The sequence below is a fragment of the Dermacentor albipictus genome, chromosome 1 (assembly GCF_038994185.2).
Source record: "Dermacentor albipictus isolate Rhodes 1998 colony chromosome 1, USDA_Dalb.pri_finalv2, whole genome shotgun sequence".
Lineage (NCBI taxonomy): Eukaryota > Metazoa > Arthropoda > Arachnida > Ixodida > Ixodidae > Dermacentor > Dermacentor albipictus.
In genome coordinates this window covers 490,279,640-490,791,715 of record NC_091821.1, presented here as the reverse complement: position 1 = coordinate 490,791,715, position 512,076 = coordinate 490,279,640, and the positions used below count along the sequence as shown (strand labels likewise).

At 47.3% G+C, this 512,076-nt stretch overlaps 4 protein-coding genes, 2 non-coding genes and 2 pseudogenes across 11 annotated transcripts; 5 read left to right on the top strand and 3 right to left on the bottom strand.

Moving 5' to 3' along the window:
• The first annotated feature begins 44,760 nt into the window (after positions 1 to 44,760).
• Nipped-A (Transcription-associated protein Nipped-A) lies at positions 44,761 to 458,221 on the top strand. Of its 6 annotated transcripts, none has more exons than XM_065445517.1 (65): positions 44,761 to 45,033; positions 52,532 to 52,579; positions 53,461 to 53,563; positions 57,477 to 57,526; positions 59,265 to 59,375; positions 60,947 to 61,051; positions 67,411 to 67,494; positions 90,619 to 90,813; positions 92,068 to 92,103; positions 104,932 to 105,098; positions 107,506 to 107,602; positions 117,500 to 117,638; positions 124,341 to 124,419; positions 124,666 to 124,870; positions 127,585 to 127,676; positions 131,405 to 131,501; positions 134,299 to 134,401; positions 136,796 to 137,040; positions 138,641 to 138,694; positions 139,093 to 139,131; positions 140,878 to 140,974; positions 145,908 to 146,002; positions 147,276 to 147,441; positions 165,047 to 165,213; positions 171,147 to 171,437; positions 181,890 to 182,041; positions 182,608 to 182,708; positions 186,633 to 186,832; positions 195,576 to 195,868; positions 200,764 to 201,409; positions 210,608 to 210,946; positions 215,693 to 215,740; positions 228,850 to 228,918; positions 235,008 to 235,367; positions 244,475 to 244,890; positions 266,497 to 266,650; positions 278,076 to 278,486; positions 289,810 to 289,932; positions 298,476 to 298,622; positions 300,255 to 300,527; positions 303,192 to 303,542; positions 313,873 to 314,166; positions 316,447 to 316,710; positions 320,731 to 320,991; positions 327,580 to 327,723; positions 328,239 to 328,609; positions 338,138 to 338,273; positions 343,630 to 343,821; positions 348,604 to 348,810; positions 352,413 to 352,582; positions 362,656 to 362,767; positions 377,337 to 377,651; positions 379,214 to 379,460; positions 386,763 to 386,855; positions 403,730 to 403,863; positions 405,205 to 405,512; positions 417,590 to 417,679; positions 417,923 to 418,016; positions 426,144 to 426,251; positions 428,140 to 428,364; positions 433,000 to 433,215; positions 438,998 to 439,139; positions 447,605 to 447,801; positions 450,894 to 451,002; positions 457,492 to 458,221. In XM_065445517.1, exons 2-65 carry the CDS (start codon positions 52,574 to 52,576, stop codon positions 457,599 to 457,601), a joined length of 11,445 nt encoding a protein of 3,814 aa, XP_065301589.1. In that variant the 5' UTR covers positions 44,761 to 45,033; positions 52,532 to 52,573; the 3' UTR covers positions 457,602 to 458,221. The 6 variants fall into 6 exon arrangements, with proteins under 6 accessions (XP_065301589.1, XP_065301564.1, XP_065301554.1 ...); XM_065445492.1 differs by having other exon boundaries at positions 107,506 to 107,665; positions 134,299 to 134,386; XM_065445482.1 differs by having other exon boundaries at positions 107,506 to 107,665.
• Positions 171,985 to 174,600, top strand: LOC135912889 (uncharacterized). The gene has a single exon (XM_065445468.2). The coding sequence runs from the start codon at positions 171,997 to 171,999 to the stop codon at positions 173,977 to 173,979; it is 1,983 nt and encodes a 660-aa protein (XP_065301540.1). The 5' UTR covers positions 171,985 to 171,996; the 3' UTR covers positions 173,980 to 174,600.
• TRNAS-UGA (transfer RNA serine (anticodon UGA)) lies at positions 207,223 to 207,295 on the bottom strand. Its single transcript has one exon. It is a non-coding gene; the product is annotated as a tRNA-Ser (tRNA).
• TRNAS-UGA (transfer RNA serine (anticodon UGA)) lies at positions 207,920 to 207,992 on the top strand. Its single transcript has one exon. It is a non-coding gene; the product is annotated as a tRNA-Ser (tRNA).
• Positions 330,495 to 333,942, top strand: LOC139055011 (piggyBac transposable element-derived protein 4-like). The gene is made up of 2 exons (XM_070532719.1): positions 330,495 to 330,566; positions 331,943 to 333,942. The coding sequence occupies exons 1-2, from the start codon at positions 330,495 to 330,497 to the stop codon at positions 333,572 to 333,574; spliced, it is 1,704 nt and encodes a 567-aa protein (XP_070388820.1). The 3' UTR covers positions 333,575 to 333,942.
• On the bottom strand, positions 411,900 to 413,891 carry LOC139059818 (uncharacterized; annotated as a pseudogene).
• LOC139055010 (tigger transposable element-derived protein 4-like) lies at positions 452,527 to 456,966 on the bottom strand (annotated as a pseudogene).
• A 32,468-nt stretch (positions 458,222 to 490,689) lies between the features above and the next one.
• Positions 490,690 to 511,313, top strand: LOC135912352 (uncharacterized). The gene is made up of 4 exons (XM_065444786.1): positions 490,690 to 491,133; positions 494,872 to 495,152; positions 497,820 to 497,939; positions 510,876 to 511,313. Exons 1-4 carry the CDS (start codon positions 490,842 to 490,844, stop codon positions 511,065 to 511,067), a joined length of 885 nt encoding a protein of 294 aa, XP_065300858.1. The 5' UTR covers positions 490,690 to 490,841; the 3' UTR covers positions 511,068 to 511,313.
• The last annotated feature ends 763 nt before the right edge of the window (positions 511,314 to 512,076 follow it).

Here is a 512,076-nt window from a genome sequence, read left to right as displayed (position 1 = left end):
GTCCACAGGCAGGCAGTCCACACTGGGATACCTTTCAGGGTATACAGCATGAAGAACCACGAGGTTAGGATACGCAACGCGCGTATTGCCATAAATTTTTAAAGCCTGTCGCTATAGTGACACGAAAAATTCAAGCGGCACTAAGTCATCCAAGCGTGGATGAATGCGAAAGCATTACAATCACCGCGCGATGCTTAAACATGCCACGACGCAAGGTCATGGGTTCGACTCCCACCAAAAGTAGTGGGTTTGAGTGCCTTAATTCGCCTTATTTACATCGAAAGTTGAGGGTTACAATCCCGCAAAAGGTTGTGGGCTTGAGTGCTTTAATTACCTTTATTTTAACTTGTGGGGGCTGCACTCTGCGTGCGGCTAGGGCTGAAAGCGAGCTCCTCACCTAGCCCCACGCAGTCGCTCCGTGGTACTCCCCTACCCGCAGCGCGGGAATCGCGGACACGTCGGGTGCGAACGAACAAGGAAACCAGTGGCGTCAACTATAACAACGTTTATTGCTACAAGGAAATAAAAACACTGGCTGAGGGAAGTCCTCTCTATAATAAGTAATAAATAGGCTTGCCTCGTTGCCTGGGATAATCAGTGCAAACGAGGTCACTCACCTGTTGCGGCAGGTGATCCAGTCCGGCAGCTTAGGAGTCGGGTGGCCGAGAGCGAGTCTCCCTTGGTGGCGCGTTTTTATGCCCTTTAACCGTTTGCGAGGGGATGTCCACCTCGGCCGCCGGATACGTCCCCTTTTCCCACGAGCCAGGTGAGGGGGGAAGGGACGCGCGCGTCACGAGAGCAACGGAGAACGGGAGGGCGCGTAGTGCCTCTCTCGGAACGACGCGAGTACGCGTGAGGAAATGGAAGCGGGTGATCCCCACAAAGCGTGCTTAACGACCTTCGCCTTAACACCAACAGCCGAGGTCTCGTAGCCTTCCTCTACCATCGTGTGGTCACGCCGCCAACAGCTGATTTTCCGCCTCATGAGCCATTTAATGCTTTCGCATTAAAAGTCGCTGAATTTATCTTATATTTTCCTGTCAAGCTGTTCCAAAGATGAGTGATGTGCAGGTAACAAAGGCACTATTAGATCACTGTATTATATGCTAGCATGATGTAAATCACTTACTGAAAGGTTTCACATTTTTCTAGGGTCCGTATGAGTGAGGAATAAAGAGTGAATTCAACAGCACTGTGTAGTGGGTTATCTTTTGCTTACGTAACAGCGGCGTTTACCCTCATATTGCTAGGTTTCAAATGCACTTCTATTCAAAAGTACACAAGCAATACGATCTTCCTAGCCCGCAAGGGCACTTGGTCCACATTAGTTCACAAAGGCACTTGCCCTCTGCTGCAGGTTGCTTGCACTGACCGTTGTAGATGCTTCTAGTGCAGGATAAAGTACCGTTATCAAAATATTTCTTATTTTAATCACCCAAATCATTACATCGCTGCCGACCACATCGTCCCGCAGGGGCGTTCACAAGAAGCACCATCGACGTCACCACTCGCTTGGTTAAACTACTCGACTGGTTAAAAACAATGTTCCAGATAACAACCGCACTGCAGCACAAACATGATAAATTAACATTTAGTTTTAATTTTCTGTGCTGTGCATTTTGTATTAACGCAAATAGACACGGTTATTAAGAAAAGGTCATCATAACTAGAAAACATGTTAGGTACTATGGCTATTTCGCCTGTAGCCTCTGAGCAAGGCTCCGAGCTGTTCGCACAAAAGCTTCTCTTCTGGCTCGTGGACAGGCTTCTTGCCTGGTTGCCTCGGTTGGCACCTGCAATACCTTTGCATTATATTAAACCTGTAGAGCCAAGCTAAACCTTTTGCTTGGCTACCCTACCCACCTATTATTACTATTTCTCTCACCATCGCACTGGTATTTTCACTACTGTTTGATATTACGGTTTCCTTGTAATACATTGTTGGAATACGCCAACTGTGTACACAGTGGGTGGGCTAGGCGGTGTGAATATGGTACGATGACAGTGCGCATTCGAGATATTATTGCGCTGGGCTAGCAATCTCAAATAATGCAGCACCAAAATTCTGTGCACATTACCTCGCAGGACCCAAATGCAAATATATATTATTTGTTCACTACTGTATAGGAACCCAGCCGCTTATATCTATACGCTTTCCTGAAATCAGTTTTATTAGTGATATGACGTGGTCTAAATTTCACGAGAAATTTGTAAATGTCCACCATTAGAACGAGAAAGTCAGGAACTCAAAGCAATACGATGCACTCAAATTGGTTTCATCGCGATTTTTAAAAACCACATGCATTTTATGCGCACACTGAACCCTGTGAAGGAAACTGATGGATCATTAATGTCTCAGAGCCAGCGCGTCATACGGCCAATTTCGGCCGCTCACATACATGTAGCTTTTCAATGATGAATTGTGTTCCACAATTTATAAATCACTAAAATATCGCCAATTGTTCCCTCACGTTGACAAAAGCACGTCGCCGATCGGCTAAAATGAGGACAGACAAGAAAGTCGCTATATCTAGCCACTAAAATGGCAACTCTCAGCACGTTTCGGGTTGGCTCGTTTGGCTTGATTCGTGTTGCGCAATGCTTCCTGCCAAGTTCTTTCCTTCCTCCATGATTGCTGCTGTAGGGAGCGTTGACCGAGATGGTGGCGCGACCAGTGACTAGCTGCGGCAGCGCGCGCGCTGTAAAATGAAGGCGCTCTTTCCAAGATCAGAAATATGCAAAAGATGGCCCCTATTGCTTGCTAAAATAGAAAAAAAATCATTGTAATCACTACGGTTGCTGAAAAATTACTGAATGCGAGACGATGTACGCTTGGTTTTATTTTAAGCGAGAAGCATGACTGCGGTTTGCGGCCGCATGCAACTCAACCTTTTGTTGAAATGATTAGGGAAGGGTGTAGTGGTAGCGGCATCGTGTGGGCTAATTAACAGCGTTTATGCTTTAGCATTGACTTAAAATGCTTCGTTGGAAACATTAAAATTGAAAAACAGACGTTTCGATAGACGGAAAAATAGACGAAATAGACAGTCTGTACCCACGGAGTGAGGATCGGAACTTATAAAGCTGCAGTGTACAGATTCAGGCGAGAAAGGTTCATTGCTTGAAGAACTGTCACGAGGACCGTCAAGAAACACCATAACGCAAAAATGGTGAACAATTGTGTTATCTGCTGTAGTTATTGTAAACGCCGTGCTTCTCGATAAGAGAATATTACAGCAGCTAACAGCAGTTTGGTGGTTATTGGTCATTCCGTGCGGGTATTACGCTCGCATGTCATCGCCAGCCACAGCTCTATTATTTACAGTACTATAATGTACGGCTACCCGATTCGGTTGCACACCTTGGCATTTGGTTCATCTGCAGACGAAGTGCTCGCTATAGTTTACGTTCAGATTGGTAGAATTGCGTCATACGAAGGCTTCATCAACAAAAGTATAGTGAGTCTGGCACTGTATGGCATGGTCACCAATCAGGGGTGCAATATGTCAGAACAGGTGACATAACTGCGGTGACAGCGCCAAAATAAGTTACACTACTTCATTAGCTGTCGCCGCGTCGACGCTATGTAATGTGCATCCTACAAGCATTGCGATGCGCACATCCAATTTGTTAGTCCTTATCAAGGTAATCTGCGATGGTATATGCTTCTAAAAATGTTTGCTTAAAGTCTTATAAATAGCTGTATACATTCATGGTTACTGCATTTGTGGTGCCTAATCACTAGAGGCAGCAGTTAAGGTATAAACCTAGAGGGCTCGCCAAAAAGATAGGGGGAGGGATCTTTTCATTGTTTTTAATTTCTATGTTTTAAAAATAAATCTTTTTCTCGTCATTTCACAGTACACAAATAGCCTCGAGCGGCCAGACGGGCAGCAATCTTGCGTACATTTCCGGGCTTGTTTCACGCACGGAAAAACACATTTACATAGCTCGTATTGCACTACAGAAAGCTGTATAGAGAGTTTTTCATGCCGCTGTATAATTTTCTCATTTACACTTTTTATGTAACTCTAATATTTCAGAGATCGACTAATTAACTAAGAAAAATTATCTATTTAGGCGGAATGAAAAAATAGCTGGCATATCTGCAAGTGATGGCAAACATTACCTTTGCTCTGACCAGCTACGTGGCATTTGCATAGGTTTAAACTACCAGGCGGAATTCTCTACCAGGTGGAATGCTCAAGGCAGACTACATCAGGCAGACAGCTCCACCAGGAAGACTCCACCAGCCGGACCACTGCACCAGGCAGACTCCATCCGGTGGACAGCCCGGCAGACTCTACCAGGTGGACAGCTCCAGGCACAATCTACCAGGCAGACAGCTCCAGGCTTTCTCAAACAGGTCGAAAGTTCCAAGCAGGCTCAACCAGGTGCACAGCTCCAGGCCAACTCTACCAGGCAGACAGCTGCTGGCAGACTCCACCAGCGGAACGCTCCAGACAGGCAGGTGAACAGCTCCAGGTGGACAGTACCCGACGGACACCACCAAGCGGACACCTCCAGTCTGGCAGGAGGTCCAGGCGGACAGATCCAATATGGCAGGATGTGCAGGCAGTATGCTCCAGGCCGATAGCAAGTCCAGGCCAATACCGACAGGCCGACGGCCGGACCAGGCAGACAGCTCTTGGCCGACAACCCACCCAGGCAGACAGCTCCAGGCTGACAGCAGTCCAGGTAGACAGCTCTAGTACGCTATCAGTCCTGGTAGACAGCTCGAGGCTGACAGCAGGTCCATGCAGAAAGCTTCAGGACCACTCTACCAGGCGGACAGGTCCCGGAGGACTCCATCAGGCAGACAGGGCCAGGCAAGACGGTGAACAGCTCCAGTACCAGGTAGACAGCACCAGTCGGACACCACCAGCCGACACCTCCATTCCGGCAGCAAGTCAAGGCGGACAGCTCCAGAAGGGTAGACTGTGCAGGCAGACAGCTCCAGGCCGACAGCAGATCCAGACAGACAGCTCCATACTGACAGTAGGGCCAGGCAGACAGCTCCAGACAGACTCCACCAGGTTGACAGCTCATGGCCGACTCCACCAGGTGAACAGCTCCAGGCAGACAGCTCACGGCAGACTCAACCAGGCAAACAACTACAGGCTAACAGTCCAGGATGACAGCTGGAGGTGGAAATCTTCAAGCGGACAGCTGCAGCCAGAAAGCTCTAGGTGGACTCCACCTAGCGTACAACAGTAGCCGGGCAGGCCTAGCATGACAGCAGGTCTAGATAAACATCAGATCATGGCAGGCAGCAGGTCACGCCGACCGCAGTATGCAGACAGTTCCAGGAAAACAGCTCCAGGCAGACTCCACCAGGTGCACATCAACAGGTGAACACCTCCACTACGGCAGCAGGACCGGATTGACAACCCAGGTCAGCAGCAGGTGCAAGCTGACAGCTCGATGCCGACAGCAGGTCAAGGCCGACAGTTCCATGCCGAAAGCAGGTCAGGCAGACAGCTCGAGGCTGGCAGAAGCCCCAGGCAGATAGCTCCAGGCCGACAGCAGGCCCAAGTCGACAGCTCATCAGACAGCAGACCCCGGCCGACAGCAGGTGCAGGTAGATAGCAGGCCCACACAGACGGTAGGTCAAGGCCAACAGCTCGATGCCTACAGCCCATCCAGGCAGGAAGCTCCAGATCCCGGCCAACAGCAGCAAGCGGACTCCCCCAGGTGGACCGGTCCAGCAGATAGCTACAAGTAGACTCTACCAGGTGGAATACTCCAGGTAGACTAAACAGGCAGATTGCACCAGGTGAACAGCTCCAACAGGTAAACTCCAGCAGCCGGACAGCTCCACCAGGCAGTCCACCAGGTCGACAGCTGCAGGCAGACTCTACGAGCCCGACAGTTCCAAGCTTTCTGGAACAGCTAGAAAGCACCAAGCAGACTGAATCAGGCAGACAGCACCAGGCCACCTCTACCAGGTGGTCTCTTACTGGGAGACTCTACCTGGGGAATGCTCTAGGCCGACAGGTGAACAGCTACACCTCCAGGTGGACATCACTTGACGGACACCAACAGGCGGACACTTCTGACAGCACATCCAGGCAGACAGCTTCAGGCTGACAGCAATCCACGTAGACAGCTCTAGGCCGACATCAGCCCTGGTAGAGGCCGACAGCAGTACCAGGCGGAAAGCTCCTGGACCGCTCTACCAGGCGGACAGGTCCTGGAAGACTCCATCAGGCAGACAGGGCTAGGAAATAAGGTGAACAGATCCAGCACCAGACGGACACCACCAGCTGACAACTCCATTCCGGCAGCTGGTCAAGACGGGCAGCTCCAGTATGGCAGCATGTGCAGGTGCTGAAGGATGACATCAGGTCTAGGCCGATACCTAGAGGCTGACAGCGTATCCAGGCGGACAGCTCCATGACGACGCCAGCTCCAGGCAGACAGCTCCAGGCCAACAGCAGGACCAGGCCTTCAAATTCAGGCAGACAGCTCTAGGCCGACAGCAGGTCCAGGTTGACTGCTCCAGGCTGACACAGTCCAAGTAGACAGCTCCATGCCACCATCACGACCAGGCAGACAGGTTCAGGCCGACTCCACAAGGCAGGCAGGTGAACAGATTCAGCTCCAGGTAGACAGCACCAGACGGACACCACCAGCGGACACATCCAGTCTGGCAGCAGGTCAAGGCGGAATGCTCCATGATGGCAGCATGTGCAGGAAGAAAGCTCTAGGCCAGAAGCAGGTCGAGGCCTATAGGCTGAAAGCAGGACCAGGCAAGCAGCTCTAGGCTCACAGCAAAACCAGGCCTTCACATCCAGTGACAGCAGGTCAAGGCTGACAGCTACAGCCGACAGCAGATCCAGGCTAACAATTGCAGGCCGAGAACAGGTCCAAGTAGAGAGCTCCAGTCCAATAGTAGGAGGCCGACATCTCCAGGTGTACAGCTCCAGGAAGACGCCAGGAGTAGACAGTCCAGGTGTACACAACCAGGCGGGCACAGCCAGGCAGACTCCACCAGGCAGCGAGCTCCAGGGAGACAGTCAAACAGACAGCTCCTGGCAGACAGCTCCAGGCAGACTCTACCAGGCGGATAGCTTCAGGCTGACAGCAGGAGGCGGACATCTTCAGGCGGACAGATTCAGGCGGACAGCATCGAGCAGACAAAAAGAGACGGGCAAGTCAAGGCTGACAGCAGGCCCAGGCCAACAGCAGGTGCTGGCCAGCAGCAGGCCAAGACCGACAAAAGGAACCAGACACCTCTAGGCAGAAAGCTCCAGGCAGATAGTTCCAGGGAGACTCCAACAAGCAGACAGCAGGATGTCGGAAGCGGGACCGGGCAGGTTCAGGCAGACATCAGATTCAAAGCAACATCAGGTGTAGGCCGACAGCAGGTCATGGCCGATAGCAGGAGGAAGACAGCACCAAGCAGAGATCTCCATCTCCAGGATATCAGCAGGAAGCGGACATCTCCAGCGTTCATTTCGAGGTTGAACGTTACAGGAAGACAGCTCTCGGCCGACAACAAGTCCAAGCAGACAGTGCAAAGCCGACAGTAGGCCGAGGCAAGCAACTTAAGGCCGACAGAAGATTCAAGCAGACAGCTCCAGGTAGACTCCAACAGGCAGACTCAACTAGGTGGACAGCTCCAGGCAGACTCCAAAGGCACACAGCTCTAGGCAGACTCTACGAAGTAGACAGTTGCAGGCCGGTAGGTGGACTGCTCCAGCTCCAAGTAGACGGCACCAGACAGACAGTAAAAGACGGATAGCACCAGGTGGACGCCTCTAGGCCAACAGCAGGACCAGTTAGACAACTCCATGCTAACAGCAGATGCAGGCAAGCAGCCCCTGGCCGATAGCAGGTCTAGGCACACAGCTCCAGCTACAGGCCGGCAGCAGGAGGTGGGCAGCTCCAGACAGACTCCACCAAGTGGACAGCTGGAGGTGGGCAGGACTGTCCGAGCCAGTACAGGACGATATGAGGTGCATGCCGACAGCACGACCAGGCGGACAGTAGAAGGCAGACCGCTACAGGCAGACAACTCAAGGCAAAAAACTGCAACTCCAGGTCAACATTAGAAGATAGACATTTCCAGGTGGACAGCTACAGGTGGAGAGCTACAGCAGACTTAACCAGGCAGTTCTCCACCCGGCAGACCAGCAGATGGACAGCTCCAGGATGTCTCAACCAGGGAAATAGCTCCAGGCAGACTCAACCAGGTAGACATCTCCAGGCAGACTCCATCAGAAGGACAGCTCTTGGTACACTCCATCAGGCGGACCATTCTAGGCAGGCAGATGAAAAGTTCCCACTCCAGCTGGCCAGCACGAGACGGACAAAGCCATGCCGACACCTCCAGTCTGCCAGAAGGTCCAGGCGAACAGCAGAAGGTGGACATTTGCAGGAGGACAGCTACAGGTGGAGAGCTGCAGGCAGACTTCACCAGGCACTTTTCCACCCAGCAGACTCCTCCGGATGGACAGCTCCAGGCAGACTCCCGCAAGCGGACAGCTCTATGCTGTCTCAACCAGGCAAATAGCTCGAGGCAGACTACCAGACGGACTGCTCCTGGCAGACTCCAGCAGGTGGAGTGCTCCAGGCAGGCACGTGAAAAATTCCAGCTCCTGCTAGATAGCACGAGACGGACGCCACCATATGGACACTTCCAGTCTGGCAACAGATCAACGCCGGTAGCTCCAGGCTGACAGCAGGTCCAGGGAGATTGCTACAGTCCGACAGTCTAGGTAGACAGCTCCAGGCCAACAGTAGGGCCATGGACAGCTACAAGCCGACGGCAGGTCTAGCAGATATCTCCCGGCTGGCAGCAGATCCAGGTCGACATGAGATCCAAACAGGCAGCTCTAGGCAGACAGCAGATCCAGGCTGACAGCTGCAGACTGAGAGCAGGTCGCGGTAGAAACTCCAGCTCCAGGCCCACAGCAGGAGGCAGTCATCATCAGGTGGACATCTCCAGTCAGACTCCACCAGGCATACTCCACCAGGCAGGGAGCTCCAGGGAGACTGTCAGGCAGACTAGGTAAGCAGCTACAGGAAAGCCCACCAGCAGAAAGCTCTAGGCAGAACACTCCAGGCTGACAGCAGGAGGTGGAAATCTCCAGGCCGACAGCAGGTCCAGACAGACAGCTCCATGCCGACATCAGCTCCAGGCAAACTCCAGGCCAACAGCAGGTCCAGGTAGACAGCTCCAGACCGATAGGAGGTTCAGGCTGATACCTGATACCAACGTGCGCAATCTTGTCATATTAGCAGGTGCGCTAAATGACATCCTAAGGAGGAAAGGGACTGGACTGGCCCAGCGCTTGGCGAAGGGGTTGGACGACTTGCGCGAGCTATCCCCTCAGGTGCTGATCGTGGTGTGCACGGTGCCGGAGGTGCCTGTACGTGAGTCACGTACAAAGAGCCGTAGTGGCTGCTAATGAAGCAATATGAAAAATGAGCCGAGAGACAGACTTCAAGGGTGTCGAAGTAAACAGGGAAGTAACAAGGTGTCTTGGTTTTAAACGAGACAGGATCCACTTGATTTGCAGGCTGGCACGAAAAGTGAACTGGAGATTTGGTGGTCGCGCTGTCGCTTTTTTAGGGGGCCAGTGGGCGCTCAGGAGGCCAGAGTAGATATTAATGAAGAAGGTCCCCTAGGGTAACCTCAAAAGAGCATCGCCGTCGATAACAGAAAAAGGAGGAAAGCTATACGAGAGCTCGCCATGCAATAGGCTACATAAACATACAGTGCGGCAAAAGAAATGAACAGTGGACTGAGATTCAGGAGCAGTTACATAGAGAATAGGGGTGTCTGCAGTTACATAAAAGCACCTTAGAGACTCAGAAGAGCCGCCAGTTATTGAGAATTATGTTTGGGAAGTGTGCAACAGAACTAAGTCAGAAAGAAAGGGAGGGGGAGTCGGAATGCTCATCCATCAGGGAGCCAAATGGAAAAGAGTAAATTCAAAATGTCAAGAGCATCTTTTTATCAGGTACAATGAGTGGGCAAAAAACTTGGCTGGGCGTTACGTATTTGTGGACGGGAAATAATTGCACAGATAAGAATAAAGAGTTAGTGGAATGCGTAAGCGCTGATATTAAAGGTTTCGGGAATGGTGCTGAAATTGTCCTATTAGGAGAGATGAATGCCCACGTACAGGATTTAGATGGCTATACCGACAACAGGAAGTCAATGCTAGACCTTTGTGAGCAACATAACCTCATTGTCATGCATGAACTCGTTGTCGTGAATACAAGGCCTACGTGTGAAGGGCAGATCACGTGGGAAGTGGGAAACCGGCAATCGACCATTTTATTTATTTATTTATTTATTTATTTATTTATTTATTTATTTATTTATTTATTTATTTATTTATTTATTTATACATACTGCAGCCTCGGTGAGGCCTTTGCAGGAGTGGATAGTGAAAAAAAGGAAAGCAAGAAAACGAGATACAGGCACAAAAGAAATATGAATATCAAGTATAAGTAACTGCTTTCGAAAATTCTTGCATAGGTAAAGAGCGGATGCTTCCAGGCAGTGAATTCCAGAGTTCAATGGCCAATGGAAAGAAGCTGTGCTTGAACATCTCCGTTCGGCAAAAGAAAGGGATAAGGTTAAGATTATGAGAACTCCTAGTGATAGAAGGTGGACTAAAGTTCAAATAATTATTTAGTGTATCAAGGCGCTCAGAATGAATCAGCGTGTGTGAAAATTTCATGCATTCTAAGTGGCGGCGAGATGGAAGAACTGTAAGACCTGTAGCTGTATGATGGGAAGAAGGGGAAAAATCTCGGCTATAGTTGCGAAAAATGAAGCGCACTGATTTCTTTTGGACTGATTCTAACTTTTTCATATCGGATTTCTTATGAGGATTCCATATGATGCAGCCATATTCAAGAATGGGGCGGATAAGTGTTTTGCACGTCATCAGTTTGGTATCCTTTGGAGCCTTACGCAATGAACAATAAAGGTAACCGAGACGTCTAAAAGCTTTGTTACATATGATGTCAGTGTGTTTCGACCATGACATGTCATGGGAGAAATGAAGACCAAGGTATTTAAATTCGGTTACTCTTTTTAAATCTTGACCGTGGAAAGTGTGCGTGAAAAGTGATGGAGATGGGCGTCTGGAGAAGGACATGGAAACAGTTTTAGAGAAATTAATGTTCATTTGCCATTCCTTGCACCACCTAGAAAATTTTGCAAAGGAGTCATTAAGTATATCATGATCCATTGGTGAGTTAATACTATGATAGAGGACGCAATCATCAGCGTAAAGACGAATACTAACAGACACGCAATGCGGCAAGTCATTAATATTTAATAAGAAAAGAAGCGGGCCTAAAACGGAACCTTGTGGGACGCCGGATGACACACTGACAGGAGAGGAAATAGAGCCGTTAAATTGCACAGACTGAGGACGCTGGGTTAGGAGGCTATGTATCCAACCAACCAGAGACGGTGTTATTTAGAATGGAGTTAAGCTTGTAGAGGAGTTTTGGGTGTGGGGCGGTGTCGAAAGCTTTGGATAAGTCAACAAAACGACGGAAACCATGTTCGTAATTGGATAGGATATTGTGGCTTTCAAGAAATTCCGCGATGAGCTTAAAAATTATATGTTCGAGTAACTTGCATGAGTGGGCAGTTAATGAAACGGGTCTGTAGTTCTGCAGAAGTTCAGCGTTACCGGATTTGTATATCAGAACGACCGTAGCAAGCTTCCAGGATTGGGGAACAGTGGAGGTGGATAATGATTTGCGGAAGATAATGGAGAGGTATCTGCTTGTCCAAAGGGAGTAGCGAACGAGGAAGGAATTGGGTATGTCATCTGGGCCGCAGCTCTTTTTAGTATCGAAATGGAGGATCATGTTCAGAACACCTGAACTAGAGACGACCATTGATTACTGTCTTATGACAGAAGGAATTCATGATAAGGTAAGAGAAATAGTCGTTGATGAGGAAGGGCATAGCAGTATAGGGAGTGACCATAAACGCATCATTTTGAAAATTCAATATGTAGTTGGGAAAGAGTGCAAGGAGCGCAAAATGGCCAGTCCAAATTAGAACGCTGAACAAATAGCAAATATAGTCACTGTAGTCGAGGAAGAACTTGGCAAATGGCCAAGTAAAGAGTGGGAATATGGTGAGCTTCTAAGTGTAATAACGACAAAAATGCAGAAAGAGAAACAACATGCTCGTTCTAAAGGAAGAACGAAACCAAAAAGCTGGAGGAACAGGGATTGCCGAACGACAAAAAGCATCTCGAGAGCACAAGCAAGCAAAGAAGGCGCAGTTGCTGCAGGATGAAGTAACCAGTAAATGGGAAATATACCAGGGGGAAATGTCTATGGTTCAAATACTGGTGCAAGCAAAATCAAAAAGTGAAAGTGAATGTTGGTTGTCAGAAATACGTGAGAAAAAGAAGGCCACACCTAGAATATTTTGGAACCACATAAAACTATTAGGAAGGAAGTCGCCAACAATACAACAACATATCCTAGACGAAGATGAAAACAGACTGGAAGGCGAAGCGGTAATAAATTACAGCCGAAAAATAACAGCCGAATCTTTCCAAGCCAATGACGAGGTTGTATTTGAAGAAAAGAAGAGCATGAAAGAGACCCAAGTGGAAAAGGAGCTGGTGCAGACAAAGTTAAAACTTTATACGTTACGTAAGTAATGTAATGCTTAAGGTGGTGTTTGCTCACAACTGTTCACGCGTCCTTTAAATGGGGCAGCGCATGTTATTTATTTATTTATTTATTTATCTATTTATTTATTTATTTATTTATTTATTTATTTATTTATTTATTTATTTATTTATTTATTTATTTATTTATTCAATACTGTCAATCCCGTCAGGGATCGTAACAGTAAATGGGAAAAATCGTGTTCAGCGCTAGTGCGCTATCCCTGACTTCATGTGATTTACTTTTATCGTGGGGTTTAGGACAACTATCGCGTAGTGCTGTGAACATAACGGCGATTTAAGTGACATCACATGGTCTGCCAGAATTCCACGAACTAAAATGCAGAGTAGATGTTGAATATTATTGGTACTAAGGGCTCGATAGATAAACACAGTGATGTGGAGCTTGATACTGTGCCCTGCGATGTTCAGCTGCACCTCTGCTCGTTTTTCGCGCTCTTAGTTTTAGCAATGGGACGCAGGGTTCTGGGCAAAGTTGGGACGAATGAATGTGTATATACGTCTGGGATACCTTCACCGCAACACATTTGTGTAATGCGATGAAGCAAACAGTGTATTGCGGTGACGGGGTGTATGGCAGCTTTAGTTCCAGCTTTGATGTCCCCGTTACCCTGAAGATACTGCTTCGCCCGCTTTATTATGATCTCAGGTGCTCTCGAACTCTCAGTTTGCCGTTATTTTTATTTTCACATGCTGAATGGTCCCACCGCGATACATATATATAGTGAAGTGACACTTACTAAAGTTGCCAAATGCTTTGACAGTGTCAGACCTAACAGCTTTAGAATGACATGGCCAATACAACAGCACACACCTTCACTTTAACAATTTTATTAGGACTGTCAAACTAATCTCACAGCACAGCAAAACAACGTAAACACCTCAAGAGTTGATTAGCAAGTAATACTGGAAAGTACAAGGCTGGTGGCCAAGGGTGTGGTGAAGTGCTTTAAACACTCAATGGACACACCTTAAGTGCTTAAAAATTTGTAGCATATTGATGCAGGTTGATCAGACTTACTGCGATATTGGTTGTTTTACGATGAAAATAACAGTACTGCATAAGAGGACTTGTGTGCAGCTTGGTTATGCAACCACATGGGTGCCAGAAATACCCAAACAAGGTGCTTGCTTACGCATGCTGCTTGCGTCCACTAATCTAAAGCTCTCTGAAGTCAGCAGTATAAAGAGAGGCTGTAAAAATAGGGCTTTGAACTTCACAACCCCAATTTTGTTTCTTCTATGCTCATACAACCTGAACACTACGCTGTCGTAACAGCATCTGCCTAGGTCATTGTCACATTTTGCGACAGAAGCAGTGATCACTCACAGTTGCTTGCCCTAATATTACTCCATGAATTATTTCAAGAGCTCATTTGTTAAGCATGAAGCGTCATGCCCAACTAGACAATTAACCACGCAATAAGACCCTAGAAGTAGCTAAAAAATCGGCAGCATTCTGAAGTCAGCTTGATTTGCAGCTCCTAAAATTGGCTATTATTGAATTAGGGGAAGGAAAGAATAGCTTCAATAAACATGCCTCATCAGTGTGTGCTGCAGGCTAAGCAAGTGAAAGGAAGCCGTTTTGGCTTTGGTCAACCTCTGTCCCAAAACCATGCACCGCAGCCGAGGCGACTTCACTTGGCTTTGACATCTTGAAATTCACTTTCCCGAGCACAGAACACTCAGTCGAGGTGAGCTCCATGCACATCACCCACATTGGGGATGCAAAGACTGTGAATGCAAAGGCAGCCAAGAGGATGCCACCTTGACGAAGCAGACACCACAGACCCACAGACCTCAAATGAACAAATGACACCAATTATCCCAACTGCTACACCTTCCATTAAAACCAGAAGGGCAGTACACTTACCTAGCATGGGCAACTAGGGCCTTCATCCAGTGTCAGTGCGACTGTGCCCCAAGAGGCAGCGACCATTATCCAGTATAACACGATGTAGGGGTGACAATGCGCCACATTCAGAAAATCAGGGTTTCAGGCTGGGACAATTTCTGTAATGCACTGGAGTCTGCAGAATGTGAAGGTGTTTAAGAATCGCTAGCAACACGCATCCTTTACACACTGCAAAGAGCGGCATGCGAACTGGAGCTTACTGGGGCAACATCCAGCTCTGACAAGCACCTGCTGCAGCTTTGGGGTAAGCATGCCAAGCTGCATACTGCATACTTTAATTGTAGCTGCACGCGACAAACCCTGATCAATGTTCTGCACATGACTGAGCAGGCAAAATGTCATGCTAAGAAACTTGCCAGAGACTAGGGGATCGACCACTGCATGCCATTTGAACGTATAGGTCTCAGTAAGCTGTCACACATTCTCGTCTATAACAGCATGAACCAAATACTGTAATACTATTGAAAACACGCTGCTCGATCTTCAGTGCACATCTAAGAAATTTGTGGAACAAGCTGCAGATGCTTTCCACAGTGAGTTGCATCAGAGTGAGTGACCATCACCCGAGTTGTACGCACCTTAATGACCACTTGCCAAGGAAGGAATGGAAAGCTTCTATATACGATGGCAGAACCTGTTGTTGCTCTCGAGCATGTCAACACTTGAAGTGCACGTGGCAAAGATGGAGTCATTTTGCAGATGTTGAGGAATCTTGCCGAAACGAGGAAGCAAGCACTATTGCTTGTAATCAATGAAATCTGGAATATTGGAATTCCCCACAGAGTGGAAACACTTGGTCATGATGTCACTACCAAAACCAGGCAAGAAACTTGACACCATAGCCAACCTTTGAGCAGTCGCACTCACATTGACAGTGTGCAAATTGACTGAAGGAATGTGCCTCGCGAGGATGAACCGCCATCTGGAAAAGACAAGACTATTTCCACCTGTGCCAGACTGGTTTCCGGCCTAAGGTTGACATGTGCGACAATAGCCCCTTTTTGCATCCAAGCATCGCCAATACCAGCCGCTTCGGAGGAAAGATATATGGGTTCTTAGTCACAGTCGAACCAAGAAAGATGTTGAGCACAGTCTGCAACGAGGAGGTACTGGGGGACTTTCGTGAAGCCTGTCCAGGCATTAGAGTTGCCAGTGTTGCCAAAGCCTCTTATGCAACCAAATGTTTGAAATATAAAGTTACAGTAAACAGCCAAAGACTTTTACCAACTGCACAGGTGGAAATGCAGGTAAAACCCGGGCCAGTACACTCAGTTGCAGAAGTGATTCGCTGATGAGGTAAGAGGATGACTTGACAGTTGGTGATAAGGTGTGCCGAAATAGCAGTATGTATATATACTGTTGGGCCGAAACAGATGAATTTTCTCCAAAGCAATATCAAAACCCCAATTTCTTTTCGGGATGCCGCTCATGTGCTTTAGGTAAATGTGGACAGGGCTATATAAAGCGGCGTAGGCAAAATGATACAACTAGACATAGCTGTTAAGCATAATATTTTTTCTGGGCTAAATTCTTGCTCCTTGAACTCAAACGAGATCATTAACTGTAGCACCAAAGTAGTGGACCACTACCACAACAAAGGCATGTAGCGTGCCCATCTCAATTCTTGTGCTTATGCCAGTTACTTCTACATACACCAACAGCTGCTATGGGCTAACGCCTCTGGTTCTGATGTCAACTGGTGTTGTCACTCAAATTCTCAAAGTTATGGCTAGAATATCGCAGATAAAGTTCTCATTGTGCTGCATGGATTCAAACATATGATCAAAAGATTGGCAGTCCCCAATTCTACATTTCCGCCACTCTGCTGAAGGTACAGTCATGGTGAACGCTGATTCTGGAGAGTGCGATCTAGCCAACAGGTGCCATGATTGGCTAACACCTGTTTAATGTCAGCGTATTGGATATACAGCTGGCGTCCACGCCTTCAAATTCTTACTCATCACTTTCCCACTTATAAAGGCAGCCCTATGCTAAATGTTCTTCTTACATGTAATGACAGGGATTGGGTGCATCTGCTTCGTTAATCTTCTTCTAGTGCTTGGCTTCTCAGATTTACTGGATGGGGCTGGTTGAAGGGGGACAGCGCGAGACCTAGCAATGGGTAGCTCAAATATAGATTTGAGAAAACCAAACGAATTCATCAGTAAGAAGCTGAAGGGCTCTTTTGGTCCAAACGAATTCAGCAGTAAGAAGCTAAAGGGTTGTTTTGGTGGAGACCAGTGACCACGTCTGGATATGAAAGAGGAGGAAGAAAAGTCCAGTCTTTCCACTTCAACACTGGGAGGCACAACTCACACAAATAAATACGACTCGTACTTATTTTACTTGTTTAAAGGAGATTACTGACTTGCACTGGCAAGTGTTCACTTCAACAAACACCGCTTGAAGCAAGCTTCCTGCGCATATTTCATCATCTATTGCATCACTGTTTCGCATTACGAGTGAAACTGCAATTTTCTTTATGTCAGAACTTGCCAAATTTTGTGTTTTGCAGTATGATGTTAGCAGTGCTATTAAGGCACTTAAATACTCATTAATAGTAGTAGAGAAAAAAATAAAAGTAAGAAAGCAGCGGCTTTTTGTGCATAGACTATGCCTACACCTGGTGTTTTCATGGTCATCTGTTCCCTATCTGCTAAGCCATTCTAAACAAGAAAAGGTCATACCCAATTATTGTACAAAGTCAGACAACTAAGCTAGAGGTATCCTTGGTAAGCAAGGTTTATTTATTTGGCGACATTTTCTGTGGTCCTGCTATTGGGCTTTCTTTCTTTCGTTTTCAGCTGTACAGATTCATGAAAAAGTGACAAGACAGTTTGACAATTTTAATAATTGAAAGACTTAGCGAAACATTTTGGGTTGTTTTTTCTTGCTTTCAGACTCTGCACATTGCCTTTTAAGGCACGTTTTCAGTGTTTTTTATGGGGAGGGCATGTTAACATCTTTTACACCATCTCAAGTACGTGGTGCTATAGTGTGTTCTTGGATGGAGCATTGCCCTTTCATTCTGTACAATGTTTTTCTGTGTCATAGGCCGTTTTACATTTGAGCATTTGAGTGTAGCATTTTGCAAAGTTTTGCCTCTGTCACTAAGGCTTGCTACCCACTGCTGGTGACATGTGACACGTGACTTTTGTTCACTATAAGGAAGTCTGTCACTTATCCTGTGCACTGGTTGTCTTTGTCTTCTTGAATTGCAATGTGTTGCCTATGATAGTTCTTCAGTTGCACCTCAGATTAGGAATATGGCTATTATAGTTGACATCATTTAACCATATTGCACACAATGTGGATGATATGTACTTGCAACAGATGCCCACCATAAATATAATAAATAGAAGTCAATAATTCAAGAATAGTGCCTTTGCATGGTGCTGGAGCCATGAACTGTAGTTATAAAGTACCAGCGCTGCAAGTAGCACTGCTTGTGCAGAATATAGTTCCACTCTACTACTTTCAAACATCATTGTTTTTATCTACATTTGTATAGCTCCAGTTCCTATGAACACACCTGGTGGAAGAGCGGCTTGCACCTGCAATTTGGCCCAATGAATAGCCAAATTTCTGCCCGTTTTCATGTTATTTTTCATGTTATTGGCATATTAGTAAAGGCAGTCGTTCTTATACTAGCCTGTTTGCCCAGTGTAGAAGTCAGTGCGGGTGTCAGGATCTTATACAGATTTTCAGCTTTGCAGGGGACACAGCATCTGGCACAATTTGTCACAGGCCATGTCTTCGGGGCAAGTTGAGTTTACTCACTTGCAAAGGGAGAACCAAGCTTGTTGGATATGAAGTAAACCGCCTGTACACTCAGTGGCATTCATATTGTGTGACATATGCGGTTATAGTAACCCTTGCTTTATGCACTTGTCCGGCAGCAGTATTGCTTTTGAAACACTCAGGATAGCTTTCTGCAAGATGGACACGAATAGCACTGAAAACCCAGATGTTAATCGTCGCACTTATCATGCGAAGCTTCATATAGTATGACGAGGGCATAAATAAATTAGGGTGTTCCTCAAGGCCTTGTAGCACATGTCATGAGTTTGGAGCAGCATGGATGGATGGATGGATGGTTGGAAAACTTTATTTGGTCCTGCACGTAGTGATAATCAACCACTAAGCGGGCCGCTCGCACGTCGGGACCGGAAGGCCAAGCCTCACGGCCACGTCGTGAGCCTGCTGGACAGCCCAGAACTGTTCATCTAAATCCGGGCTGCGAAGTGCAGCCTCCCACCTGGACACATCTTTGATCGCCGAGTCTTCAATTCTTTCGCAAGACCAGAGCATGTGTTCGAGCGTGGCTAAAGCACCACAATCTTGGCAATAAAGCTTTGTATACGTCTCCGGATAAAACATGTTCAGTCTCCGTGGGCAAGGATAAGTACCAGTCTGTAGTAAGCGTAACGTAAGTACCTGAGCCCTGTTTAGTTTAGGATGCGGCAAACCGTAAACCCTGTGATTAAGAAGGTAATACTTCGTAATTTCATTGTATGTGGAAGGGAAGTCTCTGTTCTCGGGGAGTACCACCACGCCGTGGCGCGGGGCAGAGCGAAGGGTAAGATCTCGCGCTGCCTCATGAGCGGACTCATTGAGATTCGGAGGGGCTCCCTCAATCATCCCAAGGTGAGCAGGGAACCAACATAAGTAGTGTTGAGAGATCTCACATGTCGGCAAAATTTTAAATACAACCTTAGCCACCGAGCCCTTCTCGAAGGCCCTAACGGCCGACTTTGAATCGCTATATACAAAAGGCCTGTGCCTGTGAACCAGGGCGAGCGCAATAGCCGCTTGCTCCGTGACCTCTGGCCTATCACTTCGAACGGTAGCAGCGTTAACGACACTGCCCTCATTGTCCACGACAACTATGGTAAACACCTTCCTCTCCTCGTTAAAAGAAGCATCGGCGAAGCCAACCTTCTGATTCTCATCATGAATGAGTCTCAGCAGGCAAGCCCCCTGGCCTTTCATCTACCCACATTTCACTCCGGATGCATGTTCCTGGGAACAGGCTTGACGCGATACCGATTACGGACCTTCAAGTGAATACCGACATGAAGCTGCGAAATCTTCTCCTGAGGAACACCAAACTCTCTCAGAATCTGCCGACCCGTGCTAGTCGTAGAGAGACGCACGATCTGCGTCCTCTTCTGAGCCTCAGCTATCCCATCCAAGGTATTATGAATTCTCAGCTGGAGAAGTCGGTCGGTGCTAGTGCACATTGGCACTCCCAACACTTTCTTCGTGATCTTCCTAACCTGCGTGTCAAGCTTTTCCTTCTCCGATGGTTTCCACTTGTGCATGTCCGCCACATAAGTAAAGTGACACTATACAAATGCGTGCACAAGTCTAGTCAGACTATTCTTGAACCCCGTCTGCCTGTTAGCCACCCTCTTCACTAGGCGTACCGCATTTTCTGTCTTGGCAGTGATCTTCTGGATCGTCAGCGCGTTGGCGCCGTTCGACTCAATCATCATCCCCAGAACCCTGATCTTATCTACCCTAGGTATGAGATCGCCATTTCTTGTACGAAGCTGAATGCTCAGCTGGTCCACGGAGATTCATCCCCTTGGCTTGCGTTCCTTTCTATTGGGTCTGTACAGCAATAGCTCCGACTTTGAGGGGGAGCACCTTAACCCCATCGGGTCCAAATAATTCTCAATTACGTCTACTGCCTCCTGCAGAACACTTTCGATATAGCCGTCGCTACCACCGGGACACCATAGGTCACGTCATCTGCATACATGGTGTGCTTAATCCCCTCAATCTCTAAGAGCTTCTTGATCAATCCGACCATGGCCAGATTGAACAATGTGGACGAGATGACGGCCCCCTGAGGAGTGCCCCTGTCACCAAGATTTAACGTCTTTGACTCCAGCTCCGCAACCCTCAAGGTAGCCTTCCTGCCTGACAGGAAGGACCTGACATAGTCATGAAAGCGCGCGCCGAGTCCAAGATCTGAAATGGACTTAAGAATATAAGAGTGCCGAACGTTGTCAAAAGCCTACTCCAGGTCGAGCCCTAGGATGGCCTTAACGCCCCTTCCATCTCCATCAATGACATGATGCTTGATGTGCTTCATTGTGTCTTGAGTCGACAGCCCGGCCCGAAAACCAATCATAGTGTGGGGGTAGACCTGGTTCTCCTCAAGGTACCTTGTAAGCTGATTAAGCACCGCATGCTCGGCTACCTTACCTACACACGAAGTGAGCGAAATAGGCCTTAAGTTATCAATGCTCGGGAATTTGCCAGCCTTGGGAATCAGCACCGTGAGAGCTGTCTTCTACTGCTCCGGAACCACCCCATCTCTCCACATAGCATTAACCTCCCCGGTAAGGTACTTGATTGACCTATCATCCAGATTCTTCAAAAGCTTGTTCGAAATCCCGTCCGGTCCGGGAGCCGACTTGCTGTTAAGGTTATGCAGAACCTTGCTTACCTCTTCCACAGAAAAGTCCTCATCTAGAGAAAAGTTGTCCTCTCCCGTGTAGGCCTGCTCCGTCAGAAGAGCATCCGGGTCCGCAACAGGAAGGTATTTGTTGGCCATCTTTTTAACCAGCTCTTCCTCCGAGGCAGACCCCACTGCTTCGTGTACAGCTCTAGCAAGGACGTGCCCCTGACTAACTCTCGTATTGGAGTCGTTCAGCAAATGTTTAAGCAAGCCCCACGACCTCCCGTTGCGCACCTGCTCGTCCACCGAGTTGCATACCTCATCCCACTGTTGCCTAGAGAAAAGCTTACAGTGCTCCTCAATCAGCTTATTCAGCTCGGAAATCTTTTTACGCAGCCTGCGATTAAGCCGCTGCCCCTTCCACCTAGCCAGCATAGACCGCTTGGCTTCAATCAGATGGGCCAGCCTGCTACCAACACTATCCACCTCCAAATCCGTAGTGATCTCCTTCGTAGCCTCCTTTACATCCTCCCTCACCTGGGTGACCCAATCCTCCAGGGATGGCCGGCACAGGCCTTCGAATTCCTTCCCCTTTTCTCCTCTCTCCTCCCGGATCATCCGAAACTTACCCCAGTCTATAAACGTTAACGCCCTAGGGCGCCTACCCTCAACCTCAAAAACGACTTTCTTAATATAATGATCACTACCTAGGTCTTCAGCAAGATTGCACCAACTAGGCTTGGCCGCGTTCTTTACAAAGCAGAGGTCAGGGGTAGTATCCCTACACGTCGACGTCCCTATACGTGTCGGAAAGGCAGGGTCAGTGACCAGCCTAAGGTCAAACTTCGCAGCGTTCTGCCAAAGGTCTCTCCCTTTAACTGTGTGATGCTTGTAACCCCACACGTGATACGGAGCATTAAAATTCCCAGCCACGATCAGCGGATGGTCCCCGGCAAGCTTAGAAGCCTTCTGCAGAAGCAGCTTGAATCTCTGCACCCTGTCTCTCGGGGCATTATACACGTTCAGAATAAACACGCTTTTCTTTTTCACCCGGTTAGGAATCACCTCAATCATGACATATTTCAGGGAACTTAAAGGTATCTTAAGATCACGGATCACATGCGTCCGTTTGCTATCCAACAGAATGCAGGTCCCCCGAACTTTGGATCCGCCGAAGACGGTTCGGTAGCCCGTCAGAGAAACTTCTTCCGTCAGTGTCTCCTGCAGTAGAATAGCCTGCGGCCTACCCTTACACGCACGAATATACTGCTGTAGAGGCGCCCGTTTACGAGCATACCCCCTACAGTTCCATTGCCACACACAGAAAGCCTAATTTTGTCGCGCCATGTTGAAGCAGTTGCTGCGAGCCATCTTGCTGAACCTGAGACTTCCCTGTCGAAGAACCAGCCGACTGAGATCCCGACCTAAGAAGGGTAGGCGCACTCAGACTGGATTTGTTTTCGAACACCTCTATTCTACATTGCAGCTCCTTGAACCTACCATCGATCGAGCTGAGCGACTCTGTGAGACGTGTATTCAGTGGCGCCATACCATCGTTGACCTGCTTAACAGTATCTACAACACTCGACAGCATGTCCTTCACCTCAGATCTCAGCTTCCTCGACGCGGGCTCCGCCTCATGAGTCATCGCCTTCCTCTTTGAGGGGCGCGACCCACTAGCCTCACCTACATCAGCAAAATCCATGCTCTCTATGGGCACAGGCATTGCCCTCTCGGCCGGTGCAGGTCCTGCCACAGCCTTGGGCCAAGATTTTTGCCCTAAGGAACCTCACCATTTCTCTCAACTCAGCGTTTTCCTGTTCTAGCCTCCTAAATCTCGCCTCATTCTTGCTTTGCACTGGCCTTACCAAACTGGGCATCTCCGTTCGAGCACTTGTGCGCTCCGCCCAGGTATAGTACCACTGACCGCTCCACTGGGGCCCTTGCCTTGTAGACTCTGCAACACACCACTCTTGCGCACATCCTGTTCCGCAGTCCCATTGGGGCCACACGCAGTCTCAGTTCCCAGCTTTCCGTCCAGTCCTAAGCGCACCTTCGACGCCGATCCATTGACCGGCCACCGGAGCAGCTGCGAGATGCTCTACCTGGTCTCCTTGATGTTGAACGTGGACGCCTACGATCTTGTCCTTGCCCAGTCTCCAGCGTCTTCCCCAATGTCGGGAACTGGCTTTTGTTGTACCTGAAGCCTCCCTTCTCTTCATCCTTCGCCTTGATATGCGCCATAGCCCGCTCAAAACGACGGCGCCAGACCACATATGGGGTACGGAACCGCTGCTGGCACTCCTTGTCAGCCGTGATATGCTCTCCCCCACACAGTTCACACTTGGGGGTACACCGGTGGGCCTCACCTGGATTGGTTGAACCGCAGCCCCTGCAAACCACTTCATCCGGCGAGGGGCAGACGTCAGCGCTATGCCCCAGCTTTCCACAAGCATAACAAACATCAATCTGATTGCGGTAAAGCGTGCGCCTAACCAGCGCGTTACCATAACGAACGTAGTTGGGCACTTTGTATCCATCGAAGGCGATGATGACCGTACCCGTCCCCTTGATGCGTTTTGCCGCCAGGGCCAGGGGATTACGCGGGTTAACAATCTTGCGACTTAGCGCTTCGCTGAGAGGAACATTTCTTATGATTCCCTTGCACGTTTCATGCGGCGCCGCACAATACCCCGCAGCTTCATGCATGTGCCTAGCAGTGCATAAATCCTTGATCCTCACGTGCTTCGGAGCATTTTCTTCTTCCGGCGTGCTAACCACCACAATATTCTGCTGATAATTGGGGCAGATCGTGTCCGCTTCTCGCTTTACCTCGTCAATGCAAGCCACGGAGCAAGAAATATAGGAGTGGAAACTCCGCTGTTTGCGGCGACCAGAAAAGGTCACAAGCCCGCGGATATATTTTCATGCTGGCGGCACCTGGCGGCATGGGAAGAAATTACCGCTGTTTCGGTTGCCAGGGCAACCGGTCGAGTGTTGCTCCCGTTCGGCCGCGCGCGCCTGACTTCTACTGAGGGCACTCTCGCGCGCTTTTTTACCGCTTGTAGCCCGAAAAGCAACTGCTGCTACGCTTCAGCCATTTGAGCACAGTAAAAAATAAAACGCGTTTTCCATGACAGCTATAAGATGATACGTAGCTTATGGTTGTAGCCAGGGCTATCTTGCTCCGTGGCGGGCGGTTTTCGGTTTTTTGCGCTTGCGAAACTGATGGCTATCTCGTTCCTAATCGCTCAAAGGGCGACCGCTTCTTTCTCGCTCTAGTGCTCACAGGGGTGCGCTTAGGAAGGATGCCGCCGTGCATGTGTTTCCGTTCCTTTTCTTTTTTATAAGACTCGCGAAAACTAGTTGCCCTAGCTGCTTGGCGATAAGAGGAAGATTAGCGGAAGTTTGCCACACGTGTTGCTTTTTTTGATGGGCACACAACAAAACAGTTTTCTTGAGTGCGCGCACCTACGCAGTTCGGTTACGGCGTGCCCGCTGAAGCAAACACCCGTGTCGTCTGCTTGTCGTCTGCTTTGAGCGGGTGCCGCCGGAGTGAGCGCCGGGCGCTGCTTTTTTTTTTCCGCTGCTGCTTCTACGACGCGCCGCATGGTGCCGCCACTGCATAGGGTAGCGTCGGCGCATGCAACAATTGTGACTTTATCTGGTCGCCCGCGCTCGCTCGCGCTGACGGGAGTTTCACCTCCTATATGTCTTACTCCGTGATGCAAGCAGCAGCCGTGATTGCATCCGCCACCGCGGCCGCACCAATTTTAGCTATATTCAGACTTCCCCTAATCCTGACGATAATCTTGATATCATTTTTCGGCAGCGGATCATCGGTATTTTGGTATCATTTCGGTATCATCCTTCGCGGATTTTACCGCGAAGGATGATACCCTTCTTGACGTTAGCAGGCGAGTTTGGACTCACTTTGCCATTCTTGGGTCCCGGCCCACCGTTAGGGCTAACAGCGTTGTCGCCATATGATGGCCTTGGCTTGGTCGTAGAATTCCTCTGGGTGTTAATTTTCCAGCCAGAATTCTCCGAAACGTCTTCTGGAGCAATATGTTCGTCTTCCACAGCGTATTCCACCATGACAAAAGCGTCAGGCGGCCAGGGAGCCGGCGCGGCTCGCGAGCACGGCGGGTTCAGCGATAAGGGTTAACACCTCCGGCGGCGTAGTTTAGACGAGAAAGGCCGTAAAATCAAGTACAGTCCACTCACTGAAAAAGGTCCTATATCCCGGTGTAGCGTGAAACTTCGCGGGTCCGTTTAGCACAGAATTAGGCACCAAAGAGAGAAAACGTCCGGTCAAAACTGCCCATATAGCGGGAGCCGACGCGGACACGTCCCACTACTTGTAGTGGGGCAAGGCAAGAAACCTGGAGCAGCATGATGTATAGCAATTTTCTGATCGCATGCTATAGGTTCAGCAGGTGTGACCATGGTTGAAGTGCAGCGCAAGGTGAAGAAAACATATCTTTGAGAAGCACCCTGGTAAAGGAGATGCTGGGAAAACTAGTGGGAAGCCTGTTCAACATGTGGTTGACCCAGTTGCTAGCTTCATCAGGCAAAGTGTGATAAAGAGAAGGAAGTCATCAATGCATCAGAAGGTGTTTTGCATATAGACACTGTGCTAAGGTTCTCTTGTAACACGTCAACAAGTCTTAGTGCTCAGGTTATGCATGACCAACTACATATGCCTTCTGTTCGGACAAAGAACTGCTCATTGTAACTGACGAAGATGGAGTGGACAAAAAAAAAACAGCAGCTCCATTAATCTGGTTTCACAGGTGTCAACAGTGTTTTGTAAGTGTGCATCGCCAGACTCCACAATGCCTTCTTGGGTGACATCAGCAAAGACCAGCTTGAGGCAAGGGGTAATAGACTTCTTTACAAACTAAAAATGCATGCATGCATGAAGAGCACTTTGCGTCCAAAAAGATGGCACTTCCACAGGGGCGCTGGAGAAGGAACAGATTATTGACAGTGGGCAAAGACAAGCTCCTCTGCTAATATACACCCAGCATTGATGCCATGTAACGACCTCTGAAACAATCTCTTTCAAAGAGGAAATCATCTTTGTGTATCCATAAAAAAGGCAGACAGACAAAGCCCCTTCAGCAATGATGCCAGCTTGAAAAGGCCCACTTTGCGCATCCTGAATGCTTCCTTCTTAGACTTTGCTGGGTGCAAGCATGCTACTGTCCAAAATGTGTCATTGAGAGCACTGTTGGTTTATTGGCAATACAATTCAGAAGTGATTGCAACAAACCTCCCTTCCTAGTTGGTCTGGAGGCTCACAGTTCTCAGGAAGCGACACCATGAGACAAGCAAGGTGACTGGATGCCTCCAACCCCTTGTTCGTTGATCACACTGTTCTGTTAGTAACAACCATGAAATCTGAAACCAAGAAGCTCAAGTTCGGCACTCGCATTGTTACTGTGGAGGATCCAAAATAAAAAGCACAAAAACAGAAAACTCAAGGGAAAGGATAGAGCACCATTTAACACTTAGTATTGCTGCAGCCCACCCCCTTTTATTTTGTCTGGTCATGCTACATTTTTTTTCTACAGATAGGCATGAACTTCTCCTGTGCACAGCTTACTGCAGAGAGCATATTTGATGTTGCCAATCGGTGTCCGATTTTTATATATACTGTGCTAGCTCAAAGAGGCTCGAAACGCTGCAATGGAAGCTTGTAGTAGAAAAGGTGCCTGGAAGAAAAAAAAGCTGTGCTGCAACCACCTTGGCAACATCTTGTCCCCTTAATAAAAGTTGTGCTTCCATATCAACTTCAGCCCTCCAGTTGAGAGTAAAGTACCAGAGCACTTATGAACAACGAATCAATTCTCAAAGAGCATGTGCAGTCAAGCCAGAAGCATGGGCAGGAATCCGCATTGTGCTCCTGCATTGAAGGCGAATAATGCGTTACAAAATGGCGAATGTGCTTTTGTAAGCTTTCCTGCAATACGAATTTGTAATGTGCAAAGAATTGTCAATGAAGCTTACCAAGAGTACAGATGCACTTGCAAATTATATCACAATTGAAAATAATGAGCACAGTGTTAACCTATGTGCCCTTTCCGCTCTTAGTATGCTTTACTGCACGATGCTTATTTCCACCCCTGTATTGCGGTGTAGCAAGCTACAAAAGAAACGTTGCATAATTGGGCTTTTTAAGATTACTTTTTTCGCAATATGCGTATGTTTCGCGGTGAAGCCTAAGCGGTGTACTGCGGTGAAGCATAGTAAAAGTAGAAAGGGGCCACTGTCACTGGACATAATAAGAGTTCTTTAATTATACACTCGCACACCCGCCGCCTCTCAGGTCACCTGAGTCGACATACTATGCTGGGTGATAGCGGCCCCCTCCCACTTTTAGTATGGTTCACCACGTAACTAAAATGTACTGCGGTGAAGCAGTACATTTGTAGTAAGTGAATAAACAAATGATTTTTACAACAGTAAAGAAATAAACGCGCACCATGCATCAGTCTACCACATGGAAGAGCGTCGCAACAAAAAGTAGCTGACTCACACAGGCTGTGTAGCCCACTTATCAGTCGTAAAGGGTATCATGGGTAATTCAAAATTAAAGACACACAGAAATATGTTTATATGTTTACGTTCGTACTACTTGCGTAATAAAACTGCCAGAACTTCCACAATAGAAAGTAATTTACAACACACAAACGCAAAGAACACAGACATATGCCTCGTTTTCAACTCGGTTGTCATGCAAATGACATATAGCATGTAAAAACGTGAACATGCTGTGTGTTAGCATCGTGAACTTCATACTAGGCAAGGAGCGCACCCCAGTCCCGCAATAGCCGCTAATGAGACCAAAACGGGAGCACATATCTGTCTACGCGCCAATGGAGCCCCTAAGCCACTCTGCTCCTCCACCACCCCCCGCTTCACCACTCGTTTCAAGCACAGCACACACATTCAGTTCTGAACAGTGGGCGGTCGACGCAGTCGCAGTTGCATGACTTGTACCGAGCAGCACATCCCTCGATGTCCGTTAAGCAAAGTCGGACACGGCGACGCCACATCGCGGTTCGCAGAACTTCGCTGCCGAGGCGCTAGGCCACTTCGACATTTCAATTGTCAAGAAAGCACTGGTCGCACAATGCAGATTCTGTACTGCCAGAGCTCACCGAGGCGAAAGCCGCACTGCCGCACAACCACTACCCGCGGCTTTCCGCCAAGTAACACAGAACCTACAACCAACATACAAGCAACGTTGAACAACGCGCGGTCCGCGCGGGCCGGGGAACAATCACGCTGAGAACGAACACACGATGGATGGATGGATGGATGGATGGATGATTGAGGCTCAACCCTTTGAATCGGGCGGCGGCGGTGCGCGCCACCTAGCCTTGAATGGTACTATATGCATGCATACCTATGTATTTACTCCTTTACTTTTGCGTTGATATTATCCACCAATCAGATAGCCTCCGTTTAGTTATTTATACCTGTTCAAAGTCTATTTTACTTTCACTGTCTTTAAAACCCAAAGCCTTGAATAGTTCCCCGTTACAATCAACTGCAGGGTGAAGTTGTTTACAAGCAAGTATCAGGATGGTATCAGGTGTTCAGCCGTTTCCTCCTCCTCTCCACACGCCCCGCACAACAAATCTTTCTCCTGGTATCTGGCTCGGCACATTTTAGTCCGCAGTACACCTGTCCTGGCCTCAAACAAAAATGAGCTTCCCTTAGAGTTATCGTAAATATTTTCTTTGACTATTTCTTGCTTAAACGTCCTGTATGTCTCTAATGCTGATTTGGTTTGCATCTCTGTTTTCCACATACCCCTCTCTGTCTCCTTAACCTTTTTCTTGACGGATAATTCCTTACCTGTCCCCCCACTGCTGCCCAAGTATTTCCTTGTCAAATTTGTAGTTCGCTTCCTGCACCTTGTGTCACGGAGTAAGACATTTAGAAGGTTAAACTCCCGTCAGCGCGAGCGAGCGAGGGCGATCAGATAAGGTCACAATTGTTGTATGCGCCGATGGGGCCGCTTACAGTGGCGGCGCAATGCGGCGCGTCGTAGAAGCCGCAGCGAAAAAAAAAAACGCAGCGTCCGGGCAGGCGGCTCCTGTACGCTTTCAACGGCGGTAATTTCTTTCCAGGCCGCCAGCACGATAACGGCTTCGCGGGCTTGTGACCTTTTCTGGTCGCCGCAAGCAGCGGAGTTTCCACTCCTAAATGTGTCTTGCTCCGTGCCTTGTGTCAACATTCCTCGTGTGTGTGTGTGTATATATATATATATATATATATATATGTGTGTGTGTGTGTGTGTGTGTGTGTGTGTGTGTGTGTGTGTGTGTGTGTGTGTGTGTGTGTGTGTGTGTGTGTGTGTTGTTACGTGTAGCTTACGTTCGAGTCTATTTACAATATATTTACACGTAGACAATCGGTGGCAATGATGGCGACGCAATATCAAGCGGTGGCCACGTCGTCATCCTTCTCCTCAGTGCAGCCACACTGTGGCGGCTGTTCCGTAGCATCACCCCTGGCAGTAGAAGCGCCGTCCCGGTGCTTAATCTACACATCCGCGGCGAAAGGTGTGTGATATGGCTTTAGTCTCGCCACGTGAACGATGTCACTTGCAGCCGACGATGACCCTGAGAGACTGGCGGGGATGACTTCATACGTAACATCGGTCACTTGTCGCACCACACGGTATGGGCCAGTGTAGCGCGACAGCAGCTTTTCGGAAAGGCCCACACGTCGAATGGGGGACCAGACAAGCACCAGAGAACCAGGAGTAAATTGTACGTCGCGATGGTGGCAATCATAGAGGCGTCTCTGATGCTCCTGCGAGGCCTCGAGACGGGTGCGGGCGAGCTGGCGCGCGTGGTCGGCGTGTGCAATCGCGTCGCGGGCGTATTAGGAGGTTGAACGTGTGGCCGAGGGCAACAAAGGGTCCAAGGGCGACGCTGGTTCTCGGCCATATAGGAGATAGAATGGTGAATAGCCGGCGGTGTCGTGACGCGATGAATTATACGCGAACGTCACATATGGTAAGCGAAGATCCCAGTCGTGGTGGTCGGTCGCGACGTACTTGGATAGCATGTCGGTGATGGTCCGGTTGAGGCGCTCCGTGAGGCCGTTGGTCTGTGGGTGGTAGGACGTGCTGAACTTGTGCTTAGTCGAGCAGGAGCGGAGGATGTCCTCGACGACTGCCGACAGAAAGCTGCGGCCACGGTCTGTGAGTAATTGGCGCGGGGCACCGTGCACTAAAATGATGTCATAGAGCAGAAAGTCAGCAACGTCAGTAGCACAACTTGTCGGGAGGGCTCTGGTGATTGCGTACCGCGTGGCATAATCAGTAGCGACGGCGATCCATTTATTTCCGGAGCCCGAGAGAGGAAACGGTCCAAGAAGGTCTAGACCAACACGGAAAAAGGGTTCCGGTGGGATGTCGATCGGCTGAAGACATCCAGCTGGAGGTGTGGAGGGCTTCTTCCGGCGCTGACAGGGCTCACAAGCGGCAACGTAGCGCCGCACGGAGCGGGCGAGGCCCGGGCCAAAAGAATCGACGGCGTACACGGTCGTATGTGCGCGAGACGCCCAAGTGTCCAGCCACGGGAGCGTCGTGAAGTTGTTGGAGGACAGTCGAACGCAGGTGTTATGGAATTACGAGCAGAAGGTCATGGTCGTGTGGATCGAGATTGCGGCGGTATAGTGTTCCTTCCTTAAGGAGAAACATCCGGAGAGAGGCGTCGCCAGGCGTTGACTCCAGATGGTCGATGAGGGCCCGTAATGAAGGATCGCGGCGTTGCTCATTGCCGATTTCGAGCAACTGGGACACAGAGAAAACGCAAGTGATGGTGTCCGCATCAGCCGCGTCGTCGACGGGGTAGCGGGACAAGCAATCGGCATCCTGGTGCAAGCGTCCCGTCTTGCATACCACGAAGAAGGTATATTCTTGCAGGCGTAACGCCCAGCGAGCGAGTCGTCCCGTGGGGTCCTTGAGAGAGGATAGCCAGCAGAGCGCGTGGTGATCAGTGATGACACAGAAGGGGCGTCCGTACAAGTACGGACGAAACTTGGCAATAGCCCACACAAGAGCGAGGCACTCGCGCTCTGTGATTGAATAATTGCGCTCGGCGGGTGATAGAAGTCGGCTGGCATAGGCTATAACGCGATCATGTCCACGCTGGTGTTGTGCTAATACTGCTCCTATGCCGTGACCACTGGCATCAGTTCGAACTTCCGTTGAAGCAGACGGGTCAAAATGGGCCAGAATTGGAGGCGTGGTAAGGAGAGTAGTGAGCTGCGAAAAAGATGCGGCATGGTTAGGTTCCCAAGAAAATAGAGCGTCTTTCTTCAAGAGGTCGGTAAGGGGACGGGCGATGGTCGCAAAATCCTTTACAAAGCGTCGGAAATATGAGCACCGCCCTACGAAACTACGAACGTCCTTGGTAGACTTCGGAACAGGAAAGTTTGTAACGGCGCGATTTTTGTCCGGTTGAGGTCGCGCGCCTCTGGCGTCCACGAGGTGTCCAAGGATGGCGATTTGGCGGCTAGCGAAGTGACATTTAGACCAGTTCAACTGGAGACCGGTGCGGCGCAGCACGTCAAGAATCGCTGTAAGGCGGTCTAGATGCGTGTCAAATGTGGGTGAATAAACGATGACGTCATCCAGATAGCACAAACAGGTGGACCACTTGAACCCCTGAAGCAAAGAGTCCATCATTCGTTCGAAGGTGGCGGGCGCGTTACAGAGACCGAAAGGCATCACCTTGAACTGATAAAGGCCGTCAGGGGTAACAAATGCAGTCTTCTCTCTGTCCATGTCGTCGACGGATATCTGCCAGTATCCCGACCGTAAGTCGATAGAAGAAAAATAAGTGGCACCGTACAGGCAGTCTAGAGCGTCATCAATACGTGGCAAAGGGTACACGTCCTTTTTTGTGATTTTGTTCAGGTGGCGATAATCTACACAAAAACGCCACGTTCTATCCTTCTTTTTGACAAGTACGACGGGAGAAGCCCAGGGACTACAGGAAGGTTCGATAATGTCCTTTGCAAGCATCTTTTTGACTTCCTGTTGGATAACAGCTCGTTCTGACGCAGGAACACGATATGGACGTCGGTGAATAGCGTTCGCATCGCCAGTGTTTATGCGATGGGTCACGACGGACGTTTGACCTAAGGGTCGATTGTCAAAGTCAAAAATGTCGCGATAGCCTTCAAGAACGCGGCAAAGGGCTGCAGCTTGAGCAGGTGTAAGGTCAGAGGAGACCATCTTCTTAATGTCGACGTCAGTACTGTGCGATGACGTCACGGTATGGGCTGAGCTGTAACGATCTTCCACTGTGAATGGCTCGACCTCATCATCCTGCAAAGCGCGAATTATAGCCAAGGAGATCCCCTGAGGCAGAACTTGCGCGGTTAGCGCGAAATTGACGAGTGGAAGGCAGGTGCGGTTGCCAGTAATTTTCAGCACAGTGTGCGGCACGATAACACCATGTGTAAGCATAACGGCCGGAATTGGTGCGGCCACGTAATTGCCGTCAGGTACAGCTGGTGAGGACAAGTCTACGTGTGTCATAGAGTGAGGTGGTAGGCGAATAAAATCTATGCAGCTCAAATGGCTGGGAGGCGGGTCCACAGGGTCGGCAAAAAGAGGCAAGTCAAGGCGAAGTGAGCCGGCCGAACAGTCAATGAGGGCAGAACGATGGGCAAGAAAATCCGGACCGAGAATGAGTTCGTCAGGGCAATGCTCGAAGACGGTGAAGAGAACGACGGTGTGTCTCTCAGCAATGGTGAGTCGGGCAGAGCACATGCCAACAATAGCGATAGTCCCTCCGTCGGCGACTTGTACAAAGCGGTTCGGGGCAGGCGTCAGAACTTTCTTGAGCCGACGGCGAAGAGCAGCACTCATAATGTACACATGCGCCCCCGTGTCAATCAACGCGCACACAGGAACATTGTCGACGAGAACGTCCAAAATATTCTTGTTCGTCGGTAAGGTGAAGCGAGGATTTTGAGCCAATGTCGTCTTTGCAGCTTCACCTCCAGAAGCTGCGCTGTCTAGTTTTCCGGTCGGGGGTGCGGCGAGTAGGTCGGAGAAGGAGCACGGCGGGGGGGGGGGGGGGGGGGGGAGTGGGATTGACGACGACCCCGCACCTCCACCAAATTAATGTTACGTGTAGCTGACGTACGAGTCTATTTACAATATATTTACACGTAGACAAACGGTAGCAATGATGGCGACGCTATATCAAGCGGTGGCCACGTCGTCTTCCTTCTCCTCAGTGCAGCCACACTGTGGCGGCTGTTCCGTAGCATCATATATATATATATATATATATATATATATATATATATATATATATATATATATATATATATATATATATATATATATATATATATAGTGAAAGCTCGTTAATTCGAACTTCAATAATTCGAATTCATGGATAATTCGAACTGAACGATTTGGTCCGGCCAAGCTCCACAGAAGTCTATGTATAAAAAAGTCCGTTAATTCGAACGCGAGAAGGTTCCCTCACGGATAATTCGAACTACGCTCGCCTGGCACACGGCCAGAGAAACGCGCCTACTGCCTACAAACAAGGCTGTATTGCCTCCGAAACGGAGAAAACGGTGAGAGAAGGCAAAATCGGAAAAAAATCTAACCGACTCGGGGTCAGCCAGAAGGCAGCGGCGGCTGCCGCCTCTCCGTTCTACGTAACCTCCGAGACTTCTTGCCCATTGCCAATCTCAGAGTCTTTGCAAATCTTGTACAGCTGCTAATGTGCGGAGATGGCACGGCAAGCTCCAAAACACAGCGAATCAAGTACGTCGCAGCTGCGCTTGGAATCAAGAACCAACGAATCAGGGCCTTCGCCACCTTCACATGTTCAGCGCCTTTGTCTCGGCAGTCTTCATCGGTTGTGCACCTCTGTTTTCAGCTTAGGAGGTATCGGCCGTCGTGATTCATTGTGATGGTGTTAAGCCTCGGCTAACGTTCGTTTCGGTGGACATCGGTGGTGTGGCACAGTCGAACCCAGAGCTTCGACTTGAAGATGGCGTGTGCCACTTTTTGACACGCCAAATTTCTGACATGCCCTACTGCTTCCAAATCGCAGTGTACTGTTGCCCTCCTTCACTTTCGTTAGTTCGAACTTTCGTTAATTCGAACTGAAGCGGCTTCCCCTTGCGTTCGAATTAACGAGCTTTTACTGTATATATATATATATATATATATATATATATATATATATATATATATATATATATATATATATATATATATATATATATATATATATATATATATATACACACACCTGAAAACCTTCCTAGCCCACCGCATTTCCCGCCTTTTTCTCAATCACTCTAAAAATGCTACCTTGCTGCTAGCCTCTCTGCCCTCGAAAGAAGACCACCCCAGATCCCCCTGCACCCCAAGGTTTGGTGTCTTGCCATGTGCTCCCAGAGCGACCCTACACACACCACGTGCCTAGTTTCCAACTGTTGCCGGGTCTGTGCTCTCATACAGAGAACTGCACTGGCAAAAGTCAGGCCTGGAACCATTACCTCCTTCCATATCCCTCGTACTACCTCGTACATATATATTGTAGTTCCACAGTGCCCTACTCTTCATAATCGCTGCATTCTCTATACCTTTAGTCGTTACATATTTTTCGTACTCTGTCAGATACTCAATGCCATATATTATTTATTCACACCTCAAGGTACTTGTATTTATCGACTATCTCCAGCGTGGCCTCCTGTATCTTATGCTCGTCGCAAATGTTATCATTAAAAATCATGACTGCTGATTTTTCTTTGCTAAACTTCAAGCCTAATCTGTCTCCTTCTGTACCACATATGTCCATCAATCCCTGCAGATCTTCTGTATTGTCAGCCATTAATACAATATCATCCGCGTGCAGTCCTGGTAGTGACTGTTCAATCAATTTTCCTTGTTTGAAAAATGATAGGTTGTAGCCCTGTCCGCTTTGCTGTATTTTGGCCTCTAAACCTTGTAGGTACAGCATGAACACCAGAGGTGATAATGGGCACCCCTGCTACAGTGTACTAGTACACTGTACCCCTGCCTATTGCCATAAAGTTAGCATAGTCAGTATAGTAACTCTAGGCCTATTGCGCTGGATGGATGGATGGATGGATGGATGGATGGATGGATGGATGGATGGATGGATGGATGGATGGATGGATGGATGGATGGATGGATGGATGGATGGATGGATGGATGGATGGATGGATGGATGGATGGATGGATGGATGGATGTTATGAGCGACCCCTTTGGAACGGGGCAATGGGTTGCGCCACCAAGCTCTTGCTATTATACTGGCTAATGTCCTACCTAGGTTAAACAATGAAAAAAAAACACTATGAACTACCAACCCCAAATTTTCTGATCCCCTATTGCGATCTGTGCTTTTGTACGTCTCCGTCTTTTGTCGTTTCCCTACTTTTCTTCCACCAATCCTCCAATCGCCTCTTACTAATTCCTATTACGGACATGTTTGCTTTACCACTGCACCCGCTGAACCCAGGGGCTTCAAGGAGGCCAGTGGTGCCTAAATCGACCGCTGGGTAGACGTCTTCGCATTGTAATAAAATATGCTCCATCGTTTCCCTAGCTTTACCACAGCAAGCACATGCTTCTTCTTCCTTCTTATATCTCGCTTTATAGGTGCGTGTTCTAAGGCCTCCCGATCTCGCTTCGAAAAGTAATGAGCTTCCCTTTGAGTTGTCATAAATGGTTTCTTTCCTGATTTCGTTTTTTCCTCTTAAGTAGTTACTCATGGCAGGTTTCTTTTTCATTGCCGCCACCCATGAGATTATTTCAGCCTCTCTGACTTTCCGCTTGACATTCTTTGTTGCTGTGTGTTGCCCACCATACAGACCGCATACTTGCTGGTAAGCTTCCTAGTTCTTTTCCTCCACTGTGAATCAATGTTTTCCCTGTACAGATACCTGAACACTCTCCCAGCCCATTTACTTTTTTCCATATTCCTCAGCCGTTCTTCATGCTCAATTTTACTGCGAGCTTCCCTCGCTTCATTAAAATAAATTAAATACTAGTCCAGCCCATATCACCCTGCACAGCTTCATTTGTAGTCTTCCCGTGAGCGCCCAATGCGAGGCTACCCAGTCACCTTTGGTTCCCTTCGAGTCTTGATTGTACTCCTGATTTCACTTCACTTCTTCACTTCACTTTATTACCTTAAAAACCCCATTAGAGGGGTATTACATAAGGGGTGGTTAATAAAATAAACATTAGAAACAGGCGTTCATCTTGAGATATGGGTGACAACAGCTTCAGTAAAGGCAGATGGGCTTGTAATGGCTGCGATGGCGTGTGGAAGGCCGTTCCAGTCCCTTGATGCTCGAATAAAAAATGATGCTTGAAAAGTGGTCGTGCGGGCACGTGCGCGTGCAACTTGAAGCGGATGACCGGTGCGATGAGATATGTATGAAGGGGGCGTGATGTACGGTGGGTGATTTAGGGAGCTGAAAAAAAAATGAGCGGAAGAGAGAGAGGGTGGCAACCTGTCGACGGACAGAAAGCGTTTCCAAGCCTGATTGCGCTTTCATCGATGAAATGCTGATATCGTATGAATATGAAATCAAACAACTGCATTTCCAAAATTAAGCCGTGGAACAAATACATCTTTCCACATACCTCGGAGGACCTCGTACCTATTGTATCCCCATAGCGCTCTGTGCTTCATTATGGCTGCATTTCTCTTCTCCTTTACTGTTATGGTTTTTTTCCTGTGTTTCCATATATCTACCTTCGTTTATCCATATACCAAGGTATTTATATTCTGTTACCCGAGGTATTTCTTGGCCCTGTATCTCCACTGCCTGTTCACTGTTTTCATTGCATACAATAACACCTGATTTTATAACACTAAATTTCAAACCTAAATTGTTGCCTTCCTGTCCACAGATATTAGCCAGACGCTGCAAATCACTTTGCTTATTAACTAGCAACACAATGTCGTCCGCATATAATAAACCTGGGAGTTGCTGCTGTACTACTGTACCCGCCTGTTTGCATGACAGATTAAACCCGATATTACTTCCTTCTAGCGCCCTCTCCATCCTCACCATGTACAACATAAACCAGAGTTTCCTACGAAAATGACTAGAGGGAACTCTGGCGCTGCAGTCGTTGTCCTACCATGGGAATGATGGGAAGTACATGGATTTGTCTGATTTTCGTGCTTGTGGATTCAGACCTTCTTGTGGCTTTGTATATTACGCTATATAAATCTTATTGTCGTATATTTCAGCACAATCTATATTCTTCGAAGTGCAGAAGACGCCAGAAACGCGTACAATTGCTATCAATTGCAACAATTCAGCTTGTCCAGGTGGCCAAATCGAAACGCGCCAAGCGTCTCAAGGCACTGGCATGCCCGCGATAATTTCATCAGGGCGTTTCATTCGCTTGTCGATACATGCATCCGTGGCTTAATGGTTTCAATATCAGGCTTCTGTGCTAGAGTCCTTGTGTTCGAATCCTGCCGTCGAGAAATTTTAATGACGTTTATTTAAATATTTATTACGCAATACACTGTTGAAAATGACGAGTTTACAAACTCACAAAGCCGTTTGAAGCCAAAAGGACGAAATTTAGGCAAATCCATGTACTTCCCGTAATTCCCATGCTGGGACAACCGCTGCCATTGCAGCTCCCGTAGACACTATAGCATGATGAAGTTGTCTCAGGATCTCACGCCCTGCTTCAGTGGTGGTGAGTCTATGGTATTGCGATGATAGATGGGCTTCGGTTAATTCTTGAAGGTTATTTAGTGTGGCGGTGGCCATCACCCTTTGTGTGGATGCTTTAATTGGAACACCAAGAGCGACTTTGTGTATCTTGCGAATCAAGCAATTCACAGTATCCTCTTCCTGTCTAGAGAGTGAGAGATACGGTAGTGCGAAGGTGATTTTGCTTAAGACAAAAGCCTTGATTAGTTGAATTAGCTCCTTCTCTCGAAGCCCTCCGTGTTTGTTGGAGATCCTCCCTATCAGGCGGAGCGTATTATCTACTGTTGTTTGTATTGTTTGCAAGGTATGCTGATTTGCTCGGTTGCATTGGAGGTGTAATCCTAGGACCCTTATCCTGTCTACTTGGGGTATATAGGGTGCCCTTCAATCGTGAGTTGGATATTCAGGGGTGAAGTCCTGAAGCGTCTTGTGGGGCCTAGAAGGAGAAGCTGTGATTTGGTGGGGGAGCACCTGAGATTCAACTCGTGACCCACTTGTTCGACTTGATCAATTGCGGCTTGGAGGGTGTCTTGGATGTGCCCGTCAGAACCTCCGGTCATCCACAGCGTAATATCATCCGCGTACAGTGGAATCGGAGGTCAGGAATCTTCTTGAGAGTGAAAGCTAAAGGTCGCATAGCCAAATTGAAGAGGAGGGGGGAAAGTACTGCCCCTTGGGGCGTGCCAGTACTTCCTAAACTTACTTGGCCAGATTGTTCGCTGCCTAATTGTAGCGTCGCAGTACGGTTCGTGAGGAAGCTACGTATATAGCGGTAGATTCGCTCCCCGCAGTTTATAGTGCTAAGTTCGCGTAGTATGGCCAAGTGGGACACGTTGTTGAAGGCGCCCATGAGGTCGAGGCCGAGCAACGCTTGTGTGTCACGTGCGTCGATCGGTTCGATAATGTCTTCTTTGAGCCTTAACATGACATCCTGAGAAGAAAGAGATTTGCGAAAGCCAGTGATTTCCGAAGGGAACAAGTGATTATGCTCGATGTATTTGGAGAGGCGTAGGTGGATTACGTGCTCAGATCTTCCCTATGCATGAAGTCAGAGAAACTGGACGGAAGTTATCAATGTGAATTGGCTTATTCGGCTTTGGAATGAAGATCACTTTCGCTGCTTTCCATTGTTGGGGTATCTCTCCCTCTTCGAGACTGTGGTTGTAATACTCGGTGAGTTTGCTTATGGATTGCTCATCGAGGTTGCGAAGCGTTTTATTAGTCACAGAGTCTGGGCCTGGTGCCGTGGTGGTTCGCACTTGGTTGAGGGCATGTCGAACCTCCGCTTCTGTGATGGGGCTGCAAAGTTCCTGATTGGGTTCACCAGCATAGTCGGGCATGGGTATTTGCGTAGGAGGGGGCATATGTTTGGAAGCCAGGTTGCTGAACATGGTCGGCAGGTCGGCTGCATGTTCATGCAGCAGTTTATTCATCTGGTGGTTGTTGTGCGTCCTAGACGTGGTGGGGTCGAGCAGGTGCCGGAGCAATTGCCAGGTCTTTTTAGTGCTGAGAGTACCATGCACTCCTTCGCAAACCTGAGTTCATCGCTGTGCCGCCAATTTGATAGCATATTGTCGGATCTGAGAGTCTAATTTGGCGATTCGGATTCGGAGTTTACGATTGTAACGTGCTGTTTTTAAGTAAAGCTTAAAGTAAAGTAAAGTATTTTTAAGTAAAGTAAAAGTATTTTAAGTAAAGTAAAGTAAAAGTATTTTAGTAAAGTAAAAGTATTTAAGTAAAGTAAAGTAAAAGTATTTTAGTAAAGTAAAAGTATTTAAGTAAAAGTATTTAAAGTAAAGTATTTTTAAAAGTATTTAAAAGTAAAATAAAAAAAATACTTACTTTAAATACTTTTTAAAAGTATTTAAAGTAAGTATTTTAAGTAAAGTAAAGTATAAAAGTAAAAGTATTTAAAGTAAAGTATTTTTAAGTAAAGCTTGCTTCGCTTCCCACATGTGTAGTAGCTTGGAGTCAATTGTGGCCAAGGGTGTGTCTAGCGGGAGAGTGGTGGTATGGGCCTCTACGTCTGCTTGCAAGGCGTTCGCCCATTGCTCGATGTCGGTAATGGTTTCTTCGTTAGTGTTGCAGCGAGATTTTCTAAATTCCGTCCAATTCGTAAGCCTTAGTGGTTTCGTGGCTAACGGTCTGTGCTTAAAATCTACACGGAGTTCGAGGATGTAGTGGTCGCTTCCCAAGTTGTTTTGGAGGTTTTGCCACGTCGCCTGAGTGATGCGGTGAGTTAGGGTGAGGTCAGCGGATGTATCCCTACTGACGCTATTTCCTAGCCGGGTAGGAAGAGTGAAGTGATTGTAGATGGTGAAACCTTGATTTTGTATGTGCTGCCATAGAGGTCTTCCCTTAGGAGTGGATGTGGAGTGGCCCCACATTTGATGGGGGGCATTGAAATTGCCCGTTACGACTAGCGGCTGTTTATTGGCGTTAGCTTTGGCCTGGGCAAGTATGTTCTCAAAGCGGTGGTGTCAAGCATTGGGAGGGCTATAAACATTCAACACGCATAGGGTGGGTTGTGTGCGGCTTTGAGGTAGAATTTTGATGAAATCGTGGGGGATTTCAGTACTGCTGAATGTGTCCCGTTTAACAGAAAGATGTCGCCTTGCAAGTATGGCAGTGTTGGTCTATGTGAGGGTCTTGAAACGTATTGTATCCAGGTAGTGTGACTTTCCCGTGTGTTTCCTGCAAGGCTATAATGTCAGGGAGCTCGTTAAGACTCTGTAGAAATAGTGTTAGAGATGCGCGCTTGTTGCGGAACCCCCTGCAGTTCCACTGCCAGATGACTAGACTACGGGCTGGCTTCACCATTAGTGTCATTTTGAAGGACGGGAATTCGTGACGTCGCGGAGCGTCTTCCCCAGCTGTCGATTAGCTCTTGAAACCGGCAAAACTGTGCAGATGCCTCGCAAATAAATGCATCAAGCTTGCTCTGTAGTCGATTTTCAAGGGCAACAAGTTTGTTTTCCAGAATGTCCATGCGGTCAGTGAGGACAAATATGGCGTTTTCAACGGTGTTCTCGGTGTCTGTTATTTCGGCATTCTTCCTCTTTGCGGGTGGGGGCTGCGCGTGTGATGAAGGCAGCATTAGAGTTGCGGCTTCCGTCGTAGCAGTGGATGCCGGTGTGTCCATGTGTTCTGTCGGAGGACGTGTGAGTGTGGGCGCAAGCGTTTGTGGGAGTGGTTTGGAAGTAGCAGCAGGAGTGTCAGTGATATCGATGGGGGGGGGGGGGGGGAGGGTGGAGCATTGCTTTGAGCTGCTTGATTTCGTTTTTAAGCATTTCGTTCTGATTTAGCAAGCATTTGATGATAGAGCTATCAGCATATTGTGAGGAGCTGCTATTGTGGGAGACTACTCCTGCCCAGCTCACCTTTTTATGGTTGATGGGCGTTGTCTCCTCGTTGCGTGGGGTCAGCGGAGGCCAAGCTTGCTTCGATGATGGGAGCTGCGCCGTTGCTGCAGTGTTCTTGCGGCCAGAGCTGCTCTGCGGCGTCTCTTGTCCAGTGCGTTGATTGGGGGCCTGTACAGCGTTCCTGGCCGGAAGTGTCAGTTTAGACTCTGGAGGTGCCGGGGGCGGTGTCCGTGGTTTGTAACGAAGTTTGCACTCTGAGGAACCAGTCCCGTGTGTTCCGTTGCAGGTGATGCAAGTGTGAGTACAGCTGTGGTCCTGAGGAGGATCTGGCGTGCCGCATTTTGGGCAGAGACATATGGTCACATTGGGGCAGACGTCTTGGCGATGACCAAGCTGCCGGCACTTAGTACACGCCTCCACTTTTTGTCGATATGGTCGGCAGCGGAGGTCTGTGCGGAGGTAGTCAATGTAGAAGGGGACCTTTGAGCCTTCGAAAGTGACCAGGATGGAGTCTGTAGAGCCCATTCTTCGAGCAGCTAGGATGTTGATTGCTGGATTGGACTCTCGAAGGTTAGCCAACACGTTCCCTTCTACCAGGGAGGCCGGCAGCTTGATGATACCCCTACACGAATTGTTAGGGTCTGCCACGTGCGTGGAGACTTCATAGCTCTTGCCCATGATGGTGAGGGTGGCGATCTTCAAATAGCGTTCAGCCCTGTCCATGCAGGGAGTGCTTATGATGATTGTGTTGTTAATCTCGTTGGCCCGGAGTCGATCAAGCGACGCTGCAGCCGTGGAGACCAGTGGACTTGATGACGATGTCGCGGAGAGAGACTGGATGTATGTTGGCGCAGTTGACTCCACCGTGTACACGAAGAATTATTTTGTATTCTGCGGCTGGAAGTGGAGGAGGACGAGGCAGAATGTGGCTTACTTGCGGTGGAGTTTTGAGGGTGCTGGGCGAGGTTGGCGAAGGCTTCTTGGTGTCGGAGTAAATAAATTTCTCACGCCAATCGAGGATCTCTTCCGGAGTCATGTCGACGCTGTCGACGACGCCGTCCTGACTCATGGCTGCTGCAGCTGCTACCGCCGACGCACGCTGCCGGCGTTGCACGGCAGGGGCGCGGGGGTTTGGATGTTTCGAATAACTGGCGATGAGCTGAAGATGACAGGTCCAATTTCCGCTGAAGAGGTGTCGTTCGACAGCGGGTCACTTGCAGCACCAGTGATCCAAAAATCACAAGAGTCGAGGCAAGAATTTGGACATAACACACGACAAAAGACGGAGCCGATGCATTATGCAACCACAGCGTTCGGAAGCTGCGTCGATTATCCTTTTGTAGGAAACTCATAAACAGCAGCGAGGATAAAAGGCACCTCTGCCTCAGTCCCTTGTTGATATGAACTTTCTCCTCGCTCCTCATCCCTTCCCATTCAACGCAAACGCTATTTTCTAGGTAAATCTCTCTCAGAAGCTGTAGACAATCGTTACCTAAGCCATCCCCTTCCAGAATATTCCACAAAATGTTGCGGTCTACGTTGTCGTAGGCTCCTGTAATGTCTAAAAAGGCCTCTGCTTTCTGCTTTTGATATTTCAATACACTGAGTAAGAACAAACAAGTTATCATCCAAACGCCTACCTATTCTGAAGCCATTCAGCAGCTCTCCCAAAATGCCATTATTCTCTGCCCATGCTTGAAGCTTTAATTTGATTGCCTGCATTGCTAACCTGTATATTACCGATGTAATAGTCAACGGTCTATAGACCTCAGACTCTGCCCAGGCGGCGCTGCGGAAAAACCCGTCACCAGCGCCCCCATCGCAGCCTTGGCACGAACTGAGTAGTGCAAGGAGAGCTGTCCGCAAGCGAAGATGCATAGGCCATAATGGACCCTTCTCTTTCGTTTGTGTTGAGGCACGGTTTCCTGAAAATCAAGGACCTGGAAAGCTTCTTCCGCCCATCCACGCTACGGAAAGGAAGCGCAGCAGGGCTAAGTACGTGTACAATATAAAATAAAGTCTCAAGTGTTATTTCGGCGTGTTGCAACTCGCAAGTAGAGAGAGCATCAGGTTTGTCTATAGGCATATCAGCATAAAAATCTAAGCATTTCAAATTGGTTCATATTGAATGTCTAGAACACAAGACTTAAGTATCTCCTATATTTTTATGTATTTTATAGTAATGTTTTGTCTCGCTATTATTTACAGAGTAACTCCTTTCATAGCCTTTTCCAGGGTAGCGAACAGAGAACGTTTTCCAAGGCAGCAAACAGCGTGCGATCATAACGAAAGTAAGCTTCCTACAGTGCCTACGCGCTGCATCTTTCTTTCTCGCAGGAGCTACAGCATCGCTCAGTACCTTAATTTGAACTTTTCGTAGACGCTTCGAGCAACAAACGCGCACAAATAAATGTAAATAAACGCGAAATATTTTTCTTTACACAGGTGCGTTACTTCGCAATTACACATCCAGTGCTGCTACAGCAACTTTATTGCTCACATTTGAAAAACGCAGTAGAACAGGCTCAGCACATTGCGAAGCGTGCTTGTTGTATCGGCGCAGAACATCCAAAGTACCGAAAGTAGAAATGAGCTCGCGATACAAGGATGCTCTAGAACAGGATTTTGAATTCATAAACGAACCAGAATGTTTGGTTAAGCTGACCTGCCAAATCTCTCCATTCCACTGGCTGAGTCAAGTGGAGGAGGACGTCTGTTAAAAGGTGGAGATGTCGATAGCTCATAAGCAGGATATGGTTCGCAGCGTTGTTTTTTGTATTACCAGCGAAGTGGTGGCTACAGATTCTTGGGTTTTCGCTTGGTTACCATGGTCCTCCGTCAGGGCTACGCAACATAATTACAGAAGAACAAAATTGTCGCACTTTTCTCATGCGAGCCGCTTTGTTGTGGGGAATGCAAGTAATCCGATTACCTAACAGGTTGAACGGCCCGTATCCAGCGCTCTCGCCTTTCCCCTTCATACGATCGCAATGGAAATCGGTAAAACTGATTGTTGTTATTCCGTCCTTCACGTTCATTGCAATTTACAACACAACAGTAGCGTCGATTGCGGCGTTTTTTCGTAGCGCGCGGAGCTATCCCGGTTGCCGTCGTTTCCGCCACCAGTCTGAAGGGTGAGCCAGCAAGCGCTTTATGGCTGTTCGGCGGCCCGTCCGACTATCGTAGAAATCCATAGCTCTCTCTCTGGGTGTTAAATGCGCAAAACACTCGCAATATGGACCAAAATCTAGTTAAATCGTTGTTTCGCAGTCGCTAGCTGCATAGGCAACTTAGCAAGAGAGTCGGGCTTCGCACTACTAAATTACTGCCTCTTCGCACCGGCAGGTGACGCTAATATGTTTGCAAAACTCCGGAACGAGTGTATTCATAGAGTTTCTAAATAAATGTATACTAATACTATATGTATACTAATATGGAACTCTATGAGTGTATTTTTTCCCCGGCGTTACCTGGCGCTTTTTGGTTGAGCAGCGCCATCTGGCGTCTATTTAAGTAAGTTCCATGCGCTGCCGCTGCTTATTTTCGTACCACTGCGGAAGATACAATTTCTCTTCTGTAATGTTGATTCTTCATTCTATGGTGCAGGTGTGAATCCATGGCGGAGGTTGTGTGGTGTCGTTTGTTTGTTAGTGCATGCATGACATAGATGAGTTAGGTGCGTTTTGTATGAATGTTTTCTCCTTACTACTTCGCTTTGGTTTTATTGTAAACTACCGTGAACGCGAGGCTTCCTAGAAGGAAGCTGACGATACCGCTGCAGCCAACGTTCTGCAGCGTGCTTTGCCATGTGAAAGACTCCCGAGAGTAGCACGCTTCCCGGCAACAGAAAATCGGAGCCCGAGGTACGCATCGTCGTTTTTCCATTAATTACTTTGATTGTGAAAGTTATCTTTGCACTGACTTCTTTGAGACTTTTCTCATGCGTCGGTAGTTTGGTCTCGGGGTGCAGTTGTCGGCTTTTTTTGTTGTTTGATTTCCGACCGTTCCCACTACAGATGTATGTACAAAAGCCGCTTTCGTGCTGTCTTTGCAGTCTCGTGAAAGTTAGTTCCTGTTTAACCTAAACAATGGCGTAGTTTTCGAGATTTGCTCTCTGATCTCGTCGGTATTCGTTGGTTGTGAAACGAACATGAATACGTGTGCTGACAAGTGCAGAACATTGAAGAAAGAAGAAAAACGGGCCCAACGTTGACTCGGCCGTTGCTGGCAATGGCCGGTTGGCCTTTTGCTTTTTTGGGATGGGATCTACATCTGATTGAGATGATTTTTCCAGGACTAATAAGACAAAATGTGATCTGAGCGCTGACGAAACCTGATTTGGAATCAAGCGTTGGCATGACTGTCACAGGAGCAGGTGGAACCGGTAAAAACTTGACAAAATCCGCCCGCCTAGGTGGCGAAACGGGCGGTAAAACAAGGCGGTGGGCCCGATCGGTCCGGGACCGATTTTTTCGCCATGGCGAAGGTGACCGTTTCACCGGAAGCTGCACTAGCACTTAAACATTCGGTCGCAAAATTTAACATATTTTGTTGTTCATTGACCATTTTTAGGAAAAATAACTAGCTAAAAGTATCAAAACTATGTTTCTGCCTCTTCTATGGTAGACGAATGTACGCGCAGTTGCGCGAAATGAGAGCATTTAATAACTGATGGGTCAACGAATGAACATACCACTTGAAATGGTGATGAACTGCGCCACAATGTGCACACACATACGCAGACTAGATCGATGTGGGCAAAAGCAGCAGTGGTTTTTGCTGCAGTGGTGAAACAAGCATAACATTTTGGACATGTGCAGAAAAAGTTATCCGGCCACGTTGGCCTTTCTGCCCACTTTCGATTTCCCAAGTTTGAACGTAGCTACCTAAATGAAATTCATACCGAATGTCATTGCAGTCTTGTTTTCCCTGTCTACACGAGTACACAAAATGGTGTTTGCAATTGATGTTTATCGGCACCTTGTGCACGCAGGCACTCGGCAATCTACATGTATACTTTCAGGTTGCGCTTCGCCCTGCGCAAATCGCTAATGTAGTCTTCCTACACTTCCAGCAGTGCACAGGTCGCACATGCCTCGTCGTCAGTTCAGTGCGCTTTTCGCTTCTCATTTTCTGCTGGCTAAGCTGCAGAGTTGGCTTCCGTGTTGGTGGATAAGTTTCAGCATGGCACCACCTTGAAAACAGTATGCAGAAATGGAAAAAAACAGACGAGCGTTTGTATACACGGCCAACAATAAGTGCTAGCATCCAGTCGGAGACTGGAAACAAGAATATATAGCTGCACAAACTACTTCAACTATCGTGCTGTACTTCATAAAATTATTAAAAAGTTTATAAAAGCAATTATGATAACCTTTGCTCTGATTACATTTCGTTTTAACTAATCGATTTCGTCATTTTTGCCAACCCCTGTTGTCTAGGTTACACACGCTAGCATGAGTTCTGAAAACTCGTTCAATGGGCGAATGCTATTAGCTGTGAATGTCATTCACTATGCCAGTGTAGAAGCAACAAAAATGGCATTAAGGCATAATCTCATTCGCTGCGAACAACATTACACGTGCCATGTGACAGGGGTATTAATTTACGGAAATTGAACTGTTAGGTTTGATGTCCCAAACAGCACAGTATGCCTCAGTGGAAGTCTCGGGATGAATTTTGACAACCTGGAGTTCCTTAACGTTCACTGAAAGAGCAGTACACGAGTGCTTTTTGCATTCCTCCTCCATCTGAATGTGTCCGCTGTGGTAATTTTACGTAATCTCTGCACTAATTGAGCATTGGCATGAACTTGCAGTATCGGGGCCATGCGAGCAAAAATGCATCATGCGTCCAGAAATAACATGTTGAGTTGGAGTGGCCAAGACATCCGATAACCCGTCGCGGTGGCATGATGACCTTCCTTTGCTAAGCACAAGATAACGGTCACATTCTGCTGAGGTCTGAGTGCAAAAAGACACAATAGCACCATACTTTGGATGCATTCTTAAAAACCCTAGGTGGTCTAAATTTATCCAAAACCCTTAACCACCTCTGTACAGCTACTCCAGTGTTCAATGTTAAGATACAGGTTTGCTTAGCTGTGAAGTTGGAAATAATGAATTAAGAATGACATTAAAAATACTTGATAATTCATACTGTTTATGTTGAGTTCAGGAGAAAATGACATTAAAGTGCCAGTTTAGATCTCTTCGAGATTAGCTTCAGCATTTCAGATGTCCTACATCACTGCTGTCTGCTTTGGTGGTGTGGTGTTGGAACTGGGCACCTTAAAGGGGCCATGACACTGTCGATTGTTCTGGGCTTATCTTTGCAACTGAGAGTAGAGTGCCCAGTATGGTTACACACACACACAAAAAGGGCTCTCAGTGCACATTTTAACCTGAAATTTCAATTCCGAATTGCTGCCTTTCAACCTCTTCTTTTGATGGCAACCACCATTTTGTCAAGACAACACAGGGGTGAGTCTGCAGTTCCTGACGTCACACAAATGTCAGGAACTGAGGGCCTACCTCTGTTTCGTCTGCTTTGAAGCAGTTTGAGACCACATTGGATGTCTTTCTCCGCATGCCCTAACACCCACAGGCGTAGCAACAGCATCGCCTCTGAATTGTGCCCACAATTCCTTCACTTGCGCGATAAAGAGCAGTAGCAAGCCAGAAAGATGTACTGCGGTGCACATGCAAAAGTGAAATGACGCGTGCCGCTACAACTTATTTCCATCTCTTCAATAATTTCTGGTGTTTGCAGTACATAAAAGCATGGCCTCCGAGACTGGTTTTTGTTCCCCAAGAGAGTCGTTTCCGAGGGTGCCCATTCATTTCGTCACCACTCAGTGTTGCCACACTGCTTTACGGCTCAACAGTGACATTAAAAATTCAAATAAAAATTTTCTACTACACCGAATGCACTCAAACATTGCCAGTTTGCTGTGGGACGCGTACAGTTTAACATGCAATGCATAATTTATGCGAAATATTTGGTGTCATGGCCCCTTTAAGCCTTGCAGAAGCAAAGCTGATAATGCAGACAACCTTTGAGCGCTTGTTTTGTAAAAACAATTTGACACTTTGCAAAAGAGCTTTTACTCAGATTACTTGCCACCACAGTGCGTTGTCCGGGGTTCTATTTGCCAAACCCAGATTACTTGGTACTTGTAATGTGTGGTTCGTCTTTGGCTTGTTGCGACTGAGGCTTGGACAAAACATCAGTAAAAAGATAGATGATCAAGCCTGTGGGGAGGTTAAGCCAAAACATTTATTTGCAAGAAAACTCTCACAGCTGTGCACATAAAAAGCCATACACTAGTTGCCAGATAAAACTCTTGCAAGCTGCAGAGTAGCTCCAAATGTTCTTTCATCAAGATGATAGCTTGAGGGAAGAAAGCCTGTGGCAGTTCCAACCATGTCACTCAGTCTAGTTTATACAGGTACACGGCTGTTATGCAGTGCAAAACAGATGGACATGCGAAATTCATAAGCCACTAGTGCCAACTCCCAAGCAATATTAATCTGAGAGAAACACTTGCATATAAAATAATGGAATGCATATCCCCTGGGGGTGCTTCTTAATTCTTTCAATTGAAAATTTAGTTTAAGGGGGGACACGGCTCTTTGCGGCGAAAAAATCGCGAAAAAAATCGATTTTTTGAAAACGAAATTTTCGATATCTACAACTAATATTCCTTTAATTCACAAAGTTTCGAATCTAAGGGAAGAGTATTTCGTCCGCAATATCAATTTATAACATCACTGTGAGCTGAATTCCGCGCAAAAACAGCCCTTTTTATCGCGGCGCGTAGCTGTTTTTCTACGCGCGCGATCGCAGCCATCTTGGTCTCGTTGGAAAGAGAAGCTTTCCTTCTTTAATTTCCCGCCAAAAGTGACTCCGTCGGTACGCCAGTGACGTTGAAATCCGGGGAGAAAGAAAAGCCCGAACGCGCTATCCGATTCGTTGACTAGCGCACGTGACCAAAAACGCGTGCTGTGGTTGGCTGCGCGAGGTTCCCATCGTCTGCTCCACTCCGCAGGCGACGCGACTGCGCGTCTCGTAGGTTTGTTGGCATATGCCCAACGATGTCCGATCCACCGGGAAAGTTCGCCACGAGGCACAAGTTCGGCAAAATGAAGAAGCGATCAGCTTATAACTTTCAAAAGCGCCCCATTCCTTCTGAAAGCACCGAGAGTAGCTCGCCGCCAACCGCAAATGATGCCGAAACCGCGGACGATGCCGAAGTAGGCCTAGCCAGCTCACAAATGAGTGAAATCGTTACGGACAGCGCCCGCGTTCGGCGTGACACTGCAATGTTGCAGAGGGAGATGAATGCTCAAAAAAACTTCGAGTTCTTGCGTCAACGCCAGCAACAATGCGGGTGTTGGATTTGCTCGCTCGCGCCGACGGCGTTGCAGCCGCGCCAGTCGACGCCGAGGCAGGCTTCGCTACCCTCAGTAGGACTCCGTGAACGGACTGATGTCAAGTGCAAGGTGTGCGGCGGCAGCGTCGCAGTTGGCAAAAGCGAACGGTAATCTGGCCTCGCCGTAAAGATCGTTATCACGTGCGCGTGTTGCGGCGATATCGCGTCGGCATGGAGCTCGACCCGCGTGAACGACAACCTTGCCGCGCGCGCGATGCAAGCCACCGGGAATCGGCGAACGGCGCTAAACGATGTTTTTGCCGCATTTGCCGCATTTGGGTGGCCGTGGTCAGAGCGACTACATTCCTGGTGGCTTTTAGCCACTTCCACTGCAAAATAATGCAAAATTATTTTTGTACTTTTGATTATAAGTGAATGTAATCCTTTTTTTTCTCGTTTTCTCAAAACACCGACTTTTCACTTGTACACAATGTAGGGTCAGATTTTGGAATTTATGCTTTATAAATTTTCAATTCCGCTTTAGATCAGACAGTAGGGTAGCCACAAATCGAACAGTAAAGATTGAATTGCTATAAAATTACTAATATTTGATATATCAATAGTATTCCTACCATTATGTTCCTTATGTTTTCTAGTACCCAGGCATGTGCCAATACGAATTTCGTAGCGCATTTATTCCCCTATTGTTTCTGCAAATTATTAACAATGAATTTCATTTATCTTCAGAACTAAATGGCCTATTGGAAAAATTACATATTTGAAATCAGCACAAAAGTCTTAACAAGAATGGAAAGCTTCATGAATGAATATTGATGGAAAACATCATGAACATTATTTAAATTAGTGTCCCCCCTTAAAGAAGCGAAAGTTTTTCTTGCCTGGTTAGACCCCTGTATCATCCTTGATCAATTTAGTATTCAAGCATTTGCCGTAATCACCATGAACATGTCCTGAAATGTTTTTTCTCGTTTTCTCAAAACGACATTTTTTATGGTAGTGTAGTTTTGGAGTGACAATATCTCTGGTTCTACTCATCTTATTGCAATAATTCTTTTTTCGTCAGAAAGGTGGACAAATTGGGAGTGCAGTAGGCTTAAAATGTGCACAAATATCATTACAGAAATTTTGACAAAGTAATAATTTCTCCAGGGTTTCACTAATGCCTTCTGCTTACAAAAGTTTGACATGCTGTAACTTCGGCATAAATCAGTTTAGAACATTCATTCTTGTAGCACTGCAAGCTCTGATCATTCAACATCATTTTGATGTGCCAGCCTCCTTCATTAACAGCCAGCATTGTAGAGAGAACTTGCCTCCAAATTAGTCCATACAAAAAAACATGAATTGCTTATATTTTGAAAAGTACTTGTTGCATGGGAAAACCAATTGAATATTTGAAATCAGCATGTCAAAATACATAAGTGATGGAAGTTTTATCAAATTGTGGCCACAAATAAAAAATGAAAATTTAAGTGGGGTGTCCCCCCTTAATTACGTTTCTTGCATCTTGAGAATCATGAAAAACAATACGGCTGCAATACAGGTTACAAATTTTGTATTCAATGAATTTTGTCAAGTTTACAGGATGTGCACTCTGTGCAATAACTCTCTACAGGAACCTCTGTTATTAGAACATTGTGTTTGTTTGTCATGCTTGGAAAACCACGTAAAAAATATATGTCTGATGTAAACTGTCGTCAAAAAGCAATGAAAGAAATTAGTCTACTACACGACAACACATTGACATTCAGAGAAAACAGTCAGCGTCTACCTTCCAACTTGTTTTACTGAGGGTGACGTCACAGTTCCCGCAGTCCTAGCCAGCAGCATCCAGCTGTGTCTTATTTCAGTGTTAACTTCGACAGTCTTTAAGGTGACAGCAGCTTTAGTAGCGAAACCGCTAAACATGCTGCTGTTGCAGTAATGGGTTGAGTGCTGGAGGAATTTCCAAAGCCTGTGAGCTCTTTTATATTGTTACCTTGGGCAAGCATAATCATGTGATTGTAAAAGCTGCAGAAATGTGGCATGGCTATGTAATGAGCATGCTGTAGGTGTGTCGTTGGTACCGTTTGTGGAAAAAGAGCAATGGTTAATTCAAGGTGCATGTGTGAATGCTTTCACCTTGTTCTCGTTTTGCTCATCATCTTGAATTTCCATATCCTGCCTTCCCCGTGTTTTGGATAAAGTTGGATAATGCTGCAAAATCTACTAGCCTCTATACAAGCCTTGTAAAGCCTCGTTAGCTCACCACTCTGACCTGTTACATGCTTTGAGCTTGGGCCCACAATCTGAAGACCTCACTTCTGCACCGAGTGCACTGGTGTAGCTTTCATTAAACACGGCTTTCCTCTCTAGCTGTCGGTGCTCCCTTCCTTTTCTCTGTTTCCTCCTCACTTCAAGGCACCAATGCAAAGCATGAAGTGTTGTCATCTATAGCTTTTTTTTTTTGTGACATGTGCATGTGCACCAAAGCCAACTATTTGTTGTTGTTTTCTAGCCACCAGCTGTCCAACACACTGTACGCGCACACCTTACCGATCAGTGTATGACACCGGGGTTAGCACACTGGTGCATTTTGTTTGTTCGTTGGCTTTCGTACATGAAACTTCAACTTTCTTTGAAGTTCTTGCTTTCATGGAAAGCAGACGCTGAGGCGTGCGGAGAGCCCTTTATTTAAATGTAGAGAGGTTTGCCCGTGTAAGAGTATTCTCCTTCATGATAGTCTACATACAGGGAGGTGATTCTAGACTTGCGTCACAGTGTGATCCAGAAATACATGTACCCTCTTTATTTCCATTATATCAGCAACATGTGCTATCAGAAAGGTGTCCTTGGAGATCGCTTTATTTTTGTCGTATATGGGCTTGAAGTCATGTGACAAATTGTGAAAAGTAAGACGTTTAGTTTTCTATTTGCTGCTTCAGGTGCTGTCAACACAGTGAGTAATGTCTGAATTGCATTTTCAGAGTAACTGAAGTCAGTGGCACAGAGCTTTCAAAGGAGGAAAAATGAACGTAAGTGTGGCTCGCTCATACACCATTTCTTTCACACATGCAACTAAAAGTTTTTTTATTGCCAGTGACGTGTTGTTTACTTAGGAGACATCCATGTTGACTTCTTTTGATACTATTGTGTTGTGGTAGCTCATTGATGTATTGGGGAGTGCTTTTCGAGAGTTACAGATGTTCTTAATGCTCCTCCTACAATCTTTTCATCCCTATAAGTTGTGCATTTCCTGTTCACTTCTGACTACCATATCACAGTTTTATGAATACGTCTAGCGGAATAATGCTTCTGCAGAATTCGTGGACTGCAAAAATGTCAAATTGCTTTGTGAAGAGTTGCCCCCCACAATAATGCCTTAAAGGTGCTGCCGGGCTCCCTGAATAAAGTATAAAAAGAAAGAAATGCAGTAGAGGTGCTTCATTTTTGTCATAATATGTTTTCAGGTCTATTACCTGTTTACTGATACAAGTGCTACTAAGCAGTTTAACTGCAGTGTGTGCATGTATGTCATGTTTCTTATGCTTCTTATTATTGTTTATCACCTTTCATGGTATTGTGTGTTTGTGCGAGCTGAGGTATATGTACAGTGCAGAATATAACTTAGGTTGTGTGCATATCTGTAACAGGATTTGAGGCCTCATCAGGCAATTCAGCCTTTAGCCTCGAGCTCCTCTTGGACACTTTCTGAGGGACGAAATAAGTTCAATGGAATGTATTTGTGTTCGCTTAACTAGTAATTCAGACATCTGCTCTGCTAAAATGTATTCGCGTCTCCATTTTGCTTGTTTACCCTTCTTTGCTCATTTGTTCATAAATTGCGCTTAATCCTTCTAGTTCTTGTATTGTCAGTCTTCTGATGATGCAGCGCAACCTATTTGTTTCATCGCAGGAGGGCCCTCCCTCATCGGGCAAGATGGCTCTAACGCTAGACCCACTGACGCAAATCAATACATACCGGTCCTTTGTTTCTATGCTCGAAGACCCAGCTGCAAGTGAGTCGTGGGGCTGCATCTGTTTGTTTTGCTTTAAGTGGAGTTGGGCATATTGTGAAGAAGTGGTATCTATTTATGACTGTAAATTTATTAACTACAGTGGAATCTCGATGATACGAATCTCACGGGGTCACGGAAAATATTCGTATTAGCCGAAATTCGTATCATCCAAACAATTAAATCTAGCTAAATTAAAGAGTGAGAGGTGAATTCACTCAGGCACACTTACGTAAAAAGCATTTATTTCTTGAAGGAAAAGTCTCCAATGTCCTTCTGCTTCTTTTTCTTTGTCAAGTCAATTAGCAGACTTTGTTCAAATCCATAAAAACGCGTACACGTGTCGTCGCTGATTTTATCCGCGGCCATAGCACGCCTCAGAACTTCGAGCGCATGCAGCGTTTCAGCTGCCGGTGGTGGTCCTTCGCCGTCGCCCACGTCAAAGTCAAGAACGCGGCTAGAAGCACAGCAGCCACTCCGTCCGATGGCACGCGGAAAAGGAGGAAAAGCACAAAAGCAACAAAAGTGCCACCGCTTCAAACTCTTCGCGTCCAGTCACGGCCTCCGCGCTGTCCGGCGCCACGTCCGCGCTTCCGCACCAAAAGAGGGAGAAATCGCGTAACTGCGCGCTGTTCTCTTTCGTCGGTGGGGCACGCGGTCGCGTCCGTCCGTGCGCTGGAATGGTGCCAGCTGTGGCCTCTTCTCCGCGCAGCGGCGCAACCTCCTCCCCTACTTAGCAACCGGCGCGCAGGACGAGGGCGCAGCTGCGCATAGCAACTGTGACGTCACACAGTAGCGGTAGAGCGAGCACGCGGGCGTCGGCAGTGGCAGCTGCGCCGCCGCTCCTTCGTCAGACGTCTCGTTGCAGTCGAGTGAGACCCGTAGCTCCGAAGCGGCCCAGTGATTGCGCGCCAAGCGGTTCTGGAAGCGGCAGCGGACGCCGGATTCCCCCAACATCAAACGCCAGAACAAGGAGCGAATGCGCGTGCGACGAATGAACATGTAACCAAATGCGAAAGCAAGGGAGGCAGAACGGAAACGCCAACAGCGACTGATTAGATCGCCGGATACTAAAGGCAGGGAAGCAGAACGCAAGCGGCAGCAGCGACAGGCGATATCGCCGAACACCAAAGCGAATGAATTGGAGCGCAGACGGCAGCAGCGTCTGGCCTTCGCCAAGCCCACTTTTAAATTTCCAAAGTGTCTTCGGTAATACTCGTATCAACCGATGCGGATCGTAAATTGATTCGTAACAACCGTTCTCTAGCACATTGGAAAGTAATGGGGCTCGACCGAGACCACAGAAAAATTCGTATCATCCAGAAATTCGTATTAGCCGTGATCGTATCATCGAGATTCCACTGTACAAGCTGTTTTATGATTGTAGTCTTGGCATGTTATTAATGTACCTCTTTTTTTCAAGCTTGAAAATGACAAGGTTTGTAAGAATGGAGGTTTCACCCCTTGCTATACATAGAACAAACCTCTGTTGTGTTATTACACAATGCAGAAAATAGAACTTGATATACTGTGCACATTACATGACTAAAATTTAGTGCCCTGCATGCACTCTATTAATTTTTCCAATATATATTGTTTTAGTATTCCTGCTCCATTAGTGCACTTACCTAAAGTCTAGCCACGCCACTCTAAAGGATAACTGACGCAATTTGTGCCAGCGGGTGAAAGGAATTGCCTACCATTGTCGGCCAACAGAAAGCGTCAGCCGACTATTTGTGTGCCCTTTTGGCTAGCTCATGCTGGTTGTGTCGGGCAGAAGTGCTCCACCATCTTTTGTCAAACTATCCACCTGTGTCAAAACAGAATGTCTAGTGAAGCCACTAAATTTAGCAAGGATGTGCACATTTCATGGCAACCACACAGCCATAGATAGCTGTGCATTGTCTAGTGTTTAGCCCTTGACACCAATCCTGTGCAATCCGTTGCAGAGGCATTGTCGTTGGAGTAGAGTTGCTTGATGGCACATTACAACTTGTCTGCTCGGAATAGAGGAAAATAATTGTTTTTGTGCCATTGAAAATACTACACATGCTTATAAGTGTTTCTTGAACTGGTGCTCTTTTTATGGTGCAGTCGGCAACAAAAGTCATGCTCTCAGCTAAGTTTTATGGTCTGCTACACTTCTAGCTCATAAGTTTAGTTATTGCGATACGCTATATTTTTGCACTTGCTTGCTCCTGTCTGTGTCGATTAATGGGTAACAGTGTGTGTGTTACATAAGTATCAAAATCACTTTCGCACGAGCACCATGCCCGATCACTGTGATGACATTGCAGCCCGACAACAAATGACGTGCTTACTTTCGCTGAGCTTCCCGACCACAAATCTCCAGCAGCAGCCGTGATTGTTGCTGAAATTTGGATTACGGCTGCCCAGCTTTCTGCTTGACAGCACCGTACCAAACCAAAATTTTGCTGCTGGAAAATGCAAGTCAAGAGTAGAAAATTTTGGTTTTTGTCAACTTTAGCGGCCAAATGGCGATCATAAAATGCTGGTGAGAATGAGACAGGACAAACTCTTCATTTGCAGCAACAGTGTTCACAATAGGACTTGAGCACATCAAGTCCAAATAAACCATCATTCAGTGTCCAATATACCGGTCACTGCTGTGCTTTGGCTCTATGGGGCCCATGGCATGGCTGCAAAAAAAGCTAGAATAAGAAGCACATGCAAAATATTGGCGTCTGAAAAATCATTCAGTGACTCTAGTCTTAGCATTTTAGTTGTGGCTGCAAATCCGAAAGCCAGGGAACATTTTTGTTTCCTCTTTTCTAAAATATCTGCTTTTTCTCTGCAAGTTATGTGGAAACTGGCAAGCATGCAATGACTTTACATTTATCCTGAGATAGGTTAATATGTAGCTAACATAAAGGTTTGTGAAGACAAAGAGCATGCCTACTGTATTATGGAGCTCTACAAACTTGCTCCCCCCACAGCTTCTCCAAAACTACCTTTGGTCACTCCCATCACTGTGGGCTTATTGTGTACAAATGTGGGACACTGTCGTGACAGGCAGACATTACTTAGTGGGACACTACCGATTATTTCATGAGTTTGGTTTGTTAAAAAAACTTGTACCCATATTTCCTACAACTCATGTTGCTGGTTTTTATGCCCATTTAGGCACAAATTTCTTCGAAAATACTGACTAGGAAAAAGTCCATCCACACTTCCTTTGCCTCCGATGATGTATTAAGTTACAACAGTCACGAGTAAGATGCTTGTTATGCCTAGTACAACAAGTGCTATCTGAGCCATGTGATGACTTTGGCTTGGCTCGGCCAGCCATCGTCGCCTACAATGGACTTGTGACACCTGCATGCAAAACACTTGGCGCATTGTTTATTCCTGGTGCAAATTCTCTTCTCAGTGCACACAAGAGGCCGTTGTTTAAAAATAAGTGTTTTTTTAGCATGCCAGAGAAAGATGTTAGCTCACAGAATATTTGGTTCTAACATGAGGAGCAGTCACGAAATGAAATGCGTAAATTTAGTGCTGACTAGTACGTATACTTGCCTTTCTAGTGCTCATACTTTCTTTTGTCTGCAGTTTGTGTGGTGTAATTTTGGCTCGTACACTTAGGTCAGAGTCCACATCACCAGATTTGTAGCAGCATGATATGATACTCTGAAGTAGTTGCACATATGGAGTATTCTACTCAGTTTTTCTGTTGCATTTCATTCCATGAACTCTGTACATATGCAAGCTATGGTGCATGTCTCACCTTGCTGGAGTTTGTTACGTGGCTTTGTATGCACTTCAGATAGATAGGTGAACTCTGACGGGAAAGCAGCATTGCCTTCTATCGAACTGGGTTTGTAACATGAAAATGTGCTTTATGTGCATCATTTGCTTGTGAAAACTCTGTGTACACTGTTGTCCGTATTTGTTGCAGAGGATGAGAGCAAGCTCAAGGCAGTTCAAGAGCTGAGTGAAGAGTTGGAGGTGAGTTGGACATTAAGCTGTGCCTGGTTGTTTTTGGCAACAACTCATGAGGTCCTGGCACCCTTTGCCCATGATCTTGATGCTCTGTGGTCATTCCTGGCCCTTGCACCATTAAACAACTGTATCAACATTATTGTCATCAATGATTTGATGAGATCTGAGATTTCGTCAAGACTTCTTGTCAGCTGTGATTGTTTTTCTAATGGCTTCCAAGCGCTATAGAATTTTTCCACTTGCTAGTGCAGTACTTTTGGCTGCATGTAATCAGTGAGCAATAGAGTAACTGTGCTTTTCACTGAGTAAAATTCGGTGGTGTATTTCAAATAAAGTTTATTAACACTGTGCCTGTGTCTGCCTAAACATGTCCCTTCGCAGAAATTGCAAAATGAACCAACTTATCTAACCCAAGCTTCCTCAGAGAGAGAGAGAGAGTCTATCTCCACACAAGAATGTGTGCTCTAGTGGCCTGGCCTTGATCTTGAGATAAAGGGTTTGGCAATCTGATCCTGGCTTTAGAACAGGCATTTGTTTGTTGCAGTTGTCCTTGGTAGCAAGTGCAGTTATTGCAACTTTTCCAGAATTCATTGATGGGGCCAGACTGGCTTTTTATGAAAATTTGTGCTGTCACACTTGGAAGACTCCCATGTAACCTATGTTAATGCTAGAGACTGACATTTGCCAGCCATTCAAAATTTACTAGAAATTTGGATACTGATCCTAAGGGGCCCCTCACCAGGTTCTGCTATCTTGAGCTGACAAGCGCAGTGCGTAAATGTGCCCTAATGATTATCTGTGCAAAGTATGACTCTGCTGTCCATTGCAAAAGCAGCTGAAGTTTCAAACCAAATGCTTTGCACCCTTCTCCTTGTGGGCACCAAGCTCCCAGCCGGAGAGTTTGTAAGTTGCACAATTGCATCTGCATAATCCATAGTGCTGTGACGGCACTCATAGTTGCCTACCGTAGCAACAGAGATGTACTTCCATTTTGTCTTGTTCCCAGGCCCATATCATGCGTGCAGAGATTTCATTTTCTACTGTTTTTGAGCGTGCGATCTTGCTCTTTGATCCACTCGCACCTAGCTCAGTGCTCATGTGTCACTGACTTATAATGCTAGTCTGGTGCCAGTGGTACAGCGATGCGGTATATCGCGATCAGGATTCATGAGCCGGGCCAGCTTCTCCAGACATGCATGCACTGAGGGATCCATTTCACAGAAGGCGCCAAACAACGCAGTTGCTCTCATGCACAGAGCAAAACGGCAAAACTGCAACAGCTCGCACTCGAGACAGTCACTAGAAGTGTGCCGTATAGCAAGAACGCAAAAAAACAACAACAACAACAAAGAAGGCGGGGACTGTGGTGTGCACTGTGGCGATCCTCCAGTTCCGGCATGGGAAAACATATGGAAGGGACTTTGCTTGTGCAAGCTAGATAGGAGCAAGTGGTGAGAGTGTCTATCTTGGCAGTGAAGCTCGCTTACCGAGGTCATGGGTTTATGACTCCTCAAACATTTCTATCTCTGCTAATAGCAAACCAATTTGTAAAATTCTTGCAGTGAAACACAACCTAGAGAGCACGTAACAATTTCCAGTGTATAACCAAAATTTGCTATGTGGCCTTTTAATATCTAACATTGGTGAGCATGGGACACAAGACAGGCACAACATTCTCTAGCTCACGTGACAGGCAGTGTCAGCATGGTCTCAGAACCAGCTCCTTTCTTTTTTTTTTGCACAGACCATCGTCACATCGGTGCACTACCCGACGTTCCTGGACCATGCCATGCGCGTGTTTCTGCGCATTCTCCAGGAGGGCAAGCCGCAGTTCATTGCTGAGCACAACATGCAAGTGAGTCTGACGGCCGTTGCCTTTGCCTTCCTCGGAGAAAAGACTGCTTGGTCAAGGAATATTTGCCAACTATCCTGAATTTCCTGCAAAGTTTAGGAATTGGGCCTTGTGATACAATTTTAGGAGTATTTTATTAAACTTTATGAAAAATAAATTACGTCCATGAAATAGCTGAGCTGGTCAGTCTCCAACCATTCTCCTGAAATTCTTCTGATTTTGAAAGGACACAAGAGGGGTACCTGTTTTGAACAAGTTCATACAAGATCTTGAAAAAGGCAGAATAGCCATCCGCATTGTTGCCAAAGAAGTGGCCATGTTCTAAAAACCGTGTGTTGCTTATCAGTTTGTGTTGTTCCAAGTTTGCTGCTACTTATGTTATGCATCTAAAGGTAAATCATCGTTAATAAAGTGCATATGTATCCCACCTAAGGTGTGCGCTCAAAACAAACTTCAAAAAATACGTGCTATGGCCCCTATTCCTCCTCTTGGTATAGTGTCTGGGGGATTTTAACGAATTTTAATGTTTACAGGTTGGCAGATATGAAAGCATTTTAAATGTTGGTATGTTTACCCACATTTGAACATCTGCTCGGAAGTGGTGCTAAGTTTCTGTAGAATATGTTGTCCAGCGACGAAGCAGTGATGGTTCTGTGAAGGCTTTTAGCTTTGTCACTCGACAACCTGCCCCGTGGTAATTTGCCGTGACTTGCATAGAACACTGCTCTTGGGCGCATTTACTCAAAGGAAAATTTACTCAAGAAATTTGGATAGAATTCTGTGCGCAAGCAATGTTAGGGCTTTGTCTGCAACTGGCTGCTTGGTATGTTGCATGTGTCCAACAGTGTTGCTGAGATTTAAATATTTTTTAATTCTCTCTTTTTTTTCTTTTTGGGTGCATTGCAGTGTTTGCTCATTTTTTGTAGTTAGCGATTAGCTCTCCTTAGCCATCAATAGCCTCAGGTGATGTTACCAAGAGCTGATTATTGCCATTTCTCTATCATTTTTGTGCCGTCTTTTCATATTAGAGAGTTTTAGCAGAGCGTTTACAGTCTGCTTCGCTCAAACCGGCATATCATAACAATTTGCACACAGCCGCACAGCAGAACGCTACTGGGTACACTGATGCGCGTGCACGCAACGCACATAGCGGCAGCCGAACGCAGAACACTGCCTGCGTGCCACTCCGAACCCGATTTAGCAGAGCGTAAGGGTGCGTCTGGTTGTTTTCGTAATCGTTTTACAGCCAAGCTGAGAGCAGGTCACTGGCGTCTCTGGATGACGTGCTTGTTCAGTAAGCGAAATCAATCCTCTCTAAGCAGCCACTGGTGCGCATGAAATGTGTGCGGAGCGGAGCATAAGCAAACACTCTGCTAAAACTGTCTATTTTAAGCCTGTACTCTTAGGCCCTCTAATCTGCATGGTTTTCAGGATGCAGCTGGGACTATATGTGGGATTCATCTGTGCTATCTTGCTGCAACAGAGCCCCCCCTAAAACATAAGCCACGTGTTTTGTTCTATAGTGAGTGAGGGAGTCTGATTGGCCCTGTGGTTATCATCTTTGTGTCTTGCAGCAACTGCGCAAGTTAATCCTGGAGATAATCCATCGCATTCCAACCAATGACCATTTGCGTCCCTATGTCAAGCAGATCCTCAACCTCATGTTTGAGCTGCTGAAGGTGAGCCTGCCTTCTTTTGACCGAAGTTGGGTGATTGCATAGCCGCCAGTTGTTACGATTTTCTCATAAAATGCCCGGATTTTAGAACTTTTGAACAGTTTGTTTTACAGTTGCTAATAGTTTTACAATGTCTTATTTACGTCCAGCTTAGGGCAGAATTGAAAAAATACAAGAGCAGTCAAATGCACTTGTAACAATGGCGGTTTTAACAATGCTTGGCCATAGCAGTAAGCAGCCACAGCTCCATAAACTTTTGTATGAGTCCTGTAGCGAAATAAACCGTTTCCTAACATGTTGCCTTGTTGCATTATTGCTTAGAACAAGTATGTACTGGGTGCCTGTGCTGAAAGGAATACGAATGCGAAATCCTAGAAAAGAGAGGGAAAAAGAAACGCAAGCCACTGCTACCCGCTTGCGTGCCATGCAAACTGCACGCCGCTCTCCCACCTCCGTTTCACCTCTCCAAAGAACGAGTTGACAGCGTCGACTTATGTTCCTGAAGACCTTTTGTTATGGCATGCACAGTCTGTCATGCCTTGTAGCGCCCGGGCCTTATGGTGTGATGAGAACAAGAGCTGCAGAGGAGTTCCCGTGCATGCGCCTTGTCTAAAGGTGCCCGGTTGAGCTCTTGTGATGGTCTGTTAGCTGATAAGATCTGACCGTGGGTCCCGAGGTGCTGCTTTTTCATACAGGTAGTGCCAGAATGACATGGTGCATTAGTGTGCACGTTTGAGATTCTTGAACAGCTCTGGTATTGCTGAAAGGTGCAGGTGCGCTGGTTACTGGAATGAGCAATGGCTGACAAAATGAAAATTGATAATTCTTGCATTGGAACACAGGAGAATGGCATTATGAGCGAGAGAGCTAATAGGGAGGTAGCCGTTACTCTAGGCTAAATTGACAGGAAGAAATGGAATTAAAGTGAACTCTCTATAAGATGAACTTGGTTAAGCTGAGTTCTTGTATTTCACAAACAACATGGGAATGTTTCTTTGGTTTTTCATAGACTCAATACAAAAAAAATCTGCTTAAGGGGTAAGTGGGTATTCTAACCTTGATTAAGACCCCCCTTACCAAATTTAATGAAACTGCACAGCCTTGTTCAGTTTCTTAAGCTGATTCCAAATATGCAATTGTTTTTAAAATGTGCCAATTAGTTCTAAAGCTAAGTAAAATTAATTAGCATTGTTTCTGGGAACAATGAAGCTAAAACTGCTCATCAAAGTATTGCTTTAGGCACATAGCTGGATACTAGGAACCATAAGCTTCACAATGGCAGAAATAGTTTTTTGGTATAACCATTATTAACAATTATACAGCACATCAAAGCTTTCTGTTCAAAATGGGCTCGAAGTGGCTGCTTAATGTACGGACAATAAAAAAATATTGAAACTGAGATACAATAATCTGGTCCTACCATTGTGTGCATTATTCATGTAGCTCAGTACTGCAACAAAAATAATAATTATAAGTGCCCCAATTACTGCGAAATGGCTCCTGGAAGGATGCAAATATTCAAAAATTAATGTTTTGAGAAAATACAAAAAGAATGGACAAACTCATTTTTTATTCAAATATAACAAAAACTATTGATATATCCACAATCTAAATGGTCAGCAGCCACCAGGGATGTAATCTGTCTCCCTACAGCTACCCAAATGGCGTTTTTTGAAGGCTTGTCGCAGATTTCGTGCAGATGCACGCTTGCAGGCTCATGCTGCTGCTTGCTGGTTATCTTTCTCGGCCATTCTCATTCTGTTCGGTAGCCCCGTGTTCATATCAAGCTCCTGGAGTGTGGCAGATGGTGCTGTTTCTTTCCTCGAATTAAATCTCATTACTGCCTCAGCCACAGAAGTTTCAGGAGCAAAAAGCGAGGCATGCTGTTCGTTAGGTGTTATGCTGCGCTGGCACCTTTGAAGCATTTTTTCTTCTGAGAGGTGCTCATACAGTGGTAGAAGGGCTTGACAAACATGGACAGGCAAATTATATCAGTGCTATGGGATGGGCTTATTTCTTGCTTGTGCAGCATTCTGATGGCACCACGAGTCTGGACCAGATGGGCAAAGACTGGCTTGAAACCTTGTCGTTTGATGTGATGTGGTGATATGTTTCCATCACTGCCTTCTGCATAGCCTTCCCATCCCCTTTGTTGGATTTTAATTCCAATCCATAGAAGACATTCAGTTTGGTGATCAGGTCACCTGTCAATTTTCCTTTTCCACCAAGTGTTTCAGAAGCAGAGCGCTTTTGTTCGCCAACGAGAGTGCACAAAGCAGTCCCCATTCTTTTTTGGACTTGATTCACGCAATCTTCCTTCTCGACTGGCACAAAGCCATACACTTTGGCTTGTCTGAGAGCAAAAAATGCACGACTATCACCATCTGAGAGGACTGTGGTGTACCTGTTTGTGCAGCTGAAGTGACCTCTGGAACAGTGTAAGCGCCGCTTCTACTTCTATATCCCCTGCTTTTTTTTCTGTATTTTTTGGTACATATGGCTTGCATTCCAATCTTGGTAGTCCGGGCTGCGCGCACACCCAGCGCAGAAGTTGCTCAGGACAACGTAGTCGAGCACAAGTCCGGAGAACAGTTCCACAACCGTGCCGCCTCCGATCTATGACGAATGGCCGCGCGTCATCCACGAGCCATCGTAGGATACCGCTATATTCCCTGAGTTCACAAGTTTCAAGTCATTATACAATGACTTCGCTGATAGGGCACACGCACCCATCAGCTTTTGGGCAGCAGGTGACGACGCCGGCGCCAGCTTCTGCTTGAGATAGCCTTGCCACGTTTTGGTATAAACACCTCGATGCAAAATAATCATTGCAGCAAAAATGTCGTTCATCGCTCCAGTGCTAACCATCGTACGAGCAGCGAGAATGTTCACTATGAAGGGGTTGATCGTTGTGCTGTTGTTCATGTGAGGCAAGCTCCGCTCGGAAACAACACTGCCGCAGTTTTCAAAAATGGCGAGAAGCTTGACGGCAAGACTGTATTCTCGCTCCTCTGAGTCAAAAGTGACGGAGCCGCCACAGAGGCTGCACTTTAGACGCGAGACCAAAGCGCTTATCGCTTCTGCACTGATAACATAAAAGCGCGACTCCATCTCCGCCGGCATGTCCGCACCGTTCTTGACGCTCATACACATGTCCAATTTCCGCTTTGTTGCTGAAGTTCCCGCCAGTTGTTGGAGGTTTTCCCCTGCTTTCTTCTGCTGTTGGAGCAATTCTGTTTGCTGCACCATCTTTGTGTCAGGCCGAACGCTGCTCCTGTGATCACTATTGGCCGGCGATGTCGTTAGGCCTTGCTCGCTCTCGCCAGATCCGTTGCATCCCGCCTCGCAGTCATCGCTTGAAAACGCCGGTGGGTGGTTGTCGCTGTGTTTTTCGGCAGGGTCGGAGCACTTTTTGAAGTTGTAGCGCACTCGCTGTCTTTTCTTGCCACACTTGTTTCGAGTGGCAAACTTCTGCAAAGCTACGAGCCATCGGCCCACCCAGACTGAGCCCCCAAAGCAGATCGCATATCACATCCCCCTCCCCTCTTTGGTGCCATGCACGCAATGGAAAACGGAGCACTCTCCCCCTTACCTCCTGTGCACACACGAGATTGAGCTGCCATCGTTAGCTCACCATTGCACGCTTTCACTCGCACCCACAGCATATAGCGCGTAAGGACGGTGTTATCACGAGAAGAACCTGGTGCATTCGTATCGCAAACAAAAAATTTAGCAACTGCCAGAGGAGGTCGACCCAGTGCTCCTCCACTTTCCTTCCTCCTCTGTGATGCTTCGCCTCGTTTCTCTTTCCCCACTTCGCCTAACGTCGCCTAGACTTTCCTCTAGGTTGTGTTGGTTTGCTGCACGCTCAGCATGCTCCTTCATACTTTCTCTAGCTCAGAGCCTGTACCGATGACCTGTGAGGTGGCAGGTGCTTTAACTCCCTAGGGAACTTTTTCCATCAGCACGAAGGCATAGAAGGATTTTTAAGGTCATTAGGTGAGATGGCATCATTTGTGGCTGCTCGCCAATTTGCACAGAAGCTTCAAACATCCATCACGGACTGAATGAAACCAAGCAAGAGTACCACTTGAAAACAGTTTTCTGTTAAGTTTAGCTAAATAAATGCTTTTTATGTCATTCCCCCCCGTTTTAAGTCTACTTCATTTACTGTGTTGAAGTAAGGTATTTGGATGCACCTGGTCGTGTTGCCAAATAATCTTCTGATAAGAGAAATTTCTGTTAAGACGAACAAATTTTCATGCTCCCTTCGAGTTCATATGTAGGTGGATTGTGTAATGTGTGAGCAGATAACTAGTGTGTGGGTCTCTGGGGCGATAGAATGGGTGCCAAGGGAGGAAGGTAAACATAGTCGTTGACGGCAGAGCGTTAGGATAAGGTTGGGTCAGCTGATGCAAAACAAAAGTAAATGGGGATCGCTAAGCTTTTGCCCTGCAGTGGTCATAAGTAATGCAACAACAATGATGATCATCATGGTACAATTCAACCTCAATACAACGAAGTCAGTAAGATTAGCACTCCGTTATACAGTAAAACCTCATTATACCGCACCTGCCTAAACAGTATTTTTGTTTTAAAAGTACAGTAAAACCGTGATTATTCTAATTTCTCGGGACCGCGAAAAAGCTTCGTAAAATGCGGGCATTATAAAATCCGAACATAAATTATGCCTATAAAAATACTACTTATTTCGCACGACGAATCTACGAGAAACTTCAATGTAAACTACTAGCATACTCTGCAGGACTTGAAAATCCGAAATTACCAAACTAGTAAATGCGATAAGAATTAATGCTGCAGTACAGGTACCAATCATGCTTTATTCAAACAAACCCTTACGGCACTCCACTGCCGTGATTCCCGCCAGCCAGCTGGAACATTAAAAAATGTCGGTAAGTTTCTTTTGGACCTTGTTTGATCCGTGAACCAAGAGCTTTCACTCGAGTTGGGCAATGTCCAAAAGGAGGTCCTCTGCGGTGTCGCGTGAACAGATGAAGTTCCACATGTTGTCTATGTGCCGTAGCACCTCGGCGAACGTGGTAGGTGAAGGCGTGGCATCTGTGGCATCGTCGTTGACCTCGTCCGATGTCGCAGCAGTGTCGGCACTAGGCAAAGCCTCCTCGATGGCGTCATCCAGTGACATCTCGCTGCAGATCGCAACGTTGTCGTCAGCTTTGACGTACTCGGCGAAGGTCGTGGTGAGGTTTAAACTCTCAAAATCACCGTCGGCGAAGCCTGCATCGGCCTCGAGCGGCATCCAGGTTGTTGCGTCCCCAGCAGAGGAGGCAGTCTCTTGCTTAAAGCCACAGTGCTTGAACGAGTTAGCGATTGTGCTTCGCGACACTGCGTTTCGCGAACTGGCAATAAAATGCATGTCTTCGAGCACAGTGATCTTTTTTTCCGACTCACTGCGCTCCGTAGCCGCCAGCCGACACTGCACTAACCGCTTTCGGTACCCTCGCTTGATTCACTTGATGCCGGCATCCAGTGGCTGCAGCCGGCTTGTGCTGTTGGGCGGAAGAAAAACAACCTTTATGTTCTTCAGGCTGGACGTATCGGGTGGGTGGCACGGTGCGTTGTCCATGAAAAGCAATATTTTCCTCGCCTTAGCACCCATTTTGTTATCCAGCTGCTGCAAGAAATTTCTGAAGAGCGAAGACGTCATCCACACCTTTTTGTTGAAGTTGTTGAAATGCCAGTGTAGTTGCTCCATATTGAAATCAGCCGGCTGACAGGTTGATTCAGCAGGCATGCTTTCCTGACCAGTTTTCATAAGGTGCTTGTGTCCATATGTTCGGAACCTCTGTTTTTAAGGAATGAACAAAGAAAAATTAAAGCAAGGTCTTTCGTATCTGTGTTTCACACTACTGTTGGGAAATGTCTCGAGGAAATTGGCAATGCTGCTCCAGCATGTACAACAGAAGGCACTCCTTGCAAACCTCATAGGACGAGAACCATTACTCACAGTGGTAATACTGATGTTGTATCCTCGGAAAATGTTAGGCGTAATGTTAAATGATGGGAAGATGGCATTGTGGATTACAAAAAGAAGTAGCCAACATTCTAGTTCACATGAAGAGATAAAGTAGAGCTCGGCAGGCCACGTAATGGGTAGGGCAGATAACCGGAAGATTATTAGTTACAGAACGGGTGTCAAGGGAAAGGAAGCACAATCAAGGGTAGCAAGGAATTAGGTGGTGGGATAAAACTAGAAAATTTGCAGGGATAAGTTGGAACCAGCTAGCGCAAGACAGGGGTAATGCGAAATCGCTGGGAGAGGCCTTTGTCCTGCAGTGCGCATAAATATAGGCTGATAGTGATGATCCTTGCATTGCTCGCAGGTGGAGAATGAAGAGAACGTCCTGGTGTGCCTGCGAATTATCATTGAGCTGCACAAGCAGTTTCGGCCGCAGTTCAACCCAGAGGTGAGCTCAATTTCATTGCTGCGCTACAGAATTCTTGAGACAACTTGAAACTGGGGAGCTAGTCGAGTGAAGAGTTGCTAAAATTGGACACATGGTCACTGTGAGTGTCCAGCGTAGTTGTCTTCTGTAGTAAGTCTAACTGTACTGTGTCCTGCATGCCCATGGTAAATCGAAGTTTAGGATGCGTACAGTGCAGTGTATATTATAAATGTCTGTCATGGTGGGTCGTTTGTTTGCTAGTGGGGTAGACCTAGGGTTCTGTGTTTTCAGAGTTCATTATTGGCCTAACTTGGAGGGTGTTCTTTTTTTTTGGAGTAAATTATTTCTGCAGAAATCGTGCCAGAAAATTGCTGACTTTTTCAGCCTTCTTTCAGCCTCCCATACTCTAGAATAGTTTGATTGCAAAAAAAAAAAAAGAAACATGGGATATACCAATTGTTTTTTCTTATGCACTATAGTAAAAAAAAAAAAAAAAATTGACTGTTTCGTATTCAGGCCTCTGCCACATTTGTGGATAGCATACACAGCGATCCAAAAAGTCGAGGACGTCAGAATTGTAGGCGTTCTGATGCAATATTGAAATCGGGGGTGCAAGTCAGCATTAGCTAGCACAACAACAGCAGTAATTGGCGATCGCAACTTATTACATGCTTACTAACTGTTGAGCTGGACACCTGAGGGCACATGTACTTGTGAAATTGAAGCTGGAAAGTAGTCTAGTGATGTCTGCCATAATCTGGCTGAAAAATGCCCCAGCTTTTGATTTAAGGTCGTCACAAACTATGAGGAGAATACTTTTGGGAAACCGAAATAGAGCTCCAATGTATTTTGTAGCACAATAAGCTCGCATTTCTCATAAGTGGTGCTAGACTTACGATTTGTCATAAGCAGGCTTGACTTCATTCGGTACACATAATTCCTCTACTTCAATTGCACAATTATATGTGCCCTAAAATAAAGAATTAACAAGGTAATAAGCACATTTAACCTTATTTACAAAATAATCGCTGAATTTTTTCTTGCTAATACCCACCTAGTCACATAGCCTATCTGCAAAGAACAGGGGCCTTGATATGAGTTTTTGTTGTTTTATCTCGAAATGTTCTGCATAGGAAAGAACGCCTGGTATGTAACTGAAGGAAACATTTTTAACAGAAAGAATTGGGCGTTTTGGCTGTGTGTGTCTATCTATCTACACTCTTAAACAAATGTACACCCTTTGAGACTTATCTTGTCACAACCATAATCGTCATCTGTCTTGTCCTCATTTCCTTTCTTTAACACTGCAAGCCCGGTACTCACGAACGATATGCACGGGACATGACAGAGGTCTGACAGAGCATTCTTGACAGGAAAGTAGCGAGCGCAGCGTTTTCAAGACAGGAAACGCAAGCAAGACAGATGACGATTATTGTTGTGTGGCTACGTAAGCCCTAAAGGGTGTACATTTGTTTAAGAGCGTAGGCTCCTATGTCTGTGATACTGTCGTTGTTGTTTCTTTAGCTGTATATTTATCAAAATAGGAATAGGGCAGTGTGACGTGCATGCATACATAACATGAATCAAATGTTATGACATCAATGACATAACATATTTGTCATGATATGTATGTCATGAAATTAGTGGTTCGAATGACATGATGTCATGGTCGTTTCCTTTACTCAATCAATGGCCCATTATATATCGAGATATGAATGAAATGCATGCATGACCTGACATGAATGACAGATTTCATGATGTGTCATGTGCATCATGACATGGATGACAAGACATGCAAGCATATGTCATACCATGACATCAATGCCATCACATGTTTGTCCTGGCATGTATGTCATGACATCAATGGTATGACTGGCATGATGCTGTGGTGGTCATTTCTTTGACACAATATATATCTGCATATGAATAACATGACATGTGTGCAGGACCTGACATTTAAGTGATGGCATAAATGTCATCACTTAAATGACATGCATGTCATAATGTGAATGCCATAAATGACATGACGATAATAGACAAGACAGACATGCATGAGCATGCCATTCAATGTCATTCTTGTCAGGTCATGTACGCATGTCTTGCCATACATATCCAGCTAAAGAAATGACCACGATGCTGTCACATGTCATCCATGACAATCACGTCATGAGATGCATGTTATGTCGTTCATGACAGTGCTTGCAGTCTTGTCATGTCCTTTCATTCGTATCGTGGATATTATGATATGTAACTTGTTAGAAAATGATGCTGACACGAATGGCAATCATGTCATCACATGAATATCATAAATGAGATTACTATAATGGATTGAATGGCATGGCAATCATTTCCTTTAACAGGATATACCTAGATATGCGTGTCATGACATGCATCTGGGACATTAATAACGTCATGCCATGTACGTCATAAAACGATTGGCAGGAACGCCATGGTCTGTATGTCAAGCTATGACATGATTCTCATGAGTACCATGACATACACACATGCATGCACACACAGCATGACATTACCACGACAAGAACTTGACAAGACAAGGCCCAGTGGACCAGCGCGACTACTAACTTGGGCTGATGACTATGTGTTCGTGATGCCGTGATGGTTACCACATCATCATTCTGGTTTCATCATCCAACTGTAGCCTCTGATTCTCAAGTGGCATCTGTGCTCAAGCAAGGTGGTACGTGAAAGAAGATCCCAGCATCTCGGCAGCAGAGCACCAAGGGGTGGCTACATCCTTTCAAACAACTATTCAAAAGCAAGTTTCCCACAAGTGTTGATTTCCGAGTGTCGATTTGGCACTGCCTCGTTCCTCCTGAAGCTCATATCAGACTTGGGCCCTTATTGTCGTTACCAGGCCGCTTAAAGGTACAGACAACCGTCCAGGACATGAATCGAGATAACCCTGCTGATGGAAAAATTGCCTATCATAGTGGCTAAAATGAGCCATATTTTTTTCATTAAACATAGGTTTATATGTTTAATTCTTTTTTAAAAGTCTTGAAAAACTCCCTTTGACGCTCCACGCAGCAAAAACGCCAAGATACATAAAAAGCCTATCACGTGACCTTGTATTAGTGTGCGCAGTTCCTGGTCTTTTTGTCAGTATTGAAATGTGGTGCACTTTCTTCTGTTGTAAGGTTTTTCTAACCTACAATGTGCAGATAGGCCTTCGTTTGTGACGAGTAGAAAAGTGGCGCTGCCTTCGCCTTCGCTTTTGATGAGTTGGCTTGGCTCATCTATCAACAGAATAACGATGACGGGGGCAAGCGAGCCATGACGTAGGCGTGTACTTGGGGTAAAACGCCGTACAAATATAAGGAAAATCTACAAAGCACTGCAAACTTATTGTACCAGGTTTTTATTTTCAAAAGTAGTTGAAATGGTAGAAATTTAGATGGTTAGGCACAGGTACATTCACTGCTGTGAAAGCAGAACAATGAGCGGTTTTCACAATTTGCGAGGTGGGCTATCGACATCGCTCTCACTTCTCCGTGTTGCTGGAGGAAGGACTCGTACTTTTTCAGAGGCTGCTCAGATTGAAAAATTCTGCTTACAAAATATCCACATGCTTTTGAAAGTAACCACAGCAGCTGTAAACACTACCAAGAGTCAGCTTTGCATTGCACCATAAAAAGCTGGGTCCTTAAAAATCAGTTGTCAGTCCCTTTAATCAAACAACGCCTGCTGTTTCCTGGTGCACATACTGTCAAAGTATGAGAATGCTGCATCGAATTTCACAATGGCAGCGTCAATGCTGTTACGATCAACCAGCAGAAGGAACCTTCCAGCCTCTCCTGTTTTACTGTGACGAATTGTTTCATGAGGTTCATGATACGTCACCTTGGACAGACCAGCAGCAGCACCAAGGCGAGACACATTTGACGGCTGCGGGGTTGATGGATGGCACTTTGTTGCAGACTACAACGCTGAGACCAAGGAAATCCTATGAAAGTGTGTTATACACCGCTTCGTTACAGTCACTGCTGGGCCATACCAGGAGCCAAGATGTGCAAATGGAGTCAAACAAGGCACCTCTGTCCGCGCAATTCCCTTCTTTCTCTGGGACAGTAAACAGTCTGTACCCGGGGGTATTTCTCCAATGACGTTCTGTGAAGAAAGGTGCTGGAGTGATTGTGCATACTCTTGCCCTAAAAACGACTACGAGTGCTCTGTGCTCCAGCTGGAGTGTGCTCTCATGTGTGCTCACCAGAAAAATGTAGCCTTCAGACATGTAGCTCTGCACGAAAACGATGTACTATGCTCCGTGCTGTGGCCAGTACGAGTATCCCTTGTTCTATGTAAATAAGTTTGCCATTCAAACGTAAATAAACCCCCTGTTCCGTTCCTCATCCTCTTGGCCTTGTACTCATCACTAGAGAAGCAACCCTTGTCAAGAAAACTCGGATGATGGCGTAGGCCCTCTTAGCCATTGTGTGACACACCGTCAGCTTAGGCTAAAAAGCGATCCTCTGTCTGACGCCAGACTCTGAGGCCATGACCCCTGGCTCCTACGACGTGGCTCGGCCACGGCAAGCAGCTGCACAACGCCACTCGTTCGAATGGCTGTAAAAGGACATTGGTTTTAGGCTGTGCCACAGTATCGCAGTCAAGTCACCCGTTTGTGTCCTCCAAGTGATACCACGTGCTGTTGTCAGTTAGCATTTAGTTTCTGCGTTCCTTACTAAGCCTGCACCTCCATGCCGATTGTTCACATTAATTTCACAGTCCGCAAAAATCAAGCACTCGTTGTTACTGTCGTTGTCTTGCTGCTGTCGTCACACCCACATGCACACTGGCATTACCAGAACTGGAAATGAGCTCGTCTACGCCATGCTGATGCTGCTGCCTGGGCACAAGAACAGGCTTGTGCAGCTGAGTGCAAGCAGCAAGTGCGTACTCAGGACTTAGCAGCCTACGAAGCCGTCCTTTAATGAACCGTCGGCATTAACCCAGTGATAAACACCGGGCCTGCACGTTTTAGCTTCGCTGGTTAACCATCTGTACCGAGTGCTTGGGCAGTGATTTTTTTAGTCAACATTTACAATAGCAGAAGGGTTCATCTTCATAACAAGTTATTGTAATTTTACGCTCGTTGCAACGAATCCGCATACAACATACTTTCGTATATAACAGACTATAGGCAGGTTGCGAACGTAGTTCCCACGCCTACAAGGGCGCCCCTCGCGGCGGCGAGCGCGGAACCGGCAGGATATGACCGGCCCGCTTGCATTCGGAAAGCCTGTCTGCGCACTGTTTCGCGCGTAGCTGTTTCCTTTTCTGAGCAATGGCCAAGTGCAACACGAGCTATTGCGTAGTGGGCTGCAACAGCACGTAACAGCACGTACACCAACTCACGAGGAACAAAGTTTTACAGGTTTCCAAGCCGACCGTATGAAGCAGAACGGCGTCAACAGTGGATAGCGCTGGTCTGACGGCATAAGCTGTTTTATGTTCCGGCGCTATGCAAAGCGTGTTAACGCTGAATTCTTTGCTTTTACAGTAATGATGGCAGCAACAGGACACCTGCAGTGCGTGCCAGAATATGCAGCAAACAAAGTAGTTTGTTCCCACAATGTACCGCAGTAAAGCAGTGGAACTCTTTCCCAATCCTCTCCCATTCAAAGAGCGCTAGGGCTTGCTGAGAGATTTGAGGAGGGGTTGCAGCTGTTTGAGCTGGCATACACCCTTCTGCGCCCAGCATATCAACTAAGGGGCAGTTGAGATCACCAAAATTTTTGACGGCGTGGTTTATTGGAAGCTCCTTTGCACGCACTGGAAAATTGCAACATAAAAGTATCGCACTTCCAGTAACTTAGGCGAAAATATTTTCCCAGAGTAGTCTAACATAACCGGTAAGTTCCTCCCCTTTTTTTGTGTTTGGGGAGAGCAACGTTAGAATACCTCGGGTAGGTCTTACGAGTCGGTCGTACGCCCCACGTTCTTAGATAAGATGTTTTGGATTCATATTTGCTGTCCTGTATGTACAGCGAAACTACCACGGCGTCCTTGCACTTCCCTACGATGTCAGCACGGCAATCGCAGCTCCCCGCTAGGATTGGTCTGCTGTCGCCGATATTCAAGAATCGATGTTGTCTATAATTTCATGCGTCCACACCGTAGATAAAGAAGTAACTTACACTGAGCTTCACGCATCTCACTGGTGCATTATTTTTCGTTTGTGGAATACACCTAGCAGTCACCTTCCGATCAGCACGAGTTCACGTCGTAGACGTGCCCACCTTCAGATAGACGACTTTCTTTCTCTAAATTCTTTTCACGAAAAAAGCTGTGGAGGTCTTGTAATTCTCGAAACCCGGTTAAAATTATTATCGACACGCTGTTTCGCGCCATCGCTACCGTTTGACAGGGCGCCAAACACACAGCGCGGGCTGCTGACGCCGTGAGTAATCCTACCGCATTCGCGCAACTATTCGTCAGATGGCGCTAGGGGTCGGAAAGACAGGGAGCCCCCTAGCACTTGCAACGTACCCATTCTTAGTTAGCCAAGTCTGCATATATTGTCAATGCAACAAACTCGGCTTTTAATAGACCTGGCTATAATGGACTATCGGCTACAACCAAAAAATTTTTGGTGAAATTTTGCTTAGATGGTGCAAATGCAATGTATCTTGCGACGGCGATGCGTGTGTGTGGCAGTACACTGCACATGACTATTTCCAACCACTTGCGGAGCTTGCGAAAATGCAATATTTCTTAAGGAACAAATACACTAGTGGCAAGCTTTCTGCAATGGTGCGCCACGTAACGCCCCACCAGCAGAGTGTTGTAGTGTTGACCATGCAAGTGGACCATTGCTACACATCAACCTGGGGTCAATGCCGAGAAAGTGCTGAGGTTACTGCTAGGCTTAGCCAGATTCCAAGCACAGCTGTGGCACACAGCACTTCAAAAACAACCGCCGACGATCATAAAATGCACCATTTTAGGAATGCTTTGTTTCTCATTGCAGCAATTTGCACACAAAAGAAGATGCGCTGTTATTCGCAGTTTCCAAACCGCGAGGCACGGGATGCAGTCGAGCCGTTTCGCATGCAGTACAGTGGCAGCCAAACGAGGGCTCCAAGTGGAACTTGCTTCATACTGCGGCTCTTGTTTGTGCTACACATTTGACAGTGGTCGTTGCTTGTCGCGAAAGATAAAATGAAGACATCTGTTTATACTACATGCCACTGTATTGTGTCCAGATTAAACTGTAGACAATGTTTGTGTCATCAGCGGCGACATATTTAGGTTGGGCAGCCGACATGGCAGCACTGGCCAGGCGGCTCTCAGCTGGCCGTTAGTTAGTCTTGCCACTCTGCAGGTCTGTATATGCCCTAGTACTGAAAAACTGCCATTTGTCAGCGACCACTGTCTGGAAAACAGCGGACAGGAAGACAACCGTGTTGCATGGTTGTACGGTCACCGTGTAAACCTGTTTACTGCAGACATTTATTTAAATTGTTTTATCATTTTTGCGATCATTTATGTATTAGACTGTAGTATATGCGAAGTATTGCCATTTCACAACGTACTGCGACCCTAGTTTTGGTAGAATGTACTTTGGACATAATGGTCTTTTTTCGCTGGATATTCACGGTCTGTTATATTTGGTCATTGCGGCATGCTCTTTCAATTTACAGAATGAACACAGAATGCCCTTTTAATGACCGCAGTGGATGCAGTAAAAGCCAGTAAACTGAGCGTAGTGCGTAAAAGGATGGCCAGTCTTCAGAAAACTAAGGGCTGAATGGTTTCTTAACAATATATGCCCGATATTACCTTGCCAGCAAGGTTGTGTTAGGCTCCAGTGGCAAAATAACAGTATAGACTGCTCATACGTGTTGCAACACTGCTGGAGATTCTGGCTTCATGTTTTGGTTCACAATCTCAACACAGACAGTACCAGAATGACTTGCCAGTGTACTGCGAGTTGTGAGGGATGCTTTCCTGCACACTTCGGCTTTGCCTTTATGCAACAGCAGCACAGTAGGTACTCTCGGAAGTTGATGGCTTCACTACACTTCTCCTTGTTGACAATGTCAAGCTTGCAGTGGCTAAAGGTTCTTGGACCCGTCGTTCCATTGACCTTGCGGTGCCTGTGGGCACCTGGCAGGGAGATAGTACACAGCATGCAAAGACGCATAGTCAGCTTCGAGTTCCTGAATTATTAAAAACAATTTCTTCAAATTTTTTTAGGCATCAGCTTAACTACGTAGCAGGCTGCATGAGGAGACGCAAGCATGTACATGTAGTCTGCCTAATGGATTGGTTTTCTACCATTCATTTCTTTATTTTTACCATATGGACTCCAAGACATTTGAGCGCGACACTAATGCTGCATGCCTTGGAGGTGCAGTCACAAGATCACAATAGAGGACCCCAAAATTTGGAGTCTTAAGTAAATTCAAATAAATGTTTTTATTCAGACATGCTTTTTTACATTTCATCAGATTCCTCTGAAAACGCAGAACCCTTACTGATATCCTAAGCTTTGTGTAAATGAGTGATGCATGTTTTGTGAGCTTTCTGTTGGGTTCATTCAGTACACCAGGTTTAGTATCAGACTGAGTTGCATTTCTTTGTTTGTTTGGAGGAAATAACGCGACACGTCTTACCATTGAGAGATCTGTATCGGTGCTATGTTTATTGCAGGTGCGCGAAGGGGTAAGGAACGATGCTGTACCTGAAACAGGTGCAGCTTTCATTTTTCAATAGCACTGTTGTGTTTTGTGTGTACAGCCAACAATCATTTTGTGTGCGACAGCCTGCAAATGCCACTTTAAAGGGGCACTGCAACATGGTAAGCAAACGCTCGCGTTTTGTATGCATTGTTGTGATAAACATGCGAGCCAGATATTATGCAAGGTCCAATTTCGTATAAAAGATAGCTCCTGTTCTCTTCCGCGGTTTTCGAGGCTGTTTCCATTTCGAGGCTGCTTCCATTTCGCTGTGGTCCATAACATATGACAGCCACTAGGCAATTGTTCATGAACATAAGTTAATTACGGGTGAAAGGTTGTGCATACATGCACACTGCTGCTAAATCTAGAAAACGGGCAAGTGGCTGTTGGTAATTTGACTCGCACGTTCAGTCACCACTCCTGTGTCATTGCCCAGCATGTTTGTCAGGCGCTAACCTTGAACAGTTACCATAATTGAACAACAGAAAAAGTCACACTAAGAAAGAAGCAATAAGCAGTGCATTGCTTTTGGCACCGCCTCAGACAAGAGGAAACATTGTGTTTAGAAGGAATGTAGAAGGCGCTCATGGCACTGCCATTCATATGAGGTCCTTTTCAAAAATTTCTTTGGGAATAGTGTTCATTGAAGGGCATCATACACACTCGGGTGTGTTCTGTTTTTTTTTTCCAGTAAAGGTGTTGCAGGGCCCCTCTGACTCGATAATTTTTTACTTTTTCTAATGCCCAGTATGAAGGACTAGGGAAATCCATGCAGTGTAGGGCACAATGAGCGAACAGCCCTGCGTCCTTGCAGTGCCAGCAAATCAGCAATTCCTCTACACATAGCAGCACTTGTTTCACTACAGTATCACCCACTGTATCCTGCTGTATTTTCTACATTAACCCCTGTATTCAGAAAGGCAACATAAGTTGAAGCCCGTGCTTGACTTGATCCAAGTGACGCCTATCGTGAACGTGCCGAAAGAAATGCAGTGAGCGTCTTTGGGCACGTTAACGCCAGGCGTCATCTAAATCAAGTCAAGCATGGGCTTCGACTTAAGTTGCATTTCTGAATACTGGGGTAAGTGTAGGAAGTTCTTGAATTTTTGTTGCATGAACTACAGCACCCTCTCTCCTTTGCCATTGCTCAGCTTTATGATATCAAAAAGCATTCAGTCAAAGTGACTAGGCTCTTGCTTAGTTCGCTGCCTTGGCATTAATCCAATTTGAGCTATTTTTGCATGTCCTTGCAAGTTCAAGTCGGCTGTTGTATGTGAAGGTATTGTGGCATGTAGTGTTGGGTATGTGTGCTAGTGTATGTATGTGTTGTCTATGTGCAGTGCGCAGTACCCCTGTTTGTGAGATGGATGTTCACTGTCTTGCACAACTTTGTCTGTATAGCTGTAGTTGCTTGTTTGAGCTTGAGCCCTGTAGTTTATTCTAGATGGCTGCATGCTGCTGCAGCTGTCACCCTATAACAGTGTGGACCACTTATAGCGTAAGTCGCCAGAGTAGCGCACAGCCTTATTGGGACCAAAACATCTATTTTCAAACTCTCTGCACATGCAAAACAGGTAGACCAAATGGCCAAATGATCAATCTCCAAAACATGTAAAATGGACGTTGCACCACTTTCAGTATTCACCTGCAGTGACCATTAATGTGACCATGAGGACTTTTGCTAAGTCATAGTTTGCACACACTGCAGCCGTGGTACAGTTGTGGGCTGATTTCTTGAATGGTTGATTTTTCTTGTGTATTTGATTATGTGGACTTTCCTGTGGCACTGACACCTAGACCACATTATTATTGTATAGCAACAATAGAAATATCAGTCGTTGAATGGTGTTTCACTTGCTTGTTCGAACATGGCTATACATTAAATTATCGTTCTCTGGTAGTGCAGGCATGTGCATTATTTAATGCAATGCAACTCTCGTTAATTCGAACGTATTTGGCTGCACATCGGTTTATTTGGACAACTCTTGGAGCTCGGTGATGCAAAGTGCCACAAATGTGCGACGTAAAGGAGCAAAAACGGCGCTAGCTTCCAACAGAAACATAGCGTCAGAGTCCGCGTCACCATAGTCATCAGCAGAAATCCAATGTGAATGGCAACAATGCTGAAATGCTTCTTGTTCATTTGTGCCTATTACATCTTGAATCAGTGTGCGTGTCAGCCGCGTGCCTTCATAACTGCATAGTCGCCTTCCATTATCGCGTCAATAGCGACTGCGGTTTTGTTCTCAGCGGTAGTGGCACACAGTAGTTCCATATTGACATGCTGCAAAGCTGTCGAGGATAAAGAGCACCTGCTGCATCGCGATGGAAGGGCGATCGGTTCGCAACCAGTTCACTGGTAAAAGAAAAAAAGACTGAAATGTGCACGGTAGTGAAAAGCGTGTCTCAAATAAAGGCATGCGCCACGGCTGCACTGTCAAGGAAGTTGCTAGGCCTTTGCCGCTGTTCGAGCCAATCAGTCATGAGATGATGAGATTTGCAGGCTCTTCATTACTTTTGTGCAAAATAGAAAAGGGATTTGCTCATTCACTCAGTAAATAAAAGCATGTTGACATAGTAAGCACTTGTTAATTGTTTTCTTGATGCCCTTGGTAATTCGACATTCAGTTAATTCGAACATTATTTTTTGTACCGTGAAATCTGAATATACGAGGTGGTACTGTAAATGCATTGCGACAAACATGGCAGCCGTGAACAGCATTTCCACCATTCAGGTTTTTGAGGGGATTTTTCATCCTGTAGTGTGCTGTTCCAACACAACAAAAACTTTGTGACTGGGATACCAAGCTGTATCTGTTAGTTGCTGACTACTAATAAAGTGGTTGCGGTTAGGTCTAGGGGAGTAGTCAACCTTGCCAAGAAAAAAAAAATTGCCACTGGCTAGTACGGTCGCATACGGCGAGCTGCAACAGGAAGCTTTCCACTAACGTGTTTGCACCAGTAGTCACCATGTGCGATAGGTCCTGAGATCAGACACAAAAGCTTGACTGTTAGAGGCACCATATGCAATCAGCCATCGGCTATACGAGGAGTGTAACTGACGGCCTAGCACATTGCGGAAGCACTTGGTAAGCTTGTTTGTATGCCCTGCTGGTTGCAACAGTGGAAGCTTGTAAAAAAGAAGCAACAAGTTTGAAACTGAGTTTGCATGATGCAGCTTAATGCACGAGCATCACGTATTGGCCTCGCATCGGATGATGTTTGCACCTTGTGGCTTCGTCACACCGCATAACACACATTGGGCTGGACAACAGGTGAACACGAAATGCTACTTGGCTTCACCTATCATGAAATTTTATGTAGGTAGAGTTTTACTTCAGTGCAACACAGGAAATGTCTGTAGCAGTTTTTCATATCATTTGCATTGTAAAAAACAGCAGGATTATTTTTTCTTGAAACTCCTTTTTTTTTTTACTGTCCAGTTAACTTCGACAGTTTCACATTCCTGTCTGTGCCCGAAAAATTGGTCGGTGACTGTGCGCACTCAGCCATTTTGCATAGGCTACGATAACCTGTAGCAGGTCGTATGTCACTGTAGTGTCAAAGTGCCTAGAGTGCCTTGTTGACTAATATGCTCACTGCCAACCTTGTTAGCAGGCTTTATCGGGGGCTACATTGTAACCTTTATTCTGTTTCGTGTAGCTGCACACTCTAAGCAGCAGTCACGTGTATGCATGTAGTTCCATGAGAGGCCAACCAGCAATCGTAAAAGGTCGCTGAAAGGCACGCAGAAGAGGTCAGGAACGATCTGGTTTGGCAGAATACGTGGTTACGTTATAAGTGGTCAACACTTCATATTAATGTCTCAATGCCGTTTCATAGCAGTGCTTCTCCTGCTTCACTCACTGTATTTGAGGTTCCTTTGGACGGCACTTGCAGGTATGGCCGCATGCATTTTGCATGTTTGGCACTTGGCAGCATGGGATTGTCTAGCATGTTTTGTTTTTAAGGAATTCCATTGTTGTGCAAAAAAATCAAAGAAATACTATAAGCAAAGAGGAAACAAAGATTGTCACTGAGAGGCTTGCCACATTTGATAAATATATAACCTGTCCATGCTACATAACAATGCTAGGGCTGCGATTCTTCGTGGTCGAGAGAACATAAAGTTATGTGGTGGTTACATTATAAATGAATTATAATGCAGCCCAAGCCATGTGCATAATGCAGAATGTTTTAGTGATAGCACTGCATGGTGCACAATTGCATCACACTACCGCATGCCCAAGTGTGCACGATTTTGATTGCATTTGTGGAGCTTTATATAGGTCAACTCTTTGCAGTTTTACCACTTCTCCTAGGTTTTGTTTTGATTTCCTCAAGTTTGAGTGTCCCCTTCATTGCATGTGCACTTTTAACGAAGTCGGTGGGGGGGGGGGGTGAGAAATAACTTTGTTGTTTCTTGGCAGAAAGGGCTGAAATTTGGCACTCACACTGCACCTTGAAATAGAGACAAGTTTAAAATTTTGTGAGAATATCTTCATGAGTATTTGTCAAGCAGTGCAGATTTATTAGGATGCACCAGGGGCGCGATCGGAGATTGTTATTCGAAACGCGCATTCAGTTTGTGTTCAGTTTCGCCTTCAGCAATTGGCTTAGGCCACGCCGAGTGATGACTGAGCGTGCGTTTTGAACAGCAATCTCTGATCACGCCCCAGGGCTGTAATACTTGGCATCATAGCTGTCAGGCATCCTCTTGCACCTTTGCCTCGTCATTTGGTGGGCTTTGAAAATTTGTTCTTGACCTTGCTGGTCCATCAAGTTGAACTTCCATTGAATTGTGGACACTGCACGGAGGGAGTTGTGGATGCTGCGTGCTTACGCTTCTGCCGTCACCGCTGACACGAAACGGAGCTCGAAGTGTGTCTAAATGGTGCGATGTTCGGGCAACAATTCGTCCATTGAATCTTCAGTTATCCTCAGAATCTTCGACAAATCTTTGGTGAAACTTTGGCAAACTTCTTGCAAAGGTTTGTCATCATACTGGCCAGTGAATTTTCATCAAGGCCTTGGCCACTTTTAGGCCTAACCAGCACTGCATCATTGGCTATTGGTGACCAAAGGGATGGTGATTCACAGTGGGCATAGAGGTCTAGGAAAGCCAAAAAAACCACCTCACAAGTGAACATGGGAGTATGGGGGTAAACTTGAATAGCACAAACTTCCTTCATGCCAACAATTTTTCCTGCATAATGCTTGTAGATCATGTCTGAAAAATCTAGCAAGTGTCTGAAACTTCTGACAGCGTTGTACATTGGAGTACCTAATAGAAGAGGTGGTAGTGCTGCAAGGATGCTCGAATAATCAAACAGCTCTGAAAATTAGGCAGGCAACTGTAAACATATTAATGCTTTTTTACTTGTTTTTACTATGAGTTACCTCGTTGACAATTCAACTTGCTCACTGAAACTGTTTGTAATACAAGTTTTCAAATGTATATTTCTTCATTCTGCATACTGTACAAGTTCTGAATACTGATATTTGAACGGAAAGTAATTCTGATTAACATAATATTTGGTTGAGTTATTGAAAAGTATGGAATATTTGCACAAGGCTACATGTAAGACATTGATGGTTGACTTTTCTGCAAAGCTCATTTCCCTGACAGCGGAGCTTGCTGCATTCTGAAGCCGACGTTCATGCATGTGCATGTTGCTTGAGCTAACCTGCACCAAGCTTGGAAAAAATGCATGCGAGTGCTACATGAATGTAACAAGCATGGTAGTGTGTGTTGTCCTTTTGAGCTGCTGTGAAAATTTAGTAAGCGTAAGGTGGTGAAGTAACAAAGATTGATTAACTGACTCGTTGGCTATTGACTTGAGTGATAATTTGTAGACTGTATTGAGAAACATCACATTGATTTGCTTCCAAGAGAATTGTCATGTGTTGCATTTTTTTTTAGGCTGCAAAAAAACATAGGCGAAATCTGGAAAAAGTGTTTGTGACTAGGTCCTTGGGTCCAGCGATGTTAATGTCTACAAACAACCTTTGAATGATTTCTGCTGCTTGCTGACAGCATGTATACAAAGGCCATTGCACAAGACAACAGTCTTGGTCTCCAGTTTTTTTCAATATAACATATCTCTTGAAGGGATCCAGAAATTGCACAAAAAGTGTAGCAACACCTGCCGCTGTGTCAGTGTCTTTGCTTTTGACAAACTATTTAAAAGCAAGGAAGTCGTGGTTGCAGATAGCATTGGCTTTTGAAAGGGCAGTCACAGCAGCCATCTTGTAAACATCGTCTTCACTTGTAGCCTATTCATAATAAGGTCAGTCTTCGTGCAATCCGTATTGTTCACTTGGTGATTGTTTTGTGGTACTGATGTCGTTGTGCGCCCAGCTATAGTCAGTGGAAAGTCAAGAATGTGGGAATCCAATCCAGCAACAATGAGTATGCCACACTCGTGCACCACTGCCGGGACACACAAAAGCATGAAGTACTGGATACGAAGGCAGCTCAAAGCACAGGCAGGTCATTTGAATAGGGCATTAGGAGAGGCGTCTCACTGGCCTCCCGTGGAAAACACCTCCATGCCAGCCGAACATTGTTTTTAAATTGATGCTTTTAAATCTAGCTACTCTGCCTTCGTTAATTAGTGACTAGGCTTATTGCAAAAGTAGTAATGAGTTGCTCAGGAGACCACTGAACAATATTGAGTGAGTTGCATTTGCATTCTGCACTTTTTGCCAAAGCTACTGAAACCAATTTTTGTGTCCAGAGAATGCAAATACAAAAATTAAGAATGCATGATGAAGACTATTTGCTCCAACTGCAAAAAAATGCAAATTTGGATAGGAATAGAACTGCAGAAAGGCGCTTGAGCAGTGCCTAGGGCAGGAACAAAATAGCATAGGTCGGCATACTCGCTCATGAGTACACTGACTCACACCGCACTCATTTCTTGGGCGTGAGATTGAGTATTGGTGAGTGACTGAGGTGAATGGGAGTGAGTGTCCAGCGGTATCCCATTGGCATTCTGTAAAGTAAATCCCGCGATGTGAACGGATTTCAAATAAGACCTATTAAGTTTATGCTTGATCTCTTGCTCCCAGTACTTATATTTTTAACCTATCGCTGTCAACTGGAATTTTTCCTAGAAAAATGCAACACGCGAAAGTTACAGTCCTATTTAAATCCGGTGACAAAAATAAGCTGTCAAATTACAGGCCAGTATCAGTACTGCCTGTCCTATCCAAGGGACTAGAAAAAGTTATTTGTAAAAGACTAAAGTCATTTTGTGATAAACATTCCATCATATCAAATAAACAATTTGGGTTCCGTGTGGGAATGTCAACTGAATTGGCTCTGCTAACCCAAAAAGAGTTCATTTTAAATGGTTTTGAACATAAAGAACTAACGCTAGGAATTTTCGTAGACTACTCTAAAGCATTTGATAGGCTAAATCATAAGACTTTGCTTACTAAACTAGAACATTATGGGTTTCGGGGCATTTCTCTCAAACTCTTACAATCGTATCTTAATCACAGAAAACAACTAGTTTCGATTTCATCAGAAGATTCACGTCTCCGGAAAATTACACAGGGCGTTCCCCAAGGAAGTATACTAGGGCCAGTATTGTTTAATATATATGTTAACGACATTGTCAACATTTCTAATGACGCTAACTTCATCATTTATGCAGACGACACCAGCCTATTCTTTCAGTCTCCCAATATCGGCGATCTCTCGTTGTTGGCAAATACCACACTAGAACAATTGGCCGAATGGAGCAAGGTTAACGCTCTCAAATTAAATACAACAAAAACAAAAGCTGTTATTTTTGCACCTCCACAAAAACATCTGAGTGAAGACATACTGTTGCAGGTTGGCTCTGAAATAATTGAAGTTGTTCCTAACGTTAAAACTTTGGGTGTTATATTTAATCAAAAACTAACGTGGAATGAACATGTGGAACTTATTGCATCCCGTTTAGCCAAAGCTTGCGGCGTGCTTTGTAGACTCCGTGAGACGATACCATCTAAAGTTAAGCTGATCCTTTATAACGCACTATTCTCATCTCATTTAATGTATTGCCAACTTGTGTGGGGTGCCACGTCAAAAGAAAATATCAATAAATTATTACTACTCCAAAAAAAGGCTGTTCGTCATATTGCAAACGCGCCATTCGACGCACATACATCTGAATTATTTTCAAAGTATAACATCATTTGTCTAGTAAGTTTATGTAACGTTAACCTTGCCATAAAATACCAGAGCTACCTTAAGTATAATAACGAAGCGTTCTTGCGGTTGTGCAACATAATAGAACCAATAGATATATCGTATAACATTAGGGAAAGAAAGAGATGGCAGCTAGCACTCTCCCGTACTAATTATGGATCAAATCGGCTATCCAGTCGCGTCCCATCCTTATTAAATAAACTTCATGAAAACGGTATAGAGATAACTGACACTAGTAGGAAAACATTACGAGACTTCCTAATTCAAACTGAGTAATTATTATTATTTTTTTAACGTTACTTTGGCTAGGGGAAGTCACTACTTGCCTCCTTTAAGTTAGGTAGTTTTTCATTTTGATGGCATTTTCGCATATAGGATGTAACCTTCAAGAAATTTACGCACATCTTCATTTGCTATCTATGTTTCTGCATGTCAAGAAAACGTTCTGTGATGAATTTTACAGCAGTTGAAAATAATTGTGTATTTCTGTTATATACTGTATATTCATATATGTCATTTGTACTGTATCATCTTGTATCACTGATTGTACATTTCGCCTCACACGTTTTTCACTTATACATTTGTGCATTGCACACACTAATGTGAACAAACATTATTCTGTCCCCGTTGTCATGGATAGGGGCAAGAACCTTGTCAAGCTGCAAAAAAGCAGCTTTTAGTTCTTGTCCTAGTGTTCATTTTTTGTAAATGAATGAATGCTAAATAAAGATTGATTGATTGATTGATTGATTGACACGGTCCTTGCTGTTGTGTTTTCCTAGCTGCTACATCGCGTGTTTGCGGTCTCAGCTTAAAGCTCATCGAATCCTATGTATTATGTTCTCGTGTAATAGGGCGTCATTGTGTAATGGTACCACTTCTTACATTGCGTTTGAACACTGCAGTCACAAAAATTTAGCGGTGCAGAGGCAGATTTGCTTTTGCACATTGCTGTGAAAACGACGTGTGTATAACCATGGTTAAGCCTGTGAAGCCCCGCCCATGGCCCCGCCCCAAAAGGCCAGTAGTACGCCATCATTAGTTCCAATAACTGTAGCTTGGCATAATTTCAATTCTTGATTGTTTCCTGAAGTCAGGTGTGCAACATGTGCAGTATATTGTGGTGAAGCATAACAAGAGTCAAAAGGGGCTAATGTCATGGAACATAATATGTGTCCGTTGATTATACACGCACTCATGCACCATCTCCGTTCAGAGTCTGAGCACTGAGACATCTAATAACTGCATTGGTAGCCATTCAGAACTGTTTCTGACATTGTTGTGGCAATTTGGGGGCCTTCGTCACTGTTATGTTTTCCTAGCCGTTGTTACATCTTTTTTACCCACTCCCTTAAAAAAACGCATCAGCGGGGTTCTACTGTCTATATGAATGAGTGCCGATGAGTCGGAGTTGACGTGAATATAGGCTGTACTGGTCCGGTAAAGTGTGAATGCAAGTAAGCATTGTTGAGCACTAGTGGGCAAGTGAGTGAGTACATGGCCTGCTGAGATATTCGTGGATGAGTATCCACTTACATATTCTGCCAACGTATGCAAGATAGTGTCTAGAGCGTGAGGTGGGTCCAGTTCTTTGGCAGGGTAGTGTGACATCTTTACTGGCTTTTGGTCAGCAAATATGTACCCTTTAATATCAACAATGGAGTTAATTATATCAGCAATGACAATTGCAATATGTAACTGCACAAATCTCTTTATAAGAGGCCACCAATTAAGATTCAAATGCCAACTGCTCAAACTTCAGAAATTTGATGCATATTACAAAACACATTTCAAATGTCTATAGCTATATACGAAATAAACCATTTTCGCTTGTGTATTCTGTTGCTTTGTGTGTGCGTGTGTGCGTGTGTGTTGTGTGTGTGCGTGCGTGCATGTATGTGTGCATACTGCAGCGCTGTCTTGTGCACTAGCCATTCTTTTACTTCTGCATGCATGATGCATGAGGTGTGTTCTCGAAGTGCCATTGCCAGCTTTTTCTTTAAATAGTGGCATAATAGAATCACTGTTTCAGCAAAACAGATTCCTGTTAGCACATTGACTATGACACATAGTTTACTTTAGGGGGCAGTTTCTTTTCCCAGTTATGCTGTTTCATGTAAGAAATTTGAAATTATATGCTTATTCCTTTATAGGGATGTACGAGGCCTTTCAAACACGTTTAAATCAAGTAGCAAGATTATTTAATGTAAATTTAGAGTAAGTTAACAGTGCTGAAATTTTCAAGACATATCAGTGCTTAAGAAAAGGATATGAGGTGCTATGAAGTGTGCATATAATGTCTTCTTTTTCTATAATTCCTTGTGTACTTCTGTGCATTTAATATCTTTTCACATTTTAAGTATAGTCAATATCATTTATAGCCATATCAGTACTTGTAGTAAACTAAATCCAGATAACTAGGTGTGTGCGAAATATGTATTTGCATGAGTCTAATGCGCACCTTTCTAGAATAAAAAAATGCATTCACATTTGCATGCATGTTACAATAGTAATTAATTCTACTCAAAATTAAAAATGAAACTCATTCTTACTAAAAAAAAAAAATTTTACTCGCCTAACCCTGGATCTGCAAATCGAAAGCTTGGTTTAGCCTGGTTAAGTCTTGATTTCGCTTGGTTAACCTTTGATTTAACTGTAATTATTATACTTACATATGCAATTATTATTAAGCCAGGTATGACGGCTGTGCCTCGGTCGATGGCTAGACACGACTGTGATTAGGCTAGGGTAGAAATGCATCATTCGACGGTGCGATGCCTGTTGTGCCACAGAGAAAGCACAAGTGCTAGACATGCAAAAAGACGGTGCGAACATGCACAGGGTCTAAGCACAAATGGAGAAGACGTGAACGGGGTCGCTACATTGATCGCGACGGTGCGACGCCTGTTGCATTCCGGATCCTCCAGTGAAGCAGCTTGCCAGGCAGTATCCTTGGAGGGTCAGACGCCGCTTGGCGACAACGGCTCAAAGCCTCCCACTCCTGCGCAACACTCGCAGAAGACGGCCTGGCCTCGCTATCATCCATGGTCAAACTCGTACTGACTAGGCGATCGTGGCGCTCCTCTTAGCCAGGCGAGCGACGACTCATGTGGTCAGACAGCAGCTAGTGCTACGGCAGCGCCGGAGCTCAGTGCGGCGAGTCATGTGATGCGTTGCCAAGGGTATGGCGCAGCTGTGCTCAAATGAAGGCCAAATTCACGGCAACAGTGAAACTCGACTCGACATGGTCAGTTAAGCTTTCGCTTTAAAAAAAATCTCGATGCAAGATAGCTGTAGCCAGACTGCCATCGAATGGACGTTCTTTTTTTATACCTTGGTTTGCAGTCACCATTTTCCAGTTTGCTGCACGGATGGCATTTTTAATGCATTAGGTGGAACTGAAGGTTGCTTTCTGTGGTCGGTAGACAGTGAAAATGAGGTGTCATTGCACTCCGATAGGATCTAGCCACTAAGGTTCAGTTGTGTTTGTGTCTATGTGCCCTTGTATAAATTTTCGTTAAATTGTTTCAACACGGTATGCGTCGACTTAGGTTTTGTTGCTTGATGTGCACAGTAGGACCGGCACCAAATTAACTTTCTGGATATTTGGGCAGTAATACAACTGCGCGTTACAATCGACGGTGCGGTAGAATCATGCAAATACAGTAAACTTTATCTGTATGAATAGGATTAGGAGTTTGCAAATAGTAATTTTTGAGGCTGAATGTATATTGAATACTTTACAGATACTTTTCAAATAAGAAACAGCTGTTCTCAGCATTAATATAACACTATGTCAATACCCTAGTATTCACAATACTAGAAAGTTTGTCAACATTGCATGTTACGTGCTGCATTTACCTCTATGACTGATTTAACAGAGCAAATAAAGAACACGTGCACACGACAGAAACCTCTCTGCTACATTTTCCCAGTTTTATGCACCTGAAACAGTCTCCTTAATGCTACCAAAAGGGTCATGCTATAGATTTTCTGGCTACTAAGCTGGTATTTCTTTGGCCCTCTGTAATACATATGAGAGGAGTTTTACTGTAATAAGGTGGTAGCTTTCAACAACTCTCACAACCTTAAGGGTGGAGTTGGGTGCTTGACCAAAAGCTTTTAAAAAATCTTCTGTCCTTCAAGTTATGGTGTTGAAAGCTTGTGGATATATGTAATCTTGTCTGCTATTTCAAATATGAAATCCATTTTTATCTCGTATGGTTCTAATATTATGCAAGCTTCCTTTACTTTCTGAAAAAAATTATCAAAAAGAAATCAATTCTTCGGATTTTGCTGAACAAAGTATCTATGGCTTCTGAATTATTAAAAGAATCACCGCCCAAGTACTCCGTACAGATGATTAACCAGCGAAGCTGAAACGTCCAGCCCTGGTGTTTACCACTGGGTTAATCCCAAAGATTCATTAAATGACGGCTTGGTAGGCTGCTGGATCCTCGGTGCGAAGTTGCTGCTTGCGCTCGGCTGCAGCATATGTATGACGCATGGCCTACTCATTTCGGAGTCTGAGAGAAACTGCTGTGCGTGTGCTCAGCTGCGACAGAGAGCAACGATGTCACTACTGGAGCAGCTAGTGCAACACCACCTAGACAGCACAAGGCCTTTTCACTCCAATCCGGGACGTCATGTTACCTGGCCCGACTACCGTAGAATGTAATGGGCAGGCTCCAGGGTAGGCAACAGTGATTTTGATGTCACCACTTTCATAACGCCAGCCTTGTCAATGGAAATTTTGGGCCAGGTAGCTTGACATCATGGATTGAAGTAAACAGGCCTTGTGCTATCTAGGTGGGGTTGGCTTATTGCACCTCTCTATCTCTCTCTCTTTCCATGCAAGCACATGGGATTGCGTTGGAGGAGTTATCGGCGCACAGGCGACTGACGGATGGACAGATGAATCAGCTAGCCATATACAGCTTCGCTGTAAAAGGTCCAATGAGACTGATCTTACATCTGTCATAAAACAAAAGCTGCAAGAATCTGAAGTTGACACTACGGGGAGAGTTTCTGGAAGCCACTCCAAAGTCTTGCAACTCTTGTTCTGGGGTCGGCAGAGCAGTAAGGCTAATGTTATTTTTTTTAATGATACAAGCGTCATTGATACCTTGTTTAGCAAAATCTGAATTTCTTTAATGAAATCCAGAAATTTAAGTAAAGAAAAGCTAGTGTAAGATTAGAACTGAACGAGACAAACAAAAATGGACCTCGCATTTCGAATGAGCACTTAAAATTCTATATGTACTTTCGACAAGTTTTCAGCATCATAACTCAAAGAACAGGGATGCTCATTGATTTTGCTAAAAGCTTGATTACTGGAATTTTTGTGCCAAAGCCCATTGGCCGGCCATGTCAGCGTGCTATCACGGATGAGTCCCGAGACATTTTGGAAGAGTCCTGGAGTCTTTTTAAGAAGGCTTTGGGAAACCTTTTGTGCCTCAGAGACGGTTGATTTATTCTCCGTGCAAATTATTGCTGGAACCTGGACCCATACCCATCCACATCTGGCCCCAACTTTTTTTCACAACGTAGGCAGAACTGAGGAGAGATTTGATGGATTGATAGAAAAGTTTTAATGTTGCCAAGCAGCACAGGGGCTGAGGCATATCACAATGTGTGGCTCCTTATTAGTATTTACTACCTGTAGTTGTGTTTAATGTGCACACAAAGCTTAGTACATAAATATTGTATTCTGCCATCACTGTAATGCGGCTGCCACAGTTTGGAACTGAACCCATGACCTTGTGCCCTGCAAAGTACCTTGGCCACCTCTGGCGGGTGCCCAACGTGCCCTGAAAATACACTTTGCTAGCTGGTAGTTCTATTTGGTTCCATTCCAGCCAGCATCACAGTGCACAACTATGTCAGTGCTGGCAATGCAGTCTAAGCTATAGCGGAGTGTATTTATGCATACATCATAGGTAATAGTGGGATAGCAGATGTCAGCTTAAAAAGTGAGCTCAAGCAATGTTGAAGAGGTGCTCCTGACAGAAAAGGAGCTTGTGTCATTATTAGGATCAACTCAGTGTTGTTGCAATGTGGGGGAAGGCAAAGATAGACTTCTGAAAACTACAGGATATGATTGACACTATTTTCAACTAGCCACGCACAGTGAGAGGTTGTGTAGTCTGGGGTGAGAAGGCCACGTACACATTTTCAGGCCCATGAGCATTCTTGCCAGTGACTTTTCGCTGCATGCATGTGCATTGCCCACCTTAGATCCAGCAATTCCTGGAGTTTGTAAAGACCATCTACCGGGAGCTGCCGAACCACCTGAACGCCATCTTTGAGCCGCGGCCGCCGCTGAAGTTCAAGGACCTGAGTGAGCTGAACCTGGACGCTGTGCTGCAGGAGACGTTCACCCTCACCAATGTGCAGCTGGAGAAGAAGGGGCCCGACGGAAGCTGTGCCTCGGTATGTGCAGCTTGTTTCTTTTGCATTCAGGTCTTTCTCTGATGAGTAGCATATGGTGCGTTGGCTTTCCAAAATGTTGTAACGGAAAGCTGTGAAGAAGATATGTGTGGCATAATTGCCACTGGTGTGGCAAAGAATGGCATTGGCCAACACTCCTAGAGTGAGGCTCCACTTACGCGCGTACCCAAATACCCAAGAAAATGGAGGTGGGACAACCTCCGCTGTGGCTTAGTAGGTTAAACACTTAACGCATCATGTGGAGGTTGTGGCTTAGGCTCTAACTGGTGGCAATTAGACTTTTTTACACACCTTATTTCCTCTCTCTTCAGTGAGGGTATGAAGACAAACACAAATTTAGCCTCCTTTCCTGCAACTACATATCAAAGTTCGTACAACTAAAGTTTATTCCCCTTGTGTTTTCCTTGGTTTTTGTGTCAGTTAGCTTTGCATAGCTTGAATATTGCACCCCTCAGTTGCCCTTATTCGTTGCAACCACTGTTTCTTTTGTGACTTAGTGTGGGTGTTAGTAGTGTCACTAGTCATAACCATGCCTGTCATGGGCATTAGCACTTATTCTGATAGTAGTATTGTCAGTATGGGCTATTTGTTATTAGGTGTAACAGAATATTTAGCGTGGAGAATAAGCCTAGTTCTGCATTCCTATGAATCCACAATTTGCTGTAAATACCACAGCAGTAAGTACAGAAGTGTCAAACTGTCCAGGGAGTAAAAAAAATGAAAGCCCAGTAATAGTAGATAGTACGTTAAATAACACCCACTCTTGTACAGTTTATGTGCTTACTTGAAAGAAGAAATGAGTGGGCGTGGAAATTGGTGTGTTCAGGGATGACTAAAAGGTGCTGTGTGGTTTAAGCCATTAGTCACATATTTTTTCTTTTTTCACTTGGTTTATCACGTGGAATGAAGTCATAATGGAGTTTAATATAAGCATGCAGGCCCATTTCATGGGGATACTGCAACAATGACTTGTAAAATGTGTCATATTTATTTTTTGCAAGTTTAGTCTTCTCTGTATAAAATAAGTAATGAATTGATATCTGCCATGGCTATGTGACATCACTACCTTATTTGGTATGTTATACCAGCCTGCTGCAATAGCTCTAGGCAGCTATCTTTGTTGAGTACTTTATGTGATGTAGAAACACAAGCCATCGTAGTGTCATGCAATGTTGGTGGTGGGACTTGCAAACATGTCTTAGCCTAGGCACTTATTCCTTGTTAATTGCCTATCAGATGCAGTGGAGTTTGCGGGTGACCAGCTACCAAATGGTGAGCGGGCCTGATTGCAGGCATGTTCTCAGGGGATGTGCCGAGATACGTGTTCCACCTTTAAAGGGAAACACTTAATCAGACCCTGCTGGTAGATGGCGCTTTTGAAGCTCGCTGTTTCTTTGGCAGAAAGAGATGAGGGTAATAATGGAAAGAATAAGACATTGAACTTGTATCAAGCTGTTATAACAGCTTCAACACTCATTATCTTCCCATTTAGCCTTATTTTGGGTCGCAAGAGTCCTAGAAGTTGATAAGATCTAGCTTTTGTTTATTTCTCAAAGTTGTGTAGTATATTTCGCTGTCCTTTTTTTTTTGCTTTTATGAAATTAATGAGTGGTTATTTGGCTTTGGCTGGATATTGCCACAATCAGTGAGGTTGCGGGGAACCACTAGCGAGGGATTTTAGCAGTGGCATTGATGCATGTCTCTTGCTGTTACATTGTTGTTTTATGTAGAACACCTCAGCTTACGGGCACAGCAACTTGATTGCTGTACCTGAAGTTTTATCGACTGATTTTGTGATTTTCTTTTAGGGTTCATGAAAGTATTGCACTGTTCTCATTCATAGAGCAAATTTTATTACTGAGCCAAGTGTTAAGCGACTGAATCTCGTACACTGTCGCCTTGGGGCAACAGGCTTCGGAAGCTGTTCAGCAGGCATTACAAAATGGTGCCGATGAATGCCATTGGTGGCAAAGGTCCAACACTGGGAAGGCTACCTTCTGCTGGCTTGCTTAAGCAACACAGCGTTTCTTTAATGTTGCTGTAGGTTTTGTAGACACTAGCGATATGAAATCAGGCATCTGGATGTGTCTATTGAGTAACAATACTCTCTATGTGGTATTTTTGCCTTTGTGTTTCAAAGCGGGTAATTCGTCATTGAAATCTGGCATTGCAGTGGTGCTAACAGGTAAAACCAGGCCCAAAGACGCAATCAATTTATACAGTTGACTTCCATTAAGTTGATCTTGCAGGGACTGATAAAATTTATTGAGTTATTCGGTCAGTCAAATTGAAAAGTACGCATAAAAAACACTGAAACATACTGCTGCTTTGATTGGCACTCTTGCCTGTTCCTAACACACCCATGGGTCTAATGTGCACTCAGTTTTTATGGGTTCAAAGTAGAATAGTAACATAAAAATGGCATCATAGCTCATAGCGACAATAATGTAAGAATAACAGTAGGCTTCTAACAAAGTAGGAATGTAATTCATGCATTACATTAGGAATGTATTCATGCAATTTGATATTCTGTTTCTGATATTCTGCATTTATAGAACTCTGCCATGATGGAAGATGGGATGGTGGCCCATGCCTAGACTTTGCTAGTTTTCCTACGATGCATGCATTTCTCAGGAACGCTGAGAACACCTGATGTGACTTTGTTGCCAATAGCATGCCAAGTAACTTATGTTTTGAATGAGTGTTTGTAGTTGAAGACTAAAAGCACTGTATCGTCATTGCCCATACTATGCGAGAACTTCTTTTGTTACTATCTTGTGACGACAGTGGTGAGGATGCTGTCCCTGACGGTAGGCTATTGCAAATGCGATTGTAGCTTTGTAAATGATTCCATTGTGCAGGCAGTTTTCGAACCTGTGTTCTGGAAAAATAAGGAAAGAAAAGGAGCTTGTCAGAAATGCATCAATATGGTAATCATTCATTGTAACCTGCCATTTTTCGCTTAAATTTTCCGAAGGAAGGACAAAAATAGGTGTTTTCATTTGGATATAACATAGTATTTCTGATGCATTCACTGTTTTCTAGTGCCATCAAGACAGACGCTACAGCCATCGGGGTCACCACTAGGGTCATCATTTTGGCCCAACTTGTAAAATTTGAGTTATGTGGTGAAGACTAATTTCAGGATCAGAATAATGATTTTCGGCCTTTAGAAATGTATGGGCACCGACTGGGACACGGTTGGGAGTGAATTAACCGAAACATCTAGTCACCCGGAGTTGAAGCAATGAAGGCTTAATGTGTAAATCAGAAGATTTTGTGTATGCAGGACAATGGTAATAATGCCAGATTTGGTGCTGTATATATAGACGATAACATTCTACGCTTCGTAAACTGAACACAAAAAACGTGTCTCGTGGCAAAGCACCTTGAGGCTGTTAACAAGAAGTCAACCGTGCACCCTTTAGACAAAGTGATGGAGTCTGCATTGTCATTCATCAGCAGAAAAAAAAAAAAAACAGGGATGCCAGAAAGCTTCGTGTTTATTTGTCTTTGTTGCCCTTATTCCTGCGTTTGCCACTGTGCATGACACTGCATTGCATGACACTGCATAGTTGCCATCCCTGATCGCGTCGATAGCAACAATGGTTCCATCCGCAGCGGTTGTGGCAAGCAGTAGTTTAGTTTTGACTGAGAGCGTGTTGGCCGCGCGCCTTCAAAACTGTGTAGTCTGCATTCGTGACCGCGGTGTCGAGAGTGACCATGGTTTCATCTGCAGTGAATGTGGCAAACAGTAGTTTTGTTTTGACTCTGTGCATGTTGGCAGCATGCCTTCAGAATTTCGTGGCCGCCATCCATCTGTGATTGCATCTACAGCGACCACAGTTTCATTCGCAGCAGTTGTGGCGAGTGATAGTTTCGTTTTGACTTAGTGCAATGTATAGGCAATACCGCAGCCTGCATGCATACTGCCATCAAATCCACTGGCTGCATCCTGATAGATGGACAATCTGTTGCTGGCCAGCTCACCCGCAAAAAAATAATTGGAATGTAAAGGTACATTTTGCTTGTTTCATATTTTCCTTATAGTCAGAGGCTTGCTACGTTCTTGTGGCTAAAAAATTGAGTGCACATTCAATTTATACTTTGTTTGAGAGTGCTAGTATAATTTCTTTGTTAATTTTCTACTTTGAACGCACAAAAAGTGGGTGTGCGTTCTATTCAAGGACATGTTAGAATCTGGCAAATGCTGCCAACCGAATCAGCGGTGTGTTTTGATGTTTTTTTCAGACTCTTGTTTGATCTATCTAGTTTTTCAGGGTCAAGTTCACGGAAGTCGACTGTGCCAGCTCTTAATTTGTGTTCTTTAATCTTTTTTTTGGTCACCCACAATTTTTTACATGCAGGGTAGCCTACGTTTGTAATTAATTCATTACTTTGAGGATTGTCCATGCTTTTAACACTTTTCAGTTATCCCCTTGCCGTGCAACAGGCCAAATGCATGACGGACGCATTTGCAATCCTATTTTCACCTGTGCCATTGGACGTCTTTATAAACGGCACATGACCAAATCGGATGTAATTAATTACTGGGGTTTCATTCATCGTTCCTCATTTCAGCTAACTCTCCCCATGCAGTTTTTTCATGCAGTAAGGATCGTACAAATCAGCAACCAGCCAGGATGGGTTAATTACTTAAACTGTGTGTGTACGTCAACCGAAGGCTGGTAATCCGGGTCAGTTCTAGCAGCTCATAATTCAGCCAAAAGCTTAAGCTGCAGAGGCGGGAAGCCTGAATAATGTGTAATGCATATCAACATGAAAACATTTTGGTCGCAAGAGCACGCAGAATTAGAATAATGTGTCGTGTAGGAGCCCTTGCGTATTAGTTCTGGGCTCAATATAGCCACATTTAATCCGTTAATATATTAAGTCGTGTCCCAGAGCACTTAGTTTAGAGCCATAGTTTGTTTACGGTTGAGGTGCTTAGTAAAACACTGGAAAAAGCACTGTGCAACTGTGCTGGTTTATGTCATTAAGGGAGAGCGAAAAGTCAAAATCGATTCAAAGACTAAATTCACTACAAGTACAGGCAGGATACCTGCAGCGCTCTTTGTGTTTCCCAGCAGACATGCCTGCAAGACATTGTAAGCGAGTGCACTTTAATGTAGTTCGCTTGTTCATGAAGAGCGAACATGGGCTAGCAAAATAAGTGGCTGCTCACTCACCTCCCTCACTCGCCAATATTTTTGCAGACTCACTTAGGCCGATCTGCACTCGCACTCGTTGCTACTTACATTCCTACTCGCACCCTCTCATATTCACAAACCCTCACTTGTGTTCGTAGTCACCTTCATTCACACTTACCGGCTCTGACTTTCATTCGTACTCACGACCACTCACACGCTTCATCAAATACTAACCCTGTCTCCCACGTCCGTGAAATGATTGTCGATAGAACATGAGTAACTGTACTCGTGAGTGAGTATGCCAAACTATGATTGTAAATAATGCACAAAGCAAAAGCACCTTGCATAGCTACATATCACTACTGGCGGGGTGGGGTTGGTGGGTACATTGAAATTTTGAATATGAGGTCTATGCCTACTACCCACAAGTTTGGCGTACCTGGGGACTGACTATCTTGTAACCACTGTCAGAAAAGAAAGGGTCGGTTAAGGGACATGTAGATGTATGAACATGAACATGAAAATGGTATCAAATGATACCTCTCCACGCTAAGAACATGTTGTGATAGTCAGTAACTATGAGTATATGATGTAATAGTTCTGCGGAAACCCGCAAAGTGGAGAGAAGTAATTAATAAAAGGAAAATCAGCGATCCACCCGTTCGTAGCAAATGCTACAAAGGAAACCCATATGGGTTCCTCGAAAGAACCTTGCAGTTGAAGAAAAATTTGTCCGGGTCCGGGATTCAAACCCAGGACCACCGCCTTTCCAGGGCAGCCACTCTACCATCTGAGCTAACCAGGTGGCTAGCAGATAGCAGGGTGAAAGAAGTCGAATTTGTCAACAACTGCTAGCTGCCTGGTAAGCTCGGATGGTAGATTGACTGCCCTGGAAAAGCGGCAAGCCCTGGTTCGAGTCCCGGACCAGGATGAATTTTTGTTCAACTCCGAGGCTTTTCTTTCGAGGAACCCGTATGGGCTTCCTTTGTAGCAGTTGCTACGAACGGGTGGATGTCTGATTTTCTCTTCATTAACTAAGTACAGTTGAACCCGACTATATCGAACCCATTTACATCGAATTATTCTATATATTGAACAATTTCTGGACACGGTATATTTATAGTGAGTATATATAGCAAAAATTATGCTTACATTGAACAAAAATAGCAGCGACTCCCGATATATCGAACGTCAAGCGGTGGAAAGTGCCCCCAAAAGTTGGCTTTCCCTTGCAGTGGTGGGGAAATCCCACGGTGTGGCTCTATTCAACAGCTCTCTCTACTGTGATTTCACTCCCTTGGGTGAGCTGTCGACAGCCCCCTGCAAGAAATGGTCCTGGCCCGCCTGCAGTGCTTGCTCTGACAGCCAATCAGAGGCTCTTGTGCCCTCGTCATGCAAGATGGCGAAAGTGAGAGATGTCTTGCTGCTTCTCTGGGCCTTCTGCCACAGTGTTGCCAGGATGAAGCAGCAGAATTCGCCTTTCGTCGTGAAGCTTGAATTCATAAATCGGGTCGAATGTGGTGAGAAGTCGGATGTCTCCGCAGCATGCAAGATTCCGAGGTGCACTCTCAGCACTATCTTGAAGAATAAAGGGAAATTAGGGCTAAAGCGGACAAACTCGCGACCCGGTGGCCGTGGCGCTCGACGCGTATGCACGGCCGTGTACAAGTGGTTTATTCAAAATTGCTTCAGACTTGCCGGCTTCCGCGTGCTCGGTGATGACTGTAAGTTCTGATGAATGCAACGAAGCCATTGCGATGCCAAATTTCTGGAAGCTGTTGACGAATCAACAGTGGACGAGTTTGTGAGTGCAGATGATGGTGTCGCAACCACGGGGGTGCCCGAAAACAACGACTACATTGCCGACATCGTACCGAGCACAAGTGAAAGTGGGTACAATGAGGAAAGCAACGACGGTCCTTTGCTCGTATCCTTCGAAGTGATTGGTGCACTCGCACTAGTCAGGTGCTTCTGTGTGAATGCGGAAGGTTGTGACCTCAGCTGCTCTGACTCTTTAGACAATGTGGAGAAGTGCGTGCGTCACATGCAGCGAAATTGCCCAAGCAGAAGAAAATGCAGGACTATTTCATGCAAAACCAAGTTAGTTTCACAATAAAATGATTTTATAAATGGTAAGTGCTTTTATGACATCATGTTACCTAGCAGGCTTATATCAAATTACGCTCTATATCGAAATGATACGCGTTTATATGCGAGTTCGATATGGCCGGGTTCGACTGTATATGTTCAAAAAGAAATGTTAACGATAAATACTCATAGAGCATGATATTTTACTAGTAGTGCTATATGCCAAGTATGCACTAATTTAAACATGCTTGGGTTATCCTGGATGTTCCTACATGCTCCATACTCTTGCCGTGCACATGAAGTTTGCACGCTTTTTGCAGAAAAGATCTTTGTTGACTTCACACAAGTTTGTCATATCAGGGATGTGGTCATCTTGTACCCACTTCCAGTAGAAAAAGAAAGCGTCAGCCAAGTGTCGACGCTAAAGTAGATAAGGCCAATGTAATTGCACGGGAAATACAATATGAATAAGATACAAAATGAGTGACGGATGAACACGAAAAAGACAGAATACAGAGATATAATTAACATTTAATAATTGAATTACTTGAACCACCATGTACGTCGACCTTGTCTAATATAGAGTCGACACTTGGTTGACCCTTTCTTTTTTATATTCAAGGAGCGTAAGCATGACCTTAGGCTTAAGAGCGTAAAGTTAATAAAGATGTGCTCTTGAAAATGAAAAAATCTATGGCTTGTGTGATTTGCTTGTTAATTCTGTGTTGATAATACAGTGAACTCTTGTTAAAACGAACTCGGTTAAGCTGAATTCTCACATATAACAAGCAACATGGGATTGTTTGTTTTGTTTTCCAAAGGGCTCAATGCAAAAAAACCTGCTTAAGACGAACCACCTTAGATGTACTCTTCGGTTAAGATGAACATTCGGAGTGACTGCTACCGATCCTGGAGGCTAAGATGCCTCGATGCGCCTCGGCTGGGGGTGCGCGCATCAAGACACTTCGTGAATGTGGGTGACGCGCAAGCGTATGAGTGCTATAGCGCACACGACGCTATTGACCCTCAGTGCACCTATACACCTGTACTATCCACATCGCAGATCGTGCTCAAGACGGGGCCTGCGTGGCTGCGCCAACTCAGCAGCCGCCGGAGTAAAACGCCCACTTGTAAAAATTCGCTTATTAACTAAATTAACAAACATGGCTTCAGCGCACACAGGCAAACATGAACACATCACACTCGATTACCGCAGACTCGCTGTAAAAATGATGGCGTGAAGAATCGGGGCAGCAGCAGCGAGCGAAGTGACCTTTGTGCTGTCTTTCGCTTCAACGCAAGCTAAGCAGCAAGAACACAGCACAGGCAAAACTATGAGCCATCGGCCCACCTAGACTGCCCCATAAGCGGATTGCTCTCAAGATAAAGCCCATGCAACCACGTGCGGCCAAAGTACAATGCTCCCCTCCCTCAGTCCCATGCACACGACAGAAGATGGTGCGCATCCCCCCCCCTTTCCTCCCTTCCTCATGCGAGACTGAGCGGCCGAAATTCGCTCATTGTCGCACGCTTTTACTGGCACGCACACTGTATGGCACGCGAGGGCGATGTTATCACGAGACGGAGCTGGTACGTTTGTATCGTAAACAAAACCTGTAGCAACTGCTAGAGGTTTTGTCCATGATGCTTTGCCTTGTTTCTCCTTTTTCTGTTACATTTTCTGTAAATTCAGATAAATAAATGCTTTTTAGGTCATTTACCGTTTCGAATTAAGATATTTGGATGCCAATTAGTCTTCTGCTAAGGCGAACAAATTTTCATGGTCCCTTCGAGTTTATCTTAAAGGGAGTCTACTGTATTGCAAATACAGAATCTGACAGAGACAAGTGCAAGTGCTTTGGTTTGTCTGCACAGTCAATGCTATGTCGTGTCCATGCATTGTGCTATTTTTATTTCAGCATTGTGCCTCTGCGCAAAATCCTTTTGCATCATCACTCAGATATTGCAATCAGTTTTGGTGGTACAATGAATCCTTGATACAACCAAGTCTGTAAAATAAGAACTTTGTTTTACAGTGCAGTCCACTTACATGGTGACACCACATATAGCTCTTAAGTGGACTCTCTTTAAACAGAACTTCAAGGGACTGGGAAATTGGTTTTGTTTATCGGGAGTTCTATTTACTGAGAGTCAAAGCTGAATAAAATTCCATGAATACAGAACCAACCAACCATGAGGATGGTGTTCAGTTTAAGAGGCAGTTCCATTTAAACAATTTCTGTTTATTGAGATTCCACTGTAAATCGGTTGTAACGATAAGCTGACTTGAAAGTGTCAAGTTATACATTAGGGCTATGAGAAGAAAGCCCATATATGATGATGCGTTATTCACCGCATATTGGGTATAACAATGAAAATTTTGCCTTCTGGACAGCATATTTAAGCAGAATAATTGCAAAATTTGCATTCCTAAGTTCCCCTTAAATGAACGATGCCAAGACGGGGCGATACATTTGCCTACGCACATTCATATCTGCTACCACAAACTGCCCAGCACGTTCTGCCCACATGCCACAAGATGGCGCTAGCTGCCTTGCGTCGCCCACGATGGAGCTACGCATTAGGAGAGGAAAAAAGAAAAGTGTGAAGCGAAGCAGAGCCGGTCCTTTGCCCCTCCCAGCGATCACGGAAGCAGCAGCGGACAACCCAGTTGATAGAAGACGGCGCCGACAAAGCGCAATGTTGTATCGCTTGAGACGAAGCTGCAAGTTTTGCAAAGCCCAAAGTGTGAGCTCACACCGGAGTGCCACGATCATGACGGCTGCAACTAAGGGCCATGCAGATCAACGGAAAAGGTGGGCTCAGTTCGCCTGGGCGAAACCCCTGGAATCAACACGGTGGAAGCCACTGACATTACCAAGCTCTGGAAGCATGTCGCTACTGACGAAGAAGAAGGTTGTGCTTCGATGGAGAAGTTTATGACTGCAGATAGTGCTGTCCTGTTATGTGAAGAGATATCCGATGGGGGGATCATTGTCGTGACAGACGGCGGCATTGTGGTTGTGTGACGGGGGCGACGAGATTGACAATGACCCCTCTTTGACACCGACCCTGATGTTCACGCGAAGTGTGAATTGTCGTCAATTGAGTCTTTCATTGATTTCGTGCACGCCTAATTATTGCTGCTAGTGTTTGCGCAGCATCTGGACACCATGGTTGGGAACCTGAAACTCTCGCGAAAGCAAGTGTGGATTTCTGACCATTTCAACACGCCTAACATGTGATATGCTGTTCAGAGGTACCGTATTTACTTGAATCTAATGTGCACTTTTTTTTTTTCGATAAAACGAATAAAAAAATTGCGTGCATGTTAGAATCAAGTACGACCCTAAATCTGCATTACCATACCGCCATCGCCACTTCAATATTGCTGCCTCATACGCGCTTCGAGCCTAGCTCCATGTGCCATAGTATGTGTGCACTGGCTTAGGTTAGTGCACCGTCCATCTTCCCGTTTCCTGCGTTTGCTCCATCAGCATCGAAGGGCCGACTGCAAAGACATGCAGAATTCATCACGATGCCGCAATTAAAAGGAAAGCGATCACATGTGCGGAGATGGACAGAAATCGGGTCGCATCATGGGCGTTCTTGAAAGTGATCTGCAGCGGAGATGAGAGTCTACGCATCTAGCTGGACCGTGCTGTGTTCTCGTCACGCGTCAAAGCGAGAGGCTGCACAAAGGTCAATTCCCTCGCTCCTGCTACCGCACTTCTTCACTCCAGCATTTAAAGAGTTTCCACAGTCATTGAGAGAGACGTGTTCATGCTTGTGTGCGCATGACACCATGCTTGTTAATTTAGTTAGTAGGTGAATGTTTAAAAGCTTATATGACTGATGAAACTACTGTCCTTACTTTCCGTATAGTTGTCTACTAATTTGCTATTGTAATCGATGCTACGCCTTTCGTGCGAAACTGTCACTTTATTTATTTATCGCAACTTTAGTGAATTGGGAGTAAGTCTTTGTTTTTTCCAAATGAGAGAAAGTTGTATTTCTGTATGAAAGAATGAGGTGCGCTGTACTGTAAAGGCCTTTTCTTTCTTTAGGTCACGGCAAACAGGTGCACGTTACATGTAAATTGCGGGCGTTTTTTTTTTCTCCCTTTTTTTTTGGTCATGAAAAGTGGGTGCACGTTACAATCGAGGGCACGTTAGAATTGAGTAAATACAGTATAAATCAACGTTTTATTTTTCACAGGCTACTTTATACGTCTATTTTTCACTCAAGTGGCAAATTTAGTTTCGGAGCTACAAAGGTATGTTTGGCAGCTTTTTGTTTTACGACCGTCCAGATAAAGTAATGATAGGTTAAACAGTTGGATATTTCGTTCTTGTTATCATTATAAGTAAACTGCACTGTATCGTAATTTCGCTATATCAAAATCTGCTTTTTATACAAATAAGTACAGTCACTGTTTCTTACACGAAAGGGGCTGTGAAATTTTATGAATTTTAGGCAATCGGAAGCAACAATCTTCAATGACAAAAATAATTCATTTTGTTAAATTTGAGAGTCGGCGACTAAACATACGGTTTCATGTCGTGTCGACGATACCTTCACATAGGTGGTACGAAGCATAGCCCGAGCAGCTTCCACGTCCACTCTGCTGCTGCGGCTGATAGTGTCGCCCACAGTGCGATGAGGAGTGAACATTTCATCTGCCTCTGGCTTCAATGGTCTCTGAAACTCGAGATTACCTGACCTCCTGCACTAAATGCATGGGAAGACAGTGCACTAGCAGGCACAGCCGTCTCGACTTGCCCCAGCTTTGCACCCGCCGCAGATTACCACTTAAATAAAGTGCACTTTCCCTGTATGCGCCCAGCTACACTGACGGCCATGCACGGCCAGGCTATAGAAGGAAGACATGCACTCGAGCGCACGCATCAAGCCACCATCCTTCTTGGTTCTCCTTTGCCCTTTCCCTCACACCCACAGCATACATACAGCTTGTGCAGTGCGTTAGGATCTTATTGCCAGTGGCGTAGCAACAGGGGGGGCCGGGGGGCCGTGGGCTGTGGGTGCAAGGGGCCAGAAGAGGGGGGGGGGAGGGGAGGTGTCATATACGTCTGATGAAACCCCTCTTTCCTCCGGCTTGATTGGGCGCAAATGGCAAAGAATGCTCCGGTATCCAGTAGCCCGAGTTCATGTACCCAATGTGTTGTGACGCAGAATTGTCGGCTGCAACTCTTCAACACCCCATGAAATAATTGCATGAATGTTCGGGCTAAAAAATTTAATTCGCAAAATGGTCGTTAAACTACTCACCTTAGCGGAATGTTTCATGTGGGGTGCGCTTGTGCCGTGCGTTTATGCTGGGAGCAGGCGTCGCTAAACATAGTCAGGCGTTGTAAGGCGTTGAGGCTCTTGGGTCCCTCTTCCATTCAGAAGGCGCAGCGAAGACGATCAAAGACGGCAGTAAGAGGGCATTCAACGAGCGCGCCTGGCGCTCACGCCAAGAATAGACGCGAAACGTGCTCTATTCTGTTCCCAATCTTGTCGTGGTACCGCAGCTCGGATAATCACTTTTGTCCATATAGCAGCAAATAAAAACAAGACTTTATTGATCAGAATGAAGAGAACTCGTAATTGTCATAGCATTGGTGCTCGCGCAGCAGGTGGCGTTTTCTAATTGGGTGGGGAGATCAGCGTCTCTGACACACAATTTAATTTTCGTTTTCGTTCAGGGCTGCCCACTGCCAAAATACTGCGTGCCATAGTACCTACGACGATTTTTGCGAAGTTGTTGTTGGGCAACATATGAATGTCGGGCTTAAATTTTGCAAATGCAATATTGCCGCTAAAATTGGTAATTAAAACTTTATAAAGAAATTTTTTGTTACTTGTGACGTGAGCCATATTTTCCACGATGCCGCATTTGTATTGGCTGCCAAGCCTTACAGTCTGACAGAAGATGTGCACATGCGCTTATCACAAGTTATCACTGCAGCACCCTGTGTTATTTGGCGCAGAAAAAACAGCGTGTATACCGGCTGCATTCGCGATCTCTGGGAAAGAAAGCGAAGAAGAGGGGGACCCGGGGGACGTACGCGGTATCCAAGGCGGCTGTACTGGTGCTGAAACCAGGAAATTATCGATATCCTCGCCTTCCTCGACTACACCTGGGGGGGGGGGGGGGGGGACTGAAGACCTAGCTACGCCACTGCTTATTGCACTTTTACTTTATACGGTCTGTAACAGCCAGAGGTTCTTGCGGCTCTACTTCAGTGGCCACTCTCTGCTGCACAGTGTGCAATTTGAGAGGTACGCTCACAAGCAGCCACATGTAATTCAACAATTTGACCGTCTGCATTCACGCTAGTTTCCATCTATTGTCTCAATGTTCCTTTGCGGCGTCATTGAAATTTCGTTATGGAAATCATGTATAAACAAGTGTCATTGTATTGATATTGAGATTCGAAATACATGCTGTTCTATGGACAAAAAGTTATAAAAAGTTAAGTGTTTCGTTATATCTAGGTTTAACTGTACCGACATGACATTGCCTTTGACGCTTTACTGTAGTTATGTGCATCTCCCTTGTTTTGTTGTTGTGTTGTTATTGTTACCTGGAATTGGTTAATAACACTGATGAGAAGGGTATATCTACCTGCAAGTTTTCTGATGATAAGTGTTGCTGCTGCTGCTGGCTTAGCCAGTTGTTGTGCACAAGAACCAAATAATTGCTCACATTGCCCACCTCCAGCTTGGCCAAGGTAATGCTGCTTAGACGAGTGTGTGAGCTTTGTCTTTGCCTGCGCATTTACCAAAGGTCCCCTGTAAGCTGGCAGGTTGGAGGCATTACGCAATGTTTGCTCCCTGCCTGTGGCCGTGTGTGCAGTACAACGTGATCCCGCGGGCGGTGCTGTCCCTGAAGGTGCTGGCGGAACTGCCCATCATCGTGGTGCTCATGTACCAGCTCTACAAGCAGAGCGTGCACGACGATGTGGCCGAGTTCATTCCGCTCATCCTCAACACCATCACCCTGCAGCCCCTGCCCCAGCACAGGTGTGGCTTCGTCTTGCCTGCTATTGGGAAGTGGCAGTCACACGTTTGGCCGTGCACGATGCTTTGTGGCATAACCCAAGTTGTCAAGATTGACGCTAGCTGGTCTGCCACTGGTTTCGGAGCAGCTCTGCTTGACTGAAAACATTGCAGAGGAAATGGGGACGCATTAAAGGGGTGGAGACACTAAATTTTGAGGCTATAAAAAGTCTGTTGTAGGCTGCTTCTGTATGCGAGGACACCCACAACGAAGTATTGGACGCTGCAAACATTTCAAAATAATTTTAATTCAGCTCCAAAAAGTCATTAAAAGCTCCTTCTCGTGGTTGAGACCCATCGCCAGCGCAGCTGTTATGACGTCACAGCGGAGGAACGAAAATATTGACATCATAGCACACTAGCACAAAAACTTGACGTATGATGAGTAGCGATGAAATGCCGATTATGGAGCCTGCTGAACCGAGCGACCAAGCATAGCCTCCACTATGACCGAGCTACAGGCATTTAGAAATTCTTTCTTAATGCAAAGAAGGGGTAAGGCGTTTAGACACGGACACAAGAGGAGAGAAGTGGACAACACGAACGCCGCACGGTGGCCTGCGAACGGCAAACGGCGTGCGGCGAGTTGCCGTGCCGGTAACGTGGACGGGCCTTGAGTGTAACACCAGCCGGCCGGCTCCGAAAGGGTCCAGGATATGCGATGTTCGTGTTGTCCACTTCTCTTGTGTGCGTGTCTGAACGTCCTACCCTTTCTTTGCATTATGAATCCTTACCAACCTAGCTCAGATTTCTGTCATTCTAAAAATCCTTTCTCTATGCTACAGGCTTCTAGAACACTGCAGCTGACCTAACCCTGGCCCCTGGCTAACCGAGACATGCACAGCGCTGTAGTGGAGAGCAGCTGACGTAGCATTTGCGAGTCGCATAGTTTGGCAGCTCTCAACGGTCTCTCGTTCGCTTGGCGTTTCTCAACGTGTAAAGACCCGTCCACGTTACCGGCACGGCAACTCGCCGCATGCCGTTTGCCGTTCGCGGGCCGCAGTGCGACAGCCACTTTGCTCGCGAACGGCGAGATTTCCTTGCCGTAGAGAGGCTGGGACGAAGATCCATTTGTCCGGCAACCGTACGAAGCGGCCAATCAGCGACTGAGGAGTCAGAGGAGTGGTCACTCTGGCACCGACGGCAGCCTCACCGCCACAGATCGTTCGGTGGCGCCGATATCGTTGCTAGGCCTTTTCCGGTTCACTTCAAAGCTAAAGCTGATGGTGCTTAAAAATAAATCAACGACTCTCACAAGCTGCAATATTTTCTTACCGTTGTTGTCGCTCTTCGCAATAATTATGATAATCTCGATATGCACTTCGAGTCGCCAATTGTTTACCTCTGCTGGCACAGCACGCATATGTGTGAGCAGACGACGCAGCATAGTTTTACGTCACTATTTTTTGTGACCTACGTGACCAAGCCTTGTTGCGTTTCCTCTCCTACGACGTCATAGTATCACTCGGAGCCCAGAAACCGAAACCGAAATCGCATGTTATAATAATGCTATTATTAAATTATTTATTGGGTATACATGAATCCTGCGGTGTGTATCGTGCTTCCTGAAGCAGTACACAACACTTGAATCGAAGAACACATGAAAAAAAATTTTCATGTCTCCACCCCTTTAAGGATAGTTGCCGACAAGAACACTATTGAGCATAATAACTTAGAGGTGTAGATTTCTTCACCTTGACTGAAGATGTAAACGACTTCACCGTGGCATGATTATGTTATTGAAGCATCATTATCATATGTAATGAGAAAGCTTTGTTCATGTATAAGAATGCAGCTACATGTGTGACACAGTCTGCTGTAACTACCGTGATGTTATAATTCTGCTAAATGGTGTTTAGTGGCATAGCTGTTTGATTTCATACTGCAAATTGTTATTCTTTCTATGCGAAATTTGTATGCTAGTTAACAGGAAAATTTTCCCAATAAAGCTTTATTAAGTGTCAAGTGCCGTTTTGGTGAGTCGCAACTTGGAAGCTAAATTTTTAAGCAGCTCAGGAAATGGTGCAGTGTTGTGTTCTTTGAGTTTTCACACCTGTCTAAATGTTATTTTTATGCAACACATTATCTAAATGCGTAAATTCTATTTGTGTTGTAACAGGTGGTGAACACACTGTGTGTGCCCTCAGCAAGCCTTTGCTGCTTTTCCAGCGACCCGAGTTTTTTTTTTTTTACACTATAACTTGAATGTGTAAGGGATGCAAACCTTGCACTTAAATAGGATTAAGAGACCTGTCCTATCTGCCGTACATTGCATGCTCTTGTTTGTGCCTGTGCAGAATAGGACCTCACACCAGCTGCATTTGTTGTAAGTAGTTTGGGTGTGAAGGGTTGACTCCTCTCATGATCGCAGGATGAATCCAGCCTTCAACCGTGAGGTGTTTGTGGACTTCATGGCCGCCCAGATCAAGACGCTCTCGTTCCTGGCGTACATTGTAAAGATCTACCAGGTGGGAATACCTGGGATGGAACCCCCAAAGATGACTCTGCACGAAATCTTCAGCATTGGCGAGGCACGTACAGAAATGAGGCACGAGTAAGGTGCAAGGCCATCGACAGTTCCATCTGTTCCTGAAGCGCAGTAACGCCGCAAGGTGAAGTCGCAGTCAGTGAAACAGGTCAGAGAGAGAGAAAGGAAGCAGCCATGCAAGCAAGTGGGGGTGGGGGGTCTACAGTACTTCTTCTTTCATCATTCATTTGATCTGCGACTGCCATTTCACCTGTTCTGTTGAGAAAAGCAGCTGCTGGGCTTGCCACACATATCGAGCCTGCCTTGCAAGCATTACAGTAGGCGGCTTAGGCCAGAAAAAGACGGAAAAGCTTGGCTTTCAAGTAAAGCAGGTTTGCTGCCAGTAATTGGAACACCAATTTTCCTGAGATCTCCCCATGGCCCCTTCTGTTATAGTGTGCCTCCATGTGCAAACACACTGGTTTTCCATTCGTTTGGGACAGGAACAATTCTACAAATAAACAAATTTTGGCACTTGTGGCACTTGGGCATCAGTGGTAGTTTTTTGTCCTGCAACATGGTGCCTTAAGTTTTTCAGTGATGCACGCATTCGGCTCAAATAAGGACCTCGTTATTTTCGGGAAGTGACGGGACTTTGTTCAGGATACAAATGTGAATTTAGGTGTGGCGTGTGTCATTGCAGACAGAAGTTTGAGACCATGAGAACAGGGAAAAATTTTGATTAGATCATCCAGCGTGGCTGTGTAATCTGGAATGAATACACCCACTGGCATTTTTCAAACATGAACATATGCATTGTGTGGCACACAGCTTAAGGCTGCATGACTAAGCTTGGAATAAATATTTTTGTTTCAGTCATGGTTTCCAAATTCTAGCTTGTGGTTGCACACATTGAGGGGGTTCTTGAATGCCTCCTTTCCCCCCTTTTTTAGAAGTGCTTGTATCCTTGTTGCGTACATGCATTAAAGAATGGAAAGCATCCATTCATAGCTGAAGGGTCGGGAGAGCTGTGGCTGGCAGCGCCAATGTGTGGCAAGCTCAGGTGCTCGCCGAGTATCAATCACATGCTCTTGCTTTTGCATGCTTTGTGTTGCATGTTAATCAAACCACGAGTGTGCCAGTCGCATGCATTTTCCTGTGTAGCGCAAAGCCGCTAGAGATGCATGGTACATTGTTGATTGCCTTGGGCTTTGGTGCATGTGGAATGTTTATGTACTATCACATGCTGCATCTCGAAGGCCAACTGCAACAAAACTTTGTACTGTGCAAGAAGCCTTGTTTCGGATAGCATAGATATAGGGCAGGCCTCAGTGTAGAATTTTTTGTTTGCACTTCAAGATGATGTGTCAAGAGAAGGTTTCAAGAAGAGATAGTTTTAATACCGAAACTAAAATTGAAACCTGGAACGTTGGTAATCAGCAGGGTGGCTGGGCATTGCCTCTGAAATAGGGTGACATCGTTGGTGGGCTGAAAAATCTCAGAGGTATGTTTTAGAATAAGCATTTTACAATGACCACTAGGTGAATTAATTGTTGGGCTAGTTGGTCTTGTATAGCTGAACAAGTAAATTAGCGCTGTGAGAGATGCAGACACAAGAGAGGGAGACAAAGACACGCACTTGTCTTTGTGTTCCTTTCTTGTGTCTGTCTCTTTTATAGCACTAATTTACCTGTGCAGCACCACCAGGTGCTCGTGTAATCTTATAAGTTGCCAATTACCGTATTTACTCTAATGTAACGTAATTGCAATTGTAACATAATGTTCAAGAAATTAATTTGGAAACAAGTTCTCTTCAATCGTCGTCCTGAGTAGGAAGAAGAGCTTTCCTTGAACAGTATTCTGAAGTGATCATTTGGGAGATAATTACACTATCATAAAATTTCAAACAGCTCCGCACCTAGCGTGTCCGTGACAGTGTTTTTGGCGCAGCGCCAAGCTTGCTATTTCGGCACAGTGTCTCGCAAGAGTGAAACTATCTCTGAAAGGGATCGCCCAAGAATATGTGCTTCTTGTTGCTGTCCATCTGCCAGATCAAGTCATCTTTTGGGCCGTCATGCTCGTTTGAGATTGAGCACTTCTTAAAAAACAGCACAACCATTTCATTCAGGAGGCCGTATCAGGGCCACTATCTTGCATGCATTTGAAAAGCTGATGTTTGGTTTCGCCTCAGGTGATTGGCCTAGGCCGCAATATCGGCACGGCCTGGACAATCGTGTGAGACGAAACCGATCGTCGGGTATTCGACTGTGTACAAGATAGCGGTGCAGGCCTTGTTGAGGTCCGCGAAAGGCCTTGCATTTAAAGAGGGCTTGCTGCTGGCCCTGCCATTGCTGACTCGACGTTGAGCTGCGGCAGAGTTTCCCAGCTCCTGGTCGATGAAAATTGTTTGTCTCTAGAAGGGGACGTCATACCGAATACACTATGTTGCCATAACGTCACAAATTAATGAAGTCAAAGCGTGAAAGCCGCAGCGTTCTGTAGCACCATAACTGTACGACCACTCATAAGCATAGCGAAAATGGCGTCAATTCGCTTGTGACAACAAACAAGTTTTGACTTGGGTTTTGTCTATAGATTGGATTGATATGTAAAGATAGAGGTTGCCAACATAACGGTAAAACCCACGAGATTTCGAATATCTTTTTAAAAATGGTCTAGTTTGCCATCATTTGAACGTAATGCGAAGGTTGACTTCAAGCAATGAAAATTGTGTAAATAAAAACCCGTTACAACCCATTACAATTGAGCAAATAAGGTAATTAGTACAAATTAAAAAAAAAGAACACTAGCCCTGCGGCTATGCCAAGGTTGTTTCGGAGGTCTATACTGTTCAAAGCCAAAGTGACATTGCGTTGCAGTTAGCCTTTGTGTGACCCACTGTCTTGTGCTTCTTTACTTACATGGCTGCATTTGTCCACTGCACAATATCAGTGCACCCACAAAGGGCAGAATTTGTTATTTTCCTGAAGCTTATACTTTTTTTGCTTGTATAGCACGCTGCTCTCTCTGCCAATTTTACACTCTCTTTTCACTGCACTGTTGTGGGGTCTCCCGCTCAAGGTCTTCTGTCGCTGTGGGGTAAAAATGTGTAGCCTGCTTTAGCACTGTCGGTCGTGGTACTTTCGGTCGTCTTTGTCGTCAATGTGCTATAAAAGCTTTGCCAACTGCTTCTTTACCTTCTGTCGAGCACACGCCTTCACTTACCATTCTTTTTCTCCACTCCACAATACCAGCAAGGCATCCAATTCTTATCCTCTCCTTTTCGTCTGTTGAATGCTAGTGTATCCTTTAAATATTTTCCTGACTTTCCTTGTGAACTAAATGCTACACTTATATATCCCATCACTTTCCATAAACAAGGAGCTATGTGCACATACGTGGCTCGATATTATATTCCCATTTGTCGTTTTTATTGAGTGGCACATTTGAAAATGAGTCATCTGGATTTAATTTTTACATTACCGGGCTAGCCCTAGAGACCGCATGGAAGACCATGTGCAGAAAATGGTCAAATCTTTTTTTGCTGCTGTAGATGAAGAAAAAAGCAAAAACAGAACCAGCATTATCTTGAACAATATTTAAGTTTCGATTCTAAAATTTATGCTTCTTCAGTACTGCGTTTTTCAGTGTATAATTTCCATCTTTATATGTCGGTGAATCAAAAAGTCTTTGCCCCTATTTTTTGTTAGCCAAATTACGGCTATAAATGCGAAGTAGACATTTCTGCTACCAGCGGGGGACCTTTCTTGGACCGGCTCGGCCTTACCTGCCGGTAGTTCGAGGCACAGTGCTGCTGTCAGTTGTTGAAGATAGTTGTACTTCACACTTCCACGGCTTATGAGCAACGAAGTGAGATTCGTTTTCTCTGTAGCAAGGGATGAATGCTCATTGAAATCCACAGGGAAATACAGTCCATGTGGGCGGGGGGGAATGGTGTCTCATTTGAGAATTGTGAGATGGTGGTGTTGCGAGTTCGCAAAAGGCCGTCAAGAGTTGCATGACAATGAGCATGCGGAAACTCGCGTGCGTAGCTGACTGACGACATTTCTCGCATGGATCCAATGGTGAAAGCAGATCGGCACGTGCACCTGAAGGGCATTTTCTGGGATCTTGGCATTTCATATGGGAGTGTGTACGACATCGTTCATGGGTCCTCAGGGTACTGGAAGACCAGCTCATGTCGGTGGGTGCCTAAGCAGTTAGAATGTGATGAAAGGCATGCGAATCATTGCTTCACTGAATCATCTGCAACAGTATGCCGAAGAGGGTGAAAGCTTCCCGAACTACAATGTTACTGGCTATGAAATTTGGATACTTCATTTCACGCCGGAATTGAAGCAGCAGAGCCTGTTGTAGAAACATCCGTGTTTGCCTGTGACACAAAAATTCCGTTCTGTGTTATCTGCTGGGAAAGTGATGTTAATGGTTTTGTGGGATCGCCGAGGACCACTCCTGCTGGATTTCATGCCACAAGGTGCAACGTCAATGCCGACAGTTATTGTTCCACACTGTCACGTCTGGTGGCTGCCATTGGGCGAAAACGCCGAGGGATTTCCAATGTGGACAACGTGGTTATCCTCCATGACAATGCGAAGCTGCATGTGGCAATCAGAACCGCCTATAAGCTCCGGTAATTTCACCGGGAGAGTCTGGACCACCTACCTTATAGTCTGGACTTCGCCCCTAGTGATTTCCACGTGTTTGGTCCGCCGAAGAAGATGCTGGCAATACAGTGATTCACGTGCAACGGTGAAGCCAAGACGGCAGTGCGACGGTGGTTCCACAGTCAGCCAGACTAATTCTACTGCAGAGGCATTTCAAATTTAGTGCTGCAATGGGACAAATGTCTGATCTGCCCTGGGTGCTATGTAGAAAAATAGTGTAAGGTACGTAGAAAAGTACTATGTATATATTTGTAGTTACCTGTACGTACCTTGTTTTGGCTAAGAAAAGATAGCCACAAAGACTTTCTGATGTGCCCTTTCCTGTTGTAAACAGGCATTACACAAAGGCTATTCATAAAGGTTGCACTTAAACAAAATGTGTTCCTCTTCACATCACTGCATGATAAAGCATGACTATGAACACTTGTATTGCAATTGCACAATGCATAACATTCATAAGGCAATGTACAGTTCCAATGGCCTGCCTTGGTTCACCTAGGCAGGGAGGTGTAAGTGTAAACCTTGCCTGTGCACAATGTGCTGTACTAACTCACTTTCCATAATGGTGAGCTCAGTTTCCCTAACATCTTTTACCTACTGCAATTTCGATCAGAGGAAGAAAAAGAATAAATGCACATGGAAAACACATTATTGTCTTTCTTAGTTGGAGGTAGTGAAGGCTACAGTGCACCATACAAAAGTTTATAGCCACTTCAGGTGGCAGCATTGCTAATCTTCATATCTTCAGTTTATTGTTCAGTTATATTGACTATTATTTTTATTCATAGGAAATATACTTGAGCAATGCTCCCATTTTGAACCATGTATTGAGCAGTTCACCTCTGTGGTTATGTCCACATGTGAGCTTTTGCCATTCCCACCAGTACGCATGCGCACACAAACTTTGTACAGTCGACTACCGATAATTCGAAGCCGCTTAATTGGAATTTTCGGTTAATTAGAAGTGAAGTGCTGGTCCCGTCAGTTTTGCATGTAATCCTATAGAAGAAATCGCTCGATAATTCGAAGTCCTCATCCAGCAATATTGTTTAATTGGAAGTTAATTTTCAGCTGGGATCCTCGAGGTGACCGTCATTCTTTGGTAGAATGGGCAATTTTTCAAGTGTTGCAACAGTTTCGTGCTCCGCGTTGGTGTCATCGCCACCGCAGCCGCCCGCAATGCCATCCTTCTTGGAGCGGCACGATTATTCATTGCTACGGCTGCCCTGGCCTCGGCGATCAACTCCGGCGGGAGGCGAAGTGGCTCCCGCCGGAGGCCACGTGCAGCTGCCGCTGCGTGTGGCCGGAGCTGATCGTGGAGGCCACGCGGGTGCCATAGGTGCACGCAGCGCTGCATACTGGCAGTGGCGAGATTGTGTGAGATTAGTCTTGCAGCGTGCGCATTGTATGTCGAGGCGTGTGTTGGTCGAGTGTCCTTGTGCGGGAAGCTCGTAGGCTAAGTTGTTCCACGGGTGATTCGGAATTGACTGTACCTAGTCGTGCAGTTTATAGCCATGGAAAAAACCGTGGCTCTTATCGCACGATCGACCTGGCAACGAAAGTCGAGGTTTCGAAGGAAGTTGAGAAGGGAGGCGCCGCCAAACAAGACATAGCGCGGAAGTACGGGATCAAGCCGAACATGCTCTCAAACTACATCAAGAACAAGCGCACAATAATGGATGCATTTGAGAACAACAAGTTCAAGACTTCTCGGAAGCGAATGCGCACTGGCGCTTACCCAGAGTTGGAAAAGGCTCTGCTGGTTTGGATTAGGGAGGCCAGGAGCAACAAACTTCCTCTCAGCGGAGACATCATTGCGATGAAAGCCCGAACGGTTGCAGCAATGTTGGGGATCGATGACTTCGTTTCGTCAGATGGATGGCTGACGCGCTTTAAAGATCACCATGACCTGGTTTTCAAGAGCGTGTGTGGTGAAAAGGCGTCCGTTAACCAGGAAACATGCGCCACGTGGAAGGACGGAAAGCTGCGTGAATATCTCGCCGAATACAGACCGGAAGACATCTTCATTGCAGATGAGACTGCACTCTTCTATTGGCTTCTACCAGAGAAGACCCTGACATTCAAGGACGACGACTGTGCTGGGGGCAAACGCAGCAAGGAGAGAGTGTCGGTGCTGATCGCGGCAAACATGACTGGCACGGAACGATGTTGGTTACTTGTGATCGGGAAAGCCGCGAAGCCGAGATGTTTTAAAGGCGTGAAGACGCTGCCTGTGTACTATGAGGCGAACAAAAAGGTGTGGATGACGGCCGAAGTCTTCAAGAGCTGGATAAGCAAATTGGACCGCAAGTTTGCTGCTTCGAACCGCAAGGTGTTGTTCCTTGTCGATCACTGCAGTGCTCACGTGAATGTGCCAGCCTTGAGTGCAATACGCCTCGCAATTTTGCCTGCAAATACAACGGCTGTTTTGCAGCCAATGGACCAAGGCATCATCAAGAATGTTAAAAGTCCTGTACAGGCAGCACCTTCTCGAGCGCATGATTTTGTGTATGGATAGCTCCACAAAGTACGAGGTGAGCCTGCTTAGTGCCATCCACATGTTGGCGCGAGCATGGGATCGTGTGAAGCAAGAAACAATCGCAAACTGCTTCAGGGCTTGCGGTTTTGTGGCAGCTTCTTCGGAGGATGCCTCTGAAATTTCAGCGGAGGAAGCGTCAACAAGCGAGCTTGATGGCACTGATTTTGGTGATGCTCTCGGGGACGTCAATTTTGAAGATTACGTCGCCGTAGACAAGGCGGTTGAAACGTGCGGTGCGCTGACGGATAGCGAAATTGTAGAGATTATTCGGCCCCAGGAAGCGACCCAGGAAAGCGACGATGACGTTGAAGGCGAGCCGCAACCTAAGGCTGTTGATGTAGCTGCGGGCCTTGCTCTCGCGGAGTGCTTCTTTGCCACTGAAGGTAACGCGGAAGAATCGTTCCGCCACATCTACAGCCTACAGAACTTGCTTTCAGCAGCGCGATTCGGCAAGAAGAAGCAAAGCAAGATGACCAACTATTTTTCTTAGAGAAAATACTCGATTTCGCCACTAATAAAGGGCTGTTTTTTGTGTTTTGTGCTTAATAGAAAGTTCGTTTAATTCAAAGTTTTTTGTGGTCCCCGTGAACTTCGTATTAACGGGAGTTGACTATGCATTTGCAGTAGTTATGATGGCTGATCGCCTGTGATACCGAACTCCGCTTCAAGCACGCTTCCCTTAGTTCAGTCTGCGAGTGTGATCTCGTACCCGACCTCCATTTTAATTGTCGATAGGTACAAACATATCGAGGGCGAGCTTCCCGCAATGACGTACTCCCCAACACCACTGCCAGCTAGGCCTAACCAGCTCTGCCTCGGCGGGAATTGGTGACCAAAGTTGTGGTTTGGTGCCGAGTCAATGAAACACTTCACAGTGGCACTTGAAATGTGGAGGAACCACCTCAACAATGAATGTTGAGGGCACAGATGGATTGTGGAACGCCCCAATGACGGCAACCTGGCTTGCGGCCACCACGTTTTTGACATCGCGCACTTGGATCGGTAAAAAAAATTGAATGATGCACTGTATGAGGCGTGCAGTTTCAGTTGTCATTCTACATCGGTTCTGCGGAGTTGGAGGCAGTGCTGCAGGAAAGTCCGAATAATCGAGCTGGTCTGAAATAATTAGGTGTCTGAAAAATTTGTCGGTGACTTGCCTTCCGCTGTAGCTTTTTTTTTTCTTTTGCAGTGTTCATTTTATCAGCTTCATGCGAAGACCACAGGTCATCGGATGTTCTCCTTTCACCTTTCATAAATTTAACATGCCAGCATCCTGGTCACATGCTAGTATTTTGGGATATGTGTGGCTGCTTGGCCTACGTGTTTTTCACGTGTGCAGCCTTTGAAAAATGTTTAGGTTATAGTGCAGTACCGTTTATAGTGCAGATATTCGCGACTCTGGTGGCTTTGTTTATAAGCGGTCTCCGCTGTATGTTTAACTTGCACTATTTTAAGTCGGCTATAAAGTACGTCATTGCAGTTACAACTCGGCATAGAGCACACATGCATGCCTTCTTCCTCCCTCTTTCCTTACTACTCTTTCCTCTTGCTGGAGAATGGGTGAAAGGAACATTATCGGAAAAATGCAAATCCCACCCCACTTTGTTAGTGCTGGTCTCTGGTGGGCGGAAAGGTGGTTAGCAAGGTTTGGTTCTGATATTCCCACTGTCTGGGAACAGGCATCACACGATGTGATAGTAAAATACGTGGCCTCGCATAAGACAGCAGTGCTGAAGAGAGAGTAATGCTTACAATTTGTGCTTCTTATTCTGTGCCCCTTTTTGGTGGTCTCTCGTGTGGACACAGTGTTTTATTTCTTTGTGGAAGAGCTTGGTGAGTCTTTAATCTTGTTGAATATATCTGCTTGTGCACTGGCGCCATTTTTTTGTATCTGGTATTTTGGAAGCTGTGTAAGCAGGGGCAAACCTGAGCACTTGTTCTCCCATGATGAAGACCGTGTGAGCAGTTAAACTCCAACAGCATGTTTAAATGAGGAAGATATTATAGTTTATTTCTGACAACCGTATATAGTTGTAACAGGGAGGAAGGGGTCAGACTGTGGGCACCATTTCGCTTGTTGCAAAGGCCTTGTTGAATGCATGCAATGCATAAGGGCCTCCTTACATTTAAGCTGGGATGTAAGAATTTGCATAAAAGATATGTGGTCTTCAATGGAGCATCAATCGGCAAATGAAATAATTTATGAAATCACAAATTTTGATAACTTGAACCTTATACATAAGAGTATGTGTGTATTAAAACTGTTCTGTCCGTGATTAGTTCGGGTTTCGGTCAACCACTGAAAAGCAGCGCTAGAAGACATAACAAGATAGGAACGAGCACGCCGACACAGCTGTGTGGTCCCCTACTATCTTGTCTCGTCTATCAATCTTGTCCTTCCAGCCAATGTTTGCTCTTTAGAAAACCACTTGGGAATTCGGTGTTGCAAGTATACTTGTAGGTAAGCAGGGCAGGTTCCTTTTCTCTGGAAAAGGGCTCCTCTGGGCAACAGACCTCTTGGCCTTCGACTGAATACAGCTTTTTGCAACATTGAAGATGAGCTTGCATCAATGCTGGTGGATGGCATTGCATCGGAATTCAAAACCAAATGGGCTGCGCAGAAGGGAGCAGTCTCTTGGTAATGCGGCGCTGATGTGCAGTTGGTCCCTTGCAGGAGACTGTGGGTGTGCATTGCAGCCAGTTGGCGCAAGGCATGCTGGGACTGCTGATGCTGTGCCCCCAGGAGGTGGCACACCTGCGCAAGGAACTGCTCATCGCCGCCCGCCACATCCTGGCTACCGACCTGCGCAACAGCTGAGTGCCCTCTCTCTGCTTGCAAGCTGGGATTTTTAACTTTTTCCAGGCATCGGTTCTCGTTTCAAAAAAAAAAGGGGGGGGGGGGGAGTTTGTGAAACTGCACTACCGGAACTGCTTTGCCAGTTGCGTCATTTCGTGCCACACATTTCTCACGCAGTCCTGCCGCGCAGTTTGCGAACTGTGTTACACGTAATTGGTTGTGCCACGATGCATCAATATTAAGAGCCGGCACCGAAGTGTAACCACTGGGTGGCCAATCCTGTCGAGAGTTGCTGTACAAAAACTTACTAGCCGGGGAAAGAGACATAGCACATTTATTCGGAAGGCTGAAAATGATGCACTATGTTTGCATGAATGTGGTGTGAACTGAGAAGTTTAGCGACCTGACAACTGAAGCAATAGAGAGTTTTAGAAACTGCACACCCAAGTGTCTTAGTGTCCCCAAAACCATGCGCCCTGCTTGCGTTCTTTCGCACACCCGGAGGTTTGCGTACCCTAACCTTGGGTGGGCAGAATTAAAAAATGCCTTACTGTTACAATAACAAGTGATGCATAATGCAATTGTAGCCATGGACTTGGAATAAGGCCTCTCAGCTGAGTGCAATCACCAAATGTGTTACCATGACATGTGGTTGTGTGCGATCACCAGCACATGCGGGGACGCCCGTGCAGGCATTCTTTGTGGTAATCATCACAGTAAAGGATCACCCATTACACTGCGCTAAGACATATTAACAGGGCTGCATTGCATGGCACATACAGTAAATCCTTGGTGATGTGATCACAGCTGGTACGAATTTCAGGTTGATACGAGAGAGGGAGGTTTAATGATATGAAATGCAGAGAGGTCGGCCTGAGGTACATTCCTCTAGCCAGCTACTCTGCGTTGGAAGAAGGGAAAAGGGAAAGAAAGCAGATTGATACAAATTTGTATACAATTCCCCAGCCGAAGTGTCCCGAATACTATGAGCCACATTTCAGGTGTTCCGAATGTTCACATGCACCGGTACGGGTGATACGAACGAGCAAACAGTGACCACCAGCAGTAAAGTGGTGAGGAGGCCACGAGTTGGCAAAGACGGTGAAGAGGCTGCTCCAAGACAGACTTCCTTTTTCTCTACTGCGGATTGTACCATGCCTTTTGTGCCAACTTAAAATAAAAAAAACGATGATTGCGATACTCCCGAATGCAAAATTTGAGCACAGCTCTATATTTCATTCCGTGATATTCTATTGGCTGGCGTGGACAATCTGTCTCTTGTGGCACGTTGCAAATGGAGAAGTGTGCCACAACTGCCTCGCTAATCTGGAAATTGCAAGAGGCAGCGTGTGGATGACGCATGGGCGCCATTCGCAGCAGTTGCTGCAGACGGGCCTCTCGGACTATGCGCGCTACTCTGGTGCCATCTCATAGCCATTGTTGCAGCACTACGCTTTTCTTCTCGCGCTTTTGCCATACCCGCCTCCTTCGCTTTCCACCTCATGGCTCCACTGCACCCTTCCAGCCCCCACTGCTGTCCATGTTTGCTCCTTCATCCTTCACCGTGCTCGTTTGCTCTGTTACACCGATGCCAACACTCGCTGCAGGAGCGGGCGCCTAAGAGCTGCACTCTGAAAAAGAAAGAGAGAGAGAGAAAAAAAAGTTGAAGAATGTAGGCGGCGCCCACTGTAGGTGGAACCAATAAGGGGCACTAGCAGTCAGACCACTTCCCTGTTTGGAGCTCATGGGAAGCCAGCAGAAGGCAGGCCGTCCGAGTTGTGTGCTTGCCCGTTCTCGTAGCCGCAGATGTCGCAGTTGCCTTGCATGCTGTTTGCATCAGTTCGCGCCTCGATGCTCCCCGCTTCTCACACCGTGTTCGAATTGTTGCCCTTTGCAATTGTATCAACCTGAAGTGATACGTGCGCAAGCATAGGTCACCATGTCTAGGAAGCGAAAACGATAAGCTTGGCATCGAAGGTTCCACCGTCGACTTTGTCATAACGGACGACGTTCTTGTGACCTTTGGCACACCTGCCAGGTCTCCCGAATTATTTGTAAAGCTTACATATTTGGGTTCGTTGAATGATTTTTCTAATATTGCGCCAAGTATTACGAAAAATAAACTCTGTTCGTGGAAAGGTTCCACTTGTCAAATCCGAAACTCCTATTGGAAGTCTTTAAATGGTTAAGGGCGAACGTGGCAATAAAAAAATTTTTTTTTATTTATGGGAATAAATTGACGAAATTTGGCATATAGGTATGATTTGTTATGCTGATATCATAACTGAAATCAGTTTTGAGCTATCTACTATAGTTCCTGAGTTAGAACACTTGACATCCTCTAATGCTCATGCCCCAAATTAATTAATTAATTACACATAAGTTTGTCAAGATTTTCATACCAGCATGTTCAAAAAAGCCCATTATGTGCAATAAAGCTATTAGTTTATTTTTTAAATGCCGAAATAAGCACAAAATCTTCTTTTGAACTTTTCTCTGCATGTTGTCTTACTAATGACCTTTGCAAAAAACTTATTATAAATTTTTTAATGAGGTGCAGATGAAAATGGACAGCTTTATTGCACTCATCAATGTTTCACGATCTAAGTGCAAAAGACAGAATGATTCTGTCTTTATTCGTTGTGAAATTGCACTGGGATTACTGAAAGCAACTGCACAAAAAGTGAAGGCTGAGAAAACGGGGCCCAAAGTTTTATTTGCTGGAAACATAAAAATATTTACTTTGGGCACCTAAAACCCGCCTGGAATGTAGTCCTTTGACAGTGAGGACACATTTCCTTTACATTTTGAGATAATTTTTCGCTTCTTTACAGCAGTTTCATGTGCCTTCGTTGCCTTTTTGATACGTCGTGTATCCTTTTTAGCAGCCCACCGCAAATGATGACTCGGGCACCACGTCGTCGGCACACTCTCATTCTTTCAAAAGCTTAAATTTCCTCTTTGTTGCAGAGGTAGATGACAGCGCATTCAAAACATCCGCTCTTGTCACCGCTCGTTTCGCAATCTCTTCATTCGTGAGAACTGGAGCTGAAATCCGCAGCTGAATATTTGACGCGACGTCTGCTCTCGCCGATGTCACATTGCCGTCACGACCACGAGCGGGTGCGCGTTCACCATCGCACGCGGGCGCGTCGTCACCACAGCCCACGGTCGCGTTATCGCCACCGCACCCGGTCGCGTCGTCAACACAGCCCACGGTCACGGCACGCGGTCGCGTCGTCAGCACTGCACGCAGACGCGCTTTCCCGATCACCCGCGTGCGCCGGTCGCACCTAGTCGACGCGGGCAGCGGCATCCGCTTCTGCGGGTAGTTTTCGCCTTCTGTTCCACGCCTTTCATCGTTTTCCGTACGCGTGGGCCGTTCGGAACTTGGCTCCTTTGGGGCTCATCACGGAACACGCACGTTAGGGTAGTTTGGCTGCCACGATGGGCAAACACAATGATAGGAACGCGAAGGCGCTAGTGCGGCAATGCGCGCGAGTGTGTTTCGCGGGCAATTCAAATGAACAACAGCCAATAGGAGCGCTCCATGTTCCCCACGTGACTACTGCGCCCAATCACAATGCCGCTTTTACCTCTTTTTCGCTCGCGTTTGCTGGCGTTATTTTTCAGGGGAGAAATACGGCGCCGCGGCTATCTTGAGCTCCGATCTCTCCTCTTTATGATGATGCCAAAATGGCGGCACTGCGTCATCAGATAGCCGAGCTATCCGCGGTGCGACGGCACCTTCCGAGGCCCGAATTTTTCGCAATTTTCGATAACGGCGCTCTAGGAAAATGCTGTTTTCTCGATTTCTACCGCGTATATTGTTATAATATTTCACCACGAGGTAAAAGAAGGTCCGAGGATTGCGAATAAAAATAAATCGGAAAATCGAAAATTTTGACAATTTTGACCACTTCAATTGCCGCGTCCCCCCTTAAGAATGCAGGAGGAATACTTGCTTTGAGCAATTTTGTACAGACCAGTACCTGAAACGGTTGCTGGAAAAGTCTTTGTAATTTAGCAATGTGTTGCTTGTCACTATTTGCTGTACCAAGTTTGTTGCCGCTTGTGCGCCGAATCTAAAGTTAAATCATATTTATTAAAGTGATTATGTATCCGTTGGAAAGCCAAGCCAGGCAGTAATGAAAAACAAAATGCGTGCTATCCCTCTTCCCTCTTTGGTATGGTCTCGGTGGGAGTTTATATGAGTTTTATAAAGTCCACAGGTTGACAGGTATGCCTGTGGACTGCACACACTTGAAGAAATAGTGAATCAAGTCGTGACATCGCATCCCGAAATTTCAAGCAGCGACATCAATGACAACTACCTCTGCAGGGCCAATGAGCACCATCTGGCGACGGCCGAAACCATGCGTGCCCTCGAAATTCTGAGGCATGCCGCGGCTTCTGAGAGTGCTTGAGAAAACGCATCTACACAGTTCACCTTCCAGAATTCACTGCTAGTTCACCTGGCAAAGAAGAAAACCCACAAGTATATCTGGGACTTCTTCCAGCTAAAATACCATATTTACTCAAATCTAGGCCAACCCCGATTCTAAGCCGACCACCTAAAGTCTGAAGCCAACAAAAATATATATATAACCTCGAATGTAGGCCGACCAAAAAAAGCGAGGACATTTACAAAATGCAAACAGCATTTTTTGAATCTGAACGTGCAGAGCTCATTCAACGTGGTCGTCGCTGCTAGACTGGTCGCTGTGTTCCTTGTCACTGACACCTTCAAACAGTGCACTATCTTCGGCACCGTCAAGCGCATTAGATATGCTGCACTTTTTAAAGGCACGCACGTTCAAAGTACCTGGGATGTCGTCCCACGCTGCAGCTACCCAGCCCGCCAGCTGCGACAGTGATGCATGTTTGATGCGGCCCGTTGCCGTTAGCATATGGTCTTCGTCACTCAACCAGTCCATGTAATATTTCCTCAGACGATCCTTGAAAGGTTTGTTGATGCAGACATCAAGTGGCTGCAACTGACCCATCACACCGCCCGGTACGACAGCAAGGTTCACGGGGACTGTGGAAATGTCTAAATAAACAGGTGTCCAAAAAAAGCAGATTAAGAAAAAAAGAAAAAAATTCTTTATTTCCACGCACTTATTCGGGCTCGGCAGTAGGCTTGAAGAAATTATGAATGCGCTTTTGCACATTGTTTCGTTTACGCGGCGTTTACACGCAATCAGATAAGCCTGAATCTCGGAGAGGGTCATATGGTCACTATAGGCGGCTGAAAGCACAGTCACTGTTTGTACACGCTCTGCATGCGACGGCATGATGCGTGATCTTCCAACTCGGAGTCATCGTGCAGCGGTGCAGCAGAAACCTGACGAATGATCTCGTCGTCATTGAGTTCTGCGCATGTCGGTACAGCAGTGTCAGCACCTGTGAAATTGTCAAATGAGACGGTGTCCGGAATCGCAATGCAACCACTGCACAGGTCTCTGCAGAACATTTTCGGCGTCATTAGGGAGCACATCGGAAGGCGACAAATCCTAGGCTTCCCGGCACCCGCTTGCCGACATTCCCCAGCGCAGTCTGCGCGGGCACTGTCGGCGCTATTAGACACTTGACGCGATGTTTCTGTATGCCGCGTTGGATCATCGCAACCTCGACACAGCACATAAAGCAATCACCACCACGCCGTCACACCAACACCAGTTGCACAAACAAAAAATGTGGCCTACACGCAGCGTCGTGCACGAAGAAAGAAACTAAACAGTTGCTGGATTGTCTTGACATGGCTTACTAAGCTGAGACCGGAACTGCTTTAGCTACGAACCAGGCAGAAACAATGATAAGCGGGGATTTGCAGTAGCGCCAGTTCGTGGGTCAGCAAGGAGGCTCCATTCAAAACAAAAATGGCGTTCAGCAAGTCGACCCATGCACCGGTCAGAGTCGGTGCATGGTGCTCTCGATCGACTTGGCTCAAGGAGTGTCCGAAAAATCGGATGAGAGGTTGCAAGGTGTAACTTTCAGCAGTTGTTATACATTATGGTTTATGGGAGAATGGCGGTGCTGCGAAGCAGACCGAATAATCGAACATGACCGAATTTTTCGAGTCCGAAAAATCAGTTGGCGACTGTAATGCATGTGGTGCCGCACGGACAATTGACAAAGAAACAGCAGTGGCACCGTCATGGCGTTGGATATTGCACCAGTGCACGCGCCATGCTGTTTACACTGTAGATGCTGCACTCCTCCTCCCTGGAGGTGTGCCTTGAAAGTGCTTGATTTTTTTCGTGGCTTCCGAAATCCACGTGCCCAGGTCGTTTGCTCGTTTCGGAGGCCAAAACGTCGTAGTGGTTGGACTGAAGCAGGACGCGCGTTGCCGTGTGCCCAATTTGGTTGTGCTTCCATGCTTTGGTGCATCGCGTGTGCCCTCGTTTTACCGTGACCGGGTTTGAAGCATTCGTTGCAACAGTGCGGCGATTTAAGAAACATTCGTTATATCTGGAAGCATTTTCAATGGGCAGGGTAGGAAAATCGCAAATTTACTGAAATGGGGTCGTTATAACTGATAGGTCGTTATATCTGGGATCGTTATAAGTGGGTTCAACTGTAAATATGTAAGTAAAGAAACAACAATAAAATGGTCTACATAGGGCTAACTTTGGTTGTTTTAGGCATCACTGTTGCCAAGGGTTTGCAGAAGTTTTTTTCAATGGTGTGCTTGTGCTTTACTTTTGCCTTGCAGAGTTTGTTGGCTGCATGGAGCAGCTCTTTGATGAGAACATCCTCATTGGCTCAGGCTGGACAGCGTACGAGTCGCTGCGGTAAGTGCAATGGCCACCAATTTTGATCTTCTTTTTTTGTGCCTTTTCTGGCTTGCCAAAGCTTCTCTCATAGTAAGAGGCTGTTTTGGCATCATAAGCAGGTAATTTACTGACGATGTCTTTTCATCTCTAGGGCCCTTTCAAAGTGATGCACAGTTGATGGGAAATGCTTGTTGGGCAGCTGTATTGTAACTGGCCTGTGAATGCTGACACGAGTCTCAAACGGGCGTCTTGGGTTATGCGCAGGCCCCTGGCGTACAGCACCCTCGCTGACTTGGTGCACCATGTGAGGCAGCACCTGCCACTGAACAACCTGTCTTCGGCAGTGGCTGTGTTCTCGCGAAATGTCCACGACGAGTCCCTGCCAGCCTCCATTCAGACCATGTCTTGCAAGCTGCTTCTGAATCTGGTGGAGTGCATCCGCACCCGGTCGGATCAAGAGAACGGAAATGTATGCAATCTCACCTTCACTTTCTCGCACTGATCCTTAGAAGACCAGAATCGTCATTGCCTGCATCTTTGCAGTAGTGAACAATACAGAATTGTGTGGTTGCGGCAAGCCTTAGTGTGATGCCCTATGTACCTTTTTCCCCCTACTTCTTTATTTGGTGGGCTATGTCATTTGTGCACTGCCATAGAGTGCAGAAATTTTGTGGTGTTATTTCGTTTTTTTTTTTCGTTTTTTTTTCTTGCTCTTCCATCTTTCTAGATTTCCAAGAAATCATAATTTTCTAAATGCATGAAGGCATTATGTTTGTTTCCATGTATATCCTTAGTGAATTGTTGCACAGTTAAACCAAGATATAATGGAGTCTTTAAAATTGGCACTTGCACTTTGTTATAGCGAAACATTGCTGCATCAAAATTCTGCATTTAATGCAGATAGGTACAGTTGCCGATTAATTTTGCTTACACAGAAGGAGCTGAAAATTTTTCCTAATTATCAGGCAATTGGAAAAAACGAATTCGAATGAGAAAAAAAATTCATTTTGTTGAACTAAAGAGTTCGCAACAAAAGACACGCTTTTGCATTCGCTCCGTCCCTGTGGCTGACAGTGTTGTCCATCCTGGGATGGCACTATCGTGAAAAGTGTTGGCAGCGAGGAGTGAATGCTTCGTCTGCCTGTTGCTTGGTGCAGCAAGAGGCAGACTAGGAAGCTCGAGATTACGCAACCTCCAGCACTAAACACGCAGGAGCAGGAAGAAGGAAACGGAAGCGCATGCACGGCGGCATCCTTCCTATGTGCACGCCTCTGAGCGATTAGGAACGATATAACCATCAGTTTTGCAAGCACAAGAAGCCGAAACAACCCGTGGAATAAAACCCGAACCGCCGCCCGCCCGCCCGCGCGCCGATGTGCGAGCAGTAGTATATAGACGCATGGGAGCAAACTAGCTCTAAAACAAACCATGCAACTAAAACCGAAAGAGGGAGGCGCGCGAAAGAAATCCCCTGTATTCTCACATAGTGGCAGCACATGACAGAAAAGAAAAAGTTAGGAAATCGACGCGCTTTTTAAACGTACAGACGGTGTCGTAAATATACGGCATCGACCATTATTGGACTTGTTTGCGGCGCTGTATATTTACGTCATTGATCTTCAAAGGGTTAAGTTCTGTTCTTGAATAGGGCGATTAGTGTGCTACCACTATGAATAAGCCTGGCTAGTTTAAATAACCAATGCAGCAGTCAATTCTGTCAAGATTTTCTGCCTAAAGGTAGTGCAGATGAGCTGCAGCATTACAAGGCAGCGTGTGTGTGTGTGTGTGTGTGTGTGTGTGTGTGTGTGTGTGTGTGTGTGTGTGTGTGTGTGTGTGTGTGTGTGTGTGAGAGAGAGAGAGAGAGAGAGAGAGAGAGAGAGAGAGAGAGAGAGAGAGAGAGAGAGAGAGAGAGAGAGAGAGACTTTTGCTTTTGTGGATCTTGACCAGCTGAACAGGCATTTATATATGGCCTAGTGCCCTAATAAAATTTAATTGAGCGTTAAGAGTTGGCAAGTTTGCACAGGTAACCACTGTTGCTTGAGATATTGTTTTGTTTTACGGTTTTATGTTCTTTTTGTAAAACAACTGCACCAATATTAAGGTGTAAAGCTGTTCTTGGGCACTTTAAGAAAATAAACAAGAAAATAAGAAAAAAATAAATAAGCATTTCAGCAACTAATACCACATTTTGAGATGCAAACCAATGCCATGTTAGAAAGTGCTTTTTCATGCATTTGGCCCTTCTGCATTTTTGGTGACGATAAACAGACTTGAGTAGTATGCTGATTTTTTAAAATCTCGTTATTTTACTTTTTTTTTCACTTAGGCCCCGGGTTTCTGAAGTTAAGAGTGTACTCGTAAACCTTCATTATTTTCTCTTTGGGTTTTTTTATTGTTGAGACTTTCACTTTTGTATCCCGATGTGCCGAGTTCAACTGTGTTCGTTTTTCTTATGCAACATGCAGTTTTTGAGCTATTTCGATTTCCATGTTATTTGGGAGCTCCATGAATTAGTTTGGAGGTGGCCTAACCGCCAAAGTGTAAGTACGAAGAAAAATATTTTTATGCCAAAAGCATTTAGAATATGGTGGGAACTAAATCAAAAATATAATGTTCTAGATCAATTAGTGCCAAAGTTGCATTACCACATACTTTTTTTGGCATAAACCTTCATTCTACTTATGGTAAAGGCGCTTTTCAGTACTGCTAATAATCACAAACAGTTTTGTCTTCTCTTCTCCTACCCCGCCCACGGTTGCTTAGTAGCTATGGTTTTGGGCTGTTAAGCAGAAGGTCGTGGGATCAAATCCTGGCCACGGCAACCGCATTTCGATGGGGGCCTTATGCAACCATGTGTGTACTTAGATTTAGCTGATCAATAAAGAACTCCCGGTGGTCCAAATTATTCCGGAGTTCCCGACTATAGCATGCCTCACAGTGAGATTGTGGTTAATTAACCCAATATAATTAATTAATTTTTCTTTTTCTCCTACAAAAGCTTACTTTTGTAAAACAAGAAAAAAAAGTTTTAATAATGCATAACCAGAGATCTTGCAACACCAAAATTTGAGCAACATTTTTTTTGGTCTATGAGTAGACATTTACTTAACTGAGCTGAGAAAGTGTTGCCGTGTCCCTTTGAATAAACAGAGGCACCTGCCGGGCATTGGGGGCATTTTGCAGGGTCGTGAGCTGCTGATTCGCATGCTGGAGGTGTTTGTGCTCAAGTTCAAGACAATAGCCAAGTGTCAGCTACCTGTGCTCATGCAGAAAAGGTGAGAAGAGGGCCGGCGGCGCTCTGTGCTAGTGCAAGATGTGAGTGAGTGAGAGTGAGTGTGAGTGTGAGTGTGAGTGTGAGTGAGTGAGTGAGAGAGAGAGTGAGTGAGTGAGAGTGAGTGAGTGAGTGTGAGTGAGTGAGTGAGTGAGTGAGTGAGTGAGTGAGTGAGTGAGTGAGTGAGTGAGTGAGTGAGTGAAAACTTTACTGAGCTCTAGTAATTGTGTTGTTCTGTGGCTGGGCCGGAATCGTCAGGGAAGTCTTCCTCCTTGTGTCTTCCCCGGAGGTCCTAACCCGCTGCTTCGTCCATGCTCTATTGCAGTGGTCGGCTGCCCTCAGTCCAGGGCTCCGCTGGCCTCTGCTGTCCGTCGTGCACGCCGCACTAGATCTAGCTGGTCTTAGCAGCGGTCGCTGGACAGCAGTTCCTCCTATTGCTCTGCACTTGGGTGTGATATGATCGGGGCTACATCAGTTTGTTGATGTGCCCATGTTGTGTGGCATAATGTGGGTTTCTCATTGCACCACGGACATTTGTCCTTATATAGTGTGGAGTGCATCTTAATGTGCACGTTGAGGTCAGGGTACAACCCTGTTTTGAGTCATCTCCATGCGAGAGCTTCTTCCCTGCTAAGGGATTTGTGCGGTAGGGGCACAGCTTCCTGCTGCCTCTGTAATTGTATAAAATGGCTGAATGCTCTTGTGTACAGACGAGGGTTCCTTAAGGCTGTTGACGTTGGATCCTGGTAATTAGTGTACTCTCGAGCTATCCTGTCCAACTCTTGGCTCCCTACCACTCCCGTGTGTCCCGGTACCCATATGTCACGCATACGTTAACACCTGGTACGCTTGCTTGAGCGGGCGGAAGGAACACATGAACGCAAGGTACAGCACACACAACATTAATTCAATATGGGCTTTTAACAACAGTAACACACAGTGACGTCCGACCCTTATTGCACACGGAATGCGTCCTCCCTTGCTAAGCTTTACGCTCGCACTACTGCGTTTACTAACGTCTGTGCGGTGATGGTCTATTCGCTGTAGTAGAGGCGCTTACAGTACCGGTTCTGTTCGGTGTGGATATCGGCGTCCTCCGGTCTGTGGTCCGTTGTTGCGATCTGGTCATCTTCAGTCGTCGCTGGTGTCCGGTGTCACCGATGCCCCGGCCGACGTGACGAAGGCACGATCGCTGAGGAGCTGTCGCGCTCCGGCAGAGCGGGGCTCGTGCCGGCTGGCGCTCCCGGTGCGCGCTGGCCCAGCTTAGTTCTCTAGACGGGACGGTGACTGGCTGTAGCCAGCCTCCGCGCGTCAACGTTCAGCGGCGTAAACGCTGATGTGTCCTGGCAGGTAGGTCCGGGCCAGCGGTAGTTCCGGAGACGTCGTACATCTGCTCGCCGAGCCTGGTACTCGGGCGGGACGTCGATGTGTTGCCTAGGAACTGGGGCAGGACCCAGAGAGGCGATCTCCGGCCGTCTTCTCCTGGAACGCTGCGCCCTGGCCACCACATCCTTCCCTGCTCGCGCCCCTTCTCCAAGATGGCGGCTCCACGCGCTCGCTCCACTCCTTCTTCCTCGTCTTCTTTCCTTGTTTACGCTTGTCACTCCTGACACCATACGAGCTTGTGTGTGATTGCTTCGTGTGGTTCTGTGCCTGTTTGTTATTTTGTTTCACAATCTACTGAGCGCAGTATGCGGAGTGCTGGCTGACTGATTCTGCCTTGCAAGTAGTTGCGGCAGGCTGTTTGCGAGTCCGAGAGTATTGTTAGTGACTGTCCGATCTGATAGCCCTCCGCTGCCGCTAGAGCAACGGCCACTTCTTGAGCCTCGACTACCGTGCAGTCTTGTAGCGAAACGCTGGTTTTCTCTCGTAGCGCCGAGTTGACCATCGTTGCTACTGCATTCTTACTTTTCCTTTGTCTAATGTATATGACTGCGCCTGCATACACTGTTGTCTTTTGAGGAGCGTAAGTTTTCTGGAGATATTCGGCCCTTTCTTCCCTGCGAAATTTATGGAGTGCAAAGATGTTTCTTCTGACGGAAAGCGTTCGTATGATCGTGAATTCTGATCCTTTGTAGTGCCGCAATTGATGCTTTCAGGTGAGGCTTGCTGCTCTCTAATTGTGGCCATAGGGGGTCATCAGCAGAACTACAGTAATTTGCGTATGAACGAAGCATGGAAGTAACACCGTATAAACTGGAATATACATCGAGGGGTTTACAGGTCGACCCTTTACACTGAAGTGAAAAAAAAAGAAGAAAAAAAAAGAAGTGTCAAAAAATGTAAAAAATACAAAAAATTGCTGAAACATGTTTATTTTCACAACTGCGTCACTTATCCATCATAAAAGCTGCAGTCCCAATCATCCATACAGTGAAATCTCAATGTACCGTATTTACTTGAATCTAGGCCAGCCCCGATTCTAAGCCGACCCCCGAAAGTCCAAAGCCAGAAAAGAACAAAAAAACACACCTCGAATGTGCGCCGAACAAAAACGTGAGGGCAGCGTTCATAAAATAAAAACAGCATTTATTGTATATGAACATGTCAAGCTCATTCTAGGTTCCTATCTTTCTTATTGCTGTCATCTCCTCGTTGCGACTGGCTCACGCAAAAAGCATCTTCCAGTGCCCCCTCCAATGACGGACATTTTTCTCGTTGGTGCCGAAGTCCCACCCGGCTTGAAGGTTTGGCAATGCATCTGCGGCGAGCACAACTTCTTACATGAAAGCGACACTCTAGTGGCATTGCCTGTTTGGTGCCATTGCAATGATGCCACGGCACACGCCAATACGACACAGGTCAAAATGGCAACGTCGTTCGTGTACTTCAGTTAAGCAAATCATTTTTTTTTATTTCTCGCTGTGGACACTACAGCTGTCTCACTTGAGGCTCACACCTGAACTATTACACAACGCAAGCACAAGAACACAACACCATACGGAAAGCGCAGGCCGTGTGGCATCTTCGTGAGCATGGAGGTTACATTTTTCTGTGTACCAGCAGTGCATAACAGTAGACGCTGGCACCGATTGCAGTTTGTTATGATGCGTGCATCCAGCCTTTTCCTTAGTCTAAGCAGAGCATTGTGAGAGAACTCACAGCCTCATTGCCAGCAATTCAAATGTTTTGATGCCAGCATTTCCTTGAACAGGGCACGTACTGGTCATGTGACGGGTATATGATGGAAGCATAAGGCTACCTGATGCAGTACTTCATGTTGGAAATGCGTCTGACACTCATGTTTCCATGCAGACACAGTTCTTTTATGTTACATCAAGCCACCATGGAAATGTTATAGGATACTTCCAAATTTGAGTCTCGCCAAGGAGCACTACATAATATACTAAGTAAAACTTTCAGAAAATAAGCCACAAAGGAAACCTAGTCTGCGCTAGAGGCTTGATCAGTTCTAATTATCTATGGCAGCCTGCAGTGCATTTTCACGAGATACAACGCCCACCCTGTCCATCTCCACCATGACCCATCCTGCTTTGAAGCTTGGAAGAATCTGTTACTCTTTAGCTTATCATGACTGTTGTCTCAGTCAGGGTCTGTACTGTACCTAGGCACAACAGCCTGACAAAAAGTTCAAATATTGTGTTGCCATGAAAAGTGCAATCGAATGGGTGAATTGGTTTGGACTGGAAGTTGTTAGAATAGTCCTACTTTCCTAGCTCTTGGTAGGCTGTTTGAGCCGGTTCACTCTTATCTTGCTGAACCTGTTTACAGCCGACAGCAGGGCCCGCCGTCGGAGGCGAACAGGGAGGATAGTGCCCGTGCAAGCCTCCAGTTTTCTGCCTCCCTGGCGGACCTCAAGGAGGAGAAGGTAGGCGGGTCTTTCTTCTTTCTCCTTTGCACTGAGATCAAAGGGTACGCTATCACTGAGCTGTTGTCAACACTTTTAATGTTGCATTGCGCAGGATTTACAAGGAATACAGTCGAACCCACTTATAAGGATACTGGTTTTTACAATATATTGAGTATAACAGTGAGAAGCTGCTGCACCGTCGGCATTTGTATGTTTTCTGTGGTGAAATAACCCGCTTACTAGAATGCCCTGATGCTGCATTATCGGTTATAATGATGTAGTCTGGATGCTGGGTGTCCGAGCCGAACGGTAGTGAAATGTGAAATCCTTGAAAAGAAAAAAAAGAAAACGAGAAATTCGAGCTGCTGCACTATGGGCCGCTGTTCCAACAGCCGCCGCATGCTCATTTTCCAGCCATCTCTGTGCAGCTCTCTCCCGTTGCTCTTCCACCCCTCTAAAACGCAAATAGACTGTGCCAACTGCTCCGCAAGCAGATTGCTCGCATGTTGCTCACTGGCTCCTCATTCAGTGCAGTTCTGTGAACAGCTTGATTGCTCGCGTTCGTTTTTGTTGGTTGGGTCGAAGTAGTTCCTGGCCACACGGTTTCTCAACTTTGCTTGACTCGCCGCTGAAACGGAAGATGGCTTATCCACCCGTTGATTATGGGCAATGCACGACGTTGCCGGTGAAAAGAATGCGCACGGCTGTAGATTTGGAAACTAAGTGCTTCTAAGCAATAAAAGGATCGTTGTGAACGTTCTTGTATCAGATAGCGATGGCGACAATGGCAGTGTTGACGCGGTAGGGCAGGCTAACTTAACGTTATCCTCACATGAGGCCCAGCACGGTTCAAAGTCCCTTTAGTGCTTCATTTTCGCGAGGGACCTTCCGTTGCACTACGTGGAGCACTTGGATGCCTACAAAAAGGATGTTGGCAAGCTTCATGCTGAGCATGCAACGCTGACGGACATGGGAGCACCCAGGAAGCAGTTAAACGAGTGAACACAATCAGCAGCCGGGCGGAGGAAGGCGGTGGGGAGGTTTGGTGGCCTCCCTGCCTATATAGTTATCTCGTATCAGCTCTGCCATCCCTTTATTTTGATTCTTTCATGCAACCCGGTCATACAGTTGTTGGTTATAACAATGGAATTTTCGTAGCAGTTGAATATTGTTATAAGTGGGTTCGACTGCACTCATGAATGACATTGTTGTCTGCTGTTGTGTTGATTCCGTGTGCCGGTTGCACTTGGGGCAATAGCATGTTTAGCACCTTGTTGTTCTACTGTGCAGGAGAATCAAACGGGATACTGAAGGAAGGTCCCATGCAATCCACTTCTAACGATATTTATGAAACTTAAAAATATAATCATAACCATTTCGTACCTGAGCCCACATCTGGCCCTTGGTACCATTCTTCTACATCCTTTACAGCACAACACCACAACCGTAAAGGTTTCTGGAGTGTGGAACCTGCAAAATAATGTAGTCATCTCAAAGTTAATGTGCGTGCCCGCTACTAGCAATGAATGCTTCCCTGTGTGACAACCATATTGCCCACCTTACATTCAAGCTCTTAATTGAAGTTGCAGAATGAAATGTTATGGGGAATTTCATGCTTCTAAAACCTTTGTGGTCAGGCAGTTAAACGATAGGAGTGCGTGTATGTGTCTAAGTTGCAGTATAGACATGTAATCACATAGTGAAAACTATGCTGAGAAAGAATTACTAACCTTGATTCTTGATTTTATAAATCAACTATGGAAATTGGTGCACCAGTCACAAATCCAGCAAAGGAAGTCAATAAAATGAAGCTTTATTTTGCAGCATAGTTTCTTGCATCTAGTTGCTTTATTCAAGCAACTTTTTGAGTCTTCTTTTGAGTCTTTTGGGCTAAGTGAAAAAATCATTGACTAATTCTGTGTCTGAATGCGGTGCTGTCTTCAAGCACGCAGGCCTACGTCGTCATTGTTAGCTTGGCAGAATTTCACTTATTCGATCTTGTGGAAGGCAATCACATTGCTGATAGAAAAAGCTACTGAAATATGTTGTCGAGCTGTTAAAATCAGATAGCTGGTCACTGCAAAACTTGCAGTGGTTGTACATCTTCAGCAGAGAAACCAACAGCCATGCATTATGGTCTTAATTCCTCTGGTTGAGGCACTGCATTGTTATTAGCATGGCTGGACTTAATCCTCCGGTGTCTGCAAACTGTGAAGGCAGCTCAGGAGGGGCAGGTGTTGCGGCCATTGTTTATCAGAAGAACCTGCCAGCAGTGGTAGGCGTTATGAGTGGCAGGCGGCCGTCAGAGCTACATTATGTCTCACCTATTCCATGCAGTACAGCGAAGGCTAGGGCTCGTGTCAGCCAATCATTGAAGAGAGCCCAATGCGCATATTGAAAAAGGAGTAGGGCTCACCCATTGTGCACTGCTAATCTTTCTGTCAAGCTTCCATTTGGTCTTGCAAAGAGCAAGAGGCGAACAATGGAGGAATTCAGATTCTGACCTCTACCAAGAAAGCTGTACACCACTGAGTTGGCGAGATAGCATACGGTTCTGATGGCCAAACGTGTTCTAATTGCATGCTGATCTTGCGTGGCTTTCGCAGCCTTTGTCAGCCACACTGCAGGCAAGTCTCACACAGTTGCAGGCTCAAGCCTTGATGTCAACATTGGGCTACTGACGCAAGCAGTAAGCCCACGATGTTCGAGTAGCCTACGGTCATGTCATTTGTCATGGAATTGCCACGCAGGAGGAGAAGTCTGCTCAGTATATTTTTCCCCTTTCCCACCTCCCGTTTTTTTTTAATACGTGCAGAGCAACAGCTACACAGTGGCCGACTGTCGGAGCCTGGTGAAGACGTTGGTGTGCGGGGTCAAGACCATCACCTGGGGCATTGGCACGTGTAAGATGCCCGGTGGTGAGTGCGCACCAGCATTCCCGCTCCCAGGACATGCACCGGCGCTGGGGGAGGGAAGTAGCGTCTGAACCGAGACCCTGGCTGTCTCGTCGTTCACTGCTGCACAGAAGGCGGGGGGCCACTCTTGTAACGACGTTTGAGCCATGTGCCAGAATGATCACTTTTTTATGAGAATATTGTAACAGACACAACATTTCTGATGCCAGTGCACTCGACATCAGTCCTAAGCCACTGTGCTTTTCCTTAGATTTATTTTGTTATGTCTTGTTATGTCTTGCTAGCCAGTCATTGTGCAATTTTTCTTGAAGGTGATTGTTCTAGGATGCGGTCCATGGTCACCCCCCTTCCTCTGTCTGGCACCTGGGTATCTGTCGTCAGTCAAAAAGAAAGTCCTGGGCACCACTCTGCACGGGCAACCATTATGCGACTCGCGGCCGGCCGATTTGTCCCGGCTTGTGTCCCCGTGCTGCGCTGAAAGTGCGTATGGCAAAAAAATTTACAATGGGCCACCCGATGAGCTCATCATTGCCTCCATTAAAGTGGAAACGTTTCTCCCTCTTGGCTTTAGCAATGACTTGCCTTTGCAGCATGCCATAGATTTCTTTGGGCAGTAGGGGGATATCCTGCCGAAACCACGTAAGGAAATTTGTGGCATGCTCTACAAAAAGGCTGTGCAAGGTTTTTATATATTGGCCAGAAGAACAGCTCTGTAATGTGCAACCGAAGTTCTTCAATCTTTCTTTGTCATGAAACTTTGCCGTGACACTGGGGGATCAGTTCGTACACTGTGAAAGGCTGCAGCACAGTGGTGCCTCTGCTTGCAAAAGGGCATCCTTTAGGGTGAAAGTGGCAGTTGCAGCCGCTGCAAGTTCTTATGAGCACTTTGCAATTGTTATTGTTTTTAATGTCGAGTTCTGGTGCCATGTGATGGTGTTCACGCATGCAAGTGACAATGTGATGCACAATCTGTGTGCCAGAGTTCTGCCAGGCTCTGTAGCCATCTTGGCTACAGAGCCGTACCTGAAAGGTCCTCATGGTTTTGTTTTCCAAGCTCTTGAGAGCAGCGCTAGAAATTAAAGTGAGCCACACCGAAAACTGGGGATTTCACCTTCGGCACGTGCACACGTGTGCAAAACACTTCAACACTACAGATGACATTCATGCGGGTGATTTCACGATTAATGGTGACACCATATTGTTGGCATTACAGAGGTCACTGCTCAGGCCTAACACCATTTCATGCATTTTTTATTTCTTCCTAACCATTGAAGGAAGCGGAAGCTGTGATCACTGAAAGTTTGACTGCCACTGAAGAGACGTCGTGAGCTATTGCGTGCGAATAAAGACATCCAGTTGCGGCGACATCGGCTACAAGCCTGTCCATTATGACGGCAACGAGTGCTGTCAATGGCTATGGTGGCATGGTTTCAGCCTTCCCTCAGCTGCTGTGCAGCCACCGAAAGGGCTGAATGCACTCGAACAAGTTGCGATGTGGCAAATCAGAAATGTTTAAAGTTGTTCTTTGGCCTGTATGCTACAGGCCAAGCATTACAACTGCGCCACATAGTTGAAATGTTCACGCGAGGGATGGCATGCAATGTTTGCTTTGGGGCAAGCACGTGCGCTTCCAGCATCCAGCACCCCTCGTTCTGCTAGCATTGTGACAGCAAGTGCTTGCTGTCATCGAGCGAGCTCTGTTCATGCATTTTTAGGCGCATTGCACCATGCTTTAGTTATAAGTAGTAAGCAGATGTTTACTGCAACTTCCACTGTACGTAAAACTGTGAGCTTGACTTCGTTTAACAGTCGAATGCTTTGCGATCTCTGTCAATGGTTCACCTTTCAAACAAGCCTGTGACATTATTTAGTGACTTTGGCTCGTATGTTTTCCTGGATAATATGTTTTTCGTGCGTTTTCTTCAATTATGTATGAACGAGGTTCTGCTGTATCTACAACTTTGGAGCGAAATGAACCTGACACCGCCAATAAAGGCCAACAACCTGCTGTCGTTGCAGAGGCTGGATGCCCTTTCACAAGCAGTGGCGCTCCTAGTGGCTAGTGCCGTCTCTATGTTTAGGTGGAAACTGCCGTCATCTAGAAAAACATTGAAGAATTGTGGTGCAGCTTTAGGGAGTGCCAAAATTTACCGAGTCCTACATTGGTCTCTCACGTCTTGCTTCGCGCTCGGATCGGGCTAACACGTAGCTTTATCTGATTGCGTGGACATTCCTGTGGCACCCTAACTAGGCTTGGCAGGAAATCTGGGAAGCATGCCGAGAAAGCTGCTCTTTGTGCAACCCACTTGTCTTGCTTCAAAGTGCAAGTGGCAGTGGCGGTACGGATGGTGGTGTGGTAGTGCATGTTGGACGTCCTGCCTGTCTGCGGCCACGCAGGGCCGCTGGAGGAGAAGCAGTTCCAGCCTAAGGAGACGCTGGTGTTCATCCGGCTGGTGAAGTACGCCCTGCAGGCGCTGGACGTGTACACGCTGCCACCCGGCACGGGTGTCGTGGCGGGTGGAGCAGTGGGTGGCGCAGCAGGCGCAGGGGCTGCCTCCTCGGCGCATGCCCGCACGGCCGCCCTGCAGTCGGCCGTGCGCTCCAAGGAAGAGAAGGAGGTCCTTGACCACTTTGGGGGTGTGGTGAGTGAGGCTTTTTTGAGGTGTCAGTGCTTTTGTTTTGTTTTATTTTTGTGCTTGTATTTTTTTTCCTTCTTTTTTGCACAAGAGTCAGATGTAGCCAAAGAGTACCATGCAAGTGGTGATGAGTTGTCAATTGAAAAAATGAATTGCGGATCGTAGATTCATCATGGCTGTAAAAAGGGCTAAAGACTAGTCGCTGTAAATTTAATAAAATATAGAAGTATTAGAATAATGACAATGAAAGTGAATGGTGCTACGAACATTAAAGTATTACTGCCTGTAGCACTACTATCTCAACAGGGCCTTTGAACACAAGGGCCCAAATGCACATGCTCTACAAAACTACAGTGAAGCCTTACTACGAACACTACATTGTTGAACTTTAAAAAAAAAAAAAAAATTTCAGAAATCCTTTGCTGACTGCTTATAGTTTCAATGTAAACATATTTCAGTACTGTGAATTTCAAAATATGAAACGTTTCAGAATAACATTAGTTATTTTGTTTCCGTGTCATGTTAATGCCTCAGTACTAGGAATTAATATTCCGAAAATCTAGGGATTCTTAGATTTCCGTGTATCCTTTGTAGCAGTGCAGCAGTGTATCCTTTGTAGCAGTGTAGCAAAAAACACGGCACTAAAAGCAGACGGCACGGCTCGTGGGTTTGGAAAACCTGAGACGGGGCAGGAGGAGAAAAACGGCGGGTGGGGACTTTTTCTACCGACACCCCTGCCTGCCCACTTCCCTATTGCAGAGGTGACGACACATCAAGTTTCGTGAGCGCACACACGACCCAGACAAGTGTTGCCTAGCAACGGAGCTGCATCTCTTTCTTCTTCGCCTTCCTTTTTACGCACACTTCTTCTTTCTTTGGCGCTTCTTTCTGCGACCGTACCAGCGACGCATGGAGAAATGTAACGTCTGTGCCCACGCGAATGCCACTTGTTCGCACTTTCCGGATGGTGTCGTTTACATGCACTTGCATTTTTCACTAGTTCAGGTGTTTGCTTCGATCCAGACAGTTGTGTTCCTGGCAACGAATGTGAAAAATAAAGAAACAAAAAGAAACATTACACTTTATAGGCGACATGGAGTTTTTTCTTTGTTTGTGGCTTTCTCAGTGTCGGCGTCTCTTTCGTGCACACCACTCTCACTGTACGATGGTGCTGTGGTGCCTCCTGGCGGAATCTATGGATAATAGCAACAGCGGGCCGAGAGCCAGCAGCGATGTTTTCTAAAGTAGCTCACACTGTGACAACATGGGAACTGATGGATTGATGGGCAGAATGCTTAATTTTGGGGCTTTCACTATAACGCCCTTTCAGAATGATGAAGAATTTGCTGTGGTCCGGTGAAGTTCGTTATACCGAGATTTCAGTGTACTATAGTGCGATGCGGCAGCCTTTGGTGAGAGGCTATGCTATGGATTTATCAAGTTGATAACAAGTAACCTATCATTTATGATTGGGTCCGTCATAAGAATCCAGTGACTTCAGGTGGCCAACATTAATCCAGAGTTGTCTTCCATGGCATCTCTTTGCAGCCAGTGTACGTTGGCAAGTTGAACCCATCAGTGAATTAATCCTTTTGTCTCTTTGCAGTTCACCATGATGAGCCCTTCCACATTCAGGGAGGTCTTTTCCACCACTATTGAGGTAAGTTGACTTGAGCAGTCACAGTGAGGCAAAGCCAGCCTGTTGCAGGTGTACACTTGGTGACAAATCATGCATAAAAATTTGTATGTGTGTGGCCTTCAAGGCATTTAGTGTAGCTTTGAAGTGTGCTCTTGATAGAAACAAAATGACTAAACACTCTTGGGTAGTGCAGGCACATAATGGGGTATGACCTGCTTGGTGCTAGTGCAAAAGGCAGGCTCTGGTTCTAGCCACACTCAGTCGCTCTGATCTGTGAACATGGCAGGTTTTGATAGAGAACTATTCAATCGAATATTCGACAACATAGAATATTCGCCCATCCCTAGTCTACACTGAATCTGAAGAACTGCTAAAGTGCCAATTGATTGTGTTTACTGATATATCTGGCTCTTTTACAGTATGTTGTCGAGCGACTGAACAAGAACTCGGCCCTCCAGGTCAGTAACAGTTTTGTTGTTGGGTGGTGCTTTATTCAGAATCCCACACAAGCTGTATAATTTGTGCAGTGCAGTAATTTCCGACACATATTTCATGAACTATTTTGATCAGCCAGCGCACCCCTACTCGAATAATTCAACAGATAGGATTGTGGCCTCTGAAAGCCACGACATTGCAGCTGGATGTCTCAGTGCCAGCATGCATATTTATTAGGCTGTGAGAATACTCGTATATCACCGAATCAAATTGAATAACGAATGTTCGAACAATTCAGTTCGCAGATCTAATATCTACTATTCAAGTTTTTAAATATTCAATATACAGTAGAACCTCGTTCATATGTTTTGGTAAAAGTCGCAATAAAAGCTTACTGACTTGGAAAATGTACGATCCGGACTAACTAAAAAAATTTCACAGACTCAATTATTGTTGATATCTACGTAATGTGAAGCGTCGTTGGGGCGTGAGATGCCTACCCACATCGAGCTGGTGGTGCTTCAGCGGCACGAAGCGTATTTTGGTCTTTTCCTATTGGGTGGTGTTTTAAGAGGGCAACGGGAAACCGAACCAAAATCGAGCTGGTGGGCGATGGCGGATGCCGTCGAAGTGAAACGTGATGCCCACATCGCTCCACCTGCAACAGAGAACCGGTGCATTGTATTATGGCCTACTAAAAGCGTGATACGATATGAAACCGATAGGCGAAGATGCTTATCGCAGTAGGTTTGGCGGCGATAGCTGTTAATGCGGAGTGCGACGATGCGTGGAGATTTGTTGGTGCCGGAATAAAAAACTGCGCGCCGTTGTACTCATGTGAGACGGCCGGCTATATGCTGTTCTCGATCGCATGCGCCTCGCGCCTTTTCTTGTTTACGTGGGTTCTAGCAGATGGAAAACATATACAATCTCAGTCTGCAGCAGGGAACGACAGCGTGTTTCGGTTATCGCCTGTTAAAAGCATGCGCTATGCTTTCGACGGCACCACGCACTGTGAAACTTAGGCGAAGATGCTTATCGCAATAGGATTGATGGTGATAGTTGTGAATGCTGCGTGGGATGATCCCGGAGAAGATTTGTTGTTACCAAAATGAGAAACTGAGTGTGCCGGTGTTTTCACATGAGACAGGCAGGCAAGTAGTGTGATGAAGCTGCTGCAGCTGGTAGCTTCGCGGCGGGCAGCTACCATATTTACTCAAATCTAGCCAGTCCCCGGTTCTAAGACGAGTTCCTGAAAGTGCGAAGCCAGAAAAAAATTACCTCGAATGGAGGCCAAACAAAAAAACGAGGACAGTGTTTGCAAAATGAAAACAATGTTTATTAAATAATGAACATTCTGAGCTCATTCTACATCGCTATCTTCCTTATCACTGTCATCTACTCATTGTGGCCGGTGCGTGCAAAAAGGGTCTCCCATTGCCCCCCCTCCAGTGATGGCCATTTTTCTCATTGATGCTGAAGTCCTACCTGGCTTGAACATTTGACGATGCCTCTGCGGTTAGCACAACTTGTTTGAAAGCGGCAACACCGCATTGCCTGTTTGCTGTTCACTGGTGTTGTTCACTGGTGGCGCATCAGTCAATCCACCACCTTCGTATTGACATCTAGACCATTGCTACAGCTTGAAATAGAGTGTTAGAACGGGTAGAGTTGTAGAAAGTTGTTTCGAACCATTACTGTGGCCAAGCGTGAGCATCATTACATCTTGATCATGTGACAGCATTAGGCAGAACGTGTTCTTTGTTCAGATTGTGGCCAACTTTTTCCTGGCGAATCGTGCCACATCTCCCATCTTTGCAACCATCCTGGTGGAGTACCTGTTGGAGCGCATGGAGGAGATGGGAGGTGAGTGCATGGCGGGGATAAGGCTCTTCCTTTTTTTCCCCTTTGTTTATTGTTTGGCTCTGGTTCATTCTTTGCATACATTTACAGCTTCGCTCATGGGTATGTGATACTGTGACCAGTGTCATTGCATATTATGCAAAATTTTTAACAAACCTTTCAATTTGCAAAGCAGTGTTTGCCTTTTCCCTTACTTACTGCATGTTCTTATTCTAGTGTTGCATTATGCAACACTGGAATCTAATGAAGATGTTGCTAGCTCTCTACAGGCACTTTTTGCAGATGTAAAGGTGTATGCCACAATACCACTGAGAGTGGCGAGTATAATCTAAAGAACCTTCGGGAGGAGCAGAAGCAGAAACTTAATAACATCCTTGCAGACCACAACCATATCTTTACCACTCTGCCAGGTTGCACGTCCCTGGTGGTTCACACAATAGACAGGCAGCGACCCACCAGTTAGGTGCAAGCTGTGCCCGGTTAACAGCCAAAAGAGAGAAATTCATGACGGGTGTATCCAAAATTTGCTGGACCAAGACTTCATTTAGCCCTGCTCTGGTTCCTGGGCCAGTGTCCCTGTATTAGTAAAAAAGAAAACTGGAGTATATCGCCTTGCGGTCGACTACAGACCCTTAAATGCAATCACAACTGTGCCAGTATATCCCATACTCCGCACAGACTGGGTACTGGCTCAGCTCGGCCACGCTAGGTAGTTCACGAGCCTCGACCTTGCTCGAGCCTTCTTTCAAGTGTCGGTTGCTCTTGAAGATGTACCGAAGACTGCATTCCTGTGCTATAGAAGAGTGTTTCAATTAAAGCGAATGCCATTTGGGGTAGCAGTTGGGCCAGCAACATTTCACTCTCTCATGGACAAAGTGTTAGAAGGCATAAAACACAACTACTGCATGGCATTTCTTGACGATGTGCTCATTTATTCAGAAACTTTTGAGGTCCGCCTACTACATATAGATAAGGTACTGCGGAGAATTGGCTCTGCAGGTTTGACAATCAATCCCAGCAAAATTGCATGCTGTGAACAGCCATCAAAGTTCCTTGGACATGTAATCTCTCCAGGCAAATGTCAACCTGACCTGGATAAGGTGCGAGCAGTTGCAGAGTTCCCATGCCCTAAAACAGTCAAGGAGCCCCAAATGATTTTTGGCCTTGTGGGATACTACAGACATTTTATCCCCTGGTTTTATGACAAAGCCAGACCCCTGACAGCTCTCCTCAAGAAAGGAGCCCATTGGGTTTGGGGTGCCGACCAACAGACAGCATTTGAGACTCTGAGGCTAATGCTGGCAGGAGAGGTGGCTGCGGTATTGCCTGACCTGAACAGGCCCTTTGTGTTTGAAATAGATGCCAGTGGCACTGGCATATCAGCAGTTTTGTTGCAAGAATTCGAAGGTGAGCTCCGGCCTGTGTCATTTATAAGCAGGACCATCTGTGAGGGTACTAGGCCGACGCCAGGTGGCGTAGAGTTGAAGGCACGACACTGTAGGCAGCGGTGTGTGGCGGGGAGGGAGAACATGGAAGACGTGTGTGCGCGGTCGGCATGCAGGGAGCACGTGGCAACGAACTGAGTGAGTGAAGGAATCTGCGGATCAAGCCACCTGCGCCGAGGATTTCCTGAAATAAGGAACTTACTTGACAGTTTGTATGGTCAGATAACCTGCTTACTGCAATGCCCCCAGGCCTCATTATGAAGTCTGACTCCTGGGTGTTCATGCCGAAAGGTAATGGAATGTGAAAACCTTGAAAAGAAAAAGAAATTTGAGGCCGCTGCACCCTCTCCGCCGCTTCGACAGCAGCTGCGCGCTCAGTCTTCGTCGCACTACCAGCCTTGCGTGCCTCTCTCCTGTCACGCTTCCCCTCCTCCGAATCCGAATGGGCTGCGCCCATAGCTCTATGCCACGCCACCCTCTGAAACACAGATGGACTGCGCCAACTGCGCTGCTGGCACTGCTCCCACATTGCTTGCTAGCCAGCTAGCCCATCTTTCTCTATGGCTATCCCTTCATTCTGTGCAGTTCTGCCGATGGGTCAAGTTGCTTGTGCTTGTCTTTGTTGGTTGCGTCAAAGTCGTTCCTTACCATGTGGTTTCTCAGCTTCGTTTGATTCGCCACCGAAATGGAAGATGGCTGATCTGCCCACTGATCATCGGCAATGCACAATGTTGCCGGTGAAAAAAAAACGCACTGCTATAGATTTGGAAACGAAGTGCTTCTAACCAAAGAGGCGATCGTCACAAACGTGATTACATCGGATAGCAACAGCAACAGTGACGGCAGTGATGAAGTGGTAGGACAGGCTGCCTCAATGTTCATCTCTCAGAAAGCCCTGGGTATGATTCAGTCCCCATGGGCTTTAGTTTTTGTGAGGGAGCTTCCACTGCTCTACGGGGAGCACCTGGATTTCTTGGAGAAGGATGCCAGCAAGCTTCACGTAAAGCATGCAAGGATGACGGACACTAGGTTTTCCCGTGCAAGCTTATGGGAAGTACGTGGCAAGATGCTTGTGGCAATCACACATTATTAAAATGCGAGATCACAATATTTAAAACCTTCTCTCGTTTTTTTAAAAAGCCCCTTTTGGGGCCACCAATGCGATGCCTCGGTGGAGCTTGCATGTCAATTACCGTTTGTGACCCCTCTTTGCAGTTGTTATAACAGTGCCATTCTTGGAATGCCGAAAGCCTTGATTGTTACACGCGATCGGAGCGCACTGGAAGCAGAGGTAAACAGTTAAACGAGTCAACATAATCAGAAGCCGGATGGAGGAAGGTGGTGGGGAGGGGCACTGGCTTCCCCGGCATTATAGTTTTCTGAAACTGCTGTGCCATCCCCCTATTTTGATTTTTTTCATACAACCTGTTTATAACAGTTCTTCGTTATAACAAAGGAATTTTCATGGCACCTGAATATTGTTATAGGTGGGTTCGACTGTATAGCTATATTTAAAAAAAGGGGCTTTTTGCACACATTCTAACTCGAAATTTTGTTTTTAAATCGCTGCTTCTGAGCTCCTCCCAACAACAGTGACCCTTCATTCTGGCATGAACTGTCTGCCTCCATTGTGTTGTCTGTTCTGAAGCAGTTCGATACCACATCAGATGTTTTCATTTGCGCGCTGTAGCACCTGTGTTGGTCAATTGTGCTTGCAATTCCTTCACTTGCACAATAAAAAGCAGCAGCAGACTGCACAAATGCACATTGCTTCTGCTGCTTGCAGCACAAGAACATGGCCTTCGAGATTGGTTTCCGTTACTCTGAGGAGGCTGTTTCCAAGAGTGCGACTTGTTTTGTCACTACCTAGGGTTGCCAGACTGCTGTACGGTTCAAGTGCTATATGTATGAAAAAATGGAAATACAAATATTATACCGCATCGATTGCACCCAAATTTTGCCGAGGGATGCATGCAGTTTAACATGCAATGCAGAATTCAAGCTAAAAAATTTGGTGTTAAGCCCCTTTACGACAAAATTTTTTACTTTAATTTGTCCAGTTTCCAGGGGTCCTACTTAAATGATGGCGCAATGACATTACAAAATTTTGTTATGCTGCCTGGCTACTTACCAAGTCAGAAAAGTGGCAAACTCTTTGCATCATTTGGTGGTTAGATTCTTCACATCCTGGTCAAGGCAGCTGCATTCTGATGGAGGCAGGATCCAAAATGCGTGTGTGCTTTCGTTTGGATGCACATTTTACAAGCCCCAGCGGGAGGGAGGGGGTCACAATTAATTCTCATTCCCCACTACAGCATCTCTCTTTAAAGGGACATCAAAGGTTAATATTAAGTCAACGTGGACTGTTGAAATATCATCCTAGAAACCTCGAAACGCTTGTTTCATGCGAAGAAGATACTTATTTTAAGAGAAAATGCGTTCTGAAGCGTCCGCGTACCTCTGGCGCAGTTCAGATCGTTGCATACTACTACGACGGCAACTGTATGTCATGGCTGTACATATTCGCACATTTTTAGCTTTTCCTTCGTGAAAACCAAATGCCGCACTCACCGCCCCGTCTTCGACCTGCAGTTGTTCTTACGCTTCGGAGAATGCATGCAAGACCGACGGAACAGCACTACGGGGAAGCATTGCTTTGAAAGGGCACTCCATACGACTTCAGTAAGTCGGCGTTGAACTCGTAATCCTCTGGACGAAAGTGCAGCGAGCACACTGCAATTTTTCAGCTCTTTGCCAATGTTCTGTGGCAGAGGTTAACTTAACCACTTCGAACGGAGAGGTTCACTCGTTGGCACAGAGTGATAAGTAACGTTGGATTTGCCGCTGCAACTACCCTTGGCCAAGTTCCGCGGACCATTCGCGCATCCCACGACATCACATGGACGTGGCATTCTCGCTGCTTGTTCCAAATGCAAGTTTCCCGAACCAGCAGAACCAGCGCAACACGATGCGATAACGAAACAAATAGAACTCCAAAGTGCGCATGGCGCAGAGTCGGGCAAAAACAAAACCTTTCGACCACCAATACTGTACTGAAGGGTAACGTCAAAATGTTATTTTTTCTTAAAATTGAACAGAAGTAGACAAGTAGTATTTTCTTCCGTTTTCCGCCTTATAATCTAATGAAATGCTGTTTTTAATACGAGTAGTTGAGTACTAGTGACATAAATTATGATGAGGAGTGCCTTCGTCATCGGGCTAGTACCGGTATGTCGCTGGGGGGTCTCAAATCGTGTCATGCACTTACCTCAATTTCTCGGTTACTAAAGCCCTGTTCGCAATTATATTGACGCCTTAGACGTTCTAGAGCATTGCCTTATCACTTTAAGTTAACTTCATAGTAAACATTAGTGTCCCTTTAATGTCCGAATGTATTGCTTTGGGACATTAAATCTCATTAATCAATCATTTTTTATTCTGGCACACCCTATAGCTGGTGTCTTGATGGTGCATCTGTGTTCTTGTTGCAGCCAACCCAGACAAGTCCAACCTGTACTTGAAGCTGTTCAAGCTGGTCTTTGGCTCGGTGTCCCTCTTTGCTTCAGAGAATGAGCTTATGCTCAAGGTGGGTTTCTGCTGGGCACCCAGCGGTCAAAGGTGTGATCTGTTCAAAGTTAAATATGTACTAAGCCCAAGGGCCTGGGATTGAATCCCAGCTGTGGCGGCCACATTTCCGTGGAAACGAAATGCAAAAGCGCCCGTGCACCGTGCATTGGGTGCACCCTAAAGAATGCCAGCTGGTCGAAATTAATCCAGAGTCCCTTGCTACAGCGTACCTCATAATGAAATCATTGTTTTGAGACATAAAACCGCAGAATTCGTCTTTTTTCAAAGTTAAATACGGGCTAATCAACAGTGATGTAAAGAATGTTGCAACAGCGTAACAACATACAGTTCAGGCCACTTCTAACGTAGCCACTTGTAGTGTGGGATCGGCTTTAACGCGGTATTTTCCGACTCCAATTTACTCTCCCATAAACCTCTTATGTATACTCGTACCGTTTATAGTACAGCTACAGGGAACAAAATATTGGTTATAATGTGGCTGCTGAAAAATCCTGCTGACAAACTAGGTAGCAAGCGCGGTTCCCAACAAGCGAAGCCAGTTGATGGGAGGGCAGAGTGACAAGAGTGATACAGAGGAGGAGGAGGAAACGCGAAGCAAACAAGGAATGTGGAAAATCTGCGGTGGCACAATGCGGGCGTGCAGGGGTGTCTCAGGCCGTAGAGTTTCCTTCAATTACTAGAGGGGACTGTGATGCTAGTATTGTCTATGGGAGCTGCAAGCAGGGCAGTTCAGCCAGCATGGGACTGATGGGTGGTACAGTAAAACCTCTTTAAACCATGCCCACTTAAACAGTGGTATTGTTTTAAAAGCAATAAAGTCAAATCCTCGACTCAGCTGCCATTGAACATAATGCGTTTTGTATCTGCATAAACCGTACCAGCTTATTGCGTACGCACCAGTTAACACATAGCGTTTCCGCGTTTCATCGTCCAATCACAGCGATGAGTCTTCCCCATCGGCTGGCCCGGCAGAATAATAAGCCTCTAAGATCAGAACAACGCTGGTTCTGTGCCGATTCATCAAGAATACCTCCAGAGCACAGACACTTGCATGTTTGCCACGACTGGTCCAGGTGTTCAAGGCCACACTGGGATGGCTCATTGAAGAATGCTTTTACTTAGAGCATAAGCAGATGCTTACCTTTGGCATATTAACTAATGACATTGCTTCCTTTCTTGTGACTTGTACTGGAGCATCACGGGGATTATGTTCTTGTGAAACGAGCACATTTTCTTTTCTTGACCTTCCCGCTGTATGTGCATGGCTGCAGCCGCACCTTCATCGCATTGTGAACCGGTCTATGGAGCTGGCGCTGAGTGCACGGGAGCCGTACAACTACTTCCTCCTTCTGCGGGCCCTCTTCCGCTCCATTGGCGGCGGCAGTCACGACCTCCTCTACCAGGAGTTCCTGCCCCTGCTGCCTTCACTGTTGCAAGGTCAGTGCGCCAGGAAGTGATGCAGCTGTGATCCATGGCGTTTGACGCTGGTGTTCACACACTGAATGTCCTGTAGCCGCTGTCCAGTGTGGCGATTCTGGAGCAGTGGCACTCTGCTGCTGGGCACGAGCAGCCCGTTCTGTTTTTCTGCACTTGCTAGACTGGTTCCAGTGGCACTGTGTGCCCCTATTCATTTCGCACTGGGCAGGCCTTGTGCAGGATGAGTTTACGCTTGTAAGCTAAGTGGTGTAGGCCTTAAGAGGGGAAGTGGGTCTTCTGACCTTCATTAAGACCTTTACCAAATTTAATGAAACTGCACAGTCTTGTTCAGTTTTTTTATGCTGGTTCCAAATATACAATTGCTTTTAAGATATGCCAATTAGTTCTAAAGTTAACTAAAATTAATTAGCATTGTTTCTTGGAACAATTGAACAAAAAAATTACCGACGATTACGTTACTTCCTAATGCGAAATTTGAGCGCAGCAAATAAGCTGTTTCACCTTTTCGATAGATTGAGGCAAAGAAATAGAGCAACACATGTATGCGCTATCACAGAATTTTTTTTTTATTTTTCACACGTATTCCTTTAACAAAGACTCCACTAACAGTTCTTGACAGTCATGAAGGAAGCTTTGTGGTCGGAGAAATAGACTGATATATGTTCGACTTGGTACACCAATGCTTCATTCTCAAAGACGAGATCTATACAAGTGCCTCGCGAGGTTGTCACAGCCGTGGGACGCGTTACGAGTGAGAGGAACGGGATGTTCTCCCGCATAAGTGTTAGGAAATTGCTGTTTGTCTTTATGTCAACATTAAAGTCCCCCACTACTAACATCGGTGTGGATCGATGGACGGTTAATGCGAGTTGCAGGAAGCGCACGACGTCTTTCGTGAGTGCGGTAGCGGACTCACGAAAGCGGTATCAGTCGGTCGCTGCTAGCGCTGGGGGGATGAAAGGGGGGCGGAGCTGGTTACGAGGCCGACGATAACGCCGACGACGACGCGAAACCCAGGAACGGACGCCAAAGAGCCATTTGTGTAGCCAGCCCACCTCCACAGTCTCTCCTCCTCCCTTCCATCATCCTCCCTCGCCCGGAGAGCCGACAGCGCGCATGCGCGGCGGCGGAGCAGATTCGTCGGCGAGCTGGTTGCGAGGCCGACGACGACGCGAAACCCAGGAACGGTCGCCAAAGAGCCATTTGTGTAGCCAGCCCTCCTCGACAGTCTCTCCTCCTCCCTTCCATCATCCTCCCTCGCCCGGAGAGCCGACAGCGCGCATGCGCGGCGGCGGAGCAGCAGATTCGTCGGCGAGCTGGTTACGAGGCCGACGACGACGACAACAACGCCGACGACGACGACAACGCCGACGACGACGACGACGCGAAACCCAGGAACGGACGCCAAAGAGCTGCGCTCTAAAACTACTCACCAAAATCTTGCTTTAGGCACAGAGCTGGATACTAGGAGCCATAAGCTTCACAATGGTAGGAATAGTTTTTTGGTATAAGGATTATTAACAATTGTACAGTACATCAAAGCTTTCTGTTCAAAATGGGTTCAAAGTACAGACAATAAAAAGATAATGAAACTGAGATACAAAAATCTGGTCCTACCATTGTGTGAATTATTTATGTAGCTCAGTACTGCAACAAAAATTACAATTCTAGGTGCCCTGATTACTGCAAAATCACTCCCAGAAGGATGCAAATATTCAAAAATTAATGTTGTGAGAAAATGCAATAAAACGGACAAGATCATTTTTATTCAAATATAACAAAAACTATTGATATATCCACATATCTAAATGGTCAGCAGCTACCAGGGATGTAATCTGTCTCCCTACAGCTACCCAAATGGCGTTTTTTGAAGGCTTGTCGCAAATTTTCTGCAGATGCACGCTTGCAGGCTGATGCTACTGCTTGCTGGTTATCTTTCGTGAGAAAATGTTCCAAAAGCCAGGGGAACTCATGCTTCAAAGTGTTGTTTACACTGGCTTTACTCAACAACAAAGTATAACAAAAACATAGACGTTTCGCCACCTATGCGGGTGGCATCGTCAGTACACAATGGCAACAAATGAGAAATACATCCTATTTATCTATGAAAGTGCCGTAAACATCCGGCAGGGGGCCACGGTTAGAGTTACATGAAGATTGATTACGACGGATGAACCATGATTCTACGAACTTTCTTGGGCCCCATCGGTGTTCCCGTGCTAGTGTGGTTACATTGTTAAAATCAAACATGTGTCCCTTTGATAAACAATGATCAACCAATTCTGTCTTGGCACGTGTAGCATGGGTGGCTTTCGTAGCATCTCTTAGATGTTCCTTGATACGGGTACGACGTCGCCGCCCTGTCTCGCCAATGTAGCTGGCATCACAGTCCGAGCAGTTGACCTTGTAGACGACCCCACTTTGTTCGTCCGGAGGTGTGCGGTCCTTTGGCTTCGGGAACACGTTTGCCAACGTGTACGAGGGTTTAAACACAGTTCGAACACCTAAAGGCCGTAAAGCCCTGCGCACTGCTTCTGATACACCGCGGACATACGGAATGCACACAAAGGAAGCTGGCCTTTCGGCCTTGCTCTCACGAGGTTTTTGCATGCGGCGCTGCGTATCATTGACAAAGTGCTCAGGGTAACTCCGTTTATGCAAAAGAGTGGCCACATTCGTTAATTCTTGCTCCCTCAAAGTTTGCGTTGACGAGAGCGCATCGCAACGAGACAGGAGAGTGCGTACCACGGCATGTTTGTGTTCTATAGGGTGGTGAGAGTCAAAACTCAGCACACTCCCGCTATCGCAAGATTTGCGATATACGGCTGTCTCCACCGAACCTCCTTTGCTCCGTTGTACCAGCACGTCTAGAAAGGCTAGGCTGCCACTATTCTCCGTCTCACATGTAAATTGAATGGCAATGTCTCGTTGCGATGCGCTCTCGTCAACGCAAACTTTGAGGGAGCAAGAATTAACGAATGTGGCCACTCTTTTGCATAAACGGAGTTACCCTGAGCACTTTGTCAATGATACGCAGCGCCGCATGCAAAAACCTCGTGAGAGCAAGGCCGAAAGGCCAGCTTCCTTTGTGTGCATTCCGTATGTCCGCGGTGTATCAGAAGCAGTGCGCAGGGCTTTACGGCCTTTAGGTGTTCGAACTGTGTTTAAACCCTCGTACACGTTGGCAAACGTGTTCCCGAAGCCAAAGGACCGCACACCTCCGGACGAAAAAGTGGGGTCGTCTACAAGGTCAACTGCTCGGACTGTGATGCCAGCTACATTGGCGAGACAGGGCGGCGACGTCGCACCCGTATCAAGGAACATCTAAGAGATGCTACGAAAGCCACCCATGCTACACGTGCCAAGACAGAATTGGTTGATCATTGTTTATCAAAGGGACACATGTTTGATTTTAACAATGTAACCACACTAGCACGGGAACACCGATGGGGCCCAAGAAAGTTCGTAGAATCATGGTTCATCCGTCGTAATCAATCTTCATGTAACTCTAACCGTGGCCCCCTGCCGGATGTTTACGGCACTTTCATAGATAAATAGGATGTATTTCTCATTTGTTGCCATTGTGTACTGACGATGCCACCCGCATAGGTGGCGAAATGTCTATGTTTTTGTTATACTTTGTTGTTGAGTAAAGCCAGTGTAAACAACACTTTGAAGCATGGTTATCTTTCTCGGCCATTCTCATGCTGTTCGGTAGCCCCGGGTTCATATCAAGCTCCTGGAGTGTGGCAGTTGGTGCTGTCTCGTTCCTCAAATTAAGGGGGGATGTGGGGATGAAAACTAACTTTTTTATTTATAAGCCGATTCTGATGAAATTTTGCACAGGTGTTACTACTATCACATAAACAAAACTGTGAAAATATGGCTGCAATATCTCAAGTACTTTTTTGTTTACAAAAATTTCTGTTTACAAAAGCTGTTAATTTTTGCAAAATGCCTGCACACCTGTATATTGATGCTAGGAGTTCAAGCAAACATTGATAGCACTCCTACATGTATTCTCCACACAATGACATTCCTGTAATTTTTTTAACCTAACAGAATGTTTTTATATTCTTATTCTTTGGCAGCTACTCCAGCTGCATGAAAATCTCGACTGTGAAAACAAAAGATAACAAATTATTGAAGCAACTATTTTGAAAACAAGACATGTCATTGTGTGCAGTGATGCACAATGAGCGTAACAAAACAAACGGTGTAAAAATATTCATAATAGTGGCTGAGATATTGGCTTTGCAAGTTGACCTTGGTGGTAGAAAAAAGTTTTGAGAAAAAGGTGTTTGAAGTTTTAGGCCATGTTTATTCGACTAAAAACCACCGGCCTTGTAGTTGCAGGTGTCAGGTTCATCTCTCGGCTTCTTGAATCTTGTATGCTTTCCTTCATGGGCTTTCTGTGCCCTCTTCCTGCGCAAGGCATCTTTTTCGGCAGCAGACCTTGCAGCAGACCTGAATTTAGCTTTCAGGTGCCCCTGAAATGTCTTTTGATGAAGCCCCCTGTACGAAACGTTCATCACAGACCAAAAGTCTGTAAGGGCAGTGGCACCTTTCCCTATGCTCTTGATTGCTTGCATGGACCTCAGGTTCACCTCAAAGGCCCGGCTTCCTTCTTCTCTTGGTGACGACCACTGTGTTTCCGAAGCACCGCAAGCTGAGCAACGTAAAACCATCTTCACGGCAAGGCCAAGCCTGGTTTCCGGCACTACCGCTATCCCCGGCTCGAAGCACTGATGGCACAGTGTTTTGCTGAGAAGCGCATTCACAGCGGCAACTTGCACAAGTAAAAACTCGCTCGAGTCCGTCGCCACCGAGCATGCTCCTCCAGCCGTCAACCTCATCTTCCGTTCGGTTGCCGGCACAGAACCAAGTGACGCGCGAACAGTGGCAGCGGTCATATTCAACTCCTCCGACAAGATGAATTGTGGCTCAAGATGTGACTGTATGGTGCGGCCGTTGCTGATGCACGGTTCGTCTTCACGGCCGGCAGACGCACGCGCTTGGGCCGCACTTTCGTCGTCCATCTCGGTGACGGCGGCGGCACAATCGGGGTACGTCGCGGAGCATTCACAGGACGTCGAAGGCACGAAAGCATCGGGAAAGGTCGTTATCAGTTCGGTATTGCCACCACTGGAACACAAGGCTGTAACAGCCCGCGAACTGCGCGGCAATGCGTCGACAGTCTCTGTTGCAAGCTCGTGCGCGGACGCATCACCGCTAGGCCTACTTATCGTTCGGCTGTTCGCTGGCTTGCGCTTGCGGCTGCCGAAGCGGTGCTTGGTAGCGAATTTCGTCGTCTACGTCCGCCCAGTCATGGTCGAAGCCAGAAAATGAAATAAAAACTCAAATCCGAATAAAGCGATGAAGCGGCGGCGTGCCCCGAGTATCCAACGCGTATACAAAGAGGCAGCGGCCAGCGCGCGAAGAAACGGGAGAAGCAGACGCCGCAGCAGCTCCCTTCCAGATTCGGCCAATGGGGCGCCTCGTAGAACGCACGTGACGAAGCAAGCCAATCGGCGGCCGCGACAAGCAACTCCGCGACCTTCAGACTTTTTGCTTTTTTATGCTTGCCCTTCTCTCTCTCAGGAAATGAAAGAGAGGAGTCAAAAGGCGAAGAGGCGCGCTTTTCAACGGTACCAGCATGGCCGCGCCGCGTACTGCCGTTCCGGAGCTAGGGACGCTCGAAAACCGCGACTTTTCCACCGATTTTCACGAAATTTTCGCTGTATTGCCTTACGTATATATTTATTTATGGTACTTAGCAGTCGTTTTCAGCGGAGATACTTGAAAATATTATAGAAAAGGGGTCTAAGATTCGAAATCTGCAACTTTCTAAAAAGTGGTTTTTTGGTCGTTTTTCCCGAGTTGATCCCCGCGTCCCCCCTTAAATCTCATTACTGCCTCAGCCACAGCAGCTTCAGGAGCAAAAAGCGAGGCATGCTGTTCCTTAGGTGTTATGCTGCGCTGGCACCTTTGAAGCATTTTTTCTTCTGAGAGGTGCTCATACACTCTTAGAAGGGCTTGACAAACATGGACAGGCAAATTATATCGATGCTATGGGATGGGCTCATTTCTTGCTTGTGCAGCATTCTGATGGCACCACAAGTCTGGACCAGATGGGCAAAGACTGTGGCTTGAAACCTTGTCGTTTGACGTGATGGGGTGCCATCACTGCCTTCTGCATAGCCTTCTCATCCCTTTTGTTGGATTTTAATTCCAATCCGTAGAAGACACTTAGTTTGGTGATCAGGTCACCGGTCAATTTTTCTTTTCCACCAAGTGTTTCAGAAGCAGAGGACTTTTGTTTGGCAACGAGAATGCGCAAAGCAGTCCCCATTCTTTTTTGGACTTGATTCATGCAATCTTCCTTCTCGACTGGCACAAAGCCATACACTTTGGCTTTTGTGAGAGCAAAAAATGCACGACTATCGCCATCTGAGAGGACTGTGGTGTACCTGTTTGTACAGCTGAAGTGACCTCTGGAACAGTGTAAGCGCCGCTTCAACTTCTATATCCCCTGCCTTTTTTTCTGTATTTTTTGGCACATATGGCTTGCCTTCCAATCTTGGTAGTCCGGGCTGCGCGCACACCCAGCACAGAAGTTGCTCAGGACAACGTAGTCGAGCACAAGTCCGGAGAACAGTTCGACAACCGTGCCGCCTCCGATCTATGACGAATGGCCGCGCGTCATCCACGAGCCATCGTAGGATACCGCTATATTCCCTGAGTTCACAAGTTTCAAGTCATTACACAATGACTTCGCTGATAGGGCACACGCGCCCATCAGCTTTTGGGCAGCAGGTGACGACGCCGGCGCCAGCTTCTACTCGAGATAGCGTTGCCACGTTTTGTTATAAAGACCTCGATGTGAGATATTCATTGCAGCAAAAACGTCGTTCATTGCTGTTTGTAGATTTCCAGTGCTAATCATCGCACAAGCAGCAAGAATGTTCACTACAAAGGGGTTGACCGTGTTGCTGTTTCTTACGGGTGGCTAGCTTCACTCGGAAACAACATCGTTGCAGTTTTTACAAATGGCGAGAAGCTTGACGGCAAGGCCGTACTCTCGCTCCTCTGAGTCAAAAGTCATGGAGCCGCCACAGAGACTCCACTGTAGACGGGAGACTAAAGCGCTTATTGCTTCTGCACTGATATCATAAAAGCGCGATTCCATCTCCGCCAGCCCGCTCGCACCATCGTTGACGCTCATACACATTTCCAATTTCTGCTTCTCTGCCTCCTTGAAGCTCTTGGGTTCAGCGAGAGCAGGGGGAAAGTAAACATGTCTGCAATGGAGATTAGTAAAAGGTGATTAGACAATTGGTAAAAGTAGGAAAACGACAAAAAACGGACATGCACGAAAGCAAAGTTCACAAGAGGGGAGCTGAAAATTTGGTTATGGGAATTCATCATGTTTTTTTTTTCCTTTTCTTTTATTTTTCTTTTTTAACCTAGATAGAACATTAGGCATGATAATAGCAAGAGCTTGGTGGCGCAACCCATCACTCAGCTCCAAGGGGACACTCATAACGTCCATCCACATACATCCATCTCGGCTGGCACTGCCGTGGAAGCGTTGCACAGTTTGTGCGTATGGCACGTGCGAGGCTGTGATAGTGTTAACATTTGTGGGGATGCGCGACTCTCGCGCGTCCCCTGATGTTTTTCCCGCATAGCGCGTCTCCTGTAATCCGGCTTCGCCACGTGGCCTGCGTGATGCCCACGGTAGTCGATGTGGTTGAAGCGCAGTGCGGGAGAGGGCGCGAGTGTTGCACTGCTAACGCCGCCGACAGGCGGATTTACTTGGGCGCCGGGAGCCAAGGCGCTTCCTCTTTCCCGGCGGGTCGGCGAACCGCGTGGACGTCCCGCGCACGCGCGGCGACCCCATGCTTCTGCGAGACCGCCTCGCGTGGCCGCCTTGGAACGCGCCACCGTTGGCGTGACCGAACACGCGAACGACCAGGCGTTGGGATCCAGCATGGGGCGAACATATTCGCTCGTTTTTCGGTCGCGGTGAGTCGAACTTTTAGATTTGTCGCGCGCCCATCGGCATGTTTTGTGGATAGCAACTCGGCTAGCAGGCATTGATCTATGAAAGGTGCAATAAATGCCCTTGTGATTGTTCGCACTACTGTGTTGTCGTTCCTTTGTCCCAAGAGTAACGGAGGAGAACCCCACACATTACAGTTGTCGATAGTGAAGAGAGGGCTTGGAGCTGGCGTCTCAACAATCTGCTGGCCACGTATGTAGTAGGAGCACATAAACATGTATCAACAAAATGGCTCCAAAGCATGCACTTAGCGTCAAGGACACCCAGGCCCAAAAGAAGCGTCGCGTGGAACAGGAGCGTCTTCGCTACGCAGTGAAACATGGTGCAGCCTGCGAATGTATGTATAGAATGTACACATACAGTGTACCCTTAATTCAATGTTTAACAGTTGTGCCATGTGAGGCAATGCTAATGCTCTATCCTCTCAGACCTCAAGTAAATACGTCTCCCTATGTGTTCTGTAGACTATGTAGACAAACAACAGTGGTGCACGCAAGGTGACGTGTAATGTGAACTGACCACTCTCTTATATGACTAAACGCTGAAGGAATTACACATTCGCCGCCAATACCGCTGCTAGTTATCGTCAATCAAAGCAAACAGCCCAGAAAGGTTTGCTTACATTGATTCCCACAGTGTGTGGAATCCGCATAATTTTATTACTTTGCCTTTTTGGACAGTCTTCCTGCTATATGGTGGACTTTGTAGGCTAAAATATTCTGTATATATGATCAGCATTTTCTTTTGTTTCTTGCTTTTTTCTTACAAAAGGAAAGGCAAGGTCGCATAAGAACTACAGTCGCCGACCGATTTTCCGGACTCCGAAAATTCGGACATGCCCGATTATTCGGTCAGCCTCGCGGCACCGCCGTTCTCCCCATAGACCATAATGTATAACAACTGCCGAAAGTTCGGACACCTTGCAACCTCTCGTCTGATTTTTCGGACACTCCTTGAGCCAACTCGGTCGAGAGCACCATGCACCGACTCTGACCGGTGCATGGTTCCATACATCGTTCGACTTGCTCAACGCCATGTTTGTTTTGAATATAGTGAACTAGAATACTCTCTAGTGGCGCGAGCGGCGAGGCGCAGGCGAGCCGTTTTCTAACTGACGCCATGAGATGGCGCCACCGCAACTTTTCATAGGCACAGGAATTCGCGTAGTTTTGAAAAGGTCGTCTGTCATCTTGCGTTTTTCATCTCATTTACTAATAAGAATCGCTCATTTATTACTTCTTGCTGTTCTCCGCCTGTCAGTTACAGTGACTAGGCTTGTTAATTATTGAAACGCGTCCGAAAACCACGTACCTAAGCAAGGATACAACATTCCTACTGTCGCGTCGTCTGTTAAACTCCGACTTGCAGAGTGATTTTTTGGCGCAAAACACCATCGCAGAATGACAAGCGGTCAGCATGACATACAGAGCAAATTATTTGCGCGACCATTGCTGTGGTTTGAAGATCAAGACCCGAAAGCAATGCCATTTAGTGTGTGTACTCACAGCCATTTATTGTCCACACACTTTCAGAAGTAAACCGTTTAAGCTAAATTTTATGCGGTATTTTGAGCTCATATATGGCTCAGAGAAGTCAATGGTCTTGTAAATATGATCGATTTACCGCTATGATGCGAGTTTTGGTGTTGTTTTTGATGTAGTAATAATTATAAAATTGATGTCACAGCTATGTACACATGAACACCATATGAAGCTTTTATTTACAACTGACTTCAGTGCAGAAATGATCAGAAAAAAATCTTGTTTGCAAAAATCCACAACTTCCCTGCCATTGCCTTGTTCAGCACCTACTCAATTTAAGGTGCTTTGACGCCTGCCGCTTGCTGTCGCTGGCTCGATTAATGCTCTTCGTGAAAAAATGCAGACGAGTAGACGACTTTATGCTGAAGACGCAGAGTCCGTTGCTGCATGTTGCTGCCTGAAGTTTCACCGTCAAGTTCGGTAACACCTGCCTATATTCATCATCCGTCATTGCTCCCTTGCAAACACAAGTTGCTTCGGCATCCTGCAGTACAGTTGCAGCGTCGCCAACAGAGGCAACTGTTTTTTCTGTGCACATCACTCCTTGGTAATAAATGTCAGCACAAACTTTGCCTCCGACAGGCTTGAAAACCACAGCTCGCTCATGCGTAATCACAAGCCTTGCTTGCATTTTCAAAGAAGACGTCGCAAAAATTAACCCGAAACGTTCGTCCTCGAAGCGGCACCAGCTCGTCGAAGGAGCGAGTCCACGGAGCGCCTGAAACGAGAAAGGCGAGGATTCTGTAGCAGCCAGCTCTCCCGGCTCTTGATGTTCGTTGTCAGCGCTGTTCACGTCCTGACACGGCTTCTTGCTTCGTGGTGGAATTGTTTGACAAGCAGATCTTTTCCTTTCAGTCCTCTGTTTAGGGGTTTTAACAGAGAGGTAGGCTGGACACCCAGGCAGCAGCGTCGGAATGGCACCGGGAGCTAACGACGGCTTGCCTCTGGGTATACGCACTTCAACGCCGTCGATTACGTGAACGTAGTTGCGCAATATGAGGTGGGCTTCAAAATGGTGCTCACACACTGCTGATAGTTCCGTGAGGCTCTTGTCGTCCCTTCGCATGTTCCGCTCCCACTTCCCTCGCAACTCGTCGTCTCTTGGTGCGGCAAACAACGATGCTTTAGGCGCGCCCGGGTAGCCGGTGCGGCAGCCTGGCGCAAAACAGTGGGAATCAGTTCTTCTTTTCGCCATAACTTCGTTAAATTCCCTGACACTGATGCTACATAGTTCCTGCTCACTGCTATCCCTACTTAACAGCAAGATACGAACGCCAAAGTAAAATTAACTGCGTGACAGCGCGCGCGCGAAGCGAGCTAAATCACACACCGCATTGCCATGTGCTGCCAACGCGCGCGCCGGAGGCTAGGAAAAGGCGCAGCAGCGCCCCTGGCGGCCGTCAGTGTCAACTCGCTTCAGCCGAGCTGGCCCCAGCAGCCACCGGTCGCGCCACACGGAGCTTCCTTGCTGCCCCACGAAGTGGCGCTACTGGAAATCCCCGCTCATCATCATCGTTTCTCCTGGTTCGATGGAGTGGCCGTACAGCAGTTCTGGCTTCAGCTTAGTAAGCCATGTCAAGACAATCCAGCAGCTGATTTGTTTCGCGCACGACGCTGCGAGCAGGCCACGTTTTTCGTTTGCGCGACTGGTGTCGGCACGGTGGTGTTTGTGTGCTGTGTCGAGGTTTCCGTGATCCAACGCGGTGTACGGAAACATCTCGTCAAGTGTCTGATGGCGCCGACAGTGCCCGCGCAAACTGCGCTGCGGAATGCCGGCAAGCGGGTGCCGGGAGGCCTAAGATTTGTCGCCTTCCGATGTGCTCCCTACCGACGCGGAAAATGTTCTGCCGAGACTTGCGCAGTGGTTGCATTGAGATTCCGGACACCGTCTCATTGACAGTTTCACAGGTGCTGACACTGCTGTACTGGCATGCGCAGAACTCGACGACGGCGAGATCATTCGTCAGGTTTCTGCTGCACCGCCGGACGATGACCGAGCCGGAAGTTGACGCACCATGTGCTACGCTGCCGTCGCATGCGGAGCGTGTACAAGCAGTGACTGTGCTTTCAGTTGCCTATAGTGACTGTACGACCCTCTCCGAGATTCAGGCTTATCTGATTGCGTGTAAACTGAACAGCGTGCAACGGCGCATTCGCGATTTCTTCAAGCCTACTGCCGAGCCCGAATAAGTGCGTGGAAATAAAGGATTTCATTTTTTTTTTTCATAATCTGCTTTTTCGGACACCTGTTTATTCGGACATTTCCGCAGTCCCCGTGAGGTCCGAATAAACGGTCGGCGACTGTATTTCGATGTAAAGCGAGTTGTTTCTTCTAAATAAGATGCATGACTAGTGAGTGTTATTCTGACTGCTTGTGTTGATTACCACACACACTGTCATCGAAGACAGTGCCTTGTTGGAAAAGAGTCCCTTCTTTTCTACAGCATACAAAGCTTTGCTTGCATCGATTCCCACAGTGTGTGGGATCCGGCATTTTTGTTGTTGTTGCTGTTGCTGTTGCAAACATGATGGTGCAGTACAGTGAAATCTCGGTACAACGAACTTCAGGGGACCGTGGGAAAATGTTCGTTATTCTGAAAGGTCGTTATAGTGAAAGCCCAAAAATTAGCCATAACAATAGCATTTCAGTAACGCAAGCGTCCTACCTTTGAAACGGTACCTCCTTGAACTCGTTTCTCACACAATGCACACGTGATCGTCAGACAAGGCACATTTATTTGAAATAGTCCGTGATCGTCTTCTGACGGGTGCAGCACAGACTCTGCAGCACGAACGATTCCAGACCGTCCGCATTCTTATGCACGCCTTCGGCCGCTGTGCCGCTTTTGGCTATAAATATGCGGAGTTTTAACGCGATAGCGTTAAGGAGCTCGTGTCGCAGAAAAGCCGGTGTCGTCGGCGTCGGTGTCGGCGTCGGTGTCGGCGTCGGCGTCAGCGTTTTGCGGCGTTGACCGTGAGCGATAAATCACGGCAGGCACTCCATAAATAAAAAGCAACTTCCAAGATGGTCTGGGTGGGAATCGAACCAGGGTCTCCGGAGTGTGAGACGGAGACGCTACCACTCAGCCACGATTTCGATGCTTCCAAAAGGTACAAACGCGCCTCTAGTGAATGCGGTGTTGCCTTCGAAACGAGCCGTGGAAAGTTATACTGTGGTGTATATAGGTAATTATGAACATGTAACTTACAGAAGTCGCAATTACACGAGTAGCGAAGTGCGTTTCGCTGCATTTCTTCTGCGCCTTCCGCACACGGAGAGCCATCTTGCGGCAAACACAGAAGAGCCCCTCCTCTCCATGTACGGCGCTGCCCCGACAGATGGCGCGCCACGCGCGCATTGGAGCTGTCGCGGTTCGGACTCTCTCCCCTGACAACGCTTCGCCTCGCTCCCTCCGCAGAATCAAGCGTCCTTCCTTTCTTTAGATCACTATCTCTCTATCTCTCTGCCCGTGCCGATCACGGCGTTTGGCTGGCGTGCATCATTTCCCCCTCCGGGATACCGAGTTCTTTGGTTCGCTCCGCTTGCTCAGGCGCACGTTTCGTTGCTGCGCCGAACGCCGCGTTGCTCGACCATATGGCTCGACGCTCACCGCGTCTGATGCGGGGCGCCTCGTAAGTGATGGCTGCCCTGTAGCCCATTGTCTTACACCCATTGGCGGGTCGACGGGAACGCTATCGCGTTCCACTCTTGAAGGCGAAGCTTAAGGGGGGACACGGGTCTTGAAGACGAAAAAATTACGAAAAAGTCGATTTTTCAATTTTGCTATGATCGCGTTCAGCACATCGTTCTGCACCTGCTCACAAAAAATTAGCGCTTAAAAACGCATAGTTTTCCTAAAAAGTAAGCTTTATTATGCGACCGCGCGAGTTTCATTCGCGAAAAACGCCCCAAAGTAGCCAATTTGGCGCCGTTCGTAACTTCGCAACCATTCAGCGGAGCCCGGCCATATTGGTCTCCTTCGAAAGTGCGTCCTTCGGGCTTTCTTTCCCGCCAAGCGCGAGCATTCAAATCTACGCTGCGCAGGGCTGTTGAACAAGAAAGAAATACGAAATCTTGCTGTCTGATTGGTCCGCAGCCGACATGTGACAAAATGGTGGCTTGTCATTGGCTGTTAGCAGTTTCGATGGCGCCTTGGGCGCCTGGCACAAGCAAGGTGTCGCCATCTTGTCATAGACTGTCTATGAACACCGGCCAGCGCTATGCCTAACGACTATCGGAAGTTCCGCACCGTGTACAAGTTCGGCAAAAAACGACGAAAATGTGCTGCGAAGATGAGAGCTGTACCGCTGCCGTCGAAACAACAGGAGAGAGCTCGACATCGACAAAATGCGTGCCGGCAGCCGACGCGGACGCCTTGGATGTTGCCCCGACAGTTGTGATAACGGCCTCGACAGAGAGTTCGACATCGACGGAAGGCGCGCCGGCAGCCGGCGCGGACGCCTTTGATGTTGCCCCGACAGTGGCGATAACGGCCTCAGCAGAGAGTTTGACAACGACGGAAGGCGCGCTGGCAAATGACGCGGACGCCATGGACGTTGTCCCGGGAGTTGCGATAGCGGCCCCGCAGGACGACGGAGCCGTGCGGCCCCAGCGCACAAGGCTTGATTCGACTTTTTTGACGAGTGCAGATTGTGCCGTCCGGGAGCAGCGAGCGCAGCAGAGAATTTCTGAACTCACGTCGGTTTCGGCGACAGAACGAAAAACGAAGTGCCTCGCGAGTGAGTGCAGTGCTGAGAGTTCTCCCACGACGTATACGATTGTCGACATGGACGCTGTGAACATCTTGCTGGAAGTTGCTGTTTGCCGAGTTTGCGGTGGAGCACTGACTATTGAAAGGGACACGCGTGAGTACGGCATAGCCGTGAAACTGAAAGTGTTGTGCAGCAATTGTGGGGAACTTCGTTGGCAGTGGAGCTCGCGACGAATTGCAGGATCGGCGAACTGCAATCCATTCGAAATAAATCTTCTTGCGGCGCGCGCTGTGCGGAGCACGGGAAACGGGCAAAGTGCTCTGAATGATATTTTTTCGGCAATAGGAGTGTCCCACAGAGGTATGCATAACAAGACATACCAGCATTATTTGAAAAGCAAGCTGAACCCAGCAGCAACCAGAGCATGCACAGAGAACTTGGAAAAGTGTGCCGCCGCCGCAAAAGAGCTCTACAAAGAGCTAAATTTTGGAAACCCGGGCAACATTGCCGTTTGTTTTGACGGCACATGGCACACCAGAGGTCACACATCTCGCATTGGGGTGGCCACTGTAGTTGAGCTGTTCTTGGGGTATGTGCTTGATTATGTGGTCCTCTCCAATTTCTGCCTCGGCTGCGAGTGTGGACCAAAACCAGACAGCCCAGGTTATGCTGAATGGAAGGCAAAACATTCTTGCCAAAAAAACACAAGCTGCAAGGCAGGCCAAATGGAAGTTGAGGCAGCGAAGATACTGTTTCAACGTTCACTCACAGTACATGGCCTCAGGTATACCACCATGCTCTGTGATGGGGACAGCAGGTCCTTTAATGCTATTGAAGAAGCCAAAGTTTACGGCTTTATTGCAGTTAAAAAGGAAGACTGCACAAATCATGTGCAGAAGCGCATGGGCACGGCACTTCGTAACCTTGTGCAAAAGCACAAGTCTGATGAACCTGGACAGCGCATTAGTGGCAAAGGACGGCTGACCGGAGACCTGATCACAAAGATCTCCAGCTATTATGGATGGGCGATCAAGTCTTTTGCTGGAGATGTTGAAAAAACGCACAACGCTGTATGGACCACATTCTATCACATTACATCGACGGATGAGCAGCCCAATCACAACTTCTGCCCGCATGGTCCGAACTCGTGGTGCAAGTATAACTCTGCCATGGCAAAAAATGAGCCACCACCAAAAAGCAGGTACAACCTGCCAGAAGTGGTTACCAATGCACTGCGTCCAGTCTTTGAGCGCCTGGCTGATAAAAAACTGCTAGAACGGTGGCAGCGAGGGCAGACGCAGAATGCCAATGAGGCACTGCACTCTGTGATTTGGAGCCTTGCTCCCAAAGACAAAAATTGTTCATTATTTGCAGTTGAGGCAGCAGTTGCAGAGGCAGTGATGCGCTTCAACCTTGGCACCCATGAGGCCAGCTCAAGCATATTGAGAGAGCTGCAATTAAAACAGACCTCTAAAGGTAGTAGGAGGGCCAGTGAAAAGGACTGTCGTCGCATTGCTAGTGCAGAGAGAAAGCGAGCGTCCTCGGCAGCTTTTCAAGCAGCTGCGAAACGGAGTCAGCGAGGAAAGCCCCATCCTGATTATTCCCTTGGAGCCTTTTGAGCCATTCGCTATGCCAATTTCATGCATGCAGTGGAATAAAATGCTTTTTTCACATGGTGATTAGTTTTTTCCACTTTTTTCAATACACATTTTCATGGTAATCAGCAATTTTGCGGGAGGCATAGCTTCTCTCCTAATCATCCGATTTGAATAATCTTTACTTTGTCTAATAGCTAGGCACCCAAGGAGTGCAGCTAGTCTATAATACTATATTTCTGCACCTTGAAACATAATGAAATTTTGAGGAAGCCAAAACAAAAAAAAAGTTCACATTTCAGTTTACAATTTTGAACTTTTGTAACTTTGGATATAATAGAGGTAGAAACATGAAACATATCTGGCTGCACTCCTTGAACATTCAGGGATATGTTCACAACACTTTTAACTTTCTTACTGCAAAACATTTTCTGCAAGTCATCCCGCAATGTGGGAACAGGAAAAATAGTATAAAATATTTTTTCTAATTATGTAGAGAAAAACCAATTGCGTATTTGCATAGAGCACATTAAATTACATATTGCCTAGAAATTTCATTCCTCTAGCAGCAATATTACCATGGGGGTTGCTCAAGACCCAGGTCCCCCCTTAAGCGTCCTCCAATTTTTCGCAAGCAGTCCAACGCATCTGTGGCCGACACGGACTCGTCGCGGTCTTCGGGTGCTGCCGTAACGTGCAGCAAGATTCTTGCTGGTGCTTAAAGATTTTCTCCTTATCTTTGAGAATCGTGGCGATCGTCGACCGCGCCACTCCACGTTCTTTAGCCACGACGGTTTGTTTCTTCCCGTCTTCTATCTCGCGAAAAATCTCTACTCTCTCGCTCAAATAAAACTGCTTTCGCTTCTTCGCCGTGCTTAGAGTTGTTAAGCTCATGGCAACGCGAACGCCGGCACGCACTTCTAACACAATAATATAACCAGAAGAAAAACAAGATGGACAGGCCTGATACGGGTGACAGCACGCGAACAACTGAGAAAACAAGCAAGAAAAACGTGATGCGTCGTCACCTCCGCAACAGGAAAAAAAAAAAAAGGCCCACTTCAGCGTTAATTACTACTTTTTTTTTTCTTCTGCCGCACCGTCTCAGGTTTTACGAGCCCATGCTCCCCGCCTCTCCACTCTCAAAACCTGGTGCGTCGTTGCCTCCTTAACGGAGAAGGAAAAAAAAAAAAAAAGTCTCCGCCCGCATCTTTCTCCTTCCGCGCCATCTCAGGTTTTTGCGGGAAGCAAGTTGCAAGGCGGCCCCATAGAGCGGCCCGCTCTTCGCGCTGCGTCGTCTGCTAGCTTAGAGCTCCGACTGCCGTGACGGATACACGGAAATCTAAGAATCCTCGCATTTCGGGATATGAGTTCGTAGTACTGAGGTGTTGTTAAGATGACACGGAAATTAAATAACGATCGTTATTCTGAAATGTTCGTTATTCTGAAGTTCGTAGTAGTGAAATATTTTTACATTGAAACTATAAGCAGTCGGCACGGGATTTCATAAAAGTTCGTTAATCTGAAATGTTCGTTAATGTGGTGTTCATTGTAACGGGATTTGACTGTAAATGCTTGTTTACTGGCCACCATTCATGCATTGTTGCTGCATTTCTTGGAGGCGAAGGCCACTGCTTGATATGTCCGTGCTTTTCCGAGACAGACCAGTTTTGGAATGTTGGGGCATGCAGGTCTCAATGGCCTGCAGAGTGGCCTGCACAAGCAGCACATGAAGGACCTGTTTGTGGAGCTGTGCCTGACGGTGCCCGTGCGGCTCAGCTCTCTGCTGCCCTACCTGCCCATGCTGATGGACCCACTGGTGTCCGCACTCAACGGCTCCCAGACGCTCATCAGCCAGGTGGGTGCGCAGCCACGACCAGCGTGACCATTGAAATAACACGGACATGAAAAGATACTCGACTGCAGATGGCGGGCGCATTGCTTTTTAAAAGCACTTCCTCAAATATTGAATAAAAACATTCACTTTCAAATCTTATAAGGGAGGGCATTGCAGTTGAAATGGTCTATTTGGTAAAAATTTTCAATTTGCCAGTTTCGTTTTTTTTTTTTTTTGTGATCTTCAGGCCTTCTTTTGCTGTGCAGTGAAATATAACAAAATATGCAGCTGAAATTGAGGAAAGACCACTTTCCTAATGTGCTCTCATTACAAACTGCGTGAAAATCTGGCCTCAGAAAGTGCCATTGCGGCGCAGATCACTTGGCGCTCTGTTCATGCAGCCCTGCCACTTCGGTATCATCGTAAAGAGGAAAGATCAGAGCTCAAGGTAGCCATACCACTGTATTTCTTGACCTAAAAATAAAAAAAGCAAAAGTAAGCAAAAAAAAGGCAAAAGTTGCATGGCAATTTGGCACAGTAATGTGGGGTGCAGTACAGTCGCCGACCGATTTTCCGGACTCCAAAAATTCGGACATGCCCGATTATTCGGTCAGCTTCGCGGCACCGCCATTCCCCATAGACCATAATGTATAACAACTGCCGAAAGTTCGGACACCTTACAACCTCTCGTCTGATTTTTCGGACACTCCTTGAGCCAACTCGGTCGAGAGCACCATGCACCGACTCTGACCGGTGCATGGTTCCATACATCGTTCGACTTGCTGAACGCCATGTTTGTTTTGAACAGAGCTTCCTTGCTGCCCCACGAAGTGGCGCTACTGGAAATCCCCGCTCATCATCATCGTTTCTGCCTGGTTAGAGTGGCTCTGCAGCAGTTCCGGTTTCAGCTTAGTAAGCCATGTCAAGACAATCCAGCAGCTTATTTGTTTCTTCGTGCACGACGCTGCGAGCAGGCCACGTTTTTCATTTGTGCGCTGTGTCGAGGTTTCGGTGATCCAACGCGGTGTACGGAAACATCGCATCAAGTGTCTAATGGCGCCGACAGTGCCCACACAGACTTCGCTGGGGAATGCTGGCTAGCGGGTGCTGGGAGGCCTAAGTCGCCTTCCGATGTGCGCCCCACCTGACGTGGAAAATGTTCTTCCGAGACCTGCGCAGTGGTTGCATTGCGGTTCCGGACACCGTCTCATTTGACAGTTTCATAGGTGCTGACACTGCTGTATTGACATGCGCAGAACTCGACGACGGCAAGATCATTCGTCAGGTTTCTGCTGCAGCGCCGGACGATGACTCAGAGTCGGAAGATTACTCACCATGTGCTACGCTGCCGCCGCACGTGGAGCGTGTACAAGCAGTGACTGTGCTATCAGCCGCTAATAGTGACCGTACGACCCTCTCCGAGATTCAGGCTTATCTGATTGCGCGTAAACGGAACAGCGTGCAACGGCGCATTCACGCTTTCTTCCAAGCCTACTGCCAAGCCCGAATAAGTGCGTGGAAATAAAGGATTTCATTTTTTTTTCTTAATCTGCTTTTTCGGACACCTGTTTATTCGGACATTTTCGCAGTCCCCGTGAGGTCCGAATAAACGGTCGGCGACTGTAGTCACGTGGCATGCAGGGCATGTTCCTATTGCCTGTTGTAAATTTGAATTGCATGCGAACCTCTTTTTTTTTTTTTTTCACGGTTTTTGCACAGTAGCGAGCTGCACGTTCTGTTCTCTCTTATGAATGTGCTTGACGGTTGTGGCAGCATAACGCATGTGTTCTGTGATGAACCCCAAAGTAAGGAAGCTCCGAACAGTTCACCCATACGGAAGACCACGAAAGACATCGAACAAACCGATGAGACTACTTTTTGAAGCAAATGCTGCCAACGTTTTCGACGAGGCGGGACTGGTGCATGGGGATGATAATGACAGCTTGTCGGGTGTGATGCTGACAGTGTGTCCATGTACGTTGCTGATAATGCGACCCTGTGCTGTGGTGACAACACGGCTGTGTGTGGTAGTCGCAACGCGATAGTGTGTGGTGATGCCAGTGGTTACCGTGCTTTGACGTGCAATTGTGACGGTGCTTCCGCGTGTGATGGTGACCACGCTTCTGCATGTGATTGACAGTGTGCTAATGCAGGAACAGATAGGTGTGCCCACGTATTGTCATGAAACAGCAATGTGACATTGGTGAGAGCAAAGGTTCCGGCGTCATATGTTCAGCTGTTGATTTCAACTTCAATTATTACTAATTAACGGGTCGGGTAACGAGAGGAGACAAGAGTGGACATTTTAATGTGATTTCATCTACCTCTGCAACAAAAGGGAAATTCGCGTCTCACGGTGAATTTTGCCAGTTAAGGAACAGCGGGCATGGCCTCGGAAATCGGAGGATAGCGTGCAGCTGCCAGTCTTGGAGGCTATAAAGCGGGCCACCGGAAGCCAAGCCTGCCTAACCTAGTAGAATACATATCCAACATGGCAGCTTTCAAGATCGCATACTTTTTTTTTTATCGGAACGAGCAATTCAGTCTGTAAAAACGAACCTTGGTGCCTAAATTGGTCCGAAAAATCGAACCTTGGTGCCTAAATTGGTCCGTAAAATCGGTCGTGCAGATTCGTTAGCTCTATGGGAACCCGTATGGTGCATTTATTATGTCATGAATATCCTTCAAGTCCGAATTTTTGGTGTCCGATAAGTCCATCGGCGACTGTATATAAGTGCCTGTCTCCAAGACAACAGAGCAAAGCATTGGTTCGGGCTAGTTGGTAGCCTATAGTTTATGCGGTTTTAGTGCAGAATTTACAAAAAACACAAAGGGACACAAATGGGCAGGCACTATCCACCTGTCCCGGTCGTGTCCCTTTGCGGTTTTAGTAAACTCTGCATGAGAACAGTATTAAGTACGCAAAAGAACTCCTGGAAAGATGCCTGCAAGGCTAAAATCGGCACAGCATCAAGTCACTGAACAATGTGATTTGGTCAGTTCAATTGAAAAGCCAGTTTGCCTCACTCCCGAGTGTTGAAAGTGCTGTGGCAGAGGCAATTTGCCGTTTTAATGCCAGCTGTGAAAGAGCACTGCACAGTAGTTAAATGATGTAGAGCGGTCGAACAATCACATTGCAACTGGGATACAGTCCAGGATCGTGTTCACTGCGACACGCTGCTGAAAAAGGATGCACAATGCTTCAAAAAGGCAACTAAGGTGCATGAAACTGCGGCAAAGAAGTGAAATATTGCATCAAAGTACAGTCGCCGACCGTTTATTCGGACCTCACGGGGATTGCGGAAATGTCCGAATAAACAGGTGTCCGAAAAAGCAGATTATGAAAAAAAAAAAATGAAATCCTTTATTTCCACGCACTTATTCGGGCTCAGCAGTAGGCTTGAAGAAATCGCGAATGCGCCGTTGCACGTGTTCCGTTTACGCGCAATCAGATAAGCCTGAATCTCGCACAATCAGATAAGCCTGAATCTCGGAGAAGGTCGTAAGGTCACTATAGGCGGCTGAAAGCACAGTCACTGCTTGTACACGCTCCGCATGTGACGGCAGCGTAGCACATGGTGCGTCAACTTCCGACTCGGTCATCGTCCGGCGGTGCAGCAGAAACCTGACGAATGATCTCGCCGTCGTCGAGTTCTGCACATTTCAGTACAGCAGTGTCAGCACCTGTGAAACTGTCAATGAGACGGTGTCCGGAATCTCAATGCAACCACTGTGCAAGTCTCGGCAGAACATTTTCCGCGTCGGTAGGGAGCACATCGGAAGGCGACAAATCTTAGGCCTCCCGGCACCCGCTAGCCGGCATTCCGCAGCGCAGTCTGCGCGGGCACTGTCGGCGCCATTAGACACTTGACGAGATGTTTCCGTATGCCGCGTTGGATCACCGAAACCTTGACACAGCACACAAAGCAAACACCACCGTGCCGACACCAGTCACACAAACGAATAACGCGGCAAGAAACAAATCAGCTGCTGGATTGTCTTGACGTGGCTTACTAAGCTGAAACCGGAACTGCTGCAGAGCCACTCTATCGAACTAGGCAAAAACGATGATGATGAGCGGGAATTTTCAGTAGCGCCACTTCGTGGGGCAGCAAGGAAGCTCCGTTCAAAACAAAAATGGCGTTCAGCAACTCGAACCACGCACCGGTCAGAGTCGGTGCATGGTGCTCTCGACCGAGTTAGTTCAAGGAGTGTCCGAAAAATCAGACGAGAGGTTGCAAGGTGTCCGAACTTCGGCAGTTGTTATACATTATGGTCTATGGGGAGAATGGCGGTGCCGCAAAGCTGGCCGAGTAATCGGGCATGTCCGAATTTTTGGAGTCCGGAAAATCGGTCGGCGACTGTATAACAAAAATTTGTCCTCACAGGCAGAGGACTACATCCCAGGTGAAGTTTAGGTGCTCAAAGTAAACATTTAGATTAGGCGTGTTCAAATACCGAATAATATATTTTGATTCGAATATCGAATTGAATCAAGAAAAGAAAAATTAATATCGAATCAAATATTGAATCCCAAAAAACTTGAATTCAACCTTTTATGCTTCCCAAATTTTTGCAAGAAACACATTGCTGCACATGTCGGAAGGCTGATCACATTATTTAACAAGAAAGTATTGCTTGCAAGTTTTCTTCCAGAAAACAGGAGACAGAGCTTTCCTATCTTCATGGCAGGTGGTTTCTGTGGGTCAGCGTTAGCTTATTAAAGGCCAGTCTGCGGGACAGACAAAAGCGGGCAAATGCGCATCACGTCACTCGGCACATCTCCGCATTGCCATTGGCACCTATGGAGTTCCCGAATGGGGACGCCCACGGCAAGTTTGTGCGGGTCATTCATGGAAGGGACCAACATTTCGAAAGATACTAGAATATTCGGGACATTGATTATTGGATATTCGATGTGTGAATCAGATTATCTGAATGTTCCCTATTCACTTTGGAATTGAATATTCCAGTCCTCATACACCCCTAATTTAAATGTTTCCAACAAATAACTTATAAGCTCCATTTTCCCAGCTTTGATTTTTTCTGCAGTTGCTGTCAGTCATCCCAGTGCCATTTCAGAATGAATGAAGACAAAATTATTCCGTATTTTTGCACTTGAACCCTGAAACAGTGACAAGTGCTTTAAAGCCATTCATATTTTCTGCACATCATAAAATTGCTAAACCATTTTTTTTTTGCATAAGTCATTTGTTTGACAATATGCATAGGAAAGTTAAACAACCTTTTGTGCTTATTTGGGCATTAAAAGAAAAATATCTAATAGCTTTATAGCACAGACTGGGCCTTTTTAAATGTGCTGATCTGAATATCTTGACTAGCTTATGTCTAATTAATTAATCAACTTGAGGATACCTAACAGAGGCTGTCAAGTGTTGTAACTCAACAACTACAACCGATATCTCAAAACTGATTTCAGTTGTGAGATCGGCCTAACAAATCAGGCCTGCATGTATTTCCATAAATAAAAAAAATTGCTTTCATTGCCACATTCCCCCTTAAACAGCTCATGGTCATTTGCACCAGAGGCAGCTTCCTAAGCCACAGAAGGAAATGGCAAACGAGGGCATAAAACAAATAAAAATCTGAAAAACATTCTTCTGCCCGCTTGATCATTTGGTTCAACCTTGGTTTAGTTATTACTGTGGTCATCTTAGCAGAATGGTGGCGGCAACGCTGGTTTGTCACTCGTGTCCCTCTGCAACAGAATTCACCATAATGTGGCCTGGACTAGGGGCGTGCATCATGTTGCGTGGCTGAGGGGAATAAGGGCGGAAGGAAACGATGTGGACAGGACAGGTGCCATTCCGCTCAGCGACGCAACATGGTGCCCTCAACCAGCCCAGCAGTCCGACAATTCAGAGGCACGCATTTTTGCATTTCGCTCACTGTCCCGAAGCTGGCTCACACAAGCCTCGACCTCCCACGTGCAGGGTCTGCGCACGCTGGAACTGTGCGTGGACAACCTGCAGCCGGACTTCCTGTACGACCACATCCAGCCCGTGCGGGCCGAGCTGATGCAGGCCCTGTGGCGAACGCTGCGCAACCCGACCGACAGCATTGCCCAGGTGGCCTTCCGCGTGCTGGGCAAGTTCGGGGGCGGCAACCGCAAAATGCTCATGGAGCCCCAGCGCCTCGACTACTTGGACCGTGACACGCCGGGGCCCTGTATCACGGTCCACTTCCAGGACCACAAGACACCGATCGTGCTGCCGGTTGACAAGGTACTTGCCTGACCACCGGCTTGCTTCGAGCGTTTGTCACTTTGACGGGCTCACCCTCGTTTTCATTTGTGAACACACAATCTGCTCGCAACACTTCCGTCAGTGATATCGCTTGTTGCTGTACAGTGCACGGTGGCATTCGAGTAAGGTCACTCTTGAGCAATGGTTCAGTAAGCATTCGTTTAAGGGGAGACGCGGGTCGAAAAATCGCGGTTTTCAAAAAAAAAAATCACTTTTTTGTTTTAAGCTGCATTGTCATCTTTGATGTATAAACTTTTATTTCTGTAAATATCAAGCCGAAATTCGCACGAGAAGTCACCAAAAAATGCGTCTAAGTGAGCGGCGGTGTCTCTATAGTCCACCGAAAGTTTAGAAAATCCGCGCCGTTTGCATCGTTCGCACGCAATCGAGCTTCACCGGCGGCCATTTGCAATCATTGGGGCGTGGAGCGTCAACCCTTTCCTCCAAAGTTCAATGGCTGTCAGTCTCGTATGTTCACGGAGAATAACAGAAAAACGAGAAAGAAGACGAGACTGTCGCGCATTTTGAATTGCGCGCCATGCAGCGCGGCCCCGCCATTGGACGGCGGTGCTCCCTTTGTGCAGCAAAGCCGAACCACCGCCACAGCGCGTTCTCGCTAGCCGCACAGTTTCCCGTGTCCTCTCCGAGTTTTCTTGAGATGACAAGCCCGAAAAAGTGCAGTTCCGACGTCCGCAAGTATGGAACTCGGCACAAGTACCGGGGGAAACGGCGTAAGACTGTTAAAAAAACGACAGCCGGAAGCGACGCCCGCAATGCTCCGACGTCGGTTAGGCCTACCGCCGACACCGGTCACCGCGACAGTGGTGAAATCGACGCTGCTGTGGATTTCGTGAGTGCATCGCAGAAAAAGATGGAATTCTTCAAAAGCGAATCAAGGTCGGTCGGCGCCCCTGCTGCTAGCACGGTGTTGTGCGAGATCGGCGCATTGACGGCACTGGTGACAGGTTCGGTATGCCCGACTTGCTGTGAACGGAAACTCGCCGTCCGAGAAGCAGCTGAGAAGCGCAAAGGACTTTCGTCGCACCTGGAGCTACGCTGCGAAAATACCGACTGCCCTGAATCTGTGCTTTCATTCACGCACACGTCGAAGCGGATCGTCTCGGCCGGCGCGTGCGGTGACCCCGGGGTGAACACTCGCTACGACAGCGGGAGCTCGCGCGACGGCTTTGCCGTAAACGTGAAGGCTGTTTTGGCAGCGCGTGCTATAGGAGTTGGATATGACCAGCTTTCGCGATTTTGTGCGATCATCGGCCTTCCAAAACCGCTGCATCACAAGACATTCCATGCTATTTCTAAGAAGCTCCATGGTGCTGCAATGGAAGCTGTTAGCCAAAACTTGGAACTGGCGCGAAAAGTCACGAAAGACGCCGTTGGCGGCGGCGATGTGCCAGTCATGTTTGACGGCACTTGGCAAAAAAGGGGCCATAAAAGCCACAACGGAGTGGGCACAGCTGTTTCCCTGGACACAGGTCTTTGCTTGGACTTTGAAGTCCTTTCAAATTACTGTCTTGCTTGCAGTATCCACAAGGACATGGGTGATGATGATGAGGTATGGCAAGCCTTTCATCGTCCTGTATGTGAAAAAAACACCGAATGTTCATCCCATGCAATGGAACCTGAAGCAGCAGTGCGCATATGGCAGAGGACTTTGTCATACGAGACCCCACTGCGCTTCACAAGCTTCTTGAGTGATGGGGACAGCAAAGCCTTTACTGCCGTCTGTGGGGCTGAGGTGTACGGTGACACTGTCATCGAAAAAGAAGAGTGCACCAACCACGTTGCAAAACGCCTAGGCACTGCTCTGCGAAAAATGACAACGCCACTGCCACGAGGTGAAAAGCTAACGGTCGCAGCCATCCAGAAACTGCAGACATACTACCAAATAGCCATAACAAATAACAAGGGCAGTGTGCGCAGCATGTACACTGCTATATGGGCCTCATATTTTCATTGTTGCTCCAGTGATGGGGCCAGCAGCCACAAATTTTGCCCTGCTGAACCAGATTCCTGGTGCAAACATAGGCGTGCTGAAGCACTGGGGGAGCCTACACCACGCCACACCCCCTTGTTGACAAAAGCTCAGGGCTTGGCAATTATGCCTATATATAAGCGCCTTACTGATGAGAAGCTCCTGGCTCGGTGCCTTCATGGCAAGACGCAAAACGCAGCAGAGTCACTCAACAGCAAGATATGGCTGCTGTGTCCAAAAACAAAATTTGCTTCCCGGACATCTGTGGAGACAGCCACGGCTATTGCCGTGCTGTGGTACAATAAAGGCCATGCGGGCTTTGAAGAAGTCCTACAAGAGATTGGAGTACTTCCCCCAGAAGAGTTGGTCACACATAGCGACCATTCTGATGACATGCGTGTAAAGAAAATGAACTTGAAGCGAACCGCAGAAGCAAGGGCGCACCGTCGTAGCGCAGTGAAAAGGGCTCGCACCGAAGAGACCAACCGTAGGAGCCGGGAAGGGCCAAGCTACAGTGCAGGAGCATTCTAGAAACTTTTGTGTGCTTTCTGTGAAGCTGCTCTTGAGTGTGACAAAGATTAATGCAAAAACAACTGGATTTTGAAGAATAGAAGGTTTTGAAACTTTCAAACCTGTTTTTCTCATTTTCAAATTTTTTGATATTTTCGTGTCTTCCGGGAAGCCTTTTGTACACTTAGAATTGGTGTATACTAATGAAATTTGGCACACATACTCTTGAAGGTATGTAGAATACCGATATCTACTTGAAATTTCAATATCAGTCGTCAGTAATTACAATAGTACGAAGTTATGTCTCAGGGAACTAAAAGAAACAATGGTCGAAGTGTCAAAATTTTTTTCTCCCACTTCCTATAACTGAACACGCTTTTTGACTAGATATCGGTACTCTGTGATCTAGGAAGAGCTAAATAAGCTATAGCACGATACCTTTTGTGAAAGTTTAGTTCATAAAAAAGTGCCCGTAAAGACCCCTATAATTTGCACTTCAGTATAATATAACTCGAGAACTATAGCAGCTACACAAAAACTAATTGCATATTTGAAATCTGCATAAAAAACTCTTCAGTTGGCTGAATTTTGAAGTCTCTGGTACAAATAATAAAAAAAAAGTTGTTTCGAGGAGCCTCTCCCCTTAATCATATGACCAGGGCTTGTACGTAGTGTGAAAAAGTGCGTGGCACTGAAGTCTCTTAGCGCAGTGATTGACTAGGGGCTCAGGACTCTGCGGAATATTTTGGTGATGCTTGGAAATTCTATAGGTAACTATGTTTGTTGAACAAAGTTCTCATTCTGTCCTTACACAATAAATGGTACTTAGTGGAACCTCATTAAATCAAGTTCTAAGGGGTCCAGGAAATGATTAGAATAAACTAGAGTTCGAACAAAAAACAGCCTGGTTCAATATCATGCTTGACAATATGTGCGGTACAGCGCATAATACGATCGCTGATCGATAACTCGGAATCAGCACGAAACACCTCAAAGTTCAACTAAACGAAGTCCGAAATATCAAACTTTCCGGATATTTATTGCACGAGCAGTCAGGAAAGTGGATTAACGCATTGGTGTACGCATGCACATATGCTTGCATGTAATAAACTGGTCAGTCTATTTTGGCTATTGTCATGGCTGTCGCTACAGACAGATGAAACTATGGTATGCAAATGCACCAAATCTATATCTCCTGCAGCCTAAAGACAGACTGTGCTGTTATAGGTCAAAGATAGAGATTCTTCTTCTTTTTTTTTTTTTTGACAACAGTCATTTGGCAGTTCCCTCACTACTCTCTTCACTGTAGAGATTGCGGGTGGAGTTGGCGTCATTTCAAGCTGCTTGATGATCGCGACCAGTAAAAATACACAACACAGCGGAATCCCATTGATACGTTTTGTGCTGCTGAATTTTCTTAACTGCTACAACGACCTGGCAAAGCATAATAGAAAATTGCTTTGTACCCGCCTGCTTTAAGCCTGACACTGAAGTGATGGCCAACTCGACAACAGATGAAGAAGAGCATTTCAGAATGGAGCCACCCTCCACAGAAGTTACTACACATACGACTACATCACCGCTGACACGGATGTAGTTGCTCATGAATTAAATGACGAGTCCATAATTCATGAGGTTTGCCATAATAATGTGTTGTTGGATGGTGAGAGTGACACACAAGGCACACCTGCCCCATTTCGTGCACTGGATGTGATGGAGGCATTTCACCTCATTCATAATTTCATTGGTGCCCGTGATGAAGAAATCGCGATGCGGCTGCTGACCAAGTGCGAGCATGTCACCACTGTGCTGATGTCCAAAGGACGGAGGCAAATTAAGATGACCGACTTTTTTCTGAAATAAATGATGTTTGTGAAGTGTGTAGTCAAATCTGACAGTGTTTTGTGGCAGATTTCGCTACATCGAAATTTCCACTTCAACTAAATTTTTTGCACGTCCCGTCAGTTTCGTTGGAGCGAAGTTTGACTGTATAACCAGGGACTACTCTCTCGGCAGTACGTGTGGCAAGGGCTATCACAGGTGTGTGCTGGTCCCAGTCCTTGTGGTTGGAGCAGTATACTACATGTATAGAGATGCCTGTTGCACTCGAAAAGTTCCTGCCGGGAACTAAGTCCCAGCATAAGTCTGGCACACACTGGAAGCACTGGTTGTGGCCGATCGTAGCCCATGGATCTTGCACATTTGGGATGCGGTAGACTGGGACCAACCTCTTGCCAGGTGGAGTGAACGCACCTGTGTCCTGAGCTTGGCACCTGTCTCCTGTTGCCTTTGCCCCTGGTATTTCAAGTACGCTCACGCTTGAGCCTGTGTCCAGTAGAGCTTAGAACGTAGTCTTCCCGAATCGCACCTCCAGGAGGGGCACCTTCCTGCCGGCTGAAATAGCTACCTGCATCGCAGTCACGTAGGTGCCTGCAGCAACAGCACCTACCGTCTCCTGTTTCCCAGACATATTGATTGGAAATGCCCAATTCTGTTGCTTTCGTAGCGATGGGGCAGGCCGGTACATCGGCGTATGGGGCATGCGCTAGCTAAGTGACCCACACCTCTGCAGCGATGGCAGGTAAATTCCCCGTAGTCACGCTCTTGGTATCCCTCTGATGGTGATGCGAGAGCTGGCTTTATAACATGAGCACGCAGTCTGTGCAGATGGTCTCGACAGTAGGATGGCTGCATCGCTGTGGGATGCAATCGCTGTGGGACGCTGTGGATGCCAGCAGAGATTGAAATTATGCAACAGCCGCAGCCATCAATGCTCTGGGCTGCGTTCCAGGTAGGGCAGTCTCATTCAAAGCTGACTGAAAGGCAAGGTCCCTTGCCACTTGTTTTGTCAGAGGCAGCGTTGGCTTGTACTGCAACCGCCTCCAAGCACACTCCACGAAGCCGTCAGCTGCCTTAGCCAAATCCGCGAGATTGGCAGACTGCTTGCCCTCTACCAATTCTTGGAGTTGCAGGCACATTTCTGCAACAAGCGATCAAACTTTTCTGATTCGTATCAGTAGAAGAGAAATCCGCAATGAAGGCTGCTGTAAGCTCCTCCCACGGCACAAGCGTGGTCACGAAGCACCACCACAACTTCACGCTGCACTCCAGAGCAGCGGGAACGCTGTGGGTAAGCCTTCTGTCGGTGGCAACACCGTTGACCAAATGAAATGTCTCCAGCCGGTCTAAAATATTCTCAGGGGACTGGATGTCGTTAAGTCCATTATATTTAGGGAGCTTATCTCCCGCTGAGCACAGAGCAGTGTCGCCTGACGTTTGAACTCTGCCACTGCAGCTGTCGCAAAAGCTGCTGGCACTGCCTCAGCAGCACTCAGCCTTTATCAAACTGCTGCCTCTATTTGCTCAAGTTGCATGGCGGAGCCGTTGGTCTGCCCCAGCAGATGCTGCAGCCTCTCTTCAGCCATGTTCACCGCCCCCATGTCCATGTCAATGCCGGACGAGCACCCACTTGTTACAAACAACAGGCTGACACGTTCATCAGAAACATTCCCTTTATTACTGTGCTCCACAGCTGTTCCCTCAGGCTGTCCACATGCTGTCCGTTTGAGCACACCACACGCATTTGCATCACCTGCGTGTTCCTTCCTCTGTTGCCTACTGTCGCGAACGCACTCGTGCCACCTGGTCCTGCCCTTGGCGACAATAGTCAACCATATGTGCAGCCTTTCAGAACCGCAACTTGCCTCACCTCATCTGGGGCTCTCGGTCCGCTTACGCTGCCACTCTCTCCTCATGGCGCACTCAACCTTTTAGCAAAAAAATGGGCAAGGGTCTAATATGTGTCGCGCAATGGCGACTGATTTAGACGGCTTTGCAGAACGGTCTTTTAAAGTTCGCGTTGCCACAGTACATTGCTACTATGCTGTAAAGCATACAAACGCCGCAAAGGCAGTTTGTGTTTTGTAACCGATTGCACTTCGCAGGCAGTTTTTGGCCCAATTTTCTTGTAAAAAAGGTGTGGATTAGAATTGGGTAAGTACCGTAATCAGACAATAACGAGCTGTGGTTGTTGCTTGACAGTCTTCCTTGATTGACTGGTCAAGTTCAAACTATCTGGCAAAAGCCAAATTTAGGATCGAAGAAAAGAAAATTTAGGTCCATAGAAATGCATGGGCACCGGCCATGACCTTCAGGTGAGATTGAATTCACTGAAAATTTGAAATAACCAGAGCTGAATTAACGAATTTGTACTGTATTATGTTCTGATTTAATGTGTTGTCATTCTGTGTTGGTCTTCTATATGATGTTGCGTTTGAAGTGAGCCGAGCTGCGCTACCTTAATCATTGCTCGTTTCTTCACAACAGACGTTGTTCGGCGCTTCTCTCAGTTGATCACCGCCCTCGTCGGTACATACAGTTGAAACTCTGGATAACAAAGTCCTGACACAACTAAATTCTCGCTGCACCAAAATATTTTCAGATAGCGGCGACTGTCCATAGGGTCAATGTATTTCATATCTCGTGGCAACGAATTTTCTTTTTTACAGCAATCCCACATTAACAAAATTTTCTGCAAAGGCAGTCCACTTATTATTTACTCGTGCAACACTAACTGGGTCCAAAAAATGCTCATTGGTTGCGCCCTTAAAATTATGTAAACTACCACATTAGCACGATTGCGCCGCTGCCACCATGCTTGTTTACAGAAAAAAAAAAAAAAACGACAGCAGTAGAGCAATTGCACCTGGCAACAGGTGACAGCGATGATGACGATGATGATTGTGGTTTATCCTTTAGAATGAGTGAGTACTACACAGTGTCCCAACTGGAAAATCTAAATAACATAAAAAAACAAAAGGAATCAAAATAAAGTGTAGGTGGCCTCACAGTGGTCCATTTATATCCTGTGTGCCATCATGGCATGGGCTCTTGTGGAGCGGGATACCTACGCAACATGCTTACGGTTGCGCCCATACCTAGGAACATGCTCCCCAATCATAATCGGGGTAGAAGAAGGGCAAGGGCAGCCAACCTTTTTAGGCAAATATACAGTGATGAGTGACAGGTCAGCTTTATGGATGCCGCCTCTTGTGAGGGATGTCGGGCGTTCACCATTGTCAATGTCGATGATCACCGAGGAATAGCCTATGCTTTCTCGGTTCGGACCAGGGTCTCGGAAATTGCTGAACAAATGGCTATTGCACTAGCCCTGCTGGATAGCTCATGGGATGCTATTTATAGCAAATCAAGGTCTGCAGTTAGAGCATTTGAAAAAGGCACCATTTCCAAACAGGCCCTCAGACTTCTTGGGGCCAACGAAATACCGTATTTACTCGTATAATGATCGCACTCGCGTAATGATCGCACCCCTGGATTTTGTCGTCAAAATTCTATTTTTTTTATTTCCCGTGTAATGATCGCACCTCGAACCTGCCGCAGCGATATGTCGTGTGCCAAGCCTAGCTAATAATGATCACGCTTACCATCTGTCGAATGCTAGGCGAACGACTCGTCTGCACGCACCAAACATTCTTAAGTAGATGCCTCATTTCATTACTTTCATCACTTTCCGCACTTCCATGACAAAAAGAGGTACAACCAAACTTGCCTTTATTATGGGTAGGCTTTATAATGGTTGTGGTCAACAAAAACAAAAAAGGCGCCTTTCGATTCTTTTCAACAGTACTCGTGAGCACGCAACAAATCGCGCGCGGCAATGATAGTAGCCACGTTTACACTGATACGTTAAAAGTGTACCCTATTCATACGCCGACGCTTGTAACACAGCAAAGATATTCGCCCACCCTTAGCAGATACGTGCTGTGTTAGGATAGTAGTGAAGACAGATGCCGCAGTTTCTGCAGCACGCCGGCCATGTGTTTCTGTCACTGGCAGCTAAGCGCACCCATCTGTTTCTGTCCCCTCAAAGTGGACATGGCTACGTTATTGCCGCAAACTTGCCGATATTAACGATATTATTCATCACTGATACGGAAGAAACTGTTTCAATGTACGTAATGTACTCACGAGAAGAAAAAAAAAATCGCATTCGGCGTGCTCCGCCGGCCGCCATTCTTGTTTTGGTGTCCCGCACCCGCATCCTGCAGCAAACGCGGGACAAAAAAAACTTTTTTTTTTTGCGGGAAATTTAACCCGCGTAGTGATCGCACCCCTGAATTTGCGTCAATTTTTCTGACAAGAAAGTGCGATCATTATGCGAGTAAATACGGTAATGCACCACTTCATTTATTGGTTTCCCGCACATGAGGTCAGATAGAGGCTGCTCCTCCCAACCTCGAGTCTGCTCTCGGGGCTGCGCGCGAACTTGCTCATCTGACCGTCTGCTTTGTCAGCCTGCCAAGGGGCCACCTCTATCCAAAACGCATAAATTTTTGATGCTACAAAATAAAGCTGCAATTATTGCAGAGGTTGAAAAGGGCAGGAAGAAGATGGAGATCATTGACAAATGTGGAATTTCGTGCTGTTCGCTGTCTACAATTATGAAAAACAAGGCCTCTATTCTCGATGCGCTCGGAGGTGGTGCGATGAGAGTTGTCCAGCCGTGATTGAAAATTCCTTTAAGCACCCCAGCTTCATTGGCACTCAGCAGGCATCATGCGCTGGTCCAGCAGCACTGGAGGAAGATTTGCTCGAAGGTGCAGTCTCTAAACGGTGCTGCTAGCACAGTGCTGCCATAACTGACCAATGCATGGGGGCAAACTTTGTGCCATGGATTGGTATAAGTGGGTTCTACTGTATCTGCTGCACAGTGGCTAGTGATGATAGTGTGCTAAATCTCTGCTCGCGCTGCACTTTACCCCGTAGAGAGGTGGTGCCTGCGCCATGAGCCTAACATATAACAAAAAAAAAAGCTTATTCCTCAGTACACATAATGAAGCATCATACTTTTGCCTTTCGCACGGCTTTCCGAATGGTGGTCCATGAAATGCGAGAAGTTTTGTTCAAAATAATCGCTCCACAGTTCTAGGAGCTCAAACTTGCGGGAGTTCTTTCCCATTCAAATACATGTGACTGCTGGGACCGACTGATCAGTTCGAGTTAGCAGGATTTTACTGTATCCAGTAGAACCTCGTTCACACATTTAAATTTTTTTTAAATGCACGAGAAAAACATTTTCTAACCTGCTAAAACATCCAATCTGATGTTTCGCCATAAATTGGCAGACTGAACTGTAGTTGACATAAAAGTAATGCGATGCGTTGTGCAAATTGTACCAAGACTCGCTGATGCACATTGTAGTATAAGACACCGAGCTGGCGGTGGCCCAAGCGGCCCAGACGCACATTGTTTTTGTCGCTTCAGCAAGATTACTTTAGTGCTCCTGGAATTCGGTTGGGGTCAGCAGCTTCCACTGGCGGGAAGTTCTGATGTGCTCCTGCAAATCAAGACATCGACGCACATCCAGCTGGTGGGACCCATACATCCCAAGATTGGTTGTCATTGCTCTGTTGTGTTGTGTTTTAAGACAGTGACAGGAAACCAGAACGAAATTGAGCTGGTAGGCTACGCTCGAATACAGTGCTGCCAGAGGTAAATATGATGGCTCACTCGTGCCGCCTGTGGGCAGAAAACAACAGGCTTGGGCTATCACCTATTAAAAGCATGCAGTGCACTTCCAATGGCACTATGCCATGTGTGCTGTGACACAGATAGGTGAAGGTGCTTCTGCAATAGGGTTCACTGGAATAGCTGTACATGCAGCGTGCAACGACCCACCAGGAGATTTACTGTAACCGGAATAGGAAATTGAGTGCACGCAGGAAAATCTTAAGAAAAGAAATGAAATCACGGAGGTTCTGTTGTATGCATTGTGTTGTGTTACCATGGGACATATTTTATGTTATGCTATACAGTAATTTATTTTTCTATATTTAGTTGGTTCTTTTAACTGTCAGTTGATTGGTTGGTACCTGTCTACACCATTTGCATGTCTCCCCTTCTGTGTGCAGCTGATTGAGACTGCCTTCAACGCCCTTAAGCAAAGCGGCACGGACTCATTTTACCGGCGCCAGTGCTGGGAGATCATTCGTGGCTTCCTGGTGGCCAACATACAGCTGGATGATGATCGGCATTCCATGCTTCAACTGTTCTCACATCCAAGGTGAGCTAGGCACAGTGCCCACCACAGGAGTGTGCGTGTTCTCGATGAGAAGCGCGTTGCGAATGAAGCTTGCTGTCAGAAATTCACTTATTTTGCTCTGCCTTTACACTTTTCTAATAAAACCGATTTTGGTTGTAAGCAGTTTTTCCAGAAGCACAGTTTGAGAAGCAAGTAATCAATCATCCAGCGTTACTAATTACTTAAAAAATCTGAAAAGAGTTCATGGCTAGGCTTTTAAGGAGTTCACTGTCTATAATACTGAAATATTTTAAAACTTTGAGAAAAAGAAAATGAAACAAGTCTAGTTACAACTTCAAACTTTCGTTACTTTGGAGAGAAGAGATGTATAAACACGATACGATGCTTACTACATGCCTTGAGTATTCAGAAATATATTCACATAACTTTTAGCTTGCTTACTGTAAAACATTAAATGTAAATGTTGAGGGATAAGCAAAATATAAAGCTCAGTGTAAACTCAAAGCAATGGCTAAATATGCCACTGCAGAATGGTTGGCCAGTCACATTTAATGAGCATTGCGCTGTGTTTGCTTGCTTGTTTGCAGCTTTGGCACAGGCGAGATTTCACCAAACCAGACCGTCCCATACAAGTGCCAAGATGTGGAAACACGCAAGGTCCACCAGATGGCTCTGACGGGCATGTTTGGTGGGTCCCTGCCTCCATTTCTGTGTCTTTAGGGGGCACGCAGGTCCTAGGACTGAGAAATCGTGAAAAAGAATTGATTTTTCAATTTTGTCATACTTGTAATTGTTGGGGTTCCTTTCACCCATATCTGAAGTTTTGGGCCTCTAAGATGTGTAGAATTTAAGATTGTCATCTAAGCGAGCAAACACGACATGGTTTCTTGCAAAAACGTGACGAAAGACGCCCATTTGTGGGGCCACTGCATTTTGTAGCCTTCCTCCATTACGCAGCCATTTTGGCTTCGTTTGAAAGAGTGATCCTTCAGCTCTTTTTCCAGCCGGAAATAAGCCTTATGCATCTTGCCATTGCAGACAAAGGCACAAGAAAAAAGTAAAACGAGTAATGCCATCCCATCTTTGGCTGTTTGTCAACACGCGTAAAATGGTTCGGTGTGCGTGAAGTTCAGCCACCTGCATGCCTTCACAGCGTTCGCGGCTTCCACCATTTTGGAAGTGAGTAAAGACTTGTGCGAATGTGCGATATGCTGCCGTACTTGAAGTACCGTACTGTTCACAAATTTGGAAAAAAAGCTCAGGAAATGAGTTAAAAGGCTAGCGGACTGCTTCATTTGACTGACAGTGATACATAGGGCAATGGCGCACTATCAGAAGGTGAATCAATGGACGAGATGGCAGCCAACTCAGTGACGTCGGACTAGTCAGCTATGCCCACTGACGGCTCTGTTCGAAGTGGCGGCCAGGAACGGCAACAAAGAATTGGTGCAATGTTCCTCAGCAAGAATGATAGCAGTTGGCTCCAGCAAAAGGCGAGCGAAAAAATTGCCGGTTTATATGCAAGTCTCTCTCGGCCACTGCGCAGAAGCTGCAGATGCTCGCAACGATGTGCTACGACACGGACCCATCAACTTCAGCCACAATGTGCACAGTCATCGACATCGCTATTGTCAACAAACTGCTTTACAAGGCTATGTGTCAGAAGTCCCGATGTAGTGTTCGAGCCTAGGATGTGACTTTTGCAGCTGTTTGGAAATGTAATGGAGCTCACCATGAGGGGGGGAGGCCGTGGTGGGAACGGCAAAATCCAACTCGTTTGAGATAAACATTCTTGCGGCTCGTGCTGCTCAAAGTGCCGGAAACAGGCAAATAGCGCTCAACGACTTATCTTCTGCTATGGCGATATCCCACAGATATACGAAGGCCATTTGAAGGGATGACTAAACCCAGCTGCAATTGAGGTTTGTGAAAAGGTGTTTTCCTTACAAACTAAACTTTACAAAGAGCTCAGTATTAGAAATGCCGGGAACATTGCAGTTTCCTTCAATGCCATTTATATGACTAGGATCCATCTTTCTCATATTGCTGTGGGTGCAGTAGTAAGAAAGTTGTTTTCAGGATATATGCTAGATCTAAAGGTACTGCCAAACCTCTGCCTTGGCTGCAAGCATGCACCACCAAAGGAGGATTCTGGGTACAGTGCCTGGAAAGCAAACCATGCATGTCAGAAATAATGCTGATAGGAAATCAGACCAGATGGAATGAGAGGCAGCTGTTTCCCTCTTTGAGCGCTCCCTCTCAAGCCATGGTTTGCATTACATCACAATACTTTGTGATGGAGACAGCAGGCAGATCTTTGCCTGCACTCGTAGAGGCCAATGTTTATAGTTACGTAAATGTAGAGAAGGGTAACTGCAATAACCGTGTGCTGCAGAAGCACTGCTCTTTGCAACCTCATCCAGAAGTACAAAACAGAGCGTGGTGAGAGTCTGAGTGGCAGAGGTCGACAGGCAGGTGAACCGGTTACAAAGCTCGCCAATTATTACGGCTGGCCACTAATGTATAATTAATGTGGGCAACATAGATGGTATTCGCAAAGTGCTCGTGGCAACTTACCATCACATATCTTCCAGTGATCAGCACCCAAATTATGTAGCCTGTGCCTAAGTAGTGCCAACTCATGGTGCATACAGAATGCTGCTATTGCTAGAGAAGAACCACTTCTGAATCACCGGAGCTTGCCTGAGCATGTTAGTAAGGCACTCCTACCGGTCTGTGAACAATTTACTGACAAAAAAACTCGTGCAGTGCTGCCGCAGAGGCAAGATACAAAACGCAAACGAGTCCCTGCATACTGTGGTCTGATCCCTCTTGCCGAAGACCAAACATGCCTTTCAATTTGCAGTAGAAATTGCTGTTGTAGCAGCAGTAATGAGGTACAATGCAGGAATGAAACAAGCCTCGTCTCGTATTCTATGGTAATTGCTAATACAGCAAAGCAGCAAGGGCATCCAAAGAATAGAAGAGAGAGAGAGAGTGTTACCATCTCACTAGTGCAGAGCAAAAGCGGGCAGCTTCGGCCACCTTCCTTGATGCAGTAAAGTGACGACACTGAGCGAAATCATGTGCCAATTATTCACCTGGGGCATGTTAATGTGTCAGCTATCAAATAAAGCTATTTTGTTGGTTGGACAACTCTTGAAAACAATGCTTTGCATTTTTTCATGATTTTCTCAGCCAGTGAACAATCTTCTGATGAAGTTTTCTCAGCTTCCACAAGTCCGTCTTCTTTCATTGAGAGCCCTAATGTTTGGCAACTGCCATAAGACTACCAAATAATATAAAATAAAGCTATAGTGAAACCTCGGTACTACAAACACCACAGCAGGCAAGTGCTTCAGGAACCAGTTAATGTGCACAAAGCCTGTAAACTGCAGTTGACGGAACTGCACGAGCTATGTTTGAACAGCGTACTCACTTGCCCTTGCAAGATCTGCTTGGCAAATGCTATCTCATGATGACTATAAGTACAGTAAAGCCTCGTTAAACCATGCCTGCTTATAAGAGCGGTTTCGTTTTAAAAGTAGTGAAGTCAAGTCTCCTACTCGGTGGCCATTGAATACAGTGTGTTTTGTATTCGCATAAACCATACCAGCTTATTGCATACATATCGGTTAACACATAGTGTTTGCACTTTTCTTAGTGCAATCACGGTGGTAGGTCTGCCAGGCAGAAGAATGAGCTTTGGAGATCAGAACGGCCTTCAAGTGTAAACGCAGAGGGCGCTTGGAAGGGTGAACCCACGTTAACCTCAACATCATTTCGGTGCCGGCATGAGGAATATAGGTTTTTACAAGTGTTTTGTGATGTGCCCGCTTGCGTTTTTAGCATAAAATTTCCCACTAAGCTTACTCTGTCTAAATTATCTGAAACGGGGCTTTCTACGCGGCCCCGAGTTCCATTGCAATTGGGCTTTAAGATCAGTACAAAACTACATCAACTTTGAAATTTTCATGAATCTAGCTCAAGTATTAAAGCAAATAATTCGAAAGCCCTCATATTCCCTTAAGAGGAAGCCTTAAATCAGAGCCAATTCCGATTTGATTTTCCTGATCAAGTAAATGTGAAATGCAGAAATGCTCTCTTGAGCCAACTGCAGGACCTATTTGAATTAAATTTGTTGCATTTGCAAGAGAAAGCTAAATTTAATTAAATGGTTTTGGCATATAGAACCCCATAACTTAAATTTAATTAAATTCTGCGGTTTTACATGCTAGACTATGTATCTGATCATGACACACCATAGCGGGGGACTCCAGATTAATTCTGACCCTCTGGGGGTTATTTTTTCAACATGCACCCAATGCACAATGCTCGAGCGCTTTTGCACTTGACCCCCATCGAAATGCGGCTGCTGCGGAAGGGTCCGAACCCGCAGCTGGAGCTCAGAAGTTAAACGCCATAACCACGAAGTTACCACGGCGGATAAGGGAGAAAATCAAATTACACCAACTGTGGGAAATGAAAGTTTTACGCGTGAAAATTGTCGAAAATTGCCCCAAGAATAACAGGCATGCAGCTACCATCCTCTCTCGCCACAGTCCGCCTTGGTGTCCCCTTTTAACACCTGTGGGCATGCGTGTACGTGCAGCGGCAGCGGCAATCAAGGAGCTTCACAGCCAAGTGCTGCCATTCCTGGTGTCACTGGTGCATCACTACACCCTGGTGGCAGTGGCCCAGCAGGCGGGGCCGCTCCGCCAGACCCGGCCGCCCACACAGGGCATGGACCCGTCCGTGCTCGTGGACGCCCTGGCAGCCATAATGGCCCACGAGGAGAAAGAACTTTGCAAGGTTCGTTTTCTCCACATTATGATTAACTAATTTGTCTGTTTCAGATACCCTCAAACATGAAAGCATTAGAGTAGGGAAGAGGTCACAAAATCAAACAACAGTGGCAATAAATACGGCAAGTTATCCACTTGTGAAAGTTTGAGAAAGATGATTGAACGAACAAACAGAACGAGAAAATATTCAAACGGGAGTGAAACATAATAAAGCAATGGCAACAAAAGGCATAACAGAAATGTCGAGAGAGACACACACTTAAGGGGGACATTGCTATTGAAATAATGTTCACAATTTTTTTTAATTAATATAATGAAACTACCAGGCCCATTAAGATTTTTGTGCTGATTTCAAATATTTGACGTAATAGTTCTGCGGAAACCCGTAAAGTGGAGAGAAGTAATTAACAATGGGAAAATCAGACATCCACCCGTTCGTGGCAATTGCTACAAAGGAAACCCGAACGGGTTCCTTGAAAGAAAGGCCTCACAGTTGAAGAAAAATTCATCCTGGTCCGGGACTCAAACCCGAGACCACTACCTTTCTATGGCAGCTGCTCTACATCTGAGCTAACCATGCGGCTAGCAGATGGCTGGGCGAAGTCGAATTTTTCAACAATTCGAAGCAAAGGCGAGAGTTTGATGTAGTAGTTCTGCAGAAACCCACAAGGTGGAGAGAACTTTGGGTTTCCTTTGTAGCAATTGCTACGAACAGGTGGATGTCTGATTTTCCCTTTATTGATTTCAAATATGTAATTAGTTTTGCTGAAGCTCAATTATTTTTATGATAATTAATATTTCACTTCCATTGTTTAAGGACACAATGGAAGATGAATAGAACTCCATAGAACTCCGTGTGTACACGTACCACTTACAGTGCAGCTGCGCTAGGCGAAATATGAGTTATAATGCTGCTTCCGTGGTAAAATTTTCCCAACAAGTGCAGTAACAAGCATGCTCCTCAATGAGGTGCGCTGGCTGATCGGAGAGGAGAGTAACGAGGACAATATGGAAAAGGAGCATGAAACACGAAGCGAACAAATGAAAGAAAGAAGATAATACAGTCAAACCTCGATATTTTTTGGCTTCTAGCGCGAAGTGAAACACGGACACAGAAAGGAGCAGACAGGCTCCTTTCTGTGTCCGTGTTTCACTTCGCGCTAGAAGCCAAAATCATGTTACTGTACCAACTCGCCCAACTGTCTATCCTTGTGCTTAAACCTCGATATATCGAACTCCGTGGGGATCGTGAAATAGTTTGATATAGCCTGAATTTGATATATAAAATCACGTAAAAAATGTGTCAGAAATTTCCGCAAATCAATCAATGAACCAAGGGCGCAATCGGGGATCGTTGTTCGGAGCACGTGTTCAGTTGCGCCACGCGCAATTGGCCTAGGCCGCGTCGACTTTTTCAGCTGCACGAAATCAGGGCAGTCTAGGCCAATCGCTTGCTCCGAACAACGATCCCCAATCAAGCCCCGATCGTGGCCAGTAAATACTCACTTGTAGCTTCACACAAAGTATTTATTTATTTGGCTGAAAGTATAGCAGCAGTGTATCCTGCTTCTTATTAGCAGCCGTGTGCTTGAACATGGGAAGTCCTCAACATAGTCTAAACGATCCACAAGCGATAGCCCGGTGCTCTCTATTGCACCACAACAGCGCCGTAGAAGGGCCAAAGCAGCTACAGCCTCAGTGGAAGTCGGAAGCGGGGCAACATCAGTGCTTGCAGGATCAACCTCGGCAGTGTCTTCGCTTGGCCACTACTTCTGCTGCGATCTCCGCGTCCTTCAATCGAAGCATTTTGAAATACTGTCAATAACTAGTATTAAGTGGCGTCTGCCAAGGTGTCTATGAGTGAGCCCAGTGAGCACGCATTGTTGCGCGACTTTGTGGATGCATACCGTCAGTTCTTGTGAGGCGCGGCAAGCGCAGAGTGCGGAACCAGGAGGCGTTAGTGCGGCAAATGCAATGCGTCGTTGACGTTGTCGAACTAGCCAAGCCGCTGCATGTGCATGCCGCTACGTTCAAATGGCGCCCTCAGCGCGATCGATGTGTATAATGCGCAGCAGTTGCTAACGCCCATCGCGCCACCGCTATCTTCGAGGGTGTTGCGGGAAAGCTCACCGCCTGTCAACAGAATGCACATGGTCTGGGATGATGGAGTTTGATATATCCATTTTACGTCCACCTCTGTTCGAAATAAATAAAAAGTGCATGTGATTTTCCAGGTGATACAGTGAAATCTCGGTACAACGAACTTCAGGGGACCGCGGGAAAATGTTCGTTATTCTGAAAGGTCGTTATAGTGAAAGCCCAAAAATTAGCCATAACAATAGCATTTCAGTAACGCAAGCGTCCTACCTTTGAAACGGTACCTCCTTGAACTCGTTTCTCACACAATGCACACGTGATCGTCAGACAAGGCACATTTATTTGAAATAGTCCGTGATCGTCTTCTGACGGGTGCAGCACAGACTCTGCAGCACGAACGATTCCAGACCGTCCGCATTCTTATGCACGCCTTCGGCCGCTGTGCCGCTTTTGGCTATAAATATGCGGAGTTTTCGCAAGCAGTCCAACGCATCTGTGGCCGACACGGACTCGTCGCGGTCTTCGGGTGCTGCCGTAACGTGCAGCAAGATTCTTGCTTGTGCTTAAAGATTTTCTCCTTATCTTTGAGAATCGTGGCGATCGTCGACCGCGCCACTCCACGTTCTTTAGCCACGACGGTTTGTTTCTTCCCGTCTTCTATCTCGCGAAAAATCTCTACTCTCTCGCTCAAAGAAAACTGCTTTCGCTTCTTCGCCGTGCTTAGAGTTGTTAAGCTCATGGCAACGCGAACGCCGGCACGCACTTCTAACACAATATAACCAGAAGAAAAACAAGATGGACAGGCCTGATACGGGTGACAGCACGCGAACAACTGAGAAAACAAGCAAGAAAAACGTGATGCGTCGTCACCTCCGCAACAGGAAAAAAAAAAAAAGGCCCACTTCAGCGTTAATTACTACTTTTTTTTTTCTTCTGCCGCACCGTCTCAGGTTTTACGAGCCCATGCTCCCCGCCTCTCCACTCTCAAAACCTGGTGCGTCGTTGCCTCCACAACGGAGAAGGAAAAAAAAAAAAGTCTCCGCCCGCATCTTTCTGCTTCCGCGCCATCTCAGGTTTTTGCGGGAAGCAAGTTGCAAGGCGGCCCCATAGAGCGGCCCGCTCTTCGCGCTGCGTCGTCTGCTAGCTTAGAGCTCCGACTGCCGTGACGGATACACGGAAATCTAAGAATCCTCGCATTTCGGGATATGAGTTCGTAGTACTGAGGTGTTGTTAAGATGACACGGAAATTAAATAACGATCGTTATTCTGAAATGTTCGTTATTCTGAAGTTCGTAGTAGTGAAATATTTTTACATTGAAACTATAAGCAGTTGGCACGGGATTTCATAAAAGTTCGTTAATCTGAAATGTTCGTTAATGTGGTGTTCGTTCTAACGGGATTTGACTGTATACCAATATAGGTCGACTCCCTTACATTTATTTTATTTATTTATCACAATACCCACAGCGCCCGTGGGCATTACGGGGGGGGGGGGGGGGAAGGAAACAAAAAACCAATAAATAAAGCAGGCAAAACATAACATATACCCGGAATGCTGTCATACTCGCACATACACACAAAAACACTATCTTACTTCAGTGGGCGTATACAGTTTGAAAATACATCATTTGATAGAATCATTGCGACATCGGATGGTAGCTTGTTCCATTGGCTTATGGTTCTGGGGAAAAATGACATTTTAAACGCTTCAGTTTTGCAGGCTATTTCTTTAACCTTATTTTCATGGTCCAGCCGTTGAGAAACGTAATCAGGCTTGGAAAAATATTTCCCGGGATTTATACCTGTTCGAGAGTAGAATATGTTATGAAAGAGTTTCAGTCTGAGATATTTCCTGCGTTGCTGGAGTAGCTCCCAACTGAGGCTTTCTTTTGCTCTTGAAACACTGAAATTCCTAGTGTAGCTTGAATAAACAAAACAAACGGCTATGCTTTGAATTCTTTTTAAACTGTTGACGTCACGTGCCGTCCATGGATTCCACACAGCACACGCATAATCCAGAACAGATCGGACATTTGATTTATACAATGATACCTTTGTCTCCAGTGGCAACTTTTTTGCATTTCTGCGCAGGAAACCTTGAATGCGGCATGCTTTACTTGTGATATGATCAATGTGACGGCTCCAAGAAAGAACAGGTGTGAAATAAACGCCGAAAATTGAAGCAAAGAAGTCAACATAAAAATTATAAGGCACAAAACTTTGTTTTATTTAGTGGTGCCGCCAGAGTCGTCACCTGCTCATTCGTCTGAGCTGTCTGAACTATCGTCCGAAGACGACTGCTTTTCGCTGGCTGCGTCCCACAACATGTCATCCTCGGTGCCATCCAAGGAGTTGCTAATGCAACACTTCTTGAATGCCCGCACCACCATATCGTCGGGCAGTGAGCGCCAAGCCTGCGACACCCATGTGGCCACAGTGGCGAGAGGCGGCCTCCGCAGCCGGCCGGTTGGAGTCATCGGGTTGTCGCCGGCCATTCACTGATTATATTGTTCGCGGACACGGTCCTTAAAGGGCTTGTTGAGCACGACGTCTAGTGGCTGAAGGGTTGAGGTCATGCCTCCCGGAATGACGGCAAGTTCCGTCCTCCCGTCGCGGAGTGCCTGCTTCACACTTGCTGTCAAGTGCCCGCGAAAGGCATCCAAGACTAGCATGCTCGGACACCGCAGGAGTGCGCTGAGTCGCCGATTCCAGACGGTCTTAATCCAATTGAGCATGAGGGCCTCGTCCATATAGCCCTTTTCATTCACGCGAACAACAACATCCTGCGGGAAAGCCTCTTTCGGCAGCGTCTTCCTCTTGAATATTATGTACGGGGGCAGCTTTCTGCCGTCTGCAGTATACGCGAGTATCACCGTGAAGCGCGAATGCTCGTTCCCCGTAGAAAGAAGCTTGACTTCTTTTGTGCCGTGTTTGCACACTGTGGTGGGCAACGGCATGTCGAACCACACCGGCGTTTCATCAGCGTTGCCGATCTGTCCCAACATGTAGCCATGCTGCTGCCGGAGACAGATAACATAGCGCTGGAATTCGACCAGCTTGTCCTCGTATGCCTCTGGCAGCTTCTGGCAGATTGATGTGCACCATCGAAGAGCAAATCCCTTGCGTCGCATGAAGCGACGAACCCAATAAATGGAGCCCTTGAATTGTTCCTTGGGCAGTCCGGATTCTCGGGCGATCTCAATAGCTTTGATGCGGATGAGTTCCGCTGTCACTGGCAATGATCTGGCACGATGCTCGCGGACGAAATCAGCCGCCTTGTCTTCTAGCTCCGGGTGCACCGCGTGGCGCCCGCGAAAGGACGTCTTCCACGCGTTGCAGGCAGACAGCTTGACTTTCTGCGTTCGCCAGTACCGGATGCTTTTTTCTGACTCGCCGAATTGCCGCTGGGCAGACATGTTCCCATGCATTTCAGCATATTCGATTACTTTCTTCTTAAACGCTGCGGTGAACTGACGTCGAGTACTCACACTCATTTTGCGGGTTGTCGGGAAATTGGCTACGCCAGGAACGATCGCTGCACAAAAGGGAAGATGGCGTTGGTCCAACTGCGTAGGCCGCATCGGTCACCAAGGAGGCGATAACGATGCGGATGCCGAAAGGTCTGCACTCCTACATGTTGCCGGACGACTATTCATGTTGTGCCAAGGGCTGGTATATAAGTCGAGGGGTGACCTTTTAGTAATATTTTTGGGAAAAAACCTCGACCTATATTCCGCACTATATGGTAGATAGTGTTCGATATATGCGATAATTCCATACATCCGTGTTCATTATTTTGAGGTTTCACTGTAATAACAATAAAGTGGCGACAGCACTATGCAGGTGCACGGTGGTTGTCTAGGCGACAGAGAAGCCTTTTGCTTTCGTATCACCAGTGCGCTTTGCACTGAACGTAGCCTCAGTTTCTTGCACCCATCGTGATGCGCATCGTGAAGTGCAGACATCACTCATGCGACGCTGTCAGTTCAAGCAGTGTTCCGAAAATTAATTACGAGCTACTATTAAGCTTTATGTGCACTTCTGAGCTTCTGCCATTCGTACCTGTGTGCGCACATAAAACATGGTAGGCATTAGTAGTACAGTCAAACCTCGTTAATATCTAGTCGGCCAGGAATGACATTTGGGTACACGCTAAATGATGTACAAATTACCTGCTAATGCCAGTTCAGAAGCTACTTACCGGCCGGAAAAGAACTACATCGCGATACTCTCAAGCACATACTCAGACAGGCTTTATTTGTGGGTAGGCAGCAAAAAAATCGTCGGTCTTCACTTGCCACCGTGATGGCCTTGCTGCAACACCTTCAGACTTGGTAAGGCCGCGAGCGAGTTTGTCCACGAGTCACCGCTTCTCTGCGAAAGCTCACATGACGCTCAAAGCACATTCTACGTCATATAATGAAGTGCTGTCATCCACGTCCACATCGTCATTGTCGTCATCACTGTTGCTTGAAGATGGGCAAGGTGCGATGGCGTCAACAGTTTCTCTATCTGAGAATGTAATGGATGTAACAACAGCGACATCTCGATAACATAAACACAACATGCCACAGCAAAGACCTTTGAACCCCATGACAACACTACGACTGCAAACACACTGGCTGAATGAAGAAAAAAAATTCACATAGGAACTTCTCAGGGAGTTGTCTAAGTATGCGTAAGCATTGTACTACTTGCTCATCTCCATGCAACCCGGTGTCATCATTAAGGGGGGACGCGGCCTTCGAAAACCGAAAAATCGCGAAAAAGTCGACTTTTGAAAAACAATATTTTCGGGTTGTGTGTCTCATAAACTACCTGTTCTGTAATTATCAGCACCTAATTCAACCGCAAAGTTAAAAAAAAAAACACTACTTTTGAGGCCACCGCAACCCGCAAAACACGCGTAAATGCCAAAATGAAGTCAAACTTCGCGCATGCGCCATTCCCGGCCCATACGGCCTGCTTGCGCCCGCCATCTTGGTGTCGTTTTGACTGTGAATTTTTTGTCTCTGTTTTGCCACCTTGCAAAGTGGCATCGTCGGCGCGGTTGAGGCGCTATTGGCATTTTCCCGCAATGCGATGCAGAGTGCTGATTGGCAGGAGCAGCGCATTCAAATCCCGCGGGCTAAAGCGTGCCTGCCATTGGCTGCTGCGCGGGCGGCAGCGTCTGCTTCTTCGATACCGCGCCCGCCGCGCTCGCGTCATTGTTGCCCCTTGCTCCGTCCGCCTCAACAGACGCCTTCTTGCGAGTTGCTCATCGCCTTGCGCTATCTTTTAGATTATTTTCTCAGCTTTTTAAAATTTTCGCTAGTTGTTTGCTGCATGCAATGCTGGCAACGAAGCCCAAGACAGTGCAGATGTTTGGTGCGCGGAAGCGCGATATGTGACTTGTACGGGCATCAAACTTCCAAGCTTCGCAGCGAGTGCCGACTGCATAGACGCTTTCAGCGGCAGAACTGTGCTATCGGCTGTTGCCAGTCGAAAATCCGACACATTGATTTTGCCTGGAGCCGCAAGAGCTAATTAGAATCTCCGCAGGAGCTTTCTAATAAAAAACACATGTTCAACCTTCAGGCCTGTTTTCTCTGAATTTATTTTTTCGCTAGTAGTGGTGCTGGGGAAGGTGATATCTCAAGAACTGCTCTTCAGATTTGTATGGCGTTTTTTTTTTTTATTCTGTTCCTGAATGACTTTGCCAGGGGTAACAGGCTTCTTTTTTTTTTTAAGGCTGGTGCAGTTAATTTGTTATAAGCAATTAATTTTTGATGGATGTGGCCATTACTGGCTACATCAAACTCAAAGTTGTGTTAAATGTTTTTGGAAGGGAAATTAAAGAAAAGGGCTTTGTAGCCCCCTCAGATATCCATCAAGGGATCATCACAGTGAATTACAGCTTCCTACGATGTCCTGGCATTTCTCCAGGCTTTTCCTCAGTCATATACATGAACCACCTAGTTAGACCGCAATAACTCTGGAACTAATAAACACATCTTCAAGAAACTTTGCAGTTCCTCATAGTTCGGTGGTGTGAATGTATCCTGAAAGTTTCATACGAATATCTTAAAAAATAAGGAAGCTTGGTCTCCAGGGTATCCTCCCCCCTTAATGTTATGAAACTTGATCCGGCCAGTGCAAACAAACGACAGTGCTGTGGCAACACGAACTAGTGGGGATGGCAGCGCAAGGTTCATTGATAACGCAAGCAAAGTACTGCAGGTAGTGGTGCCCGGTGTGCTGATGACGTTCCGATCATTATAAGCCGTTACCCCTCATTAGCGCCTTATCTGTCTGCGTCTAACAGTTATCAACCGTGATCAAACGTACACCAGTGGTCGACGTTTGATCACAGTGGCATAACAGTGGCATAGCTGCAAATGTACATTTGCAGCTATGCCACTGTTGTTTAATAAACAAGCGAAAGAGAGGCGGCAGATAACACACTCATGTGATTATGCGCAACAGTCGTATTGGTCTGTTTCTTGCTGTTTACGCTTGAATATGTGGTGATAGTACATGTCAGTGACACTTCCTTGTTCAAGTGTGTTTCTGTGTCTGTGTAAAGGTGATAACAGTGCAGCGACTACTTTCGTCTTGTATTGTTACTAACTGGCCTGAAGCACTCACACTTGGTAATGCATTGTTCGGGTCAGGTGGGTCAACTGGCCATGCTGCTCATCACGGAGAACTCGGCAACGGTGCTGACATCGCGGGAGCGGGCCTGCCAGCTGCCACATGTGGAATACCTCTCTGAGCGGCTGTGCGCCCTGTGCTATGACCGGGCTTGGTATGCAAAGTCGGGTGGCTGCTTCGCCATAAAGTGCCTGGTAGAGCGGCTGCCTCTTCGCTGGGTGCTTGGACACCAGTACGTTTTCCTCAAGGCCTTGTTCTTCATCATGATGGACCTGACGGGGGAGGTCTCCAATGGGGCCGTCGACATGGCCAAGTGAGCACTCTTGGGATGAAATGGAAAAAAAAGATGGGGTTGTTGCTGAAAAGCTTGGGAAGTTGGTTGCTGGAATAGTGAAACATACCAACAGCACTAAATGGGATGGAAGAAGAAATGCGAGTAGATACAAGGCATGGCGCTAGACAAATGCAGTGACCGACACGTTCGTTTGTAGTTGGGTCAGTTTTCGGAGATATCACTTTCGACAGACGTAACAGTTGCAGGCAGTAAACAAGTACAGCAGACTTTCATTAATTTGACTTCGGTGAATTCAATCCTGACCAAAAATGGGACGGCTAGCACCCAAGCTGGCGCCCGTGGGTTCATGCAAAGCTTTTATTTCATGTCTTAAAATTGGCCTTCACCGGATAATTTGAACTTGGCTAGTCAGCACGCACATGCCCTTATGATGACCCCTGTAACAACCACCTTACTGGCAGTGTCTGTCTCGGCAGAGCTTAAGGGACAGTGAATGGGTTGAGCATGTCACCCACCATTGTACGAAACGGCTATTTTTGGCATGCCCTAGAAAGATTTTCAAGCAATAACTGTAGCTCACAGTGCCTGATTATGGTATTCTCAGATTCTAATGCGCGCTTGTTTATTTTTCCATGAAAATTGAACTAAAGACCATGTTCGCAACATTCATGTTTTACTGCCTAGTGAAGCTGACTTTCAAAATTAAAGAAAACCTGTCTTTACTGTGCAATTTGTGGGGATCGAGGTTCCTTCCCGCACCTCGTACCCCAGCTCGCGCGTTGTGCTTAGCTCAATTTCCGGGAGCCGCCGCCGTAACGGCAACATGGCGGACACGACACGGCTAGCGCGCCAGAGCCAACTTCTCGCGCAAACCATGCTTCTCTCTTCCCGGCTTGAGTCACCGCACGAGCAAATGTCACCGGGACGCTCCCTGATTGGTCTCCCAAGTGGCGGCTCCCGGGCGCCCTCTCTACTCGAGCTCTCTTTCGCTGAGGGCTTTATCGCCACGGCAGATGCTCACAGGCCCGCAACAAGTTCGCTGCATAGGATCGTTACTCCTGCGACTCCTCGTTCTCGCGCTGGGTTGACCGCTTACTACAGTAGAACCCCGCTGTTACGTTCCTCACTGCTGCGTTTTCCCGGCTGCTACGTTGTTTTCATCTGGTCCCGGCATAGCTGCCATTGGATCCAATGTATAAGGAACCCCGCTGTTACGTAGTAGCTGTGAAAACGTTCCCGCATGATACGTCGCAACTTAGCACCCCGAACCCGCCTGGGCTAAAGTAGGCAACGTGCTCCAACCGCCATTTTGGCTTTTGACGAGTTTTGGCTGGGCTTGGCTGGGCTTGGCTATGGAACTGGCTGCAAGAAGCCACATGCCAGTTCGAGAGGCCGCCACTAAGTGGCCATTCGTGAAAAAATGCTCTCACTATCATCACTGTGATTACGGTCACCGCATGGTTGTTGGACGGGTCGACTCACGGAGGAAGGAAACTCTGGAGAGGCCCTCGTGTCACACTTTGTGAAGCAAAAGTGAAACCGGAAGTTGGCGTTGCTCCGGCTATCGGGCCAGCTCTCCTCTCTTGTTTACATTTCTCCCACGCCGCGCCGCGCGCAATCGGGCTGCTCGGACGCGCGCGCTCTGCAGCAATACTAAACAATCCTTAACAGGTTAGCATGATTACGCCAAAGAGGGCAAAATTTCCCGCAGATATTCCTTCGTCCGTTGCCATAGCCGTGGTGCGGTGACGACGAAGAGCACGAGCCGCGTGATGCCGGGGTGTGGCTAAATCGTAGCTTTGGAGAAGCCGTCGCGGCTCTGGACTTCCTCCGCAGGTATGTCGCACCTCACCACGACGCTGACAGCAATGCGGCCTCCCAGAATATTGAGAAACGTGTGGCGATTTCTAGCGAGCGAAAGAAACGGCAAGCCACCATTCTAAACTTTTTTAAGTCCTAAGCGCACTCTGTGGAAATAAATTGTCTATAGTTGAAACTGCCCTTTTTTTCATTCATTTTCGGAGCTTTCCTCATTGTTGCGTTTTCCCGGCTGTTACGTTTTTTTTCCCCGGTCCGGTGAAAAACGTATGAACGGGGTTCCATTGTAGTTAGCCCTAGCGCAGCGGGTGCGCATACTCGATCGGTCTTGCGGTGAGCCTTTGCCCATAAGCGCCGTGACTGTCGCACTGTGCTGTATCTTGGGTGGGCATCTGCGGGTATCCTGGGTGAATAAACCCACGTTTGTTGGCGATCGGACTCTGGAGCCTTCTCTGGAGTGGAGGAGCGTCGTGTCCTTTCCTGATTGTGGCTCGTACGGTGAGCCTTGTGCAAACCCGTCTCCACAAATTGCATCAGACCCTTGCCCATGTATCTTGCTGAAAGATCAGGTGCATTTTCCCTTTGTTTATTAGCATAATATTATCTCTAGATTAAATTAGGCACGCATTTGATTCAAAGGCATGTGGAAGTCGGGCAAATACTGCCTTATGAATCAGTGGTGTCTTTTGACATTTTTTCTACATCTTCTTTAATTTCACTTGCAGAATAATTCAGTCAGTTTCGTCGGTCCCATCAGGGTCAAATTAATGGAAGTCGATTGTACATGAGAAAGTTCTTTTTTTTTTTTTTTCGCATCGCCTGCAGCAAAAAGAAATGAAAAGCTTTTTGCCGTGTACAGTGTGCAATGAGTTCTATGTCATTAGCTTCTTTTCAGCTTTTACGTGGCTTTGCTTCCTGATTGAGAACAACCTTTATTCAATAAGTTTCTGACTGCTAATCAAGTTTCCTAAGTTTTAAATACTTGAGAGAAACTTCCATTTAGAATGCTTAAGTTGTATTGAAGGCTGTGTCATGTATGTGTACAGCAGAATGCTGTCGATACTGTGCGAATACTTTTGATACTTTACGAAAACCGGAAAATAAACTGTACCATCCAAAAATCTTGTCTAGAGCAAGCTCTAAGAAGTATGAAAGTAGGCACACTCTGTGACAAACTCAATGGCAATGTTTCACGTAGCGTCCAATGATACGGCTCCATATATGTGCAGACACGTTATGCAGAGCAGCATCACTCGATGCCACTCAAACCGCAACCAGCACACTTTTATTTAGCCTCGTTAAAATAGCTCACGAGTTCGCGCTGAACTTAAAAAGCCCCTGAAACAGTTCGGACAAATTTTGTAGGTGCGTAGGGTACAGCTTAAGTAGAACATTCGCACCACAATTTAAGTGAAGCGTTACGTATTAATGGAGCTGCAAGCGATTAGAAGTTACCCTCCTCCCTAGCTATGCTTTTCCTCCTCAACTCGCTCACCGAGCGAACGGCGCTAAGCTCCGCCTTCACTGGTTCAGCGTCACGATGCAACGTCACATCGCTCACTTCCGGTTGTTTAGGAGCACGCCCCCTCCCGCGCGAGACCTCTCCGCTAGCCGCTTGGCCGTCGACCGAGAGCTGTCGAAGCAGCGTGCGTTGCGAGCATTCTGTCGTAGCGCCGAACGTGTCCGGTACTCCGCTCAAAACAGGCAAGCTGGTCATTTCGGCAAATGACTGGAGGCATAAACTCAAGCTGATGAAGGAACTTTAGCGTAGACTTCCTTGAGCGCCCTGATCGGTCTGCACGGTCCAGACACTTGCTGGCGCAGCGCTTAACCAGTCAAACAAAGCGCTAATATTGCTCTAACCAAGTGTAAAGCATTTTAAACATTTATAAATCAACGTGTTGATGATTACACTCCTGCGAAAAATACACACCAGCAGCAAAGAATACACTTCGTTGCTGCTACTGTGTATGGTTGAGCTCTGTGCCACCAGGTGGCTGCACCGTGCAGACCGTTCACATTTGCCCTTCTGCTCATCTCGTGGCTCATCCCGGCACAGTCAAGCGGCCAGACCCTGTCCCCTTGCTCTTGCGTTTGCCCTAATACTGGACTCTCGGTTTGCAGGTCGCTAGGTTTGCAGTCCACAAGGCAACAAAGTCGAATCATAGTGCTCGCGAAAAGACTGAGACCGACTCTGACCGCGGAGCTCTCGTCAAAATGGAGTACGTTGTAACACAAGCAGACGACACTTGCTGTGTGCCGGAAGTGCTGAAGTGTACTAAAATACTATTCTTGTGTATTCTCTTTAAGTTATTTTCTTTTTACAAAAACAAAGTAACTAACATTCCAACTATTACGAGCATCATTTGTTCACCATAAAGTTGGAAAAATTATCGACCACGCGCCCTGGTCAGCCAATCAGATAGCTCGCCCATGTGACGTAATATGGGTTATTTGCATCATATGGGTAGGGGCGGCTTAAAATTCCGCCGAGCAGTGCGCTGCGATCGGTAGCGATGGGTATTTTTAAAACCTTATAATAAATTACACGCTTTACGCAGAGCACTTAGATGCATCAAGTAATGATCAGAAGAACCTACTCTAACGACTCAGTACGTTTGTAGAAAATCGCCAAAATCGTTTCAGGGTCCCTTTAACTTTTTTCAATATCCGTAAAAAAAGTTAGCCTAGAAGTTCAAAAAGAAACTGCTGTTTCCTCAATTAACTGAGCGGGGGGGGGGGGGGAGCATACTGCCATAGCAGCGTTTTAGCGCCGCCAGTACCGCGCGCATTTTTTCTCCAGTGTGGCTGGAGCTTAACACATTGTTTGTGTAGTATACTGGACTATAAATTGATGGGTTATGCAAATACAAGTAAAAGCCCACTTCTGCTTTTGTACTTTCCAACATCGAGGGAAAATGCGGTCGCAATAACCTTATAAAGGTACATTTCTCCTATGGGACATTAGCCGGGAAAAGAAAAAGAAACGTATCATGCCGAAAAACTTGTTATGCAGAATCGTATCGACGAGATTCCATTGTATCATGCTTTAAGGCTGCAAGGATGAGTCGTCACTGCAATGTGTTCGTGCACAGATCCAACCTGGAAAAGATGCTGACGGTGTGCGCTGCACCGCTGCCTGCCGACGCCCCGGACGACCTGCGCGAGGTGCAGCGCAAGTCGCTGCAGGAGGTGACGCTGGAGCTGGTCCGGCAGGTGACCTCGCCCAACACCTGTGTGCGCCAGCAGGCCATCCATTCGCTGGAGGTGCTGGCCCAGCTGACGAACTGCTCGGTGGGGGCCCTCATGGAGCCGCACCGGGAGGTGCTTGCTGACATGGTGCCCCCCAAGAAGCACCTGCTCCGACACCAACCCTTGAACGCACAGATCGGCCTAATGGAGGGAAACACCTACTGCACCAGCCTACAGCCACGGCTGTTTGCCCTTGATGTAAGCGTCACCGAGCACAAGACCTTCTTTTCCGAGCTGGTGAGCTTGTGCGAGGCTGACGACGAGGCGCTACGCAAGCTGCCCTGCTACAAGGGATGCGGCCCTGCGGCGCTGGTGTTGTTGCGAAAAGCGGCACTCAGGGCACTGGCCACGTGCCACTACCTGCCGTGCCGCGAGCGAGTTTTCCATGTCCTCTACCGGGCGCTCAATGCCAAGGACCCTGAACTTCAGGAGGCAGCCTTTCAGTGCATGTCCGACTTCGTGGCTGCCTGCAACATTGACATGGAAATGGTACGAATAATTAGTTTGTCCATTGGTGCTTCATATGTCAGAGCTTGACATGGTGCACCCTAGTGGAGAGCTCGGCATTAGTCGTGGCCATAAGTAGGGTTGTGCGAATAGTGGATTTTGAGTTTGAAGCGAATATAATTTCGAATTGTATATCGAATAGTTGCTGTTCAAAAACTTGGCCGCAAAGTGCCATGCAAGATAATTATTGTATACATGCAATTATGAACTGCTCAAAGCCCAACGTATCATTTTTGATGCGCTGAATTTCAAGCTTGAAAAATCTGATTTAGTGCTGTAAACCCAATGTAAAGCCCATACGTGTACAGTCGCCGACCGATTTTCCGGCCTCCAAAAATTAGGACATGCCCGATTATTCGGTCAGCTTCGCGGCACCCCCATTCTCCCCATAGACCATAATGTATAAGAACTACCGAAAGTTCGGACACCTTGCAACCTCTCGTTGGATTTTTAGGACTCTCCTTGAGCCAACTCGATCGAGGGCATCATGAACCGACCCCGACCGGCGCATAGTTCGACTTGCTGAATGCCATTTTTGTTTTAAACGGAGCCTCCTTGCTGCCCCACGAAGTGGCCCTACTGGAAATCCCTGCCCATCATCATCGTTTCTGCCTGGTTCGATAAAGTGGCCATACAGCAGTTCCGGTTTCAGCTTAGTAAGCCATGTCAAGACAATCCAGCAGCTGATTTGTTTTTTTCGCGCACGATGCTGCGAGCAGGCCACGTTTTTTGTTTGTTCGACTGGTGTCAGCACGGTGGTGTTTGCTTTGTGTGGAGTGTCGAGGTTTCAGTGATCCAACGCGGCGTACGGAAACATTGCGTCAAGTGTCTAATGGCGCCGACAGTGCCCGCGTAGACTGCGCTGGGGAATGCCGGCAAGCGGGTGCTGGGAGGCCCAAGATTTGTCGCCTTCTGATGTGCTCCCTACTGACGCGGAAAATGTTCTGCCGAGACCTGCGCAGTGGTTGCATTGCAATTCCAGGCACTGTCTCATTTGACAGTTTCACAGGTGCTGACACTGCTGTACTGACATGTGCAGAGCTTGACGGCGAGATCATTCGTCAGGTTTCTCTACTGCACTGCCGGACGATGACTCCGAGTCGGATGATGACGCACCATGTGCTACGATGCCGTCACATGTGGAGCGTGTACAAGCAGTGACTGTACTTTCAGCCACCTATAGTGACCGTACGACCCTCTCCGAGATTCAGGCTTATCTGGTTGCGCATAAACGGAACAGCGTGCAACGGCGCATTCACAATTGCTTCAAGCCTACTGCCGAGCCGGAATAAATGCATGGAAATAAAGGATTTCATTTCTTTTTCATCGGCTTTTTCGGACACCTGTTTATTCGGACATTTCCGCAGTCCCCGTGAGGTCCAAATAAACGGTCGGCGACTGTACTAGCCTTTTTCATATGCCACGCGAATCACTAGTCGAGATCACATTGTTAAAGGCGGCGTGGGTGGAAGTTCACCTTCACCGGCAAATATGGTGTACTGTTTCTGATACATTGTGTGACCCAGACACGCAGCTTGCGAGTGAGCTTCAACTGCCGACGAGCTACTGTGTGATAACTGAACATTTGCCGGACGAACCGTCGCCTGAACGTCGCACTATTCAGGTGTGCCTTGAGCCACATTTCATATCGACGGGGATGGTAGAAGCGCAGGCATAGTGCATCCATGACTCCCTTTGCGCGGTGTCCACAGCTGAATGGAAGTGCAGTTTGATGGATCAGCGAGGCCAAGAACAAATTTCCAAAGCTCACCAAATCAAAAGGCAAAGGTGCAAGAAGATTTCTGACAGCAATGATGCTTAATATATTACAAACCTGGTGTGATCTGATAAATCTGCACTGCTTGCAAAACATTGCAACCCATTTCCTCATTTTATTTTATTTTTATCATCGGCCACCTCGCTCGTGGAAAGCATAGCACAACAATCTCTGGATGGATTTTGATCCTGTTTTGCGGTGATCCATAAACTCTGCTGTACATCTAGACGGTCTTGAAAGATTTCTTTATCTTACCATTATTTTGTTGTTTTACAATAACTACATGGCTCTATGCAGTGAAGTCCAGTTACATGCATCTTATGTTGAGCAAAAAAATTATTAGGGCATTTAAAAAAAAATAAACACTGTTTGAAGTACTGTATTTACTCGCATAATGATCGCACTCGCGTAATGATCACACCGCTGAATTTTGTCATCAAAATTTGATTGTTTTTCTTTCTCATATAATGATCGCACCCCAAACTTGTCGCAGCGATATGTCGTGTGCCAAGTCTAGCTAATGATGATTGCACTTACGATCAGTCAAATGCTATGCGAACGTCTCTCGAAGACATATCAAGTGGTCTGCACGCACCAAACATTCTTAAGCAGATGTCCCATTCCATTCGTTTCATCACATTCAACACTTCCATGAAACAAAACAAAAATAAAGCTACAGCCAAACTTACCTTGGCTTTATTATTTGCAGGCTTCATAATCGTTTTGGTCAACAACAAAAAAGGCACCTTTAGGTTCTTCTTGTCTGCACTCGTGGGCACGCAAGAAATTGTGAACGGCAAAAATAGTGGCCACATTTACACTGATTCGTTAGAAGTGTACCCTATTCATATGCTGATGCTTTTAACACAGCTAACATATTCGCCCACCCTTAGCAGAAACATGCTGTATTAGGACAGTAGTGAAGACAAATGCTGCAGTTCTCGCAGCATACCCGCCATGTGTTAAATGTCACTGGCAGCTAAGCTCACCCATCTCTGTTTCTGTCCCCTCAAAGTGGACACGGCTTTTACTGATGCACAAGATACTGTTTCAGTGCCCGTAATGTACTCACGAAAAGAAATAAAGATAGCATCCGGCTTGCTCCACCGGCCGACATTTTTGTTTTGGTGTCCCGCACTGTTACAGCGGAAGCAGCCTGTTGTTGACCTGTTGTGAGCCCGCAGCACAACCCGGAATTTAAAAAAAAAAAAAATTGTTTTCATTGAAAATTTAACTTGTGTAATGATCGCACCCCTGAGTTTGTGTAAATTTTTTTGACACAAAAAATAAAATGTGATCATTATGTGAGTAAATTTGGTAGAATAGAAATTTGGGCAAACAGACAAAGTATTCTTGGTTCACTACAATGTTTCGTCACTGTGCCAGGCTTTCCACGTGCACGGAACATAGATTTTTTTATAAATTGTTATAAAACAAGAACTAATGAAGATACATCCGAATGAAAATTTAGATTTGTCTCTTTATTGCAATATGCAGTGTGTGCCAAATTTGAGAAACGAAGAAGTTACTTCTGATCCTCTCCTCCCCCCTTAATAAGAGTAGACCATACTATGCACCTCAAGTCATAGGGTACCTAAGTTACTGGTAGCTAACAACATTCTTGTTAAAAAATGTGATTGGCCTCCTGAGCATGTGCAGTACTGTTTTTCGCACAAAATATGGAAGTATAAAATATTGTGTTAAATTTTCAGATATTAAATGTTCGATTTGATATTTGGCTTGTTTTTTTCTTTGTTGGATTCAATATTTAATTCGAAATCTACTGTTCAGTATTCACACAACCTTAGTCAAAAGAGTCCATCATTTGCAACGTGGTTGGCACACCGTGCGCAATATTGCCGCCAGATGAATTTTCGGAAGCACTTAAGCTCTTAATGACCCAATCGGGTTCAGTGCCAAATCAACATCTCTTTATGTGGGCTGCCGCAGACAAAAAATAAATGCGGTGTTGCAGTAAATCTTCCTAAAACACTGAGTCAAGTGTTTCTTTCTTCTATTTTCGAAAGCGGCGAAAAACAATTCTGGTTCTGTTGCACGACCCTGTGACGGAACGCAGGCTATACCAAGCAGCCTTCTGAAACTTTGGTGGGGAGCAGCACTGCAGGGCAGACAATGTGTTGACTAATTGAACTTTCCCTGACACACATTGTGGTATGACGATCTACTAGTACTGCTCCTTGAAAATGCTGCATCTGCTGCCACGGGAATACTTGGAAGGAGAGTGTTGTAAACATCTATTGACCCTATTGACATCTAGACTAAGCCAAGATAAGTTGTAGAACTTCTTTGGTATTGTGGGGCAGTCGTGCGGATCCAACGATCACTCAACGCTGTCTCAATTTTTGATTGTCGTGAATTGCCTATCTTTTTATAACTTGGTGAAGGCAATGCAAACAGGGAACACAGAGGCCAATAAAGACTTGGTATCGCTACTTCTCTTAACTTACCCAATAATTCTGACAAGGAAGGGGACATTGCATCACTTCATGAGTTAGTTGAAGCTACAAATCTGATGCTTGTAGAGCAAAGGCTAATCATTACTCTGGCAGAGCACTGGGCTTATGTGAAGGAAAGGAGCGATGACTGCCTCATCCATTATGTGGCGAGGTATATCACGCAGAAATTTTTTACTCGCAACAAATGTGAGGACTGCCGCTCTCTTCTTTTGCAGAACATTAGTGTCAGTAGCATAGTCTCAAAATTCACGAAATTTGTGACAGGGGAGGCTTGCTGTTTCCCTCCAAGTTGCTTTTTAAAGCATTAAAGAAACTTGAGAGAATATTTACAACCTTCTTCAGCCAAGGAGAGTTTTGCAGCGGCAGCATAGTCGATGTCATAATTCTAGGGAAAGCGAAGTTTGCCTATGCCATACACTTCAAATTGCATGCTGATGATTTCGCATCAGCAGTTGTGCGCTTTTATGTTAAAAGTCTTAATCAGTCAAGAGAAGCACAATGGAAAAAGAAATTGCACTTGAAAGTTAGCCACTGTTCTTAGCAGGCTGGTGCAACAATATATATGCTGACACTTCTTTATGTTTTTTACCTAACTGCACAACTTTTCTGGTGCATTCAAAAAGCTAACTTTGTGAATACTATTAAGAAATGAATTAAGGAATTTAATTAGGCATATTAACTCTGCTATAGGTCTCCATTGTTTTGGTTGGAATGTACTCGCACTGTTTTTCGGTGTTTTCACATGCTATGTCAGTTTTTTTTTTCAGAGATCCCTTTTACTTGGCGTCTTTCCTACCTGTTTGATTCCATTCATAGAAATGTAGGATGTCGGTGTGTCTCATAGTCGCACATGAGCCTGACATTCGGGAGCACTTCATAATGTAAATAATAAAAAAAATTTCACGAATAAACTGTATGGGCAAATGGAGCCATTGCGGGGGATTTTCAAAACAGAATGAAAGAATGAGGCACAAATGTTTATCGCGAAAGAGAGTAAATGCCAAGCAGGGAAGGTCTCTGGCTTTCGGCTATGCTATGTTCGTACATATTGTTTTGCCTTCTCTTCTACAACAGTGGCTGAGGAGCCAAGTGCTTGATGTTAGGTTGCGAATGTCTGGCCACTTTTTTTATGAATGCGAACCGCAAAAGAAAATGTGTGCACCTGGAATCCGAGTTGCATCAAATCAATTCGAAGCCCTTTACTGCGGTGCTAATTCCAGCACGAGTGTTGCTTCTAGATATTAAACCCATTAATCAATCGGTTTTCTTTTTCTGTCCGAATAATTTCTGGTGACGTGGTAGCATGGCTCAAAACAGATTTAATGGCTTTACACCATTACTTCGGTCTCTGCAAAACTTTTGCTGTCAGGTTAATAAATCTGTCTAATGGGCATTGAGATGTCCTAGGGTGCACATATATTTCATCTCTTATATCAAATCGTAAAAATCCATCAAGCACTGACACCAAGGACAAAATAGGGGAAATTACTTGTGCTTAATAAAATGAAATAAAGAAACGAAAATTGTATGAAAAAACAACTTGCCGCAGGTGGGAACCGAACCCACAACCTTCGCATGTCACGTGCGGTGCTCTACCAATTAAGCTACCGCGGCGCCGTTTTCCCATCCACTTTCTCGAGTATTTATGTGTCCTAGTAGAAACCTGGGAGTGTTAGCCAGCGCCACCACTCTTAGACCTTGGCGGCGGACGTGGAACGTCCTTTTTGCCGCAGGCGTCACGAGAACGTGATCTTTTTTGGGCGAAGGCAACTGGTCAATAAACCCACATATGCTACCTGAAGGCATCAATGTTGCCGGATTCGAGACCCTCGTTATGTAATCAACGAGAAGAAAGGGGGTTAACTGAGGGGCCCAATTTTTATTATTCGTATCATAAAAAGCCATCAAGCACTGACACCAAGGACAACTTAGGGGAAATTACTTGTGCTTAATAAAATGAAATAAAGAAGCGATAAATAAATGGAAATTAAAGTGGATGAAAAAGCAACTTGCCGCAGGTGGGAACCGAACCCACAACCTTTGCATTTCGCGTCGGGTAGCATTTGTGGGTTTATTGACCAGTTGCCTTCACCCAAAAAAGATAACGTTCTCGTGACGCCTGCGGCAAAAAGGACATTCCACATCTGCCGCCAAGGTCTATGAGTGGTTGTGCCGGCTAAAACTCCCAGGGTTCTACTAGGTCACACAAATACTCGAGAAAATGGATGGGAAAATAGCGCCGCGGTAGCTCAATTGGTAGAGCATCGCACGTGAAATGCGAAGGTTGTGGGTTCGGTTCCAACCTGCGGCAAGTTGCTTTTTCATCCACTTTAATTTCCATTAATTTATCGTTTCTTTATTTCATTTTATTAAGCACAAGTAATTTCCCCTATGTTGTCCTTGGTGTCAGCGCTTGATGGCTTTTTATGATATGAATAATAAAAATCGGACGCCTCGGTTAACCCCCTTCCATCTCTTATATCAAGTGATTTTCAGGCACGCATTTTAACATCCGCCAAGCATTTGCACGTCATTTCGACTGCGGCAGAAAATGATTACAAGAATATTAACGCGCAGCGCAAGCGCTGTGCCATTGGTTCCGTACAGCCCATGTTCCTACAGCGCCATCTTGTGCTAGCTACATGTAGCGCCTCAGCGGCGTGCGCTTCCATGCAGTAGAATCTCGATGATACGAATCTCACGGGGTCACAAAAAATATTCGTATTAGCCGAAATTCGTATCATCCAAATAATTAAATCTAGCTAAATTAAAGAGTGAGAGGTGAATTCACTCAGGCACACGTACGCAAAAAACATTTATTTCTTGAAGGAAAAAGTCTTTGATGTCCTGCTTCTTTTTCTTTGTCAGGTCAATTAGCAGACTTTGTTCAAATCCATAAAAACATGTGCACGTGTCGTCGCTGATTTCATCCGCGGCGTGATGAAATAGCACGCCTCAGAACTTCGAGCGCATGCAGCGTTTCAGCAGCTGGTGGTGGTTTTCGCCGTCGCCCACGTCAAAGACAAGAACGCGGCTAGAAGCACATCATCCACTCCGTCCGATGGCACGCAGAAAAGGAGGAAAAGCAACAAAAGTGCCACCACTTCAAATTCTTCGTGCCCAGTCGCGGCCTCCGTGCTGTCCGGCGCCACGTCCGCGCCTCTGCACGAAAAGAGAAAGGGAGAAATCGCGTAACTGTGCGCTGTTCTCTCTCACTGCCATCGGTGGGGCTCACGGTCGCGTCCGTCCGTGCGCTGGAATGGTGCCAACTGTGGCCTCTCCTCCGCGCAGCGGCGCAACCTCCTCCCCTTTTTAGCAACCTGCGCGCCGGTCGGGGGCGCAGCTGCGCATAGCAACTGTGACGTCACACAGTAGCGGTAGAACGAGCGCGCGGGCGGGCGTCGGCGGTGGCAGCTGCACAAGTTGTTCTTTATTCTATGGCTGCACCGCCGCTCCTTCGTCAGACGTCTCGTCGCAGTCGAGTGAGACCCGTAGTTCCGAAGGGACCCAGTGATTGCGCGCCAAGCGGTTCTGGAAGCGGCAGCGGACGCCGGATTCCCCCAACATCAAACGCCAGAAGAACAAGGAGCGAATGCGCGTGCGACGAATGAACATGTCACCAAATGCGAAAGCAAGGGAGGCAGAACGGAAACGCCAACATCGACTGATTAGATCGCCGGGTACTAAAGGCAGGGAAGCAGAACGCAAGCGGCAGCAGCGACAGACGATATCGCCGAACACCAAAGCGAATTAATTGGAGCGCAGACGGCAGCAGCGACCGGCCATTTCACCGAACAGTAAAGCCAGGGAAGCGGAGCGCAGACAGCAGCAGCGTCTGGCCTTCGCCAAGCACACTTTCAAATTTCCAAAGTGTCTTCGGTAATATTCGTATCAAGCGACGCGGGTCGAAAATTGATTCGTAGCAACCGTTCTCTAGCACGTTGGAAAGTAATGGGGCTCGACCGGGACCACAGAAAAATTCGTATCATCCAGAAATTCGTATTAGCCGTGATCGTATCATCGAGATTCCACTGTAACACACTACCCCTATTCTAGTGTACTGTAAATGGGTCTAGGATGTGTCACAACTACATTTTAACCATTGCTTGTTAGATCAATTGATTTATGCCTCGAGAAATTTAAGTTGAAGTAGAAAGCTGAACGCTGCCCTCGTTTTTACAGCAAAATGCACTGCATGTCTCTTGTGTCTCTGAAGAGAGATTTTTTTAACTCTGCACGCGTGGGCTGTGCGTGCACCTTTGGCCGTGATAGACGTCGCCACCGCCACCACTCGTGGCAGCAGCACTAATGTGCCTTGAGTGTTTGTCTAATTGATATCGCTATAAAACAAAAACATATTCACAAGCAGGGGACACGTGGTAATGCTTCCCTAACCCTTTCAGGCGCTTTGTACACAATTGTGCATGCGAAGATAGTGCATCAATAGCAAACACCATCATTCTTGTTGAAAGCAAAAATATTTAAAATTTGTTGCATTCATCTTGAAACAATTCTGATTGGAATTGAGCTGCAAGCTTGAATAATGCATGCAAAATGTTTTAGTAAAACAAGTTGGAAGGTAGATGTTGTGTGAGTTTGTTGTAAGTAGCAGGTTTCATTATTTCATTGTTTTTTACAATATATTGCACCCGGCATAATTTTCAAGTGGCTGGATAAGCGCTTTTAAAGCCTGCTAGACAAGAAATCGTTGATTTTTGCATATCTGATGGTGCCTTAGTGAATTGTTGCCTGGACTTCGCATTCCGTAAAAATGACAAATCTCACTAAAGAATTAAAAATGTTTAACTATTCTGCTGCTGTATTCTTTCTATGGTTCTGAAAATTCAAGAAAGGTGGTGAAAGTAAGTTTCTAATCCACTGAATGAATTGGTGCCTGAAGGGGCTAACATGTGGACCTGTTTGCAGGTGCACAAGGCGATCCGGTCACTGCTGATGTTGCTGGGCGACTTCAGGCAGCTGTCGCTGAGCGTGATCCAGCGCTTGAGCTACCTCACCCAGCTGTTCCCGCACACGTTCAACGAGAAGCTCTGCGACCAGCTGCTGCAGCACCTGGGCTGCTGGCTCGAGGTGGCTGTGCGCACTCCGCATCGCGGTCCCAACTCCACCGAGGTGCACCAGTGCGCCGCCATCATTGCCATCTTCCACCAGATCCCCGCGGCGGGTCCGGCGTTTGTCAAGCCGCTCGTCACGCTTGTCCTTCGTCATGAGCAGCAGCTCATGGTAGAGGCTAGCAGTCCTTTCCAGGTTAGTGATGCTCGAAGCTTGCATGTTCTGGATGTGTACCTGGGAGCAAAAGTGTATGGACCGAAGGCTATCGGGGGGGAAAAAAATTATGTGCAATTCAGACGCACAAATTGAAATTGACAAGTATGTGGCAAAATTCATTTTCAGGGCAAAGTTTGGACTTCAGTCCTCAATATCAAGTTGCATTAACAGGTGCAGAAGAAATTTACCGTAATTTAGCGCATATAGCCCGCAACAAAATTTCAAAAAATCTAACAGTAAAGTTGGGGATTACAGTCGAACCTGGGTATATTGAACCCGCATATTTTGAATTATTGGCTATATTGAACACACAGATTACCCCCTTGAAAATACTGTGTAAAAGTATAGGACAATTGTGTAGTATATTGAATTCCATTATCGTCGGACATTCGATATATTAAACGCCGCGCTACGCCGCGCCCCTGGAAGGTGCGCTTTTCCCAAAAACATTTATGTCCCGTTCTCGGGGGAAAACATTTCCGCAGAGTCAGTCAGCAGGCTTCTCCTCTGCGCATGCGCGGCCGTCGCCTAGCGACGGAGACTCAGAGCCTTTCCCCCATTCTTGCGCCCCACCGGCGCGAACTCTCTCGCTCCTCCTCTACCGCCGGCATGTGCATTGGGCAAGGCCATTGGAGAATCAAGCGTCCTTCCTTTCTTTAGATCACTATCATCATCATAGGAGCTCAGCGAAGAGAGTGCGCGGCATGGAGACGCTGCGACGTTTCCAAGCCTCGCTTCCTGGGAAGAGGGAGAGAGAGTGAGGGGTCGGCACGGTCGCTCGTGGGCCAGGCAATCTTTTTCCGCGCTCTATTCTTTCTTTACCCTTTGTCGTTCCTTCGCAGCCCCGTTGACTGCCGCTCGAACAGGCTTCGCTTGAACTGCTCCATCTGTGCATCGTGCAATTTGTTGTGCGTACCTGTGTTTCAACGTGCCGTGTGTAGCGTGTATGATTGCGGTCATCTGGTGAGCTATGGCATCCGCGGTCATAAAAAAGACGAAGAATCTGGACTTTGCAAGAAAGCTTGAGGTAATCCAGCATGTCAAGAACGGAGAAAAGAAGTCCTCCATGGCAGACGTATTGGCATTCCGTGGAGTACGTTAAATACGTTGTTAAAAAATGAGCAGGACATCAAGCTTAAAACAGGTGAGAAAAGTCACTCGGGAGTGTGTCGTGTGCGCCCTGCTGCTTTTGACAAAGTGGAGAAGGCACTCTATACGTGATTTCTTGAAATCCGAGCGAAAAATATTCCCGTGGATGGCCCGATGTTAATCGAGAAGGCCAAATGGTTTGCTACGGCTCTTGGCAAAGAGAAGTTTTGCGGTGGCACTGGGTGGCTGCAACGGTTTAAAAACCGCCACGGCATTGTAGGAAAGGCCGTTTCAGGCAAAAGTGGGGCTGTCAGCAGCCAGGAAATGCAGCAGTGGCTTTCTGAGGAGTGACCGAAGATCACTGAAAAGTTTTCGCCTGCAGAAATTTTCAATGCAGACAAAACTGGTCACTTTTGGCAAATGTTGCTGAATAAGACACTTGCTCTTCGTGGAACCTCATGTCACGGCAGTAAAATGAGCAAAGTGCATGCAAGCTACGGCCATTCGTGATCGGGAAGAGCAAGTCACCGCGCTGCTTCAAGAACTGTAAACAGCTTCTTGTCTGCTACGGCTGTAATAGGAAGGCCTGGATGACACGTCAACTTTTTGTTGAATGGCTGCAGGCTTGGGACGCTGAGTTGGGCAACTCGGGCCGCCGAGTTTGCCTTCTGGTAGACAACTGTTCAGCCCATCGAACGACTTGCAAGCTGCAGCACATCGAACTGTAGTTTCTCCCGCCGAACACCATAGCGAGACTGCGGCCCCTCGACCAAGGTATCATAAAGGCATTCAAGGTAGGCTATTGGAAGCAACTTATTCAACGGCTCCTTGTAAACCTCCGCATGGGAACTGATCTCAAGATTGACCTGCTCGGCGTGATCCAGATGATTACCAGCGCTTGGGGCGACGTGAAGCAGGTCACAGCAGCCAACTTTTTCGGCAAGGCAGGCCTTGAAGTGGCCGGAGATGAATGTCCGGAAGCTTTAGATGAGAATAAGTGCTTGGAGGACACGTTTCGTGACTTGTCCAATTTTCCCGACGCCGTCCCATCCGAAGTGACTGTTCATGACTTCATTAACGCTGACAACGAAGTTCAAGCGGTAGCCGACCTCGCTGACGAGGACATTGTGGCTGGAACAGCTGCCGTTCAAGATGGCGATTCCAGCGACGACGAGGGCAGCTGTGTTTTCGAAGAAACGTGTCCATGCACAGCCAGTGAACTAGTGTCTGCGTTCAGCCTGATTCGGCACTGTTGCGGCGAAATGGAAGGCACTGGGCTCTTGCATTTGGACAGTCTTAAGAAGATTGAGACTAGTGTTTTCAACTTCATTTCCCAGAAGAAAAAGCAGCCCAAAATCCCGTGAAATAAAGCGCTTTCATATTGTGTGCACATGCTATGTGATTCGCGGCTGTTCCAATCGGTAAGCCACAATTTTTTTATGATCACGAGTGCTTTTTTGGCCCTTATCTGTGTATTGAATTTTCGCTATATCGAACTATTTTCCGGTCCCCGTCGAATTCGATATATCCGGGTTTGACTGTATATGCAAATTTCGCTATGAAGGGTGGCGTCACGGCAGTGCGGCACACACTGCAGTGAAGCTTCAGCTGAAGGCACGTTTCTGTGTCATTCAAAGTTTCGCTATCCCGTAGGGAACCCCACCTCCTCCCCGCTCCTACGGGTTGAAGCTCCCTTTTCCCCTGTTTCATGGTTGCCCATTCTCCTTCCCTTTACTGGTCACCATTTTGCATTTAGTAGTTATCGAATAGTGCACATGGCACCGGCAAACTCGTATGTCACCCATTCTCGCAGCGCTCCCTCAGTCTGCGCAAAGTGATTTGTGATACAACGGTGAGCCAAATCGCCATTGGGATGTTCTGCTAGGTCGCATTTGCTCCGTCACCATTGCCGGTGCGAGGGCCTCTCTGTCTGCAGTGTCATCCTCGGATGTGCAGGTGCTTGCTGTGAAGTGATCCGATTCACATCAGATATCATGCGACTGATTCATCCATGATAACAACCAGCATGTGAATCCAGCTTTGTTAGCATCGCCGAATAATGGGGAAACGGAGCTGCTGGCTGAAGGTACGACGTGGAGTCGGGCATCTACAAATGGAGACTTTTTTAGCAAATATTTGATCTGTGTTGTATGCAGTTGCTTCAGGGGATTACACTCGGAGATATTTTTTTTTTTCCGGGCTGTTGTAACTGGGGGTGCCAATTATGCAAAGTGGTGGGTTGTGTGCGCAAAAATGCAGTATGTGAATTCAGATGCACAGACTGAAATTGATTATTGCGTCGGAAAGTTTGTTTGCACTACAAAATTTGGACTTGGGTCCTCTATTTCTGATTGCATTCATACACACTGAATAAGATTTCCTTTATTGTGAAATCCCTGGTTCATGCACTTTTGCCCTGGGGAATACATTATGCAAAAACAAAATTTAAAGAGTAAAGTTGACCACAATATTGCACCACGTTGCTCCTTTCATGACGCTCTGTTACATTGATAGATCAATCTGGAAGATAATCAGCCACCTTATATGGCTGTCACACATTGCAAAAGGCTATTCGATAGGGGCGTGCGAATATTGAAATATCACCGAATAACATTCAAATAATTCGGTTCAGGAATCAAATATCTACTATCATATTTTTCGAATATTCAGTATTGTTGTGGGGAAAAGACAACTGCAATATTTACAGGATATTTACAAAAACTGTAGCTGCTGACATGATGGTAGCTAGCTCGTGAAGTTCAAGAGTGTCACCTTCTTCATCAGCCTCTCAGATGACCCCCGGTGGCTGAAGCACATAAGCCGTAGTGGTTAGAAGGCGGTCAAATGATACGGTTTAAGACGTGTGATGTGGGCTCTGTCAGAGCGAGGCTGTGCCACGGTGGGATCCAGAGGGGCAGTTTCGTGCCTGATGTCGGTTACTTGATGCAAGACTCCGTAAGGGCCACAGTAGTGTAAAAGTAACTTCTCTTAGAGACTAACGCGTCGCAGCGGTAACCAAAAGACAACCAAGACACCCTGTGTGTAGTGGGCAACACGATGGCGGGTATCATATAAACACCATTTATGTTCGTGGGAGTCTACAAGTTGACGTTGGGCAATACGGCATACCTCTTGTGCCTTGAGTATAGCTTCATGGGCATACTGAGATGTGAAATTCAGCCTAGCAGGCAGGATGGGGTCAAAAAGTAGCGCAGGATCATGGCCAAACAAGAGGAAGAATGTAGAGAAACCTGCAGTATCGTAGTGAGAAGAATTATAAGCAACAGTAACGAATGATAGTGCAACGTCCCAGTCGCGATGTTCAGCAGAGACATACGTGGAAATCATGTCAGTAAGGGTTTGGTTTACGCACTCACTTAGACCATTAATTTGTCAGTGGTAAGCAGTAGCAAGTTAGCGTTTAGTTGCGCACGAGTCTAGAATGTCATTGACAACCTTAGAAACAAAAGTAGTGGCCTCGGTTGGTGAGGAGCTGTCACGGGGCACCGATGTGAAGGGTAACATTCTTTAATAGGAAATCTGCAGCATTGGTGGCACAGCTTGTCAGAATAGCCCGTGTGATTGCATATCAGATGGCATAGTCTGTTACTACAACAATCCACTTATTTTCCGTAGGAAAAGGACCTAGAAGATCAACACCTACACGGAAGAATGGTTCTGATGGTACGTCAAGTGGTTGAAGGTGGACAGCAGGGAGTGCGTTCGGCTTTTTTCGTTGTTGACAAAGGTCACATGCAGCAATATAATAGCAGACGTCACAAAGAAGACCAGAGCAAGAGAAGCTCCGACGAATGCGGTCATAAGTCCGTGACATGCCAAGGTGACCGGCATTTGGCTTATCATGAAGCTGGACAAGAACAGTCCGACACAGATGAGCAGGGACAAATAAGAATCGGTCAGACCCATCAGGGCGCATGCATGAGCGGTACAATATGCTATATTGAAGTTCAAACATGCAAAGGTCAGGATCAGGCATCGGTGAAGTCGGCCGTTGAATAAGATCATGTAAGGAGGTGTCCTGGCATTGTTCTGCTCCGATATCACAAAAAGCAGTCGGAGAGAGAATATTCACATGTATGGCGGCCACAGAAACATCAGTTGGGTCGACAGGATGGCACAACAAGCAGTCTGCATCTTGATGTAACCGGCCTGTCTTGTATACGGCTGAGTAGCTGTATTCTTGGAAGTGCAGAGCCCAGCGGCCTATGCTCCCAGAAGGTTCTTTTAGGGATGAAAGCCAACAGTGAGCGTGGGGATCAGTGATGAGTGTGATTTGCTGGCGGTATACATAGGGGCGGAATTTACCCACTGCCCAAACGAGAGCCAGAGACTTGCGTTCAGTGATAGAATATTTGCACTCAGCAGGGGACAGAAGGTGGCTGGCATAGGCAATAACACGTTCTTGCACTTGTTGTTTCTGGGACAGGATAGCTCTAATATTATGGCCACTGGCATCGGTACGAACTTCTGTTGGAGCTGACGCATCAAAGTGAGTGAGAACGGGAGGGGAGCAGCCCAGTCAGCTTGGTGAAAGCATAGCTTGCTCAGGGCCCCAAATGAAGGCAGAGTCTTTTTTGAGGAGCTGATTGAGAAGGCGTGTAACGACCAGAAAATTTCGGACAAACCGACGGAAGTAGGAGCAGAGGCCGAAGAAGCTGCGAATGTCTTTGGCACGTGTTGGCATGGGAAAGTCCTTCACTGCCTGTATTTTATCTAGATCAGGGCATACACCAAAAGAATCGACAAGATGTCCGAGCGCAGAAATTTATGATTACTAAAGTAGCATTTGGATGAAGTTAGTTATAGCCCCGCTTGACGGCAAGCAGATAGGATTGTCGGTAGACATGCGAGGTGCATTGCAAAAGTCGGAGAAAAAACAGTTGCATCGTCTAGGTAGCAGAGACAGATGAACCACTTAAAACCGTGTAGGAGGGCATCCATCATTAATTAAAATGTCCTTGGGCATTATGTAAACCCAAAGGCATCACTTTGAAATGATAAATGCCATTGGGAATAATAAAAGCAGTCTTCTCACGGTCCATGCCATCGACAGCAATTTCTCAGTACCTGGAGCAAACATCTATGGACGAAAAATATGGTGCTACAGGGAGGCAATCCAGGACATTGTCAATGCGTGGTAGCAGATGGACATCCCTCTTTCTAATCTTGTTGAGCTGCTGATAATTCACACAAGATCGCCAACTGTTACCCTTCTCTTTAACTAGTAGTACAACAGTGGATGCCTATGGGCTACAAGAAGGTTCAACAATGTTATGAGAAAGCATCTTGTCAACTTTGTGCTGGGTGATGGGTCGCTCAGTAAGTGGGGCGCGGTAGGGTCACCACTGAATCAGGCTTGCATCGCTGGTTTTGTTTCAGTTGACGCAGCACATGGTGCGTCATCTTCCGACTCAGAGTCATCGTCCGGGGGTGCAGCAGAAACCTGAAGAATTATCGTGCCGTCGTCGAGTTCTGCGCATGTCAGTACAGCAGTGTCAGCACCTATGAAACTGTCAGATGAGACGGTGTCCGGAATCGCAATGCAACCACTGCGCAGGTCTCGGCAGAACATTTTCCGCGTCAGTAGGGAGCACATCGGAAGGCGACAAATCTTAGGCCTCCCGGCACCCGCTTGCCGGCATTCCCCAGCGCAGTCTGCGCGGGCACTGTCGGCGCCGTTAGACCCTTGACGCGATGTTTACGTATGCCGCGTTGGATCACCGAAACCTCAACACAGCACACAAAGCAAACACCACCGTGCCGACACCAGTCGCACAAACGAAAAACGCGGCCTGCTCGCAGCGTCTTGTGTGAAGAAACAAATCAGCTGCTGGATTGTCTTGACATGGCTTACTAAGCTGAAACCGAACTGCTGCATAGCCACTCTATCTAAATAGGCAGAAACGATGATGATGAGCGGGGATTTCCAGTAGCACCACTTTGTGGGGCAGCAAGGAAGCTTTGTTCAAAACAAAAATGGCACTCAGCAAGTCGAGCCGTGCACCGGTCAGAGTCGGTGCATGGTGCTCTCGATCGACTTAGCTGAAGCAGAGTCCGAAAAATCAGACGAGAGGTTGCAAGGTGTCCGAACTTTCGGCAGTTGTTATACATTATGGTCTATGGGGAGAGTGGCGGTGCCGCGAAGCTGACCGAATACAGTCGCCGACAGATTTTCCGGACTCCGAAAATTCGGACATGCCCGATTATTCGGTCAGCTTCGCGGCACCGCCATTCTCCCCATAGACCATAATGTATAACAACTGCGGAAAGTTCAGACACCTTGCAACCTCTCATCTGATTTTTCGGACACTCCTTGAGCCAACTCAGTCGAGAGCACCATGCACCGACTCTGACCGGTGCATGGTTCGACTTGCTGAACGCCATTTTTATTTTGAACGGAGCTTCCTTGCTGCCCCACGAAGTGGCGCTACTGGAAATCCTCGCTCATCATCATCGTTTCTGCCTGGTTAGATAGAGTGGCTCTGCAGCAGTTCCGGTTTCAGCTTAATAAGCCATGTCAAGACAATCCAGCAGCTGATTTGTTTCTTCACACAAGACGCTGCGAGCAGGCCGCGTTTTTCGTTTGTGCGACTGGTGTCGGCACGGTGGTGTTTGCTTTGTGTGCTGTGTCGAGGTTTCGGTGATCCAACGCGGCATACGTAAACATCGCGTCAAGGGTCCAGTGCCGGCAAGCGGGTGCCGGGAGGCCTAAGACTTGTCGCCATCCGATGTGCTCCCTACTGACGCGGGAAATGTTTTGCCGAGACCTGCACAGTGGTTGCATTGCGATTCCGGACATCGTCTCATTTGACAGTTTCATAGGTGCTGACACTGCTGTATTGACACGCGCAGAACTTGACGACGGCAAGATCATTCGTCAGGTTTTTGCTGCACCGCCGGACGATGACTCTGAGTCGGAAGATGACGCACCATGTGCTATGCTGCCGTCGCAAGCGGAGCGTGTACAAGCAGTGACTGGGCTTTCAGCCGCCCCGTGCAACCCTCTCCGAGATTCAGGCTTATCTGATTGTGCGTAAACCACGACCAGCTTTAGTAATAAAGCCGGTCGTGGCGTAAACGGAACAGCGTGCAACGGCGCATTCACGATTTCTTCCAAGCCTACTGCCGAGCCCGAATAAGCGCGTGGAAATAAAGGATTTCATTTTTTTTTTCTTAATCTGCTTTTTCGGACACCTGTTTATTCAGACATTTTCGCAGTCCCCGTGAGGTCCAAATAAACGGTCGGCGACTGTAATCGGGCATGTCCGAATTTTTGGAGTCCGGAAGATCGGTCGGTGACTGTACAGCATATCGTGTTTATTCGAATCTAGCCCGATAGCTTCTTCAAATAATCATATACCAAACTCTAGGGTCGGCTTAGATTCGAGGATTTTAAAGATTGTGCCAGTTTGTCATCGAAAATGACAAATATTGTGCATAGCGAGCGTCATCTAGAAAAGTCAGTATTGCAGCCGCTACTAGCCACGCCAGTAGCCAACCAAAGTACACGAGCAACGCCGCCATTTTGACCTGTGTCGTATCGATATTGTGGCTAAAACGATGTTAGGCGTGGCATTATCATAATGGCACCAAACAGGTGATATCACAAATAGAAAGTTGTTCTAGCTGCAGAGGCATCATCAAACATTCAAGCCAGGCGGGACTTCAGCTTTGATGCGAAAAATGTCTGTCGTTGGACGGGGCAACGGGAGATTCCTTTTGCATGTGCTACAACGAGGAGATGATGGCGATAAAAAATAAGTGCGCGATAACAGAGAGGAGCTGTTCACCGAGATAGGGCTGCATTTCGACATGTACGAGCCATGCCACACTGTCTGCATATGTGTAGGCGCGTGGATGCTAGCTTGTGCATGTCCGCAAGAGTACGAGGCTAGCAGCAATGATGACGTAGAGTGGGCTCGGCAGGTTCATATTGTTACGTGTAGCTGAAGCCCAATGCTATATACACTATTTACAGAGATGCTAACGGAAGGCTAAAATGGCGACGCTATATCAAGCGGGCCCATGTCGTCTTCCTCCTCCTCAGTGCAGCCACACTGTGGCGGCTGTTCCGTAGCATCACCCCCGGCAGTAGAAGCACCGTCCCCGTGCTTAATCTACACATCCGTGGTTAAAGGTGTCTGGTATGGCTTTCGTCTCGCCACGTGAACGATGTCACTTGCAGCCGACGATGATGCTGAGAGGTCGGCGGGGATGACTTCATAGGTGACATCGGTGACTTGTTGCACAACACGGTATGGGCCAGTGTAGCGCGACAGCAGCTTTTCAGAAAGGCCCACACGTCCAATGGGTGACCAGAGAAGCACCAGAGAACCCGGAGTAAAGTGCACGTCGCGATGGTGGCAATCATAGAGACATCTCTGATGCTCCTGTGAAGCCTTGAGACGGGTGCGGGCGAGCTGGTGCGCGTGGTCGGCGTGTGCGATCGCGTCGCGGGCATATTCAGTGGCTGAACGTTTGGCCGAGGGCAACAAAGTGTGTAAGGGCAACGCGGGTTCTCGGCCATATAGGAGATAGAATGGTGAATAGCCGACGGTGTCGTGGCGTGATGAACTATACGCGAACGTCACATATGGTAAGTGAAGATCCCAGTCGTGGTGGTCGGTCGTGATGTACTTGAAAAGCATGTCGGTGATGGTCCGGTTGAGGCGCTCCGTGAGGCCGTTGGTCTGTGGGTGGTAGGACGTGCTAAACTTGCGCTTCGTCGAGCAGGAGCGGAGGATGTCTTCGACGACTGCCAACAGAAAGCTGCGGCCACGGTCAGTGAGTAATTGGCGCGGAGCACCGTGCACTAAAATTATGTCATAGAGCAGAAAGTCAGCAACGTCAGTAGCACAACTTGTCGGGAGGGCTCTGGTGATTGCGTACCGCGTGGCATAATCAGTAGCGACGGCGACCCATTTATTTCCGCAGCCAGAGAGAGGAAACGATCCAAGCAGGTCTAAGCCAACACGGAGAAAGGGTTCCGGCGGGATGTCGATCGGCTGGAGGTGTGGAGGGCTTCTTCCGGTGCTGACAGGGCTCACAAACGGCAATGTAGCGCCGCACGGAGCGGACGAGACCCGACCAAAAGAATCGACGTCGTACACGGTCGTATGTGCGCGAGAGGCCCAAGTGTCCAGCCAAGGGAGCATCGTGAAGTTGTTGGAGGACAGTCGAACGCAGGTGCGATGGAATTACGAGTAGAAGGTCAAGGCCATTGCAGATCGAGATTGCGGCGGTATAATGTCCCCTCCTTAAGGAGAAACATCCGGAGAGAGGCGTTGCCAGGCGTTGACTCCAGATGGTCGATGAGGGCTCGTAATGAAGGATCGCGGCATTGCTCGTTGCCGATTTCAAACAACTTGAACACAGAGAAAACGCAAGCCATGGCGTCTGCATCAGTTGATTCGTCGACGGAGTAGCGGGATAAACAATCAGCATCCTTGTCCAAGTGTCGCGTCTTATATACCACAGAGAAGGTATATTCTTGCAGGCATAATGCCCACCGAGCGAGTCGTCCCGCGGGGCCCTGAAGCGAGGATAGCCAGCAGAGCGCGTGGTGATCAGTGACGAAACAGAAGGGGCGTCCATACAAGTATGGACGAAACTTCGCAACAGCCCACACAAGAGCGAGGCACTCGCGCTCTGTGATTTAATTGCGCTCGGCGGGTGATAGAAGTCGGCTGGCATAGGCTATAACGCGATCATGTCCACGCTGGTGTTGTGCTAATACTGCTCCTATGCCGTGACCACTGGCATCAGTTCGAACTTCCGTTGAAGCAGACGGGTCAAAATGGGCCAGAATTGGAGGCGTGGTAAGGAGAGTAGTGAGCTGCGAAAAAGATGCGGCATGGTCAGGTCCCCAAGAAAATAGAGCGTCGTTCTTCAAGAGGTCGGTAAGGGGATGGGCGATGGTCGCAAAATCCTTTACAAAGTGTCGGAAATATGAGCACAGCCCTACGAAACTACGAACGTCCTTGGTAGACTTCGGAACAGGAAAGTTCGTAACGGCGCGAATTTGGTCCGGGTCAGGTCGCACGCCTCTGGCGTCCACAAGATGTCCAGGGACGGTGATTTGGCGGCGAGCGAAGTGACATTTTGACGAGTTCAACTGGAGTCCGGCGCGGCGGAACACATCAAGAATCGCTGAAAGACGGTCTAGATGCGTGTCAAATGTAGGCGAATAAACGATGACGTAGTCCAGATAGCACAAACAGGTGGACCACTTAAACCCCTGAAGCAAAGAGTCCATCATTCGTTCGAAGGTGGCGGGCGCGTTACAGAGGCCGAAAGGCATCGCCTTGAACTGATAAAGGCCGTCAGGGGTAACAAATGCAGTCTTCTCTCGGTCCATGTCGTCGACAGATATCTGCCAGTATCCGGACCGTAAGTTGATAGAAGAAAAATAGGTGGCACCGTACAGGCAGTTTAGAGCGTCATCAATACGTGGCAAAGGGTACACATCCTTTTTTGTGAATTTGTTCAGGTGGCGATGATCTACACAAAAACGCCACGTTCCATCCTTCTTTTTGACAAGTACGACGGGAGAAGCCCAGGGACTAAGGAAGGCTCGATAATGTCCTTTGCAAGCATCTTTTTGACTTCCTGTTGGATAACAGCTCGTTCTGACGCAGAAACACGATATGGATGTCGGTGAATAGGGTTCGTATCGCCAGTGTTTATGCGATGGGTCACGACGGACGTTTGACCTAAGGGTCGATTGTCAAAGTAAAAAATGTCGCGATAGCCTTCAAGAACGCAGCAAAGGGCTTCAGCTTGAGCAGGTGTAAGGTCAGAGGAGACCATCTTCTTAATGTCGACGTCAGTACCGTGCGATGACGTCACGGTATGGGCTGAGCTGTAACGATCTTCCACTGTGAATGGCTCGACCTCATCATCCTGCAAAGCGCAAATTGTAGCCAAGGAGATCCCCTGAGGCAGAATTTGCGCGGTTAGCGCGAAATTGACAAGTGGAAGGCAGGTGCGGTTGCCAGTAATTTTCAGCACAGTGTGCAGTACGATAACACCATGTGTAAGCATAACGGCCGGAATTGGTGCGGCCACGTAATTGCCGTCAGGTACTGCTGGTGAGGACAAGAAGTCTATGTGTGTCACAGAGTGAGGTGGTAGGCGAATAAAATCTATGCAGCTCAGATGGCTTGGAGGCGGGTCCACAGGGTCGGCAAGAAGAGGCAAGTCAAGGTGAAGTGAGCCGGCCGAACAGTCAATGAGGGCAGAATGATGGGCAAGAAACTCCAGACCGAGAATGAGTTCGTGAGGGCAATGCTCGATGACGGTGAAGAGAACGACATTGTGTCTCTCAGCAATGGTGAGTCGGGCAGAACACATGCCAACAGTAGCGACAGTCCCTCCATCGGCGACTTGTACAACTCGGTTCGGGGCAGGCGTCAGAACTTTCTTTAGCCGACGGTGAAGAGCAGCACTCATAATTGACACATGCGCCTTGGTGTCAATCAACGTGCACACAGGAACATTGTCGGCGAGAACGTCCAAAAGATTCTTGTTCGTTGGTAAGGCGAAACGAGGATTTCGTGCCAATGTCGTCAATGCAGCTTCACCTCCTGAAGCTGCGCTGTCTAGTTTTTAGTTTTCCGGTCGGGGGTGCGGCGAGTAGGTCGGAGAATGAGCACGGCGAGACGAGAGCGAGCGAGATTGACGACGGGAGGGAGAAGGCGAGCGGGAGTAGCGGGGTCGTGTCAAAGGCGTCGCAGGGTCAGATAATGGGGCGGGCATAGAAGGGGCAAAGGAAAAGGACACGCTAGAGGGGCGAGGGTGGTAATCACGAGAATGGCGCGTCGGAGAAGTCCAGCGGCTGCGGCAGTGGTGAGCTACATGTCCAATGCGTCGGCAGTTAAAACAGATCGGCTTGTCGTCAACGGTTCGCCATTCGGAGGGGTTGCACTGTCCATAAGAGTAAGAAGGGCGCGCTGGGGCCGGGCGTGGAGAGAGAGGTTCCGAGCATACGGAACGAATGGAGTGCAGGCCGACGTTGGACAACTCTTGACGGACGAAGGCCTGGATCAAGGAGATTGTCATCGGAGAATGATCAGGTGGCGGGAATGAAGGGGCCGCCGGTTGTGCCGCTTCAAGCTCACGACGAATGATGCGGGTCAAGTTGTCACGTCGCGACGGCTGATGGAAGAGGTCCTCACAGGATGACGTAGCAGCTGTGTTGGGAAGTCGCATGATGTGCTGGGATACCCGGCGGCTTTTAGCGTGCTCGAGACGGCGGCACTCCTTGAGGATCGCATCGATGCTGGTGACGTTGGTAAACACCAGTAAATTGAAGGCATCGTCAGCAATGCCTTTGAGGACGTGATTAACCTTATCGTCCTCAGACGTGGTCGTGTCAGCCTTGGCACAAAGGGCCAAGACGTTGAGGATGTACGACACATAGGACTCGGTCAACGTCTGTACACATGTGGAAAGGGCTTTCTTGGCATTGACTTGGCGACCGAACGGATTGCCAAAAAGGTTGCGGAGCTTCTCTTTGAAGAGATCTCAGCTCGAGATCTCCTCTTCGTGAGTCTGGAACCATGCAAGTGGAGCTCCGTCGAGGTAAAAAAGAACATTCGCAAGCATAATAGTCGGATCCCACCTGTGAACTGGTGCTGACACGTTCGTATAAGCGGAGCCAGTCGTCAACATCAGGACTGCTGGCTCCGTTGAAAACACCAGGATCCCGAGGGGGGAAACGGCGACGTAGGTCTGGGCTGCAGGCGGAGACGGTTCTGTAGATGATGTGCCGCCAGCAGGCGCCGAAGTTGCACTGTCGCCGTTGCGGCCGCTGCGAAGCTCAGTGACGGGTACGGCGAACGTCCACCTCCACCAAATTAATGTTACGTGTAGCTGAAGCCCAATGCTATATACACTAGCTACAGAGACGCTAACGGAAGGCTAAAATGGCGACGCTATATCAAGCGGGCCCACGTCGTCTTCCTCCTCCTCAGTGCAGCCACACTGTGTCGGCTGTTCCGTAGCAATCCTAAATAAATACTGTTTTCATTATGTGAACACCAACCTCCCTTTTTTGTTTGGCTTACATTCGAGGTAAGTTTTTAAATTTTTTCCAGGCTTCGGACATTCGGGGGTCAACTTAAAATTGGGGCTGATCTAGATTCGAGTAAGTACAGTACAGTAAAACCTCGTTAAACCGTACCCGCTTAAACAGTAGTTTCATTTTTAAGGTAGTAAAGTCAAATCCCCGACTTAGCGGCCATTGAACATGATGTTTTTTGTATCCGCATAAACCGTATCAGGTTATTGCACTCATTGGTTAAAACGGCCATTTCCCCTTTTCGTTGTGCAAACACAGCGGTGCATGGTCTCCATCGGGCAGCTTGGCAGAACAACAAGCCTCAGAGATCGGAACAATGGCCTCCAAGTGCCATGTGCGTTTGCGCGTGAAGCCATGTAAACATCAACATCATTTCAGCGCCGTACCAGAGAGCGTTGTGGCATTGTGCAAGTGAGGACTCGTGTTATGCCGAAGCTCGTATAAAAAAAGACGCCGGGTGCTCAGCATAGAAGAAAAATTAAACATCGTTCGTGCTGCCGAACGTGACGCGAAGAAGTCGGTGCTGGCACGCGACAGAGATCTGCTGTTGACTACGGTGTGGGGCATTTGGAGTGCGAAGAAGTTGCTCGGCAGCGCTGCTGCGACCGCGAAGAGATGTCGGCTACAAGGTTCGACTTTTCGCCAACGTTGCCTCTGTTGCTGCCGAAGTGCCGACTAGCGACGGTGATGAGGACGACACGGAAAGCGACAGCACGGGCGATTCAGGCCCGACAGTGGCAGAAGGTGCACGTTACGTCAGCCTCATGAGTGCAATTGTTGCAATGAGAACAGTACCCGGCAATGAAAAAGGCGCCCCGAGACATCTGCAGCACTACCGCGCGTGTGTACAGAGAATACGTAACGCCAACGAGGAATCTGCCATGTGAGTGTTTGCTGAGAAGAGGGGGCTGAGTGAAAAGCTGGCACGCAGCTTCAGTAAGTATGAGGCTGCTGTCGTCATGCTAGGCCACCGCGGCATCAAACGAAAATAACACTTTTGCTGCGCGAAGTGAATAAATACTGCATGTTTTTTTTCCCTTTCATCGCACTCTCTCTGTGTTCCCTTTTCGCCAAGTAAGTGGGTGATCTCATGCGAATTTCGGTTAAGCAGTACTACCATTTAGTACGTACTTTTTCTGTGCTTTGGCCATCTACGGTTTAACGAGGTTTCACTGTATATGTAACCAATCCTTTTTGTTCATGTCACTAGCAGGCCAGCCTACTTGCAACTAGAACTGTCATCACTCCTCACTGACATTGCATGCTCTTTCTTCATCGTCGACCCTCAGTGCATCTTCTTCTGTGCCGTCCAGGCTGTTTTAAATTCCAGTCTTTTTGAAGTTTGAAGGTGCGGATGATTATATTGCCGGGAATTTCACTCCATGCTTCCAGAATCCATCTGCAGAGCATGTTGGTGGATGACCTCCTTGCTTTGCCTGCTAGGGTAAGGTTGCAGTTACCCTTGGCCATCCATTACACTTACAGCCGCTGCACGTTGTCCTCGAAAGGTTTATTGATTGACATAGCAAGGGGTTGCAGCACATACACGTCAGGCCGCTCGGCATCACGGCGATGTCTGTGCCCATTTCTTTCATTTGGTGCCAGACACCCTTCTCCAGATGGTTGCGGAAACTGTCGATGATGAGCAGCAGCGGTAGAAAAAGACCCCCCTTTTGCCATTTCCAAACTGTTTTGAACCAGTCCACCATCAGTTCCGCTGACAACCAACCCTTCTCCTGAGCACAGACATGGATGCCAGTCGGACATCTTACGAGCAGAAAAAGATGCTCCGCCAAAATCTGCGGAGTAGAACGGAACTCTGCGTGACGTATTTCCTTTACCACGTTTGTCTGCTGGGAGGCGCCACCAGTCACGACTCGCGAGGAAGCAAAAGCTGCTGCACGCTTGGCGAGATATCCATTCCGCACTTTTGAAAAAACAACAATGTCGCTGAAGAAACAAGTGACTGGTGCAGCGGTGCTGGGAGAAAACAGTGGAAGGAAATGACAACACACAAGGCATCCTGGGTAACTCGGCGATAGAAGTTCCGCTTCCGCCTTGCCCCGGTGGCGCAGGTTGTGTTCCACTTGCAGATTTGGAGGCGTTGCTCTATGCCAGTCGAGTACTCGCTCGCAGATTTCGTCGGCTGCTCCAACTCCGCCATTGGAATTCAACATGAGTACGTCCTGGATGTGCATGAGGTAGGGCTTGGTGCGCATCTGGACATGTGAGCGAGACCTTCTTTGGTGGTGCGCTGACGTCTAACAGGCTTGCCAAACAAATCCTTGAGCTTCTGCTTGCAAATGTCGCAGCTGATAAGTTCCTCCTTGTGGGTCTAAAACCAGACACTAGCTGCTCCCACTTGGTAAAATATCTAATTAGCTAGCATAATGGTCAGCTGCTCAGCTGCTCATGCAGTTGAAGCCAATCTTCAAAATCGGGGTTGTCGGTGCTGAAAATGGCTCCTTGAATGATGGTAGGTGTGGGTGCTCACGTGCCCGAAGCATCCTTGCCTTGAGCTGGCATTGCAGATGTAGCCAAGGAGCGCCCGCTGCATAAATCTCTTTCCCTTAACCCACGACCTTGAGCCCGCTGCTCTTGAGCCCACAAGGAAAAGCATTTGATTCTGTTCAACAAATTCTATTGACAAAAAAAATTTTTTGCCAGCCCTTTGTATTCTAGAACTTTTTGTTATCTTTAGTAAAATTAGACCATACTGTATATCTTGATGTCTATGTACCTAAGTTGCTTATAGCTTGCGACATTCTTGTTATCGGATGCTAAGAGACTTGCGAGCATACGCAGCACCACGTTTTCTTTAAAAAAATTTATGTGCATTAAATTTTTTTGAAAAGTTTTCTGTTATTCGATTCGATATTTGACTTTTTTCTTGGTTCAGTTATATATTTGATTCGAAATCTACTATTTGGTATTTGCACAGCCTTAGTATTCGTTTCAATGCGGATACCAACAATGACGAAGGTGCTGCATTGTCAAGGAACACAGAAAGCAAATGTGACTTGATAGTCCGATCATGATGCGCTTATTATTCAAGTGTACATTGCTCTTGTGCAAGTGTACTCTGTTTTGGAATGATCTACACATTTCATGAAACCTAATAAAGGCGCACATGACAAGGTTGACTATATCCTTTGTTGTGACCATGTCGGCCTTCTCTTCCTTCATTATGAGCAATGCCAAGAACCATCGCAGGGTATGTGATGCACATGGATTCAGGCATGCATAGCACCACCTGTGTGGTGATTCCTCACCTTCTCAGGAGCATATGTGTTGGATTTGAAAAAGGGAAATATGGCTAACAGTCCAAGCTTCATACACTCAGAAATATTTTCTGCCTCTCATTACTGACAGTGTGTGACGATGTAGCACCATCATAGAATGAATGGCAGTGCCGGCACAGTTTTCTATTGTTGATTCATACCTTTCTCATCCTTTGTACCCTTTTTCCCTTTCTCAGTTCTGTGTAGTCAACTGGAGATACTCTCTGGTCAACCGCCCTGTCTTTACTTTTATCTCCCCTCACTCTGCCTTTCACTAACACTATCAACTTTCCAACGAGCCAAGGTTGAAACACAGTGGCACTCTGCTGGCAGTCTTAAGTCATTCGTGAAGCTGCGAGAGGACAATTGAATGTCCTTCCTGTTAACCTGTGCATCTATTGTGATTCCAGGCACCCCTGCGAAAATTCCTCGAGAGGCACCCAGCCACTGCCCTGGAGCTTTTGCTTGCTGAGCCACAAGTGAGTTGTCGCACTCTTTGTGTGAAGCATGTACAGTCACACACTTTCGTGCACCGTCAAACATTATAATAGGAAGTTATTTTTTCGTGATTTTGGGATGTCCCATTTGTTTACGGTAAAATAACCAAAGAGTTGAGGGAACAGTGACCTGCATTTTCTCCGAACAACTTGGAAAGATTTTGTGCTTACCACTTTAACTTGAGCCACGCAGGCTTCGTGGCTATAAGATAATGCTGCTGAGCACAAGGTTGTGGGTTAAATTTCTTGTCATAGAAGCCACATTCCAACAGGGGCAAAATGTGAAATGCACTCTGGGACTTGGATTTATGTGGCACTCAAAACCATACCTGTTCACCATTAATCAGGAGCTCCTCACTTTTATGTCACTCATAAATCAGCGTGCAGTTTTGGGACATTAAAGGGAAGCTGAAGAGTCTGTCGAATTCAATAAGACGCTCATATACGGATGCGAGAACCTTATAAACCAGGTAGGTTAAATTTGTTTTTTTTTTTTTTTTTTTTTTTTTCGATTAGGAGTGACGTAATCGTTGGTTGAAATTGCGCTGTAGCTCTGCCCCCCGTCGACTGAGCGAGTGGAGCGGAGACCGGAAACCGCGGTGTTGTGACGTCAACTCTAGTGTTTCGTTCCTTCGCAGCATCCGTGACCGTGCCTGACCGCGCTTGTTTCTGCGTGCGTGCCATCGTAATCTGCTTCGATCGACCCTGCATTCCTTTGTTGGTGCGTCTGCGTGTATGTAGAGTGGTGGTAGTCAACGTGCGTGGTAGTCAACATGAGTGGTAATCAACGTGAGTGGTAGTCAACAGATGAAGGTCACTACACATACTGCATGAACCGGGAAGCTTTTCACGCGTTTAAACCGTCTTTGTAGATTGCCGGCAGCTATGGACAGCGCACAAAGGCCGACGATCGCATCCCCGCTTACGTTCCACGAGGAGGCATGCAGGAACACAACACTACAGTTGTTTGACCAGAAACGAGCTCACTAGATTGGCGAAAGATCGGCGAGATCACTAGATCGCTTTGCAAAAAACATGCTCACCAAAGAGCATTTCCAATACGAGGAGATCCCAAGACTTTGCTTTCGTTCGCGTCGAAAGCACTTCTCGCACCAGCATCGTTTGCTTCTTCGAGAGGCCGGCTCTTCGCAGTTGGCTCGTACATGTAGGGAGTAACGCCGAACTCCTCAGAAAAACGCAGTCTCTTTAAATTTTCCATTACCGTCTCAGAAAAAACAGCACCAAACTACCTGGCACCGCGCTTCATGTGTAGCGGCAGCGGTCGGTTACTAGAGTTGACGTCACGAGGCGCACTGACCAATCACAGGCGGAAATGAGAAGTGCGAGCTGGGCGTGTCCGCTGCTGCACTTTTCGTCGAAATAAAATATATTTGCGCTTTCTTTCACTCAATTTAGATACGATATTCGAATTCGGAGGGTTGAAAACCATTATGTACAGATGTTCACTCATTTTTTCTGGAAAACCTTTCAGCTTCCCTTTAAGCCCCACAATTTTTAAGTTAACTACAGTAGAACCTTTTTCATATCTTTCGGAAAAAGACATGAAATGTATTAGTTTAAAAGGAAAAAAAAAAGCACTTGATTCTATTCAACAGAAATTCTATTGATAAAAAAATATTGCTATTGATAAAAAAAATATTTTCCAGTCCTTCATATACTAGAACTGAGCTGTAATCAATGCTGGCATTTTAATTTGATTGATGTCTCTTTTTATAAGAGTAGACCGTGCTGTGTATCTTGATATCTATATATTACTGATAGCTTGCTAAGTACTTGTTATGCAATCCTGGGAGGCTTCCAAGCATGTGCAGCACTGTAATGCAGTGATGCAGGCTTGTTGGCAAGACATAACATGTTCAATTTCTGAAATTGTTCTTTGATTCTGGTGTCCCTAGGCCTGATAAGAAGCATCCGCAAAGCAACAACAGAATCGTGGAGTATCTCACTATATTACGTAGAGTGAAAGCTGACACTGCTGCGCTGACGTATGCATTGGAATGCCAGTATATTGTGACTTCGGATTGGCATCGTTCTCAAAGAGCCCAGGGCACCTTAAAGACGTGCCTGGCAAGCACCGTTCCGTCTGTAACAATGATTCATTCTCTACTAAAACAGCACGTAAAAAAGTTGTTTTACCTTTATTATTACATAAAAACAGGTTTAATTATGAGAATTTTCTATTGCATGTACAATTATATGGAACATAAAAAGTAACAGGGGGCCACTAAAGTTGGAGGACAGACCAGAAGATTTTTCTGGCTTTGGAACAGTTTGTTGCATAGAGTTAATATGGTTTGTCATCTGTTTTTGCTTTTCTTCACTTGGTTATGCATTGTAGGTGAGTAAACTTCATTGGAAGATGTAAGATGGGTAAATGAAAACCTTTTGTGAAGATTTTACTTTTAGTATACATTATCTGTGTAGCCATGTCCACGTTTTAGACGAAGCCTCTTACAACACCAGCCAACACAAGCCTCGCAGACACATACACAGTCATTCCTGTGACCGCACAGCGCCTTAGGAAACTCCCATAGATCGTGGTGCCAGATTTCCCTCTAGGTGTTACAGTGAGAAACTCTATGAACAGAATAGTTGCTAATGGATTGTCTTGGCTTGGATAGATTTGTCGCAAGGCAACAGACGGCACCCTGTTGTTGAACGTCTCCCTTATGTCTAAACTAAAAGTCTTGAAGGAACACTCGTAAGGCAATAAACTCTATTGTAAAACTGTATACTGTCTAAAAATGCTGCTTTGACTACTCTTAAAGGGGGCATGGCACGGTCGCTCAACAATTTGTGGTTTCCCATGAAAAATTGTAGCAGATGGTTTATTATGGCTATACATGCATAAAAACTGGGCTGTAAAAGTACATTTCTGTCAAAAATATGAGCTGGAATTCGCTGGCTCTAAGCCCCGCCCTCCGGCACCCACCGCCATATTGCCAAGCCATGTGTGACGTCATGTTCTGCATAGAAACAAGCCATCGTCTGCTACAAAATCGGCCACTGCGCTATGTGAAGTGGGGGCATAGCTGCCGTTTCTTGCCATATGTGCTCCAGATGTCGAATGCCATGTCTCCGACACTGCCAACATCGTGTGATGAAGCAAGTGAGGAATCTTCGAGCAGCACATACAACGATGGTGTAGTGTGCGCTGTGCATTTTGACTTCGACCTCATCGCTACCAGCTCAAGTAACGAAACACGGCCTCCGAGATTCTCGCGCGCCTGCTGGCTTGCGCAAATCTCAGATGCCATAGACAACGATGCCGCAGTAAACGTGGTCAACATAGATGGAAACATCGGTGTTGCACTAATAGCTGCTGATGCCTTTCTGCACTCTTGATATTTCATGCATTTAGCACTGCTTAACCATCCGTTCATGGGAGGCGCTGTCTGGTGCTACTTCGCACAATGCAAATTGTTGTGCACGTAGATTGTTTACTGGCATGCATTTCTCTAGGATCTGTACTTGACTAAACCAGTTCTTTTTTTTTTTCCCCACTGTAGTTGCATGCAGCATATGTAAACAAATGCCCGCGCACATGTGTCCACGGCGCAAGGATTTGGCGGGGCGTACGCTTTGGCTGAACCTTCACTTGAACTTGCTTTATTGCACCCGATATCCATAAAGCAAATAGCAAGGCTAACGTTGTGCCGGTGCGTTGCCTGCCGGATGGGTCGGTGCTCGAACACGGACGGCATCGTGTCTGGCCGCAGCCTCAGCCTTTTCACAGGTAACCCAAATTTGGCAAGCAGGCGCAAATTGTCGTCATAGCTGCCTGACGGGAAGTGTTCTGAGAGCAACACAAAAGTGTCAGATAATCGCCAGTCCTTCCTGCCCACAATAATCTTCCAAGCCTTAAGTTTGACTCGCTCCTTGGGGAACCTGAAGTACGATATTGAGCACTCCTTGCTCCGTTCGCTCTAGCACCCAACAGCGCTACATAGGCGCTGCGGTGGCATTGTTTGAGCTGCTACTAGTGGAACAATTCCAATGGCAAACTGAACAAAGCAGAAGTTTCCCGCATGCGTGCACAGCTGACACACAGATTTTTTGCTGGAATATACAGTATACATGTTTGCTCGGCAGGCATGCAGCCTGTGATGTCACGGCTCGGGAGCATGCCAGTGTTGCCCCACTGTTATACTGTTCGAGTGTAATATAAAAAATTAAATTACAAATTACGTGCTGGCTCAAATGCGCTAAAATTTTGACTATGTGTTCTTGAACACAAAGATTATCTCACACAATACAGATTATGGTAGAAAATTGCGTGTCATACCCCCTTTAACTGGATGGCAAGCCATTCAGCTTTGGAGCTTTGACAACTCGCGCCTAGATGGTGTGGTGAAGTTTTCTGCTTTGCGGCATATCGTTGATTTATGCTATACGGAAACGTTATCAAATGGCGTCCCGCAAAGGTTTAGCGGGTAGAACGCGCTGCGTGGGAATGACGGCAGATACGAATTAGCGTATGCAAACTCCTTGCCCCGTCTCAGTTAAGAGGAACTTAGTAATGCGAATTTGACGATTATTCTTCATGGAAAATGCTGCTCAAAAGGCAGAATTTGGATCGTTATATCCGATATGCGGGGAATAACATATCATTATATACAGTTTTTTTTTTTTTTTATAGCCCTAATGCATAAGTTGATACTCTGAAGTCGACTCATCGTTATAACTGATATATCGTTATATGGGGTATATAAGTGGACTGCACAGTAGTAGAATCATCTTCTATGTGCTTCGCCACCTAACATGGCTGCTTTTGTGTTTTTGAATATTTCGAATCAAATACTAATATATTCGAATTGAATATTCAATATTTAGTTTATTTGCACACTAGTAGTATTGGGTTATTTCCTGATTTCTCGATCCCAAATGTTGGAGCCAGGAAATAGTACATATTGAGTACATATCAACAAGATTCTACTGTACTATTTATTGCCTTGTTTTTATATAACTGTTGTAAGATAAAACAAGAAAGGGGCTGACAGATGGAATAGCACACTGTGGTATAAAGTTTGTAAACAGGGATGAAGTGCCTCAGACAGGCTGGCCAATGTTTCGATAGGAGGACCTATCTTCGTCAAAGGCGGCCTCGTCATCCTCGGCGTGTTAGTTTTAAAGGGTTAGTGCAGTGACGTCACGTGCGGGTGTTGTCGCTGGTGGCTGGTTTTAAAGAGAGAGATTACACGCTCCCAAGCCCCCGTATTTCTTAAAGATTTCATTTTTCTCTTTCTTTTTCTTTCACTCCCCCCCTTTTTTTGTCTGTCTTGGCGCCGCCCTTGCTTTCCCCACCCCCCCTTTCTTTTTCTTTTTTTTTTCCTGTTTTTCTGCTTCTATTTCTTTTCTTTTCTCCCCGCGTGCCCACTCTCACGCTCTTGTCCCCTCGTCTTGAGAATGAAGCTCACAGACGTCGGACGACAGCGCTTGTTTCCTCTTGTAATCTCTCTCTTTAAAACCAGCCGCCAGTGACAACACCCGCACGTGACGTCACTGCACTAACCCTTTAAAACTAACACGCCGAGGATGACGAGGCCGCCTTTGACGAAGATAGGTCCTCCTATCGAAACGTTGGCCAGCCTGTCTGAGGCACTTCATCCCTGTTTACAAACTTTATACCACAGTGTTGTAAGATAAGTTATAGTTGGCCTCGTTTTATAGAAAAGTTGGCACCTTGGCTTGCCCAATTTGCCGAGAAAGAAACTAAGCACCATGAAATGCTCACATTGCTCTCAAAGAAGCAAGCTGATGTGAAGCTGTGGTCTGATTTTGTTGCTGTTGGCAACTGAAAGACCTGTCAGATCAGCCCATTTAGTTGCAGATCGGTGTCTTGTTAAGAAGTGAGCAGGAGAAGAGTAACCCGTATGTTTCATCTCCACTGCTTCCCCTCCCACTTGCTAACATATCCTTATCTCACATTTCTACCTTGACAGCTGATTAGGTAGACTTATGAGGCTCACTTTGGGGCCAGACATAGTTGTGACATGGGGAAGTCAGTCATTCATTGGCTCCTTGTTGCACCTTGATGCTTGTGCCTGCAGGTGCTGGATGAGCAGCTGAACCGCTTCCTCGAACATCTCCTGAGGGATGGCGCTACGTTCCGGGCGGCACTTCAGCGGAACACTGGCTGCATTGATCGGCTTGCACAACTGCTCGATGAGGGAGGTCCCGAGCTGCAGCGGCTTGCCGTGCGCCTTGTAGCCGCTGTGTCGCGCCGTGAGCCCCAGTTTCTGGCTGAGCGGCCTGCGCTGGTGGCACGGCTACGAGCTGTCTGGGTTTCGGACAGCTTCCAGACTGCAGGCTCAGCTGGCCTGGCTCAGTGGCGCGAGCCCAAGTTGCTCTGCCGCTGCCTGCTGGGCGTGGTGCAGCAGCGGCCGCACGAGATCGAGCTCCTCTTCCAGGTGGGTGGCCTGCTGGTTTCTCCTTGATGCACTTGCAGGATGTGTAGTAGCTTTTAGCCTTTCCATGAGGCAGGTACTCGCCAGGGCAGCTTAATGGCTGCTGTGGCATTGTGCTGCTGAGCTTGAAGTCCCGGGATTGATTGTGGCTGTGGTGGCCATATTTTGGTTGTGTACTTATATTTAGGCTAGGCTTGTATACTTAGATTTAGGTGCAAGTTAAGGACCCTCAGCTGGTCAAAACTGATCCGGCCGGAGTCCCCCATTAATGCCATGCCTCATAATCAAATTTTGGTTCTGGTGTATAAAACTGCAGAATTTAAATCCTTTTTCTATGTTTCAACATTTCGTGTCTTGCGTCACATGTATGTGGGGCTTCTGTGGCAGAGCAAGTGTGGTACACAGTTCTTTTACTTAAATTCTGTTTGAGGTGTCCGGTTGGCTTAGAGCCTTAGCGATATCGTGCCCCTATCAGTTGCTCTTTGTTTTAAAAGTGTGTGCCTTCAAGGGCATTAATCTCGAAGGACCACTTTTGGGATACTTTCACGAGATTTCGCTTGACTTTGCGAGATGCATCAACATCTATGAGCATAGCATTATTAGTGTAGGGGCGAGCATAAAAAACAACTAATTGGTGGAGGGCAAGCATCCAATGATGACTTGCCACCGACCGGCCAGTGTCGAGTTTTATCCTAGTACTGCTGCTTAGGATGCTAAGCTTAAGGGGGGACGCGGGTCTTGAAACGGCAAAAAATCACAAAAAAGTCGATTTTCGGAAAAGTGCATTTTCGCTACGTTTATACATTCAAGAATCCCTCCGCGAAATCTAGAAGCTAAATTTAATCGGAAAATAATAAAAAATCGCGCTTAAAGGGGCCAGGGTGAACGCGAAATCGGCAAAATTTGGTCAAAAATGTTCAAACTTCGCGCCGTCACCATTTGCGAACGCGGTGGCCGATGGCCGCCATCTTGCGCTTGTTTTGAAGCTGTTTTCTTTGTGCGCATTTTGCACCAGTTCAAAATGGCGTCGGTGAAGGGAAACCAACGCTATCACGTCATTTCTGGAGGATGTGTCCGTGCCGCCGATTGGCCAAAGCGCGCACACCCCCGCGCGCCTCGCTCCTATTGGTCCGGTGCTCGTCGGCGCGCGCTCGACCGCTCTCGCGTCTCGCTACGTTTGTTTATCTCTGGTTTCATCGCGCCGCTGTCTACGTTTGTTCAGCCGCTTGCTTCGCGACGTTTGATAAGATGCTCATTTCGCTGCCCGGATGGCTGGAAAAGATTGTCGTCTCAACGCTACTGCGCGTCAAGCGGCTGTGCAATGCGCGACGGAAGGCGGCTAGGCCTGTCATACTCGCGGAGTTGCCGGTTGCTGGTCTGCCTGGACATTCTACCGGATCGAGTTCCGAGCTGCAAACTGGCGCGTCTAGCGTCAACACTTCGTCCGCCCACGCCACGCGTGTTGGCACAGATCGTGCAGGCACCGTTTCCTTCACGACTGAAGAAAGTAGCGAGCGCGCAGCGAGCGCCGGAAAACGTCCGGAGCGCCGGACCTTCGAAGTGCTAACTCCAGCAAGAAGCGAGAAGCCTCTTTGAGCGCAAGGAAGCCGGCGAAAAAGCGGCAAAAAGATAGGATGTATCCAGATTATGCCCCTAGTGAATTTCCTTGAGATTTTATTGGTATGTTCTCAATAAAGATGTTGCAGAACGTTTTTCCTTGATTTCTCAAAACAACAATTCCGACAGACTTCCAATTTTGGAGGTAAAATAGCTTCTGTCCTATTTCAGCTATCAACATAATTTTTTTTTGCCAGAAAGATAAATGTATGCAGTAAGCAATATGCACCTTTTCAAAGCAGCACTCTTCTCAAAAAGTTTTTGAAATGGGTCAAATGCTTGACGTGTCAAGATGGCATTTTTTTCTCACAATTTTGATGAGCTCTAACTCTTGCTCAGATTAGCCTAGAACATTGAATAATACCTTATGGCACTCCCTGAACATCCTAGATAGTCTTTATACTCAAATTACTGTGTTAGGGTTTTCTGTTTAGAAGCTAATTTTCCTCCAAACAAAGGACTCAGCTTATACAATGCATTTGGAGTATATCAGAAACTACTTATCCTATGGCAAAATTAATTATATTTTTAGAATCTGCATATTAAAATACACAATGTGTGAAAATTTCGTTGAGATCTGTCCACAAATAAAAAAGTTGTATTTCAAGTGCAGCCTCCCCCCTTAAACAGCACCATTTTGTCAGAGTCAAGTTAGGTTTTATAAAGACTGGCTTTCACGAGAGCTCTTACAGACAATACAGTAAAGTCACATTGATTCGAACTTCAAGGGGGCCTGAAATTTGTTCATGTAAAATGGAGTTCGAACTAAGGAAAGCCCCCTAAATATAGCAGCCGATCAGCTGTGCATTACAGTACATGAAACCAAAACCGTTACCGAGCTCGCATTAAAAAAGTCTTAGCTTTCCTAGCTTTGCATGCCGTTTGCTGTGGGTGCGAGACAAAATGTGTGAAGGTGAGCTGACAAGGATGTTGGCTTGATGTGCACCGTCCTCCCGCATGCCCATTGTTGGAGATGTCATGATGGAGAGCGCGGTGATGACATCAAGCACGTGCTAAGAGAGGAGCAGAGGGAGTAGGTGAGTATGCGGTGACGTGATCAAGCGTGTGCTGGGGACTCCTTCCAGTCCCTTTTTAAGCTGGATGGGAAAGGAGGGCACGCCACTCTGCTTGCTCCAGTTGGGTCTCAGTTCTCGTGCGTCTTTCGTCGTCATTTTCACAGCACGCAACATTACCGTTGCTAGTGATGCACTGAGCCTTCACCATGGGCCTGAGTTTGCCCCAAGAGTGGTCCACGAGAGTAAGAGATGTTGTTTGAAATACAGTTGCCGACCGTTTATTCGGACCTACCTCACGGGGACTGCGGAAATGTCCGAATAAACAGGTGTCCGAAAGAGCAGATTAAGAAAAAAAAAATGAAATCCTTTATTTCCACGCACTGATTTGGGCTTGGCAGTAGGCTTGAAGAAATCGCGAATGCGCCGTTGCACGCTGTTCCGTTTACGCGCAATCAGATAAGCCTGAATCTCGGAGAGGGTCGTAAGGTCACTATAGGCAGCTGAAAGCACAGTCACTGCTTGTACACGCTCCGCATGTGACGGCAGCGTAGCACATGGTGCATCATCTTCCGACTCGGAGTCATCGTCCGGTGGTGCAGCAAAAACCTGACGAATGATTTCGCCGTCGTTGAGTTCTGCGCATGTCAGTACAGCAGTGTCAGCACCTGTGAAACTGTCAAATGAGACGGTGTCCGGAATCGCAATGCAACCACTGTGCAGGTCTCCGCAGAACATTTTCCATGTCATTAGGGAGCACATCGGAAGGCGACACATCTTAGGCCTCCCGGCACCCGCTTGCCGGCATTCTCCAGCACAGTCTGCGCGGGCACTATCAGTGCCATTAGACACTTGACGCTATGTTACCGTATGCTGTGTTGGATCACCGGAACCTCGACACAGCACACAAAGCACCACCATGCCGACACCAATCGCATAAACGAAAACCGTGGCCTACTGGCAGCAGCAGCGTTGTGCGGAAGAAACAAATCAGCTGCTGGTTTGTCTTGACATGGCTTACTAATCTGAAACCGGAACTGCTGTAGAGCTACTCTATCGAACCAGGCAGAAACAATGATGATGAGCGGGAATTAGCAGTAGCGCCACTACGTGGGGCAGCAAGGAGGCTCCGTTCAAAACAAATATGGCGTTCAGCAAGTCGAACCTTGCACCGGTCAGAGTCGGTGCATGGTGCTCTCGATCGACTTAGCTCAAGGAGTGTCCGAAAAATCAGACGAGAGGTTGCAAGGTGTCCGAACTTTCGGCAGTTGTTATACGTTATGGTCTATGGGGAGAATGGCGGTGCCGCGAAGCAGACCGAATAATCGAGCATGTCCGAATTTTCGGAGTCCGGAAAATCAGTCGCCGACTGTACCATATATTTTTACGTATAACCCGCCACCACATATAATCCGTACCCTCAGTTACAACTCAGAAAGACAAAAGAAATTATGCATATAAGCCTCAACAATAACTGCACATTATATTAAAGATCTTTGCAAAAACAGTCTCCATTTGCAGATGCATGACTCATCCACATCGTGTATCTTCGGCCAGTGGCACTAAATGCAATATGGTGACCCATAAGAAAGAAAAGAATCGATGACCACGAAGGAAAGGAGGAGGGTGCTTCAACATGTAGGGGTGGAGAGAGGGTGTAATTTTCTAGGAGATAATGAAGCTTTAAATGGTGGAGAACGTTGCTTGGAGGTGTAGCTTCACGGGAGCGCATGCCATGCTGCTGCTCAAAAATGTGTTAACTGTTGCGTGATATACGGAGTTTGAATTCGCTGGAGTTTTTCTGTTCAAATCCAAAGGACTTTTCCAGGACCAACAGAGCTGTTCAAATTATCCATCAGTTCGAATTAACAGATTTCAAATTATCCGGATTTCACTGTAGAACACTGGAATGACATTGCACAAAAAAGGAAAATTGACACAAGCACTCTTTTTTGCCCATTCTAACCCTTGTGTTCTGACATCCAAATGTATGTATTCCTTAATGAAATTATCTAGCCCAATTGTTTAGACATGCAATTATAATGATATTGAGTTCAAAGTGAATAGTGATTTGGGATGAATATTTTCATATAGAGTAGCTGTTGTGCAGAGGAGTGGCTGCAATCTCGTATGTATAGGAACTATTGCATGTTGGAATTACTTGTTCAGTGGAAGAAAGAGATCATATTTTAGCCCAGTAAAACTCATTAACGAAATGTCAGATACAAAAAGGTTAATTAACAGCAAAGCAGGATGCAACTGCGTTTGTGCATGCGAGAAGTTAATGAGAAAAAACAAATAAAAATGCACAAATTCAAAATGTTGACTACTGCCAGATTAGAGGAAATGTAAGCAAAAATAGGGCCCTACCATTACTTTATTCTGATTAAACAATTAGGCTACACTTATTAGAGGTTTCACTATTTGTACTGTGACCGAAGACTGCTCGTGCACACGTGTGCAAGGAACACATACTTCACCGCAATACAGTGCCCCTTTTCACTTTTGGTATGCTTCACGGAACAGAAGGTGTGCTTTGCCACATAACATAACTGTACTAGGGCAATGCTGAGTATAGGGAACCAGTGATCACACTTCGAAAAAGTCTAATTAAAATATTTTCATAGGTAATGTCGAATAGTACTGCAGCATAGCATGTGGTACATAATCAAATGCTCTTTCCAAGAAGATTCGTTGCAAAACAAAACACTCTTTAGGTAACACATAAAAATTATAGAAAGCTCCATTTTTTGCAGCCAGTTGATTAAAACAACAAAGCTACAAAAACATTAATATCGAAGGAAATTCAGAATATACACTTCAAATATAAATGACACAGGGACAGTGTTTAAAAAAATAAATGCTCAGTGCACTGCCTTTCAGATAAAAAAAAAGAAGAAACTAAGACCAGGAACTGCTACATCGCTCATGGCATGTGGTGAAGCTGTTCCTGGTTCTTTTTTCTAAAGCATAGGTGCACTTCGCACTTTGCCCACAAAACTTTTTTTTTTTTTTAACTTTGCGGTCCTCGTAACACAGTTTGCAGTTTCGTTTTTTCGGCGTCTTCTGGGGATGGTCCAGCGAACCTACTTCACCAGTTCGTTTGGAGTCGTGAACCTTTTTCCAAGACCGATCTCTGTCAGCATAGCTGGGCAGCTGCACAATTATGCATCCAAGCATATCTGTATGCATTTTTGCAGATGGTCTATAACCTCCTGAGACCCGGGATGCATTTGGGTGCACAAATTTTTCCCAAACTTTCAGAATAAATCAGTAGGGTTATGAAGGTGAAAAGTGTTAACTAGTTTTTCAATAGCCCTGATAGTTTCAGCTCAGCGCGATGTCCAATATATTGGACACTGGGATGCTACCCGGTCTTTGTTCACCCAGCGCGCACGTAATGGCGTACCGCAGGTATTGCGCTAAAACTCGTGTGCTAAAATATTTTAATAAGTCGAAAGGCAAAGTAATGAATAAAGTACATAAAAGAGCACTCTTCTGCGCTCAACAAAAATATTTCGTTTGTGCTCATTTCCTGTGGGCAATTTCAAAACACCTCTTTGCCCTTCGTGATGCAGCAGTAGAGCCGACATTTGGTGCAAAATAACGACATTTGGTGCAATAATAATGTCGCAGCCCTGTAGTCTGCAACGGGCAGCGTTTGCAGTGCCTGCCACCATTGAGCAGTGCGTAGGGCTCTTTTCTTTGGTTTCTCCAGGAGACAGTCGAGCCTGCTTTGATGGCGGATGCCACTCGGATTCGTTCTCACTCTCCGTTTCATCCTGCTTCTTCCCTTGAGCAACGACAGTCTCAGCAACAGATTGGCGGAACTGCACATATTTGAGTATTTCCGCTGTTTCTTTAGGGAGCGTATGTCCCGCGTCTACCTCACCCAGCAGTTGTTGAGGGCAATGTCGAAGAGGCAAAAGATGGCTCTGGTTGCCCACTTGTTGACACGTGCTTTAATCATGTAGTAACTTATCATTCAGTCTGCTTTGTCAACACCAACCATGTATACGTTGTACATGCGAACAATATCTGGTAGACGGATATCGATATGTTTTTCCCTTACGAGGCCACCTGCGACAGCTGGTGTCTTGCGGGTCCACGCCATGGATTGAAAAAAGAAAAGTTACCGGCTTAATTCATCCGACACGCGACGCCGGTCCCCTAAAGAAAAAAAGAGACGCGATCTCGTCCACAAGCCGCTAAATGCCAACAGTACTCGCCTGCTGTTCATAACAAGGCCATGGCAAAAGCGCGGTCAAAATAACAGGGTTGAGTCCTAGCGTCCAACGTAATGGACACACGAAATCAAGGGAAGCGTGAAAAAAAGTAAGGGCACGAACAGTTTAAGTTTTGTATTGTGCGCGTACGCTATTGTATTAACTTTAATAGAAAATCAAAGATATGCCCAAAAAGCAGGTAGAAATACCAGAAACGGTGCTTACTTCTCCGGCAGCTGCCGTAAAACGCCGCGCCGCTGAATGCCGCCATTGTGGAACTGTTTTGGCGGGAATTTGAACGATGTATTTTCATCAATGCTGCATAGATGGCGCAAGCAGGTGTCCAATAAGTTGGCCAGCGCGATTTTATGAGGATGGAAGTCTTGTCACAGGAGTACTGTCTCATATCTGAATGTCCAATATATTGGACAAATCCTCATAGCGGGGTCTCAGGAGGATAATCACCTCTGAAGTAAAGAAAGAAATCCCATATCGTTGTAAAGTGTCTTGCACTGCTCCATAGTGCTGGGCCGAGATGTGCTACGGGCCGCCCTCATGGCGTGAATGGAAGTTTTTTTGCTTGCCAATGGCAGCATATCATGACCAAGCAAAATGTGCACCCTGAAGATAATCAGTTGAGCTCCGAGGTCACGAAAAAAGATGGACAGACAAGTGTGCACAAGGAAAGAGACCACTCAAGGCTGTAAACGAAACTCGCCGGTGAACAGCTGCGGATGTCCCAGGCTGACTCAAAACATTGTCGTCAGAGCTTGAATCTGTTTTGCTGTCATCTTTGGAATTGTAACTCGAGTCCTCATTGCCAAATTCAAGTGTGGGTGCTGCATAGTTTCAAGCGGGACATGTTTTTCGTGGCACAGCCACACGGGACAACACTATGGGAGCGACTTTCAATTCGAGTAATTGTCTCTTTTTTTTGTACCTATTACAATCAGTGTGCACTTTCTTATGTTACTTTCTTATGAAGCTGTACGACTTTGATGCATGCCCCCCCCCCCCCCTTATCTAATGCCTTCGGGCCCTTAAGGTTGAATAAATGAAATAAAACTGCGTAGTAACACCGGCAGCGCCCCTTGCCGGGATTTTACTAAGAAGTGAAATCGGAACCCTTTGAACCTGGCTGAAAATACGAGGTCCACATGTTGGACATGCAGCAGATCTTCAGAAATACACTTTGGTGGAATAAATGACTTGGACTGCAAACTAAAGCTTACTAGTGAACAGCTGACATAATTTTTGGGTAATTATCAGCACTCGGCACTGTCAAATGGCAAAGCTGATCATGCAATTTATTATTTCTTGACTTGTTGAGAGTCTTTTGATTACAAAAATTTGATGCTAGTGCGGCGCCATCATAAGCGGCATGCTTTTTTCTGGAGCATGGCAGAGGGTGATAGCCACACTACTTTTCGCTGCAACACAGGCACATTAGTTTGCAAAAAAGGTCAGTCAAAAATCACATCGCCAGAGCAGGGAACCTTAAACTGATTCTGAAAGTGCAATGCCTGTACTAACCACTGGGTGGCCTTAAGTGCATAAGAATAAGAATGGGCTGGGGTTTGTTTGGCAGGCATTCTCAGATCATGAACAGCAGGTTGCCATTATCCCTCAAGAGTAAAGTGTGTAATAGCTGTGTCTTATCAGCACTCACGTACGGGGCAGAAACCTGGAGGCTTGCGAAAAGGGTTCTGCTGAAATTAAGGACAGCATAACAAGCTATGGAAAGAAGAATGATGGGTATAACGTTAAGGGATAAGAAAAGAGCAGATTGGGTGAGGGAACAAACGCGGGTTAATGACATCTTAGTTGAAATCAAGAAAAAGAAAGGGGCATGGGCAGGATATGTAATGAGGAGGTAAAATAACCGATGGTCATTAAGGGTAACGGACTGGATTCCAAGGGGGGAAGGGAAGCGTAGCAGGGGGCGGCAGAAAGTTAGGTGGGTGGATGAGATTAAGAAGTTTGCAGGGACAACATGGACACAATAAGTACATGACTGGGGTAGTTGGAGAAGTATGGGAGAGGCCTTTGCCCCGCAGTGGGCTTAACCAGGCTGGTGATGATGATGATAAAGTGCATAAGAAATGTCATGTCGGAATCGATGATTTGAAGCATAGATCAGCAGCGATTGATTTGAATAAGCATGGTAACGAAGGAGTTGAAGAGTACATGGAGAATGCTAATGAGTACGTAGTGTGACTAACCTACCTATCGGTGTGCTGTTCCCCATACCCAGCTGCTGCGTGCCTTCACGGGGCGCTTCCTACCGGACTTTGGCTTCCTGCGCGACTTCTTGGACACGTGGGCGGCCAAGGGCCAAACGGTGGAGTGGAAGCGGGCAGCCTTCTTCCGCTTTGTCGAGGCCTTCGGGGACCCTGCCTTTCCGCAGCCGCTGTTGGCCAAGGTGCTGCAGCAGCTGCTCATCCCGGCCTTTGCGGCCTCCTTTGAACGTGGCGAAGGGGAGGCCCTCATTGGTGGGCCCCCACAGCCTGAGCGTGACTCACCGGACAATGTCATCTCGGTCTTCATCAATCGTGTCATCGACCCCGAGAACCCGTTTGGCACCTCGGATGCTGTGCGCATCCTCCTGCTTCAGTTCTCTTGCCTCCTGGTGGAGCAGGCCTCTCCGCACATCCACGATGCAGCCAACAAGTGCGTCCGCATTATTCATTATCTCTTGTTTCTGGGTGTGTTCCACCTTCTCTATCCAAGTACAGTGGAATCCTGATAAATGGAAATTGCTTAAGTGGAGCTGCCTCTTAAGAACGGAACACCATCCTCATGGTTTTGTAGTGTAGGTTTATGCCTCAGGAGCAAAAGAGAATGACAGCTGACCCAAATTGACGCCGGAAAAGAACCGCAAGCCCGGGCTTCGCGGGGCACGATCAGGCGCCGTCTTTATCTTCATGCGGGCACGCGCTATCCCAGTTCTAGGCATCGCCAAAGGGATGGCGCTACAATATTCGTACATTTTATTCAGCTTTGTCGCTCAGTAAATGGAACTCCTGTTAAGGGGGGACACCCCACTTAAATTTTCATTTTTTATTTGTGGCCACAATTTGATAAAACTTCCATCACTTATGTATTTTGACATGCTGATTTCAAATATTCAATTGGTTTTCCCATGCAACAAGTACTTTTCAAAATATAAGCAATTCATATTTTTTTGTATGGACTAATTGGGAGGCAAGTTCTCTCTACAATGCTGGCTGTTAATGAAGGAGACTGGCACATCAAAATGATGTTGAATGATCAGAGCTTGCAGTGCTACAAGAATGAATATTATAAACTGATTTATGCTGAAGTTACAGCATGTCAAACTTTTGTAAGCAGAAGGCATTAGTGAAACCCTGGAGAAATTATTACTTTTTCAAAATTTCTGTAATGATATTTGTTCATATTTTAGGCCTACTGCACTCCCAATTTGTCCACCTTTCTGATGAAAAAAGAATTATTGCAATAAGATGAGTAGAACCAGAGATATCGTCACTCCAAAACTACACTACCATCAGAAATGTCGTTTTGAGAAAACGAGAAAAAACATTTCAGGACATGTTCATGGTGATTACGGCAAATGCTTGAATATTAAATTGATCAAGGATGATACAGGGGTCCAACCAGGCAAGAATGAAACTTTTGCTTCTTTAGGGGGGACACTAATTCAAATAATGTTCATGATGTTTTCCATCAATGTTCATGAAACTTTCCATTCTTGTTAAGACTTTTGTGCTGATTTCAAATCTAATTATTTTTCCAATAGGCCATTTAGTTCTGAAGATAAATGAAATTCATTGTTCATAATTTGCAGACACAATAGGGGAAAAAAATGCGCTACGATATTCGTATTGGCACATGCCTGGGTACTAGAAAACATAAGGAATATAATGGTAGGAATACTATTTTGATATATCAAATATTAGTAATTTTATAGCAATTCAATCTTTACTGTTCGAATTGTGGCTACCCTACTGTCTGATCTAAAGCAGAATTGAAAAAATTTAAAGCATAAATTCCAAAATCTGACCCTACATTGTGTACAAGTGAAAAGTCGATGTTTTGAGAAAACGAGAAAAAAGGAATGCATTCACTTTTAATCAAAAGTACAGAAATAATTTTGCATTATTTTACAGTGAAAGTGGCTAAAAGCCACAAGGAATGTAGTCGCTCTAACCACGGCCATCCAAATGCGGCAAAAACATCGTTTAGCGCCGTTCGCCGATTCCCGGTGGCTTGCATCGCGCGCGCGGCAAGGTTGTCGTTCACGCGGGTCAAGCTCCATGCCGACGTGATATCGCCGCAACACGCGCACGTGATAACAATCTTTATGGCGAGGCCAGATTACCGTTCGCTTTTGCCTCCCGCGACGCTGCCGCCGCACACCTTGCACTTGACATCAGTCCGTTCACGGAGTCCTACTGAGGGTAGCGAAGCCTGCCTCGGCGTTGACTGGCGCGGCTGCAACGCCGTCGGCGCGAGCGAGCAAATCCAACACCCGCATTGTTGCTGGCGTTGACGCAAGAACTTTTTTTGAGCATTCATCTCCCTCTGCAACAAATCCGCACGCTGCAACATTGCAGTGTCACGCCGAACGCAGCCGCCGTCCGTAACGATTTCGCTCATTTGTGAGCTGGCTAGGCCTACTTCGGCATCGTCCGCGGTTTCGGCATCATTTGCGGTTGGCGGCGAGCTACTCTCGATGCTTTCAGAAGGAATGGAGCGCTTTTGAAAGTTATAAAGCTGATCGCTTATTCTTTTTGCCGAACTTGTGCCTCGTGGCGAACTTTCCCGGTGGATCGGACATCGTTGGGCATGCGCCAACCAACCTACGAGACGCGCAGTCGCGTCGCCTGCGGAGTGGAGCAGACGATGGGAACCTCGCGCAGCCAACCACAGCACGCGTTTTTGGTCACGTGCGCTAGTCAACGAATCGGATCGCGCGTTCGGGCTTTTTTCCTCCCCGGATTTCGACGTCACTGGCGTACCGACGGAGTCACTTTTGGCGGGAAATTAAAGAAGGAAGGCTCCTCTTTCCAACGAGACCAAGATGGCTGCGATCGCGCGCGTAGAAAAAGAGCTACGCGCCGCGATAAAATGGGCTATTTTTGCGCGGAATTCAGCTCACAGTGATGTTATAAATTGATATTGCGAACGAAATACTCTTCCCCGAGATTCGAAACTTGGTGAATTAAAGGAATATTAGCTGTAGATATCGAAAATTTCGTTTTCAAAAATTCGATTTTTTCGCGATTTTTTCGCCGCAAAGAGCCGTGTCCCCCCTTAAATGGAACCAATTTCCCTAGTTCCTTGAGGTTCCGTGTAAAGAGAGTGCACTGTATAACTAGGATTTGAGGAGGAAATTTGTGAGTGCTGCATCAGTATCAGTAGTTGCACAAGTGGTGAAATACCAATTTGCGTAGAATACTGCGGTACAGTTAAACCTCGATATAACAAACTTCAATAGAGTCAACTTCTGTTAATTCGACCTTGACTGCGCCGACAAAATTGATCAAATTATTCGACTGGTCGAATCAAATGAGATGCAAAGAAAAAAAAAATATCCAAGGACATCTGATCACTTTTTGCGAGTTGTGAATGCTAATGCATCAATTCCCACTTGAATGCCGCTGAGCAGTCTTTCAACTTATGAACTCCTTGCAGGCAAGCGAGTGCATTTTGATCTTCCCTTACCGAGGTGCAGTTAGAACTCGGGTGAGTCCTTGCGTATACAAGGAACGCACCGATAACACAGGCTTGCGAAAGTGAGGGTGACAGGTCGTCGCAACAATGTCGTCTCCTCTCATGCAATGCTGTGGCAGCAGGTGTTCCTTTTCGCCCGTTCTGCTCCGTTGAGGCCTGAGCCAGCAAGCGCGAGCCAGTATGATGTGGCGTTGCAGCTAATGGGAATTTAAGTGCCATTTCGCTGTTACAGGCGCCGGACGTCGGCTTTCTTGCTCAATTAGCCATTTGGCACATTCACATAAAAACACACCGCTGATTAATTTGGTAATATTTGCCAGATTCTAACGCACGCCCTCTTTCTATGTGATCAAAGTAGGCGTGATGCGGAGCTAGTGTCATGTTCAAGTGCGATAAGATCCTATCACTGTGTAGGCTTTAGGTGCAAGTGAAAGCGTGCGAGGGTGGAGCTGAGAGGGGCGGGGGCTTGATATGCACCATCTTCCTGTGTGAGCAAAGAGAAAGGGGAGACATGTTAGCGTGCGTCACAGCCGTAGGTGCGCATGACTGTCAGCGGGGCTGAGATCATGCAGCAGCCTGTGCATCCTGTTTTTGAGGTAATCTGCTGCATGTGCAAAGGCTAGACGAGCAGAAATGGCGTGGCATCGTGTGCTGCCTTCCTGTGCATTTAGTCCTGGAGATTGTGTAATCTCGAATTTTGGAGACGCGATGAAGCGAAAGGCAGACGAAGAATTCACTGCCTTCTGCTGACGCTTTTCATGTTGGCGTCATCCCACTGCAAGGAACACTATCGGCCGCGGGGAGTGGACTGCGCTTCGTAACTCTGACGCTGAAGAATTAGTGATGTTATGTTGTATACGATACCACTGATGTTCTCAGCCGAATAGTTGACTTGTGTTGTTGACAATCTTTTATTACATAAATACTTTTGCTTTCTAGTTGCTCTCCAAAATAAGAAAAAGCTTTCCTATTTGTGTCACTTCCCAGGCAGGCAGTGGCATAAGCTGGGCAGTGGCAGTTGCCCTAAAAAAAAACAAATAAAAAACTCAGTGCCCTTCTACTCTGTGAAGAAAGATGACTAGCGAAGCCCCTTAATGGCGAACTGCACTACACCTCCACCGCGGGTCGGCCCGGTATTGCATTGTCTTCGGGATCGGCACACATATGGGAAGTGCCTGCTTCACTTACCTCGCGGGACAGCCCGGGATTGCACTATTTTCAGGATCAGCCCACTGTTACGAACTTGGTACCGCTGCACCACGATTACGGCTTTGTGGTCCCGTAGCGCTCGTCACCCGTTTCGTGACAGAGCGTTGGTAGCGAAGACTCCGAGCCAGGCGTCGATGAGAATAACGAAAGGGATTTTATACATTATATACAGGTCATTGTACAGGACAAGATCGGATCGGCACTGGGGCCGAGAGCTCACACAAACGCGACTGTTCCCGCACGACGACGTCCGGCGAAAACGCGTGACACATCTCACCCCAGTCGGGAGCGACACTGTCTCCCGGTGGGTCGGCGGATCCTGTTTTTCAGGCAGCGCGTCGCTGCTTTTATAATCCCCGAGGAACCATTGTCACTCAAACGGCCCAATACAAAGTCAGCACACGACGGTCGTCCGAGGGGTCCAACCAGCGACCGCGCTGGCCACCCGGTTCAAAGTTCGCGCGCGCGGAGACCTCCATGCAAAAGGAGGTGCGGCGCCGGGCTGTGATTGTGATTGTGATTCTTTCGACTTATGCAAAGACCACAGATCTGTGGACGTTAAGCGGGGACGGCGCAATGAAATTTTTTTTGGGGGGGAATAAATTAGTTAAATTTGGCATGCAGGTGTGATTTGTTTGCTGATATAACTGAAATTAGTTTTGGGCTATCTATTATTCCATATTTAATCTAGGCCGACCCCGATGCTAAGCCGACCCCCTAAAGTCCGAAGCCAACCAAAAATAAATATATTACCTCGAATGTAGGCCGAACAAGAAAAGCGAGAACAGCGTTCACAAAATGCAAACAGCATTTATTGAATCTGAATGTGCAGAGCTCATTCAACGTTGTTGTCATCGTCACTGTGTTCCTTGTCACGGTCACCTTCAAACAGTGCACTATCTTCAGTACTGTCAAGCACATTAGATATGCTGCACTTTTTAAAGGCGCGCACAATCAAAGTACCTGGGATGTCGTCCCTCGCTGCAGCTACCCAGCCCGCCAGCTGCGATAGCAGGGTGTCCACCAACCGGGAAAGCCGGGAATTCTCAGAGATTGTTAGTAGTCTGGAAAAACTCAGGGAAAACTCAAGGATGTTGTGCCGCTATCAGGGAAAATTAGCTTTAATTTTATTGAAAAGGTTGAAAGTTGCTGTAATGCAGGCTCGAGTAACAGACAGGAATCGTAACGAATCATCTTTGATGCCCCAGCGTCGGCTGGAGGAGTTGCCAGTGTAGAGTCAACGACCGACTTTCCGGATTACCGATAATTTGGACGGCCTTGCGGTACCACCACGTACCCCATAGAGTCAGTGTATCAGAATGTCTGAAATTTCGGACCCAAGAACTCTTTGTCATCCGATTTTCCGGACGTTCTGCGTGACCGCAGGTCGGAAATGGCATTAATCAAAGCCACCACCGCTGCCATTTTGATTACCTCGCCGCCTCGAACCGGCGCTATTGCAAGCAGATCCGCTGGAAGTCGTAGCCACCACTGCGGCAACGCTACACCTAGCTGCTTCGACGTTCGCTATTAAGCTTCTTGCCGTTTGGTGCCGTGTTTCTTCATTTTTCCGCTGTCAGCAAAAATTTTGTCTTCGAAGCTCGAAAGCACGGCGCATTCCATAATGCTGGTTCCTGAAAGTTAGTTTCGCCTCAGTACAGTTGTGTGACATGGTGAAGCTTCAGCAAAAGTATTGCGGTGAAGCTTAACAAGCGTAGAAAGGGGCAATTGTCACAGGACACAGTATGTATTCCTTAATTTTACACGCGTGCACCAGCCCTCTCCTGTCACAGCAGGAGCACCGCTATGCCTAATAAGTGTACTGACAGGCATTCAGAGCTTTTCCAGACGTGTCTGTGTCGATTTGAGCCCTTAAGAGCAGTAAAAGGAATGCATTTATTTTTTCGGACTGCCTTATTTTTCGGAAGTTTTCGCGGCCCCCAAGGGGTCCGAAAAATTGGACGTTGACTGTAAACGGACCAAGAGTATGCGTCAAATGGTCCATAGTGCGAACGCGCGACAAAAGGAGAACAAGAACAGAAAGGACCGACGCATTGAGGAATGAACGGGCAATGAAGTATGCGAGTGCTTCTTTGAAGGAGCCTGAGCTCAAAAAACACTCTTGGCTGACGCCAAGATGCAGGTGTCCCTCATACAAACGAAAATAAATTCTTTAAAGCAATGAAACACAACACTGAGACATCGTGCGCGGCCTGAGAGTATGTCAGGACAGTTGAGGTTGACTTACGAGCTGTTGAGAGAGACTCAATTGTGACAAAATTCGGGCATCATACCACTGAGCTTACTATGAGTTGGTATAAATAGCTCATGTTCGAAAATATTTGCTTCTGTATGCATCTCCTTTTTATTTGTATTTGAGAATGTCTTACTCAATTTGCAATTTCTTTCGAAGACATTTTATTTGCTGTGCATTTTACTAACCCCTCCCTTCTATTCTTTTTTTTAATAACATAAACACTACTTCTTAGTATTCAAATTGCATAAAGTCTATTCTTTTAAAAAAAATTTTCATATGCTTACTAAAGAGTGACAGCATCGGGCAATATGGTTCCAGTCCGTCTTGCCATAAAACATAGTTCTGCATCACTCAGGGAATTTCGCAAAGGCACTCAGGGAAAACCTGAAAAACTCGGGGAATTTGGAAATGTCAACTTGGTAGACACCCTGGATAGCGATGCACGTTTGGTGCGGCCAGTTGTTAGCATGTGGTCTTCGTCAGTCAACCAGTCCGTGTAATGTTTCCACAGACGGTCCTTGAAGGGTTTGTTGATGGCTGCATCAAATGGCTGCAACTGGCCCGTCATGCTGCTTGGTATGACAGCGAGGTCCATGTTCGTTTGGGCGAGCGTAGCCTTCACGTTGGTGGTCAAGTGCCCACAGTAAGAGTCGACGACAAGAAGCACGTTTTTTGTCAAAAGGGCTCCTGGACACCGTCGCCACACAATCTTAACCTACTCTTCCACCATCCCACCTGTCATCCACCCATTCTCATTTGCCCGCACAATGACATTTCTTGGGAAAGTTTCTCGATCAGGCAGTGTCTTCCTTTTAAATATCATATAAGGAGGGAGTTTATGTCCATCAGCTGTGCAGCACAGCATCACAGTTGCGCACTGCTTCTTGTAGCCCACAGAGCGCACCTTCAACTCCTTGGCACCCTTTTCATTCATGATGTACGCCACGGGCATATCAAAATACACAGCCGTCTGGTCGGTGTTGCCGATTTGCCCAAGGTTGTAGCCTGCCGCTTCTCTTTTTCGCAGCATCTAATGCTGAAAAGCTATCAGCTTTTCTTTGAAATCGCTTGGCACCTTTGGGTGATTGAAGTGCGACGTCGTTGGCTGAAGCCGAAGCGCTTCATGAATTTCTGAAGCCAGCTCCGGCTGGCTTTGAAATCATTTGGAGTTAGGCCTCACTCCCTTGAAAGTTCCCTAGCTTTCGTTTGGAGCACTTCTGTTGTCACTGGAAGGGCAGCTGCTCTCTGCGTCGGAACAAAGTCGGCCAAAACTGTCTCCACTTCGAGGTAATGGCCTTTCTTTGGTCCGCTAAAAGCCATTCTCGTTGCGGCGCATGCAAAAAGCTGCTGTCGTTGTCCCCTCCAACGATGAACGTTTTTCTCGTCGGCGCCGAAGTCCTGCCCAGCTTGAAGGTTCCACGATGTCTCTGCGGCTATCACAACTTTTCGCTTTAAAGCGGCACTGTAAGTGGCACCTCCTGCTTGGTGCCATCGTGATAGCACCACACCGCACACCGATACGGCTGACACGACACAGGTCAAAATGGCGACCTCGCTTGTGTAAGGTTCTGTACTGGCACGGCTAGTAGCGGCTGCGATACTGACTTTTCTAGATGGCGCTAGCTATGCACCATATTCAGCAGTTTCAATGAAAAACTGGCGTGTTTTTTAAAATCCTCGAATCAGCCGGTTCTAGAGTCCAGAATATGATTCTTTGAAAAAAAAAAAAAGAACTATAGGCCTAGATTCGAATAAATACAGTAGTTTTCAAGTTACAATTGACAGCCTCTAATGGTCATCCCCAAATTAAATAGTTAATTACACAAACGTTCACCAAGATTGTCTCGTCCGCATGTTCACAAATGCCCATTCTGTGCAGTAAAGCTATTGGTTAATTTTTAAATGCTGAAATGAGCATAAATTTTTTTTTTTTTAACTTTCCTATGGGTATTATTTTATTAACAACTTTTGCAAAAAGCCCATTGTAAATTTTTTTTATGAGACGCAGTTAAAAATGGACAGTCTTACTGCACTCATCACTGTTTCAGGACCTAAGTGCAAAAGACAATGATCTTGTCTTCATTCGTTGTGAAATGGCACTGAAATGACTGAAAGTAACTGCACAAAAAATGAAAGCTGAGAAAACGGAGCTCAAAGTTTCATTTGTTGTAAACATCTAAATCTTTACTTTGAGCACCTAAAATCCGCCTGGAATGTAGTCCTTTGCCTATGAGGACACATTTTCTTTACATATTGATGTAGCTTTTGCATTCTTGCAGCAGTTTCGTGCACAATAGTTGCCTCGTTGATCATTGTGCATCCATCCGTCATGCAGATGCAGATATGACCACATTCAAAACGTCTGCCCTTGTCTCTTATTGCGCAACCTCTTTATTAATGAGAGTTGGAGCTGAAATCCGCAGTTTAATATCTGACATAAAACTTCTGCTCCGTCGATGTTGCGTTGCCGTCACCATCGTGCGCGGTCGCACCATCACCATTGCTCGCAGTTTCACCTTCACCATCGCTCGTGGAGGCGCTGTCACGATAGCTTGTGGACGCACTGTCGCAGTAGCCCATGGTTGCGTCATCAGCACTGCACGTGGGCCCGCTTTCCCAGTCACCCATGTGCGCCGGTTGTGCCTCGAAAGAGGGAGAAAACGAATACAGTCACCGACTGTTTATTCGGACCTCATGGGGATTGCGGAAATGTCCGAATAAACAGGAGTCCAAAAAAGCAGATTAAGAAGAAAAAAAAATGAAATCCTTTATTTCCACGCACTTATTCGTGCTCGGCAGTAGGCTTGAAGAAATCGTGAATGCGCCGTTTCACACTGTTTCTTTTACGCGCCTTCAGATAAGCCTGAATCTCGGAGAGGGTCGTACGACTGAAAGCAGTCACTGCTTGTACACGCTCCGCATGGGACAGCAGCGTAGCACATGGTGCATCATCTTCGACTCAGAGTCATCGTCCGGCGGTGCAGCAGAAACCTGACGAATGATCTCGCCGCTGTCGAGTTCTGCGCATCTCAGTACAGCAGTGTCAGCACCAGTGAAACTGTCAAACGAGACGGTGTACGGAATCGCAACGCAACCACTGCGCAAGTCTCGGCAGAACATTTTCTGCGTCAGTAGGGAGCACATCGGAAGGCGACAAATCTGAGGCCTCCCGGCACCCGCTTGCCGGCATTCCCCAGTGCAGTCTACGCGGGCACTGTCGGCGCCATTAGACACTTGACGCTATGTTTCCGTATGCCGCGTTGGATCATCGGAACCTCAACACAGCACACAAAGCAAACATCACCATGCCGACACCAGTCGCACAAACGAAAAACGTGGCCTACTCGCAGCGTCGTGCGCGAAGAAACAAATCAGCTGCTGGATTGTCTTGACATGGCTTACTAAGCTGAAACCGGAACTGCTGTAGAACCACTCTATCGTACCAGGCAGAAAAGATGATGATGAGTGGGGATTTCCAGTAGCGCCACTTCGTGGGACAGCAAGGAGGCTCCGTTCAAAACAAAAATGGCGTTCTGCAAATGGAACTGTGCGCCGGTGAGAGTTGGTGCATGATGCCCTCGATCGAGTTGGCTCAAGGAGTGTCCGAAAAATTAGACGAGGGGTTGCAAGGTGTCCGAACTTTCGGCAGTTGTTATACATTATGGTCTATGGGGAGAATGGCGGTGCCGCGAAGCTGACCAAATAATCGGGCACATCCGAATTTTTGGAGTGTGGAAAATCGATCGGCGACTGTAGTTTTCTCCCTCTTTTCCGCACCTTTCGTGGTCTTCCGTACACGTGGGCCGTTTGGAACTTGATTCCTTTCGTGCTCATCACAGAAAAGGTGTGTAAGCTGCCACGATCATCATTCGTGTTGATCAGAATGAACAGCAGATGTGCATGAGAGAAATTCGTCAGCAATTCAAATCTACAATAACTAGTAGGAGCGCGCCATGTGCCCCTCGTGACTACTGTGCCCAATCTCAATGCCACATTTGCCTTTTTTCCGCTTGCATTTACTGGTTCATTTTTTGGTGGAGAAATGCGTCGCTCCGGCAATCTTTAGCTCCAATCTCTCCTCTTTACAATGATACCAAGATGCTGGTGCTGCGTGAACGGATAGCCGGGTGAGCGACGGTGCGGCGGGGCCTTTCAAAGGGCAATTTTTTCGCAATTTTTAATGACAGCACTCTAGGAAAGTGCTGTTTTCTTGATTTCTACCGCATACTTTGTTATAATATTTCACCACGAGGTAAATAAACGTCCATAGATAGAGAACAAATCTAAATAAGAAAATAGAAAGTTTTGACAATCTGACCACTTCAATTGCCACATCCCCCCTTAACTTTTCAATGTTTTAAAATTTAAACAGATGCCAACATCTCAGTCACATGCTTCGATTCTTAGATATATGCGGCTGCTTGGCCTACGTGTTTTGCACATGTGCAACCTTTGAAGATCTTATTTTTCTTGTAGTACAGTGCTGTTTATAGTGTCGATAATGGAGACTCTAGTGACTTACGTTATAAGTGGTTGGCATCGTGTAACATAGCTTGAATACAATGAAGTGCCTCTTTTACTGACTTTGTTATATTGAGGTTGAACATATAACGGTTAACCCTTTGACGGTTTTTGCCGTACATGTACGGCAGCGGTTTTCTGTCCCGCAAGGTCTTCGCCGTACGGGTATTCGCGCCATAATGACGATGCACGCTTACTGGGAGGTGCTGCCACCTCTTAGGACTTACAAGAAGCGTTTGAAATTTGTGCTACCTTCTTGGGGAGATAAACAGAACTGACTTCAAGCTTCAGCGCGTCGCGCAGACTGCGGCCATACCCCTTTTGCGGTTTCGGTTTCACCGCGTGATCGCAACGGAGGTGCGCGAAACGTCATTTTTCTCTTTGTCGGCACTCTCTTGCAGATGCTGTGGAAGTTGATTTCTATCTTGATTGGCGCTGCTCTTAGCTTGTTTATAACCGCCGCTCGCGAGGTATTCTCGCTCTCAGCAGCAACGCGCTTTCGCGGTTTCGGTTCCGGCACGCTATCGCAGGGGTGGCGGAAGTTGATTTCTATCTTGATTGGCACTGCTCTTAGCTCGTTTATCACCGCCGCTCATGAGGTGTTCTCGCTCTCTGCGGCTGTGCGGAGACTCGTGTTTCAAGGAGTACCACACTCTAAAATACTATTGAACATATTGCAGTTCTGAGTGATGCCGACACCAAAATACTGTTCCTAATTTTTTTTTACTATTTATTCTCGACTTTATACATCTTGTACATTCAAGGTCCGCAATAAAATAATTTGACCATCCGGGAAAGTTTTCTTCAAAATAATTCGACCCTCAAAGGGTTAAAAAGTATATTATTGATTTCTTGCACAAACACGGTTGACATGCATTGTTTCAACATTGGTGAAATATGCCCGCTCAGTTAAAACTAAAAGGACGCACTTTAGACTGGCACCAGATCAAGCATTTACTGTCAATTTCCTATTTTTCGCGCTCCTTAGGGGCCACAAAACGTCTAAAAAGTTGGGCAGTAAAAAAAATTGATTTAATGCTTTTTTACTGCTCTCAGGGTGTCAAAACGCCCTTGCACGTTTGAAATAGCTCTAAAGGCCGGCCCGTGCACTGTGGGGATGCATGACTCTCATGCCTCCCCTGAGATCTAGTTTTCTCGCATAGCTCGTCTCCTGCAGGGCGGCTTCGCCCGCCGCGTGGCCTGGCGCCCGCGGCAGTCGGAGTGGTTGAAGCGCCGTACGAGAGATGGCGGGAGTGTTGCGCTGCTAATGCCGCTGACAGGCGGGGTTACTCGGCTAGTTGGCATTGATCTATGAACGCCGCAATAAATGCCCTTGTGATTGTTTGCACTACTGTACAGTCGTTCCTTTGTCCCAAGAGCATGGGAGGAGAACCCCACAGCACATTTGAGGTTTACCGGTGCTCGTGCTGGGATAGGAGACGCAGATTCACGCATGTATATTGAAGGAATACATGCCATGCCCCGTGACAATTGCCCCTTCCCAGTGATGGCATACTTCTCCACAATACTTATGCTTCGCCACGTAACATTACTGTATTGAGGCGAAGCTGACTTTCGGGAACCGGCACTATGCAATGCGTCGGTGCTTTCTGAGCTTTGAAGCCATTGGAGAAGATTACAAAATCGGAGTCAGTGCCATTGCGAACAGCACCATATCCTTCTCATGAAAATTACGGCACCGGACAGCAAGAAGCTTGGTAGCAAACGTCAAAGTAGCTAGGCTTAGCGTTGTAGCAGTGGAGGCAATGGCTGCCAATGGATCTGCGTGTGAGGGTACCGGTTTGAGGGGGTGAGATAATCAAAATGGCAGTGGCGGTGGCTTTGATTAATGCCGTTTCAGAAAAATCACAGCGAAGGTTCTTGCATACAAAATTTCAGACATTCTTATACATTGATTCTATGCGGTACATGGTGGTCCCGCGAGAGCGTCTGAAGTATCGGGCATCTGGAAATTCGGTTGTTGACTATATTTGCTGAAAACTAGGTGTGTGCTAATATATAAATACGAATCGAATTGTGAGTAATTTAAAAATTTTATTGGCAAATTGAATCTGTTCTTCTGTAGGTTAAAATATTTAGTACATAACCCACGGTCCAGTGCCTTGCTGCAGTCAGCCTCTGCATGATGTACGCTCACTGTCGTCGTCATTGTTGGTTCATTTTTGGTCAGGTCTCTATAAACAAACAACTGGTGCTGGTTCCCCAATGATGAAATCATCCTTGCGCACAAAGTATGCGGGACATGGTCCTTCATGTGACGAGGCCTCAGGACTTCGTGACTGAGAGGCGTTCTCTCCTTACGGAGTCTGAGGGGAAGCAATGCCAGATATGATACATCACCGCACAAATTATGCAATTTAAGGTTCCTTGTGCAAAATCTCTGCACTTTAATTAATTGGTGATATGCTGGAAATTGGTGTGAAAAAAAATTGGAAAGTTGTAGAGGTCCACTGACCGTATGTGTACTGAAGAGCCATACAATGTGATGACACAGTTGACTTTCGTTTTTTCTGAAGCCCAACCCTGTCAGTGCCTGGAGCTGCCAGACTGTACATACAACTTAGGTGCACAACTTTTTCTAGTCCTACCCGGCCACGGCGGCCGCATTTCGATGGGGGCGAAATGCGAAAACACCCATGTACTTAGATTTAGGTGCACGTTAAAGAACCCCAGGTGGTCGAAATTTCCGGAGTCCTCCACTACGGCGCGCCTCATAATCAGAAAGTGGTTTTGGTACGTAAAATCCCATAATTTTTTTTTTCTAGTCCTACCCCTTTGCAGTTTGTATCGAGAGGTGCAGTAGTTATCATGGTAACAAGGCTACCAGCACATTTAAATCTTGTTATAATGTGTGGGGGTTCCACTCTGCGTGTGTCTAGGGCTAAAGCCAAGTTCCAGATCTAGCCCCACGCAGTTGCTTCGTGGTACTCCCAACTCGTAGCACGGGAATCGCAGCTACGTTGGGTTCGAACGAATGAGGCAACCAGCGGCGTCAACTGTAATAAGGTTTATTGCTACCAGCAATAACGAACACTCGCAGAGGGACGTCCTCTCAGTAATAGTAATAAATAGACTTGCCTCGTTGCCTGGGTGGGTCGGGCAAACGAGGTCACTCACGGGTTGCGGCAGGTGATTTCGTCCAGGCGGTGCAGGTGTCCGGCGTCCCAAGAGGTCCACGTTGAGCAGCCAGATGTTGTGTTCTCACCCGTGCTCTTGGGGCAAAGGAACGACAACACAGTAGGGCACATAATCACAAAGGCATTTATCGCACCTCTCATAGACTAATGCTTGCTAGCCAAGTTGCTATCCCCAAAACATGCTGATGGGCGCGCGACAAATCTAAGAAGTCCGACTCACTGCGACCAGATAACGAGCGAATATGTTTGCCCAATGCTGGATCCCAACGCCTGGTCTTTCGCGCGTATGGTCATGTGAACTGTGGCGCGTTCGAACGAGGCCTCATGAGTCGGTCTCGCAGAAGCATGGATTGGCGCACGCACGGAACGTCCGTGCAGCTTGCCGATCACGAATAAAAAAGGAAGCGCCTTCTCCTTTCCACGCCCAAGTAACCCCACCATGAGGCGGCGTTAGCAGCGCAACACTCACGCCATCTCTCGTACTGCACTTCAACCACACCGACCGCCGCGGACCCCAGGCCACGCGGCGAAGCCGGATTACAGGAGACAGGAGCTATGCTGGAAAACAACGTATCGGGGGACACGTGAGAGTCACGCATCCCTACAAATGAAACAGTATACAGGAAACTGTTAGTTCAACTCCTGTTAATTTGATATTTCGATTAATTAAGTATCAACCAATGGTCCCACCTCACGCTCATGCATCATTATGGGCCCATAGTTTTGTTATTTCGATCCTAAAGCTGCCCTTTGCCAGATAAATCGAATTTGACCAGTCAGCAAGCAGGTGCCTGACCCCTACACATATGCTGCCATTAAAGGGGTTGCTATCTGACCCTGATAACGACCCTTTTAGTGGCAGCATGTGCCTAGGTTGAGCTTAGGGGACAGGAGCATGGCTCAGCACCAACAGGGAGGCGGAGGGGGGAGTACAGGATGAATGAGGAGCTGGTGAGCAACATGCGAGCAATCTGCTTGCGGTGCAGTTGGCATGGTCCATTCGTGTTCCAGAGGATAAAGCGGCGTAGAGCTGTGGGTACAGCCCATTCGTGTTCGGAGGGGTCGAAGGGCGACTGGAGAGAGCCGCACAGAGATGGCTGGAAAATGAGTGTGCAATGGCTGTTGGAGCAGAGGCTCATCGTGCAGCAGCTCGAAAATCTCATTTTCTTTTCAACGATTTCACATTTCACTGCCTTTTGGCTTGGACACTCAGCAGCCAGACTTCATCGTTATAACCGATAATGCCGCATCAGGGCATTGTAGTAAGCGGGTTATTTCACCACGGAAAACATACAAAAGTTGACGGTGCAGCAGCTTCTCATTGTTATAACCGATGCAGTGTTAAAACCGATATAGTGTTAAAACCGGGATCATTATAAGTGAGTTCAACTGTACCCGCGTGCACCCGCCATTTCCTGTCACAGTACGAGCCCTGATATGTCTAGTAAGTGTGCTGGCTGGCCTTCAGAGCTTTTTGGGATATGCCGGTTGTGATTTGAGACCTTAAGGGCAGCAAAAGACATGCATTTATTTTTTTAGAACTGCCCAATTTTTCGGACGTTTTCGCGGCCGAAAGAGAGTCCTGAAAATTGAATGTTGAGTTTACAACTGATCAAGAGGGCAATTAAAGTAATGCGTGAGGCGAACGCATGGCAGAAGGAGGGCGAGAACAGAAAGGACCGAAGCATTCAGGAATGAACGGGAACGGGAGCATGCCGCTGCTTCTTTGAAGGAGCTTGTGCTCAAAAAACCAAGTGTTGACTGATGCCGAGATGCAGGTACCCTTCATCCAAACTAAAATAAACTCTTTCAAGCAGTGAAACGAAACACTGTGGCATCGTGCGTGGGCTGAGAGTATGTGATGTCAGGACAGTTGAGGTTGACTTGCCAGCTGTTGAGAGGTAACACACTTCGGGCCTCATATTGATGAGCTTGCTATCAGTTGATAGAAATAGCTCATATTCGAAAATATTTACTTCTGTATGCATCTACTTTTTATTCGTATTTGAGAATGTTTGGCTCGATTTGCAATTGGTTTTACCATTTCTTTTCCCGAAGATATTATATTAGCTATGCATTTTACTAACCCCTCGCTTTTGTTTTGTTTATGAATAAAATAAACGCTACTCCTTACCATTCAAACTAGATTAAGTAGCTTTCTTCATAATTTTTTATCGTGCTTACTAGAGAGTGACAGCATTCAGGTCGACATGGTACCAGCCCGTCTTGACATAACACAAAGTTCTGTGTCACTAAGGAAATTTTGCAAAGGTACTCGGGGGAAACCTGGTAAATTCAGGGAATTGGGAAATGTCAACTTCGTAGACACCCTGACCGGCCACCATTTCTTTTTTTCTAAAAACCGGGTGCATGTTAGATTTCTTTGTTTACAAGCTGTTATGTCATTTCTGTGTTAGTTTTCTGCTTTGGAAACATAAGACAGTTTTAGCTTAGCGTACACTATATGCTATAGTTTAGCGTACGCTAAGTAGCGCACATTTTGTACAGTTTTAGCTGGCCGGCGAGATCCTCTGATCTCAGAGGCCATATGCCGTCGTTGCGGCTATTTCTTGACTGTAGCGATAGGTCGCGCTGACATCTCGAATGTTTCTTTCAATAGGCTTCGACTAGTTCGAAACGAGAAGCGATCTCGAAAACACCACATGGTTATCCATAATACTCTGTCGTTGAAGCGGCCTGAGACTAAGAGAAAGCCGTTTACACAATCATTTGCTACGAACGAAGTGCATTTTACAAAAGCAACGGCAAATTCAATTCGAAGCGGGCAGCCGGGACTGCTGCCATGTTTCATGCAAACTCCGTAAACCACGCAAAGACACCAACGCTAAATCTGAGAAATAGTATGTGCACGCTATATGCTATGGATCATTTAGCGTTCTGCGCATGCGCAGCGACGACCTGCTATTTTATAGCGTACGCAATGGTATAGCGTGCGCTACACTAAAACTGTCTATAGGAAGTGGGTGCACGTTTGATTCGGAGGTGTGTTAAAATAAGGAAATGCTGCCAAATTAGTCAGCGGTATGTTCTGGTCTTTTTTGTGAATCTTGTTTAATGCGATGAGTTTTTTTAGGTCCCATGGGGGTCAAAATAACAGAAGTCAACTGTGTAAAAAATAATGGATATGGCAAAGTAAAAACGATTCTTCTTGAAATCCCATTAGTGATCTGTGCATTTAAAACCACATTTTAAAGGGAAGCTGAAGCGGTTTTCAATTTCCATGAATTGCTGGGATTGGGAAGAACAGACCTAATAATTTACGGTTCCGAAATTTTTTTCTTCGTTTTGTTAATATAAGGGGAGGAAATCGCTTTCTAAATCACCCCCGCGGACACGCCCCCATCGCTTCCCGGAGCGCCGGGTGAGGAGGTTACCAGAGGAAAGAACCGGCGAGAGTGACGTCACTGGCGGTGACCGAGCTGCCGGACCGGCGTGCTGGCATGCGCTGGCATGATCCGTCCTGCGCTTTACTGAACGACGCTACGAGAGATTTGCCGCCGCCGCCGCCGCTCACGTTTGTTTTGCGATTTTCGTAAACTGTTCTTTCCTTCTGTGCTGCGTGAGTGCCTACAGCCAAGGGCGCCCAACATGCCCTCGTTCTGTGCAGCAATCGGCTGCGCGAACACACGCGGGCGAGACGATGTGGTGTTTCACAGGTTCCCGAAGCACAAGAAGCTTGCAGCGCAGTGCGGTGAGGAGAGATAAGTTCGTGCCGACGAAATCAACTGTGCTGTGCTCGGACCATTTCCGCGATAGCCGGATAGCCTTACGACAAATGCGGAAACGCGTTGTTGCTAGCGTTGCTATACTCCGTTTCATACATCAGGTGCAACGCCGTGGAGGCTTCAGATACTTCTTGCAGTGGCTTCGTTCGCACTTAGAAAAAGTTCGGTGTTTCTTGACCGGATTTTTGAGAAAACGTTTCATATATAAGCTCAGTTCTGAATGAAAAAAAAAAAGAATTTACCCATAGAAACAATCCGTGTACTTATATGGCTGCTAACACGTTCTTTTAAATCAATTTTCTTTTCGGCATTCTTTAATTGCAGCCCGTCGCGGCAGCTTCACGTGCATGCTCGCGCGAGCAAATGCCGCTGGCACGCTGCGAACCATAGACGGAAACGCGCGCAGTAATAAATTTTGGTAACCGGACTTCGTGCGTAGCTTCCACAGCGTTGCACCTGAGGTATAAATTGGAGTATAGGCTTGCCTAGTGACATTCGACGTACGGTTGCAGTTATCATGTTTACCACACGGCAGTGCTAAAACTGCCTAATATCTTTATGTCAACACTAGCATGGAGCGCGCATACCGATTCTTGATCGAGCCACAATCGCAAAGTCGTCGAACCATATTCTGAATATTGCACATATAATCCCCCTGACCATCTCGATCTGGATGTGTATGATAAGCAACTTCCATGACTGTACCTCGCAGCACTGCATGTGCGCGCTTTGAAACGCGGCACTTATGTTCGCGATCGTGTATCAACGCTCAGAAAACCACGGGACTTCAGACAAGCAGCGGCAAGGTGCTTGACATCGCGGAATTGTACCCGTGTTTACAATCTAATGAGAAGTTAGTGCTTCGGCATTCTTCCAGCAGCAAGTTCCCAGTGACACTTTAGCGCATTTTTTCTCCCGTCATTGGAACGTGCAGCTACATGAAAAAAAAAAAGCATACGTAACAGCTAAGATTTCCAGCGCGCGAGAAGGTGTACACATCGCTCTCGCTTTTCGCACACTCAACATCGTCGTTGCCGCCGTTGCCGCCATCGTTTTCCGTATCGGCTGTGGGTTCGAACATGTACGCCGAAAATACGAGCTGTCCGAGACAGCGAGAACGTTATATAATGCTTACAGCCAGAACAGAACAGCGTGCTACGCTCTCAAACGGCGGCGCCGACCGGCGACTGCCGCCACTGACGTCACAGCGGCTCCGACCAATCACGGGCAACAGCGGCGTTCGCGCGATACCCTGAGGCGCTGGTGCGCGTTTTCATGAAAAAACAGCCGCTTGCGCTTGTTTCCGCCCTTTTTGAACGAGATATTCGTGTTCAGGGGACTCAAAACTGTAGAATGCCGCAGAGAACTCATTTTTTTCGAAAAGTGTTTCAGCTTCCCTTTAACAAAGTGAAATTGTCCTCTCAATGGATATGACAAACTACCGTAATTACTCGCACAATAATCGCACTTTCTTTGTAAAAAAAATTCACGCAAATTCAGGGGTGGGATCATTATGCAGGTTAAATTTCCAGCAAAAAGGAAAAAAAATGTTTTTCATCCCGCATTTGCTGCGGAATGACAACAGGTCAACAAGCAGGCGGCTGCCACTGAACATTGTGGGACACCAAAACAAAAATCGCGGCCGGCGGAGCAAGCCAAACGTGCCGAACGCGATTTTTTTTGTTCTCATGAGTGCATTACGCGCGTCAAAACAGATTCTTCCGTATCAGTAATGAATAATATTGTAAATATCAGCAAGATTGCGACAGTAATGTAGCCATGTCCACTTTGAGGGGACAGAAACGGAAATGGGCACGCTTAGCTGCCAGTGACAAACACATGGCGGGCATGCTGCGGAAACTGCGGTGTTTATCTTCACTGCTATCCTAATACAGCATGTTTCTGCTAAGGGTGGGCGAATATCTTAGCTGCGTTACAAGCGTCAGCATATGAATAGGATACACTGCTAACGTATCGGTGTAAACGTGGCCACTATCATTGTCGCTCACGATTTGTTGCGTGCCCACGAGTGCAGATGAGAAAAATCGAAAGGCGCTTTTTTTGTTGTTGTTGTTGACCAAAACCGTTATGAAGCTTACAAATAATAAAACCAAGGTAAGTTTGGTTGTAGCTTCTTTTTTCATGGAAATGTGGAAAGTGATAAAAGGAATGAAATGGAGCATCTGCTTAAGAATATTTGGTGCAGCAGACCACTTGGTATGTCTTCAAGAGTCATTCACGTGGAATTGGACAGATGGTAAGCGCGATCATCATTAGCTAGACTTGGCACACAACATATCGCTGCGACAAGTTCAGGTTGCGATCATTACATGGGAAAGAAAAAACAATCAAATTTTGACGACAAAATTCAGCTGTGCGATCATTATGCGAGTAAATACAATACATTCGTCTCTGAAACAAAAAATGTTGACCATTGCAGACCAAGCATATTGCTTTCTGCCGGGTCCAGCATTCGGTCAGGTGCAGCTGTTCAACATTCTCACGTCAAATATGTCTTCGAGCAACACTGGTGTTTTTCACTACCGTGCATGGCCACCTGCACTGTGGCCACATACAAGCACCTGCTCATTTTTGTACTTGTCTCCCTTGCTGCAGTGCATAGCTGGCGAAGCTAAGCTTACAGGCGCACCCCTTGAGGTAGCCATCTCGGATACCATGCTAGCGATGCCTATGTGTGCCACGTCACACATTGGTGGTGCTGCTTGTGCAGGGTGTGTGGAAAACCCGTGCCTCCAGTTTGCTTTCTCGCCGCAGCGTGTCATGCAGGCCAGCGCAGCTCGGCGTGACCTCCGACTAGCTCCAGAAGTCTTGGAGGTCGCCCAGTAATTGACGCACCATTTTGTGTGCCACGTACTGCTCGAACAGAATAGACTTCGTTAACGTCACAGCGTGCTAGCTGTTCCCTACGTCTATTGTCACCGTTACACTGGTTTCACGAACATTATGAGCGAGCCAAATAGAAAGAGGAAGCAAAAGACCGACACCTTGCAACAGAAGGAGGCTCTTGTGATTGCTCTCGCGTCAGATTTGTGTGTTGAAAATTTGTGTGTTGCACACACCGAACTTTCTTTGTTGCTTTTTTATTAAAATTTCATTGAATACGTGGCCGCATAGTTGTTCAACGGGCTGCGGAGGCGTAGCCTACTTTCCATGTTTAAATTTGTGCACACCATCGGCCGTATACTGCAGTAAAGATCAGTAATCGATGCGACAAAGTAATGGATATAACAAAGTAATTTTAGCTTCAATTCTGCTATAACAAGGTTCAAGTGTACATATAGAAGTACTGTGAGGGGTTAGGGCCTACTACAGAACTAGAACCCCGACAAGAACTGCCTTTATATTTGTGAAAATGCAACAGAAGATAAAAGAGTAGGATGTGTAACTGAGCTGTCAAGCATTGTAAAAAAAGGAAGTCATTTAGAGATTGTAATTGAGCTGGAAAAAAGAACGAGTTGGAATATTTAGCTGTCCCTACTGGGTCAACTCAAGACTTCTACTGAAAAAACGGAACTATCTTGCTAAATTTCACAACACTTCACAACCCTAAATATAAAAAATGTCTGTTGTTCCTTATTTATCCATTTTCAAGTTTCCCCTTGCATTTATATTATTTTATTTTTATTTTTTTAACTACCTGTTTCTGCAGACGGCAGGGCATTAAGCTGCGGCGGCTGATGACCTTTGCTTGGCCCTGTTTGCTGGGCAAGAACTGCGTTGATCCAGCCACCAAGTACCACGGCCACCTGCTGCTAGCCCACATCATTGCCAAGTTTGCCATCCACAAGCGCATTGTGCTGCAGGTAGGCCTCGACACCTCTTTGCACCACGGGTGAGACGACTGAGTGAAAGCAGCCAAGTGGCTTGCGTGGTGACTGCTCTGCTCGGAATGGCACCGCACTTCTGCCACATGTATTGAAGGGACACTTAAGGGGGGACGCGGGTCTTGAAACGGCAAAAAATCACAAAAAAGTGACTTTCGGAAAAGTGCATTTTTCGCTACGTTTATACATTCAAGAATCTCTCCGCGAAATCTAGAAGCTAAATTTAATCGGAAAATAATAAAAAATTGCGCTTAAAGGGGTCAGGGTGAACGCGAAATCAGCAAAATTTGGTCAAAAATGTTCAAACTTCGCGCCGTCACCATTTGCGAACGCGGTGGCCGATGGCCGCCATCTTGCGCTTGTTTTGAAGCTGTTTTCTTTGTGCGCATTTTGCACCAGTTCAAAATGGCGTCGGTGAAGGGAAACCGACGCTATCGCGTCATTTCTGGAGGATGCGTCCGTGCCGCCGATTGGCCAAAGCGCGCACACCCCCGTGCGCCTCGCTCCTATTGGTCCGGTGCTCGTCGGCGCGCGCTCGATTGCTCTCGCGTCTCGCTACGTTTGTTAAATCTCTGGTTTCATCGCGCCGCTGTCTACGTTTGTTCAGCCGCTTGCTTCGCGACGTTTGATAAGATGCTCATTTCGCTGCCCGGATGGCTGGAAAAGATTGTCGTCTCAAGGCTACTACGCGTCAAGCGGCTGTGCAATGCACTACGGAAGGCGGCTAGGCCTGTCATACTCGTGCACTTGCCGGTTGCTGGTCTGCCTGGACATTCTACCGGATCGAGTTCCGAGCTGCAAACTGGCGCTTCTAGCGTCAACACTTCGTCCGCCCATGCGACGAGTATTGGCACAGATCGTGCAGGCACCGTTTCCTTCACGACTGAAGAAAGTAGCGAGCCCGCAGCGAGCGCCGAAAACGTTCGGAGCGCCGGACCTTCGAAGTGCTAACTCCAGCAAGAAGCGAGAAGCCTCTTTGAGCGCAAGGAAGCTGGCCAAAAAACGGCAAAAAGATAGGATGTATCCAGATTAGGCCCCTGGTGAATTTCCTTGAGATTTTATTGGTATGTTCTCAATAAAGATGTTGCAGAATGTTTTTCCTTGATTTCTCAAAACAACAATTCCGACAGACTTCCAATTTTGGAGGTAAAATAGCTTCTGTCCTATTTCAGCTATCAACATAATTTTTTTTTTTGCCAGAAAGATAAATGTATGCAGTAAGCAATATGCACCTTTTCAAAGCAGCACTCTTCTCAAAAAGTTTTTGAAATGGGTCACAGGCTTGACATGTCAAGATGGCATTTTTTTCTCACAACTTTGATGAGCTCTAACTCTTGCTCAGATTAGCCTAGAACATTGAATATTACCTTATGGCACTCCCTGAGCATCCTAGATAGTCTTTATACTCAAATTGCTGTGTTAGGGTTTTCTGTTTAGATGCTAATTTTCCTCCAAACAAAGGACTCAGCTTATACAATGCATTTAGAGTATATCAGAAACTACTTATCCTGTGGCAAAATTAATTTTATTTTTAGAATCTGCATATTAAAATATACAATGTGTGAAAATTTCGTTCAGATCTGTCCACAAATAAAAAAGTTGTATTTCAAGTGTAGCCTCCCCCCTTAACAAGAAATCAGCGTAGGCTGCTAGCTTTCCTTCAAAACTTTTTCTTTTTTTTTTCCAAATATTTTTTCATTTGGGTGGAAAGTGTTGGTTACAAGAGAATACGCAGGCCCACGTTTCCTTGAGGTTCGCACCTGCTCCTCTGCACCGATATGTTGATCTGACATGACGGATTTCAAGGTACAGTCAAACCTGGATATAACAAAGCCCTTCTTGTAGCTAAGGGCTTTCTTGAGGAAGGGTGCAAGTTCTGTATCGCAAAAAAATGGGGAAAGAAATTTATTTAAAAAATTACATTTTAAGTTTCATACATTCTTTCTATCTGATTATGAAATATTTTGCTTGGAAACCATGTAGAAGTTCTTTAAAATGTATCAGCCAGGGTGGCAAGAAATTTCTTGAAATGCATGATAAAACGGCATTTTTCAACATATATTTTCTATATTTTCTGCAATGGCACAACTGAGTGCCGCCATGCTGTTATTGTCAGAAAACATGGTTCTCAAATCAAATTTCTCAAATTTTAGTGCACACAGCTTTTCAGAGTTGGTAGGTATGGTAGAATCTTCTCCCGCTTTCATTTCCCTTGGTTTATCATCATCATCATCGGCCTGTTTTATGTGCACTGAAGGACGAAGGCCTCTCCCTGCGATCTCCAATTACCCCTGTCCTGCATCAACCGACTCCGACTAGTGCCCACGAATATCCTAATTTCATCACTCCACCTTGTCTTCTGCCGTCCTTGACTGCATTTCCCTTCTCTTGGTACCCATCCTGTAACCCTAATGGTCCAACAGTTACCTAACCGCCGCGTTACATGACCTGCCCAGCTCCATTTTTTTCTCTTAATGTGAAATAGAATATTGGCTATACCCGTTTGCTCTCTGATCCAAACCGCTCTCTTTCTTTCTCTTAAAGTTACGCCTAGCAATCTTCGTTCCATCGCTCTTTGCACGGTACTTAACTTGTTTTCAAGCTTGTCAGTCCCCAAGTCTCTGTCCCATATGTCAGCACTAGTAAAATGCACTGATTGTACACCTTCCTTTTCAATGATAATGGTAAGCTTCCAGTCAAGAGCTGACAATGTCTGCCAAATGCGATCCAACCCATTTTTTTTTCTTTTAATGAATTTCCTTCTCATAATCAGTGTTCCTTGTGATTAATTGATCTAGGTAAACATACTCCTTCGCAGACTCTAGAGGCTGAGTGGCGATCCTGAACTCTTGTTTCCTTGTCCGGCTATTGATCATTATCTTTGCCTTCAACATAATAATCTTCAACCCCACTCTTACACTCTCTCTGTTAAGGTCCCCAATCATTTGATGCAACTCGTCTGCATTGTTGCTGAATAGAACAATGTCATCGGCAAACCGAAGGTTGCTGAGATATGAGCCGTCGATCCTTACTCCTAAGCCTTCCCAGTTTAATAGCTTGAATACTTCCAAGCACGCAGTGAATAGCATTGGAGAGGTTGTGTCTCCCTGTCGGACCCCTTTCTTTATAGGCATCTTCCTGCTTTTCTTGTGTAGAATTAAGGTAGCTGTGGAACTTCTGCAGATATTTTCCAAGGTATTTACATAAGCATTCTGTACTCCTTGATTACGTAATGCCTCTATGACTGCTAGTATCTCTACTGAATCAACTGCCTTTTCATAATCTATGAAAGCCATATAGAGAGGCTTATTGTATTCTGCAGATTTCTCGATAACCTGATGAATGACATGAATGTGATCCATTGTAAGGTATCCCTTCATGAAGCCAGCCTGTTCCCTTCTTTGACTAAAGTCCAGTGTTGCCTTTATTCTATTGGAGATTATTTTGGTAAAAATTTTATATAATAGTGGGAGAGGGAGTAAGCCCATGGGCCTATAATTTTTCAGTTCTTTAACGTCTCCCTTTTTGTGGATTAGTATAATGTTTGCATTCTTCCAGTTTTCTGGGACCCTTGCAGTCGATAGATACTTCGTATAGAAAGCTGCCAGTTTTGCAAGCATTATGTCTCCTCCATCTTTGAATAAATCGACTGTTATTCCATCTTCTCCTGCTGCTCTTCCTCGTTTAATGTCTTGCAAGGCCCTTCTGACCTCATCGCTAGTTATAGGAGAAGTTACTGTATCCTGTTCATAACTGTTTCGAATAGAGTTATCCTGAACCCTCTAGGTACTGTACTGGTCAGTACAGAATTCTTCCGCTGCTTTTACTATACCTTCAAGATTGCTGATGATATTACCCTGCTTATCTTTTAGTGCATACATCTTGGTTTGTCCTATGCCAAGTTTCCTTCTCACTGATTTCAGGCTGCGTCCACTTTTTACGGCTTCTTCAGTCTTTCTCACGTTATAATTTCGAATATCACTTACTTTCGCCTTGTTGATCAGTTCTGACAGTTCCACTTATTCTATCTTATCTGTTGGGTTAGAGACTTTCATTCTTTGTCGTTTCTTTATTAGGTCCTATTAGGTTAGTTGGGAGAGCTTGCCTACTGGCTGCCTTGATGACTTGCCTCCCACTTCAATCGCTGCCTCTGAAGCCAGCCTAGTTACGGTTTCATTCATTACCTCTGTCATCTTCATCTCTCTGTTCTAAGGCTGCATATTTGTTTGCAAGTACCAGCCTGAATTAGTCAGCTTTTACCCTTACTGCCTGTAAGTTGACCTGTTTCTTCTTGACCAATTTTGCTCTTTCTCTCTTCAAATGGACGTAAATTGTAGCGCTCGCTAACCTATGGTCACTGCACTTTACCCTACCTATCACTTCTACATCCTTGCACTGTGCTGGGATCAGCAGAAAATATAAAATCAGTTTCATTTCGTGCTTCACCATTAGGGCTTTTCCAGGTCCACTTTATGTTGCTACGCTTCCTGAGAAAAGTTTTCTTTATTCGACGCTGGTTCCTTTCTGCGAATTCTACCAGCATCTCTCCTCTAGCATTCCTAGAATTGACGCCGTAGTTGCCAATTGCTTGGTCACGAGCCTGCTTTTTCCCCACTTTTGCATTGAAGTCGCCCCTTACTACAGTATACTGAGTTTGCACTTTTCTCATTGCTAATTAAACATCTTCATAAAACTGATCTACTTCATCATCATAGTGACTGGATGTTGGAGCGTAGGCTTGTACTACCTTTAATCTATACCTCTTATTAAGTTTAATTACGACTACAGCTACCCTCTCATTAATGCTGTAGAATTTGTCAATGTTGCCCCCTGTGTCCTTATGGATTAGGAATCCTACCCCGTATTGCTTCTTATCTTTGAGACCTACATAGCAGAGGACATGTCCGTTATTCAGCAAAGTATAAACCTCACCAGTTCTAATCTCACTAAGGCCAATGATATCCCAAACAATGTCTGATAGTTCCTAAAAGAGTCCTGCTAAGCTAGCCTCACTCGACAGGGTTCAGCTGTTTAAGGTTGACAGGGTCAGTTTCCATTGGCAGCCTGTCTGGACCCAGAGATTCTTAGCATCCTCTGCTGCGTTACAGGTCTGACGCTCCGCAGCTGTTGGGGACTAAGGGCCATGCTTAATTGTAGGCATCATTCGGGAGGTAGTGGCCGAATAGTGCACCAGGGAGACCAATTCCTGTTATGGTGATGGAGTGGTTGTTGAAGCTTGAATTTGGTTGTACCTGGATTAGTATAGCCTGTTTGATCCGCACCGATGGCACCGGCTGTTGGAATCTCAGCGCGGCCACCAGCTGTTGGAACCTCAGTGCTGACACCCGTTGTTGCAACCGGACCGTTGGCGCCCATTGTTGCAAATGGGTCGCAAGCCCCAAGGGTAGCGTTGGCCTGGCGGCCTGGGGCACACTGGAAGCATCCGAAGGTCCCAGCAAAGCATGAGGCGACTGCTAACAGAACAACTTGTTTATTTTAGCATCGCAAAGAGCGGGCGGTCAGGTCGACCGAAGTAGAGAGACGGGAGAGCACGTTACTCAACAGCAGAAATCGGAGCCTCTCTCCTGGCGTCCGGGGGCAGCTGCTCTTATACTCTCGGAGTTGAGAGCAAGAGGGAAGGTCATGGGACGACACCACGTGACAGCGGCGACGGACGGACTGATAGACACGTTGGGACAAGGAGGTGACGCATCAGCCGGGCCGGCGCCGGACAGACCTCCTCGCTTCACACTGGGGGAGCTCCTCTCCCCGGCTGCCGCGCTTTGACAAGCGTGGGCACACACACACACACGCACACACAAAGACACGTGGCACTGAACATGCCGGGACGCGCTCGGCGGGGCGCGCTCGCGGCCGCTCCGAACGGGCCAAAATGTCCGCCGCTTGGAACGAAGCTCCGGCGTACGTTGCATCCGCGCTGGCTTTACCGCGCGTCGTAGGCGAAACGTAACAGACCGCCCCGCCGGGGGAGGGAGATCCCGATGGTCAGGGGACTGCATCCGCTGTCCGGAGGGATGTCGCTCGATGATGCTCATAACCGAAGTCGGTCGTCCCTCGGCGTTTCTTGAGCGCAGCGCACCGAGAAGGCCTCGTTCTCACGTTCAGGTTCACAGAGGACACTGCAAAGTGACTTCGGGAGAGTTCTCATTTTTCTCTCGTTCCCAGCAAGCGTTAGAACTACGCCGAAACTCAGCCGCTCAGTCAGCAAGCACGGCACAACCCTCACTAAGCCATGCCAGGCTCTTTCCCCTTTTATACTACTGCCTAGTTCCTTACAGTAGTCTAGCAGCACTCAGAACGCGTCCACAAATTGGAAAATTGCACTATAAAGCACATCATCGCTTTGAAACACTACACAAAAGCAATACGTTAAAAATCCTGCCTCAGGAAGAAAAACATCAATAACAAACAATTTTGAGGCGGATTCCCTCGTTAGGGGCTTCGACTTAAGCCATCGGCGTTACCGTTGAGACTCCCCTTTTTGTAACGCACCTCAAAGGAATATTGTTGCAAAGCGAGGCTCCAGCGCAGGAGGCGGCCATTTGTGAAAGAGATAGTCTGCAGCCATTGTAGAGGGCAGTGATCCGTTTCGAAGCATGCGAAGCGGAGATCGCAGCGAGCGACCGTACACCCGCTCAGCTGGCGAAAACCCCGTAGCCGCATGCGGCGCGGTCCGTAATGCAAACATTGCCCCGGGCAGACACAGCTCCCAGTCAGTTTGATGTTCAAAACACAATGCTCTCAACACGCGCTTCATGACGGAGTGGAGCTTCTCAACGGAATTCGACTGGGGGTGGTGCACTGAGCTGTGTAGCAGCTTTACCCCGCACCTTTCGAGAAAGGCCGTCGTCAAAGCGCTAGTAAACACTGTGCCCTGATCTGATTGGATTTCCGCAGGAAAACAAACTCGTGCAAATATGGACAGTAGTGCATTGACTATCTCAACTGAGCTGAGTTCTTTAAGCGGCACTGCTTCAGGGAACTTTGTCGCTGGGCAGATCACAGTCAAAATGTGTCTGTACCCCGTGGCTGTTACCGGCAGAGGTCCCACTGTATCAATAACGAGCCGTCTAAAAGGCTCCGTAATGATAGGTACCAACTTCAACGGCGCCCTCGATTTGTCCCCTGGTTTGCCCACCCGCTGACAGGTGTCGCATGTCTTCACAAAGTGGTCTGCGTCCCGAAAACACCCTGGCCAATAGTACTCTTGCAAGAGACGGTCCTTAGTTTTCTTAACTCCTAGGTGTCCGGACCACGAACCCCCATGCGACAAGCGCAACAGATCCTGACGATAGCACTGAGGCACGATCAGCTGATTGAACTCCACTCCCCTGCGGTCTACATACTTCCGGTACAGGACCCCACCTCTTTCCACAAAGCGAGCATTTTTCTTGGCGATACCTTCCTTGACAATGCAGCGTATGTTTTCTAGGCTGCCATCCTTCTTTTGCTCGGCTATCAAAGCCGACCGGCTGACTTTTAGCAACCTATTAAGTCCGTCTGACGTAGGCGCGATGAGCAAATCTGCAGATAGCTCTTCTAACTTTCCCGCATCGGGAATTTCCTCTCCAGTATCTGGTGCCTTTAATGCTACAGGCTCAATTTTATTCAGTTCGGGCGTGCTCTGAATATCACCTTGCTGCGCCTCTGACCCTTTCTCATCGTTCGACAACGTCGGCCCCGCAACTACCGCCTTTGCAGCGAGCTCCCGAACCTTCGATCTAGTTAAGGCCTGAACGCTAGCCTCACCAAACAAAAGCCCCTTCTCGCGCAGGAGGTGATCGGACCTGTTCGAAAATAGGTACGGGTACTGGGGGGGCAGCATAGATGACACTGCCGCCTCCGTCTCAAGTGCTCCGAAAGGACCTTCAATGAGCACTTTTGCTACGGGCAGACACACGCTGTGAGCTTCCACGGCTTGCTTGATCCATGCGCACTCGCCCGTGAACATATCGGGTTCTACGTAAGAGGGGTGAACCACATCCATCGTAGCTGCGGAATCGCGAAGCACTCGGCACTCTTTCCCGTTCACGAGGAGGTCTCGCATGTAAGGCTCGAGAAGCTTCATGTTCTCGTCAGTGCTGCATAACGACAAAAACACGACTTTTGTTTTTGTTTCTGGACACTGCGCCGAAAAGTGACCCGGCTTCTGGCACGTATAACACACGCGCGCTTGCCTCGTCTCGAACCGCTTTCTGCGTTCGGCTTCGGCTGCCGCCGTCTCCTTACGATCGGTCGGACTGCTTTCACTCGCATTCGCAGTACGTGTGTCCCCCTTTGCTCTCATGGGCGTGAACTTCGGCCTCTCGAACTTAGAGCCAAATTCACCCTTTTGACCGTCCTTAGCTCCGCGAGCCCGACGCGTCACAAACTCTTCGGCTAGCTCAGCGGCTCTAGCCACCGTACTAACGTCTGGCCTATCCAAGACCCAGTACCGCACGTTCTCAGGTAACCGACTATAAAACTGTTCCAGCCCGAAACACTGCAGAACTTTCTCGTGGTCACCAAACGCTTTCTCTTCTTTGAGCCACTCCTGCATGTTTGACATAAGCCTGTAGGCAAACTCTGTATACGACTCACTTTTGCCTTTCTCATTTTCTCGAAACTTCCGACGGAACGCCTCCGCGGACAGCCTGTACTTTTTTAGCAGACTCGATTTCACTTTGTCGAAATCCTCTGCCTCCTCTCTCTCCAAGCGAGCGACTACGTCGGCCGCCTCACCGGGTAACAAAGTGAGCAAGCGCTGTGGCCACGTTTCCCGAGAGAACCCCTGCTTCTCGCACGTTCGCTCAAAGTTAACCAGGAACAAACCAATGTCCTCTCCAAGCTTAAACGGCCGCATCAGGTCAGTCATTTTGAACAATACTCGTTCTCCTGCACCGTGTGCCTGACTTCCATTACGAGCGCGTTCCATCTCCACCTCGAGACGCTTCATTTCCAAAGCGTGTTGACGGTCACGCTCTTCTTTTTCTTTCTCGTTTCGTTCTTTTTGTTCAAGCTCATCTCTCTCTCTCTGTTCTTTACGTTCAAGCTCATCTTTTTGCTCTTTAAGTTCGCGCTCCTGTCTTTTTGCAGTCTCCCTCTCCTCAGTGGTCTCAAGGCATTCCGACAGCTCGTCATCCTCAGCTCCTAACTCAAGAATAACCCTTAGCAGTTCTGGTTTTCTGAGTTTGTCTGAGACATCCAGACCCAACTCTCTTGCAAGCTCCAACAATTTCGGTTTGCGCAACGACTTCAAATCCATGGCTGCTCTGAATGCTGCTTTCTCTACTGCCTACTATTGTCTTGCCGCAACTAACCCAGCAGCAACGACAACCACAATTACCAGCTCTGTTTCTGACACTAACAAAAGCCTGGCAAAACTCAGAAGAAGAAAGTCCCGCACTCACCAAACCTCGCAGCCAAGATTTCAGCGCAGTCGTTCCGCTGCAGGCAACCAGTCATCACACAGGGCTCGTTGCACTGCTTCCGGATGGTCGTTGTGCTGCTCAGCATACAGTCAACCGCATATCTTCGCTGCTGGCCTCCGTTGTCGCGATCTCACCGCTGGCAACCAGATGTTTGATCCGCACCGATGGCACCGGCTGTTGGAATCTCAGCGCGGCCACCAGCTGTTGGAACCTCAGTGCTGACACCCGTTGTTGCAACCGGACCTTTGGCGCCCGTTGTTGCAAATGGGTCGCAAGCCCCAAGGGTAGCGTTGGCCTGGCGGCCTGGGGCACACTGGAAGCATCCGAAGGTCCCAGCAAAGCATGAGGCGACTGCTAACAGAACAACTTGTTTATTTTAGCATCGCAAAGAGCGGGCGGTCAGGTCGACCGAAGTAGAGAGACGGGAGAGCACGTTACTCAACAGCAGAAATCGGAGCCTCTCTCCTGGCGTCCGGGGGCAGCTGCTCTTATACTCTCGGAGTTGAGAGCAAGAGGGAAGGTCATGGGACGACACCACGTGACGGCGGCGACGGACGGACTGATAGACACGTTGGGACAAGGAGGTGACGCATCAGCCGGGCCGGCGCCGGACAGACCTCCTCGCTTCACACTGGGGGAGCTCCTCTCCCCGGCTGCCGCGCTTTGACAAGCGTGGGCACACACACACACACGCACACACAAAGACACGTGGCACTGAACATGCCGGGACGCGCTCGGCGGGGCGCGCTCGCGGCCGCTCCGAACGGGCCAAAATGTCCGCCGCTTGGAACGAAGCTCCGGCGTACGTTGCATCCGCGCTGGCTTTACCGCGCGTCGTAGGCGAAACGTAACAAGCCCCACTTGCTCTCGGTATCTTTTTCCTGTGTCAGGCATCACTCCAAGCCTGCAGATGTTGTGCACTGGAGGAGGTGAATTTCAAGCTCACCATCGTCACATTAAAAAAAGAAAAAGAAAAAGAACCCCTATAGAAGGATTTGAATTTCCAACTATGGCAACCGAGCATTCGACAGAGCTCAGTCAGATTATCCCGCAGGCAGTGCGGCTACCTTATTGCCGACAAGTACAGCCCAGAGGGCCCTATGTGCCTATAAACTTCTTTGATTTATCTGCGATAGATGTGTTTTCCTGATCGCGATGGGTAACTCATAGAACGATTTCTAAACGGTTCTGGCCTTGTAGTTCCGGAATCTCACGCGTGCAGGCGGCCGTGAACTCGGCTAGGCAAACCATACAGGCATACTAATGACCGTTCACCATTGCGACTGCATGCTCATGATCTACAGGAGTACAAACGGAAGCCCACGAAAACGAATTTAAGTGAAAATGTAGAAGAAATAAATGGATGCAAAGTATGACCTTTTCTTTTTTGCTTTTTTTCTTTTACTTGATGAAAATCTGTATTTGAACTTTGCAACTGTTGTCGTTATGTTATTTTTTCTTATTGTTTGCGCGATACTGCAAACCTTCTCCCCACTTCTTTCTCTTCTTTTAGCGCTACGATTTTTTTTTTTTTTTCGGGGGAGGCTCTCACTAGAAAGTCAGCGCGAGGCATGTCGGTGGAGTCAGTTTAAGTCAGTTTAGTATATCTCAAATGCCTGAAAACATGCCTAAATTATCCGCGGTACACTGGTTTCGCCGATCACAGCAGGAACAGTGATATTATTGCAAGTTAAATCGTTGTCTTTTATTACTATAGCGTTTCTTTCTTAATTTTGTAGGTTTTCATATACCGGAGTCTCGGTGTCCAAGCAGGGTAGGCATAAAAATACAAAACCGCAATAAGAAAAGCTTATTGCCGACATGTTAGAAAACAGCCAAACCGACATGCTATAATGTACGGTCAAAATAACTTCAATCGTTAATGGTGCAGCAAAGTCGGCAAAGAAAGAAATAATTTATTTCCGCTCCACTTTCCTCAACCTAATTGACTCTGTGCGGTGGCTGCCGTGCAGGTGTTCCACAGCCTGCTGAAGGCTCACGCCGTGGAGGCTCGTTCGGTGGTGCGCCAGGCCCTGGAGATCCTGACGCCGGCCATGCCCGCCCGCATGGAGGACGGCAACACCATGCTCACCCACTGGACCAAGAAGATCATCGTCGAGGAGGGCCATACCCTGGCCCAGCTGGTGCACATGCTGCAGCTGCTGTACCGCCACTACCGGGTCTACTACCCCGTCCGGCACCACCTGGTGCAGCACATGGTGAGCTCGGTGCAGCGACTCGGCTTCACGCCCAATGCCAACATTGAGCACAAGAAGCTGGCCGTCGATCTGGCCGAGGTGGTGGTCCGCTGGGAGATGCAGCGCCACCGTGAAGAACAGCAGCAGCAACCGCAGCAGACGCCGCCGCCTCAGTCGACCTCCGAGGTGGGTAACGCACACTGCAATTGGCCGGCTGGGACTGGATGTACTTGAGAAAGTTGGTGGAGACATACCAGACAAGGGACGCACGAGTGGCATCTTCCTTCTTTGTCTGTTGCTTTGTGCGGGAAGGGGGGGGGGGTCCACAATTGCAGTATCACCTTATTCTTTAAGCTTATATTCAATTTAGTGTGCCAAGTGCAAATATGTAATCAGCTTTTTTCTAAGTTGAAGTGGAAAAATTTGTGTGTCAGGCTGTGTGTCGATGCACAACGTGAGCTGTGCATCGACACACAGCCTGTCGGTCTCGATCGCTGTCTCACGCACACAGTCCGAATGATTCCTAATTAAATCATCCATCTCTAGGCTACCCAGACTGGCAGAGAGCTGCACCGGTCCCTGAACAATGCAGTTGTTCTCCCGTGAGCTACGGAGCTCGCCATCCCGAGAACTACTCTCAACTGCATCGTCCAGCTCGCACATCACATTGGCACGCAGATCTGACTCGACATGGGTGCTCGCGTCTGTCAAGTCCGTAGTATTCTGTACCTCGCTAATGACCTCGCTACCATGAGATGCGACGCACACGCGCGGTAACTGTGCCAATTTGTTCGCATCTGGCCTAGCTGTCTCTAGACTCCTCTGTCGGCACAGCACCTCGTCGCTCTCACTTGTGGGGTCTGATACGGGATATCTCCACACCGTACTCTTGGGACAAAGGAACGACAACACAGTAGTGCAAACAGTCACAAGGGCATTTATTGCACCTTTCATACATCAATGCCTGCTAGCCGAGTTGCTATCCACAAAACATGCCGATGGGCGCGCGACAAATCTAGAGGTCCGACTTACCGCGACCGGAAGCGAGCGAATATGTTCGCCCCATGCTGGATCCCAACGCCTGGTCGTTCGCGTGTATAGTCACGCGAATCGTGGCGCGTTCGAAGGCGGCCACGCGAGGCGGTCTCGCAGATGCATCGGTCGCCGCGCGCGCGCGGAATGTCCGCGCTGCTTCGGCGACCCGCCGGGGAAGAGCGTTGCTGCACGTGCAGCCCGTTTGCTGTCCCGAAGCCAAGAGAGCGCGCCTCGTCTCTCCCGCCGAGGGTAACCCCGCAGCCGCGCAACACTAGCGCCATCTCTCGGAGTGCGCTTTAACCACATCGACCGCGCTGACGTCACGCAGGCCACGTTGCGAAGCGGGACCACAGGAGACGCGCTATGCGGGAAAAACATCAGGGGAGGCGCGAGGGTCGCGCATTCCCACATCCCCCCAACCTTAAATCACTTCTTATTCCGGCGAAACATGTGACACGGTCTAACATTAACCCGTGCTTCGCGAACAGGGTGGTACATGCAACAGTGATCGCGCTGAGGAAATGTCCACACGCTGTCCATAGCATGCGAGCCGACATTGTCCTTGGGTACACCGCTGGCGTCCGCCGGTCACAGCAGCAGCTTTGCAGCCTCGATGGCACGATCCCAGGCCAGGACTCCGGAGACGACGACGCAGTAGTCGGTACGAGCAAGCGTCGCTCGCGCCGACTTGCCCTGCTGGCGGGAGCCGCAGTAGCTGTCGGTGACCGCCGGCTCTTTTGTCCGCCGCCGAGGGTTGTGAGCTGGATACAGGAGGCCGCCGAAGTCGCCGCGCCGAACTGGCCACAGCATCACCATCGCCCGGGGTGGCTCGATCGTAGTCCGGGGCAGCAGCGCAGACGATGTGCAGGCGACGGCAAACCAGGGGTGACTCCAATCACACTGCGTAAACTCAACACACTCGGCAAACACTAAAGTAGTGCAAGGGAGAGGAAGTCTGCATGCGCATCGCCCACGTGGTACGATGTTCAACTCGGCTAGCAAAAGATCAGGCAGCTATACTCAGATGCTAAGTTCACGTGAACGAAGCTCGCTTTCTTGAGTCGAACGAGTAATTTCAATTCGTGCGAGGCTAACTAGAATGAGGTAAGCAAAGTGCAACACCTCAACGCCACGGTCCACCAGGTTGTGTCACTCCACGTGCGACAGGCAGCTTCGTAAAGCCTTAGGCCTAAAGTGTCGCTACCCTGACAACAACCGGCATCCAAAAACAACACCCACAATGGGCGCAAAACAGGCAGCCGCGAGGAGACGTCAGCTCTGCGAGGTGGTCCTACTCCGCTCGGTGCACACAGCATCCGAGTTGACGGCGCCCACCGTCCCAGACGGTGTCGGAGCGCCCGGTGCCAGGCCGCAATACCAGTCAGCCCGTCGTGGCACCCGTGGCCCGCGGCCACCCGGCTCCCAGAGCCGCGACTTCATCAGAGTCAAAGAGATAGAAGAAGCTATTTACATATTTACATAGGAAATTCGGACCACCCACGAGGCTTCCGTACTCACTCGCTTCAGGCTTGCCACTGCTCCGCGGGCGCTCAGCCTCGCTCTCCCAGGATGCAGACCACGTGGCTCTCGTACCAACGAATGCCATTAAAAAAAACACTTGCGAAAAGGCTTAGTAAGTTGACATGTTCAAACACTACAGCCACCGCCGCCTCGCTCAAGAAAGCACGCCGCTGACGCTAGCGATCAAAATCCACGCTAGGCCTACGCTTCGGTTCAAACAAAGGTCTCGAACGAAGCAACACTTAAAATTATCGTCCGATGCCCCAAGAGCCCCACGTTGGGCGCCAGATGTGGGGTCTGATACGGGATATCTCCACACCGTACTCTTGGGACAAAGGAACGACAACACAGTAGTGCAAACAGTCACAAGGGCATTTATTGCACCTTTCATACATCAATGCCTGCTAGCCGAGTTGCTATCCACAAAACATGCCGATGGGCGCGCGACAAATCTAGAGGTCCGACTTACCGCGACCGGAAGCGAGCGAATATGTTCGCCCCATGCTGGATCCCAACGCCTGGTCGTTCGCGTGTATAGTCACGCGAATCGTGGCGCGTTCGAAGGCGGCCACGCGAGGCGGTCTCGCAGATGCATCGGTCGCCGCGCGCGCGCGGAATGTCCGCGCTGCTTCGGCGACCCGCCGGGGAAGAGCGTTGCTGCACGTGCAGCCCGTTTGCTGTCCCGAAGCCAAGAGAGCGCGCCTCGTCTCTCCCGCCGAGGGTAACCCCGCAGCCGCGCAACACTAGCGCCATCTCTCGGAGTGCGCTTTAACCACATCGACCGCGCTGACGTCACGCAGGCCACGTTGCGAAGCGGGACCACAGGAGACGCGCTATGCGGGAAAAACATCAGGGGAGGCGCGAGGGTCGCGCATTCCCACACACTCTAGCCTTTAACGGCCTCTGCTGCCACTAGGGCATCGTTAGCTGCTAGCACTTCGAGTTCACTTATGAACGTGCTGCTATTCTCACAGGTACTACTACTCTCGGCTTTCCACTGAAATCTGCTGTCGACTTCCTGCCACTTTCGCTGCGTCCAGCCTACAGATTTCTCCAGCCGCCGTTGATTTACCGTATTTACTCGCATAATGATCGCACTTTTTTGTCAGAAAAATTGACGCAAATTCAGGGGTGCGATCATTACGCGGGTTAAATTTCCCGCGAAAAAAAAATTTTTTTTTCGTCCCGCGTTTGCTGCGGGATGCGGGTGCGGGACACCAAAACAAAAATGGCAGCCGGCGGTGCAAGCCGAACGCGCCGAACGTGATTTTTTTTCTTCTCGTGAGTACACTACGTGCATTGAAACAGTTTCTTCCGTATCAGTGATAAATAATATTGTTAATATCGGCAAGTTTGCGGCAATAACGTAGCCATGTCCACTTTGAGGGGACAAAACCGATGGGCACGCTTAGCTGCCAGTGACAGAAACGCATGGCCGGCGTGCTGCGGAAACTGCGGCATCTGTCTTCACTACTATCCTAACACGGCACGTTTCCGCTAAGGGTGGGCAAATATCTTAGCTGTGTTACAAGCGTCGGCGTATAAATAGGGTACACTTTTAACGTATCAGTGTAAACGTGGTACTATTATTGCCGCGTGCGATTTGTTGCGTGCTTGGGAGCGCAGATGAAAAGAATCAAAAGGCGCCTTCTTTGTTTTTGTTGACCACAACCATTATAAAGCCTACCCATAATAAAGGGGAGTTTGGTTGTACCTCTTTTTGTCGTGGAAGTGCGGAAAGTGATGAAAGTAATGAAATGAGGCATCTACTTAAGGATGTTTGGTGCGTGCAGACGAGTCGTTCGCGTAGCATTCGACAGATGGTAAGCGTGACCATTATTAGCTAGACTTGGCACACGACATATCGCTGCGGCAAGTTCGGGGTGCGATCATTACACGGGAAATAAAAAAAATCGAATTTTGACGACAAAATTCCGGGGTGCGATCATTACGCGAGTGCGATCATTATGCGAGTAAATACGGTAGTTCGATTGCCTGCTCTAAACCCTGAATCTCTCCGTTCAATGCATCAATGTACTGCCTCGTTACTTCTGTTAGGCCCTCTTCCTGAAAAATTATTTTCAGTTCCTGCCTAACTTTTTCCTGCTCTTGCTTAAATTCATCCTGTTCTTGCCTAATTGCTTCCTGTTCCCGTTTCTTACATAGAATTCGTTTGCCCATTTGTTCTATGAATTTCAAATCATTCTCACTTTCGAAAATTGTCTTACGAATCTCTGATTCCGTCAAGTCCTCCTCTACATTTACCTCTATCTCCTCACACAACCACAACAGGTCAGCTCTCGTCAAACACATTAGGACCATGGTCGCTACCTTAAGCTTTGGGTCTGCTGTCACACAATGCTTGTTGCGATACCCACGCAAATCAAAATGCAAGTAAAAGATCCCCAGCGAATCAAATCCAAAAACACAGAGAAATTGAAGCCTGGTAAATCTTACAGCCAAAACCAAACGCTTACCCACTGAAGCAGCACCATATCACCAGTCCTTCCCCGCCGTATCCAGTCAGTTGCAAGAGGTGGTCAATCCCTAGTCGCCTCCAACTTTATCAGGATGCCGGTCGGTCACCATGTGCCAACGTCCGTCAGCTGCCGTTGCTGTCTCCGAGTCGTAGGCCGGTTTACGAGCCGTAGGCCGATCTCACCACTGCCATTCAGTTGTAAGGTTTTGGCGCAGTCGTAGTTGTAGGAAGGATCTTGGGACGATAGGGCTAGGCGAGCAGGAATGATTTGCAGTAGTTACATTTTGAACAGGATACAGTGACAGTCTAGCGTGACCCTCATATGGAGCCTGCAAGACTAACCTACAGCAAACAGCTTACGAGCACACAGCTCACTAGTACATTTCTAGCATGTCAAAGAGCACTCAGCTCCCGACGACAAGCACACTCTAGCAGCCGGCAAACGTTGCTTATAAGCACTTGTCCCCCCTAGGTTCCCAGTGGACGGAAACGTTCGTCCAGTCATCGTTCGACCTCACCGTTCGACCTCACCTAGATGACCCGCCCTTTTGGAGGAGAGCTCACAAACAAGGGTTGCACAGGTTTCAGTGCCGCACACACACACACAGGTGAAAAGGGCCGGAGCCGACGTCAGAGGGCTTCGTAGAACTCTGCTTTGTGCCGGGTGGCGCGGCCGAGTACCACATTCCTGAGCTGACCGCGCGCCACGTGGCTGCCGGTCATCTGCAGTTCTCTGAAGTGCGCCTCGTCCGGTTGGATTGGAACACGTGCAGCAGGCTGAAAGCTGGCATGTTGCCACCCCGTACGGCCATTCATAACACTTTCTGCAACATACGCAGCTTTACGTACTTTACTTTGATGTACAGTGGAATCTCGATGATACGAATCTCACGGGGTCATGAAAAATATTTGTATTAGCCGAAATTCGTATCGTCGAAACAATTAAAACTAGCTAAATTAAAAGTCAGAGGTGAACTCACTCAGGCACAAGTACGTAAAAAGCATTTATTTCTTGAAGAAGAAGTCTCTAATGTCCTTCTGCCTCTTTTTCTCTGTCAGGTCACTGAGCAGACTTTGTGGAAATCCATAAAAACGCGTGCACGTGTCGTCGCTCATTTCATCTGCGGCTGTAGCACACCTCTGAACTCCGAGCGCGTGCTGCATTTCAGCCGCCGGTGGTGGACCTTCGGCATCGCCCACATCTAACACAAATAACGCATCCCGAAGCACAGCAGCTACTCCGTCCGATGGCACGTGGAAAAGGAGGAAAAGCACAAAAGCAACAAAAGAACCACCGCTTTAAACTAAACTTCAAACACTTCGCGCCCAGTCGCGGCCTCTGTGCTGTCTGGCACCGCGTCCGCGCCTCCGTACCAAAAGAGAAAGGGAGAAGTTGCGTAACTGCACACTGTTCTCTTTCGCGGGCGTCGAAAAGCTACGGCAGCTGTTCGGCGACCCCATTGGCCACAAGGTTGCCGTGAGAAAGGCTCTTGCATCTTGTGCTCAGACATCTACAGAGCCGTACGTTTCATACATCTTTGACGTCTTGGCTCTGTGCCGCAAAGCTGACGATGCTATGTCTGAATCAGATAAAGTGTCACATGTTCTAAAAGGCATCACCGACGACGCGTTCAATTTGCTTGTTTTTGGCAACGTCTTGACAATCGACGCCATCATTAAGGGGGGACGCAGGTCTTGAAACGGCAAAAAATCACAAAAAAGTCGATTTTCGGAAAAGTGCATATTCGCTACGTTTATACATTCAAGAATCCCTCCGCGAAATCCAGAAGCTAAATCTAATCGGAAAATAATAAAAAATCGAGCTTACAGGGGCCAAGGTGAACGCGAAATCAGCAAGATTTGATCAAAAATGTTCAAACTTCGCGCCGTCGCCATTTGCGAACGCGGTGGCTGATGGCTGCCATCTTGTGCTTGTTTTGAAGCTGTTTTCTTTGTGCGTATTTTGCGCCAGTTCAAAATGGCGTCGGTGAAGGGAAACCGACGCTATCACGTCATTTCTAAAGGTCCGTGCCGCCAATTGGCCAAAGCGCGCACACCTCCGGCGCGCCTTGCTCCTATTGGTCTGGCGCTCTATGGCGCGCGCTCGACCACTCTCACGTTTCGCTGCGTTTGTTTATCTCTGGTTTCATGGCACCGCTGTCTATGTTGTCTAGTTTGTTCAGCCGCTTGCTTCCCGACAACGTTTGATGAGGTGTTCATTTCACTGCCCGGATGGCTGGGAAAGATCGTGGTCTCAAGGCTACTACACGTCAAGTGGCTGTGGAATGCACGACGGAAGGCGGCTAGGCCTGTCATACTCGCGGAGTTGCCGGTTGCTGGTCTGCCTGGACATTCTACCGGATCAAGTTCCGAGCTGCAAACCGGCACGTCTGGCGTCAACACTTCATCCGCCCATGCCATGCGTGTTGGCACAGATCATGCAGGTACTGTTTCCTTCACGACTGAAGAAAGTAGCGAGTGTGCAGCGAGTGCCGGAAAACATGCCTGGCGTTGCAGTCTGCAATGGAACGAAAGTTCAAGCTGCTGGGTGTCGACATGAGAGAGGACGTCAACGACAGTGGAAGTGAATTTGCAATCGTGGATTTATCCGTCGTACAAGAGTTCCTTGGACTCTTGCTGTGTCCCGAGTGCAGCTAGAAAGTGGTGATGCCTTCAAGGACCCCGCCAAGGAGTACGGGCTCTCAGCAATGTTCTGTCGTCACAATGCTGCGAGAGCAAAGGGAGAGCCTGAACCTATGCACCACTACAACTTGCCAGAACATGTGGCAGAAGCAATGCTGCCTGTATATACACGGCAATCTGAAAAAAACCCTGCTCCAGAGATACCAGCGAGGCAAGGCACAGAATTTGAATGAGAGCCTTCACTCAGTGATTTGGAGTGTCTCAAAGGAACAGCCTGCATCTCTCTTTGCCGTGCAAGCTGCTGTTGGGGAAGCTGTCCTACGCTTAAACACTGGGAACCTGCTTGCATCCACTGCAATTCTACGGCAGCTACACATGAATATCCCTGGCCCTGCATCTCAGCGAGCAAAGGAGAAAGACGGCCATCGAAGTGCTAACTCCAGCGAGAAGCGAGAAGGCTCTTTCAGCGCAAGGAAGCTGGCCAAAAAGTGGCATAAAGATAGGATGCATTCAGTTTATGCCCCTGGTGAATTTCCTTGAGATTTTATTGGTACGTTCTCAATAAAGATGTTGCAGAATGTTTTCCCTTGATTTCTCAAAACAATTCTGACAGACTTCCAATTTTGGAGGTAAAATAGCTTCTGTCCTATTTCAGCTATCAACATAATTTTTTTTCTGCCAGAAAGAGAAATGTATGCAGTAAGCAATATGCACCTTTTCAAAGCAGTACTCTTTTCAAAAAGTTTTTGGAGTGGGTCACATGCTTGACATGTCAAGATGGAATTTTTTTCTCACAACTTTGATGAGCTCTAACTCTTGCTCAGATTAGCCTAGAACATTGATTAATACCTTATGGCACTCCCTGGACATTCTAGATAGTCTTTATACTGAAATTACTGTGTTAAGGTTTTCTGTTTAGATGCTAATTTTCCTCCAAACAAAGGACCCAGCTTATACAGTGCTTTTAGAGTATATCAGAAACTACTTATCCTATGGCAAAATTAATTGTATTTTTAAAATCTGCATATTAAGATACACGAAGTGTGAAAAATTTGTTCAGATTTGTCCACAAATAAAAAAGTAGCATTTCAAGTGTACCCTCCCCCCCCCTCCCTTAATGGCTCATGCTCACGTCCATCCGTGCGCTGGAATCGTGCCAACTGTAGCCTCTCCTTCGCACAACGGAGCAACCTCCTCCCCTCCTTAGCAACCCGCACACCAGTGGGGGCCGCCGCTGTGCATAGCAACCATGATGTCACGCAGTAGAGGTAGAATGAGCGCACGCGCGAGGGCTATGCATCGGCGGTAGCAGCTGCATCGCCATTCCTTCGTCAGACGTCTCGTTGCAGTCGAGTGAGACACATGGCTCCGAAGCAGCCCAGTGATTCCGGGCCAAACGGTTCGGGGACACGAAGTGGACGCCGGATTCCCCCAACACCAAATGCCAGAAGAACAAGGAGCGAATGCGCATGCGATGACTGAACATGTCACCAGATGCAAAAGCAAGGGAGGCAGAACGGAAATGCCAACAGCGGCTGATTAGATTGCCGAGTACCAAAGGCAGGGAAGCAGAAGAAAAGCAGCAGCAGCGACAGGCGATGTCGCCAAACACCAAAGTGAATGAATTGGAGCGCAGACGGAAGCAGCGACTGGCTATGTCACCGAACAGCAAAGCCAGGGAAGCGGAGCGCAGAGGACAGCAGCGTCTGGCTTTCGCCTAGCACACTTTAGAATTTCCGGTGTCTTCAGTAATTTTCGTATCAACCGACGCAGGTCGAAAATTTATTCGTAAGAACCATTCTCTAGCACGTTGCAAAGTAATGGGGCTCGGTCGGTACCACAGAAAAATTCGTATTATCGCTTTTCTGCCTGCCCTGGGTTTTGATGTGTGTGATAGGCCCTAACTCGAGCTATACGCCTGCACGGGACATTATACTGTATTTACTCACATAATGATCGCACCCCTGAATTTTGTCATCAAAATTCGACTTTTTTTATTTCCCGTGTAATGATCGCACCCCGAACTTACCGCAGCGATATGTCATGTGCCAAGTCTAGCTAATAATGATTGCGCTTACCATCTGTTGAATGCTACGCGAACGACTCTTCAAGACAAACCAAGTGGTCTGCACGCACCAAAGGTTAATAAGTAGATGCCTCATTTCATTACTTTCATCACTTTCCGCACTTCCGCGACAAAAAGAGGTGCAACCAAACTTTCCTTTATTATGTCTACGCTTTATAATGGTTGTGGTCAACAACAAAAAAAGGTGCCTTTCTATTCTTCTCATTTGTACTCATGGGCACGCAACAAATCGCGAGCGGCAACTATAGTAGCCACGTTTACATTGATACGTTAGAAGTGTACCCTATTCATACGCCAACACTTGTAACACAGCTGAGATATTCGTCCACCCTTAACAGAAACATGCCATATTAGGATAGTAGCGAAGGCAAATGCCGCACTTTCCGCACCATGCCTGCCATGTGTTTCTATGTCACTGGCAGCTAAGCGCGGCCATCTGTTTCTGTCCCCTCAAAGGGGACATGGCTACGTTATTACCGCAAACTTGCCGATATAAACAATATTATTTATTACTGATACGGAAGAAAATGTTTCAATGCACGTAATGTACTTAGAAGAAGAAAAAGAAAGTGTGTTCGGCATGGCGTTCGGCTTGCTCCACTGGCCGCCATCTTTGTTTTGGTGTCCCGCACTACATACTACAACTGCAGCCACCTATTAGTTGACCTGTTGCCATCCCGCAGCAAATGCGGGATAAAAAAACAAAAAAAAATTTTTTTGTTTCGGGAAATTTAACCCCCCGTAATGTTCGCACCCCTGAATTTGTGCCAATTTTTTTTTACAGATAAGTGTGATTGTTATGCGAGTAAATATAGTAGTTTATCTGCTCACAAAATCAATACTTTGATCAGACACTAATAAACCTTGACATGCTAATGAGCAGAACGTTAGAAGAAAGAGACGCACAGAGTGTGCTTGTCAAAACAGGTGCACGCTTCAACATGATGCTTGCGATAATGGCAGATAGCCGGAAGTCTCTGCAAGGATGAGTGGGGCACGATCGGAGATCGCTGTTCGGAGCGCATGATTGGCCTCAGCTGCGGCCACTTCGCATGGCTGACGCATTGGTTCTTTATTCTATGGTTGAACCATGATGCGGAGTGAAGTTACGGTTTGCAAATCACATACTTATTCTTTTACTGCAAAGATAAGTTATCTTATGCATGTTTCAGATCATTACCGTCTAACCTTTCAATTTCTTGCTGTTTTGAAAATGTCTCCATTTAATTTACCCCACATAATGAATGCACCCCCAACTTTGCTTCGATATGTTGGGGAGAAAGTGGGTTCATTAAGCACGTTTATACAGTAATCGCTTGCAGCCGAATAAGGAGACGGCAAGAGAGCAGTGGAGCATAAGAAAGGACAAAGCATTGGAAAGAGCAGTGCAGTGGGGTGTAAGAAAGGAGCCAATTGCAAGTACTGTTTTCTGGATTTCAAGACAGGTACTAGGTGGAAGCACACATAATTTTAAAATGTGGTTCTTGTGGTGGATGTCTCCTGAGAAGTGCTAAACCAAACTGCTTGATCAGTGGCAGCCCTTCGCTAGCTTCTGTCTGAATAATGGAAAGTATAAGATCTAACTTGCAATTAAACGCCAGATTCCCAAGGGGCTGTTGTTTTCAAATGAAAAGTTTTATAAACGTAATACAAGTATTCACTTGGAAAGACTTCAGTGGGAAGGTATATTAGATTGCTTACAGAGAAAGTTGAAGCTACATGTTTGTGTTCCAACTTGTCTGCAGGAGAGTCGACGCCTGCTGGACCAAAGTGGTCGAGCGCGGCAGACGGCACCACGGCCAGACCGTCCCATTGAGAAGCACCATGCCGACGCCCTGGTCAACTTTCTCCTGCGCATGGCGTGCCAGGTGAGTGGTGCAATGCGCCATAGTTGATCATAATTGTACGAGTTAAGTGAACCCTTGTTGCAACAAAATCGCTTCATTCATGATATTGCATTATTCAAAGTTTTCTGTAGTTCCAACTGCAGATCATGCATTTTCGCTTGGATTATTCGAAGTGTAACATTTCTGGGCTTTGCTTACTGTGGGGCAGGAAATCCACAGAAGGCTGCTTGATGCAGCATAGACTGTGACACTTGCTTTCTGTTGTGATAGCAGTTATATGGACACGCCAAGCGCATGTTCGCCGTCGCCATGAGTATAAAGTCTAAGGGCAGTAACACCGTTGCCGTGCATCCTACGCTGTATATGCGAGTGAAGGCATGTGAGGGAGCTGACGATCACGGCTCAATCTCGCCTGCGTGAAAGAGACAAAAGTGGGCAGGAACAGCGCAGTCTCCTGTTGTGCATGAAGCACCCAACTTTGCGAGGCACCAGTGGAGGGTAGAGAGGGGTGGCATTCTATTCCGGCTGCAACTACGCATGGGGCAGCTGCGCGCGGTGACCCAGCTGTATCTTGAGAGTGGCAGGGATCTATGTTGGGGGACAGAGTTTAGGTGCATCGGTGGCTCATAGCTTTGTGCGTGCTGTGTGTTCACTGCTCTCACTTTTCGTTGAAGCGACAGACAGTACGAATGTCAATTCGCTTGCTGCTGCCGCCACATCTCCTCACGCCAGCGTGTTGACAGTGATTTTCCATGGTCATCGAGTCAGATGTGTTCATGTTTGCTTATGCGCGTGTGCCACCATGGTTGTTAAGCTACGTGGTGTGCCCATGTTTACAGATTTCTGCGGCTGATAAAACTACTATTTACTTCGTATCGCTGTCCACTAATTTGCTGTCGCAATCGATGCTTTGCCTTTCGGGCGAAAGTGTGACTTTTTGTTGTTCACCTGGAGCATCAAAGAGCCCGCTGAAGGTCACTCCATGACATGGCAGCTATCCATCATCAATGCCGGCAAATTTATCACACCTAGGCCCGTGCACGAGTGGAAAAAGGATCAGTTGTATGCCTACGTGAAATTTCAATCTATAGAAATTGCCACGCATTCCCATGTGAGGGCAGCAGGGCTTAATTCAGCTGTGAATCTTGTAGGTGTTACTCATAACAAATAAAAACTAAATACAATCAACATCCAATTTTTCGGACTCCTTAAGGACCATGAAAATGGCCAAAAAATTGGGCAGTGTGAAAAAGTGAATACATGCTTTTTATGGCCCTCAAGGGCTGAAATCGCCGTAGCCACATCTGAAATATCTCTGAAGGCTTGCCAGTACTCTTATTAGGCATCTTGGTGCTCATACTGTGACAGGAGATGTTGGGTGCGCACATGCATAATTAAGGAACACATACAGTCAATGACCCATTTTTCGGAAACCCGATTTTTTGGTCATGCCTGATGATTCTAACACCTTCATGGCACTGCCACAAACGCCATAAAGCAATGTTCATGTACGTCTGAAATTTTAGACGTTGAAACCATTCACCGTGTGATCTTTTTTACTTTTAGTCGTGACTACAAGTCTGAAACAGCATTACCGTAAAAACCCGCGTTTAATATGAGCCTGCATACAGTACGAGGTGAAATTTTTGGGGCGTGAAATGGAAAATAAAGTTTTATCCGCGTATAATACAAGTTAGGAAAACTCGAGAAAACCATTTATTTAACTTGCACTCTGCACTTCAATCGCTGTCTTCCTCAGCTACGCTCTCTTCGGATAGTTCCTTGTCGGACATATCTTCCCAGAGGTACTCATCCTCTGTGCCATCGAGCGCGTTCGAGATGCCACACTTCTTGAATGCGTGACGCACAAGGTCCTCTGGTATGCTGGCCCATGTGTCCGCAATCCACTTGCATAGTGAGGCTGACGAAGCCCACTTCAGCCGCCCGGTCGAGGTCACTGCAGGCTCACCTGAGCGCATCCAATCTGCGTAACACCGCTTGTCCGCGTCCTTGAGCGGCTTGTTCATGCAGACATTTAAAGACTTCAGCTGAGACGTCATCCCATCTGGGATTACAATGAGTTCAGTGCCAGATTCGCGCAACAGCCTTTTCACTGAGTCGGCCAAATGGCAACAAAATGCGTCCAGCACAAGGATGGACGAGAATGACAACAGTGTGCCAGCGGCCTACATCAGATGGACTTTATCCAGTCTAGCACAAGCTTCTCTTTCATCCAGCCTTTCTCATGGCATCTCATGACCACATTTTTTAGCAGCTCCTCACCTTTAGGCACTGTCTTGCGCTTGAAGACGACATAGGGCGGGAGCTTGCGCCCGTCTGCCGTGCACGACAACATCACGATAACTCGCGTTTTCTCGTTGCCAGTGGACTGGACATAAACTTGTTTAGAGCCCTTTTCGTGCATGGTGAGGGGTGATGGCATGTCCAGATAGACCGGCGTTTGGTCAGCATTGCCAATTTGCCCTAGCTGGAAGTTCTTGGACTTGCTCAGGGAAATAATGTGGCACTGGAAAGCCACAAGCAGCTAACAATTCTGGTAACTTTTGCAAACTTGAAGTTCGGCGGCGTAAGGAAAATCCAGCATGGCACATGTAGCGATAAATCTAGTGTTTGCTCGCTTTGAAGGTGGAGCTCGGTAGCCCTTTTTCTCTTGCAAGCTCCTTAGCTTTTGCCTGCATAAGCTCCACGCTTACAGCTAGATGCGCAACTCGCTGTTAGCATACAAGCTCTGTTGGGGCGAGTTCGGTTTCCGGGAATGTCCCACTCTTCGGGCTGCGAAAGCTTCTTCACGTTCCGCTGCACGCGAAAAGGGCTTCCTTCTGTCAACGCCACCAGCAAATGCTTGCCTCGTTGACGCCAAACTGCCTCCCGGCCGCACTGTTACCGATGACCTGTGCGGCTAAAATAATGTTTCTCTTTAAAGCAGCCGAGTACTGTTTTCGTGGTCCGGAAACCTTGGTCCTTCAATGCGGAATGAAAAAGATGCACTTTGTGAAGCGAGGTTTGCACGTGTGCTGCCAAGGTGCGCACTCAACAATACAGAAACTATGATATAGTCACCCAGCAATAACGAAACCAAAAGTTCTAGCCCGAATTTCTGACTGAAATGTTTGTTCGTATCCGCATATAGTATAAGAGGAAATTTTAATAATAGTAAAAACGCCTCGTATTATACATGGGTTCCTACGGTAATTAAAGTGACCAGGGTCACAATTTTGATTGTTCGCAGCCTTGAACCAGCACTCTCACATGCCAATTCAGTGGCAGCCATGGTAGTCTCTTTCGACCTGTTGCTGTGCCTGACTGCTTAGATGTTCCCTATCAAGCTTCCAGCTGTTCAGTCCAGTGTTTTTTATTTAAAGGAAGAAATTGCCGTGGCGCTGGCGGCAGTAGAAGGATATAGGACAGGCAGGCCTCTAAACATCTTAACAGACTCGAAGGAAGCGTGCAGAAATTACACGAGGGGCAGGATTAGCATAGCCGCCCTCAGAATTCTTGGCGGAGCCAACTTCGCCGAGAGGAACGTTACGCACAAGTTAATCTGGATTCCGGCCCACGCAGGCATAGAGGGTAACGAAAGGGCAGACAGCCTAGCTCGAGAGACAACGTTCCGAGCAGAGCAGTCGCACGCCCCGGAGTATCACCCACACGCTTGTGAAGGAGGATACACAGAAATCTTAAACTTATACAGAGAGACGAGAGCCAAATATCTCCCACCGCACAAAGCTCTAACGCAGGACGAAGCAACGAGTTGGTGCAGATTGCAGACAAACTCCTTCCCAAATTTATACATCCTAAACAAAATGTTCCCAACACAATACAGAGACACCTGCCCATGGTGCGGGGCCACACCCACACTATATCATGTCACATGGGAATGTAAACAAAATCAATCATTCCACCAACCCAATAACCCGAGTGCGGAGCAATGGGAGAGTCGGCTTACCAGCTGCGAGCTCACGGCCCAAAGGGCCTTAGTGCAGCACGCTAGTGAGGTAGCTAGGCTCAGTGGAGCCCTGGAATAGGGGCCCACCCTTGCCGGAAGAGGCTCCAAGTCGCCGGCGCCCAAGACGATGACCGGTATTGCGAGACGCTAAATCCTTGAAGGAACCAAATAAAGTTTCTCTCTCTCTCTCTTTCTTATTTAAAGGATTCACTGCTGTCAGCAATGGCAACTTCGTCATCCTCGCAGATGGCGTTGACGCTTCGCCACAATATAATAATTATAAGGTCAAGCATACACCTGTATTGGGGTGAAACATGACAAACAGTTCAAAGGGGCCACTTTCATGGGACATAAAATGTGTACCTTAATTATATGTGCACACACCCGCTGTCTTTTGTCACAGTAGAGCACGAACATGCCTAAAATATTGTATAACGCTGGTTCCATAAAGTCAGCTTTGCTGTAGTACAGTGGTATTACACGGTCGAGGAGGAGGAGGAGGAGGAATGAACTTTTATTGTAGAACCAGCACTTTATGATGGCCGGGCCTAAGCCTCCCATGAAGGGACATCGAGGGCTTGCCTCGCCGCCGCTTCGCGGGCGTCCTGGGTCTCCCAGGTTTGGTCGTCGAGGGCGGAGCTCCGCAGAGCCTCATGCACGGTCAAGCATACACAATTTATTATGGTGCAGCGTATCAAGAGTCCAAAGGTCCCACTGTCACGGAACATAACATGTATTCCTTAATTATCCATATCTGCCAATCCTTCCTAATTATTCATGAAGTTGACAAATTTGGGATCGTTTTATGACTTAGCAAATGTTGCGTGTAGTTTTATGCTTCTGCTTACCTGGACCCCTGAAATGCGCATTCTCCGTCTCAAACTACCCCTGCTTGGCACATTTGATGTGACATGCCTTCTAGCAGAATATCTCTTTTAAATAAGATGCGATACGCTCTAAAGTTAATCTGATACACTTTTTTTACATTCATGTCAACGTGGCTAATGCATGTTCAGGAAATATATGAATTTCGTAGTTTACAGGTTAGCAGGTAAGATTACACATGCACACACCCACCATCTCATGTCACACTACAAGCACTGCGATGCTGCGACGAAGCTGGCTTTGTGGAACCAGCATTAAGCTGCGCTTCCTAGACCTTCGCTGGCTATGAAGGAATTGGCAAGAATGACAAAGGTACAATAAGGGCAATAGCTTACAGAGGTGAATTCTGTCAATAAAGAACACAGCACCAAACAGCGGGAAACTTAGTAAGCGAACATTTAAGCAGCTAGGACTAGAATAGAAGATTGGTGCACAAGAGCACCGATTTGAGGCTGCGAGATAATCAAAATGGGGGCGAAGGTGGCTTCGATTAATGCAATTTCAGACCTGCTGTCACAGCAAAAAGTTCAAAAAATTAGACCAAAGAGTTTAGCGTCCTGAATTTCATACATCCTCATACATTGACTCTATAGGGTGGAGGAGCTACAAAAGCCTTCAGATATATCTGGTGTTGACTGTAAGCACCGTATTTACTCACGTAATGTATGCACCATCCACTTTTCCATTGAAAGTATGACTTCTTTTGTTTTCCTCGCATAATGATAGCACCCTGAAATTGCTGCCGGTAAGTAGGAGACCCAATACGATTCTGCATCCAATGTGCTGGAATGGCAGCGGGATCCCGGGTATTTAGCCATGCCATAGGGTCAGATCAGACTCCCAATGAGAGACAAAACTCGGAGACAAAGTATGATTCAGCATCCAACGCATCCAACGCATCCAACGCATGAGAATGGCAGCTAGGTACGAGGCGTTTTGCCGTGCCTTACTGCCGAATCGGACTCCCAACGTGCGACAAAAGCAGGAGACACACGGTGCGACTCGATATCTGACGCATCAGAACGGCAGCTGTGTCTGGGGTGTTTTGCCATGCTGTAGTGCCGGATTGGACTCCCAACGTGCAACAAAAGTAGTAGACACATGGTACGATTTGGCGTCTGATACGCCGTCTGACATGCCGGAATGGCAGCTAGATCCGAGGCTGTATGCCGTGCCATAGTGCCAGATCTGGCGCTTGGTGTACGATAAATGTAAGAGATACACGGTGCGATTAGGTGTGTGACAATGGTGTCCAACCTGCCAGAATAGGGTCTCCTCGATTTGGCTGCACTTTTTGCACTAGTTCAGAAAAGTGTCGTGCCAGTGTGGCGCCAGTTCTTGAAGTGCGAGTGTAGCGCCACACTAGCGCTTTCGGTGCAGCGGTCAAATTGAGGACGAAAGTGCAGGAACGTTCAGGCCTTCGTCTGCTGCGACTGGGCGGCTGTGGCTTTCCTTTTGTTGGTGTGTGCCGCAAGCGTAAACGTGTACGCAATGGCCTTTTTTGTCCTCTGGGAAGAATTTATGTATTAGTACCTGGAATTTAGTTCAACTTCGGTATAATTATTCAGAAAGCATGACCAAGCGCAGTTTCTGAATCATATATGGCACAACGTTTCAAATGACGGACCGATGTGGTTGCGTAAACTTAACGTCAATGTAGCGGTAAGCTCGGGAAAATTAATACAAACGACTGTGACCTGTGGGAAAATCCCGGCCTTCAGTGCACTTAGCAGCAGCTGAACCCGGAAAGCGCCCTTAACAAGATGCTGCGTACACATCCTGAAGAAAACTGGCGTCCGTGCTGCGTTACCAATAACAGGCGCCGTCGATGCCGTCTACCAACACCCGCATGGCCACGGAACTGCATGTGTCGTCTGCTACCGAGAGTCTTGCACTACGTGCACGAGAAAAGAACTTGCGGAGAGTCTAGTGCCAAAGTGTACATGAACTCCTGCAGCACGACGTCAGATCGAGTGCCGAAGTGCAGGTGGCGCTAGCTGCACTGGCAAATCGAGTGCTTGAGTGCTGCACCCCCTGAACTAGTGCAGGAAGTGCAGCCAAATCGAGGAGACCTATAGTAGCCAGGTCCGAGGCGTTTTACCGTGCTGTAGTGCCCGATCGAATGCCAAATAGCTTTATGTTTCTCTTACATTTGTCTCATGCCAGACGTAGAATCTGCCACTATGACACGACAAATGATTCAGATCTGGCTGCCATTCTGGCGTGTCAGATGCCGTAATGGATGCCAAATCGTATCGTATATCTCCTACTCTTTAGAGGTCTCCGTGGAAGCAAAAAAAAAAAGGACCCTAGAAAATTTACCCCACCTAATGAAGGCACCTTCCAACTTTGCACATATTTTCCAGGAAAAATAGTGCATTCTTTATGCAAGTAAATATGGCGTGTATATTCCTCGAAATGCCACTGTAATTGTGGCCGTATGGCAAACCTCAACTCTATATTTTAGCTTCATTTGTTACCTCACTCATTGCTAGCAGTGCCTTTAAAGCTGGCACAGGAGGAGTGGATCACCATAAATGAACAAGCGCAGGTTATCCTTGGAGCATACCTAGACATTCGGCATGCCACCTTAGGGCTCATTCACAGCAGCAACTCGCATACGTTGCAAGACCTAGTTGGTCACTAATAAGCGCAAATGGTCGCTTTGTTTGAAAAGTGACTGTTCTGATTCTTTCAATCGCTGCTTTATTTTTCACTCTCGTGACTGCACTCGCAAGCCTACTGAACCAATTAGCGGTGCAGGAGCAGATTACTCTGTGCGATGGCAGTGTGAGCAAACGTGACTGGCATCAGTCACAAGACATTTTGGTCTGGCAATGGGCTGGCTGCACTTGCTAATGCGAGCATTGGTCGCCTCGAGTTGCTCCTTGCTCATCGGTCGTGGCCGCTCATGCAACCTCTGTCAATCGCCGGTGTGAATGCGTCCTTAGTCCTGGTTCAGTCCCCACACACAAAGTACTGGGCCACATTGGCTGGACAGGGAAGGAAAACAATCTGCTTGCCCTCACTACAGTCACACGACAGAAAAGTGTGAGGATATCCACGCAAGCTTTTAATGCAGTTGTTGGTAGCAGCTGCACGTGCCTGAAGTGCTGTGGTTGCAATGACGACACTTCACTGCGCAACAGCACACGTGAACTGTTTGCAGGGGAAGTGCAGTCATGCTGAGTTAGCTCGCTGCACAGGCTAATGCATGCTCTGTTCTGGTTAAGCATCGCACAGCTAAAAACACATTTTCTGCTGCAGAACATGATGAAAATAAGGTTTCATTAATTTAAAGAATGCCCAAGAAAGTGTTAGGAATTTGTTCCCAGACACAAGTTACATTACAACAGCAATGCATTATGTTTATAAATTTCTCTGACAAGCTGTTGAATGTGCAAACTTTTGATGCTATTGCACACCACTTGGACATGGCGTGCACCACATGGTTGACATTCACACATCGTTGCCAGCACAGCTGGAGTTGATGAGGTGGGCTTCGGAAAGGGGAATATGGTCCGCGCATTGATAATTTCTAACATTTATTACTTTATCCTAAGCATGGGGGACTGCCCTCAGACAGGTTTATGTGGCAAGCTTGCTGCTATTTTTTGAAAGGCCCTTGTAATTGTGTGCAAGGTCTAAGGTGTGATCAGCGTTTGTGAGGGAGATTACCATTTCGTGAGTATTGTGTCGCCCAAATGTGCAGGTGAACGAGTCCTCGACGAACATTGGGTCGCAAGGGGAGGTGCTGTCTCGGCGGTGCGTGGCGCTTCTCAAGACGGCCCTCAAGCCAGACGTGTGGCCCAACTCGGAGCTCAAGCTGGCCTGGTTTGACAAGCTCCTCATGACTGTGGTATGCCATGTGGTGCCTGTTTGTTCCCATTGCGCTGCAAGGGTCGTCTCTTGAGGACCCTCTGTGTGATGCATGCTCACTTCCCAATGAGCATATTACTCTTTCCACGTTTGAGAGGTAGAAATGTACTACATACTTGTTGGGCTATGAAAGTATTCAAGCTTTGCATTGAGATTAGTGACTTGCTCAAAATGGTATTCAGCTTTCAAATGACTTGAGGAAAATGTGGGGATCAATTTATGAAAAATATAAACAAATATCACCCTTTTTGTAAGTTTGAAATTCATAGTGTGTGGGTCCATTTGTTTGCTGTTTACAAATACTTTCACTGAAAACTCTCTCTATCTAATAAATAACATTTTCCATGTACAATTGCTTACAGCAACCTGTTGCTACATAAATGATTGAAAATTAATGTACATGGTGCAATACATACAAAAACTGTGCACATGAAAATGAATGTGTGATTTTTTAAATGAAATGATGTTGCACTGCAGTTTTAATTTCTTGAAAGTTTGGTGCATTTTACAGTCACTGTGGCAGCCTGCATGAAAATGACCATACGAATTTTCTGTGCCAAAGAGACAAAGGCAGCTTGCTCTTGCATTCTAGTTATTCACACAATGAGGTTGCACTAACATCAATCCACTCTTTCCATGTTACATTGTAGCTGTGTAACTGTAACACTGACCTCCACCACCAGGACAGGTGGTGGAGGTCACGAGACACAAGACGAGACACAAGAGTTATGGGTAATACAAACGCTAGGGGACAGGAGAGATGAGCATCACGAGAAACAAATAAGCCTGTTTCACATGCAAGTGAAAATGCTCACGAATCCTGCCGCCGCGCCACAGAAATCGGTTTCGAGCGGCGGCGGTGGCACTAGCGGCGGGAGCGGCAAGGTTCGGGCAAGTTGGAATTTCATCGCAGCGGCAGAGCGGAAGCATCGCTTCCGAACAGTCCGCCTCGACACGTGACCAGTGGAGGACTAGTGCGGGAAAGCCTGCGCATAGGACGATGTTTATTTACTTGCTGCACGTAGTACGAGCAACATGCCAAGAGAGCTTTTAATTGCTAAGTGCTTGTTGTTAATTGCTAAGTGCAGGATATGTATTTATAGAGTAAAAACTTGAGAGGCAGGGACAAAGCAATGTTTATGTTGGTAGTCGCAAACTACCAAAACTGGCTGAAAATCCCGTGTTTTTTGCCAGTAACATTGCTATTCGCAGCGGCGGAAAACGCGCGGCGGCAATGCATGAGAAACGAAACCTCACGAAAAGCTTCGCAGTGCCGAGCCGCTGTTCGCTCCATTCGCTCAATCACTTGCATGTGAAACAGGCTATAGCTGTACTTTTGTACCAGTATTTCTCTCGGGAAAGTTTCCTTGCCGTCTCAATGATTTTCTATTTGCCAAGAATTTACTCCTGGTGGCATGCCTGCCATGATGGCTCATTCGCTGTGGTGTTCTGCTGCTGGGGATAACATGATGGAGTTGGGTTTACACTCCACCCACTCACCAGCACTGCAGGCTCGGTGTCTGTTATTAAACCATTGCGCTGGTTGTTAGGCGGTCGTGTGCTGTTGCTCCTGTTGCTGACCCCGTCCCCCTCCTGGCCCCTCACGGTACAGGAGAGTGCTCAGCCCAACTACGGCAACATCTGCACGGCGCTGGAGCTGTTGGCATTCCTGCTGAGCATTCTGCGACCCGAGGCCATCCTGGCCAGCCTCAAGCCTCTGCAACGTGGCATCGCTGCCTGCATGACATGCCCCAATTCCAAGGTCATCCGAGCCGTGCACGCCCTCCTGTCACGGCTCATGGGCCTGTTCCCCTCGGAGCCAACCACGTCCAGCATGGCCTCGCGGCACGAGGAGCTGGAGTCCCTCTACACATCCATCAGCAAGGTGAGAAGGGGGGGGGGGAGGAGGAGGCATCCAGTTGACGAACTTGCAGTAGGGAATTCTTACAAAGACTAGAGACAAATCCAGCATTGTGTTCATGGGTTAGCAGTGTATCTGTATGTTTTGCTACTCTTCCAACAGGTTTCGTGCTGTTACAGGCAAGCCCAAGCCATAACGCATGGGTTTTAATTAGGCGTGTGCAAATATCAAAATTTTCACAGACGAATTGAACATGAATACTTAGCTTCGAATATCAAATTACGATATGCACGTACATTTATTAGCAAGTTTGGTTATTTCAACATGTTGGAACATTCCAATTACGCTGTCGATGGTACAAAATTAGACCAGTAAGCCGTTATACTAAAGGTTTATGTATTTGACTAATGTTCACTTGAAAAATTGAGTAATTCCCACTAGCTGTCTGTTTTCGCCGTCCTGTGCCTTATACAGTCGACTCCCGTTAATACGAAGTTCACGGGGACTGCAAAAAACTTCAAATTAAATGAACTTCCAATTAAGCACAAAACATAAGAACAGCACTTTATTGGTAGCAAAATCGAGTATTTTCTCTAAGAAAAATAGTCGGTCATCTTGCTCTGCTGCTTCTTGCCGAAGCATGCTGCTGAAAGCAGGTACTGCAGGCTGTAGATGTGGCGGAACGCTTCTTCCGCGTTACCTTCACCAGCAAAAAAGCACTCCACGAGAGCAAGGCTCGCAGCTGCATCAGCAGCCTTAGGTTGCGGCTCGTCTTCAACGTCACCGTTGCTTTCCTGGGTCGCTTCCTGGGGCCAAATAATCTCCACAATATCGTTATCCATTAGTGTACCGCACGTTTCGACCGCCTTGTCTACGGCGACGTAATCTTCAAAATTAACATCCCTGGGAGCATCACCAAAATCTGTGCCGTCAAGCTCACTTGTTGACTGCTTCCTCCGATGAAATTGCAGAGGCATCCTCTGAAGAAGCTGCCACAAAACCGCAAGCCACGCTCTTAAAACCACACACGCTCTTAAAAACCAGGTCATGGCGATCTTTGAGCGCGTCAGCCATCCATCCTGACGAAACTAAGTCATCGATCCTTAACATTGCTGCAAGCGTTCGGGCTTTCATCGCAATGGTGTCTTCGCTGAGAGGAAGTTTGTTGCTCCGGGCCTCTCTAATTAAAACCAGGCTCTGGCAAGCGTCGGTGTGTATTCGCTTCCGAGATGTCTTGAACTTGTCGTTCTCAAATGCATCCATTATTGTGCGCTTGTTGATGTATTTTGAGAGCGTGTTCGACTTGATCCTGTACTACCGTGCTATGTCTTGTTTGGCGGCACCTCCCTTCTCACTTTCCTTCAAAACCTCGACTTTTGTTGCCAGGTCGTGCGTGCGATAAGAGCCACGGTTTGTCATGGCTATCAACTGTGCGCCTATGTACAGTCAATTCCGAAGCGTAGGATCACCCGTGGAACAACCTAGCCAACGAGCTACACGCATAAAGGCCCTTGATCAACACACGCCACAGCACACGCCTCAACATACGCTGCGCACGCTGCAAGCCTAATCTTGCACAATCTCGCCACTGGCAGTATGCAGCGCTGCGTGCACCTATGGCACCTGCGTGGCCTCTGCGATCAGCTCCAGCCACGTGCGGCAGCCGCTTCGCCTCCCGCCAGAGCTGATCGCAGAGGCTATGGCAGCCATAGCTATGAATTATCACACCGCTCCAAGAAGGGCAGTGTTGCCGACGGCTGCGGTGGCAATGACACCAACGCAGAGCACGAAGCTGTTGCAACACTTGAAAAATTGCACATTCTACCAAAGAATGACGGTCACCCTGAAGATCCCGGTTGAAAATTAGCTTCCAATTAAACAATATAACTGGATGAGGACTTCGAATTACAGCCGTTACATTGTGTGCAGTCTCTTTGCTATCACTATCAAGACTTTTTGGCAATACTGTTTTTCTTTTTTTTTTTCTTTTTTGTTCAGGACAAATTTTTGTCTTTTTACATTTGTGCTTTTAGTTTATGGGCGCCATCTGAGAACAGCTGCAAGCACTAAGGATGGTCAGCCGCGGCGTCCCATATTTATGCTACAGCATGATGCAAAGCACACAAATCTCGGACGCCACAAACTACATCGATGCATTTATCTCGGTGCAATCTCCACCTCACACACTGGTGCTCATAACCGCTCTATCATGGCCCGACCTTGTGATTTGTTTATAAGTGCTTACTGACAAGATACTATCAACCAGGATAGTTTGCAAAGTTGTTTTTATCGCTGAAACTTTACAACCTCGAATTAACGAAATTTGCAATTTAACAAATTTTTTTGCTGCAAGTACAACTTAGTTACATCAAGGTTTGACTGTATTTGCACGCCCCTAATTTTGATATATGCTGCCTTTATTGACCTCCCCCCTCCCTCAATGCTACTGTTACCTTTGTCAAATCTAGTTGTCAATTCTTATCATTTCACGTGCCGCAATACGTAGCGCCATGTTTAATAATGCAGTCAGGTACGTCCACGTACACTACAGTCATATATCTTGAGCAAGATGCAGCTAGGTGTCAGTGTTTGCGTTGAGATAATGTGTGTATTTCAGTGCCGGCCAACTAGCAAAACAACTGTTGTGTGGAGCTTCTTTATGCGTACTGTGCACACGTTGGCCCGCAGGTTGTGTACGAGGGCCTGACATCATACGAAAAGTCACCGGCGGCGCCACCGTCTACTCTGTTTGGCTGCCTCATGATCCTGAAGGCAGCTTGCGTCAACCACCCGTGCTACATCGACCGGCTCATCACGCCCTTCATGCACGTGCTGCAGAAGATGGCACGAGAGCACCTGTCGCCAGGCGGCATCGGCGGTGGCGCGGGTGGCCAGGAGTCCAGCTCCATGGGCACAGAGTTGCTCATCCTGAGCCTGGACCTGGTCAAAAACCGCGTCGGCGTCATGGGCCAGGAGATGCGCAAGGCCTTCATTGGGGCCATCTTGGTTGGCCTTATCGAGAAGTCGCCTGATGTCAAGGTGATGACTTGGGGCAACTGCTCATCTCATAAGGGGTCGCTAATGTATTCCACTGAAGCATTTTTTAGACGTATGACTGACTTTGTTTACTTGATGATGTAGTAAATAATGAGGTTTGATTGTAGTCCTTGTTTATTGATAAGCTGTCATGGTGTTGCTAGAAGTGAGTAGTTAAAATTCAAGCCTGTGTTTTAGGTAGATTTTTTGTTTAGCAAGAGCTTGCTTAATGTAAAGTGATTATGTTTGTCGTATTTGAAAATGCTGTTTTCCATGCTGTCTTGCTTGACACTCCTCCTGTGTCCCTGTAAGGCCTTGCCTATCTGAATTTTCCGTCTACGTGTTCTCATCTCCTTAGAGGCGGCACCAACTTATTTGGCTTAGTGCTTGCCAATATAATTGCTTTGCCATGATGCTCACTGGAGAAGCACTTACAGTAAAAACCCGCGTATAGTACGAGGTTTTTTTCCTGTTATTAGCGTCCCAAATTTCCGCCTCGTACTATATGCGGATCCGGACAAAAATTTCAAAGTTCGGCTCGAAGTTTTGGTTTCGTTATTGCTCTGTGGCTACGGCTTGGCTTCGTAATATCTGCATGGCTACGACTTGGCTTTGTTATTGCTGCCTGGCTACGGCTTGCCTTCGCTATTGCAGCGTGGCTACGGCATCGTTTCTTTCTTTGTTGAGTGCAGACCTTGGCAGTTCACGTGTTAACCACGCTTCGCGAAGTGCATCGTTTTTAGTGAAGGAGCACGATGTCGGGGGCACGGAAGCAGTACTCGGCAGCTTTCAAGCGAAATGTGATTTTAGCGGCAGAGGAAATCGGCAACAGTGCGGCCGGGAGGCAGTTTGGCGTCACCGAGGGAAGTATCCGCGGATGGCGACGGCAAAAAGAAGCACTTTTCGAGTGCAGCGGAAAGCGAAGAAGCTTTCGCGGCCCGAAGAATGGGGCATTCCCTGAAATTGAACTCAAACTGACGGAATTCGTCCGAGAACAGCGAGCCGCGCATCTTGCTGTGAGCGTGGAGCTCATGCAGGCAAAAGCCAGGGAGCTTGCGAGAGAAAAAGGCCTAACGAGCTCCACCTTCAAAGCAAGCAAGCATTGGGTTTATCGGTATATGTGCCGTGCAGGATTTTCATTGCGCCGGAGAACTTCAATTTCACAAAAGCTGCCGGAATCATTTGAAGAGTTACTGGTGGCTTTCCAGCGCCGCGTTATTTCGTTGCGCAAGTTGAAGAACTTTCAGCTAGGGCAAATCGGCAAAAGAAGACGCGTGTTACCGTCATGTTGTCATGCACGGCAGACGTTAGCAAGCTCCCGCCCTATGTCGTCTTCAAGCGCAAGACAATGCCGAAAGGTGAGCTGCCGAAAAATGTCATCGTTAAATGCCATGAGAAAGGGTGGATGAATGAGAGTCTTGTGCTCGACTGGATAAAGTCCGTTTGGTGTAGGCGGCCCGGTGCACTGTTGTCGTTCCCGTCCATCCTCGTGCTGGACGCGTTTCGTGGCCATTTGATCGATTCGGTGAAGAAGCTGTTGCGTGATTGTAATACTGAACTCATCGTTATCTCTGGTGGGATGACGTCTCAGCTGCAGCCTCTAGATGTTTGCGTCAACAAGCCTTTCAAGGACGCGGTGAAGCGGTGCTACGCAGAGTGGATGCGGTCAGGTGAACCTGCAGTGACGCCAACTGGGCGGCTGAAGCGGGCATCGCCAGCCACGCTGTGCAAGTGGATCGTGGACGCATGGGCGAGCATCCCAGAAGACCTTGTGCGTCGCGCTTTCAAGAAGTGCGGGATCTCGAACGCGCTCGATGGCACCGAGGACGAGTACCTCTGGGAGGATATGTCAGGCAAGGAATTGTCCGATGAAAGCGCAGCGGAGGACGACAGTGAATGAAGTGCTGAGTCCGATTTCAATAAATGTTTTCCCCGAGTTTCTCTCACTCGTATTATACGCGGGTAAACCTTTTTTTTTCCATTTCTCGTCCCAGAAATTTCACCTCGTATTATATTCGGGTTCGTATTATACGCGGGTTTTTACGGTACATTCACCATAGGAGCCGGAAGGCACAACTGTTATTGTTGGGGGTGCCAATGACTCGTTGTGTAGAAGGAAGCAAAAAAATAAAAGAAAAAAATCACTTCCGTGGCTCAGGACACTGGTGTGTTCTCTGGGGTGGTATTCTAAGTTGTTCACTTTTGAAGGCACAATCACTTTCGTGAGATTTTCCATCAGCATCAGCAGTGCTTCAGCACCTGTGGACTCCCTGGCTGTGTGATAAGACAGCGTGCTTGGCACTGTGCCAGGAACGCTGTTGCCCATAGATGCTTAGGTGTCCCCTGTTTTGTCATGTAAGGTCTCATGAAAGTTATTGTCAGCGAAAGTGGCATCTGCGTGGGAACCTGTGGAGGCTGAGGGCACATGAGTATATAGGGCTGCGGGGAATGAAGCATTGGGCCTTGTCAAGGAAGTGGCTTGCACATACCAGTTACGTGCAACACCTTAGCAAGAGGTTCTGTTTACCTTAAATACCTTACATTTGTACACATGCTTGCCAGTCAACTGCTTGTGATCTGAGCATGTCGAACCCGGATATTAAGAATTGCTGGTTATATCGAACATACAGATTATCCCCTTGAAAATCCTGTGTAAATGTATAGGAAAGTTGCGTTGTATATCGAACTCTAATTTTGCAGGTCATTCTATATATCGAACCCCTCACCGCGCACTGGAAGGTGCTCTTCCCCCAAAGGCGCAGGGATCTCCCGCGCCCATCTACCGTTGTTTGGCACGCAACGCCGCGTGACGTTTGCGAGTCGGGTGCGCAGAGGAAACCGGCTTGGCGACAGCTAGTCTAGAGCAGCGCTGCATGCTGGAAAATGCCCTTTCCCCAAAGCCCCTGGCATCTCCCACGGTCGTTCGGTGCGCGACACCGCCTGACTTTTGCAAGCCACGTGCTTGTAAGAGGAAACCAGCTTGACGATGGCCGGTCTAGAGAAGCGCCGCACCTCGGTAGGTGCCCTTTCCCTAAAGCCCCTGACATCTCCCATGGTCGTTCGGTGGGTGATGACGCCTGACTTTTGCAAGCCACGTGCATCAAAGAACGAGGAACCCGGCTTGATGATGGCCGGTCTAGAGCAGCGCGCCACACCTTGGTAGGTGCTCTTTCCTCGGAACCCCTGGCATCTCTCACGGTCGTTTGGTGCGCAACATCGCCTGACGTTTGCAAGTCATGTGCGTGAAAGAACCAGGGAACCGGTTTGGCGACAGCCGGTCTAGAGCAGCGCCACGCCTTGGTAGGTGCTGTTTCCCCAAAGCCCCTGGCATCTCCCACGGTTGTTCGGCGTGCGACACCGCCTGACGTTTGCAAGCCACATGCGTGTAAGAACGAGAAAACCGGCTTGACAATGGCCGATCTAGAGCAGCGCCGCGCCTTGTTAGGTGCTCTTTCCCCAAAGCCCCTGGCATCTCCCATGGTCGTTTGGCGCACGACGTTGCATGATGTTTGCAAGCTGTTGTAGCTTCGACGGGGCGGCCGGACGAAAGGTTTACGGCACGAGGCCTAAATGGCCGGGGCGCGCAGCGCCGCAAGAAAGAGCCGGACTGCTTCAGTCGGGGACCAGACAAAGAAAGAATGTTTATTTCTGCGGAGGCAACTTACAGCGTTTGGCGCTGAGTGGCGCCCTGACATAAACAACCCAAAACCGAAACCAGAAGTTAACACAGGATACCACATCACCTCTCCCTTGAAAGGAAAAATGCTCTACTCGCTCTCCTCGCAACAAAAGTAAGTCATGAGTCAAAGAACACATGTTAGCACTGTAACACACATAATTAGTGATGACATCTTTACAGAATAGAAAATGACATCTTTGGCTTCCCCATTTAAGAAAAACGCATAACATGAAAACTGAATATGATTTATCGCACTCCAGTTCTGCAGAGTTTCAGTACCCGTCTTCGAAAGACGATGAGATGCAGCCTTGCACACACAGATAACATGGAAAAAAAAAAAATTCACAAAGTACAAAAATAGACAGTACAAACATCTGTGCGCCCCCTGTGGCAGGACTGATGGGTGGCTTATTCGCCCTGAGCCTGACTCAAGACAGTCTCTGTGGCTGTCGGGGATTGGGCATTGTGCGTAAAAGCACTTTACGCTCCATAGTCCCCCCGTAAGAATGCTAACGACATCTAATGTTAAAAACTTTTTGGCATGAAAGACAAATTAGTATGGCGGCTACTACCGTAGTGAAAATGTGCATACATGTTTATGCTGCAAGAAACGTAATGTATCCCCTATACCAGTAGTAACTGGAAGAAAAGGTGGGAGACAATCATCAAGGGAAGGGTAATCACTGGAGTGACTCTTTTCAGTGAATTTTCCAAGAAAATCCTGTAGTGCAGGGCATTTCACAAGTTTGGGTGCATTCCATCGCTTGCCATTTTCAAGCGTGAAAGTATTGCGACCTACCCTACGGTAAATCTTAAATGGACCTGAGTATTTAGGACCGGACTTTCTCGAGTTACGTACTCGGACAAAATCTCCTGGATGAAATTGAGGGCATTTTGATGCACGACGACGGTCCACGTACGTCTTAACACTTTTGGCGTAAGAGCCGAATTCGCATGCAATTACCTCCTTAATAGTCTGGAAGCTATACTCGGTATCCTGATCCCAGACAAACGGTTGTCCTTGCTTCAACAGTTTCCTAAGTGGCTCTACCAATTCAGCGTACTGGGGGATCAGTTTAGCGTAGTATCGTGTGACACCAAGAAATTAATGCAGCGACTTCTTGTCAGTTGGCTGCAGTGCCTCAACAACTGACTGAACTTTGTTTTCCAGCGGCGAAATACCATTTGCAGCGCAGACTTGCTCACGGAGAACCCAAGGTTGAGAACGCAGTTTCGCCAAGACTGGTTGCATTGAAGCTCGAAGATGAACGTCGTGGATCAAGTCCTTTACAAGTCCCGATTGTCCTGAGTACAACTGAGAGAACTCCGAAGGAGCATTATGCGGAAGAGACAGAAACTGAACACTTGGGTCAGCTGGAACTCCTGACACTTGTTGGCATGTAGCGAAATCAAGCTGCGTACGAGCAGGGGACTGTCGATGCTTTCGGTTCCTCGAACGGCAAACTGAAGCGAAATGTCCTACTTTTCCGCACGCACGGCAGGAAACATGCTTGGCTAGACAGCCTGGATCAGATGCGATGTGGTGAGGTGAACCACATTGGTAGCAATGGCCCACAATGTCTCGACTGGCTTCGCGGAGTTCGGGCAGCGCGCCATGTTGGCCCGCCTCCCCAGGTCGCAACTTTCCGCCATGCCGCCGAGCCGAGGGAGAAGGGTGGCGGGAACCGCCATCTTGTGCGCCCGGGCGAGGAAGGCGATGGCTGTCGATGCCATCAGCTTGTCTGTTCAGCGCGTCGAAATGCGCTGAACAGACAAGCTGTTAAAGACTTCAAGTTCTTTGTGAACTGGTTGTACGGTTCGTCCGATTTCCTGGGCCTTCTTGAGCGTGAGGGACGCTCCTTCGTAGAGTAACCTTTCTGTAATTCTTGTTGATGGGACGCCTTGGAGGATTTGGTGTTGAAGGGACTCGTCGTGCCAAGCGCCGAACGCACAAGCAGGCGCTAGCCTTTGTAGCGCGGTGACGAAGTCCTGAAAGGTTTCTCCAGGTAGTTGCTTCCTGTCCCAGAAGATAATGCTGTGCACCAGGGGATTGGTGCATTCTTTGTAGTGCTGGTCGAAGATGCGGAGAATGTCTTCGAACGTAGTACGCGTCTGGTCCGTTTGTGACGCGAGGTCGTAGTAGAGACGCTGCCCCTCGAAGCCTAAGTTTCTCAGTAAAATGGCCTTCTTCCTCTCGTCTTGTAGTGCCTCGCCTCCGGTTGCCTCGAGAAACGTGCAAAAGTACCGTTTCCACGGGAGCCATGGTACCGCAGAAGTACCGGGAAGCGGCAGGAAAGGCGGCATGGGGGGTACGAACGCCATGCGGTGCACCGAAAACAAAGGCGGAGGAATCGCGGTTGACGGAGGAGATGCAGTTGCGGCGTCTTGCATGCCGGAAGCAGGAGGAGGAGCAGAAGTACGGCAAGGGCACGTAGGAAGCAGAGTAATGGTTTACCTCGTTGGCAGTTTGTTGTAGCTTCAACGGGGTGGCCAGACGAAAGGTTTACGGCATGAGGCCTAAATGGCCGGGGCGCGCAGCGCCGTAAGAAAGAGCCGGACTGCTTCAGTTGGGGACCAGACAAAGAAAGAATGTTTATTTCTGCGGAGGCAACTTACAGCGTTTGGCCCTGAGTGGCGCCCTGACGTAAACGACCCAAAACAGAAACCAGAAGTTAACACAGGATACCACACAAGCCACGTGCGTAAAATAACGAGGAAACTGGTTTGCCGACGGCCAGTCTAGAGCAGCGCCGTGCCTTGGTAGGTGCTGTTTCCCCAAAGCACCTGGCACCTCCCACGGTCGTTCGGCGTGCGACACCGCCTGACGTTTGCAAGCCATGTGCGTGTAAGAACGAGGAAACCGGCTTGACGATGGCCAGTATGGAGCAGACGCAGCCAATGGAACCTTAATGGCAGAGACAATGCAGACAATGCTAAAAAGAGAACGGGGGTGTGAGGGAGGCACAGCGCCTGTGCACGGCGCATGCAGCCATTACGGCCATTACTGCCAAGCGCTGCTGAGCTCTCTCTTCACTGTCTCCATCCTTCCCTCATTTCTTTTTCTCCTTCGCAGCAGTACGCATGAGCCGAAAAGCCAGATCAGCATGTTGGTCACCTATTGTTGCGATCGCGGGCGGCGTCTTAAGCCGATTTCTGTATATGAAATTATCGATATATCAAACTATTTCGTGATCGCTTTCGAGTTCGATATATCCGGGTTCAACTGTATCTAAGGGGGGAGGCGACCCTGGAGATGGAACTTTTTTATATTTTAATATATCCGGATGAGACTTTCAGGGTATATTCACACCACCAAACTATGAGGAACAGCAAAGTTTCATGAAAATATGTTTTATTCGTTCCAGAGTTATTGAGGTCTAACAAGGTGGTTCATGTGTATGCCTGGAGAAATGCCAGGACAATGTTGGAAGCTGAAATTCACTGTGATGATCCCTTGATAGATATTCTAGGGGGCTACAAAGCAATTTTCTTTAATTTCCTCTCCAAAAATTTTATATATATACTTTGAATTTGATGTAGCCAGTAATGACCACATTCATCAAAAATAATTGGTTATTATAAATTAACTGCACCAGCTTTCAAAAAAAGAAGCCTGTTACCCCCTGGCAAAGTCATTCAGGAACATAATGAAAAAAAAAAAAACAGCACACAAGTCTAAAGAGCAGTTCTTGAGATATCGCCTTCCCCAGCACCACTACTAGTGGAAAAATCAATTCTGAGAAAACAGGCCTTAAAGTTGAACACATCTGTTTTTTATTACAAACCTCCTGCGGAGCTTCTAATTAGCTCTTGCGGCTCTAGGCACACTCAATGTGTCAGATTTTCGACTGGCGACAGCCGAAAGCACAGTTCCGCCGCGGAAAAGCGTCTACGCAGTCAGCACTCACTGCGGAAGATCGGAAGTTCGATGCTCGTACAAGTCGCATATCGCGCTTCCACGCACAGAACATCTGCACTGTCTTAGGCTTCATTGCCGGCATCGTGTGCAGCAAAGAATTCGTGAAAAAAAAAAAAAAGAAGCAGAGAAAATAATCTAATAGATAGCGCAAGGCGATGAGCAGCTCACAAGCAGGCGTCTGCTGAGGTGGACGGAGCAAGGCGCAACAACGACGCGAGCGTGGCGGGCGCGGCATCGAAGGGAGCAGCCGCCACCGCCGCCTGCGCATCAGCGAATGGCCGGTACGTATTAGTCTGCGGTGATTTGAAAGCGCTGCTTCGGCCAATCAGCGCTCTGCATCGCATCGTGCAGAAATGCCAGTAGCACCTCGACTGTACCGACGATGCCATTTTGTGAGGCGGCAAAACGGAGACAAAGAATTCACGGTCAAAACGACACCAAGATGGCGCGAGCACGCCGCATGGGCCAGGAATGGCGCGCGCATGAAGTTTGACTTCATTCCGGCATTTGCACGTGTTTTGTGGGCTGTGGTGGCTTCAAAAGTTGCGTTCTTTTTTTTTTTTGACTTTGCGGTGGAATTAGGTGCTCATAATTACAGAACAGGTAGTTTATGAGTCATACAACCCAAAAATATGGTTTTTAAATAACCGACTTTTTCGTTATTTTTCGGTTTTCGAGGGCCACAAAGAGAAACACGAGATCAGCTTACAGAACACTTTACAGCAGGTGGGTAAGGCCAGTCTGCATGACAGATGAAAAGACTGCACGTCGCGTGACTCGATCACCATTCCACACGTAGCCAGCGCCGACGGTGAAGGGGAGGCACTCTCCGCACCATTTCATTGTTAGGTTTGACGTAAATACCCATGTGTCAAGGATATTTAAGTCTTCATGGCAAGCTTGCACGACACTCGCTCCCCTACCACTCTCTCTCATCACTCATCCGCTGTCTGCGGAGATGCACGCAACCAGCGACGCCACTTTCGTGCCTGCCATGTAAATCTAAAGCTAGTCTTGTCACTGGTTAGCTATGAAAATTAACCGAGGTGATTCTTCAAATGGCATCGGAAAAGAGAGGCCGCCACACTGTGTGGCAGAGATGGCGGCCATGAGCAGCCTTTTAATACTCGAATATCAAACAATTCGAATATTGAGCACTTGAATAATTCAAATGGTGATTCAGAATATCTACTGTTGGATTTTTTCAAATAACCGATATATTTGACATAGAGACCCGCGCAGTGCCAGATGTATGCACCGTGGAGCCCCTCATGCTCAATTCTTCCAAGTGAGCGTTTCACTTATTTCCAGCATGAAAGGAGCACAGAGTGCACCATAGACAGGCCATTCTCGCTGGTGCAGTAGCAGACTTTGAGTCACTGTGCTTCCAGATGTCAGTCCGCCACGGGGTTTGCGCGCACAGCGCCTGAACGCCGCACTTTGCAGGACGGCATCACGTTGGCCAGGACCTCACCTGCCAGCACTAAGTTAGTCCAAGTCAACCGAACCCGTCAAAATGATAACACGACACGTAACACAACACAGACAGAGGGGACGGCACAAAAGCAGCACATTTTTCATAAAGTGCAAAGACTGGGCCAATTAGCCGCCGATGGGTTTACAATCGTGTTGGATACGCGGCTACGAACTTCATGTCGCTGTAACTGCCCGAGCCACCCAAACGACTATATTAGCGGCAAGCATTCCGCAGCGGCCTGCAGCAAATTTTTGTCACGGTCACACTGCCTTGGCCATTGGGCCTGAGTTGTGCCGAATTGATGCTGACCTGTTCACTGCAGCTGTGCAACAATCAGAAAGCCGACAAACCACCTCGCAGACAAAAGCAAGGGATGGCATATGAACGAGAGAAGGGGGGAGGGATAGCGAGCGTTGTGCTAACTTTCCGTGACCCTCCAGATTTCAGGTTGTCTGACAGGTGGCAAATCAAGTCGAACCTGACAGCACGGACAGTGCCTGCTCTTTACTATCTGTGCCAGCTAGGTGCGGAGCGGTGATTGAGTCACATGATGTGTGGTCATTTCATCTGTTGCACAGATTGGCCTTACGAGATCCTAACTGCCATAAAGTTGGTTTAGCCGTTCTGTATTTTACAAATTGAGGAGAAAAACTTTCTCTGCAATAAATAAAACATTGCCCCAAAACACAGATCCACTATTAAACTAAGAACCTCATTGATATTCAGTACTACAGAATGTCACGAGTTCTAGTTTCAGAGTAAAAAAAAGCACTCTATTCTATTCAACGGAAATTCTGTTGATAAAAGAATGAATATTTTCCATGCGTTCATATGCTAGAACCATACTGTATGTCTCAATTTCTGTGCACCTAAGTTACTGATAGCTTGCTACAATCTTGGTATGCAATGCTTGAAGACTTAGAAGTATGTGCAGCACCATATTTCCTTGCCCAAAACTGGTAAGCATTAAATGTTATGAAGACATTTGTGATATTCGATATTCAATTTGATATTATGTTTTCTTTTTCTTCTTTATTGGATTTGATATTCAATTCGAAGTCCACTATACGGTATTTGCACACCCCTAAATTTGTTGATTACATTTGTTTCTCATTGACTTGTCCCTGATGGAAACTTAATTTAGTTCAACCATCCTCGTGACCGGCCTTGTGAGGCAGACAAGCACTTAGGCTTTGCTTTTGATGGTGTAGACTCCATGTCCTTAGGCAAAATGTAACCATGCGCCTTTGACGTGCAGGTTCTCCGTGCCATCACCAAAATGGTGGAGGACTGGGTGAAGAGCAAATCCCCGTTCGCAGTGAACCAGTCACCGACATTGCGCGAGAAGTCAATCCTGCTCGTGAAGATGATGCAGTTCATGGAGAAGCGCTTCCCCGACGAGCTCGAGCTGAATGGCCAGTTTCTGGAGCTCGTCAATCACGTGTACCGAGACGAGACCCTCAAGGGCACGGAGCTCACTGCCAAGCTGGAGCCAGCTTTCATGGCTGGCCTACGATGTGTCCAGCCGGCAATCCGAGCAAAGTTTTTTGAGGTGCGTCGGGACAGCGTATACGTACAAGAAATTTCACCAACAGAGCAGGGCCCTCCAAATTGTGCATTCTCTGATTAATTCCGTGTTCACAGGTGACGCATGGTGTCATCCTGCCTGGGCATTTAGATCTGGCGTTGCAAGCAGCAATCCAAGGCACAGAGAGATCTGAGAAATCTGACAGCTTTATGAGTACTTCAGCCTGACCGAATTCGTTTTATGGGGCATCTACTGTGTATTTGTGTCGAGCATGTTAGCAAATTAATTTGTTAAGCCATACTTGTCGGATTTGGATTGACTGTACACAGCTTTATGTAATTGACTTCATGTAATTTATCAATATGTAATTGACTTTATGTAAAGTCAGTCATGGGCTTACTAGATTTTTTTATTATTTGTGGTGCTCTAGATGGCACACCAGGGCCACTATTCTCAAGCACACACCTTCACAACATTTTGCACAACTGGGCCCTAGGCACGCTAGTATATACGGCTGACAGAATTCCTGGCTCTCCGCAAAGGTAGCAAGCTGGGTACAGTGCCAGCAATATTGGTGGCTGTGCACGCTAACGCACCTAGTGCCAAGTCACAGGAAATATTGCAAAAGTGATTGTATCCCCATAAGGTGATCACTCGTGAATAACTCCTCTGGTGTTTATGGCCAAAGGTTAAGGGGGGAGGCTACCCTGGAATCCAAACTTTCTTATTTTTTCAAGATATCCAGATGAAACTTTCAGGGTACGTTCACACCACCGAACTATGAGGAACTGCAAAGTTTCATGAAAATTTGTTTATTAGTTCCAGAGTTATTGAGGTCCAACTAGGTGATTCATGTATATGCCTGAAGAAGAGCCTGGAGAAATGCCAGGACATCGTAGGAAGCTGAAATTCGCTGTGATGATCCCTTGATAGATATCCCAGGGGGCTAAAGAGCCCTTTTCTTTAATTTCCCCTCCAAAAAATTTTATGGCAACTTTGAATTTGATGTAGCCAGTAATGACCACATTCATCAAAAAATTAATTGCTTATTGTAAGTTAACTGCACCAGCTTTGAAAAAAAGAAGCCTGTTGCCCCCTGGCAAAGTCATTCAGGAACAAAATAAATAAAAAAAAAGAAACGGCATACAAATCTGAAGAGCGGTTCTTGAGTATCGCCTTCCCCAGCACCACTACTAGCGAAAAAATCCATTCCAAGAAAACAGGCCTTAAAGTTGAACACATGTGTTTTTTTATTAGAAAGCTCCTGCGGAGCTTCTAATGAGCTCTTGCGGCTCCAGGCAAAATCAATGGGTCGGACTTTCGACTGGTGACATCCGATAGCACAGCTCCGCCGCGGAAAGCGTCTACGCAGTCAGCACTCGCTGTGGGAGATCGGAAGTTCGATGCTCGTACAAGATGCATATCGTGCTCAGCGCTCCCGTGCACCGAACATCTGCACTGTCTTGGGGTTTGCCAGCATTGCGTGCAGCAAAGAACGAGCAAAAAAAAAAAAAAAAAAAAATCTGAGCAAATAAAAAAAAAACGCAAGGCGATGAGCAGCGTGCAAGCTCATGTTGAGGCGGTGGAGCAAGGGGCAACAACGACACGAGCGTGGCATCAAAGGGAGCAGCCGCCGCCGCCCCCGCTGCAGCCAATGGCATGCACACTTTAGCCCGCGGGATTTGAGCAGCCGCAGCCGCCCGCGCAGCAGCCAATGGCAAGCGCGCTTTAGCCCGCGAGATTTGAACGCGCTGCTCCGGCCAATCAGCGCTCCGCATCACATCGCGGGAAAACCGCGCCGACTATGCCATTTTGCAAGGCGGCGAAATAGAGACAAAGAATCCGCGGTCAAAACGGCACCAAAATGGAGCGGTCAGGCCGCATGGGCCGGGAATGGCACGTGCGCAACGTTTGACTTCATTTCGGCATTTGCGCGTGTTTTTTGGGCCGCGGTGGCCTCAAAAGAAGCGTTATTTTTTTTACTTTGCGGTTGAATTAGGTGCTGATAATTACGGAACAGGTAGTTTAGGAGGCATGTAACCCAAAAATATGGTTTTTCAAAAATCGACTTTTTCGCAATTTTTTGGTTTTCAAGGGCTGCGTCCCCCCTTAATAGGTGAGTGGTTGGATATAGAGAGGAGCAGTTGTGAAACCATGTATTTCTTGTTGAACAACTCTGTTGCATTCCTAACATTAACAGACCGTGTTTTGTTGGTTGCTGAACCTCGCGGATTGCTATGCCCGAAACCTTCGCCCTGCCAGCTTGAATTCACGGCCCATTCATCCTTCCGGCGCGACTCGCAGGTGTTTGACAGCAGCCTGCGTCGGCGCTTGCACGAGCGGCTACTGTTCATCGTGTGCTCCCAGAACTGGGAGACAATCGGCCCCCACTTCTGGATCAAGCAGTGCATAGAGCTGGTGCTGGGCACGGCCGTCGTGAACACCCCCCTGCGCAGTGCTCAGCCAGCCAGTCTGCTGCCTGCGGCCACGACTGGGCTGCAGTCGCTGGAAGACATTGCCACCACCTGCCCAGCCACTGCTCTCAAGGAAGAGCCGACCGACACTGAGGTGGGGACTGGCGCTTGGAGTCAAACCTCGGTGTAATGAGGTGCTTCAGGTCCAGGGTTGCACTGAAAAACCGCGTGATCCTTTCCACTGTTTAACAGATAGATCTTGCTCTGCACTTTCATCTGAATGGAGTCCATGTACACCGCATGCATGTAATTGCCTTTGTCAGTAGCAAAAGAAAAGAAAGAAAGAAAGGAAAAAAGAGCACCACTTCTTAAAAAATTTCCGTCATCTCGTTTGTGACTGTATCAGAGTGGATTCAATCGTGTTACCGCAAGGACGACAGCAAGCTCTGGTGTGTGTTGTGGGGATGCGCGACTCTCACGCGTCCCCTGATGTGTTGTTTTCCCGCATGGCCTACGTGATGTCCGCGGCGTTTGATGTGGTTGAGGCGCAGTGCGAGAGATGGCGCGAGTGTTGCGCTGCTGGCGCCGCCGAGGTTACTTGGGCAGTGAAAAGGAAGGCTCTTGCGCCTTGGCGGCGGGTCGGTGAGTGCCCCAGACATCCCGCGCGTGCACCGATCCATGCTTCTGTGAGACCGTCTCGCGTGGCATCCTTCGAATGCCCCACCGTTCGCGTGACCGTACGCGCGAACGACCAGGCGTTGGGATCCAGCATGGGGCGAACATATTCGCTCGCTATCCGGTCGCGGTGAGTCGGACTTCCTAGATTTGTCGCGCGCCCATCGGCATGTTTTGTGGATAGCAACTCGGTTAGCAGGCATTGGTCTATGAAAGGTGCAATAAATGCCCTTGTGATTGTTTGCACTACTGTGTTGTCATTCCTTTGTCCCAAGAGTACGGATGAGAACCCCACAGTGAATACAGTGATAAAGTTATGGCTGAGATTGAGAATGATTGATCATAACCCTAAATAAATTTCTATTTTGGTAAGGTAAACTTTGCAGATTACATCTTATATCTTATTGCCAGAATCGGAGGCGTGCTTCTTATTTCAAGCGAAACCAAGTGAGTGTTGGGCTTAAGGAGGGACGCGGCAATTGAAGTGGTCAGAATTTTCAGAATTGTCAGAATTTTCGATTTTCTAATTTATTTATTTATTTATTTATTGCATTCCATGCACCCTATTTACCTCGTGGTGAACTATAATAACAAAATACGGGGTAGAAATCGAGAAAACAGCACTTTCGTAGAGTGCTATCGTCAAAAATTGCTAAGAAATCAGGCTTCGGAAGGCCCCATCGCACTGCGCATCGCCCCGCTATCCGTTAGTGCAGCGCCGGTATCTTAGTATCATCATAAAGAGGAGAGATCGAAGCTCAAGATAGGCCGAGCAACGCATTTCTCCTAGCGAAAAAAAGGCAAATGCGGCATTGCGATTGGGCGTAGCAGTCACGTGGGGCACAGGGCGCGCTCCTGTTGGCTGTTGTAGATTTGAATTGCTGACGAACCTGTTGCGCGTGCATTTGCGCAGCAGCAAGCTGCGCATTCCGATCAAAGTGATTGACGATCATGGCAGCTTACGCACGTTTTCTGCGATGAGCCCCAAAGGAATGAAGTTCCGAACGGCCCACGTGTATGGAAGACCACGCAAACTACTCATAGAAGTGGATGCCACCGAGCTTGTTGACAAGGCACGACCGGCGCATGTGGGTGACTGGGAAAGCGCGCCCGGGTGCGGTGTTGACGCAACCACGGAACACCTACGTGACCGTGAGCGATGATGAAGGCGCGTGCGACGGTGAAGGCGCGTCCGCGAGCGACGGTGAAGGCGTGTCCGCGAGCGACGGTGAAGGCGCGACCTTGAGCGATGTCATGAAGGCGCGATCGCGAACGATGTCGTGAAGGCGCGACCATGAGCGATGGTGAAGGCGCGACCACGTGTGGTCGTGACGGCAACGCGACTTTGGCAGAGCAGAAGTTTTCGCCTCAAATATTCAACTGTGGGTTTCAGCTCCAACTCTCGCTAATAAAGAGGTTGTGCAACGAGAGACATGAGCGTACGTTTTGAATGCACCGTCACCTGCCTCTGCATGACGGATGGATGCACGATGACCAAAAGGCAACTAAGGTGCACAAAACTGCTGCAAGAACGCGAGGCTTATAGCGCGTTAAAAAGACAAGGACGAAGGTGAGACGTGACACACACAGGCGCTAACCAAAAAACGCAAGAACCAAGAACGCAAAAAACTCGATTTTTCATCCCATGAGCCCTCTAAGGCTTTCACCTTAATAAGCTAATGTACATGTGGCCATTACTCAGCCAGCATATTCGTTTAACATCAGTGGCCCATAGTTAGAAGATATTGGTTTCGAAAGACAGAGAGAGCACGGGCTAGCCGCAATGCGGCCATGTTATGCGGCAAAGCATATGACTGCCACGAATGCTCGGGGCAAAAAGAGCCATGCGTTAAAATCGAGTGAATAACGCAATCAGACATTATGAGCTACCGTTATTCCTTGAAAATCATCCTCCAGCAGCATGCCGAAAATAGGCATTTTCAATGGGAAATAATGTTTGTTCAATGCATTCACTGCCCCTAACCCCCTAACCTCCCTATAGCAACCCATTTACTGTCCCCGCCAGTACCGTATTTACTCGCATAATGATCGCACTTTTTTTGTCAGAAAAATTGACGCAAATTCAGGGGTGCGATCATTACGCGGGTTAAATTTACCGCGAAAAAAAAAATTTTTTTTTTCGCCCCGCGTTTGCTGCGGGATGCGAGATTGCGGGTGCGGGACACCAAAACAAAAATGGCGGCCGGCGGAGCAAGCCGAGCGCGCCGAACGCGATTTTTTTTTCTTCTCGTGAGTACATTACGTGTATTGAAACAGTTTCTTCCGTATCAGTGATGAATAATATCGTTAATATCGGCAAGTTTGCGGCAGTAACGTAGCCATGTCCACTTTGAGGGGACAGAAACAGGTGTGCGCGCTTAGCTGCCAGTGACATAGAAATGCATGGGTGACGTGCTGCGGAAACTGCGACATCTGTCTTCACTACTATCCTAATACGGCACGTTTCCGCTAAGGGTGGGCGAATATCTTAGCTGTGTTACAAGCGTCGGCGTATGAATAGGGTGCACTTTTAAATTATCAGAGTAAACGTGGCTACTATCATTGCCGCGCGCGATTTGTTGCGTGCTCACGAGTACAAAAGCAGATGAAAAGAGTCGAAATGCGCCTTTATTGTTTTTGTTGAGATCAACCATTATAAAGCCAACCCATAATAAAGGCAAGTTTGGTTGTACCTCATTTTGTCATAGATGTGCGGAAAGTGACGAAAGTAATGAAATGAGGCATCTACTTAAGAATGTTTGGTGCGTGCAGGCCGCTTGGCTTGTCTTGAAGAGTCGTTCGCGTAGCATTCGACAGATGGTAAGCGCGATCATTATTAGCTAGACTTAGCACACGACATATCGCTGCGGCAAGTTTGGGGTGCGATCATTACGCGGGGAATAAAAAAAATCGAATTTTGACGACAAAATTTAGGGGTGCGATCATTACGCGAGTGCGATCATTATGCGAGTAAATACGGTAATTGGGGTCATTGTAAGTGCTGGGCGTGTGCACGCTGATTGGTCAAGTTTAATTATCTGGCAACGACCAATTTTAGGATCAAAATAACAAAAGTTTGGACCCATAAAAATGTATGAGTGCTGGTCAGGACCATCGGTTGCGATCGAACGAACTGAAAAACCATATAAACCGGAGTCAAATTAATGGAGTTCTACAGTATTTTTGGTTAAGATTGAGCCCTTGGAGCACATTTTCCTCTTCCATCCCGAGTATTGTGCCAAGGGATGCAGTAGTGCAGGCTGCAGTAGTTCTGTGCACCTGAAACACAGAACTAGAGCGTGTTTGCATTTCGCTGTCGTCAAAATGCGGCCACTGAGTGGTGGGTGTAAGCCACGTAATGGTGGGTGTAAAATCCCAGGTAATGAAGTCTTGCAAAACTGCATTCTTCTTGTTTTCATGCTCATGTAGCTGTGGTGTTCCGAGACCAGATTTTTTTCACAGATTGCCACATCACACGTCACGGTTGCTTCCCCTGCAGGAGGAGATTGACATCGAGCTTCCGTCGACGGCTGAGGAGCGTTCTCTGTTGGAAGGGAGCGTTGCCGGCCGTGCACGGCAAAACCTGCAGCAGCTGGTGCAGCGACAGGGCCGCTTCCTGGAAGGCTTACGCGAGCTGCGCCTTGGGGCCTTCCTGAACGCCACTGTGCAGCTGTGCCACCTGGACACGTCGCTCGCCCATCACATGTGGCTGCAGCTGATGCCCCGCCTCTGGAAGGTGCTCAGCGACCGGCAGCAGAGCGTGAGTCCACCACTTCTCTATGACCCGGTTCGACTTGCTGTCTGCTGCTGGAAGGCTGCAGTGTTTAGGACAAGACTTGCAACAAATTAAACATGGCAGAAGAGACCAGGTTGGGATAGGGAAAGACAGTAGGGCTGTGCGAATATTCGAAACTTTCGAATACCGAAGCGAATAATGTCATATTCGATTCGACCTTCAATTCGAATAGGGCTATTCGAAAACATCGAATATTTTCGAAGTCTTTCGAAGTTTAATAATACCGGTACGCGTACATTTTTTGCAAGTTTGTCTTTCTATATCTACCCTGGGTAGAGCATTTTCATGCCACTTTGCTGACGGAGCCACGACCGCTTGAAAGAAACAAGCGTGACCGAGCTTTGAACCTAGCATTCAAATTCACGAACGTAAACAATATTGATAACGATAGCGATGGCTCTTCGGAAGTTTTAAAAAAAGCGTTTACTATTGCATATTTTGGAACTAAATGTAACGTAACTGTAACGTCATCATAATATCCGTAGGTACTTATCTACCTAAAAGTACATATTATACCTTGTGATTGTAAGATATAATATAAATCGACTTAACACCGACAAATAAAAAAAAGTTAGTCTTAGCGGTAGCAAGTATTTGGTGAAGCAACCATGTGCTTTCTATAGCTTCTTTTTTTTAGGCTTGCGTTCTTTATTCTATGCTTGCGCGTGCCAACGTGGTCGCCGGATGTGTACGTCGCTTCGAGTTATCAAGTTCAGTCACGCGTTAGTTGTTCATTTTGCTCGATTGCGCGCGCAGCCGAAGTAGCCAAACCATGAACGAATCGGCGCAGCGGGTGTTCCGGAGTGCCATCTGGGAGTTCTTCGATCGCGGAGCCAGTGACGCGACGTGCCGCACGTGCAAGATGCGCCTTAAGACGCCCACGGGCACTACAACCACCCTCGTCAATCACCTAAAGCGTCAATCTGACCCATTCAAGCAGTTCGAGAAGCTCCGTGCTGCCGAAAGCTCAAAAAAGCTTGCAGGCCCGAAAAAGACGACGGGCACCAACAAGGCGGACGCAAGTGCTGCTAGCTGTAGCTACTTCAAGCCGACGTTGAAAGGCGACAGTCAGCGCACAAAAACGTTAACAACGAAGGTTGCACAGTTCCTGGCCACTGGCTTGCACTCTTATTCGATCGTTGAGGAGCCAGGCTTTTTGTCTTTGATGCACACAGCAGTGCCCGAGTACAAGGTCCCATCGAGGACTACGTTTTCTCGGAGTGTCGTGCCAGAGCTTTACGCCAAAGAAAAAGAAAGGATCAAAAGTGAGCTGCGCCATCACTTCACTGACGGGACCCCATGCTACTCGGTGACGACCGACGGGTGGACGTCTAGGCCCGGGGATAGTTACGTCTCATTTACATGCCATCTCGTTGATAAAGAGTTCCGGCTTCACAATTACCACCTGGCATGCCGGCACATGCCGGAAGGCCATACATCTGACAACCTGAAGCGCATCCTCCTTGACTTGGCAAAGGAGTGGGGACTGCCTCAAGATGTTCCAGTTTTCATTGTGACTGACAATGCCAGAAACTTCCTGGGCGCCGCATCGCGAACGGGATGGACAAGTATACAGTGCTTCGCGCATACGTTACAGCTGTGCATCCAGTGTGCAAAGAAGGACACTCAGAATTTTGAGCAGCTGTGTGTCAAGGCCCGAGCAATTGTAGGGCACTACAAGAGGAGTTCCCAAGCCAGAAGTCGCCTCAAAGAGGTTCAGGTTAGCATGGGCTTAGAGCCCCTTGAAGTAATTCAGGATGTTGCGACGAGATGGAATAGTGAATATGAAATGATGTCACGCCTTTTAAAGCTCCGTGTACCAATTTCCTTGAATCTGTCGGAACAGGACACATTGGAAAACTTGACTTCAAGTGAATGGCATCTGATGGCATCCATCACATCAGTGCTAAAATGTGTTGATGATGCAACAAGAGAGTCTTGCTCCGAAAAGCACCCAACTCTCTCGCAAGTGGTGCCACTAGTGCATTGCATGCAACTTCTGCTCACCCAGCAACAGCAGCGTTGTGGGGAGGAGTCTGCATTTGCAGGAAACCTCCTTCACAGCATGAAGTCCAGGTTTGTCGATATAAAATTGCAGGTGACATATGCCTTGAGCACAGCACTGGACCCCCGATTTAAAGCCGTTTGTTACGACACCACAAGTGAGAAACGGTGGCTAAAAAATCTACTCTGCTCAGCTGTGGAGAAAAGCCTGCCTCAGGGGAGAGACAGCGAAGAGTCCAGTGCACCTGCACAGGCTGTCTCTAGTGATGTGTGGGATGTTTTTGGAGCTTTGGCCTCTACCACCACTTCAAGCACTGGTTCCCAGCGACTTATGGAAGAGGTGGAGGAGTACCTCCATGCACCTGTTCGGCCCCGCTTGGAAAATCCTTTCGTGTGGTGGAAAAATTTCGGCGAAGACAAGTACCCGTCACTGTCCAAGCTAGCTCGGCTATACCTGTCAGTGCCAGCAACCCAAGTGTCAAGTGAGAGGTTGTTCTCGTCAACAGGAAATGTTGTCACCACTAGAAGAGAACACCTTCTCCCCGAGCATGTTGAGCAGTTAGTGTTTATACATAGCAACATGCACTAGGATGAAAGGCTGGGTGAGCAGTGCACAGTGGTCTGAATAAATTGAAAAATGAAAAGGTCTCATGCCTCATGTCTGTTTCTCATTGCCTCACATTTATAATGGTTCAGAAAATATAACTGATAAAACAGCCAGCAGAGATCATTGTCACTCCATCAATTTTTCTGTTGTGTACTAGGAGTCCCAAATATTCGCTTCGATTCGAAAATATTCGCTTCGCTTCGAAATTATTCGAATTCGATGACTATTCGCTTCGTATTCGCTTCGAAGTGAAAAAGCACTATTCGCACATGCCTAAAAGACAGCAATGTGGTAGCTCTGGAATGCAATTTTTTAAGCATGCAGTACTGAATGTGGCACTGCCTCTTCAATAATGGGGGGAGGGGGCAGTGAAATGAACTACTTGGAAAGAGAGCATTAAAGGGACGCTAAAGCCAAATATCAAGTCAAGCTAGAGTGATAGATTAGTGGTCGAGAACATCTAAGGTGTCAATATTAAAGTGAACTGAGCTTTAGTAATCGAGAAATTGAATTAAGTACAGGACGCGATTGGCAGCTCTACTACCAACGAGTACTAACCCAATGATGAAGGCACTCCTTATTATAATTCTGTCACTCTACTCAACCATTCATAATAAAAAGTGACTGTATTGAATTATAAGACAAAAGAAAATGAGTTGTATCTGATATTTAAAAAAAGTACCATATTTATTCGAATCTAGGCTGATAGTTTTTTCCAAATGATCATAAATAAGATCTAGGGTCGGCCTGTATTAGAGGATTTTTTTTAAAAATGCGCCTGTTTGTAACTCATGATAAATATGGTCCATAGCTAGCGCCATCTAGAAAAGTCGGTATCGCAGCTGCTACTAGCTGGGCCAGTATCCAACTGAAGTAGATGAGCGATGTCGTCGCTTTGACCTGTGTCGTGCCAGAGCTGGTTCTATGGTATTGGCGTGCGGCGTGGTGTTATCGCAATGGCACACTATAGTGCCGCTTTCAGCCAAAAAGTTGTGCTGGCCGCAGAGGCATGGTAAGCCAGGTGGGACTTCAGCATCGATGAGAAAAACGTCCATCATTGAAAGGCCCACCGGGAGTCGCTTTTGCATGTGTTGCAATGAGGAGATGACAGCGATAAGGAAGATAAGCGCACAATAATAGAGAGCAGTTGTTAACCGAGATCGTGCCGCGTTTCGACGCGTACGATACCGCACTGCCTGCACATGCATGGGCGCGCAAACGTGAGCGTGCATGCGTCTTCAAGCGTATGTGTGGTCTGGGCTATAGGGACGATGCTAACGGTGGTGACGACGTAGAGTGAGCTAGACATGTTCATATTAAATAAATGCTGTTATCATTTTGTGAACGCTGTCCTCACTTCTTTTGTTCGGCCTACATCCGAGATGAGTTTTCAAATTTTTTCTCGCTTCGAGCAATAGGGGGTCGGCATTAAATCTGGGCTGGCCTAGATTCGAGTAAATATGGTAATTGATTGATGTTACCCCTTCACAACGATGCAGCATGTCAAAAGGTTTCGTTTTGTCCAATCTACACTGCCTACGCTTTTGTGTTTCAGTAGCTTCGTTATTGTATCGTGCTGCCCTGCTTCTGCTGGCTCGTAGAACTCCCACAAACTGAAAGTAGCAGCGAATGCCACGTCCACACCACTTGACCTAGAGCAGCTGCAGCGGCAAATCCAATACTCTGTCTTGGATCGATCTCTCCATGGCTTGGCATTTGCGTGTTACGTAGAAAACCGTAGCGCCATTTGTCGGGCACTGTTTTACTCATTGAAAGTGATGCCGTACGCAATGTCACCACTCCTTGCTCGGGTATGGGATACAGTTAAACCTCGATATAGCGAAGTCAGTAAAATCGGCAATTTGCTTCATTATATCGAAATTTCGTTGTATTGAAATTCGACCTTTCCTGTAAATAAGTACAGTTGCCAATCGATTTTTCTTACACAGAAAAGGGCTGCAGAATTTTCCGAATTATCGGGCAATCAAAAAACAAACATTTGATTGAGAAAACAGTTCATTTTGACAAATTTGGGAGTCGGTGACGAATAATACCGTTTCATACCACGTACGTTACAATATCTTCTCGACCGTACGTATTAAGTGAAGCCAGCCATGCTTTCATGTGCACTCCGCCCCTGCAGCTGATAGCGTCGCACTCATTGGGTCGACGCTATGAGGAAAAGCGCTGGCAGCTTTGTTAACCCCTTGCTCCGACAGATCTCTAAAACTCAAAATTACCTAACCTCCAATACTAAACGTGGGGTAAACAGCTTACGTGGTGCACGCCGTCTCGGCACGCCCACTCTTTGCATACGCTGCAGATTACCTTTAAAGCAGGGTGGGCGGCTGTGTATGCACTCAGACGTGCTTGCAGCTATGCGCAGCTACAGCTGAGACGCGCACCAACTTATCCCCCCGCCCCCTTACAAATTACTGATCGTGTTACCGCAACTCGCTCCCGTGCCCCTCTTTCCCTTTGATCGTGCAGGAAGGTGGCACTCGTGAAGCCACTATCTTTCTTGTCTCACCCTCACACACTTTCACTCACCTCTAAAGCACATAGTGCGCGGGATGCCATCGGATCTTATCGTACTTGAACTTTATACGGAACATGATGTGGCTCCACTTCGGCAGATGCTCTTGTCACGCCCTGCGTGATTCGTGAGGTGTCTACAACCACTTGTAATTCAATCAGTTGACCATCTGCGTCCGTGGAAGTTTCCATTTATTGTCTCAGCATACCTTAGTGGCCACAGTGAAATTTCCTTATATTGAGGTTCTAAATACATGGTGTCCTATGAACAAGAGGTTATGAAAAGTTGAATACTTCATTATATCGAGACTTTCATTATATTTAAGTTCGTTATGTCATGGTTTAACTGTATTTGAATTGCACTAAAGGCATGCGGACTCTTCATACGCAAGTTTCTCGTAAACTAAGTCCTTTCTTGTCTCGAAAAAAGCACTGTGATATTTCTGGAATGGTAGTTCAACAGTCCACGCTGACTTAGTATTTGCCTTTAGTGTCCCTTTAACTATAGTCACTGACTAGTCAAGAATGCAGTACAGACTCCTCTCAAAGAAGTGTGATGAATGTGCCCTTCATCCCTCCACGGTCGCTTACGTGCAGTGCTGGTGTGAAAAAGAGGGGCCAATTCAGCAACAATGAGCATGCCCAAGTGCAGGGATGAAGGAGACAGCTCATGGCAGTAGTGGCGAGGGGAATTAGGAGACGGATCTCACTGACCACGTGTACAAAACACTTTCTCACCAACACCTACTCCTTCTTTTTGTGTGAGTTGCTGGAGATATACAGTTGACCCTTCACAGATCTGGGTATCACTTGCATCTTGCGAATGAAATGCTCCACTCAAGCTGGATGGAGAAGTGTTGTAGCATGGAAGGCGCCCGAACAAAGTGAAGGCAGGGATACAAAGGACATGGAAGGAGATGGCAAAGAGTTGCTTCCATGCGCACTTGTGTCCCCCAAGAAACACTTGCCATTGCATTCCTGCCTTTTTCCTAACTGTGGAGCATTAATATAAGATATGTAAGGAAAATTTGTGCAGTTTCTGGTCCACACGTGCTATGAAATCAAGAATTCGACGGAAACCCGTCAGGTGGGAATATACATGACGACAGTTTAAAGCGGACGCTGACCTCAAAAGCTTATAAAAGAGAAAGACGTTTCGACTCCCGCACGGGAGCCGAAACGTCTTTCCCTTTTATAAACTTTTGTGATCGGTGTCTGCTTTTAACACACGTTCTGTGCCTCCCTCGTTTTCACCACCTGCAGTTGGCATCTGGCATGACAGTAAGGGAGGGTTATCTGTGTTTTGTTACAGGTAACCCTCCCACAGGTAACCCAACCTGTTGTTGACAGGTTGGGTTACGTATGTCATCTTCTGCGTGAACGCTTGTGCTTGCACCCACATGCAGGTGCTGGCCGGAGAGCTGGTGCCATTCCTCTGCAGCGGAAGCCACGTGGTGCAGAAGGACTGCCACCCGAATGCCATTGGCGCCTTCGTCGAGGCTCTGGCTCAGTGCAGTCCGCCAGTGGCCATCAAGCCAGCACTCATCAAGGTGGGTGGCCCCACAGGAAAGCACCCGGCAGCTGCCAGGACTTTTTGCATCGCCCGGCGCATTTATAGCGGGGAACTAAAGCACCATTTAGAAAATCGGTACTGTGCAGGCCATCGGGTTGAAGAAAATTAAAGAGAGCAATGTATTGGGCTAGTTGGTGGCCTTTCATAGTTAATTCTTGCGCCGTCTACTTAATGACGAGGACTTAAACGAGGACGACAACAACGGATGGTTCAATTCACGAAAGTGAAAATTGTCATCTACCCGACTGTAGCACGAAACTACGAAGGAAACCCATATGGTTTTTTCAGAAAGAAAGCTTCACAATTGAAGAGAAATTTATCCTGCTCTGGGGCCCAAACCTTTGGACGATCATTGCCTTTGGCAAAGCCATTGGTCTCGGTGTTTCGTCGCCGGGCCAGAACGAATGTAAAATCACGAACGTAAACTGACTAATAGAAAATCTTGCTGTGTGTCAGCGACGCACATCTTGCAACATTTGCCATGCCACGCAGTACTTGGGCCGCTCGCACAACCTGTGGCACCGTGCCTGCCTGCTGCTGGAGCAGGCAGCTCTGACGGGGCGAGGTGGTAGCGGTGCTTCGTGCAGCAGCGGGGTGCGAGGTGCCACCGAAGAGGCCGGGTCTGCTGCGGAGGACGCTCTGGCCGAGCTGTACTCCTTGCTGCGGGAGGAGGACCTCCTGGGGGGCCTGTGGCAGCGCCGGGCGCGCCACCCCGAGACCCCCCTGGCCCTGGCGCTGGAGCAGCAGGGCTGCTTTGAGCAGGCACAGGCGGCCCTGGAGGCGGCCATGGCCCGCGCGCCCCGGCACGAAGCAGCGGGCATGCTTCAGAGCGAGTGCCGCCTCTGGGAAGAGCACTGGCTCAGGTGGGTCGTCGTCGGCTGTGACATTACTTGGACCTCGGTCTCGTGCCCCGTGATAGTGGATGCAGATTGGATGGAAACCACTACCGAAAGCAGTACTTACACAAAATTATTTGTCTCGTTTTTAAGATTTGCTGTGTAGCCATTGATGCAGTAATCACTCTACGAAGCCTTAATGTCTTAAGAGTGCAACTCATAATTACATTGCTCTGTAATGCAACAAATTCAAAATGTGCAACAAGTGCAAAAAAGCTTTGGACATGAAGCGGGGGGCAGCTTGATAAACTAGTAGTAAATTGTAGGGGTGCGGAAATACCGGATAGTAAAATTCTAATCATATATAGAATCAAATCGGGAAAGGAAGGCCGAATATTGAATATCGATTATCAGAGCATATTTCACAAAATTTAATGCTTACAAATTTTGGGCAAAAAATTAGTGCTGCACATGCTCTGGAGTCTCATAGCATTGCACAACAAGGACACAGCTATCAGTAACTGTGGTGCATAGAAATTATGGTACAGTAAAAGCTCATTAATTTGAATTCCGCGGAGATGCTATAAAAATTCGAATTACACAAAATTAGAACTAATGGAAATCAGAGAAAAAAAAACGCTCAGTTAAGGTGCATATACAGTCAACGACTGATTTTTCGGACCCTCTAGGGAACATAAAACGTCGGAAAATTCAGGCAGTCCAAAAAAATGAATGCATGCAAAAAACCGCACCTTTTTTTCTTTTTTTCTCGGATCTAGAGGTAAAGGGCAAAGTACCAGTCTTCCAAAACCCTGCCAAAGCATCAATGAAGGTGCTATAAAAAGAGGCGTTCAAAAACTCTGTATGCAGCCGACTGCCGGTTTATTATGTACATGTGCATCGTCTGGCAGCCAGTGTTATTGCTGCAGTGGCTTGAAGAACTTGTCGATTGTTGTTTGGACGGCGTTCCGGTTGCATGCGATCATATTCGCCTCGATCTGTGTAAGGGTCATGTCAGCACTGTATACTGATGAAAAAGTCAACAGTGCTCGCGTCAACTCAGTGCTTGTAGGCAGCGCAGGCATTGGCTCCTCATTTTCAACATCGGAGTCTTCTGAATCCCCCACAACCTGACAGACTATTCCCTCGTCAGTCAGTTCTGCGCAGAAGTTGAGCTCATTGTCAGCGTCAACAAACTGTTCAAAAGTTATTTCCGTGGGTACGGTACTGCTTTCCGCGCTTCGATGCTGTCGGCAAGGACGACGAAGACGGAGTGGGGGGCCATCGAAGGCAAGCGAAATCCTCAAGTTGGGAACAGTGGAGTTCGCTGACGAGCATCGAAGCATCTAGGCCTAGCGTCGCAGAGCACACTTGACACAACAGCACAACCACACACCACGCTAGCCAAAACATAGCCTGCACAAACAAATGAAATAGCACCGCTCCAGAAACTCCGCTGGAAGCGGAAGTGCGGCCATTTGCGGCGATGAACATAGCCAGCATGGCCAGACCAAATCGGTGTGTGAGGGCTAGATTCGGCTAGTTGTGGTAAAAGCGGTGATATGCTTCGGCTGCAAGTCGATTTCCTTCGCAAGGGCGCTGCGCGAGGAGCCAAAGGACCTTCCGTCACGTCAAAAAGTCAGGGAAATTGGACGGCGGTGGGTTAGAGCGTCCGAAACTTCAGATGTCCTTATACATTGATTCTATGGGGCTCGTGGCGGTGCCGCGAAGACGTCCGAAATATCAGGCACGTCCGAAAATTTGGCCGTCTAAAAATTCAGTCGTTGACTGTATAGTCTGACGTAGCATGAGTGCGCGTGCGCACACACTACGTCAAGTTGGCGAGAACAACGTCTATAGTTTGAAGCACTGGCGCAGCTAACGTAACCGGACGCGGCCATCGCGGCCTGACATGCCCGCCGTTGTGTGGCTCTTGCTCCATCGGGGTGTTCGTCGCACCGACTGCGCCGACCCAGAATGCACGGTGCGGGGAAAAAAATAAAGGTACCCAGGCCTTTTCACGGATGGTCACAGGCAGCCGTTCAAAGCGGCACGCGGGTTGGAAATCGTTCTGTGCATGCTCCGAAGAGAACAGCCAACGGCGCGCACGTTAAAGTCTACAGGAATGGCATTTCGGCTGGCACAACGCAGGTGCTGTAGCGTGACTGGCCACACACGACGTGCGCTGACACTTGCCACAAGAACAAGAGCTGCTGCGCTCTCGAATGCACACTTGAAACGCATCACAACGTGCTGCGACATTCGTCTCTGTTGTACTTTCGTAGATCCACCAGCTGCACGCTGCCAAGTTCCACCATACGCATAGGTGGCGTCCAAACCTGCATCCCAGCGATGCATTCCTTAGAGTAATAGCCACAAATCTCAAAGGCTATGCTTTTTGGTACTGCGAGCGCCGATAAACGTCCCGGCCGCCGTGTTATAGACATTACCTGGTATCCCTTCTCGGCAGAACACCTCGCAAAGAGCATAGCCTCCAAGATGTAACATGAAAAAAGAAATAAATGTGCCAGAGAGATGAAGCTTCGATTGCTATAGCAAATCAGTAGAGAGCCGTATGAAGTAAGGATAGTACTTTTATCGGCTGTATCAACAGGCAGTGGTGCACTAGCTCCCCGCTTTCCTCCATTGCACGTGCAAGATTGAGCCGCAATCGTAGGCTTGCTCACTTTCACTCGCACATACAAGCGCGTACAGCTATCGGCATTGCTCTCACTTCTCAGCATAGTTGGAGAAGGGACTGTTTCTTTTTTATAGGCTGCTCAGACCGAAAAGTTCTGCTTACAAAATATCCACTTGCTTTTGTAAATAACCAGTACGGGTGTAAGCACTATCAAGGGTGAGCTTTAGATTGCGGCATAAAAACTAAGTCCCTAAAAATATGTTGTTGATTCCTTTAACTCTTTCGGGACCGCGGTCCGGATATCGTGCAAAAATGCACGATCAAATTGCGCGCGCTCTCCAACGCGAAATTTTCGCGGTGGAACCCGTGTCACCATCTAGTGGGGTCGTTTCACATCTCTAGTTTTTGTTTTTGTGTAATTCTCCTCTCTCGCGGCAGGCGGCGACGTAGGAGAGATTTTAATCTTGGGCGCGGCGGCGGCTGAGATTGGGAACCATGGCGTCGACGTCGCGTCAGGTCGCGCAAAGAAAGAAGCGTCTGTCGCGCGATTCAGCCGCTTCAACTGCGGATTTTTCTGATTCAACGAGTAGCGAAGAGTCCGAAGATGAATTCTCAAGCTCTGATTTTAGTTCAGAGAGTGATTCAGCGTCGCAATCACCTGGACTGTCAACTAGTGTCCGAAGGTGAGTATTTAGTTTCGCGTTCTGCTCGCTCTTGAGTATTTACGCGGGATCACTATATGTTCTCATTATTTTTCTGTGTTTGTTAGGGTTTCCACAACCTACGGGAACGACGCCCTGCCCGTGCGGCAGAAGCGTATTCACTTTTCTCCTAAGCGGGAACCTGGTGTGCATCTGACGGAAGATGTGGGTGTGGCACTGCGCAGCACCACAAAGAGATTCCTGACCGCCCTGGACTTTTTTTTCCTTTTTTTCTCGGCCGATGTTATTGAGACTGTTTGCGAGAACACCAATAAATATGCCTACACGAAGATCTTGGAGAAGCCAACGCATGCCCGTCCCGATGGGTCTTGGGAAGAGGTCACTACAAGTGAAATGAGAAAGTTCATTGGCCTCATAATCTACATGGGCATCTTGAAAGCACCGCGAATCAAGCTTTACTGGAATGTGGGAAGCATCTATAGTGGTCTGCTGCCACCACGAATTATGCCGCGGCGTCGCTTCATAGCACTGCTTGCGATGCTACATGTCGCCGACTTGGACGATGTAACTCAGATGTCAAAAGGAAAGCTTCGCTTCGTGTGGTGGCTTCTGCAGCATATGAATAAAGTGTCGGCAAAGCTATTCCAGCCTCATCGAGACCTCTCTGTGGATGAGCGTATGGTGAAGTCGAAAGCAAGATCAGGGATACGGCAGTACATCAAGGACAAAGTGACCAAGTGGGGCTATAAGCTTTGGGTTCTCGCAGACCCGCTCACCGGGTATACAGTGCAGTTTGCTGTTTACACAGGCAAGCGCGAGCAGCCAGGGCCCCACGGGTTGGCTTTTGATGTAGTTTGCCAGCTCTGTGCAGAACACTTTGATCAGGGCTACAAAATTTTTATGGATAATTTTTACACCTCGACACACCTGTTCAGTCACCTCCTCGATCGAAAAACATTGGCTTGCGGGACTACGCGAAAAGACCGCCGCGGATTCCCTGTTGAATTGAAAGACACGCGCTGGGAAAAGAAAGCTCAACGAGGTGAAATTAGATGGTTGCGCGACGAAGAAATTCTGTATCTTCAATGGAAAGATCGACGCGTAGTAAACATGATGAGCACAATGCATACAGCCAACGAGACAGTCACTGCAAAAAGAAGACAAAGAAGTGGAAGTACCTGGACGCAAATTTCTGTCCCAAAGCCTCTGCTAATTCACGAATACAATTCTGGAATGATTGGAGTGGACAAATCTGATCAGATGATTGGCTATTACAATGTACTTATGCGCAGTGTCCGCTGGTGGAAGACTCTCTTCTTCCACTGCATCGACATAGCATGCGTGAATAGTTTCATATTATTCCAAGAATATAGGAAATTACATCCAGACGTCCCTGAGCTGGCCAGAAATGCTTCCTTTGATCATTTAGCGTTCAGGGAGGAACTGGTGCAACAGCTTCTTCATCTTGAAGGAGCCAAGCAAACTCGCGCTCCTCCACCACCACCTGCAAAGGCTCCACTTCACAAGCCCCAAAAAGTGGAGAGACGCAAGAATTGTAAACTTTGCTATCAACAAACCAAGAATGAGGTCAAAACTACTGTTTTCTGCAGTGACTGCAACGCACATTTGTGCTTCAATGCTTCGCGGAACTGCTTCCTCGAGTGGCACAGAGAGGGTGCACAGAAGTGAAGGGTGAACAGTGGTGTGAGAAATCACAAACACAAAAAAATGTACATAAGCCTGTAAAGTTTTTTTGCCTCAAAGTTGTCATAGAGGTATTTTAGCACGTTTTGTATATCCTGGAATTTTTTTAATGCTGCTCTTTTACTTTCATATGCAACAATTTCCAACTTTTTTTTGTTTACTTGAAGAAAAAATTTGCATTTTGAGATTTTTTTTTCTGTTATGTATACCATTTAGTCATTTCAATTTTTTTACAATAAAAGTCCAATCACTTAGCTTCATTTTGATCTATGTGTCAACAAGATAGTGCAAAAATTTCATTGAATAAAAAAATATTTTCTAGCATGTATCAGAATTGCCTTCTTTTGGGCGGTCCCGAAAGAGTTAAATGACAGTCTTGTTAAATTTCTGAGCTGATTTTAAAAATTCAACTATTTCTTTGTGTTAGAATAATTATGGAGATAAATAAAAGTCTATTACTGCTGTTTGTGGAGAAATTAGGTAAAAAATATTTAGAAGTAACCAATAATACTTCATGAGGGGACAGCAGAATATTTTAGAAGTGAAGTGCTGCATGTAGTTTTCAAATCCAACAACAATTGGCAATTTAGCAGCTCATTACAGTTGAGCGTTTACGATATGGCTACTAGGGAACAAGAGCAGCAGCAAACGAAGAAAGCTAGGGGGGGGGGGGGATATCTGCTTGCAGCCCTTCAAGCTTTATGCATTTATCTTCATATGGGAAAAAACGTTACAGCTGTAGCTGTCCTAGATCTTGAGATGGTGTCATCACAACGAAGCAGGCTGAGTGAAAAGTTTGTGTTATTTTGGGATATAATGAAGTATTCGCGTGTTACCAGTTGTAAAGGCTAGTATGCCCCTGGTGCATGTCCCAGTATCTATGCTGCAGTCTGAAGCGTTTGTTATCGCAAAAACAATAAAAAATCGTGTCATTTGTCGATTACCGGTGAGAGAGTGTTCACGAGGAACGGGTTGCACATTTAGCTGTGGCTCACGCGTGGCAAACTCCGCACCGACGCAACATCACCACAGATAGCGCACAAGGTGGCTATCTCTGTGGTGAGACCGCACTCATGTTCACCTTTGCCCGCTGCCACACTGCTACCATGCAACTTTGGCTCTACGCAAGACAGCAGAGCATTCATAGAATCAAGGCTTATGATAACGAAGCGCACCTCCATTGCATCCGAGCCAGCTGTGGCTGCATCGGCGTGAGCGAGAAAATCTGATTTTCACTTGGTAGCCAGTGTCGAAGCAAAGTCTTGTAGTTTTTCTTGAGCCTTCTTCACTTTCACCAAATCATTGGGCTGCAGTAATCGTGCTGAAATGCCGCATGTACGCCGGCTGCTGCCAGGACCACTTGCATCTGCGGAGCCTATTCCGCAGTCACGGGGGGAGCCTTCGTCGGCTCTTGGCACGGGTAGCAAACTATTGCCGGCATCTTCCAAAGCTACGGCGCACTTTGGAAAATTGCTACATTCTTCTCATGCAATGCCAGGAGTCTCTTGAGCATGTGCACCACCGTATTTCTTTGCAAAAAATTTTAAGCAATAAATTTTGTTAAAGATTTTCTGATATTACATATTTGATTGGATATTCAGCTTTTCTTTCTTTGTTTTTTTTTATTTTTTTTTTCTTGATCCGATTCGAAATTTACGTTTCGGTATTTGCACAGGCTTAATATGTTGTGGGAGAGAGGGGGAAGCGCAGGGGCCTAGTCGCCCCGGCAGCAGGAGTGTGGCTGGTGCATCGTCGCAGCAACTCTGCCAAACTGACAACAGCCAGTGCCTGGTGCCACTGGCACATCAATTCCTTGCACTATGCCAAGCCAGCTTTGAGTCAGTCGGGGCCTGCTTGCCTACTGCGCCGGGTATCACGTGGTGGCTCGGTTATTTGTACCATCCAGTGCAGCACAAAAGCTGTTCGCAACATCCGAAATGCAGCACATTGTAAGTTAATGGACTTGGGCCGGGACTTGAGGAATTCATGTCATCCCGAAATTGGTATCAGGCATGATTACACTACAGTCGGCCGATGATTCGGACTCAGCTGGGAACGTTAATAAATCCAAACTATCAAATGTCAAAAAGAAACCAACAAATGTATAAAAAAAATATATTATTTTATTTATGTTTTAAGGCCCCTGTGCAAGGAAGAAGTGGTCGATTCATTGCTGCATGCACTTCCACTTATGTGCAACCAAGTATGCCTGTATTTCTGCCAGTTTTCTGCTGTCTCTGCACGCTGATGCAAGAACTGCAAAGGCTCAAATCGGATTCGCATGTGAAGGCTCCAGAGCACATGGCACATCATCATTTGAGTTAGAGTCACTGGTGGGAGAACTTGCTCAGTTATTTCAACATCATTCAGTTCAGCACACTCCAGTGTCGTTTGCATATTGTCAAGCTGCCACCGACTGCTTATTTCGCCGATCTATTTTTTAAATCTGTCTTAATCAGATCGTACTTTTGGCTAGTAAGGCCCCAGAAAAAGAAATTTTTAATTCATTAACACATCATTATGCATCAAAGTGTGGGCCAATCCCAAAGATACTGCAGTCAAAAAAAAAAAATTTAAGAAGTCCAACGCTCCTGCTTCTCTCCTCATGCGAGTGGTGACTCTGTAGAGTGTTGTCACAGTGACTCTGCCCCATTATCACCCCCAGTTCATTTAGAAAGACATTGTTTTTAATCTTCAACTGGAGACTGAATTGTTTTCGAACTTTTTTTTCTTGTTCTGGAATTCCACTATACTGTGCAGGCAGCTCTTTTGCAGCGCAGAATGTGGGCGGCGTTGCTCCAGCTACGTCGCCATTCAGTCTGCGTGCTTGGAGTGGCCCAGCTGAAACACACCAAAATTTATTGCATGTGACTGCGCCGGAGCAGTAGTGCCACCATGAAAGCACACGAGGTCTATACAGATGCCTTGTGCATATTCACTGCAGTAGCCGAGTAGCTACAGCGTTGTGCTTCTGAGCTCGAGGCCACAAGTCCAATCCCAGCCACAGCGGCGAGATTTCAATTGGGCTGAAATGCATAAATGTGCATGTACTTGTTAGATTTATGTGCACATTAAAGAATTCCAGGTGGTCAAAATTAATCCTGAGCCCCTCACCCTAGCATGCCTCATAATGACGTTATGGCACATAAAACCCCAGACTCTGATTTAATTTTAATTCTGCACCTTGTGCATTTATGCTACGCCATGCAAGCTACATGCTTGTGTCAAATTTTGAAGAAGCCCCTTTGCAGTGTTCAGGTAGGACCTGTTTCCAAGACTATCGAGCATTTCTTCCCAATATCAGTCTGTATTCTCTAGACATTTTGAGGAGTCTGAGACCTGCGACTTCTTTTTGCTGAGGATCACTGGAGGCCGAGACATTTCTTTGCAATTGTGTTTATCCCATAATTTGTACTGCCATAGCACGGCTCAGTCTTGCTATAACAGAGCCGCAACTGACGTTTTCGTTACATCCTGTTGCATCCAATATTTGTTATAAGCATGTGCAGTCGACTCACGTTACAACGGACCCTAACAATCCGACAAAAAATGCCCATTTTAGCCGCAGTTCGTAATATCCGACACACCGCACTTGCAAAGCTTGTGTCATGATGTCTAACTTGATTGCAAAGAGTGAGTGACAAACGTCGAAAGTAAAAAACAAACAAAAGAAAGTCGCAGTTTCGCCCGAAGGGTAAAGCATAGATTGCGATAGAAAATTAAGTAAAATAGGTGCAGGAGCAGCAGCAGCAAGCTAATTGATCTTCGTGCTGTCTCTCGCTTCAACGCAAACTAAATGTCGAAAACACAGCGTATACAAAGCTACTGGCACTGGGCGCACTTTGTCCACATTGCAGATTGCTTTGAAGACGAGGCCCACGCGGGCGCGATTACAGATCATTTCAATATATGGCGCCTGCGCGGGGCAAGCACTTCGTCCATATCGCAGATAGCTTTCAAGATATGGCGGCCGCCCCGTAAGCAGCAGCTGCTGGAATAGAACCCCCTGTCCCCGCCCCCCTCCCCCATGCCTCGCGTGCAAAAGACGGCATGTTTCCGCCTCGCCTTCCTCCCTCGCGTGCGTGATATTGAGCCGCAATTGTCGGCTGACCCCCGCAAGTCCGTTGTCAACCCGTGTCAACACGGCAAAAATATATTTTATGCACCTAATTTTGAAAAAAATTGCTGCTAATTTTGTTAGCTGTACTCGTTAGTCCATTTGAGCACGTTAATTTGTTGCATTAATAAAATCGGTAAAACAAACTAACGCTGAAATATGGTCCATTAAATCTGAAAGTCTGTTGTAACGAGTGTAGACTGTATTTCTTTCGGCCTAATATTGGTGAGAAACATTGTAGATCTACGTTATTATATTCAATAACTTCTTATGTCCATGTTTATTGAGGTTAGACTGTATTGTTCTAATGGGACGTCAGTGCTTCTGCTGAACTTTTTATTGTCTGATTGCACCACGTCCGGAAGCAACCCCTGGGATCACTCACAGTTTCGCACAATGTCTCATTTATTTATCAATTTATTTTCTGGCAGGTGCTGCAAGGAGTTGAACCAGTGGGAACTGCTGCTCGAGTATGGCAGCTCCAAGAGCTGCGCCAACCCGCACCTGGTGCTGGAGAGTGCCTGGCGCGTTCCCAACTGGCCTCTCATGAAGGAGGCCCTCTCCCAGGTGAGCACATAGTGCTTGCCACACGAAACTTGATTCAGGGGCATGGTATAAAAGCTTGTTTGTTCAGTTGTGCAGGTGATATGGTTTTGCCCTCCAGTCTCCGGAATGATAGGCGTTACTGTGTAGCACTGAACACTCATTAAACGGCCCCAAACTACCCATGAAAAGTAAAAAACCAGTGCACGCTTCTTTCCTGGTTTTTCCCGGCCTGTCTTCCGCACATTGTGATTGGGAGTTCCTTTCAGTTCATCCTGCACTTCGGGAACTAGTTCTCGCCGTGAGTTCGGTGTCAGTTTTCACTTGTGCGGAACTGACATAGCACTTAGTGCAAAAACTGTACACTTCCTGACGAGCACAGGGAATGCTGTGAACTTGTCCTGCACGAAGGCTGCGCTGAAGGAGATGAATGGCAACATGCTGCACCTTGTGAACTAGTTCAAAAAGTGCATGCGAATCGAATGGACCAAATGATGTCACCAAGGTAAAAAACTTGATTGGTCCAAATAGGCATACCTGCCAACTCTTCCAAATTTTCCGTAAGATATATGAATTTCAAGCAGTCTTACAATTTAACGAATCTTGCTTGAAATTTTACAGAAAACATTTGCAGAAAAAAAAAAGGGAAAATGTAGTAAAACTACAGCCTCGTACCTTGCGCCACCACGAGAGGGCAATACGTACGTGTGGTATCATCATCAGCAGCTGCAAGGTTGTAGTGACTTCTGTCGTCTACTAGGGGGGTCACGAATCTATATCCAAAGCTCGATAGTGTGATAGCGCCTCTAGCACCTTCGCAAGCCTGTTGCCATGCTGTTGCCTTTGTTCGCGCGACCGCACGGGTTTGGACTTCAGTCAGCTTCAGTCACTGCAGTGTCGGCCTCGCCTTTTGTGTGAGACTCCGGCCTGTAGCGGCTTCGCATTGCGATGGCGGGCTCGAAGCCCCGACACTACTTCCAAGTGCGTTTGAAATCGTACACGGCAGAATTTCCGTTCTTTGTGCCGTCGAAGAAAGGGGAGAAGTTCAGATTCTGTACCACGTGTGCGTTTGATGTGAACATCTCGCATGGCGGCAAGTCTGACATCAAGGTCCACATCGCTTCAAAAAAGCATCGGAGGTATGTGCGAGCCGTGGATAGCCAGCTAAGCCTAGCAAGTTTTGTAAGCAGCGATGACTTCGGTGTGATTCGTGCAGAATGCCTCTTCACGCCGTTTTTAGTTGAACACAGCATTCTGCTGAGGGTCGGCGATCATGCCGGACCACTTTTCCGGAAGATGTTCCCCAAGTGTGAAGAAGCGAAACGCTAGGCCTGTGGACGAACAAAGATGACGCCAATTGTTCGGGAAATGGCTGCCAATGCGGAGACTCCTTTGCTGGATGCCCTAAAATATCAAGTATTTTCGATCGCTGTGGATGGCAGTAACCACAGGGATGTACAGCTTTACGCTATTGTTGCAACATATTTCGTTAAGTGTTGTCGCTAGACGTGGCGGTTTGCAGCTCACAACTCGATCCAGTAGAATGTCCAGGGAGACCAGCAACCGGCAACTCCGCGAGTATGACAGGCCTAGCCGCCTTCCGTCGCGCATTCCACAGCCGCTTGACGCGTAGTAGCCTTGAGACGACAATCTTTTCCAGCCATCCGGGCAGCAAAATGAGCACCTTATCAAACGTCGTCGCAAAGCAAGCGGCTGAAGAAACAGTGGCGTGATGAAACCAGAGATAAACAAACGTAGCGAAACGTGAGAGCGGTCGAGCGCGTGCCCAAGACCACCAGACCAATAGGAGCGAGGCGCACGGGGGGTGTGCGCGCTTTGGCCAATCGGCGGCACGGACGCATGCTCCAGAAATGACGCGATAGCCTCTGTTGCCCTTCACTGATGCCATTTTGAACTGGCACAAAATGGCACAAAGAAAGCAGCTTCAAAACAAGCACAAGATGGTGGCCATCAACCACCGCGCGCTCACAAATGGTGACGGCGCGAAGTTTGAACATTTTTTACCTAATTTTGTTGATTTCGCATTCACCCTGGCCCCTTTAAGCGCGATTTTTTATTATTTTCTGATTAAATTTAGCTTCTAAATTTCGCAGAGGGATTCTTGAATGTATAAACGTAGCGAATACCGTATTTACCCGCGTATAACCCGCCCCTGCGTATAACCCGCACCCCTAACTTTGAACTCGGCGAAAAAAAAAAAAAAAAACGCGTATAACCCGCACGTTTACCTGAAAAAAAAAAAATGAGCGCTAGAAAGATGCAACTCACACTCAGTGATCATTTCGTTTTCAGAACATTTATTCAAACGACCGCCACCACGTCACTGGTTATCCGATTCTTAATCGTCGCCGCTCTCACTACTGCCATCCGAGGCTTCATCGCCACTCTCAAAGACGTAGTCGTCCTCGGAACCATCCAAACTATTACTGATCGCACATTTTTTAAAACTTTTGCGCACCAAATCGGCCGGTATCGCTTTCCACGCATCCACGATCCACTGGCACAGCAATGGAATGTCAGGCCTTCGCACGCGTCCCGTCGGTGTGAGGGCGTAAAGGCCGTCGGCCATCCACTGGGCATACAGCCGCTTCACGTGTGCCTTGAACGGCTTGTTCAGGCACACGTCGAGTGGCTGTAGCATGGACGTCATGCCGCCAGGTATTATGACGAGGTCGGTGCTGGTCTCGGCAAGGCGAGCCTTCACCGCATCAGTGCAGTGGCCTCTGAAGGAATCTAGTACGAGCATCGACCAGCGTGCCAGCAAGGCACCTGGTCTTCGCTCCCAGATTACTCGAAGCCAGTCACCGACTAGGCCACTGTTCATCCACGAATTTTCTTCCGCACGCACAACGATTCCTGGGGGCAGTGGAATGCTAGGTAGCGTCTTGCGTTTAAAAATGACATACGGGCGCAGTTTCGTGCCGTCAGCCAAAGCGCATAGCATGACTGTGCAGCGCAGCTTGGCATTTCCGCCGGTCAGCACGCTGACTGATTTGGAGCCCTTTTTTTCCATGGTCGTGTCCATCGGCATCTCAAAGTACACAGGTGTTTGATCAGCATTTCCCACCTGAGACAGCAAATAGCTGTGCTCCTTCCGAAGTGCGATAACATATCGTTGAAAGTTCAACAACTTTTCCTCGTAGGCTTCAGAAAGCCGCTGGCACATGGTTGTTCGCCGCCGCATAGAAAATCCATGTCTTCGCATGAAGCGCTGAAGCCATCCACGGCTTGCACGAAACTCACGTGGAATGTTCAATTCCCGGGCCAACTTCAGGGCTTCCATTTGCGCCATCTCAGTCGAAACAGCGTGGCCACGACTTCTCTGCTCCTCAATGAACTTCGCAAGCTGCGTCTCGAGGTGGGGGTACGCGCCAGTCTTCGGACCCCGAAACGCTCGCCTGTCCCGGTTCGTTGCTTCGAGACTCTCTTTTTTCTTCCTCCAGTCGCGAATGCACGACTCGTCGACGTCATGCTGTCTTGCAGCAGCTCTGTTGCCGATTTCTTCGGCAGCGGCTATAATCTTCAGCTTCTCTTTTGCTGTGAAACACTGCCGTCGAGTCGCACTCATGATGCCAAAAAAAAGCAGGCAAACAGTGCAAACTGGGGTAAGTACACTAAACAGCGCCTAACGCGAGGCTCAACAATGCTGGCCCGGCTGGCCTTTCGTTGGCCCTTCATCGGCTTGACAAGCGTCGATGACGATGGGGATGGCGGACTACACGGGGAGGCCGCCGCACATTGCGGTGAAGCCGACCCCCCCCCCCCTCCCAAGTAAAAAATTCGCAGATAACCCGCACCCCCACTTTTTAAACGCGTTTTTTCACATTTTGGTGCGGGTTATACGCGAATAAATACGGTATGCACTTTTCCGAAAATCGTCTTTTTTGTGATTTTTTTGCCGTTTCAAGACCCGCGTACCCCCTTAATGATGGCGTCGATTGTCAAGACGTTGCCAAAAACAAGCAAATTGAATGCATCGCCGGTGATGCCTTTTAGAACATGTGACACTTTATCTGATTCAGACATAGCATCGTCAGCTTTGCGGCATAGAGCCAAGACGTCAAAGATGTATGAAATGTACGGCTCTGCAGAAGTCTGAGCACAAGATGCAAGAGCCTTTCTCACGGCAACCTTGCGGCCAATGGGGTCACCGAACAGCTCCCGTAGCTTTTCTTTGAAAATGTCCCAACAGCTAATCTCGTCGTCATGCATCTGGCACCACATGCGTGGGGTGCCACCAAGATAAAAGATGACATTGGCGAGCATAATGGTTAGGTCCCAACTGTTATTAGCGCTGGCATGTTCATATAGCTTGATCCATTCGTCAACGTCCTGTCCCTCCAGGCCAGATAACACACCAGGGTCGCGATATTGGGCAAATGTGACGATTGGAGCCGTTGGACAACCCAAAGCCATTGCAGAGGCAGTCTCATCACCGGGAGGCATAATGACAAGCTCAATGTACCGACCATTTTGGAGTTCCGTGGTGAGGACGGGGATCGCTAACCTCCTCCAGAATGTTACGTGTAGAAAGACACAGACGTAAGAGGCTACTTACAGGCTATCTACACTGGAACCAGACAGCCAGGCCGACATTCACTCGCGCCAAGGGCACAGACCCACTTCGTCGTCGTCGTCGCGGCGGCTTGTCCCTTGAGCATTGCTCGATGATATCGTAATATTATAATGAAGTAGTTACGTGTTACGAGTTGTAACAGTCTGGTATGCTCCTAGTACATGCCATAGCATGTATGCCGCAGTGCGAAATGTTTGTTATTGGGAAAAAAATATTGTGTCATTCGCCGATTACAGCTGCTCCGCATTTGACGCGCAGCAAGATTGTTCACGAGGAATTTGTTGCACATTTGGTCGACGTGGCATCACTGATGATCCCGCACACGATGAATATCTTTAACTGAAAAAAGTGTCAGTTAATGCCGTTTGCCAATTAACGCTGCTCTGCTTTTCCTGCACAGCAAGATTGTTCACACGGAACAGGGTGCACGTTTGGACGTCGCTCATGCAGAGCGAATTCCGCGCTGATGCGTGAGCCTGTTCCATGTAGACACATGTGGTATTTAAGCTCCCTACTTACCTTTGGCTATTTGTCTAAACAATTTGTGCATATTTCTTTTCCTGCAGAAAGCGAATAAAATATGAAAAAACGAATGAAGGAATATTTTTTGCGAGGAGCTGTGCAAACGGGTTCTCAGTTCACACAGAACAGAAGTAATTGAAGTTCTCCGAGAGAGGCTTTTGTACTGTGCTAGACGTCATTCAGTGAATGATTGCTGCAGAAGAAACTTACATGGTGTAAGATTACTTGTGGCCCAATCTGACCAGCCCATGTGACTTGCAGGTGGAGCTTAGCTGCCCAAAGGAGCAGGCGTGGCGGGTAAATCTCTACCGTGGCTACATCGCCATCTGTCACCCCGAGGAGCAGCACCTGTCACTCGTAGAGCGTGTTGTCGAGGTCATCACGGGGCAGTGCATCCGTGAGTGGCGCCGGCTACCCCACGTCGTGTCCCACGTGCACATTCCTTTGCTGCAGGTAAGTTCGTAAAATTGTAAGGGTTGACAGACAATCGGAAGTAACATATCTCAATGAGAAAAAAAATACCATTTTGTTTGAATTAGACATTTGGCAACTAAAGATACGGTACGAAGCAAAGCCTATCATGGTTTCCCGTCCACTCCGCCCCCACAGTGAGAAAATGGTGTGGCCTCAAGTGTGCTGTCTTCCCGCACATTCTAGTGTTAGAGGTTGCCTAATCTTGAGTCTTGGTGATACATTGAAGCGAGAGGCAGACAAAGCATTCACTCCCCATTGCCAGCGCTTTTCACGATAGCATCGTCCCACTGCGGGTGGCACTATCAGTCGCAGGGGTGGAGTGGATGCGAAAGAGTGGCTGGCTTTATTTCCTATATCCGACGTGGAGATGTTGTCAACATGGCATTAAACCATATATTTCGTCACCGACTCCCAAATTTAATAAAATGAATTTTTTTTCTTATTAGAATTTACTTTTTCCAATTGCCCAATTAGCCAGAAAATATTACGGCCCTTTTCGTGTAAAAAAAGTCCATCGGCCACTGTACTTATTTGCATAAGTGGTCTAATTTCAGTATAATGAAATTTCATTATAACGAAACAAATTGCCAATTTTACTGACTTTGTTATATGAATGCCTAACTTTATGTTATCTTTTTTGTTCTTGTAGCTCTAACGCAAGATTTGATACTGTTAAGTTGTATCGTCATTATGACCAAGATATTGTTATACAGTAAAACCTCATTAATTAGCAACTGATTAATTCGAAATTTGGGATAATTGAAGTAGCCGCCGCGGTCCGTACAACATTGCATTGAAAGCGATATGTAATGAATCCCATTACCGTATCTACTCAATTCTAACGCGCCCTCGATTGTAATGCTTACCCGTTTCCCGAGACCTAAAGAAAGAAAAGTTCTTTACAGTACCGTGCACGTCATTCTTTCATACAGAAGTACAACTTTCTCTCATTTGGAAAAAACAGTGATTTGCTCCGATTGCACTAAAGTTGCAATAAATAAAGTAGCAGTTTTGCCCAAAAGGCAAAGCATCGATTACGAAAGCAAATTAGTAGACAACTATACGTAAAGTAAGTGTAGTTTTACCGGCCATATAAACTTTTAAACATTCCCTTACTAACGAAAGTAACAAGCACAGTGTTACGCGCACACAAGCAAACATGAAACTGTCTCACTCAATGAACGTGGAAACTTTTTATCAGACTGCTAGAGGGGAGAAAGTGCAGTAACAGGAGTGAGGGAATTAACCTTTGTGCAGCCTCTTGCTTTGACGCGAACAGGGCAGTGCACCTAGATGCGGGGGTCTCCGTCGCAGCGATCTCCGTCGCAGATCGCTTTCAAGATAGGGGCCACGCGGCCGCGCTGTATGCAGCAGCCGCCGGTGTAGAATAGCTCTCCTGTTTGTGCCAGTCCCGCACGCAAGTTTCGGGGACTCTGAACACCCGTGACGCGGCTTGATTTCCGTCCGTCTCCGCACACGGAATCGTTTGCCTTTTAATTGCTACATCTTGATGAACTCGGCATGTCTTTAGTGTTGGCACTTCCATGCTGATAGAGCAAACCCAGAAAACAGGAAGACAGACTGTGCACTAACCTAAGCCAAAAGAGGCATTGCTTAAGCACAAGTACCACAGCACATGGAGGAAGCTACAGCAGCTAGGCTCGAAGTGCGTATGAGGCGGTCATATTGAAATGCCGATGGTGATATGGTAACGCAGATTTAGGGTCATACAGTGGAATCTCGATGATACGAATCTCACGGGGTCACGAAAAATATTCGTATTAGCCGAAACTCGTATCATCCAAACAATTAAATCTAGCTAAATTAAAGAGTGAGAGGTGAATTCACTCAGGCACACGTACGTAAAAAGCATTTATTTCTTGGAGGAAAAGTCTCCGATGTCCTTCTGCTTCTTTTTCTTTGTCAGGTCAATTAGCAGACTTTGTTCAAATCCATAAAAACGCATGCACGTGTCGTCGCTGATTTCATCCGTGGCCATAGCACGCCTCAGAACTTCGAGCGTATGCAGCGTTTCAGCTGCCGGTGGTGGTCCTTCGCCGTCGCCCACGTCAAAGACAAGAACGCGGCTAGAAGCACAGCATCCACTCCGTCCGATGGCACGCGGAAAAGGAGGAAAAGCAACAAAAGTGCTACCGCTTCAAACTCTCCGCGCCCAGTCACGCCCTCCGCGCTGTCCGGCGCCATGTCCGCGCCTCCGCACCAAAAGAGAGAGGGAGAAATCGCGTAACTGCGCGCTGTTCTCTTTCACGGCCGTCGGTGGGGCTCGCGGTCGCGTCCATCCGTGCGCTGGAATGGTGCCAACTGTGGCCTCTTCTCTGCGCAGCGGCGCAACCTCCTCCCCTCCTTAGCAACCGACCGGCGCGCCGGTCGGGGGCGCAGCTGCGCATAGCAACTGTGACGTCACACAGTAGCGGTAGAACAAGCGTGCGGGCGTCGGCGGTGGCAGCTGCACCGGCACTCCTTCGTCAGACGTCTCGTTGCAGTCGAGTAAGACCCGTAGCTCCGAAGCGGCCCAGTGATTGCGCGCAAAGCGGTTCTAGAAGCGGCAGCGGACGCCCGATTCCCCCAACATAAAACGCCAAAAGAACAAGGAGCGAATGCGCGTGCGACGAATGAACATGTCACCAGATGCGAAAGCAAGGGAGGCAGAACGGAAACGCCAACATCGACTGATTAGATCGCCGGGTACTAAAGGCAGGGAAGCAGAACGCAAGCGGCAGCAGCGACAGGCGATATCGCCGAACACCAAAGCGAATGAATTGGAGCGCCGACGGCAGCAGCGACCGGCCATTTCACCGAACAGTAAAGCCAGGGAAGCGGAGCGCAGAGGACAGCAGCGTCTGGCCTTCGCCAAGCACACTTTCAAATTTCCAAAGTGTCTTCAGTAATATTCGTATCAACTGATGCGGGTCGAAAATTGATTCGTAACAACCGTTCTCTAGCACGTAGGAAAGTAATGGGGCTCAACCGGGACCACAGAAAAATTCGTATCATCCAGAAATTCGTATTAGCCGTGATCGTATCATCGAGATTCCACTGTATTCAATTCTAATGCGCATGCAATTTTTGGACCCGTTTTATCGGGAAAAAAGTTCGCATTAGACAGACGAAAATCAGGCTCCATCACAGGCATTCGGAGTTTTCAAAACTTGCGTGCGGGACTGGCACAAACAGAAGGAGAATATTTTCGCCAGCAAAGCAACAAAAAAGGGTTTCAGTGGACCGAAGCAGGGCTGCTTCGCCGAAATAGAAGAGCTGCTTGCAGAATACATGCAAGAGCAGCAAGCGGCACAGTGGCCTGTGACGACCGACCTGCTCAAAGTATGGGCGATGCAGTTAGCCCTACAAAAAGGGCTAATGTGGAGTGACTTCAAAGCAAGCAGGTGCTGGCTATTAAACTTTATGAAAAGAAAAGGCTTTTCTTTTCAAAGGCAGACAGGGATATGACAAAAATTGCCGGAAGAATACGAAGAGAAATTGCACAGTTTTCAGTGATACATTTTGAAGTTTCACCATAGAAACGGCTACCTCTTCGGACAGGTTGGAAATGCCGAGATGCCTGCCACCACAACCGTCGAAAAGAAGGGGGCGAAGCAAGTGCGCGTCTTGTCTTCCAGCCATGAAAAAACTAGTCACTGCAATGCTCTGTTGCGCTGCGGATGGGCACAAGCTGCCCCCCGTATCTTACCTATGGAAGACGCTCCCGAAAGGAATCGTGTTTCCGAGTGGCGTGATTGTGCGCGCTAATGAAAAAGGCTGGATGATCATGGACTTGGTCGCTTACTGGATTGGTAACATTTGGCGGAAGAGACTCGGCGGCAGTCTGGGTCTGCATGAGATGCTTGTGCTCGACGTGCTCAGGTGCCACCTTGACCAGCGCATCAAGGACAAGCTGGCTGCACGCAACACCGACCTTGTCGTGGTACCTGGTGGCATGACATCGCAGCACGAGCCGCTTGATGTTTGTTTGAACAAGCCAATGAATTTAGATGGAATTCGGGTGCTCTACACCAAATAGCTTCTTAGTGGCTGCCACAAATTCATGCCCGCCAATAAAATGAAGCGTGCCTCGCTGCAGGACTTTGCTGGATGGGTGAAAGATGCATGGTGCACGATCCCGTCTGCCATGGTTAACAAGGCCTTTAAAAAGTGCGGGATATCGAATGCCATAGGCGGCATGGAGGATAAAGTGCTTTGGTCTGTTGATAGCACTAAGAGTGATATCTATCAACCCACGCAACTCATACCAGCGCAGTGAAAATCTTGGCGGCAAGGTACGCCGCTTCCATTTGTGTTTTTATTCATCGCAACTTTAGTGTATTGGGAATAAATCAGTTTTTTCCAAATGAGAGAAAATAGTATTTCTATATGAAAGCACAAGGTTCCGCAATATTGTACTCTTTTATTTATTTATTTATTTATTTGTCATTGAAAACGAGTGCGCGTTACAATCGAGGTTTTCTTTCTTCCTTTTTTTTTGTTTGTTCCCGGAAAGCGGTTGTGCGTTAGAATAGAGGAAATACGGTAAATCTTGTATTCCGACCTCCTTTATTTTGTTTTCATAGCTGCCAATTCTGTAACAACAGAATAGTGCCAGAGTTACTCAAACACACAACAAATCATTAATTACATCTGCCGAATGAATGAAAATAAAAGTTTTGATAGGTTGCCAATATAAAGTGATTTAGTGTTGTTCTTTTGCGCCCCTTTATTAAGACTGCTCTGTGTGCATGTGCTCAGGCGGCCCAGCAGATCATGGAGCTGCAGGAGGCTGCACAGATCCATCAGACCTTGCAGCCCACCGGTTCAGCCGCCGGGCGCAATGCCCCGACCAGCGTGTACGACATGCGGGCTATTGTCAAAACGTGGCGCAACCGCTTGGCCGTGCTGGCCGACGACCTCTCCCACTGGAGTGATATATTCACCTGGCGCCAGCATCACTATCAGGTCTCTTGGCTACTCTTTGTCTCTACACACCTGTTGTTAGCAGTGCCAAGCTGTGCTTGAATGCAAAAATGAAGCTTGAATGCTTGAATGCAAACGTAAAGCAATGCAATGAATGTTATGCTTGAATGCAAGAATGAAGGCTCCACCTCTGCATGTCATGGCACATGCCGATCGAAGACAAAGGAGCTGCTGTAAATTATCTTAGTCATCTGCTGCGGGCGCTTGAGTCCCTACATTGAATGGATGCCCGAGAATGCCAAACCGGAAAACCACTTTGCTAGGTCATATGAGCGCCAAAAATAGCCAGTGTGACTGTTGCTGCCACCTTTACATGTGAAATAACTAACATTTTCAATGAGCTCTTTGAAGTTTACAAGTAGCACATCATCATCGCTATCCTGTGCAACTTGGTCTGTCGCCATCGTGTCATGGCAGTGGCATTTGACACTGCTTTTAATGATGGACTACTGCAAGCGTGTCTTCGTGTTTCTTCGTAATGCACTGGAATTTCCAGACAAATTAGAAAAATAGTCGAGGACACCTTAGCACCTCTTATGAGTCGTGAGTGCAAAAGCATGTTTAAGTTGAACGCTGCTGAGGGGTCCTTCAAGTTATGAACTCCACGCAGGCAAACGAGCGTATTGAGAGGCTTGGTGCGTTTTGATTTGACCTTGTAGAGGTGCACTTGGAAGTGATAGTTTGCATGGGCAAGGAATGTACGATTAACACAGGCTTCTGAGACCGAGGGGGATGTGGCGCAGTGGCGATTCCCTCTCCCTTCACGCAGCACCTGGCGCATTACACAGCAGGTGTACCCTTGTACCCTCTCTGTTCCGTTGAAGTGCAACCGTGACGTTGCGTTGTAGCCAATGGGTCTTTCGGTGCCGTTTCGCTGCTACAGACTGCAGACACCGGGTGCATCAGACGATAACTCTCCTGCCATACAGTTGGTATAGTCCCTGTGCATTTTGGAAAAAACTGAAAAGGAAAACTTTTTGTACAATAAATAAAAGGTTGCTGCAAAACGTAGGTCCATTATTAAACTAAGAAGTGTATTGGTATTCAGTAGAACAGAACATGACTAATTCATTAGTTTCAGAGGAAACAAAGCACCTAATTCTGTTGAAAAAAACAAATTTCCATGTGTTCATATACTAGAACTGTGCTGTAATCAGTGCTGGCATACTAATTTGGTGTTCTATTTAACAAGGGTAGACCGTACTGCATATCTTGATTTCTGTGTACTCAAGTTACAGACAGCTTGCTACATTCTCGTTCTGACCCAAAATTTGTAAGCATTAAATCCTGTGTAAAATTTTCTGATATTCGATATTCAATTCAATATTCTGCTTTTTTTTCTTGATTTAATTTGATATTCAATTTGAAACCTACTATTCGATATTTGCACACTCCTATGTTGAATATTTGTATTCAATTCAAAAGCTAAGTATTCAAAAATTTTTGAATATGCGGTTTGATGTGAATATTCGAAAGATTAAACATATTGGTGGCTTAGACTGTATTTTTTTTTCTATCTAATCTCAGGATGTATCTGATTTCATGCTGAATTCTGAGATCACTTCGTGCTGCCGGCAAAATTGATATTGTTAAGTTTGATCAGCCACTAGACAGCCAGGTGGTGCAAGAAAGCCAGTCTCAGTAGCGAGCAGCATGGGTTCACTTGAAGTGCAGTGAACAAGGATAGGGGCAACTGCACAAAATAGTCAAAGTGCAGTAAGAAGGCTCTTTCCAGGAGTACAGGTTCAATGGTCGGCAGCAGCGTATTAATCCTGAGCTTATTGCTTGACAGCAAATGTGATAAGTGACAGCTGGCACAGAGTCAAATAAATGCCTCCAAGTTTATGAGCATTGATGCTGCATAGTAAGGCACAGGTTGGTGTGAACAGACAGCGAGTAGGAATTACTCAATTTTCCTAGCTAACACCAGTCAGATACAAAAATTTGGAGGACGCTTAAGCTTCCCCTTTAAAAGTGGAGTGCGATAGCATTCAAAGATCTCTCGCTGTTTCTTACGCTTCCCGGCAACTGCAGCGTATGTAACCATAATGTTTACCGGGAATTGCTCGCAGCGAATGCTATGCACAAATGTGAGCCTTCTGGTAGAAACGCGGCCTCTTGCATGGGGTACGATGCAGCAGAGGTAAGCGCTATCTGGAGATGTTGCAAGAAATCGGGTGTGCCGCTCTGTGGCCCCCGAGATACTGGTGCTCTCAAATGGTGGATGCCGTGGCTGGTCTGTGTATGGTAGAAACACTGGAAAAGGGGTTTGTTTGAGCTTTCGCGTAATAGAATTATATTTTCTCATATATTCTGTGAGGGTGCCAAGCCGATGCCAGGTGGCGTAGAGTTGCAGGCACGAGACAGTAGGCAACTGTGTGTGGCGGGCAGGGAGAATATGGAAGGCGTGTGTGCGTGGTCAGCATGCGGGGAGTGTGCAACAACGAACTGAGTGAGTGAAGGAATCGGTGGAGCAAGCTGCGTGCGGTGCAGTGGGACGGAACACAGACTACATGAGTGTGCGTGCATCAAAGATTTCCCGAAATAAAGAATGTACTTGGCAACTCAAATTACAATCCGATGTTATCATGTCTATAGGTTGTGTGTAAGTCGTACTTACAATTTTTTTTACATATTTTTGCTTTAGAAATACAATTAGTTCAGTAACTTTCTTTTGCCCCATGGAGAAACTGGGTATAAGTAGTTAGAAAATTTCTTTGCCAAAACGATGTGGATGCCGGACGCCGGATTTTATTTGACACAGAGCCTTAAACGCTATCGCGTTAAAATGTTCTAGTCTGACAGCTTACTAGTGTAATTTTTATACTGTTGACTATGTAATTGCAATGTTTAAAGCTAAGTACTATTCGATTCGTTTTCTATTTGCATGCCGCTCGTAAGTAAAGTAATCACTCATTGTGACCTGCTGTTTATGCTTTGTAATGGCCGGGCCAAAATTTTATGTTTTGGGCTGAAAACAATATGTCTTCGGCGCATTCGCTGTCCCCTAGCACACTCGAATGAGGTATGGTAGCTGTGGTCATGATTGGGGTGAGGCGTATACGTGCTGGTGAATGAAGCTGAAGTTATTTAGCGAGGGTCAATTTCAGGATCAAAATAACGAATGTTGTGATCTTTAGGATGTATGGACGTTGGCTGGGACCTTCAGTCGGTATCAAATTAACCAAAATATTAACTTTACCAGATGAATAATGAGTCCAAATATAGAGTCAGCTGTTTGTTTTGCACACAGGACCTGATAGTCAAATGTTTATGCTATGAAGCCTACATCTGTGTTGCTAGTGCTATGGATATTTCAAAATAAATTATCTTGTAAGAATTTCCAAAGGCTGAAAATTCGGTCAGCTGTATTACAGACATTCATTAGGTACCAAGTGCCTCCTCATATTGCTCTTACATACAGCCACCAAAGAAAGAAGCTGTTCATTATGTAAGGCTGTTTATTATGTGGCATTGTGTACTGGAATTCAGGGATTGCAAAGGGTCGGCAGGATTGCCTTCAGGAACTACTACCTTTGTACTGGCAGGTTTTTTGACAGTGCTGCTGTCCTTTCGCGTTGCAGGCTATTGTGACCCACTTCGACAATGCTCCTCCACCGTTGGTGCCCGATTCGCATGGCAACCAGCACCAATCCATGCTCGGAGTGCACGCGTCAGCGCAATCCATCATCCACTACGGCAAGGTTGCACGCAAGCATGGCCTCATCAACGTCTGCCTGGACTCGCTCAGCCGGTATGCCATGCACGTTACGCACAGGGTGTGCCAATGCGTTTGCTGACACAAAGTTATGCAAATTGTGGGCGCAAATGCATGTTCGAAGGACCCATTTGTGTATCCAAGAAAACACTGTGATGCCAGTAGCCAAGCATACGTAAACTACGGGTAAGCATGGGAAGCCTCAACCAAGTGGCAGTATTGAAGGTTGGGCAAGTTGGGGTTCATTCATTCTCTGCGTCTTTCATCCTTCATGTCCCATGTTTTCACGTTTCTAGAATGAATGGGCAGCTAGTGTTTTAACGAGGAGATTTCTTTTTTTCACGGCAACACCTGGTTGGGGCGTGCACAGCTTGAGAAGACATGGATGAGGCATTCCTTGTTAGCCCGCTTTTGACTATGGTCGGATACAACTTAAGAAAAAAAGGGAGGCCCCGCCCAGATGACCAAAGCACGACGTCCGATTGCCTCCGTGACTAAAATAATCCCGCTCAAAAAATCATGCTTCTGGAACGCGCAATTCTCTGTATAAATAAAGACTTTTGTATTTTGATGACTGGTTTAGTAGAGCTCTCATGTGCTACAGCACATGCCGGATTGCGACAGAAAAATAACCTCGTGCCTTCCACAATGCTGCCCGTCGTCTGCTCTTTAGCTTCATTGCAAGTGACAAAAGTAGAAAGAGCAGCTCTGCATGGCTTTTGCGCTTGTTTACATGTACACGGCACATTTACTACTCCTGTTCCGAGCTTCAAATGAATCAGTTGCTATTGAACAAGTGCTTATATCAAACAATGCATTTATCGCAACCATTACAAACTCAAGATGCTCGGTGTCAGCGAAAGCACAGTGTTCATGGTGAGGAGGGAGGTCAAAGCTTCGCATATGTCGGGTGGCAAACTGTCGACACTCTCGCGAAAGCGCCCATGAAATGCGGAGGAAAAAAAACACGCAGCACGAAGCATGACACGTTGTGCGCGCCGAGGTCATGTGCACGATTTTTTTCGCCGCAACGAGATACCGACAGTCAAGAAGACCACTAACGAGTTCTCGAGACGTATATAGTGTCATGTCTGTGCCCTGGGATTTGCCTGACGGACGGCCAGTGCTATGGTGTGTCGACCGTGAAGGCAGCATTTATCTCCCCATGTTGCCTGCTTCAGGCACACGACTACGTGCACGGCTCGGGTTTCCTCACGGGTGCATGGCGTCCACGACAGAAGCGGCCACCTGATCACGGACTGCTATTCTGCTCCTCCCCGTGCCGGCAGCAATGCAAACCCCCACCCCTCCTTTGTCCGGCGGCGCAAGCACCACGAACGACTCCCGCTGTGTTTGGGACGGTTTCCAAAGGAGGGCTGTGTTTCTATTGACCCCGTGCCTTGCAGTTGGTTCCCTTTGTCCTATGCAGGCCAGAAAACTTCCCCGGCGCACCATTCAGACCGTACGCCAGATCGGCCCAACGCCGCTGCGCAATTCGAGGAAGCGCCGGCCACCGAGAGCGGCGTTAGGACCACGGAGGCTGCCCAGACCCTTTCTCTCTTGACCTTGTTTTGTCCTTGGGGACTGTCTGGGGAATCTGGGGACTCAGGGGTGTTAGTTAAGCAGCTTGCAGCTGCTCTGTTGGTCTCTCTCCTTATAACGGGGACAACATGTAAACATTGTATAAAGAATTCTTCGCCAAGAAAGCTCTCCTCGACTCTGACTCTGCGTGAAGTGGGGTCCAGACCTCCTGCCGGCCATACATATCTCGGCACATGCAACAATGGATCTCCCATCACTGAAGCGGTGTACTGTGCGTCGTCGCCTGCTTGTCGAGATCTGATTCAAGCACAAGAAGAGGAGCCACAATTCGCTGCTTATTGACCGGGATGACATCGCTGAATGGCGGAATCGCCACCTTCGTGACGTGGAGCGCTACGAGCAGAAGGCCGAAAGATCTTTTTCCTGGACGAGACATGGGTGACGGCGGGACGCACTGGGTCGATCGTGTGGACAGACATCGTGGTGCAGAAGCGCAGACGTCTACACGCTCGAGCAAATGCCCTGTCGACAGGTCTAAAACAACCTTCTGGAAAAGAACAGCGCCTGATTGTGACGCACATCGGCAGCGAGGATGGCTTCATCGACGGCTGCTCATATATATTCCGAGGCCAAAAAACAGGCAATTACCACGAAGAAATGGACGGCAATCACTTCGAGGGATGGCTTAAGGACGTTCTGCAGAAGTTGCCTGCTGGTAGCATCATTATTTTGGACAATGCACCTTACCATTCCCGGCAAGAGATTATGCCAGCGACAGCTTGGAAGAAGGAAAAAATACAGGAGTGGCTCAAAAGCAAAACATCACCTACAGTGAAAAGATGGTTAAAAAGGAACTGCTTGAGTTGGTAGCATCTGTAAAGCCACGCTTTCTGAGCTACATCGTAAACAATGCAGCTGAAAGGGCCGGTTGCATCGTACTCGGGCTCCCGCAGAACCACTGCGAATTTAATTCTATCGAGCTCGTGTGGGCAAAGGTGAAAAATGGCATCGCCGCGGACAACAGAGACTTCAAGCTGCCCATGGTCGAAAACGTTGTGAGGGAAAAAATCAAGCACGTAACGGCGGAAGATTGGAGGAAAAACATCCACCACGTGATAGACTTGGAGGCAAAGTTCAGGCTTGATACGTCTGGTAGTGACCGCATCCAACCCATCATCATCCAAATGGGTGAAGATGACAGTGAAGAAAGTGACTCCAACTGCGAGCTGTCCGGCATTGAGCCACTCAATGAAGCATAACAGCTTCTTGTTAACGAACGAACAGCCCTTGTTAGGGCTGTTCCTTTGTTAGAGAAAAATTATCAGACATCATTAGCTTAGTGAGGCCCAGAAAACTAATTCAGGTAGCTATTAATAGCAGTAGTCGAGGGCACGCTTGAAAAGCACCATTAGCAGTCTGCACGTCAAAGCGCAGTCAAGCCATTGCCACTGTTGGCAGCTTGCATGCAAACACACATTCATGTGGTGGCATTGTTTATATTGGTTGCCTGGCCCAGGCAAGTAATGCGAATAAGAGAACAATTATCAAACATCATTAGTTTAGTGAGGCCCAGGAAACTTATTTGGGTAGCTATTAATAGCAGTAGTCGAGGGCACGCTTGAAAGGCACCATTAGCAGTCTGCATGTCAAAGCACAGTCATGCTGCAGCCATTGTTGTATTTGTTTATCTTACCAGGCAAGTAACGCCAATGTAACCACAATTATTCACCCTGAAAAGCTCTGCTAGCATTGTTTGTACTAAAAAATGCTGAGTGAAGTTGAAGGTGTTTTCTTGAGGCAATTATTTAATTCACAAGCCATTGGCATAGCGATCGACAGCCAGGTTCAGACAATATCAGTTGTGAAGTAATAAATAGTGAAAGTTGCAAAAGCTCTCAGTGCACTGCGTTGCTGGGCTCCATTCACTGAAAAATGTCTTTGCAATGACGAAAGCGTCAGACAGGAAATATCACCCCACTACACAATATTATTCGTGTTGAAAATGTTTACCATCATATGTGATGGGCAGCGAAACCGTCTGTTTACTAAGACTGAATGCACGAAAAATGCAACAGCATAGCAAGGTGTTGTTTCACAATATGGAACCCTTTTATGTGCACTTCTGGCGATCTGCCACATGCACTGATGCATAAACATGAACAGAAGTAAGAGGCAAAGTTACTCTGCAACTCACATGACGCTTTTAAGAAACTGTATCTGTAAACCTTGCTGTTTTTATAGGTGATTGAAATTTGTTTTGTGGAAGTTGGTTAATCACACTGGGGCAACAACACAAGTAGCAAGGACAGAAAACATAGTGGGTAGGCAGATTGAGGAGACGAGGTATACCAGAGAGAAAGGCTTTAATGAGATGGAAGAGGCCAGCTGGTGCTTTGATTGCGATGGGCTAAGGAAAATGTGTAAATAGACTTTGCTGAAAGAAAACTAGCAAAAACAAACGTTAATATAAAATAAGAGGACAGAAATAAGAGTAAGCGCAAACATGCATGGAAGCAGGCACATATTCGCACACAAAGGCGAAAACTAGGAAAATCTCAAATATAAAGAAATGTGGGAAATGAAAAAGATTTGTCAAACGCAAGAAAACATACACACATTTACAAACAGACGCGGGTAGAGGTATATAGGAGCGGGTTCACAAGCTGCTGTGCCTACCTTTTCGTGTTTTTTTTTTAATTGTTCTATTAACACTGTCTTGGGAATTTTTAATTGCAACATATCACGAGAATCGAAAAGCAGTGCAAGGCTATGTTGTGGGAAACCATATTGAGCGCTGGCAACACAACTTATGCGTGACTGTGTCACAGCACGCATTCTAACGCATGCGCGCACGGTGAGCACTGGTGGAAAGCAATCAATCGATGGTGCTACACAACGCTCAAACACCGCCGTTAGACGCTCGTCTATCTCACTGCTGACAACGATAGTTCACGCTTAGTGACGGTGACAAATCTTTGCGTTGGCGGCTTCTTTTGCAAATATTTTCTGTTGAGACACTCGTAGGTTCGTTTCATGCCCGCACGCTTTTCTCATTTCTCCTGAGAATGGTTTTTCTCCACTTCACCCTATCCGACGAGAAACGCAGCAACACAGTACACGAACACAACCGCCGCTGACAGTAGGCACCAGACTTTGGCAAACTTTTCTCGTCGTAACTTCACTCGGGAGCGAAATAAAAAAGACATAAAATACATGAAACAAACAGGCAGGATATGTGTTTGCAGTGGTCGCCGTGGGATCCTGTTTTCAGGCAAAGCGTGGCGCAACGTCAGCGATGCTCGCTGCAGTGTTTTTTCGCCGGATCACGACTTAGAATAAACGCACGCAGCACAAATGCCACATTGTAAGCTCGCAGTAATATTTCCGGCACGATAGACAATCACAAACAGTTTGGGAATTCACTGTGACGAGGTGTTGACGTTGTTAGATATGGCGCCGTTTCCTGAGGCTACTTCGAGTTCCCCAGACCACATCGGATGGCAGCACAGCTAATTGAGGAATGCAGAAGCAGGAAGCGTATTCCAGAGAAGCGGCCGAGCAAACAAGTTTAAGGCAACAAGTTTACGTGCCAACAAGTTCGTGCGCCGCCGGGATTAGCAGGTGGGCATCCGACAATGAAGCAGGTGCAGCCCTCCCCTTCTCCTCGTTCGAAGTGCATTGCCAGTCTGCGAGGCAAGACCGCAGCAAGCCGCCAGGTGTGACACCACGACACGGGCGCCTACCATTGGCTGAAAGTGGCGTCATCGGAGTGGACTCTCCCATTGGTCAAACATGACGTGACTTGCAGTGCTCGAAGGGTTTATAAGAAGCCTTCCAGAGAGACCTGAGATTCTGGGACATGCCCTGATTCCCTGATTCACCTCTCTCGAACTTCTTGTCGCGGGCCGCAGCGTCCGAGTTGCTGCTGGCCCGTAATGTCAGTACGAATGTTACTTGTCGCTCACCTCCCTGTACACATAATGTAGAATAAATCCCTCCCAAGTTTGGGTTTTCATCCGCGAAGCCCGTCCCTCAAACCCCTACATCTGGTTGGCAGCGGTAGGATCGCCTCCGAATGCATCAGCTGGTGGCAGCGCTACGGATGAACCTTCATCAAGAGAGATCCTAAGGAACCGGGAAGAGCGAAGACGAGAGAGCCTTCGTCGAAAGAGGTCCGAAGAAACTGGGAGTAGCGAAGAAGGAGCGAGCCTTCGACCCAGGGAGTCCGGAGGAACCGGCAACAGCGGACAAATGAACCGGATGGCAGGGTGCTGCAACCGTAAGTGAGCGCGTGGTTTTTTTCCTTATGATTCGCCAGACTCAAAGGTTGTGTGTTCAATTTTGATAGTTCTGGGAATCGGGAATTTGTTGCATTGTGTGTTTGCACAAATTAATAAGGAAAACAGTTTTAACCACCTGTCGGGGCAGCTGCCATGGATCTTAGAAGGTTGACGAGGTTAGATTTGTTGTTGGTGTGCGACGATTTGGGAGTTGAGGCGGACGAACGGATGGAGACGCCAGCTATCATAAAGGCGATTAATGATAGTGGCAATGATGACAAAAGCATTGCGCTTGCTTGGGAGGTGATACAGGAGCCACGGGAGCGTGTGCGTCGTGTACGTTTGCGAGAGCGTCGTGAGCTTAGGAGTGAACGTCAGCGTGAAGAACGCGAGAATGAACGGAAGCATAAGCTTCAAGAACTTACTCTTAGGTGTGAGCGTCACGGACGTGAGAATGAACGCGAACGTGAGCGAGAGGAAAAGTATGAGAGAGAGAAGGCAGCACTGATCAAAGAGATACAGCATTGTGATCAGTTATTGGCACAGAGACAACGGATGTCTGAGAATTCTGTAGGTAGTACAGAGCGAAAGTATGCGGAAGCATCGAGCGGATTTTCGCCAGAAGCCGACGAGAAGAGTAGTGCCTGTGAGATTAGCTGCAGATTCATAAGTAAAGGGAAAAGGCTAGCTGCTAACGATGCCTTAGTGGCAACAGAGGCCGTTAAAGGCCGCAAGGAGAGCGACGAGGTGCTGTGCCAACAGATGACTGTGGAGACAGGTAGGCCAGCTGCGAACAAATTGGCACAGTCACCGCGTGTGTGCGTCGCTGGTAATGTTAGCGAGGTTGCTAGCGAAGGAAAGGGTACTGTTGACGCGACAGACGCGGGCACCCATGTCAGGTCAGATATGCGTGCAGAAGTGAAGTGCGAGCTGAGCGATGCAGTTGAGAGTAGTTCTCGGGATGGCGAGCTCCGTAGTCCACGAGAGAACAACTGCATTGTTCAGGGATCGGTGCGGCTCTCCGCCAGTCTAGATAGCCTAGAGCGGGATGGTTTAGTTATTAATCATTCGGACTGTGCGCGTGAGACAGCGATCGATACCGACGGGCTGTGTGCCGATGCACAGCGTGCGCTGGGCAATGTAGCAGAGGGCAGTTCGCAAGAGTGCGAGTTGTCTAACTCGAGTAAAGCCTGCTGCATTGTGCCAGAGTCGGTTGGGCTGTCCGCCAGTCGAGGCAAAGTGAGAGTAGATTTAAATGTAAATCACTCAGACTGTGCGGGTAAGAGGCCGATCCGGGCCGACGAAATGTGTACCGGCCAGCACGAGGCACGAGAAGGCGACATGAAGGCTAGTGCAAAGAGAAAGCGCCGTAAAAAGAAGCGCAGTAAAAACCGAAAGTCGGTAACTAATGAGGCGCCGCCAAAGATGGCAAGAAACCCAAAAGGGCAGGGCGCGAGGAAGAAGGTGCGGTCGTCTAGGACGATGTTGACGCATCCAGAACGGTCGAGCCACAGGTCAAAGGGGGACCGCGAAGCATGTTCTGCGCAGTCGCGGACAAAGGGCACGGGGCAGTTAATCTCCTCGTCGTTCCGTAGTTCTTTTCATAGCTCAGCGTGCAGTTCGAAGAAACGCAAGGTGGCAGGACGAGACCAGGTGGGGAGTAGCGACGCGGTCAATCGAGTTTGTGTTGAAAGCGGGGCGCGAGGACGCAAATTGGCAGGAGACCGTAACGTCTTGGGGGAGCTGATAGTTAGTCAGCCCTTTTGTTGTCTCTCGACAGCCAGAGTAGCTTTCAAGCCGCGACCACCGCGAGGACGGCTCAGAGTATGAGTCAGACATAAGCGTTTGGAAAGGGAGGCGAAGAGCCCTTCCGTAGAAATGGAGTGTCTTGTTTTTTTATTTTTGAGCATCGGAAAATTTCGCGATTTGAGACTAGAGTTTCTTTCAATGTGTAAGGTTTGAGCTTTGTTTATGTTTTGGTTTGAGAAAGCTCCGAGATTTGAAAGATGCGTTTTATGTAAACATGTAGTCTCGCGAGATGTTCATTAATAAGTAGATAGGCTTTTTTTTGTGGGTGTGAGTAACCTGAAGGTCAAGGTTATCGTCGAAAGGCCTATGGTAAAGCGCGTGTGTTATTTAACCTTCTTTCTTTTTAAGCGTTTTTGAATTTTGTAAGGTTAAGCGCGTAGATTTGAGTGAGTGCATGATTTGCACGGAGAAGCGTTCTTAGTTCCATTAGCGCGTGTCCTGTGTGGACGGAAGAAAGCAGACTTTATGACTGGGTTGCTAGTGTGTGTGTGAGGGCAGCCGTGTATTCTGACTTCTTTAGTGAACGTGCGTGGAAAGAGTTATTGAAAGACGCATTAGTTTAAGGGTTCTGCGGAGTGTGTAAGTCCCGCAAGTTTAATTGTTCGTTTACGTCACGTGTCCTGTAGGACTTTCAGGGAAGAAACGTGAGTAAGCGTAAATGAAAAGTTTGCCTACAACGCAAGTACGTGTTTTGTTTAGTGACCACAAGGCTAGTGCGCTTGTGATTACGTACTTGTGAGGTTGACCAGATTGTTCAGTGGCACCAATACGTGCGATAAGTACGCCACTGCGATAGATTGGAAACATGCTGTTCGTGTAGTTAGGCCACTTAAGTTATGTTCGGCTGTTTTCATTTGTTGTTTGCATCGTCAACGACCCTTTTGTTTTGCAACAACAATAGTAGTCTGGTCTTGTCGGCATTCGAGGAGAAATGGATAGCTGTTTGGAAGGGTGGTTGGAACTGCTTTGTCAAAATTGGGGAACTAAAAGATCAGGGTTGATTTTGACTCAGTAATAGCCTGGCGAGTCAGGGGTGAAGAGCCTGCGCTTACACGTGGGGCAGCGCTGTGTTGTTTTGTTTGTTTGACGTCTGTTCTCCAGGGCCAGGATCCCGAGGGTTGTCAAACGAGGCTCGACCCCAGTACCCTGCAGCTTCTTTCAGCGTTCCTCATGGCCAGCGAATTGAGTTCACCGGCCATTCAGAACTACCGGGGCGAGGACGAGCTGTTAGATATGGCGCCGTTTCCTGAGGCTACTTCGAGTTCCCCAGACCACATCGGATGGCAGCACAGCTAATTGAGGAATGCAGAAGCAGGAAGCGTATTCCAGAGAAGCGGCCGAGCAAACAAGTTTAAGGCAACAAGTTTACGTGCCAACAAGTTCGTGCGCCGCTGGGATTAGCAGGTGGGCATCCGACAATGAAGCAGGTGCAGCCCTCCCCTTCTCCTCGTTCGAAGTGCATTGCCAGTCTGCGAGGCAAGACCGCAGCAAGCCGCCAGGTGTGACACCACGACACGGGCGCCTACCATTGGCTGAAAGTGGCGTCATCGGAGTGGACTCTCCCATTGGTCAAACATGACGTGACTTGCAGTGCTCGAAGGGTTTATAAGAAGCCTTCCAGAGAGACCTGAGATTCTGGGACATGCCCTGATTCCCTGATTCACCTCTCTCGAACTTCTTGTCGCGGGCCGCAGCGTCCGAGTTGCTGCTGGCCCGTAATGTCAGTACGAATGTTACTTGTCGCTCACCTCCCTGTACACATAATGTAGAATAAATCCCTCCCAAGTTTGGGTTTTCGTCCCGAAGTCCGTCCTCCAACCCCTACAACGTGACTTGGCCCAGTTCGAAGCCTGGGCGGCCATCTTCTCCGACGGCGGGGTCACTTGCCGTCTGGCTCATGACATCAGTCCAGAGTGCGCGCCCATTGGTGGATGCTTGTTTGCAACCGCCTCGGAGGAGTAAACGCCCCCTTTTTTCTAAAGTAGTATCCGACTATAGTTTAAATGGCCACATTCCTGTGTCTTGCTTAGTAGCCAAGATGGTGAACACACTTTTGCATTGCTTTAGTGAATGTGTCGGCCAACCAAATGCCTTGGCTGTCTTCAGTACCACTGCACTCCGAGCCAAAAGCACCACAGAGGCCTGATCAGAGTGCAACACCAGTGCTTTAATGTGCAGTTAAACCTCCATATAACGAAATATTTACCTTTTCTTAACCTCTTGTCCATAGAACACCGTGCATCTAGAGCTTCAACATTCTTTTGCAACTTCTTGGTGATTTTGTATTCGAAGAATTATTTTAAAACTGTATTTGTAACAAGTACACTGAGGTGTGTAGGATGTCGGTCAGATGTCGCATTGGCCTGGCTTCAACTAGGCAGGCCAGAAGGGTTTCACCAGCCTGTCAGTGGTGTGGTGTATTATGTCGGCCTTTAGGTAAGACTTACGGTAAAAAGATTTTACATGCAACCTTTGCAGGATCCACACGATTCCGAGTGTGCCCATTGTGGACTGCTTCCAGAAGATCCGTCAGCAGGTGAAATGTTACCTGCAGCTGTCACACATCACGGGCAAGAATGAGCTGCAAGAGGCAAGTACCCAGAGTGCATTCAGGCAGTCGTTGCGTGCACAAACCAGCGACAGCATTTAAAAAATCCAAGGACACCATTTATGATTAGTGAATGTGAAACAACTGAACACCGGTGAACATTCTTTTGAGGTATGAACTCCTCACGGGCAAGCAAGCACGTTGAGACGCTTGGCGCGTTTTGATTTGGCCTTGCCGAGGTGCAGTTAGAACGCAGGCAAGGAACGCACGGATAGCCGAGAGCGAGGGTGAGGTGCATCGCAGTAATGCCTTCTCCCCTCAGGCTACACCTGGTACGTTAGTGCAGCAGCAGGTGTTCCCTCTTGCCTGCTCTGCTCCGTCGAGGCACACTCGTGGCATGGCATCGCAGCCAATGGGAATTTAGGCGCGGTTTCACTGCTACAGAGTACAGATGTCAATGGACCATTTAGGCCCTTTTTATTAATAATTGTTTTCACTTATGTGTAATGCAGATTGTTGTGATTTAATATCGTGAGGCAACACTGGGGATATAAGTGGATAGTCCAGGATTAAGTGTGTCTACCTGTGGTTCTCTAGTACACGGGTGCTTGGCACATACCGTATTTACCTGTCTAAAGCATGCCCTTTCTTTTTCAGATCTTTTTTTTTTTTTTTATATAGTGCAGGCCCAACAGGAGGCAGGCTTATGGCTACTCACTGAAGCTTTGAATTGCACTTCAACTTCCGTGCAGAATAAGGCGACTGGCGCCGTACCAGGAACACATTTAATCAATTGTTGCCATGGCTTGCGCTGCTCTCATCAGCGCACTCTGCTTCGGTTACCCTTGTCGTTTCATGAGCTCGCCTCACGAGCACCCTACGAAAGCTCATTGTCCTCCATGTCAAAAACACCATGCATCTGAACAACAGGCAGCAGAGCAAATAGCACGTCGGGTCTATGCTGCTGAATTTGGTGAGATAAGGTGGTGACAAAGATGATGATGCAGTCGTGGGCAAAGCAGTAACTTGTGTCGGCCAGTAGCGGATTCCAGAAATTAAACGACCCACAACATGGCCTCTGAGATTGTGTGGTGCACACTAGCCTGATGGTGGTAGGCTTCTTACATGAGTATGTGCATGTGAAACTTTTCTTTTTAATATATTTTCACGCTTCGAAGTATGGTTTGGGTCTTATACAAGGGCAGGCCTTACACAAGTAAATATTGCATTTTTGCAGCATTTTGTCCTCATCAGAGCACGGCCAGTGTGGCCAGGAATTGAACCGGCGACTTTGTCTGCAGCGGAATACCACGGCGGTCGCTGAGCCACTGCAGCAGGTTGCGATCAGTTGTACCAGTGCAATGCCAAAGGCATTTCTGTGGCCTGCGCTGTGAATTCACTCAACAACGAAAACAGCATCACTCCTGTGCTCTCTTCTCTTACTGTTTGCTTCTTTCTTCCAGTTTAGATGAACAATGCCCATTCGAAGTCATATCTGATAGGGTGCTAATTTAATTTTAAGTACCGTAAAAACCGGACTGTAGGTCGGACCAGAATATGGGTCGATCCCCCAAATAACGAATTCTAAAAATGAAAAAAAAAATATCTTTCAATGGCAAAAGTACCGAAAGACACCCTTACCTTGAAACAAATGCGACTTATGCACAATAGTGACAGTATTTATTTAAATGCTGCTCGCATGTGCACCCGGCCAATCTTTAACAGTATCGCGCGACCATTGACCCACGTGCTTGTCAGCACCTTATAACGGCGCTGAGCAGCGAAACAAACGGGATACGCGCATGTGTACACGTGTGCTTACTTTCGCTATTTCGCCGCTCTGTGCCCTGATGATGAGGTGCTGACAAAGACGCGGGTCAATGGTCGCGCAATACTGTTAAAAATTGGCCGGGTGTACAGTTCACAGAAGGACTCCGAATCAGAGCAACGCCTTTGATCAGAGTCGTCCGAACTAGAGTCGGATGGCGAGTGCTTCTCGCTGCCCAGTCCAGAGGCGTGCGCGATCTCTACCGCTTTCAAACGTATGCATTCGGCAGTCACAGGCAGCGATCTTACACGCAGCTCTCGGACGAACTCCGCAACCTTGTCTTCCAGTTCTGCGGTCCACCCCCGGAATGACGTTTTCTGTTGGTTTGTTGCTTCTGCCTCTGCCAGTACCGAATGCTCTTCTCGGATACTCCAAATTCGTGCTGTGCCGCAAGGTTGCTGTGGGCTTTTGCGCACTCAGTCGCCTTTTTCTTGAAGGCGACGGATAATTGCCATCGGCTTCCGCTCATTTGAACCAAAATGTGAAAAAGCAGCCTTTAACCAATATAACTTTGTGACAATGTAAACCCAAATCGGTGGTGCCACAATGTCGCCACGCCGCGCTACTGCTGATGGCGATGGCGAAGGTGGCGAAGGCGGCTCTTCACTTCATCCGCCCATTGTTGCAAGGCTTCTATAGTTTTTCTGGCAATGTCCGGCATATAACATGATGGTCGACTTTTCGCAATGGCTTTTGAAAAAATGTTTGACTTATATTCCGGTTTTTACGGTACCTCTCAGCCTTGAAGTTTGTCAACTGGTCACTTGATTTGCTGGTAAACTTCAGAATACCCATGCAGAGTGAGTGAAAGTTGGCATTATGGTCTCTTGCTTGCGGGTGCGAGTATCGGACATGTCTTCCAGTCAGTGTCAATATTGATACAGTTAGTCTCTTTAATTGAATCCTCGTTAACTTGGAAAATCAGCCCCGCAGGGGCATCTGCGTCAGCAGGCGTTTGGTTTGTTGCGACACCACGTACCCGAGCACACAAGGGTTGGACCCTCCCGTGTGTAGCCGTGTGCGGCTTAGCCACGTCTGGGGAAAGGAGGATCCTGGGGGTTGAGCTGATGCTGGGTGTTTGGACCTTTGAGGCCCCCCGGCGGAGGCAACACACCTCTTCGGCCTCGGCTTCACATAGACGGCACCTCCAGACTGACCCACCTGGAGGAAATCGGCAGTCGCCTTTTCCTGTCTTCCTCTCCAATCTTCGTCATTCTCTCCCACTTTTCCATCTTTCCTCTCTTCTCTTCACTTCTTATTACTTCTGAATTTCCTGGTGGCAAGGGTTAACCTGGTGTGCTATGATCTACCTTGATTATAACATATGTGATTATAGTAACAATGTACAGTTGTTATGGCAGGGCTTGCCTCACAACAATCTCTGCCTTGTCCCCTCGTTGGGCTCAGTGGTGGGTGACTGGCATAGATACCAAAGAAACAATACATTTCATCGGACCCTTGAAACCCTTCTTACCTGACTGCCCTCTGAAAAGGGGGTGCACCGATGCAACATTTGAATTGTTCTTGTAGAAACGAGACACATTCCCCAAGTAACATGTGATTCACTGTGAAGACACTAAAAAAAAAAGCGACAAACATTTCACCCTTCTTGGTGTCAAAATGCCTCACGGAGGTCATTGGAAGTGGCTACAAAGCCACCAAGTTGGCAAGTGGGGACCTTCTGATTGAAGTGAAAGACAAACTGCAGTACGAGAAACTAACAAACCTGGTGGCATTTAGCGATAAAACCATATCTGTTAGTCCACACCGAACTATGAACAGAGTCTACCGTTTGGTGTCAGACGATGACCTCATGGATCTGACTGATGAAGAACTCCTGAATGTATGGAAAGAAGAAAACTTTTGGCTCTAGTACACTCCAGGATGCAATAGAAACAGGCTACCTCAAGTTGCGTGTAAGACCTTACATTCCAAATCCTCGACGCTGCTACAAGTGTCAGAGGTTTGGCCATGCCTCTCAAAGCTGCTGAGGACGATTAACTTGTGCGAAATGTGCTACAAAAGATTACTCTGCTGACGAATGTACTGCTGAGGCCCATTGCGCGAACTGCGATGGCAGCCACGCTGCATATTCCAGATTTTGCGCAGCCTGGAAGAAAGAAAAGGAGATCATTACTATCAAAGTTAAAGAGAATATCAGTTCCCGGGAAGCACGACAACGACTTTCACCTTCATTTGCAATGAAAACTTTGTTTGCCGAAGTGGTGCAACGGGGGGCAGCACCACGACGGACCCCAGCGGTCGCCCAAGGCACGCGCAGCGTACTGAGGCGATCGCCACCTGCCTCCATGGAAGGAGCAGCTGAGGCTGCCCTGCCCTCCTCGAAATCCACCACACCAGAGGCCTCTTCTAGCGCTGGCAGCAGCCATCGCAGCACAGAGGCTAAGGAGGATCCATCACCCTCCGGGCTGCTGAGGCTACAGCCTTCGGCCCTTGAGGTGAAGCTAACACGACATACACATCGCTCGTTAGAGCAGCTGTCCAGCGCTTCGCAAGAGGCTATGGACACTACTCCAAGCAAGGTGGTGCAGCAACCAGCTAAGGAGCGACGGAATTCTTCGGACCGCTCTTGAAAAGACAAAATCAATATTACAGGGCTGCAAACGGCTCTGTAGACTAAGGCACATTCTTTTTCGTACGCACAGCACCAAATTAACTTCATCATGGACACGCAAATTATGCAGTGGAACGTTAGAAGTCTTCTCAGAAACCTTGATGATATTCAAGAACTCCTCTGCGAACTCACTCCAAAAGTGCTGTGTGTACATGGATGGATACAACTTTCTTGTACGTCTGGCAAGGTTTAACGCGACCCGGGCTCAGGTCTCCCACAGGGGAACGTCAAGGCCCTGCCTCAACGCTGTCTCACGGGCTTGCTGGACTGCCCACATCTGGATTCCGAGGTCTGAGCTGCACAGAGCGGCGGCCCACCTCGACGACAGGGTCTCCGGAGTAACTGCCATCCCTCCTATAACTACACTGCACTCCCACAGCATGTGTTTGAGTGTTGCTGGTCCTTCCTGGCACAATTTGCACGTGTCGTCCTAATGCTTATCTGGGAAGATACGTTTCAGACGGAATGGATTAGGGAAGCTGTTCGTCTGGAGTTGTTGCCAGGCGACGGCCTGCCTGCTGTTCAATTTGGGACTCGGCGGTGGGTATATCCTTTTGGAGTTCAAATATGCACTGGTTATGTCATTGTATCTGGTGAACCTGTCCCGTTCTGCTCGAGAAGCGTTCGCTATCGTGCGAGAGGCGTTGCCCTGTTTGGCGCGGCGGGTCATGTCTCGCGCCATCTGGTGCACCGTCTCGTTTAGGTTCGGGAGCGCGTCGCCTTCCGTGGTGATGTGCACGGGGAACCATATGATCCTCGAGCTCGCGGTTTTGGATCTGCCCGCTTTGGCCAGAATGGACAGGGCTTCCTTGGAAATTTGACCTTCGGCATAATTCTTTACTGCCGTTTGCGAGTCACTTAGTACGACTTCGCATTCCTGTTCTGTGAGGGCCAGCACAATCGCTACTTCCTCCGCTATTTCCGAGTGTTTGGTGCATACGCTGCATGTGGTTCTGATTTCTGACTCTGCGTCTATGGCTACGGCGGTGTATTTTTGGCCATTCGCATATTCGGCACAAGAAACCCATCTTAAGTCCAAACACACTAACTTTCTTCGTCATTGTGTCATTTCTCGTAAAGATCGTGATGATGCCATCGCGTCATCTGGCAGTGTAGCCATTATACTCAACAAAGGCATAGCGTGTCAACATAGACAACTACAAACGACCCTAGAGGCAGTGGTCGTTCGAGTCGTACTTCTAAACAAACTTATTACCATCTGCTCTCTGTCCAACTGCCCATCTGTTCGAGCTCCTCTGTCTGTGCACTTAGAACAGCTGGCCAGTGAAACCGGTATTCAACATCGAGAAACAGTCCTAATGACTCCGACTAACCTTGCACCACCTTGGGAATGGCAGACTATCCAGTGTGATACGTCGCAATAACAAAACATGCGCCTGAGGTGCACATACATTCGCACTTTCTCGAACTCCAGGCGAAGTACTGCTGCGCGGAGTTTTATACAGACGCTTCAAAGTTTACTTATGGTGTAGCTTATGCAGCACTCGCACCTTCATTTTCAATGTCCGGTGCATTAAATCCAAACACCAGCATTTTCACAGCGGAGGCATACGCGATCCTCTCTGCTGTGAAACATATAAAACAAACAGGCATAACAAAGGCTGTCATATTCACAGATTCATTAAGCGTTGTTAGTTGCATATCAAGTCTATGAAAACACAAAAACTCTATCCTTAATGAAGTCTACAACCTTCTATGTTCAGCATACATGTCGAACCAAATGACTGTTCTTTGTTGGGTGCCTGGCCATAAACGCCTAGAGGGCAACGTAGCTGCTGACGAAAGGGCTACAACTGTACTTTCTTGTGATGCAAACATTAACATACCTGTACCCTACACAGACCTTGAGCCATTTTTGCAGCATAAACTACGGAAATATTGGCAACGGCAATGGGACACTCAGGTAGCCAACAAACTGCACCTAACCAAACCAAAAATATGGAACTGGATCTCTGAGAAAACAACAACACACCGGGAAGCACTGCTCTGTAGATTAAGAATTGGGCACACCTATAGCACTCACTCGTATATTCTAACTGGAACTAACCCTTCGACATGCACTAGGTGTGGAAGTAGACTTACAGTCCTTCATGTTCTCGTTCAGTGTCCATTATTAGAAGAGGAGAGAAAAAAGTTCTTCCTTTCCTTATACAGTCGCCGACCGTTTATTCGGACCTCACGGGGACTGCGAAAATGTCCGAATAAACAGGTGTCCAAAAAAGCAGATTAAGAAAAAAAAAATGAAATCCTTTATCTCCACGCACTTATTCGGGCTCGGCAGTAGGCTTGGAAGAAATCGTGAATGCGCCGTTGCACGCTGTTCCGTTTACGCGCAATCAGATAAGCCTGAATCTCGGAGGGGGTCGTACGGTCACTATTAGCGGCGGAAAACTCAGTCACTGCTTGTACACGCTCCGCATGCGACAGCAACGTAGCACATGGTGCGTCATCTTCCGACTCAGTCATCATCCGGCGGTGCAGCAGAAACCTGACGAATGATCTTGCCGTCGTCGAGTTCTGCGCATGTCAATACAGCAGTGTCAGTACCTATGAAACTGTCAAATGAGACGGTGTCCGGAATCGCAATGCAACCACTGCGCAGGTCTCGGCAGAACATTTTGTGCGTCAGTAGGGAGCACATCGGAAGGCGACAAATCTTAGGCCTCCTGGCACCCGCTTGCCGGCATTCCCCAGCGAAGTCTGCGCGGGCACTGTCGGCGCCATTAGACACTTGACGCGATGTTTACGTATGCCGTGTTGGATTACCGAAACCTCGACACAGCACACAAAGCAAACACCACCGTGCGGACACCAGTCGCTCAAACGAAAAACGCCGCCCTCGCCGCCCTCGCAGCCCTCGCAGCGTCTTGCGCTAACAAACAAATCAGCTGCTGGATTGTCTTGACATGGCTTACTTAGCTGAAACCGGAACTGCTGCAGAGCCACTCTATCGAACCAAGCAGAAACGATGATGATGAGCAGGGATTTCCAGTAGCGCCACTTCGTGGGGCAGCAAGGAAGCTCCGTTCAAAACAAAAATGGCGTTCAGCGAGTCGAACCATGCACCGGTCAGAGTCAGTGCATGGTGCTCTCGAACGAGTTGGCTCAAGGAGTGTCCGGAAAATCGGACGAGAGGTTGCAAGGTGTCCGAACTTTCGGCAGTTGTTAAAAATTATGGTCTATGGGGAGAATGGCGGCGCCGCGAAGCTGACCGAATAATCGGGCATGTCCGAATTTTTGGAGTCCGGAAAATCGGTCGGCGACTGTACCGTCATAATATACCTCTGCACCTAGTCTTCTTTTTAGGCAGTGACCCTCTATTTAATTTTAAATCAGTACTCAAGTTTGTTGTGTATAGGGGGCGCTGTCAATTATATCAAGTGTATATAAGCGATTGCCATCAGAATAAAGGCAGTTCCGTGGTTCCCCGTCAATGCATCGTCTTGTCTTATCAGTTGGCGCTTCGCGTCACAACAATCTGGCGCAGTCGGCGAAGCTAGCGAGCTAGCGACGAACTGTTTTCCCTTACCTGGCTCCGTGCTGTTCCAAGGGGCGTCACCTACGAAATGGCAGCGTACGGACTACCGCCATTACCGCCTTTCCTGGAGACTCCTGGGGATGCGACGATTCCATGGGAGCAGTGGTGCGAGGATTTCACAAATTTTCTTGAAGCGACGGGGATGGACGCGCAACCGCCACTACGGAAAAAGGCCATTCTGCTGCAATGTCTTGGGGTCGAGGGACGCCGTGTTTTTCGCACATTGGGCCCAGAGCCGGCACGAACGTCAGACACGACAAAAGCCGGGCCGGAGACAAGCAAACCAGCAGGAAAAGACAGGACGGAGGCAAGTGAAGGGGATAGTTACATGGAGGCGTTGAGCCTATTGGAGCGGCAGTTCTCAAGCACCGTCAACGTACTGGTCGAGCGACGTCGATTCACGTTACGTCGGCAACTGCCGAACGAGCCGATACGAGAGTACGTCAGTGCTCTCCGACAGTTAGCAAAGACGTGCGACTTCGGGCAATTCTTGGAAGCGGCTCTGCGAGACAGGGTTGTTGACGGAGTACGGAGCACTGAGTTGCGACAGAAATTGCTCGTGAAGGGGTCACAACTTACGCTCGCAGATGCAGTGGAAATGCTACAGACGTACGAGCAGGCAGCGGAGGGGGCTGCGATCTATGACCAAGGGTCGTCACAAACGGACATAGTGCAGCATGTATCTCAAGGCAAAAGTCCAGACAGCGACGCGGCAATGACGCCGGTGCGCAAGTGTTACCGGTGCGGCTCTACAAGGCACCTAGATAATTCACAGGAATGCAAAGCACGGGGGAAACGTTGTTCCCAGTGCCACAGAATGGGACATTTTCGAGCGGTCTGTGGCAGGTCGGCAGAGCAGGACGTGCGGACGGTCCGAAACGACGGCGCTAGCGAGGAGGACGTGCTCACTGTACTGGCGGTCAGACAAGGGGAACGAAGGACTTTGGTCGTTGATGTCGTTATTGAGAACGAGCCACTTCAGTTGCTGGTAGATACTGGGTCGTCGGTGTCTATTTTGCCAGACCACGTTTATCGAGCCAAGTTCGCCAACAGCTTTCCTTTGACTGCGGCTTCAGCGACGCTGCGGGATTTTTCACAGAAGAAAATTCCGGTCTTGGGATGGTTCACAGCCAGAGTTGTACGCGGGAACAACTCGGCTTGCCTTCGATTTTACGTTGTTCCCCAAGGCATGGCATTACTAGGACTGGATGGGGTCCACCAGCTACAATTGCACATCATCGGTTCTACACTGGAGTGTTTGCAAATCACGGTCAGCCCCCAGTCGCTTCCTCCTGAATTATGTGAGTTTTCCTTTCTTTTCGCTGATAAGTTGGGATTAGCGAAAAACTTCGTACATTCTGTGAAGCGGCGTACAGATGTAAAACCAGTAGCAGCGAAGGTTCGACGTTTGCCCCTGACGCTGCGAGAGAAGGTAGCGGCTGAACTGGCAAGATTATTGGATGCAGGCATTATAGAAAAGGTCAGTGCTGCGGAATGGGTGTCTCCTATAGTGGTTGTGCAGAAGAAGGATGGAACTATTCGTCTATGCGTCGATTTACGCGAGCCGAACAAAGCAGTAGTCATTGATGGATTCCCTTTGCCGCACACTGAGGAACTGTTGCATGCGCTGAGCGGAGCAGCATGGTTCTCGAAACTGGATCTTACTGCAGCCTACCATCAAGTGGAATTAGCCGAAGATAGTCGCGAATTAACGACGTTTATTACGCACGAAGGCTTATTTAGGTTCCGCAGAGTGTGTTTTGGCCTCGCATCGGCACCAGCCGCGTTTCAGCGAATGATGCAAGAAATCTTGAAAGGCTGCAAGGGCGTGTTGTTTTATATCGACGACATCATAGTCTTTGGAAAGACTAAGAACGAGCACAACCGTAACCTTCGCGAGGTATTGCATCGGATCGCTGAGGCGGGGCTGCAGCTAAACCAGAAATGCTTGTTCGCTGTCAAGGAACTCTCCTTTTTGGGTCATCGTGTGAGTGCAAGTGGTCTTGCCCCACTCAAGTCAAAGGTGGATGCTGTGATTAAAGCACAAACGCCTGCCGATGTAGTCTCGCTGCGGTCTTTCCTTGGGCTCGTAAGCTATTACTCACATTTTCTTCCCAATTATGCAGAGGTGGTGGAGCCGCTGCGACGACTTCTTCGTAAAGGACAGAAGTTCGTGTGGGATCAGAGCACCGAGGAGAGCTTTTGCAGGATCAAGGAGATGCTGTCATCATGCGGGGTGGTGGCTATGTTCAATGAGTCTTTGCCTGTACAAGTGACCACTGACGCCTCGGCATATGGACTGGGAGCTGTGCTCCAGCAGGTAGTCAACGGAGAAGTACGTACAGTGGCATTCGCTTCGAGGACACTAACTCCTACAGAACGCAAGTACTCTACCGGGGAACGAGAGGCGCTGGCATGTTTATGGGCTTGCGAACATTGGCACGTTTATCCGTGGGGCCGCAGGTTTGTCTTACGAACTGATCATCAGGCTTTGGTGACACTGCTGTCCACAAATGGGGTTGGAAGACGCCCACTGCGTATTGAACGCTGGTGTGCTAGACTTTTGAGATACAACTTCACTGTGCAGTACACAAAGGGGAACACCAATGTCGTTGCGGATGCACTTTCTAGGTTACCTTTGACCTCTGCAGAGGACGAACCGGTGGAGGAAGTAGTTGCTGTGGTTTCCAGCATGATCACTAAGAGTGAGTTGCAAGCAGAAACAGCTGATGATTCATTATTAAATGAGGTGGCGCAGCATGTTACGTCCAGATGGCCGGAAAAGGGCTGTTTAGCTGGAAATTTAAGGTCCTTTTTTCGTATAAAAGAAGAGCTGTCGGTGATATACGGGCTACTGTTTCGCGCGGAACGGGTCGTTCCCCCATCGACACTCACTTCCAGGCTGGTCATGATGGCACATGAATCACATCCAGGCATTGTAAGGACCAAACAACGGTTAAGGGAACAGTACTGGTGGCCCGGAATGGACAGGGATGTGGAATCGCTGGTTAGCAATTGTGCTATCTGCAAAGCATCAGATAAATCGGCAAAAACCGTAATGGCCCCATTGGAGCCAGTAAAGTGGCCCGAGAAGCCGTGGGAAAAGCTGGGAATCGACATCGTTGGGCTGATGGAGCGAGCCCCTCCGGAGTGCAGGTTTGCAATCACTATTGTTGATTACCACAGCAAGTGGCCCGAGGTGGCATTTGTGTCCACAATCACTGCACAGGCAGTAGTGAAAGTGCTTTTGGAACTTTTTGCGAGAGAAGGGTACCCGAAAAGCATTGTGACTGACAATGGGCGTCAGTTTATGTCGACATGTTTTGAGCAGTTTTTACGAGATCGGGGAATCCAGCATTGTGTTGCAACATTGTATTACCCGCAATGCAATGGTCAGATTGAGAGGTTCAACCGCGTTCTCAAGGAATATATTCAGGTTGCGGCATTGGAACGAAGACCACTGAAGGAGGCAATCTGGGACTACCTGGGTGTTTACAGGGCCACCCCACATGCAACTACAGGAGCGTCACCAGCTTACCTACTGCATGGAAGAAGACCCAGAACAAGATTGGATGTTGTTGGCTTCCCAGAAAGGGAATTTTTCGAGGAGCCGCGTGCCGCCATGGAAAAGTTGAAACAGCGCGTTAAGGAGCAGCAACAACGAACAAAAAAGTACACCGATGAAAAACGAGGTGCCAGAGCGTCTACCATTGAGCCAGGAGATTTCGTAAAAATAAAGCAAGGCGGACCAAAGACGAAACACAGGTTTTCTTTGCCGATCCAGGTGAAGAGACGAATGGGCACGAATTCGTTTTTGCTGGCAAACGGTACGAAATGGAACGCATCAAAACTAACAGTAATTGGTAAAGTTGGGACAGGACAGGCACTAGCTGACGCGGTTACAGCGCAACGCAGTGCGGCCTCGGGGTTTTCCTGCGACCTGGATCTTCACATAGGGAAGATGGCGGAGCAAAATACCCCTACCGCCGTCGAGAATCAATCTGAAATGGTGCCATCAGAAGACACCCAGGGAAGCGCCAGCCATTCTGACGGTGCACAGCCCACAGTAACGGAGTCTATCCTAGAGGTTCCCGATCAGCAAGACAATTCTCGATCGCAATTGGCCACAACCACAGCACCATCTCGCACCAGGCCGGAACGAACAAGAAGAGTGCCAGCACGATATCTAGACTACGAGCTTACCTGACAGTAAGAACGTCGTTCTTTTAATGTGATGTGAAATGAGTGCGCGAAAGTGGATTGATTTTATTTCCTTTCTTTTTTTTGTTAATGAGGGGGAATGTGTTGTGTATAGGGGGCGCTGTCAATTATATCAAGTGTATATAAGCGATTGCCATCAGAATAAAGGCAGTTCCGTGGTTCCCCGTCAATGCATCGTCTTGTCTTATCAGTTGGCGCTTCGCGTCACAACAAAGTTCTTAGGAGAAACGAATGCCATAGAAATCATTTGGCCAGGCTATTTGTAGTACAGCCTCTGCTTAGAGGCTGTAGCTGCAACAAAGTCACTTACAGAGCACATGCCTCGCCGCGCTTGCGCTGAAGGGCTCTGCAGAGGCACTGGTGCTGCTATAAATTAACACGTTTTGTTTTGTGATCCTTCACAACGTACTTTTACAACGATTAAACTCACTTTTCATTGACATTATTTTAATAGATATATATTTTACACCATTTACAGCGAATATTTTAGGCCAATGTACAGCCACTCGATTTCCGCCATATTCAACGATACTCATTGCCATTCATCACCAAATGTCATCGCGCTCTTTGGCCATTTCTGGCCCTTGCGCCAAAAAACAATACCCATCAATCAACTTGGAAAATCGGATAGTTCAGAGTCGTCTTTCAATCTCGGCAGCTGTATGCATTATTTATTGCAGTGAAACTCTCAATAATTCGAACAGCTCTTGAAGCTCGGCGAGCGCTGCAAATGTGCAATGCAAAAGAGCAGAAATATTGTTAGCACCCACCAAAATGAAGTGGCGGAACCCGCATCGCCATAGTCATCAGTGAAAATTGTATGTGAATAACAGCAACGCCGGATCACTTTGTGACTATTTTGCCTTTAAAACCTTTATTCTTGCATTTACCACCGCACATTGCACTGTGTCGGCCACGTGTCTTCATGACTGTGTAGTCACCATCCATGATTGTGTCGATACCGAACGCAATTTTGTCCGCAGTTGCAGCAAATGGTCGTTTCGTTTTGACTCTGTGTCTGTGTTGGCTGTGGTTTTGTCTGCAGCAGTTGCAGCAAACAGTAGTTTAATTCTGATAAGCTTTCGAGGATGAAGAGCACCGGCTACATCGCGATAGATGGCGACCAGCTCACTGGCAAAAAAAAATGATTGGGACGTGCGCTTGGTAGTAAAAGCTCTGTCCCAGATGAAGACATGTGCCGGGGCCGCGCTGTGAAGGAATTTGCATGGCCTTCGTCGCTGTGAGTGCTAATCAACCACGAGACAATGAAAGAGAGAAAGAACCCTTTAATGAAAGGCAGAGATTTTAGCCGGCGTTTAGGCATCACCGACATGCTACTGCATGGAGGAGAGAATTGGGGAGAGAAAGAGAGAAATAGAGGCGGAAAAAAAAGGCATACGTAAAGAAAAAAAGAGAGAGAAAGTCGGGCACTGAGTTTTGTGACTCATGGGCAATAACTTGCAATGGTGAAGTCCTTCAGTGTATGCACCGCCCTACAATGAGGTGAAAGAATTCACTGCGTGAAAGGTGCATGAGGATGACAGAGTAGAACTAAAGTTTGTCGAGTTGACCAGTGTTATCTAAGTATGTGAATAAAAAGTTCATTGCACGCCTCTGTTGGGTGAGGTGGGCGTAAGACAGTAAATTGACAAAGATATCTGTGTAAGTGAATGCATGCAGTGTTCATAGAATGCATGCTCGTCGGCATACGCTCGATACTCGAACAATATATGCTCCACGGTTTCACTTGAGCTACAGTCGTTGCAGTGTGGACTTTTCACTTGACCAAAGCGGTACCATAAGCTGTTTCCATAGGCAGTGTTCAGGCAAAGACGATGATATAGAGTTTCCAAATGGCGAGGAATGCTGGATGGGAGTCTGGATCTGAGATTTGGGTGAATTGAGTAAAAGAAAGGGTAATGTTGGGTCGGCGAGTTGCAGAGCTGATCTTTTTCTTCTGAAACAAGAAGAAGTGACGAGAATTACGGCTTCCGCACTGCTTTTGTGCAAAATTGAAACAGGATTGCCTCATTCAGTCAGTAAATAAACATGTGTTGGTGTAGTAAAGCATTTGTCTTCGTGATACCTTCGATAATTTCTCATTCAGTTAATTCAGACATTCTTTCAGTTCCATGAAATGTGAATTAACAAGGTTTTACTTTAGGCCTTGATTATTGGGAACGGAAATTTTCAACATTGGAACTGGGGGCCTGTTTGGCTAATCAACACTTCGAAATCTTCACGTTTTAGAAGTTCAAAAGGACAGACATAGATATTCTGTTCATATGTATTGTCTTTTTGTGTCTCATTTATCTTTTATTTTTTTATTTTGTATTAATTTTTCTTGCTGCCCCCTGTTGAATTGCAGGGTCTGGACGTGATTGAGTCAACCAACCTGAAGTACTTTGCGAAAGACATGACGGCCGAGTTCTACGCGCTCAAGGGGCTGTTCTTGACACAAATGGGTCGCTCGGAGGAGGCCAACAAGGCGCTGAGTGCATCCGTCCAGTTGCACGACACCCTAGTCAATGGGTGGGCCATGTGGGGTGACTACTTTGAGGGCCTCTTTGGCCGCGACCGCTGGGACGCCCGGCAGCTGCCCCTGGCTGTGTCAGCGCTGACCTGCTACTTGCATGCCTGCCGCCACCAGAGTGAACCCAAGGGTCGCAAGTACATGGCGAAGGTTTGCTTCATTCTTTGCCAATTCATCCGTGCAAATCTGGGCTGTCATGTGCATTGAACTAACAAGATATAGAAGAAAGCAACTCCCGCCAAAAGTATGGACACAACAGAATCACCCGTACAGGGGATTGCTGATTAGCAATGCAAAGAAAAGCTGTGATAATAGAATCTTGCGTGCATATCTTTGCCAGAAATGCCAACTGTAATGAACATGGATTAACTGTACTACGTCCCATATTTAACATACAATGCTCCGGAACTTATGCAAGTAGAATCACGTACTAGAAGTCAAGGAAATATTTTATCATAGGCTGAGTTTAAGTTATATACTAATGCCACACAGGCAGTGTGACTTGGTCCTAACGTTGGGAGGTGAGAGATCAGAGATACGCGTGCAGGTGCTAAGAATATTGATAACGCAAAAAGGAGGTGAGGCGTGCAGACAGGACACAAGAGTGGAGAAGTAGACAACACGAACGCCTTCTAATCTTTCCCTACATTGCCAAGATTGTAACTGCACGCCAGAGTTAGATGAATGCGCAATGTTGTACAGGCATAAGGATGAAGATACGTGTCTTATGGTAGTGGCATGGCATATCTATAATGGTGGAAGTGCGTGCGTGAGTCAGCCTTCGATTACTTTACAGAAGGAAGAGATTAAGTGCCTTAACAGTTATCTCTCACGTAGACCGGCACATGTACCCGACTGACACGTGGTGATACCATTCCTGAGCTTGCGCAGATGACGTTTGTGTCTTCTTTCTTTTTTCGCCTCAGTGCTCCCTTCAATTGATAGTCGGCGTTCGTGTTGTCCACTTCTCTACACTTGTGTCCTGTCTGCACGCCCCACCTCTTTTTTGCATTACGAATCCTTACCAACTAGCTCAGCTTTCTGTCGTTCTAAGAAAATTGTTCTTGCTGCTTATGTGGTGCTTTTGTGTGTGTCGACACAATAACCTAGGCGAATTTAGCATGCACACTTCTCGACTGGTTGGCGTATAAGAACCTAAAATTTCAAGCAGAGCTGGGACACGAATGTTTGGGGAGTGCATGAAGCGTTTGACCCCTTGATAATTCTATGCTTTTGCTAATTCTTAAAACACTAAACCTGGCCTAACTGACGCCGTCAAGAGTCAGTGTTGTGCATATGCACTTCCACAGATATTGCAAATGTGTGTAGCATGAAACCATATCATTTGTTGCCAACTCCCAAATTTATCAAATTAATTGTTTTCTCATTCAAATTTGCTTTTTTTGACTGCCCGATAATTCAGAAAATTGTGTGGCCCCTTACCATGTAAGAAAAGTCAATTGGCGACTGTACTTATTTGCATAAGAGGCCAAATTTCAATGCAACAAAATTTCAATAAAACAAAGAAAATTGTCAATTTTGCGGACTTCGTTATACTGATGTTTAACTATATTTGCTTGAATGAAAAAGGTGCACATTAAAATCAGAGAGATGCAGTAGTTTTTGTCTCGCATTACGTTGGTGGAAGCAGTCTCTATCAGGTCACCCATTCCCAGTGTGTGTGTGTGTGTGCCTCGTTACCCACACGACAGGTGCTGTGGCTGCTGACGTACGACAACGAGCAGGGTGTCCTGGCCGAGGCTGTGGACAAGTACAACACGGGCGTGCCCCCTCTGCAGTGGCTGCCCTGGGTTCCGCAGCTGCTGACGTGCCTGGTGCGCCCCGAGGGGCGACAGCTGCTGAACCTGCTCGTCCAGGTCGGCCGGGTCTACCCGCAGGCCGTCTACTTCCCCATCCGCACGCTCTACCTGACTCTCAAGATTGAGCAGCGCGAGAGGTGTACGTAGTAATGCCTGGATCACCATCATGCATGTTTCTCATCGGTGGAGAACCTCTCTGATTGACCCCCCCCCAGTACTTAGGCACTCCTAATTTGCAATCATCTTAACATTTGCTTTTTTTTAAATTGGCACAGCTGTGTAAAGCCACATGTGTTTGTAATAGGGGTGTGCTAATATCGAATATTGGAAATATTTTCACAAAATTACACGTTTACAAAGTTTAGCCAAGAAAACACGGTGCTGTACATGCTTGGGAGTCTCCTAGCAATGCATAACAACTATGTAGCAATTTATCAGTCATTATCTACAGTCAAATCTCGATATAACGAATCATGCAGGACCGACGAAAATCATTCGTTTTTCTGAAAGGTTGTTATAGTGAAAGCCCTAAAATTTACTATTCCGCCCATCAAACCATCAGTTCATGAGTTGTCACCATTTGAGCTATCCACGAGAACATCACTGTTGGCTCTCGGCTCGCACTGTTGCTGTCTTCCGTAGATTCTGCTGCCATGCAGCACCGAGGCACTGTATAGTAAGAGTGACGTGCGCACAGTAGATGCTGACACTGAGAAGACTACCGACAAAGTGGAAGCGCCATGTTGCCTCAAAAGCGCAATGTTCCTTGTTCTATGTTTTTTGCATTCCTTTCCATGGACATTGCAACTGCCTCACTCGAGGCGGACACGTGAACCGTTCCAAAGCGCAAGCGCGCGTAATCGACACCGACCGGAAAGTGCAGAGTGCAACCGTGTGGCATCCTCACGAGTATAGAGGTTACATTTCTAAAGTTCTAAAGTTCCTAGTACTGATACATTTTGACGTTGAAACCATAAGAAGTCAGTTGGGGATTTCAGAAAAGTACATAGAAACCCAGATGTACACTGCGATCTACTCTTATTAAAGGAAACACCAAATTAGTATGCCAGCACTAATTAGAGCTCAGTTCTAGTGTGTAAAGGTCTGGAAAATACAGTGGAACCTCGTTCATGTTCATATGTTTTGGAAAAAACGCGAGAAATGATTTACTAAACGGGAAAACCTACAATCCGAAGTAACTGAAAAAATTAGACAAAGTTAAGTATTCTTGACATCTACATAATGCGAAGCGTCACGCGGATCGCTGCGACACAAGTCGCCGACGTCTGCCGAGCTGGTGTTGCTCAGCGGCCCCAGACGCGTTTCGTTGTTTTCCTATTGCATGGTGTATTAAGAGGGCAACGGGAAAACAGAGCGAAATCAAGCTGGTGGGCAACTCCAGATGCCGCCGAAGAGAAACGTGATGCCCGCTTCGCGCTGCCTGCAGCAGGGAACGGCGGCGCATTTGGATTATTGTCTACTGAAAGCGTGCAGTATGCTACCTATGGCACTGCGCACCATGCATTGTAAAACAGATAGGTGAAGATACTTGTCGCAATAAGTTTGGCAGCGATAGCTGTGAATGCGGCATGTGACGACCCGGGCGGCGATTTGCTGGCACTGGAATATATAACTGTGCGTGCCGTCATTCTCACGTGACACGGGCAGCTATACACTGTTCTCGATCGCATGTGCCTCGCACATTTTCTTGTTTACATGGGATCTAGCAGCGGGAAACATATCATATGATCGCAGTTTGGTGACGTACTGAACGTTAGTGCCGGGAAAACATGCATAACGGGAACATATCAACGGGGTTCTACTGTACTTTTTTTTATCTAAAGAGCTTATGTTGCACATAACCAAGAGATTTTTAGAGTGCAGCTTATAGGCGCCCGTTCCTGCGGTGAGCATTGGCGTAACTGACTGAACGAGTACCGCGAAGAATGAAAGTAATGCGGAACGCAGCATGAGATGAAAGAAAAGCGATAGCACCGGGGAAGGGTGCAGTAGAACTATGAGGTGAAAAGTGGAGGAGGAGTGCACAAGCGCCGAGTTGCCGGTGGTTGCGGCATCCGTAGCCGCATGGGCGATCTCATCTGTGCTTCTGAAGAGGTAGTGGGGCGTGAGGTGGGGAGGGCTATGCTCGTCCACAGTGTCAGCTGCCGAGGTCAGCGTGTGACAAGGATCACTGCCCTTGCAAGGGGCGATGGAGAACAACTACAAGTAAGGCTCAATGTGATGCCCCCTTGGGTGTTGTCACTGGTGGGACGACTTGACCGCAACGAAGGGCCACTCTTGTCGTTGATGGATGGCTACAATATGTCGACAGAGCAGCGCCCATTGTTTGTATGGAAACAAAGCACTGCATATGCAGAGGTCTGTGTGAGGTGGTCGTCACAAGCTGTCCACGCACTGCTTCTCGCGATCTCCTGATTAGCGAGGCAGTTGTGCCACACTTCACTCCGCTTCCAATGTGCTCCATGAGACAGGTTATCTGCGCCAGCTACGCTACTCACAGTGTTCTCTTACTAATATAAACCGTGTACCTATATCATCATAATACAATATATTGTTAAGTGTGGAAAGACACACATGAAAGAGGCTATATACACTCACCAACCGTTTATTCGAACCTCACAGGGACTGCGGAAATGTACGAGTAAACAGGTGTCCGAATAAGCACATTAAGAAAAAAAAATCCTTAATTTCCACGCACTTATTCTGGCTCGGCAGTAGGCTTGAAGAAATCATGAATGCACCGTTGCACGCTGTTCCGTTTACACGCAATCAGATAAGCGTGAATCCCGGAGAGGGTCGTACGGTCACTATAGGTGGCTGAAAGCACAGTCACTGCTTGTAGATGCTCTGCATGCGCCGGCAGCGTAGCACATGGTACGTCATCTTCCGATTCATCGTCCGGCAGTGCAGCAGAAACCTGACGAATGATCTCGTCGTCGTCGAGTTCTGCGCATGTCAGTACAGCAGTATCAACAGCTGTGAAACTTGTGGGGATGCGCGACCCTCACGCCTCCCCTGATAGCTTGTTTTCCCGCATAGCCCCGTCTCCGTGCGGCGTCAGCGCGTGGGCCGCGGCGTGGCGTGGTACGGCGTTGGAGTGGTACAAGCGTGATGCGAGAGATGGCGCGAGCGTCGCGCCGCTGCGCGGTTACTTGCGTTCGGGTAAGACAAGGCGCTCTCTCTTGGGTTCGAGGCAGGGAGCGGGACGGGCGTGCCGCACGTGCAGCGCGGCTCTTTCCCGGCGGGTCGACGCACGGCGGGGACGTCTCCCGCATGCACGCCACCCATGCTTCTGCGAGACCGCCTCGCGTGGCCGCCTTCGAACGCGCCACGATTCGCGTGACTATACACGTGAACGACCAGGCGTTGGGATCCAGCATGGAGCGAACATATTCGCTCGCGAGGACGCGGTGAGTCAGACTTCTAGATTTGTCGCGCGCCCATCGGCATGTTTTGTGGATAGCAACTCAGCTAGCAGGCATTGATGTATGAAAGGTGCAATAAATGCCCTTGTGATTGTTTGCACTACTGTGTTGTCGTTCCTTTGTCCCAAGAGTACGGTGTGAGATATCCCACATCAGACCCCACAAACTCAAATGAGACGGTGTCCAAAATCGCAATGCAACCACTGCGCAGGTCTCGGCAGAACATATTCGGTGTCAGTAATGTGGGGATGCGTGACTCTCACGCGTTTCCTGATATCTTGTTTTCCCTCATAGCTCCCGTCTCCTGCAGTGCGGCTTCGCCGCGTGGCCTGGGTCCCGTGGCGGTCAATGTGGTTGAAGTGCAGTGCGAGAGATGGCGCGAGTGTTGCGCTGCTAACGCCGCCTCACGGCAGGGTTACTTGGGGGTGCAAGGGAGAACACGCTTCCTCTTTGGTTCGAGATCGTCAAGCGACGCGGATGTTCTGCGCGTGCACCGATCTATGGTCTGCGAGACTGTCTCGTGAAGCCTCGTTCGAACGCGCCATTGTTCGCGTGACTGTACGCGCGAATGACCAAGCGTTGGGATCCAGCATGAGACGAACATATTCGTTTGCTATCCGGTCGCAGTGAGTCTGACTTCCGTGATTTGTCGCCCGCCAATCGGCATGTTTTGTGGATAGCAATTCGGCTAGCAGGCATTGATCTATGATAGGTACAATGAATGCCCTTGTGATTGTTTGCACTACTCTGTTGTCGTTCCTTTGTCCCAAGAGCATGGGTGTGAGAACTCCACAGTAGGGAGCACATCGGTAGGTGTCAAATCCTAGGCCTCCCAGCACCCGCTTGCCAGCATTCCCCAGCGCTGTCTGCACCATTAGACACTTGACGCGCTGTTTCCGTATGCCACGTTGGATCACCGCAACCTCGACACCGCACACAAAGCAAACATCACCATGCCATCACGCCGACACCAGTTGCACAAACGAAAAATGTAACCTACTCGCGCAGCGTCGTGCGCGAAGAAACAAATCAGCTGCTGGATTGTCTTGACATGGCTTACTAAGCTGAAACCGGAACTGCTGTAGAGCCACTCTATCGGACCGGGCAGAAACGATGATGATGAGCGGGGATTTGCAGTAGCGCCACTTCGTGGGGCAGCAAGGAGGCTCCGTTCAATACAAAAATGTCGTTCAGCAAGTCGAACCATGCAGTGGTCAGAGTCGGTGCATGGTGCTCTCGATCGAATTGGCTCAAGGAGTGTCCGAAAAATCAGATGAGAGGTTGCAAGGTGTCTGAACTTTCGGCAGTTGTTATACATTATGCTCTATGGGGAGAGTGGCAGTGCCGCGAAGCAGACCGAATAATCGAGCATGTCCGAATTTTAGGAGTCCGAAAAATTAGTCGGCGACTGTACAGGCTATTTACACTGGAGCCAGACCGCCAGGCCGACACTCGCTCGCGCCAAGGGCACCGACCCACTTTGTCGTCGTTCTCGCGGCAGCTCGTCCCTTGAGCACTGCTCGATGATATCGTAATACTACCCCCTTGTGGCAAAAGCGCCGTCACGGTGCTGTTAAATATACAAGGCACGTGGAGAGTTGTAGGGCTTGAGTCGGGCAACATGGACAATGTCACTGGTTCTCCCAGCGGAGGACGTAGTGGGCGTGGCTAGAACGATTTCATAAGTGACATCGGTCACTTGGCGGAGCACGCGATGTGGGCCTGTGTAACAGGAAAGCAGTTTTTCACAAAGGCCAACTTTACGCGATGGTGACCAAAGCAACACGAGGGTGCCGGGCACAAAATGGACATCACGGTGACGGAGGTTGTAGCATTGTTTTTGTTTGCCTTGAGAGACTTGTAGACAATGCGCGCAAGTTGGCGAGCATGGTCAGCATGGGCGATAGCATCACGGGCATAAGCGCTAGTTGAAGCTGTAGTGGACGGATGCACAGTGTCCTGTGGTAGCGTCAGTTTACGGCTATACAAGAGGTGAAAAGGCGAAAAGCCAGCAGTTTCGAGACGGGAAGAGTTGTATGCAAAGGTAATGTAAGGCAGAGCCTGGTCCCAGTCATGGTGGTTGTCTGAAACGTATTTGGATAGCATGTCTGTAAGGGTGCGGTTTAAACGCTCAGTGAGGCCGTTCGTTTGAGGGTGGTACGAGAAATGAAAACATGTCTAGAGCTGCGCTCCAATTTCCTATCCAGGTGTACTGTAATTGTCAGTGAATTTTTTTTCTTTGAATCCTATGAACTAGTGACTATCTGTTGTACTAAATATTATGGAGGTTCTCAGTTTAATAGTAGATCTGTGTTTTGCAGCAATCCTTTATTTATTGGATAGAAGGTTTTGCTTTCCAGTTTTTCTCCAAAATATAGAAGGTATATCCTAACTTCACGGCAGACAGATTATCGTAAGGTTAATCTGCACAACTGAGGAAAGCACCGTACATCACGAGACTCAATCACTGTTGCGCACGTAGCCAACTAAGAGCAGGCGCCGTCCACGCCGTTTCGTTGTCAGGCTCGGCATTATTTGCCACCTGTTAAATTCTGAAATTTAGAGCGTCATCATCGCTGTCATTTCTGTCAGACCTGTCAACGCAGACAAACATTAAACAAACAGAGGCAGCCACAGGCGATGCGGTGCCATTCTGCAGATTGCGGCATTTGGGCACAGTGTGCGCGTTCCCACATAAGCTAGCATCAGGAAGTGCTTGCAGTGGCAGTCTGCTACCACGTCAGCTCTTTCACGGTGCACTCTCGGTGCTCCTTTTCACCGAAAACAAAGGGAAGCACTCGCTTGGGCGGCATCGAGCATGAGGGGCTCCGCATTGCATGTGACCTGTGGAGCATTGCATGGTTTTCCACATCGAATATATAATGTATTCAGAAAATTTAATAGTAGATATTTGATTCAGTTTGATTCGGTGATGTTCGAGTATTCACACACTCTTGGTTCGTAAGGCTAATGCTGTGCTGGCCCTCGTCAAGATTATGGCTCTTTTTCCCAAGACACACAATCCAGAAATGCACATGGTGGCTTGAAAAATTCAAGAGGCACTTAGTTATCCCTATGTGGATGAATGCGAATGCATTGTAACCACCACGCGATGCTTAGACATTATGCCACAACACAGTGTCGTGGGTTCGATTCCCACCAAAAGTCGTGGGTTCGAGTGCTTTAAAAAAATTGCTTGCTGTAAATAAAGTACTTACTTACTTAATTAACTCTACTTTAATTAGCTGTCCCTTAAACTCTTCCTTAATTAACTCCAAAGGTCGTCAGTTCGACTTCCTCCAAAGGTCATAGGTTCAAGTGTCCTAACTTCGCTTTAATTAACACCATAGGTTGTGGCTTCAGCTCCCACACTCTTAAGCAATATTCCACCCTTTTGCCACACAACAATAATCGTAACCCGTCTTGTCCACATTTCCTTTCTTTAACGCTGCGAGCCCGGTACTTTCCAGTAACGAACGGCATGTGCGTTATCAGCATGACAGCATTTCTGACAGGAAAGTAGCAGGCACAGCGTTTTCAAGAAAGGAAACACAAGCAAGGCAGATGATGATTATTGTTGTGTGGCAGAGATACACCCCAATGGGTGTAACTTTGTTTAAGAGGGCACCAAAGATCGAGGAATCGATAACTTTGGTCACGCCAACACCGACAGCTATGCCGGATTTCCCATCTCGCGAGCCATATAGCGCTTCTGCATTACTAAACTTAGAACTTGCAAAAAATATTCCAGAAATGTGTTTTAGAAATTTCTGAAGGATATAGACAACGCATACTGCCATATCTAAGTGTCCTGTTACATGTATTAGGAAGACCCTGACCTTACTTCTTTATCATCCTTAAATGACAAACTAGACTCCTGTAGACTCTCTCTTGTTAGTGCTTGTTTCGCTTTGGCCGCAGTGGTGCAGTGTCAGCCTTGTTGTGGCAGTGGTTTTTGCTCCCAGTAAGAGGTCTCACTTTTGTGTGGTGTGCAGATAAGAGCAGCGAAGAGGCACGAGCCCCACCATCCGCCCCAGCCAGCACCACCTTATCTCAACAGCCCACTGAAGCTGCCTCGCCGCAAGCCGGTGAGTTGTCTTCCTTTTTTTTTTCCGTTGTGTGGTTTATATGAATACTAGGGGTGTGCGAATACCAAATAGTATATTTCAAATCAAATATTGAATGTGAGAGAATTTTCCCCAACTTTAGTGACTACAAATTTTGGGCATTAAATTATGATGCATCACATGCTCACGAGTCTCCTAGCATTGCATGAGAAGGATGTTTCAAGCTATCAGTAACTTAGGTAAATAAACTAAATTAGTATGCCACTGATTAGAACATATATTAGAACTGATTACAGTCGCCGACCGATTTTCCGGACTCCGAAAATTCGGACATGCCCGATTATTCGGTCAGCTTCGCGGCACCGCCATTCTCCCCATAGACCATAATGTATAACAACTGCCGAAAGTTCGGACACCTTGCAACCTCTCGTCTGATTTTTCGGACACTCCTTGAGCCAACTCGGTCGAGAGCACTATGCACCGACTCAAACCGGCGCATGGTTCGACTTTCTGAACGCCATTTTTGTTTCGAGCGGAGCTTCCTCGCTGCCCCACGAAGTGGCGCTACTGGAAATCCCCGCTCATCATCATCGTTTCTGCCTAGTTTGATAGAGTGGCTCGGCAGCAGTTCCGGTTTCAGCTTAGTAAGCCATGTCAAGACAATCCAGCAGCTGATTTGTTTCTTCGCGCACGACGCTGCGAGCAGACCGCGTTTTTTCGTTTGTGTGACTGGTGTCGGCACGGTGGTGTTTGCTTTGTGTGCTGTGTCGAGGTTTCGGTGATCCAACGCGGCACACGGAAACATCGCGTCGAGTTTCTAATGGCGCCGACAGTGCCCGTGCAGACTGCGCTGCGGAATGCCGGCAAGCGGGTGCCGGGAGGCCTAAGATTTGTCGCCTTCCGATGTGCTCCCTACCGACGCGGAAAATGTTCTGCCGAGACTTCCGCAGTGGTTGCATTGCGATTCCGGACACCGTCTCATTGACAGTTGCACAGGTGCTGACACTGCTGTACTGACATGCGCAGAACTCGACGACGGCGAGATCATTTGTCAGGTTTCTGCTGCACCGCCGGAGGATGACCGAGTCGGAAGTTGACGCACCATGTGCTTGCTACGCTGCCGTCGCATGCGGAGCGTGTACGAGCAGTGACTGTGTTTTCAGCCGCCTATAGTGACCGTACGACCCTCTCCGAGATTCAGGCTTATCTGATTGTACGTAAACTGAACAGCGTGCAACGGCGCATTCACGATTTCTTCAAGCCTACTGCCGAGCCCGAATAAGTGCGTGGAAATAAAGGATTTCATTTTTTTTTTCTTAATCTGCTTTTTCGGACACCTGTTTATTCGGACATTTCCGCAGTCCCCGTGAGGTCCGAATAAACGGTCGGCGACTGTACAGCTCAGTTCTAATATATGAAGGTCTGGAATATATTTTTTTATATAAATAGAATTTCAGTTGAATAGAATCAAGTGTTTTGTTTTTTACCTCTGAAACTAATGAATTAGGGATTTCCTGTTGTACTGCATGCCAATGAGGTTCTCAGTTTAATAGTGGACCTGTGGCAATGTCTTTTTTTTTTTTCACAGAACACTTTTCTTTCCGGTTTTTAAGATACTGAAAGGCTAAGCGTACTCTACAGCAGTTCGGTTATCGTAAGGTCAAGCTGTCCGACAGGTGAAAGGACCACGCATCACATGACTCGATCATTCCTCAGTGTATAGCCAGTGCCTACGGCAAAGAGCAGGCACCGTCCGCGCTGTTTCATTGTAAAGTATAGCGTCATTTTCCACCTGTCAAAAAAAAAATTTGAAGTCTGAAGGGTCACAGCAAGTCCGTGCTACACTCACTACCCCTCTCCCCCCTCCTCCTCGTTCATCTGCCGTCTCTCGCTTTCGTTTTCAATGTAGTTTGTCAGCTTTCTGAGTGTCGCACAACTGCTACAAATTGACCAGCACCGATTTGACACGAAACCATAACTCTAGATGCCAATGCTGAATGAAGCAGAGCCAATTAGGCCTAATGGCCAGGCCAGTATTGCTATGATAATAATTTGGTGCATACCGATGAATTAATGAAATAACCCATTGCCAATTGCTTGTCGTCAGTATGTTCTTATGGGAGGCTCATCAGTGATCAACAGCAGTAGAAGCGGCATGAAGTTCATCGCTGTGTATCCAACTCGATCTGCTTGTTTATCGGTGGCTAATCAGCCTGAGCTTCGCAATTTGCGAAATACGTGTTGCTTTTGTTGCCATTTCCTCTGTCTGCTTCACCTTATCATTTCGATCAGTCCTGTTGACCTGGATGAACATACCGACAGAGGCAGCCCCAGCCTACGTGGCATCGTTCGGGCGCTGCATGTTTGCGATGTCCACATCGGGTCGACATCGGAGAATGCTCGCGGGGACCAAGTCCGCTACCCTGTCATCCGGAGCGCTCGGCGCTCTGTTTGCACTGAAAACGAAGTGCAACGCTCGGCACATTTTTACTACAATAATAATTTTAGCAATAAGCGTCTTAATTCCTCAGAAACCAGGACTGTCCACAAACTGTCTGCGGCTTCCAGTCTGACTAGCCCTGACAAAAGAGCGCATCACAGTCACGTGATCTAGCTGTCTGGTACTGTTCGAGGTTTCATTCGAAAACACAGTGACCGGAAGTCACTCTCCTGGCTGCCGTCGTCTTCTCTTAGCTCTTCGTAGATAGCCCCCTACCCGGCGAATTCAATGGCGTGGCTGCCAAAGTGGCACAGTTTCAGAAGCCAACTTGCCGACTCAACCATAAAGGTTGCATAGTGGAATCGCAGCCTGAGCGCATAGAACATGTTCGCAAAGAGCCGTTTGCATGGCACTCTTACCCTTTGTGCCCCTTAACCGCTGCATTTAAGGGGGGACGTGGCAATGAAATTTTTTTATTATTTATGGCAATAAATTGACGAAATTTGGCATGCAGGTGTGATTTGTTATGCTGATATCATAACTGAAATCAGTTTTGGGCTATCTATTATAGTTGTTGAGTTAGAACACTTCACATCCTCTAATGGCCATCCCCCAAATTAATTAATTACACATAATTTTGTCAAGATTTTCATACCAGCATGGTCAAAAAAGCCCATTATGTGCAATAAAACTATCGGTATATTTGTGCCAAAATAACCACACAAGCTTATCTTGAACTTTTCTGTGCATATTATCTTACAAACGACCTTTGCAAAAAAACCATTATAAACTTTTTTATGGGCACTCCAGATGAAAATGGACAGCTTCATTGCACTCCTTAATGTTTCACGATCTGAGTGCAAAAGACAGAATGATTCTGTCTTCATTTGTTGTGAAATTGCACTTGGATAAGTGAAAGTAACTGCACAAAAAATGAAAGCTGAGAAAACGGAGCTCAAAGTTTTATTTGAAGGAAACATCAAAATATTTACTTTGAGCACCTAAAACCCGCCTGGAATGTAGTCCTTTGCCAGTGAGGACACATTCTCTTTACATTTTGAGGTAATTTTTCACTTCTTTGCAGCAGTTAATAGTTAACACTCTCTTTTTTTATTTTTAACATTTGAGGATTGTGAAAAGAAATAAATCGGAAAATCGAAAATTTTGTCCATTTTGACCACTTCAATTGCTGCATCCCCCCTTAAGCTAGCTTAGTGCCTGCGAAATTTAAGCAGAACCCCCACACATATAAGCAAAATCACGGTCGTGCCATGTTGCTGTTCACGCAGAAACCACCCACCGATATCCTCAAAGCTTGTGAGGCCGTCTACTAATTAAAGGCCCAATGCTTCTCTAGGACAGAAGTGTGTGTACACTGTCTACTAATCCTGCACATCAAAAATCAAACGCTCGAGCTTGGCAAGAGAAGGGGTCAACATATATGTCAGCTACAATTGGTGAAGCTTCCATTGTATACCACCCCAGCTAGCAGTGTTCAATAGCCACATGCAACCTGATATGCTGCTTTGCACACCAGTTTCACTCACCAGAAAAGCAAAATCTACTTGTTTATTGCTCATATAGCACTGAGCGTGACAGATCTTGCAAAACACATCCAGAAAAGCAAGCAGGTGCGCCTGATCGCTGTGCTTCCCTCTAAAGAACAACACGAAGACTAAACCTGCAGCACTTAGACCATTTGTTAAAAACTCGCATAATGACCCACAAAGCACTGATGTAACAGAAGCACTAGCTGAGCAAACAGTATTCGCCATCTGGAGCAAGCAAAGTATGCAGACAACTTTCACAACGTGGCGTGAAATGCTGTGCACATCTTTTTAAGACAGCCGTCATTTGCTAGCTGCTTGCGCTTGTGCGAGCAGAAATCTGCCAACAGCTCCGACAGTCCACAGACAGTTCACGACTTCAGGTCTGTGGAAAACAAATGCAATTCGGGCAGCTCCCAGACTGATGGGCGGAGCTTCTGAAGCTGTTAGAGAAAATCAAATGTGGGACATTAGTTCCAAGCAGTTTTGGGCTGTCAGGGACCGATAATCGAAGAGGCCCACTGTCACAAAGTGGTGCGCACAACAAATCAAACGACTGCACACATGCACGCACTTCCGCAACTACTCGCTATTACTGTCGCTGGCAACGAGACCTTGCTAAGTCGCTCCACCATGGCCTTAAAGATTACTAGTCCGAGATTGTGCGTGGTGTAGCTTGTGGGGTTCTCATACCCGTGCTCTTGGGACAAAGGAAAGACAACACAGTAGTGCAAACAATCACAAGGGCAATTATTGCACCTTTCATAGATCAATGCCTGCTAGCCAAGTTGCTATCCACAAAACATGCCTGTGGGCGCGCGACAAATCTAGAAGTCCGACTCACCGCGACTGGATAGCGAGTGAATATGTTCGCCCCATGCTGGATCCCAACGCCTGGTCGTTCGCGCGTACTGTCATGCGAACAGTGGCGCATTCCAAGGCGGCCACGCGAGATGGTCTCGCAGAAGCATCGGTCGGCGCACCCGCGGCACGGCACGTCCGTACTGCTTGCTGTCTCGACCCAAAGAGAGAGCGTGTTCTCCCTTGTGCCCAGGTAACCCCGCCGCAGCGCAACACTCACGCCATCTCTCGCACTGTGCTTCAACCACTCCGACCGCCGCGTGCGCGGCGAAGCCGCACGGAGACGGGGGCTATGCGGGAAAACTAGATCTCGGGGGAGGCGTGAGAGTCACGCATCTCCTCAAGCTGGGAGGCTAGGCATGCTCCGTGCTGAATCGGTTGGCCATAGGAGCACTACACTGCAACTGGAGTAGGATGGGCATTTGACAGGAAGTGAATACCGTGTTTACTCGCATGATGATTGCACCTTTGTGCAAAAAAGATTGATGCAAATTCAGGGGTGCGAAGCGGGAGAAATCTTCCATGAAAACAAAAATAATTTTCTTTTTCCATCCTGCATATGCTGCGGGATGACAACAGTTCAACAAACAGGCAGCTGTCACGGTAACAGTGCGAGACACCAAAACAAAAAATCGCGGCTGGCGGAGCAAACCGAACGCGCCAAACATGATTTTTTTTATTCTCTTGAATACATTACATGCATTGAAACAGTTTCTTCCCTAACGGTAATGAATAATAGTGTTAACATCGGCAAGTGTGCGGCAATAACGTAGCCACGTCCACTTTGAGGGGACAGAAACAGATGGATGCACTCAGCTGCCAGTGACACAGAAACGCATGGCGGGCATGCTACGAAAACTGCGGCATTTGTCTTCACTATTATCCTAATATGACCCGTTTCCGCTAAGGGTGGGCAAATATCTTAGCTGTGCTACAAGCGTCGGTATATGAATAGGGTATACTTCTAACATATCAGTGTACAGTCGCCGACCGTTTATTCGGACCTCACGGGGACTGCGGAAATGTCCGAATAAACAGGTGTCCGAAAAAGCAGATTATGAAAAAAAAAATGAAATCCTTTATTTCCACGCACTTATTCGGGCTCGGCAGTAGGCTTGAAGAAATCGCGAATGCGCCGTTGCACGCTGTTCCGTTTACACGCAATCAGATAAGCCTGAATCTCGGAGAGGGTCGTACGGTCACTATAGGCGGCTGAAAGCACAGTCACTGCTTGTACACGCTCCGCATGCGACGGCAGCGTAGCACATGGTGCGTCAACTTCCGACTCGGTCATCGTCCGGCAGTGCAGCAGAAACCTGACGAATGATCTCGCCGTCGTCGAGTTCTGCGCATGTCAGTACAGCAGCGTCAGCACCTGTGAAACTGTTAATGAGACGGTGTCTGGAATCGCAATGCAACCACTGCGCAAGTCTCGGCAGAACATTTTTCGCTTCGGTAGGGAGCACATCGGAAGGCGACAAATCTTAGGCCTCCCGGCACCCGCTTGCCGGCATTCCCCAGCACAGTCTGCGCGGGCACTGTCGGCGCCATTAGACACTTGACGAGATGTTTCCGTATGCTGCGTTGGATCACCGAAACCTCGACACAGCACACAAAGCAAACACCACCATGCCGACACCATTCACACAAGCGAAAAAACGCGGCTGCTGGATTGTCTTGACAATCAGCTGCTGGATTGTCTTGACATGGCTTACTAAGCTGAAACCGGAACTGCTGCAGAGCCACTCTATCGAACCAGGCAGAAACGATGATGATGAGCGGGGATTTCCAGTAGCGCCACTTCGTGGGGCAGCAAGGAAGCTCCGTTCAAAACAAAAATGGCGTTCAGCAAGTCGAACCCTGCACCGGTCAGAGTCGGTGCATGGTGCTCTCGACCGAGTTGGCTCAAGGAGTGTCCGAAAAATCAGACGAGAGGTTGCAAGGTGTCCGAAGTTTCGGCAGTTGTTATACGTTGTGGTCTATAGGGAGAATGGCGGTGCCGCGAAGCTGACCGAATAATCGGGCATGTCCGAATTTTCGGAGTCCGGAAAATCGGTCGGCGACTGTAAATGTGGCTTCTTTCGTTGCCGCTCGCGAGTTGTTGCGTGCCCACGAGTGCAGCAGAGAAGAGTCGAAAGGCATCTTTTTTGTTTTTGTTGGCCACAACGTTCATAAAGCCTACAAATAATAAAGCCAAGACAATGTTGGTTGTAGCTTCTTTTTTTTTTATGGAAGTGTAGAAAGTGATGAAAGGAATGAAATGGGGCATCTGCTTAACTCTTTCGGGACCGGGGAAAAAACAGGCAATTCTGATGGGTGTCAAAAATTATTTTTTATTACGAATAGTCATTGCGCTATATTGCTGCAATGTTTATCAAAATGTAGCTAATTAGATGGTCTTTCATGCATAAAGAAAGGTTAGACTTAAAAGTGATATATTATATTTTTAAAAAAATCTCAAATTCAAGATTTGCTGAAAGAACAACATAAAAAAGTTGGAAAAGTCATGGATATACAAGTGGAAAAACATAATAAAAAAAATTCAAGATATACAAAATGTGCTACAATGCCTCCTTTCTTGCTTGTGAAAATTTGGCACGCGTATCTACAACTGTCTTTTTTTTGTGTGAAATCTAGCTTGCACCAGTGGTCAGCCACTCAGGTCCCACGGTTCGTACCACTCGACGAAGCAGTTCCGGGCAGTCGTAAAACACAAGTGAACTTGGCATGTGCTGCAAAAGACATTAGTTTTGAGCTCGATTTTCTTCTGCTCATAGCACAGCTTGCAGTTTCTGCGTTTTGCCACTTTTTCCGGCTTGTGGAGTGCATGTTTTGCGACGGGTGGTGGAGGCGTGTGTGCTTGCTTGGCACCGTCAAGATTCAGAAGCTGCCGAATGAGCTCTTCTCTAAAAGCTAGGTGGTCAAACCCGGCAGTGCGTGCCAGCTCAGGAATCTCTGGGTGCAATGTGCGGTGAGCTTGGAAGAGTACGAAACTGTTCACACATGCAATATCGATGCAGTGGAAGAACAGAGTCTTCCACCACCGTACGCTTCTCATGAGAACATTATAATATCCAATCATTTGATCCGATTTATCTACGCCTAGCATGCCAGCATTATAATCATGGATCAGCAGAGGCTTTGTTATAGATATCTGAGTCCAGGAGTTTTGCCTTCTTTCCCTTCTTTTTGCGGTGACCGTGTCATTTGCAGTATGAACCGTGCTCATCATGTTGACAACACGCCGGTCTTTCCACTGAAGGTACAGGATGTTCTGATCGCGCAACCATCGAATGTCGCCACGTCGAGCTTTTTTTTCCCACCGTGCATCCTTCAGTTCGGCAGGAAATCCTCGGCGATCCTTGCGTGTGGTTCCGCAAGCCAATGTTTTTCGGCTGAGAAGATGACTGAACAGGCTAGTAGAAGTGTAAAAATTGTCCATAAAGATCCTGTAGCCCTGATCAAGATATCTGTGACACAGCTGGCAAACTACGTCGAAAGCTAAGCCATGGGGCCCTGGCTGCTCACGCTTACCGGTATACACACTAAACTGCACAGTATATCCGGTGCCAGGGTCAGCTAGGACCCATAGCTTGTAGCCCCATTTTGTTACTTTATCTTTGATTGTCAAGGATTGGTGGTGGGGTTAATTCGCACTCTCCGAACCGGAGGGGATGGGGCGACAACAAACCCACCCCGCGTGCGTTTAGTGAGGGTTCGACTGCTGACCGGCGATAAGGTCCACGCCTGATCGACCGTGAACCAGAGGCATGAGACGGGAGGCGACGTCGTACAACACACACACTCAATTTAATGCAATAAAATCATGTCCGAGACATACTCGAAAAACATACAAATTACCAGTAGCGGGGCCTAGTTCGCGGAGAGCGTGCGGGTCACACAGCACACGCCCTGACGCCACTCGCGCGACACTAAGCCCACCACGTGGGAACCACTAACACTCGCGAAATACAAATAAAATACGCGACACCAACGAAAAATACACACGACAATAAATACGGCAAGCACTACACTAACAGAACATATAAGAATCAACACTCGATGGCTAAATAAACGAAAGATTAAACGCGATTGAGAAAATACAGTCCGGCGGAAAGTTTGAGAGCGGCCTGGAACACGAGGCTTATCTGGGGCGTGCTTGCCGAGGTCCCGATCTGAAGAGTGTCGGGCTGCTGCAACCTCGCTGCCGAAGATCCTGACGGACTTGCACCGTCTGTTGCTCGACCGGCGAAGGCTTCGGCCTGGAGATCTCAGCCTGCCGACCACGTCTTCAGCTGTCTCCCGGTGCACGACCCCGTTCCTTCGTCTTCCACGCTGCTCTGCTGCTCGCCGAGCCCCCGCGTCCCTCCGCCGCGCCGAGGTGACCCACGTGATCAACCCGTCGGGCGGGTTCGGGGACAATGGGGAGCGCTCTCCCTCCGCCGTTCAAGCGGCGTTGCTGCTGCTGCGGCAATGTCGGCCATCTTGAGAGGAGCGCGGGCATGCAACTCTGTGACATTGATATACTGTCGGATGCCTGACCGCCCTTTCGATTTCACCATGCGCTCATCCACGGAAAGATCGCGATGTGGCTGGAAAAGATTCGCTGACACTTCGTTCATGTGTTGCAGGAGCCACCACATGTATCGGAGCTTTCCTCTTGAACTTTGAGTGACATCGTCCAAGTCTGCAACTTGCAACATTGCGAGTAGAGCTATGAACCGGCGTCGCCGCATGATCCGTGGTGGGAGCAGACCGCTGTACAGATCTCCTACGTTCCAATACAGCTTCAGCCGAGGAACCTTCACAACGCCCATGTAAATTACGAGTCCGATAAACTTTAGCATTTCACTTGGGGTGACTTCTTCCCAAGATCCACCGGAAAAAGCATGCGTTGGTTTTTCCAAAATGTGAGTCCAAGCATACTTGTTCGTGTTGTCACAAATTGTTTCGATCACATTCATCGAGAAAAACAGAAGAAAGAAGTCCAGAGCAGTCAAGAATTTCTTTGATCCGCTTCTGAGCGCCACGCCCACTTCTGCGTCCAAGTACACGCCAGGTTCCCGTCGCGGCGAAAACTCAATCCGCTTCTGCGCTGGCGGCAGCAGATCATTGCCGTAGCTTGTTGAGACCCTATCAAGTAAAGATAAAATAATGAGAACATATAGCGAGCCCGTTCACCTACTCCAGAAAGAAATGAATGTGGAACTATGCTCACCTTCGGCTACTAGATGAAGTCCGTGGCTCATCATCATCCGAATCGGAGTCCGAAATAAAATCGGAGCTGCCGAAGTCGTCTTCAGACTCTTCGCTGCTCGGTTCATCAAAAAAATCCGTTGCCGAAGCAGCGGAATCGCGCGATTGACGGCGTTCTTTTCGAGCGACCGGACGCGAGCACGACGCCATTTTCCACTGCGTCCGCCGCCGCCGCAATCGAGAAAATTCTCTCTCGCGTATCGCCACCTGCTGGAAATGAAAGAAACTATGCCGAAACCGAGAGTCTAGTTCCTGACGACCTCCTAGATGGAGCTACATGTCCAAGCGCGCGGAAATTTGGACGGGGCAGTGCGCGCAAAACCGTCGATCATATATGATCGATGGCCTATGGGCCGGTCCCGAAAGTGTTAAGAATGTTTGGTGCGCGCAGACTGCTTGGTATGTCTTGAAGAGTCATTCGCGTAGCATTCAACAGCATTCGACAGATGGTAAGCGCAACCATCGTTAGCTAGACTTGGCACATGATATATCGCTGCAGCAAGTTCAGGGTGCTATCATTACACGGGAAAGAAAAAAATTTAATTTTGACGACAGAATTCAGGGGTGGAATCATTATGTGAGTGTCATCATTATGCAAGTAAATATGGTAGTACACGTTAACCGACAGGTACACAATGTACCACTATGGCTTAAGCGGTGAATAAACACATTAAATTAAAGGGTAACCGAGTTGGGGATTCATCTCAACTACGAATAAAGGGCCCCTGAAACAGTTCGGACAAATTTTGTAGACGCACAGAGTACAGCTAAAGTCAATCATTCGCACCACAATTTGTGTGAATTATCTCATATTAAAGGAGCTATGGACGATTACAAGTTACCTTCCTCCACAGCCTGGAATTTTCCCAACTCGTTCGCCGAGTGATCAGGGCTAAGCTCCGCCTTCTTTGGCATTAAATTAAAGGGTAACCGAGTTGGGGATTCATCTCAACTACGATTAAAGGGCCCCTGAAACAGTTCGGACAAATTTTGTAGACGCACGGAGTACAGCTAAAGTCAATCATTCGCACCACAATTTGTGTGAATTATCTCATATTAAAGGAGCTATGGACGATTACAAGTTACCTTCCTCCACAGCCTGGAATTTTCCCAACTCGTTCGCCGAGTGATCAGGGCTAAGCTCCGCCTTCTTTGGCTCTGCATCGAGGGCACGTCGTGTCGTCTACTTCCAGTTCTCGATGAGCGAGCGCCTGAAGCCTCTCCAACCTCTCCGCCAGCTGCTCGGCAGTCGACCCCAAGCAAGAGCTATCGAAGCAGCGTGTGTCGCAAGCATTCTGTCGCAGCGCCGAACGTGTCTGATATTCCGGTAACCACAGGCAAGCTGGGCGTTTTGATGGATGGGTGGAGGCATAAACTTAAGCTGATGAAGGAACTTCGGCGTGACGTACACAAGCGGCCTAATCTGTCTGCATAGTCCAGGAGCTTAGCGAGCCAAACAAATAGCTAATATTGCTCTAGCCAGGAGTAAAACATTTTAAACATTTGCAATAACAACGTGTTAATGATTACGCTCCTGCACAAAATTTACGCCAGCAGCAAAGAGAAATACACTTTGCTACTGCTGCTGTATTTGGTTGAGCTTCGTGCTACCAGGTGGCTGCACCGTGCACTCCATTCACGTTTGTGCTTCTGCTCATCCCACAAAATTGTGCGGTCAAACAACCAGGCCGAGACTCGCGAAACGCTGTTGTGTTAGTGATCTTCTGGCATGAAGTGACGGCCGCAAACACTGAAATCTTGGCGCCGATCAGATAGCGACAGTCCGATGCACTGCAGCCATTCGGCTCGTCTGCTGCCTTGCAGAGGAACACGATGTCGCAGCTTGACATATTGCCAGTCACTACGTTTGCAGCCCACAATGCAACAAAGGCGAATTACGGTGCTCGCGAAAAGACTGAGACCGACACTTACCGCGGAGCTCGTCAACACGGAGCACGTTGTAACCCAAGCAGATGACACTTGCTGTGTGCCGGAAGTGCTTAAGTGTAGTGAGAAATTTTTCGTGTGCATTCTTTTCCTGTTACTTTCTTTTTATAGAAACAAGTTGACTAACACTCCAACTATTACGAACAACATTTGTTTATCATAAAGTTGGAAAAACGATTGATGACATGCCCTGGGCAGCCAACCAGATAGCTCACCTTACTAGCGCATTAGAGCAAGTTACGTCAGATGGGTAGGGGTGGCTGAAAATTTAGCCGAGCAGTGTGCTGTGATCGGCAGCGATATACATTTTTAAAACTTTATAATAAAATACACACTTTACGCGGAGCACTTAGATGCATCAATTAATGATCAGAAAAACCTACTGTAACAACTCAGTACGTTTGTACAATATCGTCAAAATCTTTTATTCAGGGTCCCTTTAATAAGCAACTACATCTTAAGCCGGTACGCTTTAACTAGATTCCACTGTAGTAGATTTAAAACATGATATCCACATTCTCCCATGTTCCCACTAGCATTGATGATGCCTGTACTGTACGTAGAAATCAAGATATCCACACACAGTCGAACCTCGTTATAATGAAGTTGTACTTGCATCGAAGAATTTTCATTAAATTGCAAATTTTGTTAATTCGTGGTTTTAAAGTTTCAGCAGGAAAAATAATTTTGCAATAACCTGGTTCATTCCTGATGGATAGTATGTTGTCAGTAATCTCTTATAAACAAAGCACAAGGAGGTTGGGCCATAATAGCACGGTTATGAGCATCAGTGCCCACTGTGCAGATCACGCCGTGAGCAATGCATCGGCATTGCTCGTGGCACCTGAGAGATTAGCATTTTACGTTGCGCAGCGCCATAAATTTTGAACGTCATGGCTGATCACACTTAGTGCCCACAGCTCTCATCATATGGCACCATCAAATTAAAAACTAAAGTGCAATAAGGTATAAATATTCGTTCTGGAGGCAAAAAAATTTAAAAAGCACGAAATGTCGCAGTTATACCAGAAAGGCAGAGCATTGATGACGATAGCAAAGAACCAACTACACGAAGTAAGGTTCATAGATTTATCAGTGCCCGCACTCGGACAAAGATCACTGGAAGACCTAGAACGCTCGCTATCGCAACTGGAACGAACGCTTCACACCATGCCTCAGAAACTTAAAATTATGCGATTGCCAAAACTAGATACATGGGAACAAAATGCGCACGATGGCACCAAGTATCTCAGTTCACCCTTTGCACTTGTCCAAGATACAGCATGTGGCCCGCATACGGGCCAACATGCGCAGCTACAGCAAGAGTAGAGGAGAGGAGAGGCACGCATAAGGTAGAGAGGATGGATAGGTTGGCATCACCTGTTCCCTTCCTCCCTCTTAACACGTGCTTGACCACGTTACCATGTAACGTGATCTCTGAGAGTTTCCTGTGATTATTAGAAGTGGGTTTTGACCGATTTGTTTCTGCAAGGCCGTGTCAAATCCGCAAACGTTTACTTCTTTTTTTTTGCACACAAATGACGCATGTCATTTGCGCTGTGGAATGGTATTTGATATACTGGATGGAGTGCTGACCTTAAAGGGCCCCTCACCAGGTCTGGCCATTTTTAGCTGACAAGCGCAGAGAAGCTGTTAGATTGGAAAGTGGTTTTCTTGCTTGCAGAATATCCAAGTCTATTCCCACTCATGTATAACTCTGTAAGCACGAATCAAATGCGTTCAGCATGGATTGTGGGCCTACAGTTCAAACAGCGACCAGCCTTGCACGTCACTGCCACGATGGTCTTTCACTTAACTGTTGGTGTGGCATGCGGTGGTTATTCTTAAATCTGTGATGTGCAAATCCGCCCAAGGCTTGGTTGGTGGTCCGATTTGTTTTGGCTGCTCTAAAATGTTTTTTGGCCGCTATTGCATGAGGCTAAGTGAAAGCGAGCAGGCAAGTAAGTGCTTGCGAGATGATAAAAGGGGGAGATTAACCCTTCGAGGGTCGATTCTTTTTTTTTTTTTTTTTTTGCCATATGCGACTGCCTTGGGTCAATTTCTCTTATTGCTGATTCCGATTCTTCTTAGGGATTTAGTATTTTTTTTAATTACCATAATTTTTCTAGGGTGACCATAAAGAGAGAGAAAAATATTTTGCGTTGGTATATATGCACTCTTCATTCATGAATAACAACAATAAAAAAGGAAATGAACTTATCAGAATTAAAAATTTGATGCATATTTATGCACATAGTTCAAGGCTTTGAAAATCTGCACACGAGAATATTTCGCTAGCCTCAAATGTTCCTGCCCTTACACTAATACGTACGTCCATAGCGTAATCGAACTGCGTAGGTGCGCGCACTCAAGAAAACGGTTTGGTTGTGTGCCCGTCAAAAAAAGCAGACAAACTTCCGCTAATCTTCATCTTATCGCCAACCAGCTGGGGCAATTAGTTTTCGCGAGTCTTAAAAAAATAAAAGAAACGGAAATGCGTGGACAGCGGCATCCTCCCTATGTGCACCCCTGTGAGCACTAAATGAGCGAGAAACAAGCAGTCGCCCTTTGAGTGATTAGGAACGAGATAACCATCAGTTTCGCAAGTGCAAAAAGCCGAAACCGCCCGCGAAACAAAATCCAAAAGTCCGCCCGCCCGCGCGCATGTCAATGCGCGAGCAGTAGTATATGGACGCACGGGAGCAAACTAGCGCTAGACAAACCATGCAACGAAAACCGAGAGAGGGAGGCGCGCGAAAAAAATTCCCTGTATCCCCACATAGTGGCAGCACATGACAGAAAAGAAAAAGTTAGGAAATTGCTGCACTGTTTAAGCGTACAGACGGCGCTGTAAATATATGGCATCGACCATTTTCAAACTTGTTCGCGGCACCATATATTTACGTCATTGACCGTCAAAGAGTAAAGTAGGGGAGCGCGACGTGTGTCTCGGCTGGGCTTGATGAAGTGTGATAGCTCGCTGCCAGGTGAAATGCAATGGGAAGCAGCTCTGTTGCATCAGACAACTCGCATGCAGCCTGGAAAAAAAATTATAATCTCCAAGAGCAAAGGCCATTCTTTTCCAGTGGTTTTTGCATAGCCACAGTGCCATGATCTGGTCCAATCCACAACACGGCCTGTGTGTTCACCAAGCTGCGTACATGTGTCAGCAATGTGCGCAAGGGGCCTCCCTACGGCATAGTAATTGCGGTGATGTTTAGCCATTGAGCTCACTGCAGTTCGAAGTGCAGGAGACAAAATGAAAGAAAAGAAAAGAAAATTGTTATATTCGTGCCCCAAACCTGAATACAATAGAACTCATTGATACATTCTTCACTAGGCCCCAGGAAAAAAAAACTTGATAGCCGGGAAGACGTAGCAGTGAGGAAAGCTACAAATTGCCATAGCAACATCAGAAACATGTCTGAATGGCTACCAGTACAGTTATTAGACATCTCTGCACACATGCCGTGAACGGGGACGGTACATGCGTAAGTAAGAGATACGTATAATGTTCAGTAACAGTGGCCCCTTCCCACTGTTAATATGTCTCATTGCTATACTTTGTGCATGCACCTACATATAACATTGCTTTATTGCATCAAAGCGGACTCAAGAGAACCAATTAATATGCAGCCTTGATGGCTCCAAGATAAGCCTAGCCCTGCCCTCGCTTCCCGGTAGGTTTTCACTGGTGCAGACTTCTTCAGATGCTTCACCAACTCTTCTCCAACTGCTCTGTGCACGTTTTCTTCAGATACGCATGTGCATGTTCGGTCACTTATTGCAAACTTTGGTAGCTTGTTGCAACCTATCGGTCACTTGCTGCAGCATACCGGCCCGCAATGTATACATTTTTCGTCTTCATAGCAACATGCAAAAGCTAAATTTTCTCTGCACTGCTAAATTTGCATGACTTACGTTCAAATGCAACTGAGATGCAGGAACATTACAAAACCTCGATTTATCAAAGGGGAACGTAATACATGCGAGTCAATGGTATTCAGGTCGGGACTGCAAACGACATTAGCAGCCAGGAAAATGCAAGAGCGAGGAAGGCATCAGCGGTGTTCCACTGTGTAATGCAAGGTGTGTCCTGAAGACGGAAACATAAAAAAAAAGTTAGCTCACATTATATTCCTGGAAACACAGTAAATGATTCTATGCGCAGTTCAATAAAAAGAAAACAGCTGCTTTTTTTCCTATGCATCCCCTGGCTTCCTTAGCCCATAGCCATGGTAAGCTCTGTGTGGGTTTGGTAGCTAGCAGACCTGGCCTGCTTGGGTACCGAGGCGCTACCAGACATCTGGCGCTACCACTGTGATGGCCGAGAACAAATTGTATCTTTTACCCTTGAACAATACACAACACTGAGAGTGCCACCTGCTATTTCGCGAAATTGACGGATGATGAGGTAGCGACCGCTCACGCTTATTGATTAGCCTCGTACCAAATCCTGGCTGAAATGGCTCCTGGCTTCGTCATAAACATCAATCGCAGAAACTCTAAACTTGCATTTTGATGGAGTATTAATTAAGCTAGTCAACCCACCGTGGTGGCTCAATGGTGTTGCGCTGCTGATTTCTAGGTTGCGGGTTTGATCCCCAACCACATTCTCATGAAGGCAGGGTGCAAAAACACTCGTGTTCCGTGCTTTGACTGCATGCCAAACTCCATTTGGTCAGGATTAACGTGGAGTCCCTCCACTGTGGCATCCCTCATAAAGGACTGTGCAGTTTCGGGACGTTAAACCACACAGTTTAGTTTTTTTGCCTTTAAGCCAATCTGTCATAGGCTGGTTGGTGGCGTTGGAATGGTGCTGAGGAACGGTGATGTATTTGCAGGTGACAGTGCTCAGGCTGACACCGGCGGCCCGATTCGTGCAACGCCCTCCATGTGGCGCTGCTCCAAGATCATGCACCTTCAGCGGGACCTCCACCCCACCGTGCTTTCGTCCCTCGAGGGAATTGTGGACCAGGTGAAAGCAGACTGCACCGTCAAATATTTTGTCAAGAGGATTTCTTGAAAGGGCATTAAAAGGACCTCCTCACCATGTTTGGGCACTCCAAACAGGCAGTGACAATCAAATCTGCAATGTATTACAGCAGTGAATGCGGCAAAAACAGTTGAAACCTTAACGCAAGCTGGGGCACTCTCCTCCTCAGGAAGGAGAATGCAAAGGCATGGCAATAAGGCAGGTGGATCCTCAGCTTTGATAAGGGAAAGGGAAAGAGAACAGTGTTGCTTGAATGCGTTAGTCAATGCAGTGGGAAGGAGTTTGATGCAAGGGGAGAATAGCTCACCTCCTCATGCCAGTGCTTTATATATGGACTACTACTAAGCCCTTTCTAAAAATTCTTGAAGTCGAACACTCCCTTGACGGCTCTTTGCTGCTCCAAGAGAATATCCAAAATTTCCAACAGGTCCTGATGTGGGGCCCTTTAAGCAGGATATGACATTGGAACCAGTTCTCTGCTAGTGATAGGGACAAAACAGAGTGTAGACTAAAGGAAGTTGAATGCAGCCAAAAGCAGCAACTGTAGCAGAGAATTTGATAAAGGGGTGATGTCGGAATATGTTCAGATGTAGTGTGGCTGGAACCAGCATAGGTTGGGAATCTCCATGATCAGTGGAGAATGCTTGTAGAGAGTTTTGCCCTCCGATGTGTACGGTCCAAATCTCAACCTTAGCGACAGATCCCTCAGAGTAATGGAAACCGACCTCTCCAAGGCCACTGTCCACTGCAAACACAAGAAGTGATTGCTGGAGCTGGAGACCCGTCATGGTCGCCGTGTTTTGGACAACACCTTTGGGTTATCCTGGAGAGTGTAGTGATTCTTGGGAACCATTGAAACCCCTTTGACTATCATAATGACATATTCAATGATTTGAAAAACTGTTGTTCAGTTTGCAAAGTTCTTTAATATCATTTTTAGCTATGCTTAGTAATGTTTGAACAACTGGTCCCAAGGTTGGCGTAATATAAACATAGAGCCAATCAAATTCATTGACATGCTTAGCTACTTAGCTGCTCAATAAGCCCTTCTTTACAGACCATTCTTTCTCTCTGTCTAATGAAAAACGAAATAAAAAAATATTTTCCATTGTTGACTACAATTTTTTTGTTTTCAACCTGTCAAACTTCACATTGCTTTAACACTTTAAAATGCCTTTTCAGGGCCTTGAAACCCCTCCCCGATTTTCCTTCCTTTCTTTCTTTTTTTTTTTCTTTTCTGTTTGCACGACAACTGCTAAGTACCTTGGCCTAGTAGTGCTGTTGGATTGGGTTTCTCATGTGTCCCCTTCTTTGTGCGTGCAGATGGTGTGGTTCCGGGAGAACTGGTACGAGGAGGTCCTCAGGCAGCTGCGTCAGGGACTGGCCAAGTGCTACGCAGTGGCCTTTGAGAACCGGGGCGCAGTGGCAGATGCCACCGTGACACCGCACACTCTCAACTTCCTCAAGAAGCTGGTGTCCACCTTCGGAGTGGGCATTGAGAATGTCTCCTCGGTGACGACCACCTTCTCCAGCACCGCGTCCGAGTCGCTGGCTCGCCGGGCGCAGGCCACTGCCCAGGACCCTGTCTTCCAGAAGATGAAGGGACAGTTCACCACGGACTTTGACTTTGGGTGAGTGGTAGCCTGTGGGTCTGTCTCTCGTTATGCAGTCTGCAGCATGGGTGTCCAGGCTGTCGAATTGTTCAGAAACATTTAAGGTATGTTCACATTGGTGATCTACAGAGGTAGCGCAGCCAACCATGACTGGCAACTTATAAAAGCTACTAACAGCAATAGATGTTCACACTGGAAGTGCAGCACACCAGTCATCAGCCGTAAATATATGTCTTCATGACAAGGCTGACAAGCCATGAGCAAGTCTCTATCTTCTATTACACATGTGTTTGCCTTCTCACTGCTTTTCACTTGTGTTTTTCTGAGGCTGTCATCTCATATTTTGATAACAGGCATCTTACAACCACCTAGAAATGTGCACCAGCAATGTCAGCTTTAGCCTCATAATATCTGCTGTTTAAAAAATGGAAACAGAAGAGAGAAAGCAGTAGTAATGTATCACTGTTTGCTTCACGAATCCCCGTGTAAAGTAAGCATCTGCATACCATATTTACTTGTGTGAGGTTCCCACCCTCACCTTAGAGAGTGAAAATTTAGAAAAAACCTTCTATGGAGCATCACGTGCAAATCACTATTCGGTGATATGCACTTGATGCTTAGTAGAACACTTAGGCATGCTGTGATGCTTAGTGATGCTTGGAGGTCATGGAGGAGGCCATGCCTTGGAGGCCATGCCTGCATGCTGGTTTAGTTCCTGCAAGCCGCTACTAGATGGCACTTAAGAGGCGACGCGGGTTTCGCGTCGCGAAAAATGGCCAAAAAATCGACTTTTTGAAAATCACATTTTCAGTTTCTATAACTCTTTTCTATCTGATTCCGAAATATCATCCGTATAAACCATGTAGAAGTGCTCTAAAAAATTTGTTTTATCAGCCAAGATGGTGAAATATTTCGTTCGCGGAAATCAAGAAAGAACAGCGTTTTTCAAGCCACAGTATCTCTGGAACGGTGCAACCGAGCACCGCCATCTTGGTCTCAAAGAGCATTTCTCCGTCTTCAAATTTGCCGCTTCAGCTATCTCCTCCGTACAGAAACAAGCACACAAAAAGCAAATGATTGAGGTCGTGTCGGAGTCTGCAATTGGCCGCGCCCGCCACGTGACTCCAGCGCGGTTCTCCATTGGTCTGGCACTTGCGTGCCTGTCGAGTGGCACCGAAACCAGTGTTCTTGAAGCAAAGAATGCGCATTCCTGGAAAATTGCTCGATCATGGTCCATGCTGCAACCGTCAACTCCATGCTGCAACCGTCATCTCAAGTGCCATAAACAATTCAATGTTGGTGGGACATGGATTTCCTTGTTTTTGCTGCATTTTTCTTACTGAGGTGCACATTACGCACTGCAGTAAGTGTGCAAAAACTGTCGTCGCATGTAGCAGCATGCGTACCGCTTGAAACAGGCGATCATCAAACAAGATGGCAGCCATCACGTTTTTCCGGTGCACGTGATCCGGCGCTTGGTTGTTTCTGTAAAAAAAAATGATGGTGCCCATGCAAATGTAATGTGGTGGTGTTTTACGCAATTTTAGTGCAAAGCAATCACATTCGAGCATATTTTTGAGCCTGCTAGCTCTGCACAAATAGGTAACACGCAGCGTTAACTTTTGAGAAATTTCGTTGATGCAGGATTGTAGTACAGCGACATTTCGTTGTCGAGAGGTACGAAATGCATTGAATCCTATGGGTGTTCATCGGGGATACAAAAATATTTTGTTGTCGGGAGAGCTTATTATCACGGGATTTCGTTTTCACGGGTTTCGACTGTAGTTAAGGATGTTGCTCACAGACTGAATACAGTCTCCGACTGTTTATTCGAACCTCACGGGGACTGCGGAAATGTGCGAATAAACAGGTATCCGAAAAAGCAGATTAAGAAAAAAAGAAGAAATCCTTTATTTCCACGCACTTATTCGGGCTCGGCAGTAGGCTTGAAGAAATTGTGAATGCGCCGTTGCACGCTGTTCCGTTTATGCGTATTCAGATAAGCCTGAATCTCGGAGAGGGTCGTACGCTCACTATAGGTGGCTGAAAGCACAATCACTGCTTGTACACGCTCCGCATGCGGCGGCAGTGTAGCACATGGTGCGTCATCTTCCGACTCAGAGTCATCGTCCGGCGGTGCAGCAGAATCCTGACGAATTATCTCGTCGTCGTTGAGTTCTGCGCATGTCAGTGCAGCAGTGTCAGCACCTATGAAACTGTCAAATGAGACGGTGTCTGGAATCGCAATGCAACCACTGTGCAGGTCTCGGCAGAACATTTTCGGTGTCAGGAGGGAACACATCGGAAGGCGACAAATCCTAGGCCTTCCGACATCCGCTTGCCAGCATTCCCCAGCGAAATCTGCGCAGGCACTGTCAGCGCCATTAGACACTTGACGCGATGTTTACGTATGCCACGTTAGATCACCGCAACCTTGACACAGCACATAAAGCTAACACCACCACTCCATCACGCTAACACCAGTTGACAAACAAAAAACGTGGCCTACTCGCAGCGCCATGCACGAAGAAACAAATCAGCTGCTGGATTGTCTTGACATGGCTTACTAAGCTGAGACCGGAACTGCTGTAGCCACTCTATTGAACCAGGCAGAAATGATGATGATGAACGGGGATTTGCAGCAGTGTTGCTTTGTGAGGCAGCAAGGAGCAGCAAGGAGGCTTGAACGAAGCCTCCTTGGATTTTTGGAGTCCAAAAAATCAGTCGGCGACTGTACTCGAATAGGGAAGAGCACCAGCAGGGACACGACCGCTGATCTCACCATCACTAAAGATACCGTAGGAACAAGCTGGAGGGTCCTAGACGACTTGCTGGTTAGTGATCACTACATTATCGAAATCACAGCACCTTGGCCAAACTACGCCAGCCCTTAGGGAATGCCAAAATTACAAATTGGCCTAAGTTTTGGGAGAGGTAACAATCCGACTTAGATACCAGTTCGCCCTTCCCAGAGCATCAAGGAGTGGGCCCAACGCATCAAAGAACTGTATGATGCCAACACTAAAGTCTACCAAACCAATACCGACACGCTGGCAATCGACAACCATATCATACACTTATGGGTAAGCTTACAAAGGCCTCATAAAAAGATGGCGCAAACAGAGGTTAAATCGCAAGCTTAGACTTTGGATTTCAAACGTCACTAAGCAGGCCAGCAGTTATGCCCTGAAGGTACACACGGACAATCTGCGCACATTCTGTGATTCGCTTAAAGGAACACTAAGCACCAAAAAGACGTGGAACATACTCTGCAGCATCCTTGATCCTTCCAGTACCAAAATAGAAACAAACACAATCCTACAAAAAACTCATTGGCGAGTATCTGGGAACCCAGGATGAACTCATACAGGAACTCCAGCAAACATACACGGGAATCCGGACCGGGCATCCGAAACCATACCCTCAATATACAGGACTTCCGAACGAGAGGCTTGATGCATCCATCACGTATGCGGAGGTATATGCGGCAGCACAGAGCTTCAAGAAAAATACGGGAAAAACACGAGAAAAACAGACGGGATCACCAACGCCATCATGAGAAACCTAAGCGATGAAACCCTTCAAGCCTTTACACAGCAGCTGAATGAAGAAATCTGGACACCAGGTGGTATATTACCTGAGGAATGGACAACCGCTCACATAGGCCTTATACCCATACCGGAAAAACTGCGCAGGCTCGATCGACTACGACCAATCTCGTTCACGTCTTGCCTGGGCAAACTTTTTAAACTAATCATACTCCCTAAAATAGAACAACACATAGAGGAACATGGACTACACCCCAATTGTGTGTACGGATTCCGGAAAGGCATGTCAGCACAGGATGTCTTCCTCCTGCTCGAGGAAGAAGTCCTCAATCCACAGCCGGGCAGCAACAACACACTCCTAGCCCTCGATGTGGAAAAAGCCTTTGATAATACAGTAAAACCTCGTTAATTCAAAGTCATCGGGACCACAAAAAAATCTTCAAATTAAGTGGGTTTTCGAATTAACCGAACACACAAAAAGAATGCAACCCAGGCAAAAAATTTTACTGCAGGCGTGTGCTACCTTTATTTGGTGATTTTTGGATTACTTAAAGTAATCAGACATGCTGGTTTGCCACGTCCTGTAATTCGAGGCTCCAAGGGTCATGTTTTCTAGTTAGCCAACTATGTGCAGCATTTGAGAATTTCCACCGTGGCACTCAACAAAACTCCGGATAACTTTCAGCGATCCGATAACTTCGCCGAGAGCGGGCGCACAGGAAGGCTCGTTAGCATTGTCGTCATCGCCGTCATCGCACATGGTTGCATCAGCGGTAGCTTCACACTCCAAGTCTGAGTAGCATGTTTGTTGATCCTTTTCAAAGTTCAGATACTCGGTGAAACTGACTGCACCGGATTCGCTATCCTCTGCGCAGATTGCATTGATGGGGCCACAATACTCGGCTCCTTCTTCATCAAGTGCACATGAATAGTCAGCATCAGCATCGACGGTGCTTTTCTTCGAGAAGCCAGTGTGTTTGAAACACCGCATGATCAAAGTCAGTTCCACTTGCTTCCCATGCATACACAATAAGACATGTGGCCCCGAGGAAGTCGATGGAGTACCCCTTGTCGTTGTCGTAGCAAACGACCATGCAATTGAGCAGGTGGTGGCAGTAAATCTTCCTCGGGTGCTGAATGACCCCTTGGTCTATTGGCTGCGAGATCGACGTGGTGTTCGGAGGAAGAAATACCATCCTGATAGCTTTCCAGTGTGGGATGTCACCATGTGCCAGGCAATTATCAACAACGAAGAGTACCGTATTTACTCGCATAATGATCGCACTTTTTTTGTCAGAAAAATTGAAGCAAATTCAGGGGTGCGATCATTACGCGGGTTAAATTTCCCGGGAAAAAAAATTTTTTTTTTCGTCCGCGTTTGCTGCGGGGTGCGAGATTGCGGGTGCGGGACACCAAAACAAAAATGGCGGCTAGCGGAGCGAGCCGAACACGCCGAACGCGAATTTTTTTTTCTTCTCGTGAGTACATTACGTGCATTGAAACAGTTTCTTCCGTATTAGTGATGAATAATATCGTTAATATCGGCAAGTTTGCGGCAATAACGTAGCCATGTCCACTTTTAGGGGACAGAAATAGGTGGGCGCGCTTAGCTGCCAGTGACAGAAACACATGACGGGCATGCTGCGGAAACTGCGGCATCTGTCTTCACTACTTTCCGCTAAGGGTGGGCGAATATCTTAGCTGTGTTACAAGCGTCGGCGTATGAATAGGGTACACTTTTAACGTATCAGAGTAAACGTGGCTACTATCATTGCCGCGCGCGATTTGTTGCGTGCTCACGAGTGCAAAAGCAGATGAAAAGAATCGAAATGCGCCTTTATTGTTTTTGTTGACATCAGCCATTATAAAGCCAACCCATAATAAAGGCAAGTTTGGTTGTACCTCATTTTGTCATGGAAGTGCGGAAAGTGATGAAAGTAATGAAATGAGGCATCTACTTACGAATGTTTAGTGCGTGCAGGCCGCTTGGCTTGTCTTGAAGAGTCGTTCGCGTAGCATTCGACAGGTGGTAAGCGCGATCATTATTCGCTAGACTTAGCACACGACATATCGCTGCGGCAAGTTCGGGGTGCGATCATTACGCGGGAAATAAAAAAAATCGAATTTTGACGACAAATTTTAGGGGTGCGATCATTACGCGAGTGCGATCATTATGCGAGTAAATACGGTACATTCCTGCCTTTGGCCGCGAACTTGCGGTCAAGCTGCCGAACGTAATCTTCAGATATTGCGCCTGTGACCCAGGCTTTCTTGTTGTGCCGGTAGGTAAGCTCATTCCTTGGCAGCAGCTGTGCATCTTTAAGGGAGGCTACCCTCGGATACCAACTTTTTTGTTTATTGAAATATCCTAATGAAATTTTCAGGATAGACTCATAGCAATAGCATTAGTAGAACTACAAAATTTCATGCAGTTGTGTTCACTGGTTCCCAAGTTACAGCAATATGTCAGAATGGTGCACATGGTTTTCTCATTCCAAGCCAGGAGAATTTTCGAAAGGTGCTGCAACTGTGAAATTCACTATGATGATTCCCAGATGGGCAAGACAGGGCCCTTTTTTTAAATTTCCTTGCTGAAAAATTTTAGCAGACAACCGAATTTAGCGTTAATGATTAAGATTTTATCAATCAAATTTTGATTAAATATCACAAATCACAGACGCAATATATAAAATAAATGCACTTGTATTGCCCTCATAAATTTATTCAGATACACAATAAAAAACACTTCTGGAAATTTGATGAGCAGCTACAAATATGGCTGGAACAAGCAGCCTCACCAGCCACAAAAGTCATTTCGAGAAAATGAGCTTTGAAAGTTTTGAGCACATATATTGGTCTAAAATGACCCTACAGCGTAACTGGAGATGTCCTTAGGCACTCTCTTCTTCTTCCGCCTTTCCACCTTCTCTTGCAATCGCTTCTTGGCCTTTTTCAAGCACAGAGAATCTTTCTCGGCTGCCCGTTGAATGGCCAGGTGTTAGCCCGACTGATGAACATAGCTCTTGGGTGGCCTTGTGGCAGCCAGCATTATGTCTTAAAACTGCCTCATGCAGCGCTGTCTCCACAGCAATCAGCGATGCACGCTGCTCTTTGGGCATCAGGTTCCACAGCACGGAGTGAAATGATTCTGATGCATTCTGCATCTTTGCTCCCAGGCAGCGCTGCAGAAAAGAAGCCTGTGAGAGGCGCTCATAAACAGGTAGCAGTGCTTCTGCAACATAGCCTGGAAGATTGTACTGATAATTCGGCGATGGCACACCATCACTCTTGCTGGCGTTATGACGACACCACGAGTCTGCACCCTCAGGGCACAAGTCGCAGTGAGGATCCTCGTCCGTCAATGTCACGTGGTGGTATGATGCCATCACTGCACGCTGCATTGCAGCCACATCGTTGGAAATATTCCGTAGGGCCCAGCCACAATGGTCGGTCAACTTGTCAATGAGGGCCTTTGTAAGCCAGCCCCTCCCTCCTAAAGCCTTGTCACTTTTCTGCACAAAGTTGTGCAGGGTTGCCCCATTCTCTTCTGGACGTGGTTCAGGCATTCCTCTTTGAAAATGGGGACCAGTCCATAAACATTTTCTTGCACAAGGGCAGAGAAGATGGCACTATCTCCGTCAGACACGAGCGTCATGTAATGGAGGTTGTGCTTTGGCACCGAATGTGAGAAAACAATGACAGCTGGTTCAACCTCCATCCTCCCAGACTTGAGTGTTTTTCTGGCACACATGATCCTGCCAGCTTGCGTAATATGGGTTTCCAGGCTTTGGTCCTACTTGGCAACCAAGGCACTGGTTCGATAAAACAATGGTGTCCAAGATGAGGCCCGTATGATATTCAATTATTGCACCAACTCCTATATGAGACGTGTGGCCACGCTTGTGCCCTGTTCCATCAAAGTTTACTGTGATATCCCTGCTGAAATATGGATCCATTTCCTTGTAGGTGGTTTTCACAGCAGAAGCAGATTCTGCATAGAACTTGTCTATGCACTGTGTCCGCAGTTCCCTGAATTTCTTCAAGTGCTTCTGAAAAGTCTTATGATGCAGGCCACGATGGGACACGTTCATCGCTGCCCAAAAGTTCTTGAGATCTGTTTGTCCCTTCCCTATCTGTTCCCTATCTGTTTTGTTGCCACAATGGCTCGGATATTCACGTCAAAGGCCATTGAGTCATTCTGACGAGCAGAACTCCACGAGCTTGCAACTACTCCCCAATGTAAACATAGCAGCTCAAGCTTTGTTGCAAGTCCAAGTTGGGTGCCTCCTTGAACCTTCATCCCAGTCGCGAAGCACCGCTGGCACGAGGTCCGGGATAGTAGGTCACCTAGGGCAACCATTTGCACAAGGAGAAATTTTTTGCCTTCACTTGTAGCAGTGGCAGATTCAGGATCGCGCTCCATTGCTTCAAATTTTTGCTCTGTCACTGACTTAGCGCCAAGTCGACGTTGCACAGCAGCGCGTTTTTTATCCACCGCCTCTTTCTCCTCGCATGTCAAGAAATGCGTTTTCAAGTGCACAGAGGACGATGCGATTTCACTGCCCGAGGCAGATGAAAGAGAGGATGTCGAAGCCGCTGTCGATGAGCACGAGACACCAGGCGCACTCGTCACGACAAATTCTTGCGCCAGTGGAGCAGGAGTCACGTTGCTAGAAGCACTGACACAACCACACTCTTGCATAGATGAAGTAGAACCTGCCCCACAGGAACCAGCAGTGCGATCATCTTCGGTGCGCGGGCGAGCGGCGAGCTTCGCCATGTGGGCGAGCTTCATAGAACGCTTCCTTGCGCCGAACACGTGTAGCGTCTTGAGTTTCTTTGGGCGCATCGTGGCCGGCTGCACAACAATCGGCAGGCTAAACTCAACAACGGTCTCATAAAGACGGCTGAAAATCGTCTCCTAAGGACGGTGGAAACTTGGAGAATATGCGAACGGCTGAAAAGATACACGATGGCAAGGGGAACACACAAAGGGCGCCGGCAATGAAGGAGCCGAAGCACACGACGGCCGGACGCATTATGCAGGAGACCACTACATCATCGCACGCAACAGCCAATGGAAGTCGCGGGCTCCCCCACGTCATTGGGGAGCGCATGCTTCGCCCAATCTCTTCTTCGCATCTCAGCCACTGGGAACTTGAAAGCTCTCGCGAGCCCTCCACTCATGAGCGATTTACGCCTCTCCCGCACTGCTACCGTTGCCATAGGTGGCGGGAAAAAAAAGCACAAGAATGCACGAACAAAACAACACCCAAAATGGTGGCGCTCAGTGGAGTGGTAGAGAAGTGGTGTTTGTGCCAAGTTTTGAGTATGTGCTCGCCGCTCGAGGGCTGCCACGGCTCGTTATAAACTTTATTTGAAATAGTTTCGCGATAAATTAGACGTTGATGTTTACAGAAATGGTAGTTTATAAGAAATACTGCCCAAATATGTGGTTTTCCAAAAATCTGCTTTTTCGTGATTTTTCAGTTTTCAAAGGCCACGTCCCCCCTTAACCACAAGTCAACAAATACTGCAGGACTAATGTTTCAACACAACCCAATATGCTCCCCCACACAAAACTCTCAATAAACTCCAGGCAAGGGACTGGCCCCGCCTGCAAACGAACACATACCAGCACTTGTCTCATCTACACGCGATCTCCCCAGACAGATATACGTCCCGGCCTTTCCCTGGTATAGCAACCACACAGCGACACTCGCGCACATAACACACGAATGCACTGACCATCCGGGCGACGCAATTTCGGCACGAGTCCCAGCACACACACTTGCTATGCGGTCTTGGGAGGCGGCCAACTGGCGACCCTCGACTAGGCCCATCGAGCCACGATTGCCAGTGGAGCCCTGTCAGGGGGAACCACCCAGGAATAAACTGCGCAACGATTTCTGTAACAATAAAGTTTCCCCTCCACCAACACCACAGACTGAAGGTGCCACAGCACTTCGAAACTGCTCGTGTCTGATGCCAAGTGCCTGTGCAGCGAGCATTGCTTTTCGCAGAGTTCTCCTGCGAGCCTTTTACTGCACTGTTTTTGGATCACATTCGGTGCGGCAGGTAGCAACAGTGCAATGTGACATGCACGCACAATTAACTGCTGCAAGGTACCTCCTTTCATTCGCTTGGACTCGAGTACAGAAAGCAGTGCCCTTGCACTTGCTTACGGCAGTGCAGGTGTGAGATGGCGCATTTATGGTTGTGGTTGAGCCCTGTGGGGTTCTGATGTGGGATTCTCACACCGTACTCTTGGGACAAAGGAACGACAACACAGTAGTGCAAACAGTCACTAGGGCATTTATTTGCATTTATTGGGCATTTATTGCACCTTTCATAGTTCAATGCCTGCTAGCCAAGTTGCTATCCGCAAAACATGGCGATGGGCGCACGACAAATCTGGAAGTCCGACTCACCGCGACCGGATAACGAGCGGATATGTTCACCCCATGCTGGATCCCAACGCCTGGTCGTTCGCGTGTACGGTCACGCCAACGGTGGCGCATTCCAAGGCGGCCACGCGCGGCATGGCACGTCCGTACCGCTTGACGATCTCGAACCCAAGAGAGCAAGCGCCTTCCTTTCGGCGCCCAAGTAACCTCGCCTGTCGGCGGCGTTAGCACCGCAACACTCGCGCCATCTCTCGCACTGCGCTTCAACCACTCCAACCGCCACGGGCGCCAGGCCATGCGGCGGGCGAAGCCGCCCTGCAGGAGACGAGCATTGCAGGAAAACTAGATCTCAGGGGAGGCGTGAGAGTCACGCATCCCCGCAGCCCAAACAGGTCCGCATTTCTCGATTGCAATTAACTCATTAGCACAAGCTTTGGTAGGGAGCCAGTCGCTGTTGAAAAATCCTATCCCAATTGGGCTTGATCGCGTTCGAGAATTCACCGTGTGACACCCGCAAGAAGGCAAGCTCGCCCTTTCCACAGGTCACACTCATTGCATCACACCTGTTGCTGCCTGTCGCATTTATCTTATATCGTTTCCAGCTTTCCCAACAAGCTCACAAAACTGGTAGCGTCATTAATAAAATTGGACCCTCTCGGTTCAGCAGCACTCACATGGCTAGGTCAGCATGGCGTGCTTGACACTTCGGTCAAGTTTATCGCACTTTTTCACTTCTATTTGAGTTTTGCCTTGGAACAGTTTGGTTTGCGGCTCCGCTTTTTTTGAAGGTGAAAGTCACGCTTCTGCGTTTGTCGTGGAAAAACTCTAGATAACGAAATGAAAAAAGTAGCTCACTAGGAGACGATGCGTGATGCATTCACAATGAAGCTTCGCCAACAAGGTGGCAGCCCTGCATTCACGTCATGTGGTTTCAAAAGCCTGTGAGAGCTCTCAAAAGATGCAACAAAAAGTATTATATTAAATCCTCGTTGATGCGATCCAGTTGCGTACGATTTCCTGGCACCAACGTTTGCAGTCGAGAGCACAAAAAGTTACTTAAGAGAATTACGCTTATTCTTTTTTTTTTACCAGTTCATGCATTCTTAGAAAACAAAATGTTTTGGTACCAACATTGATTACATTGCCAAACTTCAATCATATGACGCGTTTTCTGGCTGCTAAATTCCATGTAAACAAGAAAATGTGCAACGTGCGTGCGATCAAGAGCAGTAGCGGCCCACCGTGGCAGCTTCATCGCAAGTACGTACAGTAGAATTTTGTAAAAAAAAAACACAAGAAAAAAAATTCATTAACCAGGAAAACGTACGATCTGAAGTTACTAAAAGATTTGACAGACTCAACTGTGGTTGACACCTACGTAATGCAAAGCATTGTGTGAGTCATTGCAGCACGAGACGCTGATGTGTGTCAAGTTAGTGGGGCTTCAGGTGCCCAAGACACGTTTTGTAGTTTTCCCATTTGTAGTGTTTTAAGGCGGCGACGGGAAACCGAAAATGAATCGAGCTGGTGGCCAACGCCAAATACCACCAGAGCGGTACCTGACACTCACATCGCACTACCTGCATCAAGGAATCATAATAGGGTTGGTGGAAATAGCTGTGAATGCGGCACGTGACGACCCGAGAGATTTGCTGGTACCGGTACAAGAAACAAAGTGCACGTTGGAACGGGGTGCCATTTTAAAAGATTGAGCTACACGCCGCCGCATTTTGTTCTTTAAATGGACGTTTTTAACATAGGTGTGGGAACACACCGGGAACATAAATGACGCTAAAAAATCTGATTTTCGAACTAAAGTGCTGCCTAATAGTAATGGCTGACACCAGCTTCTGTGCACTTAATTTTTGAGCGTTCTGAAGGCCAAGTCCATATACTACGAACTACTGATATTACCACCACTTTTCATGGAACTGTTGAGTTCGATATAAACGGGTTCAACTGTAAATCATTTAAGCATGGCTAAACGTGTTGTAAGCGTGAAGGAAAACTTGTCAACAACTAGTTGCCATGATTGATTACAATGGAACCCAGTGCCAAGCAGTGATTATGGTAGCTCTCAAGTTGAAAACGTGTAACTGTGGATTTGCAAACTGCTACTGTATACCTCTTCGTGTTGCAGCGTGCCAGGAGCGATGAAGCTGCACAACCTGATCAACAAGCTGAAGAAGTGGATCAAGATCCTGGAAGCCAAGACCAAGCTGTTGCCCAAGTGAGCGAGAACTTCACTCACGTCGTATCATAGTTTCACAGTCAAACGCCTTTATAATGAAGCGCTTGAGGCCTCCAATGTCCTTCATCGTGCAGGTCACTTGACTGTACAGATTGTGCAACATAACGCTCACAATGGTGCAGGCTAAGCACGTCCAGCAAAAGAAAACCTTTGTTTAACATGAATTCATGTGATACTTGGTGCTCTTGTGAACTCGCAACAGCTTTTGTTTGCTCCTCCCAGGTCGATGCTAATCGAGGAGAAGTGCCGCTTCTTGAGCAACTTCTCTCAGCAGACGGCTGATGTGGCTCTACCTGGCGAATTCCTGATGCCAAAGGTAACGGGGCCATCGCCCGCTGCTTGCGAAAACAGAAAGCAAACAAGAACACAGGTAGTAGACATGTGTGTCACGTTTCATTACAGGGCTGTTTGCCCATGCGGACTGACTGTTGCTGTTTTTTTTCGCCGCCTCTTGGGCACATTTTATTTTTTTAGTTCTTATTTTGTGACAAATTTCTTGCCTTGTGTGGCATGGTTTCTTGTTCCCACCCTGCTGGTAGTTTCTTTTATTTCTTTATATTTTGTCACTTTCTTATTGTGAGTGTCTTGTACTGCACTCAGTTATTACACAGTACTGTGAAACCACGTTAAACTGTAGTCCGCCGGAGCTCGGGAAAAGTACGTACTAAATGGTAGTACTGTTTAACCGAAATAGCATGAGATCGCCCACTTACCTGTCGGAAACGGAACTCAGAGAGAGTGCGATGAAAGGGGAAAAAACATGCAGTATTTATTCACTTCGCGCGACATAAGTCCTATTTTCGTTTGATGCCGCAGCGGCCAAGCACGACGACAGCGGCCTCAAACTTACTGAAGCTGCGTGCCAGCTTCTCAGCCAGCCCCCTCCGCTCGGCAAACACTCGCACAGCAGATTCCTCGTTGGCGTTACGTATTCTCCGTGCACGCACGCAGTAGTGCTGCATAAGTCCCGGGGCGCTTTTTTCATTGCCGGCTGCCGGAGTTCGGAAAACTTTTGGTTTGGAATAGTTACGTTATCGCGCCCCTGTTCTCGTTGCGACGATTGCATTCTTGAGGCTGACGTAGCGCGCAGCTTATGCCACTGTCGGGCCTGAATCGCCCGTGCTGTCGCTTTCCGTGTCGTCCTCATCACTGTCGCTAGTCGACACTTCAGCAACAACAGAGGCAACGATGGCGAAAAGTCGAACCTCGTAGCTGACATCTCTTCGCGGTCGCAGCAGCACTGCCGAGCAACTTCGCATTCCAAATGCCACACACTGTAGTCAACAGCAGATCCATTCGCGGGCCAGCGCCAACTTCGTGTCACGTTCGATAGCACGGACGATGCCTAATTTTTCTTCTAACGTGAGCACGCGGCATCTTTTTTATCCGAGCTTCGGCATGTCGCGAGTCCTCGCTTGCACGACGCCACAATGCTCTCTGGCACGGCGTCGAAATGATGTTGATGTTGATGCGGCTTCACGTGCAAACGCACAGGGCGCTTGGAGGCCGTTGTACCGATCTCTGAGGCTTGTTGTTCTGCCGGGCCGCACGATGGAGACTACGCACCGCCGTGTTTGCGCAACGAAAAGTGGAAGCGCTACGTTTTAACCGATACGTACGCAATAAGCCGGTACTGTTTATGCGGATACAAAATACAATATGTTCAATGGCTGCTGAGTCGGGGAATTGACTTTACTACTTTTAAACCGAAGCTACTGTTTAAGCGGGTACGGTTTAATGAGGTTTTACTGTACTACAATGTGTGAAGTGCCTGGTTTTACTGGCAGTCTGGTTGGTACATTTTTTTCTTCATCTCTCATCACCTTTTGCCTTGGGCATACTTCCTGGTTGTAATCTGTAATCTAGGCTTCTGGGCAACTTTTGGGGTGGTAGGTGTACATTTTAAGTATATTTTGTTTGGCTTGAAAGTGGGTGACTTCACTCAGTCTCGCCGTACGTACATACAGTAAAGCCTTCTTAATTCGAAGTTCGCGGTACCGTGAAAAATCTTCAGATTATGTGGATTTTCTACTTGTCTGAAAAGAACAACAAAACAGCACAAAAAGAAGGCAGAACTGCTCGACACAAGCATGTCACATTTTTTTGCTGTGTAGTAGGACTACTAATCACTAATGTAGGATTGCTTGGTACAGCAATTCGCTGCACCAAAGGTTGTGTTCTGTAGCTAGCTAATCGTGCACAGCCTGTCGCAGTCACTGCCGCCACAAAGCTGGGAACGATGTCAGGGACTCAATCACAGTCAAAAGCGGGCACGTGAGTGGGCTCATCATTGTGACTGCGTCGTTATTGTAACGGAGTGACTGCTGTAATTACACCATTGTAAGTTGACTAGAATGTAAGTCGACCCCCCCCCCATATCGCGTGTGACAGGGAAAAGAAAAGAGAAAAAAGAACAGCATACCCGAGGGCGCATTCGATAACGAAAATTGATTAATAGCTGACATGGTCACTGGACTACTCGTCCTCACTTGTGCCATCGTCCTCACTAGTGCTGCCATCATCATCGCTGCTACAGTCCCACAGCGCGGCGGCGTCCAGCGAAATTCCACATTTGGCAAACAACTGCACTATGACATCTTGTAGAATAGCCGCCGATGCCGAAAGCACCCAACTACACACGGCCGACAGGGAGGCTCTTTTGACACGTCCAGTTGGCGCAAGTCCGTGGTCTTCTGCCGCCAGCCACTCAGTGCACTTACGGCAGAGCAGGTCCTTAAAAGGCGAAGATCCGGGCTTGTTTCATGACCATTTCACACGTCACTGGCAGGGACCGATCACGCATTTCAGCAACGTACGCCACAAGCTTGGCTTCCAGCTCCCGAAAGCGTCCCGACTTGGGCCCGAGGTAACCTGTTCAATTACCGTCACAAGTGAAAATTCTGCTTCACTGCTTCGCTGCAATCGCCACTTTCGCACCACCTGTTAAGAAACATCAAACTTGCGGCTCACTGCGCAGTTGTTTGTTTGGTGTAAAAGATGGCAGCCGTCTTGAATGCTTCTGTGAACGAGCGCCGAAACGTTTAGTGAACCCGGAGCACTCCTGATGACTGAAGAAGCATGGAAGTAGCACGGGGCCGGCAGTCAAATCGAACGCATGAAACCAAAGAGCTACAGCAAAAGAGAAACACGGGAGCAGTGTCTGCTCTTCCATGAACTATCGATACTCCCTGCAAGCGCCACCGTTCTGAGGGTGCTGCCACGAATGGAACAGCGGCACTTCCTTCGACTATCGACACCCCCTCCCCCCCTCCCCATGAGTGTTGTGTGCGCTGTAAAACTCTAAGAAATGTTGAAAAACCGTTCCGAAAAGCGAACATACATGCGGGATAGCGAAAACAATAGGTAGGGCCATAGAGCAAACATAAAATTGTAACTACATTGTAGCTCCCCTGATATCTCATTGGTCTCACTTTTTTGGCAGTGCCATGTTTTGGTTTCGGTTCTAAGTCGACCTCCCCACTTCAGATTTTCAAATTAAAAAAAATAGGTCGACTTAGAATCGTGTATATACGGTACGTCTTCCACGTTAGTGTAGGATGTCTGCACGTCTACTTCTATGTTAAAGTAGTCGACGAAGCCCAGTTCATCACTGCCGTCGCCATCCTCGTTCGTACGCTAGTGGAATGATAAGTTAGTATACAGACTCTAGAACAAAAGCTGGCCGAAAGAACTGGCAACCGCAAACGCACCGCCATGCTGCTACGACTCATTTTCGTAGTGCTAAGCATATTCAAAATATCACACAAAAGCAAGCATTTACACGTAGCAGGTATGCATGGACAACATTTAAAATTCATTCCGTGTATTTTTTAGAAAGATCTGATGGCTATTTATAAAATTTGTATGTAAAATTTACCGTGAGAGGATGCATTTGCAGGCGCCTGAACTACCGTATTTACTCGCATAATGATCGCACTCGTGCAATGATTACACCATGAATTTTGTGGTCAAAATTCAATTTCTTTTTTCTTTCCCGCATTAATAATCGCACCCCGAACTTGCCGCAGCGACATGTCATGTGCCTATTCTAGCTGGTAATCCGCTTACCATCTGTCGAATGCTGTCAAATGCTACGCGAACGACTGTTCAACACTTACCCAGTGATCTGCACCACCAAACATTCTTAAGCAGGTGTCCCATTTCATTCCTTTCATCACTTTCCACACTTCCATGAAAAAAAAAACCAACCAAACTTGCCTTGGCTTTATTATTTGTAGGCTTTATAAGGTTTGTGGTCAACAACAACAAAAAAGGCGCCTTTCGATTCTTGTCATCTCCACTTCGTGGGCATACAGCAAATCGCGAGCAGCAACGATAGTGGCCACATTTACCCTGATACGTTAGAAGTGTACCCTATTCATACGCCAACGCTTGTAACACAGCTAAGGTATTCGCCCACCCTTAGCGGAAACATGCCGTATTAGGATAGTAGTGACGACAAGTGCTGCAGTTTTCGCAGCACGCCCACCATGTGTTTCAATGTCACTGGCAGCTGAATGCATCCATCTCTGTTTCTGTCCCCTCAAAGTGGACGGGGCTACGTTACTGTCACAAGCTTGCCAATATATATGTTATTATTCACAACTGATACAGAAGAAACTGTTTCAATGCACGTAATGTACTCGCACGAAGAAAGAAGAGCCCGCTTTTCTCCCCCTCCCCCCCCCCCCCCATATTTTTAAAAGAAAGTGTGATCTATGCGAGTAAATATGGTAACTTGTGCAATGCTAATAGACTCCCAAGCATATGCAGCACCTTGTTTTCTTGCCCAAAATTCGGAAGCACTAGATTTTGTGAAAATTTTTCTGTTGTTCGATATTCAGTTCAATTTTAGGCTTTTTTTACTTGATTTGCTACAATATCTGATTCGACATGTACTACTCGGTATTCACACACCCATATTTCGACTTTGTCTAGGAGCTGTCGTGTTATTCCTATGTTAGTTTTCTACTTTGGACACACACATAGTTTATGCACGTTTGTTTCAGGGGTGTGTCAGCAGGTCAGATACTGCCAAATGAATCAGTGGCTTGTTTAGGTGATCTTTTCTGTATCTTGTTTAATTCAACACGCTGCTTAACGCAGATCAATTTTGTCAGTTCCATCGAGGTCGAATTAACGGAAGTCTGCTATATATGCGAAGCCTGAAGTGTGTCGGAGCAAGGTGGTCTTTGATGCCACAACCGGAAACTACAAATTATCCAGATGAGTGCACATGAGCTTTTAGAATTGTCCAACATAATTTGCATTGCAAATGATGGGACTGCTCAAATTCTATGAATTGACTGAATTTAAAAAAAAAAGATTGAGATCGAATTATCGTGGTTTTGCTGTATATTTATACTTTCTGTCTTCTTGTTTGCTTTGCACTGTTAAGTTTTCACTTTTGATCAAAACCTTACTGTTACTTATCTTAAGGTTGTAAGTGTGCTTAATTTAAGCATTCCTTACACTTAAAGGGCCCTTCACCAGGTCTGGCCATTTTGAGGTGGCTTGCGCAGAGCATACATTGCATGATAACGATCGTGTCTGCAAAGTATTACATCGCCACGCGCCGCAGAAAGATAAGAAATTTCAAACCGAATGTCGTTTTTCCTTCTCCTCGCGGCCGCCGTGCTCCAAGCGAGAGGATGATGTACTCCCGTTCCTGTGCCTACGTACTCGTGTCCGCAGTGTGACATAGCTCGTGGTGACACGTGACTTCGAGAATTATTCAAGGCACCATCTGCTATTTGTGTGATCTGTTGCTTGAATTGACGAATTGAAGTTTAGAGAAATGATAAAACATACAAACGGAATGTCTGCGTCCTTTTTGTTTTACTTCACACCGAAGCAAGAGAGATGCACTTCCGCTTCTTCTGCTTGTTCCCACAGTCGTGCGTGCAGTCACGTGCGCAAGTGCCAAAACTATGCCATTTTCTACCGTGTTCCAGGGAGTGATCATGCTCTGCGATCCGCTTGTTCTGCCTCAGTATCCGTGTAGCACGGAATTATACCACTGGTCATGTGTCCTTGTGCACAGCACCCAAAATCGTGCGCTGGGCAAAACGATAACAGCTCGTGTGCAATGCTCCCAGCGGAAATGCGCATCGTTGAAAAGGGGGGGGGGGGGGGGGGCATGACGTTTGTGTCACGTGATCCTCGAGGTCCGGTATGGGAGAACGGAAGTAAGGAATTTCACTTGCGGAGGATAGACGGGGTGAGTGGAAAGAGAGTTTCGCTATGCAGTGGAGCTCGCCTCCTGAAATCATTGGTTCGCGGCACTGAAATATTTCTATCTCGGCTATTAATGAGCTGGCATGAAAAATTCTTGCGGCAGAACGCTCCCTAGAGGACACGTAACAACTCCCAGCCTATAACCAAAATTCACTGTGGGGCCTGGTGAGACGGGCCCTTTAACAAAAGGTTGAGAGGGAAAAACTGCCACCTATAAAGGTGTCATGCTAAAGCATTGAAATATTATTTGTTTCATTTATGCCAGGAATGCCCCATTGTGTCTTTTTCAGCATGTTTGCTCTGGCTACATACCAGCGGCACTTATTATTAAAAACAGGGTGATTCCCAGAAGTTGTGAATCACTTTTAAATGTTATTTGGCATGTTCTTCAACTTGCATGCTTTTGAGATATTTTGTTCACTTTGTTGCTTGCTTATAGATTCTTACAAGTTGCCATGTTTTAAAGCTGCTGGCAGTCATGGGAGGGCTGCTTTCTCAATCAATGGAGTGTCCGATTTTTCGGACACCTCAAGGACAGTGAAAACGTAAAAAAAAAAATTGGGCAGTCCAAGAAAACGAATGGACATCTTTAACTGCCCTCAAGGTCTCAGTTTGCCACAGCCAAGTTCGAAATAGCTTTAGAGGCCTGCCAGCATAATTATAGGTGTCTCAATGCTGCGCAGTGGTGGCTTCAGTTAATGCCGTTTCGGATTTGTGGTCACATCAAAAAGTAAGAAAAATTGGACGGCGAAGGGTTTCAGCACCGAAAGTTTCGTACATTGTTTTAGGTTAGCTCTATGAGACACGTGGTGGTGCCTCGAAGGTATCTGAATTATCAGGCATGCCTAAAAAATTGCGCATCTGAAAAATTGGTTGTTGACTGTATACATAAATACAGCAAGGGGATGGGGTCATAGGGCAGGCATGGAAAGTGCCAATGTCCACCTAAGCGCTTCTTGATGAAAGATGGATGAAAGGTTAAGAGGACCAAGCAAATGTGAAAAATCTGATGCATAAGGAGGCTGTTCAGAGGCAGCCCACTTCTTTCACTCCTTATAGGGTGGGTGATGTTTCAAATTGACATGTCTGCCTGTGTGCAAAGTACCGTATTTACTCTATTGTACCGCAAGCTTTTTCATGATTTTCGTTGCTTAAAGTTGACCCTCGCATTATGTTTGAATAATGGCAAAATTTACTGTTTTAGAGCAAATATTCTTAATTCTGCGGTTTTGAATGTTATGTTGGCAAGCTGTACCTTGAAGTCTCAATTCAATCCATAAACAAGTCGATCGAGGTCAAAATTTCCTTTTTGTTGAAAACGATGGCATTTTCGCTATGCATGTGACCGGTGTTATGTATACGGTGCTTCATTACCCTGCTGCCTATCGCGCCTCATCTACGTTCATGCGCAACATTCAACGCAACGCTCTGCCAGCACAGAGCGTTAGGTATGACGGTCACTTCGAGAGACGAGTAACTTTGGTGGCCAAGGAGCTGAGAAACTATGCCGTGGCCTGGCGAATCAATGTTAATGAGTCGACAATTATCGAATGGTGGTGCCAATAGGAGACCCTTTGTAAATATGGGACCACTCGGAAGGGCCTCGTAGTGGTCTGGGTCTGTCCCCAAATGAAGTGGTTATGTAGTCTTTTTAGGAGCACTTAATCTCAAATGAGCTCAGCGGCATGAATGACTTGATTCTCAGGAGGCCACTTTCGGAAAGAGTTTCGCTTTCGTGAGTATTGGCTCGATTTAGCACCGAACCCCTACGAATTATACGGCTGACAGTACTCTTGGCACTGATAATGAGCTTTGCACAGTGCAGGAACTCTTGTCATTGCCAAGTTACCAGAAATTTCACGTAAGTGAAACAATCTTCCATACTGATCGCCCGAGAATACCATCCACTGAAAGCTCTGTCTCCTTCTCAGATGACGATGATCAGGGAAGAGAACTCGTTTCCAAATCGATTCTTTGAATAAGGGTACGATTTCTCTTTCCGCTCATCTCGTGTTACATTTGCGGTTTTATTTTTTTTTCGCAGACTTTTTGAAAAGTCGACGTTCGCGTGACACCCATGGCTACGTTACGTTTCAGTAAATACAGTACCATAATTCTGTGTTGCTAGGCAGCCCACTCTTACTGTGAAGATATCCTCTGTTTGAATTTGTGAGCCAACTCTTGTGTTTCTCCCTACCCATTTCAGCACAGCCACTACTATGTGCGCATCGCACGGTTCATGCCACGGGTGGAAATTGTCCAGAAGTACAACACAGCTGCCCGCCGACTCTACCTTCGTGGGCAAAATGGAAAAGTGAGTGCTTTGATTGAGGGAGGGGGACATACGGAGAGCACGAGTAGTGGTGGAAAGTACATAGACCTAGACTATGTGCATGCATTTATGTGTCTGTGCCACTGATATTCTAGTGAACAAGACAATAAAATGGAGATGGGGAGGTTGTGTATTGCACAGAGAAGATATCTGGCTGTTAATTCAGTAACATAATGAATGTCAAAGGGAGGAAAACATATGTGAAAAGAGCCCTGAAACAACATAATAAAAAAATGTTGCTGATCTGTTAACCCTTTCGCTGTCGGACGTTTCTGGCCGTGACGCACCCCCAGTGTCGGCTTGGTTTCAGGGAACGAGCATAACAGGGAATGAACGTAGCAATTTATTTTTGATTACGATTGGTATACAAATAACATAGTCAATGCAATATGCACATTTCAGTGTTCTGCAGCTGTTGTTAGTAAACATCATCATCATCATCAGCCTGACTATAAAATCCGTTCAACATCCGAATCTGACGATGAGGAACCCTCTTCCTGGCATGCGACTCTGTCCGAGTCCGAATCCGAGCTCGGCTCGTATTCTGAATCGGAATTGAGCCACCGCTCCAATGAGCAGACGAAGGTCCTGCGCGCTGAGCCATCCGAAAGTAACCGCGCGCAGGGAGGATGCGCTTTCAGTCGCCCGCACAACGTAGAGCAATGGGACGTTGCGTGATCAAGAAGACAGAGGGAGATGGAAAAAGGCTAAACAAAGTTCGAAGGGCTTTACGTTTACTGCTGCAAGCCGGAAGCGAGGGTGCGACGAGAGAGCGAAAGCAGCAACGAGTCACTCTTTTCGGAGAGGCAACGGCACGTGCGCCTGAACGTGACGCGCCGTAGCAGGCACACCAACAGAAGAAAAAACAAAAACTTTCAAACCAGCGGAGATGGCAGAACAACCCTTGAACCCATAACCACACGCGCGCCACGCATGATACAGCGAACACGGAGCCACCGCGCCACTCAGCAAAGAGAAAGTGGGGAGTGGCAGTCGCGCCGTACTCTTCAGTACATGGAGTAACACAGGTCGGGGCGAATATACGAACTTGTAGAAAGAGTCAACAGATAGCGTGGCCAATCCAGGAGCGCCAGCTTTGCGCTCTGGCGCGAAATTTTGAACGCACGATAGAGAACGTACCGGTACGTCAGTGACACCGTGGGGGGGAAGCGCCATGACGTACCGGTACGTCCGTGACAGCGAAAGGGTTAAGGAGGCTCCTTTGAACATACGAGACAAAATATTATTGCACTGCATGCAGCAGGTAATTTACAATCCCGTGTCAAAAGCCGTGAACAGTTGCTTGCTTTCGCACCTGCTGTGTCATCATGCAGTGTCATCGTAAGCAGCTGGACACCCACCAACACTACTGGCTGATTTCTTGATCGTGAGAACATTCTCAGTAATATATGATTGCTAGTTTTGAGCTAATTAAGTGAAGAATATCTGTCTGCCCTCTCAAAAAGACAGAACGATCATTTCATATTTGCACTGCGCGTGGTCTCTGATATGGCAGCAGTGTTGTGCTGTGTAACGTATTCTGCCGTGGCTGCTGCGACACCCTGCTCTAGCTGGAGCTTTGCCCTCTCGGCTCCTCAGCTGTGCTGCTTCCAGTGCGCTAGCAGAAGTGAAAAGAGAGAGAAAGCCTGGTATCGGTGCTATAACTCTGCTTACAGTTACAAAAATTTTGCGGCATGAGATTCGTGGGATTACGCACTTTAGTAGTGAGGCCATTCTATGATTACTTGGAAAAGTGTTTCAGGACGCCTTCTAGACGGCAGATGACAAGTTGATGTGATCAAGGTAGATTCGTAGGCATAAGATGGAGTCTGCCGGTGCAAGACGTGTCATTCTCACGTGCTGCATGCAGATCTACCCATACCTGGTGGTGAACGACGCGTGCCTGAGCGACGCACGGCGTGAGGAGCGGGTGCTACAGCTGCTGCGCATGCTGAACACCCTGCTGGACAAACAGAAGGAGACGGCCCGCCGCTTCCTGCACCTGGCCGTGCCCCGTGTGGTGGCCGTTAGCCCCCAGATGCGCCTCGTTGAGGACAACCCAGCGTCGGTCTCGCTGCTGCACATCTACAAGCAGGTGGAGTGGGCCTTCACTCCTCGGTGCAGGGGATTTGGCAACTAGTGCAGGGAAGTTGACCAATGTCTCACCTGGTTGACTACCCTACACATCGAGCAGGGGAAAGGGAGAAAAACATGAGAAGAAGAGTTATTTATCTGCAGGCACCCGCAGGTTGTGTAGTCCTGGTTGTCTTCAAAAAGCGTATTAGCGTTTTGGTGGCCTTGTGCATGCTAGAGGTCTGAAGCCAAGGTCCCGGGATGTTTGCTTCCGAGAACGGTGTGTCGTTTAAGTGACTAGCACGCGTACACAGGCCATGTCGTTGAGAATCGTAGGTTGAACAATGGCACAAAATGTGTTCTGTAGTCTCGTCCTGCCTGCAAGAGTTCTATACAGTGCTGTTGGCCATTTCAATGAAAAATGAATAAGCATTTGTGAATGCAACACCCAACCACAGGCAGCACACTATGATTGTTTCACAACAGAAGGGCCAGAGTGGCAGGCGAAGGAACTTGTCAGAGTCCAGTGCAACTAACAACCACAACAGGATAAACCTGACTGATGCGTCATATTGCAGTTGTTGGTTACCTATTAGTTGTTTGAAAACCTTGTGCATACATACGTGCTTAATAAGTAATTCCCATTTAAATATACTCGTGATGACTCCCTCACCCTGCCGCCATTAAACTTAATGCATTGGCCGACTGTTTAAGCTGTAGTCACGTACCGCACACCAAACGGTTAGTGTGTAGTATTTACTTCATTTTTTTGCATGTACATGCATGGAAATCACAAAATGTAGTGCGCGTAGACCACAGATAGCAGTGGTGGAACAGCTGCGCCAATTGAGCCAAAATGTGTCGAGAGTCGGCCTTTGCGCCATCCTGCGCGAAAACAGCATTTTGGTGGAAAGTTGCGCCAAGCCTGAGTCAAAGCAGGCATATGAGCAAAACTCTCCTTCCATCAGTGCGTTCCAGCTAGCAAAACTGAAATCAAAACCAACGGTACTCTGTCATCATCGTCGTCGTAGAAGGTAGCAGAGGCCTTTCAGAGTCATTCGGTTTGTCATTCCCGTATTTTTCTCTGACGGACGTACAATGTAGTGCCGCTGTACCGTCTTGCTGGCGCTTTATTTCGGTGTTCATCAAACCCACTTGGTACCGGGAAGTTTGCGAAGGAGGATGTCACATTCTAGGATTAAGGGTTAGCTTTTTTTGTGTTTATGGGTGATAGAAGGTTTTTGTAAAAGAGCTTCTGTGATCAGAATCTCACGTGGTGCATAGTTTAGAATGGTATTAGCAAGCGCATCTCGACTTGCGCATGTCCGAGTTATTGAATAGACTGAGGTTTATAATAGTGCCACCAGTTTTACTTCTTTCATGGATGTGGGCCAGGTTGTTAATTTTGGCATTATGTATAAGGGTTCAGCGTGAACACATGGGTGCTGTTGAGAAAGAAAACAAAAAGAGAATCACGCAAGGATTTGTCACTGGCCTAAGTGCGTTCTATAGTCACATTATATATGTATTCTTGAACTTATTTCCTGTGACCAAATATCGGTGACCGATTTTTGCAACATCATGTCACACTTTCAACTTAGCTTGCATTGCCGACGCAAACACAAAACCCTCTTTGCATCGCGCGCATGTGCCGTGGCACTGACGTCATGTCTGTGTTTGGGAGCTCCCTAATGTGCATGGCATGACATGATTGTACTGCGTAATGCGTATTCTTAATCGGTCTTGCGGCGAGCCTAAGCCCACAAGCCATGACTGTCGCACTATGTTGCATCCTCGGTTAATAAACTCACATTTGTTGATGGTCTGTCTGTGGTGCCTTCAATGTGCTGTGTCAGACAGTCGACGAAACCGGCCGCAGCACCCTTTGTGCATTGCATCCTTTTGTGACTGCGCTCACAAGGTAACCTTCGCGCAAACCCATCTCCACAACAGTTCAACTGTATTAGTTAAAATTTGCATGGTATATGGTAAGCATACATGCGTTTGACCTTGCGCCAAAAGTTTTTGCTGGTGTGCCAAATCGGCTTCTTGCCTGCACCAGGACTTACGCCGAAAGGTGAAATGGCTGTTCCACCACTGAGATAGTGGAATTGAGCTGCACAGACCTTTCACGGACTGCAGTTGGCCACCGATGGCGACATTAAGACATAGTGTCATGACATGTTTTTTGGTCCCATAGCTTCTGAAGCTTCTAAGTCATCCACGACTAGATGTGGATTTGCATTTGCAGGGCAAGTGTTTGAATGTCTCCCGGGGAGTCTCTAATTACCATATTTACTCGAATCTAATGCGGACTTTTTTCCGGTAAAGCAGGTCCAAAAATTGTGTCCACGTTAGAATTGGGTACGACCCAAATCTGTGTTACAATACCGCCATCGGCATTTCAAAACAGCCGCCTTGTACGCACTTCGAGCCTAGCTGCCGTAGCTTCCTCCATGTACTGTAGTACGTGTGCTTAGGCAGTGCCTCCATTGGCTTAGGTTAGTCCACCATCCGTCTTCCCGTTTTCTGCGTTTGCTCTATCAGCATGGAAGTGCCGACTGCAAAGACACGCCGAGTTAATCACAATGTCGCAATTCAAGGGAAAGTGATCACGTGTGCGGAGACAGACGGAAATCGAGCTGAATCACGGGCGTGCGGAGTTCCCAAAGCTTGTGTGCGAGACTGGTGCAAACAGGAGAGGCGCCCTACTCTGGCAGCTGCTGCGTACGGTGGAGTCGTGCAGCCCCTTTCTTGAAAGCAATCTGCGATGGATGGAGACAACGGTTTACACATCTAGGCGCACCACACTGTCTTCGCGTCGCTTAGTTCGCGTTGAAGCGAGAAGCCACACAAAGTTAAATTGGCTCATTTCTTCTACCACACTTCACTCCAGCGTTTTGATAAAGTTTCTGCAGTCATTGAGTAAGACGCGTCATGTTTGCTTCTGCATGCATCATGACACCATGCTTGTTACTTTAGTTAGCAAGCAAATGTTTAAACTTATATATGGCTAATAAAGCTACTATCCTTACGTCTACTGATTTGTTATCGCAATCGATGCTTCCCCTGTCGGGCGAAACTGCAGCATATTTTTATTTATTGCAACTGTTGTGCATTGGGAGTGAATCTGTTTTTTCCAAATGAGAAAAAGTTATATTTCTGTGTGAAACAATGAGTTTGCACGGTACTGTAAAGGACTTTTCTTTTAGGTCATGGCATACTGGCGCGGGTTACAATTGAGGCCATTTTTTTCCCCCCTTTTTTTGGTCACGGAAAACGGGTGTGCATTACAATGGGAGGCATGTTACATTCGAGTAAATATGGTACGTCCTGCATTTACCTAAATTTCTCTATTATTAAGGCAATAATATTGCAATACAGTGAAACCTCGTTAAACCGTAGTCGGCCGGAGCTCGGAAAAAGTACGTACTAAACGGTAGTACTGTTTAAGCGAAATAGCATGAGATCGCCCACTTACCTGTCGATAACGGAACTCAGAGAGAGTGCGATGAAAGGGGAAAAAACATGCAGTATTTATTCACTTCGCGGGATGTAAGTGTTATTTTTGTTTGATGTCGCGGCGGCCTAGCACGACGACAGCGGCCTCAAACTTACTGAAGCTGCGTGCCAGCTTCTCAGCCAGCCCCCCTCTTCTCGGCAAACACTCGCACGGCACGACAGATTCCTCGTTGGCGTTACGTATTCTCCGTGCACGCGCGCAGTAGTGCTGCATAAGTCCCGTGGCGCCTTTTTCATTGCCGGGTGCCGGAGTCCGGAAAACTTTCCGTTTGGAATAGTTACGTTATGGCGCCCCTGTTCTTGCGACGATCGCATTCACGAGGCTGACGTAACGCGCAGCTTCTGCCACTGTCAGGCCTGAATAGCCCGTGCTGTCGCTTTCCGTGTCGTCCTCATCACTGTCGCTAGTTGACACTTCGGCAACAACAGCGGCAACGATGGTGAAAAGTCGAACCTCGTAGCCGACATCTCTTCGCGGTCGCAGCAGCGCTGCCGAGCAACTTCGCATTCCAAATGCCACACACTGTTGTCAACAGCAGATCCATGTCGCAGGCCAACGTCGACTTCTTCGTGTCACGTTCGGCAGCACGGACGATGTCTAATTTTTCTTCTATGCTGAGCACCCGGCGTCTTTTTTATCCTAGCTTTGACATGACGCGAGTCCTCGCTTGCACGACGCCACAACGCTCTCTGGCATGGCGTCCATGCGGCGTCGAAATGATGTTGATGTTGATGCAGCTTCACGTGCAAACGCACAGGGCGCTTGGAGGCCGTTGTACCGATCTCTGAGGCTTGTTGTTCTGCCGGGCCGCCCGATGGAGACGACGCACCGCCGTGTTTGCGCGACGAAAAGTGGAAACGCTACGTTTTAACCGATGTGTACGCAATAAGCTGGTACGGTTTATGTGGATACAAAATACATTATGTTCAATGGCCGCTGAGTCGGGGAATTGACTTTACTACTTTTAAACCGAAACTACTGTTTAAACGGGTACGGTTTAACGAGGTTTTACTGTAATATTGCCGCCTTACAGATTCTGAAGCACTAATTCTCTGTCTTCTGTTTTCCTTAAGCTTGTGCCAACTTGACGAGGCACTTATTCTGCGGCTCAATGGCATTGTCCCGCTTGTGCAGAGGTGCAGTCAGCGTGGTGTGGAGCATGACGCCCCCGTAGGCCGCTACTACGAACGGCTGGCAGCAGTGCAGGCACGGGGATCGCAGGCCAGCCACCAGGTGTTGCGGGACATCCTGCGGGACGTCCAGGGCTCCATGGTGCCCCGGACTCTGCTCCGAGACTGGGCTCTGGCCACCTTCCAGGCACCCACGCACTATTGGACCTTCCGCAAGCAGGTACAAGACAATTTCAGCGCTGTGTACAATAAGCTCTCGCACACATTATACAATGGTGGTTTCAGGGTTCGTGTGGTCCTCGAGATACTTACAGTTTACGTTGCGCTGAAGGCTTTGCGTTACTTGTGTAACTAGTGTGACGACACAGCAGTGCCCACTTTGATTCAGATAAATGCTTGTTACTTACTCTTCATAGTGACAGCTAGAAATAAATGATAAAATCAGCTTTTACTTAGTTTCCCCGCACTTTAATGGGGGGGTTCGGAAATAACTTTTTGTTTCTTGGCAGAAAGGGCTGAAATTTGGCACACATACTGCACATTGCAATAAAGAGACAAATTTAAAATTTCGTGAACATATCTTTATTAGTTTTTGTTTTATAAATATTTATAAGAATTTATGAGTTTCTTGCATGTGGAAAGCCTGGCACAGTAACAAAACGTGGTAGGGAGCTGGGAATAAACGGTATGTTTGCCCAAATGTCTAATCTATATCAAGGCTTTGTAGGTTTTTTTTTTTTCTTTTTCGTGCCCTAATCATTTTTTGCTAAACATGAGATGCATGCGACTGTGCTTCACTGCATAGTGCCGTGTAGCTATATTGAAATAATAAAATAAATGAAAGATAAAGAAACATTTCAAGACTGTCCAGTTGTACAGCACAGTTTATGGATCGCAGTAAGGCAAACAGAATCAAAATCGGTCAGGGCATTGTTATGCTATGCTTTGCATGAGCGAGGTGACCAACAGCAACAACAAAAAATTTGTGGAACTGGGCTGCAAAGTATTGCAAACAATGCAGATTTATTAGAACGCACCAGGTCTGCAATATTTGGCATCAGTGCTGTCGGGCATCTTCTTGCAGCTTTGCCTCTTCGTTTGGTGGGCTTTGGAAATTTGTTCTTGGCCTTGCTAGTCAATCAAATTGAACTTCCGTTCACTTGTGGACACCACAAAAAAAAAAAAAAAAGCCACAAACGCTGCATGCTTTTGCTTTCGCCGTCACCGCTGACACGAAACGCAACTTGAAGTGCATCTGAATGGTGTGACGTTCTGGTGATGATTTGTTTGGTGAATCTTCGGTTATCACACTGTAGCTTGTTGACGGTTCGGGCTCGCTTGCTTGCTACGTGTCCTTGTCGCACAATGTATCGGAAACTGAGTACAGCACCTGTGTCGGCGATGATGACCTTCGACTCATGTTGCCTTCATCAATGCGATTTCGACCACCGATTTGTGTGGCCACATGTCAAGGTGTGGGAGCCTCTGTTGGCACGTCTTCCATTTACTGTGTTATCGGTGTCGATGGCATGGAGCGATTGTCGGCTTCGCTGCAGGAGTCAAAGGGTGCGAGACAGCGTGGCATGTTATCCACACGTTCAGTCGGGTGCTCCGCTTCTCCCACTAATCGGCGTCTCTTTCTCGCTGTAGGAGGCTTGCACTTCCGTTTTTCGAAGGCGTGCTTCGTCCAAAATTTCTTCTCAAACAAGCGACAATCCATCACTAACCTGGGTGCTCTTAGAAATCCAAATTCTGCGTGTCAAATGAAGAGGCCGGCAAGGTTTGCGAAGCAGAGAAAACAGCTGCAGCTGCCAGCTTGCTCGCTGCCACAGCAACAACTAATGGGGAGACGCCTTTCAGCACAGCAGTCAATCGGAGACCCGCTTTCATTGGAGGGCCTGTATGGCCACCTCCAGCAGACCCGCGCTTCATGTTTGTGCATTTGTTACAAGATGGCGACGACCGAAGAATTCAGAAGCAGAACAGCGAAGCTCTGAGCTTTCGAATGATACCAAGATGGAGGGTGCTCGGTGGCAAGAAAGGCTTGATATGGCCCCGTGAACTGTGATGATGTTGTGTTATTTGAAGCCGTTTTCTTGCTCTGCTCACTGACAAATTAATTTTTTCGGGCACTGTTAGTGCATGTTTAACCCAACCATTCTGATACAACGTAGATTAGCCGTTGCAGATACAGAAACACGTAGTTTCCAAATTCATTAAAGCTCCTTACTGGGTGAGTTGGTGCATACTTGATTTGACAAATGTAACAGCATTAATACATACAACCACAAAGGAACAGCGCTTAGGTCTCATCCTTGTTCCTTTGTGGTTGCATGTATTAGCGCTGTTACATTTGTCAAATCACGTAGTTTCCAAAACTCGATTTCGTTTTTCACAATTTTTACAATCTCACCCCCGCGTCCCCCCTTAAGGAATAGATCAGTTGTCTGTTTTGATGCAGCAAGGCCTGTCTACATATGTCACCACTGCCACAAAAATAATTTGATAACTTTGTGCTAAGGGCTGCCACAGGATCCACCGGTGGCCTGGCACAGGTGATGCCAGATGCTCTACAAAGACCTCCTTCCTGAGAATGCGCACGTAGTGGTGCCAGAGCTGTTTTGAATGCCTATATGCAAATGGCCAAACGATGTACTAAAGCTACTGTCTGTTGAATGCAATGGCGCTACGTACCGCAACTGCCTTGCAAATGGTAGTTACGAGGGGCGTGCAAATACCAAGTGGTAGATTTTGAATGTGACGTAGTCAAATTACGATTACATCAAACACTACTACGTCAAACACTACTACTACCATTTCTTGCCGTGCACGAAAAGGGCTCTAAACAAGTTTGTCTGGCCCACTGGCAACGAGAAAACACGAGTTACCATCATGTTGCCGCGCACGGCAGACAGACGCAAGCTCCCACCCTATGTCGTCTTCAAGCGCAAGATAGTGCCTAAAGATGAGGAGCTGCCAAAAAATGTGGCTGTGAGATGCCACGAGAAAGGCTGGATGAACGAGAATCTTGTGCTCAACAGGATAAAGTCCATCTGATGTTGGCGGCCCGGCACACTGTTGTCGTTCCTGTCCATCCTCGTGCTGGACACATTTCGTTGCCATTTGGCCGACTCAGTGAAGAGGCTGTTGCACGAATCTGGCACTGAACTCGTCGTTATCCCAGGTGGAATTGGATGTGCTCAGGTGAGCCTGCAGGGACGCCGACTGCGCGGCTGAAGTGGGCTTCGCCAGCCACGCTATGCAAGTGGATTGTGGATGCATGGTCCAGCATACCAGAGGACCTTGTGTGTCACGCATTCAAGAAGTGCGGCATCTCGAACGCGCTCAATTGCACAGATGATGAGTACCTCTGGGAAGATATGTCTGACAAGGAACTATCCGAAGAGAGCGTAGCTGAGGAAGACGGCAATTGAAGTGTGGAGTGCAATTTAAATAGATGTTTTCCTCGAGTTTTCCTAACTCGTATTATACGCGGATAACTTTTTTTTTTTTCTATTTCGCGTCCAAAAAATTTTACCTCGTACTACACTTAAATCTCGTTATGATGAAGTCGAAAGCCCTAAATTTTGTTCGTTATAAGCGTTAATTCATTATAGACACTGACTAATAATTTTAGACTAATTTATTGCACACGAGCGTGCACTTGCTACAGGTAAGCCATCGCTGAGGTATCAGCTCCCGTCGCAGCCGAGTGGCTGCGTCCGCGGCAAGTGCTAATCGTCCTTACCGATATCGCCATAGGAAGAAACTGGAATCAAACACAGAAGATTTAGATTGCACACACAAACACACAGATTTTATTGCCTTCCATGTCCATGGCGCGAACCTTTCATGTTGATGGCGCAAAATAATCGGTTATGCTTCGCTGCTGTGTCTTCCTTAATTGAAGGACAGCCTTCTCGGCAGCAGCAGCTATCGCAAGCCCATCTGAGCCGCCGAAGTAGCGGCTCAGTTGGTCCACCACGTCCAGCGCCTGGGACAATGTCGGTAAGTCGTAAGCATAGGGCGGAGTGTCGTTGTCCCCTGCGGCACCTTCATCATCGCTTCCTCCGTGCTCCCGGGCAGCAAGCACAAAATCGTCGTCTGTCAGCTCCTCCGTTGCCATGACACCACACACGACACCGGCATTGTGGAGCACCCTCCATGACGCTAAAGCTTCGTCTGATACAGCGGCACCACTGGGTAAGGCTACTCGGTCCATTGAGTCGTCGGTGTCAGGGTTGCTTTCATTGGCAGCAAGGATGCACGTCGAAAGCAGTTGGCGATGGTGCTGGCTGTCACATCCATCCATCCCGCATTAAGCATCTCTATTGCCATATACAAATCGACCTCCATGTCGCAGTTTAACTGCATGTTTAACACAAGTCGTTCTATCACCCTCTTCCGGTATCCAGCCTTAAATGACTTTATCACGCCTTGATCAAAGGGCTGTATCACTGCCGTGGAGTTCGGGGTCAAGAACCGAAGTTCGATGTTCGTCAGCGCAGCAGTGGTGTGGTGGGCAGCACAGTTGTCCAAGAAAAGGCATACAGTATCTTGCTATTCTGCCTCTTCAACTTCTTGTCCTAGTCACGCAGCCATCCCGCAAAAACTTCCCTTGTCATCCAGGCTTTCTCGTTTGATAAATACAGCGGTTGAAGTCGCCTCTTTCCTTTAAGGCATCGTGGCGACGCACTTTTTCTTATCACCAAAGGTGGCATCTTCTCTGATCCATCCATATTCGTACGAAGGAGCACAGTGATGCGGACCTTACTATGTTTGCCGCCGTGACAGAGCTCACCTTTTAATGATAGGGTCTTCTATGGTAACATTTGGTAGAAGAGAGCTGTTTTGTCAGCGTTGAACACATCCTTCTCTTCATACTTTGCAAGGAGAGGGCCAAGGTTATCTTTCACCCAGGCCGTTGCAGTTTCATTGTCGACGGCCTAGGACTCGCCATTGACTGCTGCAGTCAGCCATTGCTTGCAACGAAGCTGTCGCAGCCCATGAGGCAAGCAAAGTCTCTCGCTTTTCTCTGGAGCAGTACCCCACTCACGGGCAAATTAGCTGCCCTTGCATTCAAAAACCACTTGAACAGTGCCTCCTCCACGGCTTCAAAGGCAGGAGATCGCACCTTCTTCTGGCTGCCTTTCATGCCACGTGTGACAGCGCCACCGATGACTTCTTTGCTGCGGAGGATTGTAGAAAGGGCACTCGGCGTGATGCCACTCCTTGGCTCCTTGAGTTTTCTTCGTGCTTGATGCAACAGCCCTAATTATGGCTGCCTTCTGATCCGAGGCGATAACTTTTTGTTTTAGCTTCAAGCTGCTGCTGCTGCTGCTGCTGCTGCTGCTGCTACTGCTGCTACTGCCGCCGCCGCCATTCATTTCTCTGTCATGAAACTGGCGACACAGTGGAAAAGCAGTGACGGGCAGCATACCGAACAATGCAAACAAAGGCGCGCGGCTTGGCTGTTTGGCCAGCTTGGCTTGGCTTGGACCTTTGCCAGATGATTAGGGGCCGCCGCGAGAGATTTGAACTGCCGCATCGGAGGGCTGCAACGTGTCGCGCAATTTAAGAAATCTATATGTTGTGCACAAAGTGGCTTGTTAGCTGCGATTTTGGAACGGAGATTTTTCGTTATATCCATTGATCAATGAAACTTTTTTTGTTAAAACGAAATTTTAAACACATGGGTTTCTATAGGGACTTTCAAGGGGGGTTACAATTCTTTCGTTGTATCCATTATTTTTATAAGCCACTTCGCTATAACGAGATTTAAGTGTATATGCGGGTTCGTATTATACGCCGGTTTTTACCGTAGCTTCTGGCACTTCAAATGCACTTTGTACGATCCACATTTTTCAACTTCGCTCTCTGGAACCAAAAGTGTTAGAGTATCGAAGAGCCTTTGACTTGCGGAATGGCTGAATTGAATGTCCATTGTTTGCCTTTAATCAGCTGCTTATTTTTATTTTTTATTTATTTATTTCTCCATGCAGTTCACCCTGCAGCTGGCACTGGCAGGCTTTGCGGAGTTCGTGATGCACCTGACACGTCTGAACCCGGACATGATGTACCTGCACCAAGACTCAGGGTTCATGAACTTCTCATACTTCAAGTTTGATGTCGACGACATCTCCGGTGAGCGCACCTTCTTTGTTGTTTTGGTCACCAAACTGGGCAGTAGCCAGGATATGCTGTACTTGCAGTACACGACACGAAATTGTGCACAAGGCGTATCCCAAGGAATACACAATATACTGGTGTTTATTTTGCACCGTTAAAAAAAAATTGAAAGGAAAACATGTCCAGAAGATTTCACTATCTAACACTTGATGATAACACTAGTGTGCGGTGACATGATCAAGCACGGGCTCGAGGGGCACGTAAGCGTGCATCTCCTCCGAGGGGAGGGAGGGGGAGGGCGGCATTCTACTCCAACTGCAACTGTGCATGTGGCAGCTTCGCGTCGTCGTGCGGCTGTATCTTGAGAGCGATCCGTGCTGGGGGGCAGAGTCTAGGTACGGCGGCGGCTCGTAGCTTTGTGCATGCTGTCTCTTCTCGACGCTCAGTTTGCATTGACGCGATAGATAGCAGGGAGGTCACTTCACTCACTGCTGCTGCCATGTTTACTCAGGCCAGCGTTCTGACAGCGACTGCCCGCAGTCATCGAGTGTGATGTGTCCATGTTTCCAGTGCGCGCTGACACCATTTGTAACAAGCGTCTGATGCCTCCTCGGGTATAATCTTCATTGACCCGCCAGGCTCGGTGGCCTGCCAGACTCGTTGGGCAACATTGGTCAGCACACCAATAAACACCGATGAGCACAGCTGCTTGGCAGTCAGTCCTCGTCCATCACCACCACGCTGCGGAGTGTCTGTCTAATGGAGGATGCCTCGAGCGCTCCCTCGTTCACGAACCTGGGCCAATCGTGACACTGGTGACGAGTACCCACGGATCGTCCCACGCCACCGCGAGCGGCAAAACACCGCCCTCCGTTGCTGCCACCATGCCGCTGTACAGAAGGCTCGAACCGTTCGAGGGAGATGGGTCCACCTGGCCAGTTGAAGAGGATTAAGTCCACGTGTTCTTCCAGGCAAATGACACACGCGAGGCCAAACAATGGTACATTTTCCTGGCCAGCTGCGGGACCCGCATCTTCAGTCTCCTGCTCTACCTTCTCAAGCCAGCCACGCCACATGTTAAAACACTGGGTAAGCCGCTCGCCATACTGAAGCGCTTCCACTAATGGAGCATTTTCGCTCCAACGACCGGAGTCGCCCGGAAGGAGAGATTTTTGGGCAGTTCGTCACTGCTCTACGAGGGTTAGCGAGTGCCTACGCTTTCGGGGACCAGCTGGACTCGCTGTTCCAGGACCGTTTCGTCTGCGCCATCAACAACCCCGCCACGCAGACGCGACTCCTGGAGCTTCCCAACCTGTCGCTGGATGACACCGTGGAGGCAGCGCTGGCAATATAAGCTGCCATCAAGGACGCCGGCGAGATCGCCCGTGCGACTTACTCACCGTCGGCGGAAGTGGCGGTCAACAAGTTGCCGACAAAGGGCAGTACCTGCGGTCATTGTGATGGTGCCCACTCTCCCTCACAGTGCCAGTTCTCTCAAACACAATGCTTCACATGCGGGATAACTGGGCACCTGGCACAAGTATGCCGAAAGGGGAGGACGAATAGCAAACAGCAGCCTGGTTCAAGTCCAGGTTCCACACAAGCCCGCGGCCAGGATAGCCATTGCAAAGGTACGCGGCGGGGGCGTGCGGCAGCTGGCTCCAGTTTTTTCCGAAGGCAGGCTCCTTGCCGTGGCCAAGGACGCCCCGATTTTCGACATGTGGCACACGGGCCTTGTACCGTCGTCTGTGCTGCCGTACATGCTGACCATCGAAGTCTGTGAGCTGGAGCTGAGTGTGTCAGTCAGCCATGGAGCTGAGTGTGTCAGTCATGGCCAGGAAACTGTTCAAGCGTGCCTTCCCCGGCGTGTCTGTCGAGGCTTCGGGCGTGATGCTGCGCACTTACTCCAGGCAGCTCTCCCATGTCCAGGACCAGGCCCAGGTCAGCGTTCACTTTGGCGACAAGGAGGCAACCCTTCCCCTTTGCTTAAGGAGGGACGCGGCCTTTGAAAACCGAAAAATCGCAAAAAGGTCGAATTCTTGAAAACCACATATTCAGGCAGTATGTCTTATAAACTACCATTTCTGTAAATATCAACATCTAATTCATCGCGAAACTATTTCAAATAAAGTTTATAACGAGCCGCGGCAGCCCTCGAGCGGCGAGCGAGCACTCAAAATACCCCTACTTGGCGCGAACGCCGTTTCTCCACCGCTCTCCTGAGTGCCGCCATTTTGGTGTTGTTTTGTTCGTGCATTCTTGTGCTTTTCTTTCCCAGCCACCCGCGGCAGAGCGGGAGAGGCGTAAATCGCTCATGAGTGGAGGGCTCGCGAGAGCTTTCAAGTTTCTAGTGACTGAGATGCGAAGCTGAGACTGGGCGAAGCACGCGCTCCTCAAGGACGTGGGGGAGCCCGCGACTTCCATATTGGCTGCTGCGTGCGATGACGTAGGGGTCTCCTGCATAATGCGTCTGGCCGTCGTCTGCTTCGGCTCCTCCATTGCCGGCGCCCTTTGTGTGTTCCGCTTGCCATTGTCTATCTTTTTAGCCTTTTGCATATTCTCCAAGTTTCTACCATCCTTACGAGACGATTTTCAACCGTCTTTATGAGACCGTTGTTGAGTTTAGCCTGCCGATTGTTGTGCAGCCGGCCACGATGCGCCCAAAGAAACTCAAGACACTACACATGTTCGGCGCAAGGAAGCGTTCTCTGAAGCTCGCCCGCATGGCGAAGCTCGCCGCTCCCCTGCGTGCCGACGATGATCGCACTGATGGTTCCTGTAGGGGCAGCTTCTACTTCATTTATGCAAGAGCGTGGTTGTGTCGATGCTTCTAGCAACGTGACTCCTGCTCCACCGGGGCAAGAATTTGTCGTGGCGAGTGCGCCTGGTGTCTCGTGCTCATCAACAAAGGCTTCCACATCCTCTCTTTCATCTGCCTCGGGCAGTGGGATCACATCGTCCACTGTGCACTTGAAAATGCATTTCCTGACATGTGAGGAGAAAGAGGCGGTGGATAAAAAATGCGCTGCTGTGCAACGTCCATCATCATCAGCATCATCATCAGCCTGTTTTATGTCCACTGCAGGACGAAGGCCTCTCCCTGCGATCTCCAATTACCCCTGTCCTGCCGCCAACCGATTCCAGCTAGCGCCCGCAAATTTCCTAATTTCATCGCACCATCTATAGTTTTCTGCCGTCTTCTACTGCGCTTCCCTTCTCTTGGTACCCATTCTGTAACCGTAATGGCCCAACGGTTATCTAACCGACGCATTACATGACCTGCCCAGATACATTTTTTCCTCTTGATGTCAATTAGAATATCGTCCATACCCGTTCGCTCTCTGATCCAAACCGCTCTCTTTCTCTCTCTTAACGTTATGCCTAGCAATCTTCGTTCGATCGCTCTTTGCGCGGTTCTTTACTTCATCTCAAGTCTCTGCCCCAAATGTCAGCACTGGCAAAATGCACTGAGTGCACACCTTACTTTTCAATAATAATGGTAAGCTTCCAGTCAGGAGCTGGCAATGTCTGCCGTATGCGATCCAACCTATCTTTATTCTTCTGTGAATTTCCTTCTCATGATCAGGGTTCCCTGTGATTAATTGACCTAGGTAAACGAACTCCTTCACAGTCTCTAGTGGCCGACTGGCGATCCTGATGTCTTGTTCCTTTGACCGACTATTTATCATTATCTTCACCTTCTGCATATTAATATTCAACCCCACTCTTAAACTCTCTCAGTTAAGGTCTCCAATCATTTGTTGTAACTCGTCTGCATTGTTGTTGAATAGAACAATGTCATCGGCAAACCGAAGGTTGCTGAGATATTTGCCGTCGATCTTTACTCCTAAGCCTTCCCAGTTTAATAGCTTGAATTCTTCTAAGCACGCAGTGAACAGCTTTGGAGAAATTGTGTCTCCCTGTATGACCCCTTTCTCTATAGATATGTCCCTGCTTTTCTTGTGTAGAATTAAGGTAGCTGTAGAACCTCTGTAGCTATTCTTACGAGAAGGACGAGTCAGTAGGACGAGAAACTATTTACAGGTTATATTTACAACAGCGGTTGCAGCGCTGACCGGTTATATTCACAGCGCGAGCCCAGTTCGTACTTCCTCCTCTTTTCTGGAGTGATGGCGCCCACGCGCCTCGTTCAAACAAACAAATACCACACGCATGTAGCAATATTTTTCAAGCTTTTTTTACGTGAGCGTTCTGTACTCCTTGATTACGTAGTGCCTGTATGACTACTCGTATCTCCACTGAATCAAATGCCTTTCGTAATCTATATAAGCCACGTAGAGAGGTTTATTGTACTCTGCGGATTTCGCGATAACCTGAGTGATGATATGGATGTGATCCATTGTAAGGTATCTCTTCCTGAAGCCAGCCTGTTCCCTTGGTTGACAAAATCCAGTGTCGCCCTTATTCTATTGGAGATTATTTTGGTAAATATTTTATATAATACTGGGAGAAAGCTAATGGTCCTATAATTTTTCTATTCGTTAACGTCTCTTTTTTTGTGGATTAGTATAATATCTGCAATTCTTCCAGTTTTCTGGGACCCTTGCAGTCGATAGACACTTTGTATAAAGAGCCGCCAGTTTTCCAAGCATTATGTCTCCTCCATCTTTGATTAAATTGACTGTAATTCCGACCTTCTCCTCCCGCTCTTCATCGCTTCATTTCTTACAGGGCCCTTCTGACCTCATCGCTAGTTATAGGAGAGTTTCTGTATCCTGTTCATTACTGTTTCTGAGTGAGGTATCGTGACTCATCTGAGTACTGTATACAGGTCAGCTTATAATTTTTCCGCTGCTTTTACTATATCTTCGGGAATGCTAATGATATTATCTTTTAGTGTATATATCATGGTTTGTCCCAAGCCAGGTTTCTTTTTTACTGATTTCAGGATGCATTCATTTTTTACGGCTTCTTCAGTCTTCCTCGTGTTATAGTTTCGAATATCAGTTATTTTCGCCTTGTTGATCAGTTTTGACAGCTCCGCAAATTGCGTAACGCTGTGCGGCCGCCAGTCCCACGCAACCGCGTAGAGCGCAGGACTCTGCGATTCTAGATGTACTGCGCTCACCGCGAAAGGTTAGAAAAACACCCACATAAGCACAGCAGAGAAGTGGCTATGTGAGGCGGTTCGACCGATAACTGTAGAAGCGTCATTCAAAGCAAGTAATTGTTCTCCACTTGCGGCAGCGTTTTCTCTACTTCCTTTTTGAATAAAAAGATGTTGATCCATAAATACTCTCATAAACAGCGGTTAATTTTTTTATTATTCGCTTTTCCTTGCAGTTTGGTTGTTGCCTTGGCTCTCTCCCTTAGTAGATCGCTTAATTTCTCAACTCCTTGCGATTTTTGTTTCCAGTTGCCAATTTTGCACGAAAAGTGCTATACAATTAGGGAAAAACAGATGAGGTAACGGGCGACAGTCATCTTGCTTATGGGTTTAAGGGTTATTGCAGGGTTTCATGACGCACTTTCACATTATTTTATTTCCCACCTTATCTAACCCATATCACGTGTAGATGGTTGCGGGCATCTGCCAGCCTCGTGGCGAGCCGTAACTCAAAGAAATAATGAAGCAAAGGGAAAAGTTCAACGCCATTGGCGTTTTCTCCGGCCGCAACTCGTTCCACGAGAGTACAGACCAGCTCAGTAACAGCCGCATCCCTTTCCTGGTCCCAGGATCAGCCTAAACAAAAAAGGTTGAACTAACAAAAGCAACAGCTATGCGCGTGACGGTTGAATAGATGGTGACAACTGAACGCATCTCGTGTTAATTGCACGGGTGCGGAATCTGTGAGAAAACTGTCCTTCACATTACAAGAGATGCCGATAACTACCGCCATCTAAAAGGAGTGAAAAAGGCAGCCTAATGCTGACCGATTAATAGCTGCCAAGTCTCAACATTGATCTGGCGGTGCTTTAGGAATGTGTGAGGAGTGGTGGCGGGGGGGGGGGGGGGGGGCGCCCTTCCCCCCCGGGTTTGTGCCTGCTTCCAGGCTATGTTGCAGAAGCACTGCTACCTGTTTATGAGCGCCTCTCACAGGCTTCTTTTCTGCAGCGCTGCCTGGGAGCAAAGATGCAGAATGCATCAGAATCATTTCACTCCGTGCTGTGGAACCTGATGCCCAAAGGGCAGCGTGCATCGCTGATTGCTGCGGAGACAGCACTGCATGAGGCAGTTTTAAAACATAACGCTGGCTGCCACAGGGCCACCCAAGAGCTATGTTCATCAGTCGGGCTAACACCTGGCCATTCAACGGGCAGCCGAGAAAGATTCTCTGTGCTTGAAAAAGGCCAAGAAGCGATCGCAAGAGAAGGTGGAAAGGCGGAAGAAGAAGAGAGTGCCTAAGGACATCTCCAGTTACGCTGTAGGGTCATTTTAGACCAATATATGTGCTCAAAACTTTCAAAGCTCATTTTCTCGAAATGACTTTTGTGGCTGGTGAGGCTGCTTGTTCCAGCCATATTTGTAGCTGCTCATCAAATTTCCAGAAGTGTTTTTTATTGTGTATCTGAATAAATTTATGAGGGCAATACAAGTGCATTTATTTTATATATTGCGTCTGTGATTTGTGATATTTAATCAAAATTTGATTGATAAAATCTTAATCATTAACGCTAAATTCGGTTGTCTGCTAAAATTTTTCAGCAAGGAAATTTAAAAAAAGGGCTCTGTCTTGCCCATCTGGGAATCATCATAGTGAATTTCACAGTTGCAGCACCTTTCGAAAATTCTCCTGGCTTGGAATGAGAAAACCATGTGCACCATTCTGACATATTGCTGTAACTTGGGAACCAGTGAACACAACTGCATGAAATTTTGTAGTTCTACTAATGATTTTGCCATGAATATATCCTGAAAATTTCATTAAGATATCTCAATAAACAAAAAAGTTCGTATCCGAGGGTAGCCTCCCCCCTTAACTCGTTCAAATATCGCAATCTCATTTTTAATGGCAAAACATTCAGCTAGTAATACTTTCAGGCATAACCGCATGCATGATATTTTTGAGCAACTGCAACAAACAGTAGGTTTTGCTGTCGCGAAGGGTGATCCGTCGCTCTTGCTTGTCATGGCGCCGGTTTTTGGCCAGTCAGAGAATATCGTTTGTTTACCAGAAGTCAGTGTGGTGACATCTGCTGGGGACAACAATTGCGCAACAACTGGGCAGCAACCAGTTTGCCCTCGCCTGCCTGCTTTGATCTGAATTTGCTCTTGCAAACTTGCTGTCTGCCATGACAGCAAAAAATAGATAGCAAAATCAGCCATCGCTTCGTCTCATCTCAAGCCGAGGACAAAGTATCGGTGCTCTCTTGACATTATTATTTAGATAAGATGTCTGTTTTGACGCCGTTAGACCCGAGATGCCATAGAGAGCTGCGAAAGTTTTGCTCACCAGATGGCACCATGGCATTTTCCCAGGCCATGGGACTGATTTCCACTGGGTATCATAGCATATTAAAGCTAGACCTATATAAAACCTCAACCTCTTGGTGTGGTAGAGGTTTCTTTACGGGGACACGATAGCATTTATTCGCATAATGATGTAACCCCCTCCCCATGCTTTTTCGCGATGTCACATTCGTGTGGTTGCTCTACGTTGGACGTGATGGCCCGCAAGGGTGTGCCTGTCACATTGCTTGAACATCGCATGCACGTGGTTGCCACTTTATACTACCGCATTTTTTATTTGGCTCGTTGACTTGGAAAACAGAGTATTTCCCACTGTCTGTCCATTCTAGCCAACCTGTTCCTTATTATACAGCAAACACCCCTAAACTTAAAGGCATTTGACCCTGTGCCAGCCATCGCTCATCACAACTGCCATCAAACAGTAGGCTCAGATTGGAAGTGGTGCTGCAAAAAAGTGCACCCTCGCTGTGGGCAAGCCCATGTTTCTTGCCACTGAGAGGCTGGCTTTCCCGCAAAGTTGATGTGTCCAATGGCTAGGCATGCTTTAGAGGTGAAGTTTTGCCAGCAGCACGAAATTGTCACAGAATTCAGCAAAAAATTAGATATATTCTCAGATTAAATCAAAGCGAATGCTAGGGAACATGTTTTCTCCTGCACAGCCAGCAATATATTCGATTTGTTTCGAATGTTCGAATCCAACCTACTTTCATACATATTTAAACTGGATATGAGTATTAAAATTGTAGCATTTGATAATATTCGTGGCAGACCAAAGCGTTTGTTCCTCGAGGCTGGTAATTTTCGCCATGCCAGCATTATTAAAGCGAGTGGTCATATTATGAGATCTGTTCATGTTTTCCTGTGACACTATGCTTGTGAGTTTATTAGTGGGTGGATGTTTACTGCAATTTACGTGGTTATTAAAACCAGGACCCTTATTTCGTGTACCTGCCATCGGTGTCAATGCTCCTCCTTTCGTTGTAACTGTGACTTTTTGTTCAAAGGCCTTTCATGTGATTTTCATGTAGATGTGCCGCATGCTTTGCAGGTGACCTGGATGCCAACAGGCCAGTGCCTTTCCGCCTGACGCCCAACCTGTCCGAGTTCATGACCAGCATTGGCGTAGCAGGCTCCATGACGGCTGGCATGATTGCCACGGCACGCTGCGTGGCCCAGCCCAACTTCAAGCTGCAAGCTCTGCTGCGTGCCATCCTGCGGGATGAGCTGATCGCCTGGCACAAAAAGGTGCGTACAGTCCTGGTGGCACTGTCCTTAGAACATGCAGTAGTTTCACTCAAATTTGTTATTGTAGAGCCGCAGTTGCTGACTATCTTTTGGGTGCAGAGGTGTGTGTGAAAATGTCCAAATAATTGGGCAGTTTGTAAGTTTTGATGGGAAACGTAATTTCATTGCTTTTTTATAGCACCAGCAGTATGAAAGACTTGTTTTCTCAGTTTTGTTGCTTCAGCAAGGCAATATATTCTGCAGAAAAGCTTTGTTAATTTGGATTATTTTAATGTGCCGCCTGATTCCTTTGAACACATGCATTATCTTATGGCATGAAACTTTTTAATATGCTGCACAAGAAAATAAAACTGGGTGAGTTTGATTATTTTCATAGTGTAGCAGCACAGACAAAAAAAAGGAAACATGAAGCAAGTGCTGATTTTGATGTGCATTTAGCCATGCTCGAGTTAAGCCAGAGATATTTAGGTCGCCAATGCTCGCCAATGGCTTTGAAGCTCTGAAAGTTCCGTAATGCGGGTTTCCAAAAGTCAGCTTCACTTCGATACAGCAGTGTTATGCATCGAAGCATACATGAAGTACTGCGGTAGACATACCAAGAGTAGGAAGGGGCAGTTGTCGCATTACACAGTTAGTCTCTTCGATTATCAGTGCTCGACAGTCCCGGACTGCTTGGGACTGCTGTGCTGCATTTAATTTTGCTCTGACAGGCTCAGAGCATTAGTCCATTAGTCTGAGAAGGCTGTCAGAAGTGTGGTTGTTTTTCCATAGACCCGAAGTTCTGGACTTCGCGCAGGTTGTCGGAGCTTTCAGCAAATTTTTGCTCGGCAAGCACAAGCAGCTAAACGATGACAGCTGTCTGAAAAACATGCGAGCGGTGTCTGCTACCATATTAAGAAAGATGCCGTGTGTGTCTGCATAGTTTGTGCGTTCTGGACAGCAAATATTGTACACTCAGCTATCATCTCTCTTGCATTGGTGCTTTGTGTGCCAATATGTGAGCGTTTCATGTGCCATGTAATTCTGCAGCTTTGGTCTTCGTGTTTATCTAAGAGGCAAGCACAGCGATCAGGCGCACATGCTTGGTTTTCTTGATGCGTTTCGCAAAATCCGTCATGTTCGTTATTATATGTGTATTACAGGTAAACCTCGCTAAAACGTAGTTGGCCGGAGCTCAGAAAAAGTACATACTTAGTAGTACAGTAAAACCTCATTAAACTGTACCCGTTCAAACAGTAGTTTAGTTTTAAAAGTAGTTTTAAACGTCTGTGGCCTGCGGCCATCGAACATAATGTGTTTTGCATCCGCATAAACTACCAGCCAGTGCTCATCATTCTCGACAGGCTTGCACTGAGTCAAAAAGAAAGTACTGTTTGCCACAACTGCTGCAGACGAAACCGCTGTCGCTATCGACGTGATCGTAGGTCACGACTAGGCAGTTATGTAGGCATACAGCTGATACAGTGTTATGCGCAGTGGTAAATGCAAAAATAAAGGCTTTAAAGGCACAAATAGGAACAAAGCGTTCCCGTGTTGCTGTCATTTCCGTATGATTTCCACTGGTGACTATGGTGATGTGGACTCCGCCACTTTGTTTCGGTTAAACACTGGCCGAGGTTTTGCTCTTTTGCATCACACATTTGTGGTGCTCACTGGGCTCTGAGAGTTGTCCGTGTCAACCGTATGCAGCCAAATACGTCCGAATTAATGAGAGTTCGATTGCATAAGTATACATACACCTGTCTGAACCAGAGGACGAGTTGGGATTAGCGAGGTTTTACTCTACCTTGATTGTCGTGTTCGATTGTTGTGTTCATATAGGAGGTTGTGGCCAAGTACTGCACCAGGGTGGCCAATCCTGCTCTGGTGAGGGAGTGCGTTACCGGTTCTGGTCACCGGGATCAGGCCACACTCCAGGCCTGTTTGTGCAATTTTATCAACACGCGGATTCTTTTTTTTTTTTAAAGTTCGGATGACTAGTGCAAGACATATTGCTTCCACGAGCAACGGCATTGTTGGCACTGCGCTATCTCATCACAATGAAGATACGCTGCCGCCCGTTGATGTGTCCAATGTTAATCACACGAAATAGCACCAAAGTGACAGTGATTATCTGAGAACATAGACCTTGTTTGTCAACATTGTTCTTCAGGCACGCACTTGCCTTTGGTCGAGACAGTCTGTGGCCACGATTTTCTAGCAATGCCTTTTATACTAATCCCTCTCACGCTTTTCGCACTTCGTAAGTGGACAGAGCATCGCTCCACTCATGATATCAACAGGATCAGCCTGCCATAACTGGTGGATTGTGAGAGCTGAACGGAACTCGCACGACAAATTGAGCAAATAGCAAATGCAGCCTATTCGACTTAGCAGCTTGACTGGCCTTGTGCTGCTGTTTGGGTGCAGTCCGCAACTATTAGATCATCTAGGCCTCGCTAGTTTCGGTTGGCAGGAGGCGCCAGTGACATGGCCAGTAAACATCCCGGCAATTGCTTAAATGATATTGCGCGACATAAAAAACAACACGGACGTGAAAGAAGACGGCACACCAAGCGCTTGGTGTGTCGTCTTCTTTCACGTCCGTGTTGTTTTTTATGTCGCGCAATATCATTTAAGCAATGGATTACCAACTTGCCCGGAATGCTGCTCTCATCCCGGCAATGTGTCAAAGCAGAAATATAGCTATTTCTGCAAAACTCACGCGTTCATGCAGTCGTGGTCCGAAGTATCTCATGGCACACTGTAAGGCACCTAAAATTTCAGTCGCCCTTATACTTAAAGTCTGTGGGGCCAATGGCAGCACGACGGAGCTGCCTAAATAATCAAGCATGTCTGAATTATCAGCGTCCAATTAATTCGTTGGCAACTGTAATAGACTAATATTTTATGCTTTAGAATAATAGCGCATATACTTAAAGGGACTAAATGGCTTGTCCGATTTGTGAAACTTCCTAACGGTCCTGCAATGTTCACAGTCATGAGCTTATGTTTGGTTTGTACCTTGCCTGTTCCGTTGGTTGTATGCTGTTGTGGTGAACAGGGCTATGAGCCAGTGACCTCTGTTTAATCACTCTGGTGCTCGCTTGCAGAAGCAAGATGACAGCGCGACGCCTGGCTCAACGCCACAGGACATGGATGGCGAGCAGATCATCGGCATGGTGTCCAAGGCTGTCAGTGCGGTCATGACTAGACTTCAGAGTGAGTGGCTGCCAATCTTTACTGTAGTACAGTTGACTTCCGTTAAAGGGACACTAAAGGCAAATACTAGGGCGACATGGACTGTTTAAATAGCTTTCCAGAAACCCCACAACGCTTGTTTCGTGCCAAGAAAAGACTTAGTTTATGAGAGAATTGCATCTGAAGGGTCCTAATACCTTTTTCGAAATTCAAATATCCGCCAGCCAACCGGGGGAGTGGGGACGTTCCGTGTGCCATCACCGGCCTTTGCTGCCGCCAGTGAGTAAAACTGCGCTCAGCGGACAGCGGCACTAAGCCAAGACAGAGCGGCAGATGCGCCGCTGCAGCTGCTTTCTGGTGAAGTGGCGTAGACCGTTCACGCATCCCGCGACCTGACATGGAAGTTGGATTCTCTGCTACTTACACTTTTTGCAAGTTTTGCGAGCCAGTGAAGGCGTGAGCGGCACGGAGTCGAGTGAAAACGAAACCTTTCGACCGACCGCATCGTTGTCAACAGTAACTTCAATGAGTTCTTTTTTCTAAACATGAAATGGAACTGGACAAGTAGCATTTTATGTGATCGTATAATAGAATACGGGGAGGTTTTTTGCAGCGAGTACAGTCGCCGACTGTTCATTCGGACCTCACGGGGACTGCGGAAATGTCCGAATAAACAGGTGTCCAAAAAAGCAAATTAAGAAGACAAAAAAAAATGAAACCCTTTATTTCCACGCACTTATTCGGGCTCGGCAGTAGGCTTAAAGAAATGGTGAATGCGCCGATGCACGCTGTTCCGTTTACGCGCAATCAGATAAGCCTGAATCTCGGAGAGAGTCATACGGTCACTATAGGCGGCTGAAAGCACAATCACTGCTTGTACACGCTCCGCATGCGACGGCAGCGTAGCACATGGTGCGTCATCTTCCGACTCAAGAGTCATCGTCTGGCGGTGCAGCAGAAACGTGACGAATGATCTCGCCGTCATCGAGTTCTGCGCATGTCAGTACAGCAGTGTACCTGAGAAACTGTCAAATGAGACGGTGTCCGGAATCGCAATACAACCACTGCGCAGGTCTCGGCAGGACATTTTTCGCGTCACTAAGGAGCACATAGGAAGGCGACAAATGTTGGGCCTCCCGGCACCCGCCTGCCGGCATTCCCCAGCGCCGTCTGCGCGGGCACTGTCGGCGCCATTAGACACTTGACGCGATGTTTCCATATGCCGCGTTGGATCACCGGAACCTCAACACAGCACACAAAGCAAACACCACCATGCCGACACCAGTCGCACAAACGAAAAACGCGGCCTACTTGCAGCGCCGTGCGCAAAGAAACAAATCAGCTGCTGGATTGTCTTGACATGGCTTACTAAGCTGAAACCGGAACTGCTGTAGAGCTACCGTAAAAACCCGCGTATAATACGAACCCGAATATAATACGAGGTGAAATTTTCGTGACGAGAAATGGAGAAAAAAAGTTTTACCAGCGTATAATACGAGTGAGAGAAACTCGGGGAAAACATTTATTTAAATCGGACTCAGCACTTCATTTACTGTCGTCCTCCACTGCGCTTTCATCGGACAATTCCTTGCCTGACATATCCTCCCAGAGGTACTCGTCCTCGGTGCCATCGAGTGCATTCGAGATCCCGCACTTCTTGAAAGCGCGACGCACAAAGTCTTCTGGGATGCTCGCCCATGCGTCCACGATCCACTTGCACAGCGTGGCTGGCGATGCCCGCTTCAGCCGCCCAGTCGGCGTCACTGCAGGTTCACCTGACCGCATCCACTCTGCATAGCACCGCTTCACCGCGTCCTTGAAAGGCTTGTTGACGCAAACATCTAGAGGCTGCAGCTGAGACGTCATCCCACCCGGGATAACGACAAGTTCAGTATTACAATCACGCAACAGCTTCTTCACCGAATCGACCAAATGGTCACGAAACGCGTCCAGCACGACAATGGACAGGAACGACAACAGTGCACCGGGCCGCCTACACCAAACGGACTTTATCCAATCGAGCACAAGACTCTCATTCATCCACCCTTTCTCATGGCATTTAACGATGACATTTTTTGGCAGCTCACCTTTCGGCATTGTCTTGCGCTTGAAGACGACATAGGGCGGGAGCTTGCAGCCATCTGCCGTACATGACAACATGACGGTAACACGCGTCTTCTCGTTCCCAGTGGACCGGACACAAACTTGTTTCGAGCCCTTTTCATGCACGGTGAGGGGCGATGGCATGTCCAGGTAAACTGGTGTTTGGTCAGCATTGCCGATTTGCCCTAGCTGAAAGTTCTTCAACTTGCGCAAAAAAATAATGTGGCGCTGGAAAGCCACCAGTAACTCTTCAAACGATTCCGGCAGCTTTTGCGAAATTGAAGTTCTCCGGCGCAATGAAAATCCTGCACGGCACATATACCGATAAATCCAATGCTTGCTTGCTTTGAAGGTGGAGCTCGTTAGACCTTTTTCTCTCACAAGCTCCCTAGCTTTTGCCTGCATGAGCTCCACGGTCACAGCAAGATGCATGGCTCGCTGTTCTTGGACGAATTCCGTCAGTTTGAGTTCAATTTCAGGGAATGCCCCATTCTTCGGGCCGCGAAAGCTTCTTCGCTTTCCGCTGCACTCGAAAAGTGCTTCTTTTTGCCGTCGCCATCCGCGGATGCTTCCCTCGGTGACGCCAAAGTGCCTCCCGGCCGCACTGTTGCCGATTTCCTCTGCCGCTAAAATCACATTTCGCTTGAAAGCTGCCGAGTACTGCTTCCGTGCCCCCGACATCGTGCTCCTTCACTAAAAACGATGCACTTCGCGAAGCGCGGTTAACACGTGAACTGCCAAGGTCCGCACTCAACAAAGAAAGAAACGATGCCGTAGCCACGCTGCAATAGCGAAGGCAAGCCGTAGCCAGGCAGCAATAACAAAGCCAAGTCGTAGCCATGCAGATATCACGAAGCCAAGCCGTAGCCACAGAGCAATAACAAAACCAAAACTTCGAGCCAAACTTTGAAATTTTTGTTCGGATCTGCATATAGTACGAGGCGGAAATTTGGGACGCTAATAACAGGAAAAAAACCTCGTACTATACGCGGGTTTTTACGGTATTCTATCGAATCAGGCAGAAACGATGATGATGAGCGGGGATTTGCAGTAGCGCCACTTCGTGGAGCAGCAAGGAGGCTTCGTTCAAAACAAAAATGGCGTTCTGCAAGTCGAACCATGCGCCGGTCAGAGTCGGTGCATGGTGCTCTCAATCGAGTTGGCTCAAGGAGTGACCAAAAAGTCAGACGAGAGGTTGCAAGGTGTCCAAACTTTTGACAGTTGTTTTACATTATGGTCTATGGGGAGAATGGCTGTGCCGTGAAGCAGACCGAATAATCGAGCATGTCCGAATTTTTGGAGTCCGGAAAATCAGTTGGCGACTGTAATTGAGTAGTAGTGACAGAATTTAACTGAGGAGTGCTTTCGTCATCGGGCAAGCGCTTGAATGTCCCGGAGGAGTCTCTAATTATGTCCTGCATTTACCTTGATATCTCAATTACTAAGGCTCTGTTCACGATAATATTGACGCCTTAGAAATTGTCGAGCACTAATCTGTCACTTTAGCTTCACTTAGTATTTTCCTTTTGTGTCCCTTTAAGTCAACCCTGATATGACCAACGAAATTAGTCAAATTATTTGAGAGGTGAAACTAAACAAGAAGCAGAAATAACATCAAAAGACACCATAACATCAAAAGACAGATGGGGCAGTATTTGCCCCAAATCACACATCTCTAAATGTTTTATGGTTTCAAAGCAGAAAAGTAACGTAAACATGACATGGCTCCTAAACAAAGTGGAAATCGAGTGTTCACCCAATTTTATAGCGAGAAAAACGTAGCATGCTTCCAGTTCTGGCAATGAGAAGACTGAACCAGCGAACTTTACCTTCACAGAATGGAAATTTAATAACTTAATGTCACAGATGCCACTTTATCACTGTCTGTGGAGAACCACAGCATGTCTTCTGTACGGTTCATAGCGTGTTTGATAGAGTCGAGCCCGCCTATAGCAAACCTCAGCATCATGTTCGTTACAGTAGCTGACTGATTTGCAAGATCTGTAGGGGACCCAAAAATAGTCCGAATAAAAGAATGGTCCGAAAAATTTGTGAGTTGCAAAACCGAACTTTATTCCAGCTAAACTGGACTGAAAAAGTCGCAGATGGTCCCTTGTTTTAAATTCCTGCTTTTTGTAAAGATGTCTGCTTGCATCTGTGCAAGCGTCATGTTCTCGTCATACACACTAGGTAACAATAACCCGCCGTGGTTGCTCAGTGGCTATGGTGTTGGGCTGCTGAGCACGAGGTCGCGGGATCGAATCCCGGCCACGGCGGCAGCATTTCAATGGGGGCGAAATGCGAAAACACCCGTGTACTTAGATTTAGGTGCACGTTAAAGAACCCCAGGTGGTCAAAAATTTCCGGAGTCCTCCACTACGGCGTGCCTCATAATCAGAAAGTGGTTTTGGCACGTAAAACCCCAAATATTATTATTATATTAGGTAACAGTCTTAGAGCGTTGACAACGCCTTGTGTTGATGGTTGCGGATTGCCAGAGGTGTCCTCACCGGAGTCCAAGTCGCTTTCCGGCTGTGCGGTCATGTTCTGGTGCACAATCTCGTCTTCCGTAAGCACCGTGCACAACTCTATGTTGTTGTTAATCATGGCAAACTCGTGAAAAGTAACAGCAGCAGGAAGGTCCATCCCACTGCTGCACAAGTCGACAATCAGCTGCTTGCCGGTGTCGATGTTTTCAGCGGCGCCATTTGCCTCTTCGGTCATGGGCTCTTCAGAGTTGCAAAATCTAGCATGCCTAAAACATTTAGCGATCGTCGAAGGCTGAACAGCCTTCCAGGCATCCGCTAGCATGCCGAGTGCCGAGAACAGGTTAACAGAGTACGTCTTCCCATTATCAAAGCACATGAGTGTGCGGCCAAGTAAACGGGCCCGGTAGTGCACCTTGAGGTTTTTAATGACCCCTTGGTCCAATCGCTCGAGCACACTCGTTGTATTTGGCGGCAAGCATTCAAGAAGAATAGCTTGCAGGTTGTTTACGGCACCGTGCGCCCTGCAGTTGTCTACGACTACATATTACCACTTACATCTTCTGACGCGCAAACATCCGGTCCAGATGGCGAACGTAATCTTCGAACTAGCGTTGTGTAATCCACGATTTTGTATTGCAGCTGTACCACACAGGCAGGTTCTTCGCACCTTTGAAATAGGCAGGCAGGCAATGACCTTTATTTAGGTCCTGAAACCAATGTGGGTCTTTTGCCTTCCCTATCACTAGAAGGGGCAGCTTTTTGGTGCCAACCACATTTGCCCCGACCATGATGGTTACCCTCTCCTTACCATTGCGACTGGAGGTTCGAAGATGTGGAATTCACTTTGCTTGTGGAGGAGTAAGGGAAGGTGATGCTGGGCCCGATATTCAGGACGTTTCACAAACATGTTTATATTTACATATTTACAAGAGAGTTCAAAGCAATACCGAAAAAGTTCATGATGAAGTTGTTGCAGCCGATTGCTCCCGCCATCCATTGCTCCTTTTATGCCCTATGTGGTCATTGTTCAGTCACTTCCCCCAATCCGACGTCAGGAGACCAATGACATCAGGTTTCACCAATCCGGAGGTCAGTTGCCCTTTCCCTTCGAAGGGAGCTTTGTCGGAAATGCACGCACATCACTGGGCACAAACAGGGGAAGGGGGCAACGTATGCCGACTCCGATCATACACTGACTCCGTCCCCAGTGGGGGCATGCCAATTAGGGCGGCTGACAGAGAATGGACCTTATCATTGCACTGACAGCGCCTCTGGTGTGGACATGCCAATTTGTGCTTTTAACAAGTGATGGCCATATCCTTGCGAATTACCCAAACCTCTCCTCGCCGAGGTACACCCGTGTTGGCCATAAATCATCCATTTTGAGAACCATTTTGACGAGGTCCTCGGCCCGTTCCCCTAATCACGCGAGCCGTGACCGGAGGCTGTCGTGGGGTGAACGGCCGATCACAACATTACCGTATTTACACGATTGTAAGTCGACCCCCCATATCACGTGACAGGAAAAAAAATTAAAAAATAGCATACCCGAGGGCGCGTTCGATAACGAAAGTTTATTAGTAGCTGACATGGTCACTATACTACTTGTCTTTACTACTGCTGCCATCGTCATCGCTGCTACTTGCTATTTTTGCACAATCAGCCAAATACTCAGACGCGTGTCCAATGCCGAGTCTCGCAAAATCTTGCTAAAGTTGTTGCATGAGAATACCATCCTGGTACCACACTGTCCCCTTGCCAGAAGCCGGTACTGTGAAGAGACAATATGGCTCATAAATGTGGCTGGTGAGGTTTATTCTATTCCTAAGTGTAGATGTATGTAGAAATGTATGAATATGGCAACAAGCCATTTTTTGTTTGTAAGGATGTTTTTTTTTATTATTCTCGTTTTGTGCAGCTCTGGCCACTTTTGATGGCGCCGACAGCAAAGTGAGCACACTGGTGGCGGCTGCCAACAGTCACGACAACCTCTGTCGGATGGACCCTGCCTGGCATCCTTGGCTGTGATATCGGATACACTTGCATCCTGCCCTTCGCATCTCATTCATCGTCACTTGGATCAGAACTCTTTTTGTCATTTGTTCATGTGTGTGTTGTGATACCCAATTATGGGCTACCATTATTGTAAAGCAAGTTATTTCATCTTTCATCATGGAGCTGGTTTTCTCTTGTTCAAGTGCCATGTTGGAGTTCAAGTGGTTGCCCAGCATCGTGCAAGGACATGGTGAAATGCTGACCATTGTGTTTGAAATTCATCACTTTGCACCAGACAGGGCACACGACAGACAGTGTGTTCTGCTGTCTATCTAGCCACTGTTGACTTTATAATCACTAGCATTTTATCTGATCATCACCAATAATTGGTGAAAAGTCGTATCGACACAACTGATAGTGCCAGGAGTGACCACATGCACCAGATATGCGTGGTGCAGTGGGAAGACACTCGGTGTGCAGTCTTTTTGTACATTACCTTTTTAAGTTTTGTATAGGACCTTTTCCAACATGCAACACTCGTTTCAGTCACACGTTTCTGTTCACACATATGAAGAGTTCATTTGTGTGAAATGGTTTTTTGGTCTACACATGACCAAGAGAATGAAATTGAAATAAAACTATGTCTGCCTGGACATTTGTGTCACTTTTTGTTGTAAGCCTTCCCTTCAAGCTTATGCACGCCCTCCATTGCCTCATGTCTTAGCTTATCTGCTTATGCATTACCCTTGATGGAAAACAGGGCTACCAGAGATGTTTAAGTGGCCGTGTTGGTCGTGGCCAAATTGTGGCTAAGAGTTGAACCGGAGAGAGCGCAGAGCTATTATTGCAATTGTCAGTCATATTCTAGCTGGTGAAAAGCAGCCACATCGACACATTTGCAACACAGGTGCGTTTTATATTTAATTTCCTTCAGCAAGAGAATGCCTCTGTGACACCAGAACAATTTCCGCACTCCTGCTCAGCAAAGTGTAATAAAATCTCACTACAAGTGTCACTGCTGGCCACATCTTCGGTAACCCATTATATTGTGAAATGCTTGCAGGCAAGACAGGACTCTTAACTCGTAAAGGCTAAAGCTTTTATAGTTTGTAGCTGTCCTTGGGAACCCTGGATACCAAAGTGCAATTTTTAGGGCCTTGAAGAACCTTAATAATCTGATGAGGAGCTTAAAAATTATCGAATTTTATTTATATCAGCTCATTAGACAAGGGGTGAGAATCCTTCACCATTGATAATCATACAAATTACTGTGCCAAAAGCACAAAAATGGCAGAAATTGCGCCACGCTGTGCCAAACAGTTTTGACTCTGGCAGGTGCCAGGAAAACATTACTGGTGTTGTGTAGTCATTCTCGGAGGACTTGTAGAAATAGCTTTCATATTCTGGCTGCCAACTGTTACTCCTAGTTAGAAATAAAAGTAGGACTGGGGACATTCTTTTATTTCTTGCCGGCGAGCACGAGCAGGCGAGGAGGTTTGAGGCTTATTCAGGCTTTCTGGTTGGTGGGGCGGTGTGACATTGTGCTGGCACCATTTCGGTGGAAACAAGTGCATGAGCATCCGTGGGCTGCTTGTGGTGCCTTTTCTCTTTTTTTCTTTTTTAACTCGTGCCGGTGCCATGACAGTTGGTGTTGATCGCAGTGTGCATCCCTGCCATTGTGGCAATCATGGTGGTCGCAAACCCGATATTGCACTCCCCAATGCCAGCACGCCTAGAGACAAGCGCCTACAACACGCACTAAAAAAACCTTTTGTTCAAGGAGCAAAAGACCATAGATTTTCTCTCTCGCGCCCGCTCTTACTTGCGCCTGCGCACAAACGACTGGCGATCCCTCAAATGAACGTCTCGTCCGCCCATCCCACCACAGGGACGGAGAACGTGTCTGCGCCGGTGAGGACGTGCGCACTTGTTGCATTTCACAGCCAGCGTGGTAAAGAAGCTGGTCGCAGAGCACACCAGCACGCTGTTGCCTAGACGACGGCGTGTCAAAATTTGCAGGAGGCTCTAATAAACAAAACACAGACCACAACGGATTATGCTGCGCGAGACGCCTAACTACAGTTTAACGAACGTATGTTTGGATTGCTTCGGCTCGGCCTCAGTCCTAACGTAGGCGCTTAGATAATTTTATAAATCTTTTTCCATGTGTAGAGAGACATTGTTTACATATATATATATATATATATATATATATATATATATATATATATATATATATATATATATATATATATATATGTATGTAATTACTGCTTTTAATAACAATAGTTTAATGTACTTCGTATTTATTTATTTACCCGCAGGGCTGAAGCATTACAGAGGGGAATGGGTAGAGAATAAACATAGTGCACAATAATATGACAAAGCACGGTAAGGCATGTTAACTCCTAATTATACAATGTTAGCTAAGGCATATTTAAATTGGGTGTTATCATTAATGGAAACAATGTCAGAAGGAAGGCGATTCCAATCTTCTGCAGTTCGAGGTAAAGAAGAGTAGTTTTAGTATGATGCGGCTCGATACCAAACTTAAATCGATAGTCAGCACGGTCAGATATATAATGTGGCTGAAGAATGAATTCGTCACGGAGGGTCGGGCGATAGTAAAGCCGATGAAAAAGTTCAAGCGAAAATGTTTTCGGCGGGATGCTAGAGAGAGATATCAGATTTCAGAGAAATTATACTGCAACAGGTGAAGTGAGTAGAGCGATTCTGCACCATTTCTAGTGACGCAGCCAAAATGTTAGTGCTTGGATCCCAGGCTGGAGTGGCGTATTCTAATCTAGATCATATGAGTGTGTAGTATAACAAGAGCTTTAAAGGTGAAGGGGCTGCTGAAAAGTTACGACGTAAGTAACGTAACATGCATTTAGCGTTGTTAATTATCTTCTCAATATGCAAAAACCAACTTAGATTAGATGTGATATGAACGCCTGAATATTTATAGGATGAAACCGCGGCTAAGGTAGAGTTGTTTAGGTAATATGGAACAGGACTACTAGATGCACGAGAGACACGCATCACTTTGCACTTGTTAGTATTTAATTCCATTAGCCAAGTATTGCACCAATTAGACATAAAATTTAGATCTGACTGAAGAATATTAGCATCATTATGAATAACTATTTTACGGAAAATTACGCAGTCGTCAGCGAAAAGATGATGATTAGAAGAAACTAAAAAAGGAAGGTTGTTAATGAAAATGAGAAAAAGAAGGGGGCCTAATACGGATCCTTGTGGGACTCCAGATTGAACAGGACATTGGTTAGAGGAAAGTTCATTGGCAACAACAAATTGGGAACGATTTGAAAGAAAATCTTTGATCCACATATGTGGTTCAAAGATTTGATCCAAACATACTTTGATCCAATGTCATTTGCTTTCCCCCCCCCCCCCCTTTTGAAAGCGGCTACTTCCGGTTGCATGCTGGAAAGTTCAACAAAAATACAGCTGAAGCTAACTTTTCTTTCTTAATAGAGAGGGAGAGAGAGAGCGTAGGAAAAGGCAACGTTACTGGGCTAGCTTCAGTTTTAAAAGTCGGCGCCGTTGCGCGGAACCGCCACCCGCCCGCGCCTTCGTGGCGCTGCAGTCGCACCCGGCTTCACTTCCTCTTTAACCGGCTACGCGGGCGGGCCTGGCGGGCCTAAGCACGCGGTGCAGCGTTGATGTATTCTGTGGTTCGTTGTTGACAGCGAATTTCAGCAAGCATGTCATCCGTTGAACTACAGCCTTCGCCGAGTTTCTTACGAATATCAGCAGACGATGCCGACGTGCTGCGTACCTGGCTGCATAGGCCACTATCGGAACGATGTCAACAGTTCGGCGCACCACTTTCTTTGCGCTCTCAGCAATGCGACGCTTCACTGAGCCCGATGGAACAGCGTTGCCCTCTGGCGGCTGTCACTGAAGTGACGACAGCGGCTGTAAGCGCGCGGGCGGGGAGTTTTACAACTGAAGCTAGTCTAGTAACGTTGGGAAAAGGCAGAGCCACCACATAAGTGACGCTCTTCTTTACTACGCATCCTCTGCTTGAACAGCGAGGATTGTCTTTTGTGCCTTCTCGGGACGCCCTGTAGCGGACGACGCGCGGCATTGACCACACGCGTTTGCGATGCGCAGAACGCCTGGCGCTGGGCAGTTCCCGCCGTAACAAATGGCCAGTTGTATGCGTTGCATATTGCAATCACTCATTTCAGCCCTTGGGCGCGGCCGGGCAGCCACCAATGACCTTTAGCGCAACCACGTGACGTGACGTCACGACAGCCGGAGGAAAAGCTGGGCCCCAACTCGCACGGTCGCGCGCGGCCGCAGCCACCACCTGACTCCCGCTGCTCCCGCTATTTTGGGACCGCTTTCGAATCAGCTTGCTACATTTAACCTGCGGGCGAGGGGGAGGTTCGGATAAAGCACTATAATTAGCCGCGACCACGGATTGCGTGCCCTGCGGCATGAAATCATAGGATTATCAAATGCCGGGACTATTTATCTTTGTCCAGAGATAGCCTACAAAGCGTTGCAGTCTCAGTATGTTATCATCATGAAAGGTCTAATCGATCTCTTGCAGGTATAACTGTCGAATTTATTTTGTGTTATCGCGACTCATTGTAGATGGGCACGTGAAAATGACGTTGGTCTTATGTGCAAAGTCGTTGCAGTACCAATTTTTTCTAAAGGCAAATGTCACTTCTTACTTTGACGATTTCATTTTCAGGCTGTTTGTATATAAAAGTTACACTGTTACATGTTTCCCGACAGGAGGAAAAAAAAGCAGATATTTAGTATTTTGAAAAAAATGAAGGTCACTTTATGGTGACGTGTACATAAAATTTGCACTGTGTAGGCTGCTTATGTGCTCTGAAAACAGTTACTGAATAATCGCTTTCTACCAATTTTTATGCGTTAGACATGTCATTTAGTTTTCTACCACGGTATCCTCAGTAAAATATGCAGAGAACAGTATATTCGAAGTACGAAGCAATGTTTTAACAGACCAGCGAGATATATGTTTGTTCTGTGTAGGTTCATTACAACCTTTGTAGAAAGCTACTCATTGAAGCGTTCCACGATATCGTACTGCCACTAATAGAAATGTTTCCAAACAATGTCCTAAAACAACAGCACGAAAGACGGCTGAAATCCCGTGAAAACAGAGAAAATTTTAAGCGCAATGCGTTGTGAAACTTTCACTTTCTTGAATTAAATGCAAGTGTTGCAGATAATTACTAATCCCTCGTTTCTTCATGTGTTTTACGGTATTCGTAGTTTGTTTCTCCAGTGTCTTCGGTGAGCTAAACAAGGCATCTTGTTTATATCTTGGAAAAATGAGGGGCATGGTATGGCCAATGTGTAGGGAATGTTCCAAATAGGTAGGTGTTAAATGCCCATTTTCTAGCAGAATATGTACGCAAGTGGTACATAGCGTTATTTGCCTGTTTTACGAAAGCTGTAAAACTTAGACGGCTGCGATGCATAATTACAACTACAACTGAGGTGAAAATTTTGCGAACATAAGGGGAACAATATGCCAACTTTATTCGCGATAGTAAATGAGTGTTGATAAACTACAACGTTAAAGAAATTGTAAGCAAGTGTACGAAAGTGTCACGCTGCTGCTATTACCTAGATTTCCCCAATGTTCCAAGAGAACTATGCGTTTCAGATATTTCATACTTTGAAGGAATAGGCAGAACTTTAGGTGCAATTTGACGCGTAGCCTTAACGTTTCTAGCTCATTTAAAAGCGTTACAAATAATTATTGTACCCTCAACTTTTTTCTTTAGTTTTTCATGCGTGATATATTAGTTTCGCCTGGTGTCCTCAGTAAACAAAAGTAGGCCGCTTCGTTATGTTTGGTGACTAAACACATGTTAATGGTGATGTGCAGGTGAGGCTCAAAATAGATGAGGAATTGGGGCTTTCACAATAAATTACGTATGCAAGCACTCTAGGGTCTTATGAGCGTGTCTAACGAGCCGGGAAGAGTTGAGCCCGCTGACCTGGCAGAACTATAAAAACCAAATAGATAAAATTTAGCGAAAATTGGTGGTATGTTATGTAAGCTCTCTGTGCGAAGATAAATGCGGTTGTATCAAACACAGCCTTTGTTAAAAATTCTTATTGAAGTGTTAGAGCGTGTGATATGGCCGCTATCAGCTATGCTACCTAATGTCCCGATATAGGTGTTGGGTAGAAGAGGTATATATATTGTGGAAAAGGGATAGGGCGCATGGTAACTGTAATATGTGACAAAATTTTTGCGTTCCTGGATCTCTTAGAATTGTTGCAAATAATTACTAAGCTATCGTTTTTCTTTCCCTATTTTCAGGTGTCATAACACGTTCCGCCTTGGTTTGAGCGATGCCCTCGTCGAACTAAACAAGGAATTTTGCTTATATGTGGTTAAAATAACCAGCGCGTTATGGGCAATATGTAGGTAAACTTCAAAGATAGGAGACTGAATATCACATTTGCAGTAAATTACACATGCAAGCGATCTGGAACTTTATGAATGTATTTGACGAACAAAGAATTTATACCGTTGCCTTGAGGAACTGTGAACTCAACCGATATCAAATCTAGCGGGAATTGAGTCGGGTGGGGGCAGCGAGGGAGCAAGGACACCATGGTAAATCATCAAGCCACCAACGAACTATAGCCCTTTTAAGTCTCTTAACCATGGTAAATGCCATGGTAATGTAACATATGTGTTCATGACTTACTGGCTTTTTAAAAATTCCCAACAAGAAGTGCTCCAAAGCACTACATGCGGGTACGTTTTCAAGCTGGACAGTAACATAATATGCGAGTGACTTTTAAAGTATGCTGTATAATTACAAGAAACTCAAACATTTATTGTGGCTGTTTTAAAGAAGCGGCTTCGCTGGAAATCGGGTTGTATTCATCCAAGGTTGCACACATTTGCTCTCTTTTGTTGTTGTTGTGAGGCTGAGGCGATGATCGCGGCTTAATCTCGCCCGCCTTCTTGCGTTGCGTGCAAACAACAGGTGGGACGGGAGGCAGGGGGTGCGTTGTACTTCGGCAGCAACTGCTTATTGAGGGGGGGGGGGTCGCGTGCGTTCACGCGGCATTTGTCTTGAAAGCGATTAGCTTTGGGGGCACAGTCTAGCTGGCGTACCTTTGCGTGTGTTGTGTTCTCACCGCTCTGTGTTGGAGATATACAGCACGAAGGTCACTCCGCTCGCTGCTGCTGCCGCACTTCCTCACACTAGCGTTTTGACAGCAAGTACTTGGCGAGTGTCCGCGGTCATAGAGTGCGATATGTGAATGTTTGCCTGCGCCGCTGAAACCATGCTTGGCAATTTAGTTACTAAGCGAGTGTTTACAAGTTTATACGGCCGATAAAGCCACTGTCCATACTTATTATGGCTGTCTACTAATTTGCAATTTGCTATAGCAATCGATGATTCGACTCTCGGGCGAAGCTGCGACATATTGCTATAGTAATGCGCTATATATATATATATATATATATATATATATATATATATATATATATATATATATATATATATTGTGGGGTCTGATGTGGGATTCTCCCACCGTACTCTTGGGACAAAGGAACGACAACACAGTAGTGCAAACAATCACAAGGCCATTTATTGCACCTTTCATAGATCAATGCCTGCTAGCCGAGTTGCTATCCGAGTTAGCTAGCCGAGTTGCCGAGCGAATATGTTCGCCCCATGCTGGATCCCAACGCCTGGTCATTCGCGTGTATAGTCACGCGAATCGTGGCGCGTTCGAAGGCGGCCACGCGAGACGGTCTCGCCGAAGCATCGGTCGGCGCGCGGCACGGCACGTCCGTCCCGCTCGCTTCCCGAACCCCCCAAGAGCGCAAGCGCCTTCCTTTCGGCGCCCAAGTAACCTCGTGGCGTTAGCAGCGCAACACTCGTGCCATCTCTCGCACTGCGCTTCAACCACTTAGACCGCGCGGGCGTCACGCAGGCCACGCGGCGAAGCGGTGGTACAGGAGACGTGCTATGCGGGAAAAACATTAGGGGAGGCGCGAGGGTCGCGCATCCCCACAATATGTATATATATATATATATATATATATATATATATATATATATATATATATATATATATATATATATATGGGAGACAGAGAGGTCAGATTGTTTGCGGTTTGCCCCCCCCCCCCCCTCCCACTCGAGAAATAGTTGGTACGCCTCTGCCGCCACACCAGTAGAAGGGACCATAGACCTCCGGGCTGGTGGCCTCCAAGGTCTCTTCCAAAGTGTCGAGGCCTTCAAGTCAAGCAGAGCACTCGAAAGAGCGCGTGTCTGGCGCCTCGAAAGAGGCGATAGACACAACCACCAGCCAGACGGCGCCACCAGCGCCTAAGGAGCGGCGAGATTCTCGCGATCGCACCAAAAGAAGGCAAAGCTCGCCTCACGGCGCCTGGTAAAGGCCCGTGAGCTAATCTTCATCTCCTAAATACTGTGGGGATGCGATGCGACCCTCGCGCCTCCCCTGGTGTTTTTCCCGCATAGCGCGTCTCCTGTAGTGCGGCTTCGCCGCACACGCGGCGGTCCAAGTGGTACAGGCGCAGTCCGAGAGATGGCGCTAGTGTTGCGCGGCTGCGGGGTTACCCTCGGCGGGAGAGAGAAGGCGCGCTCTCTTGGGTTCCAGACAGCGAACGGGACAGATCGACGTGCTTGCACGTGCAGCAACCCTCTTCCCCGGCGGGTCGCCGAAGCAGCGCGGACATCCGGCGCGCGCGGCGACGGATGCATGTGCGAGACCGCCTCGCGTGGCCGCCTTCGAACGCGCCACGATTCGCGTGACTATACACGCGAACGACCAGGCGTTGGGATCCAGCATGGGGCGAACATATTCGCTCGCTTCCGGTCGCGGTAAGTCGGACTTCTAGACTTGTTGCGAGCCCATCGGCATGTTTTGTGGATAGCAACTCGGCTAGCAGGCATTGATGTATGAAAGGTGCAATAAATGCCCTTGTGACTGTTTGCACTACTGTGTTGTCGTTCCTTTGTCCCAAGAGTACGGTGTGAGAGAATACCCACATCAGACCCCACATCTGGCGCCCAACGTGGGGCTCTTGGGGCATGGGACGATAATTTTAAGTGTTGCTTCGTTCGAGACCTTTGTTTGAACCGAAGCGTAGGCCTAGCGTGGATTTTGATCGCTAGCGTCAGCGGCGTGCTTTCTTGAGCGAGGCGGCGGTGGCTGTAGTGTGTTTGAACATGTCAACTTACTAAGCCTTTTCGCAAGTGTTTTTTTTAATGGCATTCGTTGGTACGAGAGCCACGTGGTCTGCATCCTGGGAGAGCGAGGCTGAGCGCCCGCGGAGCAGTGGCAAGCCTGAAGCGAGTGAGTACGGAAGCCTCGTGGGTGGTCCGAATTTCCTATGTAAATATGTAAATAGCTTCTTCTATCTCTTTGACTCGGATGAAGTCGCGGCTCTGGGAGCCGGGTGGCCGCGGGCCACGGGTGCCACTACGGGCTGACTGGTATTGCGGCCTGGCACCGGGCGCTCCGACACCGTCTGGGACGGTGGGCGCCGTCAACTCGGATGCTGTGTGCACCGAGCGGAGTAGGACCACCTCACAGAGCTGACGTCTTCCCGCGGCTGCCTGTTTTGCGCCCATTTTGGGTGTTGTTTTTGGATGCCGGTTGTTGTCAGGGAAGCGACGCTTTAGGCCTAAGGCTTTATGAAGCTGCCTGTCGCACGTGGAGGGACACAACCTGGTGGACCGTGGCGTTGAGGTGTTGCAAGTTGCTTCCCTCATTCTATTTAGCCTCGCACGAATTGAAATTACTCGTTCGACTCAAGAAAGCGAGCTTCGTTCACGTGAACTTAGCATCTGAGTATAGCTGCCCGATCTTTTGCTAGCCGAGTTGAACATCGTACCACGTGGGCGATGCGCATGCAGACTTCCTCTCCCTTGCACTACTTTAGTGTTTGCCGAGTGTGTTGAGTTTACGCAGTGTGATTGGAGTCACCCCTGGTTTGCCGTCGCCTGCACATCGTCTGCGCTGCTGCCCCGGACTACGATCGAGCCACCCCCGGGCGATGGTGATGCTGTGGCCAGTTCGGCGCGGCGACTTCGGCGGCCTCCTGTATCCAGCTCACAACCCTCGGCGGCGGACAAAAGAGCCGGCGGTCACCGACAGCTACTGCGGCTCCCGCCAGCAGGGCGAGTCGGCGAGTCGGCGCGAGCGACGCTTGCTCGTACCGACTACTGCGTCGTCGTCTCCGGAGTCCTGGCCTGGGATCGTGCCGTCGAGTCGCAAAGCTGCTGCTGTGACCGGCGGACGCCAGCGGTGCACCCAAGGACAATGTCGGCTCGCATGCTATGGACAGCGTGCGGACATTTCTTCGGCGCGACCACTGTTGCATGTACTACTTTGTTCGCGAAGCACGGGTTAATGTTAGACCGTGTCACATGTTTCGCCGGAATAAGAAGTGATTTAAGGTTGGGGGGATGTGGGGATGCGATGCGACCCTCGCGCCTCCCCTGGTGTTTTTCCCGCATAGCGCGTCTCCTGTAGTGCGGCTTCGCCGCACACGCGGCGGTCCAAGTGGTACAGGCGCAGTCCGAGAGATGGCGCTAGTGTTGCGCGGCTGCGGGGTTACCCTCGGCGGGAGAGAGAAGGCGCGCTCTCTTGGGTTCCAGACAGCGAACGGGACAGATCGACGTGCTTGCACGTGCAGCAACCCTCTTCCCCGGCGGGTCGCCGAAGCAGCGCGGACATCCGGCGCGCGCGGCGACGGATGCATGTGCGAGACCGCCTCGCGTGGCCGCCTTCGAACGCGCCACGATTCGCGTGACTATACACGCGAACGACCAGGCGTTGGGATCCAGCATGGGGCGAACATATTCGCTCGCTTCCGGTCGCGGTAAGTCGGACTTCTAGACTTGTTGCGAGCCCATCGGCATGTTTTGTGGATAGCAACTCGGCTAGCAGGCATTGATGTATGAAAGGTGCAATAAATGCCCTTGTGACTGTTTGCACTACTGTGTTGTCGTTCCTTTGTCCCAAGAGTACGGTGTGAGAGAATACCCACATCAGACCCCACAATACACAGCACAAAACAGTTTTATCATAATGGAGACACAAATACTACAATTTAATGTTAGATGACTCATTCATAACCTTGATGATGATAGAGAAGTCATAAACAAACACAATACAAAGTTGCTGTGTGTCTAGAGACACATCTGAATCCTACGAACACAAATTTTTTTCGAAATTACACCATCTTCCTAAACGACCGGGACGAGGCTAAGGCCTCCGGCGGTGTAGCTATTGTAGTCGACAGGTCTCTAGATTTCCGACACGTCGCTCTTCAGGTACCCCTTGAGGCAGTGTCAGTAGAGGCCATTCATTTTAATAAGTTGCTCACTGTATGTATCATTTATATACCTCCGAACTATCATCTCGAAAAAAAAATCTTATATAACCTCATTGATAAGCTTCCCGAGCGTTACATACTCGTGGGAGATTTTAACGCTCATAACACGATGCGGGGAGACTCACGATGTGACGAGAGAAAACGACTCATTGAAAACTTCCATTTAAACTCCGGTGTGTGCCTCTTTAATAAGAAGGAACCAACGTATTATAATCCTCACCATAATTCGTACTCATCAATATACCTGTCGATCGACTCCCCTTCAATCTTCCCTGATTTGGAATGTCGTGTAATTAAAAATCCATTCGGAAGTGATCACTTCCCAATAACGCTGTTCGGGAAAGTTCGTGTTGCATACTCCCCACTCTGCAAAGCGTGCGAGGCCGGCGCTGACCTCGATCATAATATCTGGCAATGCACCAAAGCCTCACCCACCAACACCTCCCGCACTAACACACGCATCATAACTACGGCCGAGCAGTGGGAGACATTGCTGCTCAGCTTGGACCCAGAGGAGCAGCTCTGGGCCCTCCGGATGGCCGAAGACGCCGCCAGAAAGCAAGGACTGACCGCCATCTGAGGAAGGGGGGGATTGGGGGTTAGTCTCCCGGCTTCCGCCACCCCTGAACCGCATCAAGGACATACTAAAGTTTTATCTCTCTCTCTCTCTCTGATCTCTCTTGATTGGAAAAGGCGTACAATACAACTTGGCGTTACGGAATCCTGCGCGACCTGTCGGCGCTGGACATCTGCGGCAACATGTTAAACTTTATAGGAAACTACCTACACAACCGTACATGCCGTGTAAAATAGGTAATGCACTGTCGCGTACATTCATACAGGAAACTCGGGTACCCCAGGGAGGCGCACTCAGTTGCACGCTCTTTGTCGTTAAGATGAACACAATTCGTACATCATTAGCACCAGCTATTTTTTATTCCGTCTACGTAGATGACGTACCAATAGGTTTGGAATCCTGCAACCCAACAGTCTGTGAGAGACAAGAACAACAGTGTTTGAACAAAGTTTCTAAGTGGGCAGACGAAAACGGGTTCAAAGTGAACACCAACAGCAGTTCTGGTTTTCTATTCGCCAAAAAGAAAGGGCTTGCTGCAGATCCCACTGTGGAAATGTATGGGCAGCAAATACCTGTGAACAGAGCACACATTTCTAGGTGTTATACTTGACTCCAGGCTTACTTTCATTCCACACATAAGATATCTTAAAGCAAAATGTTGAAAAAGAATGAACTTAGTTAAAATCCTATCCCACACAACATGGGGTAGCGACAGGAAGTATTTATTGAATCTTTACGGGAGCCAAATTCGATCACAATTGTACTATGGTGCAGTGTTATATCACTGCCGCCCCGAGTGCGCTAAAAATGCTAGAGGCCGTCCAGCATCTGGGTATCCCTCTGGACACTGTCGCCTTTAGAACAAGCCCCGTTGAAAGTCTGTACGTAGAGTCAGATGAGTGGTCACTCCAATTTTATAGAACATGCACCAGCTTCACCTATTTTCTCAAAGTGCACTCTAATCAGGAGCATCCGTGTTCCACAACTGTTGACGACTTGACATGCGCAACACTTTTATGCGAAGCATATTACGAGAGCTCAACCCAGCTCCTCAGGCGCGGCGGTGTCGCCTTGAAACCACGTGACACCGTGACGTCACGACAGAGGAGAAGTGGCTTTGGCTCAACTCTTGCAAGACGGTCTGGGTGGGAATCGAACCAGGGTCTCCGGAGTGTGGGACGGAGACGCTACCACTGAGCCACGAGTACGATGCTTCAAAGCGGTACAAAAGCGCCTCTAGTGAATGCGGTGTTGCCTTAGAAACGAGCTGTTTCTAAGGCGTGCGTTTCTTGCTCAGGCGCACATTTCGTTGCCGCGCCGAACGCTGCTTTGCTCGACGCTCACCGCGTCCAATGCGGGGCGCGTAGTCGCTGCCCTGTAGCCCATTGTCTTACACCCCTTGGCGGGTCGGCGGGAACGCTGTCGCGTTCCACTCTTGAAGGCGAAGCAGTAATGCATGAGTTGTTTCTTCATCTAGCCGAACCAAATATAGCCAAGCAACAGCAGTTCACCAGGCTAAACAGTGGTTCAACAACTAAAATAAAGGCTAGTATGCTTCGCATCCTGGGCTTAACCTTACCTAAGCCACAGCCATTTTTTTCTTAATAGATCGCCTTGGAGACTACCTTTCTCGCTGCGTGTGAGAGAACTTAGCGAAGAAATGGACGTCCCATTTCTCGAACATTGCCTAATGCCTGCAGCTAAGCTATTACCACCCTGGGAGTGGCAGGTGATAGACTGTGATGTGTCCTTTGTAGAGGTCAGAAAGCACGCTCCTGACCTCGAACTCGCTATGCGTTTCCGTGAACATGAATCGGAGTACTCCTGCTCCGAATTCTACACAGGCGCGTCAAATTCACACGCTGCTGTTGATCCCCCTTTTTCTAATCTGATGTATTGAACCCCTTAACAAGTACCTTCACTGCAGAAGCCTATGGAGTTCAGTCTGCAGTAAAGCATATATAAAGAAATTAAAGATTGACAGAGCAATAATATTCACATACTCGTTAAGTCTTGTAAAAGCGTTAATGTCTTTACAAAAGCACAGAAATAATAATATATGGCGTTTTACGTGCCAAAACCACTTTCTGATTATGAGGCACGCCGTAGTGGGGGACTCCGGAAATTTTGACCACCTGGGGTTCTTTAACGTGCACCGGAATGTAAGTACACGGGTGTTTTCGCATTTCGCCCCCATCGAAATGCGGCCGCCGTGGCCGGGATTCGATCCCGCGACCTCGTGCTCAGCAGCCTAACACCATAGCCACTGAGCAACCGCGGCGGGTAAAAGCACAGAAACCCTCTTTTTATTGAACATTACTCAATCTTGTGCAACACTTAATTTATTTATCTCGTGGACATGTAGTGATATGCTGGATTCAACACGCAGTGTGCTTACCGACGAAATCTCTAAATCAATAGCATCGCAAGGTATTAGTTCTGCTGCTCTCCCTGCCACAGACATGAAATCTTTCGCACGAAACAAACTGCGAAGCCACTGACAATGCTTGTGGGATGCTGAAACGAGCAATAAGCTTCACGTGAAGCCGAAGTTTAATTTCTGGCCCCCAACTACGAAAACAAGAAGAACAGATATCCTATTCACTAGACTCAGAATAGGACACATTTGACACTTAAAACTTTCTCCTGACTGGTAACGAGCCTGCAAACTGTGGTAGAGGTGGTGACAAGCTGACCATCCTCCACGTCTCCCTGGAGTGTCGAGAAGCCGAAAGGGACAGGAAGGAACATTTTCCTCTTGCATACTGCTATTGTGTCTCTTCATCCGGCTATGTTTCTTGGTTAACAACCGCTTTTTAAGACCAAAGCAGTCCTAGCTTTCTTGAATGACGCTGTCCTACATGTCCATTAAATTCGTACGGCATCCTCTTTCCAGAGGATGCCGCTATGATAGTTGTTTTGTGTAGAACATGCCTCAAGGCCCTTGTGTTTCAAGAGCTCTGGTTAGACAGTAGTGCTCTAGCCAATTTTAGCATCTGATATATTTTGTATATTGCAGCATTCTTTCCCAATGCATTTTAATGTTCATAGTGCACGTCATTAGTTATTGTCACAACCTTATTACACGTAGATCTTACGCAATTTACAGAAACTATTTTAGCCCCTTTTAGGCCACGTCACATTAACTTCACAGAACTCATCAGTAAACTGCGAACTAATCAAAACTGGTATGGCGCTCTTAGGCCATACCTGGCCCTTGCACTACTAAACTTCATACATTCCTTCATTCAAGACGCCCTTTCTTTCTGCGTGTAAAGGAGCTTAGCGATAAAATGCATGTCCCACTCCTCGAGCATTGCTTAATGCATCTAACCAAGCTGTTACCTCCTCGGGAGTAGTGGAATGTGACATATCCTTTCTAGACGTTACAAAGCACGCTCCAGAGGTCGAAATCCGAATGCATTTCCGAGAACTACAATACAAGCACTTCTGCGCAGAGTTCTACACAGACGCTTCGAAGTCAAGTGCCGGGGTGTCCTACGCAGCCGTCTGTCCAGCCTTCTCGGAATCCGATGTACTGCATCCGGAAACAAGTATCTACACGGCCGAGGCCTGCGCACTATTGTCGGCTGCGAAGCATATATAAAGGAATCAAAACTCCAAAAAGCAGTTATATATACAGACTCCCTAAGCGTCGCGGAGACCTTGATGTCATTGTGTAAGCACGAAAATCCAGTACTTAATAAACTCTATTTCAACCTGTGTAAAGCGTATATATCCAACCAGCATGTCATTATATGCTGGTTGCCCGGCCATGGGGGAATCGAGGGTACTGTTTCTTTCACTCCTTTTCCATTTTTTGCCATGACTATAAGAGAAACTTTAGGTTTTATTTCTTATCAGAGTATTTTTATCATCTAGAATACACAGATACCAAGACCATATTGTGAATATATTCCTGATGGAAATTGTAACTTTCTTTGTAAAAAATAATAACCAATTAAGGGACGATTGTTGGCTTTTTCTTACGCCTAAATATTATGTAAATTAAAACAAAGAGTTATAAACGACAATAGTCATGAAAGAGTACCGCCTGGCGTCTATATAAAAATATTCGCAGTAACCTTTGTAGAACTTTTTCTGCCTGGCATAGATTCCCGTGTGTGCGCAAGCTTCGAAGCGCCCTCACGGCATTAGAAATTTTAAAAAAATCTCTTGAATAATTACTTCGCACACTTAGGTAAAACAGTATGATTTTGTTCAGCAGAATCGGAGATGGTCGAAAAAACACAGAGCATGCTTGAGAGGGAATGACCCATATATATATATATATATATATATATATATATATATATATATATATATATATATATATATATATATATATATATAATGCAGGCTTGGAATAGACGAGCTTACGAATAAAGAGATTTATCAGCAAACTCTCGTTCCTGCTTAGCTACCGTGGGTGTACGCTACTCTGAGCGTAAGCAAACGCCGAGCCACGGTCGTACTCGAGCGGCTCAGCAACGCTGCATGCCAGCTGCAATGGAGCGCGGTCGCGATCAAACTCCCGCAGACGCAACCGTAACTTTACTAGTGAAGGCAAGAGCACTAGTGGCCTTTGGCCCTAGAGGCCCACAGCCACCGTTTTAGTCGGAATCATCGTGGCTATGTGTTTGTCGCTTATTTCCTTGCTGTTAATGAGGGAGTAAAGCGGGGGCATCGGGGCTGACCATAGGCGTGCGAAGTGCTCTTCATTAGGGGGACAAAACGATCTAGCAGGGCCCACCCCCACCATCCAGTTATCATTTTGCGTGCTTCCACTCGGGCACTCTTAGCAAACTTGAACGAGAAATGAAGACCGAACATATAATACTTGTTATTTATTAAATACTCGTTTATCGCACTTTTACACTGGGACGCGCTATACAAATGCCGAATGATCGAATCCTAGTTGGTAGACAGCGCTATGCCCAGCTCACGAAAGCAACCGGCTTATGGAACACGGAACAAACGAATGTCCACTCGATTACCTAGCCCTCCCCCCCCCCCTTCTCCACGATTGCGTGGTTTTACTAAAGTGGCCTGTAACGAATAATAGCGAACGCAAAAGGTAACTGCAATTTAAGCAACCGATCAATCGCCCAGCCCAACTTATTTCCGCCTTCGAAAATGAAGGCCCGAGGCGGCAGTGCCTTCGCATGCACGCTTTGGTAGAAGCGTGTCTTTGTTTTGCTGTAGTACGAGAGGGCAGATACAAGTAGACATTTTGCGGTCTCCGAGACACAGGGACACGAGCTCATCGTATACGATGAGCTCGTGTCCCTTTTGCCCATAGGCAAAAGAGCTTACGACATTCCCCCTTCTCTAAATATACTTTATGGAATATGCGTTCATGAAACTTAGCCTGTATGTGAAAAGGTTATGCTTCTCAATTACATGCAGTATGGGCTTGCGCCTAAGCGCCTCAATTTATTTTCCATTGAAATAGAGGATCGTGACTATCCACGACTATTCATGACTCGTGACTACATGAACTGAATGTCATGATGTCAATTTAATACGGGAAGAGAGAGTTTTGTTACTTGCTGCCTCAGAAAAAAAAAGCCGTATCCACCCAACTGAGAGCAGGTTGAATATTCGAACATACAAGGCTCTGCAAAAAGCTGCCACTTTTTTCGCCGTCGAGAACAACTTCAAGTTTTCACAACGTCCTCTAAGGTAAGGTACTTTCTGATGTGCAGCCAGCAGTACTCATTCAGGTCGACCAGCTGTATCCCACCACCATCCTGCTGTTCGATGCAGTCGACTCGGTGCAGGACGACGCCGCTGAGCTTCATGTACTCGTGCAGACCACGAGTACTGGCGAGTGCGCGTTTGATCATTGCGACTGCTTCGATGGTGTCGACGCCTGCCTCGCTCTCGACTAGCTCGACGAGTTTCGCGTGTCCAGAGACACGCTCAAGTGCGCAAGCGCAGAAACGATCCTGGTGACCCATCACGAAGCGTGCTGCTCGAGCGACCAGACCGCAATTCCGCCGGGTGACCTCTTGCACGGCGATCTTCTCCGCTTCGTATCCTTCACAGTCTGGTAGTTCGACGCGAAGCAAGCTATAATTGATTTCTATTCGAGGCACCAAAGACGAATAGAAAAACCCGTTGAAACGCCAGTGACTGTCGTCCAGAGACAGTTGGTTGAGGTTTGGCATCTCCAGAGCATAAAGTGCAAGCGATTGAAAGCCCTTCTCGCTGAATGGCATGCTGAGTGCGATCGTTTGCAAGCTGACGTTAGACGCTAACGCCTTGATCAAATAAGTTTCAGACCTCTCATCTGGTTCGAAAAATTCGCGGAATGCGATCCAAAGATGGAGCTTGAAGTGTTTGAGTGTCGATGCCGCTTTTATATATGCGGTAATATCGTTCTGCACATTGTAGTCATACAAATCAGGAACAATGTGAATGCTAAGCGATGTTACGTGAGGGCAGTTCAAGAGCACACCGAACGCTGACCTGAAAACTTCTAGTCTTTCGATGTGATTGTAGCTCAGTGTTACGGTCGTGACAAACGGGCTCTCGGGCAGGGCTGGGATATTTAAAGGCCTCACGTGGAGATCGTCAATGAACACTTTCCGTGAAAGACCACACGTGCCAATTAGGCCAAATACTTCCCGCAGACCATTACCCAATGCGATGTTACGAACGATTACGAGTTGCAGCGTGTTGTTCATTGCTATAGCGCGGAAGAATTCACAGCACGCGTTGACTCCAAATCCCTGCAAGTCGATCTCTAAGTTTAACAGGGTGCTGTTTTTTGGCAAGATTGAGAGCCAAGGCAGCATCAGCTCACCACGGCTTGTGCACAGCGTGAGTCCATCTAAGTACGGCGTCATAATTTGCTCGCAACACTTCGAACGAGTCAGTGAAAAAGTGCGCACACTCTGGCTTCGTTCGACCACTTCGGCAAAGACCGCCATCTCTTCTGGCTCCATTAGACTCAAGTCTGCGACGAGTTCCTCCAGTATCGGTGCGCGTGAGATGGCGCTCACCACATGTTTGAAGCCATCCCTGTCCAGATAATGTTGGGCTTTTATAGTTAGCTTCTTGAGCGTGGAATTTCCTTTGGTCAAGTACTCCGCAAACTTGTGCGCTGTGCCTTTCAAACCTGACGAGAAGATACAAGCTCCAATAACTAGTTTGGTAATGGTAGTATTCTGAATGAGTGCGTCAATCAACATCCTTGAATAAATGTCGTTCGTCTGCAGTTGTGCCACGTCTAGAGATGTCAGACTAGCTCCAGGCCGCAGCAGGTCCAGGACGGAAGGCAAAATTTGCTGTAGAGGGTATGCAGACGGCGTAGACAGCTCCAGCTGCTCAATGTTGCCGAGCGAGCGTATCGTAGTGCACATGCTCTGAAGCTGTTCCTCCTGGAGGGTGAGTGTGCCGTGGACTCTCACTCTTCTCAGGGAGGGTGAATTCGCCACAGCATTGAGCAAAGAACCGATGTCCGCTATCACACAGTTGAGCTCTATGGCTGTGATACATTTGTGTGAGTTCAGAAGAGACTCCAAAAAATCCTCCGCGATCCACTGAGCCTCGTGACGTGCGCTGGAAGACCACGTGTAATGGATTTCACGGATGGTCACAAGCTGCAAGTCGCCGACGTCAGCGTCGTCAAGCTCTCGTAGTTGGACTCCCAGGTACCACAGCAAAGCATTGCTGCTTGAAAGATGGTGAAATAATCGACACACGCGAGACTCTTTTGTCCGTGTGCATTGTTCTACTAAGATGCGTACGGCAGATGCACATCTCTCTTGTCTTCGTGCAAAATTCAGTGCACTCGCCGCCATGCTGCGCCTTCTCTTCGTCGGGTCCGAGCTTCAACCACGAATTGATGTGTTGCAACGCTCGTTACATGAACGAAGGCTCTGCACGGGTGGCAAATTCACGTACACGCTTGTATCGGCTGACAACACCAAGGCTTCACGAACGACTGCCAGGCAAAGTCGATGCGAGGTGCACAATAATTAACCGAACTTGCAGAGGACCTACGTGCCTAGGTGACTTGCTTAAGCCATGCAGCTTACCTATTACTGGACATTGGGGAAGAAGTTTATAATGATGACCTTCTTGATCAACAAGCCGGCGCCAGGTGCTTGTTTGTCGGCCTTCTGGTTATGGCTCGTACCCATACCCACTATGGGGGATTAGTCGAGATTCAGGTGGCATTAGAAGACAATTAGTAAGGCCAAGAACACAACTGAAATAATTGGGGAACAATCAAAGTAAGCTCGTAATAGAAAATAACAAAGAATTAAGAATTGAAGTTCGCGTGCCCCTTTCGTCGTTGTCGCCATTGTATGTGATGATGATGGTTCTTTCGTTCGGTAATGGCACAAACCCACTGTGAACGTGATGACGCTCACATACTGTTCTGGAAGCACCACGCACAGCTAATAGCACAGAGCCTTTAAGCGTAACTGTATATGCCTAGGCGAAACAATCGCGGCCCGACCACAGAAACCATCCGGTGGAAGGTGCGGCGTGCCATTGGCTACGCCAATAGTTAGTCGCTTCTCTCTCGAAGGAGAGCGCGCGCGCAGCAGTCGCTTTACGACTTCGCAATATGACGACCACGCGTCGTTCGTTCTCCCGAGTAGCAGCTGGCCTACGAGCAACGGCACCGAGAGCAGGAGCGGGACAGATCTTGTGGGCGTCGCATCAACGCCTCGGCAGAAGATTGGGCCCGCGATGCGGAGCGCAAGCGGCTATGTCGGGCCGATCCGGCGGCTCGTGCGGCCGAGCTAAAGTGACAACGTTACGCCACCGACGTCGCGGCCGAGCGAAATCGCGAGCAGTGACGTCGGGCCGAGGATCCGGCGTTCAAAAATGTCTCCCTCTCTTTAATTAAATGAAATGTGCGGCCCCCGTGTGTCACTTGGTAACTACAGTGCATAACCATGTCATAACCCCGCAGGGGCGTCTGTGTAAGCAGGCGTTTGGTGACTTGCGCCACCACGTACACAAGCACGTAAGTGTCGGACCCTCCCGCGTCTAACCGTGCGCGGCTTAGCCGTGTCCAGGGAAAGGGGGATACTGGGGGTTCAGGCGATGCCGAGTGTTCGGACCTTTAAGATCCCTCGGCGGGGGCAACACACCTCCTTGGCCTCCGGTTCCCATATACGGCACCCCCGGGATGACCCAACCGGGGGAAATTGGCAGTCGCCTTTTCCTGTCCCGCTTTTCAATCTTTTTCTGTCTCTCTCACTTTCAATCTTTCCTCTCTTCTACTCACTAGTTCTCACTTTCGAATTTTCTGGCGGCAAGGGTTAACTTTGTGTAATATATTCAGCCATGGGTAAATGGCTGAATATACATTACGCTGAAATGGCGGTGTACAGCTGGCGTCTGCAGGTTTCTTGGAACCTGTAGCGTCCCTTTGTGTAGCTCGGTGGTGGGCGGCTACCGCCACCTCCGAATTTGGAAACCATCCAATGGCAGAAGCGTATCCCAACATTCAGATCGGCCTCCGAAAAGGGGTCGCACCGAAGCAACTTTCCAGTTCTTTTTGAAACCAAGCGACCACACATTTCCAAAGTACCATGTTCTTCACAATGAAGACTGAACAGCCGTACGAAAACTGTCCCCATTCCTAGTTTCTAAACGCCTAGCAAGCACAATTGGACCCAGTTACAAAGCTTAAGAAATGGCTGGCGGAGACATGTTCCTTGAACTGACCAAGAAAGATCAACTAGAAAAGCTCGCTGAAATTACCAGTATCGGTGACGTTAAAGTGACAATCTCTGCACATCGCTCATTCAACACAAGCAGGGGAGTTATATCAGAAGAAGACTTCCTGCACTTCGGTGAGAAAGAGCTCCTTGAAAGATTTAAGGAGTGAAACGTAATTCAGGTACAAAGAATCACACTACGACGAAATGACCAAAAGATCCCGACGAAACATATGATATTGACATTTGGTAGCAGCACTGTCTCTAGTTCTCTCGCCGCAGGATATTTGAAAATCAACGTCAGACCGTATATACCGAAGCCGAGGCGGTTTTTGAAGTGCCAGGGGTTCGGCAGGCATCACATTCATGCAGAGGAAAAAAAAAAAAAAACATGCGCGAAACGTAGTGGCAATGACATTCCGTCTGATAATTGCAGTGCTCCCGCACTATGTGTCAATTGCAAGGGCGATCATCCAGCTTAGTCACGGAGCTGTCCTTGCTCGAAAAAAAGAAATAATGACAATCACTGTAAAGGAAACGATTCCATTCTATGAAGCGAGGAAAAGGCTAGGGCGCTTACCTCAAGCGAGCTATGCCGGTGTGACGCGGTAGGGGGCAGCGCCACACCGGTTTCAGGAGTCTACAGGGTCCACGTCCGGTATCCTTGTAGAAACTCCATCCGCCCCTTTGGTGGCTGCAGCCAGTCCATCATCACCGAAGACGGGCTGACAGACCGCGGTGTCGCAGGGCCCAGAGTTGAAGCGAACACCACGGCCCGAGACGCACGTCTCGGCGCCTGGCTCTCGATCATCCTGCGCCTCAGAGAATGCGATGGAGGTCGACCCGAAAACCCCGGCGTCATTGACGCCAATAGATCCGCGCTTAGTGGAGCGCGCCAAGGACAAATGTCTTGCAACTGCGCCGAAGAAGGGACAGGTAACTTGAACGGTTACCGCCCTTAATGAGAGCAATTAACCTTTTAATACATGTCAACTACGACTTGTAAGCTTACAAACATGAGTAAATTTCTCCAATTCTATTAAAATGGCTTTCATCATTCATTTGAACTGCATAGGCCTAATACAAAATCTAGGTGACATCAAAGACGTACTATAAGTAAGTTATCACCAGCACCATTCTGCCTTCAAGAAACGAACTTAGGCCCCAAAAATACAGACTTTCTTAAAGGTTTCGCGGTCGTGCGAAAGGACCGCGAGCACTCGAGCCGTCTATCAGGGGGTGTCACTATTGTTCAAGGCGGCATCCCCACATGGAACGTTCTATTAAGTACTCCGTACGAGGCGGTAGCTGTTACCATTTTATCATTTAAGGCTATCACCCTCTGTTCATTGTACATTCCTCCCCATACCCAATTCACTACTCGTGACCTGGAAAATTTAATTGACCAGTTGTCGGAGCCTTTTGTTTTAGTTGGAGATTTTAATCCTCATTGCACTCTATGGGGCAGCGATAAGGGTGTCCAAAGAGGACAGCTTATCGAAGATTTTCTTTTAACAAACAACATCTGTATCTTGTACTCAGGTGCGCCAACATATATTTCACCGAGTTCACGTAATTTCAGCTCCTTTGATTTAGTATTTTGCTCTCTGAATATTTTTACCGATTTTAAATGGGAAGTACTGGAGTCTTCATATGGCCGTGATCATTTACCTGCTGTAATGAACCTCACATCGACGCTACCCATTATATCCCACACACCGCGCCGCTGAAATGACAAATGGCAGACTGGTCTGTTTCCACACAGTGCCAGGCTGGATTTGACAGAGCTAAGCATTGATCAAATTAATGAAAAAGATCGTAATTGTATAATTGCTGCAGCTGAAAAGTCTAGTCCTCAATCTCCTGGCATTATTCGGAAAAAGCTGAATCCTTGGTGGACACGTGAATGCATCGAAGAAAAAAAAAATGCGCAGGGCTGCATAATGCCGAGCGCGACGCTGCTGTCCGATCATGTAGGATGACGCTGACTGCTTGTGCGCCTGGAGCGCGCGGGGGGGAGTCGGGGTCCGGAGACTCGCCTCAACCGTCGGTGGCAGTCGGATCAGGCAGCATTCACTGGGAAGGAACCGGCGAGAGGCGGGCGCGTACACGGTGGCTCTTTGGGCGAGCTTTTGCCGGAAAGGAGCGTTCAGTGGCTTCTTGATCGGCGCAGCTTCGCAGGGTTTCTATGGTGCTGCACTTCTTGTTTGCGAAAAATAGATATTTCCAGCCTGCGGATTTTTATCTCCTGCGGACCTGCACATTTACACGCAAGTCACAAGTATAATTTACCATATTAGCGCCTACTCTTTGTAGCATTGTCGAAGGAGAGCACGTAAGGCCGCGTTTGTTTGTTTCGAGAGCTCGTCTGCGCATTTCGATATCTTGAAATCGACATGTCAATAGCACGGCTTAAATTCGATGCCCTGTGGTCTTTGCAGCTACTTTTATTGCATGGGAAAGAATTCGCATGCCAAAGCTTGTGCAAGCGAATTAAGAGACTGTGGGTGCATCTCGATATGCACGGAACGTCGATGTGTCCAAGCAGTGTCCGTAGCGTACTATACGGGGTGTCCCAGCTAATTTAGCTAAAGTTTAAAGATATGCAAATGCCACGTAGCTGGACAGAACAAATGTAATGTTGTTTGCCGTCGCTTGGAGATACTCAAACTATTTCATTCCACCGCATTGGATAATTAGTCTTAATTAATTTATCAACTTCTGAAATATTATAATAGGTGAAAAGTGTCAATGAGAAAACTGTATAGCGACATGAAAAACTCCCGATACAGCTTTCTGTTCCGCAGTACGTACTACGTAATAGTGTTTTTCCGAGCATGAAAGCCGCGAGCGGCCAGTCGCGCGGTAATTTTGCGTGCACTTGCGGGCTTCTCTCACGCTGGGAAAAACATTCTTATGTATCACGTGTTGAGCAACAGAAAGCTGTATCGGAAGTTTTTCACGTTGCTCTACAATTTCCTCATTGAAACGTTTTCATATAATAGTAATATTGGAGAAGTTGATTAATTATTTAAGACTAATTATCTAATTAGGCGGAATAAACGAAATAGTTTGTGTATCTGCAAGCGACGGTAAATATTGCCTTTGTTCAGTCTAGCTACGTGGCATTTGCATATTTTTAAATTCTGGCTGAAGTTATCTGGACACTCTGTATATGCCGTGCGCACGTTGTAAGTACGTCGCGGTCGTGTTGAAACGCGTAAGATGACTTGAAGAAAGGCGAATTTCGCCCCGCTGGCGTAAGATTTTTGCGACGGTTATTTTGAGGCCAGATAACGTGAGACCGCGATTCCATATGCGCTGCGTATCTGGTGTTTGTCATAAAAAATTGTGGATTTGTCAGAACCTGTTTATAAGTGCACTGCTTAAAGGGACCCTGAAACGATTTTGACGATTTTGTACAAACGTGCTCAGTCGTTAGAGTACGTCCTTCTGATCGTTGATTGACGCATCTAGGTGCTCCGCGTAAAGCGTGTAATTTATTATAAGGTTTTAAAAATGTACATCGCTGCCGATCGCAGCGCACTGCTCGGCGAAATTTTCAGCCGCCCCTACCCATATGAGGTAACTCACCCAATTGACGTCATGCGGGCGAGCTATCCGACTGGCTGCCCAGGGCGCGTCAGCTATAATTTTTCCACCTTTAAAGTGAACAAATGATGCTCGTAATAGTGGAACGTTAGTTAATTCATTTCTCTAAAAACAAAGTAACAGAAAGACAATACACAAGAACAATTTCTCACTACACGTAAGTACTTCCGACACACAGCAAGCGTCGTCTACTTGTGTTACAACGTGCTTTGTTGCGTTGTGCACTGCAAACGTAGTGACTGGCAATATGTCAAGCTGCGACATCGTGTCCCTCTGCAAAGCAGCAGACGAGCGGACTGGCTGCCGCGCATCGGACTGCCGCTAACCAATCGGCGCCAGGATTTGCGCGTTTGCGGCCGTCACTTTACATCGGATTATTACTAATGCAATAGCGGTTCGCGACATCGGTAGTAGGGCAAACGTAAGCGCAAGGGGACAGGGCCTGGACGTTTAACTGTGTCGTTTCACGGGATGAGCAGAAGCGCAAACGTGAATGGTCTGCACGGTGCAGCCACCTGGTGGCACAGAGCTCAACCATACGCTGTAGCAGTAACGAAATATATTCTTCTTTTCTGGTGGTGTACATTTTTCGCAGGTGTGTAATCGTTAACACGTTGTTTTTGTAAATGTTTAAAATGCTTTACACTTGGTTAAAGCAATATTAGCTTGCGGGGGATTTCAATGCTAAAAGCCCGAGCTGGGGATACCAGAAAATCAAAAAGAAGGGGCAGCAAATGTGCATTGCGGCAGAAAACATAGGCTGCGACCTCTTAACGGACGAAAATCAGCCAACATGCCAGGGTAACAGCGTTAGCCCAGACACCCGCCCAGATCTAACATTTGTTTAGGGAGCAAAGCAGGCCGAGTGAGAGAACCTGCTAGAGAACCTAGGCAACGATCATTATGTACTGAAAACCACAATCGAAGCGTAGAACGTAAAACGAAAGATCGGCACAGCCCATATCACAGATTGGGATGCCTTTCGTAAGCACAGCGAACAACTAAAAAGGGAAATAACCTCGGTAGAGGACTGGAGCTAACAACTAAAAGAGATACAAGAAGTCTACCCACAGGAAATAGATAGAACAGAATGAGCACCGGAGGTGAATCGGCGGCTACTAGGGCATTGGGAGGCAAGACGTGGGCTCACAAAACGCTGGAAAAGACAAGCTAAACAGGAAACTCCAGAAGAAGATAGCAGAGATCACAAAGAAGGCAGAAGAGTACGCAACACAGCTGGCCAGGCAAGGGTGGCAGCAGTTCTGCAGCTCACTGAACGGCACGCTCAGCAAAGCCAAGACGTGGCGCATACTAAAAGCCCTCATGAACCCAACCAAATCGAAAACAGAAAGCGGCAAAGCAATCCAGAAACTGGTCCACCAGCACGAAGGCTTTGACGAGGAACTACTGGAGGCAGTGCGTGTAAAATGCTACGGCAAAGACAACACCAAAGGCTACGACGGGGAGTATCTGGGGACAGAGAACCCCGACATGGACAGACCGATTACAAGATAGAAAGTTTACGCGGCAATTAGAGCGACAACAAAGAACACAGCCGCGGGCGCCGACAAGATCAAAAACTCCCTAATACGCAACCTCAGCGACGAGGCGATAGATCAGCTGACAGCATACCTCAACACACTGTGGGCAGAGGGCACGAAACCGAAGGAATGGAAGCGCGCTGTCGGGGTGATGATACCTAAACCCGGCAAAAAGCTTCGGATTGAAAATCTGAGGCCCATCTCCCTCACCTCGTGCCTCGGCAAACTCTACGAAAGAATAGACACCAGAAGAATCCAACACCACCTAGAGGACAAGGAGCTATACCCGAACCGCATGTTTGGTTTCCGGGCGAACCTGTCAACACAGGACTTCCTGCTACAGATAAAAAAAAGAAATCATAAACACGTCACCCGGAGCAGGCGAAAATGTTATAATGGCCCTAGATATCAAAGAGGCCTTCGACAACGTTAGTCACGAAGCCATCATGGAAGGACTGAACAAGGCCAACTGCGGCAAGAGAATACACGACTACGTGAGGGCCTTTCTGACCAGAGGCATGGCAACGGTGGGATTGGGGGATCTGCGATGTGACGTCTTTACCACCCCACGCAAAGGCACGCCGCTGGGCTCCGTGATCTCACCAATGCTCTTCAACATCGCAATGATCGGACTGGCTCGAAGACTCAGCAAGATTGATGGCATCCGGCATCCAATATATGCTGACGACATCACGGTCTGGGTCAATCGAGGCTCCCTAGGACAAAAGCAAGAAAAACTGCAGGAAGCGGCCTAGTGCGTGGAAGAATATGTCAGAGAAAGGGGCCTGGCGTGCTCCACCGAAAAATCAGAATTCCTGAGAGTGGGAAGAAACCCCACCAAGGAAGAACTAATAGTAAAACTAGAGGGACAAAACATACCTGAAAGGAGCATCATACGCATCCTAGGCATGTGGATTCAAGGCAGCAAGAAATGCAGTCCCACAATCAGCTTACTCAAAAAATCGACAGAACAAGTAAGCCGAATAATAACGAGGGTATCTCAAAGAAGAAGCAAAATGAAAGAAGGAGACGCAATCAAACTGGTCAGAAGCCCGGTGGTCAGCAGAGTCACGTACTCGCTCCCGTACCAGAACATGACCAAGCACGAAAAAGAACAGACGGAAAGGCTACTAAGGAAAGCGTGTAAGACGGCGCTACATCTGCCAAGAAACACGCCCAACGATAAACTGTTACAGATGGACCTAAGCTTAGCCTTGAAATAGATGTCCCACTCCTCGAACATCCCTTAATGGCACCAGGTAAGCTGCTACCGCCTTGGAAGTGATAGCTGATAGAATGCGATATATCTTTACTACAAGTTACAAAGCACGCTTAAATCCGAATGCATTTCCTAGAACTTCACTACAAGCATTCCTGCACAGAGTTCTACACAGACGCTTCGAAGTCACATGCCGCGGGGTGTCTTATGCATCCGTCGGTCCATCTTTCTCGGAATCCGATGTACTACATCCGGAAACAAGTATCTTTACGGCTCTACAGCATATAAGCAAAGCGAAACTCCAAAAAGCAGTTATATATATAGACTCCCTAAGGTCGTGAGAACCTTGATGTCACTCTGCAAGCACAGAAATCCAGTACTTATTGAGTCCTATTTCGTCCTGTGTGAAGCGTATATATCTAACCAGCATGTCATTACACGCTGGGTGTCTGGACATAGGGGCATCGAGGGTAACGTTCTGGAAGACCAGATGGCCACGTCAATTGCATCGCATGCTATTAATACTACCGCTGCAGTCCCTGTCATAGATCTGAAAGCTTTCTTACGAAAGAAACTGGGAGACCACTGGCAACGCACGTGGGACGCAGAAACAAACAATAAGCAACACGTGATAAAGCCACAGTTAGGTTTCTGGCCCTCCGCAGCAAAATCACGGCGAACAGATGTCCTATTCTGTAGTCTCAGAATAGTACACACATTTGGTACCCATAATTTTCTACTTCTGGAAATGAACCTCCAGCCTGTGGTAGATGTGGAGAGAGGCTGAGCGCCGTCCATGTCCTCCTGGACTGTCGGGAAGCCGAAGCTGAGATGAAGAAAAATTTCCTCTGGCATACCGCTTATTGCGTCCCTCTTCACACGGCTATCCCACTGAACACACATTCGTCTATTAGCCGTCTACAAGACGTCTTGGCAAGATCACCGAAACGTCTTGTCATTCATAGAATCGTGAGCCCGCGAGATTGAGCAGATTTAGATTCATGACTTGCCTTACGAACGCCGATGCCAATCAACGTAGGGCAACCACAAATGGGTGGCGCCAATGAAAATTATGCGCAGTGGCGTGTTCTCATTTTCATTCCGAGAATGCAACCATGACCAGTCAGCCACGAAGATCGCAATATTTTAGTAATGCCGACCAGCAGTCAGACGATTCGAAGCGTGACTGTAGGTCGACCGAATGTGCAGCACACAGTGAAACTAAAACAGGTGTTTCACACGCAACCAGCACCAGTCGAAACGAAACACGTTGCTGTAACAGCAAGCGTGAGAACTGGCGCGAACACAATGGGGTATTACTTTAGAGGCGGGAATATTTCTGAATGGCACTGCCGCGCCACCCAGATGCTTATGAATAATAAACTTGCCAAACAAATTATTTCGGCTATGCGAATTTGCCTGATTGCGTACGTGATACTAAATGCGCGAATAGCGGGCCAGTAGAAGAAGTGCAAGGAACGCAATTTTATGTCGCGGAGCGACCGACATTGGTTGAGTCCTTGAAGTTTCGGGATGCGTACAGCACCCTCTGTGAAAAGTCTGTCATAAATAATTAACTCTCCCTAATGTCCCTCTATATACAGGGGTACTAACTCTCCCGTACATATACCACGAACCATGGATTTATTTTATTTAATTTATTTGTACGTACTGCATCCCGATCGGGCTATTGAAGGAGTGGGAGTGAAATGCAGAGAAATGAAAACAGTAAGTAATACAGGCAATACGAACAATACAAACCAACACCAACCAAAACTATTCAATGGCCGCCAAGGATAAGTTTAAAGGAAGAGAACGAGTAGGGACCAGGCAAAGAATTCCAGTAGTCGATTACATGGGGAAAGAAACTGTATTTAAGTGTGTCCGTACGGGCGAAATAAGGTGCGATGTTTAGGTGACGGTGACTTCTAGTATTAGATGGTTTTGCAGGAATTAGGTAGTTATCTGAAGATATACGGCAAAAAGAGTTAATAATGCAATGCAAAAACTTCAGTGATTCCGTGCGTCGGCGATCTGAGAGCGATTGTAAGCCTAGGGATGAAAGCCCTGTAGATGGTGAAAAATCCCTTTCATACCTACGGCATATGAAGCGGATCGCTTTCTTTGGGATTGCCTCAATTGGATTAATGTCGCACTGTTTGTGTGGATTCCAGACAGGAGAAGAGAAAAAAATTTTGAGGACGCTTAAGCTTCGCCTTTAAGAGTGGAACGCGATAACATTCGAAGATTCCTGACTGCATCTCACACTTCTCGGCAACTGCAGCTTATGTAACTGTAATGGTTACCGGGAAACGCTGTCGGCGAACGCTATGCACGAAGGCGAGCTTTCCAGTAGAAACGCGACCTCTTAGGTGGGCGGCATTGCGGCGGAGGCGAGCGTCATCTGAAAGATCTGCAAGGAACCGGGTGCACCGCTCTGTGGTCTCCGAGATTTGCCCGCACCGGCGCGCAAATCTCGGACACCTTGGCCGGTCAATGTATGGTAGAAACGCTGGAAAGTTGTTTGTGTTTGAGTTTCCGGATAAGAGAATTGTGTTTTCTCATATACTCAAATTACTATCGGACGCTGTAATATCTGCAGGTTGTGTGTAAGTAGTTCTTAACAATTGTTCAGACGTTTTTTGCTTTGATAAAGTCTATTACTTAAGTAAGTTCTTCGCCCTAGACGGAGGGTCTGCGTGGTCGAGTGTGCGTGCTTGGATTTGCAGAGTTCGGAATGATTTTTGCTGAAACGACGGTTAGCGCTGGACGCCGACGCCAGATTTTCTACAATACGGGGCCCTTAACGCTTTCGCGTTAAAATGTGGCTGGGCAGGCCATATAATGCGCAGGATAGATAACTGATGGAGCATTAGAGTTACAGAACGGGTGTCAAGAGAAGGAAAGCGCAGTTGTGGATGGCAAAAAGCTAGGTGGGGTGATGAAATTAGGAAATTCGCAGGCGCAAGTTGGAATGAGTTGGCACAGGACAGGGGTAATTGGAGATCGTCGGGAGAGGCCTCCGCGTTAAGTGGACATAAAGTATGCTGACGTTGGTGATGATGATGAGCTTAACTTGGGAGCGGGCCAACTGCAAATTTCGGCGTCGGCTAAGTGAAATATGGGAATGTGCCAACACGAAATTTCAGGTGTGTACATAAATTTGGGATGGCGCAACTTGAAATCCGGGGTGGGTGAACTTAATTGTGAGAGTGGGCCAGCCCAAAATTGAACATGGGCCAAGTTGAAAAATGGGGGTGGGCCAGGTTGATATTTGGGGCTGGCCCACCTGAAATTTAATGGGGGTGGGCAAACTTAACTTAAGGAGTGGGCCAACTCGAAACTTAGTGGTGAGCCAACTCAAATTTGGGGATGGTAAAATTAAAGTTTGATTGTGGGCCAGCTCAAATTTAGGGGTGGGTTAATTTGAAGTGGGGATGGCGGGGTGGCCATACTGAAATTTGGGCTGGGCCAACTTAAATTTGGGGGTGGGGAAACTTGAGTTGCGAGGTGCACCTACTTGAAATTTGGGATGGGTACTTCTGAAGCGTGAGGTTGGATGAACTTGAAATTTGGCGGTGGACGTACTTAATTTGACGGTGGGCCAATTCGAGATTTCGGATGGCCCAATGTCCAATTGAACGCTGCTCAGCGTCCTTCGACTTATGAACACCTCGCGGGCAAGCGAGCCTGCTGAGACGCTTGGTGTGCTTTCATTGGGCCTTACCGAGGCGCAGTCTGAACGCAGGCGAGAGCTTGCGTGGAAAAGGAACGCGCGTATGACACAGGCTTGTGAGAGCGACAGCCAGGGTGACATGGCGTCGCAGGCGATGCACTTTGCCCTCACACAACGCCTGACCCGCTACTGCGGTAGTTGGCGTTTCCTTTCGACCGCTCTGCTCTGTCGTGGCGCACCCGTGTCTGGCCTTCCGGCTTGGTTAGCAAGATTGCATTCAAGGGACCGGACGCGGCGAGAAAATCTGACTTTTGTGTACTAAAGCCTAAGCATTCTTTGTCACCGAAAATGACATGTAGACGCGCCTAAGCTAAAAAAACTGACTAGGCAAAACTAAGCAACAACGAAGCGACAGCAGCGTCAAACAATCCGTATGTATTAGTAATTATGTGTTTGAAATCAGGTAATTTCTGTAGATTTTTTAGGCAGGTACACGACGTCACCCAAGAATGATTATTTTTCTGAGCATTAATGACTGTTTCCCAACGTGGAAGTGCAGAAGGAAATCAGGACATGAACGGTCCAGTGGTGGTGGAGGTTCCCCCTTCACCATTCCCTCCTTCCTCAGACGGAGGCCAGTCCTTGCTTTCTACCCGCCGTGGTTGCTTAGTGGCTATGGTGTTGGGCTGCTAAGCACGAGGTGGCGGGATAAAATTCCGGTCACGGGGGCCGCATTTCGATGGGGGCGAAATGCGAAAAATCCCGTATACTTAGATTTAGGTGCACGTTAAAGAGCCTTAGGTGGTCAAAATTGGCGGAGTCCGCCACTACGGCGTGCCTCATAATCAGATCGTGGTTTTGGCACATAAAACACTATACAAATGTCCTTGCTTTCTGGTGGCGTCTTCGGCAATCCGTACGGCCCAGAGAAACGTCCCTCGTGATGTCACCACAAGCACGTTTAAAGGGGTCGAGTGTTCGTTGTGCACTGCAATGTTCACATAAAGGAGTGTTTATATATGGGTTCACCCAAAAGTGCACATTTGCAAATAGAAATCGAATTCCGGAACGCGGCAGGAGGGGGGGGGGGGGGTGGGAGGGCTCGGTAATGTAACTTGTACTTTGAGTCGTGGACGCGTAAGACCGCAATTTACCTCCGAATAAATCGTTCATAGCGGCCATGCAACGTGTCCATTTACGTGCATGCACCACGGTACCCATCACAACGAATATAACTATTAATAAAATTGTCTGCAGTAGCGCCAGCGTCGATTTTGTTAGTTCTGTCCTTTTCCACATCTTGACTAGGACTTGCGTTAGTTTCGTTTTCACCCTTCTATAACTAGCAGGTGCCATCGGGCATGCTTAGAAGAAGACGACGAGGAGGAGTCAAGGTGAAACCAGATTTGCCTCGTCCCAATCGACCGAAGGGTGGAGGCGTAGATTACAGTGCCGAGGTTGATCAAAAACAGCCAGGCGGCGCAGCCAACGCTGACGTACAACCATAAAAGGGAAGGCCGCCGTACCAACGCCCATGTCTCTGGCCTGCGCCGCTGACACTGCGGGATACCCGCAAGGAAATGCGCGCAAGACTGAGAGCAAAGCCAGTGCAGCCACAACCAAGTCTTCAGCGACGGCAGGACAAGCGGCAGCTTCAAGGATATCGATTCCAAAGGATCCGGTGGGCACCGTGAAGCCTGGCGTTGTAGCCACAGATGCTGCTTTGCCGGGGCCGTCGAATTCCAAGGCCAGCAGAACGTTACGAAGCGACGTTGGCAGGGTTTCTCTCGCGGCATATGGACCGGGGCCATCTGGAGCGCCGGCCTGTACGTAAAGCAAATGCTTCCTCTAAGTGCAACTTTGACGAGGCTAGCGATCGAGCGAAAATCTTACTAATGCCGACTTTCTCAGCAGGAAACACTAGTTAATGTTCCCAGTGCATCTTCGATGAAGTATATGTACGCGAGTCAAACTGATCGGCACGTTTTCTGTAGTTTTGCAGTTAGCCAGGCGGATGCAAAGACGGGAGTAGGGCGTTGGATGGATAAAGAAGGATGTGAATTTGGATTTTCTAATCTATTATACTTACAATCTTATTCTCAGATTCCTATCCATTTGTGTACACCTAGAATCAGTCATCCTTCATTTTCGGTGATTGTCACTATAGTGCTAATACTATACAAACCGAAACAATATGCAACCTCACTGTTCATTGAAATCAGCAACCAACAAAACATCCCGCCGCTTTCGCGCATTAGTTCAAAAAGTATCTAATTCGCGAATACAACACAGTACCGCATGAGTACTCATTACATTGCTTTTTGTTTCCTTTTACAACTTTCTTGGTTACATTTTCCTACCCGCCATGGTGACAGTGATTTTGGTGTTGTACTGCGAAGCACGAGGTTGGGGGAAGCGAATCGTGGCCGTCGTGGCCGCCTTTCCAGGGAGGCGGAATTCAAGAACGCCAATGTTCCTTGCACTGGGGGCACGCTAGAGATCCTTTGGGGGTCAAAATTAATCCTGAGTGCCCCACTACGGCGTGCCTCGTACTGTAAAGCGTGGTTTTGACACGTAAAACAATGAATTCATTGATTCATTCATATTTTCCTAAATCATTACCGGTTGAACGCATTCGTTAGGCGATACAGGATGCGTTTGGGCGGGGTTGTAATCCAATCTTTCGGTAGACCAGTGTACATTCGGAAGGAGGAAGGCAAAAGAAGTGGTACGGGCACAGTTCTGCCTTCAGAAAGTATTTTATTACATAGTGACGCATATATGCAAATGAGCATTTCATGCGCAAACATGCAATGAATCAGCTGCCTCTACAAAACCACCGATGTAAGCACATAACATCAACGACGACAGGCCAGAAAAAATGGGCAGTGCCCGCGTGCTCCAGCTTGGTCATGAAAACACAGATGCCCATGCTTTTAAATCTGACTAGCATCACTTGCCTACTTTAGGCATTTTGAATATCTATCTATCTATCTATCTATCTATCTATCTATCTATCTATCTATCTATCTATCTATCTATCTATCTATCTATCTATCTATCTATCTATCTATCTATCTATCTATCTATCTATCTATCTATCTATCTATCTATCTATCTATCTATCTATCTATCTATCTATCTATCTATCTATCTATCTATCTATCTATCTATCTATCTATCTATCTATCTATCTATCTATCTATCTATCTATCTATCTATCTATCTATCTATCTATCTATCTATCTATCTATCTATCTATCTATCTATCTATCTATCTATCTATCTATCTATCTATCTATCTATCTATCTATCTATCTATCTATCTATCTATCTATCTATCTATCTATCTATCTATCTATCTATCTATCTATCTATCTATCTATCTATCTATCTATCTATCTATCTAATCTTGTCATGCCGAACCAGTGACTCAAGTTGTCTACAAGCTCCAGCCACATGGTATGTGATGCCTTGATGCCGTTGAGGTCGTTCCATCGCTGTCATTTCAGTTCGCCATCCTACTCTTGTCATGACTTCGTCATCATGCCGTCAGCGTCATTCATCCATCGTCATGCGATTCCAGTGCTGCCGTTTTCTTCAAGCTGTATTCGGTCAACACTCATTATTTCAGAGACGTCAACTAAATGTCGCCATCCTACTGTCGTCTTGTAGTCGAAATGCTGCCTTCGGACCAACATCAGCATTTAAGAAATATCATTTTGTTGTCGTCATGCCGTGGTCGTCATGGTGCCTTCATCGACATTGCTCCTTATTCGTCACTCTACCGTATTCATACCGTCGTCATTCAACCATTATGCCACGTTGTAATGACATCGCCGTCATTGCGTCGTCGTCATTCCGTCTTCATCATCCCATTATCGTCATACCGACACGGCCATCTTATCGTCATCACGCCATTGTCATCCTACTGTTATCGGCATTCCATCGTCGTCGCGTTTTCGTATCATAGTTATCATTTGCAAACCATATCCAATTGTCATACCGGCACTGTCATACCACCTTCGTCGTTTCATCGTCGTCATTCTTTGTCATTTCATCGCAATCGTGCTGTCGCCATTGAATTGCGATTATGCAGGCTTTGTGGTGCTGTTGTGCTCAATGCATCGTCGTCACACCTTCGTTGTCATGCCTTCATGGTCGTTCTGTCATTGTCATTCCAGCTTCTTCATCTGAATCTCGTCTTCGTCGCACTGTAGTTGCCATACAGCCATTTCACACGCTAGTCACGTTAGTCTCCTCATGCTGTCGTCGTTACGTTGTTGTCGATATATCAACGTCATGATTTCAGACTCGTCATCCAATTGTCATGTCATCTCGTCATAGTGCCTTAGTGATTCCATCGATGAAGGTGGTTATTCCATCATCGTCACTGCGTCGTCGTCGCAGAGTCGTTACCATGCTGTCATGGCTACAGCAACCCTGGCGAGCGAGAAGCGTAGCAAAGTGGGCCGATCGCGGAGAGTGTATGACATAAACAGTTGAAGCAATTTAGATGTCAGAATAGGCACTAGAGTTTCTAAGTAAAGGTGCCTTCCGCAATACGGAATATCTCTAGATTGCTTGACACCATAGACAGGTTCTGGCGAAATTCTTCGAACAACGCCGCTGTTAGGGTTGCTGTTCCTCAATTTTTTTTTTATTTTGACGCACATATATGGCGTCACAGAAAGGAGCAGGCGTAATATAAGGTCACACATCTTAGTACATAAGGCAAATAGATGGTGCAGTAATATTAGACTAACAGAAATTTCACACTAAATGCAAGAACTACCACATAACCATGAGAAATGTAAAAACATCTGATAAAATAAACAAGGCAGCACAAACATATTTATATGTCTAGAAAACTAAAATATTGCAATATAATTTTCAACTAGCTATCACTTTAAACAAATATGGTTCCCAAATTGAGACAATGGAAGTGGGTATGGTGGTCCAGGCAGGTCAGTAGAATGAACTAATGAAAGAACTTACATGTTCTGCACAACGGACATTAACTTTATTGCAATGATCTGTACGCCAAGATATCCAGGATTGCCCTGAGAGGAGGTTACGTCTGAGATCGCGGTCTAATAGAAGACTAAGAGAATTTTCACACTAAAAGGCAATAACTACCATACAACCATAAGAAATGTATTTTGTGGAAAAGATACAAACTTGTAATTTTTTCGATAACTAAAACCAATGCATGCCTAAGAGAGACCTTTCGGTAACGTTGCCGCCTCCGTTCTACATTTATGGGGATTGCTCTGGGAATACAAAGAAAATACATAAATAAAAACGATAATCAATAAAACACGAACTTCTGACCTTTGTAGTCACGTAATGTGGAATAACGGGAACGAAGAGCTCTGCAGCACTGGCGCTTCCAACGCCTATTGTAAAATTTACATCAGTTTAGGGCAGGTTCCCGAACCTCTTCTCTCTGTAAGCGACATTCATTAGGTCTATTCAAAACCTATGTTGTGTACAACATTCTCGGGGTGTGATGCTTTTGTCTGTGACCCCCCTTGAAACCTGATCTCGCAATTGTTTTGCAGCTGAGCCGACTCCCAAGGACCCCGTGAGAGCGTTTGGGATCCCAGCCGGCTTCAATTGCCCGGCAGGCGAAGTGCGTGGCGCAGGTCCGTCGCCGCAGCCGCCGCGTGAAAACCTGGGTTCCCGTAGGATGCCTAGCGTGCGGTTCGACGCGGCGACGGCGATGTACGAAGGCGCGGACATAGCCCACATAAGTACCGGCGGCGTCAGCTTTCAGCAGCCGCCGAAAAAGCACAGCCGCATCAAGAGGCCTTCCGAACTGCCCTACCTCCGACTGCCAAAGGTTCGCCACACATTGCGGCAGAGAGAACCTTCGTGAACGTACAGATGATATTCGTAATGTATCCGAAGCGTTCGCAGTATAGAAGACACAAAGTTCACGAACGGCCGGCCCGTTCGTCAGGAGAGGTCAGGAAAAAGTTCACGAAGCGTTCTGCAATCGGAAGAGTTTTACAATGAAACTTCGGAAGGCGCACGCGGTTAACGATGGACATATAAGCTTAGGGAAGCACCCTACGTTTGTGGAGGCATTGAAGGTTGTCAAGGTGGCCATTGCTCAAGGAAGACTTATAATGAAAGTTTGTGAAGTGCCGGCTTGTCGCGAAATTTATGAAGAATCTTCACGATGTGCTTAGTGTTGAGATAGTAATTACAGGTTTGCGATGCGCCCACTATTATAAAACAAGTTAGACTGAAAGTTCGCAAACCTGTAAATGGTACTCAGTGTGGCTCCTCAAAACGAAATCTGGGTGGTTGACTGAAAGTGTCCCTGGGATCGGGCTCAGCAATATTGCTTTTCTCAAGTACTAGTTCTACCAACTGAACTAGGAGGCCTAAAATGAATAGCGAGCTGCAAATGAATTTTCCTGGCAACGTGTGCCTCTTATTATTCCTCGCACAAGCTATTATCTGTTATAGAGTGACAATTATGAACCAGTACAATTTTAATATATAACATATATCAGCTGCGCCCACTGGCTGCATTTTTCTTCGAATACATCCCTTAGTCCTTCGCAGAAGACTATGGGTGCTAGGACGTAAAACTATTCAAAACTTTTCCATTCCAATTCTGCAATCAGTCCTCCGCGATTGGTCAAAAACTTTTCGCACCACCCCACCTCACCTGTCTGTCACGCGACGTCGCGACGTCATGAAAACCGTGATAGCTCCCCATCTCATGTAATGTGTACACACTGATCATGCATGATTTGACCGAACAAAAGAAAAATGGTTATTTCTGATTCGATGCCTTTTCGCCATGAGCCCTCGGTTATTGGCCAGAAGTTTTCGGGCTGCATCCACTTTACCTGCCTCTCACGCGACGTCACAAAACCGCAAGAACTCACCGCGTCAAAGTGACTTGAACGCGTTAAAGATGCATTAATACGCCAAACAAAACTGAATTTTCTTTTGAATAGCCGCAGAATGCCCCGTTCCGAAAGGAATAAAAGATGGCTGCCGCCGGAGAGCAATGGTTTATTTGCGTATAATAAAATTTTTGCGTGGCGATGTAACGTTTTCGAGCACTTTAGGCGCGTTTAGGACCTAGCTCAGCCAACTTTTATTTGCCTAGGATTCTTTTTGGTGGCATTCTTAACCTTCCGTTGCATGCGGCCGCGATTTTCGACCAGCCACCACAAGCTAACTAAAGGAAAGTGAACCGATCGCAGACGCCGGCACGCCTCCTCTTCATCCGGTCATCGATTTTCAGTGCAGTGGCTCGGCCCCATCGAGTCCCTCTGCACTTGAGCGTGCTCCTCGCCTCTTGTCAGCCAATTAGATAAGACAAGCCGCTCCCTGTAGGCAATGTTATTCGTTTTTCAAGCGAACAAAAGTGACCTCCTCTGAACGAGGAGAGCATTTGAGTGGTCTGTTCAGACAACCTGCGGTTGACCGGTCGTCGCTTGCATCGGCAGTTACGTAAATTTGGCGTGAGTAGATTGCAATAAAAAGATATCAAAATAGTTTTACGCTATAGATCCCTATGTGTGTCTTACTTGGTATCGCGTAAACTGATGAGGGCACGTTCTCTATACAACGTTATCCTCAAACTGCATTCGTCGTGAATATTGTGTGCTTTCCTTTCGTTAACGCTGCGCTCCCATTACTTTCAGATGAGGAATTGCAAGCGGGTATACGGGGGGAGGGCGGGAGATGGAAATTTTGCTCGTGCGGCTATATTGCACGACATAGCGGCCCTTACAGGGTTCGATATAGGAAGTTTACGCACGATAGATATTGTTTTGGAAAAATATGGGCTCCAGAGGTGCACATACTTTCTGAGAGTGCGCGATTCAAGCGTGAATTGCAGGCCATGCCACCCCGGCGCCTATGTTAGCGAATTTGCAAGCAACAGAAAGGTTGTCGGGTGGCGCATCCGGGGTTGGTGGCCACAGCGTGCTCTCAGACGCCTAAAACGCACGAAATACGCTTGTACTTTTTCATATAATGTATCTGCATTCCACTGCGTAGGCATGACAAGCGCATTGCGACAGCCCAAGTGGCGAAGTATTTCAGCGCTGTCAATCTAGAGCCGCCAGCCGCACTTCACTGACAGCCGTGGGGCACCTTGCGGAAGTGGAATCCATAAGCCAGTGAAATGAAAGCAGACGAAAAAACGCGTTGTTTTAGGTACAGCCAAGCGAAAAATCTACGAACTGCGAAATATGACGAAATGGTAAATATGCGAGCTGCTCGTGACCGTAGCCAGTAAAACGGTTTAACACCATGATCAGCGCGTATAGTTCAGCACAGGCTGGAAAGTCGAATGTCTGGCTGCGTTGCGAGGCGGCGGAGGTACTCATATTTTTTAGATCATGCCATCCATAAACTTTTGAGGTTTACTGTCCTTAGACTGCTTCGCTGTTTTTAGAAAGGGCCATCACTTTGCAAATGCTGTAAATTTTATTTCTTTAAGTACGGTCAGAGAGTCGTATGCTGTTGCTTTCAGTTTTCGCTGGCCCCGCTGCGCATCATCGGGCTTTTGCGACCGCGGGCGTCGCATCCACGCAAGCAACCGACTCTGAGGGAGCTGCTCCAGGAAGCTCAGGTGAAGGAGCAGGACCGACTGGTGAGTGCACTCTCTTCGCGACATGTTAAGCGTGATGTGGATGAATGATGGCATTCCTGAGTTACTGAACATCGTGCATCGTGCATCGCGCTTAGAAAATATGCTCTCTGTGGGCTTTCAAGGAGGGCCTAAAAGTGAGACGGAAGGGCTCTCAATGAAAAAAGATATTCTTTAGAAACTTTAGGTCACTCTTTCACACTCTGGAGCTGACGTATGCGTGCTCTTCCTCATCACTCATCGCTTCAAGCTCGAGATGATGCCATTTACCTACTATGGCCTTTGTTAAATCAGTTTTTTCTTGCGGCCAAGGCGATTATATAAAGCTTTCTGAGTGGCACTCCTTGCAGCCGCCTGCGGGACTGAGTGAAACCGCGGTGGCCATATAGCTAGAAACAAAGGCGGGCACGTCCCCATGATCTGCGCCCGGGGAGTACGCGCAGGATTCAGCTACACCTGTAGTTCCTCAATGAAAGCTTGAGAAGAAAAATCTTTAAGATGTATATCAGTTCACAATTGGATGTCGCTGTTAAACGAAAAAAAAATTATGCATCCGCCTGTGGCCGAAAGTTTCGAGAAAAGCGACCGCCGGGACGCTTCGTCAATCACGCTTCTTCGCTGTGGTTAATTACGAACCGTCCCTGATGTGATGTGACTGCATGATAGCCACTACTGGTTACCCACTGGTTGGCGAGAAACATATTCACCCACCTTTTGCAAAGACCTAAACTTCATGCATCAGAACCTTCTGAACATACGGCGTGCCCACCGACTTCATTTATTGCTTTTCGTGTATCTATCGTGAGTGCTTATTAGATGGCTGTGTATATGGGGAGCAGCTACACTCTGTATTTTTTATCAGCTCCCGCTCGTTGCAGAAAGGGCCTCACGCCATTAGATAGTTTAGATTATTCGCGATACTCTATCCAGAGCTCTTTAATATTGGTACAAAGCTGCATAGCTGGTTGTCGCAAGGAAGGCACTGCAAATCGTGCATTTAGCATTCTGAAACATTTAAATTTAATACCGTATTCAGTGATTGCGACATCATATTTTACTGTGGACGTTTAATTGTAATTTATGTGCATATAAAGAAATTGATGGCACTCACCCGTCGCGTCGACAACATTTGTAAATGTAACAGAAGCGTTTCGCGGACCCTGTTGGAAGTATTTAGCCAACATTAACATATGTCACCAATGCTACAGAAACGTAGCAACAGCAGAAAACACTTTTGGGTGACGCCTGAACATTTAAGGATGTATATTGCTTCCCTACAAGCTCAGTTTGGAGCTTACGTTCTCTGTCCATAGATTTTTATCATAGTATAGCGACCGTCCGTCACTTCGCTATCCCCGCCAGGGGGGCGAGGGGGGTCATTGCCCCCTGCTTGACCCGAAGAAGCTGCCAGACTGGGGCGCCACCACTGCCACTGGGCAAACCTGCTTTCACTTTTGAATAAAGTCAGTTGACGTTCCGTTCTCAAGCTGCCAAAACGTGTGTTGCTCGTATCCGCTAAACCGAGCTCCCCACAAGAGCACAATCCTGGAAAGCTCTGTTACCGCTAATGACAATGCGCTCGATTCGATTTTTGAGTGATGTGGTGTATCCGAAATATAATGGCATTCTGCAATCTTTGTAATAGGAGCTGAGCACAACCGTTCTTGTGTTCAAGTTATAATACAACAATGGGCGAGTTGGTACGAATTTTTAATAAACAGGAAGCCAGTGAGACATGGAGACGCCTACACAAGGGACGAGGAAGACTGCGTTTCAATTTCGATTCTACTCATTTACCAGATAGCTCTGGCTGGATGAGCGCTGCACTGACAATCCTCCCTTTTTTTATTCATAAATCTAGCGTTCGTCTTTCTTGTACACGCGTCTCACTCGTTTTCATATTATATACATAAGCATTACGCTATCATCATCACCATCATCATCATCATCATCATAAGTTCACTGTGGGACAAAGGCCTCTGCCTGCGATCTCCAATTACCCCTGTCCTGCGCCAACGGATTGTAACTTGCGCCAGCGAATTTCTTAATTTCATCATCCCGCCTAGTATTCTGCCGTACTCGACCGCGTTTCCGTTCTCTCGGCATCCACTGTGTAAACCCGATTGGTCCACCGGTACAGACTAAATAGAGAAGGTTGTGGACAATGCCTACCGCCCATCACAACCTGAGCCAGCTGCGCTACTCAACACCGGCGCAATGACGTGCCAGCGACTACTTCTCGTGCATATTTTATACGCGAACTTGCGAACACCTTGCTGACCGTTCCCAACTGAAGCAAATGTACGTATAACATCCGGCCGCGAACAAACGAGGAGAGCTTGTTACAAGCGGAACGTGATACCAGTGGCGTATGCTTTACGCGATTGGTGCAGCCAGGACCTAACAAGGCGCTGTAAAGCGCTCCGACAGAATGTCACAATCATTTAGTGCATTAGAGGGTAGTAAATGGGATATAATAGGGCTCAGTGAGGTTAGGAGGACAAAAGAATCATATACAGTGCTAAAAAGCGGGCACGTCCTGTGCTACCGGGGCTTAGCGGAGAGACAAGAACTAGGAGTCGGATTCCTGATTAATAAGTATATAGCTGGTAACATACGGGAATTCTATAGCATGAACGAGAGGGTGGCAGGTCTTGCTGTGAAACTTAATAAGAGGTACAAAATGAAGGTTGTACAGGGGTACGCCCCTACATCCAGTCATGATGACCAGGAAGTCGAAAGCTTCTATGAAGACGTGGAATCGGCGATGGGTAGAGTGAAAACGAAATACACTATACTGATGGGCGACTTCAATGCCAAGGTAGACAAGAAGCAGGCTGGAGACAAGGCAGTGGGGGAATATGGCATAGGCACTAGGAATAGCAGGGGAGAGTTATTAGTAGAATTTGCGGAACAGAATAATATGCGGATAATGAATACCTTCTTCCGCAAGCGGGATAGTTGAAAGTGGACGTGGAGGAGCCCGAACGGCGAGACTAGAAATGAAATAGACCTTATACTCTGCGCTAACCCTGGCATCATACAAGATGTGGACGTGCTCAGCAAGATGCGCTGCAGTGACCATAGGATGGTAAGAACTCGAATTAGCCTAGACCTGACGAGGGAACGGAAGAAAGTGGTACCTAAGAAGCCGATCAATGAGTTAGCAGTAAGAGGGAAAATAGAGGAATTCCAGATCAAGCTACAGAACAGGTATGCGGCTTTAACCCAGGAATAGGACCTTAGTGTTGAAGCAATGAACGACAATCTTGTGGGCATCATTAAGGAGTGTGCAATACAAGTCGGCGGTAACTCCGTTAGACAGGATGCCAGTAAGCTATCGCAGGAGACAAAAGATCTGATCAAGAAACGCCAATGTATGAAAGCATCTAACCCTACAGCTAGAATAGAACTTGCAGAACTTTCTAAGTTAATCAGCAAGTGTAAGACAGCTGACATAAGGAACTATAATATGGATAGAATTGAAAATTCTTTCAGGAACGGAGGAAAGCTAAAAGCAGTGAAGAAGAAACTAGGAATAGGCAACTATCAGATGTATGCATTAAGAGACAAAGCCGGTAATGTCGTTACTAATATGGATGAGATAGTTCAAGTGGCTGAGGAGTTCTATAGAGATTTATACAGTACGAATAGCACCCACGACGATAATGTGAGAGAGAATAGTCTAGAGGAATTTGAAGTCTTACAAGTAACGCCGGAAGAAGTAAAGAACGCCTTGGGAGCTATGCAAAGGGGGAAGCCAGCTGGGGAGGATCAGGTAACAGCAGATTTGTAGAAGGATGGTGGGAACATCCTATATACACAATGCCTCATGACCTCGAGCGTACCGGAATCTTGGAAGGACGCTAACATAATCCTAATCCATGGGAAAGGGGACGCCAAAGACTTGAAAAATTATAGACCTATCAGCTTACTGTCCGTTGCCTCCAAAGTATTTACTAAGGTAATCGCAAATCGAATCAGGAACACCTTAGACTTCTGTCAACCAAAGGATCAGGCAGGATTCCGTAAAGGCTACTCAACAATAGACCGTATTCACACTATCAATCAGGTGATAGAGAAATGTGCGGAATATAACCAACCATTATATATAGCTTTCATTGATTACGAAAAAGCGTTTGATTCAGTCGAAACCTCAGCAGTCATGAAGGCATTACGGAATCAGGGTGTAGACGAGCCATATGAAAAAATACTGAAAGATATCTATAGCGGCTCCACAGCCACCGTAGTCCTCCATAAAGAAAGCAACAAAATCACAATAAAGACAGGCGTCAGACAGGGAGATACGATCTCTCCTATACTATTCAGAGCGTGTTTAGAGGAGGTATTCAGGAACCTGGATTGGGAAAAATTGAGGATAAGATTTAATGGAGAATACCTTAGTAACTTGCGATTCGCTGATGATATTGCCTTGCTTAGGAACTCAGGAGACCAATTGCAATGCATGCTCACAGACCTGGAGAGGCAAAGCAGAAGGGTTGGTCTAAGAATTATTCTGCGGAAAACTAAAGTAATGTTTAACAGTCTCCGAAGAGAACAGCAATTTGCGATAGGTAGCGAGGCACTGGAAGTCGTGAGGGAATGCATCTACTTAGGGCAGGTAGTGACGGCGGATCCGGATCATGAGACTGAAATAATCAAAAGAATAAGAATGAGCTGGGGTGCGTTTGGTGGGCATTTTCAAATCATGAACAGCAGGTTGCCACTATCCCTCAAGAGAAAAGTGTATAACAGCCGTGTCTTACCAGTATTCACTTATGGGGCAGAAACCTGGAGGCTTACGAAAAGGGTTCTACTTAAATTGAGGGCGACGTAACGAGCTATGGAAAGAAGTGTGATGGGTGTAATGTTAACGGATAAGAAAAGAGCAGATTGGGCGAGGGAACAAGCGCGGGTTAATTACATCTTAGTTGAAATCAAGAAAAAGAAATGGGCATGGGCAGGACATGTAATGAGGAGGGAAGATAACAGATGGTCATTAAGGGTTACGGTCTGGATTCCAAGGGAAGGGAAGCGTAGCAGGGGGCGGCAGAAAGTTAGGTGGGTGGAGGACATTAAGTAGTTTGCAGGGACAACATGGCCACAATTAGTACATGACCGGGGTAGTTGGAGATGTATGGGAGAGGCCTTTGCCTTGCAGTGGGCGTAACCAGGCTGATGATAATGATGAGTCTACACAGTCAATGAACACGATGGACGAACTCCACGCTGTGTTATGGCAGCCATGCAGGATCAGGCTATTTGCCTCTAGCAAGATGACGGCGGCTGACTCCTGGAGAGCCACCTCTACTCTAGAAGTCGAGGTATATAACCCCCTTGGTGGCCACGCGATACTGTGGCGCCATGTAGCGTTCACATGGGCACATGACCGCTGTTATATCGCATGAATCGTTCGCGCCTATGCTGTCTGTTGCGCATTTTCACTTGCTTTTCTTGCTTGTTTGGAAATATGACATACAAGGTGCTTCAGACAAGATGCAAAGACAAGCGAAGTGCGAACACTAAATATAGCTTGTTAGCGCAAAAAAAGGGCAAATATGCGCCTGTTTTCCTTTTCTTCCGTGTTGACGCAGAGAGTCATCCTGAACGATTTTAGCTAATTGCCTCTCTCGTCAGCAACGTCCATGTACTAGAAGGTAAATCAGGCATAAAAAACGGCAAAAAGTTGTCTTTATTTTAAACGCTATGCTGTTTCATCGAATAATATAGTATTCTCGGAAGTACTTTAACTGCACTACTAAACCGGACAAAACGTTTTGAACTTTTATGCTTGGAATAGCATTGTTGCCACGCAAGAACGATGCGTTCATAGGCACCCGGACTAAACATAAATATGGGATGTTCACGTAATTGGTTGCATGGAATGGAAGCGCCTGCCTGCTGCATGTGCACAAATAATTGTTTATGAGACGAAATAAATGATCACATTATTTCGTTGACTGAGTATACACCCCATGTTAGTGAATGAAGCCACATAACGACCGAGAGCGCAGCACTTTATTTGGGTCATGTAGTAATAATGTTTTGTCTAGTGCGAGGAAACAAGAGGAAACAGAAGGCGACCGTTAAAGGTCATTGATTTGCCAGGCTGAGTAAATACAAAGAGCAAATATGAATCCCTGATTTCTGAGTGTGTTCGTAAAACACTAGGTGATCTTCAAATCGGCCACAAGGTTCTCCTCGTAAATTTTTTGAGTACGAGTGCTACCGGAAGAATCCTGGTTTCGTTGAGAGGTTGCTCCGGCAATCTGAATCAAGTAGCCTACATGTAGCTGCACACATGTGCTGCGTATAGCGCCATATATTGCCCAGAAAGGTACCCAAAACAAGTTCCAGTTAACTCGCTGTGAGGTTTTGCGTTCATATCGCTTGTATATTGCTTGTTTCATTTGGGCAATACGTGCGTAGCACCTCGACGAAGACGAACTGGTTCTAGGTATCGAGCAGTTGGCTTAACTGACCATTGCTGCATTTCTTTAGTAAATGTACATTACAAATAGCCTTGAGGGGTTAATCCCTCCTTGACGTAACATTTTAGTGTATCTTGGCGGCCCCTCCATCCAACTTTTCATAATGGCTCCTCCCGGTGACGACTTCACGTCCGCATCTACACCTGCGACTCCAACAGCAATGTACGTCATGATTGTCAATCCCGTCAATCGTTGAATATTCTTCGGCCAAGATAATGTTGACGTTGACGACTCGCTCAGCATGTATGAGCATGCTAGCCATAACAAAGCTGGGATCCTACCCTAACGCTAGCAAATGTGATACTCTACTTGGGCGGAACACCAGGTGTCTGGTTCAGGACACACGAGGAGAAGCTGTCTAGCTGGAATTCCTTTGAGGGGAAGCTAAGCCACATGTTTAGAAACCCAACCGGGCGCCAGCTGGCTGCAAGAGCCGACTATCGTAGTGCAGTCTTCCACTCAATCGTATGTCTTGTACATACAAACGTGCTCACCTTTTGTTGGAAAGTTGACAATAAAGTGCCTGAAGTTTACAAACGTAGGCCACGTCCTCAAAAGGATCGCGGACGACTCGTGCAACTTAAAATTGTTGACCTACAACGTTTCCACCATCGATATCATTGTCTCGGAATGCCACCGCTTCGAGCCGGATAAAAGCCACCACGTCAATCCACAGTTCTCCAGTGTCTGTAGCGCGGCTGTGACATCATCCTGTGCCAACTTTACCGGTGCACTTCCCTTCAATGAGAATGGGACGCGTATTGTTCGCGGCGAGCTCAAGGCTGCAAGTTCAGCCCCATTCCATCCATGCCCGCTTGACTACGTCAGTGACCAATCAGCACCGTCGATCTCGGTCTTTCAGGCAGTTGTACAGCAAGTATTTGCAAACCTCGGTTTTCCTGCTGCCTGCTCTGTCTCCAGAACTGACGCCAGACCACTGCCTACAGCTGTGCCTCGCAGCGACCTTTATTCTCTCAGATTCTGTATCCCTACTGAGTGGAGAACTCTGGACGACAAGCCAATCTGCTGCCGTTGCTGCCTTATTGGCCATGTAGCTCGCCACGGTCGCACCGCCTGGACGTCCCCATATTTGAGCTACTTTTCCCCCTCTCCGCTTCCATATGCCGATTCTCGCTCCTACTCGTCTCGTCGTATATCTCCTACCTCTGACGTTCCTGTTAATGACACTCGTCTCGCTCGCTCGCCGTCACCTCAGCGCCGTCGCTCCGCTGCGCCTCTGCCACGCCACTAATCGTCGGCCACCAATTGTGGAGCCTCTCGGACGGAAAAACTAGACCTGCTGCTCCTGGGGTAGTGCTGGATTATTTTCATCGTGCCGAAATCCTCCTTTGACGCTTCGAACGAACCAAAACTTACGTTACGTTCATGTCGACCGCGTCCCTTTGACGGCGTTAATGGATACTGGAGCAAGATATCCATAATGAGTGCTAACCTCCGTCATTGACTAAAGAAGGTTCGCACGGCTGCTACTACACGAGCAGTAGGCGTCGCCGATGGTAGAACTGGCGCCATCACTGGAATGTGTACTGTCTGCATAAGCATCGCCGGCTGCCACGTTCCAGTTCTCTTTAGAGTACTGACCAGTGGTTCCGACGACCTCATCTTCGGACTAGACTTTCTTACGGCGCATTCCGCTCTGATCGACTAGTCTGCCGGTACCGCTTGCCTCGAACTCCCTTTTCTTCCGCATATATTCATACCGAACTGCCGAACGACTAGAGTACGATCGCCTTCCTTCGCCTGCAGCATAAAGTCTCGACTTCTGCCAATTTGCTTTCATCTTGCCCTGTTCCCGATGGTGATTACGTCATCACCCCTGTTCCTGATGTCATTTTGATCCGCAATATCACTGTGCCCCACTCCGTCGTAACCGTTGCTGAAAACTCGAAGTGCCTTTCCGTCATCAATTTAGGCCTGACAATGGAAGTTCTACCCTGTGACATATCGGTTGCCACGCTGCGTGCTATTGCAGTTAAGCACGTCACGACTTTTCGAGTAGACGTCTGCACCGATTGTTCACCGTGTCCACAGGATAAAATTTGCCTAGATGCAACATTTAGTACCATGATTGTTGCGACCTATTGCCTGAACAAGTAGGAGTTCCATGCCGCCTCTGGTTTCCAACTGCTCCATCTCCGACCTCAACAATCGACAATTGGGTCAGACTTCATTTGTTAAGCATCACATAAATACTGCCCTTATCGAGTTTCTGCTTGCAAGATGAAGTGAATAAGATGCTTGCCAAAGGCATTCTTGAACTCTCGTCGAGCCCTTGGCCATCGCCCGTTGTGCCTGTTAAACAGTTTGCACTAGTGGTACAAGGCTGGAGTCGACAGCGGATCTTGGGATCACCTAGCTCTTACGTGGCTTGCCTAAGTTGTTTTTAGGTTTTGCGTGGTTATGCTAGGTTTCGCTAAGTTGTTGGCAGGCTTGGTTAAATCATTGATAGCTTTTGTGAAGGTATGGTAGGCTTGACTAAGTTGTTTCCAGGTTTTGCTAAGTTGTTATCTCGGCGGGTTTGACGCTGAATGTTTTCGAGCAGTCGCAGTCCAGGATTGCTGTCACGGCGTCGTCGAGGGTTCAGGCGCGGACTCTCGCGTTCCCTGGACTGAAACTCGACATCCTCGACTCGTCGTCGCCTCATCTCAGCCAGAGATTCGGCGCAGCATGACTGCGGGAAAAAGCACATCAGTCTGACATGACTGCTTGAGAAAGTACATCAGTCTAACATGACTGCTTGAGAGAGAGTGTCCTGAGCAGCCGCAAAACAGCGGTTTATACACACTCGGTCCTCCCCCGATACCCAGGTGACGGAAGCGGCCGTCCAGGCACCGTAGGCGAGTTGACGAGGCACCGTAGGCGAGTTGACGAGGCACCGTAGGGGAGACGACCAGGCACCGTAGCGGCAATTTATTCCCCGAGCTGACCCCCGCAGCGCGCCCGCCGGCTGCCCATTGTCTTGCGTCTTGGTCGGTGCGTGGGAAGGGGTCTCAGTAGACGTCCCCGCGGGCTCAGTAACAATAGTTGGTCCGCTGAGCTCGTTTAGTCACAATGGCATCGAGGCTAGAGCGTAACGGTGGCGTTCCGAGACAAGGTTTCTGCGGTTGTCGCAAGTGGCAGGCAAAACTTGCACGTCATCGTGCCGTTCTTAACAATCGCCACAACGTTCGCTCCGACGGTCCTGCCCTACTCCTCGCCATTCCTACGCACCTCTGGTCAGCTGTTCCTTATGAATTTCACGGCTTACCAACCGCCGGTGACCTTGGCATCTCCAGCACTCACGACCGGATTCGCCAGCGCTTTTTTTGGACAGGCCTTCCCCGCTCCATACGGAAATACGTGGTGGCATGTGAGAAATGCCAGCGCCAAAAAAAACGCCATCCACGCTCCCTGCCGTGTGCCTTCAACCTCTCGACGCTCCGTTGGAGCCGCTGTTTCGCATTGGCTTAGACTTACTTGGCCCTTTCCCCTTATGAACGTCTGGCAACAAGTGTGTCACTGTGGCGACCGATTACGCCACGCGCTGCGCAATCACTCGAGCGCTCCCAACATGCTGCGCCACAGATGTCGCCGGATTTTTTGACATGACATGATTTTACAACGTGGAGCTCCACACCAACAGCTCACTGACCATGGTCGGACCTTCCTTTCAAAAGTCATTGCCGACATCCTGCAGTCCTCAACCAAGCACAAGCAGACTACGTCTTATCATAAACAAATGGTCTCACGGAGTGTCTGAATCGTACCCTGACAGACGTACTTGCAAAGTACGCCTTTTCCGACCATACGGATTGGGACCTTGCTCTACTTTTTGTCACATTTGCATATAATTCCTCGCGCCATGACAGGGTCGGCTATTACCAGTTATTTCCGTTGTTCGGCCGACAACCAGCATTGCCACTGCACTCATCCTTTCCATCCGCCGCAGCAGAGGCGCACTTAACGCCATCGCCAGGGCAGCCCAAGCACGCAATATTGCCCGCACTCTCCTCCTGACCTCCTAAGAAAGCTAATGGTGTTCATAGAATCACCAACACAGAGACGTGCAGTTTCCCCCCCAATCTCTGGCACTGCTGTGGTCCCCGACCCGTCACGTTGGGCTATCAGAAAACCTGTCTCGGTACACAGTGCCACACCGATCGCTGCGTGCAGTGACTCCGGTGATATTAGAAATTGCCCCAGTCAATGCCAGTGCCTCATTTGCCCCGTATTCCACTGATGTTGTGCGTGTCGCTCGCCTGAAACCCTCTCTCCTGTTAACACCGATCTTTTGACGCACCACGACGGTGCTTCTGCCGCTGTAGATAACGCTACATGCGTATTGCTTCTTTCTTTTGGACAATGGGTGCGGGCGCCTCGAGGAACTGCTCCTGGGTCTCGAGCTCAGCTGACCAGCGCTACTGTTATTTCGTAAATATACATTATAAATAGCCTTCATTATTTAATCCCTTGTTCGCGTAACAATGTTACCGTAACGCAAGCTGCTTTAGACAAGGTGCTTCTTGAACAAGTGCAGGCGCTGGTCATGACTTGCTAGCGCAAGCAAAGTGGATATACGCTCTTTTCGATTGCCTTTACAAATTGCTATGCAAGCTCACCTTCGCAACTGGCACATTTTTGAGGATTTTCTTCAGGAATCCACGAATCTTGAGAAACATACGTGCAGCTATACTCAACTCCAACGAAGCAGGCGCACACGTGTAGCCGGCGGGGTCAGCGAGGCATAGTTGATGACAGTTTTTTCGCATGAGTAACTCATACGTGCGTCACCATACAGTCACCAACTGGGTGTCTCGGAATAACTTGTACAACCCGCCCGGCAGGAAGTTGCGGCATTAGTCAGCACCAAAGCAACTTCCATTGGTTGGCTTGCGCCAGGTAGCATAACGTACAGGTTAGAGTGTCCATCTTGAACGTACGTTGTGAATCGTTGGATCGCAAGTCGGGCACATCCATTTTGATAAACGAGCATTATGGTCCTTTATTTCCTGATATGATAACCACAGGAAGCACCCAGGAGCAGTTCCTCGAGGCGCCCGCACCCATTGTCCAAAAGAAAGAAGCAATACGCATGTAGCGTTATCTACAGCGGCAGAAGCACCGTCGTGGTGCGTCAAAAGATCGGTGTTAACAGGAGAGAGGTTTTCAGGCGAGCGACACGCACAACATCAGTGGAATACGGGGCAAATATCAAATTAAAGCAGAAATATCTCGGATTGCGATGAAGACGTAGTTCATAGCTCCGATAGTTCTTCAGTCGGGGACCCCATTTTCCAAAAGTGAATTTCAATCTCGATTCTTACTTTATTTATTGCCATAGCAATTATATGGAAACTACAGGCGCGCTTTTGCCGTCGCCTTCGGCGTCGCCATGATACTCCGCATAAAGTCCAAGGGTGATAAGGCCGTCGCCGCGCGTCGAACGTTGTATGTGCGAGTGAAAGCACACGAAGGAAGCCGACAATCGAGGTTCAATCTGGCGAAGGAGAAAGCGGGGAGCCAACTTGCCGTCTTCCGTCGGCGAAAGGCCATGGGATGTAAGGGAAGCGGCGTTGTGCTCCGGTAGCAACTGCGGATTTTGTGACCGGGCCCGAGCGGAACTGATGATCGCGGCTTAATCTCATGCGCCATATATGGAGGAAAGCGGAGAGGCAGCGCGGGAAGAAGGGGGGCGGCTTCGACTCCGCGAACAAGCGCCTACTTTTCACGGCCGCATGCGGTCGCGTGCGCCGTATCTTCATCCGCAGGCGGCTCCCATCTTTGCGCGCGCTGTGCTCTATAGCTGCTCTTGCGTTGAAGCGATAGACGGCACACAGGTCACTGCTGCTGCCCCGCTAGCCCACACCAGCGCTTTGACGGCGAGTCTCCACGCTCATCGACTGTGATGTGCTCATGCTTGCTTTTCGCGCGCTGATACCATGCTAGTTAGTTGAGTTAGTAAGCGAATGTTTCCAAGTTCATCTTTGATTCGCATAGCTGTCTGCCAATTTGCTATCGCAACCGATGCTTCGCCTTTCGGGTGAAACTGCGACGTTTTATCATATTTCGCGTAGAGTGGGTAATCCTTCCAATAACGTCCAAATCACTGACTAAGTCCGGAAATGCAGGAAAGTGGTCGACATCGTTAGGAAAGGCAACATGCGCAGTACAATAGCTAATGACAAGACGCGTGTGAAATGTAGATGGTGGCTTGCTGAAAATAGGCTGGGGAAAAATTTCGCCCTACACTGTTGATGAACACAAAGCGCACCACCGTCCAAAGATGGCAAGCGAAGCGCAAAAGCCCATGAACCACAATTCCTTCGTCACGTGTTTGTTCTCTTCTACTTTAGCGCATCATGCTATATGACAATTCCAACATGCCAGCTTTCAGAAATTTCCCATTGATTACCAACCACTGAAATTTGTTTTTGTGTGGTGCACACAGAACCTGGACACCAAGGAGCGCGAGCGGCAGCTGACTCTGGTGGTAGTCGTGCTGGTCCTGTTTCTCTACTATCTGGGAATGGCGGCGTCCGCCTACTACTTCGAGTTGACTGACATCACGCCGGCAACGCCCGGTGGACGCCGCCCGCCGATCGATCTCCTGCGCAGTACAGTCAACGGGTCCATCGATTGAGAGGGAGTCTTCGGCCACTTAGCGATGAGCTGCTGACCTGGACCGTATCACTCAATATTTGCCGTGATTTAAATGAAGGGTCGTGTTTGTGCGCGATGTGAGAGGGTGCCAAAATGTCATAATTTTAATGGTGAATATTATGAGCGGTTCTCGACTGCAAAATGAAGACGCAGAACTGACTAGAACAGGCGCTAAGTTCCAATAAATTTTTCTTACAGCAAGGCAGTGCGATTATATGCATGGGAACTGCAACGTGTCGTTTTTGTGTTCTCTTCCGCTGTTCCCGTCTTTATTCGCGGTCGATATGATACGTGCCTTGCTCTGGTCCAGCCCAGCTCGCAAAACTCTGGGTGCCCATGCACCTCGTATACGGTAAAGACTCCTTACCGTCCAGTATACCGTACGGAAAATCTTACGTAGGGTAAAGTGCGCGCATGCGTAATAAAAGCTCTACTGCTAAATCTTGCTGTTATCTCATATATTTACGCAGACGCTACGCTGCGGCAAAAGCAGACCGCTCCGAAAAGCTCACAGCTCGCAAGAATAGACGCCGTGTCATTACGGAACAGGCAGCAGTAACCACGGCTGCGCACGCAGAAAAAAGAAAGAAAGAAAGTTAAAAAAAAAACACGTAAAGGAATATTTTGAGTACGAGCAGTTCATTTGCATTCCCGACTCGGAGGAATTTACAAAGCCCCCAGTTTCCATTTTTCTCAACTACATATTTATTCGAATAAAAGAGCACGCCTGCAGCCGTTGGGATTATGTGGAGCGGGCCCTGCAGTAATTATGATCAAGCGTAGTTGTAGGGAAACAATAATTCAGAACTTCAATGACCGAACCACTGTTATGCGCGGGTGTTCTTTCACAGGCTTGCTGCGTGACATGCGTGGCATCAAGAGGTAATTTCTTTCCCTTTGTCCTCTGGTTACTTCAAAACTAGTCAAGGAGGGAAGGTGTTCAAGGTCCGAAGTCGGCGCTCCTCGATGATTTGAGTGCACGGTGACAG

Bases quoted from the DNA above. Each gene is read 5' to 3' on its own strand.
- LOC135912352 (XM_065444786.1), top strand. From the start codon at position 490,842: ATGTCTCTGGCCTGCGCCGCTGACACTGCGGGATACCCGCAAGGAAAT. The intron at 491,134-494,871 runs GTACGTAAAGCA...ATTGTTTTGCAG, and splicing joins GCCATCTGGAGCGCCGGCCT to CTGAGCCGACTCCCAAGGAC. The intron at 497,940-510,875 runs GTGAGTGCACTC...TGGTGCACACAG, and splicing joins TGAAGGAGCAGGACCGACTG to AACCTGGACACCAAGGAGCG.
- Nipped-A (XM_065445482.1), top strand. The intron at 124,871-127,584 runs GTATGCAATCTC...GGCATTTTGCAG, and splicing joins CGGATCAAGAGAACGGAAAT to GGTCGTGAGCTGCTGATTCG. The intron at 386,856-403,729 runs GTGAGTTGTCTT...ATGTATTTGCAG, and splicing joins AGCTGCCTCGCCGCAAGCCG to GTGACAGTGCTCAGGCTGAC.
- LOC139055011 (XM_070532719.1), top strand. From the start codon at position 330,495: ATGCCCGCCGTTGTGTGGCTCTTGCTCCATCGGGGTGTTCGTCGCACC. The intron at 330,567-331,942 runs GTGCGGGGAAAA...CTCGCTCTTGAG, and splicing joins GCGCCGACCCAGAATGCACG to TATTTACGCGGGATCACTAT.
- LOC135912889 (XM_065445468.2), top strand. From the start codon at position 171,997: ATGCAGCGCGGCCCCGCCATTGGACGGCGGTGCTCCCTTTGTGCAGCA.